The sequence below is a fragment of the Pipistrellus hanaki genome, assembly GCF_964339955.1.
Source record: "Pipistrellus hanaki genome assembly, chromosome: 1".
Classification (NCBI taxonomy): domain Eukaryota; kingdom Metazoa; phylum Chordata; class Mammalia; order Chiroptera; family Vespertilionidae; genus Pipistrellus; species Pipistrellus hanaki.
In genome coordinates, this window is record NC_140503.1 from 38,825,277 (window position 1) to 39,366,844 (window position 541,568).

Here is a 541,568-nt window from a genome sequence, read left to right on the forward strand (position 1 = left end):
ATGGGGGAGGAGAGAGCAGCAGCTGTATTCCATCCCGGATTCCATTTCCATCTGTTTATTCAGGTTGAGAGGGTTGAGGCCCCCCATGCTGGCTGAGCAAACAAACTTGTAAATCCTGAGTCTAAGGAAATGTTTGAAATACTCAGCCAATTCTCTGAAGTTGAAAATCACTACTGCCTAAATTACAGCTCCGGGAGCAAGCTATCCCAACATTAATAGCTCCTTTTCAGGGGGCACATCCTGGAACTCGGAGAGCAGAGCCCCTGGTATGATTTGGCAGGATCTAAACACCAGGTGATGCGTTCATTTATTCAGCATCTACTTACAGAGCAAGTTTTCCATGGCCGGCACCACATTGGGCACCACGGGATACAAAGCCAGATCCTGCCTGAGACAGATTTCTCTGGGGATAAATCATGAGAACTCAAAGCAGAAATTGAAGAGTACCCGAAGGGTGGAAATCAGATCAGGGTGCAGGACCTGGATGTGGGGAGAGGGAACATTTTAGGGTGATGGGAATAGTCGGTATCTCAAGTGTGCTGGAGGAGACGTGACTGCAAACTTTCATCAGAATTCACAGAGTTGGAAACCTTCCAAGGGTGAGTTTGACTGAGTGTAAATTCTACCTCAATAAGCTTAGCTTTTGGAAAGGTGATCTAACAAATGGACAGACACGCTACATGTGTAAACAAACATGTTGAAGTGGTAGAAACGTCAAAATAAAGCTCCACGTGGGTACACATGTCAGAAACTGAGAGTTGAATGTTATTTGTGCTTCACGTAGAAAAAGACATCTTGATTAAAGATATGCTCATTTTACCACCTAAAATTATTCTGGAAAAAAGAAGTAGGGAAGAAGAGCAGCCACACAGCTGTGTGGTAAATAAAGCATTGAAGACAGAAGAAGGAGCAGACAAAAAATTGCCGACATTTTGCTATCTGAAGAAAATTTTATCTTGAAAGTACTCACCCTCCTTGAATTTAAAAAAATGATAGCTCTCTGGCCAGTGTGGTTCAGTGGTTGAGCATTGATCTATAAACCAGGAGGTAACGGTTCCATTCCAAGTCGGTAAGGGTTCCATTCCCTGGATTGCAGGCTCGATCCCCAGTGTGGGGCGTGCAGGAGGCAGGTGATCCATGATTCTCTCTCATCATTGATGTTTCCATCTCTCTCTCCCTCTCCTTCCTCTTTGAAATCAATAAAAATATATTTTTAAAAAATACAAATAAATAAATAATAGCTTTATTAAGATATTGTTCACATATCACAAAATTCACCATTTTACAATGTATGACTCAGCCCTGGCCAGGTGGCTCAGTTGGTTGGAATGCTGTCCTATACACCAAAAGATTTTGGGTTCAATTCCCAGCCAGGGCACAAAACTAAGTTTTGGGTTTAGTCCCCATCGATGTTTCTCTTTCATCCATCTCTCTGTCTCTGTCTCTCTGTCTCTGTCTCTCTGTCTCTCTCTCTCTCTCTCTCTCTCTCTTTCTTCCTCCCCCCATCTCTTTCTCTCTTCCTCTCTCTCTGAAAATCAATAAAAAACATATTATCGGGTGAGGATTAAAATAATAATAAATAAATAAATTATATGTTTCAGTATGCACTGTCACCACTATTTAATTTTAGAACATTTCATCACCCCAAAAGGGAGCCCCAGACCCCTTACTGGGTCTTGGGGGGAATTATATGTGTAATGTTTTGAGGGAATGCTAAACTTCTTTTCAAAGTGGCTGCCCCATTGTACACTCCCACCAGCAGGAGCATTACGGAATTCTCTCTGCATTTTCCCTTGCTGGTCGTTTCCACCTTTTCTCAGCTTTCCATACACAAATAGGGAACTTTTTTAAGCAGATGCTGTTGAGATTGAAATGAAATATTAAAGGGAAGTTTGAGAAGAATTACAAATGATGGGGAGTGAATAAGGTAATTTTTATTTTTCTGCTCTGTGAAGGTTTTGTGTTGTCTCTGCCTATATCAGACCTAATTGAAGACAACTCATTGTAGTTACAAGACTGGACATCAGGTATTCTCCAGCCCTTGAGTGTAAGAGTGAGCATGAGCTTCCTTTTGGCAAACGGGGCGAGTTCTCTGAGAAGAGAGGGTGATGAGAGACTTGAATCTGGAAGTGCTTGTGAGTATCTTTCTTCTGCACTCTCAGGACAAGGGCCCACCGGCACCCTTGTTCCGTGGCAGGAGATGGGCCTTTTGATGGAACGACGGGACCAGGATTAAAGCTCAGGGACTGAAGCCCCCTCTTCCCCTCTTCATGCTCCTTTTCAACTAACTTTCTTCAAAGTTAGTTGTCCTGCGGGCTTCCTTCCTCACCCTGCTTCTCTTCTTTCCTTATATCAGCGTTTCCCAAACCATGTTCAATTATTTGGGGAGCTTTAGGCTAAACACAGTAAAATATGTCCCTTTGGCCGGAACCTCATGTCTCACCCTAAATTCACCTTCTGCCCCCCTTGCTCAAAACGTTCTCACCTGCAGGACCCCTGGTTTGAAGAACAGCATCATCTACATCAAGGGTTCCAAATCACAAACTTGGGGAATTTTCTACTTCCCATAAGCTCAGAACTCCCTTTAGGTTTATTTATGGCTATTTCTTGATACAATATTTATTTATTTAACAAATATTTACTGAGCACATTTTATATAATATCTGGCTTGGGAAGCTTGTGCTCTAATTGGAAGGACACAACCCACGCAGATGAAAAGCTAAACAACAACCTGAAATGTGTCGTCAGGTAATAAGTAAATGTGCATTTCAGATAATCTAATGCTGCAGCTGGGCGAGAAACATCTCTGTGGGCAGAAGAGGTCAGTCAGGCAAGGAGTCCAGGGAAGAACTATTCTGTTGCTTAGAAACAGCCTTGGAGATGAGAGATCATTTTAAATGGCGATCTGAAAGAATCCATATTGTTAAAACTGGAATATATAGAAGCAAGCAATCACTTGCCAAAACTCTCCATTTACACAGAGGACACTGAGACTCAGGAGACCAGCTGATGGCCAATAAGCTGCTTTCATACAGTATTTATTGAGCGCCCACTGCATGCAAGGCACAGCACTTACGCAAAAGAGCAGGCAAGGTGAGATTGATCCTCAAAGGGCACTGGGTAGTCAGTAAGAAACCAACCTGTGTTGTCCTAGCCAGTTTGGCTCAGTGGATAGAACATCAGCCTGTGGACTGAAGAATTCTGGGTTCGATTCTGGTCAAGGGCATATGCCCGGGTTGTGGGCTCGGTCCCCAGAGTGGAGCATGCAGGAGGCAGTCAATCAATGATTTTCTCTCATCATTGATGTGTCAATCTCTTTCTCACCCTCTCTCAAATCAATAAAAATATATTTTAAAAGAAAAAGAAAACTAACTCATGTCAAACATCCCCAGGGACAAGGCTCTGATGGTAAGGTGGTGAGATCCACTGGGAGTTGTAAACTGGGTTACTGATTCTTCCACTCCCCCTTCAGAAAAGAAGAATTAAAATAGTTAATCACAGGTTAGTTATTTCTGCTTTGTGAGTAACCGGGGTGGAAGAATTTACCACCACCTACGGCACCCAGTCATCTCATCAGATCTCCTGGCAGGAGCTTCTGAGGCAATCTCTACAGTGTCCACTCCACGGAGGTGACCCAGCCTGCGTCTTTGTGGCGTGGAAACCTGGCAGTGGGTTTAGGAACAACGTAGACAGGGAGGTGGGGAAAGTTTTACCTGTAGAGGGCCGCCTGAGAAGGCACATGGACATCCTTTAAATTGTCAGCTGAGCCCCAGGCACTGGCAGAGTCCCTGTCCCATTACCCACTTCTCCCCACAAGAGGGGTGGGGGGTATTCAGTTCTGACTTACCTTTGTCCAGATGTCAGCAGGGGCGGGTCTAGTTATGTAAATCCAGTAATGCTAGGGCCTAGCTAAGAATGCAAATAAGCTCCTTTGACCCTATAAAATAAACCTGCTGCGTGGCTTAGTGCTCGCTGCCTCTCCATCAGAGAGGATGGCGCCCACCTAGCGCCCAGCTTGATGAATCTACTTCTGCCTCTTGCTCTCTTTCTTTCTTTAATTTCTTAATTCCCAGCTCCTCCACTCAGGAACCTGACTGTTTCCTTTTCCGTGATGGAGATGGAGACGGAAAACAGAGAAACAGCCCCCGCATTACCAGCAAGGACTATTCTTTCCTTGGCTTCTCCTTGAGTCCTTTTTTCCAGTGCCCCGCTAACAAAGTCAGAGGAAAGTCACTTGCATAGCCCACGGCCCTGCCTTAGGGAAAACAGTGACCAGGGGTTTTCTTACTCTGGAGGAAGTCAAACAGGAAAAGCTCAAGATTCTGTGAGAAGGAGTAAAAATAGCTCCCTGGCAATGAAGGCATACGCATGGAGAAATGGTAGAAGACAGGAAGAGAGTCACAGCCATGGACGAAGTGAACAGGAACTGGCTCTCAGTCCCAGGCCACGCAAGGTCCCCAACCCTGGGCTTTCCCCAGGCCCAACATGCGTCTGGAGTAATGGATTTCTTCTTGTTTGTAGAATCTGTAAAGAGCTCATTTCCTTGGCTCCCTAGTCATGACCCGAGTGCCTATGTGCTTCCAGCACAACTTACAATTAGTGTATCTTTTCATCTTTGCCTTTAGTTTTGAAACAAGCAGGGAGAGGTACCCTCCCACCCCCCTCTGGATCTCCATGGCCACAGCCTGTGGGCTGGGCTGCTTCTGAATGAGGTTGGGTCGCCTGAAGCGGGTCTTTATTATCCTTACCCCGCCTGCTTTGCATGCATGGAAGGACCTGCCCCTAGAGAGGAGTTTTAAAATAATAATATGTGGTGTGAGGTGAGATCATAGATATGAAAGCTCCTCTTTGAAGTTAAAAATAAAAAAAGCCAGCCTACAAATGCACAGTATGGATATTATTTATTAATGAATATGTTTGATACTGTCTTTGTCAGGCTCCTAGCCATATTCACTTAAAAAGACAATCATCAGCATTATGGCTTATAGGTTAACAAAGAAGTTTAATTACCAGTAAATACTAATACATACCCTAATGTACCCATGCAGGCCATGCAGCCACTCTCTTCTTCACCACCAACCAAAACGAATTAAACATTGATCTCTTCTTTACAGTGTGAGAGACACAGACTGGGTGAGGGTGGGGGTGGGAATGCTCTTCCCCCCTCTGCCTTCTAAGAGTCAGAGAGGACAGAGCTCCCGATGGAGCCCTCCCAGCCCAGCGATCCCAAATGACTTAGCAACCAGCTCATCCATCCAGTGAATGTTGAGTAGCATTGCAAGGTGACCTGCTAAACAATCTTGAAGCTGAAGGGCTATATGAATCAGGAATCCTTGCTAAGTTTGGTGATACTTGTCAAGTTTGGGAGAAAATGTCATACATGCAGGCTGCGTGAATGCCCAGCACCTCCCCGGCACATAGCAGGTACTCAATGTGTATTTGGTGAGATGAATAATGGAAACGCTTGAATCTGGACAGTAGCCAGTTGAACACAAAACGCCCATCTCCCCATCACATACATTCTCTATAGGCCCCTCTGGCATTTTCTGACACACGCCTCTAACATTATGAGCTGCACGATGATGGGAATGAAGAACTCATGGCGAGCAAAAGTGCAGGACGGGCTACTGTGGAGCCTGTTGCAGGGTCCGCTGGCCTGTTCTCACCTCCTCCACCCACAGCCAAGTTCCAAGCTTAGCACAGCCATCATGGCCTGTGTAAAGGTAGGCTCTGACTCTGCCTCTGACCCATCTGAAGATTAGAGAGGCATTCCTTTTCTTGCGCAATCCCACTCAACAAGCATTCATCAAATGCCGACAGTATATGTCACACCATGCCAGGCACTGTGGAGGAGTGTGGAAATATAAGATATGGCTCCTGATCTCAAGAACTAATATTATAGTTAGGGAGAGCTGTATTGAGCATGTGTGCTCAGATCTGTTCAAAGTGCTGGAAACTCAATATTAGCCAAGGCATATAATTTCCCTGCTCTCATGGTGCTGACATTCCAGAGGAGGAGGCGGGAGGCAAAAAAATAATCATCCAAAAAAACATACTATAAATCCAAATAAGTGCCTTTAAAACGAAATCAGACCACAGAGAAACTATTTTATTATCTGAGCTCTTAATGTCAAGACTTGAGGGCAGAGTTCCAGCTGGAGAGACAGCAAGTTCAAAGTCACCCGGGTGGGAACACAAGCTTGAAGTGGTCAAAGCCCCATCAGGAAGCACAGGAAGTGACGGGGAGAGAGAGAGGACACAGGTTGGAGAAGCAAGCAGGGGCCAGGTCAAGCAAGGTCATGTCCCTCAATACTCCAAGCGTGGTCCAAGGACCAGCAGTATCAGCATCACCTGAGAGTTTGTTAAAAATAACCCCCAATCTGTATTTCTCTTCTTTTACAGCCATAAGACTATCGGATTTCAGGCAGCATACCTGTGCCTCCAATAAAGATCACTTCTTCAAGTCTCCCTTGCAGACAGTTGTGGCTCTGTGGCATAAAGGAAGTGATATATGTGACTTCCTAGAAGAATCCTTAAAGCGACATCCTTTCCTCCTTTCTGCTGTCTGGAATACAAGTTTACTAGTAAAGGCTCCTTCCCCAGCAGCTACCTTGTACCATGAGATGCCCTTGACAATGGAAGCTACTCAAGGCCAAGCAATAAACAGAAGAGCCTGTGTCCCTGACTCTGTGGAAACCCTGACCAGCCCTGAGTTGACTGCCTCTCAATCTCCTGAATATAAGAAAAAAGGAAATGTCCATTTTCATCACGCCACTGGCATTCTGGGGTTTTCTGTTACTTACAGCTGAACTTAATCCCAGCGGATTTACCCCTGTGATATATCATTATTTCTCTTATAGAACTGTACATGTCCCTAATCTTTCAATAAAACCAACAATCCAAGGAGATATGCTATATTTATCTTGTAGCCTCAGATAACTCCCACTGAGCCCTGATTCTCCCCCCAACACACACTTCTCTATGGGCACACGTGCAGCAACCAAAGCAGCGTGATCCCAACCAGACGGTGACAAGGAGTGTGAAGATGGTAGAGGTCAGTGGTAGAGGCAGAAGCACAGCTAGAGGTGGGCTTGGTTCCAGGCCCTCTGTCGCCTCCCCATGGAGAGCACCTAGAGGAATGGGCCCTGCAGGCTGGCTGCCAAGCCTGAAGTCTTAGTGGCACTGCCCCCTCACCCCCCGCCCATTCTGAGACTCTCAAATTGTTAAACAATCACAGGTCTCTTGTTCTGCCGAAGAAACTTCAACCTGGACTGATCAAACTCTTCACACCAGGTTTCCATACTTAGAGCCCATTATTTGAAACACTGAAGGACTGACTCACTGATTTCTCAACCAGGTAGTTACCCCAAAGCGCCCTCTGCACAGAAATTCTGCAGCCCCTGCTGCTTAGATCCCAGCTGCCTTTGCACATGTTGCCAGCTACCTGGACTCTTAGATGCAAAAGTCCACAGATGCGTCAAACCTGGAATATCACGTGAAATATAGGGAAGACTTTATTCAGAGCGATTTAAATGGCCCAGAAATACTGGACTCATATCTCACTTTGTATCTTATAATCTCTGCCTCACTCTCCCGGGTGATAAAGCTGGTGTTGACCTAGTTCACAGGAGCCTCAGAAGGGTGACTGAAGGGATTACAAAACATAGAGACCATTCTACCAGGCGCTCTGCTTTCAGGAACCTTTCCTTCGGGAACAGACATGGGGCAGGGGTAAGGGAATCTGCCCACGTGGGTCCTATGTAGGCACTGAATTTGACCAGAGTTGTTTGGTTGTTTTTTGGGGGGAAGTAAAGCCTGAGCCCTCTCCCACAGAGCCTAACCAGAGACAGATCAATAGGGTCGAAAGGTAAACACTCAGAATGCTTTGGGAAGTGACACCAAGGCTGCCACTGCCGTGTAGAAAGATCCTGTGGTGTGTGTGGGGAGCAGTGGCCATCTGCAGAAGGGGAGCCGGCTGCAACATTTCTGCATAAGGGAGCAGCCTCCGGGTCTATTCAGGATGGAAGCCCCTTCCAAATCCTCTCTAGGACAACGTGGTATTCCGTGTGGTCTCAGCTTCTATGAAGCAAAAAGTGAATCAGAGAAGCTACATGAGTGAGGAAGAAACAGGAAGAACTGGCGATTAATACAAACCCAGAGGCAGCCTAGTTTCACATCAACTTGTGGATCCAATCTGCTCATTGAAGCCAAGGTGAGCACAAGGAGATTGCATTTGGGCGTGCATCTGTATCAGAAACCATCCCCCATCAGATACCCTTTGTGCAAACTTTCATTCATTCTGCATATAGGCTTTTTATCGAGTGCTATAAAATAAAATCTACTGAACATCAGTGAATAAGTCATATGGTTTCTCTGGGAGGGAGTCTCATTATGAATTATATCACTAATGCAATCATAACCACTCCCTCTAAGGATTAGATGTATCCCTTCAGCAAAGGCACAATGACTTGCAAAAAAAAAAAAAAGGTGAGATAATAATGTGTTCTAAAATGGAAGAGTTGGTGGAAACTCACCTGGGTTATACAGCTCTCACTGACGAGCTAAAACGTTGCTTTCATTCTATGCTGTTAATTTTCAGGAGAGCTAACAGTAGACTGGTGGGGAGTTTCCACCATTTATTTGCAAAACAGAAAAGCCATCAAGTTCTATGATGTGGTTTTTAGATCAGACACCTGGGGGCAGTAGTGAGCCAACGAGGCGCGTGAACGATGGTGACCCCTTTGAGCCAGAAAGTTTGACGGGAGTCATTGAGACCGCAGCTAGCTCTGTCTAACATTAGTCCTAAACCAAAAAGGAACATTTTTTTTTAAACCTTGTAAAATTCAATATTAGAAGTATTCATTCTTCTAGCATATACTTCCTTGCTTCCAGATAACTTTGCTTTTCCTATTGACAATTTTCTTTTTTAATCCATGTAGGAAATTCATCCTTTTCAAGCTGAGAATCCTCTTCCTGACCAATCCAAGTTGAACCCCGGGGAGAGGAGCAAGATATGCCCAGCCCATGGCACAAACACAAGCTCTGTGAGGTGCAGAGGCTGCCAGGGAGGAGCTGACTCTGTTGCTGCTAGAGCCCATTGCTCCCCCAGGGCTCCTTCTCTGCTGGGGGAGGAGGCACTTCCACCATCAGCCTGGTTCACAGCTGCCTGTTGAACGCCTAAGAACAGCAGAGGCCCCACGGGCTTTGCTCTCACTGTGGGCAGGAGGTTTTGTAAACAAAAGTACCACTGTCAATCCATCTTTAAAGTCCCAACACGGTGGCAGTGAGGGGCCTGGAAGCCAAGGGCAGGGGCTGGCCACGGAAGAGGTGTTTACTGAGGGCAGTGACTCCCTGAGGGGACAGGGGGGTAGGGGTGGGGGTCACTCCTATGTGGTGGGCCCGGACCGCCTGGTAGGGAGCGGCCAGGACAGCCCCTCCTGCTGCGCTGACAGGAGGCCTTTGTGAGGCTGTCAGGTCCGGTTCTATTTTCAGACTCAGCAAGGGCTGCCCTCCTGCTTGGGGCTTCCCTCTCGCAGCTGTTGCTTCTGTTTCCCAAAGCCCGAGCTCAGGTGCTGTGCATGTTCCTTTGCTTTGTTGGGTAAGTTGTAAGAACTGATGATTGCTTTGAAGAGAGGAGATGGGGAAGGCCAGGGCGGGGGCCCTTGGATTCCTCCTGGGTTCTTCCCAGCCCAGCCCTGCAGCTGCCCAGCCCCATCCCACCAGGGACCTCCAATCCTCATTTTAAACCAAACAATTCCTAAGGAAGGGCGGCCTCATTTTATGAGCACCCTGAATGCTAGGCCCTTCTACGGTTCTCCCAGTGTGTGGGGGGCAGGTCACCTGTGCCCACCTGTGGAGCCAGAGCCAAACCCCCAGGCCTGCTCTCCATTCTGCTCCTACACCGCAGGCCTCCTCTGAGAATAAAGGGTTCCCGTGGGTATTACAGTTTAAATAGTTTCTTTCTCCCACTGTACAAGTCATGTGTTTATTGTACCCTTCCATCCTGTATGTCTGTCTGGACACAGCTCGGCATCATTCTGTGTTTCTGGTCTTTTGAGCGTGGCTTGTAGCCCTGCTGGACAGGCGGCTGCTATAGTCCCCGTGTGGATTTTAAAAGCTGCCCTGATCTGGAATTGGATAATGGGAGTAGGACTGGGGGCTGAGTCAATTTTACTTTTGACTTTCTATCCTCCTGGATTATTTAATTTCTTTTTAATGAATTATTTTGCAATGTTTTCAAAGGAAGGAATGAGGACAGCTCTCCCTAACGTCAGAGCCTTTACCATGTGGGGCGTGCCCTCAGCCATGACTCCACACAGCAGGTTTTTCTCTTCTGTCCTTCAAAAATATACTTAGCCTGGCTGGTGTGGCTCAGTGGTTGGGGCAGATCTATGAACCAGGAGATCACCGTGGGATTCCAGGTCAGGGCACAAGCCCAGGTTGTTGGCTCAATCCCCAGGAGGAGGCATGCAGGAGGCAGCCAGTCAATGATTCTCATCGTTGATGTTTCTATCTTGCTCTCCCTCTTCCTTCCTCTCTAATATCAGTAAATTACATTAAAATATATGTATATATACATATACATACACATATATTTAAAGGATATATGTGTTGCAGTCCCCTTTGCTAAAAGAGTATTAAATGGCCATTGTGTCCTTGAGTACCTATTTCCTGAGGAACAGGCTGCAGCAGTAGGCCCACCCCATCCCATCACGGATCTACGATCCAGGCATCCTGCCTTCCTTCTCTCCCCCTCCCCTCACTGCTCTGAGGCTGCACTAAGGAGCAACGAGCCAAGTGGTAAGGAGTGAGCAGGCAGCAGTAAGGAGTAAGGGATCCCAGATTGCATGAGGGATGTCTGCCAGTCGGCTTAGGCCCAATCTCTTGCCTGGGGGGATCGGGCTTAAGCCGGCAGGCAGACATCCCCCAAAGGGTCCCAGACTGCAAGAGGGCACAAGCTGGCCTGAGCAACACCCCCACCCCCACCCCACCGGTACATGAACTTCGTGTGCTAATAAGTATTTAATAATTATTAATCCTATCTAATAAAAGAGTAATATGCAAATTGACCATCACTTCAACACCCAAGATGGCTGCCCCATGTGGTCAAAGATGGCTGCCCCCATGTGGACACAAGATGGCTGCCACAAGATGGCCTGCAGGGAGGGCAATTGTGGGCTATCAGGCTAGCAGAAAAGGGCAGTTAGGGGTGACTGGGCTGGCAGAGGAGTGCAGTTGGGAGGAGGACCAGACCTGCAGGGGGGGACCAGACCTGCAGGGGAGGGCAGTTGGGAAGGGGACCAGGCCTGCAGGAGAGGGCAGCTGGGAGGGACCAGACTGCAGGGGAGGGCAGTTGGGGGAGACCATGCCTGTAGGAGAAGATAGTTGGGGGGGACCAGGCCTGCAGAGGAGGGCAGTTGGGGGTGACCAGGCCTGCAGGGTATGGCAGTTGGGGGTGACCAGGCCTGCAGGGTATGGCAGTTGGGGGTGACCAGGCCTGCAGGGTAGGGCAGTTGGGGCAATTGGGCTAGCAGGGGAGCAGTTAGGCATCAATCAGACTGGCAAGGGAGTGGTTAGGGGGTGGTCAGGCTAGCTGGCAGAAGCTGTTATGGGCAATCAGGCAACCAGGCAGGTGAGAGGTTGGGAGCCAGCAGTCCTGGACTGTGAGAGGGGTCCCAGACTGGAGAGGGTGCGGGCTGGGCTGAGGGACACACACACACTCCTCCCCCGTCCACTGTGCACAAATTTTATGCACCAGCCCTCTAGTTACTAAATAAGTAAATACTTATTTAAAAGACTTCTGCTTTGACTATGTCCTGAGAACCAAATCCTCTACTTACAATTTTATATACCAGAAGATTACAAGAACTTTCCACAGACTAACTTCTGGCTCTGTGCATTTCAGACCCTGTTTTCCCCTCTACCCCCATGCCCCTGGAGCCAGGCTCTGTGGGACACATTCCCATCACCTTGTTCCGCCTGCACCAAGGCACGGTGGGCGGCAGGAGTCCTGGGATGACCAGTAATAATTGGAATCGAATGGAAGTGACCAAACCACACAGATATTCCCCATTGAATCCAACTAAACTAAATGTGTTTCAAACTGAACTTCCTCTTAGCTGACCCCTAAATGCCAGCAGACACTACTTCATTGCTAACTGACACAAGGAGAGCACATGGAAACAGATGGTGTCTTAACCAATTGTGATGAAAATATCTCACTTTGGCAAATTTGACAAAAGCACCGCATGAGCACATTGCGAGGGCCTTTCCCTTCGTGGTCAGTCTATCTCTGCCTCTACGGCATTGGCCATGAATGTGACGGTGGAGCCATTTGAGGCAACTATTGAAAATAAAATTGTTGAAAATTATGTGGTGCTTACAAGGAGAAAGGCTTGATGCTTAATCCTCATATCAACCCTCAGTTGTTGGCCATGTGAAATTCTTTATTTTATACTATAGATAGGGAAACTAAGTCTCAGAAAGGTTCAGTAACTTGCTCAGGGTCACACAGCAAATGCCAGAGCTGGGGTTTGAACCCAGGCAGCCTGTCTCATGCTTGCACCAAGTCCATGGAGCAGCCTTCCCACAGCACGCCTCACAGCCTCCACCACCACTGCAGGACTCCACACTCCCATCTATGAGACTTAGTATATTTTACTGATTTGCCTATTTTCTGTCCATTGCTACTAAAATGTAAGACTCTATGAGAGTAGACATGTTTATTTTGTTCACTGCTGTATCCCTATGCCTAAAACAGTGTTTGGCACCTAATAGGTATATAGTCAATATTTTGTGATTATCTCCAACTCCTTTTTTTTTTTTTTTTTAAGTGATTTCAGAGAGGAAGAGGAAGGGAGAGAGAGAGAGATAGAAACATCAATGAAGGGAGAGAATCATTGCTCAGCTACCTCCTGCATGGCCCACACTGAGGATAGAGCCCACAACCTGGACATGTGTCCTGACCAGGAATTGAACTGTGACCTCCTGGTTCATAGGTCAACCACTGAGCCACACCAGCTGGGCTATTTTCAACTCTTTAATACTCCTCTAAACTCTTTAATTACCCCCCCGCCCCCCCCCAAAAAAAATAGGAAAAGTTTGGTCCACGTGAAATCCAAGGGGAAAAGGGAACTTTATACATTTTGAATAGGATAATTTAGCTCTGTTCTGAGTGGCTATGATTCCTGTGATCCAATCCCACGTGTCTCAGAGCAGGTAAGGAATTAACGAGGAATCATTAAAGAAGTTCAGGTGGTCTTGAATGTCCAGTTGAAGTTTGAAATTCAAAATTTGTGTTAGCACCTGACTTCATGATTAGGTGCTATGTGATTTTTCTCCTAGTAACGCTCACTAGCCAAAGAAAACAGACAGGTGGCTGGGTCCAAGACTGAGGTTTGTTGGTTGGCTGTGTCAGAAAGTCGAGGAGGAAGGGGGCTGTGTCAGACGATGGGAGTGCCATTAAACCCAAGAGGGCTGGGGCTATTGGAGGGGAAATGAAAGGCCAATGCCTTATTAGGGCTGAAGATAGGTGGGGTGAAGGTATAGGGGAGACAAGGGTGTAGGGTTGAGGTCAGAGTGGAATTTAAAGTTCAAGATTTCAGAGGTGAAGCGGTTCTAGGTGATGACAAGGTCTGGTAACAGGATAGGTGATATTGATGGCCAGCGAAGAGAGCACTCAGATGAGTCATAGGACGGGAGGAAATTTGATAGTGTGTGGGTTAGGCACTAACGTACACATTTATCAGCTTGAGCCATGATTTGTAACCTGGCTTTATATAGCACATGATATTTAAACAGTGCATTCTGCTTTAAAATACTGTATTTGTAACAATTCTAAAATAATGATTCTCCACACATTAACAAACTGGAATACTAACATCTTGTTAATTCAGGAGAGAGGTTCAAAAAGTTGGGGGCTGTGAGTTTTGCTTATTGAAGGATTGATTCTATTCACACATATAAAAGAAGTGTCGCTTTAGAGCTCCACATCAAAGTCCCTTTTGAGAAGCTGTTGAAGAATCCCTATTTTATTTGGTGCTACCCACATCACAAAAGATCTTTAGTCTCCAGAAGTTCACCTTCTAAGGCTACACGACACTCAATAGATACATAAACATAACGTTAAACGATAATAGGACAGATAAAAGTACTTAGGCCTCCCAGACACCCAATTCATGACGTGCTCCAATTACACATATAACTGGCTGATTTTCAGAGAAACACAAAACTTTACTAGGTATTCTCCAGCGGCTTAAAAAACAACAGCAGATAAATAGAAGCTTGAAATCGGATGTAATGTCCAGCGAGGAGTAAGATTTCAACTTCTTTCACCAGCAGGTGCAGCTGGGGATAGGCAAAGAAATGTGTTGTTTTTCAGCCAGTCCTTAGCCTGAAACAGGAAAGAAAGGTATCAGAAATCCTAGATCCACTGCAGCCAGCAAGTAAATCGATTATAGTCTTGTAAAGTATATTCATAATAAAAGAACCAATCTGTGTGTTTCATTAAATTCACCTGAAATGATGAGAAATCTGACAGGATTCTTTCAGAGTAGAGGTTGTGCAAAAGGCTTTCAACCTTGCAAACTTTCTAGCCAGGAAGTAGCTGAGCCATCTTTCCTCTCCCTGCCGTGGACAGCAGGTTGGCAGGCACCTGGGCGGTGAGCGCTGTGGAAGTTAGAAGTGAAGGAAGCCCTGTGCTAGGTCTCACATGTGAAGGAATCTTTGAACATGTTAGAGAACTGGGGAAACAGATTTGCCCTTTTCCTTCCCCCCAAGCGAGTCTTCCATATCTCCAAGACAGATGGAGCTCATGTATCAACACCAAGCAAATGCAGAGGCTGCAATCTGGGATATGGAAAATGAAATCTTTTCCAAATCTTCACAGCCTCCTTGAGAAACACTTCCACTCAAGTGTTAAGGCAGCTAGCAGAGGTGTCTAAAAATGGAAAGAAGGAGGAGAGGTGCCCCAAGGATTCCTTTTTCAAAACCAGTCAGCATTAATATTTACTTCTCAGAAAGGGCCCTTTACACAGTCAGCAAATTTGACCAAATTTAGCCACATGTGGGTTGAAGATGATTATATCCCAGAGGTCTCTCCATCTCTAAATATAAAAATGCTTAATCAAGTCCAGAAATTAGACAAATAAGGAAATGAAGTTGATACCCAGGTAGAATGTTACTATTTCAAAAGATCTCAAATAAATATTCAGTATCAATAAATTATTCAAAGAAATCAGTAAAGAAAATAGTTAGCTAGATTTTGATAGTGTATTTTTTACCCTTACAATTATAAGCTCTTTATTACAGAAACATTGTAGCTCATATTTGACATTTTCATAATATTTAAATTTTGTCTTTTCATAATACTTAAAAATAGTAATCTATCAATCAGGCTCCTGGGTTTAAGTATTTCTATGTAAAAATAATTTATTCTGAGCCAAATGTAATTTCAGATTTTCTAGAGGTAGATAACCTCACAACACTGTGTTCAGAAATCACTATTTCATTGCCATTATTCAGAGAATACATCAATATTCAATTAAATGTGAATAAAATTAATTTTTATCCTCTTTTCCACTGGGAGACATATAAGTAAACTGTTTGAAATGTATTACTGACGGAAATTAAATGTAAATTGCTTACTTCTTAATTTATGGAGCATCCGTGCACTGGAAACTGATCTGGGTGCTGGGGATATGGCCATGAGTAAGGTGAACAAGGCCCAGACAGGCTCATAGGGGAGATGGTGACAGCTCTTTAAATGGCCAAGTGGCCTGGCCAGCATGGCTCAGTGGTTGAGCATCAACCTATGAACCAGGAGGTCATGGTCAGTGCACATGCTTGGGTTGTGGGCCCAATCCCCAGTGGGGGGCATGCAGGAGGCAGCTGATCAAAATCAATGATTCTCTCTTATCATCGATGTTTCTATCTCTCCCTCTTCCTTACTCTCTGAAATCAATAAAAATGTAGTTTTAAAATAAAAGGTAAGTGAGCAAATGAATGAACAGGACCATTTCAGATAGCAGAGAGTGCTGTGAAGGAAAGGAAATCTGCTAATGGCATAGAGGGTGGCCAAGAGAGGGTAAGGAGCAGAGGGCAGGGGATTGGGACATCGGAGAAGGTTATTTGAGTCAAGAGCAGCGGAGGAGAAGGAGCCAGCTTTGCAAAGAGCCTGGGGAAAGCACTGTAGGCCACGGGAACAGTTGATGCAGGAAGGAGCGTGGTGTGTTCATATCACAGAGCGAAGGCCTGAGGGGCTGGACTGGAGAACATGGGGGAGGTGGGCATAAGTGAGAGATGAGGTCCAGGTGTTAGGCACCTGGATTGTGTGGTAAAGATTTGGGGATTCTTCTAAGAGCGGGAAGAAGCACAGGAACTGACTATATTCTTTAAAAAGATCACTTTGTCTCCTAGAAGGCAAATGGATGGGTGGGGCAGGGACAAGAAGGGAGACCAGCTAGATTGACTCAGAGTCTGGGAGAGATAGGACGATGGCCGTAAGTAGTGTTGGAAGTGGCCACAGTGGCGATGGTGAGAAGTGTTCAATTTCAAAACACATTTCAGATATACAACCACAAGGACCTGCTAGAAGTGAATTGCATTTCCCCCAAAGTATTAAGTTCTGTCTCTTGAGCTACATTTCTAAAGCTTTTCTGAAACAATTTCAGATCAAAGTTCCTTGCCCTCACCTCTCTACTCATATGCATATCTATGCACCCCTTTCAGATCTCAGAAAAATGCCCCAACTCTCTTTTTTTACATTTCCAATGATAGTTTCCATTCAATGGTATTCTGCCCCAAACTCTCTAAATCACAGTTGGTCCAAAAGGCTCACCAACCATCCATTCCAGAATGTCAAGTGCATCTCAGCTGCTGTTGTGTCTACAGATCCCGGAAGTGGCTCTCCAGACAGCCTTTCCCATGTCCTATTGTCACCCTATAGCCTGCACCTCCTCCCCTCCCCCTACAAATTCCTAGAGAAATCCCCAAAGGCCCATTTCATCTTTGTGCATGACTCTTCACATGCCCGAGACTTTCACACCCTCGGGGGAGAGGGAGGGAGGTTTCGCCCTAGAATGCTACAGCAGCCCCAATACCATTACCGAAACCCAGCTTGAAACCAGGACAGCCCATCAGCAGCTCCATCTTACCAGTGAGGAACCAAGACATTGGCATGTTTTGCAAATGGTTAAACAGCACTCAGCTAGGATTTAAATTCAGTGAAACTTCAGTGGGCTCTTAACCCGCTTCTTTAAGAGCAGATGCCCATGGACACCCCCTGCACCTCTTGCTTAAGCATCATAGTCAGAACGGATTGCCTGGCATCAAATCCAAGCGTCGCCACATTACAGTTGCATGACCTTGGACAAGAACTTAACCTCTCCACGGTAGGCCTGTTTCCTCCTCTGTAAAGGAGAGAGAATAGTAACATCTGCCTCATAATATGAGGGTTAAGTGAGTTACCAGATATCAGGTGCTTCGAATACACTTGGTATAGAAGGAAGATTGTGTGTCACTTACCACCATTATCATTCTCCTGCCCGCCATGCCCACCCCCTGACGCATCATCCTCATTTCACATTTGTACAACCGAAATGCAGCTATGTGGCCATTGGGCCATTACTGAAAGCCCCCTAGGTAGGTGTCTACATAGATGGGTGATGAGGGGAGTGCATAGGTGAGGTCATTACAAAAACCGCTTGGTGGGGCAAAGGGATGAGGCCAGTGTCAGAGATACTAAAGAGACACTTAATAAGTTGTGATTAATTTACTCTGAATAATGCATTGAAGTGAAGACATTTTGAAAGCATTCTTTGGATTGAATTACTTACCATTCAGAGGCTCTTCGCACTAGCCAGGCAGTGTGTGAAGTAGGCAGGGGTGAGCCTGTTCCTTCCAGTAGCTACTCAGCTACTCAGAGTTAAGCATTTGCACCCCAAACTCTTACCTTCAGGTCACTGTTTTTAGTCGCTACAGCTTTTAGGATGTTCCCCAGTCAAAATGGACTAGATTTATCCCTGGCAACAACAAGAACAACAAGTCCCAGCAGCTTAACGTGACCGAGTTCATTTCTTGCTCACACCACAAGCCCATCACGGAAGGGACCAGAAGGCCCTGCTTATGGCAGTCATTGAGAACCAGGTGGGTAGAGGTTCCATCTCAACATGCTTCCCGGATCGAAGGGGCAGGGAGAGGGGGCATGGCCAGCCAGACGCTGGCCCTTGAAGCTTCTCCCCAGAAGTGCCCCATCATGCTGCTCACAGTTCTTGAGTCAAAGCAAGTCATGTGTCCTGGGCTTAAAAGGAAGGGTATGTGCAAATCCTTGGGCACAAGCTACCACAAGGAGTTCACTGAAAGGAAGACCATCTGAAAGCAGCATGAGCAATTAAGGGGTTATTTTCTCACACAGCAAGTTGTCTTGAGGCCCAGATAGGTAAACCCGGCCGCTCAAGGATGTCTTCAGGGACCCACTTTGTTCCATCTTTCTCCTTTGCCATCCTTAGCATGTCAGGAGCATCTTCCTTTCTGGTCACGGGATGGCTGCAGCAATACCAGCCATCGCATGCAGACCAACACAAGCCAGAGAAGAGCAGTGGTATTTCCTCCATTCGTCTCACCTTATTGAGAAAAACCTTTCCAGAACCGCCAGCTTCCTTTGGCCAGAATGAAATCATACGGCCATGACACAGGCAGTCCCTGGCAAAGCAACAAGATCATTTTCCGGGATGAGAAAAGGCCTATTTTTCCTTTGCACAAACAACTCTGATTTCTATAAGAAATATGCCACCGGACGTAAGAAATCAGAAAAATGTAACCTGGTTCCACCTATTTTGGTAGGCTCCTTTATTCAGAGTGTAAATAAAGAGGGACCACAATGTCCCTTCTAAAAAAAAAAAAAGCCTTCATCTGTGCTTACGTAATTATTCACAGTGGGATAGCTATGGGCAAATAAAGCAAGCAAAACAGGCATTTAATAGGGAAGGATCGTTTACCTAGGGGTCAGGGAAATAAGAAACTACTTTGGACTGATATTACATCCGTCTCAAAAGAGTTGACCCAAAGAATTCACCACTCCCTGGCTTGTGAAACCCCCACGATAGCCTAAGCATTCTTCCCTCGTCATTCCACCCACCACACTTGACGCCTTTATCTGTGCACCTGTCTGTCTCCACCTGCAAGACTGTATGCACCTCGAAAGATATGGTCTGTTTCACCTGTTTATTCCTGTGCATGATAGCAATAAGAGTGGGTAGCATCAATTGATCACTCCTTGTGTATCAGAGCCCATTCTACGTCCTAAATGAATTAATTCTTGTAATACTCAAAACTGTCCTGTGAGGCATGTATATGCTATTATCCTCTATGTTTTATAGATGAAGAGACAGAGGGTCAAAAGGTTAATCACTTGACCAGCTATAGACAACTATTAAGTGAGAGAGTTGGATTGCAAATGCTGGATTATGCCTACCACCTTTGCCAGCCTCGCTGGATTATGCCTACCACCTTTGCCAGACAAATGGGTGAACCCAATATGCTTTTATTATGCAACAAGAAGGTGAGAAAAAACAGGGGTGGGGGGAAAAGAACAAGTGATTTTTATCTTTTATTTATATACTATAGACCCGGTGCACAAAATTCAGGGGGTGTCCCTCAGCCCAGCATACATCCTCTCCAATCTGGGACCCCTCGAGGGATGTTCAACTGCCCATTTAGACCCACTGGGATCTGGTCTAAACTGGCAGTCAGACATCCCTCTCACAATCCAGGACTGCTGGCTCCCAACTGCTCGCCTGCCTGCCTTCCTGATTGCCCCTAACCACTTCTGCCTGCCAGCCTGATCACCCCCTAACCACTCCCATGCCAGCCTGATTGATGTTTAACTGCTCCCCTGCTAGCCTGTTTGCCCCCAACTTCCCTCCTCTGCTGGCCTGGTCACCCCTAACTGCCCTCTCCTGCAGGGTTGATCACCTCCAACTGCCCTCCCTTGCAGACCTGGTGCCTCCCAATTGCCCTCCCCTGCTGGCCATCTTGTGGTGGCCATCTTGTGTCCACATAGGGGCAGGATCTTTGACCACATGGGGGCAGCCATCTTGTGTGTTGGAGTGATGGTCAATCTGCATATTACTCTTTTATTAGATAGGATATAATTTGAAGCCAAGTTTGATAGACAAATTACCTGAGGGTAAAGATCATGTATGTTTCTCTTGCTCAGTATATTACCTTTTATGCCTAGTACAGTTCCTTGCACACAGTAGGTTCTTAGGTATTCCTGGGAGTGGGTGAGGGAGGGAGGGAAGGACTGAGTGAAGGATGAAGGAAAGGAGTGAAGAACAGAGGAAGAAAGATGGAATGAAGAAGCACAATTAATATCCTCCTTCTCTTGCCCTCTATGTTTTCTATAGTCTCTTTCTCTGTTATTTCTATGGGTATCTTGGCATTTGAAATCTACATCTTACCTTAGGATGGGAGGAAGTGTTAGTTTCTAAGTATTAAGCATTCTCAAAGAGAAAAGTTTACATGTAACTTTGATAGGAGTGAGGCCTCTCTGCTGCTCTCCAATTCATTTGGCTTTTGAAACAATGAGTCTATGTAAAGTAGGCTTTTCCTCAACAGAAACATTCATTTGGAATTTGAACTTTTTTTCTAATTATGTGCTGCTTGAAATGTCAACCCAATGCAGGGGCGCCAGTTCTCACATGGATATATTGATTTATTTTTTAAAAATCAGTGCAAGGCCATAAGCAAGTGAGCAGCAATAATTAAGGGCCAGGAAATGACCACTGCCAGCTGATGGATTTATTTCTCCAGCAGTCCCTCCAGCAGCAATGTGTTACATGGGACAGATAATAGGCTGCAAACACTAAAAGCATCATTATCCTTCTTCCTTTCAGCACTGCTGTCATAGGACTCTGCTTTCACAGATTGCTCCAAAGAGCCAGACAAATTTAATATATCAGATATAATCTTTAGATCATATAGATGCCCCACTTCAGTTTTAATCAGTAAAGTAAAACCATAATGAAACTGAAGCATTGCACTTTGTCGTAAGTAAATTTCAAGTATTCTTAGTCCTAAAGGGTGTCCAAGTCTCTGTGGTTGGTTTTGTTATTTTGATTCCATTCCATAAAGTTCCTTTTAAAAAGTGTCTCTCTTTGATCTAACCTTAAACTAGATCTTCAGTGTCTCAATATCCCAATTTTTTTTCTTCTTTTTATTCTCAGACTTTGTTCAAATTTCTTTGAGCTATTAGAGATTTTTTTAGGTATCTCTTTCAATTTTCACATATCCCAAAACTGAACTCATTTATTTCGCTGGCTTTTGCCTCCTGGGTTTTCTCTCTGGATAGATGGCTCCATCATTCACTTTCTGACCCAATCCAACACTTCATCCACTTTTGATGGCTGTCATTTTCTCACTACACCCAGTTAATTGACAAGTCCATTCATTCATTCTCTAGAATCTAGATCCATCCTTTCCTTTTCACTCTCACGCCCAGGACCCTAAGTCAGCCCCTCATCATCCTCACCCAGAATATTGCAATGGCCTCCAAACTGGCTTCCATTGTTTATCTCTTATCTCTCCAGCACATTCTTTACATTTCCATTTCATTATTTTCTAAAAGAGAGATGTATTATGTTTCTACCCTACTCAGAAACACACAATGGTTTAGTATTGCCAATTTTTTGTTTAAAGCCAAAATTCTTTAAAAACATTTAAGACTCTTTGGTAAATCTTAGCCTACTTTTGCAGCTTCATCTCCTATCATTCCTCACCAGCACCTTCATTATACCTGCATGTGTATGTATGTTCTTCAGATGTAGTATGACATTCCTCAATTCCTTCTGCCTGGCAAAACCTAAATTACCCTTCAAGGCCTAGCTTAAATAACATGCCTTTTATGGAAACTTCCTTAATCTCCAGCAGAATTAGTCACTCCTTCTGTGGTTTTATAGACTTTTGTTATTATGCCCCTTGTCTAAGGTCAGGTTCACAGAAGCCGATTCTGAGAGGAGGATTTGTAGAGAAGTATTTTACTAAGGAAATGCTTCCAGAAGACACTAGCACCTGGATGTGTGAAGTAGGCGAGGGAAGGGCAAGAGACTGGCTGACGAAGGGTGAGTTTAGCCAAAATCCAAGAGAGCAGCTCAGCCTGATTCCATGGGGATATTAATGTATGTCCTGCTGTCAGGCAAGGGACCTGAGCCTCCTTCCCCTCACCCTGAGCAGCCACTGGCTAGCAACTAAGCTCCCAAGCATCTCTGCTGTCTGCATATGTAGACGGTACCCAAGGGCAGCCGCCCAAGGAGAGTCAGAGGTGCCGGCCACTGGAAGCAAAAGCATATCAGAGCTGATGGAGGGGCACACAGACATGGCAAAGGGCATCCGTGAGCATCTGGGAGGAGGCAGACTGTGTCAGCTACGCTCCTTAGCGTAGTGGGCCCTGTTGCCTCCCAGGCATCTCCCAGCCACTGGATGGCGAATCACTAGGGTGCAAAGACCCTTCTTAGTCATCCTTATGCCCCTAAGGCAGTAATTTCAGCCTCTTTCACCTCGTGGCACACATGAACCAATTACTAAAATTCTTCAGCACACCAAATATATATATATATATATATATATATATATATATATATATATATATATATATATATATATATATATATATTGCCAATCTGACAAAAAATAGGCACAATTTTTATTCATTCACACCAGATGGTTATTGTTGTGTTGGCTGTTGTCATTTTTTTTTTTTTAATTTGACAATCGAAGGAAAAGAGGTCAGTGCCCCTGACTAAATAGTCAGGTTTAAAAATTCCTTCGGCACACCGGTTGAAAAATCGCTGCCCTAAGGCATGGAAGATATATATCAATTTTGCACCTGCTTAAATAGCGTTTGCTGATACAAATCGAACGCTCCTTTTCTAAGTCTAGTGTGACGTTTTGCTGCTCCCAATTGTACTGCTGGGATTCTGTTTCCCAGCTGGTTCTAGTTCCATCATAACAGATTCGGTGCCTGGGGTTTGAGAACCGAAGGCTCAACTTTTCACCTCACACTTTTCCGCCCGGGGCAGCCACTTGCTCCACACCCTCTCTTCCTAAATTCCAAGACAGGCTGCTCGCTCTGTTCAGGCAAGACTGCCAGCCCAAGAAACGTTTCTGAAAGATCACAGTCAACACCATTGCCAAGAGAGAAAGTTCTTGGCACACAGAGAACCTGGTTCAATATGATATGCCAGATGGCGATTTCGACTTCAGCTAAATTCTTGTTGAAAAAAAAAAGTGTTTGAACTGCAGATGAGAAAAGCTCCTGTGACAAATTTCCAAGCGTTAGAAGCTTCAGAGGGAAATGGCAAGTGTTGATACACCCCCACCCCCAACCACATGCACACGTGCCACGGAGCTGCTGCCTGCATCTGGTAGCTAAGGTTCCCACAAAGATGCCTTTGCTCTTGAAGAAGACTCTGGCCCTGATTAGCTTTTTACTACTATTTAAAGTGTATTCGCCAAAATGTAGTGAAAGCAAATGCTATTTAATTACGTGCGGTGTTTTTTCAAAGGGCGTGTCCCTTCGTATCTGCTCTGTCACTTTTCTGGTACCTGAAGGTAACTCTTCGCCAACAACTCCATTTGGGGAACCAGTGTATATGCAGTGTGTCTCCCTCCCTAAATATTGATACTTCCAAGTTCCAGGAAGATATATGGAAAGGATAAGCTGATGGTGCTTGTCTTGGATGCCTTTGGGTCCCTGATTTACTGGTGCAAACTCTGAGATGCAGTCTGTGCCTCAGAGGGCCACTCGGGTTTGCGCTGAGGCTGGGCCTTTGCCTGAAATTGCACCCTTGCTGACTCCTTTGCTTTCTCCGTCTTGCTCCCCTCTCCCCTCCTGTTCCTCCACCACACCGTGTCCCTTGCAGGTTTCTCCTCGGAGCATCTCTTGAATGAAACTCTTGCACACCGATCCTCATCTCAGGGTCTGCTTGTGGGAACTGAACTAAAATTCCGGACGATGGAAAAGTCAAGGAATTTTATGCTAATAGAGAGAAGGGTCATTGTTTCTGGAGCATGGAGTGTATGTAAACTACTTCATCAATCAAGATCTCAGAAGGAACTAGTGGATAAGTTAGGTATTTGGAGAATAGTTAACAAAGGGTCTAATTACAAGATGGTGGGCCAGGTGCAGAGAAACAAGTCTAGTGTCTGCCTGGAAGCTGATGTCAGGGGCCTCATTAGCCATCCCGGGCCTCACTGGCAAGAGGAAAGCTGGTGGCAGAGCTGTGGAGAGGGCTACGTGGCAGAGCTGTGATCTTGAGGGATGTAACCAGACTGCACAGACCCTATAGAGGGCAAGCTGGGAGAATCAATGGCCCAACCGCTCGCTCCCTCCTTCCAATCTTTTGCCAGTGATTCCATCAGCTGGGCCTAATGGTATGCCTAGAGCCCTTGATGCAGTGCATCTAGGTTATCTAGGTTGGCCTCTTAGTGCATAGAGCAGGTGGAGGAGGGCAGAGAGAACAAACAAGCTACTGAGCACATCTACCTAATCTCTCTCTCCATCTCCCTCTCTCTCTCTCTCTCTCTCTCTCTCTCTCTCTCTCTCTCTCTCTCTCTCTCTCTCTCCCCCTCTCTCTCTCTCTCTCTCTCTCTCCCCCTCTCTCTCTCTCCCTCTCTCTCCACATGCACACCAGCACAGACACACACAGTTTGATTTGCTATTGACTTGTTGACTTGTGACCAGTGACACATAAATGGGCACTGATTTTTCTCTCTGCTGATTTTAGGAGACCCAGAAATCAGCTGCATGATGTCAGGGAAGAGACCTCAGTCATCAAGATTAGACCAAATATGTTTGTGTTGAAGCCTGAGCATGGCATCTGGGCATCTCAGCCTTAACCCCCAACCCTCAGCCTCTACAGTGGCATTTTACTTAGATTGAAATCGGCCTCCCAGAGCTCACTGCCTTAAGATTTGCCATCACTTTGATCTCAGAGATTCTTGTGCAAAGAGGCCTAAATTTATCCTTAGAGAACCATGCCCATTCTCTCCCAATTGAAAACAAAATTCAAATCAAAGGTTTATGTTGCCTTTTGAAATGATGTATGTATTGCTGTCTCAGCAATCCAAGTGCAAAAATGTTCTCATTGTTCAGTTTTCTCCCAAATGTCCTCATTATTGGAAGTCACGCTCTTCCTATCAGCCTCATTTTCTGTTTGAAATGGCCACTTCTCTGAATTCAGCTCTGGCTTGATTCAGAAAGCGTGCCAGTGGAAGACAAAAACTCAGTTATTTCAAAGTCTTGAAATTAACACGGAAAACAACATGGGTTCTCGGGATGCCTGCAGGAGCTGATGCGGGCGGGACGGGTGGGACGGAGGTGGGAGATGGAGAAGCGCCACTCCCACGGGTCCCGGGAGGGCCCACACCGCACTGCCTTCTCGTCCTCCAGCTCCTCGCTGCTGGGTTCGCTGCAGACGCAGCTCCAGCTGCGGAGGAACAGGCAGGCTGTGGGACAGGCATAACAAATGGCCCACAGGATTGTCCTTTCTAAGCACTAAAAGAGTACTACATGTGGGCTATTTTCTCTGAAAATGTATTTATTAAAACACTTTGGGAATCCACTGATCCCATTTAGGGGAAGGTGATTTCAAACATATTTTTAAACAGTTTCATTCTGAAACAGCTGTTTGCACTACCCATGAACCCTCACAGGAGGCCAGTGCTGGGCCCAGCCTACAGGTCTATCGCAATCGTTGTATGATCGTGTTGAGCAAGGCACCCAACCCTCCTAGCCAGGTTCCTTGTAATGGGGCAGTGGGGTAGATGAAGCTGAGCCTCCTCCTGTTCTAGCATCGCACAGTCTGATCAGTGCACTGGCCCAGGTGGCTGGTCTGTATGGAGACCTGCTTACCTGCACAATACACACCAGATCTCGAAGGCTTCATACAAATGATAATGAAAATGATTTCACTAATGCTTTTTACTTTGATTACATGTTGAAATGACACTATTTTTGGGTATATTGGGTTAAATAAAATATAAAAATTTTACTTTTTGAAATGTAGCTACTAGAATTTTTTGATTACTCATGTGCCTCACACTATATTTCTGTTGGACAGGACTGTTTTATTATTTATTCACTTATCTATCTTAAGAACTATTTTAATGTATATACTTCTGGGTTCCCATTTCCTTTGTGTGTCCTTCAAATTCTAGAAAACTTAAAGTAGTCTTGTTTGGGGGGAAAAATGTTACAGCATTTTCTAGTCAAAATCTTTTTCATTTTATTTTTTTGGTTAATCCTTACCTGAGGATAATTCCCCCCCCCCCCCCATTCATTTTTAGAGAAAGTGAAAGGGAGGTGGAGAGACACATCGATTGTTTGCTTCCTGCATGCATCCCTCATGCCCTTGACCAGAATATTGAACCCAAGACCCTTCAGTCCCAGGGCCCAGGCCAACACTCTATCCACTGAGCCAAACCAGCCAAGGCCAAAGGTCTTTTTTTTTTTTTACAAAAAGGTGAAGATTTCATGTCAAGTTGGCTAAGAGTTTACTAAGAGAGTGTGAGGGGAAGAAACACAAATGTTTCTTAAACTAGGATTTCCTTTCCTGCTACTTCAGACAAAGCTACATTGTCTATCTTCAGGCAATGCAGTCTTTAGAATAGCAGAGCATGTTCAGATGCCAGGAAAAAGGATAGTTCCAAAAGTGATGACCAGCCACCCCCATCCCCACGCACATGTATGCAACATCGATTCTCCATGTGAGTGCCACCTTATTTGGAAAGCACCTAAATGCTCAACCCATGAGTTCTGAAACCACATATTTAATAACCACTTCCTGAAGTGCAAGAGTTGCTGTGTCAAATAAAGAACAGTGGACAGAGATAAGGCATCAACTATGCCTCGGGGACTGATGACCTGGGTAGGAAGATCAGCAGCAGAAGACTCAGCAGCACACAGGAGCAGAGGGGAGGAGGGTAGCTTGTCTGGGGACGTTGAGAATACATGTGTTTGCATGAACCAGCAGGGCCTTGAGTGTTGAGAAGGAGACTTAGGACCTGCTATGAGAAGCTGTGGTCTGAATGACCTGCCGGAAGCCATGTTGAAAGGGAAATCACTCCTTTCTTCTCTGCCATGCGATATGTGTGCCCTCCAACCGGAGGGCCTGATTGGAATCCAATGCCACCTCACATTCTTCCCTTACTCCCTCAGGGGTGCATATTTTTGCTTCCTCAAGGTGCAGGGGGTGACCAGCAGACCCTGAGGGACGGATGAACAGATTTTGTGCACTGGGCCTCTAGTGTTGCATATAATGCAGAATTGGAACTTGGCTACTATTTCCACTGTTATTTTCATTTTTGTTATAACAGAGAGAAAAGCTCAAGTGATAGGGTCTAAGAGAAGTCCATTTTCTTCCAGTGACTCGAATGGGCTAAGACTGATCTTTCACCCTGTGCAACCTAAATTGCAGGGACATTGTGCTAAATTATCTACCTTAGTAAAATGGCTCTTGCAAAACTACACCATGGAGTAACCATGCTACTTCTTCCACTTTTGTAGGGAGACTGGAGACTGTTAAATGTAATTTCCAGTTCTTAGCCTCAGCACTAATGCCATGCCATTCATTACTTTTAAGAAAGAATATCTTGCCAGAACCAGTTTGGCTCAGTGGATAGAGCGTCGGTCTGTGGACTGAGGGGTCCCAGGTTCGATTCTGGTCAAGGGCATGTACATTGGCTGCGGGCACATCCCCTGTGGGGAGTGTGCAGGAGGCAGCTGGTCGATGTTTCTCTCTCATCAACATTTCTAGCTCTCTATCCCTCTCCCTTCTTCTCTGTGGAAAATCAATAAAATATATTTAAAAAAAAAAAAAGAATATTTTGCCTGACCAGGTTGGCTCAGTGGTTGAACATCGACCTATGAACCAGGAGGTCATGGTTTGATTCCCAGTCAGGGCACGTGCCCCGGTTGCGGGCTCGATCCCCAGTGTGGGATGTGCAGGAGGAGGCTGATCAATGGTTCTTTCTCATCATTGATGTTTCTATCTCTCTCTCTTCCTCTTCCTTCCTCTTTGAAATCAATAAAAATATATTTTAAATTTTTTTTTAAAAAAAGAAAAAATATTGATATTTTTATTTTTCACATTAAATAACCCTTACCAATTCTGATCTTCCTCTGTAGAGAGTAAATACCCACCCCAACATCTCTAGCCCCCCAGGATCACTATGCTATAAACTAGTGAGCAGTCTCATCCTTAAGAGTTCTTGGCAGGTTAAAAAGCGAAGTTTGGAGAGAAAACCAGTAGAAGGGGCTCCCATGGCAGAGATGAGGCAAAACAACAAAAACATTTCTTTATTCTTACCTTCTAAGACTTTATTTAGGCTATTCTAGTCCACAGTGAACGTTATTCTCTTACACATAGAATGACACCTATGTAAGTATTCTGGTAATAAGTTAGCTATTTACTTAACAGAGTGTAAATATTTATTTAATTAATTACTGGTCTGAACCACCATGCATAAAGTACACAAACATGACCCTCTCCTCTTATTCTCCAGGCATACTGTGTTGAATGAAGAGAGCTTGGGTTCTAAAATAAGGCTGATCTGCTCTATTTTATTTTAACTTTCTACTTTGAAGTAACTGTAGATTCCATTTAAGTTGTAAGAAATAATATAGAAATTCCTTATTATTTACTTATTATATAGTCTTTACCCACTTTCTTCAATGATAACCTCTTGCATAACTGGTACACTATCACCAGGCAATTTGACATTAATGCAATTCTAGGGCCTTATTCAAATATTGCCAGTTTTACATGCACTGGTTTGTTTGTGTTCTTAGTTAGTTCTGTGTAATTTTATCATGTGTGTGACCTGCTTTTGAATCCCAGCTCTTCTGAGTACCAGTTGTGTGATCCTGAGCGAGGTCCTTAACATCTCAGTGTTCTCAGCTGCAACATGGGAATGATAATGTCTGCCTCCGGGAAGCGGGACAAGGATTAGGGAAGGGCATTTATGTCCACTGGAATCTCAGACGCTAGTTTCCTTCCTGACTCTCCCTAGTTCTCTCAGTAGCAAGGGGGCTTCCTCCAGTTTCTTGTTGGAACAACCAGACTTGTGTGTTAGTAAATCAGCAGCTCCTTCTTCAAGGGCAACACTTTTAACCTTGCAGCTCAAAGAGAGAGCCTTGGGTATTGCCCTAGCCCACAGGGGCCGGATATCCATCTAGGCTGAACTCGGGATTTATTTGCATCCAGATCGGACGTGTAGGGATGGGGGAGCCTTGGGGAAGCCAGTCTAGACCTGGTAGGAGAGGGGCACTCGCTGCAAAGGGTGCCCTTCCCCTCCTGGACCTTTCCTCCAAGAAAGGCCCAAGGGCGCTCCCGTGCTGACAAATCCGGGGCCGCCCGGGGGCAAGAGGCGCCTAAATCCTCGCCCACAAGGACCACCGGCTGGAGGCGGGCCCTTCCTCTCCACACCCACAAGTGGCCGCGGGTGTCGGGGCGCAGCGGAGTGTGTGAGGGCGCGCTGCAAGGCCCAGGAGGCGAGCGGGCAGGGGTAGGACGGTGGACGGGCCAGTCGCTGTCCCGCGGCGACCTCGGGGTTCCGGTCTCCTCCATCTGCACCCCTGGAGCCCTGGCCACTCCAAGTTCAAATCTCGAAGCGCCCGCCCCCGCCCCGCCCCGCCCCCCAGCGTCACGCGGCAGCCGAGACGGGACCGGGCTCCTCGGGGCTTCATCGACACGAGCAGTTGGGACCCCGGGGGACAGTCCGGGTCCAGGCGGGGGAGACAGACCCCGCGGGCGATAGACGCTCTCCCCTCCGCCGCCCCAGCTGCGCGGGTCCAGGAGGAGGAGGCGCCGCGCCCGGCCGGCCCCGCCCCGGGCCCTCCTCCCGCGCTCGCCCGGCCCTTCCCACCGGCGCCCCGAGCTCCGTGGCCGCGGCCGAGCGGGAGCCGAGCGCGCTGGGCGCGGCCGTCCCGCTGCCGTTGCCGCTGCCCCTGCCGCCGCTGCAGGCGCGTGAGAGCCGGGCGCCCCGCGGCCATGGTCCCCGCGGCGGCCCCCGGCGCCTGAGCCCCCGCACGCGGTGAGCGAGAAGCCGGCTTCCGGGGCCCCCGCCTGCGGCCTGGGGGCGCCCGGAGGCCTCGCGCTGCCCCGCGCCGTCGGGGGACCCTGCGCGCCCCGGGCGCACCGGGCACCGGGCCAGCCTGGAGCTCCCCCTCCGGGGCCCGGGGCCGGGGCGGGAGCGGTCCCCGCGGGCCCGGGTGCGGGGAGCAGCTTTGAGGAAGCGAGTGGCCTGGAGGCCAGTCCCGCCCGGACGCTGCCGGGGGCCCGGCGGGGAGGGGGCGGCCTCGGGGCGGGAGGAGGGGCCGGTGGTGGCGGCGGGGGCGGCCGGGGCGGGCCGGGGGCGGGGGCGGCGCGCGCCGCGGCCCCGGAGCCGCACTTCGGGAAAGCTGGGTTCTTACATATGGAAATGACGGTCGCGCGGGTCGCCAGGCGCGTCCTTTTGAAGGACGCCAGTCCCGAACCTCCGCGAAGTCTTGCCCCGCTCCGTGCGCCCTAACAAAGCGCCCGCTTGGCTCCGCAGGGCACCGGAGGCGGCGGCCGGCTGTGCGGGCGCGACGGAGAGGCCGACAGAAGGTAGGCGCGGGCGCCGCGGGCCGGGGGCGGGCGGTCTGGCCGTACCGTGGGGTGTCTGAGGTTTCTTGGGGGCGGCGATGGGCCGGCGGGTGGTGGTCGCATCTCCATCGCAGGCTGCCAGGGGCCCGGCCTCCGCGCCCCGCCCGGCGGCGCAGCGGGTCTGGGCGCCTCGCCGCCTCCGCCGCCGCGATGCCCCATCTCATCCCGCGGCCGCCCGCTGAAAGCGGCCACTATGTGCTGGTCCAGGAGCGGACCTCAGTCCCAGAGAGAACAGAAAGGGTGGTTTGTTCTGTGGCCGTGTGCCACCCAGGCAGCCTTGTGGTGGAGCAACTGAAGAGAGAGCCCTGTCTGGAGAGACCCGAGGTGTTAGCCTGGGCTGTCTGTCGTCTTGAGTATCGGAGAGCTAGCTGCTCTTAAAGTGTGATTTTTTTCCCCCCCAGGGGTGTGGGATCGATACATAGAGAAAGACTTTCCCAGGGTAATTACTATTAAGAAAGGGAAAAGAACAAAATGATACTCTGTTGCCTTTGCTGGCCGGCACGGCAGAATCAAGTGTGGAGTTCTGCGGGAGCAGCGTCCAGGGTCCCGGAGCGGGGCTTCTGCAGCCACCAAACCGGTCCCGGACAAAAGGACGAAGCTGGTGGGAACAGTGGCCTGCAGAGAGCTCTCTCTGTGAAGCTGAAAGCGATAGAGATAGGGAGAGGCCATTTCCTAGCCCCAACCCTGCAAGTTAAATGGGGGCTGGGGAGATGGCTCTCCCAGGTCCCCGGTGTCTAGACAACTAAACTATAATGAGATCTTCTGCTGTCTTGACTTCCCAGGAGCAGATCCCCTCCTGGTGATGAGGAATTCCTGAGATGGGCTTGCCACACAACTTAACTCCTGAATTTGTGAAATGAGATCAGATGGCAGGGTTGTCTTGAGAGTGAGGTGGTAGCTGTTTAGGCTAAGCTCCTCAGACCCTCGACAATCAAAATAAATGTATACGTTTACTTCTTTCCTGTGGCTCAACACTCTGCAAGGAGGAAGCATTTTGTTTGGGGTTTGTTTTTCATTGTCAGCTTAATTTTATCTTGATCGTCCCCAGTGGCCAGCACATCGGTGGCTGACCTAGAATGCTGGCAGATCTTGTTTGGAGTCGGAGGGGGCTGTGAGCATTCCCAGACTGCGTGTAAAAGTATCCTTACAGGCGGACCGCAAACCCAGTGTCTTATGGTCTCCTCAGCTGTTGTCAATGTCCTTAGGGAGGTCAAGGGGACTGCTGCGGAGTCTCTTGGCAAATTTGTTTACTTTCACCTATTCTCTGGTGAGAGCTTAGAGGAAAGCATTCTGAGCCGGGCATAGATAAAGGGAAGGACTTATGGATGTTCCAGATGGGCCAAACATGGGGCAAAGGCAGGACAAGGCTTTACAGGGGACAACGTGAAGGAAGCCATCACAGGCACAGTCTTTGCATTAAAATGTCACGGATCAGTCATTTCAATAGGCACTTACTCAGAATGGCATGGATGTCTTTTCCACCCCCACCCCCCCTTTTAAGTATGTGATGATCCTTAATACCAAAAGATATTAACTGACTCAGAGGAGGAGAACGGGGCTCCAATGAATCCTGAACAGCCAATCTTAATAGGCAACGTTCTTATCATACGTCAAGTGTTGTTCAAATAAATGGTTTTAAATGTCACTGCAAATGGCTTTCTAAACTAACATTTCAGCCATCTTGATGCTTCCACTTTATGCTGATAATGAAAATACATTTTTATCAGGCTAACCTTGATAAAGGGCTGGCAAGTTGAACCAGAGCATGTTTGAGGCATTCAAACAGCCTCACATCTTTTGAGGGGGGTTATTTTTGTAGAGGCTGATTCATTTGTAGGCCAGCAGATTGTGTGGTTTGAATTCTGGCTATTGAACGTACATTTGTTGAGCAGGGGCTTGTGAAGAGACATACTGAAACTTGCAAAAAAAAAAAAAAGATATTTTATCCTAATTACAAATAAAATAGAATTTTAAAAAGATGGTGGGTATATGCAAGTGAGCAACTTTGAAATTAGGAGGATGTGTCTATATTGCAACTTAGAGCAGCAATTAGCCATTTATTACAGCTTTTGGATGGGAAAATTACAAAGTATTCCTGTCCTAATGCTCACTTAAAAAAAAAAAAAAAAAAAAGTTGAGAAAACCTACTGTTTATAGATGTAAAAAGTGAAGCTCTTCACGTTGACCCCAACACACTGTTCTCAGGCCCGCAGGCACTTTACATTAATGTGAGTTAATACGGCTCAGAAGTGAAAGCTGTTACCAGCAGTCCCTTTTAAGAAAGGGACACACAGGCCCCAGTTTTTGGATTCTGTAGTTTTACTTGGTGCCTGATTACAGGTTATTGACCCCACAGTGTGGGAGGCTCATGATTGCGTTCCTCCAGCTGTCCCGAGGTAACAACGTGGTTGGGTACCCACCTTGCTATTACAATTAACAAAAGCTTGGCTGTGCTACATCATTCAGGATAGTAAAATACAAAGTTTGTGTTTTAGATTAAATACTGGTAGGATACCCTTAGCAAAATTAAATTTTGTAGTGTGGTTAGCAACGGTGGTTATTTTTTCTAATTTAAAGTGCCCCCCCCCCCCCCCCCCCCCGTTTCTGTGTGGTGGCATTTAAGCTTTTGTGTTATGGGGACAATTGCTTTTTCTATTAAGCTTCTGCTAAACTTAAATTTAGTCTTGTCCCTATTTCATTTTACACTGAAATTAGTCCAAACGAGGAATGCTGGAAGTCTTTGCAGCAAATCCAAGTGCAGAAAAGAGAGAAGAAAAAGGAAACATTTTAATTTGATCATTGGCATTATGAGGCTCTGATTTGCCAAATGGTGAAAGCTTGTTTATCGTTTTAGTTGTAAAGTAACTACATTATCACTTGATGGTCACTGTCTGGTCTGTGGGCCACCAACAGCTATGTCTGATCACAGACGCAGAAGCATCCATTGTAACACCCAGCGGACGCGGCTGAGCCAATGGGGGACGGGCAGACATTCCTCGTAGCTGTTCAGCTGCTGGACCATCTGGAGGGGAAATAAAGGCCTGGGCTCGGGGCTCTGGCATTGTGCTCGTTTATTACTGGGCCTCCCTGCCAGGCTTTGTCCCCCTTTCACTCCCTGTGGCCCAGAACAGACGTCCCCTTTGGCCGGGTTGCCATTCTTACAAGCTCCTTTCTATGTCTTGGCTGCTGGAAAGTTCATAAGTTCACGCATCCACTTCATGCTGGCCTTATGATGGGGACTTCATCGCTCTGGCTGCTCCCGCACCTATGTCTCTCCCGGCCCCCGTTGGCACTGTGACTTCAGCGGCCAGGGTTGCCTAGCGGAGCACAATAACACAGCTCTGCCATGGACCTCCCTGTCAGGGTCTGCGCATTCTGGCAGCCTTGTTTCGAGTTATTTGGAAGGGAAGCGCTCCGAATAGTTCTCATGATGGGTGGTAAATGTTTTGATGAATGGCTGGGTGCATCTGCCTCTTATTTAACCATCCCCCCAGTTAGAACTTCAAAATATTGCCCGCGCTGCCCTTTTATTCCAGAAGAGTGGTCAAGGCTTCTGACAGTTCAGTCGGGAAGGCAGATGGTTGCAGGGAGGCCCAGGTCGGTGGCAGGCTTTATGAACCTGGAGTTGTTCTTTGCCACTTGAAAGAAAAGATTCATGACTCCAAACCCCACTCTCTCATCTCTGAGTAAGATCCCCATCGCTGGCGGATGTCCGTTAGGCTGTGACTCTGGGAAGCAGGGAGTTGCACAGATCAGACCTATTTCAGTGTTTGGGGGAGTTCTTTAACAGCTCCCAATGCCTGGGCTTTGCCCATTATGGAAGAGATGGGATTCTTCATGATCATTTTTACAAACAAGTGTATGTCTTCCTTGCGCTAAATCCCAAAGCTGCTTGAGTAAGAAGAGATTGCTTTTCCTGTGTATCCCTAAGGCCTGGAGGCTATAAATATTCAATAAATGGCTCACGGGTGGGAGGGAGGAAGGACCTACCATTCCCCATTCTGGCCTGGAAGAGTCTGCGGCCATGGTTTCCAGTACGGGGAACAGTTCAGCTGGTTGACACATAAAGGCGGGGAGAAGTGATTTGCCGATGATGATGTCATTGCAGGGGGCCCATTCATGAGTTATGATGTGCAGGATGGAGAGGCAGTAGAATTTGGAGTCAGACCAGGGTTCTACACCCATGTTCGTATTGAATTCTTGGACAAGTTCTGTACCTTTGCCAGCCCCCACTTTCTGCATCTTAAGTGGGAAGGTGAAAGCTATCTAAAGTGTTAGGAAGATTCAATGAGATCATATAGGTAAAGCACTCTGCATAGGCCAGACTTACAGTAACTGCTCGGAAATTTTTTTTTTAAATTTGTTTCTGCTGAACTCCCAACTATATTTCAGCCTTATTGCTTTTGTTCCACATTAAGTTTATTTTTAAAAAATATATTTCCATTGGTTTCAGAGAGGAAGGAAGAGGGAGAGAGAGAAACATCAATGATGAGAGAGAATCATTGATTAGCTGCCTCCCGTATGCCCCCTACTGGGGATCGAGCCCGCAACCTGGTAATGTGCCCCTGAACAGAATCGAACCCAGGACCCTTCAGTCCACAGGCCAGTGCTCCATCCATTGAGCCAAACCAGCTAGGGTACACATTAAGTTTATTAACAATCTGCCATTAACGATTAAAGCAACATGAGCATTACCTGCTGCCATTATGGTTCAGTAATATAGCATTTTGATATTCATCACATGTACCCTGCCCATTCTTGCTCTCTGGATTCTGGCATCCACGGCTCCTGCTCTGCCCCTGAAAAGGCAGATCTGTGGCTGATGGGCCTGTGGGAGTGACCGCTCTCCAATGTAACCCCTTCTTCGTAAGTCACATGTTTTCTTGGTGGTTTTCTCAGTTCCCCTCTGGTATCAGCTTTCTCTGGGATTTGCTCCTCTCAGCTGCTTATCAAATGTAATCCTCAGGACACCCCTTCCAGATGGGCATTATCCTTCCCGTTCTATAAATGAGGGGGCCATGGGAGGTATTTTAGACAGACTGCCCCCCAGAGCCAATTTCCATAACGAACAAACGCAGCTCAAGGGTAAGAATCCACGGGCTCATTTACTTACTCCTTGAACCAAACTTCAGGCGGGCGACTCGTAAGATGCAGTTTGGCAGTGGGTGCTGGCTTTCCACTTCCGTTGGCTACGTCTGGGACTGAAAATGCCTTTGAGAAAGGGATGGGTTGAGGTGGGGGACGGAGGCGTAGAGGTGTGTGTATGTGGAAGAAAGAGGCATTTCAAACCCTGTGTGTGCTCATTTATGTCTGCAGCTCTCACTCAGGTTCAGCTTCCACTCAAGAAATCTCCATATGCCCAGTCAGGCCATGTTTACCGGGTCCTGGTGTGAGAGGGTCAGTCACGCTGTCCTGTGCATGTGGGGGGACACTACAGAAGAAATAGAAGTGTGGGCCTTCTCTGTAAAGACATTTCTGGCACGTGGGGAGAACGAAATTCTTGCACATGAAATTACTGAGGAACATTTGGGGAATCATATCAACCAGTAAACACGCATTCTGTGCCAGGAGAATACTGACAACTTGTCACCATATGTAATGTCTTTTGGACATCTCCTTACATACGAGCCTTCGATCCTTTGTTCTGCAGGGGTAGGCCTGTTTTCCCCCTTAAGTGAAAAGAATGTTCTCCTAAGCCTAGTGTCTTGGGAAGGAGAGAGATGAAATACAGAGATTTAAAAAAGAAGAAAAGAAAAAGAAAAAAGAAAATAAAGCTACTGTAAATTGAAAAAATTTTATCTAGCAAAAATCCAGTGATCTGCCAAAGAGCAGGGCACAGTGGCTCTCAACCTTTCTAATGCCTCGGACCCTTTAAAACAGTTCCTCATGTTGAGGTGACCCCCAACCATAAAATTATTTTTGTTGCTACTTCATAACTGTAATTGTGCTACTGTTAATGAATCGTAATGTAAATATCTGTGTTTTCCGATGGTCTTAGGCGACCCTGTGGAACAGGTTGAGAACTTTAATGAGGAGCTCTATTAAAGGGTCGAGGCATTAGAAAGGTTGAGAACCACTGGTCAAATTCAAAAGCCATGCATCAGCTCAGGACTCCTCAGTATATTGTCAGTTTTGTGGCCCTCTTTCATTGGTTTAGAATCTAAACTTTAGATGGACAAGTCCCAACCCTTAAAAATAGTTCTTAAAAGAGGAAGTGTTCGAATTCTTTCCCTTTGGGTTTTTTTAATATGCAAAATCAAGCAAAAGCAGAATAGTCTGGCATTTATGAAGTTGGTCAGATTACAGTCCAAGGGACAGTGAAACTCAGGAGAGTGAGTCTGAGAGCTATGGCAACCCTGAAAGCCCCAGAGCACCTTGGGGATTCTCGCGGATCTCAGCTGACAATTACCTGGCAGGCGCTAAGTGGATCTCATTAGCCAAGCCTTGCCTCTCCCGAATTCCCAACTTTTGTGGCTTTGCTTCACACCTTGGTGTTTTGTTTCTGTTGCTTTGATGTTTATATAGCACTCTCAGCTTCGTTTGAAAACACTGACATGGTGATTAGTTAACCCAACAGACCAACCGGGAAGGGAGCCAGAACCAGCAGCACCTTAGTAATAGAGAGACTAGTAATTAGGAGAGACCTTCTCACACCAGGAGCCCGGACCAGAGGGGGCCGCTCCACCCACTGGTTCTGCTGAAGATCAGGAGGATCGGGCTCTGTTCCATCGTGTCATGTGTTGTCCAGTTGTCGGTAGAAAGAAAGCCACACAGCCTAGAGCATCATTGACTTGTACAAAAGGCTTTCTTATTTTCAATTCTGGCCATGTTCAACACCTCAGCTCACTCACTTCCCATGTTGTCATGATCTGCTCCCTGGAACATCACCTCTAAGTCAGAGTTTTCTGATCCACATCTTGTTTTACTTTTGTAAAAGTAAAAGTGCTGCTTTTCAAAGTAGGATGGTGTTTACAGGAGCTGGGGGAAGGGAAGGGAGAGTTGCTGTCCTGTGGGTATAGAGCGTGTCACATAAGATGAAGATCTGCTGAGACCGGTTTGGCTTAATGGATAGAGCGTCGGCTTGGGGACTGAAGGGTCCCGAGTTTGATTCCGGTCAAGGGCATGTACCTTGGTTGCGGGCATATCCCCAGTAGGGGGTGTGCAAGAGGCAGCTGATCGATGACTCTCTCTTATCGATGTTTCTAACTCTCTATCTCTCTCCCTTCCTCTCTGTACAAAATCAATAAAATATATTTTAAAAAAAAAAGATGAAGAAGATCTAGGATCTGCTGTACAACAACATGCATGATGTAGTGAACAATACCACTGCACACTTAAAATTTTAGAAGGCTGGGCTTCATGGTATGTGGCTTATCACAATACAAATTCTATTGCAAGATAAAGAAAAACCTTTTTCTAAAGGTGCTGCTTTTTACAGTCCAGGGCTGGTTCAGAGAGCCTTGTTTCAGAGAGCTGAGGTCATCGTCTCAAGGGTCTGTCGTGTGTGGCTTCCATTGCATCATGGGGAAGGCACCTCCAGGTGTGCAGGTGCCAGACTCTGATGGGAAGGCCCGACACATAATACATGAACTATTGTGCAAGCAAAAAAAAACAGATATCACTCTTCAGGTATGATGGGCCTAGTATTTTATGATGTATAATTTTAGTAAAAATGAATGTGAGAGTTATAGATGACTCCGTGTTTTTACTGATCCCATGGAAAGTGGGAAAGCAGAAGGTCTGGGGTTTGCGTGGGTCAGAGAGATACAGTGGGGGGGTGATGGCCTAGATGCTAGAGGCCCCGTGAGATTCATATGATCTGTGGCTCCTTCGAACCTCACCATCTGAAAGGCTGGAGTATTGTTTTCTCCTCTCTCTAGGCAACTAATCATTACCTCAGCCTCCCTGGGACTAACGCCAGCTTCAGGGAATACTCTTCCTGTCACACCTCATGCGATTGCACCAATGGTTAATTGAGTTGCTTTTTTGAGGAACTCTTGGAAAAGGCATTGGTCCCATGTAAACAGGGAGGTGGTTTGTATCAGACGTGCTCACCCAGTGCTTTCTGCTGCAGCCATTTGGTCTGATTGCAACGGGGGCCTCCAGGCTGCAGGAAGAGAAACTAAACAGCAGCTCATCCAGCCAGCAGACTGCAACACCTGGACAGGTCGGCTAGAGCGTGCGGACTTGCATGAAGCTCTGGCCCTGTGGTCTGTTGGCACCGGCAGTTACTGTATTTGAAAGGACTGGGTGTCAGAAGTGGCCTTTCCCTGTCTGTACGTCCTGGGCCAGATGAGCTGATAGAGAATTGCTCTCTGTGTTGAGTTTGAGAGACTGGCTGCCCGCCTGTGGGGGTGCCCTTCTGCCTACAAGACTCCCTCATTCCGGTAAAGCTAGCCCGCGGTGACCGGGCCTCTCGGGTGTGCCTGTGGGAGCGCATGGGCCTGGTCAGGGCTGGGTCCCGGAGAGACCCATGCTCTCGCTGGTGGGTGTGAGTATTCCCTCTCCTGCTGGCTCTCACCAAGGTCCCGTTCGGCCTGCAGGAGGGGACCAGGGTGTGCAGAGGACAGGGATAGTGGTGCCGAGGGGTGGCAGTGGCGGGATTCCAGGGGCTGCCCCCACCTGACCTTGTCTCTGTCCCGCACAGGTGAGCGCTGTGGGCGATGGGATGGATGAGGTGGAGCAGGACCAGCATGAGGCCCGACTCAAGGAGCTGTTTGACAGTTTTGACACCACGGGCACTGGGTCCCTGGGACAGGAGGAACTCACCGACCTTTGCCACATGCTGAGCTTGGAGGAGGTGGCCCCGGTGCTGCAAGAGACGCTGCTTCAGGACAACCTCTTGGGCAGGGTAAGGCCCGGGGAAGAGCCCCGGGTGGAAGTGGGTGCAGTTTCTGGCGGGGCGCTGGGGGTGGGGCAGACCACACCGATCGCAACTTGTTTCTGGCATCCCGGCTGTGTGCGCCCTCAGCTCTGAACCTGAGACACAGGCCAAGGGTCATGGGCGTGCGGTACCGTGCCCTTTGCTCCGGAGATGAGGGCTTGCTGTGATTTGCACCCTGGAAAGGTGTGCCCGGAGCATCTTAGATAAAGAGAGAGAAAGAGGTAACAAGAGGATGTTTCCTAACCCTTTTCTTGTTACTCGTGGGTCGTTGTGTAGACTCCACTTTCACCACTGAGCCAGCAGGGAGGTGCCGGGTTCCCAGGGCAGAGACTGGGAGTCAGTGCGGAGGCTCCATTCACAGGAAAGCAGATTGCCGTTACGAATTTTACTCCCGACAAAGCCCTTTGTTCTGTGGATTGTTTCTGGGGTGAAGTATTAATTAAACTCTTCACCCAGGACGTAAGACAGGAGGATAAGTAAATACAGTGCAGGCTCATTTAAAACCCAGCACGACTCGCTTCCAGCAGCGCTGTGTGTGCTGATGTTAACGTCTGCGTTTGACGACAAATAGTCATGTTCTCCCTGTAGATCAAGTCACGGAGATCTTTTTTTCCTCCTCTTGCTGTTCGCGGGGAGGATGTCTGATCCGTCACGGCCTGCTGTTGCCTTCCATTCTCATAAATATGATGAAGAGCATCATGTGTATGGCTTTGGGCTGAACCCGGCTGTTGATTTTTTTTTATTTATTTTTTGAATGAATGAGAGGAGAAAATGGGCAGTACTTCTGAGCCCTGCTGCAGTTATTGCTGTCACTTTGCAGACAGGTGTTTCTAGCATGTGGTATAAATTGAGGAAGCAGTTGGGGATCTCCACTTTATTCCAGTGACTGAACTTCCTTTTCTTCGCTTCATTTTCATAGTCTCTTAACTGACACGTTGGGTAAGTGACCGCAGACACTGTAGGATGCACTGGCTCTCTGTCACGTGAGACAGACAGGAGGAGCAACCACCCTGAAATCAATGCCGAAGGGTGATATTCTCAGGGGCTGGCACCATGAATGTGGTGTTTCACAGGGCTCAGACTTAAAGGGGGGGGGGGGGACACGAAGTTTTTGCAAAACTGGGATCATTCTTGGTCACTTTGGAGGCGTTAGCTACGTGTGGGTACATGTGGTCTCCCCCCAAAATGCTAAAATTTTTGCTTTGAAAACAGTAGAAACGTGGGATTTGAGGGTTAAACCATAGGCTCCTCATCATGCAATGTACATAGGAGCTTTTTAGCTCTGCCTCACTCCCAGGCACTTTGGGGAGACAAAAATAAAAAATAATAGTGTTTTCACTGTGGGCCATGGAGATCTCAGGCGTGTCGGGGTCTAAGAAATAGTATGCAAGAGGGGACTCTCATTTAAGGCTTAGTAAAGGCCAAGAAGACAGGATAGAACTTGAGGTTTCCTTGAGAGGTGTGTTGGAGGCAGTGGCGCTCTGGAAGCCCCTGCTGTCAACAGATCTCACCTCGGCAGCAGGTCCGCAGTGTGCTGTCCAGATGTGGCACATCTTCGCCCTCATCCGGCCAGCTGGAGCCGGGGAGCCGTTATCGATTGACTTGTTAACGACCTGACACCGCCAGCCTGCTCTTCATGTCTGCTGTGTGCCTGGGAATAAGGAACACCTTAGTGGTCCGTAGCGTGATATTTACTTAGTGGGCCTGTGATAAGAGTTAAATAGATGTCTGCATATTGATTTCAGGTGGGAGTTCCTGGTGATGGCCTTGAGAGCAGGGCTGCCATGAATTAATGCACTGCGTTCAATGTGCATTTTTTATGAAATTGAATTATTCTCCTCAGCTGATCACATACACGTGGCCATATGCTGTTAAGACACTCTATGGTCTGTAATTTTAAAATGTGGGGGGAAAATTCCTTAGAATTCACAGAAGCCATCCATGTGCTAGCACCTTCTTGGGTATATTGGGTAGAGCCAGAAGTTGTAAGATTCTAAGTTTTTAATGTCAGCCATATGTTTTCTCTTTAGATATTATTTATAGAAAACTTATAAGGGTTAGTAGTTTGGTTTAATAAAACAGGAGAAGGGAATAGAAGCATGACAAATCTAAATATAGTCATCTGTTCGGTAATTCAACAGATATGTATTGTGCTGTATGTGTCCTGCATGTCCAGGCATTCTACTAGTCTGATGGGTGCAACTTATGTTTATTGTAAACTACGGTTTTCCATTACATTGGCTTTTGGATGCATCAGTATTGATCAGTTTCCTGGTTTAAATTTTATTTTTTAAATCTTAAAATGTATAATTTTAAAATAAAACTTTTAAAGTTTACCTTTATTGGAATTAGGCTCAATTAGTCATTTTTCCTTGAAAATAAATAAGATATAAAGCACTCAACTAAGAACATTAATATCATCTATTATTTTATTTTAAAATCCATCTTAAATAATTCTTCTTTTTTTTTTTTTATCTTAAAGTCCAATGTTTCTTTTGACAGTTTTTTAAGGAAAGTAATTTAAATTGATTTGCCACTTTCATGAATTTTTCTAATAGGCCATTTACCCCCAAATTATGTTTCCATTCATCTGTCTGATCTTGCTTTATAACTTGAAGCCATATTCCCCCTGCACAGTGGTTATACAGGGTGGGGCAAAAGTAGGTTTACAGTTGTGAGTACATGAAGCAGTTTGTTCCTGTATTATTACTCAGTAGTTATTGTATTATTTTCCCTATGAACAACTGTAAGTCTACTTTTGCCTCACCATGTATGTGTTTGAAAAGCCGAAAGATTGGGAATCACCAACTTGAAGGAAAGAGGACATTGCTGATAGATATTTCCTACTTTTATCAGACGAGCTCCATTCATATCTTTGCCACAGTTAAGCAGTTGTCAGGTGGGTGAGACCCCCAAGACAAGGGACTCCTCAAGACACTGAAGAAGTTGTAGTCTGGTCACATAATGTGAGTAGTACTGGGAGCAAATACTACAAACATTTTAAAAAGGGAACCACATTAGTTCTTTTTTTTAAAAAATCTCTATTGTTGAGGGTGTTACAGATGTTCCCCTGTTACCCCCCTCCACCCGGTTCCCACCCCACCCCAGGCCGTCACCACCCTATTGTCTGTGTCCTAGGCAATACCTATATGCATATAAGATCTTTGGTTAATCTCTTCCCCTTGCCCCCCTTCTCTCTGAGATTCCTCAGTCTATTCCATGTTTCCATGCCTCTTTCTGTTTTATTCATCAACTTGTTTTGTTCATTAGATTTCTTTTTCATTGAACTAAGTTTTCATCCAAACCTCCAATACCCATTGTAGGTGCTTCCTGGTTTGTGTTTTTTAAATGAAGTGTTTCTAAATTTCCCTCTCTCTCTCTCTCATTAGAAATCTGAACATAAATATGATCATTTATCTTGGTTTTTTGAAGCCTTTGGTTCTATCCTGTTTTAAAAATGTATTTTCCTTTCATTACTGAATATTCCAACTTGAGACAGAACAGCCCCCTGGGGCTCTGGTGAGTTTCCTTGCTATACTTCTGATGTGAATTTGGACACTGAAGGGCCCCCTGCCCTTGGCACCCTTTAGATTCAGAACAAGCCGCCTGAAGCAGTGGGTAAGCAGACTCTACTCCTCAAAGGCACTTTGAACATTTTTAGTTTTAAAATTTGATATTTGTACAAATATAAAATTTAGCTCAGCTTTCCCACCTTTTATTTTAAAGTGCTTGGAGTTCTTTTGCAAATGTCCAAGTTAATTTCCCAAGGAGGATTGCTTTTTTGTTGTTGTTATTTCCAGTTCATTAAAAGCTTTTTAAGATTTCTTTCTCCTATACACATTTTAACCATTTGAAAAATAAGTAAAAAATATAGAAGTATTTCCTGATTGAGAGAGAGAGAGAGAGAGAGAGAGAGAGAGAGAGATTTGTTGTTCCTCTTATTTATGTATTCATTGGCTGCTTTTCTTGTATGTGCCCTGAGTGGAGATTGAACCGGCAACCTTGGTGTATTGAGAAGATGCTCTAACCGACTGAGCTACCTGGCCAGGATCCAGAAGTACTTTCTGATAGTGATTATTTGGATTTGTTCTCCGTGTGCAAGATTACGCTTGATCATTTAGTGCCTATTTATAACCACCTTGTGTCCACGTTCCTGTTTCATGTTATTGATCTGAGGCTTTTTTGAACGCCTTGGAGGGAATGGTGGAAACATTTCTCATTGTATCTCTTAAATGTCTGAAGCTGAGCTGTATCTTATGGGTTAGCCACCAGAGAGTAACCTGAAATAGTGAAGGGTATTTTCTGATTCCTAGGTTGGTCTTGTGACTCGGTATCCCTCCATCACTCCCTTCTTTACAATAATCTCATCTGGGATTGATTTAAACTCCTAAGGGCATGTGATCCCAACTTATAGACAAGAAGACTTTCTGAGTTAGAGGCTACAAGAGTTTGTCTCCATTCTGTATTAACAGTTTCTTGTCAAATTCACTGCAGAATTAACTTTAATTTCTACTGTGAACCTTGAGTCTGACAAAAGCAACGGCATAGGGGAGAGCCCTTGGGAAGGAGGGCCTTGTGCTCTCAGCAGATGTTGAGAACAAGTACTAAATAGCATTTCTTTCCCACCTGCTTTATCGCAGTAGTGATCATCTCTTTCATCAGAGAAAGTATGGCCAGGAACACTCACTAAGTCTCCTACAATATCCCATCGACACTTTTATGAGTAGCAAGCATCTTGTCTGCATGAGGGCACTTAAAGTTCTTCAGTGTCTATCACAGATTTTTAGACATAAATGTCCATCTGTATGACAGAGAAACCTGAGCTCCAGAACTTGGAAAAGTACAGTGACTTGTCCAAGGTCAGGCAGCTCACTTGAAGCAGCACCAGAATGGAAACCCCGATTTCCCAGTCCCCAAGTATAACTGCTGTCTCCACAGCCTCTTCAGATTTCAAATATGCAAGGATGAATCTCATTCTCTGTCCCCCTTCAGCCCTGCCCCCACCACAGTAAGGTAGTATACTAATGGAGCACTGTCTTTGAAGCCAGACCTGGATTCATATGCCGACTCTTGCCACATTTTAGTCATATGGGCATATTATCTTAAATATTCTGAGTCTCAGGTTGTTTATCTGTATCATGGGGAAAATAATGCCCTCCTTGTAAGCTTATGATTAGGGTTGACCTAGATTGTGTATTTCAAATACATCATAGAGCCAGGTACCCAGCTAACTTCTGTGCTCTATACTCCTTCCTTCTCTTACACACTTAGAATGGATATTTGATAAATAATGTTTCCAGCAATGATTTTCTGAGAAATCTTAAGAATAGAGAATAGATTTTCTAGAAACTCATATGGTGGTGGTATCATCTATTTCTATCCACAGGCAGGGCGGCTTGGAGCACACCTTCCTACTGGTGTTTTCACTTTTTAAAACTTGCCTTTTCAAATGGTCTTTGCCTCTCTCCACATTGTCTGTAGTGCATGACAACTAAGCTGCAATAACTTGAATGCTTTACTCAGTATCTAACATTTTATAACTATGTCTTTCATTATGAAACTCCGTCTCTTTGTTCCTCTATGTCATTTCTCTTTGCATAATGCCGGGAGCATTATTTTCCTCTACATTGACCTTCTGAGGAGTCCATACTTCTATACCCATTTCAACTAACACTATTTTGAACGTTCTCTCCTTGGCTTCCCTTCGTATATGAGATACAAACCTCCTTCGTGTGCAGGTAGTCACATGGACCTTTGTCTCGTTTCACAAGCTCGCTTTGTTGAATGCTGGCTCTAGCTCTCTCATCTTGGGTCTGTTTGAAGCACTGCCTGCACACATATGGAAACTGTATGCATTTGATCTCCAAGACTGCACAAGATTTTATGCAATGTTAGGTTCCTTATTTTACTTCCTGTGGCATTTTGTGTGTGTGTGTGGTTTAAAATAGCATTTGCTTCTTATGTGGTGCTTAAATTCTTTTTTCAGAAAGGCAAATTGTGTTTCTAAAAAAGCATTCATGTGAAATTTGGGGAGCAAACGTGATGAGGCACATTTCTATTAAGCAGTGGTGACACATGACAGAAAAGATCAGACTTGACTGGTCTTCCTGTTAATTTAGTTTAAATGTCATGTGTGTTTTCAGTCAGTCATGTAATTTTCCCATTGCTGCAAACTGCCCTTTGAGGCATACAAGATATAGGAATGCTTGTAAAATGAATGGCAGCAATTATTATTCAAATGAGGAGGTACCAGCCAGAGTGTGCACAGCTCTGAAGCTTGTTACCCCGTGAGACTTAATTGTATTGTATATTTGTGGGGATTTCTAAATTTTATCATAATACAATAGTAAAACTCCTTGGAGGAGAAAAAAAAATGGTACTTAAAAATTCCAGTTACTGAAGTCAGTGAGCCCACTGATGCAAGATTCTTCACAATAGAGGGCATTTATTAACATTTTGGTTCTGGGTTGCGCCCTCAGGGGCTTTTCTGCCCCATCAGTATTCATGAGCCTTGATGGAAAATAGCAGTCACCTGCCTCTATTAGAGAACTATCTTCTTGAAAGATATGAAATTTACTTCTGTTTCAAGTGGAGGGTCCAGAATCTATATACCCTTGCAAGAAGGAAAATGAAGATCAATGTAAGAATTAAAGCTGTTCCAATATTTTTTAAATTGAGGTAACATTGGTTAATAAATAATACTATATGAGTTCCAGGTATAGAGCATTATAATTCACTATCTTTATACACTGCAACATGCTCACCACCAAAAGTCAAGTTTCCATCTGTTACCATAGAATTGACCCCCTTTACCCATTTCACCTTCCCCCACTGCTCCAAAGGTTTTGAACAATTTGCCATGCTTCTGTTTTTGCGTTTTTAGATGTTTTTGTTTGTAGGGGAAGAAGGGGTCACCCAGGTAGACATTGTTGGATTATAAAGTTCTCTGAGTTAATAATGATGTATAGAATTTTATAGACCCTTTTCTTCTAAAATGTGGTGGATTTAATACATTATAAGTCCATTTTGGAAACTTTAAGCTCTGCCTGTGAATATCTTGGAGAAGTCAGATGTCACCAATGTCCCTATATTTCTCCCCTTGGCCAGGAAGGATATGCCCATTGGTCAGAAGCCCCTACCAGCTTGTTTTTGTCTCTTTCAGAGCACTTACCAGATTCTACCTTGTAGTTACTAATACACTTTCTCCTTTTCTTCCCCTTTCCACCCGCCCACTTAGGTGACCCTGCTAGTGGTTCTCAACCCAATGTAGAGCCTAAGACCATCGGAAAACACAGATACTTAGATTATGATTCATTAACTGTAGCACAATTACAGTTATGAAGTAGCGACGAAAATAATTTTATGGTTGGGGGTCACCACAACATGAGGAGCTATATTAAAGGGTTGAGACATTAGAAAGGTTGAGAACCACTGCTCTAGAGTCTAGAGAGTAGCTGATAAACTCCGTGAGGGCAGAGGTTCTGTGTCCCTTGATCTTGTATCCTCTGAAGCCCCAGGGGGCTGCTTTCTCCTTAGGGGCTTTGTGTGGAGTTGAGGATTTGGCTTGGGGCAGTGGTGGGATTCCCTGAGAGGTCAGACCAGGGTGCAGCAGCCTGGGGCAGGCAAGTTGCTGCACTGTAATGTGTCCAGTGAAAAGGCCTGGTTTCTCCAAGTAACTCCTTCACCTTAAGACGCGTGGCCTTGGGCAAGGCACCGGCTTCTCTGAGCCTCTCAGTTCTAAGGAGGAATGCCTGCTTTGACCATTCACATGGATATTGTGAGGGCCAAATGGCCAAATGCTCAGGAAAGGAAGAACCAATGCTAATTCCCCCATTCATCTAGTAGTTTTATCCAGGACTCACATGAGTAATATTTCCTAATAACTGGATTTCCTACCCCAATTAGTGGCAGGCTTTTAAAAGAAAAAATAGGTTAACCATTGGGAATTAAAACTTTTTTTTTTACTAATGTCTTGCCCTATTAGAGAGTATATTATGCAATACAAGATTTTTCTTGATCATTTAAATCTTTGTGGTTTATCACTTATTCTTCTATTAAGAGTAATACCCTTCAGATTTTTTAAATAATTTTTAAATTCTTTAAATTGACTTTAGAGCAAGAGGAAGAGAGAGAGAAAAACATCAATGCAAGAGAGAAACTTCTATCTGTTGTTTACAACCTGGGTATGTGCCCTGACTGGAAATCGAACCCGAGACCTTTCTGGGCAGCAGTTGATGCTCCAATCACCTGAGCCACACTGGCCAGGACTGATACCCTCAGGATTACTTAGCAGCACATAGATCCTTGCCCTAACACTAAATAATCCCAACATATTAAGGTTTTTAGGGCATGTGACCTCTTTTATGTAATTTATATAGTTTTTTAAAATAGTTAAAGTACAAAATATTTATACTCTTTTTGTTAGAGGGAGGATGGTTAGTCTTATTTCTTGTACTTGCTTTGGAGTACTCCATCTTTTTTTTCTTTTTTCTTTTTTTTTCTGCTTCTAATCTGTAGCCAGTTGGGAAACAGGGTAATGAAGCTTAAAATAAACCAGGTAGAGTGAGAATAAAGAGCTTGTGAGTTGGTTCTATGGCATTCTCTGGGAGAGGACCGAGAGCTTCATGGTGCTGTCCTCGCTTTGGATACCACTGCGTGTGTCCCGATTGTCTGCCGCGCTCTAGGTCACTGAGGCTGAGATACAGCAGCTTCATATACATGAGGATGATACTCTCTCAGAGTTGGGTGTGCTTGTATGAGGCCTAACTGTCCCTTAAATATGGTATAACCGAGCCTTGGGAGTTGATTAGAATTAACTTGCAGATTATAGCTGTTTTGGTCATTTGGGGAAGGGGTGTAAAACTGAGGTACAGAGACCCCAGGATGATTTTCATGGCTAATGCTCACTGAATTTGAACTGTTAGGACAAAATCTAGAAGGGCTCTTTCCTGTTACCTCTCTCAAAATATCTTCAGAAGACCCAGCAGAGGCCCCGGGACAAGGATAAAGGATTTGGAAGTCTCAGAGCGAGCACCTCACTATTGAATCAGGAGCCCCTTTCTGTTCATTTCATAACTCTGGCAATGAGAGGCTTCGGTTTCATTCAGGTCACCTCCATTAATGTCTTAGGACAGAGAAGAAACCTGGAGTCGGGGTCCCTAAGCACAGTAGGCTGGATCATTCGCTCTAATGTTGGGCAACTTCCAGAGCATGGGGACAAGGCAGGCTCCTGGCTTCCCTGCTGTCACCCTCACCCACCCCCAACACACACACACACACACACACACACACACACACACACTCCTACTCAGCTCGTTGGTTACTCTAGTGGCTTTGCTTGAGAATCCGGCCATGTTTCTCTGTAAAAGTGGTGGAGGCAGTTATGATGAATATTCTACCTGTTAGTAGTAGTAACTTCCACTTGCTGAGTGAGTATCTAATAAGTCCCAAACTCCCTAACACTTCTCTGAGGGAGGTGATATTATAAATAACGAAGTGTGTGCAATGCTCTTAACACAGCACGTGCCTGACTTCCATGGCATTTCCTGAGAATGTGTGCTCCGTGGCAGCAGGCACCTCGGTCGCTCATTCACTGCTGTATCACCAGGGCCTCTGGCAGTGCCTGGTGCATAGCAGATGCTCAGCAAATGTTTGTTGAATGAATCATAGATGTTAGTTGTTAGCCCCATTTTTACAGAGGAGCAAACCAAAGCTCAGAGAGGTTTAGTGATTTAGCCAGGTCAGAGAAGGAAGTGAGTCCCCGAGTCAGGATGGGAACCAAAAGCCTGTGCTCCTAACCTTCCCCCTCCCCCCACCTCCCAGGGAGGCATGACTGTGGCAGGAAATAGTCAATGCCTGGACATGCCCCAGAGCAGGGAGCCCTAGGGTGTGTGATGTCTGTGCACTGGCTGACTGGGAAGATGGCCTTGCCTCTGGGAACTGCCTGAACCCCTCCTCTGACCTTGGGACACTGCAGGGTCCCTCCCCCTCCCCCAGGCGATTTGTCATCTGTGAAACCTAATTAGCACAGCTTCCATTTCTACAATCTTTTAACCCTTTCATTGATTGTATGGCGCTGTCTCCCTTGACAGATTTCTGCCCTGGCTCTGATTATGCTGATTTTTTTAGTCTGCATGATCTGAAGGAATATGATTTTAGAATGTAATTCCAATTAACCAAAACCAGTGTGGGAGGGAAATCACGTCTGCTTTGGGAGAGGCTGAGGAGTTGCAAGTATATACAATTTTATGATGGGAATCTCGGTGGATTCCTCTCCTTTGCCTTGATTTGCATGGATAAGACTTTATATGCTTCTTCTTCCATTGTTTAAATGACTAATGAGGTTTGTTGCTTTTCAGGTTTTAATTTGAAAGTGTTTTTTATCTGTCACCTATATTTAAACTCCTGGGCACTGTTTTGTAATGATATCCAAAGAGACCATAACAGCACAGATTATACATTTGCTGACTTTGTGTTTAATGTGGACTTCTGTATAAGTAGATGCCACATTTTCAAGCTAGAATGATGGTGAGAAGAAATACAGTCTCTCTCTGACCCATGGTGCGATCCCACACATTTACATTCCAGGAGAGGATACTTGGCCAGAAAGAAAACCATTAACCCCTTTAGCCAAAGCGATATTCCTAAGTATTTACTTAAATAAAGCTTGGGTTCTTTCCTTCTTAAGTGAAGGTAACTGTGTATTTAAGGATTCAGGAAAATGCTTTCCGAGGTCCTTTTATCCTTTGTGTTTGCTATCGATTCCTGCTTGTTTGTAGAGTCATATGGGGCCTTAGGACATAAATATTAGATACCTGCCCCAGGCTAGACAGTATCCAAGTCATCTCAAAAAGCAACTCACTTCTTTCTAGAAATCTTAAGGGAGAAAAGCATTCTTGGGGCATCATTAGAATGGATCATTTACTTGAGAAGTTTTTCCTCATATCTAACGTAACGTCTTTCTTTTCTGGTCTTGTTCAGAAAAATAAAAGTAGGAAAGAGTTCCAAACACACCCTCTTCTATGTTTTATTAAGAAGATTTGAATAAGTATTGATAGATATTAGCATTTGTGACTCTGGCTTGAATAAATATTGATATTGATATTGATATTAGCATTTCTGACACTGTGGTGTCAAAAATAATCAGCCCACTTTCCCTGTAGTGCTTTAGAGAAATGAAGGGAAGGGGAGGGAAAAGGGAACAAAAGCCGGTTATGACTTACTTCAAGGCTCTCAGGCAGCGAAGGAACGGTTCTGGTACCTTGTATGTAGACGGGTTTGTTACCCTAAGATGATGGGAACTGTTGTGAACTTATTTTTAATTGCTTGTTTCTAGGTGCATTTTGACCAGTTTAAGGAAGCCTTAATACTTATCTTGTCCAGAACGCTATCAAATAAAGAACACTTCCAGGAGCCAGGTAAGGACACCACGTGTTTTCTCTTCGTTCCCCTTTCAGAGCTGTGCAGGGAGGAATGTGGGGACCTCGAAGCATGTCTGGGAGAGATTTGGGGCATCTGCCTGTCCCAGATTGAGCAGTTATTTCCAGTGGCTTGTCTTTTGATATTATCTTAAAAGCCTTGCAGCTGTTGAACACTAAAATGAGACTTCCTACAACAACAGCGATTTGGGAAAGAAATAATTGGATTGTTCCTAGGCAATATGTCAGATGGTGGGCAATAACTCATATCATTCGGATGATACGTCCTCTGCCCTTATTTCCCATGTGCATGGAATGATATGCTTGAGGGAGAGGGGAGTTTTGCTGAAAGAAGAAGGGTGGCCAATCTACAGATAATCATGTTTAGTTCCCAGTGAATGGATAACACTCCATTGTAGACATGATTACATTTAATATAATTGTTTATCTCCCCCCAGCTCAAGTGAACGTTTTTGAGGACCACTTGTTTCATGTTTGTATTTTCAGGGCCTAGTAGAATGCTTAACCCATAGTAAGCATTCAAATGTTAATGGCTTTAATATGTTTCATTGAGTTTTAAAAAGGCACCGGAGATTATAAAACACATTCTTTTATGTATATCTAAGAAGAAAACTTGTTGCCAATTATTGTAAAATGGAATCAATTGTAAGACACATCCTAATTTCAGTGTTCAAATCTAGGTGTGTGTGTGTGTGTGTGTGTTGCGGGGGTGGAGAGGGTAGGGGGTAAGAGGAGGGCAGTGTGAGATAGATAATCGATGAAATATGATAAACATATAATAAGGGGAAGTTTAAACAGTGTTGAAATTTGAATTAAGTACAGTCCAGTTTTATCAAATCAGTGGTTATTGAGCTAGGGCTACAGTTTGACTATAATGGGGTATGAGGGAATTTGGAGTGGTGGTGATGAAACTGTTTCATGTCTTCACTATTGGTGGTAGTTAACAGATTTCATGAGTTTTTTTCCAACCCACAAAACTGTCCACTAAAAGGATGGAATTTACTCTGTAAAGATTTTTATTTATCTTAATAAACTCTACTTTTCAAAGAAGAACATCAAAAATATAGTCCAGTTTTTGAGACTGAGGAGAAATCATTAACATTTACCGCTACAAGGAGTCATTCAATGTGACCTATTTAGACGAAGCACAGATGGGAACTCGTTTCTTACTCTGTCTGATGATCCAGTTCTTCGTCCACCCTCTGAAGTGCTCCAGATCTGTGTCACATGTATGAATGCTGTGGTTAGTGCTGTTGGATTCCGGGTCTGCTCTCCCCCTTTTGCATATGGTGACCACCCCGCAAGGGTTATCGCTAGCCGGAGGCCTGCCAGGGCCTGGGAAGCCCACAGTGGGCCTGGGGTGGGGGGGTTGTCGCCTTCCACACGAACATTAGAATTTCTGGGGGTGGCCACGAGCATGGACTTTCGCTCTTCTGGGGTCTCCTGTTTTATTGATGTTTTCCCTCATTTAAGGTTGTCTGTCATCTTGACAACAATAGTGCCATATGTAGGGACCCTGAATGGTGACATCACATTGTAGTTAATGTGAACATAGGTAATGGAAGCATAAGTTCCATATTATCCCGGAGACTGGAATGTGCTTTTATGCAGGTTTGGAAGGGGCATGCCTGTTACTAGCCCACATAATCCTCTTGCTGCCCTTTCTTCAAAACCCGTGCTGTCCCTTAAATTATAGACCATGTCATTGTCAGGCTGGAGAGAAGTCCGCCATTTTTTCATGAGCAAATGGAGGCCTGAGGAGGGACATAGCTTAAGTTCTCACAGAGAGTGGCAGAGGAGGCTGATGCTGTATCGCCAGGGGGTGTGACTTCAGGAGCCGTTAGGTTCAGGGTGTTGACCCTCAGATGGGTGAGCTGGGGATAAACCCAGCCCTAGTCAGGGCAGCCTGGCCTGGGGGATTCCACATGTGGCCAGAGGCAGTAGGAAGGCTTGAATAAGAGTGAGCTTTACCTGATCGTTAGTGCCGGGGAGACCTGTGCCCTCAGTGTTATTTGGCTGTTGAGCACTTAATTCATCTTCTACCAGGAGGGCTGTGGTATTTTCTTCTTGCCTTTTGAAATCAGAGGATCTCCTAGACTTTGGAAGGTGACTGAAAACATACGAGGGCCATAATACATACATAGCCTTGGAAACTGAATGGGTCATGAATTGATATTTCATAACACCTATGGTTTTTATGCATTAAAAATCCAAGATGCTGTACCAAATCGTAATAGAAAAACCAGCTTGATGTGGTGGAAAGAGCTTACAGCCGGGAGGTTATGAAAGACCGTCCGGGCCCTTTAAGTGGGTGGTCACTTTGTATGTAAAAGTGTTTGTACTGGAAATACTTAGAATACTTTCGGCTCCAAGATTTCATTGTGTTGTCTCCTAATAGTTGAACAACATTATCTACTTTTTTAAAAAAAAACCTAGCTTTTTGTTTCTGTAAGATTTTACCAAACATAAGTTGACACTATCAAGTTTTGCTTCCTAAGACAGATGCCCAATATATGACATACTATCATATTCCCCTAATAAAAGGCAGTTATCTATAAATAATACAAAAGCAAAGCTATAATAGGATTTGAGAGATGATGGAATTATGTCATTATTTCCATAGTCTTGGGTTCTGCCATTTATATCTTCTTTCAGGTACAGTCTCTTTATGTTTAGATCTAGTTTATTTTCAGCATCCTCTTAACTCTGATATTTATAATTCTAAATTTTAGGAAGAGAGTGTTTTCTTTAAAAAGCAAAAAATAACCACCACAACAATATGACAATATAATGAAAAAATACTGAAATTCAGATAAGGGCAGAAAAATGGATTGGGGTTGTAGGGAATCATTTTGTAAATTCCAAACTGATTAACGTTGCCAGTGGCATAACTCCCTCGTATCTACATCTTCAATTTCGTTTTTTAATTATTTTCCTGGAAGAAGTGAGGGGCAGCAACTTAATTGTTAGTCAGTTTGCTATGGCCTTGGAGTAGAGGGTGTTTGGATGGAACTGCTGGCACAGGCTGAGAGCTGCGTAGCATCAGCATGCTGCCTGAATCTGCCACCGGAGAGTTTGTCCTCATTCGATGCATCTTGCGTTAGATTTTCTGTTCTATAGTCCATGTTAGCATTAGTGCAGCCGTCCCTTTCTTTCCCTGAAATGGTTAATGTAAAATATCTTTCCTTTGTTTATCTGGTGAGGGAAAACTCAGGTTCAGAAAAGCCAAAGCATTAGAAAAATAAGACTAGACATGGTTTTGGTTCTTTTGTAATAAACATTCCTAATTCTAGGAACTACCCTACTTGTAATTATTTTCCTTAAATTATGAAGAAGTTATGACCATAATAAACAGATACCCTTCATTTAGTTAACTAATGTGCCTTGAAACAGGTCTGATGACCCAACGTTATACTATAATAGATCCTGAATTGCAAGGATTGAAGATTTGGGTTTGCACCTATATTCAGAGGCCTTGGGCCAGGCCCTTCTGTTTTTCTAAGAGTTATTACACACAGGTAGCCCAACAGTTCTGCTGCCCTCTCTTTGGTTAGATAAGATAAGGAAGAATTGGATCTGTGAGATGCTACCAGTAAAGACCAGAACATTTCTCCATAAATTAAAAGCAAAACAGCCCTGGCTGGTGTGGCTCAGTTGGTTGAGTGCCATCCCATCCACTGAAAGGTTGTGGGCTTGATTCCTGGTCAAGGCACAGGTCCAAGTTTTTTGGGTTCCGTTCTGGCTTCTCACATCAGTGTTTCTCTCTCCCTCCTCCTCCCTCTGTCTCTAAAATTAACAAAAACTTTTTTTTTTTAAAGCAAAATAAAGCCACTACCACTATCACTACCAACAACAGAGGAGAGTGAGGGGCGTCAGTTCATGAGGTCAGGGGAAACAGATAATGTTCCCACCACCTAATGGTGGTCAGGTAAAATGGTAGGACCTCCTGGAATTATGAAAAACATTAGGGACCAAAAACTATAAAAATGCCTTTGGCTAATTATTGGTACTCTCGATTTTATACTATAGAAATAATTATGAATTTGTACAAGGACAAGTATATAAGGATAATCATTTAAAATAAATATTTGATAATGAATTGGTTAGGCAAATTATGATGTATCTGTATAATCAAAGCTATTAAACTGTGCTGTAGAAAATACTTATTATGATGATGACTTTACTAAGGGTAAAAAGGCAATCTTTAAAAAATATATATGATGTGTGCAAAAACATATTCATGTTATTTAAAATGAAATCAGTACGGGTGGTGAGAATTTTTATAATGAAGCAGTTTACTTGGGAGTTCTGCTGATGTTGTCAGTTTATTTCAGCCTCAGTGTATGAGAAGGTTTCACCCGGGGAATGGTCGATGGTCGTTTCTACAGGGAGTGTGAGAGCGTTTGCTGTGTCCCTTCCACATCAGCCCATTGCCGGAGGGAGAGGAAGAGAAAAGGAGGCCAATAATGAGATGGAGGCAGCTCTAGTTTCTGAGATGATGGACTGGATACCGTCACTGTGCATTTGCCACTGCTCTTGCCTACCACACAAAATGAGGTCAAGGAAACTCGCTGGAAGATTGGGGGCTGTGAGATTCTCCCTGACTTGGCTGCACTGGGGCCCCATGGGGGTGCTCCCTCTGACCCCTGGCTCCTCCTGGGAGAAGGCTGGAGAAATAATCCTATCATCATTATCTATTTTCTCTGGACTGATCTTCACCCGTAGTCACTCTCCTGTGATGCTAACTTTCCCTCCAATATCCCTCCCAGGCAAGGCCATTCTGAGCCACCCCCATTACCTCTCTGTCTGGAGGCAGCTGTGTTCGGCTAGATGCATGTTGAGACTGATAGGAACTGATGCCCTTGCATCCAGGGAGGACCTGAAAGCATCAGCAGAGAGGAGGAGCTGGGAGCACTGTGGCATGGGCCTGGAAGCCGCTGCTCCAGAGGGCTGTGTACGCACAGTGTGGGTGATGGCCTTGTTTGTGAGGACTTCCCGAGGGGCTGGGAGCACCCTGGGAGGCAGAAGGAATGGTGGGTCCTGTTGGAAGGCTTTTCTGATGTCCTTTTTATGTTGTTCGTTCTCTCTTGGCCTTTCTCTTCCCCTTCCCTCCTTGGGACAGCCCCACCTCACTTCGTTCTACCACCCCATTCACCTCTTTCCTCCTCTCCTCCTTTCCCCTCTCCCACATTTCCTTAACCTCTAGGTCTCCTCCCCGATCTGTTCCTCCTGGTCTGACTTCCCCTGCCCTCCGTTAGCCTCTGGGTCTCTGCCCATCTTCTGTTCCCCCCCTTCTCTGTCAGTCTCAATCTGTCTGTCTCTCTCTATGTCAAGCGTGTCAAACTCACGGTTCATGGGCTGCATGCTGCCCGCAATGAATATTTTTGCGGTCCAGCCAATATAACGGTATGTAAGAAACGTTTTAATAAAAATGTTATAACTTAATTTTTACAATATCCTGTTAGACATAATTGTTAATAACAAAGTACAACGTTCGCTAATGACTGGTTACAGTAATCATGTGGCATTCATTTTCCTTACTCGCAGGCTCACCATTTCTCCCCACTAATACTAGCAGAGAATATTTTAGCAGCCTGATAGCCACGTCATTAGTCTTGGTCTAACTTGTTTGGTGTGCGCAACAGGAAATATTTCACTTTCGGAAACAAGAAAAATAGGTTTATTTGTGTTACGCTTATTTATTTGTGCAGTTATTAAGTGTCGGGTAAGTTAATGTTCAAGAAAATATTAATTTCTATTAAAATGTTCCACTATTTTATATTAAGGATGACTCATTTATTTCAGCCCTTTGTATTCAGCATGTCTCTATAGAAATAAACCTATGTTTCTATGAAAATTGAGGCTTTTATTTTTTTTGCAGTCCACATAAACTTCAGCCTTGTTCATTTGGGCCGTGTTAGCCTTTGAGTTTGACATGCATACTCTGTCTTTCTCCATCTCCCTCTTTCCCTCTCCCCCCCCCCCCCCATCTCCCCCCCCTTCCCTCTCTCTGGCAGTCACTATTGATCTGTCTTGGTCTCCCCTTTTGTGCTTTCTCCTCCCTGTTCCCTCTTGTAGAATCAGGTAGGCTGCTGCACTCTCACTGTGTGACACTGGGTTCGGCGCAGTCAGAGTGGGCGAGGAGGTGGGATGTGCAGTGGGCTGGCCGGTGCTCATTTGCTGCCCTTTCCCAGGGAAGCTTCCGGCGCTCTTCACCCTTAACCATAGCACCCGCCTCATTTCTGTCTTCTCTCCCGTAGACTTCAGGACTCCTGTGAGCTGGGCAGCCTGGAGTGTGGAGAGAGAGCCTCAGACGAGGGGTGCCCTGTGGAAGGAAGTCCAGGCCCGGGAGTGCTTTCCTGGGCTCACTGAATGGGGCAGGAAGGGAGGCAGATAGCAAGGCCCTGCGTGAGCAATTCCAAAATAAGAATATCAGCACCAAAAAGGCAGGGCTATCTTCTGCATCCTGCACATATCCTCATTTTTAGGTGCAAGGAATTTTGATTTAAAAAAAAAATGACAAAATATCCATATTATCCCTCAATAGGTACAAGATAGCACCATGGCAGGTGTTCTGTAACCAGGAGCTCAGTGACCCGGCCTCGTACCGGAATGCATCTTGAAACTCTGCTTTCACTTCCCACAGTGTGCTGGGGATGCTGCTTCATCCCAGCTCTTCAGCTTGTGTTTTTGTACCCAGAGCGTTGATTGAGTGAATGACTGGTGTTGAGGCTTTCTGGTAACTGTCTCGGCTTCCTCTGGGGCCCTCATCGCTTTGCTTCTGGCTTCAGGAGAGCTCAGCATTCCAGGTGGCACCCTGAGTCACCCTGGGGGCTGTGGCGGTTCTGGGAGAGGGCACTGCTCCAGCAGAGTAGGGGAAGGGAGGGAGTTGGGTCAGGGTTGGGGTGGGAGAGTGTCAGTCGTTTTCCTTGCCTGCAGATGGCTTATCCCCTGAGGCTTATCTCACTGACATTGTGTTTCAATCTTATAAGTATGGACAGACGTTCTGGTCACAAAGTCATACCTGTGCCAGGCGGCCTGTGCTGCTTCTGGAAGGGGAACATGATCACAGGTGCCTCTTCCTGGGACAGATGAGATGTGGAGTGAAGAACGTGGTGTCTGGGCTACCAGATTTCGTTTCGTTTCTAAGGCTGGAAGAAACGGTTTGGTGGGTTTTTGTTGTTGTTGCTTTGTTTTCCGTCTTCTGAATTCTAATTAGATTTTTAAAATGTTTTGCCCACCTGCACTTTAGAGACTGCGAGTTGCTTCCAAATTACTCCAGCAGGTTTTAGAAATTGAATCAAACCAACTGTTTGGTTTATAGAATAAGGCCTAGACCAGTGGTCGGCAAACTCATTAGTCAGCAGAGCCAAATATCAACAGTACAACGATTGAAATTTCTTTTTTGAGAGCCACATTTTTTAAAACTTAAACTTCTTCTAAGGCCACTTCTTCAACATAGACTCACCCAGGCCGTGGTATTTTGTGGAAGAGCCACACTCAAGGGGCCAAAGAGCCGCATGTGTCTCACGAGCCACAGTTTGCAGACCAGGGCCTAGGCCATCAAATTAGGTCAGGTAGGATGCGTCTCATAATAAGATCTCCAGGGTGACATCCAAGACTCCCCCAGGCAGGCAGGGCTTTCCTGCTTTCCTTCGAGGCCCGTTTTTACTTGTAAGTAGTGATGACAAACAGGAGACGTGGAAAACGGGGACGTAGGGGAAATGACGTAGATGTGGGACAGTCCAGGTGGGATTATGAGGATGTTCAAGGGAATGAAACGCCCAGAGCAGGGCACTCCTTTATGACTATGTTTGTTCCACTGCGTTTCCCCTTCCTCCCTGGAGCTCATGACTGGGACACTTACTTACAGTTATGTCAGGGGGAGATTAGGAGGTAAAATGGCCCATAGATAGAGGTGTTCCAGTATGAAGCCCTGAACTGTGAACATCTGGATGCACGCATAAGACACATGCACTCTGCCCCAGGGCTGCGGGTCTACGTGTCTTCAGGTCCCCACGAGGCCTGCTCCGTGGTCTGCCGCTGTGCACTTATAAAAGGCCTGACGGAGGTTGACAGGAGAATAATGGAGTTTTCAGATACTTAACAACCATGACTGTTGGCCATGTATGTTCTCTCTGGGTCTCCTTTTGCCCTCTTTTCCTTTTTTTTTTTTTTTATCTTCTAAGTACAGTGATGCTGGTGCTCTGAATAGGAGAGGGGTGTGTGAGTGTGTAAATTCAAGAAGTAACTTTTTCATCGGTGCGATTAGCCTCATTTATTGGTCACCTGGGTAAGTTGGGAAGTTCAGTATGAGGAAACCCTAATACCCCATGTATCCTTCGTGCGTGCTAATATCCCTATTCCAAAGAGATGATACTGTTCAATAAAATTTCTCTGAAAATGGACTTTGTGATCCATATGTACGTTCTGTGAAAAATGTTTGTTTGCTCAAAATTATATTAAATAATTTTTTTAAAGTTTCTGGCAACACAAAAATAGGTAAGTGAATAGATTGACTCAAAACCCATAGGATTCCTAATGGTTCACAATCCGTTACCTTCCACTGCTTAGAAAAGGGCTATTTCAAATCTATCCCTGCTTGCCACGCAGCACGGGGTGTTGAGTGGTAGACAGCTAAGGAGTCATGTCTTGCACGGGTGGTTTGGATTGAATTACAGTGGGTTTTCGAACATGGTTGCTTGGACCCACCGCTGGTTCTCCTAGGGGGAAAGTGCGGCGTGCATTCGGAGCTCCTGGGCACTTCCGTCCACAGACCATGTCTGTTCTCCCGCTGGGAAAATCCTGCGTCACGTTTTCTGATGTTACCGTTTTCCTTTTCATCTTTTCCAAGCCCCCGCCATTCCTAATGGTGTATCTTGTTGTCTGTCAGTAAAATGTAAGGATATGTCATAAATTAAGGATGGTTCTGCATTGCCTCTTATCTGACTAGCATCTGTGGGTGTCAGCTGCCAGCAAGTAGCTCGGGTGTCTGGGCCGATCCTGAATACTCACAGGCTGACACACTCTCTTCTGATAAAAGGTACCTTCCTATGTGCATGCGGGTTTCAGTATAAATGTCGTATGCCTCAGTGCAACTGTAAGAGAATCGCTCTCCCTAATGCAATGACTTGGTTGGACTTTGAAAAAGCTGGATATAAATATCGCTAGAAATTATAGAGCAAGCATAAGTACTTCACTCTGGGCTCTGCTGAGCATTTCCAGGATGCTTCTGACTGCATCTGTGACATCTGAGCTGATGCAGAGGAAGGGCCATGGGGGAGGGAGGCTGAGATAGTCAAACCAGGTCACCCGTCCTTCCAGGGAAACTACCAAGGAATGGCGAACCCCTCACGTGGTTTTAGTGATGATAAAGGAAAGGTTTTGCACTTCTCATCCTTATCTAATCAGCCACCCTCCTTTTGTTGGTGTGTGTATAGACCTCCTCTACAAATCTACATGCATGAGTTCAGGCATGTCTAGTTCAAACAGAACAGATTTTTGTTCTCCAGAGAGACATTCTGTCTGTGCGGATGAGAAGAGTCAAAGTATTGCCAGTCTTCTGTATACTAATGAAGTATTGTCTTCTAATTCTGTGCAACAACAACAGAAAACAAGCCTATATCTAAGATGACATGTGCCTAGAGTGAACTATTTATTTTATTGCTTTAAAGCTGTTATAGGGAAACAGGGATAGTTTGTAGTGGTGATGGTGGTAGTGGTGGTAGTGGCGGTGATCGTGATGATAAAGGTGATCATGATGGTGATGGTGATGGTGATGGTGGTGATGGTGGTGGTGGTGGTGGTGAATGTTGAACCTGTGACACATTATGTCAAAATGCTGAAGTCCTTTAAGGTCAAGAGATAGCTCTCTCTTGATGCATAAGTCTTTTTGTTTTGTACACACCGAAACTCTTGAAGAAGGAAAAAAACATAGTGCATCACTTTTCCTAATGCAGTTTCACATTTGCTATTTAATTCCACAGCGTTTAATTTGATAATGAGCTCTGGATGCCAGATTTCGTATAGTCGATGAGCTGTCCTTAATTGATTCGGATCCGCTATGTCAGTTCCTTTGTTCTGTCATCCTGCTTGTCTGATAGATCAGGAAGGAGGATGGTTAACAAAGGGGCCACTGAGGCACGAGAGGGGTGCGTTTCAGACTAGTTGGTGTGAATCCTAACTTTACAGTGCTGATGCGGTGGTGGTTTTATCATGACTTTCTAAGACTTCCTCCAGGGTGTCTCCTTGTCAGTATGATCGCTCCCTCTTCCTTTCCTGCAAAACAGCAGCTTAATACACAGAACAAATATGACCCCTGGCTTTGTCCTCATCTTCATTCTGTACTTTTAGCCCAATCCGCCCCTTCCGGCATCGCCTCTCTCCCATCATACACAGAGAGGTACTGGGGTGCGGTAAATCCTTCAGGATTGGAAGCCGCGCTCAGCATTTGACCTGGTGGGTCACAGACACCCGTGCCCACCACAGCTGGCAAATGGTGGCGGTTTATTTTGGGGCTGGTATAAGAGGCCGCGTCTGACGGCTGCGAGCGTCAGCTCGGGGCTGAGATCGTCCTGTAATGTGGCCTCAACTCCTGTCTCCTTGCCCAGACCGCTCCCTGGAAGCTCAGCCCAAATATGTCAGAGGCGGGAAGCGTTACGGACGAAGGTCCTTACCGGAGTTTCAGGAATCCGTGGAGGAGTTCGCGGAGGTGACCGTGATTGAGCCCCTCGAGGAAGAAGAAGAAGAAGAAGAGGCAAGGTCTTCACACATCCCGGCCGATGACCAGCATGAGGTAGGCATGGGACAGACACATCCATCCGGACCGCAGGCGCGGCTGGCCAGGACACCGCGTGTCTATGATGCAGACGGGAAGCCTGGGGGAGTTTGTGGCTTTTCTCCGTTACCACCTGCTTGCTAGCCTTCTCACTTGCCTTTTGGACACACATGGCTAGCTTCTCTATTGTTTGAATGTTTTCATCCGTTTCAGCCTTGGGAGAGCTGATGCTTCTGGGCATGCTTTCTGTCCATACATTGTTTGGTTCAGTTATTTTCAGATGATCTGGTGTCTGCTACCTCTAGCTGTTCCTAGAAATAGATCTCTCCCTCATTTTCAGTGGTGAAAAGCTAACCAGCCCCGTCCCCAAACAAGAAAACGGTGCCCGGGTCAGTAGGACATGCAGGCAGTGTGTTGAGGCACTGCCAGAGCAGGCATCTTCTCTCTTGTGGGGGAAGCAGTTTACAACTTGGTTCCTGTCACAGCTCTCAGCAGTACCGCGGCACCAGGCTCGTCTGTCTGGCTCTCCAGCAGTCAGACGCACCTGCCTCCCTCATCCCCTGCCTTTTCATTTCACACGCTGCCATCGTGTACCAATAAAAGAGAAGCAGTAACAACATTTTCTTGATTCCTTTTTCCAGCCCATTGACTGGCATGCCATTTATAGGACGTGATTGAATGTGTCATGCTGAGCAAGCTCTAAACACTTCTTGCACATCCCAGCTCAGCCTGGGGATGCAGATATTTCAGATACTGATATAAACTGGAAAAGAGACCAAATGTCTGTAGGTTGTGTGTGTGTGTGTGTGTGTGTGTGTGTGTTCATTTCTGTCTAACGTCTATGTGCAGGTTACTATGACTTACAGGAAGCTTGCTCCATTAATTTCTCCAGCAATCAGACAGAGAGCACCCTCTGCTTTCCAGAATACTCACAAACCCAGAGTCACGAAAGAGCCCAAGCCCTGAGCAGAAATGAAACCGGCCACAAGTTCTGCAGTTTAGATGACACGTGACTGGTTGGCCAATCAGAAGTTTGCACCATTTTTTTTAAAAAAAACAAACAATACCGGTTCTCACCCCACAAGTGAAAGAGCAGTGTCAAACCTGTGAGCCTGAACGGAAGGAAGGTAGCTAGAGAAGAGAGAGAGAAACCACGAAAGTGGTGTCAGAGTCGTGTGGGTGAGAAGGGACATGGAAACAGAGAAGGCCGCCGTGAGAAGCAGGAAGGGAAATGCCGTCTGGAACCCGGAACGTCACGGCCCTGGGGGCCAGTCGGTCTGAGGCAGCGGCTCCTTCCCGTCTTGGCTCAGTGGGCTGGGTTTCAGATCCTTTCCCGGGTCCCATTGAGAATGTAGATAGAGGTTTTTCCCCAATGAAGCACATACATTCGCATGCACCAACAGTTTGCATCTACAGTTTCAGGGAGGCCAGTAATTTGCATGCTTCAGTTTTTACAGTGTTGGTAATATTTATCTTGCTGTCAGGAAGGGCATCATTTTATTACACCAAGTCTGCTTAGTAACCCTGAGTCCTGTGGAATGTGTCTGAGATACCGCTCTATGGAAACATGGTTAAAACATGTCTCCACACTTTAGGAGGTAAGCTTTTATGAGGCAGAGAACACTTTTAAGACTGGCATCTCCCTTTTCCAGCTATTCTGAGTACCCGAGGCATTAGTATTTGGTGTTAAAAAATTAAATGATTACTTAGTTTTATAAATTTATATTTTTATTGATTTTTAGAGAGAGAAAGGGAAGGGGAGAGAGAGAGAGAGAGAGAGAGAGAGAGAGAGAGAGAGAGAGAGAGAGAGAGAGAGAGAGAGAGAGAGAGAGAGAGAGAGAGAGAGAGAGAGAGAGAGAGAGAGAGAGAGAGAGAGAGAGAGAGAGAGAGAAACATTGATGAGAGAGAAAGTCATTGATTGGCTGCCTTCTGCACTTTCCCCACTGGGGATTGAGCCTACAACTAAGGCATGTGCCCTGACTGAGAATTGAACAAGCAACCTCTTGGTTTCTGGTCAACTCTCAACCACTGAGCCATACCAGCCAGGCTAATTACTTAGTTTTTAATAAGATAGTTTCTAGTTACCACCTGGGGATACCCAGAAAGTTCTCGGGCTGAGCTGATTTTGTTGCTGGCAGTATATTTCTTACAGCCTTGTTTTTTATCTTATCTACTGACTTCCAGTGAGATTTATTGTTTAAAAAGTGAGAGTCTGGTTTCATGTCTGAATAAAGATAAGAGTTGAGGCCTGAGTCTGGGCAAAAGATTGGAAGGAGGGGACAGAGAAGGGAGGGGAAGAGAGAAAAAGAGAGCGACAGACAGACATTGATGGTTGCCTCCTGCACACATCTCTAGCAGAGGCCAGATCAAACCTGAAACCCAGGTACATGCCCTTTATTGGGAATGGAACCCAAGACTCTTCAGTGCTGGGGCCAAGGCTCTACCCACCGAGAACACTGGCCGGGCAGGTATGATCTTTTGATGCTAAATATAGAGGCTTTGGTGTCCAATTCCCCACCGGCAACCGAAAGCTAACAGAGGCCTGGAGGGGCCATTTCTCTCCTGGTCTGCTTGGCCTCAACTTTGATGGCCTGTTATATCCTCCCCAGAGAGCCTGCAGGGGTTCCAGTCTTTTTAAATTCGGGAATGTGGACTCAAACTCTTTGAGCTGCTTTTTGGCTTAAAAATGAAGTATGTGGGGAGCAGAAGGGAGCCTGTCAGTTTTCAGATCAATTCATCGCTTTAAAAAATGAGAGCATCCTGTGTGACATTTTGGATGTTCCTGTTGGCACTAAGGCAGGCCAACCCCAGCTTCATGCAGTCACCGTGGTCGAAGACCACAGTCACGGACAGCGGCAGCCTGCTGGCCGTGTCACCGTGTGTCCGTCTGGTGCAGACTTCCGGGCCCGGATGGCAGCCCGGTTTCCCGGCCCATCTCTATAGTAGCCTCAGTTTGGCCAACAGATGTCCACACGGGCAGCACGGGCAGCTTGGGCCTGTGTGAGAAATAGCCTCGTCCCTTCTGCAGAAGCTGTCCGGGTCTCCTCGGAGTGCCGGGTGGCCACCAATGGGGGAGCTGGAGAGGAAACCATTCTCAATGACCTGTGGGATTTATTTATTCTTCATTCATAAAGAGTTCAGAGTCTGTCAGGCGTTCTTTATTGTACTGTTGACTTCTTTTTTCTTCCTTCTGGTTGCCTGAGGCCCTTTGGTCTCCTGCCCTTGGGTGTTAGGAATGTTTTATCAGTGGCTCATACTTCCTCGCAGTGCCACTGGGCCACACGGGACACACACACACACACACACACACACACACACACACACACACGGACGGACGGGCTGGGCCTCCCCCGAGGGAATATTTCATGAGAAGCCTGTCAGACAGAGAGCAGGAGGCGGCTTCTTGGTTTTGATCGTGTGTTTCCTTTGACTCTGGATCCTGGCTCAGGGGCCATGGGACTCGGGCTGCCTTCCGGCTGCAGTTTCTTTTCTTTTTCGTTTTTATAATTTTTTTATTACGTAAGATATTATATGTGTACATGCCTTAACAATCCCCACCCCACCCCCATTCCCAAACATGCCCTCCCTCCCCATAGTTTTTCCTCCATTGGCTATGCTTATATGCATGCATACAAGTCCTTCAGTTGATCTCTTATCTCCCCCATATTTCTGCTGCTCTCTGACATGCCTGAGGTTTTTGATGAAGACTAAAGCACGCGTACCTGCTGTCAGAAGTTAAATTGGGGGGGGGGGGGGTAAGGGGGAGAGAAGGTCTGGCTGTAGTTAATACAAGAGACTCATTTTAGCTCTAGGGTGAATCAAGTAATTATTTTGTGTATCTGAGGACTGGGTTGAGGTGGACTATGGACAGGAAGAGGGTCACAGGAGCCTGTAAAAGCTGTCCTCGTGGTTGGCTCGCTTCCTTCGAGGCACTCATCCTGTAGGGCTCTGCGAGCAAACAGCCAGCTGAAGGGATAAAACCATACCCCCTCCGTCTCTCCAGGGTGATTCCACAACAGGGCAGTTTGCTAAAGGCTGAAGGTTCCTTCCGAGGCTCCGGGGCTAGTGGTTCAGAACCTTCTACTGCGTCTTCCCTCGGAAGGCCTTCTCCCACCATGCCCATAACAAACACTCCAGGTAATCCTCCGTAGTCATCCTTCTCTGCGTCCACCTGTAACTCCACCCTTCCCCTCCCACCCAAGAAAACATAGGCACGCAGGCCAGGGAGAGTGGTGCTGGGACAGGTTTTATTTTTAACGTGACGCCCCAGGCCTCCTCGGTGACAGCGCCTTGGACCGCCTCCCGGGGCCGTTGGGGGTGTCCCGTGGTGACGGGGCGCCGAGGGCGAGAGCCGGCATGGTTCATCTGCAGTGACAGATGCTCCACCACGCAGCCTTGACGCTGAATAGAATAGATGAGAATAAATCTCGTTGGGAGGTGGTGGTGATCAAAGGCCACTTTTGTTTCAGTACACATGTGTGAAAGCCCTCACAAACAGTAAACATTTTATCGTCTTCATCCCGCCCTGCCCCTCCCCCAGCTTTATTGAGGCAGCTTGATTCTTTATGCCGAAACAGGAAATCGTATGTCACCTAGCTACGAAGCATGCCTCCCCTTCCGAGTTTAGTTTACAAGCCCTCAAAAGCCTTTCCGTAGAGAAAGACCACTGTTATCTGCTCGGTTCTCAGCCCTGAAACGTGTATTATGGGACTTCATTTGGAAACCCTGCAGCAAAATGTCCTAATTCACCAGGGACAGGTCGGTTCCACCTCAGGCTGAAACTGGCCTCCACCTTCTCGCTTAGTGCGTTTGTCTGGCAGGTGGGTCCCTCGGGAGTCTGCCCTCTCATTCTGGGTGGTATTGAAAGGAAAGTGGTGATTTTTTTTTTTTTCCTCTTTTCATGGGGTCCTTTTCCCTCGAGGCAATTCAACTGGACATTCTATTCCGAATTAACCCACACGAACAAAGGGCACATTCTTGATCCAGACGTGTAAGGTGTGATTAGTGAGAAGGTTTTGGTTGTCATCATTCTGGCTTCACGTCACTAAGAAACAGAAGTGAGTTTTTAGGTTCTAAAGAGTACATCCTCCCCACACCCCAGTCTTTTATATGCATATATGCAGTGGCTCCTAAACTGACCTTGAGTTTTATGTTCATGCTTCTTCTAAGGGTAGGTGGCAGGGCGCAGACAAAACAAAACGAATCCTCAGTTCTGTTCTGTATCGCTCAGCACTGGTAGGAAAGGTTGTTCAATTAATACAATTGGGGCAGGGCCACTCTGCTTTCTGCCCTGGTTGAAAACAGGGGGCGCCTTGTTAACTGTTTTCCTCCATGGGAATAAATCAGGTCTAGTAAGATCCTTATCAAGAGCAAGAGGCTTTAAACAATTATTTTTTCGACTGTAGACAATAATAGTGTAAGCCAAAACCCTGCAGTTGAAGTGAGGACCTGGGAGAAAAGTGAAAGCCAATGGCTTCATTTGCCCAAGAATGGACAAGCCAGTTAAGTCTTTGTGGGGACCGTGGGGTTAGGAGGATGGGAGACAATGATGGTTTAAAAACTTTTAAGAAAATGATTTTACTACTCTACATAAAATCAAACGCCTTTACGACATGTGAAACTGACTTAGAGTCGCCTTATGTTCATTTTCATATATGTATCACTTTGCAGTTAAACTTTATGAATTGTTCATTTACATTGTGTAGAGTAAATATTTAATTCTGGAACAAACATCTTAATAACTGGGAGAAGTTCTGCTAATAGCTTTTGTAGTTGAAATGCACCTGTTTTCCCATTATTTCCATAGCATTTTTTTTTTTCGTTGTCTTTCAGACAGTTTTTTAAAAATATGTTTTTATTGATTTTTAGATAGAGAGGGAGAGGGAGAGAGAAACATCAATGAGAGAGACACAACCATCGCTGCCTCCTGCACGCCCCCTATTGGGAACCAAGCCCACAACCAGGACATGTGCCCAGACCATGGGATGATGCTTAATTCACTGAGCCACACCTGCCGGGCCTTAACATTCCATAACATTTTTTGTCTAGTTTTTCACTTTGACAGTCTGTAAGCAGTTTCAATACTGTGGTCATTTATTTCCATCAAACAATATGTCATCACCAGGATACATTTTTTATTCATGTAATTCCAGTGTTTCCCTTTATATTTCTTAAGTCTGATTAGATCATCTGGCTATTCCCAGAAATGAGACACTCATCCAAGATGCAATTGTAGATCACTTGAAAGTGGTATAAAGAAGCCCCTACAAAGCTAATAGGGTGTGGAGGCTTTCAAGCTTTGCTGTTCTGGAAAGTCTTCCTGAGGTGACCCTAAAGGGAATTCCCCTGGAGTCAGCCCCCTCCTTGTCCATCTTCCAGTCAGCAGTTTCTAATACTTACTTTCTAACTAACACAGACAACCAATCAAAAATTGACAAGTTAGCCCTGGCTGATTTGACTCAGTGGATAGAGTGTTGGCCTGCGGACTAGAGGGTCCCAGGTTCGATTCCAGTCAAGGGCACATGCCTGAGTTGCTGGTTTGATCCCCAGTAGGGGGCATGCAGGACGCAACCGATCAATGATTTTCATCGTTGATGTTTCTCTTTCTCCTTCTCCCTTTCTGAAATCAATAAAAATATATTTTTAAAACATTTATAAAAAATAAATTGACAAGTTAACTTTACTGATAATAGTAACATTTGCCAATTGCACGCCACTGAGTGTTTTCCAAATGGAAAAGCAGTATTCACCCTATCAGATTCCATGAGCAGATGTATTTAAAAAAAAAAAAAAAATCCCTTTCCTTTAAGTTCTTTAAGTCCCATGAATCAAAACCAGTTTCCAACTTTGGTAGGAGAGTCATTAAGAATAAAACTCTTTTAAAGTGAACATTTCTCCACATTGGCAGCACCGGAGGCTCGCTGGCATCTTAACTGTGTGTGCATTTAAAAAGCGTACACCGATTCCCATTCTCAGCACTGACTTGCAGCGTTTCCTTGCCTTAAAAGACAAAGGCACTGATTTGCCCTCTGGAAGGGACAGTCCTGCAGCTGAGCTACTCGCCCCTGGTTCTGAGCAGAGATTAGGAACCGGGCTGTCCGGGCCTCCACGGACCAGTTTGCCTTCAGAGGTGAGACCTCGGGGAGCGAACCAAAGCCCCAGGAAGTGTGTCCTGCAGAAGTAGCCAGACCTGGGCACGCTCAGTTTCCAGTAGCTGGCCCCCTATTTATAAATAGGGCATAAATGCCACAGATGCTATGTTTTTCAAAGTCCTGCAGTTTTCGTCATAAGCACCCTCCTAAAGCAATTTTGTGTGTGTGTCATGTTCCCAGAGACTCCTCTGCTTAGCTACTCTTGTCAAATAGGCCTTACAGCTCCGTTTGTTTGGGGAGCTTTGCTATTCTAGTAAATTTCCTTCCTCCCTCTTCTTTCTGGGCTTGCTAGACTTTCCCCTTTTCAAAGCAAAACAAAGCAAGACCAAAAAAACAAAACAAAACAACAAAAAGCCCTGCTTAACGCTGTTGAGATCAGCTCAGCAGCCTCTGCTGGGGAAGAACAGCCGTGTGTGCCCCCATAATCGCTTTAATTAGCCGTACATTCTGCAGGGCACAAGGTCTGCCCCGGAGCAGATGGTTGGTGGGGGCTGTGACCGGGCTATTGTGGGCAGAGGCCATGCCAGGCCCACAGGCTGCAGATGCTGGCCCGGCCTCGGTGCTGGAGGCCCGGGATCCAAGGGGCTCTGGCCATCTGCTCCGCAGTCCAGCCAAGCAGGTGTCCCTCCGAAGAAAGCATTCCTGAAAGCAGCACCGCCTGCGCGGCCGTGTGTGGGGGGCAGCCTCGTCCAGATGTAGGGAGCTGCCACAATGGCCAGCAGGACACGGGGCTGAGGCTGGTGCGGGGCCTTTGTCTGCGTGAGGGGGTGGGGCTACAACCTCTGACCTTCTCCCCTCTGTCCGCTCTCCATGGGGCGTGGGCCAGGCCACTTAGGATGGTAATGTGGAAGCGCAAGCAGCCCCTGCCTGCTGTGGCCACCCAGGGGCCACTGTCCCACAGGGGTCGGGCCCTGGGGAGACCCTGCTCCTAAGCTGAATCAAAAGTTGATTGCTTCGCCGAAACTGGTTTGGCTCAGTGGATAGAGCATCGGCCTGCGGACTGAAGGGTCCCAAGTTCGATCCCGGTCAAGGGCATGTACCTTGGTTGCGGGCACATCCCCATTTGGGAGGAGAGAGGGTGTGCAGGAGGCGGCTGGCCGATGTTTCTAACTCTCCATCCCTCTCCCTCTCTGTAAAAATTCAATAAAAGAAAAGTTGCTAGCTTCATCGAAACTTCCATGCTCAAAGCTGTCATTTCTAGGGGTCTCTTCTATGCCTCTTCTTAAAACTGATATTGGTCTGTGTGTCGTTTCTGTCCTCTGCCTTTGGCCCAGTTTGAACAGCCAGGTGAAGAAATAGTCGTTATAATATTTATTTACTTAACAGACACTTAGCACTAATTTGTACCAGGCGCCGTTTTAAGTGCTCTCCAAATATTAGCACACCCTCCTAGGTGGGCATTGCTGTTCTCTTACCCATGGGGCAACTGAGGCACATTGGGCGTTAAGGTACCCCCGCCCAGGGTTGCTCAGCCAGCCTGTGGCAGAACTGAACTGAAATTGAACTCAGGAGCCTGGCTCTGGAGTCCAAACCTTTCACCACATCATTGTTGTGGCTGCAATAATAACAAGAGCTCGCTTTTCCCAGGGCCGCGTCCCCATTGGCTGTGTGTTCCCTCTTTGCAGATGAAGTGAGGCACTGAGGGGTCACCCAGAATGGCGAGCCAGGCGGACGGTCTCTCAGCATCCCCTGGTGCTCATGCATGCCACCGTTCTGCCTCTGGAGTTGGGAGTAAATCCCTCAGAATTAGTATTTTTAATTTATTAACATCTGCTCTTTCTCTGGTGAGGGGGCTACATGAAATTTTAAGGGAAGAAATCTAACATCCTTTTTGTGTGTGTGTGTGTGTGTGTGTGTGTGTGTGAATTAGTACTGGAACACATCCCAGCCATTGTCCCTCCCTTTCTCTCCATTTTCCCTGAGATGTTTGTGATAGTCTTCCTTCCAGTGCCCCCGGCTGGCCTGTGTCTCAGGCCACCTGCCCGGCTTGCCCTGCCTGGGTAAACCTGCAGCAATTAAACCACCGTGTTCCGGAATGATGCCTCCTCCTATTGGTGCTGTTCCAGTAGCCAGTGATCTAATCCCCAACCTTTTAACCTGCCTCCCTCCCACCCCACCCCTGCTTTTTAATTGGAATTGCTGGCTCCAGGCAGTGAGAATGAAAATAAATGAGCTGTGAATGAATTGAATCCACCCCTCCCCCTCTGCCCCCCATTGCAATTTAATAAGCGTGCTTACCTCCTCCTTTATCAGGATGGCAAACTCCCTCTCCAGCTGAGGTGGTCTTGGAATGAAAATGCAGCCATTAGCATAAACGTGCTTCTCCCAGTCAGGGCTGCTCCTAGCTGGACCTGTGTTTCTCCCACAGGGCCAGGGGAGGGATGCTTGGGAGGTTGTTACCCCTAGAGATTTTAAAGCAAGTTATCCCCTACGCTGCCACCCCTGGCTCCACAAGCTTGTGTGAAGCCATTTAAGCCACTGGGGCTGCCTGGAGTTTAGAGGTTTTGCTGTTCCGAAATTGGGGTAGGCCCGTGGTCGGCAAACTGAGGCTCTCAAGCCACATACTGCTCTTTGGCCTCTTGAGTGTGGTTCTTCCACAAAATACGACGTACGGGCACTCACGTACAATGACATTGAAACTTCGTGGCCCATGGGCAGAAGTCGGTTTTCGGCTCTCAAAAGAAATGTCAATCTTTGTACTGTAGATAGTTGGCTCTGTTGATGAATGAGTTTGCCGACCACTGGGTTAGGCTATTTTAAGAATTCCTCTTTTGGATGGTCCTGGTCACAGCCCCCGAGGTAGGTCTCAGAGGGGTGTCCCTGATCTTTCCACACTCTGTCTGCTTGGGCAGCTCTGGTTCCAGCTGGGCTCACCCTCCTGAACACCCCATGGGCCTCCCACCACCCACCTCTCTGTCAGGGGCCGCCGTGCTAGAGGTCAGACATTACAGGTGCTGCCCTGTGGTAAATACGGTCATTTAAGGAAGAGAACTTTCCTTTTCTCCCACCCCCACGTCACAGGAAATTCATTCCGTGAAAATTTGAAGAATAGCGAAGTTGTACCTATTTATGTTGCATAAACAACATTTATAACAGCAAAAGGAAATACCGTAAGATTGTTTCTCGTGTCCGTCAAGCAAATGTATCCACTTCATTGTCTCTATTTCCTTCCGGCCTTTGTCTAATTGTATAAATATTTTTGCCAGCGGTAATATTAGTGTAGATAGCATTTTTGTTATGGTCTTCCACCTAACATTTCATAAGACATGTTTCCATGTTCCTACATGCTTTTATGATTACTCTTTTAATGATTACCGTTATGATGATCATTACACTTTTATGCCCCAACGTTGACTATTTAAATGGTTTTCAATAGTTTGCTAAAAAAAAAAAAAAATGCTAAGTGTATGTATTTATGTCTGTGTTTTTATGCTGCTTTTGGTTTTATTACCATATGAAATTATTGAGTTAAAGAGCATGGATATTTTTATGGCTTTTGATACATTAAGTCATTTGCTTTACTAAAAGGGTAATATCCATTTACCCTGCTACCAGTAACATATAAACAGGCCTGTTTTGAATTATGGTGTTGATGGTAATAGGAGTCCCATCTCACTTTTCTAATTCAATGGGAACAAACTGATCCCTTGGTTTGCATTTCTCCTTCTTTGATTGCTGTGGCAATGAACCTTTCCCTGGAGTTTCGGGGGTTGCGCTGTACCCGATGCCACTGGGTTAGGCTATCTTAAGAATGCCGCTTTTGGCATTTGTTTAATTGTGTTGCCTCTCATGCAAATTGTCTGTACTCTGTGCATATTTACTGGAGGCTTGGCATTTTTCTTACAAATTGATACCTCTCCAGGGCTGCCCAAATTAATGCTTTAAGTTTAAGCGTAATAAAAAAAATTGTAAACATGCATTCGATATGTATTACATAAGCACATGTCCACTAAAAATAAGACTTCTTATAGTGCTTATTATGTGCCAGGAACAATTCTAAGCATTTTACCCAGCTCTGTGAAATATGTACTACTTTGATCCCATTTTACAGTTGGGAAACTGAGGTGAAAGAGATTAAGAGATTTGTCCAAACCCAACCTGGTAGGTAAGCCAGGATTCCTACGTCCGTGCAGTAACCCCACAACTCCATCTCTTATTAGTTAGGGGTGAGAGTCGGGAAAAGAAGGTGCGGGGAAGTACCAGCCTGGGGATTGCATCAGATACATGCACCTGGTCCCATAGCCTCCTGAGATGTTGGAGACAGTGTAGTGTGTAGCCTCTTGCTCCTCTGAACTAATGGCTCACTGTTTTAAAATGCATTGAGAAGTGAGCAAATATGAACAATAAACTTTTATGTAGCAAGATACACACCTTGTTGCTTTAGGAATTGTTACCAAGGATTTTTTGAAGGTGTGTTTGCATTTTTTCCAGCTGTATCCCAGCGAGGCTCCCTCTATCATTCATATCCAGTGATATTCATTTTGCCATTTCTCCTGCCAGTTTATGCTGTTTAAAACCATCCCCTGCTTGTGATTTGGTAGCTTTTATTTTGACCAAATGATTCTTAGACCAGAGAAACCTATTTTTATTTGTTGTAGGTGGATTTAATTTCAGGGTGTGTCCAACTTATAATACTGAATGAGTTTTCACATTTGGGGTACCAAAGTAGGATGAGAATTTAAATCATTTGCTCTGAAAAAATAGGAATCTATATATGTAAAAGCCTACTATGCAAATTGTCCCTGCAGAAGTTCAACCAGGAAACTGATTGCTCTCTATGACATGCACTGACCACCAGGGGGCAGCGCGGAATGAAAGAAGGTCCCAACCAGCAGTCAGAAGGCCCCAATTGGCCCTGATTGCTGGCCAGGCCTAGGATCCTCCCTGTGCATGAATTTCGAGCAACGAGCCTCTAGTAAATAAATAATTTGATCTATTGGATGAGAGAAGGACAGACAGGCAGGGTGCTTTTATTAATGGGACTTTATTGATTTAAAACTTTTAATATACAAACAGTTGAATTCTTCCCAAAAAAATAATATTGGAAAATCTATGAAGGACTATTTATTCCACTGCTCCCTCCCTACACCCACCATACGTGGACATTGCCAGGTTGGATCTGTCTTTATGTGGAAATGCGGGCTGATAAAATTGTAATCAAATGAACAAGCAAAAATCACATTGCACCCTGATTCAGTTTCCACAATGACTTTCAGTTGTAACCTGAATGAGTTGCAGTGAACTTGCATAGTTTGAGTTATTGCCTTTTGGTGTCTTTTCTGTAATCCATCTCGTCGTTGTCAGTGTGTGGTTTCAGTTCAGTGTGCAAAATCTGGGGAACTCTCTGAATCGGTGTTACCGTCAGTATGTTTTTAGGTAAAGTGTGGAACTGTGACGCCCCGTTGGATGGCTGTCCTTCCGTTAAGAGGAGAGGCCTGAGTGCCAAGAGGAACAAAGTAGGCATGCTCACTCAGATCACCTCGCACCAGCTACTGAACGTCAACCTGCTCACTGCCTGCCCTGAGCAATCCGAGCTCTGGCGACAGGAGTAATGAGGCTTGTTTTCCTGTTGAGTTTGTTTCGGGATTCTAAGAAATCAGCCAGCACAGAGAGTGGGCAAGGGAGCTTCATTCCTACCATTGGCTGTTTGCTGAGACAGCAGCCAGGTTTGGAAGGGAGGGTGATGGTGGTGATGGGGGATATACACCTTTTTTTTTTTTCTCAATGAGTTTTCCTGCGTTGGTTGTAGAACCTCCCAAAAGCAGTGATTAGGCAGCTCACTAGTGAGGCCAAGGCCACTGCGGACCTACTCGTTGCCCGTGGTCGGAGCAGACCTGTGCCGTGTTGACCAGTGGAGCAATGCCTGGATTGGGGCTCTGACTTGCGTCCTTGGCCCAGTGCAGTTGTGCACCAGCTCAAACCACTGCTCCATGCTGGGACATGGAAAAGACCCAGTAGCAATAACATAGCATAAGCAGTAACATAGCATAAAACAGCCCAGGTCAGATAAATGTCGCTGTTTTTAGTGTAAGTTCCTGGCAATGTCCATTTGACCTTTCTAGCCTTCCTCTTTTTGGGTTGCATCTGTCCCCTCTTACTGGGCCACAGACACACTAGGCTCATTCCTGCCTCGTTCCGCAAACAGCACCTGCTCCTTCCTTTTCACCTGGCTGTCGCCTGCTCCTGCTCACCCTCAGGTCTCGGTTTAGATGATCGATTCTTTAGGAAGTCTACCCAGATCTCCCACGTCCGAAGGATCCCATGTATCCTCATAGCACCTTGAACTTCCCCATCATAGCATGTAATATACTACCCTATTGTACTTCCTGGTTTGATTTTTGTTGTTGTTGTTTTGCCTGCATGTCTGCATTAGCATGTACATTTCTTGAGGCAAGAAATATACTCATGCTCTTCATAGTTGTATTCCAAAGATGGGGCAAAACTCCTGGCACCCAGTGCACATCTGTGGAGGAACACATTCACCCACACATGCATTCAGATGGTTGTTGGCTGGTGGGACCTGAGTGTGTGCTCCAGCGTGGTTTTGTTGGTTGTGGCAGGTTGTGCTGTGGGATAAGTGACTTTGCCGTCATGGTGAAACTCCGCAGAAGGCTGTGTGGTGTTTCTTCAGAGGCTGGTTGAGGAGGAAGCATGAGGGGGTCCTGGGACTGTGACTCATGCAGATGATGCTTTCAGGGGCACTGATCTCCTTCTTTTGCCTCCTCTAGCCCTGGAAGACGCAGCCCAGTGAGGAGTACGAAGCAGAAGGTAGGAGCTCAGTGTGTGTGGGGGAAGGGCGGGCTGCCATTCACGGACATTCTCCACACTCCCCTTCCTGCATCTCCCGGCCTTCTGACCACCGTTCCTGCTGGAGACCAGCGAAGAAGTAACCTTAAGAAGAGAAGCAAGAAAAATTCACCCCCAATTGATAGCTTATAGTTCTAAAATACTAACTTTTACCATCATGCAAGATAGGAGAACTGAAACGTAACATTTCACTATAGCTAATTACTCTCTTCTACATACTTTGAAATTAATCTGTGAGCCATCCTGAATTAAATAGCGACCTATCTCTTGACAGGTTTTAGATGCATTTAAGAAACATCACTTGAAACATGTATGGTTTTATTAAGCACAATGTCACCCCAATAGATTCAAATTAAAAAAAAAAAAAAAAAAAAAAAAAAAAAGAGCCATCAAAACAAGTTGATCTTCTGGCCAGCAGATGGCACTGTGGCTCAGCTGACAGAACCTCAGCCCGCTGCACAGACTACCCTGGCAAGCTATCTGTGTACTTAAGTGCAATTACAGCATGTTCTCCAGGTCTCCAGCCTGGAAACACACAGCAATAATGGGCTTAATCTCTTCGATAAATAACACTAAATGCTCTTCTCAACCCTCCAAGTTCTTCCGGGCACACAAAATTGTGCCAGTAATTATCTCATGTTTAAGTAATGACCTTAAAGACTAAGTGGGTAAGTCGAAAATGTAACTAGAAGCGAGAACTTTTAATAGAAAATAAACTTTGATATTTAAATAAGTCATTTTACCCACAAGCCTTTACATAGAACTTACCCTTAATACATAGATAATGAATAACTTGCAGCTTACAACCTTTTTTTTTTATTCTTTGGAGTTGGACCGTTTTTGCCAGCCCCAAAATATTGATAAGTGTAAAGGTTTTGGAACAAACTAATCTTGAGACATGATTATTTTCTTCTCAGTAAAACCCGTGCCAGACCAGACTTTCTAGTGCTTAGACTAGACAGAGAGTGGAGGTAGCGGGAGCCCTCGTGGAGGCGGGTGGGTAAAGCTCTGTGGAGTGTCTCTCACCCAGCCTTCTCTCCCGCTCTCACCAAAGCCTGAGGCTCTCCATGTGTCCGTTGTACTGAGTGAGGCAGGACTAGACCCTTGGCATGGCTGCATGAGAGCTACTTCTTCCACGGGTATGACTGCCAATGAACAAAATTTTTAAAAGCCTGATTGCCCTAGGTCAATAGTTGGCAAACTGCGGCTCGCGAGCTACCTGCAGCCCTTTGGCCCCATGAGTGTGGCTCTTCCACAAAATACCACGGCCTGGGTGAGTCTATTTTGAAGAAGTGGCGTTAGAAGAAGTTTAAGTTTAAAAAAAATGTGTCTCTCAAAAGAAATTTCAATCGTTGTACTGATGATAGTTGGCTCTGTTGACTAATGAGTTTGCTTACCACTGTCCTAGGTGCAGCCCGAGAACCAGTGGTTCCATTGCATTTGAACTTCAGAATTAAATCAAAATGGAATCAGCATTCATAGTCTTTTTTTTTTTTTAGTCATTTTTACTTTCAAAAGAACACTATTTTTTTTTTTTTTTTTTCTTTGAGATTGGTCTCTCTCTTTGTAATCCCTCTGGAGACAACACAACATATGCTTTTATTTCAGGCCAGCTAAGATTTTGGAACCCAGATGACTTGAATGCCTCGCAAAGTGGGCCTGCCCCTGCCCAGGACTGGATAGAGGAGAAGCTGCAGGAGGTTTGTGAAGATTTGGGGATTACCCGGGATGGTCACCTGAACCGGAAGAAGCTGGCCTCCCTCTGTGAGCAGTACGGTCTGCAGAATGTCGATGGAGAGGTGAGCCGTGCATCACATGTTTATTCATGAGGAGTCATCACCATAAAAGCTCAGCTGCCCACAGGCCTGGAACAGCCATGTTCTGGCTTCCTGCAGTATGTTCCAGAGACTTCCTTCTCTTTTTTTTCTGGGAAGTCAGCCACGAAGATCCTGTCCTTGAGGACCTGTGTTGTAGAAAAGAAAAACAGACAATAGATGACACCTACTGAGCCCATACTCAGTGCCCCTCGCTTTACCCCATACTATATATTATATCAGGTACTAGCTCAGTACAGCCATCGTGTCAGATGTATAGGGTGTCCCCCCAAAAATGTCTACATACTTGAATAGCCAGTAGCTCAATTTTGAAAATGAACTGTGTTTTTAAAAACGCTGCCTTTATAATTACTCAAAGTGTATGTATACATTTTGGAAACAGCCTGTCTTTGTAGACATGGCATTCATGGGTGTGACTGTGGGGAAGGTGTAGAGGAAGGATTAAGCAGGCAGATTGGAGTTGGGGAAATAAGTTGAAGGCCAGGCTGATGAGATTAGGTTTGGGGAGCGATCCCAATACCAGCCTGGGCGCTGTAGCAGACTAACATGTAGGAGAAACTGACGTGCTGAGGGTGGTCTGGGTGTCTTTCGGTGAGATTGTTGGAGTAAAGAGACCATCTGGTTGGAAGACCAGCTAGGAGCCATGATGCTATTCTACTCATGAAGAATGGAAAAGGGTCGGTTGGTGGTTTTGAAGAGACACAGGAGAGAGTTTGAAGGAGCCGCCCAAAACTCTTGTTTAGCAAAATTGTGAGCTTTGCATTTTCTGAGCTTTGCATTTTAAGAAGAGAACAGGCAGGACTGGGTAATCATTTTGAAACATAAGAATATAAATAATTCCAAGGTATGTCTTTCAAAGAGCTAAAAAAAATAAAGGGGGGGGGGGGATTGGAGGGACTAAGAGGTTAGGGCTCCGTTGTAGCTTGGGGAACCTTTGATTATAATAATATTTTGAAGCCTTGCTGTCTGTTTGCTCAGGAGTCAGTAGCATTTCCTAAACCAGAGAGAGACTTATCAAAGCTCCCAAGCAGCCTGGCTAGCGGAGTTCTTTTTCCCTTCTTCCTTGTGTATGTGACCATTATACGCCATTTGACTACCTTTTTAATGATTTATTTTTCAGCGGTGGCTGTTGAGTCATAAAATTAAATGCATCCTCCTAAGTTATAAACCAGCGCAGTATGTACAATCTCAGGTTGTTTTTGCCAAGAAATAGTTGCACAAGCATGGATTATTTATCCAAGAACAACTCTTGGAACCAACGGCAGCCACTTGCGGGCAGTTGATCTTTTGTGGTGGAATTTCCAGGACCCAGGGCGAGAAGCAGCCCGTCCCGTTATTTTCCTCTCATCGGAGGCCGAGGAGAGGACCGCTCACTGAGGATAGCTTTTCCTTACCACAGAAGACCTGGGCGTTCAGCATGATCTCATCAGCACACGATTTGAAATCCCAGAATTGTACAACCGAGAGCAATTTTAGGTTTAGTTACTCCTCACTTCATAGATGAAGAGTGAGATCACTGCCGCTCGCTGTTACCGCGAGGAGGGACAGAGGCAGGAGCGTGGACTCTGCCTTCCAGAAGCTAGGACACCTACCCACAGGGCACGGATGGCGCACGGTCGCCCTCGCTGCCAAACACGGCCCACAGGCTGTTTTATTTGGCCTGCGCAATGTTTAAAAGTTGAACGTTTTCGCTGCCCTTTTTTTAAATCAGGAAGTTTTTTTTAAAGGTTGGATTTGGCTCCGTTTGCTGGCAGCAGGAAGTGCCTCGGGCCTCTGGGCAGGGCATGCCCTCGGGGGTTCGGTTCACTGCTTTAAAGGGCACTACTTGCTAACGTCTCCGGACCATCCTGCCTCATACAGCACCTTCTGGTCTCCGTGGGTATTTGGGATTCGTGGTCCCTATTCTAGTGCATTATTTTGCACGTTGGGAAACCAGCCATCCAAAGATCTGTCTGATGTAGCCTGGGGAGTAAGACTGTCCTCAGGGGACTAAGTTTGGCTCCTGCACAGGCTGCAGGGGGTGCTCCAGTTGCTCAGTTGACTTGTATTCTTTTCAGCCCAGCCCCGCTCACCCACCCTCCTCTGAGTCCACATCCTCTGACTCACCATTTGCCCACTGCCCCATGCGCAGTAACTGGCAGGGCTCACTGTGAATGGATCAGGTGATGGGTGTTTAGGCAATCTGGAAGCTATACATGGATTTGGCCAGGGTCTCAGAGTTAAGCAGTGTGGGTCTAAGGTCAGAGCCACACTATGCTTGTTAACTCCAGTCACCTGCAGCTGGATTTTACTGTGACTTCCGGTTTGATGGCCCGGAGGGCCTCGTCCTCTAAGAAAGTGTACTTTTGGTTGGTAAGAAGGGGACTGAGAAGCTAAGGGGGTCTTAGCAAACATAGAATCTTGACCCAAATACCTTTGAGTTTCACCACAGAGTTCTCCATTTGGAGCTATTGCTTCTGCCAAAGATTTCCACTCCTAAGAATGGTTTTCTTGTTTTAGAGTCCTCTCCAGAGGAAGTGTATATAAATAGAAATAGAAACAGATGTTTCCTATTGGATAGGGATTGGGAGGGAAAAAGGCATTTGACATGAAAGAAATGCCTCAAGCAATTACAAGAAGAATAAAATCAACAATTCTGAGATGACAGGAATCCTAGTTATAGTCCAGGCTTAGGAAATGAATATTGTAAATTGAAGGACGTGTTACAAAGAGGCCTTTGTTAAAGTGGACCCAATTAATTGTGGGCTCTAATGCAATAAGACTAAATTTGATGTTTATTCTGTTTATTACTTAGCAACACGGGCATCACCAGGGAGCTTGTTAGAATTGCAGGATCTCGGGCCCGCCCCCACATTAACTATATCAGAGACCATATTTAACAAGATCCTCCCGCGACCTCTGCTTTATTCCCTGAAGGCATGTTCCCATAGAAAAGAGGAATCCAACTGCCAGGAGGAGAAAGAGGTCTTTACCCAGTTTTGTGTTTCAGTGATTCCTCTGCTTTATCCACCTTTCCTTTCCCCTGTTGAGCTGGGAAACAAATCATCTCCCCTGGCGAGCCTGTCAGAGAGATTGTAGTCCAGTGTCCTCTCCCCCCATTATATGATGAGGACCATGTGATTACTATCAGAGGTTGCACAATGGCCAGAAAAATTTCCTTCTCTTTACACCTCTTAGAATCCTTCTATTGCACACACACAAAATCTTTCTCCTCCAATCTTCACTTCTCCCATGCTAAAGCATGAAGACAAATAAAAACACACAGTCTCGTTCCAAATAACATTCTAAATCCCACACCAGGGGTTTCAGATCTAAGTCTTTAGGCCATTGCTATCTGCTCTAGACCAGATCCTAACATACCATTTTCAAAAATTAAATATACGTACAATATTATGTAGAGTAACCACTGTACAATGACTCAATGGTCAACTAACTTTTACTAATATGTCACTAGTAAGCTATATCTTTTAGGTAATTTTTTAATTTGTGAGAATGATGTGTAGTAACATTAAAGATTACCTGCTCACCTGGCTGCCATTGCTCAGTGGTTGAGCATCAACCTGTGAACCAGGAGGTCATGGTTTGATTCTGGGTCTGGCACATGCCCAGTTTGCAGGCTCAATCTCCAGTGGGGGTTTAGGGTGCAGGAGGCAGCCAATCAGTGATTCTCATCATTGATGTTTCTATCTCTCGCTCTCCCTTCCTCTCTGAAATTTAAAAAAGAAAAAGGGTACCTGCTTTAAAAGTGTGAGTAAAAGAAAAAAAGGTAATTGCTAACTTGTGTAAAGATTGTAAAGATATTGAAATGGACTTTTGCTTAGTTTGTGTGAGGTAGAAGGACATAATTACTAGAAAGGAAAGTAAATTTAGTGAAACTAGAATAAAGAGACATGTTATATTTCTGGAGTCCTGGGATCAACCTTGGTGCCAATTTCTGTTGGCCAGTAGTGTACTTTGGGCCTTGAGTATTTGGTTACCTTTTTCTAGGCGCTGGAGGAAGTCTTCCATAACCTTGATCCTGATAGCACAATGAGTGTAGAAGACTTTTTCTACGGCTTGTTCAAAAATGGGAAATCCCTTACACCGTCAGCATCTACTCCATATAGACAGTTGAAAAGGCACCTTTCCATGCAGGTAAGAAATAAATGGGACGTGATTTCTTTTTAACATACATTTTTATTGATTTCAGAGGGGAAGGGAGAGGGAGTGAGAGAATCATTGGTTGGCTGCCTCCTGCGCGTCCCCTATTGGAGATCGAGCCCGCGACCTGGGCGATGTGCCTTGACTGGGAGTCGAACCATGACCTCCTAGGTCAGGGGTCCTCAAACTTTTTAAAGTGGGGGCCAGATCACGGTCCCTCAGAGAGCTGGAGGGCCGGACTATATGAACTACTAATTCCTACTGTAACACCTCGGCTGCGCTCACTGCCCAAAAAACCTGGCGGGCCGGATCAGACTCCTCTGCGGGCCGCATGTGGCCCGCGGGCCATAGTTTAAAGACCCCTGTCCTAGGTCATAGGTCAACACTCAACCACAGAGCCACGCCAGCCTGGTGGAAGTGGATTCTTTATAAGTAGAAGTGAAACCCATGTGAATAATTTTTAATGACTTAACCAGTTGTTTGAAGAAAAATAGTAAGGAGAAGGAGTGAGGCAAAAGAAGAATAAGAAAGAATAAGCCAGCATGGGGGTAGGGGAGCAGTGGGAAGGTAATGAGGGGATGAGGACACATATGCAATACCTTAATCAATGAAGAAATTTTAAAAAAAGAAAGAAGGAATAAGCCCTTGAGGAGGGAAAATTAGGTTTGCAAAATGACCATAAATTACAGAGTGGGAAGACCACTAGTTGTGCCCCTTAATGTTAACTGAAGAAGAAACCTGTTGCTACGTAGAGACACATCTCATCTAGAGCAAGGAACTGCCAGAGTTCCTTGTGTTTTTTTTTGTTTTCTTTGTTTTGTTTTTTTGTGTTTTGTTTTTTTTAATATATTTTATTGATTTTTTTACAGAGAAGAAGGGAGAGAGATAGAGAGTTAGAAACATCAATGAGAGAGAAACATCGACCAGCTGCCTCTTGCACACCCCCTACTGGGGATGTGCCCGCAACCAACGTACATGCCCTTGACCGGAATCAAACCTGGGACCTTTCAGTCCGCAGAGCCAAACCAGTTTCGGCGAGTTCCTTGTTTTTGATAAGCTTTGCATTCTTGGCTCACTTGGGAAAAGGAGATCAAAGGGGCTGCATGGCACACCCTGCCCCTCATGTAAATTAGAGAAACACACTTTCTGCTCTTGTGGGCAGGACTGACCCGTTTCGGTCTTCACCAAAGTGCCTGAGCTTGCTCAAGTCGCTTTCTTCCTCCAGTCTTTTGATGAGAGTGGACGACGCACCACAGCCCCATTGGTGATGACGAGTACCACTGCCTTTCGGGTCTTCTCCTGCCTGGATGATGGGCTGGGCTACGCATCAGTGGACAGAATACTTGACACCTGGCAGGAAGAGGGCATTGAGAACAGCCAGGAGATCCTGAAGGTGTGGCAGCAAAAATGAGAGGAAAATGATACTGGGAAAGGGTTGAAAAATTCCAGGTGTTTTTTGAAACTGTGATTTGGTCATTTGATTTCTCCTTAATGATACTTCTATTCACAAGACCTCAAAAATAAGAGGTAACTTTTTCTACCCCCTTTCACCAGGAGTCTGTTGCTAACTACTTTCTATGTTTTTAACCCCTAAATTATTGATAAAAGAAATGCTCTTAACTAATCTCTGGTTGGTAAGGATTAGAATTATGCCATTGTGTTTATTTAAAGTGCCAGATAGCATTTTCTTTAAAAACATTTAAATAACCATGGTAAGGTTTCCTTAAAGAGAGCTAGTTATGTTCCGGACTAAAGATTGTTCCTTACCAGTCACTAAAGAAATGTAATTATCCATCTCCTAGACCAATGGTCAACAGAGCCAAATATCAACAGTACAACAATTGAAATTTGAGAGCCCTATTTTATAAACTTAAACCTCTTGTAACGCCACTTCTTCAAAATAGACTCGCCCAGGCCATGAGGTAGGGGTGGGAGGTGGGAAGGTAATGGGGGGAGAGGACACATATGTAAGGGACCAAAGAGCCGCATGTGGCTCGCAAACAGCGGTTTGCCTACCACGGTTCTAGACTATACATTTAGCTCTCTGGGCTTGTTAACCTTCACTGTCTGCCTCCAGAGGATAGAACTTATGATTCTCCTGAACTTGTTCTGACCTCCAGGCCTTGGATTTTAGCCTCAATGGAAACGTCAACTTGACAGAGTTGACACTGGCTCTGGAAAATGAACTTCTGGTCACCAAGAACAGCATCCACCAGGCGGCTCTGGCCAGCTTCAAAGCTGAGATCCGGCATTTGCTGTGAGTGGTTTCCTTCATTTCCTTTTCTACTTATCCAGCAAATGTCATTGGAGTGGCGGTGACATACATGTGTTTCCATATGCAGATGTGGCTACTCTGCTGTCATCTCTGCTGTAAAAATGAGGGAGAGCGTAGATGTGCTTGTGGGTTTTTGAAGGGAGCTATGGGGTGTCCACATTTTGAAAGGTGTTTGGCTGTCTTGGTTTTGTGTTTGTATTTTTTTTTAATATATTTTATTAATTTTTTACAGAGAGGAAGAGAGAGGGATAGAGAGTTAGAAATATCGATGAGAGAGAAACATCGATCAGCTGCCTCTTGCACACCCCCTACTGGGGATGTGCCTGCAACCAAGGTACATGCCCTTGACCAGAATCAAACCCGGGACTTTTCAGTCCACAGGCCGACGCTCTATCCTCTGAGCCAAACCAGTTTCGGCTTGTGTTCGTATTGAAGCAAGCCAGATGACAGCATGTTGGGGTCTACTTGTTACTTAGAAACAGTTTCCCTTGAACTCGGTGTATTTCTGATTCCAGGGAGCGTGTTGACCAAGTGGTCAGAGAAAAAGAGAAGCTACGGTTAGACCTGGACAAAGCCGAGAAGCTCAAGTCTCTGATGGCCTCGGAGGTGGACGATCATCATGCGGCCATAGAGCGACGGAATGAGTACAACCTCAGGTGCGCCTGGTAGGGCCAATCCCTCCTTACCTGGCACTGTGGCCCCTGGCGATGGGGCTCAGCCTGCCTGCCTGCCCGGCCACCCCTGGCTGGTGGGAATGAGGACTTGCTAAGCCTAAAGGAAAGCAGGAGACACTAGATACTTTCTCAAGTTGCCTGACTCTGCTTCGATTTTTGGTAGAGCCACAGTGGGATCTCTGAGGGTTGTGATGGCAGCTTGCTGGTCTTTCCTTCTCCCAGGAAACTGGATGAAGAGTACAAGGAACGCATAGCAGCCTTAAAGAACGAACTCCGAAAGGAGAGGGAGCAGATCATGCAGCAGGTGGGCAAGCAGCGCTTGGAACTGGAGCAGGAAATTGAAAAGGCAAAAACAGAAGAGAACTACATCCGGGACCGCCTTGCCCTCTCTTTAAAGGTAACCTTCCTGTTAGTTCTGAGGCCTGGGTCCTACGGGGGAAACCACAGCTGTGTGAGAGGGCCCGTCCGCCCAGGGCTCGGGCAGGTTTCCCATACGTTTACCCTGCGGGGCCGTGACCCAGGTGTAGCAGAGCCCCGCCCCGGGGTCTCCATTTCAGGGGTATCCAGGCTTCTGGTTTGTCAAGAGCTGGTTCTTGTTTTTCTCTCCCCCTGAAGCTTCTTCCTTGGGTCCTCAGGACTGTTTGGCCAGGTTGACGCCCTCTCCCTTCCCCGCCCTCCCCTCATTCCTTTCTCTTAGCAAATGGGCTTGTCTCCTGCCACACAGAGCCCATCAGCTTTGCTTTTGCGCTTCCAAATGTGCCTTTTCCCTCACACATCCTGCTCTCCTTTCCCACGCCTTGTAGAGGAAGTGGTCCTTCTCTTTACTGGACTCTGACACCAGATACTGTGGTACAGTGTCATCTAGAGAAAAGCAGGGAGTGGGGTCTGGACTCAGGCTGCCTGGTTCCAATCCGAATACCACTACTTAATGGAAAACCATGAACAGGCTACCCAAACCTGCTTCCTAATGTGCAAAATGGGCACCATCGTTATGCCTACCCCCTGGCATTGAAATGGGGATTAAGTGAAACGCTCCACATACAGTGTCTGGAAAGTAATTGGTACATATGGAATAGTCACTATTGTTGAGGTTATGAAAGGTTCCCAAACTCCGCACATCAAAAACGGAGCTGCTCCTCGCTTCCTAACCATCCAACTATTTCCTCTGTTGAATTTTCTCCTTTGTCTGCATCATCGCCATGTGCTATGTCCCAGAAGCTCAAGTCCTCAGTCATCCTCACTCGTCAGTCTTTAAGTCTTGATGCTATGCAATGCCTCTCCGATTTATCCACTTCCTCTCCATTTCCACAGGCTCTGAATAGGTTCAGGATTCATCATGATTTCTCATGGACATAATGTACAGCCTTTCTTTTATCTGTCTGACCTCTGTATGGTCACCAAAGTTGCCTTACTAAAGAACACTTACCATCACGCTCTTACCCTTCGTAAGGGTGCAATGTGGTAGCACTGGAGGCCCCCAAAATGGGGCTTGCCATACCTTTCTAGCCCCAGGAACCACCAGCAATCCTCCCCGCCTCTCCTTGGTGTCATGCCCCCAACCCCATTGCACCTGCCATCAGCTCTCAGTTCCTCGTTGGGCTTTCTCCAACACTGCAGGCCAAATTACTTCTTCATTTCCATTTCACTCACTTTGTTCTTGCCAGAAATAAGCCAATTTTCTGATCCACCATAGGCCATTGTATTCGTATCCGACTCCCTTCCCACCTCCAGACTGCCTTCCCTGTTGTCGGTAACAGAATGGGATTCTGCCGTGGCAGAGCATCCCTCAGACCCAAGACCTCAAGATTGCTGCTCATTGTTGCCATCTACAGTACAATAAATCTAGACATACTTTGAAGGGTTAGAGTTGTAGAATTGGCATTTTGGGGGAAACGGTATATTTTTTTTAATGCTTCAAACATGTTCTCTTTTATTCCATATTGCTGTGAGAGGGTATGAACATGAATGTGTTAACATATATTGGCTCTATATGCTTTTGGCAAAATGTACTTTGAAAATACTGTTCTTCCAATCAGCTTTAACATTGGAATAGAAAATAGGTTGAATGGAGTGTCTGTGTGAAAATCTGTGGGTGGAAATCTCTCTAGCGAGTATTATATATACAGAAAAACCCCACCCTTTGTGGACTTCATTTTATTATAATAATTTAAACGTATGCCAATTATGAAAAACCTATATGTGTGTAGCTTTTATATCTTTAAACCAAAATAAAATTGTAAACCAAACTCTATCACAAAATAAAAATTCAGGATTATTCTACTTTTTATAGTTTTTCTGACTGTTAGCTGAACCAGTTTTCTCTCATTTGATAATATGTTGAGAATGTCTTTCGTGTCATTAAATTTTCTACTGCAATGCTGTCCAGAAGAAAGATAATGCAAGCCATACATGTAATTTCAAATTTTCAGATAGCTACATTAAAAGGTTTAAAGGAACAGGTGAAATTAATTTTAAATCATTTAATCTAGCAGTATCTCCAAATATCATTTTGATGGGATCAGTATACAAGAATTACTGAACAATTTTATATTCTTGTGCCAACTCTTAGGCATCGGGGGAGTGTTCTACACTTCCAGCACGCCTCAGTTGGCACTGTGCGTGTTTCAGGTACTCAGTGTCCACACGTGACTGCCAGTGGCTCCCTATTGGACAGCACAGTGCTATAGGAACAACAACAACAACAACAAAAAAAAAAAAAAAAAAAAAAAAGAAAGAAAGGAAGAAAGAAAAGAAAAAGGAGGCAGGCTTTTAGATTATAAGATAAACATCCATTTTTTAAAAAAAAATATTTACTTTTGTCTAATCTGAAACTTTCAAAATGAACAAATTCTCAATCCAGAGCACTGATTTGTGTGCCTCCTATAAAATGGTACACCAGTTTTCTTATTTCTCAATCTGTGCCTATTTGATTTCCCCAAATTTCCTCAGGAAAACAGTCGACTAGAAAACGAGCTGCTGGAAAATGCGGAGAAGCTGGCTGAGTATGAGAAGCTGACAAACAGACTTCAGAGAAATTTGGAAAATGTGTTAGCAGAAAAGGTAAATCTGTTTAAATGTGACTTCCTGATACCCAGCTACCTAAGTGTGGTTTACGCAGAAGAGCGGGAGCAGTGCCACCAAGAAAATGTCTGCTAGGGAAGGCTGTAGGTGGCTGAGGGAAGCAGTCCCTCTTTGCAGAGATTTCATTTCACAGGTTGGATGTGAGGAAACCATTGCATGGCACTGAGAAATGATCCCTGGGTTAGCTGAACACACCCCTCTAGAAGGTTCTTCCCATCATCCCGTTGGTAGTGTTCCTACTTAAATGTCACATTCCTTTCATACTCGAGACTGGGTGAACACCAGGCTCTGGGACCTTTGGAATGTTATAGGTCAAAGAAGGACACTGGGAAAATGACAGCTTACGCCTTTTCCTTCTCTAGTTTGGTGACCTTGACCCCAGCAGTGCTGAATTCTTCCTGCAAGAAGAGAGGCTGACACAGATGAGGAATGAATATGAGCAGCAGTGCAGGGTGAGTGGCTGGAGAGGACTTAGCAAGTGGAGGCGTGCCTGGGTTCCAACCCCGCTTGGCCGTTTTCTAGCTGTGTGACCATGAGCAAGTCACTGACCCTGTGGAGCCTCGATGCCTCAAATGGAGGAGGTAAAAATAATGGGGTTGTTGTGACGATTCCATGAGTCACTGAGCGGAAAGTGCGTAGAACAGAGCCTGGGACATGGTAAGCACTTAACCCAAATGCTAGCTGTTAATATTATTATTTAGTATCTTGAAATATTAGGGAATCATGCACACTGCATCTAAGTCTGCTTTATCTAGGTCGGAAATTATCAGTGCTTAGTGGAAAATATGGTTTATTCCAAGTAGAAGACTCTGCGGTCATGTTGATGTGCTTATTCCAAAATTAGCCTTTCCTGATTCATCATTACAGACCTAATTGGATGTAGTTGGCTTTTGTCCCGTGGGTGTTTTTTTTCAGATTAGATTCCTTGTTTTATTTACAAAATGCAAATGAAGCAGAAACCATGAAAATCTTTAGCTAGTAAATAATTACAAATTCCTACCAGAAGAGACCAAAAAAAAAAAAATCCTTATATAAATAATAGAAGTATGGATTTTTTTTAGCTTAGTTATTTGAATTGTTTTTCTTAAACCACAAAGACTTCTTTATTCTAACAAGGTAAGCGTAACTGAGTTCTGACTGCTAGAGATGAACAGTCAGAGAAATGAGGAGAACATCACCTCCTTTTGAGGTTGTTCATAGTCTGCCTTCTCAGGAAATACATATGCACATCTTAAATAAAGAAAAGAAACATTCATGCTTTTACAATTAAGTTTGGCTGTTGGCTCTAAGCAAGTAGAGATGTTTTTATATGTCTTTGAAGTAAATTATGTCATCAGTAAAATCTGTCAGTTCTACCTCCAAAAATTCCCCAAATCCACCCACTTCTCTATTTTTCTGAAAGCTTTTTGTAACTATATAGTTCACCCATTTGAGGTTTACAAATCACTGTTTTTTAGCATATTCGCAGAATTGTGCAACCTTACCATAATCCATTTTAGAGCATTTCATCACACAAAAAGAAACTCTTACTCCACTTTATTATACTTTCTCTCATGACCCCAGCCCTGGCAACTAATCACCTACTTTCTGTCTCTCTAGATTTGCCTGTTCTTTACATTGCATATAAATGGAATTATATAATACATGGTCATTTGTATCTGGCTTGCTTCATTTAGCATAATGTTTTCAAGGTCCACCCATGTTGTAGCATGTATCAGTACTTCATTTATTTCAGTTGCTAAATAATATTCCATTATATGACTGTACCAGATTTTACTTATCCACTAGAGGCCTAGTGCACGAAATTCATGCACAGAAGGGGTGGGGAAGGGATCCCTCAGCCTGGCCTTCACCCTCTCCAATTTCGGACCACTGGCTCCTAACGGCTTGTCTGCCTGCCTGCCTGATTATCCCAAACTGCTCCCCTGCCAGTCTAATCGCCCCTAACTGCCCTCCCCTACCGGCCTGATTGCCTTCTAACTGCCCTCCCCTGCCAGCCTGATCACCTTAACTGCCTTTGCCTCGGCCACCCCGCCACTGTGGCTTTGTCCAAAAGGACACGTCTGGAAGATGTCCAGTCTAATTAGCACATTACCCTTTTATTAGTATAGATTCATTAGTTGATGAACATTTGGATTGTTTTGAAGATTGTGTGTAATGCTGATGTGAATGCTTGCGTGCAAGTTTTTGTGTGGATATATGCTTTCATTTCTCTTGGATATATACTGAGGAATGGAATTGCTGGGTCATACAATGACTGTGTGTTTAACTTTTTAAGGGAGTGCCAAGCAATTTCCAATGGGTTTGCACCATTTTACATTTCCACCAGGATGAGAGTTCCATCTCTACAACCTGGCCAGTAGTTACTATTGTAAGCCTTCTTTTATTATAGCCATTCTAGCAGCTCTGAAGCGGCATCTCACTGTAGTTTTGATTTGCATTTTCTTGATGGCTAATGATGTTGAGTGTCTTTTCATTTGTTTATTGGTATATCCACTTTAGAGAAATATCTATTTGATATTCAAAGATCCTTTGCCTAAAAGTGAGTTAGTCTTTTTAGTGTTGAGTTTTAATAGTTCTTTATATATTCTAGTTGCAAGTTCCTTTTATAATTTGCAAAAACTTTCCTCCCATTATCTAGGTGTTTTTTTGTTTTGTTTTGTTTTGTTTTTCTTGATGGTATCCTTTGAAACCCAAAAGTCTTTCTTTTGTTGCTTGGTTTCACCCCCAATACTCATGTTGGTTTTTAAACTCCAGGTATTACAAGACCAAGTGGATGAACTCCAGTCTGAGCTGGAAGAGTATCGCACACAAGGCAAAGTTCCCAGACTTCCCTTGAAGGACACACTGTCAGAAGAACTTGGTGTTAACAGCGGTTGCCTTGAGCCTGAGCAGGGTAAGCCATTCAGACACCATCTTTTCAGAGCCTCTGCCTTTGACTTGCCTTTTAGAGCCACGGTTGAATGTAGAACAGACAAACTTTGGCTACAATAACAACAGAGAAAGACTTTGGCAGTACTATTATTTTCTTGAACTATTTCACTTGTGGTCTGTGTTTTCATTCATTCTTGAAGTCTCTATGAGAATATTTCTATCTAATTTTGATATGTAACAACCAAGGAATGGGAAAATCAAACCACAAAAATATTTGCTATGTTTAAAAAAAGAAACTGGCTACAAGTCTGAGAATCCAGGCCTTGGGAGTATTAGAATTCAGACACTGAACTATTGCTGAATTCTCCCTTTCTAAAAGAGTGAATAACTGGTATGGCGATGATGATGATTATTATTCTTTTTTTTTTTTTTTTTTTTGCACAGGGGTGAGGGGTGGGAAGCGGGGGCGCCAGAGACCACAGAATTTGGTTTTCTTATGCTGGCTGTGTTAAATGTCTATATTGCCTCTCCAAAACAATAAATAAAATAAATGTGTTGGTTGTCTGTGCCTTTGAGGAAGATTTTGAGTGGCAAGGCTAGGAAGCCTTCCTCTATTTATTATCAACTCTTTCCTCCTTCCTGATCTTCTGCCTCTTTCTTCCAGTGTGTTGAGTTTGAATGCCTAAAGGGCTCATAATAAACTCTCCTGTCTTAAATACTTTTGCCCACTAATAGTTATTACAGGAGTCCAGGTCCTTTTAAAGAGTTATTCTTATCCTCACTTATTTATTCTAGAATAAATAAGGGATGGGGGGAAAGACAAAAAGAAGCCTTAAGACCTTTCTTTTGATTCTCAATCTGTAGCTTTACTGTAGTGTAAGGATGGAGCCCAACTGATAATATGATACATAGCAGAAGCTTTTCTGGACTTTTCCATAGGTGACCAAGTGTTGGGTGTTCTCATGGGTACGTAACTTGCACTATCACTCTCCAGTTGAGGATATGCCATGAAATATAAAGCAAAACAGCTCAAAGCAAGACTGTCAATTCTAGATGCAAGATTTATGCCCATCTGCCTGTGTACACTCACATGAAAAACTTTTTTGTTGTTGTTGTTAATCCTTACCTGAGAATTTTTCATTGATTTTTAGAGCGAGTGGAAGGCAGGGGGAGAGATAGAGAGAGAGAAACATATTGATTGGATGCCTTCTCCATGTGTATCGATTAGGGCTGGAACCTGCAACCAAGCCCTTGACCAGAATCGAACCTGGGATCCAAACTGGCTAAGGCTGAAAAACACTTTTGAGTCCCCTGCCTTAAAAGATTTCTACATAATATTAGCTCTAATCATTTTGTCTATGTACTAGCTCAGCCCCCAACTTAACACTTTACAACATTTCAAAGTCCCTCTTAGTCATCATCCTGGGCCATTGCAGAGGTGAACTCATACAGTTGAGTTGAGATTTCCCCCAGACTTCCTATATTTGTGTTCCCAATCTACGCCCTATTTGTCCTTCTTTGTCTTTTATTATAGCCTTTGTTTTTAAAATCTGTATTGCTATCCCAGCTTTTTTTTTTTTTTTTTTTTTTTTTGCATTTCCATTTTCATGAAATATCTTTTCCATCCTTTTAGTCTGTGTATATCTTTCATTCTGAGGTGGGTCTCTTTTTTTTTTTTTTTTTTTTAATATATTTTATTGATTTTGTTCAGAGAGGAAGAGAGAGAGATAGAGAGTTAGAAACATCGATAGAGAGAGTCATCGATCAGCTGCCTCTTGCACACCCCCTACTGGGGATGTGCCCGCAACCAAGGTGCATGCCCTTGACCAGAATCGAATCCGGGACCTTTCAGTCCCCAAGCCGATGCTCTATCCATTGAGCCAAACCGGTTTCAGCTGAGGTGGGTCTCTTATAGACAGCATCTATATGGGTCTTGTTTTCTTTTCTTTTTTTCTTTTTTTTAATATATTTTATTGATTTTGTACAGAGAGGAAGGGAGAGAGATAGAGAGTCAGAAACATCGATGAGAGAGTCATCGATCAGCTGCCTCTTGCACACCCCCTACTGGGGATATGCCCGCAGCCAAGGTATATGCCTTTGACCGGAATCGAACCCGGGACCTTTCAGTCCCCAAGCTGACGCTCTATCCATTGAGCCAAACCGGTCCCGGCTGGGTCTTGTTTTCTTATCCATTCAGCTACCCTATATCTTTTAATTAGAACATTTAAGCCATTTGCATTTAAAGTGGATATTGACAGGTACATATGTATTGTCATTTTAATTTTATTCATTATAACTACATTCCTCTGTTGTTATTGTTCTTCTTCTTAACAATGAAGACCCTTTAACATTTCTTGAAATACTGGTTTGGTGGTAATGAACTCCTTTAGCCTTTTCTTGTCTGGGAAATTCTTTATTTCTCCCTCAATTTTAAATGATAGCTTTGCTGGGTAAAATAGTCTTGGTTATAGGTCCTTGCTTTTCATTGCTTTGGATATTTCATGACAATGCCCTCTGGCCTGAAATGTTTCTGTTGAGAAATAACCTTATGCCGAAACCGGTTTGGCTCAATGGATAGAGCGTCAGCTTGGGGACTAAAGGGACCCGGGTTCGATTCCGGTCAAGGGCATGTACCTTGGTTGCGGGCATATCCCCAGTAGGGGGTGTGCAAGAGGCAGCTGATCGATGACTCTCTCTCATCGATGTTTCTAGCTCTCTATCTCTCTCCCTTCCTCTCTGTACAAAATCAATAAAATATATTAAAAAAAAAAAAAAAAAAAAGAGAGAAATAACCTTATAGACTTATGGGAGCTTCCTTATAGATAACTGTCTTCCTCTTGCTGCTTTTAAGATTCTCTCTTTGTATGGAGTGGCATGCTCCACCCAAGAAAGACGGAAAAGTGGAAAGATGCCATTGTGGAAAAGTGACTCAGTACAGGAATCCTGGAAACGGTTCCATCATCTCTTTCCCCAGAGCCACAAACACCCATCTCTCCTCACACGATTTTAGTATGCTCTGCCCTCCCTCCATCTGAACCCAGGTTGAGTGGCTGCAAACGAAATTTTGTGTGTTATCCCTTAAGGAGGGCACCTGTGTCCCTAGTGCAGACTCCTGTCTCTCCCTGGTGGACAGAATCCCTCCTGCTTTTCACAGCCAGATGTTATGTGGATGCCTCTTGCTGGCTCTGGTGCTCTTGGATGGGGAGTCTAGCATGAGGTTGAGACCCCATGCTCCTCGGAGGGAACCTTTGCAGCTGAGATATCCCACCAGATTCTCAGCTGCGGCCCTTGAGAACAGGGCCAGGCCTTTTCATGTTTCCTCCCTTACTACCAGTGTAAATCCTTGGTTATAAGACTTCTGTTCAAATAGTCTTTGTTTGGTTATTATAGTTGATTGCTCTATATTTTAATTTTAATTCCAGTTTAGTCCTTGGAGGAGGTCCATGTACCTTCCATCTACTCTGCCACCATCTTGGACCTCTCTCCCTACCTAATTTGTAGCTAGGTATTTGTTAGATGGAGAGAAGGCTGGTTGATTTGACCAAACTACTTCAGTCCACAGCATTTTTGTTAGGAGACAATCCTGTTTAGGAGAGAGTTTCCACATCTGCTGTCCAAAAAGATGGATTCTGTAAGGTTTGGTGCATTGACTGTACGTGACAGAATCTGCTCACCTTCATGTTTCTCTTGTTTTCCCTAATGCTCAAAAACAGAAGAGACTTCTCTTGCCTTCTACAGTTTCCTAGTAGATCTCATCTGTGGCAATTTAGGCTAAAATTATTCCTTTATTCAATGGATATTTCTACTCTGGTGCCAGCTGTGTTACTGAAAGATCAGGGTCAGTAGATCTCATGTATTTTCAGGGCTTGGTTCTGAAGATTGCAATCCACTGAATATGAGCCTCGAGGCAGAGTTGGTCATCGAACAGATGAAAGAACATCATCAGAGGGACTTGTGTCACCTAAGACTGGAGCTTGAAGATAAAGTAAGTCCTTACCAATCCTGTCCTCTAACTCTTTGATAGGCTTTTGCATGTAGTAGATTCTTAGTTCTTTGTTCTCATACAGCAGCATTTTCTATATATTTTCTCTTGTATCTTGGTGGCTACCGGGAACCCAAGTTCCTCAGGATGGTTTCATAGGCCAAAGGTGAGACTTTTTCCTCAGAGTTTCTCCAAAATGTAAGATCTTCATTTTCCTGCAAGCATAGAACTCAAAGGCCATTACATTTCCAACTTGTTAAAAAATGTCTTGATAAAACAAACAAACAAACAAAAAAGCCCTTTACTATAACAATATCTCTTAAATTATGTTACAAGTTCTGAATATTGGCCTCCAAAATCCTTCCTTAATCTTATTGCTTCAATTTATTGTACATTTTCATTTTTCTCTTTTACCATTCCTTGGAGTTATCCTATCCCCCAGTCAAACCAGGTGTTTTCTGTTTTTCATCACACTGTGCTTTGTTGCTCATGCTATCACATGCTATGCTATTTCTCTCTCTCTTGAAAGTCTACTTACCCTTCAGAGTTTATATCAAATGTTTTCCTCTTGCTGAACCCATTCCTGAACTACCCCTCCAACGATGCTTTTTCCCTCCTTTGAATCCCCTGGTTACATTGTAGCTCTTTCTTCTGTACCATACATATATAATTTTTTTTTTTAAATTCTGTCTCGTAGTACAATTCTCTGTTTGTCATAACCATGTCTAGACAGGTTTCTCCTTGGTGGCAGGGACTATGTCTTACCCATCTTTGTGTCCCCATGAGGCTTCCAGAGTGCCTGATAGGTGTTCAATGAATATATGAATTTAATTAAGTGTGTGAAGCCCCTAAGTTCACAGTAGGAAAGGATGCCTGGGATGACCAATGGTATCTAGGGGAAGGTCTAGTCAGTTTTAATAGAGTTGTTCAGAAACTAATACAATTGAGCCAAGTTAAAATAAAGGAAGGCAAACCATGCCTGATGTACATATATCTTATTTAATGTGTTTTTGAATTGTTACTTTAAAACGAAATGGGAATGCTGAGGGATGTATTATAGGAAAGGAAGTACTTCTGCCCCATCACATTTCAGCGGCCTGGAGCTGAGTGACCTTGCGGCGGTTTTGCTTTCTCACTTCAGGTGCAGCATTACGAAAAGCAGCTCGACGAAGCCAAGGCTGCCTGTGAAAAGGAGCAGGAGACCATGAGGCAAAAGTATGAGAATGAAGTGCACGTCCTGGAGAAACAAATAAGCGACCTTAACCATGAAATCGCAGAACTCCGGGGCCAGGCGGTGGTGCTCCAGGAGGCACAATATACGACTAACTGCAAACACGAGGAGGAGAAGAAGCTACTGCAGCTGAGGTGGGACAAGGAGAAGTCCCTCCTGCAGGAGACGCTGAGGCTGGAACATGAGGCCGAGCTCAAGGACAGACTGGGGCAGGCGGAGGAGAGCTTCGCCCGAGAGAGGGAGGGCCTTCTTCACGGCCGAGCCTGGACAGAAGAGAAGACGAGGGGCTTGACTCAGGAGCTGGAGCAGTTCCACCAGGAGCAGCTGAGAAGCCTGGCGGAGAAGCACGCCCTCGAGAAGGAGGAGCTGCGGAAAGAGCTCTTGGAGAAACACCAAAGGGAGCTGCAGGAGGAAAGGTAAGAAAATGGGGGAAATGAGCGGTCTGGGCTGCCGTCAGTCCCAGGCACCAGAAGTTCCAGGCAGAGGAGGAGACGCTAGTAAATCAGACTCAGTAAATTGCCCCTTGAAACACCTTTTCAGTTTTTCAGCTTGTTTTGCCGTTGTTCAGACATGAACCGTCTTGAGGTTATTGAAACTTTTTCTTTTGAAAGGGGAAAGTATGATTGATGACACACTTGTATTTATTTATTTTTTTAATCCTCACCCAAGGATATGTTTTTATTGACTTTTAGAGAGGGTGAAGGAGAGACAGAGAGAGATGTCCATGTAAGAGAGAAGCATCAATTGGTTGCCTCCCATATGCACCCTGACTGGAGATCAAACCCACAACCTAAGTGTGTGCCCTGACCAGGAATCGAACCTGCAACCTTTTGGTGTACGGGACCATGCTCCAACCAACTGAGCCACCCGACTGGAGCTCAGACTTGTATACTTTAAGGTCACCGATAAGGATAAGATTATTCCAAATGTGGGGCCTTCCTCGTTCGGTCCTGTTGTTTTCTGAGAAAGGCTATTTATAAACGACATTCTGGGCAAAGTCACACTTCCTCCCAGAGTTATGGAACTCTGCTGGGTGCTTACCTAACCCTGAGGTACACAGGAGGCCTTGGCGCTTCACCCTCTGATGGCCCCAGTGCTACTTCACTCAATACGAGGCGGAAACAGAAGGGACTGTAATTCTTGTGGCTTATGATTATTATCCTTCAATACATACTTAATGAAAAGGAAAAACAAATTCTATTTCCCAAGTTAGGGGGCTATCAAATGCATTTGATCATTTACAGTGAAATGTCAGTTTCAGTGTTTAGTTAAAAATCCAAAATCCAAAGGCATCCAGAATGGCAAAGCATTTTTTTCTTTCTTTCTACATTTTTCTTGCAAATGCAGAGAGATGTAAGTACGGAGCCTTTCCCAGTATGGCTGCTGGCCTTGGCTCTCAGACAGGACATCCCTTCTCCGCATAAGTGAATCACAGAGGGAGACGGGAAAACGATTTCTAGAGACGTATTGAACGTGTTTGCTTGGCAGCCGCTCCTGTGCGTGGGGAATGTTTCTTTGTTTGTTTGCTTCCGGACTTGCCGGCAGTTTCAGTAACGCTGTGTGTTGACCCCATCCAGGGGGAGAGTGGAGACTGAGTGTACTAGAAGAACCTGTCAGATAGAAGCCCAGTTTCGGGCCGAGTGTCAGACGGTCACGGAGAGGTGTGAGAGCGCGCTGCAGGGCCTGGAGAGGCACCTGCGCCGCGAGCTGGCGGAGCTGCGGGAGCAGCAGCGCGAGGAGCGGGCCCAGTGGCAGTTCGAGAAGGACGAGCTGGCGCAGGAGTGCGCCGAGGCCCAGGAGCGGCTGCAGGAGGCGCTGCGGAGGGAGGCGGCCACAGCCCTGGTCCTGACCCAGGAGAGGGAAGTGCTGGAGAAGACGTACAAGGAGCACCTCGGCGGCCTGGTTGCTGAGAGAGAGCAGCTGCTCAAAGACCTGGAAGACCTGAGAGAGGCGTCCGGAAGGCAGCAAAGCCTCCTGTCCAGCCAGCTCCTGGAGCTGCAGCGCGCTCACCAGAGAGAGCGGGAGGACCGCGAGCAGGCCCTGCGCCAGGCGGGCGCCTCGGAGCAGCTGGCCGGCCAGCGGCTGGAGAGGCTGCAGGCGGAACGTGACCAGGAGAGGCAGGACATGAGGTCCAAGCTCCTGGCCCTGGAGGGCGTCCACAGGGCGACCTGCGAGAACGCAGACCGGGAGCGGGCCGAGCTGAGCTCGGAGATCGCCCGGCTTCAGGATGAGATTAAGGAGCTGCAGCAGGTGGCATCGCCGCCCTCCGGGCCTCCGAATGGCGGCCAGGACGCGGGAGGGGAGGAGGCCGAGGGAAGCAGCGGAGCCCTGTCCCTGCTCCAGCAAGGAGAGCAGCTGCTGGAGGAGAACGGAGATGTCCTCCTGAGCCTGCAGAGAGCGCACGAGCAGGCCGTGAAGGAAAACGTGCGGATGGCCGCCGAAATCTCCAGGCTGCAGCAGAGGCTGCAGAAGCTGGAGCCAGGGTCCGTCGCGTCCTCTTGCTTGGAGGAGGCCACCGGCGGGCTCTTCGGAAATTCCGTGGAGCCAGCGGAGCCGTGTTTGCTGCAGAACCGAGGGAAGCGAGCAGGAGGCGTCCCCGGGCGGCGGCGAGTCCCGAGCGACCTGCAGGGCGACGAGGCCCGGGATCGGGGGAGCACGGGGACGAGCTCAGTTCGGAGACAGGAGGAGGTCCGGTCCGAGGCGTCCCTGGGGAGTTTCTCCGAGCTCGAGAACAGCGACGAGACCCGGACGGAGACCTGGGACCTGAAGAGTCAGGTCTCTCAGCTTCGGGAACAGCTAACGGCCTTGCGCGCAGACTGCGATCGAGCCTCCGAGAAGAAGCAGGAGCTGCTCTTGGACGTGTCCGTGCTGAAGAAGAAGCTGGGCGTGCTGGAGAGGATCGCCGAGGCCTCGCCCCCGTGCAGGCGGCTGTACGAGGACGCGGGCCGGGACCACGACTGTCTGCTGGAGGAGCTGCGGGCGCTGGAGGCGCACTACGAGGAGGCCCTGGAGAACAACAAGGAGCTGGCCGCCGAGGTCTTCCGGCTGCAGGACGAGCTGAGGCGGGCGGAAGAAGTGGCCGAGACGTTCCTCAGCCTGGAGAAGGGCTACGACGAGGTCCAGAGGGAGAACGAGGAGCTGCACGTCGTGGTGCTGAGGCTGGAAGGCACGATCGAGAGGCTGCAGGAAGGGGCAGGGCTCCGGTGCGGCTGCTCCTCCCCGTGGGAAGCCCCGTTGGAGGACCCGGCCCCCAAGCCCGGGCCCGGCGGGAAGGGACTTGCGCTCCATCAGACGCTGGAAGCACCTTCCCCAAAGGCTTTGAACGTATGCCGGGTTATAGAAGAACACTATCGAGAAAACCAGTACCTCGGGCAGGCGGACACCCAGATCCTGGGGACAGTCCAAGCCCGCGAAATCGCCTGGCTGCACAGAACAGTGCAGACCCGCGGAGAAAAGCCCGGAGAACAGAGCCAGGTGATCATCGAGGAGAACACCACCGTCCTCGGCCTCCAGCACGGACACGTCCAGCGCCAGGCCGTGATAGCGGAGCTAGAGCTGGAGAAGCAAAGGCTGCAGGAGCTGACTAGGAAGTTGAGGGAGAGAGTCGCTGATTTAGTGAAGCAGAGAGATGCCCCCGCTCAAGGAGGGAAGGAGGAGGAGCTGAAGACCATGATGCACGACCTGCAGGTCACGTGCAGTGAGATGCAGCAGAAGGTGGAGCTCCTGAGGTAACGTATGCACCTCCCAGCACCCACGGACTCCCGCCGAGCGCCTGGCCACCTCTAACTCCCGCTGCTTGCTGTGCCTAGAGACACTCACTAACCCGCTAGTCTCCGAGAAGAGAGCCGTGCCTTAGACTTCCTTCTGCTTCTGTCACCTTAACCAGTAGAGTAACCTTGCCTAGGAGGCACCCCCTTCCTCTGTAGGAAATAAATGTCGCTCATTGATGCGTGAAAGCTGATAACGGAGCGTGTTTGCTATTTAACCACGTGCTTCGTCCGTGTGTGTCGAGTCTTTAACTCTTTTCTGGCCCTTTGTTTGGACGGCTAGAACTTTTGTGGTTGCTAAATGTTATCTTCCTCATGCTGATGAAACATGCTATAGGAGGATGAATGCCTTTTGTGTATATTATTAGCTTGCTTGGTAGATGACTCTCTTTTTATACTAATATAGGATAGATGTGTTTTGTAGCTTATAGTTTTTTCCCCTCATGCCACTTGAAGATACATGCCAATATTCCGTAAGCAACAGAAATTTATCTTAGGACATATAATTTAAGTGAGGAGCTATCAGATCCTAATAAATAAAGACAAAGGCAAAAAGACTTGAACCGCTGCTCACTTGACTTTATAAACTATGTTGCAGTCGTCTTTTAGCCAATTTGGTTTTTTTTTTTAAATGTGTAAAAGACTGCATCGTGTCTGAAATATCTTGATGATATGAAACAAAATAATTTCATTCTGGATGTAGTTTTTCCTCTTCTTACTTCAGATGATTTTCCGTTCTAAAAACCAAGATGTAATGAAATGGGGAAAAAAATCACAAAGTAAACATTGTGTATATTTCAGCATGGCCCTTTCACTCATGTAGTGAACTCTCTTTCTCTGGGTACCTCGGGGCCTGAAACGAAAGCTCGTACAACTGAGTAATAAGGGGTCTGTCCCGTGGCAGCAGACAGGCCTGGAGACTGAGGTGGAGGAGTCATTTGCTCAGAGCAGTGGGCTCGCCACAGACGGGCTCAGCTACCAGAGTGGGCATCGCGACTCCCTCTGTCTCCACGGGCAGGTGTTTCAGCCACACTTCCCTCCTGCCTTAGTGAGAGTCTCACTTCCCGTAAGAAACGAGTCAAAATGTTATAGTTTGATTTCTAAGAACAGAGACTACTAATTTAGACTTCTCGTTTTAACTGGCATGAAATACTTGTTTCACTGGAAGTTACTAGAAAGTATTTTTCCAAAGTCGCCAGATGACTGCCTGGTTGTAACTGCTTTTCAAATCTCTGCTTCAGATACGAATCTGAGAAGCTTCAAGAAGAAAATTCTATTTTGAGAAGTGAAATTACTACTCTAAGTGAAGAAGATAGCATTTCTAACCTGCAGTTGGAGAAATTAAATGGATCTCAGGAAGAAATGTGGTAAGACATATACTTATGTTTTCTGAAGGCATTTTTGCAGGGACTGAAACTATTTTACCTCAACATTTAAAGATCTAACTCTTACTTATGTTTTCATTGTCTCTTTAGGCAAAATATAGAAACTGTAAAACAGGAAAAAGCCACAGTTCAGCAGATGGTCGAAGATTTAAAGAAACAGGTAAGGAGGTATTTTATACTTCCCAGTGTTACTTGAGTCTGAAATTTCCTTTTGTTATTTGAAATTTACAGATTTATAGGATATGCTATTGGAATAACATGTAGCGAGTGGTGGTAAGGTTTTTAATTCAGAGACTCAAAATGGAAACTCACCTCATGATGACTCTAACTTTCTATTTCTTATGGGTTTAATAATGTATTATCATTTCTTGGCTCTGAGTGCTTGATACAAGTTTTATGTCAGTGGGAATGGGTAGGTGATACTTGTAAAACCAAACCTATGTCATACTAGTTCTATCCCTCAGACAGTTAGTTGCACCTGTTAGCTCCTTCCTCTTTTCTCACCAGGATTGAAAGCAGAAAGTTAAGTACAAAATTTCACAGATACAGATTACCAATTAGTATCTTTTCACAGAATTATGATTTATTTAGATAACTTGTGCAAGCCAATGCCCAATTTGTACAGTCTCACAACATGCAATTGTGTGGGTGAAGGCCATTTAAAAACCTGCCTGGAACAGTCAGAGCATCCTGGGAAAAGAGTAGACAAGGTGTTAACGTCCAAAATGTATTTTGTACGCTCATAAACAAACTGGAGGCCCAGTGCACGTATTCGTGCACAGATTGGGACGGGCCGACAGGGGGAGGGGCCACAGGCAGTTGGTGCCAGTCCCACCTCCAATCAGGGTGTTGGGGTCAATCAAGAGGGTGGGAGGGGGAGGCGATCCGGGCCTGGTCAGGCTGGTTGGCTGCCAAAGTGCATTTCATAGCCACCGGTTGTTCTGGTCATTCCGCCGTTCTGTTTCCTGGGCTTTTATATATATAGATGGGAAAACCTAGGTGAAAAATGAATGACTGATATGAATAGTCAAGTCACAGAAAAAAAAAAAAAATACAACATATAAAAAGATGGTCAGCCTCATTAGTGATTAGAGAAGTACAAATTAAATGAGTTTCTTTTTTCTAATTAGCAAAAATTAAAAAGTGATTTCATCAAAATAAAAGAGGTGGTGAGGAAATGAAGGTGCTCTTCCCTAGCTGGTAGAACTGTAAGTTGGTAGCACTGTGAGAAAGACGTGTTGGGGATATCTATAAAAATAGTAATGTATATGCATGCCTCCTAACCCAACAGCCCCACTGCTAAAAAAAGAAAAGATCCTAAATGCAAAATGCTAACATGTGTAAGATTGCTTTGTTTCTTCATCATTAAAATTCAAGGCATTATGCAATGTCTTGATCCTTGGAGTACCCGACAGCCACTAAAATATGTAGCATATGGTGGTTTCTGAATGCACGGACTTAAAAGATGGGTCTGTAAGATAGGGTAAGTGGGAAAACAGGCTGTCCAAACATCTGAAATGATTCCAATTTTCGTTACAAAGAAGAAATTTCCCCATGTACAGTGTACGGGTTTTGTTATATGCATAGGAAGCAATTTGGAGGGATACACATGTATCCAGCTGTGAACCATGGCTACTCATGTGGCGTGGATCTATCCCTTCCTCACACATTTCTGAACTGGCTGGATGTGTAACAGTTTCTCTGTATTATTTCTGTTATTAAGTGTGTGTGTGTGTGTATAACTTCCTCTACATATCGAGGGAAAAACCAATTAGTCTCTAAATCTGTTTTTTTTTTAGCAGAAGTAGGGTAACTAGTTCTTAAAACTTATTTCAATTTTAATTAGATTTCAGAATTAAGAACCAAAAACCAACAGTTGGATTTGGAGAAGACGGAACTTAGCCAAAAGAACTCTCAAAATCAGAGAGAACTGCAAGAGCTTAATCAACGTCTGGCGGAAGCGCTGAGCCAGGAGAAGGAGGCAGGGCGCGGGCCGGTGGAGGAGTGGGAAGAGGAGAGGTCTGCTCTGGAGGAGGAGCTGGAGCGTTGCAAAGTGCAGGTACGGCCTGCAGCCACCCCGCAGCCTCCGTGGAGGAAACCCCAACAAATAAAAGAAGTGCTTACACTGTGTTACATTTCTTGTACATAAAATCTTAGTGATGAAAACAGTGTGGCCCTAATCAGTTTGGCTCAGTGGATAGAGCATCTGCCTGCAGACTCAAGGATCCCAGGTACAATTCTAGTCAAGGGCATGTACCTTGGTTGCAGGCACATCCCCAGTAGGGGGTGTGCAGGAGGCAGTTGATCTATGTTTCTCCCTCATCGATGTTTCTCTCTATCCCTCTCCCTTCCTCTCTGTAAAAACTCAATAAAATATATTTAAGAAGAAAGCAGTGTGATTACCGGTGTGTGAATAGATAGAGATATATAGATGTGTATTTATGGATGGCCCAGATCTTGGTTTCTAAACACCTTTCTCCTATAAAAGGAACCAGGGCTCCTTGGGAAAATGATTGATTCCAAGGCTGGGGGACAAGGAAAATTCAAGATGAGATTGGAACATTTCGTGGTGCCAGGAAGAAAAAAATGCTCAAAAAAGATGGGGTATGTTGAAAGGACACAGGGCCCAACCTCCTTTAGGCCAAAGATGGAACAGTTTCAGCAACAAAGTAATCATAGTAAAATATAAAATAAATAAGCTTATAAACGTAGGATAAAATAAATATCTATATAACCACACCAAAATAAAAAACTGAATAAATAAAGGGGAAGACATATTGTCTTCCTTAGAGTAGAATTCCAATTAATAAACGTAGAAAAAAATAGAAAGTCATTAGAAGGCAAACACCAGAGTAGTAATTGTAGACAAAACCTACTGATAGACACTAAAATTAATAAGGAAAAGTTTGAGAAACACGATCTTCATAGCCTCAAGTATGTCTCCAAAAGAGAGAGTTACTTTATAGTAACTTTTGAAGAAAATCTTCAAAACTACCCTAAAAATCATGTTCATGCCTTTTGAGAGGAGAACCTTTTAAAAGGTTATATTCAGTATAAGGATGAATGGCCATAAAATGGTGTCATTGGTTCTCATTCATATTCTCCCTCTCTCTCTCTCTCTCTCTCTCTCTCTCTCTCTATCCTGAAGCACATCCACGCCTCTCCTTCCTCGTTTGTCCCTCAACAGGCACATCTCTCTCTTTCTCCTATGCACCAAGGGTCTTTCTCCTACTTGGGTAACTTTTATTTATTTTTTTATTTTTTTTTTATTGATTTTTCAGAGAGAGGAAGGGAGAGGGATAGAGAGCTAGAAACATCGATGAGAGAGATACATTGACCAGCTGCCTCCTGCGCACCCCCCACCGGGGATGTGCCCTCAACCAATGTACATGCCCTTGACCGGAATCGAACCTGGGACCTTTCAGTCCACAGACCGACACTCTATCCACTGAGCCAAACCGGTTTCGGCTACTTCTGTAACTTTCTGAGCAAACTTTCCCTTATTTAAAAACAAAAGTGTGTCATTGAATTTGTGCTAGTGTGCCCCTAACGCTGCCTTTTGTGGCCTAGTAAGTTTCCTCGGGCTAAATAAATGTGTCTGTTAACTTTTCGATGTTTTTCTTAGTCCTCCACTTTAGTGTCTTCTTTGGAGGCCGAACTCTCTGAAGTGAAAATACAGATGCACAGAGTGGAGCAGGAAAACCTCCTTCTCAAAGATGAACTGGAGAAAACGAAGCAGGTAAGACTGCTGCTTCGGAGCGGCCCGGGGAACGTGTTGTGGAACAGTGTGTCCCCGAGGGCCTGGCTTTGCCAGCCACCACGTGTCCTTTTCACTGAATCCTGTCAGCTAGCTCACTGCTTGGTAAAGTTGAAGGCTTGCAATACAAGTCTATTTTTTTTATTTTATATTCTATTGATTTTTTACAGAGAGGAAGAGAGAGGGATAGAGAGTTAGAAGCAACGATTAGAGATGAACATTGATCGGCTGCCTCCTGCACACCCCCCCACCGGGGATGTGCCCGCAACCAAGGCACATGCCCTTGACCGGAATCGAACCCGGGACCCTTCAGTCCGCAGACCGACGCTCTACCACTGAGCCAAACCGGTTTCGGCTACAAGTCTATTTTTAAGGGCTTTTACTGCTAAATCTCTAGTTCTAGTTTGTAACTTATATATGTCGTAGACTGAAATTCTGTTGCTGTAAATGACCACAACCACTTCAGTTTAAGAAAGGTGATGTTCTACTTTCTCCAAACCAGATGAAAAAGTAATAGAAATTTGTCTAAAAAGAAGGTAACTTTTTCCTTATAACTTTATTAACTACCCATCCAGGCCAGCCTCGAACACCTACCACCGTGTCGCTAGCCTGTGACCTGATCCTCCCTCTGCAGGGCAATTGTGGGTGGATAGTGAGGCCCCCAGCCAATCGCACTGCACCTGCCTTGGCTGGCCTGGTGCCAGTGCGTGTCATAGCATAGTCGTCCAGACGGTCATTCTGCTGTACAGTTTGTTCATCAATTTGCATATTATACTTTTATTATTATAGGTTCTGAAATTTTCAGTGAGTACATGAATCTTTCTGCTTGAGCAAAACTGATTTATAATAGGAGAATTTCATCATTCCATTTTGTTTAATTTGTTTCACAAATGGATTACTTTATATTCCTTACGTTATAAAATTCTCTCTTGTACCTGTGTATTTTATGAGCATAACGGTGTCCCTGCCGCTGAGAGTTCTGTTCATGTTGACCTCTAAGTGACTTCTGTCCGACTTGATTTCCTAATCTTCTATAATAAAAGAGGAATATGCAAATTGTCCCGGACACTGTAACATCGTGACCCATCAGCAGGAGCCATGTACAGCAGGAGCGGGTGGATGGGAGTGCCATCACCAGGAGGGCCTCCCCGCAGCCAGCCCTGGGGCAGCCCCCGCGGAAGCAGTGAGCCCCGGCAGCGGTGCGTCCCTGGCCCGGGATGTGGCACTGCCTACGTGCGTCCTGCCTGTGTCCCTGGCCTGGGAGGTGATGCTGCCTGTGTGCGTCCCTGCCCAGTTTATTAATAAACTAGAGGCCCAGTGCATGAAATTCGTGCACAGGGCAGTGGGGGGTTTCCTCAGCCCATATTGCACCCTCTCCAATCTGGGACCCCTTGAGGGAAATGTCAGACATCGCTCTCACAATCCAGGACAGCTGGCTCCCAGTCACTTGTAAAATTATAAAACTCTCAGGGAATTTGTTTCCCTCATAATGCCTCATACAATACTGTTGCCTAACGGGGACTTTCACAGAACCTCTTCAAGTCAGATGCTACTGTGCCAAGCACCTCTCTTCTGCCATAACAGAAGCTGTCAGTCCCCATAAACATCGCAGAAGTCAAAACATGCAGGGCACTTCTCTGGTGGATAAGTATCCCAAAGCTATTATTACCAACTTCATCCAAATTAAGAGGGGCACACTTTTCTCCGTTACCTTTGAAAGCCGGCCTGTTGTTCAGCCTCTAAGATGACAATGATGGATTCCAAATCCATAACAGGGGAAACGTGTGCTTTGTGACTTTGCTAAGCTAGAGATGAGGAGGAGAGGAGCAGAGCTGGGAGTAAGGGAGCTTGATGAGGACATCATTCCGCACTTCTTCATGGCGCATATTTTACGGGGGCGTTGACATAAACTGTGCCCTGGAAAAGCAGAGAGCCCCGTCTCCCTTTGGCAGGAAGCTGTTTTGTGGCACTGCTTTGGATCACAGAGCGGGACGGTGTCAGCCACACAGCTTGGACCTGGGAAGCACGGGCTGCTCTCTGGGACATAATGACTCCTCATGCACAGAGCACTTTTGTTAACTGTTGCACCGAAAAGAAACATGAACAGTGTCAGCAGAAACCATCAGGCTGTTCGTAGATGCCTAGCAGGCTTTGTGAGGGCCCCGGGCTGGGGAGGCAAGGGGGTGAACAAAGGAGAGGCCCTTCCTTAAGCCAGTGCCCCGGTGCTTTAAAACACATTTCCCTACATCCTCCTGGCATGTTTAGATTTGTAAGGTATGCTGGATTTGTTGCCAGTGGAAGGCCAAAGTCAACCCTCAAAGACTATTTTGTCATCGTATTCCTAAAGCTAAATGGAAAAGAACTTAAGGGAGGAAGTAGAAAGATGGCCATAAAATCATAATGATAATAAAGCATTGAAAACTCGGAAGCCAAGTGAAGTGGAGGGAAATGGAAAATGCATGAACTGTGGAAACGAGTTAAGTGTAAGAAACCAGTCTCTTCAAAGCAGTGGTGGGGGAGGGGAGGGGAGGTTGCTCCCCCACCCTGGGGCATTTAGCGATGTCTGGGGGTGTTTTTTTGTTTTTAAAACTGATGTGTGGGGACGGTGTGTGTGTGTGTGTGTGTGTGTGTGTGTGTGTGTGTGTGCGCGCGCGCGTGCTACTGGAATCTGATGGGTAAAGCCAGACATGCTGTTAACCACCCTACAGTGCACAGGGCAGACCCCACAGCAAAGAACTATGTGGCCCCAAATGTCCATAGTGCTAAGGCTGATGCTGACGAGAAACAAAAAAGTCTTGGGTTTTCCTGATTCCATGAAGTGGAGAGGAGGAAGCCAGAGTGTCCACACCGCAACATTTTCCTAAGCAAGTGGGTTTGGGCATCTTCCAAAGGGAAGGGATATGGAACGAGCTAAAAAAAAAAATAACGTTTTGTCTTTCACCTTGTTCTTGTATTAATGCATTGTACTTGGTGCATACCAATTCCATAACCTTGACTGAGATTTTTGAAAATGATTTATTTAAGAAAGCATGAGGAAAATGTATTGTGCTAGATGTACACAAGTTAGATTGATGACAGGATGTCAGTATGTTATTTATTTTACTCTGAACGTAAAACAGAAAGCTGGGGCCATTATTTATCAATGTCTGTCTGGCTGAATCTATCTGAACAGACATCTCAACAGTGCCTTGGAGAATGGAGAGAAACTATTTGCAGGGAACATTTTGTTAATGTTAATTATAGCCCCCAAGAGTTGATGTGTCCTCTGAAATATCCACAGACAGGGAAATAGCAGCAGCCCTGAAAATGCCCCGTTTATAAATACCTTTGGATAAATATCGGCATGAGATGTGAGGGGGCTCGTTTGTTTATCTCTTCCAGCTGCGCAGATGTCCCGATCTCTCTGACTTCCAGCAAAAAATTTCTAGTGTTCTCAGCTACAATGAAAAATTGCAGAAAGAGAAGGAAGCTCTGAGTGAAGAATTGAATAGCTGCGTTGATAAGGTAGTAAAAATAAGATGACGTTCTGCCATCATTGTACAGTGGGCACCATACTGAGCATTTCTCCGCGCCCTCAGCACACAGGCCTGATTGTTCCGGAAGCTTCTGGAATAGCATTTCAGCTGGCATTCTGTGACCTTAGGAGCTCCCCAGGCCATGATTTTAACAGGAGTTTAAAGTAGTTGTCTAATAACTACATCATTATATACAGTAATATAAAGTCTGTCTCATTTTAATATGTAGCCATGCTACTTCATCTATAGTATTATTTAAAGATATCACTATGTACTTATATATAGCAGAGATAATATATTGTTGCCTTTAATAATATAAGATCTGGTACATAGACACTTTTTTTTTCTATAGTGTTTTCCCTAGCAAATCCAAAACACTGCTTTTGTCCCGCCTGCCTTAGTAGGTACTCTGTATTTTCCTATTATGGGACACTCTTAAGATTTCTCATTGCCTTCCAGTCTACCATCTCTAACCCGCAAAATATGAGGCCATGAGAAAGGAAAATGGAAATGCCCAAAGAGAAGACACTCCTCCAAATTATAGGTAGAAAGGGAGTCAGTTGGGAAAACTTCTTTCTTCTGCCTTGCTCTGCTCCCCCTTAAATAAATTTTTACAGGACCATGTAAATAAATGGTACTTGATCTTTGTAGTGTAAGTGGAGACATGTAAATTGAGACTAGATGCCCTGTTACCTCTTGTCTTTCCCTGAAACAGTTGGCAAAATCCAGTCATCTAGAGCGCAAAATTGCTGCTATGAAGCAAGAACAGAAGTCTTGGGAACAGCAGAGTGAAAGCTTGAAATTGCAACTAGCGGCTTCACAGGAAAAGGTGTGTGGACAATTTGTGCTTCGTCTGCACAGCTCATGTTTTCCTGCATCTTCCAGCAGAACCCCCAGGGGAAAGAATGCCCGTGGCCTAAAAGGACTCGGATTTACTTTGACTAGTAGTGGATACATACTTACAATTTAGTGAAATAATTTGAATATTTCCCTCAAATTTCATTATTATGGGATTATCTTATAATTATGAGGTTACTTATTTATAAAAGCTTGTGAATAATGTGTAAAAAGGACTGCTTGTTCCAAATTTAGAAATGGAATTTCTAAGGCAGGTGCATGCCCTATTCTAAAGACATCTGTCAACATTCCTTCTACCAATTTAATTTTTTTAATTGAAATAATTGAGATGTTAGCACGGTAGACTAGGGTTCTGCCAGTATATATTCTTATTTTTATCTAAGAGGTCCTTTACAAACCAATACCACAGGCTAATAAAAGTATAGAAATTCTTACAATTTGTATAAAATTAAGCTTTTGTGGTGCCAGTTGGTCCTCACTGGTTCTGTAAGATATCACTTGGTAATGTATCAGCAATACCTGCTCCAGGCATAGTTCATCGTCATCATAAATGTAATGTAACATCCTATAAATATACATAATATCCTGGGTTTCCACAGGCCACTGTATAGCACTGAATATAATGAGTAGAAACAGAGGGGATCTAGCTGTTATCTTGTCCTAGCTCGTTCATCATACCTGGACGTGCTACAGGTGAGACCACAAGGATCTGGGTCACAGTGTAAGGTTGTTCTCGTGATGCAGGTTCAGAGTTTAGAGGACACACTACAGAACGTAAACCTGCAGATGTCCCGGATCAAATCCGACCTCCGAGTGACTCAGCAGGAAAAGGAGGCTTTGAAACAAGAAGTGATGTCTTTACGTAAGCAACTTCAGAATGCTGGTGACAAGGTAATTTTTTTTTTATTGAGGTTTAACTTTCTACAGTAAAGTGTACACATTTTAAGCATATAACTTGATTATTTGCTTAAATATATATTGTATTTTTACATATCTGTGCGTATGTGTGTATGTGTGTGTGTGTGTGTTTATCCACCACCTCGTTCAAAATGTAGAACATTCCCAGCAGGCTCTCGTCTGTCCCCTGCAGTCGATAACCTCAAGGGGCCCACTATTTCACCCTCTGCACCATAGATTAGGGACACTGGTTCTTAACTTTATAGAAATAGAACCATCGTGACGAGTTAACTTTTCGTATTATGAAAGTCAGAAGACCATGACTAAGCTATTTTGTTGTAAAATTAAAACATGTTAATGTTGTAGAAAGTGTGTCTCATCTTGATATAACAATGCTGCTTTGTCTATGCACAAATAAAGAAAATGTTATAGATGTCAGCCGTAGGTAGATTTTGAGATTTTGTCCTACCATAAAAGTAGGCATTACTTCAGTTATTTTCTCTCTTAATAGTTGTTTCCATTTTAAAAAATTATTTCTGAGCTGACATTTTTTCTCAAAATGAGATGGTGCCTTTTTACTTTTTTTATGCTTTAACTTAAAAGGCTTATCAAGTTGTGTTGCCTCTTTTGTTTTTTAAAGCATTTTTCAGGATCCAAAAAATCGCTTTGGTGGCTTAAAGTATTTTTTCGTGTTCAGGCCTCAGTCACATGGACAATATGTGCTTTGGAATCTGAAAAGGGATATGATTGCATATGTGAAAATGAAAGTAGAATTGAGCTTGTGAAAGCGTTCAAGTTAGCAGTGCATTTCTGAGTCCCCTCAGTGTCCTCTGTTAATCAAAAGAGCAGTTATCTGGATTCAAAACATAACTTCATAAGAATGAAGCCGTTTGTGTGGCCACCAATCTCTATGTACTTGTGTCCTGAATGGAGCTGGAACATGTCAAACAATCACAGTGTTATTAGACTTGATGGGGCCATTTGCCAAAGACCATTTTATTTTCTGATTGATTGATTGATTGATTGATTTTTTACAAACCAAACAATGTACCTTGTTTCATACTAAGTTGGCTTTGGAACCGTGTAAACATTGTACATAACTGAAAACCCAAATTAAACAAAAAAAGAATAAAAGCCATCTCCCAACACAGAAAACAAACAGAAACAAACAGTTCTGTATACAAAATTAATGGCATAACCTCACAGAGAATTGTTTTGAGTGACTTTGAAACAATTTGTGTAATCCAAGTGGGACAGAGACAAAAAAAACAACCACAAATAAAGCTAAACTACATTCAGTAGTCTTTTGGTTGCTAATAAGAGGGGAATTGTTGTTTTGAAATGATTAGATATACAAATATACATATTTAACTGTAAATAATCACATTAGTGTCTTCAGAAACCAAGGTTCAGAAACCAAGTGTAAGGGAAGCAGTGCAAGCATACCATCTTGTAAATGAAGTAAATCTTGTCATTGTTAATGAGAATTGGTAACAGCAGCATCCAGTCCTTGCTGTATTCCACAAGTAATTGCATTGATGTCACTAAGAGCAACCGTACAGCCCTCCTGCCTGGGCTCAGACCCCCCTGTCCTCTCCCACCAAGCCTCCGTTCCCACTGGCCGAGCATTCATCTTTGCCCGCAGTAGACGGATAGGTAGTATTCATTGGATGGATGGGAGGGAGTATTTCCATGGCTCCTGGAACCCCAAAGTCTGTTTGGAGGATGTGCCTTGGATCCCCGGGTTTTCCCGATCACGACCCTGAGTTTCACCCCAGCTGCTGCTTGTGTGCAGGCCCCAGTGGTGTGGGGCACCCAGAAAGCCCGAGGCCTCCAAGAGCTGTCAGTCATCCAGGCAGGCTAGGGCCCACCCACCCAGGACGGGGACCCAGCGGGCTCAGCCCCACTGCCAAGGACAGGCCTCAGTCTTGGGGAGTGGCATGGCTATTCAGTTCTGCTCAAGAAGCAGGCCTTGGCTACTTCTATTTTTCTTTGTGTCTTTGTTTCTCCCATCCAGCTTCTCAAATCTTCTGGCTGACCTGGCCTCCCCTGTGCTTTGCAGGCTGTGGGTGCACTGCCAGCTTGGCATGTCCCACCGTAAGTCTCAGTCGGCGTCTGGCCAAAGACCATTTTAAACTGAGTTTACAAACCTCTTTTTGTTCAAACACCAATAACATTGTTTTGTTTATATCTACATATACATACATTCACTCCCATTCAAAGACAAAGGTGAAAGTTGAAAGGTACCTCCTAAGAATTGTCATTAGGTAAGCATGACACTGACAACAGAAATCAGCTTTGTTTTTAAGGCTTACCTCTGCAATTGTCTTTTAAGAACTGGGCCCCCGCAGTGGCCCCCCACCCATCAGGATTCCACAACCAGCAGCAGCGGCTGTCGTGGGACAAGTTGGATCATCTAAGGAATGAGGAACAGCAGCTGCTTTGGCAAGAGAACGAGAGACTCCAAACGGTGGTGCAGAACACCAAAGCAGAGCTCACCCACTCCCGGGAGAAGGTACGTTGCACACGATGGCATATGTCTGAAAATGCTTCCTTTGATGTGAAAATGAATGTTTTATATGTTTAAAATAGTTCTAGGGTGTGGATTTGAGTATTCTATTACAGCAGACTTATTTTGAGAATCTGTAATTTATCATGTACTTTCATTTAATTTTATCCTGGTATGTTCATGCAATAGTTTTCATTTTGTATAAGCAGTTCTGTAATAAAATCTGTGATTTTAGCCCAGCCAGTATGGCTCAGTTGGTTGAGCATCATCCAGTGCTCCCAGAGGTTACCAGTTCAATTCCCCATCAGGGCACATTCCCAGGTTGCAGGCTTGATCCCCAGTAGGAGGCATGCAGGAGGCTGCAGGTCAATGTTTCTCTCATGGATGTTTTTCTCTCACCCTCTCCCTTCCTCTCTCTCTCAAATTAATAAAAACACATTTTTAAAAATAAATCTGTGATTTTAATTCTCATATCCAAAACATAAACTCATGGAAGTGTTAACATATATTCCTCTTCCAGTAGGCTGGAATGGAGACTAGTAGTACAAAGATGGTAAAACAAGACTCAAATCCTTTTCTTTTTCTTTTTAAATATATTTTATTGATTTTTTTACAGAGAGGAAGGGAGAGAGATAGAGTTAGAAACATCGATGAGAGAGTCACCGATCAGCTGCTTCTTGCACACGCCCTACTGGGGACATGCCCGCAACCAAGGTGCATGCCCTTGACCGGAATTGAACCTGGGACCCTTCAGTCCACAGGCTGAAGCTCTTATCCATCTAGCCAAACTGGCTAGGCAAGGCTCAAATCTTGTTGGTTTAACTCCTTGTAAGAGAAAAGGTTCCCCCTTTGAAAAGTTATTTTAAGATTTGCAGGTTAAAATGGTTTTTAAAAATTAGATTTAAACCTTTCAAATTTAGAATGGTCTTTAAAGGTTAGAATGATCTCTTTTTAATGTCTAAATTAGATTTATTAATTGGCATGCCAAATTGGAAAGAACCCAAACACCCTCTAACTGGTTCGTGGCAAAACAAACGGTGGCACATCCACACATGTAGATAGTATCCACAAACACTATTCAGCAGTGGAAAGAAATGAACACCTGCATACACAGCAGCATAGCTGAATCTCAGATGCATTTTAGTTGAATTTATTGGGGTGACATTGGTTAATAAAATTACATAGATTCCAGGTGTACAATACATCACCTGTATAGTGTATCGAGTGTTCACTACCCCATGTCAAGTCCCCTTCCATCACCGCTAGAATGGTCTTTGGAGGTCATCTCTTCCAGCCATTAAACTGACGTTTACATTATTTACTTATACACTAAGTAGTGAACCAACTATGTTTAACCTTTACTTCACCACCTCGAGCCACAGATTTTCATTTTGAGCACCTACTGTGTGCCAACAGCCATGCCGTCACTGGAGCTGCGGTGCTGCCCAAGACAGGCAAGGTCACTGTCCTCGTGGAACTTGTTTGATGTAAATATATTGTTCCAGGAGTGAACAGTCCAATACACAGTGGATGGCACCGCCACCTCACTCACTCCTAGAAGGTCACGCTCACGGCCGAGCGAAAGCGCTGGGACCGCGTCCGCTTCCTCCACTCTCCTCCAGTGGTTTGGGGGAGCCGGAAGTGCCCTCCTTCCCTGTCTGTTCCTTACAGTGTTGAGTTTTTAGAGCCAATCAGACCAAAACTAGGTTTACCTAGAACGGATCTTTAGATACACAAAAAAAAGTAGGATTCGAAAACTAGCAGACTTGAATGAAAAAAAAAGAGTGTTTTTAATACAATAATACCCACGTGCTATATAAACACTTTCCTTCCATTCGTTGTTTGTTTTCCTGGCTGGGTGATCATCTTAGCATCTCTCCCTCTTACGTTTGCTTGTTAGGTCCGCCAGCTGGAATCCAGCCTTCTTCCCCCGACGCACCAAACACAGGTAAATGCATCAGGTGCTGTGAAGGCCACAGAGCAGGAGAAGCTGAGCTTGAAAAGAGAGTGTAAACAGTTTCAAAAGGAAAGATCTGCAAACAGGAAGGTGAGTTTTTACTCGTTCATACCACGTGTCTAGGTTCTGACTGTGATGTGTCCCTACGTGTGTGTTTCTTCCCCTGCCTGCTTCCAAGGAAGTGACCACAGTGGCCTATTTTTGTTCTCCCTTATGTCTATGCTCTTTGTAATCTTGTCAAAACAGTATACTTCTTTCCGATTGATGTTGGAAAAGGAGCCATTAACTTTAAGTTTTCATGAAAAAGACAGCCAGTCATGTTTATTAGTATAATAAAGCCTTTCTAAGTTAGTATTATAGCCTGAAAACTAGGAACATTTTAAGGTCCATATGATCTGTTGCTGGATCACAAAACAGCAGACAATTGTTGTCGTGCGGTTTCTGAGGGTCCGGAATTCAGAAGCCGCTTAGCTGAGTGCTCCTGGCTCAGGGTGTGTCATGAGGCTGAGTCCAGATACCAGCTGGGGATCCTCTTCCAGGCTCATTCACACAACTGTTAGGAGGAGGCTGCTTTTCCTGCTGACTGACTGCCGGAGGCCTCAGCCCTTTTCTGTGGCAGTGAGTGATATAAGAGATCCAAAAAAAACACCAGCACAGAATCTGTAGTACCTTTTATAAGCTAATCCCAGAAATGACCCACACCACTAGTTCTGCTCTATTCTGTTGGTCGCCCAGACTCACCCTGGTAGAGTATGGGCGGGGATGATGCAAGACTGTGAAGACCAGGAAGGAGGGGATCACAGGGGACCGTCTTGGAGGCTGGCTCCACCGTGGTTAAACCTTTGTCACACAGTTCAGTTCTTTGTTTCATTAAGTTCGGAGTTCTGGACCTGTATGATCTGGGAGCTCTTGTTGTTAACATGTTTTTTCTTTCTCTTTCTGAACTAAAACTCAGTTTTCACAGTTACCTTCCTCTTCTGAAACATATGGTTTGTTTAAAATCTGGTGAGAATGATGACCATTTACTTTGTTATAAGCGTGTGTTGTAGAACCTGCACCTGAAACTTGTATAATTTTGTTAACTAATTCACTCGAATAAATTCAATAAAAAGGAGGGGGAGGGAAGAAGGCAGGTTGATTCTGTTAAAAAAAAATTTTTAATTCATAATTTTTTTTTTAAGTTTGTGAAAGTTATGATGAGCATTGGCAGTAAGAACACTGTGCTCTAAAGCTGAAATGCCATTTAATTTTAGGTATATTCAAGTAACCTTTTCAGGAAAGACAGTGGGTTTCATTTAGCTGCTCCCTAAGGGGAAAGTCTAATGATAAGTTTTAATATAAGAAATTTAACTGTACCTTGAGAGAGTATACTCTTTTAACAGTTCTTACTACTCTTTTCATCTCTTTTGATAGAAGCAAAAAATCAACATTTTAGAACATTGTCAAATATGTTGTACTTAGCAGTATTAATTATCACAGTGTGTGTTAATTAGATTCTTCCTGTAATAAAGGGAATTCCAGAAATGGATGCTCATAAAGTCTTTAAATTTCGCCTTTAAAATTGAGAAGGTAGTTATAAAATTCAGGTTTTATGTAGCCCCAGTTTTAAACCTTTAAACTTTGCCTTAAGATGATATTTTTTTCCACTGCAGATCCATAGTAGAGAATCATGAAATTGATTTAGTGAAACATTAGCATTTTTTACTAATAAACGGTTCTACAAAATGTCAGAGTACATGGTAGGATAAGTATTATTTCTGAAAGTTTTCTCAGTGATATGTACTTATAACTATTATGCATGTATACCTACACGTGGGTGTGGGTGTGTTTTCTGGGTTGCACAGTAAAATGTATTTTATACAGAGAGTGGCATTGAAGTTGGAAAGCCAGCTACCTTAAGGAATCTGCTCTACATAAGGAGTGGTGATTAAAACTAGACTACTTAAATGTAATACATGCACCGAATTAGACTGTTTGCTTTCCTTCAAGGAATGAATTCAGCTTTCTTCCAAGAGTTGAGATTTCTGACTAGCATAAACTTGTCAAAATAAAGTAGAGCAACTCAGATGGGTTTGTTTTGTTTTAAAGGGAATTTTTTTGTTTTTTAACAGGTCAGTCAAATGAATTCCCTTGAACAAGAATTAGAAACAATTCATTTGGAAACTGAAGGCCTGAAAAAGAAACAAGTAAAACTGGATGAGCAGCTAATGGAGGTAAGCTTTTAAGCAAATGGCCTTAGCTATGAAGAATATTTTAAACCATGAATGAGCCATTTGTTGGAAGAGACTAGCATAGCATTGAATTCGTCTTATGAAAAAGTGAAAATCTAAGTATGCTGCCAACCAAGCTGAATTCTTTGGTCTCTCTTACCACGTTTGATGGACATTCTAGCTTAATACACAGTCATAGGAACTCATACTGCTTTACAGAGGAAGGAACAATGTTGATTATCATAAAACGTAAGGACCTCAGCAGGGACTCTGTCCAAAACTATCCAAGAAACCTATGGCTCTCTCACTGTTGCTATGGTTGTAATGATTTCCTGATACTTTTCCTTATTACAGTGTGTTATAGATATGATTGCTCTCTAACCTGTTCAGTTAGGAAATCCATGCAGAGAATATGAGAACAGTAGCATTTAGAAGTTTAACTTTCAAGTATTGCCACTGCTCATTCCATTAGTAACTCAGCACTAACTTGGGAGAGGTAGAGCTGTTACACATAAACATGGGTTTGTGAAACTGGACATTGGGTTTCAGTCTACTAGATTCTTTCTGAATACTGAGAACCATTAGAGGCTGTGAAACAACTTAGGTACAAGTCCTCCTTGATAAGTTATAATTCCATTGAGATACTTGGCTTTAGGTAGGTGAAAATATTAATCCAATGTTTAGTGAACTGTAAAATCTCTAAAAGGTAGAGAAGCATGAGTAGGAAATGTCTTTTTTTGTGCTCTTAAAAAAGTACAAACATTTTTAAGCCAGGATTATAGGAAGGGAGAGATATGTTTACATAATTTTGTGAAGCTGGGCACATGCAAAGGTAACTTTAAATAGATGCTTGGGTTTAAATGTGAAATATGGGTAAATATATCATATTGACATTTTAAAAAAATATATTTTATTGATTTTACACAGAGAGGAATTGAGAGGGATAGAGTTAGAACCGTCGATGAGAGAGAAACATCGATCAGCTGCCTCCTGCACACCCCCCACTGGGGATGTGCCCACAACCAAGGTACGTGTCCCCGACCGGAATCGAACCTGGGACCCTTCAGTCCGCAGGCCGACTCTCTAGCCACTGAGCCAAACCAGTTTCGGCTCACATTGACATTTAAATGACCACTGAGGTTTCTGTCACTTTCATATCCCCTGATTTTATCCACTAATAGAGAGATTAGTGAGCTATAAATAGTGAAATCCAAACCATTTTCTCTCTCTGACAGCATATAATAAATGTGTTCAAAACCTTGAGCTGTGGGCTGTGTTTAGATGTAGATATGCTTTTCTGATGAAATAATTACATACTCTAATGAATAACATAGCTGACGCTGAGGCTGACATGTCTAATACCAAGTTGAAAGTGACAGGGTATACTTAGTCAATGCTGGAGCCTCTCCCAGCACTGCCAACTGGCCAGTTCTCTACTCTCGGAAGCCCCTTACCTCCCAACCCTGTTTTGTTATTTGCTGCCCTATGCAATTTTCCCTCGTTATTTTTCTCCCTGATCTAATAGTAAATATTTACAAATGGATGAGGGAGTATACTTGGCACTAGAGCTGAATAAAGAAAAAGCATGAATGTTTTATTGGAACACTGGAAAGAACATCTTATACACTATTGTAACAAAACTTCCTTTAGGAAAATAAGACTACGCTATTAACTCTCTATAGATCTATACAAATTGGATTCTTTGGTAGTTTCATTGACTTATAATCCACATATTATAATTCACCTATTTAAAATGTGCAATTCAATGTGTTTTTTTTTGGTGTATTGTTTATTTTTAAATGTGTGATAAATATATACATAAAATTTGCCATTTTCACCATTTTGAGGTGTACAATTCAGTGGTGTTAATTACATTCATGATGTTCTACAACCATCACCACTTCTAAATATTTTTAATATCTGTACAATTTATATACAGAAAAATGTAGCTGTTGGTCCTTTGTAAGTTCTTATTGACAAAAGCATACATATTCAGGTATATAATATACCAAATTTGTACTCTTCTGTCTCTTTTTGTAACTAATGCTTTTCTTCTCTTTATAACTCCTGTAATTTTCTTTTGTTTTTGTTTTGTCTGTGGCTAACCTGTACCTAGAACTCTGTGGTTGGAACTAGCAGAGAAGGGTGCAGTTCTCTGCCTGAGCTAGTGTGTGAAGGTAGAACATTCTCTTGCAATGAATTTCATAGCATGGAGACATCTCATTAAATTCCTTGTCCATGTAATCATTTCTAAGTTAATAAGTACTTCAGGTAAGAGCCAATATTCATTTTCATTTTGCTTTAACTGTGGAATATGTTTACATTTACATAGGTTTGTCCTCAGTATCTAAAACTCAGTGTTTGAAGACATGTGATGAAAGCCGTCCCAATGTTATAACATCATGGGATTTATAATTCTCCATATACTACTTTATTCCTAAAAATAAAGTGGTGGCTTTTCTGAATCTATGGCCCACCTTAGAAATTCAGATTTAAAGAAATGGATAGTGGCTCTGAAGTTTCATGATAACACGTCACTTAGAGACCCTGTTTCCCTTCTCACAGGCCTGGGGGTCCTACCTGAGTTTAGTACTTGGTCATGTTTGTTGCCTGCCTCCCATCGAGCCCTGTGTGCTGCTAAAATGTGTCAACAGATGTGAACTGGCATGCTTCTTGGCCAAATGCAATGCACTCTCTGCTCCTTTTCCCTCTCCCCAACTTTGATTGGCATGTGATAACATATCATTTCCTCATTATCTTCAACAAATACTTGCATTCCATGTACTTCAATTCCCAGATGTTCTGTGATATCTTTCTCCCCATTGTCTACTCCAACCCTGGTGGTGGATGTTGTTTCTTGAAGAGGGATAAGTAAAAAAGTTCTAGTGTAAGTATAAAATGAAGTAGGATTCAAACATTATGGACATCATGTACCTCAGATTCTTATAGTCACTCAAGAGTGAGGAAGAACAATTTTAAGTCTAAAACTTTTAAGAAGGCCTGATTTATTTATTTTTATCTTTATTGTTGAAAGTATTACATATGTCCTCCTTTTTTCCCCATTGACCCCCTCCACCTGATACCCCACTCCCCCAGGCCTTCACCATACTGTTATCTGTGTCCATTGGTTATGCATTTTATCGCCTAAGCAAAATGATGCATCCAATTTGCTTCTTACTCGGGCTCAAGCATTATCCTGATTTGCAAGTTATCAGTGGGCCAGGCTTCATTGCTCTCTGCTTAACACCCCTGTGACTGAGGGGCAGCTCTGTGACTGAGGGCAGCGCTGTGACGGAAGGCACTGCCGCTGACCAGGGCTGTGCCCTTCTCCTCCAGATGCAGCACCCGAGGTCCACTGTGATGCTTAGCCCACCCCCTCACGCACTGGATCTGCAGCTTCTCCAGCAGCAAGCCTGTCCAATGGTGCCCAGGGAGCAGTTTCTGCAGCTTCAACACCAGCTGCTGCAGGCGGAAAGGATAAGCCAGCGCCTGCAGGAGGAACCTGAAAACAGAACCTCTGAAACCAACACACCACAGGTAGGAGCCTTCTCCCCCTTCATTAGAAACTCAGATCACCTCGTTTAATTTTACCTGTTTGCTTGAAGTTATGCCAGTCAAAAGGTGGAGATAAAGAATGTAAAATCTTCTGTTGGAGATTACACCTTACCTGTCTTACAAATCCACTGAGGTGCAGTGCCTTTTTTGTTTTGTTTTGTTCAGTGCTGCTTTTGAGTGCTCAGCTTCTCAGCTGGGTAAGAAGTGTTCTGAGTCTCTTTCGAACATTCGTAATTGATGAAGTTTCAGGATCACTTGCACATCGTGAACAATTGACCTAATATTCTTCTCTGATGCCAAAATATTACAGAATTCAAGTGCAACTCTAGGATACGCATAACTTCCTGGGTTTTCTTGGTCAGAGGGGTGCAGCCTGCTGATTCCATGGAATTCACAACTGGGGACTTCTCACAACTAACAAAGTTGAATGTGCAGTCAGTGACTCTTTAGATGACATAGTTCACTTAACCTAGAGTTTTTCAAAAATAATTTTTTATGTAATGTAGTTTAAGATTTAAAAACAAAAAAACAAAAAACTACATATACTGTAGTTTAAGATAAAAAAGATCTTCCCCTTCCCTTTCTGTTAGCATTATCCCAGCTCAGCTCCAGGCACAATCTTATATCGCCTAGATTTTCAAACAGTTATTTCTCTTCATTCATAGTCACCCCTTTCCAGAAGTCTCTTACTATTTGGTCTTGCACATATGGTTTACTAAGAACTAAAAATAAAATTTTAAATACTCAGTTTATAAAATTCTAAATTAATTCTTTCTGGTTTGGATGCTTTTCTTTTTCCAAATACTTTGCTTCTCAGTTAACATTTGATAAGGAGTTTCCCAACTCTTTCTGTAATCCCCTCGGAGTGGCTTTGCAAAGTCACATTAACACTATAATTAAACATTAGAGCAGTTGTCTTTTCCTCTCCTAATACATATCTATGCTTTGTCATGATGTACTTTTGTCATCTATTCTTGCCAACAAAACCGTAACAATTTTTTTTTCTTTTGTGCTTTAAAATCCATGTCCTTAGAAGCTTACTACACTCCATTTCAATGAAATATTAAAATTAAATTCTTGAATAAAAATTGTAAGGGTGAGATATTAGATGCTTTAACTCTTCATTACAGAGTTGAATTATAAAACCTTGACCTCAAATTTACTGGGCATTTTAAATCAATGATTAGGCTAAGACTCTGCTCACTGCTTTCTCAAACACAGCATTTTCAAAGCATGCTCTCCCCACCAAGGTTTAAAAATATTTATCCTATTATTCCAATTACTTCAGGATTAGGTAGACAGAAAAGGTTACAATTTTTATAATTTAAAAAAAAAATCTCTCCGGTCAGAGGGCAGAATGGACTGCTTATGCTCTCACTAGAATGCCACTACTGGTTCTCCTGTTTCTGTAACTGAGCTGACACTAATTTTAAGAATATTATTAGAATCTGCATGCTGTCTCTGGTGCATGCAGTGATGTGATTTCTTCTTTCTTTGTGTTGCTTTGCTTGCATGTGTGATGTTAATGTGTGTGCTTTTAAAACTTGTTTGCATTATAAATGTGTGAATTTAGACTCCCCAAAAAACATATTCTGGACATCAGGGTGAAGTGTACCACTTGCCTTCTTTCTCTAGGCCTTGCTACCGGAGCAGCGAGCAGTGCATGCAGATTCCTACAGAAGGATTGGGCACCTGTGAACACTGGGCTGCTATTGATGGCATTTCTTACCATGGCAGATACTCAAATGCACACACCCACACACCACACATACCACACAACACAGAGACATAAGCTGAGGAATGTTTTGGAATCAAGTGCTCTTTTAAATTATCATTATTATTATTAATTATTATGCCTTTGCAGTATTCTGTCTCTTATTTATTTATGTAGAAATGACAAATCTTGTGGATCAAATTCACAAATTTCAGCTTGTTACAAATCATTTTATTTATACCATTTAAAGAGTGGGTTTAAGGTTCTTTTGAAAGGATGTGTTCTATATATTTTCTCATTCCATATGTTGTAACTATTTTTAATAAAAGGTACTACTTTTATATATGGAATTTGAAGAAAATCAGGGTTTATTTATACTGTTTTGTATAAGATGTACAGTACTTTTCTGACAGGAAAAAGGAAAATTTTGATGAAACAATAAAATAAATTTTAAATATGACTGCCTTTGTTTTTCCTCTTTCCCATTCTTTTGCCCATGCTCCATGTTATTTGAACTGTTGTTTTTTATTTGTTTAGTTTAGTATTTTTGAAGGCAAGTGGAAATCAGGCACTTTCTATTTTTAGTTTAAATTTTAAAAAGGTATTATATCTTAAAATACAGGATTTTTTTAAAAGCTGGATGCTCTCAAAGTCTGATTTCCTGAAATTTACTTTCTACATTATGCTTTTGCGTACTATGATTTTTATCTTCAAGTCAGTCTCATATTTAGTTGTTCCTCTTATGTTTGAAGAAATGCTTTTAATAATCAAACAAATGTTGGCTTTCAACTCATATTTGGTCATTCTGCGTGCTTTTTAAAGGATGCCTTTTTGAGAATATTTTTAAAAGCTGGTTATGCCATCAGCCACTAACACCTGCTTAACATTTGAAGAACCTTTTAAAATCTGAAACTCCTTATGTGAACATTTTGGAGGACTGTGGGAAGGGGCAGTCAACTGTACTCTAAATCTCTCTCCAGAGCCCACATATTCCTTGATCTGTCACTGTTTCGTGAGGAGAGGAGAAACCAGAGCTCTTTTGCTGCCCTATTTTATCTAGGAGTTGTTTGCGGGGAGAAGATTCTTAATTTTCAATCTGTTCCGATGATAAATCCATCCTCCAGTCCAGATGTTTGCCTCACATTGACAAGTCAAACTGGAAACAGATGAGGAGAGTAACTGGGAAGAGGCTGATTTTCACTAACACCTCCCTTGTAATCGACCATTTCGAAGGAAAAACAAACATGCGTATTGCAAGCTGATTGGAGATGTTAGACAACTCTGAATACACTCAGTTTTTGTTTTATTGTTAAAGAGGCCCACAGGATTGCAAAGACCCAAATCACAGATGGAAGGTTAATATCCATCTTTTAATTTACGTTAGATACCTATTTTACAAAAAGCGCACACAGGTATTAAATTATGGTCTTAAGAATTTTGCTTTATCTGAGGGGAAGATGGTAACACAGGTAAGATTCTTTTTTTTTTAATCTTTGATTCTTTCTCTGATAGGATTAGTCTTCTAACATGTACAACCCATGCAGTGCTCAGAACTCCATTTCATAAGAAACCCATCCTTCCTGTTACAGAGGCAAACAGTTGCTCTCCTTTCTCTAGACATCTTATGGGGGAAATAAACTAATAGTGTTTTCATTTCAGTGTGGCATGATTTCCAAATGAAAATACGTTTTTTTCCCCTTCAGGAAAACCAGGAACTAATGGTAACTGCCATGGAAGAACGAATGATGGAAGTTGAACAGAAGTTGAAATTGGTGAAAAGGCTTCTTCAGGAGAAAGTAAATCAGCTCAAAGAACAAGTGAGCTTCCAAGGTCATCTCCACCCACCCACCTTACATTCCACTTTTAACTCCAGTTTTACATTTCTTTATTGCCATTAACTTAACTGTTGTCTAATAAAGGCAAATTCTACTATGAAAGTATAGAAGAATTTAGGACTCACATTCCCCTATACCCTTGAAAAATATGAAATCTGTATTCTACATTACTTTTTTCTGAAACTCTTTTAAGACATATGTTTGTCCACAATTTTTAAAATGTGTATTTGCTAACAGTGACTCTCAGATTTTTTTTTTTTTTTACTCAAGGCAGGAAATATACCTACTTAAATAAACAAAATTTATATTGTTAAAAATTTGGATAATATATAGAATTTTAGCTTTCCTGTTTGTAACAGCCATGACAACCTCAAAAAATACCTTATTGTTATAACCAGACTCAAAAGGCTATGCTTTGAATTAGAATGCAGACCCTGAACTCCAAGATCACCAAGCAGCCTGAACCTTTTCACCTTCTGGTGGCAGGTATGGCCTCTGTGTTTAGAAATTATATGTGCATCCACTGGAGAGACATGAAACAAGGACTAGGTTTTTAAAAAGTTTGAGTTGAACTGGTTGAGGTTAACCAAAAAAAAAGATGTCGGTTAGGCAGAAGAAAGTTGTCCAACATTGTTTTCTAGATACATAAAATTAGGAAGAATAATCCAAGACAGGGTCTTAATGCAGAGGTAGAGAGGAGCTTTCCCTTGTCCTTTATCTTAATACACAGAATGAAAAGAAAAAGTCCTGTAAAATAACCATTTATTGATTCACCCCTCTAATCATTAATTAATTCAATACATACCGTGTTTCCCCGAAAATAAGACCTAGCGCATGGAAAGATAAGACATCCCCTGAAAATACAACCTAGCGCAACTTTGGAAGAAAAAACTAATATTAGACACTGTCTTATTTTCGGGAAAACAGGGTAGCTACTATGTGCCAGGTACTGTTCTGAGCACTAGGCGTACAGAAGTGAACAAAACAATATCTCTGCCCACATGTAGTGTAGTTCACCTACAAAGTACTGAGCATATGGTCAGCAGTATCAAAAATAAAGAAAACAGTGTCCACTCTATTTTCAGTGGAGGGGAACACAAAAGGAATCCTTGATGCAACCCAGTGAGTTTAAAGAAAGTTTCCTAAAGACCTCAAATCTAGTATTGTGGGTTGAGTAAGATTTTAACAGGTGAAGAAATGTGGGAAGGGCGTTCTGTGCTATGGAAACATCATGGAATTATGACAACATACGGGGTGTGGACATCTGCAAACACTTTGGCATTAATAGTTTGACATAACATTGTCCAGGGAGAAGCAGGAGAAGAAACTAGAGAGACGGGGAGGGGCTGGCAGTAGCTTATATGCTGAGCCATGGAGTTTGAATTTCATTCTGATGATAAAGAATCATCAACGTATCTTTTAATGGAAGGGAGGGAGGGAAAAACTTGTATTAGAACAATTCGATGGAGAGTAGGTTAGTATGTTACACTCACCAGTCATCTAGCTTCTGCATCCTTGCCCTATGAAATGCTAATGAATTAATTAGCCATTCTTTAGACCCCTTCAGCCTTTACACTTTTAGATGTCCTGTTTGAAATTGGGTGTAAATGAAGAGTTAAAGGTATAATGAGGGAAGAGGGATTAGAAAATATTGACAGAAGCAATAATAAAATTATCCCAACACTGCTGAAAAGTTTTCCACCCTAACCTAGACTATGTGTTCTAACTATAATTATTAGAATATATCTTGTGGACAAGGCTCTATGCAAGAGAGGAAGAATTAAGGGAAATCTTATCTATTTGTTATAACACATGAGCCACATTTTAAAATAATCAGTAGGTTGTAGTTATGAATGGGAAGCTCAAACATCTACTGTTAAGAACAGAGTTAAACACAGTCTCACCCTAAAACTCAGAAATTTTAAGTTTATAAATTATAATATTTTTATAGAATAAATAATACCCAATTTATTTAGGTGGAAAACACTTTCATTTTTTAACCCTTAAATACCAATTTGTTCTTTCTATTAGTGACTTCTACAAACATATTATGCAAAGCAGCAGCCTGGAACAAGTGGATTTGCTCCACTTGTATCTCGAATGCCAACCTGATATTAAAGCTGTATTGTAAAATAAAAGAAAATAATTGATAGGAGTCATTTGCCTTTATAAACAACTGTCCTTATGTCAGGCTTTAAAAGAATTACAGAAATGGAGTCAAGATGTTTCTGGTTCTGTTTCCAGCTCTGCAAGAATACTACAGCAGATGCAATGGTGAAGGATTTGTATGTTGAAAATGCCCAGTTGTTGAAAGCTCTGGAAATGACTGAACAGCGACAAAAAACAGCCGAGAAGAAAAATTACCTCTTAGAAGAGAAGATTGCCAGCCTCAGTAATATAGTCAGGAATCTGACACCAGCACCATTGACTTCTACCCCTCCCTTGAGGTCATAGCAAAGCCAAAGGATACACTCATGTCTGTGCACTTTACTGAAATGGATGGAACATTTCAGTGGGTTCTCTCAACCTTTTATCCTTTTTTTTTTTAAATTCTAGAGGCCCGGTGCACAAAGGTTTGTGCAAGAGTAGGCCTTCCTTACCCCAGCTCCAGCACTGGCTTCCTTCTGGCACCCGGGACCCGGGCAGCTTCCCTCCGGCTACCCTCAAGCACCTGGTACGTGGGGATCGGAGCTTTACTTCAGCCTAGCTTCATCCAGCTGGATGTCCAATCTAATTAGCATATTGCCCTTTTATTATTTATAGATAAGAAACAATTAATGGCTTCAAGATCAGCCTAACCTAAAACTTCTAGCAACAAAATTGGAGTTTCCATTCATTGTAACAGACTTTAATGGGAGTTACAAACAAATATTCACATATTTCATTGTTTGAAGTGTTCTCAAGTCTTGAATTTTTAAATATTTTATTAGCCACCAAGAAGATAAATATTAACAGCAATTTAAGAACCTTAAAACTCCAGTTTTTAATGAGTTTTAAAAAATAATTATTAAATTCCAGATATTTTTAAGTTTGAGATCTAATTAATTTTGTTGTTTTGATCTTTATTTGAAGCCAAATATATGCCTTCTTAATATTTAAATATGGGAAAGTCCTTCTGTTTCATTCTTTGAATGAATTGGTAGACTTTCTGCTTGGTAACAGAAACTGGGCTCAATTACCACTGAGGTCAAAAAAGCCAGCGTTCATAGAGCTCTACCTTCTACCACCTGTGACAGTGTTATCACTCTTGCTGTGTTATAGATACAAAACTGATTTACCCAACTGCACTGTTAACTAATGTTAAAACTTTACTTTCTTTAAACAGTCTTTTTTCTCCTTCTTGTAAGCTTCATTTGGGAGCTTGTCTAAAAAACAAACAAACAAAAAAATGGATAAGGCCACATCCTTAAAGCATTTGACCTACAGGGAAGGCACTGGACAAACCACTGGGAGAACAGCCAGATAAGCACACCATGTGGGTTTCAGTCTCTCCAAAGTCTTGTCTTGGAATTCATGAGATTACATATGGGGTTGCCTCAAGAACTCAGGGAATAATACTTTAAACTGTCTTTCTGAAAAAACATAGGTCCTCTTTACAAATTTAAAATGTATAAAGCATGTGAACGTATTTATTTGTCTTATGTTAAGAGCCATAGTGGGATTTTTATTTCTGTACTTCAGTGAATATAATATTCTTGGGGGGAAAGGCCTTGGTTTTAATTTATAGAGTAGTTATTATTTACTTGTTTGTTCCACTCTTCCTACTCCTCTACACCTCAAATCTGATAAGAATTTCTTCCTGTGATAAGCATTGGCATACCCTCTGAGGTAAAGAGGTGCCAAATAGGATTTCCCACTCAGCCTCAAGACTAGAACTTGTAGAACAGTAAACATTGTAGACTGGATAGCTTTTTGCCCCCCAAGTAAAAGCTATGTGGTAGCTGGCATCAGCCAGCAGTTGGTGGAAGACTTTATTAGCTGTAGAACACTAACAAAGCTCATCACAATCACCTATTTGTTTTTGTGGGAGAGCAATTATCAATAGATAAGAAATATTCACTTAGATGTATCCCAGGAAGGCCAAACCCATTGATTTACAAGAGGTATAACAGCAAAAGCAGACACTGATTTATGGACAGGAACAAAGGATGAAGCCTAAGAAGTCACATGTTAGAAACTCAATCATAGCACAATTTGCTTCAAGAAACTTTCGAGTTCCTCCAGGCCTAACCACCTACCGTTAGTCCCACCTGCCAACACGAGAGTCCTTACTACAGGAGTCTTGACAAAGTAGGGGAGTTTATACTCATGAAGCAAACATTTTCATTTTTAGACAGCTTTTATAAGAAAATCCTGATTTCCTCCCGGACAAATAATTTTAATCCTTCCCTACAATTGTACCTCAAAGTATCTGATATCTGCCTTCCCTCATCTTTTTTTTCCAGGGCAAATATTACTACTAAATGCAACTACTTTTACCGCATTCAATTTAACAGAATATTTTTCACTTTTAAAACTATGGTTAGGCGTAGGGCCCAGTGGTCAGCAAACTCATTAGTTAACAGAGCCAAATATCAACAGTACAACGATTAAATATTTTTTGAGAGCCAAATTTTTTAAACTTAAACTTCTTACAACGCCACTTCTTCAAAACAGACTTGCCCAAGCCGTGGTATTTTGTGGAAGAGCCACACTCAAGGGGCCAAAGAGCTGCATGTGGCTCGTGAGCCTCAGTTTGCCAACCACTGGCCGAGGCTGAGGTCATAAATTAAGTATCTGTGGAATGCTTATGTGATATGTTTCAAGTTACTCAAAGTTATTGCCATCAGAAATGAACACCAAGCATATTTCTCAAATAGTTGCTATAGCATACGATCATCTGCTGTATTTTAATTTTTACATTATGAAAAGTGTAGGTTAATTTGTTTGTTTATTATAAATCTGTATATGTATATAAAATGCTTTACAATGAATGTGAATGTGACTTTCTGGAAAGTTTTAGACTACATTTATGATCCCTTTATCCAAAATCAAAATGCTGCTCCAGTGAAAGTTTATTTAACCAACATCTAGGTGCACTCACTTTACTGCACTTTTGAGATTGGGGGGGAAAAAGAACAACATGAGAAATATATAGCTACCTTAATTGATACATTTGTGCAGCAATTTATTTTTATAAAGTAGATTAAAATGGGAATTTAACTGGCAATTTATAGTATTATAAATTGTATAGTATATAACTTGTAGCTTTTAAAAGACCCTTTAAGGAGATTAAACTGTTAAAATGTTTAGATTTTGCTTTTAAACTTTATAACAGCACTCTTTAAAATAGCAAGTTATGTATTGTTTTATAGACATTTATAGCTGCTTGTTTGGTAAAAGCACTTTTTCTTGACTTCCTAAGAACGGTTACTTAAATTAAGTTCTAGATGATGGGCTCGTCATTTCAAGGAAAGAGAATCAAGTTTGCCTTTGTGATAATGTCACAGTGCACTAAAAGAGGGCCATAGAACCTTGTTCTGTTTTACACTCTTCTGCTTTTTAGAAGCCTGAGCTCTTAAGCTCAAATTTGTGAAGGAAGAAACGTAGAAGGGGAAGGAAGGGTAGGACCACCACAGTATTTTATTTATTTTTCTAAAGTTCTTAATAAACTCAGATTTTAAAAACTTAATAAACTCAGATTTTAAAAACTTAATAAACTCAGATTTTAAATGCAAATCCTCCCAGAAGCATCAAATGCATTGTTTATATGTTTCATCTTAAGCATATTTTACATAAATAGATCACCAAGTCATGTGCTTTATTTCAGAAATGTACCAATACCCAGGGCAAGTGTTATTAATGAGGAACCTTTTTTTAAAGAATAAATAAGACTTTAAGGCAGATTTTAACATGTCGGGATGAATTTATTTTTTGTGTTTTTTTTCTTTTTTCCTGAGTGAAGGAACAAAGAAAGGTGTTGCTACTGTCAGCATTAAAGGTATTCCCATCAAGGGAAGGTTCAGTGCTTTGCAATAAATAGTATTAAGCAAATCTGATTTTGAGCGGGTTACCTGGAATGACTATTGGAATGATATAATTATACAAGTAAACCAAAATCCAAGTGAAGGCCTAATAACCAAAGCATTCCATATTTAAAACTTATTCATTATATCATGTTTGGACCTATTTGAACATCTCAGCCTCAAAATTGTTTTGGTTTTATGGCATATATATAGCTGTTTAATAATAAATTCAAGTTAGTTTTTTGTTTCTCCGTTTTTCTGAGAGATAAGTTAAATTTATTGTTATGGGAAGACATCACAGCATTATTTAAGGAACATTGGTTTTGGGAAGGAAACCTGAGTTCATCTAAAGCCATCTCTAAGATTCTTCTCAGATAACGGTTAATGTGTATATCAACCCTGTATATTTCATCTTAGCCATTCTATCTTAGAACATTTTTAATGTGAGTTTGAAATGTAAATAAATAATTTTCAAACATGGCTTTCGTTTTTTATCACCCTGAACTTTTACAAACAGTTTCAGTGTACTTATCACTGGTATTTAGAGTGAAAACATGAAAATTTTGCACTAAAAATTCTACAAATGCAGAATCTGAGTCTCTACTCCAGACCTAATAAACAGATTATGCATTTTATAAAGATTTCCAAATAATTCGTAGGTGATTGAAGGCACTACTACTCTTTTCTGTCACAAAATTGATAATTCACACTTGTCAGTTTGGGTTTCTGTTCCTCTTTTGGTTCATAATTTACATCTAAAATCCTGACTTGCCCAACTAGCTTGGCTCAGTGGTTGAGCATCTACTTATGAACCAGGGAATCATGGATCAATTCTTGGTTCGATGCCTGGGTCTCAGGCTCAATCCCTAGTGAGGGGCCATCCACGCAAGAGGCAGCTCATCAATGATTGTCATCATTGATTTTTCTATCTCCCTTGTCCTCTCCTCTCCCTTGCTCTCTGAAATCAATAATAAAAATTTTTTTAAAAATCCTGAACTCATCTGTCACACACACCCACTCTGTAACTACAAATGAAACAATTCCTTCTGAAAAAGACCTGAAAACTAATTGGAAGCTCCTTCACAGTAAGTGCTAAAAGGGCCACTTCAAGATGAATAGAAGAATCCTGGTTGGATAGCTCAGTTGGTTGGATCCAAAGCACCAGAGTTGTGGGTTTGATCCCCAGTCAGGGTACAAAAAGGAATCAATCAATGAATGCATAAATAAAATGGAAAAATAAGTCAATGTTTTTCTTTTTCTAAAATCAATCAAAAAAAGTTTTTAAAGAACCTAAAAGCAGCAAGAGAAAACATCTTGTTGGTACAAGGGAAACCCTAGAGGACAATGAGCAGATTTTTCAGAAGAAACTGCAGGCCAGGACTGGCACAATATATTTAAAGTGCTAAAAAGAAAAAAAAGAAAAAAGCTTCCAACCAAGAATACTCTACCAGCAATGTTATCATTCAGAATTGAAGGATACTTTTCCAGACAAGCAAAAGCTAAAGGAATTCATTATCCCTAAACTAGCCTTACACACCAACACATGAAACAGGAGGTCAGCAGTTCAATTCCCAGACAGCGCACATGCCTGGGTGACAGGCTCCAGCCCCAGTAGAGGGCATGCAGGAGGCAGCAGATAGATTTTTCTCTCTTATCGATGTTTCTATTCCTGACCCTCTCTAAAATCAATAAAAACATTTAAAAAGTAAAATGGCCTTACAAGAAATGTTAAATTCTTTAAGTTGAGAATAAAGGGCATTAGTAACAAAATGTATAAGTCTCACTGGTAGAGGTAAATATATATATAGTAAAGGTGGTGGATTAATCATTATCCAATATAATAAAAGCCTAATACACAAATTGTCCACTTGACCAGAGTTCCACTGGGAGTTTGACCACTCAATGAGTTGCTATGATGTGCACTGCCCACCTGGAGGCAGATGCTCCAACCAATAGGTTAGCAAGATGTGGGTGCTGGTGGGCGGGACTGGAAAGTGAGGTATGAGGTGAGAGCTGTCAGGAAGCTCCCAAGGTTTGGCCCAAGCCCTAGGCCAAAGGCTGTTGGGGGCCAGGCAGGGCTGTGTGGAGCAGGCGAGGCTGTACAGGCCCTGGGGTGGTGAGGAGCTGTGCAGGGTGAGCCCAGGCAGGGCTTTGGAGGAGAGCTGGGTGACAGGTCACAAGGGAGGAGAAGGGAGGGTTGTGGAGCCAGGATCCTCAGCTGCCCCCACCCAGCAGCTTTTCTACGATATTGTTAACCTCCTCACCTCACTGCCTCCAACTTCCTTTTAAGTTTTAGACTCAGTTTCTCAGTCTCAGCCCCACCCATCTCTCTGCTGCATCTCGGGAACTCATTGCTACCCCTTGGCCTCAAGCAGGCTCACCTGGCCCATCCCCTCATAATGGTACTACCTACTCTCCTAGAGTAGTTAGTGAAACTTAAATAAAAAGAAGCAGCTCTGAAGATTATAAATTGCGCACTGAGAACGCCATTGGCCTTGGGACCCTTCCCATGAACGAATTTTGTGCACTGAGCCTCTAGTCAATAATAAAACATATTCTCAGGTGAGGATAAAAACACACACAACAACCCCAATTCCAAATTCTTAAAGAATCTGTTTGACCAGGCAGGGTATTTCTATGATTCAATCAACTATGGCCAGCAAAGGTCAGTGTCTTGGTGTAAAAACTTCAGAGGCCACCACCTGAGAGAATACTCACAGATAAGGAATAAGCAGTAAATGAGAGATATTTGTGCTAACGGTGTGTTGGCAGTGGATACAAATGGCTTGGAAGTAAGATTCCAAGGACAGATTTTCCTGTTTATGAATACTTTTATGGAATGTCCTGCCCATTCTAAGATAAGCACCATTTTTATTCTCTCTCCTCCCTCCCCCCGCCTCAGATAAAGTTTATTTACGTTAGGACTCTCAAACACTTGCTTATCCATATCCTATTTTTTTTATTTTTAGAAATCCTCTTGAATAGTGACTCTTTACTGTCTAATGGATATTTATTTTAGATCATGACCCAGCAATTTCATGATTCAACTTTCTTCTTTTGTTCTTAAAAAAAGCAACTTCTGTTGTTGTTTTTATGCTCTACCCAAATTCCTTGAGGTGGAAAGCCTTGATGAATTACATAAAGGTTTTACCCCTTAGGATATATATTAGTACAAAGCCTGAGGCAACTTAAGCCATTTCTGAGTAGAGTAATTCACAGCTAACTGATGCTAATGAAGTTTGTGCATAGTTCCCCTATCCTGTCACGTTTTTCTTTCTTTTTAAAAACTTTTTTATTGAATTTATTGGGGTGACATTGGTTAATAAAATTATATAGGTTTTAGGTATACCATTCTATAATACATCATCTGATATTGTATTGTATGCTCACCACCCAACATCAATTCCCCTTCCCCTTCCATCACCATTTATCCCTCCTTTACTTCCAGTGGTCGGTGAACTCATTAGTCAACAGAGCCAAATATCAACAGTACAATGACTGAAATTTCTTTTGAGAGCCAAATTGTTTAAACTTAAACTTCTTCTAATGCCACTTCTTTAAAATAGACTTGCCCAGGCCTTGGTATTTTGTGGAAGAGCCACAAGGGGCCAAAGAGTCGCATGTGGCTCGCAAGCCGCGGTTTGCCAACTACTGCTCTATTCTACCTTCTTTCCCTCTGGTACTCACAACAAGAACCTTAAAGGAAATTTTTTAATAGATAGAAAATGATACCAATTAGCACAGAAATCTGGATCTAAAAAAAAAAAAAAAAAATGAAGGGCATTGGAAATGCTAACTATATGGGCAAATATAGTTTTGTTTTGTTTTGTTTTGTTTTGTTTTCCAAAATTATCACAAATTTTGGCCTCAACAACACAAATTTATCTCATAGTTCTGTAAGTCAGAAACCCAGCACAGGTCTCACTGGGCTACAATCAAGATATAGTAAGGTTGCATTCCTCTCTGGAATCTCTAGGAAAGCATCCATTTCTTTATGTTTTCAAACCTCTGAGATTATGGCCCTCGTCTTCCAATTTTGAAGCAAGCAATGTCTAACCCTTTTTTCATAGTCACATCTTACTTTGATTACAGCTGGGAAAAGCTGTCTTCTTTTAAAGACTCGTGTGATTAAACTGGACCCACTGAACAATCCAGGCTACTGTCCCCATCTGAATACAGTTCCTTTTGTTATGGAAAGTAACACATTCACAATTCTGTGGATTAAGACATGGACATCTTTGAGGGACTATTAATCTGTCTACCACAAATGTAAAAGACTTGAACACTATCAACAAACTTGAATTGCCATTATAGAACTTCCCACTCAAAAGCAGTAGAATATACTTTCTTTTCAAATGTGCATAGAACATTTACCAAAATAGACCTTGTTCTGGGCCATGAAAGGAGTCTGAATACATTTAAAATGATTCAAATAATATAAAACACATTCTCTTTTAAAGGACTTTTACCGTGTATCATGAACTCTTAAAATGCAACAATAAATAAATCAATAAGATTTGGCAAAGATTTGAACAAGTACCAAATAAGATATAAGAATTATAAATAAGCACATGAAAAGAATTTTCAATATCATTAAATTGTTAGGAAAAGGCTCATTAAAACCACAATAACTACATAACTATTAGAATGGCTGAAAGAAATAACTGAACAAGACAAGTGTGGGTGAGAATGGTGAACTATAAAAAGGTACAACTACTTTGAAGAACAGTTAGGCACATTCTTAAAAAGTTAAAAACATATTTACCACATTACTCAGTCATTGCTTTCCTATGTATTTAACCAAGAGAAATGAAAGCACATGTTCATACAAAGGCATGTGCATGAATGTTTATAGCAGCTTTATTAATAACTATAGGCCAGGTGCATGAAATTCATACATGGTGGGAGGGAGTCCCTCAATCTGGCCCACACCCTCTCCAATCCAGGACCCCTGGAGGGATGTCTGACTGCTGGTTTAGGCCTGATCTCTGCAGGCCTAACCACCTCTGCCTGCCGGCCTGATCGCCCCTAACCACCTCAGCCCCTGCCACTGTGGCTTTGTCCAGAAGGACATCTGGAAGATGTCTGGTTTAATTAGCATATTACCCTTTTATTAGTATAGATGACCAAAAACCGAAAACAAACCCAAATGTCTATCAATAGAAGAATGGATAAACAAATTGTGGCATGTTCACACAATGAATTACTATTCCAATAAAAAGAAATAAGTTACTGTACATACAACAGCATGGATGAATCTCAAAATAATTAGTGTGAGTAAAAGAAACAATAAAAAAAGAGTTACTGTATAATTTCATTAACATAAATTTCAAAGCACCTGAAAACTGATCTACAATGACAGAAAACAGACAAAACAGGAGGTTGTGGGGAGGAGGAGAAAAGAGGATAGAAAAGAGGACAAGGAATCTTTTGGAGGTGATGGCTAGGCTAATTATCTTGGTCATGGTGATGGTTTCTCAGGTTTTATACATACCAAAAACTTATCACGTTGCATGCTTTAAACATGATAATTTTACTCTATGTCAATCATATCTCAATAAAGCCATTACAAAGAAAAATGATAGGGTAACCTGATAGAAACTTTCATTAGAATGCAGGTGAAAAAGAATGTGGGAGAATGTATTAATCATGATCTGTGTTCAGATATCTGGATATCAATCAGTACAGTGTGATATTTCTATTTCTTATCATTTCCCCCAATTCTCTCATCTTAGTCACAAAATAAGATAGTGACTTGCCCTTTTAGCATGAGATATAAGGAGTTCTTGATTTCTTTACACCTACTACAATATTTGATGATTTCTTGTTTTTTATTCCAAAACACATCGATATGATACTTCACCTAACTTAGAGGCTTCAAAGTGGAACTTATGCATTTCTTTTTTTTTTTTTAATCATGTAAAAAATTTTTTCTGTGCCTTCTTACTTTACTAAATTTCATCAACATTACTAATATATACTTTTGTGGCTCTATCAGGCTCAGTATTTGTGGGAGATGAAAAGAGAGGAAGAGGACATGTTCTATACCCTAGAAAAATTTACAGACTACTTATATAAAAAAGAACATAAAGTAGAGATTTAAGAGAGATGCATACACTTCTGATGGGAAATTTAGTAATCAAAACCTTGAAACAATCTGCATTAGCTTCCTGCTATAACAAATTAAAGCAACACAAATTCATTACTTACGTTTCCAAAGCTTAAAAGTTCACAGTCTCACTGGGCTAAAGTCCAAGTGTCCACATGACTGGTTATTTCTGGAGACTTTGAGGGGAGAATTTCCTTGACTTTTTCAGCTCCTAGAGGCTACCTGTGTTCCTCAACTCATGGCTTCTTTCTCATGTCACTCCTTCTATCATCATATTGCCTATTTCTACTCCTATAAGGACCCTTGTGATTACATTGGGTCCACCTGGAAAACACAAATCATTTCCCCATCTTAATATTCTTAAGTTAATCACATCTGCAAACTTCCTTTTACCATCTCTATATACAATATAAAAGCCTAATATGCAAATTGTCCCCACAAGAGTTTGACCTGGAAACCGATCACTTGCTATGATGTGCGCTGAACATCAGTGGGTGGTGTGGAAGAAAAAAAGGCCCCAGCCAGCAGCTGGCCAGCAGGCAGAAAGTAGGCCCCAGCCAGTATCCAGTAGGCCCTGATCATCCCTGATATCCCTGATTGCCGGCCAGGCTTAGGGACCCTACCAGTGCATGAATTTTGTATACTGGGCCACTAGTCAGTCTCTCTCTCTCTCTCTCTCTCTCTCTCTCTCTCTCTCTATATATATATATATATATATATATATATATATATATATATATATATATATATATGCCAAGCTACCAGAACGACCAGTCGCTATGATGTGTACTGAGGTTGGCCAATCAGCCCAATGCGGGTAGGGCTGGCCAGCCCCAGATCAGCCCTGATCAGGGTGGGCCGGCCAGACCCCTCCTATACTAAGGTGACCAGATGTCCCGCTTTTGGTGGGACAGTCCCAATTTTAAACAATTTGTCCCGCGTCCCAAGGCGTTTTAAATAAGTCCCAATTTTTGGAAAGAAAATCAGGACTTTTTAAAAATGCCGTGGGATGTGGGACAAACTGTTAAAAATTGGGACTGTCCCACCAAAAGCGGGACATCTGGTCACCTTATTACACAAATTCATGCACCAGGCCTCCAATGTTAACATATCCATAGCTTCTGGGACTTAGGAGGTGAACATCTTTGGAGTGCTATTATCTACCCTACCACACTCTTTGACCCAAAGATTCTTCTAAGCTTTTAATCTAAAGCAAACATGGGCAGGGATTCAACTATAACAATATTTACCTGAAAAACCAATCACTGACTTAATCCCGGGAGAAGGAATTTCTTTACATCCAAAACAAAAGCTACAGATTCTCCTTTATTCTAGCCATGGGTCACATTAGACTTAGTAGTGTCAGTAGTTCAACTATTAGTTATTAATATTACCATTAGAATTCAACAAGTTTGGAACTTAGATGGGAGCAGTTTTTACATGAGAGAAATGGAAACAGGTAAGTAAAATAGGCTGAAATTCATTTTTTTTCTCCTGCATTTTCAGTTATTGTCATTCTAATCAGAAATATCATTAAAATTGTCACAGAAATATCAATTATACTATAATTTAAAATAGGTGCAAAATTTATCAGGATGATCAGTAGGTAAATTATGTAATGTCTAACCACTGTGGTGTATACCTGAAACTAATATGATAATGTCAACTGTAATTGAAAAAAAAATTAAATGATTTAAAATTTTAAAATAAATTTGAAAAAAGAAAATTACCTCAACTACAATATATAATCAATTTGATTATTTAAATAAATTAGGTATGATAATTAGGCCCTGGCATGCAATTCTATAATTATTCTAAATTTGGAGGAGAATATTATGGAATCCTAAACCTTAATTTGTTTAGAGGCCTAATAGCAATGTCAGTTTAACAGTGAAACACATCAGGAAAAAATACAATATTTGAATGCTACTACTGTATTTAAATTGAGTGATTTGGAATAGAAGTTCCAAACAGAACTTCTCCATAGAAGTTCTAGGAATTCATAAGCCTCTCATGAATAATAAGGGTGAAAATCTGTTACTTGTATGCCTTTTATTCATACTATCCTTTCCTTTTCCTTATCAACTGATTTCTTGGACATTCCCTTCATCCTTTTTCAATGGCTCATGGGTGTTTGTTTGTTTCTTTGTTTGTTACTGTATTACATGTCTTCTGACATGCTGCCTTCACATTACTTAACTTTCTCAATTGCATCACTTCCACCTGTATTCCAACTCCTGGCAAATGTAGTCCCACCTGGTAATTTATTACTTAAAACTGTTGGAATTCCTTTCTGACCACAACCTCCTGTTCATGCCCTTCCATGTCCTCATTCCACTGAATCTGTTCTTTGTCTACATTGTTATTTCTAGTTTCTCAGACCTGATCAGCATGAGATAAACAGCATTACCAGGCAAACTCAAAGGATCTTGATATTTAATGACCTGCTCAGACCTGCTTTGACTAAAAGCATGATTTGGATTTAAGTTTTAAAGATATTTAACTCTTTAAAGTAAAAAGAAAAAATTAAAGATGTATTTTGACAGGGGAAAACACACATGTTCACATATAATACCATAATTAAAAAAATGAAAAAAAAAAACCTTAATTTCCACAATTGTTTAGGCTTTTCTATATTAAAATGTATTTCATGCTTACCACCAGTCCATGTTCGACTGCTCTTCCAATCCCGATTTTTAAATTTTGAATTTCTGGTTTGTTGGATTTCATTTTCAAGCAAGTCTTTTCAGAAGAGGCCCACCGGTTTTTCATGTTACTGCCTTTCATTTGTCCTTGAATCTTCAACATTTCTCACCTTCTTAATTTGTTCCAAATTGTACAGATTTCTTAAATTCCTTCTTTCCCTAGGTACTTCCTTCTAGAGTCCACTTAAATCTTTTTTCAATCTGGACTGATTGAGTTCCAGATGTATAGTTGTGGTACTAATACTTAAATTTATTATTTTCTTGATATTAGATTCACTATTTCTTTAATCCCTATTTTCCTTCTTTTGTTTTGTTTGTTCTTTGAATGTAGAAGAGTTTATTTTGTTAGAACTTATCACCAGAGGATATTTTTTCCGTTGATTTTTAGAGAATGGAAGGAAGGGGGAGAGACAAAGAGAAGCATCGATATGAGAGAGACACACTGACTGGTCGTCCCCCACATGCACCCTGACTAGGGGCCAGAGATTTAGCCTGCAACAAAGGAATCAAACCCACAGCCCTTCAGTCCAAGTGCCATTGAGCAAAACTGGCTAGAGCAGAACTTATATTCTCACAACTTACTAGGATAGGATATATGAGGAGTATATTTTGAGTTCCTTTATGTCCAAAAATGTCTTTATTCTCCCTTTGCTTTTGATTGATATTTTGGATGGGTATGGAATTGTAAAATAAAACAATTTATTTGAAGGCATTGTTCCATCTATATAATAAAAGCCTAGACAACCATTACAGCAGAACCACCAAAACAACCAGTTGTTATGATGCATACTAGCCACCAGGAGGCAGACGCTAAATGGAGGAGCTTCCCCTGGTGGTCAGTGCACTCCCACAGGAGGAGCACCGCTCAGTGGGTCCTCACAGCCAATTGGCCTGGAGGTCAGTTCCTCCCAGGGATACCAACAGCAATCAAGGCTTAACTACAACAAGACTGTGCACTCATTCCACAAAGGAGTGCACCAAGTGTGTCCACCTCAGGTAACGGGAGGCTGAGCCACTGGGCCCTATAGGACACGTAACACACAAAGCCACTCCATCAACACAGGAAAGCAGCCAAAATACAGAGACAAAGAAACATGTCACGAATGAAAGAAATGGAAGAAAACAAACTACTGGATATAGAGTTCAAAATCACAGTTATAAGGTTATTCAAGAATCTTCTAGAAATCTCCAAGGAACTTATGAGACCTTTAAGGACCTTAATGAGAATGCCAAAAAGTGGAAAAGGACCAGTCAGAAATTAAGCATACACTGTCTGAAGTAAAGAATAATATACAGAAATTCAACAGTAGACCAAAGACCCCAAGAATCAAACCAAAGATCTGAAATATGAGGAAGCAAAAAACACCCAACCAGAAAAACAAAAAGAAAAAAGAATCCAAAAATATGAAGATAGTATAAGGAGCCTCTGGGACAACTTCAAGCATACCAACATCCAAATTATGGGGGTGCCAGAAGAAGAGAGAGAGCAAAATATTGAAAACCTATTAGAAGAAATAATGACAGAAAACTTTCCCTACCTGGTGAAATAGACTTACAAGTCCAGGAAGCACAGAGAACCCCAAACAAGAGGAATCCAAAGAGGACCATACCAAGATACATCATTCATTTGCCCCCTGCAACCTTTTGGTATATGGATGATGCTCCATCCAAATAAACTACCTGACCTGGGCAGCAGCTTTTTTTACTTTATTTTATTTTTATACTTAAACAAAAATTTATTTCAGAAAGGAAGAGAAAGAGAGAGCTAGAAACATCAATAATGAGAATCAATGATCAACTGCCTCCTGCATGCTCCCTAATGGGGATCCAGCAGGTAATCCTGGCATGTACCCTGACCAGGAATTGAATCATGACCTCCTGCTTCATAGGTGAACTCAACCAGTGAACACACTTGCCGGGGAACCAGGAACAGGGAACCGAAACCTAGCATTGTCACTGGAGATAAAATGTAAAAAGAGACCTTGATGGCTCTGAATGGTCAGAGCTATTAACTCATTGTCTAGTTGAGATAGTGGTGCTTGAGGCAACTTTAATTTGTTAATCATATGTAAATGTAAGTTGATTTCTGTTGTTGGAACTTCCTCCTTAAGAGATGTCTTTGTTTCAGAATCTCAATAAAAGGAATGATAAAAGGCCAGAGAGCAGTTAGTCTTCCCACTAGAGGTAGACTTCCCGCCTGGCCCCCGTTTTCCCAAATTAACTCTTTTCCAGTCTCTCTTTTCATTTTAGTGTGCGGCCTTCTCCAGAAACCGGACCCTGAGTGGGCCCTGAACCACGCGGGTCGTGTTAAGGGACCCCACACACACTAGCCTGGCTAGGACAGCAGCTTTTGAATAAAAATATAACAAGATAAATATTTTTAAAGGAAATCACCTATATGCCTATTGTCCTACTTGAGTAACTGTTTTTTATTTTTGTGTTTTTTCTTCTGCCTGTGTGGCACAAAACTGTAGAGCTGGAAAACACTCTGGAATTCAACCAGTCCAATTTCTTTATTTTTATATGAGGAAATTAAAACCCAGAGAGTTATGAGGTTAGCCCCAAATAATACCTTATTGCCCCCTTTAAAATAAATTTTAATGTTAATTTTTAAAAAATCATTGTTGATAAGATCGTATATTTTCTCCATAGAGAATGCAACTGCAAGGGGAAAATCATCTCTATTATGTAATACTAGAGGCCTGGTACAGGAAATCATGCACAGGTAGGGTCCCTAGGCCTGGCTTATGATCAGGGCTGATCTTCCCTGGCTGCCGGCAGCTGGCCCCGGTCCCCACTGCAGCTGCCGCCGGTCACCCTCGGTGTATGGGGTAACTGGTGGGGTGATCGGGCCCTGGCACCACCTGCATCCACTGCCACCCACCCCTGGTTCCTCATTCTCCATCAGGCAATTGGAGCCTGACGGCCAGGCAGCGAAAGACCCAAGAAGTTGGCCAGCAGACCGTGATTGGGTGATCAGGGCCTGCAGGCTGGGGACAGCTCCTACATTGAGCATCTGCCCCCTAGTGATCAGTGTGTGTCATAGTAACCGGTCATTCTGCCATTTGATTTGCATATTAGCCTTTTATTATATAGGAGGGATACACACACACACACACACACACACACACACACACACACACATAGTATTAACCTTCTCAAGAGCAATGTCTGAAGAATTATAGCTGCAAAATCTGGATTCCTAAAAACTCCAAGTAGTCCAGGAATTTCTAGAAAACAGATGTGAATGCAAAGCATCTACATTTAAAGATTGGATTCACATACTTCTATGCATTGCTATTGCTGATGCTGCCTGCAGATTGTTGATTCTGGAATGCACCCTTCTTGATAAATAGGCAAATTATAGCTCTTAAGAAGAGCACCTAATTGAGGCTTTCTCTCTGCTGCAATTCAAATAACTGAAATAGCGTTGAGAAGGGGAGTACTTTGTAAGGAACATTGGTGGCTTTCAAAATAGTTGTGTCAGGAACACTCTGGACTCACATTAGCAGGATTTTTAATGCGCCATAGCGGAAAAGGGTCCAAATTCAAGTAGAAAATGCAAGTAGTTCTGAGACCAGTCTGCCACTAACCAGGAATATAACCTGAGGCAAACATTTAATTTTTCTAGTTTTGTTCCCACATCAATAAAACGAGGTTAGCCTAGCTCAGTGGTCGGCAAACTCATTAGCCAACAGAGCCAAATACCAACAGTACAACGACTGAAATTTCTTTGAGAGCCAAATTTTTTAAACTTAAACTTCTTCTAGTGCCACTTCTTCAAAATAGACTCGCCCAGGCCGTGGTCTTTTGTGGAAGAGCCACACTCAAGGGGCCAAAGAGCCGCATGTGGCTCAAGAGCTGCAGTTTGCCCAACCACGGGCCCAGCTGATCTCAATTCTGTTTTCAGTATAAAATTCTATTATTCCATAGGAAAAGGTGGGAAAACCCCAGGTGTGAAGAGCTGGCTTTCTTAACAATGAATGCCCCGACATCCTTTTGTTCTCTTATCCTTCTGAGGTAAGCGCTGGACAGAATCCTGGCACTTCATTGGCACCCCCTTCTCTCCTTCATCCCCCGCCTTCATATCCTATCTGTAACAAAACCCCTTTGTCTACTCATTTATGTTCCATTACATTTCTTCTCCCTCTGGATTACCAATAGTTTAGCGCTGGTCCTCGCACCTGAACCACAGGAACAAGTAATTGCTTTTCTAAAGTTCCTCTCAGAGGACAATCTGCTATTCTATTGAGCTCCATTCTGTTCTATTGTTCAGATTTACATCCCCACAGGAGTGCTCCTTGAGTTCTCTCTCTCTCTCTTTCTCACATTCTGTATTCAATCTGTCAGCAAATCCTGGTGGCTGTCTTTAAAATACGTCCAAAATGTGCCCACTTATCATCTCCACAGCTGTTACCCTGGTCCAGGCCAGCAAGAGCTTCTGACTCATCTTCCTCCCTTTATTTACCCTTGTTCCCATTCAGCCTACTCTCAACACAGCACCCACAGCGATCCCATCAAAACATTAAGTCAGATCGTACTTAAGGTGAAATTCCTTGCCATGGCCCACAAGGCCCCAGGCGCCCTAGCCATTGCCACATATCTAACTTGATTTCCCACTCCTCTCCTCTGCTCCAGAGACCCAACCTTCTTTACCTCCAAGCTGCTAGGAGGATGGCAACCTGTAGCGACCTTGCACTTGCTTTCTGCCTGGAAGACCAGAGAGCGCAATTACCAATTCCCTATTTGGTTACTGCCCAGGAGTCTCCTCTGGTCATTCTATCACTCTGACTAAAACCCCAAGCCCTCTCTTTTTCTTGTTTTGTTTTCATCTCAGCACTTACCACTCTGTAACATTATTTGTTTCTTATTTTCCTTCTTTTTATATGTATTTTTCATTGATTTTTTAAAAATATATATTTTATTGATTTTACACAGAGAGGAATTGAGAGGGACAGAGAGTTAGAAACGTTGATGAGAGAGAAACATCGACCAGCTGCCTCTTGCACACCCCCCACTGGGGATGTGCCCGCAACCAATGTACATGCCCTTGACCGGAATCAAACCCAGGACCCTTCAGTCTGCAGGCCAACGCTCTATCCACTGAGCCAAATCGGTCGCGGCTCATTGATTTTTTTAAGAGAGAGGGATAGAGAGTTAGAAACATCGATGAGAGAGAATCATCCATCAGCTGCCTCTTGCACACCCCCTTACTGGGGATGTGCCCGCAACCACTGCTCTATCAACTGAGCCAAACCTGTTTCGGCTTATTTTCCTTCTTTATTGTCTCTCTTCCCTTGAGTGCTACACCTCCAGCACCAAGAGCAGTGCCGGCATCCTGGGTGCTCAGCGTTTGATGGCTCAGGAATGAATGGCGAGCTCTGCACCAAGGGAGCACAACAGCATGCAAAGACGGAGCATCTTTGACCTTTCGAATCTTGAACGTTGAATGCTCAGTCTTCAAAGTTCTAAGACTGTCATATTTCACTCCAAGGGGAGGTATGTGGCTATCCGGTATAATAACGATAGTTAATGGCTAAATAAAATTTGCTGAGTTCAAATTTATCTTAAATAAGAGGTACCGGTAGTAGAAACTCCATCCCCCCATCCCCACCCCCTCTTCGTTTGGTTCTTTATCAGAGAGACACGATCCTTATATTTGTTTGATTTGTATTGGCCAGATCAATGTTTTCAACAAAAAGAGACATCTACCCCTCACTGCTTTGGCTCAGTGGTTAGGCCTGCGGACTGAAAGGTTCCAGGTTTGATTCTAGTCCAGGGCATGTACCTTGGTTGCGGGCACATCCCCAATGGGGGTTGTACAGGAGGCAGCTGACCAATGTTTCTAACACACTCTCTCTCCCCTACTCTCTGTAAAAAATCAATAAAATATATATATTTTAAAAAGAGACATCTACATTTGCGGGAGAGGGCACTAGTCTGGGGGTTGTGGCTCTTTAATTCCATTCGCATTCTGCGTTCTGAGGGGCCTGAATTTACCAAAAAACTCCCTAAGGGCGTTTGCACTCCGTGGTGATGACCGGGACGCGTTCTGGAGAGGGGGTGGAGGGTGGGGGTCACCCGCTCCCTCAAAGTCGGGAGGGAAGGTCTGTGGGAAGACGGGGCTCCGCGGCGTGAGCTCGCGACCTCCGCGCTCAGCCTGGGCGGCGGCGTCCTGGTCCTTTCCCGGCCTCGGGACCTGCCTCCCGCGGAGGAGTCGCGAAGGCCGCCGCGGCCGCAGGGCGACCCGTTAGCTCCGGGCGGACGGGCGTCCCGCAGCCCGGGCAGCGCCCAGCCAGGGTGGGGGCGGGGCGGCCGCGGCGGCGGCGCAGCGTCGGGCTTCCCAGAATCCCCAGCGGCCGCGGGGAAAGTTTACGGGACGTCGGCGGCGGCGGCGGCGGTCGCGGTAGCGGTTACTCGGCGGTCCGCGGTGGACCATGGCCCTGGCCCGGCGGCGCCCGCCTCCCCTCCCGGAGTCCTCGGGCAGCGTCGCGGGGCAGGCAGACTTCCGGGAAGGAACTGACCAGCGACGGAGCGGCGGCTGGCGCGCTTAGCGCCCCGAACATGCGGCAGTCCCTGCGGGCGACCCCGGGCTGCGGAGAGGCGGCGGCGGCGGCGGCGGCGGCTCCGGAGGGAAGGAGGCGGCGGCGCCGGCGGAGGCGGCGGCGGCGGCGGGGACGGCCGGCACCCGGGGCGGCGTAGGGCCGGCCTCGTCGGCCAGGATGCTGTCCCGAAAGAAAACCAAGAACGAAGTGTCCAAGCCGGCCGAGGTGCAGGGCAAGTACGTGAAGAAGGAGACGTCGCCCCTGCTGCGGAGTGAGTGTCGAGCCCGGCGCACCCCTGCGGGTCCCGGGCGGCCGCGCCTCCCCGCGCCTCCTCCTGCCCATTGATCTCTGTGAAGTAGTTTGGTTTGTTTTTACTTTTCAGGACGCCTGAAGTCGTGTTTGTTACTTGAAACCGATAAAGACTAAGAAACTTTAGTTTTCCCTCCTCTCCTCGCCCCCCTAAAAATAACAACAAACTTCCCGGTTCCCTATAGCAGTGTGTTGTTTTACTGGGGGCGGGGAAGAGAGGTTTTTGGGAAATCCTTAAGCTACCGAATCCCTGATGCTATAGGAGTCGAAGTGAGTAGCCGGGAACACTTCTTTTTTCTCCTCTGGGCCCGTCGTGCTGTGCCTTGTGTTTGTAAACATTGCGGGTGTCGCTCGCCCGCGCTGGACGCGGTGCGGGCCCGGGGACTCGGGCTGGCATTCCTCAGCTCTGCTCACGCCCCGAGCTGAAAGCTGACCGTGGCCGTGGCAGCCGCTACCCAAAGCCTCATCAGTCTTAGATCTCAGAGCAGAGGAACCACTATCATGTGTATTAATGAGAATTGTTTCCAATTAAAAAAACACCCCCCCCCCCAAAAAAAAAGGACAAAAAATACTCGGAATGATATGTAATTTTAGGAGAAATTACCAAAGGTGTTTTAGAGAGGAAGGGAGAGGGAGAGAGATAGAAACATCAATGATGAGAATCATTGATTGGGCTGCCTCCTGCATGCCCCACACTGGGGCTTGAATCAGCAACCTGGGCATGTGCCCTTGCCTGGAATTGGACCCGGGATCCTTCAGTCTGCAGGCTGACGCTCCGTCCACTGAGCCAAACCAGCCAGGGCAAAAGTGTTCTTTGGTTTTCTTTTTACTTTAATAGGATGTATTCCTACCACCACCACCACCCCCAGCACCTTTTTTTTTTTCTATTCAGTTAAGTATTTGACTGGTTTTACAGCTGAATCTTTTAAAACTTTCTATCTTTTGAATTTTTAATACTTGCTATGTGTTCAGATTACTTGGGAGGTAAGGAGCAAATATTTTTGGTGCTCATACTGCATGCTGGCTGTGTAAGTTTCTTGGAAGCTTGTGGTAACCTTGTGACTTAACCATTACCTCATATCATAATTGGGAAAGCTGTTCATAGAGATTCCTAGTATTTGCCCAATATCACACAGAAAGGGTGGCGAGCGTGTTTTCCCACTATAATTACATCATCAACCTTCCAGATTTAACCTTGTATTTGCAGTACTTTCTTTTAGAGCAACAAAATAGATTAAAACGGGTCCACCAGTAACCAGAAACTTGATTTTTAAACTTTGTGAGAAAGACAGGAGAGAGACATCAGTTGTTTGACTCCCACACACAGCGGGAGGGGCTGGGGGTTGATACCTTGCCTTTGACCAGAATCAAACTCTCAAGCTTTCAGTCCGTGGGTCCACTAACCACTGAGCAAAACCATCCAGGGCTTAAACCTTTTTTTAACAGTTCATTTTTCAGTTACACGTTCTCTCACATTTTTGGCAAAGTTTATGATAACTTGCAGTGTGCTGCCAATAGTTTATTAAATGTTACTTGAAATCATGAAATATGTCATACCCTTAAGCAAATAATTTAATATAATATTTTTTTGTTTCAAGTGTTGAGACTTGTTTATTTAGGTATTAATTTCTGTTTAGAGTTTGATTATGAAACTTATTGAGTGCCCTTTAATATTATTTACTCAATGAACTAATAAAAGTCACCAGATCCAATGTTCTTCATGTTTAAGGGTATTTTGCATTCTAACCATTAATGTTTTAACTATGTAAGTTCTGTATCCTGTAGTACTGTATCCTAAAAGCCATTGTTCTATTCTCTTCTGTTTCGAGTTGTAGTTACATGTTTTAAAAGAGCCATAATTTCAGGCTTGGCTTTTTTTTGTACTAATTCAACATTGTGTACATACCTCTATGAAATGAAATATTTCTATTTTTAAATTTTCATAGCTAAATTTTTGGCTTTCCCTTTTGCCATAATACTTAATTACTTTTACGTAATTCCAGGAATAGGAAGACCAAGTTACTAATAATTTAAAAATATTTTCAAAGGATTCTGCCTTTATATGTTTGGGAATAGCAATATGTTCAATTTTTAAAAAGAAAACAGATTACTAATTTTACACACTTATTCATGAGTATTTAATTAATATGTATTTCATAGTTAAGCTTATTGATACTTCTTTGTAATATGTATGGTAGTATACAGAATATATTTGATTCAACACATTTGTACAAATTACAAATCCTTTCGAATAGAGAAAGATTAATCAGCCTCAATTAAAAAAATAATCCTCACCTGAAGATATGCTTGTTGATAATTTGTTTTGTTTTGTTTGTTAATCCTCACCTGAGAATATTTTTTTGTATTGCTTTTCAGAGAGAGTGGAAGGAAGGGGAGGGACCAAGAGAGACACATCAATGTGAGAGAAATATATTGACTGGCTGCCTCCCCCATGCACCCTGACCTTGTGTGGGGAGTGAACCCCACAACCCAGCTATATGCTCTTGACCTGAAATCAAACCCAAGACCCTTCATTGCATGGGCAGATGATCTAACCACTGAGCCACTGGCCAGGGCTGTTCATCGATTCTGAGAGAGAGAAGAAAGAGAAAAAGGAGTGAGAGAGACATTGTTATGAGATACATCAATTAGTTGCTTCCCATGGCTTCCTGACCAGGAATTGAACCTGCAACCGTTTGGTGTATGGGACAACACACAAACCAACTGATCCACCTGGCTAGGGCAGCCTCAATTTTAAAATATCAATAACTATCTTTCTTTTTAAATTGATTGATTTTTTAGAGAGCAGAAAGGTGAAAGAGACAAACATCGATTTGCTTAACTATCTTTTTAAAGATAGTTATTGATTGATTTTTAGAGAAAGAGTGGAAGGGGGAGAGAGAGAGATAAGCATCAATTTGTTGTATTTGTAGTTCCACTTATTTATGCATTCATTGATTGATTCTTGTATTTGCCCTGACTTGGGATTGAACCCAAAACATTGGCTATGCTCCAGCCAACTGAGTTATCTGCCAGGAACCCAAGTCCTATCTTAAATAAAAAATTTAATTGTGGCTGTGGTTGAGTGTCAACCAGTGAACCAGCAGGTCATGGTTCATTTCCAAGTCAGGGCACATGCCCAGGTGGTGGGCTCAATCTCCAGAATGGGGAGTGCAGGAGGCAGCTGATCGGTGATTCTCTCTCATCATTGGTGTTATCTTTCTCCCCCTCACCTTTCCTCTCTGAAATCAATAAAATATATATTTTTTAATTTAATTGTGCTTTCTTAAGTCCATTGAAATTTTGTACTTTGGGGTGATAGATGCAAATGATCAACTTTTAAAAAGTGTTACTTATCGAAATGGTCATTTTATTGTTTCATTATAGATCTCATGCCTTCATTCATCCGGCATGGTCCAACAATTCCAAGACGAACTGATATCTGTCTTCCAGATTCAAGCCCGAATGCCTTTTCAGCTTCTGGAGATGGGATAGTTTCAAGGAACCAGAGTTTCCTTAGAACTCCAGTTCAAAGAACACCTCATGAAATAATGAGAAGAGAGAGCAACAGATTATCAGCACCTTCTTATCTTGCCAGGAGTCTAGCAGACGTCCCTCGGGAATATGGCTCTTCGCAGTCATTTCTAACAGAAGTTAACTTTGCTGTTGAAAACGGAGACTCTGGCTCCCGGTATTATTACTCAGACAATTATTTTGACGGTCAGCGAAGGCGCCCGCTTGGGGATCGCGCCCATGAAGATTACAGACATTATGAATATAACCACGATCTCTTCCAGAGAATGCCACAGAATCAGGGGCGGCATGCTTCAGGTAATTCAAAATTAGATTTATTAACTCAACTTAAAAGGCGCTCTTTTCTGGCTTTTCTTGGGAAGTCAAACATATTCCTAAGGAAATACTTATTCATTTTGCCAGTATTGCTGAGCTAGCTTGCAAATAATTATTAACCTACAAGGAGGGAAAGAATTTTGTGTCTCTTTATTTTATTAACTCATTTTATAAAAAGTTGGTACTTATTTGAAGGATACCTTTACTACCAACACTATGAACTTTGAGAACTTAGATAATTTAATGTTTACAGTTGGATTGAATCTAGGTTAATGTTTCAGAGAAACTGGATTTAAATGCGAAAAGGCAAGGCAGATAGGAAGAATCGGGCATGGTAGTTAATACCATGGACAACTGCATCATTACTTTGCTAGAACCTTTACTGTTTCTCTTAACAAAACTGGTTTCGTAGTTCAATAATTAGTTCCAAATTGGTCAGACAGACTTATGTGAAATAGTTAATTGTGTGTTAAGTATGTCTTTGTTGTTCTGTTATGAAATGAGCAAAAATATTAGTTATAAATTTTTAAAATCTGCTTTCCGTATTTGCTGACTTGAGGATTCTTATAAAAGGAGCTGAAGATATAGGAGAAATGCACAATTTGTTTTAATCCTAAATACACCAAATAAACTGAAGCAAGCTGAAAAATTAAACTTTTTCATTTGATTATTTTTTTCCTGTAAGTAGTTGTAGGCTTTAAATTTTGGCAGGTTAAAAATAAAAAAAATACCTGAGACATCTATTTTGTGATCCACAAAATTTCAAATAAGCTGACTTAAGAATATTTGGAGCAATGAGTATTTTGCATGTAGAAAACATTTTATTCATTTAGTATGAATCATATGTTGACCATTTTTCCCTGATCTTTTTTCTTATTTCCTCTCTGGTACCTTATTTGAGGGAACAAAACCAATATATGCAAAATAATCACAAAACAGTTTGTATACTTTGTGGTACTAACTGTAAGTACAATAGAGAGGCAGAAAAATATAGTCAGGGTAGGCTGTAATGATTGGTGGAAGAGATAGGACTTTATCTGTGCTTTTAGCTTGTACTTTAGATTAATGGGGTCAGATGAAGGGCATTTTAATTGGAAATTTGAAAATAACCAAGTGAAAACAGAGTAGACTCCATGCAAGTCCAAGGACCTGTGTAGTTTCGCCTGGTTTGAATAAGATTTAAGGTAAAATGGAGATTTGTGGTCAAACAACAGGCTATAGGATTGGAACGAGTCAAGCAAAATCATTGCAGATTTCAAAAAGGCAAATCATTTTATTTTTATTTTTAAATATATTTTATTGATTTTTTATAGAGAGGAAGGGAGAGGGAAAGATCCATTTTTGACTCTCAATGTTTCTCTCCCTCCCTCTTTCCCTCTCTCCTCTCTCCTCCCCCCTTCCTTCTACTCTCTCTAAAAAAAAAAAAAAAATCAATGTAAAAAATATATATCCTCTAGTGAAGATTAACACAAAAAATGATTTTGAAATTTATTTATTTTTTATTGTTTGAAGCATTACAAATGGTAGTACATATGTCTCCTTTTTTCCCCCTTGACCTCCCCCGAGCCTCTCCTCCCCCCTTCCCCCGCATATGCCTTCACCTGCCCCACTCCCCGGGTCTTGTATCCATTGGTTATGTTTATATCCATGCATACAAATCCTTCGATTTATCTCTAATAGCCCCCCACCCAACCTCCCTTGCCTTCCCGCTATAGTTTGATAGTCTGTTCAATGGTTCTTTATAACTATTTTTCCCCATTTCTTTTCTTTAAAAAAATCTTGCAACTGCAGACTAGAAATAAACATATAATAACAAAAACCGTTTGAGTCCCAATTTCAATGTCCAACAGTTCTGAGACCCAGTTTCAATGTCAAATAATTCCTTATGTGTACATGTCAGCAATGATATCTGGATGATGGACAGATGGTGGCAATGCAGGTCCCATCCTCTCTGGTTTGGTCCCGGGCAGCCTGCAGCAACACACAGCTGCTGACTGCTAGCGTGGCAGAGCATTGTCAGCGTCTTCCATCTCTGGACTGTTTCTCCTCTTGTCTCCATGGTTGGAGCAGACCTGACAACTCCTCTCTGTTGTAGGAATCCCCATGGTCTTGGAGAGTTTTCTGAAAATATACAAACATATTCTCGACCAAAAGTTAATAAAGGAATCTTTTCTATAAAGTTGACTTGGGATCCTTTTTATTTTTGCCCAAACAATTTTCTTTGGTTCATTTTGACACCATGTGTGATTTTCATGGGTGTCTTGCTGTTAGCATTATACATGAAAATTAATTTTCTACAGTAAAAATTTTCTAGATGTAATTTACTTACAGGATATTTTTCCTTACATGATATTACCCTACTATCCCTCCTTTTTTTTTTTTTTTTTTAATGATGCTTTTGTAAATTTTGTAATGCAGTCTTGATAACTTTAAATTTTAAGTTTTTGCACAAAAATAAGATGCTTTAGATTCATTTCATGTTAAGCAATTTTACTGTGAGATGCACTACCAATAGAAATTTTAGTTAATACTTTAGGAACAGCTTTTTATCCAGTACACTTAAATTTTCTTGGATGTTCACTTATTTCTATTAACCAATTTAAATTAACCTGAAAGCTTTATTCCTATTTTACTGTCAAATTTAATACTCTAACAACAATCTTAGTTTACCCTGTAAATATTGGTGGGAAGTATTATTTGCATTCTTGAGTAGGCCCTAAGCATTCCTGGTGCTATGCTTAGATATAGGGCAGCTGCTTTTGGCCAAGTCTCTGTCTGTTACCTGGGTCTGGATCTGAGCTGGGCGGCAAGCGAAGCAGCCATGAGGGTAGGAGACCTCCCCCCGAAGGGGTGAGGGTTCAGGTCCCTACAAGGTTGGGAGGGTGAGGGTCTGTGCCCCACCTCTGTTGGATGATTTTGAAACTTTCCCAGAAGGAAAGAAATTTGAGACAATAGATGGAAGTTTCATGAAATCATCTAGAAAAGATTTAAAACTTACTATATTTTCAAGATTTATACTGGAGAGAGTTCAAGGAATTGGAGTGAATTGAAAGGAGAAAGTACTTTGGTAAGAGGGTAAGGATGTGATACAGACATTTATTTTCACAAGCTTTAAATTTTGATTGCTGTTACTAATGTAATAAGCATAAAAAATGCATGAAAGGAAATAGTTTTGTAGTGAGTTAAAGGGAGTAGTAATTCCAGCCAATTGTTATTTAGTCTCCCCGGAACACCTATCTCAATTATTAACTTCATTTTGTTGTAGTTATCAGAAGCATAAAGCAAGTTGTATAATACCCTAAAGAGTTTTAGCATCTAGCAAGTTCTACATTTAGCTGTGAAATTTGACCTTTAACCTTTTGGCCAGCATATCAGTCGGACACTTATTGTATGTGCTAAAGGAAGGAATCCTGTTAACAGGAAGTCTTTAGTTAGAATACTAAAGGCAGATTGAATTCCTTTGTTTTGCTCTTAAATAATTTAGTTTCATACAGTTTTAAGTAACAAACTTTAAAATTTATTTTTAAAGACAACAAAAGTCATCAAGTTATAAGAATCAAAATGGAAAGTCTCAGGCTTACAAAAAAAAAACCTCTGGACTTTCTGTATATTCCAGGATATGCATAAATATTTAGTGAACCAGAGTCATCTTTGAGGAGGGGTTAATAATCTTTAGAAACACAACTTTATTTGTAATTATTTTGCAGAGGAAGCAGTTGGCTTGCTTCAATTTTTAGGTCTCTTTATCAACATCTTAATTATAACATGGGCTATAATGTTTAGTATTTATTAACCTGGAGCTTATAGTCCTCCATTAGTGTTCCAGATTCCATTTTGTTCTCTGTAGCTGCTATAAAATTAGGAAACCAGATTTTTTCAGATTTTTCTGTAAGGACATATCTTACATATATTGGCCTGGTTATATGAGATTAAGCTCTTGGAGACATATAGTGAAAGCTTGGTAAAGAGACAAAATAATTCTTTTTTTCTATAACTTAGGAAATTCATGAACAGGATAGGCAAAATTAGGTTTACAGTTGTGAATAGATGAAACACAAATCTGTTGTAATAATCATAACCTATCTTTTTCCATACCTATTTGCCCATACCTATGAATGCTTTATTTTATATAAATGGAAGATGTGCAATTAGTTCCTGCAAATAGAAGTTATTTTGAGGATTATGAATACCACTCATTCTTCTGGGGCCAATTGAAATTATGAAAAACTTTTTTTTTTTTTTAATTTTTTGGTTGATGGGTTTGTTTGAAAAAGAGTGAGGGAGGGAGGGGAGCAGAGACAGTAAAATATTTTTTCCTCATAGCTCAGAAACAAGATTCTCTTTCCATTGACTGAATTCAAATTGATGGTTTGTCTTTTTTATTATTATTATTAATAGTAGTCATATTTTTCTTTGAAGAATTACAAATGATCTTTTATTGATAATATTACATAGTAATATTGTCATTTGACCTTATACCTTCTGTGTGGCCTTCGATAAAATAACTTACTTGAAACTTGGTTTCCTCAAATTCTGTAAATTGGTAGTGATTCTACAGCATCAGAGCTGTTTTGAGTTTGAAATAGTACAGATGGAAATGACCAGGGACAGAACAGACACTCATAATTGTTAGAGTTCATGCCCTTTTTCCAGATTTAGCATGTTTGTTACTAAAGTTTCAACTTTCTGGCTGAATTTAGAGTGAAGATCTGATGTGTTAAAGCTTGCTATAGCCTTTTTCTTTTTTTTGGTCTCCTAGACACATTTATTATTAGTAATGCTTTATGTTTTAGATCAGTGGTTTCCAATCTTTTTGTACTATACATTTATCTCTCAATAGATTTGTTTCTTTTCCCCCCCACACAAAGTTTTGGTAATTTATTTCCCTTCTAGCCCGGGGCTCAACACATAGATGGCTTCTCTTCACCCCTTGGGTTGACAGTTTTCTTCAGGTTGCTGCTAATGATATGATGAAGCTCACATAGAAGGCCGTTAGGTCCAGAACTATGTCCCTGAGCTCCCCATAGGCTGCCTTATCCCGCTCGTGCACCAGGGCCTGGCAATCCATTACATGAGTCTCCTTAGAGGCCTTGGCCACAGCATCCCTGCCTTCTGAGAAGTATTTGGAAATGGTTGTCTAGAAGGCTTCTAGTTTGGTTTTGACTGCATTTACCCTCTTCAGCACCTTCTTCTGGATTGCTACCCAAAGTCATTTCCATCCTCAATCTTGGGGATCAGGTGCTGGATCAACATGATCACCAGAGTACATTTTTCTTTGAGAGTCCAGATTTCTGGCTTAGCCAGGGCAAGCAGGGCCAGGAGCTTCTCATTCCCAGAGAGAAAGCCACACTCAGGGACTTCTTTCTTCTGCTTATATGTTTCCATCTCATCATCTTGGGGAATAGGGATGTCCATGGGAGAGAGGTCAGGTCAGCTTCATTGAGGAAGTCTTCTTGCAAGAGCTGATTCAGATGTATGAACTTCTATGGCAAGAATCTGTAGAGGAATTCCTCAGCCTCCTGGGAAAGATTTTCCAGAAGGCATCTACCTGTTTACAGGCTTCCTCACTCAGGCGCACCCCACAAGGCTTGGTCATGCTGCTCTGAGTACATTGAATTGAATATGCGTTTAAGTATATATAAGATGGGGCAAAAGTAGGTTTATAATTGTGAGTATGCAAAACAGTTTATTCTTGTGTTAGTATTTATTAATTATTGTATTATTTTCCATATTAACCACTATAAACCTACTCTTGCCCACCGTGTGTGTGTGTGTGTGTGTGTGTGTGTGTGTGTGTGTTTTAATTTCAAAACTAGAGGCCTGGTGCATGGGAATCGTGCACTGGTGTGGGAGCACTGCTCATCCCGGTCTGTATTTATAAATGTACAAATTTATAAATACAACATTATTAAGAAGAAAAACTATTATAGTAATTAAAAACCCGGCCAGCAGCTGGGGACCCACCCTCTAAGTGGCTACTCCCTGTTCCAGCATTTTCAGTGGAGTCAAAGCATTCACCTCACCAGGGGACCTGGTCAGGGCTGGGCTCAGGGACAATAGCACTGAGAGGTGGCGGAGTAGGCCTCAGTCTGCAGCAGCTATGAACCTGGCCTCCAGCCTCCGGGGTCAGCTCTGCAAGCCAGCGGTGGCAGCAGCACTGTCTGTGGCTTGGGGTTCGCAGCGGGAGCAGCTGCTCATCCTGGTCAGCTGAGCAGCGCTCCCATTGTGGTAGCACACTGACCACCAGGGGGCAGCTCCTGTGTTGAACACCTGGCTGGTTGACCAGTTGTTTTGTAATTCTGCCTTTCAGTCACTGGGCTTTTATTATATGGGATTGTTATCCTTGGTTGTGTCTAGTAATACATATTTAATGATGGAAGTATAAGAAAGTATAGTTCCATTTTCAAAGTTATTACGTATGTGCGTATGTTTAGTTATTGACATCTCTTTCCTGTTTAAATATTTTCTCTTTAAGTATTGAAATTGCATTAGCTATGCTTATTAAATAAACCTTCAGTTGCAAATTGACAGAAGCCAAGGTCAGTTCATCAAAAGACTTTGTTTTGTTCTACAATCACCATCTGCTTTAAGAATGTAGCCTTTTCTTCCCAAATGGTACTGAGAGTGATTTTTTTCCTTTTTGCCAGAATACTTTATAGATGTTGTATACATTCTGTTGCATCAGTTCCAGAGACACATAATGACTGATTTCTCTTTAATGTTAAAATTGATCATGGGATTAGATGTCAGCCCCATTCATCCATTATAAAGATGTCCTTTAGCCTTTTACCTAATGATAATTAGGCAGCTATTAATGATCATTTGCTAGATCCAATATTTCATTAGGTGTTAAAAATTGGTGATACTCCAATTCTGTCATTTCTTCTCTATCAGTTGGAATTCTATAATGAAGAACTTTTCCTAATCAATTACTTGGCTGCTGTTCATATAAGACGGGATAAATACTAGATCTTTCCTTTTATTGACTGTTTTTTTCAGAATAGTGAATTGGTACTCTGGCCACTTTCAAAAGTAACCAGTGAGTTTATATTTTAGTATCTTTATGAATTCAGGGTTTGGTTTTTTTTGTTTTGTTTTTTTAGTAGAGCCTTTGCCTAACAAACTGTTTCAAAAATGTATCATAATTTTTCTATAAAACTTTATAGTTGTATGTTTTACATCAGATATATGTTCCATCTTGAATTCATTTTTATATTAGGTGATATAGGTTGTGATTATTATTTTTTTGCATATGGATGTCCAGTTGTTGCAACATCATTTGTTGATAAAGCTGTTCTTCCTCAATTTTTCACCTTTGTCAAAAATTAATTGACAGTGTATATGTAGATGTTTTTCTGGATTTTCTGTTTCATTGATCTGGATGTCTTTTTTTATAATACCACACTGTTTTTATTACTATGTCTTTACTAGAGACCCAGTGCACAAAATTAATGCAGAGGAGGGGGACCCTCAGCCCAGCCTTCACCCTCTTGCAATCTAGGACCGCTGGCTCCTAACTGCTCTCCTGCCTGCCTGATCACCTCTAACCACTCTGCATGTCTTCCTGATGCCCCTAAATGCTTGCCTGCCTGCCTGCCTAATCACCCCTAAGTGCTCACCTACCTGCCTGGTCACCCCTAACCACTCTGTCTGCTTGATCACACCCCTAACTACTCTGCCTGCTGCCTCATCGCCTCTAACCACTCACCTACCTACCTGATCGCCCCTATCCTTCTGCCTGCCTGCCCGATTGCCCCTAACTGTTCGCCTGCCTGCCTGATCGCCCCTAACCACCTCTCCCTTGGCCCCCGCCACCACAGCTTCATCTGGAAGGATATCTGGAATGACATCAGGAAGTTCATTCAGCTCTCTAGTTTAATTAGCATATTATACTTTTATTATTATAGATAGTAAGTCTTAAAATCAGATATCATGAGCCCTCCATCTTTATTCTTTCTTTTAAAAATTGTTTTGGTTCTTCAGTTCTTTTGCCTTTTTATGTAAATTTTAGAGTCTGCTTGTCTATATCTGTCTATATCTACAAAAACTCCTGCTAGAATTTGATTATAATTACCTTAAATCTTTTTAAGAAAAATTGACAACTTAACTATTTTGCGTCTTCCAATCCATTAATGTGGTAGTAACGCTTTCGTTTTTTCATCAGTGTTTGTAGTTTTCGGCATACAGATCCTGTATGTATTTTGCTTGGTTAATATGTAAATGTTTGATTTTTTTAGAGCTATATAAATGGTGTAAGTAGTTAAATGTTTCCAATTATTGTTAGTATATAGATACTTATTGATTTTTATAAGTTCACCTTATAGCCTGCTACCCTGATAAACTTACTTAGTAGTTCTGGGGCACAGCCAGATTATTTTTTTTAAAAATTATAAACTGGGAATAGTTTTAAAAGTTCATTTTACTGTTTTAGATGAAATGTCAAATCTAAAATCTTGAATGAGGTGAAATTTTCTTTTCACTTTTCCTTTAGCAGATACCTATTGTACGTAAGTAGCTTTGTTAGGAGTTAAAAGTTTGTATGGCCTAGTGATGGAAGCATCAACTAAAAATACCCAATTTCTGCCAAAACCAGTTTGGCTCAGTGGTAGAGCGTCGGTCTGTGGACTGAAAGGTCCCAGGTTCGATTCCGGTTAAGGGCATGTACATTGGTTGCGGGCACATCCCCGGTACGGGGTATGCAGGAGGCGCCTGGTCGATGTTTCTCTCTCATCAATGTTTCTAGCTCTCTAGCTCTTTTCCTTCCTCTCTGTAAAAAAATCAATAAAATATATATTTTTAAAATACCCAATTTCTAAGAAGACTACTTCTCCCTGGTTTTGTAATTAAATAATAGTAATACTGGCTAGTTTTATGAATAATTTTATTTATAATGATAAAATCATGAATTTTAACAGAAGAATTTTACCTACATTCATCAAATAGCATCTTTTAGCTTTGAATAATTGTCCTGTTTCTTCTCTTTTTCTCTTTCTTCTCAGGAATTGGGAGAGTTGCTGCTACATCTTTAGGAAATTTAACCAACCATAGTTCTGAAGATTTACCCCTTCCTCCTGGTTGGTCTGTGGACTGGACAATGAGAGGGAGAAAATATTATATAGATCACAACACAAATACAACTCATTGGAGCCATCCTCTTGAGCGAGAAGGACTTCCTCCAGGATGGGAGCGAGTTGAGTCATCAGAATTTGGAACCTATTATGTGGATCACACAAATAAGAAGGCTCAATATAGGCATCCCTGTGCTCCTAGGTATTGACTTTATTTTCAACTTTTTGTTTTTAGATTGTCTAATGTTAGATTTTGAGATCATATTTTCATCAAAGAGACCAGTTTCCTGAAGTTTGAAAGCTTTAGTTTTCAAAATTTACTGAGGCCGGTGCATGAATTTGTGCATGGGTGGGGTCCTACTGGCCCACCCTGATTGGGGCTGATCAAGCTGGGCTGGCTAGGGGGAGAGGTCGAGGGAGGTTGGCAGGCCAACTCCTCCCCCTTATTGAACTCCCAGTTGAGGAGACAATTTGCAAATTAGCCTTTTATTATATAGGACTTGAGGCCCGGTGCACAAATTCGTGCATGGGTGGAGTCCCTCTGGATGGCCTGCAGGGATTGAGCCAAAAGCTGCAGTCCAATACCACCTGTAGCTCCTACCTGCTGCTCCCACTCATCCTGGCCCCACTGTGCCTGCCTCTGGCACATGCCCAATCTAGTCCCGATTGAGAGGCTTGTGCTGCTGCAGCAGCACTCACCAGTCATGAGCCCTGTGTCTGGGGGGAGTGACCTGTGGAATCGTGCTGAAACTGGCTCTCTGACATTCCCCAGGGGGTCCCAGATTGCGAGAGGACGCAGGCCAGGCTGAGGGACCCCACCGGTACACGATTGGGCTGGGGAGGGACTAAAGAAGGAATCCATGGCATATCTGACCCATCTCCCTAAGTCCGATCAGCCATTGGCCAGACCCCAGCAGCAAGCTAACCTACCGATTAAAGCAATATACCCCCTGGTGGTCAGTGCACGTCATAGTGACTGGTTGACCAGTTGACATTCTGCCCCCTGGTGGTCAGTGCACATCATAGCGAGTGGTTGAGCAGCCTTAGCATATCATTATATTATGCTTTGATTGATTATTCGGTTCTCCCTTTTGGTCTATTTGCATATTACTCTTATTATATAGGATGATATCTTTCTCTGTACATTTTTTTAAAGTAATGAATGACTTTATAACTTAAAAAAGCTTTTCTCATTAAAGAACCTCAAAAACAGGATCAGTATTCTTATTATCAGATTCTGCTTTAATATGTTAAAATGTTTTTGCTGTAGATACCCAGAAATTGAAGTAAGTAAAACATGTGTCTCTTAACATTTAAATTCCTATAAATAATACCTTCCTCCTAATGTTTCAAAGTATTCTTTTGGATTGTAACATCTTGCTGTTTTTATTCGATTTCAGACATGTTATGTTCTGTTTTTAACTCTTACCTGGCAGGAAAGTGAAAATTAGAAGTGCATAAAACATTGTCTATCTTGCTTATTACCAGATTTCTAGCCCTCTTACTACTGTAGCCAGTTGTCGCATATGGCTAGTGAGCATTGAAATGTGATTAATCCAAGTTGAGATATGCTTTAAATATAAAATACGAACTGGATTTCAAAGTACATTAAAAAAAAATAGTATTAGTTTAGTAGTGAATTTACAAATATTCCTGATTAACTACATTTTTAAAAAAATGACCTTAGAAGAAGAGAGGGAGAGAGAAACATTGATCGGTGGAAGGATCGAACCCACAACTTGGGTATGTGCCCTGACTGGGAATTGAACCACCACCTTTTCGTGTCTAGGATGACACTCCAACCTGTTGAACCACACCAGCCAGGGCCCGATTAACTAGATTTGAATGTTTAAGAACTGAGCTATAAGATTAAAAATGTATAGAATATCATTAGCATGTTAATAGATGTTGTTTAGTATTTAGCATAATACAGATCTTCAGTTATAGCAAACATTTGCATTTTTTAGAATCATTAAATTCCTGAAAATACATTTTAATATCACCTAGAAAACTAAGCTTTATCATGTTATTGTTTTAATCAGTTTACTACATATTTAGTTTTATTAATTCATATTTGAACAGCAGTTTTTTTTCCACTTAGTAGCACTCCGTCATTGTTTATTGAACAACTGAAATTGTCATCTCTTCAGAAGAACCAAATCAAATGCTCTGCCAGTGTTGGGGTCTGGCCCCCTTTGCCTACTCTCTGTACCATCTCAAACAAGCTTATGTTTCCCTGGCCTCCATTTGCAGGCCTATCACATAGGAATATTTCAGAGCCACCCACCTAAGGGCAGGGATGAGTCCCACTTATTCCTACTTTGTCCCCAGCACCCAACTCAGAGATGGTCAAAAAGTGGAATGTAGCAGCTATTTGTTGAGTAAGTGATGGGGAAAAAAATATGGTTACATTTTTACCAGGTAACAGAGGACTTTGTGGTTCAGATAATTAGATTTAAGAGTACATTGAACTTACTTTCTGTTCATCATTAAACTTACATTATTACAGAATTTTTATAGTTTGCAAAGCATTTTCATAATTAATATGCTTTTTCAGCAACTTTGTAGACATTCAATGGGAGAGAATGAACACCTTCCTTTAGCTTACAAAGGTAGGTAGTATTAATAGCTATTTGATTTGCCTATATTATGCTAATCCTTATACAGAACTCTTATTTTAGGTCACTTAACCCTGAGAATAGTCATCTTTGGTATGGGTTTTTTTTGTTTTATAAATAAGGAGGCTGCAGCTAAGAGAAGTAAAGCAGTTTTGCTTTCATTCATACAATTTCTAAACGGCCAAACTCCCTAGACATAGCTGACATCAAAGCCTTAGTTTTTCCCCATCTTCCAGTTGTTGCACCATGTTATGAAAGAAGAATTGAAGATAAGATTCAGTGCCATTTGCACATTGATTTTTTACATTGTTAAACACAGTCTAAATCTAACACTTATTTTAACCCCAGTTTAGTATTGCAATGACCTTTTCTGATATACATGTAAATCTTTTTTTTAAAATATGCTTTTATTGATTTTAGAAAGGAAGGGAGAGAGCTAAAGAGATAGGAACACTGATCTGCCTTCTACTGGGGATTGAGTCCATAGTCCGCGCATGTGCCCTGACTGGGAATTGAACTGGTGACCTCTTGGCTCATGGGTTGACCCTCAAACACTGAGCCACAGTGTCCAGGCTACACTTAAATGCTAATTTTGGGAGGCAGGACCTTCCAGTTTTGACTCCAAGACTGGAATAGATCATTTTGACCTCCCAGAACTCTTTGTTTGGTTCAATGCTCTCCTTAGCATTTTTCTATATAACAGTCTTCTCATTGTGTTGCTATTCTCTCCCTGCCCCCAACAAATAGAGGCCATTAGGATTAATAAAAAGCACGGTGGTGGTTTTGTGTGTGTGTGTGTGTGTGTGTTTTTTAAAATTCTGATTTGAAATAGGTTCTATCTAACGCCCATAATACTCTTAAGGTGGCAAAAAACAGAAAGGAAACATTACAGTTAATGTGAATATTTCAAGCATTCCTACTGTGACTACATATTCCAAACCTTTTCAGCCTAAATGATGAAGAAAATCCATTATCATTTTGAGAGAAACTATCAACCTTTCCAACATAAATTTACAGCTAATTATTAGTAATTACTGGAATTTATGATTCTAGTTTTAAGCCTCTGTATAAAGGTTACAACTTGGCTCTAATTTTTATAGCCTTTGAAGTCAACCCTGAATACAAGACAGAAGAAATTTCTTAAAAATATGTGAAGATTTAGCTTAGTTTATATCCATTGTCAGTGACCTACTAGTATCTAAGAGAAGGTGGATTTTAATTCCCCTATAGTGTGATAAAAAATAATTGCAGAGTTGCTGAGAAAAGCATATTAATTATGAAAATGCTTTGTAAACCTTATGGTTTTTTAAGTGGTAGAAGGAACTGAGTTTGGGTAGGAGGCTCATTAAGATAGTCTTAAAGCCTGTTTGGTGTGGCTCAGTGGTTGAGCATTGGCTCGTGAATCAGGAGGTCACGGTTGCAGGCTCAATCCCGGTAGGAGGGAGTATGCAGGAGGCATCCAGTCGATGATTCGCTCTCATCATTGATGTTTCTATCTCTCCCTCTTCCTTCCTCTCTCTGAAATCAATAAAAACATTAAAAAAACACTAACGCTTAAATATTATTTTTTTATATAATTGTTTAAATTGAGGGCCTTTATCTTAATGAATGTCAATTCTTTCTTCTTAGTGTACCTCGGTATGATCAACCTCCTCCTGTCACATACCAGGCACAGCAAACGGAAAGAAATCAGTCCCTTCTGGTACCTGCAAATCCCTATCATACCGCAGAAATTCCCGACTGGCTTCAGGTTTATGCTCGAGCCCCTGTGAAGTAAGTGAATGTATAGCACGAATCTTTGTTGAGGGATGAGTGGAAGACCATAGATGTGCTAGTTTTTCAAGATGGCTATGAGTTTGCCAAGCTCATTAATGATATCTTTTGGGTGTCATTCTGGACACTGTTCTTGCAATGTAATCATGAATGAATGAATGAAATCTTGGCCTCAAAGAACTTTTCTGGGAAAACAGAAGTAGATGCCAACAGAGCAAATACTTCTTTGCTTAAAAACTTAAAAAGTCAGGAAACATATTGCTTTTTAGTTGCTCCTAAATTTTTATCACTAAAGAATATGGAAATGGTTAATCTGGAAATGGTTAATCTGGTTCTATCAATAAAGGGTGAGCTGTTGTCTATGAGTTAGATGATGGAGAATCAATTACTTATAAAAAATAGGTTTTAGGGGAAAAGTAGCCTTTCTTCCTCCTATTTAACAATTGACCATTTTCTAACTTAGTGAAATTTTAATTCTGTCCCTAGAAGTGACTTACAAAAATACTGTTTGCATATACTTCCATAACTTGACTTAGAAACAGATTATGTTCTAAATTATTTAATTTTAGTAAACTTAATGTTTGTAAGTCTGCTCACAATCTGTAATGCATCATGTAACTGTAATGTCAGATAAAATTATGAGATTTAATCTTTAACAGGAAAAAGACTGTCAGGAACATACTTACTTTATAATATTCCTTACACACACTCTAACACCAGTCCCCCCACAGCATTGTGGAATGGATTCTGTTTCATTCCTGTGGCTTGATTCCAGTGTCACCATTGACCCAGCTCTGGGAATAGGTGGAAAGAAACAGTGGGCATCCTGTTATAGGGAGCAGGTGCCGGAAACTTGGAATACATTATGATACCTGGAGCTGAGAAAGGCAGCATTTTTTTGCTCCAAAAGCCAGCATCCACTGCAGTGTGAACACCTTTTTGGTTTCTTTTGGTTTATTGGTGGCTTTATAGCAATGGCTGTTTGCATATATGGGTTATTTAGAAGTAGATTTTGAATAGAGTACTGACCTAGGGAAAAACAGCAAAAGAGATGCTGTAAGAAGAGGCTATGGAGTTTTTATAGCCTATTTTCTAAATGATTTACCTGTATATTTAGAGTGTAAGTGGCTAAAAGTTAAACTTGGGGAAGTAGATTATTTGGCTAAGTAAGAAGGTAAAAATAATTAGGCATAATAGGATTAATTATAGGCAAAAAAGAAGAACTTATACAGAAACAGCAGGGGCAAGAATTTTTAGTAGAAGTTGGTACATTGCTTACTTTTCTTCTCTATGTTGTTCCTTAGAATGCGTTTTCTTCTTCCCACAGGATATCTTCTAGTTACTCTGATTTTGTTGCTTCTATCCATAATCCTATTCTTGATGCTAAATACTGGGATTAGGAAGTCAGATAATTATCTAAAGTTTTTTCTCCTTTTCCTTTTCTACAATACTTATACAGAATATTTATACACAGTATGTGGCTCATACTGGCTGCTCAGTATTTGATTACTGTTTCCCTTTTTAAAAAGCCTTTTAAAATGGATATTAGACAAGTGATCCTTTTAGAATAATATAGTAAATGAATTACCAAAGGACCATTGGGTAGGAAATATTTGAAATGATCTTTAAAAATGTATTTACCAGAATTTATAAAGCTTTCTATTATGTCAGCTCTGCAGTATGATTTGAGAAGTATAACTTCATTATCACATAGGTATATGCCTTTCTCTAGTTCAAGTTCTTTGTCTAGTCTTAGTATTAACAGTAAAAATTATTACTTTGAAGCATCTTGGTCCATAGTTCTTTAGGCCATTCTGATGTTTTAGTCACTAAATAGTATTGCAAGAGATACATGGCCTCTTTGGGTTTCAGTTTTTTCATCTGTAAAATAAAATTGAAGTAGAGTGCTGTCTTCAGATGTCTTTCAATTCTTAGTATAAATTACTGCTTTAGTAGTTTGTGGCATGCTACCATCTCAGTATGTGATGGCCTCAGAAGGCGGCCTTCTGAGATACAGATATAATTTTATATGAGTCCTTCCCTACATTGTGGAATCTTCTACAGTCTACTTATTCTCTCATTTTAAAAAGAGCTTATTTGCTTTCTGCTTGAGTTTTTCTGTTGTTTGGGATTTTTTTATTTAACCCACGAATGATGGTTCCTCTTCATTCTTCTTTTTAGTTCCTTGTTTGCTGTAGAGAACAACATGCCTCATCTATCAAGCCCTGCCAGTGTGGCTCAGTAGTTGAACATCAACCCATGAACCTGGTTCAATTCCCCATCAGGGCACAAGCCCAGGTTTCTGGCTTGATCCCAGTAGGGGGCATGCCAGAGGCAGCTGGTCAATGTTGATGTTTCTCTCATTAACATTTCTCTCCCTCCCTCCCTCCCTCCGCCTTCCTCTCTCTCTACAATCAATAAAAGGCATACACTTTAAAAAGCCCTATTGAGCCCTAACTGGTTTGGTTCAGTGGATGGAGTGTCGGCCTGTGGACTGAAGAGTTCCAGGTTCGATTCCAGTCAAGGGCATGTACCTTGGTTTCGGACACATTCCCCAGTGCAGGGTGTGCAGGAGGCAATTGATCGATGTCTGTCTCTCATCAGTGTTTCTAACTCTCTATCCCTCTCCCTTCCATTCTGTAAAAAATCAATAAAATATATATATTTTTAAAAAGCCCTATTGACACTAATGACACAAATGACCTTGCCCGTATTATGTACTATTTGTAGGCCCAGTGTGGTCTAAAGCATTCTTAAGTTCCTGACCTTTAGATGAACTTATGAATAACATAGAATGTCTTTTTCAGAAACTATAGAACCACAGTGGTTTAAAATCTGTGTTTTTTACTATCTAGTGTTAATCCTATCTGATAAAGAGGGAATATGCTAATTGACCATCACACCCCACAAAAATGGCAGTGCCCACAGCCAATAAGAAGAGATGATGTTAATTGACTGTCACACCTCAAAGATGGCTGCACCCTCAGCCATAAGATGGCAGCACCCAGTCCCCTCGGCACCCTTGCCTCCAGAGTTCCCCAGTTCCCTCAGTCCCCCAGCCGCCCAGGGCTGCCTACGGCTCAGGTAACCAGGGCAGGGCCGGCCGAGGCTTGCACTGCTGACAGTGGCAGCAGCAGAGGTTTGGTGGGGGCGTTGCCTTCCTGATTGCTGGGTCGCCTCCTGCCCGAGGGCTCGCAGACTGTGAGAGGGGGCCCCTCCAGTGCATGAATTTTCGTGCACCGGGCCTCTAGTATTAGAATAACTGACAGAGTAAAAGAAATGGGTATTTTGAAATTGAAATGAAGTAGTAACTATTTTCTCCTCTAAGAAATATTATATTTAAGTAGCAGTTGAGTCAATTATATTGGGTCGGCAGCTAAGTAATTGCGGATTTTTTAAAGAAAATCAAAGACAATTTTTTCATGGAACTAAATAACTTTATTCTTTAATGTATTGCCCATTTTGATCAATGACCTTTTGCCATCTTTCAGGCAGCATCATAATCCCACGTTCAAAAAACTTCTGTTTTTTATTAGCAAAAAACTGAATCAGGTACGATTTGACATCATCATCATTATTGAAATTTTTACCATTCAAGGAGTTTTGTAAAGATCGAAACAAAAAGTAATCAGATGGTGCAAGGTCAGGACTATATGGTGGATGTGGCAAAACATCCCAACCAAGCTCCATTAATTTTTGCCGAGTGACCAAAGATGTGTGTGGCCTTGCATTGTCATGATGGAATACAACACCTTTTCGATTTGTCAATTCGGGCCACTTTTCTTCAACTGCATTGTTTAATTTCATTAGTTGTTCAATGTAGACATCAGAATTGATCGTTCGGTTGGGTGGTAAGAGTTCAAAGTAGACAATTCCTTTGTAATCCCACCAAACTGATAACAAAACCTTCTTTTGATGAATATCAGCTTTTGATGTTGTTTGAGTTGGTTCACCTGGCCTGCTCCACGATCTTTTCCACTTGATATTGTTGTAAACAACTCATTTTTCATCGCCAGTTATCAGTCGTTTTAAAAATGGATCATTTTCATTACGTTTCTTTAGCAAATCGCAGCTGCTAATGCGTTGCGTTAACTGTGATTCTTTCAGTTCGTGAGGAACCCATGTATCGAGTTTTTGAACATAGCCAAGTTGTTTTAAGTGATTTTCAATGCATGTATGTGATACATGAAGCTTCTCTGCAATCTCACGTGTTGTACTGTGACAGTCCGAATTGATTATTGCTTTGATTAGGGCGTCATCAACTTCAACTGGACGACCAGAGCGTCTTTCATCTTTGAGTGAAAAATCACCAGAACGAAATTTGGCAAACCAATTTTGACACTGCCGTTCTTTTAAGGCTTCGTCACCATAAACAGCACATAACTTTTTATGAGCTTGTGATGTGTTTTTCCCTTGCGGAAATAAAAAAGCAAAATATGACGAAAATGTTCCTTTTGATTTTCCATTTTTCAACGAACGCCAAACAAAAACTACAAAACAGATCAAAAAACTTTTTTTACTGATTAACAGCTGAATAGCCAACTATCAAATACAAAATGTGTTTTACATTTGTACTACTTCTGCAAACCTAAAAATTCAACTGAAGCCATATATGTGTGAAACCCGCAATTACTTAGTTGCCGACCCAATATATTATGGTTTAATTTCAATAAAGTTGATATTTATAAAAATAGACCAGTTGATTACTATAAATATATATTTATGTGTGTACTCTGAATATATGTATGATTGTGTTTTCAAAACAGATATGACCATATTCTGAAGTGGGAACTCTTCCAGCTAGCTGACCTCGATACGTACCAGGGAATGCTAAAGTTGCTTTTCATGAAAGAACTGGAACAGATTGTCAAAATGTATGAAGCCTACAGACAGGCTCTTCTCACAGAGTTGGAAAACCGCAAGCAGAGGCAGCAGTGGTATGCCCAGCAACATGGCAAGAATTTTTAAGTAAACTTTAAAAAAATAAAAATAGAATTTAAGTTTTATAAGGGCTTTAAAATATTCTCACAGATAAAAGACTGCAAACAAGTACTTTGGTTAATAAAGGCAGCTTTTTAGAAATTATAAAATTCTAATTTTACATATGTATTTTATAAAAAATACTCTTATTGAGGAAAAAATGTTTATCACCTTAAAACCAACATGGCAAACTTCTTAATGCTGCATATTAGGAAACTGCTTTGAATATTCTGAGTGGAGACAAATGCAGCAAGAAATGTCATTATGAGATATTAAATAGGAAATGATCATTTGATAAATAAACTCTTACAGTAGCAGTACCTTTCTTTAAAAAACAGCGAGAGATAACCTATGCAGTATTTAAAAAAAAGATGTTTCCTGCTTTAGTGTGGAACATTGTCTGGAATCGAATGCTTTAAATGTTACTATTGTGTATAGTTCAAAACATAAAATGGGATTTGTAACCTTTATTGCGATAAATTTTTATATATAATTTATGGTATCTCCCCGCCCCCCCCCCCCCCCCAACTATGTAAAGAACATTTTAAATGTGATGAGAAAGGGCCTTCACTCTGTAAGGAATAAATTTTGGCATAAGGTTGAAGCCTGTGTGGGAGAGCTGTGTGCAGCACTCAGAGTAGCTAGCATCACTTCCTTCCTTTGGGCCAGGGCTCTTCAGCATTTAAGAGCATGGCTCTGATGAGACAGTGGAGAGTTCCCTATAGCATAACATGCTACCGTCCTAACAAGCTGGGCTGAGCTGCCAAAAATGACAATCAGGGATTCATTAAAAAATCTTGGTCAATAAGTTGATTTTCTTTTATCTTTAAGATAAAGTTTCTTTGTCACAGAACTTTAAAACCCAGTATTCCCATTTTTTTTTTCCCTTTTGAGTTAATAATTACAAAGGTTCGTAATTTGTGTAGTACATTTGATTGCAGACAAATTTATGGCACTTTTAGCCTATAAATCTCTAGAATTCCATTAATTTTAACATTAGTTGAAGTAGCTCTTCAGTTATATTTACATGTGTTGTAAATATGTAAATATGTGGTTTTTTTAGGTAATCTTCCAAAATACAAAGCACTCCCAGTTACATAGTAGTGAGTTTAATTTGTTGATAAAATGTTGGAAATATTAAATGTTTGATTTTATACAAGCAGCTTATTAAATATATTTTTGTGGAAACTAAATGTTTGAGTCTATATTTTATACATAGTGCTTAAATATTCAATTTTTTCATTCATAAGACCCATCATCGAAGAAAACAGTACATTGAAAGGATATTGAAAAATGAAAATAAGCTAGTGGAATTTTATCACTGAGAAAGTTACTTTGCAGAGCATGTGATCAAACTTTTCACACACTCTTCTTAGTTATTCTTTACTGTTGCTCCTTACTTTATATTACTGTTTAATTACGGCTTAGCCATTTCAAAGAAAGTTAGAAATTACTGTTTTAGTGCTCCCAGATAAGAGGCATTGCTTTTCCTTTTTTCATTACCACACTTTTTTTCTTTTTAAAGGGTGTATGCTCAATGAAATTCCACTATAGATTTTAGTAATTTGAAATACACTATAGAATCACAGTTTTAAAAGTACTTGAAGGTACCTATTTCTTAAAATGGAAACGTAAATTCATAATGTGGTCAACATTAAAGAAAATGCATTCTGCCGAAACTGGTTTGGCTCAGTGGATGGACTCAAGGGTTCGATTCCGGTCAAGGGCATGTACCTTGGTTGCGGGCACATCCCCAGTAGGGGTGTGCAAGAGGCGACTGATCAATGTTTCTCTCTCATCTATGTTTCTGACTCTCTATCCCTCTCTTCCTCAATAAAATATATTAAAAAAAAATGCGTTCTGAATTTTCAAAAGAAAGATAAACCATCATTCTTTATCAACACTCCCAAATATTTCCAAATTCAGTAAGCATTTGTTTTTAATTTTAGAAACCAGAGTAAACTTTAATCATAGTTGACATATTAAAAGAATAAACCTATGATGAATACATTTCTTTGTGTAGCAAATGAAAAAATATACAATGCAGAAACTTAAATACATACAAAGTGATCTATTGTGCATTTTTTATCAAGAGGTTTATATTCTGTATTAAATCATAATATAAAAAGCAATACATAGTTTTTGATAAAGCAACTGAAAAGATCTCTTAAATGTTTTTCAAAAATAAGCATATGGTATATGTAAGATGATATAGACTGAATCAAGCCTTTGGAGTTGTGATGCTGTGCTTTAACATATGACTATGAAATAATTTCAAAATTCTTCTGTAAAAACTAAATGAGCATATCCAAACAGGGAGTAATATTTTACCACATGGTTTAATTATAACCCTGTAGTAGAATTTAGTAAATTCAAGCAGAACACATGTACTGTCATCATAAATAGATAACTTTAAAGAATAACAGTATATTTGAAGACAAAATCAGAAAACTGTACACGTTAACGAAATAATAACCATGCATACATACATCTGCTATTAAACACTGAAATAAAAGAACAAAACCATTTTTGCAGTCTTCAGAGGTGTTTGGTATTTTACTCTTTCTGATGGAAGCACTGAATGTTTACATGGAGACATGTAACTGAAATTGGTCATGCACCTGTATTTTTTAACATTTGGATTAAGTTTTCTTCTTTTCTGATTGTTCAGTAGATTCTGACTTTGGTGCAGGAAAAGCCTGATGATACAGATGTCTGTGGGTTGCTGCTGCGCTGTAAAGCTTATATAAAGCCTAAAAAGATAAGAATGCAGATTTTAAAACACAGATGTAAACATTTTTCTTTTTAGTGTAATTAGTTTATGGTACTATCAATATATAAAAGTCAGCTTGCTAAATTTGGAATCTATATCATTAATCTCTATAGAATATAAATTAATAACATCTTAGAACCCAAAAGTATTTTCACCTCTACCGTGTACATTACTGCTTTTGTGGGTTGACCTTCATGGTAAATGTTTTGTTCTCAGACTGCATTTCCTTTTTACCTGCACACCTCGTGGAGCTCAGCTTCCTAACCAATCACTATGCCCAAGGGCTTGTTGAGAACTTGTCAGTGTTAGAGGAATAACAGGAGGTCATAACTTCTGACTGTCAATGGCTACTGTATGTACATAGCTAGACCCTTTGTTCTCAGGGCTTCCTTACAGTTTTTCAGAACGGGACCCCCTTCAGTCTCCATCACTTCCTCACACAGGCATGCAAATGAGCAAACACGTTGCCCCCTCCCTCTGCCACCCTGGGGTCCACTCAAATGTTTTCTTGCCTTATTTCTGTTAATTAGTTCATATTTTACAAACCATTATTCAGAAACTGCCTCAAAAGCCTTTCATCATTAAAACTACCTCTAAATGGTTCTTTGTGTCTTTAGAACAGTGCTTGAATCAGGAATTTTTACATATTGCTTTATGTAAGTTTTAAAATATTTTAATGTTCTCTCTCCGCTCCCCACCTAATGTCTAAGATAAATTCCCTCTTCTGACTTTCACATTATGACCACTCGGCTAAGACCAACTTATTTTATGTAATTCTGGAGTCTGTAAACAAGTCTGAATATTTTTAAAAACTGAATAAAAGTTTGCTATTCTTTAAATAGTCATTGATTCCCAGGAAATACCATTAATTTTTATCTTTTGTATCTATATGGTTATTTTCATAGTCTAATGGTACCACCCATCATCAGTTCTATGAATGCATATTGGTGCAATATGGTATTGTCCTAGTTCTGTTATATTCTGATTCTAACACATTCAGTTTAATCCTTGTTCTTTTAAGCTTAGATTTTCTTCCTTAGGGTTTGCTTTGTGAAGTTGAAATTTGTTTTTACTTTAGTGAATTTATTTTATTGAATTTTATATAAAATAATTCTTTATTGACTTGTAAGTATTAAGTTTATCATTGTTATTTGATTACAGGACATAATCCAGTCACATGTAACAGCAGAAACTGAGTAAAGAATTATGCGTTGTCTCCGCAGTTCAGGACGTTTTTTGCTTCCTGAACACAATGACCTAACTGACTTCAGAATAAGTTTTCTTAAGAAACAAATGATTCCCTCCTGAAAGCTTAGATTCTTCCCTTAGACACAAAGGTATCTAAGGGAAGAATCAATGTGCTTCATCCTAGCACATCGGAGAGTGATAGAATAAAAGGGTGGTGGGAAAAATGAACACTAATTTACAAGTCATGTCTGAGGTATGCCAAGAAAGGTATGCTGCATTTTTGGCCTGGAACCTGCTTAAAGTTATAGGTAACTGTCACTCAAAAGCCAAAGTTAAATAAGTGCTGTCCAGTAGTTAAGTTTCCTCAAGATTCATAACTGTACATGTTTCATTCTTCAGAAGAGAAAAATGCAGTGTTGGAGCATAGGAATTTTGAAATCTACATATTTAGGAAACAGATAAAATATTCCCAATATTCATGTGTTTATGTTTCCTATGCATTTCAAATCACATGATGTCTGGAATAAATATTGTTTTAAAACCATGTTAAAAATTCACAATTAAAATTATAAATGCAAGGAGAACATTGTTCTTGAGAGCAGTAGTTATCAAAGATTTTCTAATCTACATTAAGTCATCCTTTAATGGATAATTGGTTTATAAAAAAAAGTCAATGTTTTCAAATATAAGCTCTTAGAAAAATTTAACTTACCTCATTTGTACTTCCCTGTAGCAAAGGCAGTTTAAAGGGGAGAAAAGAAAAGTATATATTCTGTTTCATTAATAGCATTACAATATTCAGCATTGTTCACTTTATTAATCTGTGAGCATCTGAGAACAATTATAGGCTCTAACTGGTTTTGCTCAGTGGTTAGAGCATTGGCCTGCGAACTAAAGGTCTCGGGTTCGATTCCGGTCAAGGCACATGCCCGGGTTGTGGGCTCAATCCCCCGTAGGGGGAATGCAGGAGGCAGCCAATTGATGGTTATCTCTCCTTTTCTCTCTGAAATAATAAAAAAATATTTTTAAAAAAGAATATTGCAAATTTTTTGTTCGTATTAACATATTTACATAAATGTTTTGAAAAACCCAATTTGATATCCCTTATAGGTTTTAGCATCACATTCTAGGAGGGCATTGTGTTTTTTCCTCAAACAGCCCCTCTTCTGTCTTTTGAGGTTGAGGAGCTATTTGAGACAGTGGCTCAGAGGATCCAGTTTTTAATTCTTTTTTTTTTTTTTTTTTTGTAATTCTCACCTGAGAATATGTTTTTATTGATTTTTAGAAAGAGAGAGAAACATTGATGTGAGAGCTAATCATCGATCAGTTGCCTCCTACACACTCCCTGACCAGGGATCAAACCTGCAAATCTTTTTGTGTACAGGACAATGCTCCAACCAAGTGAGCCACCTGGCCAGGGCTTTAATTCATTCTTTCCCATAGTGCTACCATTAGTTTATCTCAACTAGATTTTTCAAAGCCACATGGTAAATCCATTAAAATTGTACGTTTAAGTATATTCTTCATGCTGGGAGAAGAGTACACTTACACAGACCATAAATGTTCAAAAGTTTTAATTCCAAAATTTTCTGGAGAATCTCAACTTTAGCTTCACTAAATTCCCCTAAATTTTCATGAGGTAACTAACGGATACTTCCAGAATGACATAAAGAGTTGATTATTGTTCTAGGTGTATATATAATGATTTCCCCTGTCCATAATCAATTATCTAAACAATGGACCATGGTGAGCCTGACTCCCTAGGTTATGGTTAATTGGACCATAAAGAACAACTAACTGACCCATGAGCAGCTGATCAAGAGGTTGACCTGGACTCATGCTATGGCCTGGTGCTAATGTCTAGTTCAAATAAAGATAATCTGAAGTAATCATATTGCTTTTATGAGTTGATACTAAAAGAGACAGTGATACACAATTAATTTAGTGATTTGTATATAATCCTAACAAAGCCAATGCTTGTCAAATAATAAAATAGGTCATAAGTATGAAGTAAGGCTAACATACAGAGTCATAAGCAGCTAAATAAAAACAACTGTTTTCTCATACTTCAACTTTTTCTTTTAGGATAAAAAAATAAAATCACTGTCTAATCCATGTATTTTTTAAAAATATTGAACTGTTGCCGAGACCAGTTTGGCTCAGTGGATAGAGCGTTGGCTTGGGGACTGAAGGGACCCGGGTTCGATTCCGGTCAAGGGCATGTACCTTGGTTGCGGGCATATCCCCGGGGGGGGGGGGGGGGGGGGTGCAAGAGGCAGTTGATCGATGACTCTCTCATCGATGTTTCTAGCTTTCTATCTCTCTCCCTTCCTCTCTGTACAAAATCAATAAAATATATTTTTAAAAAAATATTGAATTGTTAACTGGAAAACAGTTGTTGGGACTTCACACATTATACAGTTAGTTGGTTGTATCTGGCCATCTTTACATATTCTAAAGTTCATGAAAACTGGGCCCCTAAGTCATGTTCATCTGTATATTTCCAACATCTTAACATAATGCCCTGTATATAAACTAGACAATCAAATGTGTGCTGAATTTAGTTGAAGAGAAGTAAAATGTTCCTACCTGGTCCCACAAGGCTGCAGCCACCTGGTCTATGACAGCTCCCAGCTCTCGGTATTCTCCAGAGTACCGGATGTATGCCCAGGTGCACAGGGTGATAAGGGTCAGTCCCATTATCATATTGCATAGGCTAGCTATGATGTCCAAACCAATGAACCCAGTCACACCAGCAATCACATATGTGATAAAAATGACAACGAACAGTGTGGCTGGAGTACGAGCTGCATGGAAGATATTTTTGCTATCATTGTGCTTGATATACTGCATATAAAGTTCATCTATTTCATTCTCCAACTGCTGCAGGTAACGCCGGCTAAATTCCTCCCCACCCATCTTCTTCACCCCTCGGAATAGCTTCACAGACTCTTCCTTCAGCTCCAGATGTTTGGTCTGCAGGTCGTTAGGGGCCAGAAATGGTTTGTCACCACCACAAATCTGTATTAGATGCAGAAGTATTGTTTATGCAATGCAGAGTAAAATTAGCAACTAAACATTTTTACTTAAATTTGTTAGAACATAATAATAACCAAGAAGTCTGCATATGTTTTATCAACCCACATATCCACAGTTAATAACTATCAGGTGTGATTATAAGTGGGCCTGTTGCTCTATAGGTTACTTATATAAAGTCATTCTTAATTTTTATTTTATTTTTGACACGGGAAAGAATATCCATAACTTAATCCAAGATGAAAAGGCATGTCACAAAGTGAACTGCAAAGTGAGTTCATTTACAGAATGAATCTAAATTCAAGAAAACTAGTCCCTTCAGGAAATTTTTTCTAAGTGCACGAAACAATTTTGACAAATGAAGTTTAATTTAAAACAATGAGCAATGCTATAAAGCTCTAAAGTAAAATCATTAAAAGCTTTATATTGCAATTTCACTGATTTTTGTTTCAATGGAGCCCAGTCAGTATTTTCTTCAAGAGACTAGATGGAAAAATATTAAATGTTCTTGGATCACATTTTCTGTTTCTTCAGAAGTTACAAGGGAAATCTGTTATTTTTACCATTCACTTTGGTTATTTGAGATTTAACTATATAAAGGTACTCTCATTCTAATTACCCGTTAGTTATATCATAAACACCATTTCATATACTATATTTCTCTTGACTCCAATTTTGAATGTAATTTTAATTTTACAACATTTTCAGGGGGAAAAAAGACCCATTACATTAGTAGATACACAATAATTTTTAGGTCCATCCTCATTGAAACTGTTAAAACAAAAAAGGAAATATGGTATGTAGAAATATTAGCCCTTAAAGTTTAATTTATTTTTTCCTAGCATGTTTTTATAGCTAAGATAGAAATTCTGAAACTGTGGAAAGAAGGGAGGTGAAGTGGAGAGGGTAGCATGTTATTTTAGCCACTAAATCTTATAAATTGGTGGGAAGATGTGACAAAAATAAAAATTATCTATTAAATATAGAAGTAACATTTAAAATATGTTGAAAATTGTGCATACATAGTGTTCTTTTCTTGGTTTCTTTTAAAATATTTTAGGAATACAAAAAAAATGTAATACACATAGGCAGGAAAAGAATAAGTCAAAGCTGCCTCTTTATATGTTTATACAGTATAATGTGGAAGAAAAAGGAATGAAATCAGTATTTCATGGAAAAAATACTAATTTTGTTTAAAATATAATTTGATTCTTACCTCTTCCATTTTTTTGTTGTATGTATCCTTGGCATTTGCTACGGCTGCTAAATTGTTAGCTTCTGCTGTGGCCTTTGGATAAAGTACAAAATGTTATGTAAAATGGGATTCATATTAATTTCCACAGACAGTTCTCATTTATAAGCATCATAAGCAAGAAATGTGCAAGAACCCAAGATCATCAAATAATTTTAAATCATTGAAATATTTCTACTATATATTTTTAAAAATTAGTAAAACTAAAATTTCAAAATATATAATACATATATGTTTACTCAATAAACCATAGTTCTGCCCAGCCAGTGAGGCTCTGGTTGAGAGTTGACCTGTGGACTAGGAGGTCATTTCGATTCCTGGTTGGGGCATGTTGCCCAGGTTGTGGGCTCAATCCCCACAACGGGGCATGCAGGAGGCGGCTGATCAATGGTTCTCTATCACTGATGTTTCCTTTTCTCTTTCCCTCTCCCTTCCTCTCTGAAATCAATAAAAAAATATAGTAGCCAAAACCGGTTTGGCTCAGTGGTAGAGCTTCGGTCTGCGGACTGAAAGGTCCCAGGTTCGATTCCGGTCAAGGGCATGTACATTGGTTGTGGGCACATCCCCGGTAGGGGGTGTGCAAGAGGCAGCTGGTCGATGTTTCTCTCTCATCGACGTTTCTAGCTCTCTAGCTCTCTCCCTTCCTCTCTGTAAAAAATCAATAAAATATATTTAAATATATATACATATATTAAAAGTGAATAAATAAACCATAGTTCTAAAATAAATTTTCATTTGGAAGATTTTTTCCCCCTCAACATTTTTAAGCCTCTCACCAGATTGAGGGTTGGGGGAAATCTATAAACCCAAAAACATGGAAATAATATATAGTAATATATATATATAATGGCAAACTTAAGGACTGCTATACTGATAGAACAGAGTATCTGATAACAAAAAGGAACTATCAAGAACTTAAAAAAAAATTTTAAGTAAGGAAAAGGCCAGTTTCACCACTTGTTTAAAACCTGCTTTTCTACTTCTTGTTACATGTGTGAGTCTGTTTTCTAAACAAATGTAGTACAAAGAGAATGAAAACTCTTTGGTATAAAGTGTTTGTATCTCAGCACAAGTGAGGGTGCTGTATGTTTATGTGAAAATGTTTAGCTGAACACATAAATAGGCAGTTATTAGAAAAATAATCTAATAAATCATTCTGTCTACTATTTTAATTTGATAATTTCTGACAATCAGATAGAGGCACATCTTTTGCATAGCATGGCATAAAGCTAAGGAAATCTTAGCTGTGACAGCATGTTTTAAAGTGTCATGCCTCATGATGAATAAATACCTGTAACATGGATTTAGGATGTGGTAATTCTTCACCTTGATAAATCTTTATATAAGCCTAAAAAGAAAAAGAGAAAGACTCATGTTCAAGTAATTCTATTCAATATTTCTATAATTCTGTTACATTGTATTCTAAGGTCTAAAGTCTTGACAGTACCAAAAAAATAAGGTCTTGGCAGTTTCAGGAACTAATCTTTTTCTCATACTTTAATTCCCTCTTAGTTTTTGTCCCCCTTTCCTGAAAGGCCCTTTTCACGCATCTCCACTTGCCAGCCCTACTCCTCTTGAAGGCATAGCTCACTTCTACCTCCTCTAAACACTCTCTCAGATCCCCGTTCTAAGAGTAACCTTTCTTTTTTCAGTTACGCACAGGAATTTGTACCTGCTGATGTCATAAACTTCATGGAACAGAATTGTGTAAGGGTCCTGAATCTCCTACTAAATTCTAAGCTTATGCAAAGAATTCAATTTTTAGATAAATAACATATCCTTTATTGCTCAGAGTGATGGTCAGTAACCTCACAGGAGGTATATGAGTGCATTTTAAATTACAGAATGTTGATTTTAAAAATTGATAATTTAGTCTTTAGATCACCAATACACAAATTAGACTGGTAACTGAAATTCTTCACTATACTTGTGGGTTGGTTTAAAAAAAAAAAAAGGCATTGTACTCAGTGCTACCTGAGGTAAACAGGTAAATGCAAATTTAAAATAATTCTACTTCAAATTGGTCCTTGGTGCAGAGTGCGAAATGTGGAAGCATGTTCTCCAGTTCTCCAGTAGGAAGGCAAGGCGTAGCCCCTTTGAGAAAATCTTCAGAATGAAGGTGAAATTCAGTATAGATCATGGCTGAGGAGTATGTAGTTTGGACCCTGGGAAATCTCCCTCCCCCCAAAAAGATATTTCCAATTCTTAGATACATTCATATTTCAAAATATATTTCCCTCTAGAGAAAAGGGGACAGGAAAGTAGTTCCCTCAAAAATTCCTCTTGGGAATCTCATAATTTTTCATCATTTGTATGGATTCCTCATACTTTTGCCCCCATATTACAGTCTATAATTTTTGTTGTTGCCGCTTCAAGTGGGAACTGCATTCCAAACATGTCAAATCCAAGTACTCACAAATGTGCTGGAAACGAGAGCAGTACCTTGAAGTACTCCACCAGGCCTCGGCAGGTGATTTTGTTCCCATTGATCTCTTTAACGTCTAGGCTCTCAGGACTAAGTAGCCAAGGAATGAGGATTTTCAAGTTTTTGATGAATTCATCATCTATTTCTACAAGTAAAAGCAAATTAATTATTTTTAAAATTCTATCTGGTTCTCCAGGCCATACAGTAACACATCCTTTGATTTCCCCTGTTTCTCCCCCAGTGATAAAGCTATCACTTTCCTATCATCCAAACAACTCCTGGAACCCATTTTTCTTAGGGTGGATGATCCACCTTGCCCAGACTTTCTACTGCTGGTCTTTCTTATCGCCACTTCATTTACACATTTATATTGTCTTCCACCTATAAAATAGCTTTCTTGATATTAAACATTATTCATATATTTTACACCCTATTTACATAAACATTTCATGTATTCTGTCTTTATTCTTTTTTGTAGTATTTTTTATATAGGCTCATAAATGGGGAGAAATGTCAGATATTTACCAGCTGATAAAATGTATTCCCTCCAGAAAATATATTCAAAATTGTTCTGGGTTTAGTGTGCCCACCTTATGAAAAGTATATAGTGGGTATGGTGTAATTAGGAACTGAAGTTAAAAAAGATAGGGATGATGATGCTACCTCTAGTGGTGAAACTCAGAATAACATGGCCAGAAAACATGGCAACCTAATTTAGCAAGGAGATCCATCAGAGGTAGTTGGAATTATTTATCGTACCATGAGGTTAATCTTAACGTTAGAGACTTATCAAAGTAACACAGCAAATAGGTCTTTAAAGAAGTATTTTGAGCACTGATCATGAAACATAAATTATTTCATTATTTCAAAATATATAGAAAAATACATATTATATATGTAAAAAAACAAGGTATGTCCAGAGACTTGATACCTAAGTAAAGGCAATAGCTACATATAATTTTTTTAAATCCGAATTTCAGCAGAGTCACTGAGTTTTCAGACTTTGGAACTGATGATATCCGAGGTTTTAAGGCTAAAGATGAAAACCTTACAAATGTGTTTGCATTTTCCCTGCTTGTTTTTATAGCTCCGGTATACATTGCAATACCAGTTTACATAAGAATTCATATTTCTCTTCTCTTGCTTTCTGCTTTTATGACATGCATGAGCAGACAGAAATACTTCAGACTTATTTTGCTTCACCTTTTGTATAGCTTTGAAATTACTGCTCATGCTTTATCACTATCTGTATAGGAGTTTATTTGAATTTATTTTGCACTGTACCAATTTTACTTATTATTTTGGTTTGTATTATATATAGATTTAATCAAATGTATTTGTTATTGTGGTGTGCTATTTAGTTATTAGTATTCACTGAAATACAATACTGGTATTTGTATTGTGTTACCAGATTCGTGGGTTGTGTTTTGTTGCCTGCTATGTGTCTGTATTCACTGATACTAATAGGTTTCTTTATTGCTATATGATTTCATGCTTTTTCTGCATCTGTAGAATATTACTATCTATACTAATAAAAACCTAGGTGGCCCTCGTGCCCTCATGTCATCACAAGATGGCCACCCCCCCATTGTCACAAGATGGACGCTCCACATCATCACAAGATTGTCGCCTGCACGTTGTCACAAGATGGCTGCCACAAAATGGTACCACAAGATAGCCGGCAGGGGAGGGCAATTGTGGGCAACCAGGCTGTCAGGGGAGGACAGTTGCGGGGAACCAGACCAGCAGGGGAGGGCAATTTGGGGCCATTGGGCTAGCAGGGGAGGGCAGTTGGGGGATAATCAGGCCAGCAGGCAGAGTGATTAGGGGCAATCAGGCAGGCAGGAGTCCTGGATTGTGAGAGGGATGTCCAAGATTGGAGAGGACGCAGGCTAGGCTGAGGGACACCGCTCCAGTACATGAATTTCGTGCACCAGGCCTCTAGTATATCTATAATGTATGATTTTTTCTGAATTTCTGTATAAGATTTAAAAAGGCCTTCTCTATATAAAAACCATTTTTAAATCACTTTCAAAACATGTACTTAGACCCTCCCCCCCAATGTCCTTATAAAATTGGAATGGAATAAGATACGGTACACCTATACATCTAATTTATTGGCAAGTGTGGTAATCATCAAAATAATGAGCATATTTGGATTTAAAATGTGTTCTGAAGATGGCATTAGCCTTGGTCTACTGAGACCAATGCCAGGTATTTCAATTTTGGATTCATAATATATGAACATAATTTAGCTCTTGCTAACAGTATTAGTTGAACACTATATATGTATATGTAAAGAGCCAGTGTCCATAACATCCAAAATGACCAAAGCCTTGACCAAATGCCAGGCTGCACGCACAGCATGCTGAGCGGGCTGAACTGCTGACCTCTTGGAAAGAGAGAGAGGCAGGGACTTGCAGCAGGGGCTTGTGTGAGGCTGCCTCATGGCACCCCACATCATCCCTGACCGACCGCTGCAACTCCAAGCCAGTGAGGGCCACTCCAGGCTGCAGCCCCAGGTCCTCACTCCCACCCCAGGCCCGAGAGCGCGGCACTGGGCAGGGGCACCTGGGGTCCAGGAATGCCGCACAGGGGCCGGCATGGTGTGGGGGCTGTGTTTACATCACCAAGTCCCCCACTTCCGCCCCGGCCCACAATCCCTCCTCCCTCCTCTCAGCAGCCCGCTCCTGCCTACATGCTTGCTGGGCAGGCCTGACTGCACCGGGGAGTGAGCCAGGGCGATCGGGACAGCCACTTCTTGGGACAGGACGGCCAGACTGTGGTGATTCATGAGGGCGATGACACCCGTGGGGCACGCACTGCCCTTGAGCGGCGGGGGCGGGCAGCGAAGCCAAGTCTGGCTTCGGTAGGCCAACAGGAGCCGAAGGCCACCCCAGCCTCCACAGGTCCCGGGCTGGAAGGTGGCTCAGTAGCGAGTGGTGTGTCCATGCACAGCACCCAGGGGCAGCTGCGAGCTGCTGTGACCCAGCCCCACACTCAGGAAGGGGAGGAGGCTTGTGGCCACTGGCACCCTAGGCCACACTGCCTGCACGACGGCCTGCTGGGCTGGCAGGGTCCAGAGTGGTCACGCTGCTCCCATCCACAGTTGTAGAGCAGGGAGGAGGGCACTGGGTGCAGGGAGGGGACCTCAGCCAGGTCCTCCTGGTGTGGGTAAGGGGCCTGGCCTGAGCCTGGTGGGGAGCTTAGGAAGTCTGGCTGAGCAGGCACTGGTTCATACCAACTCTTACTCTGCCATCTTCCTCCAGCAGTCCAAGCTAGCCCCCCGATCCCCGTCCCACCTGCCCGGGGGAACGGGCTCTGGGTGATCTCCCCGAGTGCAGACTGTGGACCTGGGGACCTCGAGGAAGGGTGCCGGGCGGGGCCTGGGTGGGGGCCGGTGCAGAACTACCCGGGCAGAGCTGCTTCGGTGTCTCAGTGAAGTTTGCAACAGAACCAAGGAGGAAACCGAGAGGGGAAAGGCCGGGAGGTGTGAATTCCCAGCGCTTTAGACACTTGAAAACAGCCCCGCCTGGAATGTGAGGCGGCTGTACGTTCAGCTGAGAAGTGAAGGGGCTGAACCCCACCGTCACTAGGCTCCCGTAGCTCCGAGGCCTGAGCATCCACCGCGACAAGAAAAAAACGGAGGGAGGGGCCCAGAAGAAGGGAGGACAATTGAAGGAAACCATGTCTAGACTTTCCCCAGCCCTTTCTGCTGCCTACAAAAGCCCCAGGCCTGGCCACAGTTCTGTCTCCACCTTTTAGTCCCCTCTTCTCCAACCACAGAGGAAAGAAGTAAGGAAGGAGTCTATGCTGCCCTCAGAAAGTATCTATATACATGATTGGAGGCCAGACTGGGCTTAAGCCATCAGTAGGACATCCTGTGAGGGCTCCCAGACTGTGAGAGGGGGCAGGCTGGCCTGAGGGACACCTTCCCTTCTCCCCCCCAGTGCAAAAAATTTTTGTGCACCAGGCCACTAGTAAGTACATAATCCAAAACATCTGCAGTCCAGTTCAGATCAAATTACAAAAGTATACTAATCAGCTTTGGCTTGTTGAACTAATCAATGAATATGTGTGGGTAGATGATTATTCAAGATGGTGTTGTGTTTTCATCTTTCCTTCAATAATTTCTTCCACAAGAGTAAACCCTTGCTAGGAATTCAGGGACTAGGCCAGAGTGGTTATCTGTCCCAATAAATGAGGACATGATGCATTGGTGTAGTGCTGCTGCATCAATTAACCAAGGTAGATATTTTCTCAGGATTACCTGACTCTGATAAATCATTAGAAACAACTTTTTAACAACAATCACCTTGCGATGGTGTTGGTTATGCTTTCTGAAGTCCTACCTGAGCTGCTAAGGATGCAGCTCCACAATATATGGTGTGGTTACCCGGTCATTCCACTTGGGGCACTATAACACAGAGCAACCTCCAAAAAAGGTAACTAAAAGATTGGATTTGCTATACGAGGAGAGGCATTCTGTAGGCACTTGGTGAGGAGTGGTTAAATGTAGCATGAATGAATGTAAGTCAGTGCTTTTGATTTCCTATGTGGGAAGTTATTAAACTAACAGCAATTAAATTTAATCATAGTATTTTAAGTTTTAAATAATGTGAGGGACCATGAACAAAGAGTTATTATAACAATTATTACTATTAATAATGAACTTGAAAGTTATTTCTGTGTGTGAAAAGTGTGCGAGAAACTATTATCAAAGAACAATTTTTGCACGTTTTTATATTCAGAGACATTTCTTCCCCAGCGGCAAACACTCAGAGGCCAGCTCTCTGGAGAACAGCACACAACACATCCTGGATAGAAATCACACCAAATTATAAGATTCAGGATGGGATGGAAAACCAATACATGCCCAATGAGAACCAGGCAACATAGGACATTTCAGCACACAGCAGGATTCTACAGCAGTTCTACAAACCTCATAACAATGGAATGTTCGATGGGAAACTGAAGCTGCCTTTCACTGCTCTCTCTCGGGCTAGCTACTTTGATAAACTCATAACTTATGGGTAACTGTAAACCAATTGTGTGGGTCAATACATGTTTAAATGTAAATCAGTTTGGAGGACAGATTTATTACAAATCTTCATGATTTGTCTTAAATTCTCTCCTTGAAATCTTTCATTGCAAACCTATCAGTTAATTTAAAAACTGTAGCTGTATACCACAGAAACAGAGTACTTTGTCCAATAAAAGACTATTGTGGAAGGCCTGTCCCTTCTCTGCCTGTTTACAGCTCCCAACTCCAGAGAAGAAAGAGAGGCCTTGTGGGAAGCCCTCTTTTTATGTAATTTATTCAAAATACAGGGAAGCCATTAAGTAATTGCATAGTATCAAGAGGTCAGTGTGTTCACTCATAGATTGGAATTCATAAGGGACAGTGAAATTGTAGGATCCTGGAATCCATGCATTAATAGCCTACTCTATTTGTTCTGTTATATAAAGGTAAAATCATTTAAAACATGTATAAAATCAAAGCTGATGATTGAAAATTTTGGGACCTATTTATTATATTAACTGCCACAGCTAAATATAAAGTATCTGAGAGTATATACTATGGATCGATTTGAGAGTTGGGGGGATAGGTTTGCTTTTCAAAACTGCCAGTTCTATGAAACTGGATATAACTTATGTTGTTTTTTATTAAAAAATAACTTGAGCCAAAACCGGTTTGGCTCAGTGGATAGAGCGTCGGTCTGCAGACTGAAAGGTCCGGGTTCGATTCCGGTCAAGGGCATGTACCTTGGTTGCGGGCACATCCCCAGTAGGGGGTGTGCAGGAGGCAGCTGACCGATGTTTTTGTCTCTCATCGATGTTTCTAGCTCTCTATTCCTCTCCTTCCTCTCTGTAAAAAAAATCAATAAAATATATATATATTTTTAAAAGTAACTTGAAAGCCCTTTCAGAACAACTGTGCTGAAAAATGTATGGCACAACGCAGAAAGGCCACCGTATATTAAGCAAATGTCTGAACTTCAGTGGTTTGCTCAATGCGAGGTTTACAAGTAAAAAAGTCAGAAATGTCTTTGTACTACCTGTATTAACTACAAAACAAACATCTAAAGGCCTGGTGATTATCTATTAGGAAAGATTAATTTATTTCCCCCCATATCCTACCTCCACTCTCCTCTTTAACAAGTTCAGTTGCTTTGGAATCTTAAAATGTTAGACATGCCTCTGTTCAAGAGAGAATTACATACTATTAATACATACTATTTAAAAAACACTCTAGTGCTTTTGGTTTTTAAAATACTGTTCCTCATTCAGAAGAGGCTCTCCTTTTTAGTGGAGCTTTTAATAATTTATAATTATTTAGTAGCAGTTTTAAAGGACTTGAATTCAGTACTATGAAATATTTCAATCTCTTATTATATAACTTAATGCAACTTCCCAGAAATATAGACATATATTTTCCCCCTTTAATGTAAATAAGAAAAATTACACAGGAAGACATTAAGGAGCATTTCTCAATGCACAAAGGTGAGCAGGAACCTCTGCAGAAAGGGGAGGGCTACTGCCTCCCAGTGAACGTGGGGTTCAGCCTCTTTTCTCAATGTGCACACTCAGCAGCCACAGAATCCTGCAGTTCGCCACGGAGGCGCTCCAGCACCAGCCCAGGGTCACAATTCTGACAATTCCTAATCATCAGCCTCCCGTCAGTGAATGAGCAAGCAGTCACAAGCCCAGCAGATAAATGACATTTTTATATCGGACTAATGATGTAAACACATTCATTAAAAGACAGACAAACCTTTCAGTTTTCCATCGAAGTTCGGATTGGTAGCTACTTTTAAGCCAGGATGAGGTAGCAGAAAACAGGAAATTTTGGTGAAACAGGAATGGATGTGTTTTCGAACATTCTGTAGTTCTTCATGCTGGTTCCCTGAGACCTGCAGCAGTAAATCATCCTGATGTTTAAACAACTTTCAATATGAACTGAACTTCAAAGAAGTCTGTGGCATCTTATATTTTCTATCTTGGCCCACACTTATAAGAATGACACGTCAGGGCTGATATTAAAGAACGAATAAAATCGTGGGTGAATCTGTCACACTGCCATACCTAAGTAACTGTATAGCATAAATATGGCGTTATTATTACAATTAACAAATGTCTATTCTTATGCCAACTCAGATGGGACTTCTCCCCGCCCTCCCCTTTTTTATGGTACAAATTAGTGGTGTTTTACTCTAGCTAGTTCCTACAGATTCCTATATTTATTCACAGTACTCACAGGAGACATGAATAGATCATAAAATATTCCTCCCTTCTTTTCAGGAGATACTCAAAACAGCTTCTTGTCACCTGGTAGGTATACATTCAAATTCTAGGAAAGCATCTGAATAGATAGGTGTTTATAATCTAAGTTGCACTTTTTGTACATGTATTTGACAGTTAATAGTATGAATTACCCTAAAAGTAATTATAAACCTAAAAAGGTAAGCTCATAAATTCCAATTTCTATAAAGGAAATATTTTTAATTTTTTTTCCAGACTTCTCAGTAGGTCTTTTTGTGTGCTATCTGTTCAAGGTAAGCCAGTCAATATTAAACTATCATGGCATAAAAAATGAAAAGTCTTCTAATTTTACTTTCTGTGAACTACTAGCAAAATGTTATAAGATTGGGGATTTCAAAATTAGATATTTTTGTTAAATTGATTTTTAAACCTCTGCTTAAAACATGAACCCAGATATTTGCACTGTTGGTCTTGAACTAAGTTAATTCTTCAAATTAAAAGCTTTGTTGTTGTTGTTGTTTTTTTTCAAATAAATCATTGTTTTATAGATACCTACAAAATAAATCTGTATCATAATTATTGAAAATATTTGAAAATTGTAATTCTGAAAGTATTTCATTAAGTATCTGTTTTAGTTTATTCATAGAGATACTATGAGGGCCAAATGAGATTTTGGCTACTAAGTATTCAGCAAATCATTCAACAAAAATAATTCTAGATTACTAATGGTGAAATTTCATGCACCTAAATATCTAACAAACCTTGAGGCGTTTTTCCAGGAATTTGGAGCCACCATCAGATCCATATGAAAATTCGTATGGGAAACTCCAGTCTCGAACAAGAAATATCAGACTCTACGAAATAATTTGAAGAAAGAATTGATAAGGATATTCCAAATTGCCTCCCACTGCTTTTTAATTGAAACCAATTAAAGAATACTATTCAAATATTCTTTACCACATTGTGGAATTAAAGCAAACATAAAATATTTGACAGTCTCTGAGCAGTCTCTCCTCTGTTAGATCATTGTACCTATTTCCTCTAAATGTAAACCAAAAGCTGCCCCAAAATTGATTAGTTACATAGTGCCAATTTGAGAGCCAATTTGAGGGCTTCTCTGTCTCATTTCTTGGTGGGGTACATTCAGTTTGGTGGTTTTCAAATATGAAGATTCAAGTTTTATTTGAGGAACGTTTTGTCTATTACTCTCTAGATATTTTTTCCTCTGTTACATGTCTCCCACTCTCTTCTATAGGGGTTCTCGTTATGGGTATAAAAAGGGGTGGTAATCTGGGTTTTGTGGGGCCTGAATCTTACACAAACTGTAGGAGGAAGGCTCAATAAGAAAAAGAATGCAAAATTGGGCTTAAAAGTGAGTATTCATTTAGAATGAGAAAAATAAATTACTAATTCAAAAAAGCTAACAAGTCTCTCTCTTACACACACATAGACAGACACACACACACACACTCCAGCAAAATAACTAACATTTCTTTGTAATATATTTTTCCATCTACAGTTTTTGGCTGCAAATGATTTTATCACTTCTTCATATGAAGATTTTGAAATATTTTTTGTTAGAAAGCTAATTCAGTCTTTCTTCTAATGAAGCCAATTTCTTATTATAAAACATTTTTTTATTGATGGTTTAGAAATGTTTCAGCTTCACAATTTTTATTTGTAATGTTATGTACATTACCTAGTTATCTAGTTAGTGCTATTAGCTATTTGATTTTGATAGCAATATGGTATTTCAGTACATGGATAGACCATAATTTATTTTGCCCTTCTCCTAGATATTTTCCAGTTTTTCCACTATTCTAAGAAAATCATTGATAATCATCCTTCAAGTTAAATATTTGTTCACATTCAGAAGGATTTATCAGTGACTATGTTTCCCAAATTAGAACAATCATTAAAATCATTTAGGAGGCTTTTTTTTTTTTAAATAAACTATTTATTTAATTGATTTTTTACAGAGAGGAAGAGAGAGAGAGAGAAAGAGAGAGAGTTAGAAACATCGATGAGAGAGAATCATCGATCAGCTGCCTCTTGCATACCCCCTACTGGGGATGTGCTCACAACCAAGGTACATGCCCTTGACCGGAATCGAACCTGGGACCTTTCAGTCCGCAGGTCCACGCTCTATCCAACTCAGCCAAACCGGTTTCAGCATGGGAGGCTTTTTTAAAAGTACAGAATTCTTGGGCTCCACTTCATGCCGATTGAAACCAATGTAATATTAGCTTTCATTTATAGAGTGCCTATAATATGCCAGCTTCAATACCAGGAATTGTACACATGATATTTCATATATTTCTATAATAGCCCTAAGAGATTGGTTATACTTTATCATTCTTTTCAAAAGAGATATATTAAAAATCATCTCCACCCTCATCTGACATTAAGTAACTTGCCCAAATTCACACAGCCAAAGATGAAAGAATTAGCAGTAAACTTGGGTCTTCAAAATCCCTGCTGCACTGCTCCTCAAAGTTAAGTATAAAATATGTAGTTTATGATCTAAGGACTGATTAAAATATGCTTATTATAAATAGATTAAGAGATATTTCAATTTTTGTTTCTGAAAAGAATATAGGTAATAAAGAAAAAAAATCATAATTTTATTAAATTAGCTATCTTTAAATGATCCTTCTAAAAATACATTTTCTGCAATGGCCAGTATGGTCAATTGGTTAGAGCATTGTCTTGTACTAAAAGGTGGCCAGTTCAATTCCCAGCCAGGGCACACCCAGCATATGGAAGGTAAACCAAATCAATGTTTTCCCTCACATCAATGTTTCTCTCTTTCTCTTCCTCTCTCTAAATTCAATGTTTTAAACAAAATTTATATTTTCTGAGTTTCTAACTGAATCTTTCAGACTCACCCATTAAAATTATGTCTTTTAATTCTCATTTAATCTCCAGGTTCCTCTTCCACCCATTTTCCCCTTTACAGTTCATCTGTTGAAGAACCAAGGAATTTGACCTGTGGAGTTTCCCATAACTGGGACCTTGCTGATTGCATATTCATAAAGCAGTTCAGCATGTTCCTTTGTCCTCTGGGTTTCCTGCAAATTGGCAGCTAGAGACAGAGGCTTGGTCTGACACAGGTTTTATTTCTTTGGCAAGACTATGGGAAGCAGAGTGTCCTTTTATCAGGAGGCACATAGTCTGTGATTATCTCTGACTTGATCAAAGTTATGTCATCTTTGCTTATCTGAAGTGCATTCTTTGGAAGAATTCTCATCAAGGGCTCATGGGAACACTATTTTTTGCATTCTTATATGTTGATAACAGTTTGTGCCATTTATACTTGAAAGTTAATTTTGCTGGATATAAAAATTTTTGGCTCACATCTTCTTTCCTTAAAAATGAATGCTTCTTAGTTTGCCTTATGGATATTTCTTGTTTCACTAAGGTAGAGCCTCTCTTCTCTCTCTCTTCTTGTTTTGTTTTGTGGATTCTTGTGAGGGGGAAAAGATATTCTTATGGAGAGGAGAATTTAAGAGTACATATGTCCACTATTTTAATTATATGCCAATTTCTGTCAAAAGTTTTTGTCAAAATAAAATATAACAACTTGTATTCAGAACTATTACATCTAAAACATGTGTTTTGAAAATAGAAGTTAGTTATGAAGCAACTTTTACAAAACAGAAGTTCATGAACCAGGATAAATGAAACCAAATATGTGGATTTGGCTATATTTTGCATTTTTCTTGGGTGATTTTAGTTTCATTTCTTGGTCTTTTTCACTGGACACCTTCCCAAGTCGACATAATGAGGACCATGTGTAGAATAGGATCAAATATGAAGTCTAATTTCTTCAAATCAACAATCTATATTCTATTTATCTATCTCTACAGTGTCAAATTCCCTATTTCCTTACCTATTGCTTCCATCCAATGATGTGCTAGTAAACTACCTCTCCAACAACAGCAAAAGGACTTGATTTCTAGCATTCGACAATTTATGTATGCACACTATGGCTGATTTCAAGCTACTAACTGTTTAATAATTGGCTTACATAATTCCTGAATATTTACTAGTTAACTCTTGTGAACTGGTATGAGCCAGATAATAAAAGCACACCCATTGGCCCCACCCTCTCCCTAGATAATTTGTATGCTTTACATTTTTTGTGTATGGAATTCTATGAATCTTGGCCCTTATTTCAAAAGCCAGCATTTTTCAACATTGATGAAATTTGATTTATAGTCTTGATAAAAGTCAAGACTATAAATTACCCTAATTTTCTCAAATAAAAACATTTGAAGTCACAAATACTGTTTTTTGAATGAATTAAATTCAGGAAGGTAACTGGGGCAAAAAATGCTGAGCATATCCTATAAATGACCATATATATTTTTTAAAACATGAAAAACATAACCTTTGTTAACTTCCCTTTGGAGACTAATAATTTAGGAAATTATTCAATAATCAGTGTTATAGCACTACTATGAGTAACAGTGAAAAAAACAAAACAAATGCTCAACAATTGGTAAATGACTTTACAAATTATGGCATACTAATATGAAAATACATTATATAGCTATTAATATTATAAATATGTAGGATATATCAATACATGTTTTATGTGGGTAATAGAGGTGACACTAATTCACAATAGAAAAAACTGAATTTTCTGGAGTGAGGAAGAGGACAGAAGTGCTCTGCTAAGAAAGCTTGCACTTATTTGAACTTTTATTTCAAAATTATTTTATTTTGGATTTTTTTCTCCATGCTAATTTAAATGTGGATTATTTTGCTGCTATCTTACATGTTCTGAGATTTTAATATATTTGCATCTTATCTTTTAATTTCATAAATTTATAGTAATTTTTGGTTTGAATTTGGTTGTTTTAATCTTAAATATTATTTAGTGTTGGAAGCCATGTTTGCTACTTAATGATTTTCTCAATTTAATTTCAGATACTTGAATTTATACATCCAAACATGTTTAGGAGTTAGTTGACTCATTTAGTTATAACTTTTCTTATTGACATTTCATAATGCCAACAGTTTACCAACAAGTATTTTTAACCAAAAGCAGATAGACTTTATCTATCTATCTATCTATCTATCTATCTATCTATCTATCTATCATCAGATATCCATCCATCCATCCATCCTCCTGAGCGTTGTTTGGTCTCTTTTACTTTAGTATACCTGGCCAAGTGTAAGCAGCAATGATGCCTGCTGATAAGATTTAACATTCTTTTCCAGAATTTACCATGCAGTTTCCCAGTCTATACCAATGGGTCTGGAGAATAACAGATTCAGAGAAGACAAAAATCAAAGCAAATATCCTAATTACCATACAACACTTCAACTATCAGCCTGACAAATACTTTTTAAAAAGACAACAGAATCTAGTAGGTACTGTAAACCATACAGAAGATTGTAAGCAGCAACTGGTTTTATTCTACCTTATCACACCTGCTTCCCCAGACCATGGGGGATTCATACTCTTTCACTCAGAATACCATCACCTCTCCATGCTAAGGCCCCTTTTTCTTTATCATATTTTCCCATCACTCAATTTTCTGTTCTTAATTCTAATATGCATATTTTGTTTATTTAGTGTTTTAAATAATCATAAATAGTATGTTGTAGATCTAAAATTTTTTTCTGCTTAATTCAGTATGAATTTAAACACTCTATTATTCATGTTACTCCATATATTTCTGGTTCACTCTCTTTGGATGTTGCATCCCAGAGTATGCTCTTATGTATTCATTCTTCTAGTGATGGACAACTAAATTGCCTCCAACTTCCCACTGTCACTACTCTATCAATGCTCCAATCAATATCCTTATACATTTCTCCTGCTCCACAGAATGGTTGCTCCAATCTGACTTTCACCAATAGGTCCTGGCTTTCCCATTTATCCAAATTGTAGCTATAATATGTTACACTTTTTGCCTATTTAAAGACTATAAAGTGGTATCTCATTATTTTAATTTTTATCTGATTATCAATGAGAACTGACATCCTCCAAAAATGTGTTAACCAACTGCACACATACAAAATAACTTACATTTGCTAGTTGGCAATTGCTATTTTGAGACATATTATTGACTTTTTAAGATTTAAAATTTTTTATGATACAACACCTATAAAATAACTTATATATATATTATTTTGCACATTAGTAAAATGAACCTGTGAATCCACAAACCCACTGAAGTAATTGAACATTTCAATAACAGTGAAGCTTCCTGTATATCCCTCCCTGATGTATCCCTATTTTTCCTCTCCAATGATAACCACTACCCTAACTTTTGCTTTCAATATGGTTTTAACACATACGTATATGTATTCTTAAACAATATGCTATTAATTTAGTTATAGTCATTTTTTAGCTATATTAAAAATGCCATCATACTGTAAATAGTCTTTAAGAGGCAATAATGTTTATTTATTTATGTTTATTTTTTTATGACATCTCTAGGGTTGGAGAAAAGCTGATATTTTTGCAGGAACCAAAATACCTATTCATTCTTTTATTTTTTCCTCCCCCTTTTTTTTTTTTTTTAAAAAAAACAGTTTGTTAAATTTTTATTTCCACATTGCTATCTTCTCCTTGCATCAAATAGCATTAAGTAGGTATTCAAAAGTGCTTCTGAAGTGAAATTTTAAAACAGAGAAAAAGACCCTCATAATTAATTAAAATACCTGCTAAATTTTAATAGGAATTTATCATCAGTCAACCCCAACTTACCTGAAATGGCTTTAGGAATGTTTCCTCCATTGCCAGTCTGCCATACTCAGTGAAAAGCTAGAAGGAAAATCACACACGCATACAAAGACACACACACAAACACATATGCACAAAGAAAACGTCAGTATCTGCAAAGTTTTACTTTTGGGCTTTCTTCCATTCATATTTTTCCCCAATCTTAAAATTACAATAATCTTTTAAAAAATATATATATTTTTTATTAATTTTTTTTTTTTTTTAACAGAGAGGAAAGGAGAGGAATAGAGAGTTAGAAACATTGACGAGAGAGAAACATCAATCAGCTGCCTCCTGCACCTCCCAATTGGGGATGTGCCCACTACCAAGATACATGCCCTTGACCTGAATAGAAGCTGGGACCCTTCAGTCTGCAGGCCAACACTCTATCCACTGAGCCAAACTGGTTAGGGCTACAATAATCATTTTAAGGAACTAAGTATTAGATAAAACAGTACAGTAATTTGATATTTTAAAAATAAAGTTTCCATTTTAAAGCTAACATCTTTTATAACTAGAACTAGAGGCCCAATGCACAAAATTTGTGTAAGAGTACGCCTTCCTTCCCCCGGCTGCTTGGTACTGGTTTCCCTCTGGCACCCGGACCCAGGCCTCCCTCGCAGCCCCAGCTTCATCCAGAAGATTGTCTTGAAGGATGTCCAGTCTAATTAGCATATTACACTTTTTATTATTATAGATATAGGACAGTTTTTTTGTAGGGACAATGGGGAAAAACATGTTAAATGACCTTTCAAAATAGAACTTGCAATAAATTGTTTATATACATACACACACACACACATATATCTATATCTATATCTATATCTATATCTATATCTATATCTATATCTATATCTATATCTATATATATATATTTATTTATACACACACATATACATGTGTGTGTGTGTGTGTGTGTGTGCTTGTTGCCTGAGGACACACAATTATTACAAAGTCATATAGGTATTTGGCTTAAAAATCAAAACATCAAGTACACTGCTGTCTAATATTTTTTACTGTGCCCAATTGAGAGGCACCATAGCAGTTTTTATGTTGCCAGAAATGGAAGGTTTTGGAGATCACGACCTAAAGGAGTGACTGTGATTGCGCGTCTGATAAGAGTTTTCCCATGTGTGCACAGGAAATGCCACTAGATATACAAGACTAACAAGCCACGGTGACTTTTCGGAGCTGAGGAAGAAAGCTGACACAGAGGGTTACTATCCTTCCCCCTCTTCGTGGGGGCTATGGGAATATAGGAAGCAAAGGATAATTATTAGATATTTGATTAGAGTAGTTAAATGAAAGTCTGGAGTATCATATTTACAAAGCAACTGGCCCAAGCTGGTTTGGCTCAGTGGATAGAATGTCAGCCTGGGGACTGAAGAGTCCCGGGTTCGATTCCAGTCAAGGGCACATGCCCAGGTTACGGGCTCAATCCCCAGTAGGGGCGTGCAAAAGGCAGCCAATCAATGATTCTCTCTCATCATTGATGTTTCTATCTCTCTCTACCTCTCCCTTCCTCTCTGAGATCAATAAAAATATATTTTAAAAAATAAAAGGCAGCTGGTCAGGGATTAAACACTCTCATTAGAATTATCTACTAACAAATTGAATACACAATCTTTTTTGAGGAAGACTGAGATATTGTCAATTATAGGAAATTTTTAAGTGATCTCAAAAAAGACAATTTACTCAATATAAAAATCCAAAATCAGTCCTTCTTTAAGAAATCCCTAAAACTGGTACTGAACAGTACATGCTTAAAGAAGTTATTATATTTATTACTGTATAAGAAATATATAACACAAACCAAATCAAATAAAAACACAAATTAAAATAAAAAAGAGAGCAACAACAAATTTAACACTTACTCAGCATATGGCCTATTTGTCATAAAGGTCAGTGAGATATACAGGAAATATACAGGGCTGGTATGGCTTGGTTGGAATGTCCCCTATACCAAATGGTGGCAGGTTGGATCCCTGGTCAGGGCACATGACCCAGGTTTCCATGCATGGGAGGCAATGGATTGAAGTTTCTCTCATACATTGATGTTTCCTCTATCTCTCTTTCTCTCCCTTCCTCTCTTCCTCTCTCTAAGATCAATAAAAAAAAAATTATAAATAATAAATAAAACTAATTTAAAAAGAAGAAAATAAATATATTTGGGAGTAATACTGGTTGTAAATTCAAATGATTTTTCTGACATTAGAGATCACCCTGCTTTATCATCCTTTGTTTTCTGCTAAATTTGTAAATGGTTCTCATTGCAAAAATTAATTAATATACTGAAAGCAAAATTTTCTTCAAAATACACAGAGGACAACTATCAGAGAAACAATAGGCTTTCCTATGTAACCAATATAACATGAATTGAAAGGGAGCAGGGTGTTACAGAGATGTGAAGTATCTTTAAGAATAGCTAATCATTTACTTGAGATTTAAATGATGCTTGGAGAATAGAAGAGACACTAAGCCCAGTCAGATAACCATATTTTTACTCCCACTCCACCACTAATTAGCCACAAGAATTTAGGCAAGTCATTTCTTTATTTCAGCCAAACTTTCCTCATGTATAAAATATGAAGTATAAATTGGGTGTCACTGAGGTCTCGTTCAGATCTAAAATAGAATTCTATGAGTTATCATCAGGTAAGCCCCTCAGAGTTCTTAGGTATAAAGTGGTCCACAGGGGGGACAAATGGGCATACAACTGGAATCACACTGGCAATTATTAAATCCTTGATCTTAAGACTTCTACTTCATATTTTGGGTCATTTTTAAAGCCAAAGATCATTTTTCCATTCCAACTTGCCACATAGTTTCATATGCAGGTCAATAGCAAGTAATTTTACAGAAACAAAGGCATTTGGAAACTGAGTTAGACAGAATATAACCATACAAGGCGGAACAGGAAACCTGGAACGAGGACAACCATTTGGTTATGTTTCTAAATTCTCCTGAAGTTCCACTATGCATGCTTAAAAGATTATGAGATATCAAAAAAGATTATAAATATTGTTACCTGGAGGTGCTGAAGATCATCCTCCTGGACATTTTGGGATAAGTTATATACCTTGATTAAGAAATAAAGTTAAAATGAGGAAATAATTAGCATCATCCTAAGCATTACTTTGTCATTCTCTATTTTTTCTAAATATCAGTTATCATAAATGTGAACACTATAACATACATTCTTATATAATGATATTTATAAGATCATAACTGAGGAATATAAGAAGCTTGAGAAACAAAAAACAATGTTCAATTATCATAAAATTGTTCTATAAATGCAATAGTTACATGTCTGGAGGCAGAATATGAAAAATACTTTATGAACTCAACAACTAGCCAATAAAACACTCCCTATAAATAACTAGAGGCCTGGTGCATTAAAATTCATGCACCTGAGGAGGAAGTCCCTCAGCCTGGTGTGCCCCCTCTCACAATCTGGGGGCCCTCTGGGAAGGGAGGCGACCTGGCAGAAGGTGACGCCCCCATCACACCTCTGCTGCTGCCACTGCTGCAGCACAAGTCTAGGTTACCTGAGCCTTAGGTGCCCCTGGGCGACTGGGCAGCCACCATACGAGGCTTGCCCATGCCTCTGGCCAGCCCTGCGCAGCTGGGCAGCTGCCATCCAAGGCTTGCCTGCACCTCAGACTGGCCCTGGGCATTTGGCCAGCCACCATCGGCGGCTTGCTTATGCCCTGGGCTGGCCCTGGGAGGCTGGGGAGCTGAGGAAACTGGGGGACTCAGGAGGCAGGTGTGCAGAGCAGGTGGACCCACCAGGAGTGGGCTCGGCCGTGCTGCACACCTGCTGCCCCCGCAGGGCTGAGGGGACTGGGCACCACCATCTTGTGGCTGTGGGCACTGCCATTTTTGAGGGCATGGCAGTCAATTAGCATATTCCCTCCTTATCGGCTGTGGGTGCTGCCACCTTTGTGAGGGCATGACAGTCAATTAGGATATTTCTTCTTTATTACATAGGATGGCCATCTAAATCTGAATAACCCATAAAGTTTTCTTAAAATTTAATGTTGATTTCTTCAAAACTGGTTATCTGAGTTATCTCTATAAAAAGTTTCATCATATGGAAGTTAGGTTCTGAATATTATGTCCACACCCATAAACGTATGAATTATTACTTCATGAACAGATCACTGTATCAAAGTTACACTTTTTGAGGAGGATAAATATCAGGAACGTCAAAGGAAACTTAAGGACGTGTACATCTTTATGCATTGTTACAGATAATATATTTTTAAATAGATCATTTCTCAGATAGTAATAAATAGTCATTACTAAAAGGACTTACATTTTCAGTTAAATTATTTAATGTCTTCAGGTAAAATATACATAGTGAATAATAAATATTACAAAGGCAAAGTCAATCTGGTTTTAATTGGCTTGTGTAAATGAGTTATACTGTCAATTATGAAGAAATTAGGTAAGTTGGTATTTTAAAGGGTTATTCATTTAAGAAGTATAATTTTAAAAGCTAGTCAACTGTAAGTTATAATCATGGCTTTTTATCTTAAAGTCCTTTATAAAAATTATTTCAGCCTTCCTTCTATAAACCCTCTCACGGTTGTCCTACCCATACATCGAGCCTTTATTGCCAGTTCACTAGCTCCATTTTCTCTACTTGCTTATAATTTTAGCCTTCACTTACTCATCCTAACCACTTTGTCTTCCCTAACTTTTAAAACTATCTTACCTTTTTTTAAAACTGTATATTTCTTATCTACTATCAGATTTTGCTCTTTACAGTAAATAGAAAATAATTTTAATTTGGCTTAAAAATGTTTTATGCTATGTGTTCTATTACTATAGTAAAATTCTCCAAGTAATTTAGGACAACTTATAAAGCCTACAATAACCTCACAGACAATACTTTAAGAAAAGGCAGAGAAAGAAAAAAGATTAAAATTTTTACAAGAAGACAGCTACTTTCCTAAGTGTATAATAATATGTTTTAAAAAGCTATGAACACATATACATAGTTTTTACATTTAGAAATGTTTCTACTAGCTATGTAAAATAAAATTTTGCATTTATAAATCTTACTTCAATTAATATAACTTAACTAGGTGATACCAATGTAACTAACTGCATACATTATAAGATTTAATATTATTGAGTTTATTACATGCTCTAAACAGAAAAAAATTATCAACCGGTACTAATAAAAGAGAAAGATGCAAATTGACGCACTGCCCCAGCCACTCGGGGCCTCTGGGCCGTGTGGGAAGGCGGGAAGGCGGCTCCCAGCTCGAGCGAAGGCGGGGCTGGCAGCAGGGGAAGGAAGGCCCATTCTTGCACAAATCTCCGTGCATCGGGCCTCTAGTAAGATGATATAATATTTTCTGACTAAAGTAGGCAATTTGAAAACTTTTCAGAAATTAGATGATAATAATCAAAACAATTCCACTGTTACAGAAATAATTAGAACTGGTATGCTAATTAAGTCAAATAATATACATGATTTACCATTTCTGTTGCTTGTCTCACTAGCACACATATGTAGAAATATATATATATTCATATTTTTAGTGAAAGAAACATCCATAAATATGGATTTATTTTATTCCATACCTGTATAGAGCTGATCATTGTGCTAAGGGCAAATACTGTGGCAGAATCTCTCAAAGTTGACTGACTATCAAAAGTTCCCTGAGTATCCATCAATAGCACTGCAACCTATAGGCAAGTAGAGAACATTATTGACATTTTATAGAATATGTAGGCTAGTTTTAGGGTTAACAAAAGTTAACATCATGAAAACTAAAATAAATCATTAATAATGAATATTTTTAAGTGTGCCATGAATGCCACAGAAAATAAAAATGTAATTAGTTGCTGAATACTATAATGATTAACTTTCACTGGTAATCCACCCTAACAGAAACATCATTGAAACAAAGTTTAGATGTTAGCTGATCTGCTATTCCGTTGTTTCTACAATTTTGCTTACCGTGACTCCTAGAAAGGAAAATAGGAAATATGCAATAGAATGCTACCGACTTCCCTTTTAAATATCATGTCAACTGGCCAAAAATTAGTTTTCAAAATAGAGCTTTTGAAGATCCTGAAAAGTGATAACTGTTGCAAGTGAAAAATCTATTTTTTTAAAGAAGTTCACGTCATACCTTTTTACCATCAGGTTTATTGATAAGGAAGACTTCACTCCATATCTGGATTCCTGTAGTCTCTCGTTCAGACCCACCTCTCCATGAAAAACCAGTCAATGGTTCATTGTAATCTCCAACCCAATCAACTGATTCCTATAAAATTAAGAAAGTTTCTGATACGGAACCAGATGTGTAGTATATCATAGTATTTTCTACTCATCCATTAAGATTTGGATTCTCTTTCTAATTCTAGCCAAAAGGAAACAACATATGCACATCTACTGTACTGACACAATTACTTTACTGATTAATCCAAAAAGTAATTACAGAGGAAGCAATCATCTGCCATATGTTATGCTAGGTCCTGGGGACACAGAGATATTCCAGACCAATGGAAGCTCATAACTTAACACGGGATAGACATGCTAACTAATTAATATTATATTATCTATGCCAGTTAAAATGGGAGTCTATATTAGGCTTAAATGGAAACATAAGAAAGAAATAATTAACTCTTGGTTATGTAAGACTTCAAATGAGAGGCGATGTTTGAGCTAAACACTGAAGGATGTTTAGGAATTTTCCAGGTGAGCAAACTTGGGGAGAGCATTCCAGAAACAAAGATATAAAGATATGAGAGAATATAGTATATCAGGATATACACAAGTGCTTTGGTATTGGGGAAGGAGGAAATGAATAATAGCAAAAGGAAAGGTATCTAGTAGTAGCTACAGAAAGACAAAAACAAAATAAATCTGAGCTTTTATCTGAGAAAATGCTATTTAACACAAGGAACATGACAAGGGTTATTGAGCATTTCATTCAAATGTTTAACAGTTAAAATAATGAACATGTATAAAACTGTATAATCCCAAAGAGTGTAAAGTATACTAATTTTGTTCACTCAATTTTCCCACCTATGTTATAACACACTAATGTTGGTATGATAGAAATAGAGAATGATAAGTTTTTCTTTCTTTCAAAGCCTGAGATTTTAGCAGTTTTGTTCTTGATTTGTTTGAACTGACACTAGACATAAGATGTCAACGTTACAAAATTGTTCAAAAATAACCCAACTAGAAAAGATCAATCCAAAATAGATAATTATGGTATAAATACATAGAATCAAATTTCTTGGTTTGTGTGTCCATTCTGCCTCAAAATTCGTATTTGCATCAGAATTGCTATGGGTAAAAGATAGAAAAAATACTGGTATGTTCTCCACACCCAACCCTCTGTTCCCTAGCTCCAATCTCTAATTTATCCCTCTGCTTTTTATTTATCCTAGGTCCTGAATGTCTCGTTTCTGTGACATGCTGCTGATGCAAATGTTATGACACTGTTACCTCTGGGGGTGGGGTAAGAAATGAGTGGGAGGAGATCAGAGAGAACTTTCTGGGGTAAAGGCGAGATATACTTGATAGACTTTGGGGTTATAGAAGTATATACATTTTCAAAAAAATAAGCAACTGCACTCGAGATTTGCGCATGTAACTATGTAAATTTTATAACAAGAGAAAAGAATAAATACTAAAATGTATAATAATGATGTATATTGAGAAAATTTATGGGAAGTATACTAACATCAGCAATTTACTTTGACATGAATCAGTAAATTAAGATGAAGTGATGGATGGAAATACTAGAGACATATGGGGTAATGTAAGAATATTAATGTCAATGGTAGAATTTCATTAGTGAATACCCAGCTATTCACTGTAAAACTCTTTTAACTTTGTTGCATGCTTGAAAATTATAATAAATTGGGGGGGAAATGATTACAATAAAATGTTATGACTATAAGTTATTTGACCTTTTTTAAATAAGTTATTTAAACCCTAGAACATGTAAAGTTTATAATCATATTACTATGTAGTACCTATTTTTAAGTGTAAAAAATAAGATATGTTCTAAGGGTAATGTAGCTAGGTAGTAGCTTTAGGCAAAAAAGGCCTATGTAATTTGGTGCCCAAAGCATCAAAGTTGGAATGATTACAGCATAGCATTTTAAATTAGTGCATATTTAGGATACATAATAATAGAAATAGAAATAATAGACACTACTAAATAAAAGCACAAAGTGACAGCACGGAAACAGAAAACTTAAAAAAACCAATTCTTACATACCTGGCTGTACATGTATCTCAACATGAAATCCATTAGGAATGATTTTCCTTTTCTAAATGCTCCAGCCACAGATACAGCAACAACCTCCTTGTCTCTGACAGCCTCTGAGAGAAGGATTCGATTTAGTGCAGTTTCATCTAACTCAAAAGAATGGTGGTCTTTGACAACAAGGACTTGGACTGGTCCTGCCTTTTTCACTGGTTCCTCCTCTTCTAAGCTCCATTCATTTGTCTTTTCTGAAAACCCACCTGTTGAATATAATAGCAATGTAGTCAGGCAATCAACTCAAAATACCAAGCAAGTAAATGTACCTCTCAACTCTCAAACATTTGAAACAGGAACACAGTTGAATTAGAAATACTCCTTTTAAATGACATGTTAATGTCATTCACATCATACCTCAGAAACATTTACATCTGGTCTTTCTGATTATGTGACCAAATAAAACAATTTTAGTTTCAAAACAGTTCTACATCAGTGCAGAGATCTCTGATTGTAGAGTGAGAAAACCAAAACAAAGGAGTCTACTTTTAGGAAAGAGGAATAAAATAACTTTAGTAGATACTTTATTCTCCTAGGAATAAGTTTAGTTGAAAGAGCCTTGCAAATTTTTTTAGAGTTGCACATACATATGAGGAAAAACTTAAAAGGAATCATAATCACACATTCTTTTTTTTTTTTTTTAAATACATTTCATTGATTTTTTTTACAGAGAGGAAGAGAGAGGGAAAGAGTTAGAAACATTGATGAGAGAGAAACATCGATCAGCTGCCTCCTGCACACCCCCTACTGGGGATGTGCCCACAATCAAGGTACATGCCCTTGACCGGAATAGAACCTGGGACCCTTCAGTCCGCAGGCTGACGCTCTATCCACTGAACCAAACTAGTCTCAGCATAATCACATATTCTTGAAACTGGAATAAATCTCTAATGCAACTAGTTCAGCACCCTCCAATATATGCATCCCATCTACAAAATCCTAGATTCTTAATTGTCTAAAGTTATACCTCATAGCAATGGAAATGACATAGAATTGAATTGGGCAGGGCCAGATTACAGAAGTTCTTACATGGCAAAGAGTCTGAAATAATTCGATAAAAAATAAGAAACTTTTGAAAGTTACTTTATGTGAAAATCTTACAAAAAATTACTAAATTTCTCAGTTTCTTCATCTGTAAAATGGAAACTATTCATAGTACCTATTTAATAGGGTTGTTGTAAAGATTGAGGGAGTTACTGAGTTACTATATGTAAAGTGCTAAGAACAGGATTGTCACATAGCAAGCTTATAAAAGTTGATAGCTCATTAGCTATCATCATCACCACCACTACTCCCTTTGGACTACTGGCTGATTTAAGTATTCCTGGAAGAAGTTCTGCATACTTTCTATAAATTCATGTGTGTGTGTGTATATGTCTGTATGCACTTTCACGTTTTCTGAGTTTTCTATTAAATTATCAGAAATGCTATTTTTGAGGTCAACTTTCAGAATTCATCCTTAATATACAAGAATTTTGGAACCCTGGGCCTTGGCATTTGTGGTAAAGTACAAAACAACCTCAATGTGTCAAGTGACACATTCTTATACCCACTGCCTTTGTGACTTTATAATATCCTCCTGCTTTGACTCAGGGGTCAGTCACATGATTTCCTGTAGCAAGCATGTCTCTACGATAAACCATGAGAATATTCCTAGACTAGTCTGATTGTTACAGGATGAGAGTCACTTGGAACAGGAGCAAACTGTCCAGTCCCAGCCACACCCTGCAGCAAGTAACCCTCAGTGATGTGAGGTAGCAGGCTAACATCAACAGAATTGCCTAACACATATTTCAACATGTGATCAAGAAATACTGTTCTATGCCTCTGAGGTTTTGTGATTGTTCATCATACAGCATAACAGGCAATAACCAACCAATACAGTCTATAACTCCTTCCTTTAGAAAGGTAGTACAGTGTGGTGGTTAAAAACACAGGCTCTGGTTAAAGACACAGTCTGGTTAAAAACTGGACTGCTGAAATTCAAATCAAGGCCTTCTCACTTTTTAGCTGAGTAACCAGGCAAGTTGTGTCTACCTCATAAGGTTCTTGTAAATTAATATATGCATATAACACACTGAGAACAGTGGCTGGTACATAGTAAATGTTATTACTAGTATTATTGTAGATTTAGGAAAGTTAAAGCCAAAGATGTAACTGACCTTGCCCAAGAAAAGGAAATAGAATTTCAGTATCAGGCAATCTACCACCGATGCCTTTTTGTGTTATTTGTTTATTCCTTTAAACAATTTATCAAGGTATTTATTATTATCTGTATTTTTGACACATGAGAAAATTAAGAATTGGATAAATGATTTTCACAAGATCAGACCCACTAACAAGTGTTATATCCAAGTTCACATAGTTAATAGCTATCAATTTATGACTAGATCCAAGACAAGATTGCAAGAAATGAGGGACAAAATAGCTATAAGACATAAAGAAAACAAACAATAAATGGCAGAAGAACCTCCTTATCAGTAATTATATTAAATGTAAATGGATTAAACTCTAATCAAAAGACAGAGAATGGATAAAACAACAACAACAACAAAAACATGATCCTATCCACAAGAGATTCACTTTAGTTCCAAAACACAAACAGGTTGAAAGTGAAAGAATGGAAAAATATACTCAATGCAAATGGTAACCAAAAGAAAATAGAAGTGGCTATACTTATATGAGACAAAATAGACTTTAAATAAAAAAGGTTACAAAAAACAAAGAAGGACATTGTATATTAAAAACTTCAACACAGCAAGAAGATATAACAGTTATAAACATTTATGCTGCCAATAGCAGGCCATCAAAATATGTGAAGCAAAAATTGGAGACTTCAATACCCCATGGTCAAAAATGGATAAGAAGCACCTTTCTTGTTATTGTAGCTACATGAGATGATGGATATAGTAATCATTTCATGATATATGTAAATAAAACCATCATACCCCACATCTTAAAAGCTATTGTATATAGTGATGTCAATTATTTCTCAATAAAACTGAAAAATGTTAACTTTTCCTCAAAAAACAGAAACCTACAAATTATTTTTTTCAATATTATTATTATTTTATTTCATTTTCATACACAAAAAAGATAAAACTTGAAATAGTTCTAGATTATTCCTCCTATTCTGTTGGGGTGTGGCTATTTTTTCAGACGTGGCGGGGGTAAGAAGGGGACTACATTCACATCGGTTTATTAAAAATTAATTTTAACACCCAAAACTGGTTTGGCTTAGTGGATAGAGCATCAGCCTGCGGACTGAAGGGTCCCAGGTTCTATTCCGGTCAAGGGCATGTACCTTGGTTGTGGGCACATCCCCAGTAGGGGGTGTGCAGGAGGCAGTTTATCGATGTTTCTCTCTTATCGATGTTTCTAACTCTCTATCCCTATCTGTTCCTCTCTGTAAAAAATCAATAAAATATATATTTAAAAAAAATTAATTTTAACAGACATTTGCCACACATACTGTGCAGCTAAGAGAGGTTTTCTTTTCTTTCTTTTTTTCCTCCTTTTTGGGCCAGGAAAAGCTGACATTTTAGTGCAAATATTATTTTTCTAAAGCAATATTGCAGAGACAGTTTATGTTATGGTGTGGAAAACTCAAATTCCTATGTGGTATCCCAAGTTTTTAACCAACTGTAATTACAAAAGCAAATAAGCAAAAAAGGGTGCACTTCTGTTTTGTTTCTGGAAGTACTTAAGCTCTAAGCCCAACTGAAAGACTGCTTTCTGGGCTACTGCCTCCTGATACTCATCTGTTCCCTTTACTTTTCACACTAGCACATTCTTTGCCTTCTTTTCTAGTCCAAGGTGATCAAATTTATAGAGCCTTGATTTCTTATACCAGCTTAAACCTGGATAGGCTTATTGTGGCCCCTTTTGGCATACTATTTTAGTTCCTTGTCACCACCCCATGGGTTGGAGAAGCAAACAACTCTCAATTTCTATCTTAGGTCTATAACTTATAAATTATGGAACCTCTGGCAAGTAACTCATGATGAGTCTCAGATTCCTTATCCTATCTCTGTGGTTGGCAAACTGCAGCTAACAAGCCACATGCAGCTCTTTGGCCCCCTGAGTGTGGCTCTTCCACAAAATACCACAGCCTGGGCGAGTCTATTTTGAAGAAGTAGCGTTAGAAGAAGTTTAAGTTTAAAATATTTGGCTCTCAAAAGAAATTTCAATCCTTGTACTGTTGATATTTGACTCTGTTGTCTAATGAGTTTGCCAACCACTGTCTATCTAGGATGTATGCAAACTGACCATAACTCTGCTACACCCCCAAGCCATGCCCACAAGCCAATCAGGAGTGAGTATACAAATTAAACCAACAAATATGGCAGCGGCCATGGAGCTGGAGCAAGCAGGAGGCTTGGGTTGCTCCAGACGATGGAGGAAGCCAAGCTTCCCATCCACGTTGGCCTGCCCTGGCCTCTGCTCAAGGCTACAAAGATTCAATTAAAGAAGATAAATAAATACCAGATACCAGGGCTTCTGCTTGGGTCACCAGGGGGATGTAGCTGGCCTGCAAACCACCACAGGCCCCTCGCCCAGGCTGCCCCATACCTCAAGGGAACCCTACCCCTGATACGGGACACCCTTTAGGGCAAACCAGCCAGCCCCCACCTATGCACCAGGTCTCTATCCTATATTATAAAAGGTAATATGCAAATTGATCATCACTCCAACATACAAGATGGCTGCTCCCATGTGGACACAAGATGTCCACCATAAGATGGCCAGCAGGGGAGGGTTGTTGGGAGGGACCAGGCCTGCAAGGGAAGGCAGTTGGGGGCGATCCACTCTATGTTCGTAGTCCTCCAACTTGCCAAACATGTGACTTTCATCAAGTCATTTACCGAATGGGAGATTCAGTTTTTTCATTTGCAAAACAGGGAACATGTCCTGCAAACTTAAGAGACTAAAGATCAAATGCAATAATGCATTTGTGCCTTGAAAACTGTAATTCTATATAGTGCAGAAGGTATTATCCACTCAAAAGAGAGGCAGTATAGCATAGTGGTAAAGATACTGAAGCCTAACTGCCAGAGTTGGAATCTTGGCCCTATCATTTACCTTTTTATATGTAACAAAAGGATTACAGTACCTACCTCACTGATATTAGCTCAATTATATTAGTTATTATTGGTATTATTAAATGTCTACTGTGTTAGACATTCTACTAGATGCTGGTAATAAAATGGAGTCAAAACAGATATGACTAATACTTTGCCAGAAATCTATACCTCCTATTCCATATGTTACACTTCCTAAGTCATTTATGTCATATATACTTTACCACAAAGAAAAATCTGAGCAGTAAAGCATTTCTATGGAGTGTTAAGATAAGACTCCACAACTCCACTATTTCTTTTATGTGAATATTTCCAATGAACATACAGTGACTCTAGTATTCTTTCCCTAATTCATCATTTGAGTTGAAATTCTCTTGGTCTCTTCTGGGTGAACTGTTTGGGATATGTTTCTATCAAATAAATAAATAATCAATTATAGTGTTTCTGAATGTAACATCCAAAGACCTCCTATTTCTCAATCACCGGCTAAGATGCTAATTAAAAGACAGATTCTTGGACCCCATTTCAAAAGCTTTGGCTGGACAATATGGGAATCTGCATGTCTAATAAGTTTCCAATGTGGTTTTTATGAAAATCCCATATGAGAAACACATTCCCAAGAGAGAAAAAAACCTCCACTAAACAGGAAATCTGTAACCAAAGGAAACACTCAAGAATAATGATCCAAAGCTTCGTGAAAGAGAAAAATTTTAATCCTCACCATAAACTTTCACATGCCTGTCTCCAAACAGGGTGGAATCAACAATGCATGAAGATCAAGACTAATACTGACTTGAACATACATACCTTAACTGTGAGTGTTAAACAAATCTTATTCTAGAAGCCGATGGGAGGGAGGGTGAGAAGGGGTCACTGAAAAAGCTTACCCGTATTATCAGAAGCAAAGAAAGCAGTGTTATTGCAATAGTCACACCTACTAAACTAAGGTTTGTTGATCTCAGTAAAATGGAAACACTTTTTTTTTTTAACTCAGACAAGTAAAGCTAGACCTCCCTGCTCCCAACTCCCCATAACTACCACAAACCTTGAATAATCTCTCATATGTAAACCTTTTCTCCTGGGATTTAAGCCGGTCCTGTGCCCAATCTGAGCAAGGAGAAATAATAGCTTTTTAATAAAAGTACTCTGAAATAACCAATTAAAATTCATACCTCTTGGTCTGAATGACAGTTATAGATCTCACTGAGATAATCAAGAAGCTCTAAATATCTAGTGGGCATAAAGTTTCCAAATAATAATTCAAAACTCATAAACAAAATATGTCTCTGCCCACCAACCCACGGTAGCCTAAGACCTGCTCCGCTCTATATAATAAAATGCCAATAAGGCTTTAGTTTTAACGTGGTAGCGTGCTTCGTACCAAGACTGGAAGAAATCGGATGCCCAAGGAGGAAAAAGATGCCCAACCTGCCCTCACTAAGCATCCTAAATCAAGTCGAGCAGCAGAGCAGGCGGGCGGGGCCGAGATTTCTCCTGCATCACTGCGCTTGCTCTTCTCCGCCTGCGTGAGCACCGCCCACCCACCCAGCGTGAACCCCCTCGGCCTAGCCTCTCCTTCCCCTCCCCTCGGCCTGGTGCTGAATCATGAGCCCAGTATCTCTGAACGGTAAAATCAAAGAACAATGCCACCCTGAATGGGGTACCAGGTTGGGGTGGGGCAGAAGGCTGGAAACCACAACTTTGCTTTCTTCTCCCCAACTTCCCCCACCCAACCCCCAAATTAAAAATGAGCACTGCAGCGCGGGGGCACTCCCAAGCGGGCGTCCCTTCTCTGTTGCTCAGGTCTGCAATGCTTTCTGGGCCCCGGCAAGCTCCCGCTTCATTGTTCCAGCCCCGCAGCCCGCTGGGAGCCCGCGCCCAGGAGCTCGCGCAGCTCCCTGGAAAGGGGGGGGGGGGGGGGGGAGGGGGCGCGTTGAGGATCCCCTATCCCTTACTCAGAGCAACACAGGCCCCTTCCCACCCTCATCTCCTTCCTGCCAACCTATCGCTAAAGCGGAACGGGCAGTGAGTCTCGGGGAGTCGAGGGGTGGGTGCTGTCCAAATGCTGGGAGGAGGTAGACCACGGAGCCAGGGGAGGAACGGGAGGCGGTGGCTGCAGGAAACCGGGGCCCTCGGCCACAGCATGCAGTTACCTGGGCACCGCTCTGCCATGGCTCCTCTGCCCGACAGGGAGCGGCTGGGCCGGCTGCGACCCGTCTCCCAGCCCTGGATGCTAGTGCCGCGGAGTCCTCGGCCCTCCCTTCCCAGGAGAGGGCCGGTCCCGTGCAGGCAGCACAAGTGGCCGCATTCTACTCACCCCAGCTATTCCTGTCCTTCTGGTTCTTGGCCATGGTGGTCCGGGGACTGGCGGCAGGGAGGCGCCGTCACCGCTCGCTCTGCTCCGGGGCCCCAGGTTGCTGGCAGTGGGAGGCTCTGTGCCCCGCTGGGCTGGGCGCAGGACGCTCAGGCTCTGGATGTTGCTGTGGCGCTGGTGGGAAGGAGAAGGGAGGAGAAAACGGATGAACCAAGCTCAGCATCACAAGCCCGAATTCACACAAATATCAGCGTCACACCCTCCCTACCTCTGCCCACCCCCAGGGCGTGAAGAGAGTGACGGATGGTGAGCTGTAACATTTTCAGTGTCAAACACACATAAACAAACAGTACCCCCCTCCTCCCCTCCCTCCCCCCTCAGACTCACAAAGAATTTAACAGCATTAACTAGTCACAGAAATACACAAACCAATATACTGTATAGTGCTGAATGCTCAAATACCTGTTTTCTAGAACAGCTACACATTAGTACAAACATGGTGGCAACATTTATGTAGCTTACACAGTTAAAATAATCCGCATTTATCTACCAGGCGCCATTTCCCCCCACTTTAAAAGCAAGGTCATATTAGTAAAGAGGGTATTGTGCATTTTGCACCTGTCTAGTGAACAGGCCTGTCTTTTAAAATTAGGATAGCAAAATTAGATCAAGATAAATGAAAGCTGGAAGTTCATCATAATCTGTAACTAAATCTCTAACAGGCAAAACTTCCCACTAAATTCGTAGAGATAAACTCCGGATTTATATCGGCAAATATTTGAAGTACTACAGAGTCTGGGCGAGCCTTGGCAGCCACAAAGGTTGCAAACAATTTTAAAGGGAAAGCAAAAGGCAATAAATACTTAAAAATATACTTTCAATCTCTCTCTTTTCCCTTTATTCCTCTCTGCCTACAAATTCAGTTTTCAGTATCCTAGACACACTGTGCCTTCATGCTACTTGGCCCTTGAGATGCCGTCATCCCCTTCCTACCTCCTCACAGTTTTCTCCTGCGTTTGGTTGTTGGCCACACGTTACATGTCAGTTTTGACTGGGAGGTTGCTGCTAGCCTCTTAATTGCCAGGTCCTTAATTTCTGCTTATTCCTCATCAGCAACTCCTCACTCTGTGTTCTCTCACCATAATTTACTATGGTATCTTCAGACAGGACCTCCATGCTGATGATTCCCAAATTTCTACTTCTAGTCTTAAACTCTTTTGAGGAAGGACCATCACAACAGAGCTGAATCTATAACTGCCTGAGGTCATCTTCACTTTTTTAACTGACACTTCAAAATCAACTTGTCAAATAACACTTTTACCTACTACTGCCAAATTTTATACATTATATATTTCAGTTAGTGGTTCTAGTGACCTCAGAACTGTTAACCAAGTTCACATTATAGTTTTAAAGGGAGCTGTGTTCATTAGAATTGCATTCCCTGAACACTAATAAAACAACATAGGAAGACAGAAGTTATCTCATTGCTGAACCTACAAACCAAATTCACAGTACTTCTTTTATTATTATTATTATTATTATTATTATTATTATTTTGCTATAATTCCCAGCTCACATTCTAGTCTGATTGTCCCTTTCAGGAGAATCCTATTAAAAAAAAAGAGTGCAGCCCTGGCTGGCATTCTCAGTGGTTAGAGCATCAGCCTGAGAACCCAAAGGTGGCAGGTTTGAATCCAGTCAAGGGCATGTCATGTACTTGGGTTGTGGGTTTCCTGCCCCAATTGGGGCACATGCTGGAGGCAACCAATTAATGTATCTCTGTCTCTCTCCTCTCTCCCCCTAGTAACCCTTTCTTTCCACTCTCTTTAAAATAAATGGGAGGAAATTATCCTCCAGTGAGGTTTAAACAAAACAAAGAGTACAATAGATTCTACAAAAATAATTGTTCTATATTACCTATTCCTAAATGAAAAAGAAATTTATTTTTAAAAAAATAACACACCTTTTGCCATTGTAATTAATAATTGATCTGTGGGATGTACTTGGTAACTGTATGAATATCTTGGCCAAGAATTTTCATTCCATGGTTGTTAGCATTCATTTATTATCCTTACCTAGATCAATTTTACATTAGTAATCTTAAAATGGTGTTTTTAAAACAATTACATCATTTATTTTACATTTTATATTTAGCAGCTGGTATTCTCTCTCCCATTTTTGTTTCTTACACAATGTTATAGATTTGTAAAATCTATAACAAAGAAGTTTTTGGATTCTGTTGTTATGTATCATCATCATTATTCTGATATTCAAATTGTCCTAAAATTGGCCAATGGGAGCCTCTTCAAGTCAACCCTGTATCCTTTACTATGTTCTATTTGTCTTTGATCACTGTTTTGTTTTCTTCCACAAGAAAATGTTTCAAGTTTCCCTGCCTCAGAACTAGAATTAGCTCTGCCTCCTTCCCCCCGCCCCGCCCCCACTTCTTTTTAAAAATTGTTGACACCGCTACAGATGTCCCCATTTTCCCCTTCTCTGCTCATCTCCACCCAGCCCCACCCCACCTCCTTTCCTCTGGCGGTGACCACACTGTTGTCTGTGTCTATGCTTATAGTGCTTTGGCTAATCCCTTCACCTTCTTTCCTCTAGTCCCTCTCCCCATCCACCCTGAAAGCTGTCAATCTGTTCCATGTATCCTTGCCTCTGTTTTTATTTTGTTCATCAGTTTATTTTGTCCATTAGATTCCACATATAAGTGAGATCATATGATATTTGTCTTTCTCTAACTGTATCATTTCATGTAATAATTATTGCATGTAATAAACAATATTATTAAAAATGTATTGCTGCAAGAGATATCTGATATTTATTGCCTATGTTTTCTTCTTGGATTTTTATGGTTTCCCAACTTATACGTAAGTCTTTCAGCCATTTTAAGTTTATTCTTATGTTTGGTATAAGTTGGAGGTCTACTTTCATTTTTTTTTTTGCAGGTCCAATTTTCCCAACACCATTTATTAAAGAAACTATCTTTAACACATTGTTTGCTCTTGCCTCCTCTGCCAAGTATTAATTGACCATAAGGCATGGGTTGATTTATGGGCTTTCTGTTCTGTTCCATTTATCTATTTTTCTGTTCTTATGCCAGTACCAAGTTGCTTTGATTACAATGGCCCTATAGTATAGTTTAATATCAATTATTGTGATCCTTTCAATTTTGTTCCTTTCTCAAGATTTCTGAGGCTATTTGGGTCTTTCCTGGTTTCATATAAGTTTTTGGAATATTTGTAGATCTATGAAATATACCGTAGGTATTTTAATGGAATTGCATTGAAGCTATAGATTACTTAGGGAAGAGTGGAAATTTTAATGATATTAACTCTTCCAATCCATTAATATGGTATATGCTTCCACTTATTTCTATCTTCATCGATTTCTTTCTTCAAAGTCCTATAATTTTTTGGAGTACAAGTTTTTAACCTTTTTGGTGAAATTTATACTTACATACCTTATTAATTTTGTTGCAATAGTAAATGGGATTGTTTTAGTTTCTCTTTCTGATAGTTCATTATTGGTGTGTAGAACTGCCACTGTTTTCTGAATGTTAATTTTGTATCCTGCTGCTTTGCAAAATATATTAGATCTAGTAGCTTTTGGATGGAATCTTTAGCGTTTTCTATGTATAGTATTATGACATCTGTGAATAAAGGCATTTTATGTCCTCCTTTCCAATATGTATGCCTTTTATTTCTTCTTGCTGTCTGATTGCTGTGGCTAGGACTTCCAGTATTATGTAGAATAAAAGTGGTGAAAGCAGACATCCCCGTTTTATTCTTGATTTTAAGGGTAATGCTTTTGGTTTCTGCCCATTGATTATGATGTTTGCTGTAGGGTTTTCATATATGGCCTTTATTATGTTAAGGTACACTGAGTGGCCAAATTATTATGATCTCTGAATGCATAATTATCTGTCTACTCAGTGTGTGTGTGTGTGTGTGTGTGTGTGTGTGTGTGTGTGTATTAGAGGCCTGGTGCATGAATTTTTGCGTGGGTGGGGTCCGGCCAGCCTGGCCAGGGGGAGGGGACATGGGTGGTTGGCTGGCCTGCCTGCTGGTCAAACTCCTGGTCAAGGGGGACAATTTGCATATTAGCTTTTTATTATATAGAATATACACTGAGTGGCCAGATTATTATGTGTTCAGAGATCATAATAATCTGGCCACTCAGTGTATATTCCCTCTATTCCCACTTTGCTGAGAGATTTTATCATAAACTAGGTGCATGGATTTGTGCACACCGAAAGGAAATTATTTAGAAGAAATATTTTAATATCTCTATTCACCCTTTCTCTACAATAAAGTGTCAGAGATGAAAATTAGTAAAATGTATATGAAAATAATATATAAATTGGTTAATAAACAATAACGATGATATAACAACAAAGACATGCTATAAAAACAACAAAAACATGATATAAAAACAGCAAAAGGTGGAATCACATGGCCCCAGGAGTTTTACATATCCAATCTACTCAAATACTAATGACCAGTACATGTCCCACCTAGTTGATAAATATACCATGTATCCAACTAAAATTTAGGGAATCTAATACTAAAGAAAGAAGGGAAGTGCATATTGGAGAATACCAGCCAACTCTGCCACTAGGACCAAGGCTGTACTCCACCATCCTCCGTGTGTTGGCTTATTTTCTAATGAGGGCTCTTCTCGTGGCTCCAAAATGGCATCTGCCATTCTAGTCAGCAGAGACAGATAGTCATGCATAGAGACAAAAAAATTATATCTGTGTCTCATGTACCTTGTTAAAAGTGAGAAACATTTCTAGAAGCATTCCAGCAGACTTTTCCTCATATATCACTGTCCTGAATTATCTAAGCCTAAAGCATTCCTTTAACAAGAGGAATGAGGCTATGCCAACCAAGATTTGTCCTCTAGGATTAGGGAGGGTCTCAGGCTCTTCTCATGGACATAGCCATTCAGAAAGGGTAAACACAATTATAGTCCACAATAGTAAAGAAAGGAGAGAACAGTTTTGAGCACAAGGCTCAAGGTGATAACCATAGCTTTTATTTTCTCTTTATCTTCCACTATCTCATCTGGAGGAGTGGCCTAGATCTAATTTCTTAGTCATCTTACCTTTACTGTGTTGCTGCAGTTTCCCACTGCCCTGTAATATTGGACATAGGAACATCAAGCGTTATCCTAGCACATACCTGGGGTTCTAGACATTGTCCTTCTTGTTCTCTTTGAGGAGCAACAACCAATTTACCCTCAGTAATTGGGTCCAATCACCTCAAGCAGTATAATGACACACTCTAAGATGGTTCAGTGGTCTGAAGACCTCATATCAGCCAGGTGGTAGATTAAGCTTCTTATTTAATTAAACTATGACTGTGTTATCAGGAAATAGTATCTGTGCCCTGGGCATTAGGGCCTTCAGATCCACCAAGGTCAATGTTTTAAATTCAAAATTATAGAGACAAAGTTGTAGAGACAAAAATTCTTCAAGTAAGTTCTTAGAAATAATAGAAGAGCCACTCCTATATCGGCCTCTTGGCTCCGAGGCCCATGTACAGAGATATTCCCATTGAATCATAGATCCCAATTTCATTGTGCCATCTCCGCCATCATCTCCAACCAACCAGAGAATTTTTCAGGGGTATCTGTGGCTCTACTCAATGCATTAATAAAAGTAAATTTGATGGGCACGCCTAGGAATGGTATGGATAGAGCATAACTAAACAGGATGCACATAATACAGTAAGTCCAACATTCCCATCTCCCTGAATCTCAGATTCCTTCCCCTACAGTATGACAGGTAAGTTCTGGCATCTTAGCATATATTAGTAAATTACCAGTTTCAAGTAGCCAATTTAGAAGGACTACCAGTTGCTCAAGTCAACTAATCAAATCTAAACCTCAGGTGAGTATTTGGCAAAATCCTATGATTCTTTCAGTACATAAACTCTTTCTTCAAGAACAGGTCTTGCCGAAACCGGTTTGGCTCAATGGATAGAGCGTCGGCTTGGGGACTGAAAGGTCCGGGGTTCGATTTCCGTCAAGGGCATATACCTTGGTTGCGGGCATATCCCCAGTAGGGGGTGTGCAAGAGGCAGCTGATCGATGACTCTCTCATTGATGTTTCTAACTCCCTATCTCTCTCCCTTCCTCTCTGTACAAAATCAATAAAATATATTTAAAAAGAACAACAACAACAACAAAAAGAACAGGTCTTGTCCTTCTCCATCAGGGCTATGCTGAAATCTAACTCTTATTAAAAGTTTTCAACCTCATTCATATTTGTCCAAATGCCCCCATTTCATGCAGCAGGGTCCAGTTCTTCCCCACCAGTGCTCTTACCTTGGCAGAGCAGATCCAGATATCACATTTAATTAACACTGCAACTCTGTAGCCTTTACTATTAGGCCCTGGGCTTGATTCTCAGCCATATCTGCTCTGTAGCTATTTTATAAGAGATGATAGGTTTCTTCTAAGCTGTCAAAGAAGCTTTCAGGTTTTCTACTCATGCCTTAAGTGTGAAATTCAAGGTTCTCTGTCTTTTCCCCCCATGTATTTTCAAAGAAGCAATCAAAGCAAATGACACCATAGTTTTTAGTAATCATCACTGTCAAAGCAGGTTAAGTGCTAGAGGTTGGTCTCCCAATGCTATGCTTTCCATCAGCATTCTATCACATACCACTATGGATAATTATGTAATTGTGCTATGAAGTAACATTGTTCCACTTTCCCGGACAAATAGTTTATACAGGTAATCATCAGATATGTGAGTAATACCATACCAGAAGCAAGGATTTCTTTCCTGAGGTGACTTTCAACTCCTCTAGCAATCAGGGCTCTGCAATAAAAGGGTAGCACAGAAAGAGAAGCTAATAAAAGGACTATTTGTAAAATGAGGACAGGGTTAAAGGAACCAACAAGGATAGTGAAGCATCCTGAAACTGGCAACAGTGGGGAGCTATTATCATTCTTAGCTTAAAGGATCGAGGAAAAAAAGAGCTTATTAGAATCCCGCAAGAGCTGTTTACTATAAAAGAGGGCACAGTCAGGCATTGTGGGTTCTTCTGCATTAGTTTCTCAAAATACTAATCTAAACGAGGTATACGCAAACTTTAGGCACCACTTCTGAACATTATACTCATGTTTTAAGAAAATTGTTAAGGAACAACATAAGGTTACAAATTACAAAATTATAAATGTTATCTTTTCTTAGTTACTGAATTTGCAGACAGAACCAATTTGTGAGTTGAATACAGGAACCCTGTTACCAATTCTCACATAAACCTTAAAACTACCATGCCAGAATCAGGGAAATAGAAACAGCATTTTAACGTATCAGATGAGCAAGTCAAGCTGGGTTGTGCACTGCCTTCCTCAACTCTTTAAAAAACAAAACAAAACTTTTATTGATTCTAGAGAGAGAGGAAGGAAGAGGAAGAGAGAGAGAGAGAGAAACATAAATCAGCTGCCCTCCATACATGCCCTGACCTGAGACCAAACTGGCAACCTTTTGGTGCACAGGATAATGCTCAGCTAAGCCACTCCAGCCAGGCTCAACCCTTCTTTTTAAAACTTACATCCTAATGACTTGTTATTAATTCTGAATGAGATACATGTTCTACCACTATCCAGTAGAAAATAGAATTTTCCTATATGTACTTTGAGAACATGGTTTTTACCTCATAGAAAACTGAGCATAATTAGTAAGAGAAATAGGGTGTTTTTTTTTTTAAAAAAAAAATGGATTGACTTTAGCCGAAATCGATTTGGCTCAGTGGATAGAGCGTCAGCCTGCGGACTGAAAGGTCCCGGGTTCGATTCTGATCAAGGGCATGTACCTTGGTTGCGGGCACATCCCCATAGGGGGTGTGCAAGAGGCAGCTGATGGATGATTCTCTCTCATCGATGTTTCCAACTCTCTATCCCTCTCTCGTCCTCTCTGTAAAAAGTCAATAAAATATATATATATTTTTAAATTGATTGACTTTAGAGAAAGGGGGAGAAAGGGAGAGAGAGAGAGAGAAACATTGACTTGTTGTTCCATTTATTTATGCACTCACTGGTTAATTCTTGTATTTGCCCTGCCTGGGATTAAACCCACAAGCTTGATGTGTTAGGATGATGCTTAACCAATTGAGCTACCCGGTTAGGGCCAAGAAAACATAGGTTAAGATTTGAAAGTCCAAATCATAGTTATGGCAGATGTCTTTCAACATTTAACTAATTTATATTTAACAAACCTATAGAACAACCTACTCTATCACATGGAGCTATACTTTGCAACTAGTTAAGGTTGGAAGATTCATCAGGAAATTATATTGCTTAAACCTATATGTTCTATAGACTAAAATACTGTCCTTATGTTTTATGTTAGTCATTCTGCCTTGCATAGTAAATTGTGAACCTTACCTATATAGAAGTTAAAAATGTTTATGTCTCCAACTTTTAAAAATTCAGCCTTGCGCTGAAACCAGTTTGGCTCAGTTGATAGAGCGTCGGCTGGCGGACTGAAGGGTCCCAGGTTCGATTCCGGTCAAGGGCATCCCCAGTAGGGGCCATGCAAGAGGCAGCTGATCGATGACTCTCTCTCATCGATGTTTCTAACTATCTCTCTCCCTTCCTCTCTATAAAAAAATCAATAAAATATATATTTTTAAAAATCAACCTTGGTTAAAGTTGAAGCACAAGGCCACAGATTACAATTAGCCTTTTATTTAAAAAAAAAAAAATTGACAGAAGGGAAAAACACTGCAAAGCATAGAACAAACCATTATGGGTTATTTATAGACTAAAGCCCAGTGCGTGAAATTCATGCATGGGTGGGGTCCCTAGGCCTGGCTTGTGATCAGGGCTGATCAGGGCCAGGCCAGAGAGGAGGTGACAGTCGCCAGGCTGGGTGCAGAAGAAATGGATGCCAACACTGCCACTGCCGTCATCAGTGCTCCACCACTGTGTGGTTCCCTGCCTCCCTACTCCCTTCTCCTCTCGCTACCACACCACCCCTGCAGGTCAGGGGGAGGGACGGAGCACAGAAGGGGGCTGGCCCTTGGCGCCCCTGGGAATTGGACTGCATCTGCTGCCACCCACCCTAGGTCTCTATCCTATCCCAGGGCCTGGCCCCAATAGGGCGATCAGGGCCTGCCAGCTGGGTGGAAGGACTGTGGGAGGTTGGCTGGCCAGAGGAGGTTGGCCATGGGAGCACACTGACCACCAGGGAACAGCTCCTGCGTTGAGTATCTGCCCCCTGGTGATCAGTGCGAATCACAGCAACAGGTCGTTCTGGTCATTCCAGCCACTTAGGCTTTTATATATATAGATTAGAGTACCATAAAAGCAGGAATATATAATATCATATTTTTCCATGTATAAGATGCCCCTATGTATAAGACGCCTCCCACATTTCCAACCCAAAATTAAAAAATCAATATTTTAAACATAAAACAGAACAAAATTTTATTTAGTAATTCCCACAGGTAATGTTTACATACAGTACTATGATATTGTGCAGTATTATCACTTTATTCAGCTTCTGTTGCATCGCTGCTCTCTTCTTCATCACTATTAGTTCCAGACATATCAATTTCTTTTCGACTGTATCACTGCTGTCTTCTGAGTAACTGTCTATATATGTGAGACCATTTTCATAAACTGGTGGCATTTTCTGAGCTTTGTTCCTGTTCTCATGGCCAACCCTTCTCTCCTCGTGAAACTGAAGCACCATTTTGCCTTTCCTGTAAAATCAACAATATTCATTTCGCTTGCAAACATTCTTGCCTGACAATGAATAAGCTTGGTGGACACACATAAGCCACTCTGGCGCTGTTCCATAATCCAAGTCTTAAGCCTCTGCTCCAAGTTTGCCCATTTCGCTGGTTTTCCACTTAAGGCCTTCTTCTTTTTTGACATCTTAAGGAGTTGTTCTTCCTGTTTTCTCCACTGTCTGATCATACACTCAGCGGGAGGAGGTCCAAATTGTTGCTCTGCAGCTCTATTTCCAAGCTCTTTTGCATAACTGATTACATTCCGTTTGAATTTTGCAGAGTAAGACAATTGCTTATGGTATTTATCTTTTTATGGGCTCAGAACGCTCCGGTCCCTGTTGCACCTATGCACTCTCCACCTCCACCTCCAATCACAGCATCGGCTGACATCAGTAACAATAAAGCTTGTGATTGGAGGAAGCCTGTTTGACAAGGTATGGGCAGCTAGGCACCAGAGCAGCTCCCTCCTCAGCTGACTTCCATGTATAAGATGCTCCTCGATGGTCAGTCTAATGATTTTAGGAAAAATAGCGTCTTATACACAGAAAAACGTGGTAGTTATATAACATATTATGAAGACACTAAGAATATAAGATAATTAGGTTGGGATGAAGGGCTTATCAAGCCATATACCGTGTTTCCCCGAAAATAAGACATCCTCCGAGAATAAGACCTACTTACAGGTTTCCTTCTGAGTGAAATATAAGGCATCCCCCTGAAAATAAGGCCCCTCCTAGGCTAAACATGAGAGATTTGGTCCACTGATTCTGAAAGAAATGGAGTCACAAGAAATTCACCAGGAAATTCAGGAATTGGATTGTTATGATGATGTTCCAGAAGATGATGACATGATTGTCATTGAATAAATGAGTAAATTCTTGATACTGTAGGATTCACAGTTTGTCTGGTTTGTGTTGACAACTACCGTACTACCGTACCGTATACTGGTAATAAATTTCCTTTATTTTCATTTAACAATAAATGTGTACCGTATTCTTCTTCATGGAAAAATAAGACATCCCCTGAAAATAAGACCTAGCGCATCTTTGGGAGCAAAAATTAATATAAGACACTGTCTTATTTTCGGGGAAACAGGGTATATATATTCTTATTCTATACCATATCATCATAAAATTGGGTAGTTTGTAAAAAACTTACCTGTTAGCTACAATTTTTTGTTACATAATAATTATTTTATAACAGTCAAGCTTGAAACTATATGCTTAATTGCTTAGGATGTAAAATTAAATTTATGCACTGTATGTTTATTTTATGGAAATTGAACTTGAATTTCTTTACCAACCATGTAATATTTAACCACTAGCTATGACTTCACCAATCTTACTAAAATTAACTCAACCAGTAAGAATCTTAAAATCCTTAATATTCTTTTGGAGTTAGTATAAAGCAAATGCTTTCCTCTTTGCATCAGTTGTGGTACAAGTAAAATAATGATTATAGCAGACACACTTTTTAACCACCACATAGAATCTCAACTTTTTCCATTTCCAGAATCTCAACTTTTCTCTGAGTTGATGGTCAAAGCATATGGACCTGCTATTACTGGCAACATATCTTCACTCCAGGGTCTTATTGAAACCCCTGACCTCAAATTTTCTATTGCTTAATTCATATCAAACATTGTTTCAAGAATAAAGTGCTTGGAGGATTATCAGAAGAAAATTATCCTCATTTCAAACTGGGAATTCCAAGTTTCCACTTTATGAAGGCTCATGAGATAAATTTTTCTGAAGTCTTAGTATCAGGAAAAAATATGCCTCTCTCTTGAGATGTGATTTCAAAAATACTATAAAACTCTATTTTAGCTAGTTTGTTACATTGTTCCACTACCCTTATTTGCCCTTTCTTTAACATCATACCTATTGCCTCATTTACTTACATTTGTCTTGTGTTATAATATGTATTTCCTATACAATGCCTTAAATTTTCTGTAGAAGAATGAAGGTATATATAAGTAAGAATACATAATTTTCAGACTACAGAAAGGACCAATGCTTATAGGATCAGAGGTGAAGAAAGGAAAGAGAATCTATGACAGCAAACAAGTACTAGGGTACCAACAGAACATTTGAAAAGATTTTGAGTCATTGAAGCCAAAAGTATGTACCCACCAAAACAAGTGCCAAGAAGTTCTGAAAGGACGAACTGTTCTTCAACAATTTTTTCAATACAGCAAACACATAAGCTTTGTCCATAAAGCACTTAAGTCTGAGCTTGCTTATGTAGCCTAAATAAGTGCCCTTTGTGCATAGAGCACAAGAAAATACATATATTCCCTGTCCTGTTAAGGTGTGAACTTAATTTCTACATTATACAACTGATTACAACGATCAGCAAGAAGCATACTGCCCAAGAACAGAATCGAATTGCGTGTTCAAAGCCGCAAGCCAACGCCTGCAACTTGTTCTTTTGTTATTTTTCAGTCCCTAAATGTGTTGACATGTGTCATCTGGCTTTTCTGTTCAAAACTTCTTCTGGGCTCTAGAAATAATTCTGCCAGTATACATAAGTCCAGTGAGTTTATTTCTACCTTCAGAACAAGACTGGAACTGAAACTGCAAAACAGCTTGTGAAATATCAAATTACTTCCCTGAACTCCTGTTTGATCGTCTGTACATTTCAAAGTATTTTTGCTTTTTTTGTTTGTTTTGCTCATCCTCACTTGAGGATATTTATTCCATTGGTTTTCAGAGTGAGTGGGAGAGGGGGGAGAGAGAGAGAGAGAAACATCAATGTGAGAGAGACACATGGATTCGTTGGCTCCCATAGGTGCCTGAAGGGGGTGGGGTGGTAGGCCAACACTCTAACCATTGAGCGACCCGCCAGGCCTTATTAAACCTCTTCCGTTTGACTAGCCTCTTCATAATTCTGTAAAATGCTTTACAAACACTTTCTTGGATGTCTGATGCAAAACCTGATCCCTTTCAAGCTACAGATAAGGACAGTGAGATGTTGCCCAATACAATAGCTTGTCCCAGATTACACACCGAGGAAGTGGTAGAACCAGAACCAGAACCAGGTTTGTGGTCCCTGCCATTGTTGGTTTGTTTTTTTCCTTCTTCTGCAGAACCCATGATCCAATCAAAGGGGCAACACCCGCGGTGAGACAGAGCGCGTGTCCCACAGGAATAAGCCATTGACACTTCCTAGGAATTCAGGTTTTTGGAAATGTCTGGGGGGGAAAACTCCGTAAGAAGACAGGTTGTGCAGGTGTGCAGGGCAGTCTAAAACTGGTACCACTGGGAACAGTTTGCAAAACAGGAAGGTGCAGTAGGGTGTGCCTACTCAGCTCACCTGGCACTCCCCCACCTCTCTGCCAGCGCCCCAAGGATGCCAGGTTCCTCCTGGCCCGGCGGCGCCCTCAACGTCCTTTTTCCCGTGACCCGGGAGGGTGCGTTCCCTGCGCCCTCGCGCCCATCCTTCCTCCCTCTTACCCGTCACCCCGTTTACCTGACAAACCTGGGGGCCAGGCCCATGAATAAATGAATGAATGAATGAATGAATGAATGAATGAATGAATGAATGAATGAAAGCCCAGGGCGCCCCTAACCCCTGAAGAGGGTGACAGAGCCCGGGCCTTACACAGACGGGCGCGCCGGGGAGGCTGTCGTGTCCCAGCCAGGCCTCAGGGCGGCACCCTGGTCCCGCGGCCGGCGCGCTCGAGCGGGACCGCCGCCGGGCGCCGCCACCCGCCGGCCGGGAGCGTGTCCCTCTCCCGGTGACGCAGCCCCGGGCGGCGAACGTGGTGCGACCGCAGCGGCGGCAACCGTACGCGCCTCTCCGGCCGCCGGCGCGGACGTGCGTGCGGGCCGCAGGGGACGCGGCGCTGCCGGGAGCGGCGGGCGGGCGGGCGGGCGCCGCTGGGAAGCAGGACGCAGGCGCCGGACGTAGGACGCAGGCGCCGGCGAAGAAGTAGGTCCGGGCGGGCGGGCGCGGCGCTCCTCACAGCGGGGCAGCCCCTCGGGGACCCAGCCGGCCGCGGGCCCAGCGGACGCGGGAGGCCGGGCCGGACGGTTCCCGGGCGGCCGCGGGAGGGGAAGGAAAGGCCGCGTTGGGGACCCGGCTGTGGAGAAGCCGGAGGGGCGGGGGGGGGCGCTCTTCCTGGTCCACTTCGTGGCGCCCCCGGCGGCGGAAGGAAGGAAGGGGGCTGGGCCGCCGCTCGGGGTCGTCGCCGGCCGCCGACCCGCCTTTGCTTGTCCCTCGTGCAGGCGGAGCTGCGGTCGGAGGCTCCATGTTGGGAAGCGGCGCCTGCCGTCCTCGTTAAGCGGGAGTCGTCGGGGCGCCGCGGGCTGAGGCGGCGGCGGCGGCGGCGGGCCGGGCGCGGAGCGAAGATGGAGGCCCCGCTGCGGCCTGCGGCGGCGGACATCCTGCGGCGGAACCCGCAGCAGGACTACGAGCTCGTGCAGCGGGTCGGCAGCGGCACCTACGGGGACGTCTATAAGGTGAGGCCGCCTGGCCCCCGAGCCCGGCCCTTCCCCCCACCCCCCCGAGGGCGGGCTCCGGGAAGAGGGGTTCGGGGTGCAGGAAGGGGGACCGGAGAGGATGCTTTTATTGTTGCATCTTGGACATGAAAGCGGCCGGGGTCCCGTCTACTCCGTGCAGAGCACCCGAAGTTCAGGGCTTGCTCAAATCGCTACCAAGAAGCAGAACTAACCACACACACACTACACACACCTTGACAAACCACGGCTGTCCTTTTTTGTGGTTATAAAGGCACGCTAACGCCTTATTTGTTGTATCAAAGGGAGTTCAAATCTGCTATGGAGTCGCACTTGAGGATGTTTTAGCTTTAGCATGGAAAAAAAAAATGCTTCATGGAAGACAGGAAAGAATATTGACATTCCGATATTTGCACTTTCAAAAAAAAAAAAAAACCTTTAAAACGGATGAGCTTAATTAAAAGAGTCGTGTGAAAAGCTGTCTTTCACTTATAACTGTACACAATCTGATACTGGGACAAAAATGACGGGAGCACAAACATCCTTTGTAGAAAGATGCTTTTTTTTTTTTGTCCTGGCAGAAGTTTCACCCTTTGTATCTGGCTGGTGATGTATCTGGTGGATGATTGTGTGTGTGTGTGTGTTTTTCTGGAATTTGTAACATCTCATGACCAAGAGTGGATAAGAGCTGCTGTGTTTTTTGTAATTGTGCTCTTTTGCATCATTTGAGACAAGTGAGGGTGAGTTTCTCTTAGCTTTGGGGTTTGAAAAAAAGAGAAGCAACCCCAATTCCCTACATCCACGGAGTTCTTCAAGGATCCAGAGGAAGGAGGTTGTTTTAGATTGCCTCATGCGTTGTGTTTGTTCTCTGTCCCAGAAAGGGAGCATTAATGCAACTCATGTGGGTATATTAAGGGAAATTTCCCTGGATTTTGCAACAGCTCTGTTCATTGGACTTAATCACGATATGTAATCCCATTATTCCAAACAACACTCTCGCATGTAGCTGAGAGTAACCAGTAGTAGCCTCCTCTGCAGTATGTCCTCGTTTTGCACACGTGGTGGCATGGAAGGGAAACATTTTTTCTTCCTATTTTCCGGCTTTTGTTTAATATGCTCCCTCTTTGTACTAACAATTTGAGGTGGTGCTGAGACAGCTCTAGTTCGGTTTTATTCCACTGGTAGGCTTTCTGTGCCTTACACAGGCATTTGAATTGTCTGTACCAGGCACTGTTCCAGATATGGGGTGTTGAATTGTGAGGTAGGTCCCAGCTCTTGCCTTGTATACCTTTGAATTCAAAGTGGGTATTTACAACAGAATCCTCTTTTGCTTTATGTAGAATTGATAGGTAATTATCTCAGCTGTTTATCCATGGGTTAGTCATTTTGTGGAATGCTCTTTAAAAAATTGAAATTCCTGTTTGCCTTCTCAGTCTTCCCTTTTAGTCATCTGTCTTGTGATTCACTATATAAGTGCTTTTTCCCCACAAAACGCCGAAGACCTCTACTTTTTTTCTTTATAAATATATCAACTAAAGCAAAGGGTTATATTAAAGGGGCAGCAAATCCTCTCTGGAGTAGGATTTTATTCTTGACAAGGAAAGCAAAGGGTTATATTAAAGGGATAAGAGTGGCAAATACTTGCCTTTCCCCCTAGTACTCTATGTCCCTCTTCCACAGTTTCTAAACTGAGGATCAAAGGATGAATATCATATACGGCCTTCACCACCACCCCTCCCCCATAACCCCCTTCCCTCACATTCATGTTCCCTCACCTTTACATGTATACTCTACACTAGGCCAGCTGACTCCTCAACATCTTCAGCCCACTTCCTTGTTGTTTGTTTTTCCTTGTTCTAATTACCTGGCATCACCTACCACCCTCATTTCAACCTGTGGCTATCCTACCCATTCCTGAAAGCCTTACTGAAGTGCTCCTCCAGGATCTTCCCCATCCCCAGCCCTTCTCTGCAACCATATCTGCGGCTTTTCCCTTTCCTTCATTCTGTTCTGGCCACACTGGCCTGCTGGCTGTCCCTTAAGCATAGTAAGCATATTCCCACCTTGGGCCTTTGTTCTTGCTATCCCCTTGGCTCAGAATGTCTCCTCAGGCATCCCACATGGCTTGCTCCTTCCCCACTTGCTTTTTCACCCTCTTCGTGTGTTTTTTTTGCCTACTTTGTTTTTTCATGTGCACTTACACCAATTTAATTTTACTTATTTTTTTTCTTTATTATCTATCTCAACCCACTACCCTACTCCAGGAGGGCAGGAGCTTTATCTGTTTTGTTCACTGCTCTATGTGTAAAAGCTCCTAGGATTACAACTAGGAACAGAGTAAGTGCTTTCTAAAAATCTGTTGAGTGAATGAATAAATATCAATAATTCTATCACCTAGTTCTGTGGGTATATGCTTTTGACATAACAACACTAAGTTAGCATTTAGTACTCTGTTTTAATGCCTATTGTAATATCTTGCATATGTACTTTTATTACAAATTTCAGTTACTTGAGTTCTCTAGTAAATTTGTATTTCTGGAAAACTATTTCATAGCATATCTATTTTCAGCTCTCTAAATCCTACAGCATTTTGCCAGTTTATATGTACTCTTTAATGTGCCTAAAAATGTGTACCATTCTCCTGTAGTGCTGAAGTTTTTAAAGCTCAGAGCAGTTAGAGTAATTTTGCTAATCATCACTGTGTTTCTGATTAGCTGAAAACCATAGGAAGTTTTAGAAGTATTTCCAGTCAGTTATATAAACTAGTAACATTATTACAGTGAAGAATAATGAAGGTAAATTAGTCACTATTCTAATCAAATATTATCTTTCTTTTTTTTCTACACCTGAGATACCTTAAAAAGCAGGAGCTTTGAAAGAATTACAACTTTCAGATTCTTGATGAATTATTTTTATGTTCTTAAAAGCTGCAGGTCCCCTCTGAAACATCTCTTTCCCAAAAATCTCCAAGATGGGAGAGCTCAATCTTAAACCGGCTATTCCCTGGTTTAAAAAAAGAGGAATATAAAGCTTCATTTAGATAGATTGGGTAAATGATTGAGGACAAGAACAAGAAATGGTGGAGGGGAAAGTAACAAAGAAAAGGAATGTGTTGAAGATGGATAAAGGGTTAAAATTTCTGCTGAGCAAATTTTATTTGTAATTACTGTTAAAATAATTTTTTTTAAATCCTCATCTGAGGATATATTTCCATTGATTTTTATGGAGAGTGGAAGAGAGAGGGAAAGACAGATAGAAATATTGATGTGAGAGAAACACATCAATTGCTTGCCTTCTTCATGAGCCCCGACCAGGGCCCTACAACCAAAGTAAGTGCTCTTGACTGGAATCAACCCGGAGGCTGACACTCTACCCACTGAGCCAAACTGGCTAGGGCTAATTACTGTTAATTTTTAAATCTGCTAACAGGAATATTTGTATCCGAATGTTTGTATCGAAATCATCCCCATCTTAGATTCCAGAGAAATTCTAGGTATCATTTTTACCTTACATGGGATATAAATGTAGAGTGGACAATCCCATCTATTATTTCCTAACTGGTTTTGCTTTTTCTAATTGATTATAAAAATGTAATATGTTTAACTCTAGGAGAACAGGAACAGATATCCCTTACTTATCACTGTACAATAGCAGATATGGAGATGCTCAATAAATATTTGTTGAATGACATTATTTATAGAAGACTAGAGGCCTAGTGCATGAATTCATGCATGGGTGGGGTCCTCCGCCTGGCCTGCAGTCAGGGTTGATCGGAACAGCCGGCCCAGGGGAAGGACTGCAGGAGGTTGATGGACTACAGGAGGTTGGCAGTGGGAGGGCACTGACCACCAGGGGACAGCTCCTGCATTGAGCATCTGTCCCCTGGTGGTCAGGGTGTGTCGTAGCGACCGGTCAATCGGACATTCGGTCATTCAGTTGCTTAGGCTTTTTATATGTAGATTACTCAGAGATAAGCACTGTTCATGATTTAATATAATTTATTTTAGGCTTTTGCGCAGCCCCCCCCGCTCCCCCCGCCAAAATGTTTTTAAACCGATATGTTTCTTAAAATAGCTTTTATGAATTGGGATCATTATATACCTCTTGTTTCTAGTTAATTGGAAAGAACAGCATTTCCCCTGGTTATTAAATATTCTTCAAAAAATGCCGTTTTTAAAAGATTCATTGAACAAGCCCTCATTTAATTATTTTAAGTTTCATATTTGTTGTTTCCAATTTGAACATTTTTTTGCAATTATAAATGTTATCATCTGCATAGAAATTTTGTCATGTGTCTTAGTACGTGGGTTCCTTTGGATGCTCACTAGATTGAGTTCTCTTTTATATATCCCTTTCTCTCCCCCAAGGCAGAACTCACAATTTTTTAATTGTTTTAGGCATTTTGAAACATATTCCAGGATTCTAGTCAATAAAGACAAGACTTGATATATCACAACACTTCTGTAAGCATTCCTTTCTTTAAGAAATATTGAGTGTCAACTCTGTTGAGTATGAGGATGCAAACATGACAAAATACACTGGCAACAAGGAATATATAATTTAGCCAGGAAAACAGACATGTAAACCCTCATAACGTGGTAAGTGCCATAGTAGAAGATAAGTAGAAGAGATGTCCAATTCTGTCTTTATTGGGGGATAGAAGAAGGGATGAGAGGAGAAAGAACTGATAACTTCCAAAACTGTATCCCCAGACCAGATGTCAGAGCCAGGGAGGATTAACAGAGGAAGGGTATTAAGGAATGCAGGGCTGTCTGGCTGGTGTGGTTTTATTATTGAGCGTCGACCTATGAACCAGGAGGTCACAGATCGATTCCTGATCAAGGCACATGCCAGGTTGCGGCCTCAACCCCTATGGCAACGTGCAGGAAGCAGCTGATCAATGATTCTCTCTCATCATTGATGTTCCTATCTCTCTCTACTGCTTCCTTCCTCTCTGAAATCAATAAAAATGTATTTTTAAAAAATGCAGGGTGACTTCTAGGTGGACAAGATGGGAATAGTGTGCAAACACCTGGTGGCTTAAGCAGCCAGGATGCATTTTGAAGGATCTGCATCTGCATTCTAAGGTCGGTGTGACCAAACCTGGCAGAGACTTTATAGATATAGACCACAGCCTGTTTTCTGATAGAAAAGGACCAGATAATGGACCTTGTGTGTCATGTCGAAGAATTTGGATTTCTTCCTGTAAACTGAAGGAACACTTTAGGTGGGAATCTTTCAAGATGTAGAGGATGGATTAGACAAAGTTGCTGAAAGTATAAGGACCAATGCAGATAAAAATTTATGTAAGTATACATTTAGGCACTGGTATTAGAGACAAAAGGAAAGGATGGGTTTGAGTCATCTTTAGGAGATGATCAAAATTCCCTGGTGATTAATAGTGGAAAAACAGGTCATTAAGGGCATTTAGAATTTCTGGCTTGGGTGACTACATTAGTGCCATCAACAGAATTAGGAAATACCAGATTTATGTGGTCTGGATCTTGTTTTAGTTTTGGACGTAGGGGATTGCATAGATGGATATGTCTAATAAATGGTGGGAAATGCAGCTCTGGCTTTCAGACATCTGGTCTGGGGATACAGGTTTGGAAGTTATCAGATGGGTTGTACCTGTGAAGTATAGGTGAGGTCACCCAGGAGAATTTGTAGTAGAGTTGAGGAAAGGCTGTAGTGTTAAAGTGGCAGAAGAAAATAATGTACATTGAAAGTATCTGAGAAGAAACAAAGGTATAGGAAATTATTTTTATAGATATCAAGTTTCAAGAGCCCATCTATATCATCTGCATCCATTCCTGTTGCCTTCCATTCTGTCGGCAGTAGGAAAATACTGATTTCTCAAAAAACATAAATCTAAGGTTCTGTGTCATTCCCCCTTTTCCATAGAATAGTCTTAGATTAATATGCCTTTAAGGCCCTGCCTATACCAAAAGCCACGCCATTCTAAACTTCTTTCAGCTCCTCATGTGCACTGTACTCTCTGTCCTTCCTTCAGGTTTTTGCAGGTACTTTCCTTTTCCTTAGAACTCTCTTTCTCTTCTTCTCGTTCATCTGTTTATCTTCTACTCTTTGGGTTTCCTTTTAAACAATGTACTTTTAGAAAGGCCTTTTCTGTCTCTTCCAGGTCATATCTATCTGCTATGTGATTTCTTGCCATAATACTCATCATTTGTCACTCATAATTGTTGCTGATAGTCTTCCTGCTTTACTCGGTGCATGAGAATAGGGACCTTGTGTTTACCACTGAAACAGGTAGCCTAGCACAGTGCATAGAACATAGTATGTGTTCAATAAATGTTTTGAAGGAGTGAGAAACAGAGTGGTCATGTAAGTAAGAAGTTTGAAAGGGTTCATTAAGATTAAGAGTTGAGGTGTGAATGGTAAACAAGGAACTAGAGGGAATGTAGATCACTCCTTCATGCAGTTCAGCTATGAAGAGAAAAAGGAATGAAACATACAATGTTTTTTCTCCATAATTTCTGTTTTTTTCCTTTCATTGAAACTGATTTCAGCTTTCAGTTGTTATCCTTTAAATTTTGTTTTATCACCCAAGTGAGCAGAAGTGTTACTGAGTTTACAGAAGGAAATCAGACAATTTGGGAATTTAGAAAGGAGATTAAAGGCAAAAACTTAGGATGGGCTGTTAGGAACCAATGTAGGTGATAAATTTAAAGCCTTCTTTTTCCCCTTCTTTCCTCCCTCTTCCCTTCTCTTCCTCTCTGATGTAAAGACTTGATTTTCAGCCCCAGTTATTCCCCTGTCAGTTTGATTAGGATGAGGCACATTGATAAATGGAGAGCTGAGATGCAACAGGGTGGGTGACATTTAATCAATATTTATAGAGGGTCTCTTAAGTACATTTAATCAATATTTATAGAGGGTCTCTTAAGTGCTAGATGCTAGACACTGTTCTGGGTGAAGAAAATAGAGAAAGATTCTTATCAGGAATCTGGGAGGAGAAAGACAATAAGCAATATACATAAGTTGTATGATATGGTAGCAGATGATTATCAAGATATGAAAAGAAAAAAAAATGAACCAATATGTTACTTCTCACACACATGCACCCACTTTTTATGTGTCCTGTGCCTTCTTGCCCCCCTCTTTAACCCTTCTTACCAATATCGGGATGAGCCAATAAGAGCATGTCTTAATATATTTTAATAGACATAACCTTCGATAAATTAGTAACAGTTTTTGCATTTTAAGCTTTTTTGCTCCTATCTTAATTGTAATAAGACAGTGGAGATGCTTGGGTCCCTTACCATTCCCCCACACCCCTCAGGAGTAATTTTCTGTTATCCTTTCTGAAATAGCATTGATCCATGAGTAGGACTTGCCTTCCTATTTTGCCTCTTTTTCTTGCTTCAGCACAGGTAGCCTTCTAAGTAATGTGTTCATTTTAGATAAGTTTGATATGTGAATAAATGAAAAATTACCTCTATCTCCTTTGCCATAATATAAGCATTGTTATATACATCTTTCTAGACTTTTAAAAACTTATATTAAGGATACATACAGCCAGCCGGATATGGCTCAGTGGTTGAACATCTATCTATGAACCAGGAGGTCACAGTTCATTTCCTGGTCAGGTCATATGCTCGGGTTGCAGGCTTAATTCCAGTGTGGGCGAGCAGGAGGCAGCTGATTAATGATTCTCTCTAATCATTGATGTTCCCCCCTCTCTCTCTCTCTCTCTCTCTCTCTCTCTCTCTCTCTCTCTCTCTCTCTCTCTCTCTCTTCCCGTTCCTCTCTGAAGCCAACAAAAATATGCTAACTTGTTTTAATTTCTAATAACACAAATCTAACTATAGTTTCTCCGCTTGGTATGATTTTTCCATTCTTCAACTCTTCATAAAAACTATTTTGCTTCTAGTTTTCAAACCTCCAATAATACCTCAGCCTCTCTTTTACTCCCTCCTCTCTAACCTATCCTGACTGATGATGATATTATAGAATTTCACTTTTTCTTTATCTAATTTTCTTCTTTAACAACAAATCTCTTTTCAGTGAGTTCCAGATTCCTAAATCCAGGAAACCTGACAGGCATCTTAACCTTAACATGTCTAACACAGAACACTCAGTGATAACCTGCTCCACAAAGCCATTCATCCCAACACCTTCCCAATCTAAATAAAACTTAATGGCATCCATCAAGTCCAAAACCCAAGGTCATTAGTTTTTATAGAATTAGTGCGTAATTGGGCTTAATCAGATTAGGATTTTGCCAGGTTATTATGAGAGAGGGAAAGAAGGGTAAGAAAGTTAAGGATGTTTCAAGAGTGATTATAAATAGCATGATGGATCATGGAACCCTTACAAGTAAGCAAGATGTGAGGAATTGAGAGGTAATTGGTTGTCATAGGAGAATGCATTGGGTTCATGAGGAATGGGAGGACTAGTATAAGTGAGCTAAAGGATAGAAGGTTATGATCAGGAAATACAGTGTTTGAAATCAAGATTCAGATAGGATGTCAAGGAATGAGAAATCAGAGAGGAGATCTTGATGTTGAAGTTTGTAAGAATGATGGCAAGAGAGAGATGAAGAGAAAGACTGTGAGCCAGGGGCCAAAAAGTCTTAACATGAACAAGGAGCTATGACCAGGTTAGTAGACAATGGCATCCTGGTGGTTGATAGCCTCCACCCTTTCACAGTCTGGGAGCCCTCGGAGGGTATCAAACTGACGGCTTAGGGCTACTTGCCAGCCATCAGCCTGGTTTATGGCTGAGTAGCGCTCCCCCTGTGGGAGCCCACTGACCACTAGAGGGCAGCTCCTGTGTTGAGCGTCTGCCTCCTGGTGGTCAGTGCTTGTCATAGCACCGGTTGTTCCATTGGTTGGTCAATTTGCATATTACCCTTTTATAGGATAGGATAAGATAGGATAGGGTAGGGTAGGGTAGGGTAGGGTAGGGTAGGGTAGGGTAGGGTAGAGGAGGGTATGGTAGAGTACGGTATGGTAGGATAGGATGTTTCCTAATACAAGACAGTTTTACTTCTTTGAAATGTCCATGTTTTTCTTTCTTAACACCTTTGCCTGGAATTCTTCCACAGTCCCTTACCCCCCAAGTCCTCACAGGAAAGTCTCATTAAATCTCAGCTTAGATTTACTTCTTCCTGGAAGGTTTCTCCAGTCAACTTTGACTGGGTTCAGAATCCTGCTAGGTTGTCTTATATCACCTTGGAACATTTCTCACACTTTATTGATTTATTTATTTTTATTTTTAAAATATATTTTATTGATTTTTTTACAGATAGGGGTGAGGGATAGAGAGTTAGAAACATCGATGAGAGAAAAACACCAATCAGCTGCCTCCAGCACACCCCTACTTGGGATGTGCCCGCAACTAAGGTACATGCTCTTGACTGGAATCGAACTTGGGACTCTTCAGTCCACAGGCCAATGCTCTATCCACTGAGCCAAACCGGTCAGGGCACTTTACTGTATTCACTATTCACTTATCTGTCTCTCCTGAAGGCAAGAACTATTTTATTTTATTTTATTACATGCTAAGTGTCAACAACAGTGCCTGGCACATAGTAAGTATCCTAAATAATAAAAGAGAAACACGCAAATTGTCGATACCTCCACTATGCCCACAAATCACGCCCACCAATCAAGAGCAGCTATGCAAATTACCCCAACAAATATGGCGGTGCCATAGAGCTCAAGAGAGCAGGAGGCTTGGGTTGCCCCCAGTGATTGAGGAAGCCCTGGCCTGCCCTGGCCTCTGCTCAAGACTACAAAGTTTCAATTATAGAAGAAAATAAATCCAGATACCAGGGCCTCCACTTGGGTTGCTGAGGGGGGGCGTGGCAAGCCTGCAAACCACCACAGGCCTCTTGCCCAGGCCACCCCAGGCCCCAAGAAAATGTCCACCCTGATCAGGGACACCCTTCAGGGCAAACCAGCTGGCCCGCACCCATGCACCAGGCCTCTACCCTATCTAATAAAAGAGTAATATGCAAATTGACCATCACTCCAACATACCAGATTGTTGCCCCCATGTGGACAAAAGATGGCCACCAAAAGAGAGCCAACAAGGGAGGGCATTTGGAAGGGACCAGGCCTGCAAGGGCAGGCAGTTGGGGGCAATCAAGCCTGCAAAGGTGTGACCAGGCCTGCAGAGGAGGGGAGTTGGGGGGACCAGACCTTCAGAGGAGCGCAGTTAGGGGTGACCATGCCTGGAGAGGAGGGCAGTTAGGGGTGACCAGACCTTCAGGGGAGGGTAACTAGGGGTGACTAGATCAGCAGAGGAGGGTAGTTAGGGGCAAACAGGCTGGCAGGGGAGCAGTTAGGCATCAATCAGGCTGGCAGAGGAATGGTTAGGGGGTGATCAAGCTGGCAGGCAGAAGCAGTTAGGGCAATCAGGAAGGCAGGCAGGCGAGCAGTTTGGAGCCAGCAGTCCTGGATTGTGAGAAGGATCCCAGATTGGAGAGCATGCAGGCTGGGCTGAGGGAGCCCCTCCCCCGCCCCCGTGCACGGATTTTGTGTACCAGGCCTTTAGTTCAATAATATATATTGAATGAACAAACCAGTCAAAAACAATGTTCCATACAGAAATCAGGTATAGAGGTTTTACAGCTTATGAAATAATTGACTATGTTCTTCTTTTGTGGATAAATGAGCTACTTTGCATTCCTTCAAACTTACAGGTGTTGTATTGCCACTTTTGTATTGAAGTTCATATTCTTTAATCTGGGTTGTATAATTCTGACTCTGAGTAGTAGTCACTAGCCACTACAACCTGGAGACATCTGGATTTTCTCTTGTTATGTTAAAGACTATTTTTAGTGGAACAGGGCATATTTAAAACAGATGCCCCTGGTTGGCTTTGAGGGAAGGGTGCATATTTAAAACTGATGTCCCTGGTTGGCTTCCTGGAAAAGTTTTGTGACTCTAAATCTATGTTAAGAGAAAATTAACAGAGGATAGGCAAAGGGGCCTCATGTGAACAACAGTAAAGTGGAATATAAGAGCTGAAGGGAGGGCAGGGCTGGAGAGGAAGAAGAGGAGGAAAAGGGGGAGGGGTGGGAAGAGAAAGAGAAAAATAAACATTGGATGTGAGATGCAAACATCCTTTGGTTGCCTTCCTTACCCAGATGGGGTGGGGAGAATCAAACTCACAACCAGGTATGTGCCTTGACCCGGGATAAATGTGCCTTGACCTGGAATCATACTGGCAGCCTTTCAGTGCACAGGACAACGCTATCACCATGGAACCAAATTGGCCACGGCACTGGTTTCATTTTTTTGCCCTAGTTTTGAAAAATTGCCCTGTCTGTTGTGGTTCAGTTGATTGGGCGTCGCCCCTCGCACCAAAAGATCACCAGTTCATTTCCCGTCCAGGCACATGCTCTGTTTGTGGGGCTCATGCAGGAGGTAGCTGATGGATGTTTCTCTCTCTTCCCCTCTCCCTCTCCTCGCTTTCTCTCTCTCTAAAAATCAGTAAAAACAATTTTAAAAAAATTACCTTCTGACTGCATGGCTACTGAGATGTAATGTGTATATCTTCTTATTTGTTGAAAAATTGTAGTTAAAATGTATAAACATAAAGCCTTCCTTTAATTATTTGCCGAATTAAAAATTTCACAGCATGTAGGAAAGTTAATGGCTGATTAAAAAAAAAAAGCAACTGAATAATATTGTTGAAATAGAAATGGCTTAGTTAGAAAGATCAGCATCGTTAATTTTTTTTCTTGGTGCTAGTGGAAATGTAAGGCTAACTTTTTACTGGGAATTTAAAAATCCAAAACAGGAGAGTTTGAGTTAAAATGCTTTTACAGTAGAAAAATGAATTGAAAATGTTACTTAGGAAATTAAAGAGAACTGCATTGGCAATGAGAGTATAAACAATTGAGTGGAAAGGCTGTTTTATCGATTTATGGTGATATTGGAGTGCTGCGGTACTTCTATTAGTTTCTTCTGTAAATATAATGCAGATTCAAATTCTTATGGTTTAAAAACAAAAATGCTTGAGACTGTCACATTTAACTTGTTGCAGGGAAATGTTGGGTTTCAAACACCAATATTACATATGACTACTTTGTATTTCAGTGTGAAATTGAATCTTTTGTGTTAAATACCTGAAAGATCTCTTTGGAACATTGAATCTGTAAAGTCTCTATTTAGAATATCTTTTTTTTTTCTGAAAGCCTCTTTGCCTTTTATTATAAAAGAGCCTGGTACTGCTTTCTTTTTAAAAATGCAGCTGGAAAATTACAGAATGAAAACATGTTCCCATCAGTTGTTCACTTGGAGAGAACAGAAATATGTCTTCAAAGTGGAGACTGACATTTACATATTTATTCTATCAGTGAGAGTTAGGGTTATGGGGTTTTCTTTACTTTTTACTTAACTACATATATTTTTAAAACCTCTGCATAGTGTAGCTGAATTTTATTTTTTATTACATTTTATTGGGGTGACATTGGTCGAACATAGAGATTTCATGTGTGGATTTCTAAGTTATAAAATTTGTATATAGCACTATGTGCCCACAATATTCTGTCACCTCATAATAGGACCCCTTCTCCCCTCGACCCCCTTCTCTCTGGCAACCACCACACTGCTGTTTGTGTTCATAAGTTTCAGTTTTATATCCCACAAATGAGTGAACCATATGAGTGATATCATATGGTTCTTAGTTTTTTCTGTCTGACTTATTTCACTTAGCATAATGTTCTCAAGGTCCATCCATGTTGTTGCAAATGGTGCTATTTCATCCTTTCTTATGGCTGAGTAGTATTCCCTTGTGTGTATGTACCACATTCTCTTCCAGTCCTCTATCGCAGAACACTTTGGTTGTTGCCATGTCTTGGCCACCATGAATAATGCTGCAGTGAACATAGAGGTGCATGTTTCTTTGAGAATACATGATTTTTGAGTTTTTTGGATATATATCCAGGAGTAGGGTTGCTGGGTATATGGTAGCTCAATTCTTAATTTTTTGAGGAGTCGCCAGACTGCTTTCCATACTGGTTTGTACCAGTATACATTCTAACTAGCAATGAATGAGGGTTCCCTTTTTCCACAACCTCTCCAACATTTGTTATTGCTTGTCTTGTTGATAATGGCGACTACTAATAGGTGTAAGGTGGTATCTCATTGTAATTTTAATTTGCACTTCTCTAATTGCCAGTGAAGTTAAACATCTTTTTATATATCTACTGGATCCCCGGTGCATGAAAATTCATGCACTGGAGGGAGGGCAGAAGGTCCCTCAGCCGGGCCTGCCCCCTCTCACAGTCCAGGAGCCCTCAGGGGTGGGAGATAACCCGGCGATCAGGGGAAGGTGACTCCCCATCACACCTCTGCTGTTGCCACTGCTAGCAGAGCAAGCCTCAGCTAGCCCTAGTTACCTGAGCCTCGGGCCGACCCTGGGCAGCTGGGGGACTTCTTAGGCAGGTACGCAGAGTGGCTGAGGGGACTGGATTCTGCCATCTTGTGGCTGTGGGTGCTGCCATCTTTGTGGGCATGGCATTCAATTAGTATATTCCCTTCTTATTGGCTTTGGGTGCCGCCATCTTGAGGGCTGGGCAGTCAATTAACATTCCCTCCTATTGGCTGTGGTGCTGCCATCTTTGAAGACGGGGCAGTCACTTAGCATAGTCCCTCCTTATTGGCTGTGGGCCCTGTTATATTTGTGACAGCATGAGGGTCAGTTAGCATATTCCCTCTTTATTAGATAGTACTAGAGGCTCTGTGCACGAAATTTGTGCATGGGGAGGGGGTATCGCTCAGCCCAGCCTGCACCTTCTTCAATCTGGGACCTCTCAAGGGATGTCTGACTGCCTGTTTAGGCCCCATCCCAGTGGACATCTCTCTCACAATCCGGGATTGCTGGCTCCCAACTGCTCACCTGCCTTCCTTCCTGATTGCCCCTAACTACTTCTGCCTGCCAGCCTGACCACCCCCTAACCACTCCCCTGCCAGCCTCATTGATGTCTAACTGCTCCCCTGCCAACCTATTTGTCCCTAACTGCCCTCTCCTGCAGGCCTGGTCACCCCTAACTGCTCTCCCCTGCAGGCCTGGGCCCCTCCCAGCTGCCCTTCCCTGCAGGCCCAGTTGCCCCCAACTTCCCTCTTCTGCCGGCTTGGTTACCCCTAACTGCCCTGCCCTGCAGGCTTGATCACCCCCAACTGCTCTCCCTTGTAGGCCTGGTCCCTTCCAACTGCCCTCCCCTGCTGACCATCTTGTGGCGGCCATCTTGTGTCTACATGGAGCGGCCATCTTGTGTCTACATGGAGCAGCCATCTTTGACCACATGGGGGAAGCTATCTTGTGTGTTGGAGTGATGGTCAATCTACATATTACTCTTTTATTAGTAAGGATGGAGGCCTGGTGCATGGGTGGGGGCCAGCTGGTTTGCCCTGAAGGGTGTCCCAGATCAAGGTGGGGGTTCCCTTGGGTGTGGGGCAACCTGGGCAAGGGGCCTGTGGAGGTTTGCAGGCTGGCCATGCCTCCTGGTGACCCAAGTGGAGGCCCCGTTATCTGGGATTTATTTATCTTCCATAATTGAAACTTTGTAGCCTGGAGCGGAGCCAAGCCTTCTGCTTGCTTCCCAGCAGCCATTTCTGTTGGGATTTATGTACCTTCTATAATTGAAACTTTGTAACCTTAAGCAGAGGCCTGGGCCAGCCAGGGTGTGCAGAAAGCTTCCTCCATTGCTGGGGCAACCCTAGCCTCCTGCTCTTTCCAGCTCTGTGGCTGCCACCATTTCTGTTTTGCTTTATGTACTTCTATCATTGAAACTTTATAGTCTGGAGTGGAGCCTAGGCTGGCAAGGGCAGGTGGAAAGCTTGACTTCCTCCATTGTCGGGGAAACCCAAGCCTCCCTCCTGCTCTCTGTGGCAGTAGCCATCTTGGTTGGGTTTATTTGCATATTCACTCCTGATTGGCTGGTGGGCATGGCTTGTGGGTGTAGCAAAGTGATGGTTAATTTGCATATTACTCTTTTATTATATAGGATTGGCTGTTCATATGTCTTCTTGGGAAAGGTGTATTTCAGGTCTTCTGCCCATTTTTTGATTGGGTTGTTTGGTGTTGAGTTTTACGAGTTCTTTATATGTTTTGGAAATTAAACCTTTGTCTGAGTTACTGTTTGAAATATCATCTACCATCTGGGTGGCTGCCTGTTCGTTTTGTTATTCTTTTCTTTTGCTGTGCAGAAGCTCTTCAGTTTGAAATAGGTCCCATTAATTTATTTTTTTACCGTTACCTCCCTTGCCTTTGGGGTCAAGTCTATAAATGTTCTCTACCACTCAGGTCCATAAGTTTGGTATCTATATTTTCTTCTATGTAACTTATACAATAGTTCCAAGTCTTATATTTAGGTCTTTAATCCATATTGAATTAATTTTTTATACTTGGGGACAAACTGTAATCCAGTTTTATTTATTTGCACGTGGCTTTCCAGTTTTCCCAGCACCATTAATTGAAGAGACTATTCACCGTTTTTATTTTTATGTGGTTATGTGATTGTTGTTCAAATCCTCCAATGGTATATTTCTTTCTGAAGCCATCAGAAATTCTAAAAAATAAATAAGTAAAGATGTCTTTGGTCCTTGCAACATTTTTGTTCAAATACATTAAAACAGTGTATTTGTGTTGACTCAAATGAATCTGAAAGTATATATTTAAAATAATTCTATATGTGTTATTTTAAAAATAATTAATAGACTTTTTGTACAGTATTAGATTTACAGAATAATTGAGCAAAGAGTACATGGAGTTATATTCATCGGCACCTCCCCCACTCACCCACACACAGTTTCTTCTTTTATTAATATCTTGTATGAGTGATATATCCTAGCTAATAAAAGAGAAACATGCAAATTGAAGCATACCTCCACTACGCCCACAAGCCATGCCCACCAGCCAATCAAGAGCGAGTATGCAAATTAACCCAACAAATATGGCAATGGCCATGGAGCTGGAACAAGCAGGAGGCTTGGATTGCCCCCAGTGATGAAGGAAACCAAACTTCCATCCCTCACCCCCACCCCCCCGCCCCGCGGCCCTGGCCTCTGCTCAAGGCTACAAAGTTTCAATTATAGAAGATAGATAAATCCAGATACCAGGGCCTCCACTTGGGTTGCTAGGCGGGGCGTGGCTGGCCTGCAAACCACCATAGGTTCCTAGCCCAGGCCACCCCACGCCCCTAGGGAATCCTCACCCTGATCCGGGACTTCCTTCAGGGCAAACCAGCTGGCCCCCACCCATGCACCAGGTCTCTATCCTCCTATCTAATAAAAGAGTAATATGCAAATTGAGCATCATTCCAACACACAAGATGGCTTCCTCCATGTGGTCAAAGACGGCTGCCCCTATGTGGATACAAGATGGCCGCCACAGATAGCCAGAAGGGGAGGGCAGTTAGGAGGAACCAGGCCTGCAGGGGCAGGCAGTTGGGGGCAATCAAGCCTGCAAAAAAGGGCAATTAGGGGTGACCAAGTCGGCAATGGAGGGAAGTTGGGGACAACCAGGCCTTCATGGAAGGGCAGTTGGGAGGGGACACAGGCCTGCAGGGGAGAGCAGTTGCGGGGGACCCAGCCTGCAGGCCAGGGCAGTTGGGGGCGACCAGGCCTGCAGGGGAGGGCAGTTAGGGGCAATCAGGCAGGCAGGCAGGCGAGCAGTTGGGAGCCAGCAGTACTGGATTGTGAGAGGGATGTCCTAGATTGGACAGGGTGCAGGCTGGGTTTGAGCGACACACACACGTCCATGCATGAATTTTGTGCACCAGGCCTCTAAATTATATGTTCCATTAATAGAAAATTAGGCAGTATTGCAAATCATGTTTAGAAGACTAATGGCATCATCCTCTTCTACAACATATGTACACTCTCACACACTAAATATTCCATTTATGGAAAATTAAGCAGTTTGCAAAGCATGTTGTAGAAGATTGTGATGACATCATTGTCTTCTACAACACATACACACTGTCAGGCACACATGCACATATGCATGCACACACAGACCAGAAAAAGAAACACACTATATGTTAGCTTTTAAACTTTTTCCCTCCAGGTTGTAAGATACAGATGATTTGTGTTTGTTTTTTAATCTTCCCCTGAGGATATGTTTTTATTGACTTTGGGGAGAGAGGGAGGAAGAGAAAGAAACCTCCATCGATTGCCTCCTGTGTGCACCCGTACTGGGAACAAATCCACAATCTATATGTGCCTGACCAGAAATCAAACCTGCAACCTCTTGGTACACAGGATGATGCTCCAACCAACTTAGCTATCCGGCTAGGGATTTATTTTTATTTATATATTTCTATTTTCTTTTAATGGCCTATGACTATATTTATCAAATATATAACAATCGTGAGTATTTTTCCTTGCTTTTCTTTTTTTAAGTTAACTTCAAGAATTTTTAAAATATCTTTTTATTGATTTCAGAGAGGAAGGGAGAGGAAGAGTGAGATAGAAACATCAATGATGAAAGAAAATCATTGTTGGTTGCCTTCTGCATGCCCTCCTACTGGAGATCATGCATATGCCCGGACTGGAAATCAAACCATGACCTCCTTCCTGGTTCTTAGGTCATCACTCAATCACTGAGACACGCCCCAGTGGACTAAGTTAAATTTATTGAAGTAATTTTTGTTACCAGTGTTGGGGTTCCTGGGTTCTCCAAGATAGAAATCGAGAGGAAGCCCCAGAGAATTTTCCAGACATATTTTATTAAGCTTATGCTGGAGCACAAGAGAGGCAGCACTGAGGAAAAGAAAGGTCCTCTGAACTGGCTTAGGGACTGGCTCTGCTTAGCTGTTTTATAAGTTGGGGGCAAAGCAGACTTGTGTGAAAAGGTAGACTTTAAAAAAAAGCGGCCTTGGGAATTTGCTGTGTCAGGGTATGAAAAGCAAGAGTTTAGAAGGGGGACATAAGACATTTCGGTAGGAAGTGGAGGAATGGTTGCATTCTTGCGGTGGGCCTATGAGTGGGGTTCTTTTTCTGGCCGTCAGGAAGCCTTGGAATCCCAGGAGGGGCCATGGGGAAATGTCAGCTCTGTGGGGTTTTTGGTGTAATGTCCTTGGGATCCCAGGTCCAGGTCCCTATGCTCTCTCACATTGGTTAATGACAATATGTAAATTTCAGGTGTACAACATTGTAATTCAACATTTGTATACTCTATTGCATGCTCACCACCCAAAGCCAATTTCCTCATGAGTATTTTTTTAATTAAGAAAAATATCAGGGGAGGGGATTGGTGAAGGAGAGGACATCTGTAATACTTTCTATAGTAAAGATAAAAATACAAAATAGAAAAATATTAACTCAAGTATAAAGAAAAGACTTTGAGGAAGTACACCAACATTATAAACCATAACTGTTTTTAAGTGGTGGGAGTAAAGGTAATATTTTGTGTATTTTCTTTTAATGGAAAAATAAATATACTCATTAAAATTTTGTTTTTTAGCTTTATTTAAAACATGATTGATAAGCAACAATTAACATAACTTTTATATAGTTAACAAGCTTTTAAAATATTTTATTTTCATTTTAGGCCAGAAATATACATACGGGAGAGTTGGCTGCAGTAAAAATTATAAAATTGGAGCCTGGTACGTATTAAAACACTCATGACAATTTTTTAACACTTTTCTTGTGCAGTTCACAAATATAGAACTTAAAAACATTTTCCATATTTCTTTGTTTCCCTTCTTCCAAAAGAAATGTTTATATATTGTCAGGGCAATAGGATTTCTCAAATATGGCTACATTAAATTGCATTGGAGGTTATTAATTAAAGACAAGTTTTATTGCTAAATAAAAGTTCAAATGTGCACATTCAAAAATTGGAAGACACATTGACAATGTTAAAGTAGTTTTTAAGTTATAGTGAGATAATTGAGCTTCGGTATTAACTTCTATGAGAATTTGATTAGGAAAGTATTCATTGATTTTTGGGAATATTTGGGAATATTTGGCATAATGATATTTTATATGTTAGCTGTTGTCTTGCTGATTGATTTAGGTTTAATAATTCTGGTCTTAGACTTTTTTTTAACACTTTCTGTCAGAAATGCTTTTTTTTTTTTTTTTTTTTTTTTTAACTCTTTCTGTCAGAGGCTCTTTTAAAACATACTGAGTGATTTGCTTTGAAAACAAAAGTATTATGTAAGACCTGAAACCATTTTATTATTTTGATATCCTCAAAGGTTTTTTTTCTCTTCGTAATGGGATCTTTTAAAAAAGTATTCAATTGGTTTTGTGTCCAGGTTTACCACAAAAATTAGAAAATTCAGAAATTATAAAGAAGAAAATAAAAATAATCCATTTGTCACCCAGGGATAACTATTATTGCCTTTTAGTGTATTTCCTCTTATTTTCCTCCTCTGTATACATGTAAAGATTTTACAGAGAGCATATACTATTAATATATGTACTATATGCTGTTCTTCACTTACATTACATAGCTTTTACATAGGTCAGTAAATATTTTTTTCTTTTTAATTGAGTTATAAGTGACATACAACATTATATTAGTTTCAGGTGTACAACATAATGATTCAATATTTGTCCATATTGTAAAAGGATCACAGTAAATCTAGTTAATATCTATCACCATACATAGTTACATTTTTTTTCCCTGTGATGAGAACTTTTAAGATTTGCTCTTTTGGGTGGCCGGCATAGTTTGGTGGTTGAGCATCGGCCTATGAACAACCAGGAGATTGGAGATTGGAGTTTGGTTCCCGGTCACAGCACATGCCTGGGTTGCAGGCTTGATCCCCAGTGGGGCCCTGCAGGAGGCGACCAATCAATGATTCTCTCTCATCATTGATATTTCTGTCTCTCCCTCTTCCTCTCCTCTCTGAAATCAATACAAGTATATATATATTTTTAATTTACTCTGAACAACTTTCAAATATGCAATACAATAATATTAACTACTAGAGGCCTGGTGCTTGAATTCGTACATGGGTGGGGTCCTCAGCCTGGCGGGCAATCGGGCCTCATTGAGACCATCTCGCCCAGTCCTGATAAGGGCCTATCAGGGCAGCCAGCCGAGGGAGGGTGGGGAGGGAGAGGAGGTATTGCTGGAGGTTGGCTGATCACAGGAGGTTGGCTGTGGGAATGTACTGACCACCAGGGGACAGCTCCTGCATTGAGGGTCTGACCTCTGGTGGTCACTGTGCGTCAGAGTGACCAGTCAGTCGACTGCCTGTTCAGTCATTCAGTTGCTTAGGCTTTTATATATGTAGATAGTTACCATGCTGTGCATTACATCCCATGACTTACTTATTTTATAGCTGGAAGCTCCTACCTTTTATATTCCTTCACTCATTTTTCCCATCCATTCGCTTCCTATCTGTTCTCTGTATCCATGAACTTGATTTTTTGGTGTGTTTTTTAAAAGATTCCACCCATAAGTGAGATCTGTTATATTTATAATGCCCTCAAGATCCATCTATATTGTCAAAATTATAAGTTTCTAATGAGCACAATAGTAGTTTTTTTCCTCCATATTTTTTTTTCTTTTTTTACTGTGGTAAAATAAACATTACATAAAATTTACCATCTAAACCTTTTTTTTTTTTTTTAATCCTCATCCAAGGATATTTTTTCCATTAATCTTTAGATAAAAACATCTATGGGAGAGAGGCACATTGACTGGTTGCCTCTCACATGCCTTGACCAGGGCCAGAGATCAAACCTGCAACCGAGGTATGTGTTCTTGACTGGGAGTCAAACCTAAGACCCTTTGGTCTGTGGGCCATTGCTCTTACCATTGAGAAAATTGGCCAGGGCTAAATGTGCTACCATCAACACCATCCAACTCCTGAGCTCTTTCATCTGAAACTCTGTAGTCAGTTAACAGTAACTTCCCATTCCCCTCTTCCCCCCAGCCCCTGTCAACCACTATTCTATTTTCTGTCTCTGATTTGACTACTTTAGGTACTTCATATACAATATTTGTCTTTCTGTTACTGGTTTATTTCTCAAGCTTCATCCATGTTGTCACACAGTTTCCTTTCTTTTTAGGACTGAATAATGTTCCATTATGTATATATTTGCCACATTTTTTTTTTTTTTTTTTGGTAAAATATATTTTATTGATTTTGTACAGAGAGGAAGGGAGAGAGACAGAGAGTCAGAAACATCGATGAGAGAGAGTCATCAATCAGCCGCCTCCTGCACACCCCCTACCGGGGATATGCCCGCAACCCAGGTACATGCCCTCGACCGGAATCGAACCCGGGACCCTTTGGTCCCCAAGCCGACGCTCTATCCATTGAGCCAAACCGGTCCCGGCTATTTGCCACATTTTTTTTATCCACTCACCTGTTGGACACTTGGGTTGCTTTCAACTTTAGCTATTGTGAATAATACTGCTATGAACATAAGCTACAAGTATTTCTTTGAGAACCTGCTTTCAGTCTTTTGGGTATATACCAGTAGTGGAATTGCTAGATCATATATTTCTATTTTTAATTTTTTGAGGGACCGCCATACTATTTTCCACAGTGGCTGTGCAATTTTACATTCCTTCCAACAGTGCACAAGGGTTCCAATTTCTCTATATTCTTTCCAACAATTGTTATTTTTCTATTTTGGTTTGTTTGTTATAATTGCAATTCTAATGGGTGTGAGTAGGTGGTATCTCATTGCAGTTTTTATTTGTATTTCCTAATAATTAGTAATGTTGGTATCTTTTCATGTGCTTATTTGTATATCTGCTTTGGAGAAATATTTATTGTAAGTCCTTTGTTTTTTAATCTGGTTGTTTTTTGGTAGTGTTGAGTTTTAGATGTTCTGTATATAGTCTAGATATTAATCTCATCAGATTTGTGTTTTACATATATCTTCTCCCATTATTTGGGTTGCTTTTTGTGTTGATAGTTTCTTTTGATGCCCCAAATTTTAAACATTTCATGAAGTCCAATTTTTAATTTATTCTTTTGTTGCTATACCTTTGGTTCATACCCAAGAAATTATTGCTAAATTTAATATCATGAGTCTTTTGCCTATTTTTTATTTAAAGAGTTTTATAGTTTTAGGGCGCACACATAGCCCCGCCCACCTGCGCACACAGCCTCCTGTTGATCGCTTGTTGCGGTGTGAGGGCCTCGTGGCGTGAGGGCATGACGACCACATAGACTTTTATCAATAGGATAGACAATAGGTTAGCTGTTGATGGAATGGATCATGAAAGTCTTAAGAATAATGTAATTTGAATCCACAAATTGATTGATCTTCCCAAGCCTGCTTTTTCCTAGATCAGTCTTCCCCATTTTGTTTGGCAGTTAGCCAACCCCATTGCCTTATTTCTCTCTCTTTTTTATACTCCAGGGTCAGTCTGTCAGCAAGTTCCTTCAACTCCACTTCCAAAACATCTCCTGAATCCAACTACTTCTCATTATTGCCTTCTCCACTCTCTTGGCTTCCCTGTTTCCTCTCCCACACTTCCCATCTGCCACCATCTAGTTTCCATAAAACTACTTGAGTGATCCTTTTAAACACAAATTTTTGTGCTCTCCTGATTAAAACATTTTTGGCTTTTCCAAATCCACTTAGAATAATATTCAAACTTTCCACCTTGCTCATAAAACCCCATATGAGCTGCTCTGTCTACTGTTCTGAGCTCATCATGTATGACTTCTGCTTCCTTACTCTGCCTCTGCTTTCTTTTTATTGAAACAGCCCAGTTGGTTGGAGTGTTGTCCCATACACCGAAAGGTTGCAGGTTTCAAACCTGGTCAGGGCAGCCAATGGATGTTTCTATCTTTCTAAAAATACCAATAAAAGCATATCCTCAGGTGAGGATCAAAATAAAATAAAACAGTCCAAGATTAAACTAGCTCTTCTATTCTCAGGAGATTCTTGGTCATTCAGAATCTTGGTCATTCTGTTGTGTCCTCAGAGAGACCCATTTCTGACTACCTAATTTAAAGTAGACACCCAGGCCCTGTTATTTTATTTCTCTGCATAGGACATGTAACTGTTTGGTATTTATTTATACACTACAGGCCCGGTGCATGAAATTTGTGTACGGGGGAAGGGGGGTGCCCCTCAGCCAAGCCTGCAACCTCTCCAGTCTGGGACCCCTCTCACAATCTAGGACTGCTGGCTCCCAACTGCTCACCTGCCTGCCTGATTGCTCCTAACTGCTTCTGCCTGCCAGCCTGATCACCCCCTAACCATTCCCTGCCAGCCTGATTGATGCCTAATTGCTCCCCTGCCAGCCCAATTGCCCCTAACTGCCCTCCCCTGCAGGCCTGGTCACCCCTAACTGTCCTCCCCTGCAGGCCTGGTCACCCCTAACTGTCCTCCCCTGCAGGCCTGGTTGCCCCCAACTGCCCTTTCCTACTGGTTCAGTCATCCCTAATGTCCTCCCTTGCCTGCCTGGTCACCCCTAACTTTCCTCACCTGCAGGCCTCGTTGCCCCCAACTGCCCTCCCCTGCAGGCCTGGTCGCCCCCAATTGCCCTCCCCTGCTGGCGATCTTGTGGCGGCCATTTTGTGTCTACATGGGGCAGCCATCTTGTGTGTTGGAGTGACTGTCAATTTGTATATTAGGCTTTTATTATATAGGACTATTAGCCCTGAGCAAAATCCATGCACTGGTAGCTCGCTGCCACCCTTCTATAGCTCTCTGCCTGCTTCCCCACCCTCCTGTAGCTCCCTCTACCCGCTTCCCGACCCCCATTGCTTGCTGCCCTGTCCCCTTCTGTAGCTCTCTGCTGCCCACTTATAGCTTGCTGCCCCACCCTCCTCCTGATCCATGATCCGGTCGTTACTCGGTAACACGGTTGGTTGTTACACTTCACTGTAACATCTTTATTATATAGGATGTTTGTTTGTTTAAGGTCAGTCTCTCCTACAGTGTAAGATCATGAGAATAGTGATCTGTCTTCACTGCCATATTGCAACACCTGGAACAGTATATTCTTTGTACAGATGAATATTATATTTGTCTTTCTATTGTCTTTGTATAAGACTGACAAATTAATTAGGTATATAATTATTGAATCACACATTCTTTTCTCACCATCAAAAAACCTATAGGCATTTTCTCCCTTGAATACTATTAGAGAAAACTGTAAGGCCAGCCTGGTAACTTGTTGCTTCTGCCTGATGGTTTGTGGCACCAAGTGCTGCCTGCACATATCTTCTCTAAGCTGTGATATGCAGAAAATACAGCCTTAATCTTTATTTTACCTTTAGATTTTTATTCATGGTTAGTTGTAATTGTAATTTTAAAAATTAGTAAATATCAACTATAAAATTAGTCACCTGAGAAATAAAATGTGAGGGTCTAAATTATTTTAAGTATGTATACTTTTCTTTTTAGAAAACAGTTTCATTTATTTTCATCATCTGTGCTTTAGAATTGAGGAACTGATCTTCTGTTTGTGATGGTGATTTTATTCATTTGGGTTGTTTCATTGCATTTTACTTTTTTTTTAAATAAATCTTTATTGTTCATCTTATTACAAATGTTCTTCATTTCCCCCCCCCCCCCCCCGCTTCCATTGCTCCCCTCCACCAGGTTCCCACCCCATCCTCTGCCCTTGCCCCACCCCCCATTGTCCTCATCCATAGGTGCACAGTTTATGTTCAGTCTCTTCCCACACCACCCTCTCCCCTTTTCCCCAAGAATCGTCAGTTCACTCCCCTTCCATACCTCTGATTCTATTATATTCACCAGTTAATAGTGTTCATCAGATTTTTTTTTAATTCCCTTGGGTTTTTAGATTCACTTGATAGTTACGTATTTGTTGTTCATAGTTTTTATCTTTATTTACTTTCTCTTCCGAAAGAACCCCCTTCAGCAATTCATATAATTCTGGTTGGCGGTAATGAACTCCTTTAGCTTTTTTTATTAGTGAAGCTCTTTATCTGGCCTTCGATTCTGAGTGATAGCTTTGCTGGGTAGAGTATTTTTGGCTGTAGGTTCTTGCTATTTATCACCTTGAATATTTCTTGCCATTCCCATCTAGCCTGCATGGTTTCCGTTGAGAAATCAGCTGACAATCGTATGGGTGCTCCTTTATAGGTAACTACCTGCTTTGCTCTTGCTGCTTTTAATATTCTCTCTTTGTCTTTTGCTCTTGGAATTTTAATTATGATATGTCTTGATGTGGTCCTCTTTGGATTCCTTTTGTTTGGAGTTCTGTGTGCTTCCTGGACTTGTAAGTCTAATTCTTTCTCCAAGTGGGGAAAGTTTTCTGTCACTATTTCTTTCAGTATGTTTTCGGTATCTTGCTCTCTCTCATCTTCTGGGACCCCCATAATTCTGATGTTGGTTCACTTGAAGTTGTCCCAGAGGTTTCTTACATTATCTTCAACTTTCTGGATTCTCTTGTCTTCTTGCTTCTGCGGAGGAGTGTCTTCTGGCTCTTTATGTTCCAAATCTTTGACTTGATTCTTGCGATCTTTCATTCTGTTTTTAGGACTCTGTATAATATTTTTTTATTTTATTTCAGACAATGTATTCTTTATTTCTTGTTGATCCCTTATTATTTCTTGTTGACCTCTTATTATTTCTATTATAGTTGATGCCTTTTCATATCCTCATAGGTCTTATCGACCTTTTCTAGGAAATTCTTGAAAAACCTTATATGCGTGGTTTTGAACTCTATATCCAGTCGCTTTTTTTCCTCCATTTTTTTTGTTTGTGATCTGTTTCCTTGTCTCGGCATTTTCACAGCTTCCCTGAGTTGGTAGGGTGGCTTTGTGTGCTAAGGTGTCCTATATGGTTCAGTGAGTCAGCCTCCCAGTTACCTGAGGTGGACAGTCTTGGTGTAGCCCTTTGTGGGCTGTGTGTGCAGTCTTGTTGTTAAGCCTTGCTTGTTGTTGGTATCACTGGGAAGCGTTGATCTCTAAGCCAATTGGCTATGAGGATCAGAAGTGTCTCAGCTAGGAGGGTTTCTGTATTCCGCTTGAATGGGGCAGTCTCGGGGTGGCACAGACAAGCTTTGTTGAATTGGTTGCAGGCTCGCGTACCTATGCACCTATTTGGTATAGGCGCAGACAAGCTTTAAATTCCTGTCTGTCACTCCCTAGGAGAGTCCCATTCACTATGAACGAGAAAGCTAGCCACTGGAAGGGCTTCTGTGCTCTGCTTGGATGTGGCGGAGTCTCGGGGTGGTGCAGACAAGCTTTATTCAGCCCCTCCCTACGAGGGTCTGGTTTCTGAGTCCCGCAATAATGGCCGCTGGCTTCCCACACCTCCGAGAGATCTCTGCCCACTGCCTGACAGTCTGGCCTCTCCCTGTCTGGGGCCATTTATCAGTGCAATTGGGTGGTTCTGTTTTCCTCCCGAACTAGAAAGCCAGCTGCCGTGCATTAGCTGTCCACCCTCTCCGTAAGCCAGTAGCGAACTCGGCCCGCCCTCTCCGTGCTCCGCAAGCAAGCCGGCAGCGAAGTCGGGCAGCCACCTTTTCTTGTGCACAGTTCTCTGCACCTTCACAGTTCCTGAGGTTCAGCGCGCCTTCTTTCTCCTTCCCAGATGGTAGAGCCTCCTCTCAGCCAGCTGTCCAGCCCTTCAGGGCGATGTTTCCCCTGTTTTTCAGTTCTAAATTCAAATTTGTTGTGGTAGGCTGCATTCGGGTGTCTGCCCTAGGCCGCCATCTTGGTTTCTCTTCCGTTTCATTACATTTTAATTGTGGAGTTTTTTCCTCTTGTATCTTGCCTTTAAAAGAAATGTTTTCTGTATGACCATAGATTTTTATAGCTTGGTTTAGAATTTTCAGTAAAGCCAGAGTAGATGGTGTTTGTCACATTTTCAGAATAGACCTAAGGAAATGTTTTGATAAAAAATCTGATGGTATGCTAAAGAATTACTTCATCATTCAGTTTAGATAGGTCAAATAATTCTGGAGACAGCTGTATTTCAGAAATGAATTCAGCTTTTTTAAAAATTGTACTTAAGCCAGCACATTACAAAAGTGCTTCCTTGTATTGATTTAACAGATGAGCTGGTTTAGAATTGTTTTCAGACATGAAAAGGTAATTATTTGCCAATATGACTTACAAAAAAGCCTTATGTCTGATTAAATATAAACAAGACTTTTTTTAAAGTAAATGAAGTTGCAGCTATAAATAACACTTTTCACCCCAGTTAAAAATAATAGAAACTTATTAGAGCCTTGAATTTTATTACTGATTTACTGACTTACCCCTTTTTATGTTATTTTTATAATTTTACTGAAAATTTGCCTTTGAGGCTTTTCCTAATACTCATAAAAATTCTAAAGTGAACATTAGCTTTAACAATAAAAGTAAATTAGCACAGAGAATTGGTTTTTTAATTAGCTACAAAAACAACTGAAAAAGATAACAAGTCAGAATTCCTTCCTATGTCCTCATGTTTTTTTTAAATTCTTTTTATACACAGACAAATTATTATTTCTAAGAATGACTTAAACATTTCTGTATTTCATTTTAATAATAACTGCTTATTAAATATGATACTATCTTACAAATAAAGTTTGACATACCAGTTATTAGTATTGAAAGTAAATAATGTATATTAGTGATATCGTTTTGATTTTTAGTTGCATTTTCCATCTCTTTGTTCAGGCATCAGAATTACCCCAGAAAAGAAAGCAGATATTATGATGATATTTGTCACCATATTTTTCTGTCCTTGTCTGAATTTCAGCTTGCCCTCTAACTCAATTTATAGATGTTCATTTGCTCAAGCAAAATTGTAGTTAGTAGCAGCCAACAGCCAGAATAGGAGCAAGATTCTTGGGACACTTAATCATTAGAATCCCACTTTCCCTCCCCCTCTCTTCTCTCTTCTAATAACCCTTCTTTTATGGTGAAACTATATGATAATATTTTAAAGTTATGCAAATGATAGTTTGTTGAAAACTGTAAGTCTTACTTACAGGGTTGGAATTTAATACAATTACCACCCAGAGTCATTAATGCAGTATACTTTTGCTTGCTTGCTTGCTTATTTTTTTAAATACTAAATTGAAATAATCATGAAATAGTTCAGTATGTTTAAGTAAAATAAGTTAAATGTATTTCATTAGTGTAAACAATTTTTAAAATAAGAAAGAATCTGTAAGTATCTTTTAATAGATGTTTAAAACATTTCTCACTTTTGTCTTGTTTCCTGGATAAGCACAGAAAGAAGAACAAATTTTAAAAAAGTCAAGGTCTATAAAGATTTAAACAGCCGTTAGTTTGCCTTGTTAATGTTCTTCAAAGAAATTCCAAAGTAGGGGCTTTGACCAAATGGGACAAATGTCAGCTATCCTAGTTAAGTGTTATGTTCTTGCTATTCACTATTTGCTTCTATTTTTAAAATCTAATAATTTCGATTTTTAAAAATAACCTGTAGAGTAAAATATTAGTATCCTATCTTTAGGATTTAGAAAGCTCAAGCCTAAATTGGTGGAAAATGTTAATTTGATGTCACAAAAGGCCCCAAATATGTTCTTTTAAATAATAGATATAAAAAACTAATATGGTTAGATATTTCCTGCTATTTAAATAGGTAAAAATCACTTAATTCTAGGATATTCTTTTTCAATTAGATTCCAGTTTGCTTTTGAATACAAGATAAAGTTGAAATATATTTTTTTTATTACTATGTAGTAAAAAAGATGAACTACAATGCCAGGTTCTAAATTAGTGAATTTAAAATGGAGAGGATTTTTCTCTTTAGTTGAATTTTCAGAATCTAAGTTTGGCATCCCAAAGAAAATGTTTTGTTAGAATTGACTGTCCTATTTATTTGCAATCTCCATTCATTTTGCTCAATTGAAATTTTTTTTTTTTTTTTCAGTATTGCTTTCACTGTTTGGGGTATATCCTTTTGTTTGTATTATTGATTTTTTTCTTCAGTGTCTTAGAGTTTTCTGAGTACAGGTCTTTTATTTCCTTAATTAAATTTATTCCTAGGCAATTTTTAATTTTAATTATAAATGGAATTGTTTTCTTATTTTTTTCTGATTGTTCATTACTGGTATATAAAAATGTGTTATTTTTATATACAGACAAATGATTATTCCTAAGAATGATTTAACTATTTCTGTAGCTCAGAATGCTATTGATTTCTTTATTAATTTTACATCCTGCTACTTTACCAAATTCATTTATTAGTTCTAATGCTTTTTGGTGGAATCTTTAGGGTTTTCTATAATTGTACTATGTCATCTGCAAACAACAACAATGAGTATTGCTTGTCTTGAATTGGAATTGCACTGTGTGTGTTGCTTTAAAAACCTCGGGAGAGTTTTGTCCTGGCCAGTGTTGCGCATTGGCCTGTGCACCTAAGGGTCCAGGGTTGGGGTGCATTCAAGAGGCAGCCAGTCTATGAGTATCTTTCTTCTCTCTTTCTCTCTCACTCTCTCTCGCTCTCTTTTCTTTACCCTTTCCCTCTTTTTCGCTCCCCCCTCCCTCCCTTCCACTCTCTCCAAAAATCAGTGGGAAAAATGTCCTCTGGTGAGGATTAGCAAAACCAAATAAAAATTCTTGGTTTAATAGTTGTAAATGTGTCTCTGGGTGGCACACCCAGTCACATAACAGAAGCTAATGTAGTCTCTTACTTTAACTCAGCTTAAAAGAATTCCCACACATAAAGTTCCAAGAAATATTAGCTCAGAGTAAAAAATCACAGAAGATACAAGGAATGAAGGTGCTTTAAGCAAGAGCCAGCAGAGACAATAAGCAGAACAGAACCATTAAGACATCAGATTTTGGAGTTACATACTCTACTTATGGTATGATTAGATAAATAAAAGAATGATTTGAAACTATGAGTAAAAAGTAATAAATTGCCAAAAGAAAGACAAGCAGATTTGAAAAAGAACCAAATTTATGTTCTGAAAATGAAAAATAATTATATATTTAAAATTCAATATATGTAACAAGTTAGATATAGATTGAATGAAGAAACTATGCAAAACATAGCTCAAAGAAGCAAAAATATGGAAGACTATAAAATAAGTGCGAAATGGAGTGGAAAGATCTCTCTTAGGTCTAATTAGGAGCACACTGTGGCAAAGGCTTTTGGAGCATTTCTGTTGAAAATTTTTCAGAACTCAGAGAAAACACCAAATATTTAAGAATTTTAACCAGAGTAAATAATAAAAAATGCCCATGCATATATGTAATGGTGAAACTGCGATATATTTAAGACAAAAGATCTTTATTTTTTTAAACTGTGTTTTTATTGATTTTAGAGAGAGAGGAAAATCGCCAGTAGGGGCAAGAGCCCCAAGTGGGGCATAATGGAGTGCCAGAATGTATCTAACAATAACTATAAATTCCCAAGAATAATATTTCATTTTAATATAGCTTTTTCTTGTTAACTCATATAGGTTTGTGATAGACAAATTGGAAAATGCAAATTAAAGAAGAAAGCAAAATTACTTTTAGTTTTAATACCCAGACATAAATATGGTGTATGTTTTTGAAATGTTTTTTTCTATATACATATGTACTTACATAATTATATAAAATATCCCTTCACTTAATATATCATGAACATATTTTCATATCAAAATCTGTTTTTAACTATAAAACTGTAACTATACCATGTTATTTAACCATTCTTTAATTGTTGTGTCATACTGTAGAGAACATTCATCTGCATATCTCAAGAAAAAAAATTTTGAAGCAAAATTATGAGTTCAAAGATTTTGTACATTTTTATGGCTTCTGGTTTTATAGAAAGAATGTACCAGTTTATATTCTCTTTGAAGTATTAAGAATGTCTAATTCCTCATCTCTAATATTTATTGTAAAGTTTTCCATCCTTCTTCCCATATATAGAGATTCAAAATCTAATATGATGACCAAGTTATTTTGTTTTTCAGGAGATGATTTTTCTTTGATTCAGCAAGAAATATTTATGGTTAAAGAATGTAAACATTGCAACATTGTTGCCTACTTTGGGAGCTATCTCAGGTAAGAAAAAAAAACCTTCTGATCTCTCTTTGTATTTCTTTGCCACCACCTTCCCTTTTATTTCAGTGATGTTATACACATAAATTTTAAAAATTATATTGTCTAAAGTTCTAAAATTTCTTAGGTTCTCTTATTGCTTCTCTCTATATTACTATTAACACCTCCATATATGCAATTATGCCTTATCTGGCAAGCTTAATGAAATATTATGAATGATTACAAGTAATAATTTTATTTTAGCTTATAAAAGATGTCATATTCCAAACTATGTAAGATGGGAACAATGATGAATTCAGTATATTTTCTGTAACTTGAAGAGAGACTGCCACGGCAATTTTCTGTTGCGATAATTCATCCTAAATCTTGGTGTGCTGAAAGCCTTCACAGTTGTCAGTGGTTGAGAATTACTAGCTAATGTACTTTTCTTTCTCTTTCATATTAGTCGGGAAAAACTGTGGATTTGTATGGAATACTGTGGTGGCGGATCACTTCAAGATATTTACCATGGTACTATTAATTTGTTTTTATATTTTGAGACTGACTCTGATTTTAATGTGTTGTTTGACATGTCTCATTAACCAGGGATATTAACAGGTAGATTTACTGTTTTACATTCGTCTGTTCTGTTCCTGGAGTATTGCATAAAAGAAATTTAAATTTAATTTTTTGTTTATTCAGTTAAATTTGCTGGAGCCTGAACTGAGAAAGTCAGGTGTACTTGAATAATCCAAATTTTACTTTTTAGATGTAGTCCTTTAGGAAAGTATTTTTCTACCAATAAAACTGCCTAAATTTCCTTGTAAGTATGAATTAAAATGCCAAGGGTAATTCTCTCCTAAAAGAAATTATATACCTGTCTTAATATTTTAACCTGCTACCTTGGAAAGCAATTTACCGTAGTTGTTGCTGTAATATTTTTGTTTAGCATTCTGTTAATTTCGGCACTTTTTTTTTTGTTGAATTTGATTTTGCCGCATAATATTATGTAGAAATATAGTTTTTCTTTTGTTTCTACAATTTAGCTTCCAGTTTGTTTTGTTGTTGACAATTTTCTGAATTTCTAGAGCTTATGAGACTAAGCATAGATTCTTATAAAATAACTTTCTTTATTTAACTGGATGTAGAATAGTAAAACTATTGCAGTTACGTGTTGTATAATTTATTAGGTATTTTTAAACATCTAAGAAGTGTTTTTTAATGTTTCTATGCTGAAATCTTTATATTGAAAGCCTTATAAAATTTCATGCAGCTTATAAATGCAACCGTAGTACTTCTAAAAACAAGTGCTATAGCCATTGAAATAATATATGTAGATTGTAGAGGTCAAATTTTTAATTGTCAGTCAATAAAGTGGTGGTTAAATATACACTGCATCTATAATATGGAATACTATGAAGCAATTAAAAAGATGCAGTAGTTCCATTTATATTGTCTGGGGTATATTGCTCCAAGGACATTTTTTTAAATGAAAAAAATGAATCATGAAAAAAATTGTATAACATAATCATTCATACTTAGATGTTGTAAAAGTATACATACAAATATAAATGCACACCAAAATTAAAGGAAACATAATCAAATTGATAAGTCATTACTGCTAGAGAGAAGTGGGATTCATAAATTAAAATTTGAATTATAATATAAATGTATTGACATTTTATTTAATTATACATTAATAAATATAATAATTACCTAATTTTATCACAGAAAATAAGCCATGACAAAAAAAGATTGTGATGTCTAAACTCTGGCAGCTATCTCTTTTTTTTATTTTTTAGAGAGGGAAAAAGTTAGAGAGAGAGAGAGAGAATGATACATCAATAGATTGCCTTCTATACATGCCCTGAGTGGGGAATGGCTATTTTTATTTAAAATAATATTTAATACCACATAGTTGCAGATAAACAAAATAATAAAGTGCTTAAAGCAAAAACTAATCTCATGTTTTAAAAGAGAAAAATAAGGTTTATTTTCTTAATAGTAGTCTATTATTTTCTTATGTATTATATCATAGTAGAATGACTGTTCTCTTTTATTTTACCCTGTTGATTTTAAATAATTATTGATAGAAAATAGCTTTATGCCACTTGATTTAAAAGTATTTTCTGTGGCCGTGACTGAGTAGCTTAGTTGCTTAGAGTGTCATCCTGATATGCCAATGTTGTGGTTTTGCTTCTCGGTCAGGGCATATACTAGAGAATCAACCAATGAATGCATAAATAAGTGGAACAACAGATTGATGTTTTCCTCTCTCTCTCTCCCTCTCCTTTCCTACTCTCTTTTTCCCTTTTCTCTCTAAAAAATCAATAAAAATAAAAACTAAAAAAGTCTCCTCTATGATAATGAATAATTATATTTCATATAGTTTTTATACAGTAATTATAATTCTTATTCATCGCACTATTACAGAATGAGAACCCAATAATATGGATAAATAAAACTATATAGTTGGCATTTTTTTCATTATGCCTTATGTTCAGTTAAAGAATTGTTTTGAGACATTAATTTTATCTTCATGAAGTTTCTACTTTCCATTATTAAAATCTGGTATTTGTTGAATTAAGTCGAATCTTAAGTAGTACTCATTTCTATAAATAGTATATTAGATAGCATAGTAACCAAGAGCCTCTATACTTACAATAAACTGTTAACAAAGTGGCTTTTCTTCTTTTACTATGATTTCAAGTTACTAAGAATCAAAAGTTTATGTTTCAGAGTAGGTGTAGAGACCTAGTGATTAAAATGTGCAGTAAAAGATTAAAAGGAAGTACCTCCTTTGGTTTCACTGTCAGCACACACCACTCTAGAGTTCAGATATTGGGTACATGCAGAAGGATTTTGTATTTCATAATAGGGAGAGATCTGGTTGCCAGAAGTGATCTGCCTCCTTTTTAAACTCTTAGATAAGGTACTGGATCAAGCCTCTATTTTGACAGCTGTAGTAAAGAATTATACTAAGGAAATAATACCTTGCTATGGCCCTGGTGGCTCGGTTGGTTGGGTGTTGTCCTGTGCACTGAAAGTTTGCCTTCAGTTCCTGGTCAGAGCACATGCCGGGTTCCCAGCTTGATCCCCAGTAGCGATATGCAGGAAGCAGCCAATTAATGATATGCTCTCATCATTAATTTTTTTCTCTCTCACCCTTCCTCTATATATAATAAATTAATAAATTAATAGTATAATATTTTTAATCTGATGTATTACAATGTGGTCTTTTTTTTTTTCTTTTTAGTTACTGGACCATTATCAGAATTGCAAATAGCCTATGTATGCAGAGAAACTTTACAGGTACTACATTTACTTATGTAGCTAAAAGGCAGGTCTCCTTTCACAATTGAAAACTATAAAATGGTGATGTGCACAAAAGAGTTTGAAAACCAGGGTTTTTTTTTTGTTAACTTCTCATATTGTAGTCCTGTAAGCCTAGTTATTTCTTTCACGAATGATTGATAGGAATTCTTTTAAGCTGATGCTGGTATGCACAGTGGTCTTTTGCCATTTTTCTCCAAAAGAAAATAAATTAGAATAACAATTACTCAGAATGGTATCTGGAAATCCTGGTTCTGTGTGATATTAATAAGAATCATTGATAGCTGAGTCTTTTTTTTTTTGTGAGTTTATTTGAGCTGAATCTTTTTTTCTAAAAGCTTGGTAAATATCGTATTATGCAGAGGTTTCTTTATTTCAGATCTGTTAAAGTAGGTTGTGAATCTTCTATAGCAGTGGTAGGCAAACTCATTAGTCAACAGAGCCAAATATCAACGATACAATGTTTGAAATTTCCTTTGAGAGCCAATTTTTTAAAACTTAAACTTCTTCTAACACCACTTCTTCAAAATAGATTCGCGCAGGCTGTGGTATTTTGCGGAAGAGCCACACTCAAGGGGCCAGGGAGCCGCATGGGGGCTTGTGAGCCGCAGTTTGTGGACCACAGTTCTATAGCATACAGTTTGCAGCAATTCTCCCAATATGTTTATCTTTTCAGTGTCCTGAAAGACTACTTACTCATTGAGAAAATCAGCAGTTCACAGTTTTGTTCATATACTCTAAAGCAGGGGTCTTCAAACTACGGCCCGAGGGCCACATGCGGCCCGCAGAGGAGTCTGATCCGGCCCGCCAGGTTTTTTGGGCAGTGAGCGCAGCCGAGGTGTTACAGTAGGAATTAGTAGTTCATATAGTCCGGCCCTCCAGCTCTCTGAGGGACCGTGATCTGGCCCCCACTTTAAAAAGTTTGAGGACCCCTGCTTTAAAGCATTTAAATTAGAAAAAGGGTCAGTAAGTTCTAGTGCTTCTGTTTATTATTTTGTTAATTTACAACTGATCATTATTAATTTACAACTGATCATTATAATTGATGCTTATATCCTTACATATCCTACATTGTATAGCTTGTTCACAAGTGAAATTAAATGTTCTGTATGTTCTTCCATATAAAGGAGATTGACCTGATTTCAGAGAAATCTCTAGTCATTTTGAAAAGATTTAGTTTCCACATGCTTTAAAAGACATACCATGTTAAATCTTACTGTTAGATATATGAAAGTAAATTCCATATATATATGTAATTTTTTAACATTCACATAACATAGAAGTCTCTTTGTATCCAAATACAATACAAAGCTAATCATATACTCATAGCAGAGAATTATTGACATTAAATGTTTTATATTTTAATTTGCCAAGTTCATTTCTTGTATAGTAATGGACAGAGTACAGAATGGAAACAGTAATTTGCATATGCATTCTTGTTTTGGTTTATGACCATAATTTCTTCTATAGTTCTAGTTCTTCAAGGATAAAATGAGTTGTTGGAAGGGATGGCCTCCAAGATTAGTTCCAATTTTAAAATTTTATTATTCTCACAAATTTCCTCCTCTGGTTTCTGAATGGTTAAAGAAGGTGTGATACACACACATACATATACACACACACACACTGCAATATGATTCAGTCATAAAAAGAGGGACTCCTGTTATTTGTGACAACACAAATGAATGTGGAAGACATTTTGCTAAGTGAAATAAGCCAGGACAGAAAGATAAATACTACATGATCTTACTTATCTGTAGAACCTAGTTGAATTTACAGATGCAGAAAGTAGAGTGGTGGTTGCCAGGGCCTGGGCTAAGTTGGGGAAGAGAAATGGGGAGATGTTGATCTAAGAGTATAAAGTTGCAATCATATAGATTAATTACTAATGTATAGCATGATGACTAAAGTTAATACTGCTATACTGAATACTGAAAATACTCTAAGAGAATAGATTTTGGGTGTTCTCTTGACAACTAGCAACTGTGAGGAGATGATGTTAATTACTTTAATTCAAGTAATCATTTCATTGTACATATATATCAAGTTATGTAGACCTTGAATATAGGTGTCCAAAAAATGTATACACACACTTTGAATAATTACAAAGTTTTTATTAAAATACATTTTTAAATTAAAATACATTTTATTTTCAAAATTGAGCCACCAGCTGTTGAAATGTGTATACATTTTTCTGGGACACCCTGTATATACAGTTTTATTAAATAGATGTGTTTTTATGAAAAGAAAAAAGAGGACAGAAGTTGTCAGAATGGAATAAAGCAAAATACAATTAGATGCTGCCTACAAGAAAATACCTTTATAATGACAAATAGATCAAAAGTTAAAAGAAAAAAATATAAATATACATATATATGTATATACATATACACACACACACATATACAATATATCATACTAACTATTCAAAACAAAGCTGAGTGGCCATATTAATTTCAGACAAAGTAGACTTCAGAGCAAAAATTATTACTAAAGAAGATAATTTTATAAAAAAGCATAATAATCCTAAATATTTATGTTCCTAATAAAACACAGCTTCAAAGTAAATAAGCAAAAGCCATAGTGCTGCAAGGAAAAATAGATTAATGCACAGTCTGATATCCGTCTCACAATAATTCTGTAGAGCAAGTAGGAGAAAATCAGTAAGTATATAGAAAATTTGAACAACACAATCAACCAATTTGACCTTACTGACCTTTTAGTCCAACAACAGTGGGATACATGTGCTTTTCTAAGTGTCCATAGAGCATTTACCAAGATAGACTATATTCTGGGCCATAAAATATGTCTTAATACATTTAAAAGGATTTATATAATACAAAGTATTTTCTCTTACCATATGCAATTAAATTATAAGTCAAACTAAGTAAAGTGCTAATAAGTAACATGAGAGTCAAAGAAGAAATCAGAAACTAAAAAGTATCTTAAAACCAATGAAATGAAAGCACAGCTCATCAAAATTTGGGATACTGCTAAGGCAGTACTTAGTAGAGGAATGTTTATAACACTAAAGAGATTCTTTAAGCTTTTCTAGGAAGAAGGAAAGATCTGAAAACAACTTCCTCAATTTCCATCTTAAGAAACTGGAAAAAGATGAGCAAATTAAACCCAAAGTAAGCAGAGAAGGAAAATAATAAAGATCAGAGTGGAAATCATTTAAATAGGAAGCAGAAAACATGAGCAAAGCATTGAAACAGAAATATGATTCTTTGAGATTAATAAAACTGATAAACTTCTAGTCAGAGGGATTAAGAAAAATAAAAAGGGGAGACATAGTTACTAATATTATGACAATTTATAAATATTAAATGATAATAGGATAATCAATACCCAAGGAACGTTAAGAACAGCTTTATGCCAATAAAGCCTACAACTTAAATGAAATATCTAGAAAATTTCCTAACTACCAAAGCTCAGACAGTTAGAAATCATCTGAATAGTTTATATCTATTCCCACAAATAAATCTCCAAGTTAGATGATGTCATGGATAAATTCTATCAAACACTTAAGGAAGAAATATTGCCAATTTTATATGAAGTCTTCTAGAAAACTGAAGAATAGAGAATACCTCCCAAGTCATTTATGGGCCAGCATTGATCTGAAGCCAAAATTCGACATTACAAGAGAACAAAACTACAGACTAATATCCTTCATAAACATAGATGCAGAAATTAAAAAGGAAAATAAAATGTTAACAAAGGCTGTTCAACATTATATATAAAGGATAATACATTGTGAATAAGGTAGGGTGGAGGGCAGTATCCTAGAATGCAATGCTGTTTTAACATTCAAAAATAATTTCAAGTAATTGTCCTTATTAGCAAACAAAAAGAAAAACGACATGATTGTCTAAACACAGAAAAAGCATTTAGCAAAATCCAACATTCATTTGTGATAAAAGTTCTCAGTATGCTGGGAATAAAATGGAACTTGTTTAACTTGATAAAGAGCAACTATGAAAAACCTACAACTGTGTCATTCTGAATGGTAAAGATTAGATGCTTTTTCACCAAGGTCAATCAAGGCAAGGTGTCTGTTCTCACAGCTTCTTTCCCACATTGTGCTAGAGATTTGGGCCATCGCAGAAAGAAAAAACAATGAAATTAAAGGGATCCATATTAGAAAGTAAGAAGTGAAACTCTTTATTCACTATAAAATTACCTATGTAGAAAATAGAATTGAATCTACAAAGTGGCTACTAGAGCTAATAAATATAGCTAGAAAGGTTGCAGGATTCAAGATCAATATACAAAATCAGTTGGATTTCTATATATTAGAAATTATAGAAGAGAAAGTAGGAGAAAATATTTTTATAATGAATTTGTATTTTAATAAATGCTCAGGTATAGTTAAAGTAGAAAATATAATAAAACAGGCAGATGCTTGTACCTATTTATAATGAGTAAGATTGAATTTAAGAAAAGAAGAAAGTATTTACCTGAATACTCTTGAACTTTTATCTTTGTAGTTGACATTTAGAAATAAAGGTTAAACAAATATGCTTATACATATCCATAAAATCCTGTGAAATGAATAAACACCAATGCAGGCTGAGACAGATGTGTTGACTCAAATACCACGACGTAGGACATTTTGCAATCTTGAGTTAAGCAAAGCCTTTTCAAACATAACAGGAAAAGCATGATCCATAAAATAAAAAACTTGCTAAATTATACTTCATCAAAACTGAAACTCTCTTGTTCAAGAGGCACTATTAAGAGAATAAAAGGACTGGACTAAAAGTAGAAAGTTGTAAATAATATACCTGACCAGGGACTTACATCCACAGTATATAAAGAACTCTCAAAACTCATTAAGAAAACAACTCAATATGCAAATGAACAAAAGACTTAACCAGACACTTCACCAAAGAAGATATATGGATGGAAAAAATGCTCAATTTCATTAGTTATTAGAAAAGTGTGCATTAAAGCCACGGTGCAATACAACTACACACCAATTAAAATGGCTAGAATTAAAAAAAAAAAAAAAAACCTTACAGGAAGGTTGGTGAGGTTGTGGATTAACGGGAACTCTCATGCACCTCTGTTTTCAGTGTAAAATGGTACAGCTGCTTTGAAATACAGTTTGGCAGTCACCAGAAGTTTAACTTGTACCACTGTATGATCCAGTTGTTAACACTGCTAGGTATTTACCCAAGAGGGGAAAAAAATCATGCAACAACTGTACATGAATCTTCATAGCAGCTTTATTTATAACTAGAGGCCCGATGCACAAAATTCATGCAAGAGTAGCCTTCCTTCCCCCAGCTGCCAGCACCAGCTTCCCTCAGAGCCCTGGCTTTGTCTGGAAGATCATCCGGCCTAATTAGTATATTATGCTTATATTATTATAGATAGCCAAAACCTGGAAACAACCCAATGTCTGTCAATAGGTAAATGGATAAACAAATTTTGGATATCTGTATAATGGACTACTACTCAGTAATAAAGAAGAATGAAGTATTGATATATACATCTCAAGGAATGTCATATTAATTATTGGGAAAGATACAGACAAAAAAGGAGATGCTGAATGATTTCTTTTACATAAATTCTAGAAAATTCAGAAATGATCTATCATGACAGAAATCAGATCAGTATCAGATGAGTTAATATCACTAAAAGGTAGCCAGACATTGTGTAATTTCTGTGGACATTAGCGCCTTCTCAGATATCTCGATTTCAGTTCTACAGGACTCTTTTCCCAGGCTTCAAGTATTAATAATTCCGCTCTCTTCTCCACCCTGCTCCCCCAGGGCCTAGAGTTTTGGTAACAGCTTCCTGCAGTTGCTGCTGCTGTAATATTTATTGCTCTCATTGTTCCTTTTTAGTTCTACAGTTCAAATAACTTATGGGGTTTTTTTTCTTTTCCTTTTTAGTTCTATAGTTCTGACTAATATGAAGTAATTTTACCAAAATAATTCAGTCTTAAGTCTCATCAAGACCCTAGATATAAGCACTCAGTGGTAGTACATGGGGTCAGAAAAATGTAAAACAACATCATTGGGATGTAATTAGCAAAATCCAAATCCTGAGAGACTGCACATGATAAACCGATAAACCGCACTTTCTGTAACAAAAACTTACAAGGAAGCTATAATAAGATATGGCACAAGATTCTGTAGATTAAGAGAGAAGTAGGAGTCATTTCAATGAATTGCAGTGTACAAACCTGTTTGAATACCACTTTAACTTGTGAACACTGGATATTTGATAGTATTAAATCATTGTTAATGATGAGGTATAATAATATCATTGTGATTATATTTTTTTTAAATCACTGTCTTAGTGGATGGAATTTTATGAAATCTGAGACTTCAGATTAATATGGTGGTGGAGGGGGAGTGTGTGGTACTGTGAGGTTCAGAATGAAACAAGATTGACCATGAGCCCTAGCTGGTTTGGCTCAGAGGATAGAGTGTCAGCCTGCGGACCAAAGGGTCCCAGGCTCGATTCTGGTGAAGGGCAAGTATCCTTATTACAGGCTCCTCCCCAGCCCAGACCCTGCTCAGGGCTCATGCAGGAGGCAACCAATCGATGTGTTTTTTTTCACATCAATGTTTCTCTCTTTCCTTCTCCCACTGTCCCTAAAAATCAATGGGAAAATATCCTCAGGTGAAGATTAACAAAAAAAAAATTCCTATATAATAGTAAAAGGCTAATATGTAAATAAATCAAACAGTGTAACAACCAGTCGCTATTACACGCATTGACCACCAGGAGGCAGACGCTTGATGCAGGAGCTGCCCCCTGATGGTCAATGAGCTCCCAGGGGGAATGCTGCTCAGCCAGAAGCTGGGCCCATGGCTGGTGAGTGCATTGGCAGTGGCGGGAGCCTCTCCCGTCTGCGGCAGTGCTAAGGACCCTTCGGGGGATGTCCGACTGCCAGCAGAGAGCAGGCCTAGCCGGCAGTTGGACACCCCCGAGTTGTCCCGGAGTGCGAGAGGGCGCAGACCGGGCTGAGGGACCCCCTCCTGCCCTCTCCCCTGGTGCACAACATCCTATCTAATAAATTGGTAATATTCAAATTAACCATCTCTCCATCACAAAGATGGAAGTGCCTGTCTTCTCAGCCCCACCAGAGTCCCCCAGTCCTGGGGGGCAGCCACTGAAAGTGGGCATCATGAGTGGCCTGGCAGAATATTTGCTTCGTTGCCATGACAATGAGGCAAGTGCTCCACCCTGGCCCTGGACGGCCTCTGGGCAGTGGGCACAGAGTAGCAGGGCTGTGGGGAACACGTGTCATTGCCCAGCAACGAGGCAAGCGTTCTGCGTCTGGCCACAGATGGGCCTCTGGGCCGCGGAGAGCCTCTGGGCCGCAGAGAGCCTCTGGGCAGTGGGCGTGAGGCAGTCAGGCCCCCACAGAGCTACTGATGCCCAGATTCATGCGCAGGGCTACTACCGTGTTTCCCCGAAAATAAGACATCCTCCGAAAATGCATGGAAAGATAAGACATCCCCTGAAAATAAGATCTAGCGCAACTTTGGGAGAAAAATTATAAGACACTGTTATTTTTCGGGAAACAGGGTAGTTGTAGTAATAATAATAAAAAAAATAAAAACGATCATGATTTCACACTTGTTGAGTCTAGGTTATGGATACATAGGGATTCATTGTGTTGTTACTTGGACTTTATATGTGAATTTTCTATAATAAAAAATATTTTAATTTAAAAAAGCAGTTCAGTGTTTGTGGGAGAAAATTTTTGGAGCAATAAATATGTTCATTTTCTTAATTTTGGAGATGGTGTTATCCTATATAATAAAAGGCTAATATGCAAATCAACCGAACAGTAGAACGACCAGTTGCTATGATGCGCACTGACCACCAGGGGGCAGATATTCAATGCAGGAGCTGCCCCTGGGGGTCAGTGTGCTCCCACAGGGGGAGCACCGCTCAACCAGAAGCCACCAGGCTCACAGCTTGCCAGTGCAGCGGCAGTGGTAGGATCCTCCCCCCTCCACGGCAGTGCTAAGGATGTCCATCAGTCGATATCCCCCAAGAGCTCCTGGACTGCAGGAGGGCACAGGCCAAACTGAGGGACCCCCAGGCCCCACTCCAGTGCACGAATTTCGGGCCTCCAGTAGTAAAATATTTCTGATTTTTATCAGAAATGAATTAGAAATCTTAAAATATAGTAAACATTGGCTAGTAAAAAGAAACTCATCTGGAGTCGCCACCAGAAAGCCATTCAATCAGGAAGTGTAGGCTTCAGTTTTGCGATTTTGCTAATGCTACCTTTTATTTTTTTAATTTTAGGGTCTTGCCTATTTGCATACTAAAGGCAAAATGCATAGAGATATCAAAGTAAGTTTATTTAATATGTTTAAATTGATAATTTTATTAGAATGAATTTTATGATACTAATTAAATAGTATTTGTTTTTTGTTTTAGGGTGCAAATATTTTATTGACAGATCATGGCGATGTAAAATTAGGTATGTTATTTCAAATTTCTAATATTTTTCCCAAATTTTAATTTTAACATTAGACAAGTTTAATAATCATGTTAAGAGCTACAATAACGTTCATTGTTCGACCTTCCAATTTTACTCCTGAGACTCAGTTTAAGGATATTAATTCTAAAGATAAAAAAAAATCCATATTCACAGAAGGGTTAATCATAATATTATATGGAATAGAAGAAAATGAGAGCATAGTTTTAGCAATAGAAAAATTGTTAAGCTGTGATAAATCCACATAAGAAACATTATTCAGTCAGTCATCTTGGCCAGGTGGCTTAGTTGGTTGGAGTGTCACCTGTGCACTGGGAAGCTGCGGGTTCCATGCTGATCAGGATGTGTACAGGAGGTGATCAATTGGTGTTTCTCTCTTCCTCCCCTTCTCTCTAAAATCAATAAAAGCATATCCTTGGATGAGGATTTAAGAAGAATAAGAGTAAAATCCTGTGATCTGTTACATGACAAAAATGAACTATTTTGTATTTAGTTTTTTACAGCCATGTTTAGCAACAATAACAAAGTTTATTTATAGAAAAAGAACTTTTTTGCTTGGCCAACGCCCACCATCTTCCCTCCCACGGGGTACATTCAAAAACTTTTTAAAATAATAGCACCAAAATACTAACCTGGTTATGTTTGAATAAAAGGAATTCAGGTGGGTGTTTTCTTTTTTGCTCTTTCTATTTTTCAAATTAACTTTTAAAAAAAAAAATGTTCTTATTGATTTCAGCGAAAGGAAGGGAAAGGAAAAGAGATAAAAACATCAATGATGAGAGAGAATCATCAATGGGCTGTATCTTGCACACCCCAACTGGGGATCAAATCCTCAACCTCTAGCATGTGCCCTGATTTGGAATCAGGTCATGGCTTCCTGATCATAGGTCAATGCTCTATCATTCAGCCACTCTGGTCGGGCTCAACTTAACTTTAATGTGGTTGTCACAAAAATATTTTTATTAACTTTGTCCTTAATAATGTACATTTCATTCTGGTAAAGCACCAGTAAATTATTTTCTTTTAATGGGTGTGTTATAAATCATGCAAGAAGAAATTTAGGTATTCAACTTTTATACATTTCCCTAGCATTACTATTTGAATTAGTAATAATGTCAGGCCTAAGGATGAAACTTAGAAATGTTAATGCTTTTATTGAAAAGAACTAAAATTTTCTGTTTTATATTTTTCTCTACCAGCTGACTTTGGTGTAGCTGCAAAAATAACAGCTACAATTGCAAAGAGAAAATCTTTCATTGGCACCCCTTATTGGTAAGACAAATTTACATTATAATTGACTTTTATGCATTTTCATTTCTTTAGGAAGGCTGAAGGCTTGCACGCTCTTTGATACTACGATAGTTCTAATTGGGTCGGGAAACTAATACTCATTTTCATTGTCCAGCTTTGCCAATGTTAAAATGCTAATAATTCCTGCCATCTCTGGGATCTTGTATTGAGAGCACTCATAGGTATGAGAGTTTCAAAAGAAAAACTCATATTACAATCTCTTGCCATTTTGTTACCCTTTCTTTTGATAGTGCTTCTATTTTAATCTTGGACTTTGCTATCTGTTAAAACTTATGCATCCTACCCTACTATTAATGTATCCTACCAGTTACTGACAAAATAATCTTTCTAAAACACTGCTTTCAGCCCTGGCCACTGTGACTTGATTGAGCATCGTTCTGTGCGCTGAAAGGTTCCTGTTCAATTTCCAGTCAGGACACATACCCACGTTTCGGGTACCATTCCCAGTCAGGGTGTATGCAGAAGGCAACCTAACGGATTGATGTTTCTCTCTCGCATTGATGTTTCTCTCTCTTCTTCTCTAAAATCAATTTTAAAAAAAAAATTAAAAATTAATTAAACCCTGCTTTCATTAGTGAAGACAAATAATTGAAATATAATAGAAAGCCTAGTAATAAATTTCAATATGTAAAATCATATACTAAATATTATAAATGATACCATTTAAAGTTTGATGAAAGGTTGGATATTTTATTATTTGGATAATTTTTTATTTGGAAAGAAATTTAAAGTAGCTCTATACCTCATATTAATATCAAAATAAATTATATATAGAAATTTATATATTTTTGTCAAATGTAAAACTAAAACCAAAAGATGTATCAATGACTATCTGCTTTAAGAGTTGAGTAGCCCAAGCCCAGTCCATGTGGCTCTTGTGGTTGAGCGTTGACCCAGGAGGTCACGGTTTGATTCCTGATCAGGGCACATTCCCCTGACCAGTCATGGGGTGTGCAGGAGGCAGCCAATTGATGATTCTTATTATTGATGTTTCTGTCACTCTCTCCCTCCCTCTCTGAAATTAATAAAAATAAACTTAAAAAGTTGAGTAAACCTTTCTTGGCATAAAATGTTAAAGGGAAAAATTGGCCCTGACCAGTTTGGCTCAGTGGATAGAGCGTCGGCCTGCGGACTGAAAGGTCCCAGGTTTGATTCCGGTCAAGGGCATGTACCTTTGTTGCGGCACATCCCCAATAGGAGATGTGCAGTAGGCAGCTGATTGATGTTTCTCATTGATGTTTCTACCTCTCTATCCCTCTCCCTTCCTCTCTGTAAAAAATCAATAAAATATATTTTAAAAAATAAAGGGAAAATTGATACATTTAACTACATGAAAATTTAAAGTTATTATATGTATACCCACTTAAAGGGAAAGGCAAGTAACCAGGAAGTAATGGCTAAAATATGACAAACTAGGTTTTAATATATTTAATATGTAAGTTCTTTTTTTTTTACTCTTCACCTAAGGATATATTTTTCCATTGCTTTCTAGAGAGAATGGAAGGGATGGAGGAGATGGGGGAGGAGGGGAGGTGGAAATAGAGAGAGAAACATCAATGTGATGTGAGAGAGACACATTGATTAATTGCCTCCCACATTCACCCCTACCTGGGCTGGAGAACTTGCAACTGAGGTATGTGCCCTCGACCAGGAATCTAACCCAGGACTCTAGTCCACAGTTCGATGCTTTAACCATTGAGAAAAACTGGCCAGGGCAACATGTGAGTCTTAACTCAATAAAGGATGTTTCCTTAGAAGCAGAGTTATTAAAATCATAGTTATAAGATATCATAAAATATGAAAAAAAATTTCCCCAATGATGACCAAAAATGCAAATTAAATAAACAATTACATTCTTTTATATCAAATTGGAAAATATTTGGGATCATGGGTAATATCTATCACTACCACTAAATATTTGATAATGAAAATAGAAATTCGTAGAACATTTTTGAAAGATAATCTGGTAACAATTTTTTTTCTTAAGTAACTTTTATGTTCTAGTCTCAATTCTGCTTGTATTAACTTATCAAAGAGACATACAGATTTACATACTAGGAACTTTATTAAATACTTTAATAATGAAAAATAGAGGGAATATATATGCATATCCATAGAAATTAGTTCATTCAAATTAAGAAATTGCTGGTATTAAAAATCCTGTTCTAAAAGATCAGTGGATAAACTCATGATATAATGTTAATTAAAAAGGAGGATTAAAAGTAGCATATTCACTATTATGCCATTTTATAGAAGGTATGTGTGTGTATTAAATTTATGGATAAAATATGTGAAACAGTGGTTCTCTTTGGATGGTATAATTGTTGACTTGTTTTCTTCCATATTTTGTCATATATTCCAAATTTCTTAAGTCAACATATATCACTTTCAACCACAGAAAAAAGCCCTGATAAATCTCATTTAAATAAAGTTAAAAGAAAACAGGTGAATTAGGTTACCTATTAAATTTCATTCTTTATATGCCTATTTCCCTCTTTAATCTCTTTTCTGTGACTGTCCTTCCCAATCAACTCTGTTCTTTAGTCAAAATTACCATTTTTTTGTACCGTGACTATTCCAAATATTGGTTATTACCTTCCTGTTCTGTCTGAAGAGTGGCATACTCTCTGCCTTATCTCACCCATGGCTGACTGGTCACATCTCTGTTTTCCACTGAAACAGGAAGTGCAACAGTCCTGGTCAGCTTGGTGCTGCAGTTAGCCACTAACACCTGATTCCAGTAGGCAGAGGAGATGGAACCCACATGCTTTCTCTGGGTTCTAGCTCAGTTCCTTTCCTCTATGAAATTTGCCTTTGGTCACCTTTGCTCCATGGTGGTCATTTTCTTCTCTTAGATTCTATACCCATTATTATGTGTTTAGCACTTGCAAAGAGCATGTACATGTTGGCATTTTTAGTATATGCATTTTATATCCTTCTTAAATATATATTTTATTGACTTTTCACAGAGAGGAAGGGAGAGGGATAGAAAACATCGGTGAGAGAGAGACATCGATCAGTTGCCTCCTGCACACCTCCCACTGGAGATGTGCCCGTAACCAAGGTACATGCCTCTGACTGGAATCGAACCTGGGACCTTTCAGTTCGCAGGCCAACGCTCCATTCACTGAGCCAAACCAGTTTCAGCTATTTTATATCCTTAACCACATTTTAACTGAAAGACATTTGTTGTATAACCTTTTGTAACCTAAGTGCATATAAAAGCAACTTCTACCTTTTGGGTATTCAATATAAATATAAATTAATTTTAAGATACTAAACATTAAAAAATAAAAGAATATTTCCCCTGAGCAATATCATCTATGCTTTATAACTTCAGATACCATCATTATACATCACAGATAGCCAAGTAGATAACTCCAACTCCACTACTCAGTTGACCTTCAGTCTTGTATATATTCAAAACAACTGTTTGATAATAGCTATACTTGTATATATATAAACATTTAATACATCATTCTCTATAGTTAACCCCTTTTATTCTGTCCCCTCTGCCACTGCCTTCAAAAAATCCTGTTTTTCCCTTGTGCTTTTAAAATAACCCAATTCATGTGCATAGTGCTGGTTTCACCTCCTCTCACACTGTCCTTCATGTTGCCATGAGTTTTAAATCAAGCTTACCCCCATAATTAACCTTTTATTTTCACAGTAAAGTCTGAATTTCTTATATAATCAGTAATCCATTCATGGTCCACCTAGCACTATCTCTGATGTTCATTTTTCAAATACTTTATTGTCCCTCTCAAACTGTCTATAATGAATGACCTTTCAGTAAAATAAATTAAAAATGACAAACTGAAAAATGATTATGTATTTGATGAGAGTAAATGCTTACTCTCAGTTTCTGTACTTATCACAGACTCATAGCAAACCATTTATGCCCCATATCATACATTGAGTAGCACTGTCCTATCACTTCTCCAGATATCTCATGCTCTCTTCTTGTCTCCCTTCATTTACGCTTGTTTCATCTGATTAAAATGTCCCAACTTCCTACTGCTCTTAGCTTCCTAATAATTCATTCTTTAAGTCTCACCTTTGGGAACTTTTCTCTGACTTACACAGGGATGTAAGTGTTCTTTTTCTTTTCCTATATTACATAACAAGATTTATAAAACAGAAACTAAAATAAGACAACACAAGTTTTCCTCAGAGCACTAGATTTCAGAGGAGAGGATTCAAGGTTTTTAAATAATGAATTTTAAAAATGTGTGTGTCTTTTTATGTATAAGGTCTTTATAAGTCTTTTAAAATAAAGTTTCTTTTTTTTTTTAAATATATATATTTTATTGATTTTTTACAGAGAGGAAGGGAGAGAGATAGAGAGCTAGAAACGTCGATGAGAGAGAAACATCGACCAGCTGCCTCCTGCACACCCCCCACCTGGGATGTGCCCGCAACCAACGTACATGCCCCTGACCAGAATCGAACCTGGGACCTTTCAGTCCACAGACCGATGCTCTACCACTGAGCCAAACCGGTTTCGGCTAAAGTTTCTTTTTTTAATTATTGATTTTTTTACAGAGAGGAAGGGAGAGAGATAGAGAGCTAGAAACGTCGATGAGAGAGAAACACCGACCAGCTGCCTCTTGCACACCCCCTACCAGGGATGTGCCCGCAACCAACATACATGCCCCTGACCGGAATCGAACCTGGGACCTTTCAGTCCGCAGACCGACGCTCTACCACTGAGCCAAACCGGTTTCGGCTAAAATAAAGTTTCTTCTTAGCAAATGTCTCTCAGCTCCTTTTCCTCCAGGAAGTCTAGTAAATATGACAAAAGTAGCAGATTTCATATCTTTTTTTTTTTAATGATATATTCACTGATTCCTTCTAGGATGGCCCCAGAAGTCGCAGCGGTAGAAAAGAATGGTGGCTACAACCAGCTCTGTGATATCTGGGCAGTAGGAATAACAGCAATTGAACTTGGAGAACTTCAACCACCTATGTTTGATCTTCATCCAATGAGGTGTTCTCACTATTTAAAATTATGCAGTTATTAATAGGTCTTCTGGGAAGTGAGATACTGATAAATTATATATTCCAAGCTAATTTTCAAGTATATTAAAATGGTAGAGGTGTTATAAGGGACTTAAGGATAATCTCATCTAAACCCTGCTCGCTTGTATTGCTATTCCTAAAACAACAAGGAGCAAACAGTATATACTGTCTGAAATCTTTTTTAAGTCATTACATTCATTTTTCTGTCAGTTGAACTTGTTTCTTTTTTTGTCTTAAGTAGATTCATAAACATGATAGACTGCATATGAGATTTTTTTGTTGTTCATTTCAGCATGTTTTTGTTGTTGTTTTTTTACTTTTCCTAGAGGTAAAGAGGCGTGCTTAGTATAATTGTCATTTGCATTTAGGTTAAATTGTCTCAGAAAAAAAATTTGAGGGCCTTTGAAAGTTTTTAATATTTTGAATGAAAAGATAAATTGGACTAAAATTTAAACACGTAAAGTAAATAGTATATAAAGTTATTGTAAAAAGAAAATCAAAAGAATGTGTAATTTGTTTTCTTCACATGATAAACAGAATAATGTATATTACATAAGGAACTCGTACAAATATTTTATAGGCAAAATATAAATTGTTTATGAGCAAGTACTAAAGAAACATGGAGAACTATTTGACTTCACAAGCAACTAAAGTTATACAAGTTAAGAGATATCTACATTTAGGTGAAATGTCAAAAAATTCAGACTTTTAAAAAAGTAATTTAGACATTATTTGTTATGGGCCACCCAAATGTTTCAGTAATTTCACTAAGAAAATTATACTTGGGAAATTATTCAGGAAAAAGAACAACCTAAGGATTATCCATTTCTGGGTAATGGGGGAGAGGGGAATCTAAATATCCAGTAATTGGTGAGTTGTTAAGCAAATTATTTAGTAGTTAAGGGCAGCTATTACATAAAACAAAGCAACATGGGAAAATGATTATTAGGAAAAAAAAGAAAAAAAAAAAAAAAAAAAGCAGAACATAATATTACCTAATACAGTGATGTAGTAATTGGTTATTATAAAGATAAAGACTAAAAAGAAGAACAGAAAATTTCAAATAATATCTTAGGGTTGTAGGAGTATAGACCGTTATTTATTTCTTTTTCAGTTTTCCTTTATATTTGAACAAGAGGCCTGGTGCATGAAAACTTGTGCATTCACTGGCAGGGGGCTCCCTCCCTCAGCCGGCCTGCCCCCCTCTCACACTCCAGGAGTCCTCAGGGGAGGCAACCGGCCAATCAGGGGAAAGTGCTGCCCCCATCACCCCACCGCTGCTGCCGCTGCCAGCCACGGCTGCCTGCCCTTGGCCCTCACAGCCGTCACAGCTTTGTCCAGAAGGATGTTCGGCTGTCCAGTCTAATTAGCATATTATGCTTTTATTATTATAGAACAGTGGTCGGCAAACTGCAGCTCGCAAGCCACATGCAGCTCACGAGCCACGGTTTGCCACTCTGTTGACTAACGAGTTTGCTGACCACTAATCTAGACTCTCAATTCCAGTAATTACAGGCTGTTGTTGTTCCTTGTGATTAAGCTCCATCCCAGTGGTCGGCAAAATCATTAGTTTATTGATTATTTTAGAGTTCATATATTACTATTCTGTTAACTAATTGAATTTTACTTAAGAGATGGAACTAACATTGCGAGCCGCAGTTTGCCGACCACTGTTTCGCTTTTAAAATGAGAAAATATCTTTAATATTAAAAAAAAAAAAAAAAAAAAAAAAGGCTAAAGAGTTTGCTTAGAAGCCTGGAAGGGGTTTTATAGGAATTAGGGAAATAGAGCATTTTAGAACTTTCTTCTTAAATCCTTTATTCTTCAACCCTTTTAGTCCATAGAAAACATAGAAAATGGGTCACAGGTAGACTCGCTGATAAAGAAAGTTCTCTTGTAGGTTGACTTCTGTATCATTCATAATGAGAGGGTGTGGAAAATTATTGGCCTAAAAGGGAAACAGACTGTGAAGTCAACATGATTTGCCTATAGATCCAAAATAATTATATAGGCAAATCTTCAGTTAGACTTAAAACCTAATGTTAGGTGTGTGTGATAGAATGATATACAATTTATATAGATTTTTACCTAAGATAAAATATCAGTTATTTATCTGCCAGTATGATCAGAAACTCTTCTCTAACATTTGGTAGCTTTGCTATGTGAATAAGAATTTGTTTGAAATTTAAAGATCCTTTCTCTAGCCAGGGGAAATTTTCCATAGTTTTCCAAAATATAAAAAAAGTTAATTTCCATATTTTATACTAGTTTCATCAGTGTCTACCTATGTAGTAATCTTGTATAAATTTATTAAAGAATATTAATCTGATTATTAGATGTAGTAATTAAAGTATTTTGGTATTGCTCTTTAACTGAAGTTTTTATTTCAGGGCCCTCTTCCTAATGTCCAAAAGTAATTTTCAGCCCCCAAAACTAAAGGACAAAACAAAATGGTAAGTTAAATAATATAGAGATTTATAGAGTTTTACATTTGAAAGGGTTACAGGTTTAGTTCTTGATTTTATGGATAATGAAACTGAAGCCCAGAGGCATTAAACAACAGTTACCTAAAGTTACACATCTACTTTATTTACAGAGCTGTGGTAAGGCTCTAGGTTTTTCTGGTCAGTGTTCCTTTATAATGTGTTGCTCTCTTAAAAAATTCTGACCATGTTCTTATGTTTTGGCATTTTTGGGAAAGGGATGTGGTGAGGAAAAGATTTGAAATAAATACATTGACTTTGAAAAGTCTTATTTTTACTCTGTACTTTCATTAATTACTTGGTGACTTTTGTGGAAGAGATATGAAAAGTTTTCCCAGATATCATGACCCTTAAATTAATCTTTAATTACTTTTATCTATCTTCCTTCCCTAATATTCTAAAAGGTTATTACTGCCCTGGCCTGTGTCCCAGTGGTTAGAGTGTTGGCCTGAGAACCAAAGAGTCTTGGATTTGATTTCTGGTCAAGGGCACATACTTGGTTGCAAATTTGATCCCCAGCGTGTGGGAGGCAACCATTCAATGTCTCTCTCTTGCATAGGTATATTTCTCTCTCTCTCTCTTCCCTCCTTCCTCCCCTTCCCTCCAAAAAGAAAAGGTTATTACATATTTTCATTCTAATACCTTCTTTTTTATGCAAAGTAAAGCAGTTTGAATATTCTTATATTTCATAAGGACATCTTCAATTGGATGATAAAAATTGAAAATTGTTTACCTAATAATGTCTTTCCATACATTTAATTTTTAAAAAGTATGCAAATAAGTTTCCAAGTTCTTAAATTCAGTTATTTTTTCATCTAGATTTACATGGGTCTCTTTTATGGTCCATGGGCCCCCCTCAAATTCTGTATGTTCATATCTTATTTCAGATTCTGAGAGTCTCCAAAAAGGTTTATATTCTGCTAGCTGTATTCTTTTGTATTGACACAGGTTTCTTCCTATTCCTTATCACCTCAAGTTCCTAAGCAATTGAAACTGGAAGGGTTTATGGCAGGAGGCACTGAATATTCATTCAGGAATGAATAACTATTAGCTATAACCACTGAATTCACAGAATCCAGAGGAGTCATTACCATTGGATACCTTTGCCAGTCTCAGATACTATGTAACTCCATGTTATCTTTTCCACAAATCACCAAATGTAATGCAGTAATTTGATTTTTCTGAAGAGAAATGCTGTGTGTTTGCTGGTAATAAGTAAGGTTATTCGCTTTGGTTCTTGCCCAACCCCTCTTCCAATAGAATTTTGGCTATGATGCAAATATTCATCTTTGCTATTAATAATCCAAGCATGATTCATTTAATTTATGTCATTTTCCCTGCTTCATCAACTCAGGTGGCAGGAACTCTTCTGCTTGCTAAAATCACTCCTTCTTTGCCCTTGTTTCTAAGAAATTCAATGACCTTTTAGCCGGGACCGGTTTGGCTCAGTGGATAGAGCGTCGGCCTGCGGACTGAAAGGTCCCGGGTTCGATTCCGGGCAAGGGCATGTACCTTGGTTGCGGGCACATCCCCAGTAGGGGGTGTGCAAGAGGCAGCTGATCGATGATTCTCTCTATCGATGTTTCTAACTCTCTATCCCTCTCTCTTCCTCTCTGTGAAAAATCAATAAAATATATTAAAAAAAGAAAAGAAATTCAATGACCTAAAGGCTTTAAATAATCTTTTACATTACCCACCCTATCTCCTCACCATTCAACTCTTTTGATGTAGCAGAACATTTACATACTATATAAATTAGGCAATAAGAAAAGGTCATTTTGATTTTTAAGTTTAATAGATTATGAATCTTGTAAGTGATACAGCTATGCATTTCACTATTTTTTAGAGCTCATATATTACTATTCTGTTAACTAATTGAATTTTACTTAAGATATGGAACTAACACACATTTTCTTCTTTTTTATATACATTGTTTTTGTTTTTTTAGAGGGGGGGGGAAATGGAGAGAGAAGGAGAGAGAAAGAGGGGAGAAAAAGGGGGGGGGGGGACATCCATGTGAAAGGGAAACATCAATCGGCTGCCTCCTGCACGCCCCCTACTGGGGATTGAGCCCCTTGGGCATGTATGTGCCCTGACCGGGAACCTAACTGGCAACTTTCTGGTGCGTGGGACAGTGCTCAGCCAACTAAGTGACACTGGCCAGAACATCAAGGAATATCTATGCTTTGGGTTTACTTTTTTTAGCTTATATAGAGTTAAGAGACCTAAGGGGGGAAAATCATGTGTTTCAGACTTTTTAACTACTTGTAAGTTAACTTTATTTAGTAACACCAAAAAACTACCATTAATGAAATATTTTGTACATGTTTCCTTTTATTTTAAGGTCATCAACATTCCATAATTTTGTCAAAATAGCACTAACCAAAAACCCAAAAAAAAGACCAACTGCTGAAAGACTTCTGACTGTAAGTCATTGAAATTATAGGGGAATCTTCTATAGTCATGTCTCAATTAGGTATATCACTAGAACAAAAGTATTTAGGGTTTTTAGTATAAAAATGTTAGTGATCTCTTACAGCAGGGGTTAGCAAACTTTCTGTAAAGAGTCAGTAAATATTATAGGCTTTGTGGGCTGTATAGCCTCTGCCACAACTCTTCAGTTTTACTCTTGTAACACAGAAGCAGCCATAGATAGCACATACAAATGGGTGTGGCTTTAACACCCAATAAAACTTTATTTACAAAGAGGCAGTGCACCATATTTTGCCCATGAGCTGTATGTAGTTTGCCAACCACTGCCATTGAGAAAACTATTAAAAATATTGCTGTAATATTAAAATTGCTTTTCTTTGATTCTTCTGTTAATTTATAGAATGCTCTGTGTGTATATGTGTTTGTTAAATATTTTGATAGTACAAAAAAATCAATGAGTATAGCAGTCTAAGAAAACTATTAAATATCATCATTTCACTGTATGTCTTTGTACATTAACGTAATTTTATCAGCATAATGACATGAGTAATGAATGTCATTGGTATAGCCAGTTTTACCTTTACTGCCTTACATGTTAATGTCATAAACTTATTCCACAAAGATTATTTAGCTTTATAATATATAATTATGGATTCCATGATTAATAATTTATTTGTACTAGTAGGCTCCCACATACTTATCTCTAATATATACTGAATGGAAAAATACAAATAACATTTCTGTAAGCCATAGATGTAAAAGCATACTCATGAAATTGTTTTGTTTTCACTTAGCATACATTTGTAGGACAGCCAGGTCTCTCTAGGGCCCTAGCAGTTGAACTTTTGGACAAAGTGAACAATCCAGACAACCATTCACATTACACTGAAGGAGATGATGATGACTTTGAGGTAAGGAGTATTTGCAGTCTAATATCCTCCTATATAATAAAAGACTAGGTGGCGTCACTCACTCCCACAATGCCCTCACGTGACATCCTCACAAGATGACTGGCCTCACATCACCACAAGATGGCTGCCACAAGATGGCCAGCAGAGGAGGGAAATTTGTTCCACTTATTTATGCATTCATTGGTTGCTTATATGAGCCCCGACCGGGAATCAAACCTGCAACCTTGGCATATCAGGATGATGCTTGAACCAACTGAGCTACCTGTCCAGGGCTAAGTGAATAAACTTTTAAAGTACTTTGGTGTTCATTATATTTTTTTAATTTTTGTCCTATAATTTATTAGTAGGTAGTGATGTTTGTTGATAAGTGAACATTTAATTTAAAAAGAGAAACTTTGAACTTTATCATTGAAATCTCTTTTTAAAATGTGAAGGCATTAAGAACTACAAATTGGTCATCACAAAATAGTCTTGGAGATGTAAAGTACAGCATAGGGATTCTACACTAATAAAAGAGAAACATGCAAATTGACCATCCCTCTGCTATGCCCACCAGCCAATCAGGAGTGAGTATACAAATTAACCCAACAAAGATGGCATATAAGACTGAAGACAGCATAGAAGGAAGCCAGGCACTGCAGAAGGGAGCAAAGTGGTGGCGAAGGGAGGGAGCGAAGCCCACAGGAAAGCCCTAATTCTTGTAGGAATCTTCCTGCAACGGGCCTCTAGTATAGTCAATAATATTGTAAAAAGTATGGTTCCAGGTGGGTACTTGAAATATCAGGTGGATACTTTGTAAATTATATGATTGTCTAACCACTACACTGTACATCTGAAACTAATAAAAAATAATATTGAATATAAACTAATTGAAAAGTAAAATTTTTAACTGTATGTTTATATCCACAGCCCCATGCAATCATTCGTCATACCATTAGATCTACAAACAGGAATGCCAGAGCTGAACGGACAGCTTCAGAAATAAATTGTATGTGTTTGGTATATGTTTTCAATTGGTGGTTTGAAGGGTTGAGCTGGGTGTTCTTGTGGTTTTTTGGAATAATAAAGTCTCAAACCAGTTGAGGCTACACAATTTCACATATCAGAATACCTCTAAAATAGAGGTTGCTTTTCTGGTTTATAATGGGTTGCAATAAAATAGTTTTTCATTTTCTAATTACAAAAGTAATATATGTCCATTGCAGAAAATTTGCAAGAGGAAAAACTAGAAAATCAACATTGCCTACAATCACATCATTCATGTCAACTCACAGATAATATTTTGCTGAATTTTCTTTATGCGTTTTTAGGTGGCTGAATTTATAATATACATAAAATTTTACTTAAGTATTTTCTTCATATTAGTCTAGCCTTTATAAACCTGTTCATTGAGTTATCAACTTTATAGTTGAACAGTTTCTTATTGTTGGATATTTGGGTTGGTTTTAGTTTTTCTAGGCAGTTTAACATTAACACTAACGTGAGTCTTTTCTAAAATGCATGTTTAAAAAGGGAAATTGCCCTAGCCAGTTTTGCTTGGTGGTTAGAGAGTCAGCCTGCAGACTGAAGGGTCTCAGGTTCAATTCCAGTCAAGGGCAAATAACTCGGTTCCAGGCTCAATCCCCAGCCTGAGTTGAGGAGTGTGCTGGAGGCAACCAGTCAATGTGTCTCTTGATGTTTCACTCTCACATCGATGTTTCTCTCTCTGTCTCTCCCTCTCCCTTCCATTCTCACTAAAAAATCATGGAAAAATACCCTCAGGTGAGGATTAAATAAACAAATAAAAGGAAATTGATTTTTATTTAATAAATCATTGACAGATAAAAGTTTTGTATCAACAATATTTGTCATTTTAGCCATAGTAATTTGGAAAATAGAGTTGCAAAGAAGTTTTAAGTATGGGTATATTGATTTAAATGCATACTTGTTTCAAAAAGATTTAAAGTAGTTTATAGTACAATAAGATATAAATAAAATTATAAACCATAATGGAGAAAGATAACGTATTAAGTATTTAGGTTAATTAGAATTATTGCAAATGAGCATTTCAGATCAGTTTTCTTAAACCCAAATATTTCTAGCTTTCTGGGTACAGCTTCAGAAATATAGGTCATTGGAGAGTTAGAAATATACTTCCATATCAGTTGTTTTAGTCCTGTCTATTTATAGTTAAACCAGTAATTCAAGATTTTATCTCTTTGTTAGTCCCAGATTTCTAATGTTGTTATGCTACCTTCTTACGTAATTCTAAATTAAATCTCTAGGCTTCAGATACCAGACAGAAAAGTAGCAAGGTTGATGTACCATTATAAAGCTTTCTCTAATTCCTTGGCTGGAATTGAACTTGGGATCCTTCAGTCCCCAGGCAACACTCTTATCCGTTGAGCCAAACCAGCTAGGGCAATTGCAGCTGTATAGTATTCGATTAATGTAGTCTTAATTTATACTTCTTTTCTTGTATAACTGGGGTTTTGTGTTATGTGAAACAAGGCCTTCTTGATATTAACTTGACAAAGTATCATTTGTGGGTTGTTGGGTTTTTTTTAAAATATCTTTATTGATTTCAGAGAGGAAGAAAGGAGAGAGAGATAGAAACATCAATAATGAGATATTGATTGGCTGCCTCCACGTCCCCTTGACTGTAATCAAACCTGAGACTCTAAAGTCCGCAGGCTCTATCTACTGAGCTAAACCAGGCAGAGCTTGTGGGGTTGTTTTTTTTTAGAGAATTTTAAGTAATTTGGGGGTCAGTGGTTCACCTCTACCATAAAGTTATAGCTTAAATTTGTCTCAGAGTCTACAGCCTAGAGAACATCCTTAAAATGTTTTTAAATCTTTTAAAATCCTTTGTCATCTACTCTTAGTTTTTAAAAATCTCTTATACTCATAAAGTTCTATTAATTTTTGGACTCAGACCAAGAATTAATAGAGTAGTTAGGATGATTCCACATTGTTACTTTCTTTTGGTAAGCATAAAGTAAGGAGTACTCTTATGGTTAAAAAAAGAGAGAGATTTTGTCTTTTCTTCTTTCCTCTCTTCTCTCTTACTTTCCGGTAAAACAGATTTTGTAAATATCTATTTTATATTTTGCAGTTGACAAGTTACAGTTTGAACCTCCTTTGAGAAAAGAAACAGAGGCACGGGATGAAATGGTAGGAATTATGACTTTAAAGTATTTTACACACTAAAATGAGAAAACTTGTAGTTAGGCGTACTTTGGCCATGGAACAAAGTAATGTTCTCTTAAGCATTAATTTTGATAGTGTACTTTACACATTAAAATTCAAAAAAGCCTACATTTAGGTGTATTTTTTTCCTAAGGTGAAATGTGTAATATAACATTTTAACCATTTATTTGGACCCTTCTGAGTCTTTTGAAGAACTTGCATGAAGTTATTAAGTACTGTATATGGATTTTGATGCTCAGCTTTAAGCTCTCAGAATTTTTTTTCTTATTGATGCTTTTTGATTTGTCATATATTATTGCATTGGCTTACTATTTTTAATAGTTTTCTGTTAATATAGGTTGTTTTTAAACTATTGCTCTTATTTTGCAATTGCTTTTTAGTTAACTCCTTCCTTATCTGAAAGGAAAGTAGATAGAACAAGATATTATTCATCAGCCTCGTTATTATCTTAACCTACTTTATATTAATAAAATAATAGTTTCTAGAATAGTTGTCTTCTGTTCATGGACCTCTTCATCTTACTTAACCTTTAGAAGTGGTGTTCTTACTATATACAGTATGGGGCAAAAGTAGATTTACAGTTGTGAGTACACAAAACAGAATTTATTCTTAATTACTGTATTATTTAATTACTGTATTATTTTCCATATGAACAATTAAACCTACTTTTGCCCCACCCTGTACATTGCTGTATAATAAACTCTCAATGTCTGTACTAGTAGGAAAAAATAATAGCACAATAAATTAATGATGGTATGATGTTTAGTTCTCAGTGCTAATGGAGTAGTGATGCAAATTATTCAAAGTTAGATTTTTCTGTTTTACTTCTGACCAAATGAGCTTATTGGTAGAAAACTTGTTATACTTGAAGCTATATATATTATGTTTATGGACTTTCTAAGTTTTAGCCAACTGATGAGTCATTGACCTAAATACATCAAATCAAATGACAGTTAATCTAGCTGGAGATTAAAAAATTGATTGAAAGCCAAGATGATCAGCAATCATGAACTAAATGATTTTTTGAATCAAATAAAATGATTAGTATCTGTTTTAAGGTAACATTTTAAACTCAATTTTTACTTCCACAGGGAGTATCATCAGACCCAAACTTTGTACTACAGTGGAATCCTTTTTTTGATGGTGCAAATACTGGAAAGTAAGTTGTTCACTAATATAAAACTTTATTTTATTTGATTTATCCTAATAAGCTTTCATTTTCATTTTTGAAAAAGTTGTACGAGGCTTCGTCTCATTGTAAAATTTCTGACTTGTTTTTATTACCAAAATGCATTATGTGTAGATTCTTAAGATTTTTGATTTTTGTACTTTAAATTAGAATATAGTATATGTAATGTTAATATATTGAAAGATGAACCACAAGACATCCTGGGAGAAAAAAAATACTATAGTTGAAGTCAAAAAGTCCCAGTTTCATCTCTGCAATATAGTTACTTCATATTCTAGACCTGTCTTCCCGCGGTAATTGACAGGGATAGCCTAGGTGAGTTGTTTCAAACCCGTTTATGCATTGCAGTATCTAGAGAGCTTTTTGAAAGGCAGATCCCTGGGCTCCCAAATTAGACCTATAATCTAGGGTTGGTAAACTGGTTTATAATCCACATTTGACTCACTGCCTATTTTTTGTACAGCCCACAAACTAGAATGGCATTTACATATTTTAATGATTGAAAAAAATAAAACAGTGATATTTTGTTATATTCTAAAATTATGTGAAGTTTCAGTGTCCATAGATGAATGTTTATTGGAACATCACCATGCTCATTTGTTTGTTTATTATCTATGGCTGCTTTCATGATACAACAAAAGAGTTAAGTAGTTGTGACCACTGTATAGTTTGGAAAGCCTACAGCATTTACTGTCTGCCCTTTACAGAAAAAGTTTGCCAACCCTGCCTATTGAACAGTCTTTGGGACTGGAATTTAAGAATCCTGAAAGCTTTCCAGTTGATTGTAGTGATTGTAGATAAGTGTATGGGACCAGTAGGCTAGATCAGTGATTCTCAATCTTTGATGTGCCTGGATGCTCACTGTAGATCTTGTTAAAATGCAGATTCTGATTCAGTGGCCTAGGAAGTGCATTTATAAAAGTTTCTAGGTGATGCTAATGTTGCTGATCTGTTTACCCCAATTAGAGCAGCAAAGGACTTGCTATGGCCATTTGAAACTGTGATTCACTGTGGGTTTCAACTCTAAGATTCTGGCTGTGGGTTTTCCTACTATGTTTAATTTAGTTTTTATTATGTATTAAATGTTGCTAACCATAACTCTAAAGTATAAAAGCCTTTTATTCGGTGTATAAAAATCTCTGTGTTGTTGTCTTTTTGTTTGTTTGTTTGTTGTTGTTGTTATACTAATACAGTTTCACAGAATGAGATCTTAAGTTTTCTTGTAGATTTTTAAAATACTATGTACCATGATCTAATTGTATTTTCTGTTCCCTAAATATAAATGGATTTAAATCATATTTAATAGTGTATCTGTTATGATAATTTATCATCATCTAAATTGCATTTTTCTTTTTATATTAGATCAACCTCAAAACGGGCAGTACCACCTCCCCTTCCTCCTAAGGTGAGCTGTTGATAGATTTTAAATAATAATCTGTTTAAATAAGAAAGTAATTAAAATTTAAAAATAATGTTATTGAATTTGTTCAAAAATTTTTAAGATATATTTTAGATGCAGTTTTGTTTGAGAGGTGGTATGGAGATGTAAAGTATATGTTAAAGAAGATTTCATAAGAAATATAAAATTTTAATAGCTATTAGAAAAAGGCAAAAGTAGATTATTACTCACTTGAAAAAAATACTTGGCTGCATGGAGAGGAATCATTACATTCCTGCTTTATTACTACAATTTGACATTTCAGTAAAGTCATACTTCATTAAATCATTTTCTTGCTTGTTTCTAGATATTAAATATTTTATGCCTTATTTATATACCTTTATTAGTTATAAAAATTTTATCAACTTTAAGCTATGGTTGATTAAAAATCACATGGCAAATTTATGGCTATGTTGAGACAGTAACTCAACTCTTGCTTACTTTGCTTATATTTAGTTCAGTGAATTGAACTCTATAGAAGAAAGAAAAATAGGCATGTCCTCCTCCCCCTAAAGTCTTTGATACATAATGATAATGAAGTGTTACTGTTTTATATTCAAATTTATTAAAGTACTTTTGTATCTTACTGTCACTAGCCAAGAATAAACAGTTACCACGAAGACAACCTTCTAGATGAAGAAAAATCATCAACTATAAAACGTTGCCCTGACTCAGAGAACAGAGCTCCCCAAGTTCTCAGAAGACAGAGTAGCCCAAGTTGTGTTCCGGTAGCTGAGACTTCCTCTATTGGTATGGCTAACAGTATTGGCAGCCCTGGAGTACATACAGCTAGATATTAAGATCTGGGCAAATAAATGAAAGTGACAATTGAAAAGAAAGCCATTTTGAGCATGTTTTAAAGAATGTCTTTTTTTCTTTAGTCAATTTTATTAGTCTTTAAATCTTTGTGAAATTTTTTAAAAATTCCACATGGGATTTTAATATTTACATAGATTCAGTAAAACTCAACTCTAATTTGATTCATCACTAAATATTGGAGGATCTAGAAAGATGATTGGATGTTCTACTATCCAGCAGTTCAGGATCTATAGTAGAAGTTATACCTTTGAAGTTATGTACACATAACATTAGGCAAGACAGTTTGTGTAAGTGTCTTCTATAGTAATTAACTATATGTAATAGAGAATGAGACATATCTAAGAGAGATGAGGATAAGGGAGAGGAAGTGGGCCCTTGCAAAGTATTTAAGGGCTTGGTGAGCCTTCAGTAGGTGGAGCCAGTGCTGGCAGGCATTCTTGGAGAGCAAGAAAGAATAAACAAATGTACTGAAGCATGAAAATTTTAATATATTGGAAATACAGTCTAATATGGTAGAAATGTGAACTTCTAAAGGATATGTACTGAGAGATTGGACCAAAAAGATAGAATGAAGTTCAATTATGAAAGGCCTTGAATATCAGCATCAATAGATCAGATTTTGTTTTTCTCGCATATGAAAAGACATTTGTTGTTTTAATGCATTTAGATCACTGCTAAAGATGCTATGCTACCTGTATAGAATCCAGAGAAAGGAACAAAAGATACCTTAACCTGTCTGGCAGAGAATATTTCCCAATAAAGGACTATCCAATATTATGCTAAGTGAAATAAATCAGAAAAAGACAAATACCATATAATTTCACTTATATGTGTAATCTAAAAAACAAAAAAACAAATGAACAAACAAAATAAAAACAGGTTCATAGATATAGAGAGCAGATTGACATTGCCAGAGGTGAGGAGTGATTTGGAAGGCTAGATGAAAAAGGCGAAGGGATGAAGAGTACAAATGGTTGGTTATAAAATAGTCACAGGCATATAAAATACAGCAAAGAGAATATTGTCAGTAATACTCTAATAACTAAATATGGTGCCAAGTGGGTACTTGTGATATGGGGGAGTGGGACGTTCACTTTGTGAAGTATGTACTTGTTCAACCACTATGTTGTACACCTGAATGTAAGCTGTAAAACTGAAAAAAAAAACATAGTGGGGGGAAGGGAAAGTTGTTTTTTAAGGAAAGTACTTATTTGCATGGTTCTTCAACTTTTAACCATGATTCTTTTTAGGAAATGGTGATGGTATTTCAAAACTGATCAGCGAAAATACAGAAGGATCAGCACAAGCACCACAGCTCCCACGAAAAAAGGACAAGCGAGAGTTCCCTGTAGGTTTAACAGGCACTTGGTTATTAGTTGTAACTAATGCTGTATTTATCATATAAGGGGCATAGTCTATTAAATTGAAGAATTTAAATAACTAAATTTCAAAATTTATAAAGTTTTTTTAAGGCTTAAGAGGTCTTACAGTATTAATTTTTTTTTTTTTTTAACCCCAGAAACCGGTCATCAATGGCCTCCCACCCACTCCAAAAGTGCTGGTAAGGAATACTTTTATATGAATTACTTTCCAGTTTTTATCTCCTTAGAGGCAGCAACAAATTGTTTATTGAGCAATTGAATGGAAAGGTTTATAAAATACAAAGACATTAAATGTATTTGGGTATACCATATACCCTAATTTGAGTGAGTTGGATAGAATTTGGAGTTTTACTTTTTATAAATATGGGCAGTTGGGTTCTCAGATTAGCCTACAAAGGCCAATTTAATTTTAATGTGATGATATTAATAGTACTGTGTCCTCTTCCTTATATGGGTTAAATATTTTTCTACAAATGAAACCATTTTCACATTGAACTATGCATAATGAAAAAAAAAAACAGACTCTTTTGTTAATGCTTGTTCTTGGGTCTTTCAGTAGAATCTACCGTATGAATAGGATGCTTTATAAATTGTAATTTTTATTTAGTAAAAGTCTAACCTATAGTATAAATATTAGTCTATTAAAGAGTTATAGCACAATGATTACTCAGTAAAATCATCCATTGTTTCATATTATTGTTAGTCCTAGAAATAAGCAGTTACTTAAAATTAACATGAGTAGATGTTTTAATAAATTTGATATTTTTGCCCTAAAATATGGGTTACACAGGAAAGATTATGAGACCCTATTGGTAGAAGAGGTTAAATAACATAGAAATATGAATCTTGTTTTGTAATGAAGCTATAAGTATATGTAAATAAGAGTCAGTTTAACATTTCATAATAATCTTAGCCATTTTCTAATAATATACAAAATTATTTATCAAGTAAGTCAACATTTTTTTCTTTATAAATAAGATGGGAGCATGTTTTTCCAAAGTTTTTGATGGCTGCCCTTTGAAAATTAATTGTGCAACATCCTGGATACATCCTGATACAAAAGGTAAAATTTCTGAACTTTTATATACATCTCCAATAAAATACTTGTATGGGAAGGGATTTTTATGATCCTTAGAAGCGGCAACAGATTGTTTATTGCGCCATTGAATGGAAAGGTTTATAAAATACAAAGACATTAAATGTACTTGGTTATACCATATACTCTAATTTGAGTGAGTTGGTAGCCCTAGAGTACATACAGCTGGATATTATGAAATGAGGTTGTTACTTTAAAATATGACTGAGAGCCTAGGTGGTTTCCCTCAGGGGATAGAGCAGCGGACTAGAAGGGTCCCCAGTTCGATTTTGGTCAAGGACCTGAACCTTGGTTGCAGGCTCTATCCTGCCCTGGTTGGGATGTGTATGGGGGAGGCAACCAATCGATGTGTCTGTATCTCACATCGATGTTTCTCTCTTCCCCTCCATTCCACTCTCTCTAAAGATCAATGGGAAAATATCCTCATGTAAGGATTAAAAACAACAAAAAATATGACTTAGATATTAAATAGTGTAGGTACCTACAACACTTAAGCAGGTTAATAGAGTTTTTATTTAAAATATTAGCATGTAGCCAAAACCGGTTTGGCTCAATGGATAGAGCGTCAGCTTGGGGACTGAAGGGTCCCGGGTTCGATTCTGGAAAAGGGCATGTACCTTGGTTGCGGGCATATCCCCAGTAGGGGGTGTGCAAGAGACAGCTAATCAATGATTCTCTCTCATTGATGTTCCTAACTCTGTATCTCTCTCCCTTCCTCTCTGTACAAAATCAATAAAATATATTTTTTTTAAAAAAGACAATAAAATATTAGCATGTAGGAGTATACATACAGGAATGACCCAGCCAGTATCGCTCAATGGTTGTTCATAGACCTATGAACCAGGAGTCATGGTTTGATTCCCAATCAGGGCGCATGCCTGAGTTGTGGGCTCAATCCCCATTTTGGGGTGTGCAGGAGGCAGCCAATCAATGATTTCTTTCATCATTAATGTTTCTATCTCTCTCTCTCTCCCTATCCCTATCCTATATATTATAGTATATAGGAAATGTTCCTGATTAAAGGAGACCAAAGAGACATCACAACTGATTACAGTTGTACTTTGGGATTTTCTTTTATGTAAAAAGACTGCTTGGACAGTTGATAATCTCAATATTATTTCACTGTGAATGTCCTGATTTTGATCATTGTACTGTGATTATATAAGAAGTAGTTCTTTTTCTTTAAGAAATGTACACCAAAATACTTAGGAGCAAAGGGGCATTAGGCTTGTAACTTATCTGAAGGGGAAAAAAAGTTCAGCAAAAAATGTGTTTATGGAAAGAGAAAGAAGGATAAAGCCAAAGTAGTAAATGTTAACAGATGTGTGTGATCTTGTGTGAAGGACATTTAGGAATTCTTTGTACTGCAAGTGTGAAATAATGGCAAATAATTTTTATTTTTAAAAATTTAGACTACATTTTTAAAGTGAGCAAGCATAATACATAGAGGCAAAAATTTGGAATCAAACAGATCTGGGTTTGAATTCCCTCTTTGTCATTACTGTGTGACTTGGGAAAGATACTTTGGTTCTCAGTATGATCATTTATAACAGAAAACTGTTATATAACTCACCTTGTTGCAAGGAAGCAGAGCCTGCCTGGGTGTCTGGTAATTAGCAGACAGAAATTAGGTAGTAGAGGGTGTTCAGGAAATGTCTGTTTTTATTTCAACACAGTAATAAGACAGGTCATATCAAATTATCTGCTTTAAATGTCATTTCAAGCTATAACAAGAAAATATTTTTAACAGTAAGGAAATTTATTTTTTTGTGTATGTGTTTGTAAATTTACATTTTGTTATAATTTCAAACTTATGAAAAATTAGAAAAATAGTGCAAGAAACTCAGAATTATTGATTGTATCTATTTTGCCCCGTTTGTGGTACTATACTCTATATGTGCATTTTTTTCTGAATCACTTGAGAATGAGTTGAAAACATCACGCTCTCTTCTCCTGAAATTTCTCCTATCATCTCTTACATAACCACAATACAATTATAAAGATCAGGATATTTATCAGTGATATAATACTATTTTTTAATCCACAATGCATATTTAAATTTTATTAATTACCCCAATAATATCTTTTATCGTTTTCGACCTTTCTCCTACCCCCATGCCCCAGTTTAAAATTCAAGGTCACATGTGATAGTTAACTACCATGTCTCTTTAGTCTACATTAGTCTTGAACAGTTTATCAACCTTTCTATCTCTCTCTTGCTCTTGACATTTTTTGAGGCTACTTAGTTTGTAGAATGTCCCTTAATTTGGGTGAGTCTTCATGCTTAGATCAGGTTATGCATTTTGGCAGGAATGTCACAGAAGTGTTATTGTGCTCATCTCAGTGCATCATATCAGCATATCCAAATACTAGTGACATTAACATTAACCAGTTGTTTTAGGCAATGTTCATTAGCTAGATTCTCTACTGGTGAGTTACTGTTTATTCCTTTCTAATAAATAAGTACTTATTTTCCCAAACTACTGTATATACCCATATAAAAGCCCAACGACCAGAATGACCATTGCTATAATGTGCACTGACCATCAGGGAGCAGACGCTCCATGCACTGCGCTCCCACAAGGGGAGTGCCGCTCAGCCAGAAGCCAGGCTCATGGCTGGCGAGCACAGCAATGATGGCGGGAGCCTCTCCTGCCTCCAAGGCAGAGCTATGGAGCAGGGAGCCTGGCTTCTCAGAGATTGGCGTAAGCTGGCAGGGGAACATGCGAGAGGGCTCAGGCTGGGCTGAGGGACCTTCCCATACCCAAGTGCACGAAATTCATGCATGAGGCCTCTAGTTGATAATAAGTGTGGAGATACATTAAAATTATATAAATATCCTTATTCATCAGACTTTTCACCAACTAGATTAGCATCCATTGGAGACAATCCATTTATATCTATTGACAGTAATTTTCCCTTCTTTCCCATTTATTCAAGTATTTTTACCAATTTGAATGTATGAATTCTTTCATTTATTCAGTGAGGTATGATCTATCACTTTTAATATTTATTGTAGCCCTTAAATTTTCAGAATTTTTGAGCAATGGGAGCTCCTGTCTTCTTTTGTTTGATATGTCCTCATCATTTTTTGAGAACTTCCTTATTTTCTGAAACAGCAAGATTTCTAAACTAATCTTATACTTTCCTTGCCCAGGATTAGAATCTTTGTTTTTAAAGTTGAAAATAGTATTTAGGAACCACGGTTTGTATACTGGGTATGCTCAAGATTTCTGGTGTGTCACAATGTATAATTTCTATTTAATTTGTAGTTTCCTTGTTCAAAGACTATTTGAGATGTCTGGTAAAAAATATATAACTAATAATAAAAAAAAAAGCTTAAGGTATGAAAATTATTATGTTGAAAAAAAGATGTATAGATAAATCCAAAGTGAGTTAGTAATAGAGTATATATCTGCTTTTAAAAATAAGAAAAGAATAGGAGAAAGTTAAAGAAGGTGGCATGGATTTTATTTTATATATGTATATATATATATATATATATATATGTGTGTGTGTGTGTGTGTGTGTGTGTATGTATATTATTGATTTTACACAGAGAGGAATTGAGAGGGATAGAATTTGAAATGTTGATGAGAGAGAAACATCGACCAGCTGCCTCTTGCACACCTCCTACTGGGGAAGTGCCCACAACCAAGGTATATGCCCTTGACCGGAATCGAAACCGGGACCTTTCAGTCCGCAGGCCGACGCTCCACTAAGCCAAACCGGTTTCGGCAAAGGTGGCATAGATTTAAAAAAATAATTTTTCTTTGGATGGGTGGGTAGCTGTTGACTCTTAGTACCATTAAAAAAAATAGAGCCATTATTTTAATGAGTGATTTCAGAAACTGATAGTAAATTCTGATGGTTTATCTCAACTATTTTAGATCAGTACATTATTTTTGGAACTGAAGACGGTATTTACACATTGAATCTCAATGAGCTACATGAGGCAACGATGGAACAGGTAATTAAGGAGTTTTAACTCAAGAAGAGTTGAGTAAATTGAGCAAAAGAAATATCTTAATTTCAAATCAATCTATATGGGCCACAGTCTTAATTTTTATGATTTGAATATTTAAAGAAATGAATATTTTTTATTTAAATATTTTATGATTTAAATATTTAAAGAAGTGAATTTTTATGATTTAAATATTTAAAGAATTTAAATATTTAAAGAGAGAGAGAGAAAGGGGGGGAGCTTTTTTCTGTAAGATTTTGGTAAATTACTGAAATGTAGAAAATAGTTATTTTTATACTATTTTAGACTGTTGGAATTTGGAGGTTAAGAGGTAAGAAGATGAAAATTGGAGAGTTTTAACTATCTTCTCTTTTTATTTTTTTATAGTTATTTCCAAGGAAATGTACTTGGCTCTATGTCATCAATAATACTTTAATGTCATTATCGGGTATGTATATGATGAACGTAATGTAAAAAATAAATCATAGACAAGCAGAGAAATATAATTTTAATATGCATTATTTAAAAATGTTATTTGTTATTCTTTGTATAATCTAGTATAGTAACTTTAAGACCTGCAAATGTCTTTTTACCAACTTAGAATGGGAAGAAACTTTGAGAAGGGACCCTATCTTCCATTAAGGTAGCACTTCCCAAATCTGCCCAGGATCTCAGCATCAGAGGACTATCCTAGTGATTGCCACCTGAGGCCATGCCCTTCCACCCATTCGTCTCCACTTCACTATTATTCCCGCCTTCTGTTGAAAATTAACTGTTGAAGGGAAAGAATCAGAGGACCTAGCTGCTCTCTTCTCTGTTATCTTGAGCAAGTCTCTCTCAGGCTTAGTTTTTGTAATTGTAAATGAGAATGATGGTAACAATAACAGCCTCAGAGGTGGCTTTGAGGATTGGATGCGATAATATCCAGAGTGCTTGGTAAACTGTAAAGACTTCAACAGATGTTTCCTGGTAGAATTCATGTTATTCTGGGCCACATATTATCTTGGACCGATGCTTTGAAGTCTTATAAACAAGTGGGTGCCAGAGCAACCTATTCTAATTTAATTTTTATGTTTTTCTTTTTTTGGTTGTTGTTGAGGACAGGTTCATGGGTGGCATTTTAGGCTTTTTATTTTTTTTCATTCTTACCTACAAAAACCTATTTTCTTTTATATTTAGATTTAATTGGCTATCTAGAGATTTGCTGCTTGCTTTTATTTTGATAGAGTACAAGATAATTATTTCTCTGTTCCTTAATTTGATCCTAATACTATTAACTATTAAAATAGCACTCACCGCTTTTTCTGCTTTGAATAATTAAATAATTTTAGTATTTAAAATTCTTTTTGTTTGATACTCTCTTGTGCTGTGTATCAATGGATCAGGTGAGGGTTACATCCCTGCTCTATTTACTGTACTGTCAGATTTACCAGCATTAAGTGTACCTTCCAGCTACTTTTGCTTTAAAGCATCAGTGCTGATACACATTCTTACTTGTTGATAGGTAGATCATTATGAACTATGGCCTAATTTAAGAAATGTTATTTTCATAATTTTAAGTGTGGATGTGTAACTTAAATTCTTCCACTAGCCATCACCTAATTAGAAATTCTTAAGGAGTTTATATATGTAAGCTAATGACAGTATTTACGAAAAACTTATTATTTGATTGTGCGTAAATGGCTTCTAAGAAGATGGGGTCCTCAAAAGAGTATTTAATCTCTTTGATTTAAATTAAGTTTCCCAAAAATTTTATATACTTTTGTTTAACAAAATAATTAATTGATAATGATTATGATGAAAATAAACTTAAACACATTGTTTCAGTTAATTTACAACTGTGAATTATCCTATTTACTAAAAGGGTAATATGCAAATGAACTGTCACTCCATCACAAAGATGGCAGCACCATAGCCACAAGATGGTGGTGCCCAGTCCCCTCAGCTGCTGCTGAGAGTGGACAGCATGAGTGGCCTGGCGGAATGCTTGCTTCGTCACCATGGCAACAAGGCAAGCGTCCCGCCCCAGCCACGGAGGGCTTTGGGGCAGTGCGTGCACAGAGTGGCCGAGGCTGGACGCTTACTTCGTCGCCGTGGTAACGCAAAATGCATCCCACCCCGGCCACAGAGAGCCTCTGAGCAGTGTGTGCAGGGCGGGATGCTTGTCTCATCGCTGCGGCAATGAGCAAACATCCCCACCCTGGTCGCAGAGAGCCTCTGGACCGTGGAGAGCCTTTGGGCAGCAGGCGCAGAGTGGCCAGGCTCCACAGAAAGCAGCGAACTATGGGGAGTTGACCTAAACAAGCCTTCAGATCTCCCAGATTGGAGAGGACTCCCCTGAGGGAATCCAGATTGGAAAGGGTACAGGTCGGGCTGAGGGACCCACCCTCTGTGTACAAATTTCGTGTACTGGGCTTCTAGTCTACATATAAGATCACTTTCCTATAACACTTCTTTTATAACTATTCATGCCTGTTTTTGGAAATAAACTTAAAAACCATACAGATAAATCTTATTCTATCTAATATTAGAGAAACATGTAAATTAATCGTAGCTCGGTTATGCCCACCAGCCAATCAGAGCAAGTATGCAAATTAACCCAACCAGATGGCAGCAGTCATGGAGCTGGAGTGAGCAGGAAGCTTGGGTTGCCCCCAGCGATGGAGGAAGCAAAGCTTCCTGCTCGCCCTGGCAGGCCCTGGCCTCACCTCAAGGCTACAAAGTTTCAGTTATAGAAAACAAATAAATCCCAGGTACCTGCTTCCAGGAGGCGCTAAAAAAATACAAAAAGAAAAAGAGGTGCTGGGAGCTTGGGTTTCCAGGGACCTTGGCCAGCCCCTCATCCAGGCTGACCAGGCACCCCAGCGGGGACCCTCAACCTGAAGGTGGTGTGGCCAGCCTGCAAACAGCCCTTAGCCCCTCACTCAGGCTGGCCACACCCCTATGGCCCAATCTCTATAAATGGGCAGTCGAACATCCCTTGAGGGGTCCCAGATTGGAGAGGATGCAAGCTGGGCTGAGGGACCCCCCCCCAATGCATGAATTTCATGCACAGGGCCTCTAGTCCTATATAATAAAAGGCTAATATGCAAATTGTCCCCTCGACAAGGAGTTCAACCAGCAGGTAGGCCAGCTAACCACCCATGTCCCCTCCTCTTGGCCAGGCTTGCCCGACCCCACCCATGCATCAATTTATGCACTGGGCCTCTAATATATATACTGAGTGTACAGATTATTATACATTCAGAGATCATAATAATCTGGCTACTCAGAGTATAGGGGTAATGGAGAAAAGAAGGGTGGTGCAATGTTAGGCAGAATGCTTGCATTCTAAAAAACTATAGAGAATTTTGTTGAGGATGAGACTGGCGCATACTCTCTCTCCACACACACATACATATGTACATACAGGGGCAAAACTAGGTTTACAGTTGTTAGTATGAGGAATATAATAATAAATAATAATTAGTAATAATAAGAAATTGCTTTACATACAACTGTAAACCTTTTGCCTCACCCTGTGAATGTACAATATATGTGTGTGTGTGTATATATATATAAATTCTAATGCTAAAATGCTAAATACTGTTTTATGTTTTTATATCACTAGAGGCCCAGTGCATGAATTCGTGCATGGATGGGGTCCATCCAGCCTGCCCTGATGGGGGCCGATCGGGGCCAGCCGGGGGAGGGACCGCTGGAGGTTGGCCAGCCACAGTGGGCATCATAGCGACCAGTCATTCCAGTCGTTCCAACTTTCCAGTCACTGTCTTTTTATATATATAGGTACCATGTATAACAAGGAATGAGATGTTTACCATGTGCCTCCATGCTTAAGACAGCTATGGTTTTGATTATATGGAAATAATGCTATTACTTCCTATTATTTTTATATAATAATCACTATTATCCTTGTTTAATGGCATATGTTAGTTTGCTTTCCACTTCTTAGTATTTCAATCTGTTATAAAAATGTCATTCACAGTTTTAATCCAAAATATTTTGATAAATTATTAATAAATAGCTCTATCCCAGAAAATAAGGTAACATAGTTTTATAGAAGTTTCCATGTTATGCTAAAATAATCACATGCACATCATCGTAACTCAATCCATTGTACATAGATGTTCAGCAATGTTGTTTCTATACTAACTTCACTAAGGTTTATGTATATTCTACCCAGGTCACTACTAGTCAGAATATTCCTAATTTGTGTATTAAGAAACACAATTGTCTATTTTCTTAAAACTAACTTTACCTATTATCTTTCAAAATAGTATTAACTGGGTTTTTTGTTTGTTTGTTTTATATTGATTGGCTTTTTGAACATTTCTGGACTCCTCGTTTTAGAAGGTAATTATGTTTTGTTTTTGTTTTTTGCTTGAAAATTGTATTTTTTTTTCTGTAAATGATTCTAATAAAAATAACATGTTTCTCTTTTATAGGAAAAAGCTTTCAGCTCTATTCGCATAATCTTATAGCTTTGTTTGAACAAGCCAAAAAACTAGGATTAGCTGCTCATATTCAAACTCATAGGTTTCCAGACCGCATACTACCAAGGTACAAAATGTTTTTATTCTAGAAGAGAAAGAAATTGTTTATTTTTAAAACAGCCATTATTCTTTTCCCACTGGAAAACTTTCTTTGTCTTGATTTTAAAAGGTAGTTTACACTAAAGTACATGTCATATAAAATTTGAAAGATCTGTGTTTCCATGAGAATTCCCCTAGGGAAGTATTTTTAGTGCATCTTATTTTAAATTTTCATTTACTTTCAATATTTTGTTTTGGTTTTAGGAATATAGCATAGTGGTTAGACAATCATGTATTTTATAAGGTGTTTCCTCTGATGTTTTCACTACCCACCTGGCACCATATGTTAGTATCATTGAATAAATTCCCTATGTTGTACTTTACATCCCCATTACTATTTTTTTTTAATGTATTTTATTGATTTTTTACAGAGAGGAAGGGAGAGGGATAGAGAGCTAGAAACATCAATGAGAGAGAAACATCGACCAGCTGCCTCTTGCACACCTCCCACCGGGGATGTGTCTGCAACCAATGTACATACCCTTGACCAGAATCGAACCCGGGACCTTTCAGTCCGCAGACCGACGCTCTACCACTGAGCCAAACTGGTTTCGGCCCCATGACTATTTTGTAACTACCAATTTGAACTTCTTAATTCCTTCACATCTTTTACCAAGTCCCCCACTCCCCAGTTCTCTTCTGGCAACCACCAATCCATTCTCTGTGTCTATGAGTCTGTTTCTATAGAAGTTTTATAATACAGACTCCACCAAAACCGGTTTGGCTCAGTGGATAGAGCGTCAGCCTGTGGACTTAAAGTTCTCAGGTTCGATTCCAGTCAAGGGCATGTACCTTGGTTGCGGGCACATCTCCAATAGGGGGTGTGCAGGAGGCAGCTGATGATGATTCTCTCTCATCAGTGTTTCTAGCTCTCTATCCCTCTCCCTTCCTCTCTGTAAAAAATCAATAAAATATATTTTTTAAAAAATTATATATATATATATATATATATATATATATATATATATATATATATATATGTATATATATTATATATTACAGACTCCCAGGCCCTGCCTCAGTCCTATAAAATCATACTTTAGAGTCAGAATCCAAGAAGCTCCTTAACAGTTCTGATGTAACTGATTCACAGACCACTGTTTGGAAGCCATTAAAATAGAGTAATTTATATTGTCTTATGTTTTCAGAAAGTTTGCTATAACTACAAAGATTCCTGATACAAAAGGCTGCCACAAATGTTGCATAGGTGAGTAAATGCTATTTCTCAAACTGATGGTTAGAAATTTTAACATCTTTAAAATTATCTGAAAAGACTTATAATATCAAATGGGAAGGAAGATAGGCTTTATATTTCTTTTTAGAAGGAGTTAAGGGGCCAGTGAGGCACAAGAATGTAGAGTGGGACATGGGATAAAAATGCTTGGAGATAGTAGTCCGAATGCTTTCTCAGAGCATAGTGTGCCTAGAATTTTCTAACCTTAGTCCCTGAGGGTAGTTCAGAATTTGTGTGCCCTCAGTTCATCAACTGTTGCTGGTTTTGTACCTGAATTTTATCTTTGATTTATCCCCATAAAAAAAGTGTAGTGTAAATTTTCTTTGTTCAAAGCTTAGTCTGGCTTCACCCATTATTTCAAATCAGTTAAACATGAAGTGAAAAGGAGTGAAAATTAAGAGAGCTAACAACTGTAAAAGTATGTATACATTTTTTTTGTTGAGGGGGAGGACACCCTATGACCCAAAATATGTATACATACTTTGCGTAATTATAAAGGCAGTGTTTGTCCTTCAACTGCATTTTCAAACTTCCAGTACCATTTTAGGATGAATTTCCTTATTCAAAGCTTAGTCTGGCTGAAAAGAAACATCAACTGAGATATCAGCTGTTAAAGGGTGTGTACATGTTTTTGGGACACCAGTACATTAAGATAGAGCTTATTACAGATAACTACTTTTATAGTCATTATTGATGAGAATCAAATTGCAGAGAAGGAAAGACCAATAAGTTTTTGTAGATTTGAGTCAAGGAAGTTACATCTTTAGTAAGATATAAAACAGTTTCACCTTGTTTTAACTCAGCTGTAAACTATACCAAAAATGAAATCATAGATTTCAGTTTCCTCCTAGACCTTGGCAGGATTCTCTTTCAGTCAATTTACGTAAGAAAGCCGCTCTTCAAGGAGACATGTAAAACTTTAAAGAATTAAAAAAAAAAAAAAGGAAGAAGAAGAAGCAGCAGCTCTTCAGCTTGCATACTAGTTTAAGTGTTTTAGTGCATAAAATACTGTTTTGTAAAAAGTTCCTCTGCTTAACACTGCACTATGTTAAAGATGTTTAGAAATAAATGTATCTATTGATAACTTTAAAATAAAGAGGTAATGTCGGGGAGCAATAGGGGGTAAGGACACATATGTAATACCTTAATAAAGAAAAAAATAAAATAAAGAGGTAAGAAACTGAAAAGGAAAGGGTAACACCCCCCAAAAAAAAAAATACATCTTTACTTTTTACTCATTCTTATCACCCTAGTGAACAGAAACAATAATTTTTTTTATCAGCTGAATAATTTCTTCAAATAGTTCTTCCATCCACAGAAGGCAACATTTTCTTATTTTTCCCCCCCATGTATATTAGCATTGCCTTTATAAAAAAAAGATGAGTTAGCTTTTAGGTGAGTCTAGCTTTGAGCTAAACTAATGATTTTTTAAATATTTTTTTTTCATTTATAGTTTACATTCAATGTTATTTTGTATTAGATTCAGGTATATAGCATAGTGGTTAGTTATATGTTCATAGAAAGGTATTCAGTGTTTTAGGTATGTCTGTTTTGTTTCCTTCCAGTCAGAAACCCTTACACAGGACATAAATACCTCTGTGGAGCTTTACAGTCTGGAATTGTTTTACTTCAGTGGTATGAGCCAATGCAGAAATTCATGTTGATAAAGGTATATATTACTTTGTTTACATTTTTCTTCTTCAGAAAACACTAGTATGCAACTGAACTTAAATTTTTAAGATTCCATTATCACTATGTAGAATGGGCATGTTTATAGTTATTTATAGCTAGGTCTTTATTTGGGTTAGGAGTGTTTTTTCTTAAGATTGCCTCTTTTTTTTTTTTTTTTTAGCAAAAGCAAAATTTTATTATAGAAAGGCTATCTCCTGCAAAGAGGGGACCCAAATGGGTTGCTTTCCTCTTTAATTTACGTTAATAAACTTTTGGAAGCATCCCAGCCATGGAGATGAATGTTGTCAATTCTCTAAAACATATTTTATAGATTTTTATGATCCTAATAAGTGATTATTTTTAGAATTACATCAAGAAAAGTAAAGGCTTTCCATTGACTTTATTCAGCAATAGTATTGTTTCTAAATTGTACTTCTATTCAGATATTGTTTCTAAATTATACTTCTTTTGTTTATTTTTGCAGCACTTTGATTTTCCTCTGCCAAGTCCTTTGAATGTTTTTGAAATGCTGGTAATACCAGAACAAGAATACCCTATGGTCTGTGTAGCTATTAGCAAAGGCACGGAATCAAATCAGGTAGTTCAGTTTGAGACAATCAATTTGAATTCTGCATCTTCATGGTTTACAGAAATTGGTGCTGGTAAGTGTTTTTATCTTATGTTAAAATATTGATGATTTTGCATATGAAAAAAAACAGAATGATTTCAACCAATGTGGTTTCAGTCAAATAAACACTCAGATCATAGTTTCCCAAGAAGCCTAGTTTATGATTTCTACCTGCCTGAGGTAATTTGATACAAATTACTTTACCAAGGAAAATTTTAATGATTTAAGTTTTCTAAGATACAGGGGTGGGGAACAGTAGGTTTACAATTATGAGTATGGGAAACACAGAGTTTATTCTTGTTTTATTATGTATTAATTTGTATTTTTTCATACAAACAACTGTGGACCTACTTTTGCCCACCCCTGTACTTTTTCAAATTTACCAGCTTCTCAAGCAAAGAGGTTTACATCTTTTTTTTCCCTATCAGTTTTCCCTCAACACTGCTTAGAATCATTGAGTTCACGTGCTTTCCATGTGTGGCATCCAGCTTTATCATTCAAATATACGGGGACATATCTCTTGCACTGTCTGAGAATGATTCATTAGCTTAAAGTTTTATCCAACATGTCTCAATGGAAGTTCAGAAAAAGTTGGGAAATTTATATTCAAACTTTAAAATTGGAACAAATCAATCAACTTATTTTTAAAGCCTACATAGTAAGTGAAATGAAGGAGTCTTCATTTCAAATGTTCTATCCACTGAGCCAAACCAGCTAGGGCTCTAAGATTTTTTTATTGATTTTTACTCCTATTCTAAGCATATTGTCAGCACCCCATAAATATTTGTTCAATAAATGCATGAACATAGATTTACTGAGAAAAACTATTTTTGGACTATTGCCCAAGTGACCAACAATTTATCAGTTCTGTCCACCAGAATTCTTCTCTGTGTATGAGCTTTGGAAGGTCCAAAAACATCCAAAAATAATACATAAAACTTTGTATTTACATTTAAATGTGCAGTTTTTAAGGGAGAGGATCCATTGGCTTCCCAAAGAAAATCAGTTAAGAATGATTGTGCTAGCCCTAGCTGGTTTGGCACAGTGGATAGAGCATCGGCCTGCAGACTGAGGGGTCCTGGGTTAGAATCTGTTCAAGAGCACATGCCCAAGTTGCAAGCTCAGTCCCCAATAGGGGGTGTGCGATCAATGATTCTCTTTCATCATTGATGTTTCTGTTTCTTCCTCTCTCTTCCTCTGTGAAATCAATAAAAATATATATATTTTTTTAAAAGAATGACTACACTAAATAATCTAAAATATTTTTCTTAGACTTAGCTAGACTATTCAAGCAATCTGAGTGCCAAAAATGAATTGTTTAATCAAAAATGCCATTATACACACAAACACACACACACACAAATGCCATCACATCTGTCAGTATATATATCAAAAGAAACAACCCTGCAAATATCAGCAAAGTGATGAAAATTATTTCCTGCCAAGAAATTGTTGACAAAAATGTTCATTATATTACTAAGTGTCCTCTTTAATAAGGAATTTACACACACACACACACCAGGAAATTTTGTCTTTGATTATGGTTTTAATTTAATTTAATTTTTGTTTTTCTGAATTACTGATTTGTTTTTTATCTCAGGGATGCTGTGATTCACATAACTGATCTTGTTTCCATCTTCCCATTGGTTCCTTTAAAATGCAGAGCAAAATCTAATCATTGTATAGCATGCACCTTACTTTTGTGTATTTTACCCTTTGCTTCATTGTATTTTTGTAACTCACCTTTTTGGAACAAGCTGAAGTGTTAATTAACAGTAATTTTTAGCTTTTCTCAGCTCACTTAGCCTTACTTGGGACTTAATGATTGTTCTCCTAAGTTGACCTATATACATATTTTGAAAAAATAGTATATTATTATAAAATCCAATTTGTGTTAAATTTCAAAGATTAGTTTCAAATCACAGAAAAGGTCAGAATTTGTGTTATTTTCTAAGTTCTATTTTTTTTTTTTATTGTTTCAAGTATTACATATAGTAGCACATATGTCTCCTTTTTTCCCCCGATTAACCTTCCCCCAGCCTCCCCTACCCCCTGTCGCATGCCCTCATCCCACCCCCCAGTGTCTTGTGTCCATTGGTTGTCCATTGACTGACAATATGCTTATATGCATGCATACAAGTCCTTTGGTTGATCTCTTTCCACCCCCCTCCCCAACACTCCCCAGCCTTTCCACTGTAATTTGATAGTCTGTTCGGTGCTTTACTGCCTCTGTATCTATCTTTTTGTTCATCAGGTTGTTAAAGATTGTTATAGAACTAACATTATTTTTTTCCCCTCCAAGGCAACCAACAGTTAGATTCCATTCACGTAACACAGTTGGAAAGGGATACCGTTTTAGTGTGTTTAGATAGTAAGTACTATTTTAAAACTTATTCTAAATGTTCTACTTGATATAACAAGTCTTTTCACTGAAATTATTCTATTACGCTATAATTGAAAATTTTTCACTTTTTTCATCTTAAGTGACCTTATTTTATTGATGAAAATCTAAATTGGCTACAGATATCATAAATAGTAATTAATAGATGTTTGTCATTACTATTCTCTGTGACTTTTTTTTGTTTGGCCTACTTGAAAACATTATATTAGAACAGTTTGCCATAACTTTGGGGCAAAAATCTATATAAAACTATTCTGTATAAAATTCTGTGTAAAACTATTTTGAGGGTTTTTTTCCATAATTCAATTAATGAAAACTAGAAGGTATGTTCATGAGCCACTTAATGGGAATACCCAGATCTAAAAAATGCATTGTTAGGTGATTCTGTAATTATGGGAACATCTTAAGAGTGCACTTACACAAACCTCGATGGTACAGCCTCTACACACCAAGATTATATATGGTATACAGCCTGCTGCTCCTAGTTTACATACATGTACAGTGTGAACTGTACAGCATGAGAGTAAATCAAGCACAAGAGAAAACGGTGCATTCAGGAGGCACTCTAAACATTAGATGTGTGTGGCAGCTGCCAACATAACACATCATGCTATTTTATGGAAAACATTACTTTCTGTAAATAGAAAGCATATACTAAAATAACAGTAAAAAGTGTAGAATAATCTACACTAATAAGAGAGAAATATGCAAATTGACTATACCTCCACTATACCCACAAGCCACGCCCACCAGCCAATCAGGAGCAGGTATGCAAATTAACCCAACCAAGATGGCTGCAGCCGCAGAGCGAGCAGGAAGCTTGGGTTTCCCTAGCAATGGAGGAAGCCAAACTTCCCACCTGCTCTGGTTGGCCCTGGCCTCCACTCAAGGCTACAAAGTATCAATTATAGAAGATAAATAAATCCCAACTAAAATGGCAGCAGCCACTGAGCTGGAGAGAGCAGGAGGCTTGGGCTGCCCCTGGCGATGGAGAGAGCCAAGCTTCCTAGCTGGTTCTGGCCTCCTCTCAAGGCTACAAAATTTCAATTATAGAAAATAAATAAACCACAGATACCAGGACCTCCACTTGGATCACCAGGGGGCATGCCCACCTGCAAACCACCACAGGCCCCTGGCCCAGGCTGCCCCATGCCCCAAGGGAACCCACACCTTGATCCAGGACACCCTTCAAGGCAAACCAGCTGGCCCCCACCCGTGCACCAGGCCTCTATCCTATCTAATTAAAGAGTAATATCCAAATTGACAGTCACTCTAACAAACAATATGGCTGCCCCCATGTGGACACAAGATGACTGCTACAAGATGGCCAACAGGGGAGGGTAATTGGGAGGGACCAGGCCTGCAAGGGAGGGCAGTTGTGGGTGATCAAGCCTGCAGAGGAGGGCAGTTAGGAGTGACCAGGCTAGGAAAGGAGGGAAGTTGGGGGCAACTGGTGAGGGGACCCAGGCCCGCAGGGGAGGGCAGTTAAGGGCAATCAGGCTGGCAGGGGAGCAGTTAGGTATCAATCAGGCTGACAGGGGAGTGGTTAGGGGGTGATCAGTCTGGCAGGCAGAAGTAGTTAGGGACAATCAGGAAGGCAGATAGGCGAGCAGTTGGGAGCCAGCAATCCTGGATTGTGAGAGGGATCCCAGATTGGAGAGGATGCAGGCTGGGCTGAGGGACACACACACCCTGTGCACAAATTTCATGCACCGGGCCTCTAGTAAATATATAAGCTATAACATAGCCATTTATTATCTTTAGTATTATGTACTATACATAATTATAAATGCTGTACTATTATATGACTGGCAGTGTAGGAGGTTCGTTTACACTTTCATCACCACAAACATATGAGTAATGTGTTGCACTACAATGTTACAAGCCTGCATCTTTAGGAAATTGAAATTTTCAGCTTCATTATAATTTCTAGAACCACCTTCATATATGCAGTCTATTGTTGATCAGATCATCATTATGCAGTGCATACCATGGTCATTTATAATCGTATAACATGACTTTTGGAATCATGTCAGTGAGGTTGTTATGTACATATAGACTTAACACCTTCATTGAGTTGGGTTTTTATTGATTTAGGAAGAGTTATCCTATATAATAAAGAGGTAATATGCAAATTGACTGTCACTCCAACACACAAGATGGCCGCCTCCATGTGGTCAAAGATGGCTGCCCCCATGTGGACACAAGATGGCTGGCTGGGGAGGGCAGTTGTGGGAGATCAGGCCAGCAGGGGAAGGCAGTTGGGGGTGACTTGGTTGGCAGAGGAGGGCAGTTGGCAGGGAGGGGGAAACAGGCCCATAGGGAAGGACAGTTGGGGTTGACTGGGCCTGCAGGGGAGGGCAGTTAGGGGGGTCCAGGCCTGCAGGAAAGGGTAGTTGGGGCAACCAGGCCTGCAAGGGAGGGCAGTTAGGGGCATCGGACTGGCAGGGGAGCAGTTAAGCGTCGATCAGGCTAGCAGGGAAGGGCAGTTAAGGGCAGTTGGGCTGGCAGGGGAGCATTTAGGCATCTATCAGGCTGGCAGGCAGAGTGGTTAGGGGCAATCAGGCAGGCAGGTGAGTAGTTGGGAGCCAGCAGTCCTGGATTTTGAGAGGGATGTCCGACTTCCCATTTAGGCCTGATCTCACCAGGCAATCGGATGTCCCTTGAGGGGTCCCAGATTGGAGAGTATGCAGGCTAGGCTGAGGGACACCCCCCTACCCCCGTGCACGAATTTTGTGCACCAGGTTATTGATAGAAGAGTGTTATAATGTAATCAGAGAAACTTTTAACAACAGGTATTACTTCAGTTTTGCAAACAAACTTATTTTTATGCAGTGAATCCTGCAAGGTGAAATCCAACCTAAATTAGAAACTATATTTAAAACTTGATAGTATTTGCTATGTTTGATCCATTTTTTTTTAATTACTTAATAGGGTTATTTTTTAAATTTTTATACTACCAAATTTGTCTGTATTTCCATCCTAATTTCTTTTCCCTGAAGGCTACTTAATGGATTTACCTTATATTATCATAAAGATAATCTAATATTACAGATAAGTAACTCAAAACTCAAAAGTATCTCATTTGCCCATCATTTTTAAGTACTTTGGATTATTTTAATATTGATAAGATTGAAGTATTATTCAATTACATTTAAGTTAACCTGATAAATTTTTAATTAATTTTTTATTATTTATTGATTAAGGTATTACATGTGTACATATCTCCCCATTGCCCCCCCACCCCACTCCCATACATGCCCTCACCTCCCATGTTTTGTGTCCATTGGTTATGCTTATAAGCATGCATAAAAGTCCTTCTATTGATCTCTTATCTCCACCCCTCCCATCCTTCCTGATGCAATTTGACAGTCTGATGCTTTACTGCCTCTGTATCTATCTTTTTGTTCATCCGTTTATAATGTTCTTTATTATCCATAAATGAGTGAGATCATGTGATATATTTGATGAATTATATTTTACCCAAAGAGCTAGAAAGGTCTGTATTGATTAAGCAAATAAACAGATAATCAGAATTTGATTTTAATAATGTTGAACCTTTAATGTTAAATCCTTAATACCTTCTGGGACATCCAAGGAAAGTAAATTGTGCTTAGTCTCATTTTGTTGATTTATGTATTTAACAAAACAAAAAAAAATTTAAACCTTTGATTAAGCCCTCCACTTCCCAGTTATTCAAAGTAAATGGAGAGCTGACTTTCTTAAGATATTTTTTTAAAGAACAATATAAGACTTCAAAAATTAAGCATCAACTATGCAGTATGAATCGGTTTTAGTAAACACCAGTTGGAGACAGGCCTGAAATCACAAATTATGTTAGGTAGATAAGAAAGCAGTACAGAGAAAGGTGTCTTCCAAGTCAGAACTAAGATGGTTAAAGTGAAAAACAAATAGATGAAAGGAAAATAAATTATGCATATCCCCATCCAGAGTTTACTTATAAAGAAATTGTTACCCTTAAGAGTACTACTCATTGCCCTTTTGTTACAATAGTGCTCAATACTATTGTATTGAATGACTACAGATATACTTATCATGATCTGTAATTTGTAAGGGGAGAAAATCACTTATCACTTATTTAAAAGTAGCCACTTTTAAAGAAACTGTACTTTTTTTTTAACATTGTACTTTTTTAAAAACTAGAATATAAGTGTTTAATATATACCATCTAAAAAAGAAAAAAATAACAACGGAATTGCCATTTACCAGAGAAGGTACTCTTATAGTTATATTATAAAACATATTAATGACAGTTTCTCTCTGGACATGTTTGAATCTAAATAGTTGAATGTCATTAAGAATATTGTTCTATATTCATGTAAAATCCATATATCAAGTTAAATTTACTTTAACAGATTTGGATTTCCAGTCTTGACGTGTTTTTTCTTTTTTTAAGAATTTGTAAAAATTGTAAATCTACAAGGAAAACTAAAGTCAAGTAAGAAACTGGCCTCTGAGCTAACTTTTGATTTTTGCATTGAGTCTGTAGGTAAGTCTTTTTTTTTTTTTTAATCTATTAGAATACTTGGTTTTCCCTTCATTCTGTATCTGTGGTTGTCTAGACCAGCAGTGTCTTAGAAGTTTCTGTGATATGGAAGTGTTTTCTGTGCTCTTAAATATAGTAGTCATTAACCACACCTGTTAAGTACTTGAAACATGGTTAGTGCTACATTTCTTTAATTTTAATTAATTTACATTTTAAAATAAATAGCCACATATGGCTAGTTACTATTGTATTAGACAAAGCAAGTGTAGACAATAATAAATTTTTTATTGTTGGTTCCTAAATATTTAAAACTTGAAATCATTTTAAAATTTCTGTTTATTGTTCCCTTTATTGCCTCAAGTGAATTACACTTCTCCCAATTATTTCCAAATCATGAAGGTATTTGTGTGATATGATTAATGATATTAGATATGCTATAATTCTTTGTGTCTTATTCTGCTTGGTGTGTGTTGATGGTTATTGCTTTTTAGTCTATTTCTATATAAATAGATACTTTCCCACTTAGAAACTAATGTGCCATTTTAATTTGTTTTATTGTCAATGAGTGTTTTACTCTATCATACTCATTGGTTTTATGATAAATATTTCTCATTGATTATATGTCAGTAAGTATTTCCCCCTAGGGATGATAGAACTTTTAAAAAAAATAATGTGGCTGGAAACACTGAACTTAGTATAATATGATATGATTCTACCATAAGTCAAAAATACTTGAAACAAAGTTGGAAATTTTTATTTTGGCCTTGAAAAAATATATGTATTTTGTAGTTAAATGTATATATACCTTAAAAAATATATTTCTCATTATTTTAAAAGGTGTTTAAAAAAATAGTTTAATGGTTTCCCAATTGGCGTTTTGTCCTGTTACAAAGTATAATGATCCCTCTGTGTAAATATCTTACATAAACATAATTTGCTTATGATTGAAAAATCTTCATTTATTGAAGCAGAAAGCCTAAACTTTCTGTAGATGCCAGGACAAAAGGAATGTTGGAGCTCATTTCTTCCTCACTTCTTTAAGTCCTGGATGTTGCATGCCAGTTTCTAAGCTTTGATATCTTCAATAGAGATCCTGACGGAGATCTTTATAGTTCTTCATTTCAACTAAAACACACTGATACCTCAACTTTTTCATATGTGTCAAATTTTTTAGGGAACTTTAATTGTTACACAAAAATGTGTTCCTCATAAGCTACCATCTCTCCCCAGCAGTGAACCTTGGAATAATTACAAGGATCTTCCTGGGTAAAAAGAGTCCCTTTAAATCTTTTAAAAAATAAACTGGTAGCCAAAACCAGTTTGGCTCAGTGGTAGAGCGTCGCCCTGTGGACTGAAAGGTCCCAGGTTCGATTCCGGTCAAGGGCATGTACCTTGGTTGCGGGCACATCCCCAGTAGGGGGTGTGCAAAAGGCAGCTGATTGATGACTCTCTCTTATCGATGTTTTTAACTCTCTATCCCTCTCTCTTCCTCTCTGTAAAAAAATCAATAATATATATTTTTAAATTAAATAAATAAATGAATGAATGAATGAATAAAATAAACTGGTAACTGGGTTTCATATTCACCACAATTAGTGAAACGTGTGATTTTTTAGTAAAATTGTTTTATCTTTATTAAAATTATGTTTCCAAGACATTCTTACATTAGCTTTTTATAGAGTTAGTATTCTAATAAAACATACAGTAAGTTTCTATCACTGTCTCCCATCACCTTTAGTAGTGTAGGGCATATGTCTAATTTTCCAACAATCAGATACAACTTAGGTTTCTTTGAAAGTTACACCAATGTCTGATCACTATGTTATACAACTGAAACTAATAATATTGTCTGTCAGCTGTAATTGAAAAATAAAAATCTTTTTAAAAAATAAGTTAGCTCATGTTTAAATAAATGCCTATTTTATATATTTGTGTGTGTGTGTGTGTGTGTATTTAAAAAAAAAAAAAAAAAAAAAAACTTGTATTACCCGACTCAATAAATTATTTGAGTTTAGACATGGCTTAGCCACAAAAATGTTGGGAACTAATGGTCTAGACAGTGGAATTTTGCACCAAGCATTTGGATAGCCTTACATTATCGTTTACTAAAAACAGTTAAGGAAAATGTATCATGAACTACTTGTGCTGTATTTCAGTTTCACCTCCCCCTAATCTTTTTTAGTGTGCCTTCAAGACAGTGTGTTGGCTTTCTGGAAACATGGAATGCAGGGGAAAAGCTTCAAATCAGATGAGGTAAGGTTTCTCAGATTACCTCCAGTGGTTTCCACTAAAGATTTTTAATATTGAAGTGTTCATTTTATACATGTTCTTTCTGAACCTACATTACTATGTTTAGTGCCTTTATTGTTTTAAGTTGACTTTGGAGAGATAGGAATGGAGAGGGAGAAAGAGAAACATCAAAGTGAGAGAGAAGTACCAATCAGCTTCCTCCTGCATACCCACTACTGGGGATCGAACCTGCAACCCAGGCATGTGCCCTGACCGAGAAGTGAACTGGCACCCTTTGGTGCATGGTACAATGCTCAACCAACGGCACCATACCAGCCAGGGCTATGTCTAGTGGTTTTAATACTGTGAACTGGCAGAGCAAAATTGCCAGTATTATTCTCCCCGTTCAGTTTTGTATTGTAAAATTCTCAGTGGCCACATTTCAGTCCTTTAATTTGTAATTTTTAAATATGGTTACTAGCCTTGTAGTAGTTTTCTAAATTTAATGAGCCTTTTCCATAATCTAGAAGTGTAAGCTTCTTTTTTTAATATTTTATTTAAAATCCTAAATTGACATGTATTAGATCCCAGGACTAAGGAAAATATAAGAACATTAACTCATTTAGAAAATAGTTTTTGAGTACCAGCTACATGCAAAACACTGTTATTATAGCATTGTAAGGCATAGGGAAGTATAATTATAAATAATTTCAAACTTTGCTAGAATCTGTGTTCCTGCATTGACAAATATTAGCTACTTAATGCTTATAATCCAGTGGGGTTAGGTACTATTCATATTTCCATTTTTAAGTAGCTTGTCTAGATGACATAGCCTGGATTTGAAGGATCTCCAAAAGTAATAGTTAGACAATACTAGCAGAGACATTTCCCGTGTGTGTGAGTGCCCGTAAAATTCTTGTGTACCACGGTCTCACAAATACCAGTATGTGGGCTTATTTTAAAGCTTAAAGTCTTCTTCTTGAATTGCCTGTAATTGAGTATTTTCACCACTTATATGAATGAGGAATTAGAATACTTCTAAGAGAAAATGACATAAATTCGCTATCTTTGAACATGTCAGTTTATCAGTTCAGTGGTTGGCAAACTGACGCTCTGTTGACTAATGAGTTCGCCAACCACTGCTAGACTAACTGTTACCATGTAGTTGGAAGCTGTGAGGAGTAGGCAATTGTGGCATATTGTGTGCAAAGAGGAAAAGGGTAGTATATGACAGTGGTCAGCAATCTCATTAGTCAACAGAGTGGCAAACTGCTGCTCTCGAGCCCCAGTTTGCCGACCACTGATCAAGTTACTGCCCATGTCACTAATCACTGGTCCCTGCCTCTAACTGAGCCGACAGCCTTGCCTACTGCCATCAGATTAATTGTCCTCAGATGCTGATCTCATTGTACCATTCCTTCAGTTAGCAATCTATGGAAGATACCTGTTGTTCACCACATCAAGTGCAAATTTTATTTCCCGTTTTTAACTCATCTTGATTACCTCTTTCTTTCTGCTTATGTTCTCACACTTGAATTTGGGCTCTGCTGTAAAATTAATAAAATAATATTCATCCATTCCAGTCCACAATGATTGGAACATTTTTTAACTTAATATATGAAAATTAGCTCCACCTAGTAAATCTTCTAATTTGTTTCCTTATTTAAGTTTATTAATTCTATCTTCCTAGCTCTCTACAAATTCATTGATAACACACTATTTTTATAGTTATTTTATACCCATACTCTTGTAGTTTGGGTTCCTCCAAAAGCTGACCTTAACACATTGCAGACCAGTAGTTTTATTGCTAGCTTTACCCAGTGGCCAGATAAGTTTCTATTGAAAGAGTACAAAAAACGTTTTACATAAATGTTAAAGGCACGCTTTAAAATTAAATGCACATTGCATTCTGAAGTTATTTATTATATGTTCTTAAAGCTAATATATTTTTTAAGTGTGATACTTTGTAAAACACTGTGTAATAAGCGAGAATTCTCGTGATCCGTCTGCAATGTTAAGACAAGGACTCAAGTGTAGGTAGTTTATTTAGGAGTAGATACCAGAAAACAAGTGATGGAGTGAGGAGTGTAAATCGAGAGGGGCAAAAAGCCAATACAGAGCACAGTAATAAACGGTTCCACTATGGGCAACCAGGGCTTAATCCCATACCGCCCACTGAGGACCACGTAGAATACTCCTCAGAACTGACTCATTTGAAGGTGCGTTTATACACCATCTGCTGTCCCTTTTGGTTAAGGTTTTCCCTGGGGGTGTAAGCTCCGCACATTTTGGTATAGTACCTGTGCTTGACTGAGTGCCTTCTACAGCTTTGGAGAAGACAGAGCAGAGACCACCGGTACGCTGGTGTCAGACCCGGCACATGGCGTGTTTACCGCAGCTCCGCTGGAATCTGCACTCTGACACCGGCAAGAGCAGGAACTCTGCCATCGCAAACCTGGGTCTGCCAGTTCTATAACCTTAAGCAAGTTACTTAACCGCTGCACATCTTCGTGTTTTTTTCTATCTAGTAATACGGGGATTATAATACAAAGAGTTCTAGGGAAAATGCCTGACCCATAACAGATGTTTTCATAAATGTTTTATTTCTACTAATAGATAGTCAAAAGGTAATTCCTAAAATTTATTTCATTTGAGGAAGTGAGTCTATCAGAAACTATAATTGTTTAACACTTGCTCTATCTAAATGATTTTTAAATTATTTAAGTAATATGGGGATAAAGTATTACTAATAGGTATTTTCTCTCATAGGTTACCCAAGAGATTTCAGATGAAACAAGAGTTTTCCGCTTATTAGGATCAGACAGGTAAAGAGTGTGGTTGTTTTAATTACCAAAGGAGTTTGGGGGTTGTGTTCTTAAATACTGTCAGATAACTCTTAGAGGATTTCTCAGCATCTTTATTGATAGAGAGAATAGTATTTTAATCAATTGATTAATCAATCTTTTACCATAGAGATAGTTATACACAGCCAAGACAAAATGTGTTAATATAGGTGTTTATGTACCTAGTACCAGGACATATTTCATTTCAGGCTCCTTTGTTTTCATCATTTCTTTCTAGCTTTTTACCTTCTATTAACTATTATTATATAAATCCAACAGAATATGTACCCCCTTGGCATCTGCTTTTATATCAGTACCTATTCAACTCATTTTCTGAGGTCAGTCTAAATTAGGAGAAATTATGTGGATCTCTGTGATAAAAATTAAAGACAAATTCCAAAACTGTGCCATCTTAGAAAAAATTTAGTAGTTTTTGTTCCCCAAAGTCTATGTTGTCTACCTCAACAACTAATAAAACACCCGTTCCTACATCAACCAAAGAACTTGTATGCATATATGCATAACCCATGGACACAGACAACAGGGTGGTGAAGGCCTGGGGAAGTGGGTGGGGGCTAGCTAAAAGGGGTCAATGGGGGGGAAGCGGACATAGATAAGTAATACTTACAACAAGAAAGATTCAGTTTAAAAATAAACACTCCTTTCTATTTTCTCAACAACAATTGTTACTGCAGCAAAATTGACTAATAGTATGCATTAGTCCTAAGTTGAGGATTGAGAACCTCAGGTCTTCAAGTTCAGTCTAGTCACAAAATAATTGCTTAAATATTACACACTTAAGGAAAGAGGGGATGGAGTTGTGACCCTATAAAAATTTTTAGGAGACTTTTGTAAGGAGAAAAAAATATTTTTTTGAAAAATGGTAACTAATGAGTAGAAAAGGTAAGCCCATAGAGAATTTGAGGAGCACCTGGTTAAAGACTCTAAAATGGGAGGCTGTTTGCTTCTCCAGGAAGGGCTGACAAAAGAATTGTGGGTCATCCAATAATCCTGGCATAAATGGCACCTAAACAAGACAGTAAGAGAAAATTCTGCTTAAGCCATTTCTCTTAGTTATGTATTTCCTTCCACCTCCCCCACCCCTGAACCTTCTCCTTCAGCTATTCCCTTTGACTTTCTCCATTCTGTCACGATTTTCCCTAAAAAAACCTTTTTTCTTCAGATCATTGCCTTATTCTCTTTATCTTACTTGAGCATCTCTTTGATTTCATGATTTATTTTTTTTATTTTATGTAAAAACATTAATAATAGTTAACTAGGTAATTGGGTTATAGGTAATTTTATTTTCTGCTTCTACTTTTCTGCAATACATAATGCAAAGTACATATTACTTTTTATTGTTTTATTACAAAAGTAGTACTATACTAGTTGTAGAAAACTCATACACTAGAAAAATTCCCCCTCCAAGACTTTTTTCTGTTCATGGGTACATTATTTTTTATTCTCTTTTCAAACCCCTCAACAATAGTGTAAATCCTATGGTATGGCACTTTATTGAATTTTCTTCCTATTGGTCCTTTTCTGAACTCTTTCCTTACCCTTGTTCCATGGACAAAGGAGTTAGGCCACACTTTATACTTTTTTAAAAAAAAATTTTTTAAATACCTTGAACAGTTTGAATGGGTGTCTCATAGAAATCATGTTTTATCCTCAGCCCTTCTTCCACCCCCTTCTTCTTAGCATATTTTCTAAAGCTATTTATTTATAACTTTCATTGGCATATGAGTAAGCCAATTTGGTGTAGTTGGAATAAGAGAATGAGACTTTCCTAAAAGGTTTTCAATACTTTTTATACATAAATTCATCAATTCTTACTCAGTTTTGTTTTTAAGTTATAAAATGTAAAGCTGAACTTAACTGTGCTATGTCTGTGATCTTTATGCAATCTTATGAGAATGTAAACAATGGTATTCTTTCCTGGTTTGATGTTAGTATTGGAAGCTGCAATCTCTGTCTTTACTCTTACACAAAACTTTTGTTTTGGTTTAATTGCAGGGTTGTCGTTTTGGAAAGTAGGCCAACAGAAAACCCTACTGCACACAGCAATCTTTACATCTTGGCTGGACATGAAAATAGTTACTAAGCAACAGAAACTGATCCCGAATGACAGGAAAATGAATATATTCCATTAAAAGCAAAAATATCTTAAGGGAATTCAATACAAACTACACTATGATTTGCTTTAACTGTTATGGGTTATATCTCAAATGATCTGTACTTTAAGGTAGAATTCAATATTTTCTGTAGCTGGAAACAGCTGTTTTATCTCTTGCCACTGTGTGGTGGTTATATCAAGTTTGCTTAATAAAAGCTATGAGATAAATAGTCCTATAATTCCAGGAAGCCCAGTCTTTTTAAAAAAAATAATGTTTGTAACAGGGGTGTCATATTTTTAGATAACAACTTGTGCTTATCTTCAAGGAGATAAATGACAGTTTTCTCATTTTATATCATGTTTTATTCCTTCTTAATGAACATAATTTTATAAAGAAATTATCAAATAAGCCTTTCACTTTTACATTGGCTATTCTGTATGTTTTTGTAAAATAGAATATTTAATCCTTATTTATTAATCTCTTGCTGGAGTGGTGTAATGTTATCTAACTTTTCGCAAAGGAGGGTTGCAGAGCAGCTTACATTTTTTTATGATGTATAAAAATTTTGTTTACCTTTTAAGAGTAGTAAGAGGGTTTAAAGCAGTGTGTTTGGAGGTTCAATACATACCTGCAATTTTGTTTAACACAAGTATTTTATAAAACAATATTATCCAGAATTGCCTTAAAGTGAATTTTGTGTTTTCAACTACAAATAGCTGTAAGGGGTCATACAGAAGATACTGATGATGGTTGAAATATTATTAGAAGAGGTATGTATGTAGATATGACAACCGTGTATGTATTCTTGACAAGCAGTATAATACCTGTGATTTTTTTTTACAGTAGGGATAATGCATAAAAAATTAACCTTCGTATATATTATCCCTTATGTGTGTGTTGGGGGGGAGGGAGGGGAGTATTTAACTGCCCATGATATGTAATTCACATATACTATACCAGAGGGGACACTGTAAAGCAACTACATGTGTAATGTTGGGTCTTTCACATATGTAGGTGTTCATTTTGAGTAGGTTTAAGAAAAAAGTTTTACGTGAAATTGAATTCCTCATGGGATAGTATAAATAAGCATTATAAAAACCAATATTCTAAAAATAGGAAATAATGCCATTTTTTAGTTTACATCTCTTTTGCTATTGTTAGTGTCACCTTGGTACCTGGTGTCTTCATGCATTCACTGAAGGCAGTTAACATTGAGATGATGAACAAGGAGTTAGCAATAGCAAACTACTGATTTATTTTGAGCAATTAATTACTTGAGAGAAAAACAGTATAACTATCTCATTTGGCCGTTAGCAATTCTGTAAAATAGGTATTATCATCTCTGTTTTTCAAATGGGGAAATAAGAAGTTAGCAGGTTAACAGACCCAGTTCACACAGCCAGTTAGGGGTTGAGCCAGACCATGAGTCTTGTGACTCTGTTCTTTTCATTCTGCAGTATGCAAACAATAAAATGTTATGCAAATAAAGTATTTAAAAATACACATGTGATTTCAGTAAGTGTGTGGCTGTTTATTTGGGGTATGTTCATGGGGATTCTGGACTGAAGAACCCTGGATGGATATAATAGATGGGAGGGGACCATACTCAAAACAGGAAATATTTGCATACTGGATACCAGTATCCTCCTTCTCTCACTGAATCCTGGCAGCCTGATCTTCCCATCCCACAATATTGGAAGAATCTTCTCTGTGCTATCTGGCCAGTGCAAGAGGAAAGAACTACATCAGGTGTCCTAGCTAAACTACCCAGCTAGATAACCCCACAATGACCATCACAGTGACAAGATCTGCTATGTTTCCAAAGAAAAAGGGCAGGTCAAATACCAAGGAACAAGAAACTGCAGCTTCAAATTTCAACAGAAGCAGTGCCTTCAATATTCTGGATTCAAATAAACTATTAAACCTAAGAGTAAAATGAAAACATTTTTAGCTGAACAAGGTCTTGAAACCTTTACTTTCCACAGAATCTTTCCCAAATAGGCTCATTAACTATCAAAGAATGCCCTTAGACAGCTGAAAGAGGAAGAGAGAAATCTGAGCTTATATTAAACTAAAATCAATGGGGAAAATATCCTCCAGTGAGGATTAACAACAAAAAAGATTCAGCCCAGCTGGTGTGGGTCAGTGATTAAGCACAGACCTACCCACCAAGAGGTTTCCTATTCAATTCCCAGACAGGGCACATGCCCACATTGCATGCAGACTGGAACCCCAGTTGGGGGCTGTGCAGAAGGCAGCCCATCAATATTTCTATGTCTCTGTTCCTCTTTCTAAAAATCAATAAAAACATAATTTTAAAAAAGATTCAGTGTGATCTCAGCAGACATTTTATGGAAATCGATAAGCTGATTCTCAAATGATATAAAATTAGAGACCTGGTGCATGAAAATTCATGCACTGGACGTGGCTCCCTCCGCTGGGCCTGCCCCCTCTCACAGTCTGGGAGCCCTCGGGTGGGAGATAACCCAGCGATCAGGGGAAAGTGACATCCCCCATCATACCTCTGCTGCTGCCACTGCCGGCAGCATAAGCCTCAGCCAGCCCTGGGGGGCTGAGGGACCTGGGGGACTCAGGAGGCAGGCAAATGGAGCAGCCAGACCTGCCTAGGGTGGGCCTGTCCATGCCACATGCCTGCTATTACTGGCCCTGAACATACCATCTAATAAAGAGGGAATATGCTAATTGACCATCACACCCTCACAAAAATGAAGATGCCATATAACAAAGTTATGTTAATGAGGGATGAGGACATTTTATGTTGTCTTGGGCCCACATATAAAGTCAAGAGGATAGGTTCTTATTTTATTTAAATTCACTTTCCAGTATTTACTTTGATTCACCGGGCTTTACTATCTCCAGATAAGTAGTGTTGGGGGGTAGGAGGGAGTTACTTACATGCCTGGTTTTGTAGCGTGTAGCAGTGCCTGGTCAGGAGGACCTTGGCTGGCACCTGCCTCCTCTTTTGGTTGCTGTGTATCAGGATGTCAGCTCTCATCATCAGCTCTTTGGAGCATCTGAAGACGGAGGTCCTTTCTCAAGGTGTTCTTCGTTGTCACAACTCCATCCGCCACTGGCGGGTGGGCTTGGGCCTGGTGGAGCTGGGTCTGAAGCCTGCCTTCAGCCCTGGGTGGCTGGGTGGCCTTGTCCCCATTGACCAACCTCTCACAGCCTCAGCTGCTGCTTTTATAAAACGGGGCACTTCATCATCCCAACCAGGAAGTCAACCCAACCATGTACGATGGTTATAATGATTAGAGATAATGTGGTCAATGACCCCAACATTTAAGTGCCCCTAAGTGGTAGTTATTAACTATTTTCTGGATGTGCCCTGGAAACTATTTCCTTTCCAAATCCTCTTTCAACAGGGAAAGTAAATTCAAGTATTTCCTGAAGCAGCTTTATAGTGTCATTTTAAAATCACAGTGACTCGACTTTCCTTTCCTTACAGGAAACATAATTGGGGGGTGGAGGGAGAGGGACGTTAAGCCTGGCTGCTGGGCTCCCACTCAGATGAGGCGGCGGCGTTCTCCGGCCTCCAGGGGACTGTGCTCCAGTGTCAGGGCTGCACACAGATGCAGCTGCTGAGCTCCTGTGAGAAGGAAGCATGGTGACAAGGCCCATCCTCCCGGCAGCTTAGGAGGAGGGTCCTCTGTGGAGCGTTGTGTTAACACTCAGACACCCTGACAGCCACCCTCTGCGTGTGACAGAATTTACCAGGCGACCGGAAAATACACAGGAATACCCGGAGGTACAGGAAACAAACATTTATTTCCAGATGTACTAGTACCGTGACTCAGGGGAGCCTGTTTCCAAATTCTGAGCAAACCAATATGGAGGACACGTTCTCTTTATACCCTTTGGTTTTTTGTCCCCCAAATAAGGATCAGACTTCCGGACCTTTCTCAGGCTTTGCAAAAAGTTCAGGGTGTTGGGATGGGGGATGTAAGACCACACCTAAAACCTGGCTGGTGGTTGTGTATTGCTCGTGGTTTATGGCCTCCGTAAAATGTGAGTATTTAGGTAAATAGGTGTTGCAAGACCAGATAATTAAGGAAGGGGCAGTGACTAGACTATAGGCTAACAGGAATGTGCATTAGCGATACTTATTAACTAGGTACAGAGTCAGGCTGCTGGTCCTTTCCCCCCCACCACCACCAAAAAAAAAGTCTTATTTTCCTCATGATGTGTTTAGTAGTGTTAGCAAAACGGTTAGGAGCAAAGCTTCTGGAGGCAGACTGCCTGCGTCCGGTCATCGGCTTTGTGTCCTTACTTATCCATCCAAAACTCATGCTCCTCCTCAGCGTAACACTGACTCCTCTCCTAGGGCTGTGGTGAGGCTCGAGTATAAAATATTCCTAGCATAATGCCTGCCACGAATAAGCACTAATTAAATAGTCATTGTGGCGGCTGTTGTGTGGGCAATAGTAATTATCTTGCACAACATCAAACACCAGTAAGAAGGCAGAAATCCTGGCCTCTGATTCCCTATCCCAGGCTCTTTCTCTGAGCATGCATTCGTCTACTGAATGATTATTGCTTTCTTAAATGATTAAAATATCGCAGTGCTGTCTGTTATCCAGGGACACCGAAGTATTCTCTCTGATTATGGAGAGCTACAAAAAAAAAAAAATAAAATCACTGTAAGTGGAAAATAATGTTTCAGTTCTTTTACATTTGCTTGAGAAAAGAAGCCCACCTTCTTCAGCTTCCCAAGAATTATACTGCACGGGAATTATAATTCTTTGATTTTGAAACCCGTTTCAGTCCTGCCAACTAAAAGGACTGCGGAGACTGACGGTATAGAGGCCGTAGTATCCTCTCTGTTTGGCGCTAAATGGTGACATCAACTGTCTCCCTTTCAAAGTCGTTCTCTTATAGTTTAATCCAACTTCCTCCAAACATAACAACTGGTGCGGCAGCAAGGCACGCTAGCTCTCCGGTTCACTGCCTGCCGAGGCGTAAATAACGGGTGCGCTTGCTCCCTCCTTTAACCACCGCTGGGTTGGCACAGGCCCAGGATCCTTGGGCACCGAACCATGAAGTTAATTTTCCAGACTCACTCTGGCCTCGTGTGAACCTTAGACGAGGTGGCTCTGGAAAAGTTCGCAGTGACCTTACTACCTCATCTTAAAATATATTCTTTTAATTGTCAAAAAGAAACATTCCCCAACATATACCATATTCTGGGTCATGAAGCAAACTTCAACAGATGTCAAAGAATTTAAATCATACAAAGGAATTGCTCTGGAAACAATAGAATTAAACTAGAAATCACTAACAAAAAAGTATCTGGAAAATCCCCAAATAGTTAGAAATTAAACAACACATTTCAAAATGACCTACAGGTCAAATAAGAAGTCTCAAGGGAAATTAGAAAATGTTTTAGCCCTGGCTGGGTAGGGTAGCTCAGTTAGTTAGAGCATTGTCTCAGTATGCCAAGCCTGGGGGTTTGATTCCCCGTCAGAGCACATAACAAGAAATCAACCAATGAATGCATAAATAAATGGAACCACGAATCAGTGTTTCTCTCTCTGTCTCTGAAATCAATAAATTAAAAAATAATAGAACTGTTTGAGGTGAATGAAAATGAAAATGCAGCATTAATATTTTGGGGATTCATTTACAGTGGTGCTTAGAGGAAATTTTGTGGCATTTAAAGGCTTAAATTAGAAAAGAAGAAAGATCTAAAATTAATAGCATAAGCTTCCATCTTTAAAAAGAAATAGGAAAAACAGGTAAAAGCAAAGCAAGCAGAAGAAAGAAAATATTAAAGAGATGAAATCAACAAAATTGAAAAACAGAAAAAACAGATGAAATCAAATCTAAAGCTGTTTCTTTAAAAGGTCAGTAAAATTGATAAGTCTTAGTCAAACTGATCAGGAAAAAGGAGGGGGAAATTGCTAATATCAAGAATGACATAGGAAACATTACTATAGACATTAAGAAGATAATAATGTAATACTATTACATGTGAATAACATTAAAAAGATAATAATGTATAATTGTTATATATAAACAACTTTGTGCTCATAAATTCAAATATATAGGTAAAATAGGCAAATTCCTAAGACACAAACTATCAAAGCTCATTCAAGAAGAACCAGATATACTGAATAGTTCTATATTTTATTAAAGAAACAGAATTTGTAATTTAAAATAATTCTACAATGAAAACTCCAGGCTCAGGTTGCTTTTCTGGCAAATTCTACCAAATATTTAAGGAATAAATAATACCAATTTAATGTAAATGTCTCCAGAAAATATTAGAGAGGAAAACACTTTCTAACTCATTTTATGAGATCAGCATTACTCTGATACCAAAACTAGACAAAGACATTATAAGAAAACTATGGATCAATATATCTTAGTAACATTAACACAAAAATCCTCAATAAAGTATTACTAATCAACTCCAGCAATGTATCAAATAGAATATCATAACCAAGTTGGTTTTATCCCAGAATGGAAGGTTAATTCAACATTTAAAAATCAATAGATAGCCGAAACTGGTTTGGCTCAATGGATAGATCATCAGCCTATGGACTGAAAGGTCCCTGGTTCGATTCCGGTCAAGAGCATGTACCTTGGTTGTGGGCACATCCCCAGTAGGGGGTGTGCAAGAGGCAGCTCATCAATGATTCTCTCATCGATGTTTCTAACTCTCTATCCCTCTTTCTTCCAATCTGTTAAAAAATCAATAAAGTATATATTTTTAAAAAATCAATAGATAAATACTACTGCAAATATTTATGAAAAATATTTTGTTAATTAAGTAAACCTTTTTCAAACAAACAATCAATAAATATATTAGTGAGATCATGGCAGGAGTGGGGAGGGGTCAATAGGAGAAAAAAGGGATATTTGTAATAACTTGAACAATAAAGTTTAAAAAAAAAATCAATCAAAACAGCCATCCAGTGTAGCTCAGTGGTTAAGTGTTGACCCATGAACCAGGAGGTCACGGTTTGATTCCTCAACAGGGCATATGCCTGGGTTGCAGGCTTGACCCCAGGAGGGGGTGTGCAGAATGCAGCCTGTCAATGATTCTCTCTCTTCATTGATGTTTCTATCCCTGTCTCTATCTCCATTCCTCTCTCTGAAAGCAATAAAAACATATTTTAAAATATATACATATAAATCAATCAATATAATTCACTATATCAACAGACTAAGGAAAATCGTCCTTCTATATAATAAGAGGTAATATGCAATAACCCTCACACCCTCACAAGATGGGTGCCTATGACCAGGCCGACCAGGGGGTTAATGAGGGATAACTAAATGACTGAATAAGCAGGCTGCGTGGGGCGACCAGGCCAGCAGCGGGGGCGGTAATGAGGAATGACCAGCAGCAGGGGGCAGTTGGGGACAACCAGACCAGCAGGGGGAAAAAGTTTGGGTGATTAGGCTGGCAGGGGGGCAGTGAAGGGCAACTAGACTGGTGAGGGGGCAGTGGCGACAACCAGGCTGGCACAGGGGGCAATAAGGGATGACCAGGCTGGTTGGGGGGGGGGGGGCAGTTAGGAATGACCAGGCTGGAAGGGAGGGGGCAGTTGGGGACGACCAGGCAGGCAGGCAGGTGAGTATTAACAGCCAGAAGTCCAAGATTGTGAGAGGGATGTCTGACTGCTGGTTTAGGCCCAATCCCCTAAACATTTGGGCATTTGGACATACCTCAAGGGGTCCTGGATTAGAGAAGGTGCAGGCTGAGCTGAGGGCCCACCCCCCTTGCATACACAAATTTCATCCACTGGGCCTCTAGTCCTATATAATAAAAGGCTAATATGCAAATTGTTCCCTCTACTGGGAATTCAACCAGGAATTGGACCAGGGGGAGGGGCCAGCCGGGGAGAGGGTCTGTGGGCAGTTGGCTGCCAGCCCTGCCCCCAATTGGCCAGCCGATCACCCACAACCCCTTCCCCCAGCCAGCCTGGCACGATCAGCCCCAATCTGGGTAGGCCAGCCAGACCCCACCAGTGCACAAATCCATGCACCAGGCCTCTTGTAAAATATAAAGAAGAAAAAAAATCATACAATCATATCAATAGATGTAGAAACGCATTTGACAAAACTCAACATCAATTCATTATTTTTAAAAAAAACCTCTCAGCAAATTGGAATTAAAGAGAAGTTCCCCAATCTAATAAAGGGCCTCTGGATTAGTTCTATTTGCTGCATAACAAATACCCCCAAAGCATAAATATCAAACATTTATTCTCTCACCGTTTTTGGAGGTGCCTCTGGCTCCAGGCCTCCCACGAGACTGAACTTACGTTTGTCAGCGGGGCGAAGTCTCTCTGAAATCTCACTGGAAAGTGGTTTGTGGCAGGGGGGAGATCTGCTTCCACGCTCACTCACAGGGTTGTTGGTAAAGCTCATTTCCTCACAGAACATCAGCCTAGTTCTTCTTGGCTGTTGGCTCCCTCGGTTCCTTGCCATAAGGCAGCTCGCCACATGGCCTCCGTTCCCTCAGAGCAAGTAAATGAGAGCCCAAGGGAGCACCCGGGGGAACGCATAGTCTCTTGTAACCTAACCCCAGAGTGATTCCGTTCCTTAGAAGCAAGTCACTAGGTCAAGTCCATACTGAAAGGAAGAGGAGCAGCAAGGGCATGAACACCAGGAAGCAGGGTCACTGAGGGCCGCCTCAGGCTCCTGCCACAGCATCGACAAAGAACTCCAGCATCCTACCTAGTGGTGCAAGACTGAATGCTTTCCTCCTAAGATTGGTATAAGGACATCTGCCCTCACTACTCCTGATTGAGTTCACACCGGAGGACCCACCAAGTGCAATAAGACAGAGAGAGGAAGAGAGAGAGAGAGAGAGAGAGAGAGAGAGAGAGAGAGAGAGAGAGAGAGAGAGAGAGAGAGAATGCATAGCAGTTAGGAAGAACCAAAATAGTCCCTATTTGCAAATGACATGATTGTCCACATAGAAAATCCCAAGGAATTTACTAAAACTTCCTAGGACTTTTAGATAGACCAGTGAGGAAACATCCAGGTGACAAATACGCATATGAAAGACTGTTCAACATTAGTCATTAGAGAATTCCAAGTTCTAGGCACAACAGACCATTGCCCACGTGTTAAAATGGTTGGAATAGAGAGACCTGGCATGCTAAGTGCTGGCAAAGACGCAGAGGCACTGGAAAGGTGCTGGCAGGAATGTAAAATGGCACAGACTCTTTGGAAAACATTTTGGCAGTTACTTCAATAACATATACTTATCATATGACCCAGCAGTACTCCTCCTAAGTATTATTTTCCCAAGAGAAATGAAAACATATGTTCCCACAAAAGACCATGCGTGAGTGTTTACGGTGGCTTGGCTGATGACCCCCAAAACTGATGATCCCCAAAAATGTTCTTAAGTGGGGATGGATGAACAAGCTATGATACACCCACACAATGGAATACTTACTCAGTGATAAACAGGAATAAACTGATAAATGGAACAAAATGGGTGAATCTCAAATTATTTACATTAAGTGAAAGAGGGCTAGCTCAAAAAGGCAACATTTTGTATAACTCCATTGATGTGACATTCAGGAGAAGGCAAAACTGTAGAGACAGAAAACACATCAGTGGTTGCCATTCGCAAACAATTCCTAGGAGGTTCACAGATGAACTCCATCCACTTCTGGACCATCTACCCTGTTTCCCCGAAAATAAGACAGTGTCTTATATTAATTTTTTCTCCCAAAATTGCGCTAGGTCTTATTTTCAGGGGATGTTTTATCTTTCCACGCGCTAGGTCTTATTTTCGGGGAAACACGGTAGAATCTAGATGTAAATATCTGTGTTTTCCGATGGTCTTAGGCGACCCTGTGAGGGGTTCTCAACCTGTGGGTCGCTGCTGTAGAGCCTAAGACCATTGGAAAACACAGATATTTACATTATGGTTCATAAGCAGTAGCAAAATTACAGTTCTGAAGTAGCAATGAAAATAATCTCATGGTTGGGAGTCACCACATCATGAGGAAGTGTGTTAAAGGGTCGTGGCATTAGAAGATTGAGAACCACTGGTCTAGATGCTACTGCATTGTCAAGGCAGCCACCAACCCCTCTCTCCTCCCAGCTCCTGCTCCTTCCTGACCCCTGTCCTGATTTCCACGTAGTGGCATGCTGCTTGGTGGGGGACTGGCCTCTGTTCTGTAGACAGTATGCTCATTCTCTCTCCTCGGCTTTACCTCCAGGGCAATAGGATAGATGGTCGAGTATTGAGGCAGTGTGCCGTGGCAGATTATTTCATGACTTCCCCAGGTTTACTGTTTCCCCCTCAGGAGCCCATTGGGAATAAGGAACCTAAACGGAGGCAGGCTCCGTAACCCCCACCTCCCACATCAGGAGCCCGGCTGTCCTGGAAGTCAACAGCCAAGGAGCACCCTCCCCTCCAAGCCAATGGAGTGAAGTGCCCACTCCACCAATTTCGGCCACACCTCCCTCTTCATCTTTGCCTTTCTCTCCCTGTTTCCCATTCATTCATTCATTCATTCATGCAATGACTGGATGCTATGCCACTGATCAGGACCGGCACAGGAGCTCCCCTCAAGGCGTTCACAGTTTAGCCGAAAACACTGGGGAGTAAGTAATCAGCCGTTACTCGGCGTGGTGACCGCTGTGCCCTTGGTGCATGAAGAGGGGCAGGGGGTGGGGATGGGGGTGAGGATGGGGGTGGGGATGGGGGTGGGGATGGGGGTAGGATGGGGATGGGGGTGGGGATGGGGGTGGGGATGGGGGTGGGGATGGGGGTGGGGATGGGGGTGGGGATGGGGGTAGGATGGGGGTGGGGGTGGGGATGGGGGTGGGGGTGGGGGTAGGGATGGGGGTGGGGATGGGGGTGGGGATGGGGGTGGGGGTGGGGATGGGGATGGGGGTGGGGGTGGGGGTGGGGGTGGGGATGGGGGTGGGGATGGGGGTGGGGATGGGGGTGGGGATGGGGGTAGAATGGGGGTGGGGATGGGGGTGGGGGTGGGGATGGGGGTGGGGATGGGGATGGGGGTGGGGGTGGGGATGGGGGTGGGGGTGGGGGTGGGGATGGGGGTGGGGATGGGGGTGGGGATGGGGGTGGGGATGGGGGTAGAATGGGGGTGGGGATGGGGGTAGGATGGGGGTGGGGGTGGGGATGGGGCGGGGATGGGGGTGGGGATGGGGGTGGGGATGGGGGTAGGGGTGGGGGTGGGGGTGGGGATGGGGGTGGGGGTGGGGGTAGGGATGGGGGTGGGGATGGGGGTGGGGATGGGGGTAGAATGGGGGTGGGGGTAGGATGGGGGTGGGGGTGGGGATGGGGGTGGGGATGGGGGTGGGGATGGGGGTGGGGGTGGGGGTAGGATGGGGATGGGGGTAGGATGGGGGTGGGGGTGGGGATGGGGGTGGGGATGGGGGTGGGGATGGGGGTGGGGATGGGGGTGGGGATGGGGGTAGGATGGGGGTGGGGGTGGGGATGGGGGTGGGGGTGGGGGTAGGGATGGGGGTGGGGATGGGGGTGGGGGTGGGGGTGGGGATGGGGGTGAGGATGGGGGTGGGGGTGGGGGTGAGGATGGGGGTGGGGATGGGGGTAGGATGGGGGTGGGGGTGGGGATGGGGGTGAGGATGGGGGTGGGGATGGGGGTGAGGATGGGGGTGGGGATGGGGGTGGGGATGGGGGTGGGGGTGGGGGTGGGGATGGGGGTGAGGATGGGGGTGGGGGTGGGGGTGAGGATGGGGGTGGGGATGGGGGTAGGATGGGGGTGGGGGTGGGGATGGGGGTGAGGATGGGGGTGGGGATGGGGGTGAGGATGGGGGTGGGGATGGGGGTGGGGATGGGGGTGGGGGTGGGGGTGGGGATGGGGGTGAGGATGGGGGTGGGGGTGGGGATGGGGGTGGGGATGGGGGTGGGGATGGGGGTGGGGGTGGGGGTAGGATGGGGATGGGGGTAGGATGGGGGTGGGGGTGGGGATGGGGGTGGGGATGGGGGTGGGGATGGGGGTAGGATGGGGGTGGGGGTGGGGATGGGGGTGGGGGTGGGGGTAGGGATGGGGGTGGGGATGGGGGTGGGGGTGGGGGTGGGGATGGGGGTGAGGATGGGGGTGGGGGTGGGGGTGAGGATGGGGGTGGGGATGGGGGTAGGATGGGGGTGGGGGTGGGGATGGGGGTGAGGATGGGGGTGGGGATGGGGGTGAGGATGGGGGTGGGGATGGGGGTGGGGATGGGGGTGGGGGTGGGGGTGGGGATGGGGGTGAGGATGGGGGTGGGGGTGGGGGTGAGGATGGGGGTGGGGATGGGGGTAGGATGGGGGTGGGGGTGGGGATGGGGCGGGGATGGGGGTGGGGATGGGGGTGGGGATGGGGGTGGGGATGGGGGTAGGATGGGGGTGGGGGTGGGGATGGGGGTGGGGTGGGGGTAGGATGGGGATGGGGGTAGGATGGGGGTGGGGGTGGGGATGGGGGTGGGGATGGGGGTGGGGATGGGGGTGGGGATGGGGGTGGGGATGGGGGTAGGATGGGGGTGGGGGTGGGGATGGGGGTGGGGGTGGGGGTAGGGATGGGGGTGGGGATGGGGGTGGGGATGGGGGTAGAATGGGGGTGGGGGTAGGATGGGGGTGGGGGTGGGGATGGGGGTGGGGATGGGGGTGGGGATGGGGGTGGGGGTGGGGGTAGGATGGGGATGGGGGTAGGATGGGGGTGGGGGTGGGGATGGGGGTGGGGATGGGGGTGGGGATGGGGGTGGGGATGGGGGTGGGGATGGGGGTAGGATGGGGGTGGGGGTGGGGATGGGGGTGGGGGTGGGGGTAGGGATGGGGGTGGGGATGGGGTGGGGATGGGGGTGGGGGTGGGGATGGGGCGGGGATGGGGGTGGGGATGGCGGGGGAGTGGGGAGGACTCTGGCGCAGGCGTCTTCCTGCAGCCTCCGCTCCGGCGGCGTTTTCCCTCCCGCCGGAGCCTGCATCCCGCAGCCTCCTGTCCGCAGGGGGACGTGCAGGCCCAGGCCCGCGGTGGGGACCCTCCTCAGGGGCCCGAGGACCTCCCACCCAGCCCTTCTCCGCCGCACGGACCGCGGCGGCCCCGCCCAGGCCAGCGGGGGCGGGACCGTTCCCGTAGGGATCCCGGGCGGCGGGGCGGCGGGTGGGAGCGGGGCCGGCGGCGGCCAGCGGGTGAGTCCGGGGCGGCGGGAGGAGCGGGCCGGGCCGGGCGGGCCGGGCCGCCACGTGGCGCCGCTCGGGGCGCGGGGGGCGGGGGCGCGGGCCGAGCATCCTCCCGGGGCCGCGGGGCCGAGAGGGGCCCCGCGCGCGGCGGGTCGGCGTGGCCCGCGGTCCCTGAGCTCCAGGCCCGCCTCCCCCGGCGGGGCTGCGCTCCTCCCCGGAGCCGGGCGGTGTCTGCTTGCTGCGGGGAAATCAGACCCGAAATTAGAGCCGGGGAAGCCCTTGGGCAGCTCCTGTGTCTGGGGTCGGATGAACTGTAACATGGAAAAGGTAGATTATCTCGCAAGTCGGCTCGCCTTAGGATGGCGGGTTACACTTTAACTCGCAGGCACGTGTCACAGGCGGTGAAGGTGGGTTAGTTCCCGGCTCCAGGCTGTCATCGCCGCGTGGCCATCGCCGAGGGGGTGGCTTCCCCCGTCCGCTCCTCGCTCCTGAGCAGGTGCCTCCTCCGCCCCAGGTCCCGCCCGCCCGGAGCAGCGTGTGCCCAGCGACACTGTCAGGCTATGTGAAGACCGCCTCCGCGGAGATCTGTTCCTCCGTGATGGAGAGGTATGAAAAAATCGGGAAAATTGGCGAAGGATCCTACGGCGTTGTTTTCAAATGCAGAAACAGGGACACGGGCCAGGTGGTGGCCATCAAGAGGTTTCTGGAATCAGAAGATGACCCTGTCATCAAGAAAATCGCCCTTCGAGAAATCCGCATGCTCAAGGTAATGATTCTTTCCAAGTGAGTTTTGAGGGGTAAGAAAGAAAGAAAAAAAAAAAATCCGGGGCTTGTCATGTTAAATAAATGCCTTGCGATGTGGTTACATCTCCTTCCTTCATGGCCTTTGGACACAAATGGGGTGTCTGAGCCCAAGACGCCAATTATATAAGGAACTAGAAAGCAGAAGTGGGCAAGGTGGTATTCCCTCTCAGAGATGCTGTGGGGTAGCTTATGTTCCTTTCCAGTGGCTTCTCTTCTATGTCACCTGTAGCGCTGGTCCTTCAAGGGCCATCCACTTTGACTGATAGAACAAGAGCTCACCACATTGTTAGCACGCATGGTTCTTACACTCCGAGGCTGACTTCTGTGGATGGTCTTAGTCCATCAAGAGAGTTGGTCATTCACCTGTTTTCCAATTGTTAGGAGGCTGACAGGTTCTCCTCACACCTCACATTTAGTTACTGCTGAGCATCGTGTTGTCCTGCCTCAAAAAGTGAAAGGATCGCTTTTAAGATGTTTATTCGTTAACCCTAGGAGACCATGATTTCAAACAGGGGCAGGGGGGATTGTTTATTGCAAGCTAAAACTATTTTTTTCCTCTCATGGAAAGATGCTTCTTCTCTGAATTCCTGTGAAGATGAACCCAAACTGCAAGGTAACCCGTGACATGTAATGAATGCGGTGGAGGTTAACCTGGTTTTAAATAGCACCTGTGTTCTGACATGTGGACTAACTCTGACAAGGAGAGAGCCACTCTGGGGGAGATGGTGAACACTCAGGATTTTCTCCGTTTCCCCAGGCTTCTCAGAAAACCTCTTCTTTCCCCCGGAAGTGGGGGTGTGGGCTGATCTCTGGGTAAGGGTCCTGAAGGGGAGCAGCAGCGGCTTTGGATAGAGTGGATCCTGGGAACACTTTCTTCATTCGGCTCAGGATGCTCTTTACCTGGATGTTATCTGTTCTGAGAAGACACTTCCAACCACCCCTCTTCCAGAAGGGGTGAGCCCAGCAGTGTTCGGTGCTCACCGCCTGGGCCCCTCTGTCCCTCCTCCCCTCTCTGCACAGGGAGAGGTTCTCCCCACTTCTCTTGGGCCAGGGGACAGGCTTACACTTTCTCAGGCTTTCCTACAGGAGACGGTGATCATTGCATTTCAAAGGGTTCCTTTGCTCCAAAGAAAAGAACGTTTCCTTCTAGTGGAGAGAGAGAGAGTCTGCTCCTGATTCTGAAGGTCACCTGTGAGGCCTCTGAAATCTCTCACCACTCTTTAGGATTTAGGTGTTTACAGGTGTAGCTCCCTTCATTACCGGACTTCCTTCGGAATGGGGGCCTCGCCTCTGTATCTCTGTATCAAATTACTTGGCATTTCCTAGGCCTCCAGTAAGTCTTATTGCTGTGTGTTTTTTAAAAAGGGTTTAAAAAGTAAGCTCTTGGGAAGGGGAGGTGTTGCCAATGAGTTGGGGAGTCAGAGCTGCTCTCTTGAATAACTGAATATTGATGTGCTCTAAGGGGAGAGTTGTGTGCACAGCACCCCACCCTCCAAAATCAAGTGCACAGATGTAGACTCCCCTATCTGTATGAGGCGATGGGACTAGATTTCTGTTGAGACTGTCCCTTTAAGCCTCAACCTTTCAGAATTCTATGATATTGCTAACACCATTATGGTACTTTGCTGAATAAGTGAATTGAGGGTATATTGAATAAAGTCATATTTTCCATTTATTTTCTCAGTAACTACTTATAGAGCCCCATTGTGCCTAAAACATGTTACACCAAGTTGCACGCCCTTTCAGATGTTAGCTTGTGGAAGGGAAGTCATTTCTTCTCGGCTCTCACTCAGGGTAGACTGGGTTCCTAATGGGCAGGCCTGTGCCATTCACCTGGTGTCTCCATGCCTGGCAAGAACCCTTTAAATGTCTGTTGAATAACGAAAACAAAGTGTTAGACTTTGAGATGTTTAGGGAAGCATGGAATGAGAAAGAAAGCATTTGGGGCAAACAGTCTATCCCGGGAGAAGGTGTGAGTGGAAAGCAGTATGTTGAGGGGCACAATTAGTAACTGCAGGCTTGGCCAAGATGCCTGCTGGGTGCCAACAGGCCAGGTAGAGGAGGAAAGGAAGCCAGGTCCAATGGGAGGGAGTGGGAGCACTTTCCTGGGATCACAGGTCTGGCCCTGGGATGTGATGGCTAGCACATGGCCGTACCTGGGTCCCAGCGGGCCTTTGGGGATTGGAGCCGGAGAACAGGAAACTGGCGATAGAGAGGAGAGAGAGGCAAGTGTTTTAGGGTGTCATCTGAACTGGAATTGAAGGCAGGGCTTAAGTGCTCATGGGAAGGAGGAGTACTGAGCTGTGAGCAAAACACAGTTCCCTGGGCCAGGGGAAGGCTGCAGCTCAGTGACGCGGAGAGTTTAAGTTCCTAGGTGTTCTTTGAATGTCCCTCACAGAGCTGGTGAGGTCAGGAGCTAGGGGCCAGGAGGGCTACGTCTGAAGGTACTCCAGTGACCTTAGCCAACGCAGGTGAGGACAGCAGGTGCTGAGCACCTGGCTGCCCCCATTATATAAGGAAAGCTAGAAGGTCAAGGCTAGATGGAGAGGACTTTGAATGCCAAACTAAGGGAAGCTAGTCAAGTGTTTGTTTTGTTTTGTTTTGTTTGTTTATTTGTCATTTGTGGATATTTGGATTTCATGGACGAGTAATGTTTCAAAAAAATTTTTTTTTTGTTAATTGTTATTTTTTCAGATTGGGATAGGTTGCCAACATTTTAATCCTCAGCCAAGGATATGTGTTTATTTTTTCAATTTATTTGAGAGAGAGAGGAAGTGAAGGGTGGATAGAGAGAGAGAGGGAAATGTTGATGTGAGAGAGGAACATCAATCAGTTGCCTCCCATAAGTACCCTGACCAGGGATCAGGGATCAAACTCAGAACCTAGGTATGTGCCCTCACTGGGAATCGAACCTGCAGCCTTTTGGTGTACAGAACAATGCTACAACCACCTGAACCACCTGGCAAGGCAAGGTTTTCAACATTTTAAAACACCAACTACCAACAACTATCACCGTCACTTCATAAATAAAGGGACATTTTAGTATTAAAAAAAAAAAACTAGGAAAAAGTCTTTTTTTTTTTTTTTTTTTTAGAAAAAAGCAATCTTCCCCAAAAGAGAGAAGTTGACAACTATAAATCACATTTATGTACGTTCATTTCTCTGATGTGAGTATTTGTGTGCAGTTTGTGTGTATGTGAGTATGTATGTGCCATTGCCCTTATTTTTCTCACTTCATTATCCGTTGATGAAAATGGCACCATCATTTGTTTTGTGAAGCCTGAATCTCATGAAACTAAGCACTATGTCCGGAACAAAAGAGTCCCCAGATCAGTTAATGTCCTGCTCAATAGGATCTGTATCTGATACAACAAAATAACAGTACAAAAGAATTGAATGGTGTCTTAGAGTCTGTAGTAGAATTTGGTCTGTATCAATCCTCAGAGAAGTCCTTGGGTATCTGTTTTTAAAACTGTTCAATGAACAATTTAAAGCCACTCTCAATAGTTGCTATTGAACTCTTAAAAATATGTGTTTCCTCCTAAGCAGATATGACTGTAGAAATTAATTGTCCAGCAGTTGACTTTGTAATTTTTAAGGCAGGGTATCTATAATGCTTCTAATTTTTGGTTTGATAGCATATATGAAAATGTCGCTGTCCATTCAATGCTTTTGAAGATTATAATTATTATCAAGAAACCTGTTTTGCTAATATTTTTAGAAAAAATTTTTTTCTGAAAATTTGAAACACTTTCAAATGCATTATTTTGTGCCATTTGAAAAAAAATGGGTGATACATTTTTATGATAGTATTTGTACTAATAAACTGCTTCTTAAACTAAATATAACCATTCTTCACCAAAAGGTCCTACTGCAGTCAACCTTTTCATTTTTAATTAGATTTTATTCAGGTTAGATAATTAGGCTTTATTAAAAAAATAACAGTTGCTTCAGTTAAAATCAGTCAACTCATAACCTACTCTAAGAACAAATTAACTTCTCTTCTAATGACAGTAATAAAATTATACTGCAATACCTGAGCTCAAAGCAACTATTCTACCCTTTCTCAAACTCATTTTCTTTTTTAAATTAAATTTATTAATAAGTTTATATAAGTTTCAAGTGTACAATTCTATAATACATCACCTGTATATTGCAGTGTGTGCTCACAATTCAAAATTTGGTCTCCTTCCGTCACCATATATTTGACCACCTTTACCCACTTCAACTTCTCCCCACCTCTCTTCACCTCTGGTAACCACCATACTGTGTTCTGTGTCAATGAGGTTTTGTTTGTTTGTTTGTCAAACTCATTCTCCATTGTGGAAAAATAAAAGGGAAAAAGTCAAAATTTTGAGTTAGTGCTTTGATGAAACACCAGTGCATAATCTAGTTGACAGATGTTCATTTGCCAAGTTTTTACAGAACTCTTGCTATGTACCAGGCACTATTCTTGGCCTGTTTTCTCATAGGAAAGGAGAGACTGACATTAAACAAACAATTATATGTCAAGTGGTGAGAAATAAAACAAGATAAGAGAGAAAGAGTAAGGGAGGGGCTTGTTTTTTATTTAGGGTGGTCAGGAAAAGCCTCTCTGAGTAATGACATTTGAACAGAGACGAAAAGGAAATGTGAAGAGAGGACTCATAAACTATCTAGGAGATGAGCTTCCAGGCAGAGAGAACAAGTACAAAGGCCCCAAAGCAGGGTCAAGTGATGGTTCTATGCATGTTCTCGTGTGTTCTAGGTGGAGCAAATAGGTCAGTGTGTCTGGAGCAGAGTAAATAAGGATGAGGAGGCTCATGGGAGAAGAAATTAAAGTGGTAAGGGGGTCAGGCACGAGGGCCTTGTGGGCCATGGTAGGGCCTGTGGATTTTACTTCGAGTGTTTTGGGTAGAGGGGTGCCTTAGCATATCTTATATCCTAGAAGGATTCCTCTAGCTGCTGGTTCCTCGGTCCACAGTCAGGAAGATCACTTAGAAGACTTTCAGAGTAGTAATCATAGGGTCAGAGTGGTAGGGTGGTGGTTGTCAGATTCTAGATTTATTCTCAGAGAAACGCATAGAGGAGTCTGGTGGTTAGATGAGGAGCCAAGTATGACTCCAGTGTACTTGACTTGAGTAACTGGAAAAGCAAAGAGATAGGGAGAATGAGGTACAAATTTGGGAGGAAGGAAATCAATAGTTCTCTTTTGTATATGTTACATTTGAGATGTGAATCCAAGGAGACTGCAGGTAAGCCTAGGATGGTGGCTTGCAATTAATGTGCAAGTCTGGCCTTAAGGGGAAAGTCCAGGTTGCAGATATTCAGTTGGGAGACATCAACATAGCACTGATAAGTAAAGCCATGAGACTGGGTCACCATAGGGAATAAATAAACCAATATCAAAGACTGAGCCCTGGAGCTCCAGCATCTGGACGTCAGGAAGATGAGGAAGAAGCAGCAGGGGATAGAAGAAGGGGTGACTGACAAGGTCAGAAAATCCCAAGAACCATGTTCTTAAAAGTTTAGTGAAAAAAATGTTTGAAGAATGAAGGAATGGCCCTAGCTAGTGTGTTCAGTGATTAAAGCATCAGCCCTTACACTGAGGAGTCACCAGTTCAATTCCTGGTTAAGGTCACATACATGGGTTGTGGGTTCAATCCCCAGCCCCAGGTGGGGCATGTGTGGGAGGCAACCAATCCGTATGTCTCTCTCACATCAATGTTTCTCTCTCTTTCTTCCCCTCCATCCCTTTATTCTCTCTAAAACTCAGTGGAAAAAAACATCATTGGGTGAGGATTAACAAACAAAAAAAGAATGAGAAAATGTCAGTGGTGTCAAAGGTCATTAGTAGAGACTTAGAAGTAGGCATTGGCTTTGAAAATGTGAGGGTCATCTGAGAACTTCACGAGAGTGGTTTGTAGTGAGTGGTAGAAACAAAAGCTTCATCAAAGAGGGTTCCAGAGAGAATGATAGGTATAAAGTAAAGGCAGTAATATAAACAATTCTTTTAAGAGATTTTCTTATAAAAGGAAGCTAAGAAAACGGGCAGCAGGCACTCAGAAGGAAGTGAGGTCGAAAATTTTTGTTGCTATTGTTTTTAATATATTTTTTTTATTGATTTTGTACAGAGAGGAAGGGAGAGATAGAGAGAGTTAGGAACATTGATGAGAGAGAGTCATTGATCAGCTGCCTCTTGCACACCCCCTACTGGGGATATGCCCGCAACCAAGGTACATGCCCTTGACCAGAATCGAACCCAGGACCCTTCAGTCCCCAAGCCGACGCTCTATCCATTACCCTTCAGTCCCTAAGCCGACACTCTATCCATTGAGCCAAACCGGTTTTGGCTGTTGCTATTGTTTTTAATACAGGAGAAATAAGTATATTTGTGTGCCGATGGGATTAATCCAGTAAAGAGAAAACAATGGTGTTGGAGGGAGATAATATCTGGGGCCATGACGATCGGTTATTAACTTGAGCCATGATGACCCCAAAACATAGCTATAATAGCATAATAAAAGACCAACCATGGACCAGCTGGGAGATTAGGCTATCTCTTGTTTTATTTGAAGTATTGCTAGTTTCTTTACAGACACTATCCTTAATCTTTATGTAACAAGACCCACAGCTATCTTCAAACTATGGGTGTAGAACTTCTTCCACCAGCATGTGTGAAATCTTCTGATTTGCATACAACCTATGAACCCTACAGGAATGAATTCAACCCCTTTTCATAACTGGGATTCAAACATACTGGTATAAAGATATTTTGCATGGGAGGTGGGGTAGTCATGACAGAAACCAGATTTTAGAGGAAGACATAGTCCTTGAAAGAAAATCACCTTAAGTCAAGAAGTCTGGCATGATTTGGCTGAAGTCATCACAGGCCCTGTGATGGGAAGTGGGCACTGTTTCTGCATAAAGCAGGTAACTGTACCTGAACCCAATCCAGAACGCTGAGAATAACTCTGTCCAACAGGAAAAGAGCTGTGTGTTGCAAAACAAACACAAACCAACTAATTCAGGATAATTTTGTTACTAAGGTCCCAAGCCTCTATGATAGTGAGTTTTCTCTCTGTGGGATGAAAATGGTTGAACTATTGGAAGAGGAAGCCAAGGAATTCCAACCAGCAGTGATGAAAAGAGTACATGCTCCTAGAGGAGTTGAGGACAGGACAGTGCCCCTTTGAGGTGTCTAGGCAGACCGTCAGTAGACGGGGCCTTAGGTTAGATCAGACCAGCATCAATCGAGGGCTGAAGGCAGCAGCTAGGACATTATCTATGACAACCCACCCTCCAGAAGAGAAGAAAAATGAGAAGGAACCTCATATTGCTGTTGGTCACCCAGTAGACTTGAGCAAAGTGTCCTGTATCCTTAACAAGGATGCACAAATTATATTTAGATAACCTTACATGGTATTGTTATCCCATTTCACAAATGGGTTTATGATGGTTAATGATTTGACATGTCCTTCTGGTTAGTGAGCTGAAGTGCAGACACAGGTTTATCTGTCCCCAAGTCCATTCCCTGCTGCTCCCACACATCAGAACCATCACATTACACCAAACACCACACTCTGAAGTCTCCCAATGACTGGTCCTCAGGGTTTATCCTTCTCTTGCTCCATCAGGGCCTTTGCTATGGGACTCATGGCTGCCATGGATGCCTGGGTGTAGATTCTTACTGGAATAGTAGTTCTTTCCAACTTCATTCCACAACCATCCTATCTAATTAAGAGGAAATATACTAATTGACCCTCATGCTGTTGCAAAGATGGTGGCACCCACAGCCAATAAGGAGGGAATATGCTAAATGCCTGTCCCGCTCTCAAAGATGGTACCCACAGCCATAAAGAGGGAATATGCTAACTGACTGCCCCACCCTAAAAGATGGTGGCACCCATAGCCACAAGATGGTGGTGCCCAATCCCCTGAGCCCCACCAGGACGGCAGGTACACACCTGCCTCTGGAGTCCCCCGGTCTTCTCAGCCCCCCGGCCGCCCAGGGTTGGCCTGAGGTGCAGGCAAGCCTCAGATGGCAGCTGTCCAGCCGCCCAGGGCTGGCCGAGGCTCAGGTTATCAGGGCTGGTGAGTCTTGCGCTGTTGGCAGTGGCAGCAGCAGAGGTGTGATGGGGCATTGCTTTCCCCTGATTTCCAGGCCACCTCCCACCCCTGAGGGCTCCCAGACTATGATAGGGGGCAGGCTGGGCTGAGGGACCCCTCCTTCAGTGCATGAATTTTCATGCACCGGGCCTCTAGTGTAGATTATATTAGAAAGCAAGAAGTTAGGGTTTGCCACCAACAAATATAAGAATAACCATCAGTGAAAATGTTCATTTAAAATATTATTCTTACAATAAAGCACACACGTCACTTAAGATATGCAGATGACACCATCCTACTAGCAGAAAGTAGCAATGATCTGAAACATCTTCTGATGAAAGTCAAAGAAGGTGCCAAAGCAGGACTGCAGCCGAGACCAGTTTGGCTCAATGGATAGAGCGTTGGCTTGGGGACTGAAGGGACCCGGGTTCGATTCCGGTCAAGGGCATGTACCTTGGTTGCGGGCACATCCCCAGTAGGGGGTGTGCAAGAGGCAGCTGATCGATGACTCTCTCTCATCGATGTTTCTAGCTCTCTATCTCTCTCCCTTCCTCTCTGTACAAAATCAATAAAATATATTTTTAAAAAAAAAGCAGGACTGCATTTGGACATCAAGAAACAAAAATTATGACTATTACTGCACAGTGAAGACGTTGAAATTGTTAAAGACTTTGCTTACCGTGGTTCAGTCGTCAATTCAAATGGAGACTGCAGGCAAGAAATCAAGAAAAGGCTGAGACTCGGAAGGCAGCAACGGAAGAATTAGGAACAGTCCCCAAGGGCAAAGACGTGTCATTGGAGACCAAAGCTAAGATCATCCACACCCTCACATTCCCAATTTCTCTGTACAGAGGTGGAAGTTGAACAGTGAAGAAGGCTGATAAAAAAAATATTGATTTGTTTGAAATATAATGTTGGAGGGGAACTCTACACATACCCTGGACCTCCAAAAAGATGAATAAGTGGGTCATGGAGGAAATTAATTCTAAAACATTGTTGGAGGCAAAAATGACAAAACTGAAGCTGTTCTACTCCAGGCACTTCCTACGATGGCAGGGTCTTTGGAAAGGTCAGCAATGCTGGAGAAATGGAAGGCAGCAGGGAAAGAGGAAGACCAAATACGAGATGGATTGACTTCACAGAAGAAGCCACAGGCATGAGCCCACCGGGCTGAGCCGGGCTGTTGAGGACAAGACATTGTGGACGTCACTCATTCCTAGGGTCCCTCAGAGTCAGAGCTGATGCAACGGCACAAACACACACATCACCCCCACAAGGAAGAACATTGATCCTTGGGATAGGAGGCAAAAAAGTCCAACTTTTGTATTCTCTAAAGCACAGATATACAAACAAAACATATACAGGTATAAAGTATATTTGTGGTATTAACATTTCTTTGGGAGGTGATTGGGGAAAATATGTGTAAAAAGACTTCTTTGGGGGACAAATATGCAAAGAAGATTCCTAGGGTATGAGAAGGGGAGAATGTAGAGTGTGTACTTTGTCGTCATGAATAGTAATAACCCCCATTTTCCTACTGTCTCCTCACTTTCTGTAACCTTCCTGAGGCTGTGGGCTGTGTGACTGCCGGGGACAGGAGCCATCCTCAGGAGGGGCAGTTCTGGTCTGGCTCAGGGCTGTGGGGTGACCTTGGGTAAGCTCCAGTGCCTCCTGGAACCTGGCCCGCCTTATCATCACGATTTATGTCTCTGTTTGGCATTGCTTTGCTGACGTTTTGCTGAGGGGAGCAGAGTACTTTTGGGCCAAATACCTACTTTAAGGCTGAAAAGGCAGGAAAATAGAGTAAAAAAAAAAAGAGCAGTAAATCGGTGCAGCCACTGCAGAAAGCAGTATGAAGTTAACTCAAAACATTAAAAATTGTACTGCCTATGACTCAGTGATTCTACTTCTGGATATGTATCCAAAGAAACCCAACATTAATTTGAAAGAATATGTACAGCCTTATGTTCCTTACAGTGTTATTTATGATAGTCATGATTTGGAAGCAGCCCAAGTGTCTATCAGTAAATGAGTGGATGAAAAAGCTGTGGTACAGACCTGGTTGGTGTGGCTCAGTTGGTTGAGCATTGTCCTGTGCACTGAAGGGTCGCAGGTTTGATTCCTGGTCAGGGCACATGCCTGGGTTTCGGGTTTGATCCCCAGTAGGTGTACATGCAGGAGGTAGCTGATAAATGTTTCTCTCTCACTCGCTCCCTCTCCCTTCCTCTCTCTCGAAAATCACTAAAAAACATATTTGTTTTAAAGAAAACTGTGGTACATGCACACAATTGAATGCTACTTGGCCACAGAAAAGAAGGAAATCTTATCTTTTGCTATAGCATTGATGGACCTACAGGGTATTATGCTAAGTGAAATAAGCCAGTCAAAGAAAGACAAGTACTATGTGATTTCACTTATATGTGGACTCTAATTAACAAAATAAACTAACAAAATAGAAACAGACTCAAATACAGAGAATAGACTGACAGCTGTCAGAGGAGAGGGGTTTGGGAAACTGGGTGAAAAAAGCTGAAGGGATTAAGAAAAAACAAACAAAACTTAAAGATGCAGACAACAATATGGTGATTACCAGAGGGAGAGGGAAGTAGAAGAGGATAAAGAGGGGATAAATGATTTGGGGTGGTGAACACACAAGATGATGTATTATAGACTTGTACCCCTGAATGTTATTAACCAATGTCACCCCAATAAATTCAATTAAAAAAACAACAACAAGAGCATAGGCGAGAGAATGTGGAATTAAGCACTTAATTCCCCATTCCACTGAATGCTAGCGGAGTGCCATGTGAAAGCTCTCAGCACTAGAATCTAATTAGAGCTTTCACAATGTTGAAAGGCTTTTGCTTCCCCGATATTAGTTTAATAATATTTCCCAACTCAATAAAAGTCTCAATGGAAAATTCTGTGACTTCTTTAAGAATTTAATCCTGCTGTTGCTAATTGGTGCTAATTTCTAGTTCCCCTCTCTTCAAGTTGTTTAGCTGGTTGAAATGGATTAGTAACATTTCGGTAAGTTGTGTTAGCTCTATTCAGCAGCCTCTCTTATGACTTATATGAGGTTACAAGCGCCACTGATCACATAAACGAGTGAAACAGGTTGACCATAAGACAAGATGGAGAGGGGAGACTGGGTAACTGGAGATTGAATGTCTCATGTAAAGTGGCAGCCATGGCTCAGCTCCATAGACTGCAAGCTTAGGGGGCTAGGTTTTCAGTCTTTCTTTAAAAATCCAGAAGTCAGAATTTTATGTAAAATCTCTTTGGTTTATCCCCACAAATTTTTTGTTTTGAAAACATTTTCAAAATATAAAGAAATGGTAAGAATAATACAATGAACATCTCCATATGCTTATCTAAACCCATTAATTGGCTGTTAGACATCTTCATTTCCTTTCTGTCTCTATCAGTTACACACACACACACACACACACACACACACACACTTTTTTGGCCAAATTATTTTCCTAAGTATGGAGTATAACTCTCCTAGAACAAGGGCATTTTTCTATATAACTACAATATGATTTCTACACTCAAAAAATTTATCTTTGGCATAATAATAGCATTACGGTCTGTGCTCAAATTTCTCGTATTGTCCCAATAATAGTTGTGTAACTATATATATATAATCCAGGATCTAATCATTGACAATACATTGCATTTAGTTGTCATGTCTCTTTAGTCTAAAAGAGTTCCCCAATTTTTAAATTCTTATTTTGGTCTTTCATTATATGGCGTTTTTAAAGCATCTTGGCCAATAGTTTTGCAGAATGTGCCTCAACGTAGGTTGTCTGGCTGTTCCCACATGATTTGATGCAGGATCAAGGTTTTCAGATCACGGGGTGCTGCATGGGTGAACTGTACCCATCACACTAGTTCTCCTCAGGAAGTGCATGATCCCATAATTGGTGCTATCAGTTTTAATCTCATGGTTAAGATGGGTCTGCCATATTTCCCAATTGTAAAGAAGCATTTCCCCTTTATAATTAATAAGTAACCTGTGGGTTTATAATTCTAAACTTGTTCCCCAATAACTTTCACCCAAGGATCCTTGCCTCAATCAATTTTAATAAGAGTTATTGTAAAATGGTGACTTTCAACAATTCTTTCTATATTCATTAGTTATGATTTTTCAGTTTAAAAAAAAAAAAAAAAGAGATTTCCTTCGCACTCCATCCCCATCTCATACATACATTTCATACATTATCACTGTGAATTTGGGGGCTTTTTTCAACACGTTAGAAACCATCGCTGTCATTATTCTTTTTTGTCCTCAAATAGCACACATCTGACCACTTGGGGCTCCTGGGACCCAGGTCCTTTGTCCTGACAGAGGCCTATCATTCCTTGAGTGTGTCTTTACTGTGTGCACAGCATATGTCTCAGGCTCATCCTGCCCAGCTCTGGAATCAGCCATTTTCCCAAGGAGCACAGTTCACTTCAGTGAGAATGAAATCTGACTTTAAAACATGGACAAGTTGCCCTAGCCAGCTTGGCTCAGTAGATCAAGCGTCGGCCTGCAGACCAAAGGGTCCCGGGTTCGATTCCGGTTGGGGGCCAACCAATTGATGTGTTTCTCTCACATTGATGTTTTTCTCTGTCTTTCCCTCTCTCTTTAAATGATCAATGGAAAAATATCACCCGGTGAGGATTAAAAACAAAAAAATAAGAACATTGACAAGTCAATTAAAAAAAAAAAAATTAAACACCATTCAAGACGAACAGAACACATCTGCAGACAGTGGTTGGCCTGCAGGCTTAGTTTTGGGCCTTCCGATTGTACAGCTTTCATGCCATGCACATGTCATGAGAGGATCGGTTTGCCGCCCGTTACTGGCACATACATAGGTGTTGGCAGCTTGCGGAAGCTGGTGTCAGCAGCATGGAAGAGGAACCAGAGCAATCCCTTGCCCACAGTGATAGCAACCAAACAGTCCCCGAATCATCCTCTCTACTTACTTGTTCAACAAGTGGAGACCTGTTCTACTTCATTTTCACAAGATAGCACACTAACGGCAAATAGTAACTGACTGTTATGTTTATTAGAAGATTTTTTTGCCTTAGCTCTTAACGTGTTTATCTAGGAAGATTGTATTCCTGCTGTGTAGTGAACTCCTAAGTAATAAAGCTGCCACACAAATATTTCAAGAACAAAAGAGGCAGAAACCAACAAGCTGATTCATTACCTTCTGAAAGGCGCCCCATTTGTCAGGGGATTAAGCGCATACCATCTGCACTAAACATTCCTCCACTCATCCTGCCACTCAGCTCACACTCTAGAAAATAAACTCCCACAGAGCCGGAGGAGGCGGCAGGATAAGTGATTTTATAATACACACTGATATTAAAAAATAAAACTTGCTATTGCTTTTTTCCCCCCTCTTAAATTATTTTTATTTCCAGCAAATCGAATTTACAGGTAGACAACCTTGTTACCTACAGGGTGGGGCAAAAATAGGTTTACAGTTGTTCGTAGGGAAAAATAATACAATACTTCATAACTAATACTACAAGAATAAACGCGGTGTTTTGGGTACTTACAACTGCAAACCTACATTAGCCCACCCTGTATAGTTATTATAGAATAATACAATAAAACCAGAAGGCAGCCGAAACCGGTTTGGCTCAGTGGTAGAGTGTCGGTCTGCGGACTGAAAGGTCCCAAGTTCGATTCCGGTCAAGGGCATGTACCTTGGTTGCGGGCACATCCCCGGTAGGGGGTGTGCAAGAGGCAGCTGGTCGATGTTTCTCTCTCATTGACGTTTCTAGCTCTCTATCTCTCTCCCTTCCTCTCTGTAAAAAATCAATAAAATATATTTTAAAAAAACCAAAACAAAAAAAACAGAAGGCAGTACTTTTTATACAGGACGGAAAATTTTTTTAAGTTGGCCAGTCTTGTGTCTTTCACTTTAAAGTTTTTTAATGTTTTAATTCGCCTTTTTATTTGGCAGGATTCATGTGTTAGGCCACAAATTTGCTTCAATGGGCAGATTTTCTTGCTAATTATTAACCATCTTTATTACTTATCAACTTTAGAAGCACTGTGGTAAAAATGCTGTTGGGTAAAATTGCCTGGTTGAAAATCTTTGAACTCCATTTCTTTTTCTTTTTTTTTTTGGTTAGAATAATGAAAGGTGAGCTATCTACCACATGTGAAAACCAAACAAATAACTTGTTTTGTAACTGTCAGTACATTGCTGCATTGGTCATTGTTCATTTTCATTTTGATCACATTTGTACTATGGCTTCTTTCCTGGTACTTTTCACCTACGTCATTAGTCACATGAAAACAGAGCGAGCATCCACTGTGCACATTCTTAGCCTGTGCTGGGTTTAGAAGGACATCCAGGAGAGATCACAGGGTCTGTGGCCAGAGGACCAGCCTGGTACATTCTGTCCCGTCCACGTTGTCCACAGCAAACCTGAAATGGCTTCAGGCCCCCCTCACTGCCTTTCCACCCATGGTTCCAGCCTTTTCAGGACCCCTCCTCTGCATATGTCACCCCCTTCCCTTCTCTAGTCACCCTTGAAACAAAACTCAGCCAGGGTATCGGCCATGGGGTGCTTGGTATGGGAGGAAATACGGGATCAAATTTTTTTTTTTGATCCAAAAAATTAAAGAATGATTCCTCAGCAGCATGGTAATGATGGGTGTGGAATATTTCCCTCTAGGCTGGAGATGATGGTAATAATTAAATAGCTTTTTAAATAATGAAAATAGCTTTTCCTTCCCCACAGCTGATGTATTAACTAGCCTTGGTGAAAGGGAGCCAGTGCTGCGGGGCCATGCATCGCCGCCACCCTGCAGCCGTGGCACCCTGTGCATGGATCGGTCACATAGCCCCGGGGTGGCCATGGACAGAGCAGGCTGGCACCCACCTCTGCCTGGTGGCTCAAGGCCTCCTGGGCATCAGTGAGGCAAAGACCCTCGAGCGCTGAGCTCGCTCCACGAGTCCTGCGCTTGCTCCACGAGTCCAGTTTGTGCCTCTTCTTCAAATGCTGTCCATCTTGCTCCGTGCAGTCTGCCCACAGATCCACGCTTACCCAGGTCCTCTCTTCCTCATGCAGAGTGAGCCATCCATGCAGCGCGTGAAGCTCTGTCCTTTCATCGCCGTCCTGCCAGGCCTCCGCCCAAGGTTCCTTGGTGGTGGCAGACCGAGTGCCAGCATAGTGAGCCGATCCACCTGTGAGCTGGTGTTGGGTTTTGCTCCTCCATTACTTGTAAACTCCCATGGAGCCATACAGACAAGCCAATTGTAGGAGGGGTGACCGTGCAGCAAAGTGGATGACTTAGGAGAACGAGCCACCCCTTTGTGTAACTTGCTTGTTTCTTGCCCCCAGGACCTTCTGGAGCCCGGTCACAAATGTGTAGTTTTTGGTGGATTACTGGTGCATCCTCTCAGCCTTATGTCTGTGTCTCTCTAATACCCAGCTCACAGGGCAGCTCCGGGTCACAGAACCGCCTGAGGTCCACAGTCAGGTGCTCAGTCTCTCTTAGGGAGTTACCAGGTGTCCTTGTCTAGAGTAGGTCTCAGGTCACGGGACAGTGCTCCCCGGCCAATGAATCCCCCCTTTTCCAGCCTTACATTTCTCCGCTTCATGGCCCAGCAGGCTTAGGTTTCCTGCGGGTATGTAGGGGCCAGGTCTTGTCATTCTCAAGGACAGCTATGTCCTCCCGGAGCAAGAGCCATGTCGCCTCGCCGAGGCATTGTGACAGCCTCAGCCCCGGTCTGTGGGCCTGGGAGGAGGTGGGTTCCCTCAGGAGCCACCTGCCTCACCGAGGTATTTGCAGGTCTTCGTGTGGCAAAGGTGTAAGACGCGGCTTCTCCCAGCCTAGAGAGCTCTGAGAAATGTGAGGGTTTAAGACTCTCAGACTCATCCCCCTAAATGTCCTGATCCCACACCTCTGGGCCCCTCGCTTTTCTCACCAGAGCCTGGCTTTGGCATGAGAGATCTGTTGAGACTGTGCATTGTCACTTCTGTATCTCTGCTACTCTTGCATGTTAAGTCCTGAGCCTGCTCTTAGCACAACCTATCCTGCATCTACGGGAGATAAATGTCTCTTTAAATACTATCATAGAGGCTTTTTTTTTTTTTTTTTTTTTTTTTTTAATCCTCACCCAAGGATATGTTTCTTATGGATTTTAGAGAGAGGAAGAGACAGAGTCAGGGTCAGAGACAGAGACAGAGACAGAGAGACAAAGATGAGAGAAACATCGACCCGTTGCCTCCTGTATGTGCCCCTGGCTGGAGATTGAACCCGAAACATGTACAGGACAATGCTCCAGCCAACTGCACTGCCCGGTTGGTCAGGGCTGCCATCGAGGCCTCCTGACTCCCGCAGTTGACGGATGGCTAACCGGAACCAATCTATCATTTTCTCTTTTCTTTCGTCCACGCCCTAAAGGTGTTCACAAAAGCCAGCCATTCGATAATCCCTTCATTATCCTTGCCCCGCATTAGTCACGTGCCACTGCTAATGCATAAGGCAATCTGCACCACACGCAGAAGCAGGACTGATGGGAATCTCAGTAATTGTGTGGTGGCTGCTCCCCAGAGCTTCCTCTCGCCCCACTTGCCTGCAGCTGCGGGGGTCTGGCCATCTGCTTGGGGGCTGATCCAGTTCCAGGTCCCATTCTGAAGATCTGCTCGCTCGGGCCACTTCTAGTACCAGCTCTCTCAGCCTGGACACCTCCCAGGCAGTAGACCCTGTTAGTAGCTTATTTTGGGAAGTGATTCCAGAGAGCAGGAGTGATACCAGGGTCTGAGAGAGGGAAATGGGGAAAAGCCAACGCAGGGGCAATGCAAGGAGCCTGAGGACCAGAGGGTTTGCCCACCACTTCCTGTCCCCCATTGGTCAGGTGTTCGCCCCATGTAGTCTGACCTCCTGGATGGTAGAATCAACCTGCCAGCATCCCATATCCCAGCACCCAGCAGCCCCGGGCAGAAAGCCAAGGCACAGCGTACAGCTGAGGTGAGGGCTGCCGGCTGCATCTGGGCAGAGCTGGGAGCTGCAGCAAGGGCTACATTAAAGGATGCGCTGAAGGGTGGGAAGCAGCAGGCGAGAGGCAGCGAGTGCTGACCTCCTTGCTGTTGGGCAAACATTCCAGCAGGATCCCACAGAAGAGCCTTTGGGATGGCAGTTCTCTCTGCCGGGAGCGTTTTTCTGGAAATCGTCATGACCTTCACCTTCTCTAGATTTTTTTTTCCCCATTTGTTACCTTTTTCAGCAAGTTCTCCACTCACCATGTTTTAAATTGCAACCCCTATCATAGTATGTCCCCTACCTACCATATTTCTTTCCATAAGACTCACCACCAACCAGCACGCTCAAACACAGGGGTGGGACCAAGTAAGTTTACAGTTGTTCCTATGGAAAATCTTGCAATAATTAGTAAATAATAATATTAATACAAAAACAAACACTGTTTCACGTACTAACAACTGTAAACATACTTTTAACCACTCCTGTATGAGCTCCTGACAGCAGAAGTTTTTGTCATCTTTGTTAAATATTGTCATTCCAGAGCTCAGAATAATGTCTGGCACAGAGCAGAGCTCAGTATATGTTTTAAATAGCAATGTGCTTTAAATGAATATATGAAAATAGAATAATTTTGCATAGCTTAATGTATTTCCTATTTTCATCTATTTTAGTAAAATTACTCAGTAGTTTGTCTTCTTCACTCAACATACCTCATTGTCATAAGATCAGTAGAGAGGCCTGTACAATATTTTATATTTCATAGTTTACATGTGTCACAGTTTATTTAGCCATTTTTTTCTATCAAGGGAGGTTTGTATTACCTATACAACTTTTTACCTATACAAACAATACTGCAGTAAGTATCCTTATATGCAGTGGTGCTTTTATTTATCTAAATGGTGTGCTGGGTAAAAGTGTCTCTGTGTGTGAGTGAGTGTGTGTGTGTGTGTGTGTGTGTGTGTACATGTGTTTCAATAGACTTTATTTTTTAGAACAGTTTTAGATTTACGAAATTTGAGATTATCCTATAGAGAGTTGCCATCTACTCTCCACTTATAATAGTTTCATGTATTATTAACATCTTACATATACATTTGTTATCATTAATGAAATAGCACTGATACATTATCATTAACTAAAGTCCATACTTTATTCCGATTTCCTTCGTTTTCATCTAATGTCCTTTTTCTGTTCCAGGATCCCATCTGGGATACCACATGGCATTTCCTTGCCACCTGTCCCTGGGCTTCTCTTGGCTCTGACAGTTTCAGATTTTCCTGGTTTTGATAGCCATGACAGTTTTGAAGAGTACTGGTCAGATGTGCTGTGCGGTTTGGTGAGCCTGAGGAGGGGTGCGAAGGATTAAAGAAAAGGTAGACAAAGAGAATACAGCTGGGGCTCGGTGGATCTCCCGTGCCTGGAGGAGGACACAGACAGATCCCACCGGCAAGCTGAGGCTTTATTTTATAGTCAGGGGTAAACAAGGAGTGGTCAACATAGTTACAATGTTCGCGTGAGTTTCACTTGTTTTGGCAGCACTTGCTGCATCTCCCACAGCCGTTAGCTACCTAGGAAGGATCTAGGGAGCGCTGTAAGGTCAAGCTTAATTATGCTAGGAGGGCTCTGCCTCTAAGCTGGGACTTGTTTGTGGCCCCTATAGTTGCTCCCTACAGTCAGGTGTTTTGTGGAAAGTGCCCCTGTTGGAATTTGTTTGGTGTTTTCTCATGGTTAGACTTGGGGTCCCAGATTTTGGGAGGAAAACCATGTCACCTGGCTGAGATAGTGTTAAATATTGTCAGATTTCTCCAAGGAAGTCGCTCTTGCTGTCACTCCATCCTGTACACTTTGGAAGGAAGTGACTATGTGCAGCCCACACATGAGGAGTGGGGGTTCAGCTCTCCTCCATGGAGGCAGAGAATCTGCAGGAATTATGTGGAATTCTTCTGCATAGATGTATTTATTCTTTTCTATTTGTTTATTCAGTCAGTCAATTATTCATTCATAACAGCATAGACTCATGGATATTTGTGTCCCTTTGACATACCCCCATCAATGTAGGATTTATTTTTGTTTTATCATTTCCTTCCTTTCTGGCTTTATCTTATACACTTCCTACTTATCTAGAATCATCCGTTTTCTCCCAGGAGCCCTGGAGAGAGGGTATTAGCAACCAAGATTTGAGCTTTAGGTGCACATGTTGCCACTGGGGTATGGTTGCTTGTAGGCTCTTTGTTCTGACAGAGCAAGGTCATACATGTGTGAATACCAACTCCTGTATACAGATATATCTACAGTTTTTTCTATAAGTAATCATTACACCTACATTAAGCTAACCATGAGTTCATACCAATGTCTCCAACACTAATCCAACATTTAAAATACAGAGAGGAACTAAAAGAAAGACCAAAGTAAAATTGCAGCAGCAAAGGCAGAAACTTGAACACAAGAAATTACACCTGCGTCTGAGTGTCCCCGGCTTCTAGGTACAGCATAGCTGAAGGATGGCGGTGACTGGCCTGGTAAGGACCACCGATTACTCCAGATTGGAACAGCCCAGCTCAGAATGCTGAGGAGTGAGCCTGGGCCTGAGGCTTTGGCTCTACCTACTCATAATTACGAAGGGATTCTAATTAAATGAGCCCTGAACTAAATCTTTATAGAATATATGGTAATCCAGTCTTGTCTATTAAGATGACTTGTGCTGAAATCAGTTTGGCTCAGTGGATAGAGTGTCGGCCTGCAGACTGAAGGGTCCTGGGTTCGATTCCGGTCAAGAGCATGTACCTTGGTTGCGGGCACATCCCCAGTGGGGGGGGAGGGAGGGGTGTAGGAGGCAGCTGATCGATGTTTCTCATCGATGTTTCTGGCTTTCTATCCCTCTCCCTCTCTGTAAAAAATTAAAATATATGTATAAGAAACATGTTGAGTAAGCCTGTGAACATCCATCCATCTTGTTGCTTGGTTCTTCTCTTCTGATTCCTCTCTGTGTTCCTAAAGAAGCCCTTTCAGGATTGAAGTAGAAATATCCTCACCTTCTTCAATGACATTGTGAATGTTGAGCTGTGATTGAAACCTCTGGGCTACTGATTGCAAACTGGTTTCAAGACCAGAGGTGCCTCTCTGAGGTCTGCCCCTGGAGTCAACAGAGAGGGAGGAGTAACGTGGTTAGAGATGCTACATCCATAGGATCTGGCTCCTGGTCTCACCACTGCACTGACTGCTTCCAGGGAGGTCACGTGACCCCCGCCTGGGGAAACTCACCAGGCACTCAGGCCTCTCCCCACTTAACCTTTCAGCAGCATCTATCACTGCAGTCTGTCCTTCCATATTATGCCCCTGGCATCATGGCATCATGCTCTGTTGTCTTCTTTCTTTTGTAATTACTTTATTGATTAAGGTAGCACATATTTATCCTCATCCCCCACCCCCCGATTCCCATTCCAAACCCCTCCCCGTGCATGCCCCCACACTCCCTGCTGTCCATGACCACTGGTTAGGCTCATATGCATGCACACAAGTCTTTTGGTTGGTCTCGCTCCCCTATCCCCACCCTCCCCTATGTTGTCTTCTTTCTTATCTTGGGGGGCCTTCTTCCCTCTCTCTTCCTTCTCATCCACTCCTCCGATGCGCAGGGGTTCCTTGGGCCTCTTCCCTCCTCACTCGCTCTTCTGGGCAATCGCATGTGTCCATGGATTCACGTACACGCAGGATGACGCCCAGCTTTTCTCTTCCGTTCTAACTCCACCCAGCCTGACGGTTTCACTTTGGTAACTCAGAGTTCCCAACATGCCAACAATAGTAATTTCTTCCCCAGAGAAACCATTCCCCCTCCCACTGCTGACCCCACCCTCTGCCCCATGATACAAACCTCTGGTCGTTCTTGATGACTTCCTCTTCCCCCTCCCCCACCTCCAGTCCATCACCACCTCTGACTATTCCAATAACAAAGCATATCTCTGAACAGTGCCTTTCTCACCATGTGTCTGGCCTCTGCCCTGGCCCGTGTTCTAGATGCACACCTTCGGGCACATCAGATTGAAGTCTTCCTCGTTTTCCCGTCTTAAAATCTTTCATCAGCTTAGGAAGCATGATTTATTTATTCATCCACAAATAACTGCCAAGGCCCAGCGCTGGGGGTTCAACAACATCATTCTGAGTAAATAAGAGAACATAGACCCTGATATCATGGTCCTTCCATTCTGTGGAATGTATCTATTATATCTGATGACAGCAGAGGACATTAAGCAACCAACTAAGGAATCCTTACTCTATAATTACTTAGTAAACGCTACAGGCTCTGGAGGGCACATACTTCAGGGGGGCTGCCAGCCATGCAGGGGCATTGAGCCCTGGGGGCCAGGGAAGACCTCTTTAGGAAGGGGCATTTCCTCGGGGCCTTCAAGGATGAGTTTGTATTAACTAAACCATCTCTCCCCTTTCACTCTTCCTTCTTCCCCAGCCTCCTCATAGCTCTCTCTGCCTTCACCAACCGCCTGGGTTATAATCGCTTTTCACATATAAGCTACTAACGAACAGCTCATGAAGAGAAGTAAGGTAATACTGTGTACAGGTTACTTCAACCAAGACAAAAACTTCCTGAAAGACAAGCAGCTTTCTTTTTATCGGGTCTGAACCAGAGAACGCTGTCTTGCACGCCTCACACTGAGCGCCTCGTCCTTCATGTTTTCAGCAACTCAAGCATCCCAACCTCGTGAACCTGATCGAAGTCTTCCGGAGGAAGCGGAGGCTGCACCTGGTGTTTGAGTACTGCGACCACACGGTCCTGCACGAGTTGGATAGATACCAAAGAGGGTGAGTGATCCATCCCTTACACACGAAACACAGTGACACACCCCGGGATGTGTGACCCTTTTTTGGGGTAGGCATGAACAGCCACTGTCTGGACAGCACACCCTGCTGCTGGGGCCCACAGCGGAGGAGTTACCAAAAAGGTTAGAAAAGAGATCCTATCTAATCATTTTCATGAAGAAAGCAAGAGCAGCATTATTAGAATGAACTTGATTTCTTTGGTTCATTATCTCAGTATACAAGCTATCCGAATCTCTAAGAAAGAAAAGGGAGGGTATTAGTTATTCTGTGCCTGACTAGGGAAGTGTGAGGACTTGGAGACTGGAAGGAAGATTCCAAAGATAACAGTTATTAGGAAGTTTATGGCTAACACAAATGGGTTGCTCTTGCTGGTTGGGCTCAGTGGATAGAGCATTAGCCTGTGGACATAAGGGTCCCGGGTTCGATTCCAGTCAAGTGCACATATCTTGGTTGCAGGCTCCTCCCCGGTCCGGGCCATGGTCCGGGCGCATGCAGGAGGCAACCAATCGATGTGTTTATCTCACATTGATATTTCTGTCTTTCCCTCTCTCTAAAAATCAATGAAAAAAAATATCCTCAGGTGAGGAAATAAATAAGCAAACCAATGTGTTGCTGCATCCAAAGCAATCCAGGTGTCCATGCTGCTGCCTCGGTCAGGACTTCTTTCGTTACAAGGGACAAAAACCCAGTTGAAGCAAGTGAGGGTGGAAAAGGAATGTGATGGTTGCTGTGATTAGGAAGGATTGGGATTTTAAGGCTTTGCTGGCCTTGCCATATCTCTCTAGCATATACAACACTTCTGTGTGCACGGGAAGGCTGAGTGAGCAGGCAGATACTTCCTTTGGAAAAATGGGGGGCTCCCTTTCAAGGGCTGAGGGTAGCCCTTACCTGGGTGAATAGAATAGAAGCTGGCTTTTGGCTCCCGCCCACTCCTCAGCAAGATGTCTTAAGGTAGAGTGCCATAGGTGGTGGCTGTTCTCTCTCGGCTCTTCTTGGTGTTGGTTTCATTCTGCTTTGTACACAAGTCTCCCGTATGAGGTGAATTTTGGAAGATGTGTGTGTGTGAGGGGGAAGGGAGATAGAAAGAGTTAGGAAGGGAAGAATATGATAGAAAGCATGACCACAAGCTTTTATCAACCTATGTAGCCATTCTAGAAGAAAGGATGTTCTAGAACACATGTGTCAAACACAAGGCCCTCGGGCCAAATCCAGCCCGCCAGGCCTTGCAATGTGGCCCGCACCGCGCTGTCATCACTGCACTCCGCTGTCAGTTTATGACATTGTCAGTTTATGACTGTTCAGTAAACCATTCGGCCCGCGATTTAGGCTGGATTTTAGATTTTGGCCCCTTCTTTGATTGAGTTCGACACCCCTATTCTAGAAGAAGGTAGTATCTGCATATAAAGTCCAGCGGAAGACTCTGGTGGGTTCATCTCAGTTGATGCAATCACTGTGGCCAAAAGGAGAGGGTAGAATGATTAGCAGGCCCTGAGAGATATGATTCAAAGCAGGTCAGTCAAGGAAGACTTCGTGGAGGAGGTGGCCTTTGGATTGAACGGTGAGGAGATTTAAGAGAAGTTAAGCAGGAAAGAATATCCCATCTCTCCTTGTGCCTTGCTCCTGGGAGCCCGACTTTGGCTGGGGACAATATACAGAGTGCATTATAGATCAGAGTGGTGGAATGCCACCCCATCTGGTCACATTCACACTCAGCAGCTGGAGACTGGGGCTCTCTTAACAGTGCTTTTAAGCCTTGGCCAAGAGCTTGCTCTGCCATGTGGTGGCGGTTATATATGATCTACCCTGACCTCCAGGCAAATGGGATTAAAGTGGCTTAACGTCTGTTAGTGACCATGGCATAGGCTTTTCATGTTAATTTACACAACGAGAGAGCGCCAAGAAAACAGACGCATCCCTTCAGAAAGTCGTTGATGCAGAGAAATGCATTCAAGGGAGAAAGCCTTCTTAGTATGTTGATATTTACTCTTTGGACAGCTTGGAAGTGACACCTCAATGAAACTTATGAGTGTAAGTTACTGGTGGCTATGTGGTTGGTACAAGGGAGGTGTTGCCGGGACTTTGATTAATTACGTTAGGTTGAGTCCCTTGGAAACACTGATTTGTGGGGGGTTGAAAGCAATAGGGAGTCAGTTCTTCATGGCACATAGTTTGAGAAGAAAACAAGGACAGGACAAGATCAATTAGAGTTTTGAAAGCAGATTTTTTCTTTCTTTCTTTCTTAACTCCACTGGCTAAAATATGTTATATATATTCCAGGAAATACAAAAACGTTTTACTATGGAAGTGGGTTATTTATAAGTACATTCCAGTAAAAGTGGGTCTGTATGACCTTTGACAAGTTGCTTTCCGGTGTCCGCACTTGGAAAATGAGAGCTCAGTGCCAGGTAGAGTTTAAGGGAACGTCCAGCTCTGTAATGCTATCAACTGATGATCTCATGTCCTAGAAGTCAGAAGACTTTGGTTCTCCTTTGGATTCATATGTGATCTGTTACATAACATCAACAAAGGGTAATGTCTAATGCTGGTGTTTGCCCTGCCTGGTGCCAGGGAGGGGCCTCCTTAGGTTTGCACACTTAATGCAAGAATGTCCCGTGATCACTATCGTCACTCTACTGGATTGTGGGGGTCTGATGCAGCGGGGGCCAGACATGGCGGCATCTCCCTGTCTACATCCTGCATGGAAAGAGAGATGAATGAACCTGTTCTAAGTGGAGGCGGCCAGGGTTTGAGAAATAATAGAAAGAAAGAAAGAAGACGCAAAAATAGATTTAAAGCTGGGAGCTGGGTGGGATGCCATCCATTCTCTCTGACGTCAACCCGAGCCATGCAGCAGCGGGTTTATTTTTATAGGCCTAGATTTACATATCTAGTCCCGCCCCTGCCGGCACCTGGGCTGCTATAAAGTCAGAACTGATTGACATGTCCAGCCTTATTGGGGAAGCATGTTCCCAGGGCATGGCTCTGCCTACGCCCTGAGTTCAGCTGACAATAATTAAAGAAAATTGCCCATGTGCTTTCCCAGGTGGCCCTCTACCCTGGGTCACCCTGTTCCCACCTGTTTTCCACTCCATAGAATCAAGGATGTGCTGTTTTCTCAACCTGGGGTGTCCGACCTTCTCTCCTTTGCCTACCAAATTCCTGCTTGTTCTTCAGATACAGCTCAAATATGGCCTCCTTTGTGATAGCTATCCTTTTTAAAATATATTTATTTATTTATTTATTTATTTATTTATTTATTTATTTATTTTGGAGAGGGAGGGAGGGAAGGAGGGAGGGAAGAGAGAGAAGAGAAAGGAGGGCGCTTACTAGAGGCAACCAGTCAATGTGTGTCTCTCACATCAATCTCTCTCTCTTTCTCTCTCTCTCTCCCTCTCCCTCTTTCTCTTTCTCTCTCCCTCTCCCTTTCCCTCTCCCTCTCCCTCTCCTTCTCCCTTCCACTCTCTCTAAATATCAATGAGGGAAAATGTCCTCTGGTAAGGATTAATAAAACAAAACAAAACAAAACAACAATAAAAATACCCCCCCCCCCCAAAAAAAGAAAAGCCTTAAAGACACAATCTTAGACTGAATAGTTTTACTTCTAATAATTTACAGAAGAAAATAATTGAGTGTATGTGTCAAGATTGTTAAAGTATTGTTTATAATGAAAAATTGCAATCAATAGAAATGTCCAATGATAGAGAGTTGGTTAAGTAAATTATGGTATGTCTTTACAATGAAATACAGTGGAGCCACTAATAATTATGCTTATAGATAATACAGACATTGACCAAAAATGTTCATAAGTGGTTGCAAAGTGAAAAAAAAAATGCTATCATAAAAATACACATATCATTTTGATAGATCTTATATATAGTTAGAAAAAATAAAATAATAAATTTAAATAGTGATTATCTCTTGAGTTATGATTGATAAAGGTATTTTTCATTTTATTTGTGTTTTTAAAAATAGTTTCTCCATGTTCCATTTACTACTATGGCAATGTTTTCTTATTTAAAATTTCTTGTCAAATCAGGCTCAAAGACTTATTTCTACTTTGAATCTGAAGTGGGTATAAACTCAACTCCTCATTAACAGGTTTCTAACTTCTATTCCTTTGGAAAGCTTTTGGAGATGATTCAGATTCATGCTAATACTAACAAAGCCAATTTATGCCCCAAGATAGGTTTCTGCTACACTGACACAAATACGTTTCTGTTGTAATTCCCAATGCTGTGGTTCAGTTGTTCGTGTTTGCCCTCTTACAAGCATCTTACCATTGCTTATCTACTGCAGGTCTTAATATGCTTTATAGTTATTATCATATAAACAATTGGTCTCTCATAACTCAGAGTTTCACAAATGACTAGTTTAGGTGTTCTCTAGTTTTCTGCCCCACTATAAGTGCAGCCAGACTCAGTACTTCACTGATTCTTTCCATTACCACCTGTTCCTCCTCTGACCCCAGTATGATTTGTTCAAAGAATATGGGGTGGATAAAGATTGTCAGTACAAATTTTCAGTTTCTGACAATGGAATTCCCAAACTTTGTAGAACCATAGCAATCTCTTTTTAAATTAAAAGTGATATATTGGCCGGGACCGGTTTGGCTCAAGTGGATAGAGCGTCGGCCTGGGGACTGAAAGGTCCCGGGTTCGATTCCGGTCAAGGGCATGTACCTTGGTTGCGGGCGCATCCCCAGTAGGGGATGTGCAAGAGGCAGCTGATCGATGATTTTCTCTCATCGATGTTCTAAGTCTCTATCTCTCTTCCTCTCTGTGAAAAATCAATAAAATATATTTTTTTTAAAAAGAAAAGAAATATTCTTAAAAAAAAAAAGTGATATATTGTTTGTTATAAAAATGCTTCTTCAAGCACCACAATAATGTATAAAAATAAATATCGTCAGTTTGAAAAATTGTTATTTTGTTGTTTTTTGTTAATCCTTACCCGAGGATATTTAAAAATATATGTATTTTATTAATTTTTCACATAGAGGAAGAGAGAAGAATAGATAGTTAGAAACATCGATGAGAGAGAAACATCGATCAGCTGCCTCTTGCACACCCCCTACTGGGGATGTGCCTGCAACCAAGGTACATGCCCTTGACCTGAATTGAACCCGGGACCCTTCAGTCTGCAGACCGACGCTCTATCCACTGAGCCAAACCGGTTTCGGCCACCCGAGGATATTTTTCCCATTGATTTTTAGGGAGAGGGAAAGAGAGGGAAGAAGGACAAGAGAGAGAGAGAGAGAGAAACATCGATGTGAGAGAGACACATTGACTGGTTGCCTCCCACATGTGTCCTAACTGGGACCAGGGATTGAACCTACAACCCAGATACAACCACTTGGCAACACTAGCCAGGGTCAAAAAATTATTTTTAATTGTTTTGATGGCTATATATTAAATAGATTACACTCTATATACTATTCTGGATTTTTGAAGTATACTTTGGAACTGTCCCCCTATTTATACATATTTACTTCTATTTTTTTTAAGTGGCTGTATAGAATTTCAATATACAAACAAACGATTTCTTTATTCAATCCCTCATTGATGAATATTTAGATTGTTTCTAGTTTTCTGCAGTGGCCAACCACGTGCATAAATAGTTCTATAGGATAAATTCCTGAGAACACACTATTTCTACGGGAGCTTGGCCAGCCCTGTCTTCCCTAGCTTTGCTGTAGTCCTGTGTAGACATGCAGCTTTGATTGTTTGGCGTCTTGTAACATCACAAACGTGAGGAAAGCAGCTGTGGGAACAGCTGTTATGCTGAGAATGCTGGAAGAGGTCCATGTTCTTCCTTCATCATTTCTGACATCTCCCGATAGAGGAAAACTTCACTTACACCACCGTCCCCTCTGTTTCCCTTTTCTACTCTCCCCCAAAAAAAGTTACATTGAAATTTTATTAATTCAGTATCCACTGTTTCCGTTATTATGCTTATGTTAGTATTACTTATAGCTGAGCATTTTTCCTTTCATACTTTTTCTGCAAATTAATATTTGCTTTGCTTTTAAAATTTGCTTAATATTCTTTAACCCTGTTGCTAACTTTTCTCTCTCTAATTGCCTTTCAACATACTTTTCCACAAGATAATCACATCAGATGATTCATTCATTCCTTTTTTTTTTTTTTTTTTTTTTTTTTTTTTGTGACATCCTGCGAGAAGCCTGTTACCCAGTTGTCCTGGGACTTCCCTTTGCTCTCAGCCTTGGAATTCCATCCCTTTCCCTCCAGTTGTATTTACTACTTCCTGGGTCCCTGCCTTCCTTCCTCTTTCTGGGTTTCCCTACTTATTTTGGCCAAACACATCCATCGCCAAGCCTTGAAAAAGATAACAGCCACACAGAAATCTAGACTTCAGACCAGATTTCTATATCCCATCCCCTGATCCTCATCTCCCCTTGGGGTAAATCAGTTGGGATCCCCTTAGGTCCTGAAACAAAATTCCCAGCAGGCAGGAAGCATGTGGTGAGGTCACATGAGTATACTCCTCCTCAGCCTTGTCCTGCTGGTGGGAGGTGGGTTCCATCCCCCCTTCCCAGGAAGGGCGCCTCCGCTGAGCTGAGTGACAGCCCCGTGGGCTTCAGAGGAAGCCATAGCTCTCGGTGAGGCAACTGACTGAAGACCCCAGGGAAGACTTTGGGCTTCTCAGGGAATGAAGACACCTTGCTGAGACCCTCCCACCTTGTCCGAATTTCTAGGTCTGGAGAGCTGGCATCCTCAGGAGAACAAATCCCATGAGACCTGCCCAGCCGCTGGGAGTCCAAGAGGCCCAGGTTTACCAGGAAGAGGAATTGGGGATATTAGTTTGTTCAAAGTCCCACTGCCTAACCTCGTGGGGGAGGAGAACCAGGCCAGGGGGAAAGCTCGAACACCACTTCCCTCACAGGCTAAGGCTGAGTGTATACATGATTCCTCTAAAGGGACTGCTTGTCTCTGAGCTGGAATCCAGTGGTGGTGGTGGTGGGGGGGAGAGGGGTTGTGCAGGGAGAGGAGGGGAAAGGAGAGGGGACTCCTAGAGACAGTAGAGAATGAGGGAGAACTGGGCCCCTTCCCTGCCTCACTCTGCCCCAGACCTCAGCCATGAGCACCATTCCCCACCACTTGGGAAACACACACTATGAAGTGGAGTGAATTCCTTCACCCTGCCAGCATAAGCCTCAGCTTTAAGAATGTCTGCTTTAGGCTGAAGGTCTGGCCAGACACCCAGACGCTTCCAAAGCTTTTAAGTTTGTGAAATATTTTCGTATTTGTCTAAGATGGTATACGGCAGAGGGCACGGCGATGACAACCCTCAGCATGCCTGGCTCTTGAGTCAGCTGGCTGGCTGCTTTAATGCCATTGTCATCCGTCACTTCCCTTCACCTCCTCCGAGAAGTCCCTGCAGCTGCCCCTCGTGTGCCAGGGGCACACGTCTCCAGCTTTCTCCGTCTCCTGTCATCTTCTTTGATAGTTTACGCCTTTTTGGTGGAGAGCATCCTCCAGGGGGCTTCCCGATAGGTTAAAAGAGATTAACCAAAGAACTTATACGTATATATGCCTAGTCCATGGACTCAGCCACAGACAGGTGAAGGCCTGATCGGGGTGATGGGTGGAGGAGGGCAAAAGTGAGAAAATGGGGGGGGGGGGGGCAGCTGTAATACTCTCAACAATAAAACAAATTTTAAAAAAGAGAGACTGAGACCTTATCTCAGTTTAAAAAGTATTTTCTCTTCACGCTTGATTTCTGTTTTGTTTTTGGTGAAAAATAATATTTCTTACAGTGGGGAGGGGAGGGAGATTTGGGGGAAATAATAGATCAACCGAAGGACTTGTATACATGCATATAAGTACAACCAATGGACATAAAACTCTGGGGAGGGAGGGGGCAAAAAAATCAATAAAATATATTAAAAAAATAATAATAATATTTCTTCAAAAATTATTATAGGACGCATTTAAAAATGTTTAATTTTTTTCTATCACTATTTATTCCTTCTATGCAGTCTTCTACCTCCACCCATCCCCCTCCACCCCCCAAAATCACTATTGTCCATGTCCATGAGTTCCTTTTTTTTTACTCAATCCTGCTATCCCCCTTTCTACCTCCCATCCCCACCATCACCACCCTGCCTCCAACCCACACTGTCCGTGTGTCCCCCCCCCCCCCCGCCCCCGCAAGCTGTCTGCCTGCTCTCTAGCAATGGTTCTTTCTATTTTGCTTGGCAGTTCAGTTTGTACATTAAATTCCACATATGAGTGAAATCATATGGTGCTTGTCTTTCTCTGAATGGCTTACCATGATGTTTAATTTTGGGGGCATTTTTAAGTGCCTTCTATCTCCCAGGGCTGTGAAGGAGTCTGTTGTCCTCCTATTTCCTGCTTCTTTGTGAAGTTCTGTTTCTTTTTTACTTCCCGACGCTTGTAGAGTCCTCTCTTTACTCACTGCATTCTGAATTTTAAAATCATAGGCCTTGCTTTTTGTGTCCATTTACGGAGGCACTTGGTGGATTCTTTCTGCCTGAGGAAACAAATTTTAATTGCTTTGTTCTTGACGTCCTAGCCTTTGTTCTCTCTGTTTTCTCTTCCCCGGACCGCTGTTATTTGGAGGTCCCCCGGTCACAGCGCCTGTTCCCGGTTCACGGCTGCAGCCGCTTTCCGGTTGCCATCTTCCCGGAGGATGTCCATGTTGCTGTTCTAACGTTCCCTTCTCTCGCCATCGTTTCTGTTTCTTTTGAGTGGCTCTTGTTCTGTTTGTTTTGGTCTCTGATTCTCTTATTTGGGACTCTCCTGGGCAAATAGGCTCTCGTATGTCTATGGTTGAGAGTAGGGAACTCTCGGAAGCTGGGCACCTCACCGTGGGGTTATCTGGCTGGGCCATTTGCTGGGGGACCCCCAAACTTCAGATCCTCCCTCATGAGCTCCCACCAAAAAACAACTTCCAATATTTTGCCTAAAGAGTGAAGTCTGGCTACCAGCTTTCTCAGGACCTAGTGCAGGAAGAGGGCTGGGGAGTCTCCGCATTCTAGACTTCGTATGTCTGCAGTCATTTAATCCCCAACTTTAATCCGCCGTCTCAAGCGTCTCAAGCGTACCAAATGTGCTCGATTTTATCCTCCCCAGAAAACAAACCACGGCCTTCTCCTGACGGGGGGAGGAGACTTTCCTGTCGGAGTAGAAGAGGGGAAGGGGCCTCGGGCTTTGATTGTTTCCCAAACAGGTTTGTCCACATCCTTCCCTTCCACCCCCACAGGGACCGTGGCTGTTCCTTCCTGAGCCCTCTCGGGATTCTTGGGGCTAACTGGTTGGTCCTCCACGCTCCCTTCTTAAGACAGGAGAGTTTTTCTAGAATCCGTGTGGATATGCCGCTGGGATGAGGAAGAGGATTGGGAGAGAAGCTGCTCGAAGCCAGGGGCGCAGTTCAGGTGTAGCAATGGCCAGCCAGCCCTCCTGGACGTGGCCCCTTGCACGTGTCCCGCTGTGGAAGCTTCCTCCTCTGCTGGAGAGGATTTCCTCAGCATCTGGTCTGTGACAACAGTGACCTTGTGGCCCCTCTCAGAGGCTGGAAGTGACTTTTTTTGGTCACCTTAACATAGCTACTCGGGAGTTTCCTCCCTGGCTTACTTCTTCTTTTTTAAAAAAAAAAAAAAATGATTGTTTACAGTGTTACAGATGTCTCCCATTTCCCCCCTTAACCCGCCTCCACCCAAGGGTCCTCCCCTCCCCCACCCCCCCATCTTCACCACCTTGTTGTCCGTGTCCACGGGCTATGCATACTAGAATGTAAGTTCTTCGGTTTATCTCTGCTCATCCTCCCGCCCCACCCCCACCCCTGGCTTACTTCTTAGTTCTGGTGGAGGACCGCAGCAACATGGTTTAATGTTTGGCTCATAAGTAAGGTGACCAGATGTCCCGCTTTTGGCGGGACAGTCCCGATTTTTAACAAATTGTCCCGCGTCCCTCAGCGTTTTAAGATATTCTTTCCAGCCGAAACCGGTTTGGCTCAATGGATAGAGCATCGGCTTGGGGACTGAAAGGTCCCAGGTTCAATTCCGGTCAAGGGCATGTACCTTGGTTGCGGGCACATTCCCAGTAGGGGGTGTGCAAGAGGCAGCTGATCGATGACTCTCTCTCATCGATGTTTCTAACTCTCTATCCCCCTCTTCCTCTCTGTACAAAATCAATAAAATATATTTTTTTTTAAAAAAGATATTCTTTCAAAAAATCGGGACTTCTTTAAAACGCCGTGGGACACAGGACAAATTGTTAAAAATCGGGACTGTCCCGCCAAAAGCGGAACGTCTGGTCACCTTACAAGAACTCCAGGCTCCGCTGGTCTCTGAATATAAATGCGCATTTTCTGAAGTCTATTTCACTCATTGCCTAATTTAAAAAAAAAAAAAAATCCTCCCCCGGGAAGTGCTTTTTTCTAATTTTCCCAAGGAGCCTGCTGGAGCTCCTGGTTGCCTGTTACAGAAGCTTCCAGTCGGAGACGTGCTGGAGGCAGTGGCATCGAGTTTAGCGGCTGTGAAAGAGGCCAGGCCGGGAGATGAGAGGGGGCCATGGCTAGCTCCCAGGGAAGAGCCGTGTGGGAAAGAACCAGGGGCCCGGGTGCTGTTATGGACCATCGCCAGCTTCTGTCACATGGGGTGCCATGTACACCGCCTCCCTGTGGTCAGCGAAGGCTTCGTTACCTTAAGAACATCCTGCCTCACGGGCCTGGGGACGCCACGGGAGCCTGTCCTGGGCGCACAGAGAGGATGACTCTGCTGCAAGGCCACAGCATGCGGCCTCTTCCAAAAACGAACGACACAGTGTATGCTTATATTAACTCACTTTCCAGCCACGGAAAGCTTCTTATGGAAACAGCTCAGGGACCAGGCAGCTTCCAGGGGTCCCAGGTATCTGAGGTCAGCGGCCACAAGGACGAGAAGCCCTGTGGGTCCTCAGGGGCGCTGCCCGGAGCCGCAGGGGAGAGCCGGTGTTGTGGTTCGCCTGCTGTCCCCAGAGCTCAGCGTGTGCTGGTCCCGTGTTCCGTATGTCGGGCCTGTGGAATGGCGAGTCTGTGAGTGAGATGACTTTCTGTGCGGCCTAGGAGTTTGCCCGAGCTAAGCCTTTCTTAGTTTACGTTTTTCTTTTTCTTTCTTGAGCTGAATCCTGTGGTTTCGCTAAAGAATGTTTGTGCTGCTTCTTCCTCTTCCCTAGGGCCCCAGAGCATCTCGTGAAGAGCATCACGTGGCAGACGTTGCAAGCGGTGAATTTCTGCCACAAACACAATGTGAGTCTCATCATCTCCCTTAAAAAACTCGGCAGGCTGCCCTTCAGCTGAGGCGGAGCCTTTGTTCAACGTTTATGTCCTGCTTTTGTGGATATAATCTTTCACCCAAATCTTCTTAAAGCCGGGTTAGGGTACGTGGAGGCTAAACATGCCAACCCAGCGATTCCCTTCTTGTTCGGGTCACATAAAAGGTGCATTTTTATGACTTATGCTCACCAGAAGCTACTCAGATTTAAGGTAGCATCCCATTCATTTGGAGTCTGTATGGGTTGCAGTGTTTCCCAAAGTGTGGTACGCATACCCCCAGGGGTACGGGAAGAGTTTGGTGGGGGTACATGTTGCACCGGAGTTTGGTGGGGATATGCACTGCACCGTGCTTAGCTGCGCCTAATTCTACGTTCTCATGAGTACGAGGGGTGCTCTGAGTTATGAAAATTATAGAAGGGGTGCGCATATGCCAAAAGTTTGGGAAACACTCGGTTAGGGAGAGGAAGCCCACGTGATTCTGCCCATGCAGATGCAGGAGGTGGAGTCCCAGGCACAGTGCCCCCCTGCTGGCGCCTGCTGTGCTGAGATGTGAGCGCCAGGTCTGGGACCAGCCAGCCCAGTGGGAGCCTGTGCCACTCGCGGCCACAGCAGGGCCTGGCCGAGGCAGTGGACCCAGGCTGTGACCTCACAGATGCTGGGAGCCTGCTGCCCCTCCAGTGCCGCACTGCCCACTCCCTGCACATGAAGCCAATTCCGATGTTCGAGCTCCATTTCGGCCACAAGGGCAGTCTGACTGCAATAGGCCGACCTACTGGCTGCTGGGGTCAGTTAGCTGGTGGGCCTGAATCCTCCTTTCGAAGCTGATCTAAATGACTTTCCCTGACGCTGCTTTCCCGGGTGGAGGAAACAGGACAGCAGTGAGCGCTTTGCCCTACCGAGTCTCCACTCACTGAAGCTGTAGTCCTTGACAAAAATGCATATATAGTAGGGAGCATGGGCAATTAGTTATTTATTTAAAAATATATTGTATTGCCGAAACCGGTTTGGCTCAGTGGTAGAGCGTCGATCTGCGGACTGAAAGGTCCTGGGTTCGATTCTGGTCAAGGGCATGTACATTGGTTGCGGGCACATCCCCAGTAGGGGGTGTGCAAGAGGCAGCTGGTCGATGTTTCTCTCCCATCGATGTTTCTAGCTCTCTATCCCTCTCTCCTCCTCTCTGTAAAAAAATCAATAAAACATATTAAAATATATATATATATATATATATATATATATATATATATATATATATATTATTGATTTCAGAGAGGAAGGGAGAGGGAGAAAGATAGAAACATCAATGATGAGAGAGAATCATTAACAGGCTGCCTCCTGCACGGCCCCTACTGGGGATCGAGCCCACAACCTAAGCATGTGCCCTTGACTGGAATTGAACCCAGAACCCTTCAGTCCCCAGGTCGACACTCTATCCATTGAGCCAAACCAGCTGGGGCAGCATGGACGCTTTATATGGCTGTTTACTGAGAGCGAGGCTTAGTGCTTTCCCGAGAGTAGGCTTCAGGATGGGAGCCAAAGAGACTGCATACGGGCCCTGGTGGGGAAATCAGAGACGGCGAGGACCAGTGCATACCACCGTTTCCCTGGAGAGCCCCTGACCGCACTGTTTGGCCACATGTGCTGATGGGGGAGGGTGCAGAACAGACTAGGAGCACATTCTTGCTTACAAGTCCTGCTGACCATCTGTCACCATGATATCCACGGGCATGCCCATTTATAGTAACATGGGAAGCCCGTGGCAGAGAGTGGAGGGATCTCAGGGCCATTAATTGCTGAGAACCAGATAGACTGTAATACAATAATTCAGACATTGTCTTCCCCAAATGTTTTCCAGAGTAATGAATACCCTTTGGGGAAACACTGACACTGATCTCTCACCCCGAAGGCCTTTTGGAGAGAGTGCTAGGCCAGGCCCAAGAAGAACCTCTGTCCTCTTTCCAGATGCTAGAAAGCCAAGAATGCCCCAGGATGTCAGCCACAGCCGGAGGGGTCTCTCCTTGCAGGAGGAGCCAACATTCTTCTCCAGAGAGGAACAAGCTTGGACGAGGGCCAGATAATTTACTGGGAGCCCTGCAAAGCATTTTAACCCACTTGTGTTTATGTAATCGTTAATGAAATGGTGGTTTCGTTCTTTGCCAAGGAAAGTATGTAATACGAAAATCATGTGACGATCCTTAAGCATGCTCCGAACATCTCCCTGTTGAACCATGTCAGCTGTGGTTTGGAAACCACAGGTGATTTGGGTCTAAATGGCAGGGCGGATGCAGCTCCGAGCACGCTTGTGTGTGGGACGGAGCTGACATCTAGCGACGCTCCGCAGAGGGTGAGCTCTGCCCGCTCTTGTTTATCTTGTCAGGACAAACGTCAGGGCTGGAAGGGAGGTCTCGCAGGAGGCGCTGGTTCCGCCCTTCTCTTCCCCAGCTTATCTCGGCGGGCCCAGCGCTCGTCCTGTTTACCAGGGGACTGTGTTCTGTTCTGTTAAACAGCTGAACTATGTATGCATCCTGCTTAGGCACCAACTTGCAGCTCCAGCAAAGCCCTGTCTAAGCTTTTCAGCGTTTCCCTTTCACAGAGGGTTGCCAGATTACATACATGCCAAACAGGACATAAGACATACTAGAAAAAACGTTTAACTACAATTTAAAGTTACCTGGGTGCCCTTGTCGGTCCCTTTGGGACCTTCAGGAATTGAGGATGATTCAGGCTATGATAGGTGTGGTACTAGATTTACTTCATGCTTATGTTTTGCCAGTTTTGGTCACTTTTCATCCTATTATCCAAAAGGCCAGTGAGAAGTTCAAACGATTTCTCAATTATTTTTGCTCCTTATTCATGTGTTTTATTGATCCCACACAGTATAGGTGCCCTTTAGTAATCTGTTTTGGTTCGATTTTTGTGACTAGTGCATACACAGAGATGTGAAGCCAGAAAATATCCTCATCACAAAACATTCAGTGATTAAGCTGTGTGACTTCGGATTTGCTCGACTTTTGAGTGAGTATTGAAGTTTCTCTTAAGGATAAGTGATGGAAAGATTCTTTATATAATAAATGATCTAAATGCTATCGAAAGCTAGTTCTTATATATAGTAAGTATCCTATCTAATAAAAGAGTAATATGCAAATTAAATGTCACTCCGTCACAAAGATGGCGGCGCCCATAGCCACAAGATGGCGGCGCCCAGTCCCCTCAGCCCCGACGCTGGAGTGTTTGGGCCTCTTGGCCCGGCCAGGGGTGGTGGATTTGCTGTTTTCATATGATGTTTTTGTTATTTTTATATCATGTCTTTGTTGTTCTTATATCATCTTGTTATTGTTTATTTATTAATAAATTCATATATTATTTTCATATACATTTTACTCATTTCCTTTCATCTCTCATAATTCTATTATAGAGAAAGGACAAATAGCAATATTAACATATTTCCTCTAATTAATTCCCTTTTAATGTGTATGAATTGTGTGCACTGGGCCACTAGCATATAAATATAAGAACTTATGATAAATTCCAATTATGTAATTACTGAAAATAGGTAGACACATACAGTAGTTTAAAAATGTATGCTATAGCCCGGCTATATAGTAATTTTACTATATAGCCAGAAGTACTAGTTTAGAAGAGGTGGTTTCACCTTTGGCTGCAGGTTAGAATCACCTGGGGAATTATAACTATAAAAACCATCCTGATTCCCCCGCCCAGGAGCTGTGGTTTAATTGGACTGGGGTGGGGCCCAAGCACCAGTAATTTTTAAAGTTCTATGTTCCAAGTGATTTTAATGTGCAAGTAGTATCGAGGACCCACTGGTTTAGAAAGGCCGCATGATGGGGCACAGCTGGATGTCTCAGGTCTTCCCCCTCCCGGTTTTGATTCCACCTTTGCACTGTTCTCTCTGTCTCCCACGTCCCATTGCCGACCAGCTGGACCAAGTGACCACTACACAGACTACGTGGCCACCAGGTGGTACCGCTCCCCGGAGCTGCTGGTGGGGGACATGCAGTACGGCCCCCCGGTCGATGTGTGGGCCATCGGCTGTGTCTTCGCTGAGCTGCTGTCCGGGGAGCCTCTGTGGCCGGGAAAATCCGATGTGGACCAGCTCTATCTGATCAGGAAAACCTTGGGTGAGTGGTGTCTCTGTCCTACCTTTGGGCAGCTCAATAGTTTTATCCACATCAGTGCAGGGCAGAGCCACGCTCCTAGTCTTACCGAATGCCCTTTATCGTTACAAAGGAGGGACACTCCCACCGCCTCCTTTAAATGACTACTAAAGGTGTTCCATTTGTTTCAATAAAAAGAATCCACAATTTTGAGTGTGCACTATTGTCCAAAAAGACATGATTGTCTCTTTGGCGTAGTTTAAACTCTGAATGATGATCATAGCAACAATGAAAGCATGCAGTCCTATCAGGGCTGAGCAGAGTACAGGATGCTGATGTGTTTCGTCTCATTTACGATGATGTGGCCATTCATTCGTCAGTTGTCCTCCCTCCAGCCTGCCAGGCTTGTTTGGATCACTCAGAGAAAGATTCTCACCCTTCTAGGTGTCAGGAAGAGAGTTGTCCATCTATCGTCCCTTTGCTTGACTTGCTTTCCCACCCCTTCCTTTCTTTCTACTCGTGGGGTGGAGGGGGCGAGGGGAAGAGAAGAGAGAAGGAGAGAGACGATCTATATCGGTGATTGTCCCCTTCAGAAGGCAGGAGGTTAGCTACTACCTTCCCTGAGAACCCACTTGCCCTCTTCTAAACTCTTGTAGCATCTGCTGTCACCGTGCCTTTTCCTCCCCAAATATCCTGCTGCTGCCTTCTTTTTTTATTTATTTATTTATTTACTTATTTATTTATTTATTTATTTATTTATATGTTTTATTGATTTTTCACAGAGAGGAAGAGAGAAAGATAGAGAGTTAGAAACATCGATGAGAGAGAATCATCGATCAGCTGCCTCTTGCACACCTCCTACTGGGGATGTGCCTGCAACCAAGGTACATGCCCTTGACCGGAATCAATCGAACCCGGGACCTTTCAGTCCACAGGCTGATGCTCTATCCACTGAGCCAAACCGGTTTCGGCGAGACGGTATCTTTCATTTCTATCTGTCCGCCAGCGTTTACTGTCTACAGAGGAGGCAGGAAGTATTCGCTGGTGGCTCTTTTCGATGGCACAGAAGAGACTGACTGGGAGCTCTTCCGGGGGCACTCCGCCTTCCTCGCTGTGTTTCTCCTGGTGATTTTAGGACCCCCTCTCCCCCCTCCCCCCGGCTCTGATGGAAGAAGGTTATTAAGGTCCAGGCACTGCTGTTGTGATGAAGACCACTGAGGTCTGGGGCGAGGCACTGGAGGGTATATTTTGGCCGCTCCCTTTGAAAACGGGGTGGGCCAGCGGCTTTGGGGTTTGAGTGGGAGGTAAAGTTCCAAACCAAACTGGTAAAATTAGACAACGTGATACCCTGTGGCAGGAACTTCAGCCCAGCCCAGAAGCAGCGTTTCTGGGGTCCTGGTTTGGAGGGTTTTTGTTCACTCTGCTCCACGAGGTGGGTCTGAGTGTGCCTCAGGGGTGCCCTGCTCTGAGGATCTCCTAGTGTTCTCCGAGGAAATTCCTCTTCAGATTCTACCCCTAGAATTTTCCTGAGGACAGTTTTATCTGATTTGGCTGACATGTGGGTGGAGTGGGCCTTACATAATCCCCAGAATACAGACATGCCCCTTTCATTTCATTGCTTGGTATCGTAAATACTTCTAAATGAGATTTTTTTAGGTGATGGCTACTTCTTGAAACAAGAAAAGGTGGTTCCAGTTTATAAATGTCTTCCTTCCAGCTAGATCCTCTGTGATCCCGCTCCCTCCCTTCCTTCTTCCTTTCCTTCCTCAGAGGTTTACCGTATTTTCCGGCATATAAGACAACTTTTGAAACGAAAAAAAGCCTACTCAGATTGGCCAGAGTCAGAGGCGGTCTATTAAAAAAAGAACTGGTGTTGCCTCGGAAGTGGGGGGTAGTCTTATACAGCGAATATAGGCCTAAACCTATGTTTTAACTGTAAAATTAGGGGGTCGTCTTATACGCCGGAAAATACGGTACTGAGTGCTTGTTATGTGTCAGGCACTGTTCTGTGAGGCCAATGCACTTTTGTCTGAACCCATCAGGATTCAGTTAACATGATTTTGATTTATAGCTATTGTACTTTTGCTGTTAAAAAGAGGGGTGCTATTTGGTGTGTGTGTGTGTGTGTGTGTGTGTGTGTGTGTGCTTCTGAGTTGTTTGGTTTGAGGAGCAAGAACCTTGTAGCCTTCTATTCCTGTGCCTAGCACAGCGCCTGCCTGCTGCACTGCAGGTCTCAGCATAGGTTGTTGAGTTTGCCTCAGGGCCTCTCCCTCCCTCTGATAGGGAGAGCAAACTGCAGACTTCAGAGGTGTAAGCACAGACAGACACAGCACCAGGGAGGGAAACCACAGGTCAGGGCTTGCTAACCCATCTCATTTTATCTTCTTCTTTCTCCTTGTCCAAAGGAAATCTCATCCCTAGGCACCAGCAAGTATTTAGCAGCAATCAGTACTTCAGTGGGGTGAAAATTCCAGACCCTGAAGATATGGTGAGTGACCCATTTTGGAAAGAATTCTGCATGTCAGGGCTGAATGTCAGCCCCATGGCCTCCACTGCCCTGGAAGGTCAGTCTAAGAGTAAAAAAGAAATTGGGGCAAATTGGCTAGCAAGGCCCTGGCCGTCAGTTCTAATTTAGACTAAGCTGCTGATAACAGAGGTGAGAGAGCCTGATGGACAGGAATGCAGGGTGCCTGTCCTGACCTCACCTGTCTTTTGTCATTTTCAGCAGTTGAAGGTAGGCAGAGCTACCTACGTTTAGACAGTGACTCGTCCAGGAAAATCCCGCATTGTCCTAATGCCCTGCTCTACTGAACTTGCATGGCCAGCCTCACCCCCGTGCCAGCCCTCTATGACAATGTGGGGGAGCACACTCATTCTAAAAAAACTGAAAAACTAAAAATGTGCATACTCTTAGTCCACTTTAAAGAATTTGTTCCAATGAAATCATTGGACAAATACATAATTTTATTTAATAGAAATAATTTCCTTTAATATCCCATCAGTATGGAATTAAATAACTTATGGAATATAGCCTTACAATAGAAATACCACATAGCCAATAAAAATAGATTTTTTGTACTCACTTGAAAAAAGTTCATAAATGGAAAAAAAATGGTTATGAAACAGTATATATAATTTGACATAATTTTAATAGGTATTTAATACACAATACATGTGTTTATATCCTATCTAATAAAGAGGGAATATACTAATTGACCATCACACCCTCACAAAGATGGTGGAGCCCACAGCCAATAAGGAGGGAAGATGCTAATTGATTGTCACATCCTCAAAGATGTAGGCACCCATAGCCACAAAATGGTGATGCCCTTTCCCCTCAGCCCCATTAGGGTGGCAGGCATGCAGCACATCTGGGCCTGCCCCCAGGCAGGTCCAGCCATTCTGCACACCTGCCTCCAGAGTCCCCCAATCCCTTTAGCCCTCCAGGAGCCCAGGGCCAGCACGAGATGCAGGCAGGCCTCAGATGGTGGCTGCCCAGCTGCCCAGGGCTGTCCGAGACTCAGGTAACCAGGGCCCGCCTAGGTTTTCGCTGCCAGCAGTGGCAGCAGCAGAGTTGTGATGGGGGCATCACCTTCCCCTGACCACCAGTTTACCTCCCACCCCTGAGGGCTCCCCGACTGTGAGGGGGGGAGGCTGGGCTGAGGGACGCCTCCCCTCTAGTGCATGAATTTTCATGCACCAAGCCTCTAGTCTAAGTATAAAAAAATCTGACAATCTTTGGGAAATCATGCAAAGCTTTTTACATTTGTGAAACAAGTGGCTTCAAGGATACATACAGAAATATTAACAGCATGTATCTCTCTGTGGTGGGGTAATTTTTTTCTTCCTTTGTGGTTTTAAATATTTTCTTTATGTCTTCTAATGAGCCTGTATGATCATCAAGAACATTTCAGAGCGCCATGAAGGTTTCTGAAATCCTGAGTTTCTACTGTTGAAGCAAGTACTTTCAAAAGGAAACTAACCCTCGGGTGCTCAGTGTCCACCTGGAAGTTCCATCACGTTCCGCGTGAGCTTTGTTCCCTCGGCCCCTTGGCCTGCCGCACAGCCGGGGCTTCCTCTCCCTGCTCCCGCAGCCACGGCAGGAGGAAAAGTGGGTCGTGCTGGGGGCACGCGGGGACAGAGGCAGGAATGTCACCGGCCAGCTGGGAGGCGACCCAGCTGGCTCCCGGTGACCTGGACATTCCCAGTTCCACACGAAATATCCCTCAGTGGTTTCCTGCTCCCTGTCCGCCCCGGTTTCATGAATGTGAAAGGCTTCCCGTGGTTTCCCAGAGGTTGTCCTGCAGGGGATTTCCTGTTGACAGAAACACAGGAAGAAGCAGCAGAGGGAACGTGCTGGTTCAACATCTGTGCCTGCGTCCCTCTGCTGGGCGGTCACCCTGCTGGAGGCGGCCTGCTGCTTCTGGGGCCCGGAAAACTGACCGAGCAGGCAGGGTGGCCCATCCCATCCCGGCCGGCCGGCCGGCGGCCTCGCAGGCACTGGGTTGAGACAGCAGGGCTCGGTGTCTGCAGTGCCAGGTCCATCCCTGGCTGTGCTCAGATTCAACACACAGACATAGCAAGAGAAATACATAAGCCAGCAGTTTTCAGCCTAGTTCAACTCATGGCACATAGAAACCAATTGCTAAAATTCTGTGCACACCAAAAAATATATTTTTGCCAATCTGACAAAAAAAAAAATAGGTGTAATTTTTTAAAAATATATATTTTATTGATTTTTTTTTTACAGAGAGGAAGGGAGAGGGATAGAGAGTTAGAAACATCGATGAGAGAAAATCATCCATCAGCTGCCTCTTGCACACCCCCTACTGGGGATGTGCCCGAAACCAAGATACATGCCCTTGACCGGAATCAAACCCGGGACCTTTCAGTCCACAGGCTGACGCTCTATCCACTGAGCCAAACCGATTTCGGCAATAGGTGTAATTTTGATTCATTCACACCAGGCAGCTATTGTGTTGGCTGTTGTCATTTTTTAATTTGATAACCTAAGACCGAGGTCGGCAAACTGCGGCTCGCGAGCCACATGCGTCTCTTTGGCCCCTTGAGTGTGGCTCTTCCACAAAATACCACGGCCTGGGCGAGTCTATTTCGAAGAAGTGGCGTTAGAAGAAGTTTCAGTTTAAAAACTTTGGCTCTCCAAAGAGATGTCCATCGTTGTACTGTTGACATTTGGCTCTGTTGACTAATGAGTTTGCCTACCACTGACCTAAGGGAAAAGAGGTCAGGTATTGCAGGTTTTAAAAATTCTTTCAGCACGCAGTTGAAAATTGTTGACTTAAGCTGGGGGGATGGGAGCTTTAGGATTTTTTTCCTCCGTGTATTACCGGGAATTCCAAATCTGAGGCTCTTGTCTCTATTCCGTGATTAATAAGTGCACACTCAGGAACTGGCTGCTGGTGGCTGGCTCCCTGACCAAGAGAACACTGTGCTTGCAGCACCAGGGCGTGACTCATTCCAGGAGCCTGGCCACACTGCCGCCGTTTACGCTCAGCACAGCTGGCCGTCTGTTTCACTCAGATGGCTGGCTCTTTTTTTCCCCTCAGCACCCGTCTCCGATTAGCCTCTTTGTCAGCGGCATCTCTCCTTCACTGGCCTGTCTGTCTGTCTGACATTAGGCATTCCTCCCACTCTATCCTGTTTGTTATTCCTCATGAACTCCAGCATGTGACTGGTCTTCCAGGGCCAGAGAGGGTTTGATGAATATCTGCTTGGGAGACGGTTTAAACAACGGGATGATCAGGGAGACAGCAGGCTCTCGTGGGAGGACACGGCCGTTTACTTCGGAAAACCGAGAAGCATCTGGTCCCCTGGGTAACAAAAAGTCTGTTCGGAAGCTTCGTTTCTGTGAGTGCCAATGAAGGCAAATAACGGGGCCCCTGTATATAAAAGCCAGGGTTGGTGCCAAAAAGTCTTCTGAGGCAAGGCAAGGCAAGTTATAGAAATTGAGGCAGAAGAAAAAGAAAATAACAATTGCTTGACAATTTTTTTTTTTTTCTTTCCTAATGTTGTCTTCTCATAAGTTGCTACCGGCATCAGTTTTCCAGGAAGTAAGAGGAGTGGTCAGGAAGAAAATTGGAAGAGCAATGTGGAGGTGGGGAGAGAAGGAGCTTGGGAAACAGGCGAAGGGAGGTTGCTGCAGGTGGCAGGTGTGATGGGCAGAGGGTGGAGGAGGCAAGGAAGGTGCCAGGAAGATGATTCTCTCACTCAAAAGAAATGCAGTCTGAGGTCACCTCCTATTTGAATACATGCTGCAAATAAAACCTCCTTTTCTTTTCTTTTCTTTTTTTTAAACAGGAACCACTTGAATTAAAGTTTCCAAACATCTCTTATCCTGCCCTGGGGCTCTTGAAGGTAAAAGCATGGTTTCCAGCCAACTAGGAAGCACATGGCCTCTGTTCTCACTGGGGAATCCACAGATTGGAAAGTGTTCCTTTTAGAATTCTTCTCCTTTCAAAAGCATGAATATTTTCAGTTTTTAAAATGGGTCCTATTCTATTACAGTAATAACATCTGTAAGTGTTTTTCATTTTAAAGATTTTTTTTAAATGGATTTTTAGAAGAGGGAGGAAGAGGGAGATATTCATCAGCTGCTCCTGCATGCCCCCTCCTGGGATGGAGCCCGAAATCCAGGCTTGTGCCCTGACTGGGAATCGAACCAGTCACCCTTCGGTACATGGGAAGATGCCCAACCAAATGAGCCGCACACCACTTTAAATAAACCCAACATTGTATATTTGACTTCTACATTTACACAAAATAGAGATTTCAGAGGAGTGGTGCTTGTTTTTAAAAAGGATCCTTCAGAAAATGTTTAGCCATAGGATCCTTTTAAAGAGCCAACTCCCTAGTATACTTTTGAAGTAAATTTTGACTTTAAAACTTTATATACATACACATTTTTAGAAATATGTCTTATGTGAATGAGGTGCCAATTAAAATCTTTGCAAGTTACTGTCAATGTTCCATCCCTTTCAAAAAGTATCTAATGCATTTACTGATGCATTTATAACATAATTTAAAACATGAGACAGTTCATTGTGGTATGGGGTCATGAGATTTAATCTATCCAGTTATGAGCCCTATGGCCTACTTGCTGGCAAAGCAAATAGTTAAGAATGTTGTAATATAAAGGGGTGTATATTATGTCTCTGTTTCCATGAAGACACGGGTGCTTGTAATGCATAGACTATTTCTGAAGGAACATACAAAAATATCTGATTTTAGAAGGGAGAATGGAAAACTAGCGTAGTGGATTTTGCTGAATCTAGGGCATTTTATTTTTACCATGTGTAGGTATTATTTTTTAAATTAAAAAAACATATATCTAATTGTTTTGTTTTTTTCTTTTATTGATTTAGAGAGGAAGGAAGAGGGGGGAAGAGAGAGAAACATCAATGATGAGAGAGAATCATTGATTGGCTGCCTCCTGCAGGCCCCCCAAATGGAGATTGAACCCACAACTGGGCATGTGCCCTTGACCAGAAGAGAACCCGGGACCCGTCTGTTTACAGGCCAACACTCTGCCCACTAAGCCAAACTGGCTAGGGCACCACCTCTAGTTTTTACAAAGTACACGCAAGGGACTAAACAGGCTAAATGAACCCGTATCCTCCTCTCTTGGGGCAGAGTACCAACTGCCTCCGAAGAGAACAAGGTGGCCAAAACCGGTTTGGCTCAGTGGATAGAGCGTCAGCCTGTGGAATGAAGGGTCCCAGCTTTGATTCTGGTCAAGGGCATGTACCTTGGTTGTGGGCACATCCCCAGTGGGAGGTGTGCAAGAGGCAGCTGATCAATGTTTCTCTTTCATTGATGTTTCTAACTCTCTATCCCTCTCCCTTCCTCTCTGTAAAAATTCAATAAAATATATATATATTTTTTAAAAATTAGAGAACAAGGTGGATAAATGACTTTTTGATACTATTTCTAGAAAGTATTTATGATGTGGTTTCTCATTTAGGAATGATCATGGAAAGAACTAAAATCATGATTGGATGTTCCCCACTCCCTCACTTCTTCCCTCCCCGTCTAGTTCCCAACTGATTAAACTGTAACTAATCTTACAAAAGAGAAAGAAATGACATTAATAAGTTAGTAATTTTTTTTTTTAAGTAAGATGGAATGTTCTCTTCTTTCAGGGCTGTCTTCACATGAATCCTGCTGAGAGACTGACATGTGAGCAGCTGCTGCAGCACCCATATTTTGACAGCATCAGAGAAATAAGGGATTTGGCGAAATATCATGACAAACCAACAAGGAAGACCCAAAGACAGAACCCAAAGCACCTGCTTGGGGTAAAAATGGGGCACTGCTTCACAGAAGCATCCAAGGTTACAGCTGCGAATGATTTCAGACCTGCCACCTGGGGAAAGAGTCCCAGTCTGTATTTGAGGTGGCCATTGTGACGTGCAGCTCCAGCACCTCGTTCCAGCCCCAGGACTCTGGCCACATAATTTCCCAACCAGGGCCCCAAGACACAGCCCCTTCTCCTTGAATCCTAAAGGTGTCCTTGCCCGGCAGTTCCCAGCTGCCACACAGGGCAGGGTGTTTGGCATACGTGAGCACAGGTCATAGCCGGGCGTCAGTCCAGTTTTGGAAAATGAAATCAGATTTATCCCAGGTCATCTTGTTTGCCTTGAGTATTAATTGACATTCCAGGTTTATCCCCAAAAGGAAGTGTTTTCCGCCCTGACCCTTTATCGTCAGAGTTGGCTAGGGTAAATGCAGTGATGAGTGCCTTCAGTCACAGCAGCAGGGCAGTGCATGTAACCGGATAGCATCCAAACTGCACACTGGGAGCCCATGAAGAGTCATGATTGGCGTAAAGTGGCAGAGTGGCCTTACATTACCTTGTCAGAAGCCAGAGCCGTAAAAACTGAGGGGTCCCGGGTTCGATTCCGGTCAAGGGCATGTACCTTGGTTGCGGGTATATCCCTAGTGGGGGGTGTGCAAGAGGCAGCTGATCGATGACTCTCTCTCATTGATGTTTCTAACTCTCTCTCTCTCTCCCTTCCTCTCTGTACAAAATCAATAAAATATATATTTTTTAAGAATTTAGAATGGACTGTAGTTGGGACCACAACTAAGATGAGCTGGCTGCCCTAGTCACTTCCGGAACTGCCTAGATACCCCTTACGCTTAAATACTCTTGCCTTACACTTTCCCTTTGCAGCCTCCACTGCACAGCACAGCACGCTGAGAGAAATCTGATGGTGTGTGTGAGGTTTGGAGGAGGAAAGAGGTAGTACAGGCCATTAGGATCGGGTACCAAATGAATTCCAGGGCCCTAAGATAGACCAGTTTCAAAACTAAGAATGCTTTTGTTTTATTTTTTTCTCTATCATATGTGATCCAAATAGCAAAACAGACTGGAAATAGACTTTCTCCCCATATCTTGCTGTTTCTTTGTGTTCAAGAATAAAGGGTCTTGATATAAATATTTTTACTTGCGAGAATATGGGAATACCACTAATTTGTATTAGTTGTGAGTACTGAACAACTCAACTATTTGATTTAAACGTAATAAAAAGTACCTGCTTTTCAGATATCTATGGCCATATAGTACAAATAGTGCCCCAGTGCACATTGAAAAGAAATTATTAGGTAGCCAGTGAGGTGAGACTGAGGGAAACACAGGCCGGACACGCCCGGGAGCCAACCTCCCATGCTGCCTCCCTGGCCGGTCGGACGTGGGGTGACACTGGCTCAAAGGGAGTCTGTGAACAGGGTCCTTCCGGCAGGTGGGGTACCTCAGCCTGGCCTGTGGGGATTGGATCGAACCCTGCTCTCCGACATCCCCCGAGGAGTCCCGGATTGCCAGAGGGCAGTTCTTGGGTGACGCACCCTGGAAGCGCACCACAGCTCCTGCGTAGAGCATCTGACCCCTGTTGGTCCCCTGTTGGTCAGTGCGCATCATACCTACCTGCCGGTCGGACGGTCGCTTAGCCTTTTATTTATATAGATACAAATAATATGTGTGTTCTCCTTACTTTCACATGACATTTTCTGGTAGCATGAGGGAGCAGTTCTTTTTAACCAAGGAGTAAGTGGGTAAATCGCCCAAATGCCCCAACTTCAGTTTTCTTTGCTATAATTGGCTTAAAAGGATCCTAAGGTCTGTGAATGTCCGCTTTTTCCCTATAATGTTAACGTGTAAATTTTTTCATTTTTACATTCTCTAAATTTTCTTTAATGTGCATGTTTTTCTTTTTAATATGAAATAGACCTCTAAAAGGAAAAGCAGAGACCAAATTTAAATATTTTGTCCTTTCTCAGGTTCTGGATTCTGGGCAGAAAAAGTATTTGTGTTAAAAGTTTTCCTTATTTACATCTTTTGTGATGTGTTATCAACAATGAAAAAAGTGCATGGTGCCGAACCTAATTCTGTGTGTTATGTTTCCAGTTTCAGAACCTACCTCAGCTCACTAGCAGCAGCACCCTTCCAGCTTTGGAGAATAAGAAGTACTGCTATAATACCCAGAAACTTAACTACCATTTGCCAAACATTTAAGGAGCTTGGAGGTTGATGACAAAAAAGAACTGATCAATAACCCCAAGAAAATAAAGCATGCATTTGATTGAAGACCATCACAATGTTGAGGAAACATAAGTAACTAACTGGAGGAAGCCACCTGGCAAGATGTGCAGGGAAATTCCAGAAGCAATCCTCCATGCTTGATGGTGGTGTCCCGAACAAAAAGGAAGAAAATCATTTTGATTTCCACTTGTGTTTTTGTTGTATCTAAGTAGCTGGACTTATGGACAGAAATATAAATAGTATCTACTGCCCATTCCTCTGGCAAAATTAGTCACGTAAAAAAAGATTTATGCTTCAATTGTACGATACGCAACAAGTGAAAAATGGATTACAAAATACCCAGATGTATTTCCTTGGATCCTATATCTCCTGCTTTTTCAGATTGTTTCAACATCGTATTTAAAAAGTTTTTGTTCTTGAAATCAAAATACTTCAAATCCCATTTACTGCTTGCTCTATCTCTTGCTTTTTAAATTTTAAACCATTTTTTTTGAATATTTGAGTTGTTCAAAATATGTTAAATCATGGATTATCACAAAAGACTAATATATGCTTATGTATTTAGTGATATGTTTATAGATATTTTTCCCATGTACTTTTGTCTTTACCTTTAGTAAAGGATGCATCTTTGTCACTTTTTCAGGCAAGATGGATTTACTATATCCATCTACATTTGTTCACTTAATTCCCCTTGCAAACAATGGCGTGGAGATTGGCAGCTGACCAAAGTGATTAAGGAGTAGAATGAAACCTATAGTCTTCGCAGGAACTACGCCTGCCAGCCTAAAAACATTTAGAACATTCTCTCCACCTCAGCCTCAGGCTTGCAAACAGATCTGCAGGTAGGGCTATAGGGATCTGGGTTTTGGAAGAAATTGCTTGTGAGCTTTTACTTGGGTCATGGAAGACATTAGGTTGTAAACCTAATATACATACACACAGGGTGGGGCAAAAGTAGGTTTACAGTTGTTTGTATAGCTAACAATAACAACATAAGAATAAACTCTGAGTTTCATGTATTCATAACTGTAAACCTACTTTTGCTCCACTCTGTGTGTGTGTACATTATACTAACAACTAATAATAAAAATGTAGTGTAAGTGCTGGTTGGTGTGCTCAGTGGTTAGAGCGTTGGCCTGAGCATCGAAGGGTCTCAGGTTCCATTTCCGGTAAAGGACACATATCTGGGTTACAGATTGGATCCCTGCCCTGACCTGGTTGGGTGTGTGCAGGAGGCAACTAACTGATGTGTCTCTCACACTTTCTCTCCCTTGCTCCCTTCCTTCCACTCTCTAAAAATCAATGGAAAAAATATCTTCAGGTGAGCATTAAAAAAAATAATGTATTACTGAGGATTCCTAGCTTTGCACAGTGATACTTAAAATGATGACAGCATTAGCTCTGATCTGGCCTACTGCTCCTATTCAAACAGCTTTTTCATCCTTGTTACCTGAATACAACGGCAATATAAAATTCTGTTTCTTATAACTCAAAGCCATTTTTGGTTGATGTAATGCTCCTATACATAGCAGTTCTCAGCCATAGTTTTTCAAAGTTGTATTTTACTGTATCTTCGAAACATTTCTTCTACACCCTAAGTTTATTGATATGTTAATTTTCATGAGAGTATATGACCTTTTTCACTTATAGCTAAGTAATCCACCAAATTCTGGCAATTGTTCAATCAATTTAATGATATCCACCCAATTTAATGATATCCATAGTCTTCCTGATGTATGTAGCTTCTTGCCTAGAGTTGATACTAAACTGAATAATCGCAGTATTATCTAATTCTTGTTATATAACTTTGATTCAAAGGACAAAGAAGGATATCCAACTTCTGTGACTAGTTTACATTTGGTGTTTTTCTTCTTTTTCTTAACCCAAAACGATGCACTTGACGAGGCAGATGACTATAACTGCCTAATTAATCTAATAGTTTTACAGAAAACCACTCAGAACAGAAAAGTAGCTCCAGACTAAACTGTGGTGGATCAGTTGCCTCATCATACGGTAATCAAACAAATCTGAGACAGAAGTGCTTATTTTTTATGAGTTCTACTAATTGTATGCTACATTTAACCATACCTGTAATCTTTTCTTAACATGGAATCACCCACTGTTTCACGTGAAACTATTCTATATCCTTGTCTTTTCTGTAAATGTACTAATTTCTGATTCTTTTACATGACAGTGGCAATTATATTAGTAAATAGTGTATCATTTATGGTATGTACTATTTATATGAGCTAGTTTCTGAACACAATTAAAATTCATTTTTCTACCTGAATTCTGTATCATAGTGTTTATTTTGACATTATTTGCAAAGTTATATTCAAGCCAAACATATAGAAATCCACAAAAAAAATTGGCATATAACTAGCAATAACTGAATCAGGGCCACTTTAAGCAGGTAAAGAGAAAGATATTTTTTAATTTACTTAATAACGTTGAACACTGTTTTCTAGATATAAAATGAATGTTGTGCTTATCCTTCTTTATGATATCCCTGAGCTCATAGGAAATAGTATCCAATGTTATATGGGGAGATAAAAATCCATTTCTAATTGGCATGTTAAAATTTTGTTTATAGCAATTTTTTAATTTAAGCAAAAAGCGCTGATCTTCATGATTGTTTCCTCTATTCTAATGCAATCAGCAGAACTATTTGAATTCATCCAAGTATGTATGTCTACTTATAATAAAATGCCAGACTAAGCTTAGCAAATAGACAAATTAATCAGAAACTAGTCATTCATAGAAAGGGTGTAAGTATGAAAAACACAGGAATGCAGGATTATGAGAAAGGCATGCAAATCCTGAGAGCAATATGAATGCCTCTGCAACCACTTACTTCTCGGCATAATTGACTTCAATGAATCTGAAATTTAGCTTTCAGTTTTTCCAAATTGTACATTTATAGTAACACTACAGGCCCAATGCACAAATTTGTGCCGGGGGGCAGGGGATGGCTCAGCCCAGCCTACATCCTCTCCAATCCAGTACCCCTTGGGGGATTGAGCCTAAACCGGAATCAGACATCCCTCTCACAATCCTGAACTGCTGACCTGATTGCCCTAACTGTTCCCCCTGCTGACCTGATTGTCCCTCACTGCCTCTGTGTGACGGCCCGATTGCCCCTGTCCCCTGCTACCAGCCAGGTTGCCCCCAACTGCTCCCGCCCTGCTGGCTTGGTTGCTCCTAACTGCCCCCCTCTCCCCCCAGCCTGGTCACCCCTTACTGTCCCCCCGCCACCTGCCAGCTGGTTGCCTCTTACTGCCCCCCCCCACCTGCCAGCCTGGTCATCCCCAACTGCCCCCCTCTGCCAGCCTGATTGCCCCCAACTGGCCCCCATGCTGGCCTGGTCGCCCCCACCTGCCTCCCCGCCAGCCTGGTCGCCCCTCATGGCCCCCCGCTACCGGCCTGGTCATCCCACACTGCCTGCTGTTCAGTTGTTTGGTTGTCCCTCACTAACCCCACTGCTGGCTTGGTAGCCCCACACAGCCTGCTTGTTTAGTTTTTTGGTCATCCCTCACTAAACCCCTGCCAGCCTGGTAGTAGGCAGCCATCTTGTGAGGGTGTGAGGGTTAATTTGCATATTACCTCTTTATTATATAGGATGCTTCAATAACTATAAAGTGCAACATAAATTACTGTTAAAATACAACAAAGAACATCTGTTTGTACATTTAAATGATTTTAAAGAATTCTAAGTCAGTATCTACATCACGAGATATCTATATAAAATGAGTAAATTAGAATGAAAATGTTACCAAGATTACATCACTTCCAGTTTAGTAACTTTAATGAGTCTCATCTGAATATTTATTTTCTACATGATGGACTTTCTGCTTTTAAAATATCATGATATGATGTCCTTATAATTCTACTGATGCTTACATAATATTTGTTGCTATTTAGGGTCAATAATTTTAAATGATACTTTATATTGAATAAGGCACTTATTGATGATTATTATTTTGACTCAAGTCTAATTTTAGTTCCATATAAGGTAGTAATGTCTTAAAGATTTTAACAAGGTTTTCTTTCTCTCTTATTCCAGGAAGATCACTTAGCAACAAATACTTGAGGTTTCTGTAAAAAAACAAAGAAGTTATTTAAATTATAGCATTAAAACTAAACTTGATTTATTGACTTTTAGAAAAAACTACACAAAGAATGTATATATTCATTGTCAGAATTACATCAATAATTCTAGCTGAATCTTTCCAAATACCATATGTATATTATGGCATAGGATACCTTTGCCTAAGAGTGATAAATGTGAATCTTAACCTAGAAAGGGAGACAAACCAGGAAAGTTCTTGAAGGAACTCAAGGTGAAGCCTTGAAGCCTCAACTAATGTAAGGAACAAATAATCTAGTACTTTTGGTTCTAATGTTTAAAATCCTCAAACTTCCTGTGATAGGTTATTGGCAAAACATGGGGAAATTAGTTTTAAAAACAGAGAAGAAGCCTAATAGCTAATCTTTGAGAGCTTACTGTAGCAGGCACCATGCTGGAGCTTTACTTAGATTTATGTTTTTTAAGCAATATTCCTAAAAAATGTAATAAAACCATAATGTATTAAGGTTGATAATTTCAACTGTTTTAAGGTATTAAAGACGAAAGTTAAGTCATTTTCTTATATTTTTCAAAACAAGACACCATCCCTCAAGTGTTTTAAATTCTGATTTTTCACCTTAACATCATTATCAAGTTTCCATTTTGGCACTGACCACCTACCTTAAATGATGCAAAGCAATGACGCCTTTGTCTGTGACATTCCCACATGAAATTATTTCCATTTCCAACAAACTTTTTTGTAAATTTTCAAATTGACTAATTCTCTCCAAACAGCCATCCTCGATATAATGACACTTGCATAGCCTTATTTTTTCAACATGCTGTAGGCCCTCTAGGAGGAAAAGAGCAGTTTAAGAACCTGTTTTACTATTAAAATAACCAACTCTCACCAAAACCAGTTTGGCTCAGTGGATAGAGCGTCAGCCTGCTGACTGAGGGGTCCCAGGTTCAATTCCGGTCAGGGGCATGTGCCTTGGTTGTGGGCATGTCCCCAATGGGGGGTGTGCAGGAGGCAGCTGATCGACGTTTTTCTCTCATCGATTTTTCTGACTCTCTATCCCTCTCTCTTCCTCTCTGTAAAAAATCAATAAAATATGTATATTTTAAAAAAAAATAAATAAATAACCAATCTCCTAGTTTTCCCAGGGCTGTTCTGATTTTAGGATTGAAAGTCCCATGTCCTGGGAAACCGCTCAGTCCCAGGAAAACTGGAACAAACAGTCACCTTAATAACTATATAGGGTATTCACCATACAGGTTGTGCTGATAAGACTATTTTGCAGTGAAACATCCAGGAACTGGGGGAAACACACACACACACACACACACACACACACACAAAACCCATTCAAGCAGAAGCTGTATGGGTAGAATTATTCCCTACATCATTGAGGATTTCTCAATGACAAAAGTTTGACAAAGACAGTTTGACAAACAAGGCTTGGATTTTAAGTCAATAAACTACAAAATAAAGTCATATAGAGACAAGCTTAGTATGGGGGAAAAGGAGAGGAAGATGCTTATAACCTCTAATTTGAAAATAATATAAATCAGAAGAAACGATCTGGATGGTATTAAAAAGGCAAAAAGGACATATCTACGACTATCATATTCAACCGCAACAAAATGTCACTGTAAATCACCTGCATTTTTCATAAACAAATGATAAGGTAGTTACCCAGGTGATCAAATCCAATGCTCATGATACAAGAGTCGGTGGCATCGATGGCCTGGATCTTGTATTTGTCCAGAGGGCCTGTGGGGAGGTTGTTGTAGTCCTTCTGCCACCTCTGCTGGCCATGATAGCGTACCATGGCCCCACAGCGCAGCAGCCACTCGGAGGCCGCCCTTTCGGGGCCAACATCCTTGATGCGTTCATAATCTACTCTATTGGAGAGAGAACAGAAGCAGTTAGCTTTTACTATAATCATTAGCTTTTTAACTATATTCATCAACAAAAAGACAGAATAGAAAAAAGTTTCATTTCAAATGACTGAGGAGGGAAACAAGTATACTACTGAGATCCATGTAAAAGAAAAACATACAATGGCTCTACCTGCTACCTTTCCTGCTTTATTTTTGTTTCCAAGTGAACATCTCTGAAGGTATATTATTTTTATGTGAGTTTTTCAGGCAGATGTGAATCTTCATCGATTCAGATGTAGCACAATGCTTGACACCAGGAAGTACTTAATAACTTGTATCGAAAGAATGATATACCTGGTTATTGTTTTTATTAATGATAAAAGATTAAAGGGAATAATTTTGAACCCATGTTCAAATTAATCTCATTAAGTGATATTTATTAATTTTTATATATGCCTTTTTCCCTAGTCAGTGGTGTTATTGCTATATTAAGCAATGAGAAAATTAGCTTTTTCAGTTTCAAAATGATGCTTCTAAGCATGCCTCCCATTAATTTTTTAAAAACTTGAGTTGCTTTGATAGTATTCAAAAGGCTAACTACATCTATTAAGAAGCCATAGAATAAAATATCCTAAAATATTTATTTACTGATATTTTCTGATTATAAAAATAATAAATGTTAATTTTAGAAAACTTGAAAGGCATGGAAAAGCCAAATAAGATAAAAGTCACTGATATCTTGCAACCCAGTTATGTTAATACTTTGTCATCTATTTTGGGGTCTTATTCAACTTGTGTATATATATTTGTATATATATTTTTGTTTGTTTTTAAACAAAATGAGGCTCACACTGCACATATTATACAAAAAAAAAAAACATTTGGAATACAAGAAATAACCAAATATCTATTGCAAATTCAGCTAACTTTAACAATTCCCACATTTCTTTGTTTAAATTAGAGTAACTTACTTATTAAACACGGTATTCAGCCAGCCCCAGAAGTTCCTGGAGTCACATGACCATGGGAGTTTCTTTAAGCCACACAACTGCCAGGAAATTTTTCCAAACAGCATCATTTGATCTAGAAATACAACACAGTATTAATATTAGATCATTAATTGGCAATCAGAGTCATGTACATATAGTAGTCACTTCACAACTTCAAAGTCAATCATGTGCCAATAAAGCTGATGATTCACTTGCCTCTTGATCGATATTGAACAAGTCATCCCTGTCTCAGTTTCCCAGTTTCTTTTGCTTCAAAAAAAAGCTCTGTGGTTCCTTCTAGCCTTGATATTAAATCCCGTTGTTCTATCCTCATTTGGTGTCTGTCTGCACTGTTGCCACCTGGTGTCCATTTAAATTACTGAAAGCAATCCCACTCCCAATCTGCATTTCCAGTACCAAAATGGCACACTAAAACCACCTAGTGAGCAATGAGCCAGGGTCCACACAGTTACATCCAGGAAGGAAGAGGTGATATGGAAACAGATCTTCCTATGACAAGAGTGCGAATAGTGTCACAGAACAGTGCAAAGAGCTGAGGAAGGGCAGCTGGGGAAGACTGGGCAAGTAACTTCACCTCCATCACCCTTGGTTTTCTCATTTGTAAAATGAGATGATGTACACAGATGATTTCCAGCTGTAAAAACCTATAACCATGAGTTGAGAAAGTGATTTTTGAATTGGATCTCACTTAGATTTACGTCAATTCAAATTTCTCTATAAGTATGCCAGGTGGGGGGACGGGGGGGGGGGGGGGGACGGGGAAGAGGGGAGGACACTGAGAAATGAAACTCAGTCTCTGCCTTTGAGGAACTAACAACTTAAGGCAGAGTGGAGTGAGCGAAAACAAGTTACCAAGTAGTTAAAGGATTTGCCTGATAAATACTTCAAAAGTTAAAATAAGAACAGACCAGAATTTCAATAATCCAGGTGATTAGCTGAGGCAGGGACATTTAAATCATGTTACATTTCAGTTTAGTTAGTGTATGAGGGTAATGAGAAGAGGAGACAATTTACTCAGTCACATCAGAAAGGCTCTGGCATAATCAGCCAGGAAATTTGGACTTTCTTCTGCAGGTGGCTGTGAGTCACTGAAGTTTTAGCACAGAACACTGGCATTTTGAGAACTATGCTTCAGGAATATTACTCAAACATCAACGTCAAGATCGAGTACACTAGCACCAGACAGAGACAGCTAACAAGGGCTTCAACTACATGTGGCCATGGGAAAGGGCTGGGGGGTGGGGGAGGGGGATGAGGGAGAGGAGAATTGGAATGACATTGCAGAATGGATTCCACGTGATTCAGTAAGTGAGATTATAGGGGCGAGGACCAGAGAAACTGAAGATGACACCAAGTTTTGCTCCTGAGTCACTGGTCGGATGATGGTGCCATTATGAAATCAATGTCAGAAGGACAGGGTTGTGGTTTATTCCCAAGTTCTTCACATTCTAAATATGAAGTGTTGGCAGAACTTCTAAGAGGAGATGACCAACAAGTGATTCGAATCAGAGTCGCAAAATGGTATAGCTGGAAGGAACTCAGATCACCTAGACTAAACTGTCTCCATGTCACCTCATTTAGAGACGAGGAAACTGAAGCCCTGATATTAAGTAACTGGCTGACACCCTACATCCTTTCCAGAACAAGGTGGGGCTTTAATAAATGCAGGTGTTTAAAAGGACTTGCCCAATGTTTCATGGCTAACTGGTGGCAGTGCTGAAACTGAACCTAGTTCTGGCTACTCCCAGTCCAGAGCTCCTTCCTTAGTCATAAGATGGCCCTGCAACTCAGGGAAAAAGGGGGGAAGAGAAAGAGGCCTGAGTGGGAGCCACCTCAGAGCTGAGGAAGTGACAGAGGATGTTGAGGTTGTGGAACAGTGAGAGATGAGGTCTGAGGACAGAATCTGGAATCACCTACCCACTCCCTCCCTTTTCCACCATCACTCTGACTGCATTACTGCAAACTTTCCCTCCCCCCTGCTATTCTTTCACATTCTCAGCCCCTCCCAGCTTTTTGTTAAAGCTTCCTCCATCTGTGTCCACCTCTAATAACTCCACTGGCTGCCAACCTCATTTATAAATCTGGGTTTTCTAGCTTCAGTTCTACTCATGCTGTACCATCCCTCCCTACCCACCCAATCCTATCTATGGAAATCTTACCCAACTTCAAGATATTATTCAAATGCCATCTTCACCCATCCATCTATTCATTCACTCAATAAGTATGTATTGAATGTCTGCCATTCCTAGTTCAAGAGATATAATGGGAAGATAGAAAAACAAAACAAAACAACAGAACCATGAGATAAAGACATGGTTCCTGTCCTCAGAGAATTTATAGTCTAATGAAGGCAGGAGACATAAAGAAATAGTGTGTAACATGGTGTCTTAGTAGAAATATGAACAAATTCCGACAGAGCCTAAGACTTTTCTTTTCGGATGGCTCTTAAAAGATGATTAAAAGTTTCCAGTTAGGCAGAAAAAAGAAAAGTATGTAGAGAAAAAGAAAGACCAAGGATCATATCTTATTCATTTCCATTTTGTGTAGTACCTAGCACAATGCAATAGTTTAATAAATATTTGCTAATAGTCTTTAATGATTGATATATTTTCATGGAGAAAGGTAAAAACCAGAGAAACTGTTATTAAGCAGGTAAATTTTAGTGGTCTATGAAAAACTGATGTACTTTGACTTATTTTGGCCCACCTTATAAATCAGTTTAACAAAAAGGACAAATTTACTACTTCCACTATGATTTCTAAAAATACTAGATATATTAAAATAATTTAAATATAAAAATCAAATTTTTATTTATCAATAAAGATAAAAAATAAATTGGAAGGTTTTTACATTCTCAACTGCTAATTAGTATTAGCAATTTCTAATGAATTCAAGCTACCTCTGGGAATGCTTTCTATATGGAAAGAGGAGACCTCTTGTGGTGAGTTGGTGAATTTAACTCTAAGGAATTAAACCACTTAAAGTGTTAAACATTACTACTAAATTACTGCTGCAATAAATAATTCAGTATTTAAAATAATTTAAAAAGACCTTCTTACTGTCAGAACATGGCTTAGAGCCATACATTTGTAATGTTTCTAAAATCTGCAATTATGTTTATGACTTAGAGAAGGCCAGACCCCTCAGCTGAGGGTGGTGTCAGGAACACAAATGTCTCTAACCAAATATATTACAGGGTGTATAAATGTAAGGTGATCTCTAGATTTGAAATTACTTAACTGAAAGGGGAGAGGGTAAGCAGAAAAAAAAATTATAAAACATATATTGGAATGCTTTTACCTTGTTAAATAAGAAACACATGCTCAGAATCAGAGCAATAAAAAGTTACTAAGATCCATGAAAGTCTGATCACAGCTGAAACCGGTTTGGCTCAGTGGATAGAGCGTCGGCCTGCGGACTGAAAGGTCTAGGGTTCGATTCCGGTCAAGGGCATGTACCTTGGTTGCGGGCATATCCCCAGTAGGGGGTGTGCAAGAGGCAGCTGATCGATGGCTTGCTCTCAAGGATGTTTCTAACTCTCTATCTCTCTCCCTTCCTCTCTGTACAAAATCAATAAAATATATTAAAAAAAAAAAAAAAAAAAAAGAAAAGAAAGAAAGTCTGATCACAGACCCTGGAAGTGTCTAATTCTGTATTCAGTCTAGTAACAAATTAACTACTACATCTGTGCAAACTAAAAATAACCATCTCCACTACATACCTATCAGAATGACTAAAATAAAAAATAGTGACACCGAGCTAGCTGGTTTGGGTCAGTGAATAGAGCGTCAGTCCATGGACTGAAGGGTTCTGGGTTCAATTCTAGTCAAGGACACGAACCTCGGTTGCAGGCCCTGGTTGGGGCACGTGTGGGAGATGACCAATCGATGTGTCTCTCTCACATCGATGTTCCTCTTTCTCTGCCTCTCCCCTTCCCTTCTACTCGCTCTAAAAATCAACGGAAAAGTATCCTCAGGAGAAAGTGGATCACTTGAGTATTGCTGGTAGAAATGTATAAAGCTACAGCCACTTTGGAAAAGCAGTTTGGCTATTCCTTATCAAAATAAACAGGTGCTTATCTTATTGTACTCTTGGGCATTTCTCCCAGAGAAACAAAAATAGGTTCATACATAAAAAGCTGTAATGTTCACAGCAGCTTTACTTAAAAAAAAAAAATAGTTAAAAACTGGCAACAACTCAGATATCCTTTAATGGGTGAATGGTTGAACACACCGCGGTACCATGACATACTACTGGACAGGAGGAAGGAATGAGCCATCAATACATATCATGATCCCTCAAGGGATCATGCTGAGGGGGGGGAAAAAGCCAATTTCCCAAAAGTTACACACAGTATAATTCTGTTTATATAAGTTCTTAAAGTGACAACTTTTTAGAAAGGGAGGACAGCTTGGGGAAGGGTGCCCCGCTGTGGGGAGGTGTGGTTACAAAGGGGCGGGGAGGGATTCCGGTGAGGCAGCTGTGCGACGCCTGGCCGTGGGGGTGGACACAAGAACCTAAACACGTGACAAAAACGATGTGGAGCTAAATACACACATAAACGTAACCCTGGGGAAATCTAAATTGATGAACTGTGTCAATGTCATTGCCTGGTAGTAATGTACCCTAGTTTTGCAAGATGTTATCATTGAGGGACACCGAGTGTCAATGGCACACAGAATCTCTATTGTTTCTTCACTGTATGGAAATCTACAATTATTTCAAAAAATTTTTTTTTAATTTTCAAAAATGGCCATCCCCCCCCCCTTTTTTTTTTTTTAAAGGTAACATTCTATGTTGTTTTCACAAAGAGAGCAAAACATGTACAACTTACCCAGAAGGGTTAAAACCGTTGGAACAGAATAATGCCCTAGTCTTCACTGTGCTAAATAAAACCTGACGAGCCTTTTGAGGGAGACTCTGCCATTAATCAGCCCCACTCCATGGGGGGCGGGCGGGGCCGGGCACAGAGGTGAACTGGCTTCCAGGGGCCACCTGCCTGACGACTGGAACCAAATCTAAACGGACAGGTCAAGTCCTGCCAGCAGTGAAGCTGTGTCATTCTGTTTTTCTGTCCAGCTGTTCTGACCCTACAAGTGTCAAACTGCCATTCCGCAGGGCGTTAAGCTGGCACAGTGACAACCACATAATGTAGGAGAAATAAGGTACTGGGGAGCTCACAGCCCACCTCCTCCCTCTCCAGGTAGGAACTCGGGAGGGGTGGCCCGTGCAGGTGAGCCGGCATCCCAGGCCCGCACGGCGAACTCAACACTGACTGCATCTCGGCCCAGAATGAACCATAAGGAAACACATCATCGCTAACGGGTGGCCTGGCTTATCCCGATTTCTAACAATGTGTCCCGCGGCGTTTTAAAAAAAGTCCCGACTTTTTCACAAAAGTCGGGACTTTTTTAGAACGCCGCGGGACACATTGTTAAGAAGCGGGACGTCTGGTCACCTTATGTGTACAGGTAATTATTATTATTTCCACAAATAACCGGGTGGATGGCCGCGCCAGGAGCCCCACGGAGAGAAGACCGCGAGGCTGTACGGGCCTCGGTCCGGGGCGCGGGCTCAGGCCGGCCGGCGGGCGCCTTCAGCGGGCACCGGGCACCGGGCTGGGCGGGGCCGGGATGGAGACCGCGGGTGCTCAGCCATCCGCCTCGAGCCGACCCGGGCCGGGGCCCGAGAGCCGGGGAGCCGGGGAGCCGGGGAGCCCGGGACCCGACGGGGCTGGGCGGGGCCGAAAAGAAGGGAGGCCGCTGGGCCCGTCCAATCGAGTTTTCACTACAATCATGCCGGGCCCCGCATCCGGTGGATGTCAAAGGTCAGACCCCGCGAAGCGGCGGGGCAGGTTCTCGGTAAACTCCGCGCGGGGAGAAGGGAAAGGGCAGAGTGAAACCACCACCCTGGGCCCGTCCCGCTCGGGCCCGGCTCCTCAACTCACTGCGTCGCAGGAAGGGCGCGAGCGAGCGACCCCGGCGTGTACGCAGCGCCGGCCTGCCCTTCGCCCTCCGCCGCGCGCGCTCATTGGCCCCCGGCGGCTGCTCCCACGTGAGCGAAGGCGCGCGCCTCATTGGCCCGTACGCGGGGGGCGGGGCCAGAGGACACCGCGGTCTCTGCAGAGCGTCCTGCTCTGGTGGCCCAGCTGGGGCTGCGGCCGGGGAGGGGACGCAGGCGATGGTGCCCGCGCTGCGTTACCTGGGCACTGCCTGCGGGTGGGCCCGCGGGGGTTTCCCCAGGGGCATCCCCGCCGCGGCGTGCGGGTCCGCGCTGGGGTGGCCGCGGCCGCTGTGCCAGGGTGGCCGCGGAGCCAGCACGAGGTGAGTAGCCGCTGGCCCGCCCCCGCCGCCGGCGCTGCATCTTGGAGGTGTTTCTTGCTGGACCTGAGCCCTGGCTCTGCTTCCCTGCCCCCGGCGTGAGAGAAGGTCGAGGTCCGGGGGAGCGCGGGCTCCAAACTCGGATCTCAGGAGCTAGCTGCAGGATGGATTCGTTGTGTTTGTGGGCGGGAGGAAAGAGAATAAGAGTGTTGAGTAGAGGGCTACTACAGTCTGTCTTTGAATACACCCCCTCCACGTCCTACGTTACTCTGGGCGGGTTTGCTTAAGCTCCTTGAAGGTTCGGCTGTCAATTGGAGCTAGGCTCTCCCGCAGGTGATCGTTTTGAGCGTTCAAGGACCCAGCCCACTGTAAGCAATCAAATCACGCTGTTTATTAGCTGGCATCTCTGGTGTTCCTTAGAAGATCTGAATCCAGTCTTAAATCAGTTCCAGGCGGACACTGCGTAGAGTTACCTCAAGGAGAAGCAGCTCAGTGTCTAATCAAAGCCTGCAGAATTCATGGTCCTGTGATTTAAAGTTTGGAGGTCACATTGGAAACCACTGTTTTCCTTCTTTAGATTGGAAATCTTGGCTGTTTCGAGAATTAAAAGTTAAGTGTGACTGGAGCTTAGCGTCAGAGATGGTGTGGAATGACACTAGGAGACGGGCTACATCAGGGGTTTTATTTTATTTTAATTGCAAGGTGAATTTTATTCTAAGAGCGTTTGGAAGCTTTTAAAGGGTTGTTGAGAAGAGGGAGTGATTGAATGCTGATCAATTTTTAAAAATTTACTCTGGTTGCTTTATGTTATTGTATTGGAGGGGGATTAAAATGGGATAGGATTTGGGGAAGCTTTTTTTTTAAGGAAAGAAAAGTAGGATTAGGGAAGGTTTAGTTTACACTTTTTATTTTGAAATAATTATGGATTTATAAAAGTTTGCAACAAAGCAGCACTCTTATTTACCCCAATGATAACATCTTACATAACTATAGTACCATATCAAAACCAGGAAATTGACATCTGTACAATCCATGAACCTTGTTCAGATTTCATTAGTTTTACATGCACTCATTTGTGCGTGCAATTTAATTATGTGTTAATTTGTGTAACTACCACCACAATTCAGAAACAAATATTCCATCAATACAAAAATATCCCTTGTGTTATATTCACATCTCATCTCTACACCTTTCTAACCACTTACTAGCCTGTGGCAACCACTAATCTATTCCCCAGCTCTATAATTTTCCACTTTGAGAATGTTCTGTAAATAGAATTGCACAGTATGTAATCTTTTGAGATTGGCTTTTTTTTTTTCCCACCTTGAGATCCATCTAAGTGTTACCTATATGAATAGTGATTCCCTTTAATTGTTGAGTAGCATTACATAGTATAGTTGTATCACTTTTTTTTTAATCATTCACCAGTTGAAGGATATCTGGGTTGTTTACAGTTTTTGGCTACAAATAAAGCTGCTATAAACATTTACGTGCAGTCTTTGTATGAGCAAATTTTTTCTTTCTCTGGGATAAAAGCAGACACTAAGACCTACAGTAAGTACATGTTTAGTTTTTTAAGAAACTGCCATATTCTTTTTTCAGAGTGACTGTTAATTTTACATTCCTTCCAGTAATATGTGAGGGATCCAGTTCTTCATCATCCTCACCAGCATTTGGTATTATCACTTTTTTTTTTTTTTTAGCCATTTTGATATGAGTGTACGGATATATCATTATAGTTTTAATTTGCATTTCCCTAATGAGTAATGGAATTGAACATATTTTCATGTTCTTATTTGCCACCTGTAAATCTGTCCTCTTTGATTATATGTTTGTTCATATCTTTTGCATCAAAATACAAAGGGGATCAAATGGGGGTAGGGAGGGGAGAAGCAAGAGTGTCAATATTCCTCTAAAACTTAGATTTGTGCTAAGGTCAGTGCTAAAGAGAATCTTTTACATCCTCATTGCAGTTAGACTTTACAAGGCCTTTCTAGTTTTTAGAATGGTTGTATCAATATAATCAGGGTTTGACGTGGCTGAACTTGTGGTTCTGAACCTATTAGCTGTTTTCTTTTTAACAGAAAAGATTATAAATTGTTGCATACCAAGGTGTTGAAGACTTAATGTGTTAGCTAATCCTCAAGAATACTGCACTTGAATTTTAGAAGAATAGATGGTAGAGAAGAGTGTGATGCTTAACACATGTAGCTAGCCCAGGCAGAGTACTGTGGAGATTTAGAGCATCTTGATCAACTAGCCACCCTGCCTGCTGAGTGTAGCTGGTTATTCTACTGACCAGCAATGCTGGTAACTTTTAAGGGTATCTTCTTAGTATGAAGCCAAATAGCACAAAAACCAACACACATTTGCTTTTAACAACTATAAATTAATAGTTTAATTAATTATCCTTAGATGACAACACTGTTGCATGTGAAGTTTGATGAGGTCTACTGTAAACGTGCATTATTTTTAAAGTGACTTTCTCTTGAAGCTCATTTGATGTAGTCGTTATCGGTGGCGGAATTGTGGGGCTTGCCTCTGCCAGAGCACTCATCCTGCGACATCCAGCACTTTCCATTGGTGTTCTGGAAAAGGAGAAGGAATTAGGTATGTATGGTTGATGTATGTTATCAGTGTTGCTCTTCAGGCTTATCCAGAACACCCGCTTATTTTGTCAATTCTGCATCTGTAATGTTGAGTGTCGATGTTAGTACTATGCTAGTTTGAGTTCTCCCTAAAGTAGAGTCTGGGACTAGGTCTTGGGTATAAGTAATTTGAGAGGTTCTGTAGGAGACAGGAGTGAGGGGGTAGGGATAGTAAACAGGGAAGGAGGGAGAGCCACAGGAGGTACCTTATTAAAGGTGCTGTTGTGAGTTTGATTCTACTTGGACCTCTGAGGAGCTCCATAAACATTTCCCAGCACCATGATCATTTATCCACCAGCTCCTGTCCCTATTGGTTGAGGACTGCCTCTAGGAATGTTGAGTTCTCTTTCCCCACATTAGACAAGGTCCTAGGGCAGAGTGCAGGGAACTATAATGGTCCCTTAAAATGGTATGCTGGAAGTGAGAGGTAATTTTGTGCACCAAAGTTGTAACTACAGTCAAAGGTGGGCTGGAGGGATGTGACACAGGCAACAAAGATGGCGGTAGGAAAATTTACCAGTACTCTGGCTGTAAGAATTTTAAATAATGTGGTCTCTGATAGCTTCAAATATGTTTGTTCCCCCACTTCTTAGGTTTTGTATGAGTCATTTATTTTTCTCTTATCCTATTTCTCTTGTTTGGTAGCTATTCACCAGACTGGACATAACAGTGGTGTCATACATAGTGGAATTTATTATAAACCGGAATCTCTAAAAGCTAAATTATGTGTACAGGGTGCAGCCCTCATCTATGAGTACTGTAACCAAAAGGGAATTTCTTACAAGCAGGTTGGCAAGGTATGGTATTTTACTTGACTTATTTATAACTAACATTTTCTTACTGATGTTTAATGTTGAATTTTTTTAAACCCTGGATTTTCTTTCTTTATATCAAGTAATTTGCAGAATCTAATATTAGAGAATAACTTTTTTAAAAGATGGTGTAACTAACTCCATGTAATTAAAAAAAATTGGTAGGTTTTTAATGACTTTATAGAGAGAAGAAGGGAGAGGGAGAGAGAAACATTGATGTGGAGAGAGAAACATTGATCGGTTGCTTTCCATATGAACCCCTACCGGGGATGGGACCTGAAACGGGTACGGGATGAGGCTCCAACCAACTGAGCCACACCAGCCAGGACATTCCATGTAATTTTTAAAGTAACAGCTTTATGACATAATTTATATACCACACAATTCACCCTTTTAAAATATACAATTTAGCTGAAACCGGTTTGGCTCAGTGGATAGAGTGTCGGCCTGTGGACTCAAGGGTCCCAGGTTCGATTCCGGTCAAGGTCATGTACCTTGGTTGTGGGCACATCCCCAGTGCGGGGTGTGCAGGAGGCAGCTGATTGATGTTTCTCTCTCATCAATGTTTCTAACTCTCTATCTCTCTCCCTTCCTCTCTGTAAAAAATCAATAAAATGTGTTTAAAAAAATAAAATAAAATACACAATTTAGTTTTTAGTGTAGTCACAGAAGGTGTAGCTATCACCATTATCTAATTTTAGACATATTCATTTTCCCAAAAAGAAACCATATGCCCATTAAGAGTCATTCCCCACTCCCCCTACTTCCTAGTTTTGCTTCGTCCCAGGCCCTGGCAACCACTAATGTATTTTCTGGATTTGACTAGTCTGGACGCTCCATGTAAATGAATTCATACAGTATGTTGTCTTTTGTGACTGGCTTCTTTCACTTAGTATATATTTTTCAGGTTCATTCATTTGTAGCACGAATCAATACTTCAATCTTTTTATATGTTTTATTGTGTAGGTATACCAAATTTTGTTTATTCATTTTACACTGATGGACATTTGGGCTGTTTCCACCCTTTGGCTATTATAAATAGCACTGCTATGGAATCTATGTACAGGTTTTTGTATGGACCTGTTTTCATTTCCCTCCGACATGGACCTAGGAGTGGAATTGCTGGGTTATAGGTAACTCCATGTTTAACATTTAAGGAGCTGCCAAACTGTTTTCCAAAGTGCTACACTGTTTTATATTCCCATCAACAATTAATGAGGATTCTAATATCTCCACATCCTCACCAACTTTTATTATTATGCCTTTTTTATTTTAGTCATCCTCGGTCTGAACAGGTATAAATCATTGTGGTTTTGATTGGCATTTCCCTAATTATTAATGATATTGAGCATCTTTTCATATGCTTATTGACTATTCATTTATCTTTGAAAACATGCTATTCAAATCTTTTGCCCAGCCGTGGCTGGTTTGGTTCAGTGGATAGAGCATCGGCCTGCGGACTTAAAGGTCCATGGTTCGATTTTGGTCAAGGGCATATGCCCGAGTTGTGGGCTCAATCCCCACTGGGGGGTGTCCATGAGGCAGTTGATCAGTGATTCTCTCTCATCATTGATGTTTCTATCCCTCTCTCACTCCCTTCCTCTCTGAAATCAATAAAAAAATGTATTTTTAAAAATCTTTTGCTTGCTTTTTAAATTGGGTTGTCTTCTCATTGTTGAGTTGTAAGTGTCCTTTATATATTCTGGATACAGTCCCTTATTAGCCACAAGATATTTACTAAAATACTGCTAAAACATTAAGATATTTTTATTTTAATATAAAATAATAGTAATGGTAACAGTAATTTTAAAAATATTACTAAAGTTTTTCTCCCATTCTGTAGATTTTTACTTTCTTGAAGGTATCCTTTGAAGTACATAAGTTTTAATTTTTATGAAGTCCAAGGTTATCTTTTTCTTTTGTTGTTTGTATGTTTAGTGTCATACCCAAGAAATTGTCGCCTAATCTTAGGTCATGAAAAATTACTCCTATGTTTTTTTAAAAATATGTTTTTATTGACTTTAGAGAGAGACGGATGGGAGAGGGACAGAGAGATAGAAACATCTATGAGATAGGAACATTGATCAGCTGCTGCCCGCACACCCCTACTGGGGATCAAGCCCGCAACCTGGGCATTGCCTTGACTGGGAATCGAACTGGTGACCTTGGTTCCTGAGTTGACACTCAACCTCTGAGCCACACTGGCTGGACGTTACTCCCATGTTTTCTTTGAAGAGTTTTGTTACAACCTTAGCTCTGACCTTTAGGTCTATCATCACTTTCCTTTTCCCCCAGATGAATTGGTTTAATTCTAGGTACTAAAGAATTTGGGGTAGAACAAATATCGCAGAGTATATTTTGGTAGAATTTTAGGCTGGGTTTGCTCTGACTTCCCAGCTGAGGTAGGAATGGCTGAGAACTAAAGAGAAGAGGAACCACAGAATGATATATTTTTTTTTAACAAAAGTTTATTATTAAATGTAGGCTTCAGTGCAACATTTCATTCTAGCTATAAGTGGTAACACATGTTATGGAAGAGGATCCAGATGTTGAAACAGAAATGGAATTAAGGATCACCATTGACCCAAGTACAAGGAACAGCGTGGTTTTTTTTTTGTTTTGTTTTGTGTTTTTCCCCCCCAGAATTCTTAATTCCAAATGTGGGATCTCCCCGGGTGTGGCATTTCTTTCCCACAGCCTTCACTTTTAGCTCCTTGAGTTTCTTCTGCCCCTCTTTCTGTTTCTGCTTGAATACTTTACCATCTTCACCCATTTTCTTGGCCTGCTTCAAGGACTTATTAACACCTTCACAGCCAGCTGACCGCCCTTTCCACAGACCCTGCCAACAGAAGATTCCTGCCTCACTCTAGAAAGAGAGGAAGGGGGAAAGAGGAGCATTGATGTGATAGCAAAGCATCTGTTGGTTGCCTTCTGCACACCCCCTGCTGGGGATCGAGCCCACTACACAGGCATGTGCCCTGACCAGGAATCAGCAATCTCTTGGTACACTGAATGGTGTCCAACCAACTGAACCATACTGACCAGGGCCTTTTTAATTAATTTTGGTATACGGTGTGAGGAAGGGGTCCAGCTTTATTGTCTTGTATGTGTTGATCCAGTTGTTTACCACCATTTGTTGAAAAGACTATTTTTTTCTACATTGCTTTTTGTCTGTATCACAACTCATTTATGCATAAATGTCAGAAGGTATGTTTAGGATTCTCAATTCTATTCCATTGATATATGCCTATCTTTATATCCTATCACACTATTTTGATTACCCTAACTATTTTGAAATCAGGGAGTGTGAGTTCTCCAACTTTGTTCTTCTTTTTCAAGATTGTTTTGGCTAACGGTTGCTCAGTTGGTTGAGCATCTGTCCTATGCACAAACAGTTCACTGGTTCGTCTCCTGGTCAAGGCACTGCCCAGGGTTGCAAGCTTGATCTTCAGTATGGGGCATACAGGAGGCAGCCGATCGATGTTCTCTCTCATCAGTGTTTCTCTCTCTCTCTCTCTCTCTTCCTCTCTGAAATCAATTTTAAAAATAAAAAAGCAACACATTTTTAAAAAACATATTGTTTGGCTGTTTATGGGTGCCTTGCATTTTCATATGAATTTCAGAGTCAGTTTGTCAGTAGTTCTAAAAAGGCAGCTGGGATTTTGATAAATATATTGAATCTATAGATCAATTTGGAGAGTATTGCCATCTTAACAATATTAAATCTTATGAACATGGGATGTCTTTTCATTGACTTAGATATTTCTTTCAACAGTTACATATTTTTCATTGTGCAGGTCTTGCATTTCTTTTGTTAAATTTATTCCTTGGTATTAGTTTAATAGGTATTTGTTCTTTTGGTATGTGGATTCCTTAGAATTTTCTATGTGTAGGATCATACCATCTGAAAATAAAATAGTTTAACTTCTTTTTCAATTTGGATACTTTTTATACTTTTTCTTGCCTAATTTCCCTGTGTAAAATCTCTAATGCGTGTTGAAAAGTGAAAGCAGCCGAGACCGGTTTGGCTCAATGGATAGAGCGTCGGCTTGGGGACTGAAGAGTCCCGGGTTCGATTGCGGTCAAGGGCATGTACCTTGGTTGCGGGCATATCCCCAGTAGGGGGTGTGCAAGAGGCAGCTGATCGATGACTCTCTCTCATCAATGTTTCTAACTCTCTGTCTCTCTCCCTTCCTCTCTGTAAAAAATCAATAAAATATATTAGAAAAAAGAAAAAGAAAAGTGAAAGCAATGAAAGTGGACAACCTTGTGATTTCCTGATCTTAAGAAGGAAGCATTTAACTTTTCATTATTAAGTATGATGCTAGTTGTGGGTTTTTTGTAGATGCCCTTTATCAGATTGAGGAACTTCCTTTCTATTTCTAGTTCATTGAGAGTTGTGTTGTTGTTTTAATCATAAAAGGGTGTTGGATTTTCTCAAATGCTTTTTCTGCTTCTGTTGAAGCAATCATGTAGTTTTTGTCTTTTATTCTATTAATACATTACATTAATTGACTTTTGGATGTTAAATTGATCTTTCATTCCTGCAGTAAATTTCACTTGGTCATGGTATATAATCCTTCCTGTATGTTGCTGCATCAGTTTACTAGTCAGGACTCATATCAATATTCACAAGAGATGTTGGTCTGCAGTCTTGTTGTTTTTTTGTTGTTGTTGTTTTTTGTTTTGTTTTTGTTTTAATCTTTGTCTGGCTTGAGTATCTGGCTAAGACTGGCCTCACTGAATTAGTTAGGAAGTGTTCCCTTTTGTTTTGTTGGAAGAGTTTGGGAAGAATTGGTATTAAATCTTTAAAACATGTGGTATCACTCATGAGTATAGTTCCTGGGCCTGATCTTTGCGGGAAGTTTTAAAGTTATTAATTCAGTCTCTTTGCATGTTATAGGTCTATTCAGATTTTCTTCTTGAATCAGTTTCAGAAGCTTGTGTCTTCCTATGAATTTGTCCACTTCATGTAGATTATCTAATTTGTTGGCATAAGTTATTCGTAATATTCCCTTGTAAGTCTTTTTCATGTAATTTTTAAAAATAAAAGTTCATTGTTACCATTAAAAATGCTATGAAGATTTAAAAAAATTATATGGGGAAATGGTCCCGACATATTGTAGTATGAAGTGAAAAAATATGTAAAACTGTGTTTATAGTTTTTCTGGTTGAGTTATAAGAGTTCTTTATATAGTACTCTGGATACTAGTCCCTTATCACCTATATGATTTGCAAATATTTTCTCCCATTCAGTGCTTTGTCTTTTCATTTTCTGGATAGAGTCCTTTGACTCCACTTTTGTTCTTAAGGTTAGTTATTTGTTGATTTAAATAACCTTTACACCTTGATTAAGAGTATTATCTCTATTAAATGTTGACTCATTGCTATGAAATAGTAATTTGTAAATTCTTATTTACCTGGGAATATACATCTGTGCCTTCCTTGCTGTGAGCTGTTAAGGAAGAAACTATTTTAAGAAGAAACTTTGCCCAAAAATAAATAGAAAAAGAGTCTTGAGTAAAGTTGATAAATTTACCTATTTTTTTTCTTTGCAATAGGATGCATTAGTAAATACTTTGTAATATACTTTATTATAGGAAATAAAATGGATAGTTTTATGTTTATGATATCCCATTATACTAAATACCAAATGTTTTCTTTTTTTTTTTTTAAATATATTTTATTGATTTTATACAGAGAAGAAGGGAGAGAGATAGAGAGCTAGAAACATTGATGAGAGTCATCGATCAGCTGCCTCTTGCACACCCCCTACTGGGGATATGCCCGCAACCAAGGTACATGCCCTTGACCAGAATCGAACCCGGGACCCTTCAGTCCCCAAGCCGACGCTCCATCTATTGAGCCAAACCGGTCTTGGCACAAAATGTTTTCTTGATGAACTGGTATTTTACATTCTCTTATAGAAAAAAGGCCATTCTGTTTTGTTGTTGCTGATTTTTAAAATTTTGTTTGTTTTTTAATATAAAGATTAAGTAATCGAGTGCTTCTCTCCCTTCTGGGACTGAGGGAGTAAAGGTGGTAACAATTGATTATGGCCAAGATGTGGAAATTGAGATTACATCTCAACTTTGAGGAAAATTCTTCATGCACTTTTTTAAAAAATATATTTTTACTGATTTCAGAGGGTGAGGAAGTAGGAAAGAGAAATAGAAATATCAATAATGAGAAAGAATCATTGATCGGTTGCCTCCTGCATGCTCCCCACTGGGGATTAAGCCCGCAACTCGGGTATATGCCCTGACCAGGAATCGAACTGTGACCTCCTGGTTTATAGGTTGACACTGAACCACTGAGCCACGCTGGCTGGGCTCATGCAGTTTTCTAAAGAGAACTTTTTCCAGTGGAGGAGGAAAATGATGTCATGAAGGAATGTTGAAATAGAGACATGAAGAAAAAGCAATTTAAAAAAATCAATCCAGTGTAACAATTTATGATTTTTCTAGTCACTTTATCTTTCATAGTTGATGATTTGTTTAACTCTATTTACATTATCATTTTTTTTAAGCTTATAGTAGCTGTAAAACAAGAAGAAATTCCCAGACTTCAGGCCCTATATGAGAGAGGCCTGCAGAATGGTGTCCAGGGCCTGAAGCTGATCCAGCAGGAGGATATAAAAAAGAAGGAGCCATATTGTAGGGTAAGTGATTCACTAACTCCACACACATGTTCACAGGGATATTTGCATTTAGGGCTCGGATTTGTGCACATAGAGGCTGAAAGTGAATTTATAGGAGGAAGGAATTACAGTGGTGCCTCGCATAAAGAACGCCTCGCACACCGAACGCTGCACACAACGAACTTCATTTCATGATTCATACAACGAACTTCGTTTCACACAACGAAGTCGCTCGAGCTTCCACGACCGCTTTGCGGTCAAGGATCAACGATCTTTACTCCGATACTCTTGTCCGTTATTTCCGGCAGATGTTGGAGAAAAGAGAAAAACAAACGACTTTGGACAGGTTTTTCATGAAACCATCGGCCAAAAAGCAGAAAATGGATGAAGATGTGCAAGATTCAGTAGACTCTACTTAGTCTGTCTTAAAATTAAAAAAATGTGTTTTTTTTAAAAAAATTATGTTTTTAGATGTATCTAAATAAAAATAATAACAAAAAATTTATCTTTTTTTATGTCATCTTAGCATATTTTATGCTACAGAACGAATTATTTTTTTTAACATGTATTGTTATGGGAAAACGCGTTTCACATAACGAACTTTTCGCATAACAAACTTGCTCCTGGAACGAATTAAGTTCGTTGTGTGAGGCACCACTGTATATAGAAACAGATAATCCTGTCACGAAAGCAGTGGGGTAACAAACACAAGAGGGCATTGCCACAAACTCTGGACACTTGATTTCTTCTTTCCCTAAGTCATTATAAGAAACATCCAAACCTGTAGAGCAAGCATGTCAAACTTGCGGCCAGCGGGCTGCAAGCCTCATTTACATAAACGGGCCACCAGTTTGACATGCTTGCTGTAGAGAATTTTTGTAAGTTTATTTGCGCCAAACTGATGACATTTGCCAGGGAGCAAGATCTCAGATGCTCTGGAGAATAAGTTTTGCAGCTTCTTTTATGCATTTGAAATTAAAGAGGGAAGTTTATGGGATGGTGAGAGAAAGCAAGGCAGGGATTAGAATAGTTAACAAGATTATGTGCTCTCTTGAGGGTGGTTACAGTTTATTTCTATGGTGTGTTAACCTAATTGCACACACACAGTGGACTAGGCTTGCTTAAGGCAAATATAAATCTCTTTAAAAATATTTTTTTTTTTTATTTGAGAAAGAGGAAGGGAGAGGGAGAGAGAGAAACATCGATCAGTTGCCTCTTATATGCCACCCTGACCTGGGATCGCACCCACAACCTGGGTATGTGCCCTGACCAAGAATCAAACCAGCGACCTTTTTTGCATGAGACAATGCTCAGACCAACTGAGCCACACCAGCCAGGTTGCAAAGATAAATTTTGTACTAAAGAGGTTATATGCCTGGGACATGACTACCTACCATGACTGCGTGAGTTAGGGATTTATGACCAGATCACCCTGTGAGGTTACTTCCCATAGGACCCCTCTTCTCACTCACACCAGTGAAAAAATACCAGGTCTGAAGGACATAAGCAAATGCAAGAGATAGTCTGAAACCATATGACATGTTTGGAAAGGAACTGAGTGATGAGGTGTGGTTGGATCACAGGGTGTGTAGGAAAATACAAAAAGTGAGACTAGAAAGGCAGTATTAGGCCCACATAAAGGACCTGATATTCATGCTGATAACTTTGAAGTTGATATAGTAGGTATAGAAGCCACTGAAAATTTTTGAGGAGAGTGGCTGTGATACCCAGCCTGTATTTCAGGAAGATAAGGGTGGCATGAGTGTGAAGGGTAGGTTGTAGAGTATCTTGCTTAAAACAAGCTATAGGGAAAAACCTTTCTTTTATTCATGAGAGAGACATAAATAATAATACTTTGCATAACAACTTTCTTTGATAGCCTTTAAGACACTGTCACTTCAACCCCCTAGTTCCACTGGCTGTTCCAGTGAATGGCTGTATCTCCTGTTCCTTCTCCCCTACCCTTTTATTGACAATGTGCAGTAGCTGGACTCCAGCCCGCTGGTGTGGCTCAGTGGTTGAGGATGTCACAGTTTGGTTCCTGGTTGGAGCACATGCCTTTGTTGCAGGCTCTGTGCCCAGTAGGGGGCATAGAGGAGGCAGCCAAACAATGATTCTCACTCATCAATGTTTCTTTCTTTCTCTCCTCCCTTCCTCTCTCTAAAATCAACAAAAGCACTAAAAAGAAAAAGAACCGGACTCCAGGTACCTGTGTTAAAGAGTCTGGCTTCTAACTCATTGCCAGACAATGCTTATCAGAAGCTTTTAGTTTAGTCAGAGAGTTTAGGCGAACCCGCACTTGAAAGATGACTAAATAGTGTGATGTATGAAAGAGGTATGCTCTGCTTTTCTCTGAGGCCTCTGCAGAAGTGATCTACTTTATATAATGCCACATTGTAATTTCCAATGCCTATTTAGGGTGGCAATATAGCAGTAGTAGTATAGTAGAAAATATAGTCTGATTATTTCATAAAGGTGTCATGAGTAAATTCCTCCTTTCTCTCCCAACCTCACCACTGCTACCAGCAATGATGGGCAAAATTTGCGTAATACAAGGTAACTTCTGTTTCTTCTAGGACCTCCAAAAGGAAAAGTATATTAGAGCAGCTCTAAAGGGCTTCTTAGAACAGATTCCTTTCAGCAAAAGATTTAAGTACTCTTAGTGGGGGCATTTTGGAAAATTTTAAACTGGCTCTGTGAACTTTGACTTTGGAGGATAGCTCTTGACAGCTCTCATCTGGGCAGATCCTGACTGCTGCGTCTGACCTTAGCTGTGCAGATCCGTCTGCCTTTCCTTTAATTGGTCAACCACATGGTCATCTGTTCCTCCTGACTTCAACCTCCCAGTGTTCCCTGTTTTGCTTGCCTGGTTCTTTTCTAGCCATCTGGCCTGCAGTGGCCTAAGATTTCAAGTTCTGAATTGCTAACCTGGACAGTGTATGCCCAGCTCCTAGCAGACTGCTAGCCTGTCCAACCCCCATCCTGGGCCAGGGCACTGGATTGCTTGGCAGCCGTGACTCGCTCCACCTTCCCCCAAACATACACATATAGGTAGGGCCCACCAGCATCTCATGAGGAGGGGCAAGGCCAAGGCCAAAACTAGAAAGGGAAAGAAAAGAAAGGAGATCTTTTAGAGAAGGTCTAGAAAGGGTAACTATCTGTTATGTTTAAAGATAGCAGCCTTCAAATTCATTGAGTAAATGTTTGAGTGCCTTGTGTGGGTCAGGCATTGTACTAGGTAATAGGAATATAAGATGAATGGAGATATTTGGAATTCCAAAAATCTTTTGATATGGAGCATTTTTACAGCACACTTTTATCCCACTGTTATACTTGTCACAGAGTTTTATGCTAGGTAAGGAAGTTTTTGTGACTAAACTCTTGGTAATATCCTAATTTAGATTTTAAGATTATTGTACCCAAAATATTATTTATAGGTTGAAATTGAATTATAGCTATTGACCGATGAATTTAAGGATTGTCAGGCCATATAAAGTCGAATATAAAATCTTAGTGTATCTATTCTGTCAAAACAAAAGGGCTGATTTCCTGTACTTGGGCACATGCTCTGATATTCTGGAAGCAGACATCAGGAAAATGGTGAAGTTTTTCAAATGTTGCTTTCAGTTTGTGAAGAGAGACTATTGGATGTTTTGTGACATCTCTTTTGACTTTGCCATCCACCCCTGACCAATGTTGCCATGTGATCTGGGCACATGGCAACATTGGTCAGGGGTGGGTGGCAAAGTCAAAAGCTTTGAAGGATAATTGCTGGGTTTCTTTTCCCAGCCTTACAAAGGGTTCAGCATTCTGGAGAAAGGGGGCTGCACGTAGGTGATTAAAAAGGAGTCCAAAGACAAAATGTATTTTTGAAAGGCATTGGGGGTCAGAGGAGCTTCAGCTAAAAGGAACTGAAGACTCTCCCTTGACCAAAGACCCTTGATTTATCCTAAGGCAAGGTGGAAATATACACTTCAAAGGGTACAATATCAAAGGATTTGTACTGAAGCATTATCAGTTTGGGGAATAGCCTACAGCTGTTCAGATGTTTGGCCAACAGGGGGCAATAAAATGCCCTGAGCTGTCTGGCAGTAACAATCCTATTGAGTTTGGGGGAAGTGCCCTTTAGCAGTTTCCAACAGGTAAACTACATTTGATTCAACCCTGTTGAGCTCCCCAAGCTTCACCAACCTTTTGGCAAAACTCTTGTAATTATTACATGCTGGAATTGGTTTTCAGCAGATAAGCAGGTAAATGTATTGGGGTAGGGGTGGGGCACTGAATATAATAACATAATATTTTAAACTAAAATTCATGCACTGGAGGAGGGTCCCTCAGCCCGGCCTGTTCCCTCTCACAGTCTGGAAGCCCTCGGGATGGGAGGCAACCCAGCAATTAGGAGAAGGTAACGCCCCATCACACCTCTGCTGCTGCCACTGCCGGCACTGCAAGCCTCAGCCAGCCCTGGTTACCTGAGCCTCAGGCAGCCCTGGGTGGCTGGGCAGCCGCCATCTGAGGCTTGCCTGCGCCTTGCCAAGCGCCTGCCACCTGGCGGGGCTGAGGGGACTGGGTGCCACCATCTTGTGGCTGTGGGTGCCACCATCTTTGAGGGTGTGGCAGTCAATTAGCATATTCCCTCCTTATTGGCTCTGGGTACCACCAGATTTGAGGGCAGGGCAGTCAATTAGCATATTCCCTCCTTATTGGCTATGAATGCCACCATATTTGTGGCAGCGTGAGGGTCAATTAGCATATTCCCTCTTTATTAGAAAGGATAATATCAAATATTATTAAACCACAACAGTGAAATGCTGTGCTGGCCAAACAAGAAGACAGCAGCATTTACCAGTCATATTCAGCTTCTGGGTCTTAGTTATCCTGGGAACCAGGCAATCCTCTTTGGGAAGATTGATAGAGAAAACTAACATTCTCATACACATTAAGGCAAGATAAAATGGTGCTATTACTAAGGATTCCTCAAAGTGTAGTCCATACTTAGTGTGTTAAATTCTACTTTTATCCTTTTCTTCAGAATTAGAAAATGATACATTTATTCCAAAAAACTGAATAAGTAATGCTTGTAAATAATTCATCTATAGAGTTTGAACGTATCTTGGCAAAACACACAACACACACACACACACACACACACACACACACTACCAGAAGAACAACCCAGGCTGTTAATTTCTCATATTACCTGAAGAGAAAGTTTGAATTAACCATATGTGATCCTCATTCAGTATTTGCAGTCTTGAAAATAGAGTCTGCAGCAAATCAAATCAATGCTCTGCAAACATATGAACAATTCTGAGTTTTCACTGAGTGTGGTATGACATATGATCCACTACTGAGAATATCTCAGTGGAGTTTATTTAAAACTTTAATTGGAGAACATTATGGTAAGTGAAATAAGCCAGTAATAGAAAGACAAGTACCATATGACTTCGCTCATATGTGGAATTTAATGAACAAACTGAACTACCAAGCAAAATAGAGACAGACTCAGAGAGAGCAAACAGCCAGCTCTGGTGTGTGTAAGGGGGCAGGGGTGGGAGAGGGGTTGAGGGAAAAAAGAGAACTCATAGAAATGGACAACAGTGGGGAGAGGAGGTGGGAGAGAGACTAGAGGGGATAAATGGTGATGGGAAAATTAAATTAAAAAAAGCACCAGCCGAAACCGGTTTGGCTCAGTGGTAGAGTGTCAGTCTGCGGACTGAAAGGTCCCAGGTTCGATTCTGGTCAAGGGCATGTACATTGGTTGCGGGCACATCCCCGGTAGGGGGTGTGCAAGAGGCAGCTGGTCGATGTTTCTCTCTCATCGACGTTTCTAGCTCTCTACCTCTCTCCCTTCCTCTCTTTAAAAAATCAATAAAATATATTTTTTTAAAAACACACAAAAAAACAAAACAAAACAAAACAAAAAAAACACCATCATTTAGTGATATAGAATTCAACTCAGATATGAATCAGGATGAGAGATGAATAAAACTGAAAAATTCATTGTAGCAGTTGGAAGAGCCTAGCAAAATGAACTCCTTTAAGGAGAAGAATTATTTTCTGATTATAGAAATGTTCTTATTTAGTTAGTATTACTTCTTATATCAGGACATATGTTATCCTATCTAATAAAAGAGTAATATGCAAACTGACTGTCACTCCAACATACAAGATGGCTGCCCTCATGTCGACACAAGATGGCCAGCAGGGGATGGCAGTTGGGAGGGACCAGGCTGGCAAAGGAGGAAAGTTGGGGATGACCGAGCCTTCAGGGAACAACAGTTGGGGGGGACCCAGGCCTACAGGGGAGGGCAGTTAGGGGTGACCAGACATACAGGGGAGGGCAGTTAGTGGCAAACAGGCTGGCAGTTAGGCATCAATCAGGAGCAGTTAGGCATTAATTAGGCTGGCAGGGCAGTGGTTAGGGGATGATCATGCTGGCTGGCAGAAGCAGTTAAGGGCAATCAGGAAGTCAGGCAGGTGAGCAGTTGGGAGCCAGCAGTCCTGGATTGTGAAAGGGATGTTCCAGATTGGAGAAGGTGCTGGCTGGGCTGAGGGACACCCCCCCCCCCCCATGCACAAATTTCATGCACCAGGCCTCTAGTATATATATAAAAGTGACCCATCACGACAGAATGACCAGAATGACTGGTCGACCAGTCGCTATGATGTGCACTGACTGTCACTCCAACACACAAGTGTCCGATCAGTGCACTGACCATCTGGGAGTGCTACTCAGCCAGAAGCCAGGCTCACGCTGGTGAGCACAGCTATGGCAGCAGGAGCCTCTCCCAACTCCGTGGCAGCACTACTGAGTTGCAGCAGTGGGCACAGCAAGCCAGGATGAGTGTAAGTGGTGTGGTGCCAGGCCCCAGTTCTGGCTACTCCCTAGCCGCCTGTCACTTGGGTCACTGCTCAATCCCTCGGGGGATGTCTGACTGCAGGGATGGGGCCTAAACCGGCAGTTGGACATCCCCTGAGGGATCCTGGATTGTGAAAGGGTGCAGGCTGAGCTGAGGGACACCCGTGCATGAATTTTGTGCACCAGGCCTCTAGTATATACATACAAGGAGAGACAAAAGTATGTTTACAGCTGTGAGTACATGAAACACAGAGTTCATTTTGTATATATTTTTAATTATTGTATCATTTTCATATGAGTAACTGTAAACCTACTTTTTGCCCCACCCTGTACACTCAAGTTCAAATTCAGGCACAATGGAGCAAGCTTTTATTTTATTTTTCTTACAAATTATCAGGGTGTTTTGTTGGTGGTTGTTTTTTTTTTTTGTTTGTTTTTTAATTTATTTTTTAATTTTTTTTCCCCTTAAGAAAGCTAATGTGTGTTACCCATCAAAATAACCAGTAAAAAAATTCATCACAAAATAAAATTTATTCAACAAACTGTTCTTGGTGATTTTTAATTGTATTGCCTTCACTTTTTTATAATCCTATCCCAGGGTCTAATGGCTATTGATTGCCCATCTACTGGCATTGTGGACTATCGTCAGGTGGCTTTGTCATTTGCCCAGGATTTCCAAGATGCAGGTGGCTCTGTCTTGACCAATTTTGAAGTAAAAGATATTGAAATGGCTAGAGAAAGTCCTTCAAGAAGTGAAGATGGTAAGCCGTCTTGTCTTTTCTTTGAATACTTGTATTGACTTCTAAACAAATGTGGGACTGCTTTTGGCTGGGGTAGTGCTGGGGGAGATCCATGAGGAGCTGGGCTAGAGTTAGGGCACGGAGCTGGAGGCAGGTACAGAAGGTGATATTGGATGTGGGAAAGCTGGGGCTTCAGTGAGTCTCGTGTTGATAGAACTAGGCACTGATCAGACACTTCTGACTGATGTTACAACCTGAGTTGCCAAGGCTGTTTGTAAAGAACCAGAGTCCTGGTGCACAAATTCATGCACAGGTGAGGTCCTTTAGCCTGGCCAGCAATTGGACTGATCAGGACCAGGGGTAGGGGCAGTAGGGGCTGTGGGAGGTTGGCCAGCTGGCCACGGGAGGTTCGCCAGCTGCAGGAGGTTGGCTGTGGGAGTGCATTCACATCAGGGGGCAGCTCTGCATTGAGCATCTGCCTTCGGTGGTCAGTGCGCATCATAGCGACTAGTCAACCAGTTGTTCTGGTCATTTGGTTGTACCAGTTGCTTAGGATTTTATGTATAGACTAAATGCATGAAATTCGTGCAAGGGCCTCAGCCCTCGCAACTGTGGCGGCCTGCCTCGGCCCCAGCCCCAGAAAGTCATTCGGCTGTCCAGTCTAATTAGTATATTACACTTTTATTATTGTAGATTAGCCTCCAAATCCTTCCTTAGCCTGTAGGTTAGAGTCAGAATCCCTGGGGATGTTTGTTAAAATTGGAGACTTTAGCATCACCCAGTCTTACTGAAGCAGATTGTCTGTGGATAAGACATGTCTTAGCTATTCCAAACTACCTGCTTTGGGGATTTTTTTAAAAAAAACTAAATGAATCGGTTTGTAAATTTTGAATTTGCTTTGGGGAAATTTGAGGGGAAATGTAGTGCTGGGTTTATTCTTCCTTGACAGGTTTTTCTTTTTGGAGATTGGGCCATATGAATAATCCTCCCAGTGTCCTACTAAATTCTAAGATGATGAGCAAAATTGTTAAATAATTAAGATTGTTATAGGTAGGTAGCATAATCAATCAAATGTATTCAAGATAAAAGTAGATCATATTCTTTAACTGTTGCACTTATGTGTTATAAGACTTCAAAATCCCTTGTATCTGATATAAACTAATTTTATGAATACTTTATTATTGGAAGATTTTTTGTGCTTTAATAACTTTTGCTTCTTTTTACAACCTAGAATCTAAGAGATCCAGTAACCAACATTTGGACAACAAGTGTCATAACATTAGTCCAGTGGGAAATACATACTGATTTATGATGATCCATTTTATAGCATGGTGGTTAGATTTGTAGGTCAGAGAAAAAAGCTGGGACTGCCTATGCTAGTGCTGAAGTGGAGGGAGGTTGATAAGCATAGATGAAATGAATTCATATAAAATAATCTAAACAGGCCAGAGTTTTTAAAAAATATATTTTATTGATTTTTACAGAGTTGAAGGAAGAGGGATAGAGAGTTAGAAACATCAGTGAGAGAGAAACACTGATCAGCTGCCTCTTGCACACCCCATACTGGGGATGTGCCCACCACCACGGTATATGCCCTTGACTGGAATCAAACCTCGGACCCTCGCTCTATCCACTGAACCAAACTGGTTAGGGCCATGCCAGAGTTTTATATATTGTCAAATATGAATTAGTTTAATCTTATTGCTTGGTAAAAGCTTCAGGATGAAATGTGGAAAGTAATCATGGTTGTGACAAGAAACTCATTTAAATTTGTTACTATTATATTTCAAATACTGTAGGCCTTCTTTTACTAAAAATAAATCTTTCACCAATTCCTTTTTCCTTTTTTTTTTAGGGATGAAATATCCAATTGTTATAAGGAATACAAAGGTAAAGATTCTTAAGCAAAACTACTTTCCCCTATTTTATCTACTTTCATTCCTTCTCCTTTTAAAAAAAAATATTTTATTTTATTGATTTTAAAGAGAGTAAGAAAGAGAGAAAGATATCGATTGGTTGCCTCCGACACTCACTGGGACCAGGGATTGAACCCAAATACAGGTATGTGATCTGACTGGGAATTGAACCTGCTACCTTCTGGTGTATGAGATGATGTTCAAACAACTGTGCTACACTGTCCAGGACCCTTTTCTTTCTTAAAAAGTTGAATTAACCACCGTGCTGTATTTTGTCATTGAATAAAATTTGTCTAATGTAAGGTTATTCTGAAAGAAATTCTTTGAGAATAATATAACAGTTTTCATTCTAAGAAGGGTTTCATCTTGAAATGTATTCATATAGTGACAGTGGCAGCAACGAATATGATTTTAAGTACTTAGAGTATTTAATTTTAAGGCAAAACTGATTGATATTTTTTTGTTCTACCTGCTTATTTATTTTACCAACACTCTACTAATGAGAAGACTTGGAGCAGGGTGTAGATTGTACAGAGGGAGATAGACTGCCTTCCTTCCTCTTCCCATAATCTAAAACAAGAACTATTTGATGGATAGAAGTATTGCATTCACTGTGTTGTTTCTGAATGATCAGAGTTCAGTCAGGAAAGCAGAGTCCATAATGAGCGTAGTCGGATTTATGGTAGGAATTAGATCTGACACATTGTGAAACCAGCTGGGAAGCCAAGGTTCAGAAGGGGAATTGGTAGATTAGAGGCGTATCCAGCCAGTCTGAGAAGCCAAAGTGTATCCACCTGCTGAAGTAGAACCGAAAATGAGCAGCTCATGAGGAGATCTGGGGGAGCTCTTGTCTACAACACTTAGTTAGCAGGATCAGTATGTGGGAAGCAGAGCTGGGTGTGGAGTGATAATTCACTTGGTAGTGATTGTTTATCACTACCTTGGCCTAGAGTGACCTTCAATGAATAGTGGCTTGCTGCTTTACTTCTATCTGTCAAATCACAATTAATTCATTTGTTGGTCAACTTTAAGATGGAACCGTATAGGGAGGGGATTGTGTCAAGTTTAACCAAATTGACACAGTATAACCGCCCACAGTCCATCCCTTTTCAATTTTCCATCCATTCACACCCCTTATAACCACATTACTTTCCAGATACAAACAGTAATAAAATCATGCTTCTACCTACAAGGCTCAACTATCTTTCATACAATTGAAGACATGCTTATTACCATAACAGAATACCACAGGCTTAAATAACAGAAATTTATTTTGTCACAGTTCTGGAGGCTCAAAGTCTAAGATCAAGGTGCCATCAGGACTGGTTTCTAGTGAGACCTTTCTCAGCTTATAGATGGCTGCCTTCTCACTGTGACCTCACTTGGTCTCTTCCCTGAACATGCTGATATAGTGACTGTGCCGCTATAGTGACAGAAAGAGGGGGAGAGAGAATATGAAAATGTGAGCACACACTATTTTTTTTGTGTCTTTCTCTTATGAGAACACCAGTCCTGTCAGATTAGGGCTTCACTCCAATGACCTCATTTAACCTTACTGATCTCCCTAAAGGCTCTATCTCTAAGCATAATCAAATGGGGAGTTGAGGCTTCAACATATGAATTTGGGGGGGAAAGGGGACACAATTCATTTTATAACAACGAGGAAGAAGAAAGAATTGGTTAATTATATATTTCACAGTAAGAAAGAAATAACTACTACATTTCTCATAACTATATTCCTCATATGTCACTAATCATGTGGTCATATTTATAATTTCCTTCTTCCACTCTCTATTCCATAGTCTCTTGGCCCTTGGCAAGCCTCTCAGCTGGTCATGGTTCCTAGTTTGGCAGGAAAACTCAAACTTTTATTCCTGAAGTGTCTCTGCCATTAGCAGCCCTGCCTGTTTTACGTTATAGTGGTTTTCATCAGCTTTTATAGCAATGAGTGGGGTTACCATGAGATAGCCCAGGAGATCTATAGCCCACACATACTCCTCTGTATCATTCCCAAGCTCTCGGTGTGGTAGCATCTCTCTCTCAGTTACCCCGTTCAGTCCCAGGTGGTGTGATTTCTGGTCAGGGCATTTGCCTGGGTTGTGAGCTCGAATCCCAGTAGGGGGCATTCAGGAGGCAAGCTGAACAATAATTCTCTCTTGTCAGTGATGTGTTTCTATCTTTCTCTCCATCTCCCTTCCTCTCTGAAATCAATAAAAATATATATATATATTTTTAAAATTATCCCATTCAGTATAGTAATCTCCTTTGCCTTTTGATTCACTGTCACGAGGAACTCAAAGTGGCCAGGTGTGACAGTATTAACTTCTAGCGTAATGGAACCATTGCTTATTCTCTAATAGAAGCATTTCTCCCTGCCATTAGAGCCCACAGTTGTGGGGCGAGGAAGCAGAAATTTGGATTAGAAGCAGAAACTAGTGGATTATTGTAAGGTGCTACTCCCATTTCTATCTCTTGATTTTCTGACCTGTGGTTCCTGACTATGGGAGAAACATACCATATATTAGTCACTGATATAGGGCATATAGTGCATCCGGAAGACCTTGCCCCAGCCCTGCAGGGCATTGCTAGTCAGCTACTGCTGTTACTGAATCTTCAAAAGTCCTTTCCACTTTGTCACCCAGCAGCTTCAGGATGCTGGGGGAAATGATAACATCAGTGAATTCCACAAGCATGAGCTTATCATTATATTTCATTTACTGTAAAATAAGCTCACTGATCAGAAGTAATGCTTCTGGGTAAAATACCATAAAATTGACTAAGTTCACAGATGGTGGTTTCAACAGAAGCACTGTGGGCAGGGAAGACAAATCTATATCAGTGAGGACTAAGTGCTGCCCCCCTTCCCTTTATTTAAATTGGGAGATTGAGCATTCTCCCAACAGCAGATTGAATGGCTATCGACACATCAGCCTTAGTAAGTCCATGTTGCTGATCCCACACATCGCCTCCATCCTTACTGCCATATCATTTAGTTTGTGAAGTCATTGGGTAAGGACAGAGGTGGCTGGGGAAAGAGGCTAACCAATGTCCACAGAGTAGGTCACCTTGTCTATGATTATTAAAATCTTTCTCTGCCCCAGTTACTCTTCAGTGAGCATCCATATGGAACTTAAACACCTTTATCCTCCGAGCCTTTTTGGAGAGGTCCATTCACACATACCTCTTCTCCAGAGCTCCTTTTCCTGACCAGCCAGCCTAACCATTAGTCATTGCACGTGCAACTGTATAGATGCCCACCTCTAGCCATCTCTCCTTCTGGGAGAGAGAAACAACCAGTACAGTGTTCAAGGTGCTACCTGCTGGGAGCATTTCCGCAGGCCTTTGCGACTTATTTATGCCTGCAGGACCTATCCAACCCTGATCTTGTATACTCTACTTCCTCTTGATAACGGAGTGCCACTGCACACACCCAGTTTTGTGGCTTGGTGAGTCAGACAATACCCTCTTAATAATGGGTAGTTCACATGGTAGCTTGGTGGGCTGTGGTCAAATGTTGAGTCAGAGCCAGAAGCACTTTGTCAGAAGGAGGATAATTATCTGCAAAGGATGGTATAACTTTCCTCCAAAGTCATAAAGTTCTGTGCTTGGATTTCACCTACAGGGGCCTTCCAACGTCTCCGTAAAACATGACTCTCTGCCACAGACACTTTGAGTCCCGTCAGATCTGCTGGCAGAGCAACCAGCATCTCTATTCAAAGGACGATTAAAAGTCTGTTTCTGCCCCTACTTACAGGTTATTTTCACTAGAGTATGGCAGCATATGATGGCTGATAAGCAGGGGATACCATGGGTCATATTTCACTCACAATTGTTGGTTTTCATTTTGACATATTCCTTTAGTATAGTTAAATAATAATTTAAAAATTTGAGTCAACTTGCCAAGTTGAACATCTGTGCTTTTATGAGATTAAAAGAAAAAGAATTTTTTAAAAAATGAACTTTTGAAGGGAGGATTTAGAAACTAAAATGTATAGATTGCATATAGGAGAAAAGTCTGTTTCACTTATGAAATAGCAATAGAGGTGAATAGTTTAATTTTTTAAAGAAATATATATTTTAACAAATGCTGTATCATTCAATGTTTACCTAATTTAAATTTTGGATGTGAAATCAGTGTGAATGTAATTATTGTTTCATCTATATCATAAAATGATTTCAGAGACCTGTGATAGTTTTTAATCATATCTCCCTTTGGAACTGTTCCTTAAGGGTTTTTTTTTTTTTTTTTTTTTTTTAAGAGAATCGTTAAATTCTTAGAATGCTGGTACCATTCTACAAATTCTCTTATCATTACATTTGTCATATGGCTTATCTACGTTTTATGTCTATGAGAGAATTGCTGGCATTTCAAGTAAGGACTGGTAGATTCATATCACATGAAATTTTTTCTTGTACTTCTATATAATTCCAGATGAACAGGAAAGATATTAACCAATTTAGAAGTCATGTTTTTTTGTTGTTGTTGTTAACATAATCCCTTGACTTAAAGTGTCTTAAAACTACCATGGTTTTGCCTAGCTAATTTGAATTCACTGCAGAGAAGTTTCATCTGATTTTTGCCAGAAGTGTGACTTGCATAACTCTTGGAAAGAGGCTTACTTTGATAGGTGAGCAAAAATAGGATGCATACAAAGTTAGGATAAGGCTGAACCACTAAGAGCTGAAAAGAAAGAGAATATTAAGACAGATGAGAACTCTGAGGCTTTAGAAACAGGTCATCTGGGGAGGAAATCTAAAGACAAGAAATTACCTGAGCCAGGAGATGCTAGTTTTTACTGTGTGAGAAGTTAAGAGATGGGAATTGGAATGTGGTGGTGAATTGGGGTTAAATGAAATTATTTAGGGAATAGGGTAGTAAATTGGCTAACCCTAGCGGAGTTCATCTAAAAATATGTGGGTGATTATCATAAATAAAATTTATGGGGAAATACCACAGCCTAAGATTAGCTGTCTCCTAGTTGTTAAAGCAAACCTAGACTGTAGTGTGTGTTCTCAGTAAATGTGGATTGAATGAATGGGGTTTTGAAAGTAGCCCCCGTTTGCAAAGTAGACATTGATCGGGAAGGAGAAATTGGTTGGTGGTGGGTTACCATTATAGTGTGATGCAACCTGATAATTATCAAAATAATTACTCATAGATAAGATAGGAGAAGCTGTCTGAAATCCAGAGGCAGCCAAACTGGTGAGGGGGACATCTAACTGAAGTTTGCTTCATCATGCAACAAATAGTTAAGAAGTTCTATGGTCTTAGTAAAATGTGTGTGTGTGTGTGTGTGTGTGTGTGTGTGTGTGTGTGTGTATCTTGTTAAATATACTCACTAAGTATGCCAACCATTGAATCATTAAAGTACAAAATTTAAGGTGACATCCTCTTGCTTGCCACTAGCCTAAGTTTCTAGCTGCCACCTAAATGCTGAAGAATTTGTTTTGCTGATACTTGCATTTAATTTCCTCTTTTAAAGGGAATAAAAAGAAAAATGTCCTTTTCTGTATACTTATTTATTGTCTCTTCTATCACCTGTTTTTCTGCTTACTAAAAATCACCGTTCTTCTCTTACACACCAGGGAGAGAAAGTTCAGTGTCAGTATGTGGTGACATGTGCAGGACTTTACTCAGACCGTATTTCCGAGCTGAGTGGCTGCAGTCCTGATCCTCAAATTGTACCGTTCCGGGGGGATTACCTGCTCTTAAAGCCAGAAAAATGCTACCTTGTGAAAGGAAATATTTATCCGGTAGGTATGATGCTTTTTCAGTCTCGTCCTTCTCAAGATGACGGGGCAGAAAGGGAATGAAACAAAAACTTTTATCTGGGTCAGAACTAAGAGATATTTTGAAGGACTTTTTATCTTTTTCTCTTATGGTTAAATTCCCAAACATTTATTCTGATATTATAGTCATTAACTTATACTAAATTGTCCACAAGTGCATGTCTTCAGAAAGCATGAGTGCATCATGGGAAGGGCTAGCAAGAAATAACCCAATTCTCCCTCCTATCTGGTGGAGGGAACACTCATAAGAGAACTTGCCCTTTTTGCATGCCCAGATACCCAGCCCTTTCTCTCAGTTCTACCCATAGGTGCAGAAAAAGGGGCTGTGGCCACTCTGTAGTTCATGTTGGAGAAGACAGAGCCCTTTAAATGAAGAGTTCATTCTGCATGGAAATACTAGGTTGAGCCAGTATTTATTCCCCTATTTAGCGTTTTTGACCTTGCCAAAACATCCATATGCATGTGCTCTATCCCAGTACATTCCCACTTTGCAAAAGCCTTTGCTATGAATGTGTGTGTGTTTCTGGTAGCTCTGATTTTACTTGCCAGCCACATACATCCCGAGTTGGAGGTGTGTTGGGAGAGTAGGCTGGGGAATAACCTGAAGTATTGTAGGACAGTTCTTTTTTTCTTTTTCTTTTTATCCTTACCTAGAAAGAGGAATAGATGGGAGTGTATATTAGTGTCAATAGCATCAGTGTTTTCTGTGTGGGATTCCTAGGCAGAAAAGTGTAAATAAAAAGTATATCTCAGTACAGATCAAAATAATACAAATTAAATGCATGGGAAGAAAGTGATTTATATTGCCAGTTGAATATTTGCATGCATGCTAAAATGCCGTATGGAACAGGGCTAACAGTTCTTTGCTGTGTTAAACCCGTAGGTCCCAGATAGCCGGTTTCCTTTCCTAGGAGTTCACTTCACACCCAGGATGGATGGCAGCATTTGGCTAGGGCCTAATGCAGTTCTTGCCTTTAAACGAGAGGGCTACAAACCCTTTGACTTCAGTGCCAGAGATATTACGGATGTAATTACCAAGAGGTAACTAACCTACTTTAAAAAGTGATTGTATGTGTTAATATTTTTAACATGTGAAATTTTGCCTTTCTTAAAATTCTATTTATTGGGTAAAATCTCACATTTGTGATTATTATGTTGATTTTTTATTGATTTAAATTAAGAGCTTTGAAGAATAAGAATAATGCTTTAAGTACCTCAGGGAAATTCTGATGATCCAGGGTGAAGTCTTGGTTAAAAATAACAAGACCAAGACCCAGTCACATACGTATGTGACAATCCAAACCTCGTTTTGGTAGCCTTCTAGTTGCATTTGGGGGCGGGGGAAAAGTTTCAAAATCAGGAGATGGCTTACTTTGATAAAGTGATTTCAAGCCAGTCACCATCATTTTGAAAACCACTGGAGAACCTTCGGAGAACCAAAGTTGTTTCCATCTGTGGAAAATTAACAATGTGTTGACCCAAAACACAGAATCTTAACTTTATTGTAAGAACTCAGTAAGGTGTTGTGTGTGTTTTTTTGGGAAAGGTTCATTTTAGCAGTGTTGCTCTCCAGAGGTTTTCACATCAAAATTGCTAGAAAGCTTTTTTAAGCTGTACTTGAATTTCACCTTCTACAGATTCTGAAACAGGTTTGGGATGGGGTTTTCTAGCATGTGTACTTAAAAATACATATATACATAGATTACACAAAATCTCATGGGAAGTAGAGATTCCCCTCATTACTGGAATATCTTACCTCTGGCTGATAAAAACAACAAACAAACAAAAAGTGGTAATCATCTATCTTACTCCTTTAATGTCCTGAGGTAAAGGCATGTTTTGAAAGCATGTAACACTTGTATCAGAAAGCCTTTTGGTTGGCAGGCGCCACAGAAGTCTAGTTTGAAACCAGCATTCTCAGGTCATCTAAGTGTGAAAGGTGTTTACCTTTGGTTTTGGTTTCTTTCCTTTGATGAGGCTTCCTTCTTCTAGTGGCCAAAGGTTGATTTTCTTTTAATATGTGGTTTTTCTGACTTTGCCTAGATTTCTGTGATGCCCCTGTCCAAGTCTAATAGTTGTAAAGATGTTTCATAGTAATAAAGGATTCCTTTCTCTCAAAGGCTTTGTTTTCTGTTTCCAGTGGCTTGATTAAACTGGTGTCCCAGAATTTCTCCTATGGAGTCAGTGAGATGTATAAAGCCTGTTTTCTCAGTGCCACGGTGAAGCACCTTCAGAAGTTTATCCCTGAAATTACTGTCAGCGATATACGAAGGTAAGAAAAAGCCATCAGGGTTGTAAACAGTCATGATTTAGGGGAACTTGGGAGGTGGGTCTGGCTTGGTGATTCATAGGCTCCCTGTCAGTCAGTGTGTCCTCTGAATCTTTGTGTGCTCCCTTTCCCAGCAAGTTATTGTGTCCCCTTTGCAGTGCATGAGTTGGGTATCGCTGCATGGTGGCCCTCAGTGCTGGGACTACCTCTACCATTTATAATTATCTAGACTACCTTACAGCATTAAATGGAAATCTCCATTGCATCTGTATTGATATGCCACCCTTACCTCATGTCTAGCTATCACTCATAATAATAAATAAATCTTGTCTGACATTTTTTCAAAAAGATTTTTTTATTGATTTCTAGAGAAGAAGGGAGATGGTTGGGGGGGGGAGGAGAGAGGGAGGGAGAGAGAGAGAGAGAGAGAGAGAGAGAGAGAGAGAGAGCGAGAGAGAGAGAGAGAAACATCAATGTGAGAGTGAAACATCAGTTGGCTGCCTCCTGCACACCCCTTACCAGGGATTGAGCTCAAAACCTAGGTATGTGCCCTGAACCAGAATCGAACTGTCAACCATTTGGTTCACAGGATGATGCCAACTAACTGAGCCATACCATCCAGGGCTTGTCTGAAATTTTAAGATCTCCCTGGCCTTGGCCTCTTGTGATTCCAAAACCTTTTTACTTTAATTCTGTGTAAGATCAATGGTCACCACATTGACTAATTAGGTAATAAACACATTACAGTACTATTTTGTTTGATTCTTAAAACCTTCTAGAAACACACTCCTGTACTTGGCATCTTATCTTGCTTCTTCTCTACTGCTTTTTTTCGTTTGGGGGATCCTACTCCACTTAGCAACTATATTTCCAGGAAAGAAGTGGGAAGTAGTGTAGTAACTATCAATGTGAGTCAAAGGAAGGATTACTTAAATTGTTTTGGTGATTTTTTTTGTTTTGTTTTGTCTTGGTTTTTTTTCTTAAAGGTCAAAAGCTTTCTGAACTAGATCTGTAAATTGTCCTAAATACTACCCGAGCCTGTTTCCTTTTCTCTTTGGTGACATTTGTATGGAGTTCACCTTTTCCTCCCCGAATAAGCCATTTGTTAGGCCTCACCAGCAGTGTCCTCTGAGGTACTCCCCTCCATGAACCCATCCCATGAATCTTCAGAGAACTAAGTGTCTGTCGCCTCGGTAACAGCTGCAGAACTTGCCTGGTGTAAAATGTCAGCAGCTTGGCTATCTGGGAAGAGAGCAGTCATCACGTCAGCTGTCTCCCTTAGGGGAACGTCCAGCTCAGTCTGGCTAATATATCATTCGCAGTCCAGCCTTTTTGAATCCTTAGAAGAACTACTAAAACCCAGCTAATGTTTTACTCTTCTCTCTCTCACCCCTCTACTTACCTTTAGAAATGGAAGGAATAAAAATATCTAGACTTTATTTTCTTTCACTCATCTATATAAAAAAAAAAGGCTTTTCTGTTTTTAGTGGTTTTCTTTAGCAAACTTATGTTTTATATCTGAAAATAAGTTGGTCAAATCTGGTGTCTGTTACTGCTATTGATATTCCTTGGAAAAGACAATAGGTGTATAAATAGTTGCAGTGAATTCACTAGTACTCATATTTGATTACCACCCTTTTGTAAAAGCCTGAGGGGAACGCTTTAGACCAGTGGATTTCCTAAGTTAGAACTGGACTGGGCTGGTGGGTTTGGGGGAACACTTCTCGTCTCTGGGTGTGAGGGTGCTGATTTCAGTTACCAGTTTCTTTTTATTTATTTATTTATTTATTTTAATATATTTTATTGATTTTTTTTTTTGCCCCCCTCCCTCCCTCCCACACATACCCTCCCTCCCCAGAGTTTTATGTCCATTGGTTGTACTTATATGCATGTATACAAGTCCTTCGGTTGCCAGTTTCATTAGCAGGTAGTAGAGAAGGGTATGCAGCGCTGTAGGCAGGTGCATTTAGGGACAAACTCACCCCAATCACAGATTAGTTTCTCTTTGGAGATAGATAAATAATTCCATTTACTCCTTCCCTTTTATTCAGTTCTTATTGCGATTAAACATGGGAAATTATCAATAAAAAAGAAAGTTATAGAAGATATGTTTGATACCATTTATATAAAGTTATTCGATACCACATATTATTTATGGATTGCACATGTAATGTGAAAATAAAAACAAATACAGTGGTAAACACCTAATTCAGGAGAGTGGTTACCTCTGGGGAGAGAAGGGAGTGGGATCCAGAGAGTTCCACAGGGGCTATTATCATATCTATAATGCTTTATTTCTTAAGCTGTTTGTTAAGAAAACAGGTGTTCATCGTATTAGTCTCTGTACTTTGTCATATGCCTGAAATATTAAATAATGATAATAAAAATGATTAATAGACTTTCCCGCATTGTGAAGTCCAGATCTTGCTTATCATGCAACCCATCATGGTAAAAACATAAATGCTGTACCAGTAATATTGAGACAGAAGCATATTAAGCAGTTCTGGATCATAAAAGAGAACCGAAGCAGCACTTTTAGTGGGATAGCTAGCTCAGGATGATGTTTTTAAATTGCAGTAACCACCAATGAGCATCCGGCTTGACTTCTCATTGCCTAGCAAGAGTATCTTGGACAGTAACTTAAATGGTGAACATTAGATTGGAATGTAAAGTTATAATCTGTCAATATATACGCATCAGGCATAAAGATTTCTTGTTAAATATGATTTCAAAGGTTCTTAATTTTGCTCTAAGATCCTTTAACTTGCTCTGTTGTTAATTTGGACATAGTAATCTAATAGCAGTTTGTATCTGTTAACATTGCAAGGATGTAAAAGATAAAGACATAAATGCCAAGATCTCCTCTTGTCTCACTCTTCACTTTGAAAAATTTCTTATTTGGGGAATTCTAGAGTAAATTTTTAGGCAAGATGTTTTCATCGTGAGTGATAGCTAAAGACTATACTGTGTCATTGTGAAATGCGAAGGTGAGAGCCAGATATTCCTGCAGTAAAGGTGGTCTTGATCAGGGTTTGTTAGTATTGGCACTATTGACATTTGGGGCCAAATAGGTCTTTGTTGTGGGAGACTGTCCAGTTCACTGTTGGATGTTCAGCAGCATCTCTGACCTCTGCTGACTAGATGCCGGCAGTACTTCCTCGTTAAGACAACCAAAAATTTCTGCAGACATCACCAAATGTCCTCTAGGGGGCAAAATCTCTCTTGGTTGAGAACCAGTAAACTAATAAATTTGATAACCCTCACACTACCCAACACGAAGAGAGTTTAGAGAAAATATAATAAAAATCCTTTGAAATACATATAGCTGGGAGTGCAAGAAAAAGGGGTAATCCCAGAGCAAGGACTGAAGGGAAGTAGAAAACCCAAACACTGAGAGGAATTGGTGCTTGATGCTGTCCTGGAGGGGTGGGGAGGATTAGCTAATTTTTATATAAATATAGCTATGTTTTATTTTTAATTGCTTTGTGATTTAAATTAAAGTAATGCAGATCTTAAGTGGTCAGTGAATTTTTCCTTTTGTATAAACTCATGTATCAACCACAGAAAACAAGATATAAAACTTTAGGGACTTGTATTTTAGTTGCTACTCAAGTGCTGGAAAGGAGGCCTTGGATCTGTAAAAGTAAAAAGTTGGAACTGAGTCCCTGGAAAAGAGGTCCAGGGACTCTTGAAGGGTTGCACCCTCAGTGAAAAGGAAGTCTTAAAAAAAAAGCCCCTTGGCACCAGGATGTGTGAAGGAATTTTATCTGTCCTGGTCTTGAGGGAAGGGGGAAAGCAGGGTGAGTAAAATCTCCTAAAAATCTGGAACCCTGGGCCTCTCCTCACAGCTGTTTGGAGTTTGAATTTATACCACCCAGCTTAATTTAGGAACATTATACTGAGGAACTAATTTAAAAAGTAGGCCCAGACTTGTTCGGATCCTGCTTCAAACTATTTCTTCTCACTCCCTCTCTCACTTTAACCAGGAGAGACAGAGACAGAGAGAGAGAGAGAGAGAGAGAGAGAGAGAGAGAGAGAAGGAGGGAGGAGGAGGTAAGGATGGAGGAAAGGAGGGAGAGAGAGAAAATAAGGGTAATTTGATTACAGACTAAATATTAATGATACTAAGCAATAATTAATTAATTTATTTTTGAAATAATTTTTTTTAGCCTGGCTGGCGTGGCCCAGTGGATGAACGTATATCTAGGTGGTCATGGTTCGATTCCCAGTCAGGGCATATGCCCAGGTTTCGGGATTGATCCCCATTGTGTGGTGTGCAGGATGCAGCTGATCAATGATTCTCTCTCATTATTGATGTTTCTGTCTCTCCCTCTCCTTTCCTCTCTGAAATCAATAAAAATACATTTTTTAAAAAGAATTATTTTAAAAGAAATATACACTGTAGTGAAATGATGTGCCCTCTGTAATCTGCTTTCAAATAATCCAGTGAAGAGAGGTGGGTAGTGAGTGTAAATATAGATAAAACAAGATTGGCTATGTTGATGATTTATTGAATCTGGATACTACATACACGGGAGTTCATTATCCTGTTCATTCTATTTTTGTACATGTTTTAAAATTCCATTTAAAAAAAGTGTTCCCAGGATGGCAATACCTCTGGAGCACCGGATAGAAGCAAATGTAAAACCTCTGAGAAGGGACAGAACCTCAACCCAACCCCACAATTTTCCCCCAGATAAAGTCCTGCTGAACAGAAACTCTTCACCGATAGTTATAAAACACCATCGGTGAGAGTAAGCAGATAGAATAAATACCAGAATAAGACCCCACAACTTTGAGTAATGGTAATATTAGAAACCATAAAGTAAATATGCTTCAGTGAATTAAAAACAAAAGGAATGGAAAACATGAATAAGAACAAAAACAAAAAAGCAAAACTTAGGCAAATTTGGAAACCAAATAATTAGAATTTCTAGAAATGAAAAATATAGTTCTTAAATTTTAAAATTCAAATGACTAAGTTTGATAACTGGTTAAACCTTAAGAGAAAATCAGTAAATTAAAATTTGAAGCATTTACTATAGAACAGTGTTGCAAGACAAAGATACATCATGTGGGTAGGTACTAAAGACATCAAAAAGAAAATGAGAAGATTCCAGCCTACATTTCAGAGAAGTTCCAGAGAAATTGAGAAGAGGCAATAATTTGAAGAGTGACTGAGAATTTTCTGGAATTGTCAAAAAGACAAAATTCAGGATGCAAGTGAATCTCATCTGAATAAATAAAATTAAATGCAAGAATAGAAATAGATTATATAACTTTCAAGTCAGTAAAGGAGGAAAAAAAAATATAGAAAACTTAGTAAGTCAAGAAGGAAATGTGGGTAATTACAGTACATGTAAATGGACTTAATAGTTTGAGATGGAGATTGTTAGATTGGATTTTTAAAATCCATCTATATACTACCCAAATGTTTATTAGAAGAAAGATGAGTACTGGGTTCATTTCAGATAAAATACACCATAAGGCAAAAATTATTATTAGAGGTTAAGAGGATCACCATAAATTTATTGTATATATATATAAATGAAGTACAGAAAATAAAAACTAACACAACTGTAAGCAGAAAACAACAAATCCACAACTGTGGTGAGTGATCTTAGGTCTATTGATAGAAGACATCAAGCAAATAAAATATACATTTGAATAACACTTGATTTAGTAGATTCATAAGACTCCCTCACCCCCATTACAGAATACTTGTGTTACAGGAAGTGGGTGTGGGGGAAGAGAGAGAAACATCGATGTGAGAGAGACACATTGATTTGTTGCCTCCTGCACATTTCCCCAATGGGGCCGGGGATCAAACCTGTAACCCATGTACACCATGTGGGCCTATGCTCTAATAACTTAGCCACACTTGCTAGGGCTGGCTGACTGTATCTTGTGTTCTAAGTATCTGATTCTTGGAAATCCTTTACAGTTCAAAAGAATCTTGTCCAGATTTCTCTGTAGGCTTCTGTAAGGCAGATTACTTATCTTTATTGTAGAACCTTTCACCCTTGTTATTTTTACTTCTCGCATATGAATAGTTTAGCTGTGTAACTTCAGGCAGGTTACTTTATCACTCTTTGTTTCTTCACTGTTAAGTATAAACTGTTACCAGCCTCTTAGAGTTGTTGCAAGGATTAAATGAGAGAATTCTTAACACTGAGTAAGCAATTGGTAAATAATAGCTATTATTATCATTATCTCTCCTCAGCCAAGCTGAGGTCTCAGAGGGCAGATTGTTCTCAGTATTTTACTTAAGTACTTATCTGCTGTTGGCCCAGAATCAATAAAAATGTTTATTAATTTATTGTTCTATTTCTTGAGTTTTGGTGGTGGGTATAAGGCAGGTATTTTTAAATTGTGTTTTCTTGAGCAGATTCAATGAAGGTGCTTTGGGAGTCTAAAAATATTTTACTCACATTTCATCTGTAAATTTCTAAACTACTTTAAAAACAAAAAATCTAATTTGTAATCTCATGTTATAATACAGCACTTTAGTAGTAAAGTCTCTTACTGTTTTAACATACTATCAAATTAATTCATTTTTGTTCTTATCTTTTTATCTTTTTAAATAATTGAAGGTTAGTCCAATACTGAAGGCCAAACTGTTAAAAATTAAAACAACCTTCAAAATAAGAAATTGCTGCCATTTTCAAATATTTTTCTGCATAAATTTTAATAGTGTACAGTCAAAACAAAACGCAAAAATAGAACTCTATGTTGGATTTAGGAATGGAGGATTTAGGAATGCATTGGCATGCATATCTCCTACTTTTATTGCTTTGTATTAATCAGAAGAGCCTTATTTTAATTTATTGAATTTATAATAAATTCATTTTATACATTTAAATAAAAATACATTTATTCTAATTAAATATGGATTTATCTGCTACTTTGAAAAGAAAAGATATTTGTAACTTACCCATTGGTAAATTCATTTGATGAGCATTTATTGGCACTGTTACATGGCAGGTATTAAGGATATAAGTTTATAGGCTATAACTGACAAGCCTATTGGGTTTCCACATGATTGTGCATTTAGAAGTATAAAGACTTTAATGCTTTCAGAATACTTGAGACCACTGACTTGTAAAGTGTCCTATTTCTTCCAGTCAGTTGACTGCCACTTTTGGTTTTGCAGAGGTCCAGCTGGAGTAAGAGCCCAAGCTCTGGATCAAGATGGAAATCTGGTAGACGATTTTGTATTTGATGGAGGAGATGGGGTTATTGGAAGTCGCATTCTTCATGTGAGAAATGCACCGTCCCCTGCGGCTACTTCGTCCCTTGCAATTTCTGGAATGATTGCAGATGAAGTACAACAGAGATTTAAACTGTAAATAATGGAAGGAGCTGGCTACACGTTTTAATCTCCACATTCAGCAACATCCACAAGAACGTACTAATTGAATTCTTTAATTTCTAAAAAATTGTTTGAAAGTGGCATTTTTAGTTATCTCATGTAATAACCACTGAATTGTTAAACTGATATAACAGAGAAATAGTTTTTTAAAGACCATGTTCTTTTACTTAGTGAATAAAGAGAAAAGGTACAGTTGTACCTGTCCTGAATCCTTGACTTCTTTTTGTTGTTGTTAATCCTCATCTGAGGACATTTTTTCCATTGCTTTTCAGAGAGAGTGGAAGGGAGGAGAGTGGAGGATATATGTATAGAGATAGAAAAGAAGAGAGAGAGAGAGAGAGAGAGAGAGAGAGAGAGAGAGAGAGAGAGAGGAGCATTGACATGAGAGAGAGACATTGATTGGTTACCTCCCACAGTCAACTGCAACTGAACTGGAGATAGAACCTGTAACCCAAGTACGTGCTCTTGACCTGGAATTGAACCCACGACCCTTTGGTGTGTGGGCCAATGCTCTAACCACTGCGCAATGCCGACCAGGACTTGACTTTCTTAATTGACGTTGCCCTCACCAACAATAATCTAGAGATTCAGCTCTTTTGGAATTTCTGGGAATGATGGCACAAAAATTTGCTTATTCCCTTAATTTTTTGGCTTTAGAGTAAGCTTTTTGGTCTCTTGTAGTCAAGAAAATATAATATAGGTTACAAACGTTTTAGTTGTTTTTTTATTTTTTTATTTTTATTGATTTCAGAGAGGAAGGTAGAAGGAGAGAGAGATAGAAACATCAATGATGAAAGAGAATCATTTCATTGATCAGCTGCCTCCTGCATGCCCCAACTGGTGATCGAGCCCACTCATGTGCCCATACCCAGGCATGTGCCCTTAACCGGAATTGAACCAGGGACCCTTCAGTCTGCATGCCAATGCTGTATCCACTGAGCCAAACCAGTTAGGGCCAGACCTTTTAATTTTAAAGTCAGAGAAAAATTCACATTTAGAGCAACAATATTTGTATTTGGGAATTCTTGATTTAAAATATACATGAAATTTCACACTTTAAGTAGTTTGAGTAAGATTCTATTGAACTGTAGAATTTTCAGAGAAATGCAAAGTGTTTTTTATTCCCAGATCTTTATAGCTAACTTGGTGTGGTGTCATCACTAAATCTAAACAGCAGTACACTACGAATGATTGTTGCCAACTTATCAGTTTTCTCTGGTTGAGAAACTAAAAGAACATAGAACTGATAGATTTTTATGAGAGCAGTTTTAGAATCCTGGCACTGATATACAGAACTCTGTAATTTAAAAATTATTTACCTCTTATCTCTGCTCTTGAGTTACACCAAGATTCTCAAATGTTGGCCAAGATCACTAGTGATTCATGCCGACTTGGTTTTTCAGGGATCCTATTTCTTCATTTTAGAAAATACCCAACTTTGAGGCATTCACTTTTGTAAACCGCAAAGGTGCCTTACATTTACGTGTGCTTCATGAGTATTTTAAATTGTTGGCCAATGCCAATAGTGTATATAATATGCTGCATATATGTGTGTGGTATCTATTGAAAGGATTCTTGTAACTCAGAAAGTTGGAAAACAGAAATATAAATGAGGCAGCCTACTGCTTGGGAAAACTTTTATTACAGAACAACCATTTAGGTGAGATATTTTCATCCTTTCCCTTACATGTACTCTCAGGATTCATCAGGCCCTCTTTGTTTTTTCTTTTCTCTTACCACTCCAAAGATTGTAATGGATGAGTTAGAAGTATGTACATTTTGGTTAATAGAAAAAGCTTTTTGGTTTGTTTTGTTTTTTCCTTTACACTTCAAGCCTCTGTGATTACATTGATTGAACTACCTCATCCATTAATTTGAAAACCTACACACCATCTGCTCATGTTCAAGAAGTAACACATCCAGGAAAAATAGACTAGGCCAGTGGTTGGCAAACTCATTAGTCAACAGAGCCAAATATCAACAGTACAATGATTGAAATTTCTTTTGAGAGCCAAAAACTGACTTCTGCGCATAGGCCACGAAGTTACAATCGCACTGTACATGCTCATCCACACGTGGTTTTTGTGGAAGAGTCACACTCAAGGGGCCAAAGAGCCGCATGTGGTTCACAAGCCACAGTTTGCTGACCACTGGACTAGGCAATTATTCAAAACTTGGAGTAAGCGTATTTAAAGCATTCAGAAACCATTCAGAAGAGACAAGCCGTAACGGTTCTTCATAACAACTGACTCCTCTGAGAAATGGAGCACACAGGATATGTTTTTCTGTTCCATAACAAAGCTGTTAAGAAATGGGAAATATTACAATTCTCTATTTCATCAACAGTGAGATTGCATGTGCACGAAGCTGTGAAAAACTGAAATTACAAAAATAACTGCCCTTATTAAAGCAACCCTCATTCCACATGGGTCTGTACTAACCTGAAAATATGAGTGAAAAAGTTATTGAAAGTGTTTTTGAATGTGTAGATTATTCTGTTTGTAAAACATAAGTGATTGATGTCATTAGGATTTTGTTGTGTAATATGAATGTAATATTTAAAAGTTTTGTGTATTTCTGAGAGAGAAGAAAGTATATTAATATTAAAAAATATTTTAATGAGCCTTGGTGTTGTGAACATCATTTTTAGTTTCATTTATTTGAGACTTTGATTCAAATAAATGTTTTGTTTATAGAACTTGAACTGTCAAAGCTCTAGATATTACGATAGTAGCCAGTCTTTTAAAAATGCACAAAACCCTTCTGTATCTATGTGTAGTCTAGAAATGAGGTAGAGCAGTGTATATTTTGGGTAAAAATGAAACACTTTCCAACTTACAAAAATGGCTTTCTCTCTGATAGCGGTGCCGATATCTGGCTGACCTCCGGGTCCTCTTTATACCCCAGAACACCAGGGGGCATTGGTTCTGTTTCAGAGCAGAATGTCTGTAGCTATAAATACAGTGCTTTCCAGGGATTGGAGGCAGAGGGAAGGGAGTTCAAATCCATCTTTAGGAAATTCACTAAAGGTTATATAGTTCTTGGGAAGACATGTTTGGTACGTTGTGTCTTACAGGGAGTTGGGCTCCTGGACATGAGCCTCTCATTACAGGGCAAATGATCTGAGTACCTGCTCCAACTTCTTTCCGGCAGGTGGACTGTAAGAGAGCCAAAGTTAGCTACAGCAAAGAACCGTGAAAGTGAGTGACAATGACATTTATTGTTTCCTGTGGTGGTGCTTTGGTTTGCTACTGACTGGTAGCACTTGTAGCTTTAAATAAATTGAGGAAGAGAGAGTACATGGGAGAAACATTGAGTAAGTCCTTCATGAAAATGTTTTCAGTGAGAGAACAGTTGTGGTAACATTTGAACTGCATTGTAAAATTTGAGATACGCTTGGGTCATTCAAGTTGTCTCCCAAAAGCCATTCTAAACCTTAAAAAGGCATAATTACTATTAAATGACTGCCATGATAGCATTTTAATTGTAACTCCAATTTATAATTGAGCTTTTTGTTATATATCCAAAGCGCCTCCCCCTTACAGTATCAGTATGTTTAATAGTTGCATTTTTTAAATCCTCACCCGAGGATATGTTTTATTGATTTGACAGAGAGAGAGACACAGAGAGAGACATGGAGAGAGAGAGAACATTGATATAAGAGAAACACTGATCGGTCACCTCTGGTATACTCCCTGACCAGGGATCGAACCTGCCATCTAAGTAATGTGCCCTGACCAGGAATGGAACCTGTAACCTTTTGGTGTATGTGATGATGCTCCAACCAAGTCACCCAGCCAGGGCAATAGTTGCATTTTTTTAACACTTGAAGCAGATGCTTATAATGAGGTTAAAAATATTTCATTTAGAAATGGCTTTTAAATAATGTTTTGAATAAGTACAACATTCATATGGTTGAAAAGTTGTTTCTCGGCCAGCCACCTGGTCCCACCCCTGAGGCAACAAGAATTGTCACTACCTTGTGCAACTTTGCAGAGATATTTATATGTAATAAAATATATTGCCTTCATTTTTTTTACATAAGTAGTAACATACTCTGAATACTGTATTATACATCTTGCTCTTTTTGCTTTGTAGTGTACCTTTGAGAATGTTCAAGGGGCCTGATCACAGTAACCTGGTTCTTTTTAAATTACTTTATGGGTTCCATCTATGGATTTACTATTTTTTGTTGCACTAGTCCCTTCTGTTTACTGATGATTTTAAAAAATTATCTTTATTGACGAAAGGAGTACAATGTTTCCTTTCTCCCCATCCATTAATTCCCTCCACCCGGCTCCTGCCCCCTCCCCAGCTCTTCACTGCACCGTTGTCTGTGTCCACGGGTTCTGTATGAATGCATGTAAGTTCTTGATTTAACTATTCCCGGCTTCTTCCTTCTCTCTGAAATATATCAGTGTGTTGCATGCTTCAGTGTCTCTGGTTCTATTTTGCTTGTCAGTTTATTTTCTTCATTTAGATTCCACATAAAAGTGGGATCGTGTGATACTTGTCTTTCTCTGTCTACTTATTTCATTTAGCATAGTACTCTCCAGGTCCCTCCATGCTATCTGAAAGAGTAAGGGATCCTTCCTTTTGACACTGCATAGTATTCCATTGTGTATATGTGTCAGTTTTTTTAATCCATTCATCTATTGATGGGCACTTGGGCTGTTTCCAGATCTTAGATATTGTAAATAACACTGCCAGGAACATAGGATTACGTACACTCTTTCTGATTGGTGTTTTAGGCTTCTTAGGATATATTCCTAGAAGTGGGATTATTAGGTCAAATGGCAGTTCCATTTTTCATTTTTGAGGAAACTGTTTTCCATAGTGGTTGTACCAGTTTGCATTCTCACCAACAATGTTCAAGGGTTGTTTTTTCTCCACATCCTTGCCAGCACTTATTGTTTGTTGATGTATTAATGATAGCCTTTATGACAGGTGTTAATTGATATCTCAATGTGGTTTTTTAATTTGCATTTCTCAGATGATTGGTGACACTGAGCATTTTTTCATATGTCTCTTGGCCATTTGTATGTCCTCATTGGAGAAATGTCTATTCAGGTCTTCTACCCATTTTTTAAAAAAAATTAGATTGTTTGACTTCCTTTTGTTGAGTTGTGTGAGTACTTTAAATATTTGGAAAATTAACCCCCTATTAGATGTGTCATTGGCAAATATGTTCTCCATATTTCAGTGGGTTCCCTTTTCATTTTAATGCTGGTTTCCTTTACTATGCAGAAGCTTTTTAGTTGTCTTTTTTTTTTTTTTTTTTCATTTGTTTCTTTTGCCCTAAGTGATGTATCTATGAAAATTCTGTTGCATGAGATGTCTGATATTTTGTTTGCTGCCTACTTTTTCTTCTAGGATTTTTATGTTTTCATGACTTTTAAATCTTTAATCCCTTTTGAGTTTATTCTTGTGTATGGTGTAAGTTGGCTGTCTAGTTTCATTTTTTTACATGTTCCTGTTCAATTTTCCCAACATCTTCACACCATTGTCACATATTGAGAATAATGGATTGGGTCTATTTCTGGGTTCTCTTCTGTTCCATTGATCTATATGCCTGTTCTTGTGTCAGTACCAGGTTGTTTTGATTACAGTGTCTTTGTAGTATAACTTGATATCCAGTAGTGTGATCACTCCAACTTTGTTCTTCTTTCCTTACTGATGTTTATTTAAATTGTTTACTTCTAGGGTGTTATTGTTTTATTTTTACTATGACAATACTGCAGTGAATAACCTTGTACTAAGGTATTTAACATTTAGCAAGGATACCTATAGGACAGACATATGCCTAGAATTTGCTAGGTCTAAGGGTATGTGCCTTTGCAACTTCCATAAATATTGTTGAGTTGTCCTTGGTAAAAGTTGAACCCAGTTTACACTTTCACCAATAATATATGAGTACCTGATTCCCCATACTTGGGCCAGCATAGTGTGTACTCAAACATTCTGATTTGTGCTATTCAAATAGGTAAAAATGATAACAGTGTAACTAAAATTTGCATTGTGTTTAAGACATTTTCTGAGTTTTAGTCTTTTTAATTTATAGGAACTCTTTCAGATATTAGGGAAATTAACTCTTTAGGAGATGAGTTGCAGATATTTTTTTCTAATTTGTCATTTGCCTTTTGGCTAAACTTGTGTATTGTCTTTCTGCAATACATTTAAAAATAGAATGAATCAAACTTCCAGATTTTATATTGTAGTAGAAAGTACTCAAACGTTATAAACAAATTATTCTATAGTTTAATTTTTCACATTGAAATCTTTGACACACTTGGAATTTATCTTAGGGTAGAATGTGCAGGTATGGATTCAACATTGTTTTCTAGATGGCCCATTTGGTTGGGAAACCTTTTTTACCGGTGTCGTTCTCATTCTTGGATTATCCTCCACACACACACGGATCACATTTCTGTTTGCCTCGCCCAGAGATCACAACTGAGATGCCTGTAGAGACTAGGCAGGTTACATAAAAGGGTGAAGAGTGCCAGGTGGGAAATATAGCCAACTGGAAGTAGGATGGCATACTTTTCTAAAGAGTGGCATACTCACTGCCTGCTGATTATCCCCTTGCAGGAATGCAGCAGGGCCCGGCGTTGCCAGATCTTTATCAAGAGAAGCTGAAAATCCAGGTATACAAAATCTCCTGATTTTTAAAATGTTAACAACAGCGCTGAGAATTTAAATATAGCCTTGGCTGAACAAAATGTGTCTTCAAGCCAGGTTTGGCCTAGAGAAGGCTTCCAATATTCTTGGCCAAGAATGAAACTTCCAATAACAACTTTACTCTCCTAAAAGAAAATACAATCACAGTCTAGTAGTTTGCTTAATAGTTATGGCTGGAGTTCAGGAAGAGGAGAAAAAAAGCAAAGACACTTTATGTAAGCCAAAATCTTTGCCCTTGCTGATAGAGAGATTACTTAGAGAAATACACAGCATTTCACTTTTATCCCCAGGACATGGGAATGTAGATGTCACCATTTATTAGAAGACATAGGTGATTCAATGGATACTTGGATGAGAAAAAAAATCTTGTAAATTTTCCAACCCTGCCATTCTGATCTTGCCAGAATGACAAAATGTTTGGTTTGTGTTTTGGGGGAGGTTAATCACTCAGCTACTGATCCTGGAACTAAACTGTGGCAGGCCCTTTCCCTTCCTTGCTGCTGGTAGCTGGGAACAATCTATTACAATCCATATACTCAGCATCTGTAGTGGAATGAAATGTATGCTAATGATAAAATTTCCAGAGTCAGCCTCTTCCACTCAGGAAAGCTATGGTCAGGGGATTTTTTTGGGGTTGCTATTGAGTATTGACTGCGTTACAGGGGCAGATCCAGGCTTCGTGGTACCTGATGCCTACACAATTTCGAGGACATCATTGAGGAAAATATTCAAAAATATATTTGGAAAGTTTTACAAGAACGACGATTTTGTAAACACATTGGGGACTGTGCGAGGGAAGGACCTGTAAGAATGTAATGAAGCCCTAACCGGTTTGGCTCAGTGGATAGAGCATCGGCCTGCAAACTGAAGGGTCCCAGGTTCCATTCTGGTCAAGGGCATGTACCTTGGTTGCGGGCACATCCCCAGGAGGGGGTGTGCAGGAGGCAGCTGATTGATGTTTCTTACTCTATTCCTCTCTGTAAAAAATCAATAAAAAATATATTTAAAAAAAGAATGTAATGAAGTTCAGGCTTCATTAATATCATTGTCATCTGCTTTTTCTGACCCTACTGTATGCGAAGGGCTTTCCACACCTCCTCTCCTTCAGTCTCCAAAGCACCACGCTACAATACCTAAATCGTGCCCAGCCCGAACGCCTCTTCTCCCCACAGCCCCCTCCTGCTCCCCACGGCCGAGGTCCCGGGAAGCCCCGTGTGAGTCCTGTCTCTGGGAGGCCCAGAGCAGGGAGAGTCCGTGTAAAACGCAGTGAGGTGAGGAGGGAGTCTGGATCGGGCGCCCGGCAGGTCCGGGGCAGAGGGAGCCCCCGCGCCCCCCGCGCCCGGCCGGCGCCGCTGCCCCCGCGGCGCGCATGCTCCGTGCGGCGCCCGGCGGCCGGGCGGAGAGCGCGGGGCCCAGGGGGCGGGCCCAGCCGCCGCCGCTGCGGGCCGAGTCGGCGGCCCTGGGGCGCTGTGGCGGCTGCTGAGGCTTTGGCGGCGGCGGCCGGCCCTGGGCGCGCCCGAGTGCGGTTTGCTCCCCCGACGCACACGCCGGGCGGTCCCCGGGGCCCTCTGGAGGTGACTGGGGCGGGCCGGGCCCTGAGAGGCGGGGAGGAGGCGATGAGGAGGAGAGCCGCCGCCGCCGCCCGTCTCCGCCCGCCGCCGCAGCCGTAGCGGAGCCGGGGTGGGGGCGAGGCCAGCGGACCCCGCCGGACCGCGGACCCAGACAAAGGAGGAGAGGACCCGCCCGAGGCCGGGCAGCGCCGCCGGGACAGGAGACCGCTGCCGCGGCCGCAGCCGGGGACTCCCGGGCTCCCGGGCCTGCGCGCTTCCTCCGTGGACGCTGCGCGAGGCCGGGCCACCCGGGCGGGCGAGGCAGCCGCCCCCGAGCCCCCGCCCGCCCGCCCGCCGGCGCCGCCTCCCAGCCGCCGAGGCCGTCGCTGCGGCCCGGGCGGGAGGCGGCGGCGCCTGGCGAGGCGAGGCGGCCTGCGCCCTGCCTGTCAGGCCCCCGGCCCGGCCCGGCCCGGCCCGCGGGCAGCCCCCGATGCGGAGGCGCTGCCGCCGGGGCCATGCAGCCGGCGCCGCAGCCCTACGAGTTCTTCAGCGAAGAGAACAGCCCGAAATGGCGGGGACTGCTGGTCCCGGCCCTGCGGAAGGTCAGTGCCGGCGCCCGGCGGCCGCGGGCGGAGGGAGGAGGCGCGGGCCGGGCCGGCGGCCTGCGGGCGGGCGGGCGGGGTGCGCGGCCGCGGCCCCTCCGGTTCTAACGGGGAGGGAGCTCGCGGCATCCCGGGTCCCGGCCCGCGGGCCGAGCCCTGTCTCTCCGGCTGGCGGCAGGAGCGCTCCGAATGGCCTGTTGCATGCAACCCGAAGGACGTTTTCTCAAGTTGTGTTTTTTTTTTTTTTTTTTTTTTTTTTTTTTTTTTTTTTGTGTGTGTGTGTGTGTTTGTGTTTGTTTTTAATTTTTTGGCTGGGCCCGGAAGGAAGGTTGTGTTATGCTCTGGATACTGGATCTCTGTTGCAGTCTCATTTCGTCAGGCAACTTCCGCCGTTGACCAATTTGTTGTCCTCGGGCTGGACTCGGCCAGAGAAAGTCCCGCTGGCAGTGAGGCAGTTTCTAAAACAAAAGCACGTTTTCAGGCCCGGCGGTCCGTCTGGGTCGAGCTCTCGGGAGGTGTTCCCCTCGCAGTTTGCTAGTTAGAGGGCGTCTGCTCACTCGGGGGGCAGTGCTCTCCGGTGACATGGTGTGTTTGACATGTGGGAAATGTCAGCGAGCCGCGCTCTGCCGTTTATTTACCGGCGAGAACTTTAAAGCGCCCCTCCGTCCACTTCCGGAGAGTCCTTGTTTACACTGTGGATGTTGGTCAGTTTCTATACGAGGTGCCGTTTAGAACTTGCAATCATGTTAAGAGAGAGAGAGAGAAAAAAAAAGAGGTAACTAGTTTTGTTTTTTTTAATCGATCTTTTGAGTTTGGGTGCATCGCTAGAGTGCATCTCCCTTGTAGATGCTGTCATCTTCCTCTGTGAATTCAGGTAATTTATTATAAATGTCAAGTTTATAATAAAGTCAAATTTGGGAAGACAAATTTTAGAGACTGTGAGTGCACGATATCATGCCTACTGAACATGGACTTTGCATGCCATCGATGCAAACTTAGTTCCTTCTGCCGTTTGTACAAAAATAACAAAAGTACCTTATAAAATGAATAAAGAAAATAAACATTAAAAGACTGCATTTGGAAACTAAAATTTTACTAATATACATTAAATTTCTACAAATGAAAGGAAAGTAGTATATTTTAAAGGTAAAAACATTGTCCTCATGCATTCAGAGTTCCACATTTTCTATTCTTTTCATAATTCTTCCAAGGAGCTATATTGCCTCTTTGGGCCAAGTCATGTCTTTTTAAAGAAGTTGGTGAACGTGACTAGGGGCAGTTATCATTTTACTGGTATACGAGGTATTAAAATATTAAATCGACCTTCCTTCTATGGGCAGCCCTACTCTAAAAGGAGAGGGAGAGAAATGGAACGTGTGCTGAGTGGTGATAATGAACTCCGGCCTGAGTTAAGAGCAAAGAAAAATGTTTAGATAATAATTGACCCTTCAACCACACAGAAGTGTGAATGGAGTCTGTATTGTTGGCAGTATGATGCAGGTATCTACTATAGTATTTTCTATTAGCAAATAGTATATGAGTACGTGTTGCATAACTTATTTAATAGGTGGTTTTGACCCTGATAATCCTTCATGCACAGATACAAATTGATTTCTTCAGGTTATGCTGGAAGCAAAGCCAGGACTAGCATCCGTTGCTTTGAGACTATTATTTTGCACTTACATGTTATGTTTGCTTTCCTGGAACTCGTGTGCTTTGTAGACCTGTATTGTCTTACTCCACAGTTCTTATATATCCTTTGCTTATGGAATAAATACATCTAAGAAAATTTGGTCTTTTGAGATAAATTCAAAAACCAATTTCAATTTAATTTATTATTTTCCTATTATACAATTGGGGTATATTTTCACAGAAGACCTTTTTTTTATATTTTTAGAAAATTTTTGGTGTTAGTAATTTGGATTATGTCTAGTTTTGCGGTGTTTAGGTATTTGTGATATAGCAACATGTAAGTTTATAATTTCTTTCCAGGATGTGTTAAATTCTGGCATGTACCTGACCCCCATGTCTTTGCACAATGAGAATTCCTGCCATTTTTGGGGAGGTTCTGTCCTCACATTCAAAGCATCTGGAACTTGGCTTCCTTCCTCCAGCTGACCAGATAGTTACAAAGACGACTACCATTATTCGTAGAAGCAGCAATAGACTAATAGGATTTTCTCTTCCAGTTGGTGTTGCTGTTGAACATGTGGTGTTCTCTACCTTTGTTGAACATTTGTTGAACACATTTTAGGTACTTGGCACCATACTGTATTCTAAGAATGCAAAGATGAGTAAAAGAAAGGCCCTGCTCAAAATGTGCTTGCCCTCTAGGCTGAAATTCTAAACTTTGAGGTTTTGGTTTAAATAAATGAGAGCAATTAGGAGCTCAAAGTTCTGTAAGGAATGTTTGTATATGCATATGAAAGAAGCAATGTAGTTTTAATTGGCTCTATCGGGGTAGTCCACCTGGGCATCTTGGAAGCTCTAAAACTGTTAAAGTGTAAAATTTCAGAAAGATAAAATCATAATACTCATCCAATAGAGTGGGACAAAAATAGGTTTACAATTGTTTGTAGTATTATTTTTCATCTGAACAACCGTAAGTCTACCTTTCCCCCCGCCCCCTCTGGATAAAGGTCGATGATTTGGATCCAACTCATGACTTAGAAGATTTAACTTTATAGAAATGTAGGTTTATTTCTATAGAGACATGCTGAATACAAAGGGCTGAAATGAGTAATCTTTAACATAAAATAATAGGACATTTTAATAAAAAAATTTTTCTTGAACAGTAACTTACCAGACACTGAATAATTGCACAAATTAATAAGTATAATGCAAATAAACCTATTTTTCTCCTCTGAAAGTCAAATGTTTCCTTTGTGCACACCAAACAAGTCAGTCCAAGACTAATGATGTGGCAATTGACTGCTAGAATGTTCACTGCTAGTATTAGTGGGGAGAAATGGTGTGCCGGTGGGTAAGGGAAATGAATACAACACGATTATAGTAATCAGTCATTAGTGAATGCTGTAGTTCGTTATTAATAATTATGTATAACGGGATATTGTAAAAATTAAGTTACGAAATTTTTATTAAAATGTTTCTTACATATTGTTATATTGTCTGGGCCACAAAAATATTTGTTGTGGGCTGCATGCGGCCCATGGACCGCAAGTTTGACATGCTTGTCCTACAAGAATATAAACAGTAAATTTTGGGTTATCTTTTCTACTGATTAGAATTTGCATCTGTGACAGATAAAAAGCTCTAAATTAATCTTATAGATTGGTAATAGCCCAGTCAATAGAGAGCTATCAACAGCACTGCACTGAAGAACACCTAGGAATCTGTTTTGCTTATTTTCAAATTTTGGCTAATTTTTGTGAGAGGAAAAAAAAAAGGTGCATACACACACACAAAAGAGGCCCCATGCACAAATTCATGCACTGCTGGGGTCCTTCAGCCTGGCCTGTGTCCTCTTGAGATATGGGACCCCTCGGGGGATGTCAGAGTTAGTTTTGGCCCCATCCCTCCAATGGTCAGACACTTAACATATTAGCCATATATATATATATATATTTGGCAAAGTCGCTATTGTTGACTTTGAAAATGCAAGGGATTTTTTTTTAAACCAACATTAAATATTCATTTCACTATGTAGAAATATGAACATTGATGGAAAAATAATGTTGGAAATAGGAATGTGTTGTTCTTTAACTTGTTGTTAAATACATTTAAATACATACAAAACTACAAAGGGTAAATCAGAGCAAAATGACGCTACTAATGGGTAATACCGGTACATGCATTGTTAACATTACTGCTAAATTATGTATCTTACCTAAAAGAGCCAGAAACATAAATGCCTTCACCACTACTCCTCAAGAACATTGAAGCTATCATATTACTTAGGGGGCGGGGAAAAGAGCGTGGGATATATTTGTAAATGCAGTTTATTACCTGTATCTTAGAAATGCCTTTGGTACTTTGTGCATGTGCTGTTTGATTGTATGCTGGGAAATGTTAGTGTAAGCATTCTACATATGGGAACATGTCTTAATGATATTTTCCTTTATAATCCTCACCTGAGGATATATTTTTATTGAGAGGGAGAAAGAAACATTGATATGAGGGAGAAATATTTATCCATTGCCTCTGGTACGTGCCCTGACTGAGGATTGAACCCACAACCTAGGTATGTGCCCTGACTGGGAATCGAATCTGCAACCTTTTGGTGTGTGGGACGATGCTCCAACCAGCCGAGCCACATGGCCAAGGACTTAATGTCTTTTTATCAGGTTTTTCAGTCCCTGATATTTCCCTTGTGCATGTCTTTTCCGAGAGGTATTCCTCTGCAGATTAGCTATGGCAAAGAAATTATCTATTGTCCTACTATCCGTAGTTACAGATATAGAGAGCTAAAAAGAATTGGTTGAATTACTTTGTTCCCAAGACTAATTAAATATCGACTCCCCATCCTAATCATTAATTTGCTCTTAAATATCTAAGATTTAAGAAGTGTGAGAGTGTCTGAGTTAATTAATAGCAGGTAAGGAAAAACATTCAGAAATGTTTTTGTGAAACCTGAAAGATTCTAGTGCTATATATTGAGTGCCTCCTGTGTGCCAGGCACTCTTCTTTTTTGTTGTTGTTAATCCTCACCCCAGGATATTTTTTTTCATTGATTTTTAGAAAGAGTGGGAGAGAGGGAGTGGGGAGAGAGGGAGAGAGAGGCACCAGTGTGAAAGACACCTGGATTGGTTGCCTACCCCACTGACCTGGCCAAGGTCAGGGATCAAACTTCCAACTCAGGTACAAGCTCTTGACCCAGAATTGAACCTTCTACCTTTTGGTGTGCTGGTGATGGACACTCTAATCACTCAACTACTCTGGCAAGTGTCCAGGCACTATTCTTGATACTGAGGTGGTAGCACAACCCTTGCTCTAATAAAACTTTCATTCTGAATGGCTGTGGCTGAGTGGACTGAGAGGCGAAAATGAAGAAGTAAATACCTGAATGATCAACAGGAATTAACAAAACAAAGGAAAGGGGGCAAGAAAGGTTTTGTGGCCTAGAGCAGCGTTTTTCAACCGCTGTATTGTGCCGCGAGATGTTGCCTGGTGTGCCGTAGGTGCAGACAAGATAAGAATTTTATAATTTTTCACTATTTTGTTTACTTAATATTTCATAATAAAGTAATTATAAAATACTTTCTTTGTGTTTATTTGATTCCTATTCAAGAGAATTACTTTATATATAGTCAATATAGGCACAGAGTTAAATTTTTTAACATTTTCTAATGGTGGTGTGCCTCGTGATTTTTTTCATGAAACAAGTGTGCCTTTGCCCAAAAAAGGTTGAAAAACACTGGCCTAGAGAAGGGTAGGAACCTGACTTGTTTTAAAGAAGGAAGGAGATGAAGCTAGTTGGGAAACTTTGGGAAGACCAGGTTAAGGAAGTTTTATAGGGTTATTAAGATAACAAAGTAATCAGATTAACTTGATCAAAATTGCCTTTTGAAAACATCACTCCAATTGAGAGCTAGGAATTAATAGGAGATCCTATGATTTTTGTGGGTTGTTCTGGATTTCCTAAAGCCACTGAATATAACAGTAGAACTCCAGAGAGTCATTTGGAATTATTCCAAACTAAGGATTGACCCAAAATGACCCAAGGGGTTCCAGCCAGAACTGGATGAGCATTGGGGATGCATTTTAACTTACTGCATTTAGCTCCCTGTCAGGCATGATTTAGTAGTCTTCTAATTTCAGTTTAAGTTTGGCATGGTATATTTGCAGCAAAACTATTCCATTAAAGTGTTTTATGCTGAGTATGCAAAGCATTACCTGTGTTACCACTTGACATAAATCAAGTATGTCTATTATATTAACCATGGCCTCTCTTTCAAGGGAACAGTAGTTTGATTATAGCCTCTATTAGTCTGCATATTTGAATTAGGAAGGAATTTTAATGGAACTAATGGATTTAGCATTATCTCATGTAGTCTAGTCACGTTAAAAATTAACAACCTAAAATTCTTCTCATATAAAACATATGATAGTTAAGTAGAAAGGTTTTGAAATACATAGTGTTCCACACTTCACATTTTAATGTGTAGAGATAAAGTAACACAATGAAAATAATATCAAGATTTAGATGTGAGCACTACTATTGTCTCTTCCAAGTAAAATTTTCAGTATCCCGATTTTCTTATTAAATCACTATGTAAATTCAAATATTACCTCTTACTTACATAGCACTTTGTAATTCTTTCTTAATTGACCCATTAGCAGCATTTGAAAGTTGATCTCTTTCTTCTTGAAATCCTTTCCTCATTACCAGGACACAAAACTTAGCTATTTTCTCCCTCTGGTGTGTCTTCTAGATCTCATTTGTTGATTCCTCCTCATCTCCCCACTGCATCATCCTGACCGCCCCAGAGCTTAGTTTTTGGATTTCTGTTTCTACTTACAGTCGATTTCTTAGAGTTCCCACCTAGCCTCATTACTTCACATATAATCAGTATTTTATTTCCAATTTATATTTTTGGCTGAGAACCTTGCCTTTGGATATTTAACTTCTTAATACATCTACATAGATGTATAATAGGCACCTCAACCAGTACTAAACTCCTTCTCTTCCCCTGTTTGTAGTATTTAAAACAAACAAACAAAAACTTAATTGATTTTGAGAGAGAGAGGAAGCGAGAGAAAGAGATAAAGAGATAGAAACATCAATTGGTTGCCTTCTGCCCACACCCTGCCTGGAAATCGAACTAGCAACCCTTTGGTGCATGAGATGATGCCTAGCTGACTAAGCCACACTGGCCAGGGCTGAGGATATATTTTTTTTAACTTATTTTTGGAGAGAGGAGAGAAACATTGATCATTTGCCTCCCACACGTTCAGGGAATCAAACCTGCAACCTAGGTATGTGCTCTGACCAGAATTGAACCTGCAACCTTTTGGTAATACAGGTCAACACTTCAACCAGCTGAGCCACCTGGCCAAGGAAATGGCAATATTTATTGATAAAATGTGTTTTACCTCATTAACACTCTCTATATATTTTCATTGAATCCTTGGAGCTGCACATCTAGTTTATTGTAGTTTCTGTTGCTGTATAACAAATTATCAAAAACCCAGTGGCTTAATACAACACATTGTTCTCTCTCAGTTTCTGTAAGTTGCAAGTCCAGACATGGTTTGCTAGGTTCTCTGCTCAGGGTCCCACAAGTATAAAATTAAGGTTTTTGCTGCAGCTGCAGTCTCATCTGAGGCTTGGGGTCCTCTTCCAAGCTTATGTGGGTTTTGGCAGAATTCATTTCCTTGCATTACGTGCCTGAGGCCCTCAGTTCCTAGATGTTGCCACCATTCCTTGTCACATGACTCTCCCTATAACTGTTAGTTTGCTTCCTCCAGGCCAACAGGAATGCATCTGCTGCTGTTTCTTGTCTCACACTTCTAGATCCTTTGTAAAGGACTCACTTGATTTAGGTCAGACCCACTCAGGATAGCTGAATAAAACACATTTAGTGCCCAGCCAGTGTGGCTCAGTGGTTGATCGTTGACCTATGAACCAGGAGGTCACGGATTGATTCCTTCTCAGGGCACGTGCCTGGGTTTCTGGCTCCATCCCCAGTAGGGGGTGTGCAGGAGGCAGCTGATCAATGATTCTCATCATTGATGTTTCTATCCCTCCTCTCTCTTCCTCTCCAAAATCAATAAAAGTATATTAGAAAGAATATTTAGTAATTGTGATATTTTCCAGTTCACAGGGGAAAAAATCAATTTTATTTTTATTTTTTCATAAGTTTTTCTTAAATCTATGGTGCATTGCAAGGAAAACAGCTTATGGTACTTTTTGTTTTCTCTTACATACATGGGCCTATAGTTTAAAATATTGTAGTCATTGGAGGAGAATCCAAGATGGCTGCTCGGGTAGGCACCTAGCCGCAGCCGCACGCAACAATTTCAATAAAATACAACTAAAATATAAAATGGACATTACCCAGAACTACAGGAAAGTCAACTGACTGGAAATTCTACAACGAGAAGCAAGGAGAAAACCAGAAGGAAGCGCGGAGGAGCTGTAAAAGCCCAAGGTATGGAGACACGCGGCGCGCGCGTGGAGAGGACGGAGCCGGAGAGGAGGGAGGCCGAGTGCCTGGCTGGCGTTCCCTAGCGGGAAGGAGATAAACACTCGGACTGTGCTGGGCCCCCAACTGCTCTGAACCCCCGTTCTAGGCCAGACCCCGGGGACCCAGGCTCATCCAGAGGGAGCTGGGCTGTAAGGCGGTACTCGGGGAAGCAGCGAAAGGAGGTCCCAGAGGCGCGCACACAGCGCGCAGAGAAGGGCCGGCCGGCTGTGCCGTAGGACTGCCCTGGCGGGAAGGAGACAGGCTCCAGACTGCTCTGAACGCCACCTCCAACTGAACTGAACCCCAGTTTCGGGCCCATTGCGGGAGAGCTTACACTGTTTGGTAGCAGGCGAAAATCGAGGGCACCTTTCTCTCAGAGGCGCTTGCAACAAGTACTGAAGGACCCTGAGTCTCAGGAGTCGCATAGGGCGGGGCTGACGGAAGCCAAGGCTGTAGGCTCCACCCTGAAACTCCGCCCCCATCAGGAAAGCTGCCTGCGAAAATGCCTAAACCAAATAGATCACAAACGAAAGAAATGGAGGACAAAAAGCGACTGGATATAGAGTTCAAAACCACACTTATAGGGTTTTTCAAGAGACTCCTAGAAAAGGCCGATAAAATAAATGAGACCTATGAGGATATGAAAAGGGATCAACAAGAAATGCTAAGGGATCAACAAGAAATAAAGAATACATTGTCTGAAATAAAAAATATTCTACAGAGTCCTAAAAACAGAATAGAAGATCGCAAGAATCAAGTCAAAGATTTGGAACATAAAGAGCCAGAAGACACTCCTCTGCAGAAGCTAGAAGGCAAGAGAATCCAGAAAATTGAAGATAATGTAAGAAACCTCTGGGACAACTTCAAACGATCCAACATCAGAATCATGGGGGTCCCAGAAGATGAGAGAGAGCAAGATATCGAAAACATACTGAAAGAAATAGTGACAGAAAACTTCCCCCACCTGGGGAAAGAATTGGACTTACAAGTCCAGGAAGCACACAGAACTCCAAATAAGAGGAATCCAAAGAGGACCACACCAAGACAAATCATAATTAAGATTCCAAGAGCAAAGGACAAAGAGAGAATATTAAAAGCAGCAAGAGCTAAGCAGGTGGTTACCTATAAAGGAGCACCTATACGATTGTCAGCTGATTTCTCAACAGAAACCATGCAGGCCAGACGGGAATGGCAAGAAATATTCAAGGTGATGAATAGCAAGAACCTTCAGCCAAAAATACTCTACCCAGCAAAGCTATCACTCAGAATCGAAGGTCAGATAAAGAGCTTCACTAATAAAAAAAAGCTAAAGGAGTTCATCACCACCAAACCAGAATTATATGAATTGCTGAAGGGGGTTCTTTCAGAAGAGAAAGTAAATAAAGATAAAAATTATGAACAACAAATACGTAACTATCAACAAGTGAATCTAAAAACCAAGGAAATTAAAAAAAAAATCTGATGAACAATATTAACTGTTGAATATAATAGAATCAGAGGTATGGAAGGGGAGTGAACTGATGATTCTTGGGGAAAAGGGAAGAGGGGAATGTGGGAAGAGACTGAACATAAACTGTGCACCTATGGATGAGGACAATGGGGAGTGGGGAAAGGGCAGAGGGTGGGGTGGGAAGGGGGGGGGAAAGGAACACTTGTAATAATATGAACAATAAAAATTTATTAAAAAAAAAAAATAATAAAATAAAATATTGTAGTCATTTATACTAACATTATCCCTGCTTATAGTTTGATGAAATCTTAATATTTCATGTTCTGCTAAGAGCACTATGATTTCCAAATTCTCTGCCACTGGAACAAGTTGGGCACCATTGATCTAATGGCCTGCCTGTATGGGAAGGTACTTATAGATCACATGCTCTTTCATTCCAATCAAGGAAAATTTTAATGACAAAAATTTTAGCTTCAGCTAATAGTCTCTTTTACATGTTTTGATTATTTTATGGTAAGCCCTGATATTATCCTAAATAGAATGATTTACCTGGCCTGTAACTTACTTCATTTTAAATAAAACTACATTGAAAACCTGTCAAGAAAGCACCTAACTAAGAGCACTGAATGAAAGTGAGAAGTGAATATTAAAAGACAATGGGAATGTTTTATGAGATAATTAAATCTCCAGGTACATATTTAGTGAAATAAAAAGCAAATATTATGGAGTATTTAATTTTCCCCAGTCTCTAGTTTTCAGTTATGCCAAGAAATCTGTTTGCTACTGTAAATTTATTTATTTAGCAAGTATTTACTGAGTGCTTTCTTTATGCATGGCATGATAAATACTAGGTTACCAGTGTGTTAGGAATAAAGAAGTGGGGAAATAGAAAGAAACCAGAAACATAAGAATGGTTCCTGACCTTAGTGAGTTTATAGGATATAACTGTGGTTTCAATTCTTTTATTTTTTTTGCCTCCACTTCAAAAAATAGATGTGGAGAAAAAGGGAGAGGGAGAGATAAATAGAAACATCAATAAAAGATTGATCAGCTGTCTCCTGCAGCCCCCTACTGGGGATTGAGTATGAAACCTGGACATGTACCCTCACTGGGAATCTACCCTGTGCCCTCTTGGTGCATGGGTGGACTCTCAACCGCAAAGCCACACTGGACGGGTTTGGTTTCATTTATTGATTATATACCTTGATGAGAAGACTGCTACCTTAGATTATATATATATATTTTATTATTTTAACAACTTTATTGGGAGAACTAGAGGCCTAGTGCATGGAATTTGGGTTGGGGAGGACAATCAGGGACGGTGCCGGCCAGAGGGAGGGGCCCCAGGCTGGCCAACCATGCTCCCTGATCGAACTCCTGGTCAAGGGGACAATTTGTATATTAGTCTTTTTTTTTTAAAAAAAAAATATATATATATATTTTATTGATTTTTTACAGAGAGGAAGGGAGAAAGAGAGTTAGAAACATCGATGAGAGAGAAACATCAACCAGCTGCCTTCTGCACACCCCTCACTGGGGATGTGCCTGCAACCAATGTACATTTTCTTGACCGGAATTGAACCTGGGACCCTTCAGTCCGCAGACCGACGCTCCATCCACTGAGCCAGACTGGTTAACCTTTTATTATATAGGACAGTGGTCGCCAGCTGGTGGTCCTCAGACCACTGATGGCCTGTAGGTCCAAAAGGTTGGTGACCGCTGGTTTAAGGAAACCTTTGTAGCAGTGGTCTGCAGACCACTGGTGGTCTGTGAGGTCCGAAAGGTTGGCGACGGCTGATATAGGATATTATTTTTGAAGAGCAAAAGTTTTACATTTTAAATATATATTTTATTGATTTTTCACAGAGAGGAAGAGAGAGGGATAGAGAGTTAGAAACATCGATGAAAGAGAATCATCGATCAGCTGCCTCTTGCACACCCCCTACTGGGGATGTGCCCGCAACCAAGGTACATGCCCTTGCCTGGAATCGAACCCGGGACCTTTCAGTCCGCAGGCCGACGCTCTATCCACTGAGGCAAACCGGTCCCAGCAAAAGTTTTACATTTTAATGAAATGTATCCATTTGCTTCTGAAGAGACCATGCCTTTAGTGCCATCTAAGACATCTTTAGTAACCAGGGTTACAAACATTTTCTCCTTTTTTTTTCTTATATAAGTTTTATAGTTCTAGGTTTTTTTACATTTTGATTTGTGATAAATGTAATTGATTTTTATATATGATGAGAATTTTATATATGTTATGTTTATGTTTTTGCATATGGATATCTGGTTGTTCTACCACTATTTATTCTAATTACCAATAATCGTGCCTCGGATAAACCTCATTGACTACTGTGCAAAGCTCTACCACCACTTATTAAAAAGGCTATCCTTTCTCCTTTGCTAAAGACCTTTGCACCTTTATCAAAATAATTTGTCTATACATATGTGGTTTTATTTCTGGAATCTATTCTGTTCCATTGATATTTCTGCCTAGCTTTACATCAGTACCACAATATTTTGATTATGATAGCTTTATAAAAATCCTTGAAGTCAGTTAGTTTTAGCTTTCCAACTTTAGCCTAACAACTTTCGCAGTTGTTTTCTTTATTCTAGGACCTGTGTATTTACATAAGAAGTTTTAAAATGATCAATTTCTATAAAAAAGATACAGAAATTTTGATTTATAGATCATTTTGGGAGGAAATACTAGAAAAATTTTAACAATATTGAGTCTTCTAACCCTTAAACTATACCTTTTAATTTACTTAGGTTTTTAAATTTTTTTTCTATCAGCAATATTTTATAGTGGTTAATGTATATCTTTTGAATTAAATTTTTTTTCTTTTTTTCCTTTCTAAAGATTACTTTGGCTTATTAGGGTCTTTATTTCTCTACAAATTTTAGAATCAGCCTGTCAATTTATATTTTAAAAACGTTTTTGCCTTTTAAATTGAATTTTAACTTTCATGACAATCAAAACTTACAGTATTCTTAACATTTGCAGCCTTGTAGAAATCTTAGCAATGGAATAAAGAATTTAACATAAATAAATATCACACTGTGTAGCCAAAGGGATTTATTTCTACATTAGAGGCCTGCTGCACAGATTTGTGCACTGGTGGGGTCCCTCAGGGTGGCCTGCAGGAATCAGGCTGAAACCGGCATCCAGTAACCCACAGGCAATTTGAAAATGTGATGTAGTAATGTACGAAGCGGCAGGTGCTCTGTGAGGAGCTGCTTCTGCTCATCCCGACCTTGCTCATCCGGTCAGCTGAGCAGCACTCCCCTGTGGGAGCCCACTGACCTCTAGGGCAGTGTTTCCCAACCTTCTCTCATGATGAGAATCACCTGGTGGAGTTGTTAAAACACAGATTCCTGAATCCCAACTAAGAAGTGCTAAACTAGAATTTTTGAGAACATATAGGTAAAATTGCATACCTAACTTAGTGCTCTGTATATAAAATCTGTCTTAGAGCACTAGTTAAGTATACAATTTTACCTATATGTTCCCAAAAATTCTAGTTTAGCACTTCTTAGTTGGGATTCAGGAATCTGTGTTTTAACAACTCCACCAGGTGATTCTCATCATGAGAGAAGGTTGGGAAACACTGCTCTAGGGGACAGATTCTGCATTGTCTGCCTCCTGGTGGTTAGTGTGCAGCATAGTAACTGGTTGGCCAGTCAAATGGTCACTTAGGCTTTTATATATATAAATAGACTAGAGGCCCTGTGCAAAAATTTGTGCACAGGTGAGATCCAGCAAGCCTGCCCCAGTTGGGGCTGATCGGGCCGGGCTGGCTTGGGGGAGGGGCCGTGGGTAGTTGGCAGGCTAGCCCTGCCCCCTGATTGAACTCCCAGTTGAACTTCCGGTCAAGGGGACAGTTTGCATATTAGCTTTTATTATATAGGATTGTACCAGAAACTCAAATATTAGTTGATTAACAAATATACTGGTAGGAATTTTTATTTATGTGAATATTGAGAACTTAAAAATATAAATTAGGAAATATTCTGAAATTTGTCAATCTAGTGTATATTAGGATAAAAAATAATTTAAAATTTAATGCTTTTATAGTGTCTGTGCCTGGATCTCTATAGTATTATGACTTTTGTTTACTGTGTATGTGTAAGGAAATACCTTCTGACAACTTGAAAATGTGATGTAACTAAAATACAGGTCTGACTTGTTAATCTACTACTAAAGACTAAAAATTATTTTAATTGCTCTTTTTTTGACTAGTCCTTCAAAAAAAAAATGATAGGTGAGTTTGTTCTAATGTGGTAGCTTTATGTCTACTGTGTCTTAGGGTGCTGAAATAGTAAATACTGGTTGAAGTGCAAAGTATGATTATCTTTTATTGTCATCTTGATGGCCTATTAATATTTGTGGGTGGGATTTTGACATTATATATTTGTTTTTATGACTTTTCATATTTGCAACTACTTTAAGAAGTTTGGCATAAAAACTTTGGTTTTTTGTTAATCCTCACCCAAGGATATTTTTCCATTAACTTTTAGGGAAAGTAAGAGAAAGGGAAAGACAGAGAGAAACTTGGATGTGAGAGAAACACATTGATTGGTTGCCTCCTGCATGTGCTCCCAGCGCCTTGGCCAGGGAGAAGCCTGCAACCGAGGTACGTGTTCTTGACCGGAGTCAATCCTGGGACCCTTTGGTCTCCAGATCGATGCTCTAGCCACTGAGCCAAATCAGCTAGCGCTGACATAAAAAAAAAAATTTGATGCTCAATGTTGAAGTTCTTTTGCAGGTTACTTACTGAAATTATAATCATAGAAAAAAAATCCATACCAGTTAGATATATCTTAATTCTCATGCACATTTTCACTGAGGAGGGCCCTTGGCTTTTATGGAAGGATATTATAAGAAATAGCCTTGAGAACGCCACTGTCAACCTTCCAATAAATTTTTATTTCATATAAAAAAGTCTTTTATTTGTAGGTCTAATAGAAATATATAGTCAGATGTAGTTAAGTTTCCTCTTGTCATGTTAAAGTGCAAGATGTAAGAGGAAATATTTATTTCGTCAAATCTATTAGTATTTTGAATTTATAAGAAAACATAAAGCCTGATTTTTTTGTATGTTGGTCCCATATGAGTTTCTAACTGCCTTACTTAAACTCCTATCCACACTTCTTTTTAAAAAGTCTTATTGTCTAAAGTTTCATGTGTCCTTCCTCTTTCCTACTTCCTTACTTCAAATCATGTTTCTTTATAAATTAGTCCGTATTTTGTCAAAATTACTTATGTAAATAAAAAGATAACTAGCTCTGTAAGTCTTGCTGTGAAAAAGTATCTCCTCCCTAGTCACAAAATTTTCTGCTTCCTATAGGCAATCACTTCTATTTTTTACAGTGATTTGTTTCAATATTCCATATCACTAAGAGAATAAAGTACTTATATTGCTACTTCTTTATTTTTCTGTTGTGTGCATTATCTGTTGACTTTCCAGCATGGAAGGTAAAGATTTCATATTCTTTAATACACATACATTTCTTTTTCCAACCATTGATGTTTCCATCTCTCTTTCTCTCTCTCTCTCCCTTCCTCTCTGAAATCAATAAAAATATATATATATTAAAAGTAGCCTTTATGATGCTGCTGTACCTACTATGTTAGTAAGTTTTTCAAAACTGCTTCTGAGATCTCGTTAGCAATTTATTTTTTATTTTTAACTTAAAAGGTAATATTTGCACTGATTTTTAAAAAATATTCAAACACTGCAGAAGAGTCAGTAAAATGTCTCTGATGAACTTAAGTCCTTGATCCTCCTCCCCAAAGAAATTTTTTTGTTGTCTTCCATATCTGCCCATGAATTCTTTGGACATACAAGCATATTATTGCAGAATAAAGGTTGGAGGTATCCTACCTAATAAAAGAGTAATATGCAAATTAAGCATCACTCCACTACACTCACAAGCCACACCTACCAGCCAATCTGAGTATGCAAATAAACCCAACTAAGATGGCTACCAGCAGGGAAGCTTGGGTTTCCCAGGCAGGAGGCCAAGCTTTCCACCTGCCCTTGCCAGCCTAAGCCTCCACTCAAGGCTACAAAGTTTCAATTATTGAAGGTAAACAAATCCAAACAGAAATGGCTGCCACACGGAGCAAGCAGAAGGCTTAGCTCCATTCCAGGCTACAAAGTTTCAATTGTAGAAGGTAAATAAATTCCAGATACCAGGAATTTATGGGCCTCTGCTTGGGTCGTCGGGGGGCATGCAAACCACCACAGGCCCCTCGCTCAGGCCACCCCATGCCCCAAGGGAACCCCGACCCTGATCCGGACACCCTTCAGGGCAAACCAGCCGGCCCCCACCCATGCACCAGGCCTCTATCCTATCTAATAAAAGAGTAATATGCAGATTGACCATCACTCCAACACACAGTAGCTGCTCCCATATGATAAAAAATGGCTGCCATCATGTGAACACAAGATGGCCAGCAGGGGAGGGCAGTTGGGAGGCACTAGGCCTGCAAGGGAGGGCAGTTGAGAGGGACCAGGCCTGCAAGGAAGGGCAGTTGGAAGTGATCAACCTTTCAGGGGAGGGCAGTTAGAGGTGACCAGGTCGGCAGAGGAGGGACGTTGGGGGCTAAGAGGCTGTCAGGGAGCAGTTAGACATCAATTAAGCTGGCATGGGAGTGGTTAGGGGGTGATCAGGCTGGCAGGCAGAAGTGGTTAGGGGCAATCAGGAAGGCAGGCAGGCAAGCAGTTGGGAGCCAACAGTCCTGGATTGTGAGAGGGATGCCCAATCCACTGGGATTGGGCCTAAATGGGCAGTTGGACATCCTTCGAGGGGTCCCAGATTGGAGAGGGTGAAGGCTGGCCTGAGACACCACCATCTCCCCTCCCTCCCTCCTACTGGTGCACGAATTTCATGCACTGGGCCTCTAGTTAAAACATAAAATAAAAATCCCATATGTGTAAAAAGAAAAGTACTTGTAAAATCCTAAAGGTCAAAGAAGAAACCATAGTGGAAATTAGATGCTATTTTGAAATGTGTGGCTACAAAAATATTCCATGTCAAAAATCTGTGGGGGAGGAGGGTTTGTTGTTTTTTACAGAAGTAGTTAGAGAAAATATACATATCACAAAAAGAAAGGTTGAAAAATAATGACCATGTATCTATCTCAAGAAGTTAGGAAAAGTAACTAAATAAAAAGTATGAATATGAAGCAGATATAATTGAAATATACTACCAACATAAATAGGATCAACAAAGCCAAAAATTGGTTCTTGAAAAGTTGAATGAAATAGAACTGATAAACCTCTGAGAGACTTATCATGAAAAAAAATTGAACACACAAACATAGGAATGAAAAGAGATGCTAAAGATCTTACACACTTAAAAATTCACAAGAGGACATAATGAACAGTTTTATGACAAATTTTGAGAATTTAGATGAAGTGATCAACTTCATGCTATTCTTTGTGGGAAGGTTTTTAATTATTGAATGAATTTTTCAGTAAGACTATAAATATTTTTTTAACTTTTATTTTTTATTGACTTTTTGAGAGAGAAACAACGAGAGAGAGAAACATCAGTCGATTGCTTCTCACATACGCCCTGACCGGGGATAGAATCTGTGACCTAATTATGTGCCCTGACGGGGAATTGAACTCACTACCTTTTAGTGTACAGGACCATGCTCCAACCAACAGCCACACCGGCCATGGCTAAATTTTCCATTACTTTTTATGTTAATGGCACTTACATCTTTCAATACTGTAGCATAAAAAGTTATAGTGGTACTTCACTCAATTATTCTTTCAGCCAGTATTTACTTGATACTTACTCTTACTAGGCATTATGTTTTACCTTATTATTCCTTATATCCAGTTTGGATTATTTTTAGGACAGATTACTAAGTTCTAACTTTAAGAAATTTAACAACAGGCCAAGATAATGGAGTAGGTAAATGAGGGATTCATATCCTCCTGCAACCACATCAAAATTACAACTAAACTACAGAATAACAGTCATGCAGACCGCCTGAAATCTAGTTGAACCCAAGTCCTGTAACTAAGAATATAAAGAAGAAACCTGGTGGAGACTGGTAGAGGGGTAGAGATGTGCAACAGGCTGGTCCCTATCTCTGTGTGGTGGTTAAAAATCAGGAGGGATATCTCTGCTTCAGAGGTTTATCCTGAGGAGCAAAGGGTCCCAGCCGTACACCAGGCTCCCCACTCAGCTGGGAAGAGAAATCCCCATAACTTGGCTGTGAAACCAGGGAGGGTTGTGGCTGAGATGAAGGGCTGTTGGAATCCCAGGTGTTCCTCTTAGGACTTACTTGAACTCACTCTAAGCTCCAGCTCTGGGATAGCAGTTCGAAAGGTACCAGGGAGGAACCAAATTGCCTGGCTTTGGGGTGAGAATTGAAGGGGCAGCTTTCTCTCAGAAGTGCTGGTAGAGGCATTATTGTTCCTTTGTTGAGCCTAATTCCTCACCCGCTGGCAGGCGGGTGTCATAGCTGAGTCTCCATCAATTTGGCTAACACAGATCACCCAGGTCTGGTGATTCCCTGAGACCCCGCCCCACCCAACTTTCAGGCCCACCTATAAAACACTTCCAGTGGCTTTCCCACACAAATGACTTGTGTTGGCTTATACGTTGGACTTTCCCAAATCTCTCAAAGGTTCACAAACCTCAAAAAAGCAGCATCTGTCCTTGGCATGCCCATACCTCTTGCTAAGGGGTCCTATGCCCTATACTAACAGCAGCCAGTCTCAGTTCATAGTTTGGCTTCTCCTGGGCACCTCCAAGCCCAGCACAAGTAGGAGTCATCTGCAGATTGCTTTATAGTGCTAGGTGGCCCTAGGCAGGGCACAGGCAGTTCTGATCTTAGTTATACATCCCAGGAGGACTCAGAGCCAACACACTGGATGGACAGCGTCAGATCACATCAGACACTACTCAGCCACTTCCACAAGGGACATCCTCAAAGGGTGAACTCATTGCTGAGGTGTGTCTTGCTCCACAGGATGGGCCCTGTATAGTAGCTCCTTTGCGGTAGTCAAGGTCGGGCCTTGCAGCCAGTAAATCTCTGTCATTGTCGTGCCAACAGCAATCAGTACTTACAACAACAGGAGGGTGCATGCTACAGTTCCCCAGCTTGGGTGACCAGGGAGGCATGATATAAGGACGGACTTAACCAAGATTACCCAGCAAAGCTGTCATGAATAATAATTGGCAATAATTATTGTATATATAAATGGGTTAAATTCTCCAATTAGACATAGGGTGGCTGAATGGATAACAAAACAAAACCTTTACATAAGATGCTTATGAGAGATTCACTTCAGATAACACACAGACTGAAAGTAAAGGGATATAAAAAGATATTTTATGGAAATGAAAAAGCAAAAAAGCTTGAGTAGCAATACTTATACCAGATAAAGAAGATTTTAAAACAAAGAGATAACAAAGGACCCATCAATTCCAGTTCTTGGTATTTATCTGAAGAAACCCAAAACACTAAATTGAAAAGATGTATACATGTATAAGTTCATTGCAGCATTATGTACAACTAGAGACCTGGTACACGAAATTCATGCACTCGGCGGGGGTTCCTCAGCCCAGCCTGTGCCCTCTCCCAGTCCTGGAGCCTTTGGGGATTTTTGACTGACACGGAGGCAGGAGAGGCTCCTGTCATTCCTGCTGCACTCACCAGCCATGAGCCCCAGCTTCTGGCTGAGAGGAGCTCCCCCTGTGGGAGCACACTGACCACCAGGGGACTGCTCCTGTGTTGAGTATCTGCCCGCTGATGTTCAGTGTGTATCGTAGCGACTAGTAGTTGTTCTATCTTTGGGTCAATTTGCTTATTAACCTTTTTTATATAGGTAAGGATAGCCAAGATTTGGAAGCAATCTAAGTGTCCCTCAATAGATGAATGGGTAAAGAAGTGGTTCATTTATACAATGAAATATGATTCAGCCATTAAAAAAAAAATGAGTGAAATTTTGCCATCTGCAACATGGATGGTCCTAGAGGGTATTGTACTGAGTGAAATAAGTCAGGCAGAGAAAGACAAATGCCATATGACTTCATTTACTAGTGGAATCTAAAGAGCAAAATAAATGAATAAGCAAAACAGAAACAGACTCATAGATACAGAGAACATTTTGACAGCTGCCAGATGGGAGGGGTGGTTGGGAGGATGGGAGAAAAAGATGAAGGGATTAAGAAGTACAAATTGATAGTTATAGAATAGTCAGGATATAAAATATAGCATAGGGAATATAATCACTAATATTGTAATGACTGTATCTTGTCAGATGAGTACTACCGTGTTTCCCCGAAAATAAGACATCCTCCGAAAATAAGACCTAGCACATGGAAAGATAATACATCCCCTGAAAATAAGACATAGCGCAACTTTGGGAGAAAAAATTAATATAAGACACTGTCTTATTTTCGGGGAAACAGGATAGGTTTATCAGGGTGATCGCTTTATCTATATATTTAAAAGCCTAAGCGCGGCCAACCAGTCTACCGGTCGATAGCAGTGACGCACACTAACCACGTGGGGGCAGACGCTCAACACAGGAGTGGAAACCACTGACATGGAAACATGGAACAGACTGATGAATTTCAGAGGGATGAGGGGAGGAGAGAGGGCAGGAAGAGATTAACCAAAGATCTTATTGTATATGCTTACTAGAGGTCCAGTGCACGGATCCCTTGGCTAGGGATACCTCAGCTTGGCCTGCGCCCTTTCATTATCTGGAACTCCTCGGGATGTTGGAGAGCCGGTTTCGCCGGATCCCTGCAGGCCAGGCCAAGGGACCCCTTCAGTGTACTAACCTGGGCACCAGGCTTCTAGTAAGTTATATAAATGTTAATTACAGGATTACATACCTGAAACTAACATAATACTATATGTCAATTGAAAAATAAAAAAATTATTATAGGACACAAAAAAAAATTTTAACAAAAGAGGCCCAGTCCAACTACTTGATGACAATAAGGAAGGAGTGTAAAAGAAAGTGGACTATCATTTTAGAGCAGCTCTATAATTTGTAAAGTATTATGGTTATTTAGAGAGACCTCTGTTGCTGGGATTTCTGACCTAGTATTCACGGACTTTTAGTAATATATTAATTAACTTCAGAATATCTGTGATTCCTCTGAAATTATATAGAATATTTTATGTGTATATAATTTTTTTGGTGGTAAGGAGGAGAAGGGTCAATAGATTGTCATAGGATCTCAAAAAGTTTAAGAACCATTGCTCTGTGGATTAAGAAAAGTTAACAAAGATCAACAAATACAGGTATTTGTGTGTGTGTGTTTCATGTCTGTATATGAGTAACTATACTAGTATATTATTATATACTAGAGGCCCAATGCATGAAACTTCATGCAAGAGTAGGCCTTCCTTCCTCTGGCTGCCAGCACCGGCTTCCTTCTGGCACCCAGGACCCAGGCTTTGCTCCAACCACCGTTTTCAGGCATCCGGGACCCAAGGTGCTTCCCCTTTGGCTGTCGCCGCTAGGCCTCTGGGACCCGGGCTTTGCTCCAGCCCAGCATCGTCCAAAATGATGCCCAGAAGGACGTTTGGTCTAATTAGCATATTATCCTTTTATTGTTGTAGATAAGATTCTGACTTTTATTCAATAAATATTCTTTTGCCTGTATATTAACTGAGAATTTTGTTTTTAAAGGTTCAGGAGCAAGTACATCCCAATCTCTCAGCTAATGAAGAATCTCTCTATTATATTGAAGAGCTGATTTTTCAGCTGCTTAGTAAATTATGCATGGCCCAACCAAGGACTGTTCAAGATGTGGAGGTAAAAAGCTATCTTTTTATTTAAAAAACTTACTGAGCCACTATACACATAAATTTTTGAATCCAAATATATTTTGTTTTAAATTGTGGAAACTAATGCTATTATGTGCATTAGATGGTCAGTTCATTTTTGGCAAACATATCAAGGCAATACAATGGGGAAAGAAAAAATTTTCAGCCAAAAAAAAAGTGCTAAACAACTGTATTCACTTGTGGGGCAAAAAATCCTTGAAACTTAATTTCACACAAAAGTTAATTCATGATGGATCATGATGAAACAATCAAGTTTCTAGAAGAAACTGCAGGAGAGTATCTTTATAACCTGAAGTTAAGCAAGTATTTTTTACAGAGGACTTAAGTACAGTATGAATTAAAGAATAAAATTAATGAGGATAAAAAGGTGTCACAGACTAGGAGATAATGTTTTCTAGTATGTATTCCTTGCAAAGAATTTGTATCCAGAATATGTTAAGAACTTCTACAAATAAAAAGACATCTTACTTTTACTCCAAATGGGCAAAAGTCTTAAACAGGTATTTCATAAAAGAAGATCTATGTGAAAAGGTGAACAAGCTCACAAGTCATCAGGGAAATAGAAATGAAAACCACAATGAGATACCATTTCACACCCACTAAAAGGGATAAAGTTAAAGACTGATAACATCAAGTGTTGATGAGATAAAGAGCAAAGAGAACTGTTTACATTGGTGGGTGTGAAAAATTGTATCACCACTTTGGAAAATTGTTGGCAGTTGCTTATAAAGCTAAATATATATCTAGCCTATGACCCAGCAATTTTAATCCTAGGTAATTAACCTTAGATAAATGAAAATATATGTTTACAAAAAGACTTAGACATGAATGTCCAAACGATTTTATTCATAATAGCCAAAATTTGGAAACAACTCAAATTCCTATTCATAAGAAAATAGGTAAACAAATTGTGGCAGATTTATAAAATGGAATACTACTTAGTAATAAAAAACAAAAAACTATTGATATATGCAGTAACATAGCTACAATTCACAGGCATAACGTAGAGCCAGACCCTAGACCCCAGAGAATATATATTATGATAATACCATTTAGATGAAGTTCAGAAATAGCTAAAACGAATGATGATAGAAATCAGGATCATGGGTGGCTGCCTTTGAGGGCAGATGATAGAAATGTTGTGTATTTTGATTAGGAAAGCATTTTTCAAAACTCTTTGAATTGTACACTTCAGATCTGTTCATTTTACTGCATGTAAATATTGTCATTCTATTAAAGGAATAATATATTGCCCTGGCTGGTGTGGCCCAGTTGGTTGGAGCATCACCCTGTATACCAAAAGGTCAACTGCTCAATTCCCAGTCAGGGCACATAGTAGGTTGACAGTTAGAACCATGGGTTGAGCATATGTGAGAGGTAGCCAGTCGATGTTGCTCTGTTCTGCTCTGCTCTCCCTGCCTTCCTCTCTCTAGAATCAATAAACATATTCTTTAGTGAGGATTAAAATAAATAAGTCTTCATCCATCACTATGCCCTTATACACTCTTCACCTCCTCCAAACCCCCTTCTCCCCCCTGGCAGTCACCACTGTTGTCCATGGTCCATGAGTTTTTTTTTCTTTTTTTGCTTAGTCCCTCTACCCATGCAGCCAGCCACCCCTCCCTGCCAGCTGCCAGCCTGCCCTCTATCCATAAGTCTGTCTTTTGCACTATACTGTTTATATCACCTCTCCTTTGAGTATCTGTATATATAAAAGCCTAAGTGACCATTATGACTGGCCGACCAAATGACCTATCAACCAGTTGCTTTGACGATGCACTGACCACCAGGGGGCAAACACTCAACTCAGGAGCTGCCCCATGGTGGTCAGTGCACTTCCACAGCCAACCTCCCTTGGCCTGCCAACCTCCCATGGTCTCTCCCTTTGTTGGTTGGCCCCAATCAGCCCCAATCACCCGCCAGGCAGAGGGACTCCACCTGTGCATGAATTCGTGCACTGGGTCTCTAGTTGTTTCTATAATAAGGCAGCAGCTTCCAGTATGAAGGAAAATCTTTCTTTGGAGTAATTGAGCTATTAAGAAATTCAGGGACTCTGGGCATTAAAGCATTTGTTTCCCTAATCTCTGCTGTAAGAATTGCTCATTAAATAAATAAAATAAAAGCGTACTTTTTAATAGCTAAATATGCTAAAAGTTTAATATAACTTAAAATATTAGAAATTATGCTAAATTGATTCAGTTATCATTACTTCTCATTATTCATACCAATCACTGGTTCAAATTAAGGTTAAATGAACTATAATAGTGTCCTAAAAGGCTTGGATATATATATATATATATATATATATATATATATATATATATATATATATTTATATATATATTTTTTTACTAAGAGATGCATTTCCTTAAGTCATTCTCTAAGTTCCGCCACCCACTTAATCCTCCTAGAGGTACATGATCTCTCTGCTTTTTAAAATTCTTCTCTATATCTGAAGATCTAAGATAAGCAAAAGGAGAGTGAGTGTATAATAATTATTAATAATGAGTGAATTTTTTCTAGGAAACCTTACTGTGCAATCACTGATAGAGTATTTTATGCTAGTTTTAATCTATCTTTTTTTTAAAAAATATATTTTATTGATTTTTTTTTTACAGAGAGGAAGAGAGAGGAATAGAGAGTTAGGAACATCGATGAGAGAGAATCATCGATCAGCTGCCTCTTGCAGACTCCTCTACTGGGGATGTGCCCACCACCCAGGTACATGCCCTTGACCGGAATCAAACCCGGGACCTTTCAGCCCGCAGACCGACGCTCTACCACTGAGCCAAACCGGTTTTGGCTAGTTTTAATCTAAATATTATTTCTTTTTCTTTTCTTTTCAGTTCCATTTTAATTATGCTTACTCTTAAAGCTTTCTAATTAAATTTCACCTTTTTATTTACCCATGGGGATTATTTGGGAAAATCTTAATAGTCCCGTTGATTTAAAAAAATTTCTTTTACTTATTACAAGAATAGAAACATCATATTACTTTACCTACTACCATTAAGAATGGTAATAAAGTTGTATGAATTTTCTACTTATGAGCACTTCTGTTAATAATAGTACTGCTATCATCTAAATAGGAACGAGTTCAAAAGACCTTTCCTCATCCAATTGATAAATGGGCTATTGCTGATGCACAATCTGCCATAGAGAAACGAAAACGAAGAAATCCCCTCTTACTGCCTGTGGACAAAATCCATCCTTCACTGAAGGTAATAAAAAAATTAAATATTGAGGAAGTTCTTCATAATAAAAATACTTATATAGTATTGTTATGTACATATATATGTACACATATAGTAAATAGTATGGATTATGTTATTGTATATGTGCACTTGTGTGTGCTTATATTTGTACTTACATGTACATATGTATTTCTTAATATGTGTACAAAATAAAAATAAGTACACTTCGATAAAAATCAGATTATGTTTCAAATAATATCAAAAGTTAGTGATAAGCAATATCTTTGTGGCATAAACTGATGACTACTACCCTGACTTTCAACCTTTTCTTAAGAAGATGCATAATATCAAAAACTGTGAGTTCAAAACTGTTTTTAAATTAATCTGTATTTATCACAGATTTTTTTATACATTGGAAAGTAAACTAGGGAATATTATTTAATCTATAGGAAATTCTTGGTGTGCTTGGATTTGAATACCCCTTGGTAGCATTCTAAGACCCTCTCTTCTCTGTGTGTGTGTGTGTACATACATACATGTATATGTATGTATATGCACACACATATATGTGTGTATGCATATATGTATATGTATATACATACATATATATGTCCTCTCCTCAATAGAAACCATTGATATTTGGGGATATTGGTTAAAGCAAGGTCCTTGAAGATAGCAGATACTTGTCAAATGGGTTTTGGGTAATGTATTAAGAAGTTTTCAGTGAAGTCCAGCCAAAGATTTCTATATTAAATGAACTGTGTCTTTTAGTTTGATACTAAAGGCAAATTTGTTAGATTAGATGTCTCTCTCTCTCTTTTTGGTGCCCTTGACCAGGAATTGTACCTGAAACCCTTCAGTGCGTGGGCCAAAGCTCTTACACTGAGCCAAACTGGCCAGGGCAGCTCTTACACTGAGCCAAACTGGCCAGGGCAGATGTCTCTTTCTTAAAAAGCCCCTAGTACTGGGACTAGTAATTCATTTTATGTCTTATGGTATCTATAAGTTTAGACTTTGGGTTTATAGAGAGTCCTTTATAAGTGATAATGTTAAGTGAAATTTTTTAGTGTTTGGTACTTGATAGTGTCATTTTTTAGAATTAAATTGTTTATTTTTTTCCCCACAGGAAGTTTTAGGGTACAAAGTGGACTACCATGTATCCTTATATATTGTGGCTGTACTAGAGTATATCTCAGCTGATATTTTGAAATTAGCTGGAAATTATGTTTTTAATATTCGACATTATGAAATATCTCAGCAGGACATTAAAGTGTCAATGTGTGCAGATAAGGTAAGTGTTGGAAGGAATTTAAATTAAACTTGAATAATAGAAACTATATATTACTTCTACCTCTCATTTTTAATTTTTATAACTCCTGGCTTTGGAAGGCAGAAAATGCTGGCTTTTACAGACTAACCAGGATATTTCCAGATTTTTCACCATGTGACAAGATAGGAATCTCTTTTCCCCTCAACAAGAATCTTTTATCTATAGGAAAAAAACATGCAGAACCTCAAACTAATTTAAGAAAGGTAGTGTAAGTTTTATAGTTTTATTTATTTACTAGAGGCCAGGTGCATGAAATTCATGCATGGGGGCGTGTCCCTCAGCCCAGCCTGCACCCTCTCCAATCTGGGATCCCTCTCACAATCCAGGACTGTAGGTTCCCAACTGCTCATCTGCTTGCCTTTCTGATTGCCCCTAATCGCTTCTGCCTGACAACCTGATCACCCCCTAACTACTCCCCTGCCAGCCTGTTTGTACCACTAACTGCCCTCCCCTGCAGGCCTAGTTACCCCTAACTGCTCTACACTGCAGGCCTGGATACCCCCTCCCCCCAACTGCCCTTCCCTTCAGGCCTGGTCACCCCCAACTTCCCTCCTCTGCCAGCTTGGTCACCCCTAAGTGCCCTTCTCTGCAGGCTTGATTGCCTCCTGCAGGCTTGATTGCCTCCAACCACCCTCCCTTGCAGGCCTGGTCCCTCCCAACTACCCTTCCCTGTTGGCCATCTGTGTCCACATGGGGGCAGCCATCTTGTATGTTGGAGTGATGGTCAATTTGCATATTACTCTTTTATTAGATAGTATTTATTTAGAATTTTATATTTTTAGGAACAAATAGTGTACTCAGATATTTTTAAGCATAAGTAATTTTGAAAGACATAATTTGTTTTCATAGAATAGTTTAGTGGGACACAGCTAGAGAGAAAAAACTTTGCAATGCCAAACTTATTTCCTTTTGATAATTTGTTATACTTCTTCCTGGCTGTAAGCTATTGAGGAAAGAAACTGAGTCTTTATTTTTTCTCTCTCCTCATTTCCCCTTTCTACTTTTCCTTCTTTTTTTCTTATCGTTTAAATCAATATTTTTGGGTACCTGTCATGGACCAGTCACTGTTCTGACCATTGAAGATACAGCACTGAAAAAGTTAACAAACCCTGTGTGAAAAGGAATTTATTTTAAGGGGAAATAAAAATATTATAAACAAATAATGGCAGCACAATGTAATTAAAGTTATTAAATGAATAAACTAAAGGAATAGGGAAGACCAAGAACACTTCACAAAGAGGCTGCCTAAACTAGACCTCTAGGGGTGAATGACCCCCAGGACCTGGCATATGATGGTGGTTCTCTACTTTGTACATCAAACTTACCAGAAAGCTTTTAAAGAGTACTGATGCTTCTTACCTGCAAATATTTACTTAGCCTGCGTTGGGCCTCCAAGCCTCAGTTTTTCAAATTTTTTTGAAAGTATCCCAAGTGAGTCTGATGAGCAATTACACTATACTATACCAGTGTTTCCCAACCTTCTCTCATGATGAGAATCACCTGGTGGAGTTGTTAAAACACAGATTCCTGAATCCCAACTAAGAAGTGCTAAACTAGAATTTTTGAGAACATATAGGTAAAATTGCATACCTAACTTAGTGCTCTGTATATAACATCTGTCTTAGAGCACTAGTTAAGTATACAATTTTACCTATATGTTCCCAAAAATTCTAGTTTAGCACTTCTTAGTTGGGATTCAGGAATCTGTGTTTTAACAACTCCACCAGGTGATTCTCATCATGAGAGAAGGTTGGGAAACACTGTACTATACCATAGTCTCAAAAATGATTTTTTATTTAAATTTCATAGTAGAAATTCTTATTTCTATTTTTACTTTGAAAATTATGATTGCATGGCTTTTTAAAACTTTGTTTTTGTTTTTAATCTCAGACTTTTAGTAAAATTGCCTGTTTTCTGAATCACTTGAGAGTAAGTTTCCAACATAGTTTAGTGTCCTACAAACAAAAACATAAGCACAGTTTAAATTTATTCATTTATTTTAATGTGGACTCATGGATTCTTATTTTACTCAATGGGCCCTAATTCATTACTTCATTAAATCATCCCAGATTTGGCCAGTGGGGCTTCAAGTTGGCTTCTTTGTCTCTGTCACTCTTTGAAAACTCTCTTTTGACATAAGATATTCTAGGTTCAACTTGTTCTTTACCTCCTGCTCAAGCCTGGAATTGGTTGTTTCCTAAAATATTCTGGTTCTGTTTTGTGGCCTATGGTATTTAGAAAGATACTAGATACCAGATACAAGATCTGGATTCTAGATGAGCTATTGCTATTTGAGTGTCATTGTTCTGGTCTCTTAGAAATTTCAATGTAGGAGTTTACATAGGAAAGAAGGAAGATACTAGAGGACTGAAGTCAGTGGAAAAGATTCTGAAAGGGGAACCAAGGAAGAGTAGGAAAAGCTATACAGAGATAATTATATTCGAGCTAAGTTATTAAAATGGCTATATATTTGTCAGATAAATAAATGTGATAGCTGTAAGGAAGGTAAGAGAAGACATTCTAGACTGAGGAGAATACAAGGAACTGACCAGATTTATGAGATGTTTCTGAATTACAGTTAACAGGATTTGGGGACAGATTTAATATAGAAGTTGGAGAAGTGGCAAGTCTAAGGTAATGACAAGTTTCCTAGTTATGATGATCAAGTAGATAATGTTGCTATTAGTGATGCTGAGGTGGAATGCATCTATATGGGTTTGGTCAAAAAGGCAGATAACTAGCAAGTCTTACATAACACTTATTTAGAGTCCAGAGAGATGCTGAAGCTAGAGATAAACATTTAAGGAGTCATTATCATCTACATAGTCATTGGGAATCATCTAAGAAGATTGGTTCACATAGGAGAAAGTATAGCAGAAAGTATAGCACATTTAAGAAATATTTCTGAGAATCAACAAGATCAGGAGGGCAGTGTTTATTTTGTTCAATGCTATATTTTACCAATATCTAGCAGAGTGGCTGGTAATTAGTCAATCAGAAGTTTAAGAATGAATGAATGATTATCTCATAGCATGTTGTCAGAATTTTCTCTCATCTCTTTGAAGTCGTTTTATATTTTGGAGTTTCCTTTTTGAGATTATGCCATTTTTCCCCCTGAACTCTAAGAAAATAGTTTCCATAATATATAATTAGGTAGGTCCAATTTTTCTTTATTTACTATTTTAAAAATATATATTTTTTATAGCCCTAGCTGGTTTGGCTCAGGGGATAGAGAGTCGGCCTATGGACTAAAGGGTCCCAGGTTCGATTGCAGTCAAGGGCACATGCCAGATTGTGGGCTCAATTTCCAGGGTGGGACATACAAGAATCAGCCAATCAATGATTCTCTGTCATCATTGGTGTTTCCCTCCCTCTCTCCCTCCCTTCCTCCCTCCCTCCCTCCCTTCCTCTCTTCCTCCCTTTCTTTCTCCCTCTCCCTTCTCTGAAATCAATAAAAAATATATATTTTTTTAAACAAAAGTGATAGTTGAAAGGGAGGTACGAGATTTTTAAAATATATTTTTATTTATAATATCTGGGAGCCCTCAGGGGATATTCAACTGACGGCTTAGGCCTGCTCCCAGGCCGAAGTCTGGCCCCCCTCTGCGGGAGGCAATTCCAGCGAGCTGATCTGGGGAGAGTGAGGGGCCAGCCCCACCCTGAATCGCCTCGCTGCCATCCCTCTGCAGGAGGTGACCGGGCAGGCAATCGGGATGGCGCTGGTCCCCATCACGACTCCCTGCTGATTGCTACTGCCCACCCCATCCCATCGTCCCCTCCCTCTGCCCGCTGGCATGTGCCTTGGCTGGCCTGGCACCACCTGCTCACGGGCCCCACCCCCCTACTGACCGGTTGTTCCACTGTTTGGTCTATTTGCATATTATGCTTTTATCATATAGGATAAGGAATCTACCTTTAAAAGAATAATCATCTATAATCACAGGTGAATGAGTATTTGAACTAGGATTTTGACTAAGATTGTTCTTTGTGTGCGCACATGTGTGTGTGCGCGCATACATATACACACACATTTTACTATTAAATTTATCTTATTTCCAAAACTATTTATTTTATCCCTTCAACTTTTCATATTTCTCTTATTTTGAAATTTTTCATATCTTGGCTTGTAATATATATAGCTCGCATTGTTTAGCATAATGTTTTAATTGCAAGTATTTTGAGATGGTTTTATAAAAGTAAGGAAAATAAGTTATGCATTATTGATTTATTTCTTAGGTTTTGATGGACATGTTTGATCAGGATGACATAGGTTTGGTTTCTCTCTGTGAAGATGAACCTACTTCTTCAGGTGAATTAAACTACTACGACCTTGTCAGAACTGAAATTGCAGAAGAAAGACAGTATCTGCGAGAACTAAATATGATCATAAAAGTGTTTCGAGAAGCCTTTCTTTCTGACAAAAAGCTGTTTAACCCTTCTGTAAGTAACTTTTTTGGGTTTGAAATTCTGTCTACCCCAAAGGTCAGATAGCAGCTTAAAATCATAAATAATAACTTTATGAGTATATAAAACAAAAAATTTATTTCATGTAGGACTTCTGGGTTTTTAAAATATGTAAATTATAATACTAACTAGAGGCCCAGTGCACAAAATTCATGCACAGGGTGTGTGTGGGGAGTCTCTCAGCCCGGTTGCACCCTCTCTAATCCAGGAAACTTTAGGGCACATGTGTCAAACACAAGGCCCTCGGGCCAAATCCAGCCCGCCAGGCCTTGCAATGTGGCCTGCACCGCGCTGTCATCACTGCACTCCGCTGTCAGTTTATGACATTGTCAGTTTATGACTGTTCAGTAAACCATTCGGCCCGCGATTTAGGCTGGATTTTAGATTTTGGCCCCTTCTCTGATTGAGTTCGACACCCCTACTTAGGGGATGTCCGACTGCCGGTCAGACATCCCTCTCGCAATCCACAACAGCTGGCTCCTAACTTCTTACCTGCCTGCCTGATTGCCACTAACCACCTCTGTCTGCCGGCCTGATTGCCCCCTTACTGCACCCCTCTGCTGGCCTGATCATCCCTAACCACCTCTGCCTAGGCCCCTGACACCATGGCTTTGTCCGGAAGAACATCTGAAAGATGTCTGGAAGGTGTCCAGTTTAATTAGCATATTACCCTTTTATTAGTATAGATGTAATAAGTTTGATGATAATGAGAATTTGACATAAAATGAGAAAGGGGAATCACATTGGAATGAAATCTTTTTCTGCTATGCAGCAGCTAAGATTTATTGTCATTCATTTGAAGATGGTGAAAAAGATGTATGGTCTAGAAAAGACATGCTGTCTTCTGTCCTTTTGTTTGTTTTTCGTTAATCCTCACCCGAGGATATTTTTCTCTTGATTTTTAGAGAGAGTGGAAGGTGGGGGAGAGACATAGAGAGAGGACATTGATTGGTTGCCTCCCAGACCCATCCATAGTTTGGCGATTGAGCTCTGCAATCCCTTTTACTGAAATTGGAACTGGGACCCTTTATTCCCTGCTCCGATGCTCTATCCACTGAGCCAAAACAGCTAGGACTCTCCTGTCTTTTGGAAAGTACTTTAAGGCAGTACTTTAAAGTTTTAACAGTGGAACTTTTTAAGAATAAATGTATTCAAAATATCATATTAACAAAGGCAGAGCTGCTCTGTTAAAAGTCAGGGCAGAAGAGGAGAGAGTAGGATGGGGATTCAGGAAGTTTTGTCCATTTAAAAAAATATATATATTGTATTGATTTTTTACAGAGAGGAAGGGAGAGAGATAGAGAGCTAGAAATGTTGATGAGAGAGAAACATCGACCAGCTGCCTCTTGCACACCCCCTACTGGGGATGTGCCCGCAACCAATGTACATACCTTTGACCGGAATCAAACCTGGGACCTTTCAGTCCGCAGACCGACGCTCTACCACTGAGCCAAACCGGTTTCGGCTGTCCATCTTTTTATATCTGTAGCTTTGGAAGTCAACTCTAAAGAATTCAGATAGACAAATACTCTTTTGTTTAAAAAAAATTTCCCCCCCTATAGACTAACCATGTAATATTTTAAAAAGATATGAAGAAAAACAATTTTGCCGAAATGGGTTTGGCTTAGTGCATAGAGAGCATCAGCCTGTGGACTGAAGGGTCCCAGGTTCGATTCTGGTCAAAGGCATGTACATTGGTTGCGGGCACATCCCCTGTAGGGGGTGTGCAGGAGGCAGCTGGTCGATGTTTCTCTCTCATCGACATTTCTAGCTCTCTATCCCTCTTCCTTCCTCTCTGTGGAAAATCAATAAAATATAATAATAATAAAAAGAAACGAAAAACAATTTCATTTGCAATAGCAACAAAAAGGATAAAATACCTGGAATAAACTTAAAAGAAGTGAAGAACCTATATACCCAAACTATAAGGCACAGGTTGTAAGAAATTGAGAAGACACAAAGAAATTGAAAGATATTCTATGTTCATGGATTGGAAGAATCAACATAGCTAAAATGGCCATATTACCTAAAGCAATATACAGGCTTTATGCATTCCCCATCAAAATCCTTATGACATTTTTCAAAGAAATAGAACAAAAAATCCCCATCAAATTTGTATGGGACCATGAAGGATCCTGAATAATCAAAGACATCCTGAAAAAAAAAAAAAGAAAAGAAAAAACACAAATCAGAGGTATTACATTCCCTGACTTCAAATTATACTACACAGCTACAGTAATCAAAACAGGATGATACTAAGTCAAAACCATACTGCCTGTTTATGCTGAAACCGGTTTGGCTCAATGGATAGAGCGTCGGCTTGGGGACTGAAAGGTCCCGGATTCGATTCTGGTCAAGGGCATGTGCCTTGGTTGCGGGCATATCCCCAGTAGGGGGTGTGCAAGAGGCAGCTGATCGATGACTCTCTCTCATCGATGTTTCTAACTCTCTATCTCTCTCCCTTCCTCTCTGTACAAAATCAATAAAATATAAAAATAAAAAAAACAAAAATAAAAAACCACCATACTGCCTGTTTAATAAATGGTACTGGGAAAATTAGAAAACCACATGCAAAAGAATGAAGCTAGATTGTTATTTTATTTTATTTTTAAAATATATATATTATTGATTTTTCACAGAGAGGAAGGGAGAGGAATAGAGAGTTAGAAACATCGATGAGAGAGATACATCGACCAGCTACCTCCTGCACACCCCCCATCGGGGATGTGCCTGCAACCAATGTATTATACATGCCCCCGACCGGACCTTTCAGTCCGCAGACCGACGCTCTTTCCACTGACCCAAACCGGTTTCGGCTGTTACTTTTTTAAATAGGTTTTTATTGATTTTAGAAGAAAGGAGAGAAGGAAACATTGCTGTGAGAAACAGTGATGAGTTGCCTCCAGTATACACTGGGTCTGGGGAGCAAACCCACAACCTGGCATGTGCCCTGACCAGGAATTGAATCAGTGACCTTTTGATGCTTAGGACCATGCTCAACCAACTGAGCCACCAGCCAGGACTAGACTGCTATAGGATACCAAATGCAGAAATTTAATGGATTAAAGACTTAGTATAAGACCTGAAACAAAATACATAGAAGAAAACATAGTGCTAAACTTAGGGACCTTTATCTCAGAGGCTTTTGTGAACTTGACCCCAAAGGCAAAAGAAGCAAAAGCAAAAATAAATGAATGGGAGTACATAAAAATGAAAAGCTTCTGCACAGAAAAAGTAACCATAAACAAAACAAAAAGGAAACCAACCAAATGGGAGAAAATGTTTGTAAACAATACTTCTGAAAAGGGACTATTATTCAAAATATACAAAGAACCCATACAACTTTAACAACAATAAGAACACAATTTAATTTGGGGGGAAAGGCCGAGCCTCTTTCCCAACGTGCTAGATGGTGAGTGAAAAAGATGAGAATCTGGATACTAAGGAGAAAAACCTGAAGCCAAGAAGGCTGATGCTGATGGCAAGGTTAAGAAGGGTAACTCAAGGCAACACACCTAAGAAGGGGAAGCCCCACTGCAGCTAAACCCTATCCTAGTAAAAGGGATTGGCATGTATTCCCAGTTGGCTATGTATTCCTGAAAGGCCACTTACAAGAAGTATTCAGCAGCTAAATTGAGGGTTAAAAAGTAAAAGAAAGTTCTTGGTACCATCAAAAACCATTTGGTCACAAGAAGAATGATGGTCCCTGAGTGGTTAAACTTAGCAAAATGCCTAGACCTTATTCTACTGACCATAATAAGAAACACTTAAGTTAACCTCTAAGAAAACTGTGGGCTCCCCAGGGACTATTCTGATTATACTCACTGGGCACCACAGAGATAAGAGGGTGGTTTTCCTGAAGCATCTGAACAATGGCTTGCTACTTGTGACTGGACCTCTGTCCCTTAATTGAGTTCCTCTATATAGAACATAGTAGAAATTTGTCATTGCCACCTCCACTAAAATTGGTATCAGTGGTGTGAAAATCCCAAAACATTTCACTGATGCTTGCTTCAAGAAGAAGCTAGCCAATGTGGTTCATTTGGTTGGAGTGTTATCTACCACACCAAAAGGTGGCAGATTCGATTCCCAGTCAGGACACATACCCAGTTTGCAGGTTCAATTCATAGGCAGGGTTGTGGGATCGATCTCAGTAGTGTGTTTCTCTCATCACATCAGTGTTTCTCTCCTGCTCACTCTCAAAAAGTCAATAAAGATTTTTAAATAATTTATTTTTAAAAGAAGAGGCTTCATAAGCCTAGACACCAGGATGGTGAGCTCTTTGACAGAGAGGAAGAGAAATATGAGATTATAGAACAGTGCAAGGTTAATCAGAAAACCGTAAACTTGCAAATTCTGCCAAAAATCAAAGCTGTTTCTCAGCTCCAGGACTACCTTAGCTCTGTTTTTGCTCTCACAAATGGGACTTATTCTCACAAATTGGTGTTCTAAATTTCTTAATGACTAATTAAATACTTGATCTGTTTAAAGAAATAAATGAAAAATAAAAAACTGGCCCTGGCTGGTTTGGCTCAGTGGATAGAATGTTGGCCTGTGGACTGAAGGGTCCCAGGTTCGATTGCAGTCAAGGGCACATGCCCGGGTTGTGGGCTCTATCCCCAGTAGGGGGCGTGCAAGAGGCAGCCGATCAATGATTCTCTTGCATCATTGATGTTTCTCTCTCCCTTTCTTCCTTCTTCTCTGAAATCAATAAAAAACAAATATATATATAAAATAATGGTAATAAAAATAAAAATCTGGGCAGAGAACCTGAACACAACATTCCCCCAAGAAGATATACAAATGGCCAACAGATAAATGAACAGATGCTCAACTTCACTAGCTATAAGAGAAATGTAAATCAAAACCACAGTGAAATAGTACTCAATGGCTATTATCAATAAGATAAATAAGTGTTGAAGAGAATATGGAGAAAAAGGAACCCTCAATACTGCTGGTGGTAATGTAAATTGGTACAGTCACTATGGAAAACAGTATGGAGGGTCCTCAAAAAATTAAGAATAGAGCTACCATTTGACCCAGCATTCTGGATTCTCTTCTAGATGCCTGCCCCCAAATTTTCAAATATTTATTTGTAAAGGTATTTATATCCAGGTATTAATTGCAGCATTATTTATGGTAGCCAAGATATGGAGACAACCAAAGTATCCTTCAATGGATGACAGCATAAAGATGTACATATGTACATGGAATATTACTCAGCCATAAAAAATGAAATCTTACCATTTACAAAAACATAGATGGACCTAGAAGGTACTATACTAAGTGAAATAAGTCAGAAATAGATATATATGATTTCACTTGTGAAATTTGAAATACAGAAACAACTTATAGATATAAATAACAAATTGATAATTGCCAGATGGGAGGGGGTAGGGGATGGGTAAAATGGTGAAAGGGATTAAAAAGCACAGATTGCCAGTTACAAAAATAGTCATGGAGGTAAAAAGTTCAGCATAAGGAATATAGTCGATGATATTATAATAACTATGTCAGATTGATACTAGACATATTGGTGCTAGACTTATATACACTTCATGAGATATATAAATGTTTGATCACAGAGTTGTATACCTGAAACTAACATAATATTTTATGTGAACTGTAAATGAAAAATAAATTTTACAATAGCTATTCCAGAATCTATATTTTCCAATAAATTTATTATGTGTCATCCAAAAGGCTTTTAATCCCTTATTTGTTACTGACTTTGCTGTGTTTTAGAATATATTCTATGTCTTGAAATATATTAGTAAGTAATTGAGTAAGATACACCCTTAATATTTTTACACCCTTATTATTACTTTAATAACTTTTGGGTAAGATACACCCTTAATATTTTTACACCCTTATTATTACTTTAATAACTTTTAAACAAAATTCTCAAGCTCACATTTGACCTTTTTTATTTTTTCAGGACATTGAAAAGATTTTCAGTAACATATCAGATATACATGAGTTGACAGTAAAACTTTTAGGTTTGATTGAAGACACAGTTGAAATGACTGATGAGAGCAGTCCTCACCCCTTAGCCGGCAGCTGTTTTGAAGATTTGGCAGAAGTAAGTTTATTAAACTACTTTATTCTCATTTAAATTTTAAATGCTGTTATTAAGAGATTTAGTAAGATTTCTTTGTGAAAATTAGAAGACACTATTGGCTATTATAAAAAATACTTAAGATTTAACCAATAGCAAAGAACAGTTACACTCTATTTATAATGACACTTTATAGTGTTTATGATAATACATATAGTGAAAGTTGATAGAATAGTAAGTTTTGAGATTTAAAAAATATATATATTTTTATTGATTTCAGAGAAGAAGGGAGAGGGAGAGAGAGCTATAGAAACATCACTGATGAGAGAGAATCATTGATCAGCTGCCTCACGCATGCCCCCTATGGGGGATGGAGCCCGCAACCTGGGCTTGTGCCCTTTTCCGTAATGAACCTGAGACCCTTCAGTCCACAGGCCGACACTCTATCCACTGAGCCAAACCAGCTAGGGCAAGTTTTAAGATTTTTTTTAATGGCAAATGCATTTTAAGTAAAAGAAACTTTATTGACTAGACCTGTTTAGCTTTTGTGGATTTTAGTCTTAGTTTCCAAAATTTGAAAAGGAAGTTTGTATTTTAATTTTGTTTCCAAAGTGAAAATCATTTTGTTGCCTTAAATTATTATAAAAGTAATATAATTCACTGTAAAAATAATCACAAAGAGGTAAATATAAATAAAATAAAAATCACTCCATTTTGCAACACCCAGAATTAAGTTATCCTTATAACATACAGTATTTTCTACTCACACAGACATGTGCACTTGCTAGAATAGGATCTTACTCTCTTATTATCTGCTTTTCTCCCCCCAATGAATATATCACAAATGTTTCCCAGGTTAATAAAAGTAATTCAACACAATTTTTAAAGTCCGAATAGTACCATGTTGTTATGGAGACATCATAACATTTTAACATCTATTATCATTAGGCATGTATATTGTTTCCATTTTTGTTATTGTAAATAATACTGCAACAAACATATTCATACTTGACTTCATAGTCTACGTAATAATTGTTTTAGAATATATTCCCAAAAGAGGAATTGTAGTACTAAAGACTTGGAATGTTTTTAGAACTTTGAAATATTTTGCCAAATTTACTTCCAAATAAATTCTAGTATTTGCAGGCTTTTTTCCCCACACCTCCACTAACTCTGAGATTATGCCATTTCTGCCAGTCTAGTGGTAAAATAAACTCCAGCATCTCACTGTTTTGTTTTTTCAAACTAATGATGTTGAACATCCTGTCATACTCTTTGGCCATTTTTAAATTTCTTTTGGAAAACAGGGTTTTAAAAGTACATCTTTAGCCGAAGCCGGTTTGGCTCAGTGTATAGAGCGTCGGCCTGCGGACTGAAAGATCCCAGGTTCGATTCCGGTCAAGGGCATGTACATTGGTTGCGGGCACATCCCCAGTAGGGGGTGTGCAAGAGGCAGCTGGTCGATGTTTCTTTCTCATAGACGTTTCTAGTTCTCTATCTCTCTCCCTTTCTCTCTGTAAAAAATCAAAAAAATATATATTAAAAAAAAAAGTACATCTTTAGAGCTCATGTAAGTTTTCTAATTTTTGTTTAAATTTTTCTGAAAATATAGGTCACTTTTATTACATCTATTTTATAGAAAATGAAATGTATTGAAATATTCAGTTACTAATGCCTAACCAAAATATTCAGCTTTGGTTTTTATTAGAAAGTTGTTATATTGTGATAACTTGGCATATTAATTTGTAGTTTGCTTGCCTGCTATATCTTAAAGATATTTTGGTTCAAAAAAGAATTTTCTAATTTTTAAAAAAATATTTTTTATTGATTTCAGAGAGGAAGGGAGAGGGAGAGAGAGATTAGAAACATCAGTGATGAGAGGGAATCATTGATCAGCTGCCTCCTGACCTGGAATCGAACCATGACCTCCTGGTTCACTCAACCACTGAGTCACGCCAGCCAGGCATTTTGTTTTGTTTTGTTTTTTATTGTAAAATATATATAACAAATTTGCCATTTTAACCATTTTTAAGTATACAATTCAGTGTTGTTAGTTAAATGCACAAAATTATACAACCATTACCATTATCTATTTCCAAAACTTTTTTACCACCCTAAACAGAAACTCTATTCATTAAGCAACAACTCCTTTTTTTCACCCTCTAACCAACCATAGGTAATTTTTAATCTGCTTTCTGTCTTTATAAATTTGCTGAATCTAGATATTTGATATAACTAGAATCATACAGTATTTGTTTTTTGTGTCTGCTTATTTTACTTAATATAATCTTTTCAAGGTTCATCCATGTCATTGCATGTATCAGAACTTCATTTCTTTCTATGGTTGAGTAATATTCCATTGTACGGATATGTCATATTTTGTTTATTCACTTATTTGTTGATGAACACTTGTGTTTTTTTCTGCCTTTTGGCTATTATGAATAATGCTACAGTTATGTTGTTATACAAGTATCTGTTTGAGTCCTTGTTTTCAGTTCTTTGGGTACATACCTAGGAGTAGAACTGCGGGGTCATATGGTAATTCTTTGTTTAGCTCTCTGAGAAACTGCCAAAAATATTTTCTATAGGGTCTATACTATTTTACATTACCACTGGCAATAGATGAGGGTTTCAATTTCTCTACATTTTTGCCAATACTTGTTATTTCTGAAAAACATGCTATATTTTAAAGTACAAAAATGAAACAAATCTCTTAATTTTAACTAAACATTGAAGATACTGATTATTATTAAATAGTAGGAATTTAAATATAAACATTGGTCAAAATATGTGTAGTTTCTGTCTTGTTATTTTACTCTACATTAGTCTTTGCTTTCTTTTTCTAATCTTTCTCCAAAAGAACAGTACCATCAAAGAGCAGTATAGCTTTTTGCTTTCTTTGAAAGTATCCTAAGTGTAAACTTATTTCAATGTAGGCAAGACTAATTGAAATTTAAAATCTCAGCCTTCTTTTACTAATAGATACACTTTTCACTTATTGGGAGTAATGTGCATAAGCATTTTAATAGTTTGATACTTGTTAACACAAAGTCAGTGACCTATTTTAAGACTGGAAGCTTCCTGTGATCAATAGCTCAAGGTCTCAAGGTCATTATTTACATTTAAAAATTTTTTCAGTTACAGCCATAGTCACTGTTTGTTCCTGCAAAGTATACAGCAAAGAGTTCTAAAAAATTTGCCATTAAATAATCTGTGCCATATTAATAGAAAAGATCTTTAAACCTAACACATTTTCTTTTTTTAAAAAATAGGAGCAAGCATTTGATCCTTATGAAACATTATCACAGGACATTCTTTCACCAAAATTTAATGAACATTTCAGTAAGTTGATGGCCAGACCTGCAGTGGCTCTACACTTCCAGGTAAATTTAAAGTCATTTTTTAAGTAAAGCAACTAAAGAAATATTTTACCAATTTATTCTAAATATTTGTAATTTTAGGATTTTTCATAAAGCAACTGAGGAAAATTGTCACCAATCTTTCAAAATCTGTTCATTTTAATCCTATTTCATATTGAAAAAACTAATCTTCCCTTAATATAGAAATCTTTTAAAGAATGCCATCACAAATATTGATCTGGCAAATTCTAGATCTGGAATCTAAATGATTATGGAAAGCTATTTCAGGTTCTTATTTTCAACAAGATAGAACTAAAATAATCAGGAGTGGAGAATATCCTCATGTGTACTCCTACCTATTTCTCTATCAGGCCTATAATTTAAGGAGATAAACATATTAATGGGAAGTATACAAGTTAATTGGTTCAGTAATGCAGTTAGGTAAAGTGAAAGTAAGTGGAGACAAAATTTGTATTTTTACTTTTTAACACTAAATGAAGGTTATGTTGGCATTGATGATCCTTATTGCTGTAGAAACTTCCTAATCTAACAGGCTCTTCTCCCTTAGCATATTAATATGGTCACATCTTTACTGTCTTAAAACAAGCAATAAACCTTGTCATTTTCTTTTTTTGTTTTTTCCCCCCTCGGTAGCTGATTATCTTCGCATTACTTTTTACCATTTTTCATTAAGTTTCTACCACTAGTGTCTTAATCAGGGTATAACAATAAAAACTGCCTTGACAATGAACTTAACCATGAAATCAAGTGATTTCTTCTTCTCAGTCTCCTTAATTGCAGGCTCCATGGTCAGCCTCTGATTTTCTGCTCCTCTAATGCTCTTCTTGAGTGACTTTATATCCTTTGCTTTATCTACTGCCTATATGTTGATGACTTCATTTTTTTTTAATTGAATTTATTGGGATGACATTGGTTCATAAAATCATATAGGTTTCAAGTGTACAGCACAATAAAATATCTGCATACTGCATCCTGTGCCTATCACTCCAAGCAGAGTCCCTTTCCATTCTTATTTCTTCCCCTTTGCCCACATCAAACCACTCCCCACCCACACTTTCTCTCTGGCTATCACTACACTATTGTCCGTGTCTATGTGATACACACACACACACGCGCGCGCGCGCGCACACACACACACACACACACACACACACACACACACACACACACATATATATGTATATACATATATGCTAGAGGCCTGGAACATGGATTCATGCATGGGTGGGGTCCCTCAGCCTGGCCTGTGCCCTCTCGCAATTTGGGACTTCTCGGAGTTTCCCACATCATGCTGAAACCAGCAGTCCAACATTCCCTGAGGGATGTAGTAGTATGTAAGCAGCAGGTGGCTGGGGAGGAGCCTGAGTTTGAGCCAGTTGCCCCGCGCTCCTGCTCATCCGGGCCTGCTGAGCCTGCCCCCTCCCCCCCCCCAGTAGTGCTGCCACGCAGGTGGGAGAGGCTTGCACCGCTGCAGCTGTGCTTGCCAGCTATGAACCTAGCATCTGGCACCCCTTGGTCAGCTGAGCGGCGTGCCCACTGTTGGAGCGCACTGACCACCAGGGGATAGCTCCTGTGTTGAGCATCTTCCCCCTGGTGGTCAGTGTGCATCATAGTGATTGGTCATTCAGTCGCTTAGGTTTTTATATATAGACTAGTGTCCTAGCACGCAGTAGGCCGTCCACTGCTTTTGTGGGAGCCAGTGGGAGATGTGCTGTTTCCATGGGAGCTGGCTGAAGGGAGCCATGCTTCTTCCATGGGAGCTGTGCCACTTCCATGGGAGGCAGGAGGGATCAGTGTCGATTCTGGAGGAAGGAGCGAGCCGCCAGTATCCATGGGAGCTGGGAGGGACCCACGCCGCTTCCACAGGAGCCAGGAGGGACCCGCACCGATTCCAGAGGTGGGAGCGAGCTGCCGGCATCCGTGGGAGGTGGGAGCGAGCCGGGAGGGAACTGGGCCACTTCTACAGGAGCCCTGCCACTTCAATGGGAGCGGGAAGGACCCGTGCGATTCTGCAGGAGGCAGCCATGCCGCTTCCGTGGAGCCAGGAGGGAGGAGCAACCCACCTGCACCCGTGGGAGCCAGGAGGGAGCCACACCACTTCCACGGGAGCTGGGAGGGAGCCGCCGCCGCCTCCTGCGGGGCTTGGGGGCAGGGACCTAGATGTGCTCCATGCATGCGCGGCCTTGGTGGTTAATGTGACACAATATGGACAATTTGCATATTACCTCTTTATCTATCTATCTATCTATCTATCTATCTATCTATATCTATATCTGTCTATCTAAAAAAATTTTTCTTTGCTTAATCTTTTCACCTTCTTTCATCCAGGCTCCAACCCCCTTCCCCTCTGACAGCTGTCAGTCTATTCCATGTATCTATGCCTCTTTCTATTTTGTTCATCAGTTTATTTTGTTCATTAGATTCTACATACAAGTGAGATCATATGCTATTTGTCTTTCTCTGACTGGCTTATTTCATTTAACATAATAATCTCCAGATCAATCCATGCTGTTGCAAAGGGTTACAGTTCCTTTTATTGGTGACTAAATATTTGTATTTTTAAGCCATAATTTCATTTGAGCAATGTTTGTGCACTTTATATAACCAGCTGCCTTAATTCACTTAATTCCCCCAGCTGCCTTAATTCCCTTGGGCACTTCAGATATATTGAATGTTCATTTACCATCTTTTCCCTGCCTTGTTTACTGTGAATTCCCATTACCAGGTGTACCAGTTAATAATGAGGATTTTTTTCAATAGATGTAGTTACACATATGTTGACATATATGCAATTTGATATGTATGCTTCAAAATTTCATATGTCAAATTTGCTGAAGGTGCTAACATCATAGATATTTTTACACTTAAAAATGTCGAATTTTGTGCCAAAAAAGAGCGTTCACGGAGAGTTTTAATTCATAACTTTATTTTGAAGAAAAGTGCTGCTTGAAGCTTATGGTGAACATGCTCCATCTCAAGATACTTGTGAACGCTGGTTTAAATGCTTTAAAAGTGATGATTTCGATGTGAAAGACAAAGAATGTCCAGGTTAACCAAAAAAGTTTGAAGACCAACAATTACAAGCTTTATTGGATGAATATGCGTGTCAAACTCGAAAACAACTTGCAGAAAGATTGGGAATTGTTTACAAGCAATGGAACAGATTTTAAAGGAAGGGAAATAGGTGCCACATCAACTGAATGAAAGACAAATGGAAAACCGAAAAGTCATCAGTAAAATTTTGCTTCAGTGGCAGAAAGAAAGTCTTTTTTGCATTGAATTGTGACTGGCAATGAAAAGTGGATTTATTTTGAGAATCCCAAATGCACAAAATCATGGGTTGATCCAGATCAACCATCAACATCGACTGCAAGGCCAAATCGCTTCAGAAAGAAGACAGTGCTCTGTGTTTGGTGGGATCTGGAAGGTGTGGTATATTATGAGTGTCTAAAACCAGGTGAAACTGTTAATACTGATCACTACCAACAACAAATAATTTGAACCACGTTTTGATCATCAAATCACCAGAATGGCCAGAAGACTTGGCAAAGTAATTTTGCTTCATGATAACACACCATCACACACTTCAAAACCAGTTAAAGACACATTAAAAGATCTTGCCTAGGAAGTATCGTATTTACCCACCTGCTATGTTCACCAGACCTTGCTCCTTCAAATTACCACTTGTTCTGATCAATAGCACACGCACTTTTGGCATCGCTTCAAAAAGTATGAAGAAATGGAAAATAGGGTCTCTGGTTTGCCTCAAAACAAGCAAAGTTCTATTGAGATGGTATCCACAAATTACCTGAAAGATGGAGGAGTGTGTAGCTAGCGATGGACATTACTTTGAATAAAGTACTTTTGATGTTTCTCTTGAAATTATCATGTTTTCTTTGATTACAAAATCTGCATTGTTAACCGGTACACCTGGTATTCTCCATCTATTCAAAAACTTGTCAATGTGGAATAAAAATTATATCTAATTCTCAAAATTTATTTCAATAAAGGAATCATTTTTTAATCTTATATGTAGATATAAACCATAAAGCAAACATTTGTTAAATTGGACAGTCTGCCAATAACTATTTGCATATTCATTTAAAGCACTCACATTTCATGTTTCATCCCTATGTTATTAGTAATTCTTACTGTATGATTTAATGTCTAGGGTGCAATTATTTAAGCTATTGCCCCCATTTAATCAGTGAAGTTGAATGAGTTAGATAAAACCCCATTTGCAGGCCAAACCCACTTGTACTGTATTAACTTTAAAAAGCTAAAGTAATGCTTCATTTTAAAAAATTATTTAAAAAGTTTTTTTGGTGGAGTTGGGGGTGAGGGAAGAATAGATCAACCAAAGAACTTGTATGGATATAATCATAACTAATAGACATAGACTGGGTGAAGTGGGAGGAGGGACCAGGCTGGAAGAGGACAATGCGGGGAAGGGGGACATATGTAATAATTTCAGTAATAAAGAATATAAATAGCCCTAACTGGTTTGGCTCAATGGACAGAGCGTTGGCCTGCAGACTCAGGTTCGATTCTGGTCAAGGACATGTACCTTGTTTGCAAGCACATACCCAATAGGGAGTGTTCAGGAGGCAGCTGATCGATGTTTCTCATCGATGTTTCTAACTCTATCCCTCTCCCTTCCTCTCTGTAAAAAATCAATAAAATATATTTTAAAAAGAAATATAAATAAGTTTTTAGAATTTTTATAGCACACCTTAAAAATACAAGCTTTGGCCCAACTAATAGTTGCCAAGTCTGTTGAATAAATTATAATTTAATTTCAGTTAATGTGTGAGAATTATGGGTGTGTTTATCTATGAGGATATATTTTAAAGGTAGCATATGAGATTCTTCATATTATATATTGCTGTCTGTATTTATCTGAAGAGAAATACCAATTTAAATAAATCATGCATAATAATGTTTAAAATCAACATGACTGACTTTAAAAAATCGCTTATATATTTTAGAAAATCATGTATTCTACATACAGAGTATTAGTTTTCTTTTAAAAAATACATGTTTTTATTTCAGAGAGGAAGGGAGAGGGAGAGAAAGATAGAAACATCAATGATGGGAGAGAATAATTGATTGGATGCCTCCTGCAAACCCCACACTGGGGATCGAGCTTGCAACCCAGACATGTGCCTTAACCAAGAATCAAATGGTGACCTTCTGATTCATAGATAGATGCTCAACACTGAGCCACACCATCCAGGCCAGACTATTAGTTTTTAAAACTGAGATATATGTAACCCTAGCTATACACTAAGATATTTCAGGCCATATACGAGCATAGATAATTTTAAGGGAATCAGTTTCTAGTCTGCCTGCCACCTTGTTTGTGTTTTTGCATTCTGTTTTCCAATTTCTCTTACCCATTACCTATAACCATATTGAATTTCCCATTATGCATTGATCCAAGGTGTAAAAACTTCCAGGGCACCAGTCAGGAAAAAAAAAAATGTATTTCTCCTGATAAAGAATTCTGAAGTAGGGGTGGTTCACCCCCACCAACAAACAATTCTCAGACACCAGCAAGATTTCAAATCAGTTCACCAGCAAGATTTCAAATCAATTCTGACACTACTGGAGATAGGACCAAATTCCACAGTTTAAGTCCTCAATCATGCAATTTTGGGCTCTCCAGCTGCACGCATGCACATACACACACACTCTTCAGATGCCAGCAGCAAGCAAGCCTTGGCTCTTCATCTGACCAACTGGCTATATTGGGGTTCTAGTGACTTCCTCCTTAGGTTCAATTTGCTAAAGTGGCTCAGGGAAATATTTTGCTTACTAGATTACTGGTTTATTATGAAGGTATATCAAAGAAAAAGATATTAAAGGTTATGAGGCATCAGCCAGAAGAACAGATAACATAGGGTGAGGTTCCTAACAAAAAAGCTTGTCCCCATGGAACTTGGGGCCTCAGTGTAGTGGCACATGGAAACATTCTGGTTCCCCAACAGGAAAGTTCTCCAAAAAGACCAATGAACTCCCCTTCTGAGCTTATATGGATGCTTCATTAGTGTTCCAGGCTGACAGTGTTAGTGGCCACTAGAAATTGAACTCAATCTCTAGCCCCTTCTTCCTCCCCTAAACCAGGCCTGGCAGTGGGGCTGATCATTCCAAACCTCTAATCACAGGGCGGTTTTCTTGGCAACCAGGCCCTAGTCTAAAAGCCATCATTAACATAACAAAAGGCACTTTTTGCACTTTTTTTCACTCTCTAAACTAGGGGTGTCGAACTCAATCAGAGAAGGGGCCAAAATCTAAAATCCAGCCTAAATCGTGGGCCGAATGGTTTACTGAACAGTCATAAACTGACAATGTCATAAACTGACAGCAGAGTGCAGTGATGACAGCGCGGTGCGGGCCACATTGCAAGGCCTGGCGGGCTGGATTTGGCCCGCGGGCCTTGTGTTTGACACATGTGCTCTAAACTTAGAAAGTTCCTAGGGTTTGGGGAGCCTGGAACTGTGATGTAGATGAGATAACTTATGTCACAATGTCACAAGTTCATTGAGTGCAAAGCAAAGAGTTCCAAGAGAACTTTTTTGATTGTTAAAAACTCTTGGTAGTTGAAATGGCATGTCATAGCTACCTATGTCTTGTCAATTCTATCTAAGAATTAAGAAGTAAGATGGTTTTAACAGGGTGAATATTAACTTTTTAAAAAAACAACTGAGTTACACTGGCTGAGCAAGAGTTTACTTTTTAATGTTAATTTTTGGAGGCCGACAGCAACAGTGGTTTAACTTTTATTTTTACTTCACCATTCATTGGACAATGGGAGAAAGAAGGAGACTTTTGTAAAGTTAAAGTTCTCATACCTGGATGTTCTTCTAGATGCTTCACTATTTAAGAATGTGGCATCACGTGGGGGTGGGGGGAGAATGTGACATTAACATGTGTATTTGAATTTAAGAATGAAGTCAGAGTTTTTGCAGAAAAAGAGTCTGATCTGTTTAATTTGACAGTGAAGATTGGCTCTGTCAAATAAGTGATAATGACAGACATTTTTCATAAATGAACTAAATCTGAAATATTTAAATCATTGTTTGGTGAAATGTATTTAAATCATATTTTTATATATATAACATATGTATATATATATATATATAAATGGATTTAAATCATATTTTTATATATATAACATCTCCCCCAGAAACATCCTTTGTAACTATCAAATTTAAAGCATTTCAAATGGTGACATAAAAATGTGAGGAACAGTTCATCATTTTTCAAAATTCCTATAGAGTATGTGGAGCCCTAATTTTTTAGAGAAAAGCTGAGAGCTCTATAGTGAAAGTTATTTTAGCCATGTAAAAGATGAAGAAATTTAAGTATTTAACAACTTTAAGGAGTAAGAAGGAGAAAAAAAACTTAATCGACAGCTCTTCAATTTTAATAAAGAACATGTTTTTCACTATAGTTTTGATAAGTCTGTTTCTTGTAATTTTAAAAGCTATTTCTGTTTGGCACTGCTGTTATATATCCTTGATATCAGCGGTATAATATTATATTTTTTTGCTTTGCAGTCCATTGCTGATGGTTTTAGAGAGGCAGTTCGTTATGTCCTTCCACGACTTATGCTAGTACCTGTGTATCACTGTTGGCATTATTTTGAATTATTAAAGGTAAGATAAAAGCTTTCTGAATCAAAAGTACTGGTATTTATGAGGCTTAAAAACTAGTTTTTTTTCTGATCAGGTTATTTTAAAATACTTTTTATTTATAAAAATAAATTATTTTAAATGTTTGCCTTCTTTTTACAGACCATGAAGAAAAGCTTGTATTTCTTAGTTTCATATCATTTTCATGTGGTGGATAGAGACAGGAAAATGTATCTTTATCTGTCATTTCATAATATAGACTCTCTAAGTACTAATATTATTAAAAAAAAAAAAAAAAAAAATGTTTAGCCGAAACCGGTTTGGCTCAGTGGATAGAGTGTCGACCTGCGGACTAAAAGGTCCCAGGTTCGATTCCGGTCAAGGGCATGTACCTTGGTTGCGGGCACATCTTCAGTAGGGCATGTGCAAGAAGTGACTGATCAATGTTTCTCTCTCATCGATGTTTCTAACTATCCCTCTAAAAATTAATAAAATATATTAAAAAAAAAAAAAAAAGTTTATCCCTAGCTGGTTTGGCTCAATGGGTAGAGTGTCAGCCTGCATACTGAAAGGTCACAGGTTCGATTCCGGCCAAGGGCACATGCTTGGGTTGCGGGCTCGATCCCCAGTAGGGGACTTGCAAGAGGCAGCCAATCAATGATTCTCTCACATCATTGATGTTCTATCTTTCTCTCCCTCTCCCTTCCTCTCTGAAATCAATTATATATATATTTTAAGTTTACTTTTTTTCAAGTTAATGTTTTTATTGATATATATATATATTTTTTTTTAGAGAGAGCGAAAGGGCGAGGGAGAAAAAGAAACATCAGTGATGAAAGTAACATTATTGATTGATTGCCTCCTGCACATCCCCTGCTGGGGACCAAGCCTGAAACCCGGGCATGTGCCCTGACTGGAAATTGAACCAGTGACATCTTTTACTTTTTAAAATTAATTTTTGGAAGCAGACAGCAACAGTGGTTTAACTTTTATATTTTTTAAAATGTATTTTTATTGAATTCAGAGAGGAAGGGGAAGGAGAGAAAGTTAGAAACATCTATGATGAGAGAAACATTATTGATTGGTTGCCTCTTGCACGCCCCCTACTGGGGATTGAGCCTGTTCCCTGGGCATATAGTACCCTGACGGAATCAAATTATGACCTCCTGGTTTATAGATCCACACTCAACTGCTGAGCCATACTGGCTGGGCTTAACTTTATTTTAAGTAAGTAATAACGTTTATATATAACATTGTTCTAAATTTTCATCTTGCTTTAACTTATTAAGAAAAGCACTTTTGAAGTTGACATTTTTGTCATGCAGTGTAATATTCTCCCTCTTTTAGCTAGGACTCAAGCAACATATAAAAAATTATGGTAAAACTTGAACTCTTTTCAAAGATCAGTAAACATAAAAATATATTGAATTCTTAAAGGTCCTAATAAGCAATGTCAACTTCATTATGATACATTACATACTTATCAGAAAAGTATGTAATAAAACAGAAACATAGTGTGTTACATAATTAATAAATATAATGTGTAAACACACCAGAGCTAAACCACTACCCTGACATTAATGGCAGTTACTTCCTTGCTTTTGTTTCCAGTTTAAAACACCTATGTATATATCACTAATATAATATATATATATATACAGCCTGTTTCTGAATTTTATATAAATTAGATCAAATTGTATTTATTATTTTCTATGTTATATCTTCTCTCACAGTTATATTATTGATGTTGTTATAGTTTAATTTTCTTTGAGTTTGAATAAACTGATTTGTTTATTCTTTTCTGGTTGTTTTGCTATTACTGATAACACTTGCTATGGACATTCTCTTATGTATCTCTTACATGTGTGCGTGCATTTTATTTCTCTAGAGTATGTATTTAGGAATGGAATTGCTTGGTCTATAGGGTGCATATGTTTTCAGATTTAATAGATAATGCGAAGCAGCTTTCCAAAGTGCGTTGTACAGTTTACACTCCTTCCAGAATGCATGAGATATCTTTCTTTATGCGTATTTTCATACTTTAAAATTTTTGTCATCTGGTATATTTATAATAGTCTCTGATGGTTTTAATCTGTACGTCTTTTATTATTAGTGAATGTGTGTATAATATGTTTATTGGTCGTCTTTTGGATAATCTTTTATGGAGTTAAGTCTTTCGCTATTTTGAATGTCTTATGTGGTTTGCCTTTGTATTCCACGTTTCTATTTGTTCTTGTTGCTATGCATTAATTAATCTGAATGTACTCTATATTTATCCTAATGGTTATAGTTTCACTGATGAGTGATGGGGTGATTTCCCTCTATTATTCATTCTTTGAGCCTTAAAGCACTACTGCCTAGTTATAAAAGAGTATCTGCTGCCTTTGGACAGGCATCAAAATCGAGTGTTCTTTTTTCCACTTAAGGTTTCATTTGCAATTTCTCTTGATATTTAAGATACCAAAAGAGCATATGGAGAGATGGAGATTTTTTTTTTTTTTTTAAGACTCTCCATTCTCATTTCTCTACCTCATAGCTACTGATCTTTATTAACTACAGCTAACATCTAAGGACTTTTGCCTACTTTCAGATTATTTCCCTTTTCAATTGTAATTTCAACATATCTTGCTCAGTAAAATTTTCTTTCTGACTTTTTTATTGCTCTTTTTTAAGTAAGGAATCTTTCTGCTTCAGCATTTTGTACCTCTCCTTTGGGATATCAGGTTGGCTTAAAGAACCTGTTCAGACTTTCTCTAACTCATTAGTAATAATATTAAAATAAAGACCAGAATAACTATATTTTGTAGGCATCTAGTCAAGGTATCCATTTGATGATTTCTAATGAATGCCTACCTCAAGAATTCTTTTTTATAGAATCTTATAACCCATAATGTGTGATGGTGGAGTTCACTAGCTTTTGTGCACAAATATTGTAGATGAGCAGCTTGATTGTGTATATCTCTAAGGAGACTAATGGATCCACAAAGAACTCATAAAAGAAAGATTATAGGCTTCATCTGAATAATACATTGGCAGCTCCAGATGTGTAATTGGAGTCTAAAACATTTTAGGTAATGCTCATATCTAATTGGAAGTCCTATCATTAGTGTTATAATTGCCTTCTAATATTGGCCAACATTTAAAAATGCTGTTTGAGCCAAAACTGGTTTGGCTCAGTGGATAGAGCGTCAGCCTGCGGACTGAAAGGTTCCAGGTTCAATTCCGGTCAAGGGCATGTACCTTGGTTGCAGGCACATCCCCAGTGTGGGGGGTGCAGGAGGCAGCTGATCGATGATTCTTTCTCATTGATGTTTCTAACGCTCTATCCCTCTCCATTCCTCTCTGTAAAAAATCAATTTAAATGCTATTTGAGTCTATAATTGAAGGTGTGTTTTTTTTTCTTTTCTTTTTTTCTCATCTGGATGTTTAGTTTTTAAAGTCCCTGAGATCTACACTTAAGATCAGAATATTAACTACAATGACTTTACTCATCCTGAGGCCATATCTACATTTACCACCAATTAATCACTGGATTCTAAGTGTTCTTAGCTATTGTGATTGGAAGTAGTAATTGGATAGTTAATTAAAATAAAGCAAAGAATCTTAAAATGAAATTTTACATATACTTATGTATTTGCTAGAGGCCGGGTGCATGAATTCATGCATGGGTGGGGTCTGGCCGGCCCACCCCGATTGGGGTCGCTTGGGCTGGGCTGGCCGGAGGGAGGAGCCAGGAGGTTGCTGTCGGCCTGCCCCCAATCATGGTAGGGGGGCTGGCTGGGAGCAGGACCGGCTTGGGGGAAAGACCTTCAGATGGCCAGCCCCTGCCCCTGGTCGAACTCCTGGCTGAGGGGACAATTTGCATATTAGGCTATTTTTATGTACTTATTAGTTATTTGTATATCTTCTTTTATAGGAAATATATGCTAATCTGTTAACTTAGGGTAAAATATTTTCTTTGAATATGAATCTTTCTGATTTAAATCACAAAAATTATCTTCTGTGATTTCTATTTCCCTTTTCTTTTAGATGAAACATGAACTTGAAGGTGCTTGTAAAGCAATCTTGTGCAGAAATCTATGTTTTTGTAATTCTTCCAAATCTTTTACATTTGTTGTCCCTATACCTTTTCAAAGGGACTTGCCTTTAAAATCATTTGACTGAGTTTTCACATAAATATCATTTTTATACATATATTTCTTTGACTTATAAAATGTGTAATAAAATTACATAATTACAACATAAGCACAACTGGCATAAACATATTTGGAAACATCTACTGATTTATAGTAAGCTTATACTTAATTAAAAAGTAGCCCACTTATTTCTGGCATTTATTGTCCTGTATGTTATACAGTGGGAGTGATCCATAGTAAGAACTACATTTAATATTATGACTGTATACACACACATACACAAACACATACACGCAAAGTTTATGCAGTGTACTCACCTATTCTCTTCCACTTTTAAAAAATATTATTGTGATGCCTTAATGGATATTAATATGCAGTTTGAAAAACACTGAAATAAGGATTAATTCTAGACACAGGCTAAGTGAATTATCACATGAACAGATGAAAAGTTATTTTATTTTTATATACTGTTGGTATTATATAGCATTTTATTAATTTATTTTTAATTGTGAAAAAACTACATAACATGAAGCTTACTATCTTACCTGTTTTAAGTGTACAGTTCAGTGGTGATAAGAATATTGCTATGCAACCAGTGTCATTTTACACTTGGGTTGCTTCTACCTCTTAGCTGTTGTAAATAATGCTGCTATAAATATGGATATACAAATATTTCCTCAAGACTTTGCTTTTCATTCTTTTGGATATATGCCCAGAAGTGAAATTGCTGAATCATCTGGTAATTGTAGTTTTTAATTTTTTGAGGAAACACTATACCGAATTCCATAGTAACTATACCATTTTTAAAAATACATTTTATTGATTTTTTTTTTTACAGAGGGGAAGGGAGAGGGACAGAGAGCCAGAAACATCGATGAGAGAGAAACATCAACCAGCTACCTCCTGCACACCCCCTACCGAGCATGTGCCCACAACCATGCCCTTGACCAGAATCGAACCTGGGACCTTTCAATCCGCAGAGTGACGCTCTATCCACTGAGCCAAACCAGTTTCGGCCGTAGCTGTACCATTTTACATCTCTACCAACAATGTGCAGGGTGCCACTTTCTCCACATCCCTGCCAACACATGTTATTTTCTGTGTTTTTATTTTCTGATAGTAGCCATCCTAATAGGTATGAGGTGGTATTTCATTGTGATTTCGTTTTGCATTTCTCTAAATATTAGTGATAGTGAGCATATTTTTATGTGCTTATTGGTTATTTGTATATCTTCTTTTATTCAAGTCCTTTGCCCATTTTTTAATGGGTTGTTTATATTTTGTTTTAGGAGTTTTAAATAGTAATACCTTCTGAAGATATATCATTTCTAAATATTTTCTCCTGTTCGGTAGATTGCCTTTTTGTGATATTATTTGGGCTCAAGTTCTCATCCAAAAGAAATTTCATTTCATGTTATGCTCATTTTGCATGATAACCATAAGAAAAAAGGTTGGACCAGTGCGACTTAAGGCTTTTACATTCCTTTGGGAATAGTAAATACAATCTGGAGCAGTTTTAATTTGAAATATGTGTTTCAGACACATAGCAAGGGAGATTTATGTGTTGACATAGCATTTAAATATTATTCAAGTTTTACTTCACAGAATCAAAATTTATGATAGAATACATTATTGGATTATTCTTATTGATATCAATACTTTAAAGTGTATTTTATAGATAATATATTCTTTTTGTTCTTTGCATTTAAACATCTTTGGGGTTAATCATGAACTACTTTCATTTTCTGTGTGTTTGGTGTGTGTTTTTTCAGATAAATTTTAGATTTTTTTCTTCACATATATTTCCATTTTTATGTAAAAGGAAAAGAAAAAACGATATTTCTTGATTTATAAGTAACTTTATAATATACTTCTTATATTCTAAGGAAACATTTATGTTTATGCTTCTGTTATTAAGAACACATCTACTTTCTCACTTCAGAACTGATTTATTCCAAGGTCAAATAGCTTCCTTTTGCTCTCTAACTCTGGTCATTCCTTAGAAATTTAGTAATGGAAAGAATAAAAATTCTCCTCTCGAGAACTTAATCTATCCTACTTTAGTTTAAAACTTAACAGGAAAACGGCCGAAGCCAGTTTGGCTCAGTGGTAGAGCGTCAGTCTGCGGACTGAAAGGTCCCAGGTTGGATTCCAGTCAAGGGCATGTACATTGGTTGCGGGCACATCCCCGGTAGGGGGTGTGCAAGAAGCAGCTGGTCGATGTATCTCTCTCATCGACGTTTCTAGCTCTCTATCTCTCTCCCTTCCTCTCTGTAAAAAATCAATAAAATATATTTAAAAAAAAAAAAAAAAAAAAAAAAGCTTAACAGGAAAACGTAATACTAATAACTTCAATGAGGTTCATTGGGAAAGATAAGCCAGTATTTCAAATATGAGATAATTCAATTTTTAGGTAGTACTGTTTTACCTTTTACTTTGAAAGACACAGAGAAAAGTTTCAAAAAAAAAAAATAGTATAGTGTGAGCTCCCTTCACCTAGATTTACTAATTGTTAACAGGTAATATTTGCTTTGTCACTGTCTTTGTGTTCCTGAGTATATATATTTGAGTAAGTGTATTCATAAAATCAAGAGCTTGAGATAATGTTACTAAAGAAAATGTTCTGGCTTTTTAAAAAGATTATTAAGATTATTTTACTATATAATTACTTTTTCAGTACTGACACATCACTCAAAGACATCTGAAGAAAGATAATGCATTTTTTAAAACACAAAGAAAAGTAATATTCAAATGAGTTGAATGTCCCACCAAATTACTTAAATTTTATTTTTATGAAAATCTAGAGAGGAATTTATTTTACAAAAAAAAAAAAATTGATCACATATATATCCACAATGAATTAGAGACAGATTATAACTTATTAAAATTTCCCTTGCTTTAGGCACACAGATATGTATAGTAGATATAACATTTTTGGGGAATTCAAGAGAAACATACTAAGTATTTAAATGAAGTCTTAAAGAGTTAAAAAAAAACTTAAATGAAGTGCAAAATCTTGGACAAGATATACTTATAGATAACTGAGAAGAAGAATGATTGTCAGTTAAAAAAGGAATATATTCCTCAATTAAGTTCATAAGATTACAAATTAATAAAAGTTCACTTCTACTTTATTACTTAACTTAAGCACATATTGCAAGGGATATCTTTGACCTCTTTTCCAAAACACACTTAACTTCATTTTATTTCTTAAACTAATCATTATCCAGTTTGTTTTTAACATAGAAGGAATCCCCTTCAACTCCTGGTCACCAGACTTAGGCATAGGCCAGTACTTTGCATAATTGTATCTGGTGTCATTGTAGAGAGGCAGTGTAGTAATGGCAAAAATGGGCCCTGAATTTTGTTCCCAAGTTTGAATACAAACTCTCCTACTTGTCTTGGGTGAATTACCCGTGCTGTGCTTCACGTTCATCATTTGTAACATGTATAATAATAATAATACCTACCTTACAGAGTTGAAACAAAGATTAAATAAGCTAATGCATAAAAGGACATGCATAGAATAAGAGCTCAGTAAATGTTCATGATTGTCATTTGTCTAAAGTCTAATGTTTGAAACATTTAAAATTATATTTATACAATATTCATTCTAATTATCTTATTGAGTACCTACCATTTGTAGATACTGTACAAATAATGAGCAAAGCATATCCCCATGTCTAAGGATGTCATGGTTTAGTGAAGAAGTTGACTATCAAACAAAGAATCCTGTATAATAAGACCCTAATATGCAAATAGACCGAAAAACAGAACGACCGGTACTGTGATGCACACTGACCATCAAGGGGCAGATGCTCAATGCAGAAGCTGCGCTCTGGTAGTCAGTGCACTCCCACAGGGGGAGCACTACTCAGCAAGAAGTGGCAGGGGAGCACAGCGGTGACGGTGGGAGCCTCTCCTGCCTCCGCTGCAGGAGCGAGGGGTCCTGGACTGCGAGGAGGTCCTGGGCCTAAGCTGGCAGTCAGACACCCCCCACGGGGTCCTGGACTGCGAGAGGGTGCAGGCTGAGCTGAAGGACCCCTTCTCCAGTGCACAAATGTCATGCACCAGGCCTCTAGTTATAATATAAGTACCTAATATAAGTAGTACTATGAGACCACTGAATCAGGAGTAACTATGTCTAGGGAAGTTAAAAAAAAAATTTAATATGGGTGTTAGATATATAGGGCTTTTATAGGTGTGTGTGTGTGTGTTTATTCGGAGAGGCTATGAAAGACAAATGCTGAGGAACTATTGCAGATTAAAAAAAGACAATAGCAACATGACAGCTAAGTGTAGAACTAACTAGGTCCTATATTGGAGGGAAATTACCCTAACATACAGGATTAGGACATTGACAAAATGACATGTGCTAGGTAATATATTAATATATAATATATATTTATTATACATATTATATATTAATAGATTTTTATTAGTATATTATATATAATATATAATAATAGATTTATATATTAGATTTTTACCAGTGTTAAATTTCCAGAAGTTGGTTATTATATTGTGACAGAATATTTTTGTTCTAAGACATACCACTGAAACACTAAAGGAGTAAAAAAGAATGATATTATTTGAGAGTAATTGTTAATACTTTTTGAATTTTCCACATATTCCAAAAATAATCTCAGAATCATTCAGCTATGGTTCCTTTCCCTCAGCAAGGATCTGAAAGAATATTATCACAAGCTAGAGGCCCATGCACTCATGGGGTCCCTCGGCCTGCCCTGTACCCTCTCGCAATCTGGAACCCCTTGGGGGATGTCAGACTGCCAGTTTTGGCTCAATCCCCACAGGCCAGGCCGAGGGACCCCACCAGAGCATGAATCTGTGCATTGGGCCTCTAGTATACATATAAGATCTCTGGTTAATCTCTTCCTGCCCTCCTCCCTGCATCTGAGATTCATCATTCTGTTCCATGTTTCCATGCCTGTCTGTTGAATGTCTACCCCCTGGTGGTCAGTGCATGTCATAGCTACCAGTCAAATGGTCAAACGGTTGCTTAGGTTTTTATATATAAAGACTAGAAGCCCATTGCACAATAGGCCTGCCTTCTAGCACAGGGTTTCCTCCCACACCTGGGACCAAGGCTTTTGCTCTAACCAGAGTTTGCCTTCTTCGTCTTTGCTTTAGGCTCCGGGTGGTTCATCTTTGCTGCTTCACTGCAACTCCAGCCAGAGTCTGCCATCTTCCACTTTGCTGCAGACTCCAGCTGGAGTCTACCGTCTTTGTCTTTGGTACAGACTCCAGAGTCTGCAGTCTTGTCTTCGCTGTGGCACTCTGCTCTTGTAGATCCCTTTGTGCCCTCCCTCTCCCCCTCCCCCTTCATACCAAACATCCTGCCCCACCTGGCCACTCTGCATCTGAAGCAGTTGGGCAGCCACCATCCTTGGCTTTCTAATTTTCATACTCACTCTGATTGGCTGTGGGCATAGCGGAGGTAGGATCAATTTACATGTTTGTCTCTTATTAGGTCATATTAGAGGTTCAGTGCATAAAATTTGTGCACTGTGGGCAGGGGCGTCGGGGCCTCTCAGCCCTGCCTGTGCCTTTTCACAGTCTGGAATCCCTTAGGGGATGTCCACCTGCCAGGTTAGGTTTGATCCCTAAGCTGGCAGGTGGACATTCCTCTCGCAGTCTGGAACCCCTCACTCCTTACTGCCAGCCTGCTCGCTGCTCCTTACTACTCAACTCCCTGCTCCTTAGCACTGCCTCAGAGGCAGGAGAGGCTCCTGCCATCGCCGCTGCACTCGCCAGCTGTCAGAGCATACTGACCACCAGGGGGAGCTCCTGCACTGAATGTCTGCCTTCTGGTGGTCAGTGTGCATCATAGTGACCTGTCATTCTGGTTGTTCTGTTGTAATGATCGTTTAGGCTTTTATTATATAGAATAGATGCCCAATGCACAAAATTTATGCAAGGAGCTCAGCCCTCGTAGCCTCAGCTGGCCCTCACAGCCCAGGCTTCATCCAGAAGGTCATTCTGCTGTTCGGTCTAATTAGCACATTAGCTCTTTATTATATAGGACTATAGGTCTGGTGCACAAATTCGTGCACGGTGGGGTCCCTCGACATGGTCTGTGCAGATTGGGCCGAAACTGGCAGTCCAGCGCTGCCTTCTACTCCTGCCTGCAGCTCCCACTCATCTTGGCCCCCCCTGTTTCTGCCATGGGCTCACGCCCAGTCTGTCCTGATTGGAAGAGGTAGCATTTGCCAGCAGTGAGTCCTGTATCTGGCGCCCATCCTTAAGGGGGGGTGGGAGGAGGGGTATCTTGGACACAATCGGCTCTCTGAGGGGGTGAATGAGATGCCCTTACTGGCATGGGATCTAGATCCGTCCTGCTGACGTTCGCACAGGTTGTTGGAAACGACCTGGCGGCTGCTTTTATATCATTTTTTCATTGCTGAGCATCTGGGGAGGGGAAGCGACCTTGTGCCTGAGGCCAACTTCCAGGAAGCCAGCGGTGCTGTCGGGATCATGCTGGTGGCGCCAGTCCGATGGTGCCTGGCCCATTCTCCAGAGATTGGACCTGCAGGACTACTAAGGGAGTGAGTGGCTGCTGCTGGGCTGGTGAGCTGCCTGGATAGGTGGGTCAGCTGAGCAGCACTCCCACTGTTGGAGTGCATTGACCACCAGGGGGCAGTTCCTGCATTGAGCATCTTTCCCCTGGTGATCAGTGTGCATCATGGCAACTGGTCAACTGGTCATTTGGTTGTTCGATTACTTAGACTTTTATATATATAAATTATTCTCCGAAGAGAAAATGGTGCAGATTCACTTATACACAGAATGAGATGAAGTATATTGGCAAAATGGTGACAGTATTAGGAGTAATTTGTATTATTTTTACAATTTTTCTATAAACTTGATCTTAATTTCAAAAGAAAAAAATGTAAGGGGTGGGGGAGATAAGAACTTCATAGGAAGGAGGCATTTCAATTAGTAGTTTCTATGTCAGTGTAAGATGTTTAGGAATGCATTCTTTCAAATATCTGTAGGGAATTAGCTTGCATATTTATTAATCTGATATTTATTAAATCTCACTGCAGAACATTCAAGAGATGTTTAGCAAATTATTAGACTAAGGTTATACCAAACAGAGCTATTATTTTATTTTATTTTTTCATTTTTTTTTTATTTTTTTTTTTTTAAATCAATCTTTATTGTTCATATTATTACAAAGGTTCCTCATTTCTTCCCCCCTCCACCAGGTTCCCACCCCACTCTCTGCCCCCTCCCCATCCCCCATTGTCCTCATCCATAGGTGCACAGTTTATGTTCAGTCTCTTCCTCCCTCCCTTTCCCCGATAGTAAATCCCTTTTCAGATAGTAAATCTGTTGCTTAGCATTTTCTCATATCAGTAATACCTCCACATGCCCAATGATACACTTCACACAAAAGACATTTTCAAATAGGTCAACCAGCCTCATCCAGGCCCCACCCAAGGCACTCACAGATCAACACCCCAGCGCTATACTAACTCAACACATCCAGATCTAAGCCTTCATCACTTGATTCAGCAGACCCTCAAGTTCCCGCAAAAGTTTCCAGCCATGTCTGAGAGGCAGCCGTGGGCAGGTACAGGCGAGGAGCGAGCTGTTTCGGGCCTGGCTGCTCCGGGCCTGGCCTCTGTTGCTCTGGTTCGTTCCACAACCAGCTGCTCCGGGTCTGGTCACTGCCGCTCCCGACCTAGTTGCTCTGGACTTGGCTGTTGCTGCTACAGGCCTGGCCGCACCCGACCCGGCTGCTCTGGGCCCGGTTGCTCCGGTCCCGGCCGCTCCGGGCCTGGCCGCTCCCAGCCTGTCAGCCGCTGCTCCGGGCCTGGCCGCTCCCAGCCTGGCAGCCACTGCTCCTGGCCTGGCCGCACCAGACCCGGCTGCTCCGGGCCTGACCGCTCCCAGCCTGGCAGCGGCTGCTCCGGGCCTGGCCGCACCAGACCCGGCTGCTCCGGGCCTGGCCGCTCCCAGCCTGGCAGTCGCTGCTCCGGGCCTGGCCGTACCAGACCCGGCTGCTCCGGGCCTGGCCGCTCCCAGCCTGGCAGCTGCTGCTCCGGGCCTGGCCGCACGAGGCCCGGCTGCTCCGGGCCTGGCCGCTCCCAGCCTGGCAGCCGCTGCTCCGGGCCTGGCCGCACAAGACCCGGCTGCTCCGGGCCTGGCCGCTCCCAGCCTGGCAGCTGCTGCTCCGGGCCTGGCCGCTCCCAGCCTGGCAGCCGCTGCTCCTGGCCTGGCCGCACCAGACCCGGCTGCTCCGGGCCTGGCCGCAGAGCTATTATTTTATATACCTACTTATATCATTGGAAAAATCCTGTGCTTTAATAGCCTCAATTTTTATTTATTTTTGATGAGCTGTCATTATTCATGGACATTTAGAAATGATATGGTCATTTATGTGGAAGAGTTTGAATAGCCAGAAAACCAAGTAGAAATTTTGTGTTCTCATACACCTAAATTGAAAAGCAGTTCTTATTTTGCCTTTTTTTTTTTGTTTTTTGTTTTTTTTGTTAATCCTTACCTGAGGATATATTTCCATTGATCTTTAGAGAGAGTGGAAGAGAGAGGGAAAGACAGAGAAAAATATCTATGCGAGAGAAACACATTGATTTGTTGCCTCCTGCACACACCCTGATCAGGGTCCTGGTCGAGGAGGAGCCTGCAACTGAGGTACATGCCCTTGACTGGAATTGAATATGGGACCCTTCAGTCTGCAGGCTGATGCTCTATCCATTGAGCCAAACTAGTTAGGGCCAGTTCTCATTTTGGTAGAATCTCATTATTTGTGATAATTTAGAAGGTTGAATCAATAAAAGCAGTAAAAATACAAAAAAACAAAAAACCTATAATTTACTATTTTATATTATTAATAGCTATATTTATTAAGGAAATATTTTAGAGTGGAGATGAGAAGAATCTTTTTGTAAGAAATCTTTAAAACAACATGAGTGGCCCTAGCTGGTTTGGCCCATGGATAGAGCATTCGCCTGTGGACTGGAAGGTCCAGGGTTCAATTCCAGTTAAGGGCACATGCTTGGGTTGCTCGCTCAATCCCCAGTGGGGGGTGTGCAGGAGGCAGCCGATCAATGATTCTCATTATTGATGTTTCTATATCTAGCTCCCTCACCCTTTCTCACTGAAATCAATAAAAATAATAATAAAAAAAATAAAACAGCATAAGTGACTTGGTAGTATTTTCATCTTTAAAAGTTAGAATGATCAAGTACTGATCCTATTTTTAAACTGCCTGTATTATTTTGTATTTTGTAAAACTCCCTTAAGTTTCTTAAGAGATTATGGTTTTACTTCTAATGGTAATTACTCAAATTATTTATGTTGCAAATCTTTTGATAGCAATACTTCTGCAAATATCTTTAAAATATATGATGGTTCTGTGCTCCATATACTATCTAATAAAAGAGTAATATGCAAATTGACCATTACTCCAACACACAAGATGGCTGCCCCCATGTAAACACAAGATAGCTGCCACAAGATGGCCAGCAGGAGAGGGCAGTTGGAAGGGACCAGGCCTGCAAGGAAGGGCAGTTGGGGGTGATCAAACCTGCAGGGGAGGGCAGTTAGGGGTGACCAGGCTGGCAGAGGAGGGAAGTTGGGGGTGACCGAGCCTGCAGGGAAGGGCAGTTGGGGGGGAACAGGCCTGCAGGGGAGGCAGTTAGGAGTGACCAGGCTGCAGGGAAGGGCAATTAGGAGTGACCAGGCCTGCAGGGGAGGGCAGTTAAGGACAATCAGACTGGCAGGGGAGCAGTTAGGCCTCGATCAGGCTGGTAGGGGAATGGTTAGGGGGTGATCAGGCTGGCAGGCAGAAGCGATTAGGGACAATTAGTAAGGCAGGCAGGTGAGCAGTTGGGAACCAACAGTTCTGGATTGTGAGAGGGATGTCGTTTAGGCCCGAGCCTAAACAGGCAGTTGAACAGCCCTCAAGGGGTCCCAGATTGGAGAGGGTGCAAGCTGGGCTGAGGGAACCCCTCCCCCTCCTCCTCACCCCCGTGCATGAATTTTGTGTACCAGGCCTCTAGTAGAGAATAATTTCTAAGACATAGAAATGAGAGGTAATGGACCTAATAGTATCCATTCAGTTTCTTGCTGAGGAGGGGGAACCATTGCTGAATGATTTTCATGTAGATCTCAGAATATAAGGAATATACATCACAAAAGTTCTAGTAAGGTAGTTTAAGATCATGAAATAAATTTAAATTAAAAAAATTTAAAAGAAACAGTTATAATTTTTCCAGATTCTTGAGTAAATGTACAATGGTATTTATATGCGCTCTATATCTGTATAATGCTCCATTTTTTATTCTATGTCAAACAAAACATTGAAGTATCATGCAATATGAATTATTAAAAATAAATTTTTGTCCACTTTAAAAGTGAAAGATGAAATTTTTAGATAAGTAAAATAAATCCAGAGTTGTTAAGATTAATGATGCTGCAATTTATACATCTTATTTCTAAGAGTTAATAAGATAGAATATTAATAAGATAGACTATTAACTTTCGTGTTTTCTTGATATTTGCTAGAATGGTTGAATTTTATATTGTAAATATCAGTTGAATCCTTTGTGAGGTGCTGTTTTCAGAAAAATTTATGATGGATTAAATTGCTAAAGTTTGATTAATTTGTATAACAAAGATTATTTACATAATCTCTAAAACTTAAGAATGCCATTGTAAAGAACTAGAGGCCCACTGCATGAATTCATGCATGAGTGGGGTCTGGCAGGCCAGGCCCCAATTGGGGCGGATTGGGCTGGGCCTGTCAGGAGGAGGAGGAGATGGCAGGAGGTTGGCCATCAGGCTGCCCCCTATTAGGGTGTGAGGGGTGATCAGGGGCAGGGCCAGCTACGGGGCTGCAGGAGGTTGGCCAGCCGGCCCCACCCCCTGATCAGGCAGGTTTGCTGGCTGCAGTGGGCTTCATAGCAACCAGTCATTCTGGTCATTACGGTATTCCGGTTGCTGGCTTTTTATATATATATATATATATATATATGTGAATGAAATTATTTGTGTTTCTTTTCTTTATTGATAGTTATTAACAAATAAAAATCACTTTTAAGTTTCATGTTTTGAGCTATTTTTATATATCTAGAAAATGTCCACAGTTTATTTTATTTTATTCCTGATTGCTTTGTTAATATGACTTTATATATTTGTATTGTATACACATATGTAGAAAGAAGTCTGATTTGAAGTATACATGACTATATAAAATCATAGTGGTTTTTATTAAGTGCATTTAAACTTCATTTAGAATTATAATATTGCTGCTTCCTTTAATTATGAGAAAGGAAAACAATTGAACAGTGTAGGTTTAAGTTTTCTTTTTGGGTCTTCCTAGCAATTGAAAGCATGTAGTGAAGAACAAGAAGATAGAGAATGTTTGAACCAAGCGATTACTGCTCTTATGAATCTCCAAGGTAGTATGGATCGAATTTACAAGCAGTATTCTCCTCGACGCCGACCTGGGTAATGCCAAACTGTTGAAAATATGAATGCTTCTGCATATTCCACTTACATCTGATGTCTGTTTTTCTCAAGAAGTGTTATTTATGGTGATAGTTGTATTCTTAAAAATTATGCTTTGGTTTTACGTTTTTATTTTGGTCTTCTAGTCTTTTTAAATTGGCATTATATTATTGTTAAGATATTTGTAAAAAAAAATTTAAAAGATATAGTTGATAAGTTTTGTGTAATTTATATGTAAGAAATAGGATTATTTAATTTTAAGTAGTATTGCAATTGGAATGAAATATAGAGTCTCTGGTACAATATGAAACTCTCTTTCACAATATGAAACTGAGGCTTGTAGTGGCAAAGTTAGTAGAAGAAAATAAATGCTGTGTGCAAAATCTACTGTTTGATTATTTAATATTTTTGTCACTTAATTTGAGGTAGTTTACACTTAAAGCAATTATGATTGCTTAGTCATTGAATAAGCTAACTTTGTCTTGGTATTTTTTTAGGGATCCTGTTTTCCCTTTTTACAGTCGTCAATTAAGAAGCAAGCACCTGGCTATTAAAAAAATGAATGAAATTCAGAAAAACATAGATGGATGGGAAGGCAAAGATATTGGACAGTGTTGTAATGAATTCATTATGGAAGGTCCATTGACAAGAATTGGTGCTAAACATGAACGGCATATTTTTCTTTTTGATGGCTTAATGATTAGCTGCAAACCCAATCATAGCCAGTCACGCCTTCCAGGTTACAGTAGTGCAGAATATAGATTAAAAGAAAAATTTGTCATGAGAAAAATACAAATATGTGATAAAGAAGATACTTGTGAGTACAAACATGCTTTTGAATTAGTATCCAAAGATGAAAACAGCATAATATTTGCTGCTAAATCTGCTGAAGAGAAAAATAATTGGATGGCAGCACTTATTTCTCTTCATTATCGTAGTACTCTAGATCGAATGCTAGATTCAGTATTATTGAAAGAAGAAAATGAGCAACCACTGAGATTACCAAGTCCTGAAGTTTATCGTTTTGTGGTAAAAGACTCTGAGGAAAACATTGTTTTTGAAGACAACTTGCAAAGTAGAAGTGGAATCCCCATTATTAAAGGAGGAACAGTGGTGAAGTTAATTGAAAGATTGACATATCATATGTACGCAGGTATGTGAAACTCATTACAAGTGATTGTCTAGCTCCATGGTCAGCAAACTGCAGCTTGCAAGCCACATGGGGCTCTTTGGCCCCTTTAGTGTGGCTCTTCCACAAAATACCATGGCCTGGGTGAATCTATTTTGAAAAAGTGGTCTTAGAAGTTTAAGTTTAAAAAATTTGGCTTTCAAAAGAAATTTCAATCGTTGTACTGTTGATATTTGGCTCTATTGACTAATGAGTTTGCTGACCACTGGAGCTAAAAGCTTTTCAAAAATGTTCAAAAGGCTTGAGGCCTGAAAAAAAAAAAATGCCTCTAAAATATGAAAAGAAAACTGCAGAATCAAAAGGAATAAGTAACTAAATGTCTCTAAAATACAATATTATTAACTTCACTGATAAATATTCATAAAAATTTTATATCCCTAAATCTTGAATATGAAAACAGTCCTCATTTCTCAAGAAATACTGTGATTGGCAGAAAGATCCACAATTGGAAAAGCCAGGATAAAAGGGAAAAAGAAGTAAGGCCTCTAAAATATGCTGAATAAATTGAATATGCAACCTGTTTTATGCTCTATTTTTTCAGATCCCAATTTTGTTCGTACTTTTCTTACTACATATCGTTCATTTTGTAAACCACAGGAATTGCTAAGCTTACTGATTGAACGGTGAGAAAATTTTTTATTTCACTTATATTTGCATTTTGTAAAAACAGAACTGTTTTTTAATCTTGTAAAATGCTTAGTACCTAGTATCTACTCAAGTGGTTTTTAAATGTAATTTGGCATAAAATTAGCAGTTTTCTGTTCACTTTAAACAGTGTGCTTAAACTGAAATCCTTGTTTATAATAGAGGTCTTTTCAGAGCTTTGCAAAGTTTATAGTGGTAGTCAGAAAGAACCATTTTAGAGGATAAAAAAACTATGTATCTTAATTAAATTGTTTTCTGTACAATAAAACAATTTTTCCTTAAAAGAGACTTTTTTACTTTTAAAAAAAACTTTTTATTTTGAAATATTTCAAAATGTGTACAAGAGTAAATAGGAAAATATAATAACCTCATGTATCAGTCGTCCAACTGCAGTAATTATCAACTCATTTGTGCCCTATTTTTCTACCATTTCACCATCCTAATCCCAGGATTATAGTCAGTCTCTGTTTCCATGGGTTCACTATTCTTATCCGTCTCCATATCTGAGGGTATGGAGGGCTAAGGGACTCCAGCAACAAAACAACCCCCTGGGGATACCAAGAGACAACTGTCTTTTCAATATATTCTAGACAGTGTATTTCACCTGCAAATATTTTCAGTTGTATTTCTAAAAGATAAGTACTCTTATTAAAAACATAATCGATATCATTATTAGACCTAAAATTAATATTTTCTTATTGTGATTAATTTTTACAAGTAAGTTTTAGATTGACTTTTTATATTTTACTGAGTTTATTTTAAATGCTTTAAAGGTTAAATGTAGCATCTGGACTCCAAAATAATTTTTGTTTCACATTTAAAAACTTAATGCCAGAATTTTATCTTGACATCTATCATCATGTTTTTCAATGAAACAAAGTTTACCAGACTGAGTCACTATAATGAGCTGGGAATATTTACTTGTTTGTATTTTCATGTCCAAAATTAGGAAAGCATGCATGTTAGACATAGTTTAGCTATATTTCTTATGGGCAGTTTTTGGTGTGTGTTTTTTTTTAACTTCGCTTTTTACTTTATCCACTTAGGTATGTTCTTTACTGTTTAAAATTCAGTTTGGACCCTCTCTTTGGATTTATATTCATTTATTTAAGGAAAGTTTATCTACTTGCATTTAAAAACTAAATATTATAGATAGTAAAGAGATTATACTCCTTACAGATTTTTTTCTTGAATAATTTTCCATTGATCTTTTCTATGTTGATAAATATTAGTTACTAAACTTTTTTTATAGAAGTAAGACTATAAAACCTTAGTACTGTATAGCCAAAGGGCAATTTTTTGTAGTATGTAATGCTTTAAGGAAAATTTATCAGTAATTATACTTTTCACATAAATAGTAGAAAACAATATTGCTTAGTTAAAATATTCTTTTTAAAAAATATATATATATTTTATTGATTTTTTACAGAGAGGAAGGGAGAGAGATAGAGAGCTAGAAACGTCCATGATAGAGAAACATCGACCAGCTGCCTCTTGCACACCCCCTACTGGGGATATGCCTGCAACCAACGTACATGCCCCTGACCAGAATGGAACCTGGGACCTTTCAGTTCGCAGACCGACACTCTACCACTGAGCCAAACTGGTTTCGGCTTAATTAAAATATTCTTACTGCTGTATTTGAAATCATTTTCACTTTTGTATAAACATAGAAAAATTTCTCTCTTTGCTTTTCTTCTTAGATTTGAAATTCCAGAGCCAGAACCTACTGAAGCAGATAAATTGGCAGCTGAGAAAGGCGAACAACCAATTAGTGTAGACCTTAAAAGGTTTCGCAAGGAATATGTCCAACCAGTGCAACTTAGGTTTGGCGTGTATATTATATCTTTAATGTACCGTTTGATTTTCAGTATATAGTTAGCACAAAAGTTTTATCTCTTAATTCAGGTATAGGTATTGTTGTTAACCTCATAGAAGTTAAATTCTTTCACAAAATTAAAAATGGAACTGTCTTATGACCCAGTGATTCCACTTTGGGGAATATATCCAAAGAAACCTGAAACACTAATTTGAAAGAATATATGCACCCCTATGTTCACTGCAGTGCTATTTATAGTAACCAAAATTTGGAAGCCGCCAAAGTATGCATTAGTAGATGAGTGGATAAAAAAAATCTGTGGAACATTTATACAATGGAATATACTGCTTTTCCATATAAAAGAAGCAAATCTTACCCTTTGCGACAGCATGAATGAACCTGGAGAGTATTATGCTAAGTGAAATTAGCCAGTCAGAGGAAGACAGATACCATATAATTTCATTTATATGTGGAATCTAAAGAACAAAATAGAAACAGACTCAGCTGTCAGAGGGGAGGAGATAGGTGGGCTGGATGAAAAAGATGAAGGGATTAAGAAAAAAACAACAAAACCCATCCTCATAAACTGACAACAGTATGATGATTACCAGAGGGAAAATGGGATGGGGGAGGTAAAAAGAGCACAGCAGAAGGATAAATGGTGATGGAAGGAGACTTGACTTGGGGTGGTGAACACAATACAATTAACAGGTGTTCCTATATAATAAAGATAAAATATGCACATGGTCATTACGCTGTGAAGCGTAACTACCAACTGCGTAATGACCGACCACGTAACTGACTGGATCACAGATCAGCAGGAGGTTGGGGCAGCGAGCTACAAGCAGGTGGTGGAGAGCTATAGGAAGGGGCAGGGCAGCAAGCTATGAGGGAAGAAGAGGGAGTAGGGGAGGAACTACAGGAGGGTGGCGCAGCGGACAGAGAGCTACTGGAGGGCGACAGTGAGCTACTGGCAAGCTTACTGGCACGGGTTCATGCGCAGGGCCACTAGTATATTATAAAATTGTACACCTAAGACCTATAACTAATGTCACTAATAATTGAATAAAAATATAGGAATAGTCACCCACTGAAATATTGAAGGAAAAATGCTAATCTAATTAATTTACTGTATCTCTTAAGTCTCAGTAGAATGTTATATTTGTCTAGATTGATTAAATCTCTACTTAGACAGTCATAAATAATATTTTTATGATACTGCAAAACAAAATAGCTGTCAGAAATATTTTTTCTTTTGAAAAAAAGAATGTGGACATACCTGTAAATTACATAGAAACTTTAACTAAATATACAAAATCGTAGTTTATTTTCCATCTTATGTGGAAAATATATAAAAATTTAGATAATAAAAATCCTTTTTAATATAAGCATTTAAAATAGCTCTGTATAGTATGGAGAATGATTTTGTATGTATGAATAAAAGAAAAGGTACTTTTGCTGAAGAGTAATCTGTAATTAATGAACCATTATAGGAACTATATTTTATGCTTATAAAATTTTTAAAAAGTGTAATTTTAAAATAATGAACAGTCTGGGATCTGTCTTCATATTGTTGAAGCACTTAAGATATTAATTAAATACAAATTAGACTCTGTGAATGTTATGGCCTTTGTATGTAAAGTTTTCACCATGGCAATAGAGAGGTAAAAGAAGTATAATTTAATGCTTAGGTTTTATTAAAATGTGTTTGTTTGTTTGTTTGTTTCCCCATTTTATCAGGATCTTAAATGTATTTCGGCACTGGGTTGAACACCATTTTTATGACTTTGAAAGAGATTTGGAATTGCTTGAAAGACTAGAATCCTTCATTTCAAGTGTAAGAGGTATATTATTTAAAGGTTTGATTGAATCTTATGTCACACATGAGTTTATTTTGAAATTTGTGTGACTTTTAATTTAAAAGCTAAACTAGTTTTTATTTTTAAAAACTGAAATAAGATTTGAAATGATATTTAAAGACTCCAAGGAGCTTGTATATATTTAGAATCACCTGAAGTCTTAGAACCTTGCTTTTTCAAATTTTTTAGTAGAATCTTTCTTTTAAAGAAGTCAAAAGTCCTCTTAAATAAATTTAAGCCATTTATTTTTATCTCACATCAAGGTTGCCATTCCTTAAACTAATTATATTTTTGTATAATTTTATCTATTTCCTTAGTCTCTTTAGTTTTATTCTTTAGTTTTGAAAAGTTAAGAACTTTTTAAATAATGTTTACTTCCCCCTGGAAAAGTTTTTAGTGTATTTTGGCACCTGAAAGGTAGGAGTTTCCTACCTGAAGTAGCAGAACACAGCCCATGAAATGAAATTCTAGGCCATGAACATTTAAACAGATGTATGTGTCATTAAATGTACGTTATTGAATCAAGGACATTTATATTTTATCTGAAAGTATAATGTGTTAATTAAGAATACTATATCTAAGCCTAGCTTATTTCACCTACTTGTTTTTTAAGGGAAATTTTACTTAAAATAGAGGATATGATTTCTTAGTTTAAATTTTGAGATGTTCAAGATAAAATTTTCAGGCGTACTTTAAAATTATTTATAGTACTAAATTAGTTTAAATTATATTGCAATGGAGACACTAGATTGTATGTAATGTAAGAAGCTTTTATAATACATACAAGTTAATTTTATATTAATGTCTATAGTTAATATTTAAAGGCCTTTTCTATTCACATACCTCAGGATAACCAAATAGTTGGTTTGTGGAAGTTTCTTTTTATAGAAGTATTATAACTAGTAAGTGAAGAAGGCTAATAGAATTAGATTACCATTTCTCAATTCCTAGTAACATCACAAAAAGAGAAGTAACTGGATATGCTATGCCTCCTGTTAAAAATATACTAGCAATTATTTGTGTCAAAAATTGACCCTGAATCAGATCAAGTCTTTATGTATCTGATTTCCAGAAAATACAAGGACAGCAAAACATGGCAGTGATACCACAGGGATGGAACTGGCAAAATTCAGACTTGGGGAAACACAGAGCAAAAAATAAATTACAAGCAAAATGAGAGATTAAAGGAGACTTGAGACATACTAACTCAGTGCAATGTATAGATCTCATTCAAATCCTATTTCAAACCAACTATAAGAAAACATGTATTGACAGTCAGGGAAATTTGAACACTAATACTTTTTAATATACTTTTATTGATTTCAGAGAGGAAGGGAGAGGGAAAGGAAGATAAAAACATCAATGATGAGAAAGAATCATTGATTGGCTGCCTCAATCATTGGATTGAGCCCTCAGCTTGGGCATGTGTCCTGACAGGGAATTGAACTTTAATTTCCTGGTTCATAGGTTGATGCTCAACCACTGAGCAACGCCAACCAGACTGAACACTAATATTTGATAATATTAAGAAGTTATTGTTTTTTATATGTGATCATGGTATTATGTTTTAAAATCGTTAACTTTTGAATAAATGTATACTTAAATATTTGATTTGTTTTTAAATAGCAGGGATAGAAGGGAGGACATGATTGGGGTTAGATGAAACAAAAGGACACCATTGAGTTGGTTCTTGTTGAAGCTAGGTAAATGTTAAACATTATGTAAAGGTTTATGTTATCTATCAAATAAAAAGCATTTTTGTTTTGTATCTTTATCTAGGGAAAGCTATGAAGAAATGGGTAGAGTCAATTGCTAAGATCATCAAGAGGAAGAAACAAGCTCAGGCAAATGGAATAAGCCATAATATTACCTTTGAAAATTCACCTCCACCAATTGAATGGCATATCAGCAGACCAGGACAGTTTGAAACATTTGATCTCATGACACTTCATCCAATAGAAATTGCACGTCAGCTGACACTTTTGGAATCTGATCTCTACAGGTAGACATTATCAATAATATGCTGCTCTGTTTTCAAGAACCTTGAACATACCTGTTTTCGGAACATTTAGCAAATTATTCATGAGTGCTTAAAAATACCTCAGTCTATTCTTTTGGTCATGATGGAAAGTTTATAGCACAGTTTGTTTGTTTGTTTGTTTGTTTTAATCCTCACCTTAGGATATTTTTCCATTAAATTTCAGAGAGAATGGAAGAGAGAGGGGAAGACAGAGAGAAACATGGATGTGAGGGAAAACACATTGATTGGTTGCCTCCTGCATGCACCTTGACCAGGGCCCTGGTTGGGGAGGAGCCTGCAACCAAGGTACGGAATCGAACCTTGGGACCTTATGGTCTGCAGGCCGACTGGCTTCGGGTATAGCATAGTTTTTAACTTCAGTCTGTTCGGCTGGTTAAAGTCTTAAAATGTATTGCTATATAGGCCCAGATTTGATATTTAGCAATCCTTCCTAAGAGCAGTGGCAGAGAGAATACTAATACAATAGAATAGCAGCCACTTTCAAAGTAGTCACTGAGCTCCTACTCCTAATACTACTTCTCTCAGATTGCTTTATTGAATTGTTTCAGCTAAATCAGTCAGTATAGATGCTAGGCTCTTGGCAGCTAAGTAGATAGAATATTTAGTGAGACAAGTTTTATTCTTTTTGCTTTTCTTTTTTTCATATTTTACATGATCAGAATTTTACTTGGGAGCTTGGCAGAGTTAGGTTTGTTAGGCAAATGAATAACAGAATTGTTGGAGGAATAAAGATTTCTTAACTTCTTTTAAGGCATCTCAAATAACTTTAGCTTTTTGAAGTAAATATTAACTTTAAAGAAAAGTTATTTCTGTAGTAGTACAATGATGAGCCATAGTTAAAACTTCCAGCCTGGCCAGTATGGCTCAGTGATTAAGCATTGACCTATGAACCAAGAGGTCATGATCAGGGCACGTGCCTGGGTTGCAGGCTGGATCCCCAGCAGCGGATGTGCGGGGCGCAGCTAATCACTGATTCTCAACATTGATAATTCTAACTCTCCCTCTCTCTTTGTCTCTAAAATCAATGAAATTATTTTTTTTTAAAAAATCCTTCCAAACCATTTCTTTCATTTGTAAGGATCACTAGAAATGTGATTTTCTTTCATTTGTAAGGATCACTAGAAATGTGCTCGGCTATTTATTTTAATATGTATTCCATCACCTTTTTTATATATAATGTTCTTGCCATCACTCTTTATCTGGAGTGGCTTAGTTGTAGTTCTTTGTCCTGTGTACCAAAATGTTGCTGATTCAAATGATACCTCTCTCTCTCTCTCTCTCTCTCTCTCTCTCTCTCTCTCTCTCTCTCTCTCTCTCTCTCCCTCTCTCTCTTTCTCTCTCTCTCTCTCTCTCTCTTCCTTTCTCTTCCTTTCTCCCTATAAGCATGTCCTGGAGTGAGGACTAAAAATATACATATACAGGGTGTCCCAAAAAATGTCTACACACTTTAACAGCTGATAGCTCAATTTTGAAAATGAAATGTGTTTTAATAAACACTGCCTTTATAATTATTCAAAGTGTGTATACATTTTGGGGGGGACACTCTATATATAAAAAGAAGTTATCCTGGTTAGCAGCCAATTTTTTCTTTACAGGGATTACACAGAAAAATAAGATTATATAAAATGTAGTGCTAATAGAGAATGTAGGAAGGCCTATTCTTCATTAGCACTAGACATAAAATTCTGCCTTCTTTAGCATTGGGCCTGTGCTTTGCCTTGGCTGTGTTATTCGGAATTCAGCACACATGTTGGAGGTTGTCAACATCTGACTCAAAGTGTCATGTAATATTTTAAGTAATTTGGAGTTCAAGTTGTTTTTGTTTATAATGTGGGATTTGTGATAGGTAGGAATGGAAGGAATTGTTACTTGAGATAACAAAGTACTGAATCAAGTTTTTCTTCATATGGTGACTGTTACACGAATAGACATAGGAAGAAGAAAAAAGCATCTAACTCTTTGTGGACTTGCTTTCAGAACATAGGAATACCTTTGTTAGATGATATGTGTATTATGGATGAAGGGTAATATTCATAAAACATTAACACTAAACTAAATTTCTGGTGAAATAATAGAGCCACTTTAAGAAAACTTACTTTAAAAGATGTTTTTATTGATTTTAGAGAGAGGAAGGGAGGGGGAAAGAAGCATCTATCTGCTGCTCCTGCATGTCCCCTCCTGGGGTGGTAGAGCCTACAACACCAGCATATGCTCTGACCATGAATCGAGCCAGTGAATGGGACAATGCTCAACCAACTGAGCCACAACCAGCCAGGGTGCTGGTCAATTTTTTAAATTATGTAATCTTTACTCACTATGTATAATTATTTAATCAGCTCTTTTGTTTGACATTTTTATTAAATATTTCAATTATTCCAAAAAAATGTAGAAAACAATATAATAAGCACTCATGAACAACAAAAGCATTATGAATAAAGTTGAAATCCTTTGTGTAATTCTTCCCAACCCCATTCCTCCTCTTTCTCCCAAGTAATACCACTGTCTTATATTTAGTGCTTACTATTCCTGTTTATATCTTTATAATTTATATCAATATAAACATTCATTAAGAATATATAACTTTGTTTCACATTTTAACATTTTATCATTCTGCAACTTATTTTTTATTTAAATTGTTTCTGGCTCTTGTTCAAGTTAAGAAATATAGCTCTAGTTGTTTGTTTTTATTATTTATTTTTTAAAAGAAATGTTTTTATTGATTTCAGAGAGAGGAAGGGAGAGGGAACGAGAGAGAAGAATCACTGATGAGTGAAAATCATTGATTGGCTGCCTCTTGTATGCCCCCTACTGGGGATTGAGCCCCCTACCCAGGTACGTGCCCTGATCAGGAATCTAACCATGACCTCCTGGTTCCTGGTTCGATGCTCAACCACTGAGCAACACCTCCTGGGCTAGTTTGCTTATTTTAATTGCTGTGTGATATTCCATTGTAAGAATACTCCATAATTTATCCAGTCAATTGATGATGGACCTCTAAGTTGTTTGGGATTTTTCTCTCTCACAAACAATGCTTCACTGAATATTTCTATAAATGTTTTCTTATAACCTATTGTATCTAGAGTACATGTATAGATTTGCTGGATGATCTAGTATGTATATCTTCAGTATTATGAGACATTGGTAAATTGCTTTATAAAGTGGCTATATCAATTTTTACTTGCACATCAGTATTGGAAATTTCTTATTTTTTCACATTTTTGCCCATTTGGTGTCAGACTTTCATTAATCTAACAGGACTAAAATGGGATTTCATTATGATATAATGTTCTTTTCCCTGAGTAAGAAAAGTATTTATTTATATTTGTGGCTAGTCGGGTCCATTCCTCTGTGAATTACCTCTTCTTATATTTGTCTACTTATCTTTTGGGTTAATTGTGTTTTTCTTATTAAGTATTAGAACTTTAAATACTTTTGATAATCCTTTGTAGGTTAAGTTGCATTGATTTTTGGTTCCACAGGAAAGTTCAACCTTCTGAACTGGTAGGGAGTGTATGGACCAAAGAAGATAAAGAAATAAATTCTCCGAATTTATTAAAAATGATTCGCCATACTACAAATCTTACACTCTGGTTTGAAAAGTAAGTTTTTATTTACTGTGTCTCATTCTTTATTATAATAATATTAACTAATATATAAGCCAAAATCCTTGCTAAAAATATATTTTTACATGAGGTGATGAAATTGCTTTCTAAACCATGAATTTTTTTCTTTTTCTTTTTTTGTTAGGTGCATTGTGGAAGCAGAAAATTTTGAGGAACGGGTGGCAGTACTAAGTAGAATTATAGAAATTCTGCAAGTTTTTCAAGATTTGAATAATTTCAATGGTGTATTGGAAATAGTCAGTGCAATAAACTCAGTATCAGTATACAGACTAGAACATACCCTTGATGTAAGTTTTAGGCTTAAATATTTCATTATTTTGAGGGAAAGTAAAATTAATATAAAGAGATTCCTTCTACCACCTATCTTTTGTTGTAAACCTATCTTATTCCCTTAGATGCAATGATTTCAGGATATTAGAAAATTACACCAATATACACTAGTAAGCCTAGGATTCATGAAAGAATCTGGGACTTGTGACTTTGTTTATTTAGTTACTATACTTACCAAGTTCCAAATGGATTTTTTTCAAAGCACATTGATTGATAGTTTTAAATAATGACAAAGGATTTCAGATATAAATATACAAATTACTTTAATCATCTTTGGATAGAGAAATAATAACATGGAGAGAACCCTTTCTAAAACTTAATATGAGTATAATATGATTTCATCTTGATGTAACAAAACAGAATAAACATTAAACATGTAAGTGAAGTTATATGAGCATTGAGAATAGTGTGGAAGGATACATATATTTTTCTTAACATTGGTTCTATCAGAGGTTGTGATTAGAGGGGAGTGGAAGATAAATGGTTTTCATGTATGTATTTTTCTATTTGGGTGTTTTCATTTTGTTGATTTGTATGAACTTTTTATGTATTAAAGATATTAACAGTCAGTACCAAATATTAATCTTTTAATAAATTCATTTCTATTCTGATTTTGAAATACTCTTAAATAGTGTATTTAGTTTGAGAGGTTCAGGTTTAGTTTCTTATAATATTGTGTACAGAACAATATTTCTAAAAAATGTTTATTAGGTATAAAAAATAAAAATATAAAGAACACCTTTATACATGGCATCTAATTTAAGAACTTCTATCAATTCAGTCCCTTCAGAGCCAGCTACCCTTTTGATTCTGAATTTTATGCTTATTCTCTTTTTTCCTTTCCTTTTTTTTTTAAATACTCACCTGAGGACATGCTTAGAGAGAGGAAGGAAGAAAGAGAGAAACATCAATTGGTTGCCTTCTGTAAGTTCCCACCAATTGTTCTTTTTCAAGAGTGACTACTTTTGACCCTTTGTTCTTCTATATAAATTTAAGAATCAGCTTAAGTTCATTTTTTAAAAAGTTTGGATTTTGATAGGAATTGCATGGTTTTTATAAATCAATTAGTGAAGAGGAAGAATTTTTTTGTTGTTTAATCCTTTAATTTGTATTAGGGAAAAAAACTACGTAGATTTTTAAGTTTTATATCTATAGATTTCAGAAGAGAAATTTCAGGCAAGTGCAGAAAGGAATACTTATTTCTTAATTTAAAAATAGTTTGTTAAAATATTTACAAAAATGTATAAAGTTAAAGGCTCTGCCTGCATTCATAAAATATTATTAAATTGTAGAAATAAGTTATATTTAATTATATATTTGAAAGGCCTTGCAGGAAAGAAAAAGGAAAATTTTGGATGAAGCTGTGGAATTAAGTCAAGATCACTTTAAAAAATACTTAGTAAAACTTAAGTCCATCAATCCACCTTGTGTGCCTTTTTTTGGTAAGTTATTTAGGTATGTACTTATATTTTGGGGGAAAGTGTACTAGTATTGTATACAAAAGAAACCATCCTTGAAGTTGTCCTTATTTGATATCTGAGAGCCATCTACCTTTTTTAACTATCTATATTAATAAAGAAACGTTATTTCCTTACCTGTAATATGAAGACTGATAATTACCCATAGAGCTGTTGTAAGGAGCTCTCTGGGGTCTCTTCTATAAGAGCTCATTCATGACAGCTCCACCTTCATGATTTAGGCACCTCTGAAAGGCTCCACCTCCTAAAACCATCATATTCAGCATTAGGATTTCAACATGAGTTTTGAGTATTCATAACATAGCATGCATGAGTGTACACACATACACACTGGCACATACAACTGTTGTGACAACCAAAAATGTCTCCAGACACTCCCAAACATCCCGTAGGGAACAAAATTATTCCCAGATGAGAGCTACTAATTTAAATAAATCAATAATTATGCATTAAAAAGGAACCGAAAATTTTCTTACTGTCCCAGAATGAGGAATAATTCTTTTTCTATTTAAATTATGGGTATTTAGGAACAAAATTTGTTTATAAATCTCTAGTCTTATTAATTAGAATTAGCTTAAAATTAATTTCTTGATCAGTAATCATTTAAGATCATTGGCATTAGATATATATTTTTTTTTAAGTAAAAATTTTTATAATTTTTTTCATTTTTTTATTGAGGTATATTGGTTGCTTTGGCATTAGATATTATAACTAAATATTAAAATGGTTAGAATAGATTTAGCACTACAATTTAGACTTTGTGAACAAATCCCTTTATTTTAGGTTACTAGTCTAAGAAATGACAAATTAAGTTTTTTAAAACCCTAGTATTCTTTTTATTTTAAATTATTTCCATGTTAAATTCTTAATGTAGAATTAATTGTTACATCTGTCAGACTTATCAATATTTAGAAGTAAATATTGGATTTTAGGATATCGTTCAACTTTTCTAAATAGGTTGTTTTCCCAAATGGTTAAATAACCAATTTTATAATTGTCTTCAAATACAATTTTTTTTACTAGGAATATATTTAACAAATATTCTGAAGACTGAAGAAGGGAATAATGATTTTTTAAAAAAGAAAGGGAAAGATTTAATCAATTTCAGTAAAAGAAGAAAAGTGGCTGAAATTACTGGAGAAATTCAGCAGTATCAGAATCAACCTTATTGTTTACGAATTGAACCAGAAATGAGGGTAAATATATATATATTTTTTTGCTTATCTTTAAAAGAGAACATGTTAAATCCTGTCATCTCTTTAAAAATATCATAACCACGCATTTTGCTTTATATTTTCTATCAAAATAATATACTTTTATTAATAGTTAATCAATAGATAGAAATAGCAAGTATTACATATTCTACACTAACAATCTAAAGTTAATTAGGCATTTAATCTTGAAAATACTGCTTTTTTGTGTACTTGGTTCAAATAACACTTGCAAAAAATATATGAGAAAATGGAATGAAAGAACCTTTCTGATGTTCGTGCAGTAAAAAGAAAATCCACTATTATTACTATCACTGAGTGGTATCTATTTTATTTTAGACTAATAAAATATTAATATCTTCATAAGAACACTGGGTTTAAATAAAAAGGTGCTCGTAGAATGGTATGTGTATATGCATAGCAAAAATTAGTTTTCTAAACATTCTATCAAGTGATGTCTTATTTTCAGCAATAATTCCTAATATTAGTTCTGTGGTACTGTAAGATGTGGAATACCTTCTAAATTAGAGTAAATTATGATATTACTAGAGGCCCAATGCATGAATTCCTGCAAGGGTGGGGTCCCTCTGGGTGACCAATGCCGCCTGCAGCTCCTACCTGCTGCTCCCGCTCATCCTGGCCCCACTGTGCCTGCTGCGGCTCACGCCCAATCAGTCCCAATCAGGAGAGGCTCTTGCTGCCTCAGCAGTGCTTGCCAGCCATGAGCCCTGTGTCTGGCATCCTCTCAAGGGGAGTGGCTTGCGGGATCAGGCTGAAACTTGGCTCTTCGACATCCCCTGAGGGTTCCCGGATTGCCAGAGGGCACAGGCCAGGCTGAGGGACTCCACCGGTGCACAATCGGGGAGGGACTGCAGGAGGCCTCCAGGGCATGTCCGGCCCATCTTGTTCAGTACCAATTGGCCGGACCCTAGCAGCAAGCTAACCTACTGGTCAGAGCATCTACCCACTGGTGGCCAGTGCATGTCATAGCAAGCAGTTGAGCAGGCTTATATGTCATTAGCATATTATACTTTGATTGATCAGTTCTGTTCAGTTTATTTGCATATTACCCTTTTATTATATAGGCTATTTATGTTAAATGAATTTTATTGCATTATACTTATTTGAAATTCAGAACATAAGATAACTATCAGAATAAGTTTACCTCACATTAAAATTATGCTAAACTTTCAGATGTAGTCTGCAGGTTGGGCATATTGAATGAAAATGGCCACCATTCTTCCCTCCTAAATTACAAGATGGTCACTGTTCTTTGTTCTCAGTTCAAAACAAAGTACCCTAAAATCCTAAGGATGAATGACTTAAAGTCTAAAGTACACCATTGTGAAAATGTAGACAGATACCTGCTCTGAAAAAAACGGTGATGAGCTACTATTTCATTCCATTCTCTCATCATCGGGCCAACCATCTTGGATGTGGAACTTCCCATGGCTAAGGAAATATGTTCATGAAACCCAGATTAGAGTTCACAATATATTTCCCCCTCAGAAATAATTGTACTTTGGTTATACTTGAAATAGTACTTTTAGCATTCATATATGATCTTATATATACTTCCTACCATCTTTTAAAGCATTCTCTTAGAGATGAGGTTGTGTGGTATGCAGAGAATCTTTCTTTATGATTGAGCCAAACTAAGTTTCAAATGTAGATCAAGTAGCTATTTACTTTTCAAACCATAATTAACCAAGCTAAATTATATTAAAAAGTAAACAGTGAGAAAAACAAGAACACTGCTGTTATCTATAATAATAAAAGCAAAATATGCCAATCAGACCGGACATCCTCCCAGATGAAGCCTCGAGAGGGTTGGGGGGCCCCTAAGCAGAGTCAACTGCAGCAGGGGAGGGGGGAGGGGCGGAGTAGGCGATAGGGGCGCCAGCTCCTTGCACAAATTTCGTGCATTGGGCCTCTGGTAACTTTATAAAAGTCTTTAAGTTGCTATTGATTCATATAATTTAACATAATTATCCTGTTTCAATGTAATATAATTTTCTTGAAATTGACAGGATGCTTGAAAATGGAAGTATTTCATACTAAAAATTCTGTTGTTAATTTTGTGTACTGCTAAAGCTAAAACCCAATACTTGTTATATATACAATTCTAACTAAACCAGTTCAAAATAAAATAAAGCTAAATCCAGTAATATATTTCAAAGAAATGTTTCTAAGGAAATAAAAAATGTACAGAAAAATGAATGCATAAGGAGTTAAAAATAACAATAATTATTATTGTAATAGAAAGAATTAGAAAGCACCTGTATAGATAATTACGTATATGGAAATTGGTGAAATATTTTTTGGAACATCTATCTGATGACATACTATAGATAAACAGATTTTATATAGTTATATAGAGAGTTAATATTTGTATTTTATAAAATAAGTAAACCACAAGGGGAAAATAATTGAATATAAAGTTTTAAAAGGTTAAAAATAACTGTGATATGATCCCAATCTTTCATAACAAATGTAATTTATGTATCCATAAATACACACAGTTAAAACAAGAATTATTTAATAGTGAAACATTATAGTGAAATCTCTAGTTAATGAGATTACTGTTTGTATTTTTGCACTTTACTAAATCATTTAAATTTTCTAAAACTTAAGCTTATATATTATTTCATAAAGAAAAAGCTTATTTTACTAGATAAACTTGTTTATTATTATTATTCTCAAAATTGCTTTTGAATAAACCGTTGTCCAATTTAGCTTTCTCTTTTTCTGATTGTCTAAGTTTCATTGTGGATTGTAACTATAATTCTGTTGTAAACACTTTTGATAATTTATTGGTGATAATTTTGTTGTTATAATGAGTAGGGATCATATTAACTGAAGGATAAAGCCATTTTGTGGTAATAAGTGAAAATCTATTCATCTTCTAATAGAACTTTAAGACTGAAATATGTAACTTCTATACAATTTTATTTGAAAGCAGAAAGATTGGGATCAGAAATCCTTGTGGACTTTTAGACATTATGATCTCTTAATTTGTTGCTAAAATAAATGTTTTAACAAGATCTAAAACATATACTTATGGATGTTTAATTCCAGCGGTTCTTTGAAAACCTTAACCCTATGGGAAGTGCTTCTGAAAAAGAGTTTACAGATTATTTGTTCAACAAATCACTAGAAATTGAACCCCGAAACTGCAAACAGCCACCTCGATTTGTAAGTTCGTTACAATTTTGAAAAAAAAAATTTTTTTTAACAATATTATCATCAACGTTTAACAACCTATTTCCATTAAAATTATAATTTACTTGAATAGCTGGGTCTCTTTTAATTCTTACCTGGGGATATGTTGTTTTTTTAATTGATTTTAGAAAAATAGAGAGGGGGGAGAGAGAGAGAGAGAGAGAGAGAGAGAGAGAGAGAGAGAGAGAGAGAGAGATTAGTTGCCTTCATACATACTCCAACTGGGGATGGAGCATGCAGTTTTTGGGGGTATTGGACCATGCTCCAAGTGACTGAGTCGCCCAGCCAGGGCTTGAAGAGCTATTTTTAAATGTTTTGTTTTATAGTAGTATACTATTTCTAAAATTACATATTGTGGGGGGAAATGTTAGCCTTCTGATAAAATCTGGTTTATCATTTATCTTAGTACCACTTACTTATCTGTTCACTTTTTATCCATCCTAATATAAGGGGGAAAGCTGTGAGAAAGTGAGAACCTAGAATGACAGGTAGCTGGATGAAACAGGAAATGATGGAAGGCCTGAGGAGAAGTAAGCAGGTGGATCATGGTTCTTCTGGCTTGACCATGACTCCTGCCATTAGAACACCGCGGTTGTCACTGGAACCCACCTCTTTTGTTAAAATTTGTGCTACAGTTCCTAGTTATTCCTTGGGTTTACAGTGGCAGTCAAAATAGTGGAAGACCAGTTCTTAGTAGCTAGAAGTGAAGCAAGATGTGAAAGGAAGTAAAAACACTCAGGCTGAGCAGTACGCTTGTAGCTTTATGTTAGCTCATTTCTACAACAGTTGTATGATATGCATCTTACTCTTGATTTACCAACATAAAAACTGAGGCTCAAAGAAGTTTAAATAACTTTTCCAGAGCTGCATAGCTAAGATATTGATATAGTTGAGATTTTAATTTAAGTTATCTGAATCTGAGTTTTATGTGTTTTTATTTCACTATGAGAATTTTTTAAAGAGAGTAGGTGGATATGCGGGGGGATAATGATAGCAGTTTCTCTAGAGTGGCATTGTAGAAGTTGGTCATTTACTATTAGGAAGAAAAAAGCAAGGTCTCTCTCTCTCTTTTTTTTTTTCTTAAGCACTAATAATATGTTGCATATTTTATATCCATAGAAAATGTTTGTAAAATTGATATCAATGACTTGAAGGCTAAAGTGTTTTGAGAGCAAAAAGTTATTCATACAGATTTTTAAGAATTTTATTTCTGCAGTATGAAAAGAGGTTTACTTATATTCAAGTCCATCTTAAAATTAAGCCAATCAAACCCCAAGCCAATTCTTTTTTAAAAATTGAATTTGTTGGGATGGCATTGGTTAATAAAACTATACAAGTTTCAAGCGTACAGCTCAATAAAACATTATCTACATATTGTACTGTATTTTGAATCCATCACCCAAAGTAAAGTGTCTTTCTGTCCCCATTTTGCCCCCTTTGCTCATTTTTCACCTCCCCAACTCTCTTTCCCTCTGGCTGTTACCACACTGTTGTCTGTGTCATATATCCAAAGTATTTTACTAGGATGTTGGGATTTTATTGTACCCTTATAACTATATGCTAAGAATTAATAAAGTAGCACTAACTTATAAAAATAAAATACATGCAAATTAGTAATGATGATAATGTTTGCTTTTCCTAGCCCAGGAAATCAACTTTCTCTTTAAAGTCTCCTGGAATAAGGCCTAATACAGGCCGACATGGCTCTACCTCAGGCACTTTACGAGGTCATCCAACACCATTAGAAAGAGAACCATGTAAAATAAGCTTTAGTCGGATTGCTGAAACTGAGCTGGAGTCAACAGTGTCAGCACCAACCTCTCCAAATACACCATCTACTCCACCAGTATCTGCTTCTTCAGACCTTAGTGTGTTTTTAGATGTGGATCTGAACAGTTCCTGTGGTATGTATTTGATGTAAACCATTTGGTAAAAAAAGGAATCTTGTGTTTAAGGAAATTCTCATTATTTTATTTATTTATTTATTTATTTATTTATTTATAAATAAATAAATAAATAACTTTTTAAAAATTATTTTATTGATTTTGTACAGAGAGGAAGGGAGAGAGAGATAGAGAGCTAGAAACATCGATGAGAGAGTCATCGATCAGCCGCCTCTTGCACACCCCCTACTGGGGATATGCCCGCAACCAAGGTACATGCCCTTGACCGGAATCGAACCCGGGACCTTTCAGTCCCCAAGCCGACGCTCTATCCATTGAGCCAAACCGGCCTCGGCTAATTCTCATTATTTTAAGTAGGAAACTATAGAATCCTTTTCAAACTTTATTAGCATAGAAAGTGACAGTGAAATGTGAAAACAGCTTTAACACAAGGAAGTAAAACATCATTCCTGCATTGTTTATGCACATTATTTTCTAATTTATTCATTCAACAAAATTTCTTTAGTATCTTTTGAACACCACTGCTATTCTAAAGAGAGCACTAGACAATGATTAAGAAAACAAGCAGGTAAGTTCTGTAAAGGAAATTTAAAAAGAGACTGATAGAGAGTAAACTAATGCTGATAAAGAAAAAACTGAATTCCAGGTACAGAGTACTGGGTTCATTTCTTTAAAAAAAATTAGATGGCAAAAGATGATAAAATTCTGTGTGTGTTATTACATGTTACTTCAAGCAGTCATATTAAAAAAAATCATACATATCTTCCTTTTCAAATTAATTTTTCTCATTCCCATAGGCAGCAATAGCATCTTTGCTCCAGTTCTCTTGCCACAATCAAGTAAGTAAGATTTTTAGCTGATTCTAATTAAATGATTATGAAGATAATAATTAAGTTGATAATAATTAAGTTGATTAAATTTGTATATGAGTATTTTGGGCTTAACGGCATTTTTAAAATGTGATATTTTAGTGAAATTCTTAAAATAAATTGGATTATTTGCTTACAACTGGGTACTATTTAAACTTTACTAAAGTTTGTTTTCATCATTTTGCAGACTATCAATGTTTTAGAGGCTATGTGAACATTGAACAAATTACTTAGCATCTATTGTATAAGCTTGTTAAGGATCAAATGATATAACTTATGTAGAGCATCTAGCACATAACTGGGCATGGAATGAGAAATGATTCCATATCAGTTACCTCTTCCCCACCCCTTCCAATTCATTTTCCCATAAGCACAATATACTCAGTGTCTATTAGGTTCCCAGGCTAGCCCATGATCACTTATTTTGTCACATGATCTTATTAAAGCAGTATTTTGAGTATATCACTATTCTGCTACTCCTAATTATTTCATAATTTATGATGTAAATGTTGTCACCTTTCTTTCTATGGTCATTTAAAACAAAATAACTCAGGAAGGACATAGCATCTTTGGGAATAATTCTCCCCTCTGGAGGACTTCTGCTTCTATCATGGTAAAATGTATATGATTTAGATAGCAGCAGGAGAGCCCTTTGTCTTATGAGAAAAGTAAGTTTATTCTTTTAAGTGTTTAATTCCAAACTTTAATTTTTTTTAAAGTAAATAATGCTAAGACACTAGAATTTAACAGCAGTTCCCTATCATAAACTAGTGTCTCATGTCTGAATTTTAGATTCTCCAGAGAATAAAAATCCCAGTGATGTGGGATGAGGTAGTTGCTTGGCCTCACAAAGTGGAGAATGGGGGTGGAGTTCTAGTTGCTCTTTATATGGACTTAAGTCTTCCGTTTTCACTCCCGTGCTGCCCATTGTGCCAAGTGCCTTTAACTCCTCTCCACTTGGTTCTTTGGGGCATATTTGCTGCTTTTTCTCAATATCACTGCCTGTAGACATATGAGTTTCATCTTATCCATTTGTCTCCTTCATAGACATGGTAGTCTACCTTCATGCATTGATGCTTCGGGATTCAGATGTTTCCTGGTTTAATTGACATTTCTTATTTTATTAATTTTCTTGTTCTGTGGTAGAAATGTTTTTATTATGTATATTAGTTTCTATCGCTGCTGTAATAAAATACTACAATGGAGTGGCTTAATAGAGCACAGTTCTAGTGGCTAGAAAACCAAAAATCAAGATGTTGACAAGGCCATGCTCCCTCGGAAACCTGGAGGGGAGAATTTTCCTGGCCTCTTCTAGCTTCTGGCATTTGCTGGCAATTCTTAGCATCCTTTGGTTTGTAGATGCATTGCTTCAGTCTCTGTCTCTGCTGTCACATGGATATCTTCTCCGTGTGTCTCTTTGTCTCTTCTTCTTATAAAAAACAGCAGTCATACTGGATTGGGGCCTGCTTTCATACTAACTTGATTATATATGTAAAGACCATATTTTCAAATAAAGTCAACATTTATAGGCACTGGGGTTAGAGTTCAACACATATTTTGGGAGGGAATACAATTCAGTCCATAACACTATGTCATTTTATTTTTATTTTTATTTTTATTTTATTGATTTTAGAAAGGAAGGGAGAAGGAGAGAGAGACAAACATCAATGATGAGCGAGAATCATTGACCAGCTGCCTCCTGCACCCTAAGGATTGAGCCTGCAACCGGGCATGTGCTCTTGACTGGAATGGAACCCGGGACCCTTCACTCCGGAGGCTGATGTTCTGTCCACTGAGCCAAACCAGCTAGGGCTAACACTATTATAAAATATATATTTCACATGATAAAAAAAAAATTGTTTGAAATTTAATTTAAAAATACTGAGAATAACTGCCTAAAATTGTGACTATCCTAAAATAAATCTTGAAATAAAATAATAAATATGAAAAGTGCTCACATGCAATGAGAAAAATAGCAAGAATTCATTAACAATGGACATGAATAAACCATCCAGATCAAAATATGAGCAAGCCTATGTTAAAAGGTTCTTTCATACATTACTTAACCCTTATAGATTGGTATATTAGTTTGACCCTTCTAGAAAGAAATCTGAAAACATATCAAATCATAAAAATATTCACTCCCTTTGGTCTTATTCATTCAATGGAAAATCGAGTACTTATTTTGTACCAGTCACTCTGCTAAGTACAAGGGATTCAATGGCAAACAAGAAAGACGAAGTTTTAGCCTTTGTTTATTCAAAAATATCATCTCATACATGAAGATGACATTGTTCATCCACTCTCTGGGTTTTTCTACTTTTGGCTCCTTAATCTCTCTTACTGATTTCTCTTCATTTTCCTAACCTATTAACAAAGCCCTGAGACTCAGTCCTTGGCCATCTTTTTTTCTCACTTGCTTGATTGTCTCATTCAGTCTTATATTAGCTATATGATGATAGTTCCCCAATTTTTTCCTCTACCTAGAATCTCTCTTGACCTTTAGACTCAGATATTCAGTGACCTATTCAACATCTCTATTTAATCTTAATGAAATTATATACTTTTGTTTAGTTATAGTACCTACTATGTGCCAGGTAGTACCATTGTGCTAAGTGCTAGGGATACAAAAATAAATACACGCTGCCCTCAGAAAGCTTATAGTTTAATGGAGAGGTTAGATAAGCCAATAGTCAGCTACAGTACAATCTGACAGTTGCCTTAGCAGAGGTTATCACAAACTGAAATTAAATTTATATAATCAATGTACTATAAATTGTGGTTAAACTAATCTTTTTAACCCACAGAGTCTTTCTTCAGTTCGTGTGGTAGTTTACATAAACTAAGTGAAGAGCCACTGATTCCTCCTCCACTTCCTCCTCGAAAAAAATTTGATCATGATGCTTCAAATTCCAAGGTACTCAACAGGACTTAGGTTTACCTCATCTCATTCAAAATTGTAAATCTTTAAAAAACAGTGCTTGTCCTTCTAAAGAGTCTGTCAGTTAAAATGTGGATATCCTTAATGGTTTTTAAACATTTGGGTTGTTTTATTTGAAAAATACTTTAAATAATTACTCATAATTCTTTTTCTAAAAAAGTGACTGGGCAGATTCACAAATACTCAGAAGTACATTTTTGTTCCTGAACTAGTAGAGGTGGATATAACTTTAACATTCAAAGCATTCTTTAAACTTTAGGATGCATCAGAATCTCCTGGAAGGCTTTATCAAACCAGATTGCCAAGAGTTCCTGATTCTGTAGGTCTGGAGTGAGGCTCAATAATTTGCATTTCTAACAAGTTCCCCACTGTTGCAGTTACTGCTGGTCCCTGGATCATACTTTTTAAATCATGACTCTAAGCCTCACTGGGAAACGTAGAAGTAGGTAGCCAGAAAGCAGCAGCTGGATATTAATCCTCTTAACATCATGTTCTTTCATGTCTGCAAAACTATATATACTTTTCATTCACTTGCCTATTATTATAATAAAAATATGTAAGTTTATGAAATGTATATACAAAGCAAGACAACCTATGGTGTTATATCCTAGGATTTCAATTAAAACACCTCATATATAAGAAATATTAAACTGGGGCCCTGAATTAAACTGGGAGTAATTTAGTCATAAATCTGAATCAAATTACCCTATTTTGAACTCCTGGATTTAACTTGACACATAGGAATTTTCTTTCATTCATTTATTCAGTTATTGTTAATCCTCACTAGAGGATATTTTTTCCATTGATTTTTAGGAAGAGTGGATGGGAGGAAGGGAGGGCAGAGTGAAAGAGAAACATTGATGTGAGAGAGAGGCATCAATTGATTTGCCTCCTGAACCCACCATGATCAGGGCCAGGATCGAACCTGCAACCCAGGTACATGCCCTTGGCTGGGAATTGAACCCTTGACCTTTTGGCATGCTGGCTGACGCTCTAACCACTGAGACACTGACCAGGGCAATTCTTTTAATAACTTTTTCTTGCAGATATTTTAGGAGAATAGAAATATAGTTTAATTACTTTTTTTTAAAGGGAAATATGAAATCTGATGATGACCCTCCTGCTATTCCACCAAGACAACATCCTCCTCCAAAGGTAAAACCCAGAGTTCCTGTTCCTACTGGTGCATTTGATGGGCCTCTGTGTAGTCCACCACCACCGCCGCCGAGAGATCCTCTTCCTGATACTCCTCCGCCAGTTCCCCTTCGGCCTCCAGAACACTTTATAAACTGTCCATTTAATCTTCAGCCACCTCCACTGGGCCATCTTCACAGAGATCCAGACTGGTTCAGAGACGTTAGCACGTGTCCAAATTCACCAAACACTCCTCCGAGCACACCCTCTCCAAGGGTACCACGTCGATGCTACGTGCTCAGTTCTAGTCACAATAATCTTGCTCATCCTCAAGCTCCCCCCGTTCCACCAAGGCAGAATTCAAGCCCTCACCTACCAAAACTGCCACCAAAGACTTACAAACGGGAGCTTTCACACCCCCCATCGTATAGACTACCTTTGCTAGAAAATGCAGAAACTCCTCAATGACCTTAGCCATATGTAGTCATTGACACTGGAATGATATTTGTAAAGGTTGTTTTTTTAATTTATTAAAAAAGGCATAGTATTTTAGTACTTTTTACAAATAATGCTCTTAAAAATGCTACTGATCAAATAAGCTTTTAAAATCGGAAAAACACAAATACAAAAGTCCTTCGTCATTATCCTCAGGTGATCAGTAGCATTGCCTTGTCTTGGATCCTCAGTGCTGCCAAATGGCCAGTATAAAGAATTTATATTTGCACTGTTGTCTCTGCTAAAATATGGTTTAAAGTGACTGGTTGCACTGAAAAGGGGTAGTGCATTTGTGGAATTTTTCAGATTTGAGTGATAGCTGCCTTTTTAAGGCAATAAATTTACACAAATATGGGAGGTGTACGGTATTGCTGATTTTGTAACTTCTTTGACCATCTTCTAGTTTTTACATTTAGGAGAATTGTGAATAACACCCATTGTTCTTAAACTTGTTAATGCCATGTCTTAAATGCCAGAATTTGCTGCTAAAGACAAAAATGAAAAATAGAATGAAAAGAATAGAATGCACTGTGTATTATATAGCCAAAATGTAAACAAAAAGACTACCTAACTTCATCATAGAGGAGAAAAGGGCATGTATTTTTTCAGATGTGCCTTTTGTTTTTGCAAACTATGGTGTCTTTAGCTAATGAATTGCCTATTATTTTGGAAAAACAAAGTTAATATGCCATGTATGTACAATTTTGTTTATATTGTATATTTAAAGATAATGCTAATAACCTATGTAAATTTAAGTGACTCAAGGTCTATAATACAATCTGCTACTTTACTAATTGATAAATTCAAAGGAAAAGTTTCTTATGGCATAGGAACCAAATGCCTTGCCTTCAAAACCTAGTAACTTTTTCTATAAATCTGTGTTAACTGAAATTTTTTAAATATTTTTTTTAGATTGGTAATATTTAAACCAGCAAATACTTAAAGCTTTATTAAACTTTTTAATCAGAGAAGTAGTAAAACTTTTATTTACTATTTGGACTCCTTCCTTAAGAGTGATGAAAAAGTGTGTTTTGTTGATAATGGTGTAGCAGCAGTTGTAAGGTAGCCAAAGCCACTTTGTTTATTTACTGGTCTGTGGCCTTTTAATATGCTTTGTATCAGAGTGCTTAACAAGATTAATAAATCACCCCAGTCTTAATTTTTAAAAGACTTTTAAAATATGTGTTTTCAGTATCAGGAACAAGGGGGGGAGATTGTTCAGTTCTGTAGAAATATTTATATATATATACACATTTTCAAAGGGTTATGTACAGCTTCAGTTCTATAATCCCAAAGTATTTAAGTGATATAAATTTAGAGGATAACTGTCTTGACTGCTAAACGTAATCAGCAAGATTACGTAAATTCTAGTAATTTTTATGAATTCAGATGAATAATTAGGAGCATGTTGGCAATTCTTAAGCAGGATTATAACCATCCTTGGTAAAATGGATTTAAGGCCAATAACTACGGTGTGAGTTAATCTCCAATCAGGTAAAAACATTTTGAGATTTCTTTGTCTGGAAAAGTGATTTAAACGGCCGGTTCCTTAAGCCAGACTTGTAATTTAGGGGAGTGAGGCCATCCAGGATGCGGGAAGCTGGCTGCCGGCGCTGGCCACGCCCAGGTAACCTGCCTCGCGGCTTTGTGCCTTTACTGTAGGGGTGTCGAACTCAATCAGAGAAGGAGCCAAAATCTAAAATCCAGCCTAAATCGCGGGCCGAATGGTTTACTGAACAGTCATAAACTGACAATGTCATAAACTGACAGCGGAGTGCAGTGATGACAGCGCGGTGCGGACCACATTGCAAGGCCTGGCGGGCTGGATTTGGCCCGCGGGCCTTGTGTTTGACACATGTGCTTTACTGGTAACGCGAGGCTCCAATTCCGCCACTAGGGGGCGCGGGGGCCCTCGAGAGGCGGGGCCTCAGGGGGAGGCGCGGGGGCGTGACGTCACTTGGTGCGCCGCATTCTGTTGCCGGGCAGCCATGGAGGCTGCTCTGGAGTCCTCGGCGGAGGACCCATTGGGGAACTTCGTGCGAGTTTTGGAGAAGAGAGATGGCACGGCGTTACGACTGCAGCAGTACAGCTCCGGCGGCGTGGGCTGCGTGGTGTGGGACGCCGCCATCGTTCTCTCTAAATACCTGGAGACGCCCGCGTTCGCCGGCGACGGGGCCCACGCGCTGCGCCGGCGGTCCGTGCTGGAGCTGGGCGCCGGCACCGGGGCCGTGGGGCTCATGGCCGCGACCCTCGGGTAAGCGCTGGCGGGAGGGCGCCTCGTGGTTTGGAAGCTGGTTACTAGCTTCCCACCGGCTGCCTACGTCTCAGTCGACGTTATTTTGTAGGGCAGATGTTGTAGTCACCGATCTTGAGGAATTGCAAGACTTGCTGAAGATGAATATTAATATGAACAAGCATCTTGTCACTGGTTCTGTTCAAGCCAAGGTACTGAAATGGTTTGTATGGCCTTTCGGCTTGTTTTAATAACAATTTGTAGTTTGCTTTAAATTGCGTTTTACTAAAATAACGGCTAATAGAAAGGAGATCTTCCGGGTCTTGTTTTTCAAACAAAAATATTTTTACTTATTAAAGCAACGGTTAAAACATTTGGTTGGCATTTTTAAGGGGGGAAGAAATAGAAGACTTTCCTTCTCCGCCAGACTACATACTGATGGCCGACTGCATATACTACGAAGAGGTAAATATTCAATGAGAGAAATCTGTTTAGAAGATGTACCGTATTTCCTAGATTCTGGAGCACATATCTCTTCACACTTTAGGATATCTGAATTCAGGATATTTGTCCTATAGTTAATGACACAATAAAGAGAAATTAAGGTCACCAGGGAATACAGGCCTGTGAATCATGTTGATTTGGATTTAAGATTATTATTTTTTTTACTTAGCTGTTCCTAGTGAACATGTTAATCAAGATACTGAGAATTAAATTGAATTGAAAGGAATTCATTGTTCTGTGGCAAGATTTATTAGATTCACAGTATGATTTCTAAAAATTATCAACTTGTGCAAATTGTAGACATCACTCATTTTTTAAAGAAATAATGAACATTTAGCCAACTTATGTTCAGATTAGGTCAGACTTGCTTTTGTAGGTAAACTGTTGATTATTTAAATCCCTAGTTAAATAATTAACATTTTAAAAAGTCAATTCCATTTGTTTTCCCATGGGATCTTGAAAATGCAATTATTTGAACCCTTCCTTTAGAAACTGAAGTCAATACATAGTTAAGAGGAGTTTACTAAAAAAAAGAGAGAGAGAGAGTTTACTAATTATTAGAGTCTTAACTACTTGTACTTTGTTGGATTGATTCAAAGATGGGTAAATTGTAGGGGAGATACAATTATTGCTCCACCTTCCTTACCCCCCTTTCACAGTAAAAATATAATTCTTTTTTGAACAGTCTTTGGAGCCGCTGTTGAAAACTCTAAAAGATCTCAGTGGATCTGAGACTTGTATTATATGTTGTTACGAACAGCGAACAATGGGGAAAAATCCAGAAATTGAGAAAAAGTATTTTGAGGTGGGTATTCTACTACATCTATCTTTGTAGTGATTATCCTTCAGGGAGCCCTGTATGACTGTTTAAGTATATTACGGTAATTTTGAGTCAGGAAAGCATTCTGGTTGTAGGAACCCAAGGAGGATTCTGAACAGCCAATCATTCTTCTAAGTCCTCTCCCCCTTTTTCATCTTTTTTTATCCTTTATTTCTTTTTATTTTCTAGTTAGTTGATCTAATATATAAAGAACAAGGTAAAATAATATTAATGATGCCCTTGTCTTTTCTGAGAAAATGTTTCCCTTATTTAAATATGCTGGCTTTGGGGAACATACTTTATATATATGTGTGTACATCATGGAAACATGGTATGTTTTTACTTCTGTGTTTCTCTCTACTTTTTCATGAAAGCTTTAACCAAGATAATCTTATGTTTTCGGGGTTTGATTTTGTTTTGTTTTTTAACATAAAAATTCACAGCCCTGGCCAATTTGCTCAATGGTTGGAGCGTTGGCCCATGAACAGAGTTTCGGGTTCAGTTCCAGTCCAGGGCCCATACTTCAGTTGCAGGCTTGGATGCCCAACCTGGTCAGGGCGAGTGCAGGAGGCAACCATCTGATGTGTCTCACCCAAGGATATGTTCGTTGGATTTAGAGGGGGTGGGAGGGAAACATCCATGAGAGAGAGAAGTGTTGATTACCTCCCATACATAGCCTGACCGTGAATCAAACCCACAACTTAGGTATGTGCCCTGACCAGGAATCAAACCTTTAACCTTTTTGGTGTATAGGACAACACTCTAACCAATTAAGCCACTCAGCCGGCCCAATCCCTTTTTATGCACAAAATCCATCACATTATAAGTGGTTCATACAGGGGTGGGCAAAAATGGGTTTATAGTTTTTCATATGGAAAATAATACAACTGTGAATAAATAATAATAGAAGAATAAACTCTAGTCCTGGCTGGTGTGGCTCAGGTGTCCTGAGCGGTGTCCTATGTACTGGAAGATTGCTGGTTCAATTCCCAGTCAGGACACAGACCAGGTTTCCGGCTCTATCCCTGGTGGGGGGTATATAGGAGGCAGCTGAGTGATGTTTCTCTCCCTCTCCCTTCATCTCTCTCTCTGAAAATCAATTTTTTAAAAATCTATTTAAAAAAAGAAAGAATAAACTCTTTTGTGTAATCACAGTTATAAACCTAACTTTTGCCTACCCCTGTATATATAGCCTTGCAGTTTTATCCACTAAAAGGACTACTTTGGTTAAATGAGAAAATAAATATATGACTCTGCTTCAGATATATGTTTAAATATTTTTATTTTTATGTGAGGTTTTTCTTAATATATATATATATATATATATATATATATATATATATATATATATATATATAATTTCAGAGGGAGAGGGAGGGATAGATAGAAACATCAGTGTTGAGAGAGAATCGTCCTGACAGGGAATTGAACCCTGACCTCCTGGTTCATAGGTGGACATTCAACCACTGAGCCACCGCCCAGCTGGGCTATTTTTATGTTTTTCTTAAATGTGAGGAATATTAATGAGCTCTTGAAACTTTATCATTGCAAGTTTTGTATTGTTAAACAGTTCCAATTGAGTTAAAATGTATCAGATACATAAAATATGTAAAATGCTTTTGTAAATGGAATTACACTATGTGGCTTTCTGAATCTGGCTTCTGTCACTCTGAACAGTGTTTTTTAAAGTTCAGCTCAAGTGTTCAACTCAATTTTTCATGTGATTTCTACCCAGCATAAGGACATGGAACATTGTCACAGCCTCAAAAGGCTCCCAGTGTGCCCCTTCCCAGTCAGCACTCCACTATTCTGACTTCTCGCAACACAGGACAGTTCATATTATTGAATTTGAAATATATCTCTTTTAAATTTATAGCTCCTTCAACTAGACTTTGACTTTGAAAAAATTCCTTTGGAAAAGCATGATGAAGAATATCGAAGTGAAGATATTCATATTTTATACTTCAGAAAGAAAAAATCGGTAAATACTGTACATTCCTGGCTCTTTATCCTCTGTGGAGTTTGTGTAGCTGAACACTATCTCTCAGCCTATAGGTGGTGTAGATGTTGGTCTGATGTAAGTTTCTGGTATCTTTTATTAGAGAGTTTAAAATGCCAGCTCTGATCTTTGTGAACTTTATCCAACCATTCAGAATTTTTTAATAGTAAAGTAAAACATAACAACCCTTCCCTGGTGGTTTAGTGGCTAGGATTTGGCACTTTTACCTCTGTAGCTCAAATTTAATTCCTGGTCAGGAAAGTTATATGTCAAATCACTATGTTGTACACCTGAAACTAATATAATACTTACATCATCTACACTTTAATAAAGAAAAAAAATTTTTTTAAGTAAAACATAAGACCTGTCTGATAATGAGAAATGCAGTTTTATGTATATTCCCCTTTTGCTGCTTCCTTTCCTTCTTACTACAATTACATTTTATGCAGGCTGCCGCTGCAATGCCTAGAGTTTGAGTCTGTAGAAAGGAAGAATTGTGTCTTTTTATCCCAGCACCTTCTGTATGTGACTGGTTGGTATAAGGCAGGGACATGATTAATTTTATGAATTTAGGATGTTAAATTTAGCACATTTTTTTTTCTGTTATCTTTGTTTTGAATTTGTTCATGATGAAGTTTTCTGATTATGTAAATTCTGGTCAAAAGCAAAAAACTTGTAATTTTTGAGATCAATATTAAATGTTAGAACTATAAGGTAAGAGGATTGGTGGGATTAATAATTCAAATCAACAAACTTACGTGGCATGATGCTGGAGATACAAAGATAAAAAATGGTTTATGCCTTAAGAAGAGTCAATTTTTAAAAATTTATTAAGGTATTATATGTGTCCCTATTCTCCCATTACCCCCCTAACCCCCTCATTCGTGCCCTTACCCCCTGTTGTCTGTGTCCATTGGTTAGGCTTATATGCATGCATACAAGTTCTTTGGTTGATCTCTCCCCCTTTACTCCCAGCCTCCCCTACCTTACCTTAGGTTAGTTGAAGTTGTGGTGTAGTTTTAAAAGTAGAATATTTTTAGGCATAATGATTTTGTTTTCTAAATATAAAGGCTTTAATTTGGCAAAGAATAATTCCTTTTTTAAAAATTGATATAATTCATGTACCATAAAAATTACCCTTTTAAACTGGTTTTTAGTGTATTCACAGAGTTGCACAACCATCACCACTTTCTAATTTTTTTAAAGTATATTTTTATGGATTTCAGAGAGGAAGGGAGAAGGAGAGAAAGAAACATAATGATGAGAGAGAATCATTGATAGGCTGCCTCCAGCATGCCCCCTGCTGGGGACAGAGCCCACAGCCTGGGCATGTGCCCCTGACCGGGAATCAAACCTGAGTCATGCCAGCTGGAAACGACTTTCTAATTTTAAGCATTTTCATTACCCCAAAAAGAAACCCTGTATTCATTAGTGGTCACTTCCTGTTTCTGCTGCCCCCCAGCACCTAATTTGTGGTTACAAATCTACTTTCTGTCTCTCAGGATTTGCATATTCTGACCATTTCGTCATATATAGGAATCCCTTGCTTTCAGAAAGTTCATGTTATGCCATTTTGCTTTTACAAAAGACCTTTTACATAATCGTATGGTAACGGCTTCTATAAAAGCGAACATTCTCTTTGGATTTCTTTTGCTTGATGAAAATGAGTACTAAGGTAGTCTTTTGTAAAAATGAAGTGGCATAATGCAAAAGCAGGGATACTTCTTACTTTATGCCATCTCAGCTCATAAAAGGTTCCATAGGAATGTGCAGGAGACACCAGTAAATGGAATCAGACCCTATGTGGCTTCCTGGGTCTGACTTCTTTCACTCAGGACGATGTTTTTAGGTTCAGCTATGGTGTAACACACATCAGCACTTAACTCCCTTTTTATAGTTGAATAATATTTCCTTGTATGGACATACAATACCTTATCCGTCTGTTCACCAGTTAAAAGGCCTTTTAGTATCTTTCAGTTTTTGGCTCCAGTGAATAATGTTGCTATGAATATGCATATAAACATTTCTGTATGACATGTTTTTAAGTCTCTTTGGTATGTTCCTCAAATAGAATTGCCAGGTCTGATGGGAACTCTGTTTAACTTTTGGAATTGCCAAACTATTCCAGAGCTACTAAAATGTTTTATGTTCCTACTGGCAATGTGTGAGGGTCCCGGTTCTCCATGTCCTCACCAATACTTGTCATTGTCCATCTTTTTTTTTATAGCCATTTTAGTAGATACGAAGAAATTATAGTTGTAAAAGTTTTTTATATATTCTAAATATTCGACTCTTACTGGATACATAACTTCCAAATACTTCCTCCCATTCTTTAAGTTGTCTTTTCTTTTCTTTTTTTATAGTATGTCCTTAAGCACAAAGGTTTTTAATTGTGATGATGTTGAATATATCTGTTTTTTCTTTGGTTATTTGTGCTTTAGGTATCAGCAAAGAATCATCTCTAAACATTATCCATGGTGGTTCATTTGTATTGCATTTAGCCATTAGTAGGCTATTACCTAGTATTAAGTACCCGCAAATACTTCATTTGTAATAATTCATTCTGTAAAGTTTCTGGGTTTGTTTGTTTTTTTCTTATAGAAATTTCCATCGTGAAATCTTTAGTCATCTTACCCAAGCCTCTAACAACCTGGGTAAGCTAAAGATGTGAATGGAGCATGGGAAGATTGTATTCACAGATTTTTCCAGCATGTCTTTAGAGATCTGACCATCGTGGGCTGCCTGCAAAACAGAAAATGACTGCCGGTCTGCCAGCAAATGGGCCTGAAATCCAACTTAGTTTACTTTTAGCTCAGTATCAAGTTCTGCTTATAAGAAACATTGTGTATTAGTCACTCCTCAAATAAAAACAGGTATTGAGGTTAGCCTAAAGTCTGCCAAAAATAAACAGTGAAGCTTCCTGGTTGACTTGGTTTATTTTCTGTAAATAAATAAATTGATCCAGTTTCTAAAGAAAAATATATATTGCTATAATAAAGTTTAAATTCAAATCAGTAAATTTTAGTTTGTCTTCAAGATAGGTAAATTTAAAAGGTTTTCATTTTAACAATTATGCAGTGGTTTTTATCATGTATCTTCCACTTTGTTGTTTTTAAGATAGCTTTACTACTTAAATGTTCTTTTCACGTTAAAAAAGCCCCAAAGTATTTTGGATAGTTACATTAGCCAACGTTTTATTCTGTTCCTCTGCCATACATGTCTACATGAGGTAGTAAATTATACTGCAGTGAGTTAGTAAGAATGAAAGTTAAGAAATCATGAGATTAGAAGGGGGCTTGGAGTGAAAATAGAAAGCCCATTTTCAGGCTGGTTCACTTTTCTCATATATATCTTCCAGGGGAAAATGGCTAAAAATCACTGATGTTTACTTGTTTATACAAAACAGACATTTTTAAATAACTGCAAATGTAATTCTGTATGCATTTAGCAAATGGTTTTGATTCTGTGTAGTCTTTTTATGTTATGATAATCATCTGCTCCCAGGCTGATCTGTCAAGAACTTCAGTCTCCCCACCAGTTATATAGAGTAATGATAAACTATAGAATGCTGGTACTTACAGGCATTGGTGCTGGGTGGCACATTTTAGTGTTAAATATTCTTGCCCTGGCCCATTTTGTTCAGTGATTAGAGTGTCCATCCACAGATTGCGGGGTTGTGGGTTCAGTTCCCTGTCAAGGACACACACTTCCCCAGCCCCAGTAGGAGGCAGCCAATCAACGCGTCTCTCTCGTGTCCGTGTTTTTTTCTCCTACCTCCCTTCCACTCCCGTTGAAATCAATGGAAAAAAATATCCTCATTTGAGGATTAGAAATTATAATAAAAATAAAATACTCTTTTTGAGGTCTTGTGATTTTTCTTTCATGCTTCAGAAGCGGCTTTGAAGAAAATGAACGTCTAAAGCAGATAACTGCTTTCCAGAAAGACACAAGCAGCCCTCTGTAGAGAAATTAAGGATTAATAACACGAGAACAGTTTTCCTTCAGGCTTACTTTAGTCTTTAGTTTGTTTTACTGTTCTTTTTCGAATACTTTGTTCATCTTGTCCTTAGCATTTTATTAAGCAGTTAGATAACCTAAATATGTGATACTTTGTTGCAGAGAACACCAGTTATTAGTGAAGTCTTAGGACTAATGACCACTTCCTAGCTTGTTCTATAACATTATGAAACTTGTAAAGCTAAGTTTGATATTGACCAGCTGTAATAGGGTACCCAGATTGCTCAGATCCTTTCACCCTCCTCTTCAGGATATACTGTCTACCTGTGGGTTTTGGGCCTAAAGTGCCCCCTTGACATTCCTGTATAAAAGGCCAGTTCCTTTATCTCGGACAGGTGTACCTTACGCTCCAAAACTTCCTGGAGGAGTCAGGCTCTGTTCAACTTGGCCAGAATCACACTTGTGTGTTCCTTCTCCCCTTCCCATCCTATTCCCAGTCATTTACTTGACTTAACATCTTAAGTCATTTTCATACATCCATCACTATTTCTGGGGAACTGACCTAAATGTCTAACTGTAGAGTTAAGAGTAGTTTGTAACAGAAAGTCAAGTGGGCCAAAACCGGTTTGGCTCAGTGGATGGAGCGTCGGCCTGTGGACTGAAAGGTCCCGGATTTGATTCCGGTCAAGGGCGTGTGCCCAGTGGGGGGTGTGCAGGAGGCAGCTGATCGATGATTCTCTCTCATTGATGTTTCTAACTCTCTATCCCTCTCTCTTCCTCTCTGTAAAAGATCAATAAAATATTTTTAAAAAAGAAGAAAGTCAAGTGGGATTTTTCCCTATTCAGGAATAAGGCCAAAGTGCGAGTTAAAAGCTACCAGGTCTCCACGTTCTGCGATCAGTGGTTTGGACCAGTGAGCACTGCAGGGCTTACTGAAAGGTGCCAGTTCATATAACATGCACCACCGTCCCCGGCACGGCCAGGGAGCCTGGGGTTCTTTTGGAGGAGCACATTGAGGAGGAATGGGATTTAGTCCTTTGGGCTCTGTCCTGAAGGAGGAAGTGGGGCATCTTCTCTTAGAAACCGTGGGTGGAAGGCCTGAGAGAATAATTCAAAATTTGGGATGCCTCCAAGAAGGGCAGATCAGCATTTTCCCCACCTGGTTGGATGTGTTTACCCAGCAGATCTGCACATTTGTTTTATCCAGAGCCCAGGAATGGAATTGGAGAGGTAATGGGACTGTCATGCAGAGTTATTGGAGACTGATCCTGCCAGCCTGAGAGTGATGATATGTGAATTGGGGGCTAGAGAACTTGTGTGGCAATTTGAGGAGGTTCAAAGGCAGGTGCAACAGGTGAGTGAGGTGTGATGCCAGTTGGCTGAATATAGCAAATAGATCTCAAAGGATAGCCAGTGCTGGGTGGAGCTGCTCAGGTTGCACTGTGCACCATGAAATCCCTAGGGCACTTATCAGAACATGGTTATAGCCAATTAGGGAGCCCCCACAGTAAGACAGTTCTCAAACTAAGCTACACATGGGATCACCTTGAAAATTAAAAGCCATGTTCAGGCCCCATCTGAGTCCAATTATATCAGAGGCATGGTATTTTTGTTAAAGGGCTCCAGATGGTTTTAGTGTATAGCCTAAATTGAGGGCTACTGCTATAAGGAAACAGCATCTGCTTCCCAAAATGAAGAGAGCAAAGGGAGGAGAAATATAAAAACAAACTATTCATGATTAGAGTGGACCTAGGCTGCATGGGAAGGAAAAGAGCTTTGAATTCAATGTAGAGTCTCCTATGAAGTAGATCTTAAACAAGATTGAGCTTTAGAAACGTAACTAGCTCAAAATTTAGAGAATCGGGCCAAGAAAGTAAAGGTGATGATAATAAAGTAGAAAGGGGAATTCAATAGATGGAAAAAGAAAATCATTAACAGGTATTGTCACTCTATATCAGTTACAACTAAACATCTTTGAGGCTGCATAGCTCTGAAATATATATATATATATATATATATATATATATATATATATATATATATATATATGGATTTTCCCTAGAGAGCTAGAAACATTGATGAGAGAGAAACATTGACCAGTTGCCTCCTGCACATCCCCTATTAGGGATGTGCCTGCAACCAATGTACATGCCCTTGACTGGAATTGAATCTGGTACCTTTCAGTCCACAGACTGATGCTCTATCCACTGAGCCAAACCGGTTTCAGCATAACTTTGAATCTTAACCTGCTATAGTTCATAACCAAAGAAAGGTCCACAGATCATATGTTTGGTGAATTTGGGAGTGGTTAGGTTATTATTTTAGGAAGTATTAATCCAGAATGATTGGTAATTGGATTTTTTTAACATAGTATATCTTTCAATTTTTTTCTTACCCTTTTCCTGAAAATTTCCTTGATATATGACATATGATGCCAAATACAATATTAAACTCAGTTTACAGATGTATCATTTGAGAAATGAGTCATGGAAACATGACTTGTTTTTCTAAAGGTCCCCTGTAGGTGGCGATGCTTGACTTTGTCTTTAATTTATAGAAAGGAAGTTGTTAAAAAAGAATATTTGCAAATGGAATCACTGTTGGAATCACACTTGCATTTAAAAGATGAATTATATTAGATTTTACAGAGTAATCCTACCTATTATGACTTACTTTCACACTATAACATGATTATCTTAGTCTGTTTGGGCTGCTATAATAAACTACCATAAATTGGATGGATAAGTAACAACAGAAATTTATTACAATTCTGGAAGCTGGGAAGTCCAAGATCAAGATGCCTATTTCCTATGAGCAGCTGTTCTCACTATAACCTCACATAGCAGAAGAGGCAAGTGATCTCCCTGAGATCCCCCTCCATTTTCTTTCTTTTTTTTTTTTTTTTAATTCTCATCCAAGGATATATTTTTTGTTGATTTTTTAAGAGAGACTGGAAGGGAGAGGGTCAGAGAGAAATACACATTGATGTTCCTGCAACCCAGGTATGTGCCCTTGACCAGGAATCAAACCCTCAACTCTTTGGTGCTCAGGCTGACGCTCTAACCACTTAGAAACACCAGCCAGGGCTGGGGTCCCTGTATTACAGTACTAATCCCATTTATGAGAGCTTCATGTTCATGATCTGCTCACCCACAAAAGCCCAACCTCCAAATACCATCCCATTGGGAGAATAAGTTACAACATATGAATTTCGGGGAGGACATAATCATAACAGTATAAGTGAAACAGTATAATTTTTTTCTTATGAAATTGTATTTGATTTATCTTTTGTCCATTGTATTCAATATGCCTTTTGAATTTTTAAATGTCTCATAAAGCTACATAAATTGCAATTCATAAGCCATTTTTCTGCAATCTTCTATGAGAGACAGACATTTAAGAGGCTAAATTCAAATTCTAAAAGGAGGTACCTTTTATATAATGCAAGATTTTATATCTGAGGTACTTGAAACTACTAATTAATTTTAATTAGTTTTTCAAGTCAGTGTATCTTCCTCACTAGAATTGTAGGTAGCTGTTACATCAAAGACTGATGTTCTGTGATCTTTGGCCAGCTATTTGACTTTCAGTTTTTCTTCAAGGGACATCAGAATTTGAAAGTTTTCGATTCATTGATAACTGGTGGCCTGGTGCATGGATTCATGCACATTGAAAGAAAAGTGGAAGAAATATTTTAGTATCACTATTCACCTTTCCTCTATAATAGAAGTGTCAGAGATTAAATAAAATTAGTAAAATGTACGTGAAAATCCTATCTAATAAGAGTAATATGAAAATTGACTATCATTCCAACACACAAGATGGCCACCCCCATGTGATCAAAGATGGCTGCCCCAATGTGAATACAAGATGGCCAGCAGGGGAGTCAGTTGGGAGGGACAGGGCCTGAAGGGGAGGGCAGTTAGGGGTGACCAGGCCTGCAGGGGAGGGCAGTTGGGGGCATCCAAGCCTACAGGAGAGGGCAGTTGGGGGCGACCAGGCTGGCAGGGGAGTGGTTAGGGGGTGATCAGGCTGGCAGGCAGAAACAGTTAAAGGCAGACAGACAGGCAAGCAGTTGGGAACCAGCAGTCCTGGATTGTGAGAGGAATGTCTGACTGCCCGTTTATCCTCCTTCAGTGGGATTGAGCCTAAATGGGCAGTCAGAAATCCCTCAAGGGGTCCCAGATTGGAGAGGGTGCAGGCTGGACTGAGGGACACCCCTCCACCCATGCATGAATTTCATGCACTGGGCCTCTATTGATTGATTAATAAATAACATGATATAACAACAACAAAGACATGAAATATAAACAACAAAAACATGATATAAAAACATTGTTAAAAACAATGACTTTTAAATTGATTAAACTTATTCTAATATCTCCCTGTGTGCCACATTAATAGTAAAAACACTTTCAGAGAGCTTGACTAATTTCCCTTGTGATGAAGTATTTACAACTTTAACATCACATGCTCTTCAAACTCAAGAGAAAGCAACATATAACCGACCATGTCCAAAAACAAGTTCAGGTAGGAATTTTCCTACTCTGGCTAGGGTTTGTCCTTGTGATTTATTAATAGTCATTGCAAATGCTGGCATCACAGGAAACTGTCTTTGAATTAATTTAAGTGAGAGGCCAGTGTCATACTGAAACAAATCAATTATTGGAATCAGAACCACCTCTCCTTCCACAGATCCTGTTAATACTTCAGCTTCGATTATGTTAGGTCACAATCTTTTGGTAATAAATCTAGTACCATTACAAAGACCCTATTTACTATTAAGATTTCTCAATAGCATGATGATTGCACCTACTTTCAATTTTAATTTATGACATAGCATTCCCGAAGGAGTAATACTATTAAGAATTTCTATGAGAAAAATTTCCTTTTCAGCATCATCTGTTGAATCAATAAAATCATCACTTAATAGGTGTGAAAATCTCCATTGAATATATCCAAAATTAATTTATGAACATGCTCATTTTTAGGACAAAGAATCTTACGTTTAGATATATTTTTATGACACCATTGCTTTCTTTCCGCTTCAGAATGTCAACAAAAACAACCAAATTCACAATTGACAATGACAGATCGAAACATATGCATGTGATTGGTGCTAGCGGGACTTTATATATATCATACATGTGTGAGTCAACATTTATTTTTAAATTTCCAGTGCGTGTCATATGTACCAGCCGGCCAGAGAGATGGATGGACGGTTGGTTGGTCACCGAGCCTTTTATATAGATAGATATACATTGTAAATGTAGACTATCCAGTTTTTATACCATAGAGACCTCCAGGTTAATACAACTACAGGGGAAACAATGGGCAACAAAGTTTTACTGAAAATCAAGTAATGGAAAAGCAACATTTTTATTTTGAACGAGGAATTCTCAAATCATTTTTACCAGTTAGGTTAAAACTGTTAGTATTTGAGGTCATTTAAGACATTGTCTTAGGTCTTATGTGTTGGTGGAGTTCTGTAAAGATCTAGTGTATCCATTGATTGTGAGACGCATTTTATATAATTCAATTTATGTAATTGACTAGAGGCCCAGTGTACAGGTTCATGCACTGGTGGGTCCCTCAGTCTGGCCTGTGGGGATCGGGCCGAAACTGGCAAGGGGTCCCAGATTGCAAGAGGGTGCAGGCCAGGTTGAGCGGGCCTCTTGTATGCATATAAAATCTTTGGTTAATCTCTTCCACCTTCTTCCCTCCCCCTTTCCCTCTGAGATTCATCAGTCTGTTCCATGTTTCCATGCCTGTGTGTTGAGCATCTGCCCACTGGTGGTCAGTGGTCATAATAGCTACCCGTCGAACAGTCAGACACTTAGCATATTAGCCTTTTATATGTATAGATTATTAACAAGATAGTTTTGAAAATAGTAAACTTTAAAAATGTTAGAGCAAATCTTCTTTAAAATGTTTATGTGCATTCTGAAAACAGAGCGTTGTCAGAGCACAGGCTCTGAGACTGATTATCTGGGTCTGAGTCCCAGTTCTGCCATTACTAGCTGTGTGACCTTTGAGGAAGTTACTTAAACTCTGTGTGCCTCTGTTTCCTCACATGTAAGTTGTCAATCATAATACTCTGTTTCCCCGAAAATAAGACAGTGTCTTATATTAATTTTTTTCTCCCAAAGTTGCACTAGGTCTTATTTTCAGGGGCTGTCTTATCTTTCCACGTGCTAGGTCTTATTTTCGGAGGATGTCTTATTTTCGGGGAAACATGGTAGCATCTACTTCATAGTTCACCATAGGGATTAAATCAGAATACATATGATACATGTAATTGTTCTATAAAAGTTGTGATTATAGTTGGGGTGGAATTATTTTACATGTGGGGACTGGGAAATGTAAATAATGCAAATTAATTTCTATCTGTGATGCAGTGCAAATGTGAGCATCTTTTTGACAGCGTAGGACCTACGTAAACATCACTCCTCCACCACGGCGGGAGGAGGTGGAGAACACTTGCACAGTGCTGTGATTTGAACAAGTGAACAATTTTAGAAAGAAAGAAATTATGGTGGAAGAGAACCTTCGGTGTTCATTTTTATGGTTCTAAAGCAAGTTCCTTGAGTATTCAGAGCCCTGACCGGTGTGACCTGGTTGAGTATTGACCCATACACTGAAAGATTGTTGGTTTGATTCCCTGGTCAGGACACGCCTGGCGTAGTGGGCTCAGTTCCTGGTAGGGGGTGTGCAAGAGGCAGGCAATTGATATCTCCCTCTCACACTGATCTTTCTCCCTCTCCCTCTCCCTTCCTCTCTATCTAAAAGTCATTTGTAAAGGGTGGGGACAGAAAAAAAATCCTCATTTCTAAACACGGGAGCTTGGGCTTTCTGGCTGGAGATTCCATTGCCCTGGATTCTTAGCCAGTTCTTCCTTCTTTGGTTCTTATGTCTGTTAAAATAGCATGAGACCAATTAGGTAGCAGGCAAAGTACAGCAGGAGGTCATTATTTTTGAAGTCTGGGACTTGATGTATCTGCATAACCATTTTCAGAGTTTAGTTGTATTAACTCTTAAAGGAGCAAGATGACCCTAAAATGCTCTGTAGCAGTTGCCTTCTGAATAAACTATCTTTTACCATGTGATAAGAATATGTTGTGGGATACAGTAACTTAGCTAAACTAATCTTTTAAACTGTGTACCAACAGACAAGAATGAAGGTCAGAACCTTGAATTGTATCTGCTTCTCTACCAGTCAGCAAAAAGTGGCACATGCTAAACTACATTATATTAAACTTTCAAGACCTTTTTGTTTTCAATTGATGGAAAAGATTGTCATGAACACTAAATAGTCTTAGTTTTTAGAAACACTTATTACTTACCTATAGTACAGTAACATTTTGATGAAGAGTAAGTTTACTTTAAAATTCACATGGTTGAAAACTGCTATTTCCTCCTTGCAAAACCAAACAAAAAGGTTTTTTGGAAAAGCTACTCTAGATGCAATTCTTAAAGGCTTGAATGTTTCAGTAGTTAGCGCATTTCCTTCATGGTATTCGTGCTAATAAAGTACCACTGGCAGTCTGTTAGACCTCTAATGGCTCAGTGCTCTTAAACACAGTTGGTGTAAACTTTTAAAGGTTAACTTTTATTCTCATTTGTTAACTTGAGCCCATGCATTAACAGTCTGAGTTCCAGGTCTTCATGTTGGCTCATTATGGCTTTGATAAATCACTGTCCAAGTTACGTGTATACAATACAAACAATTTCATGTATCTACATTCAATAAATGACCTTGCTCTTTTAGGAATGTGTTCTGAAAACCCATTGTACTGTACACACAGTACAGCTGCATATTAGGGTCCTTCCATGTAAAAATAGCATGTTTTATCCAAAACTTAGATGGGAAGCATTACATTTACACTCAGAATGCATGCAAAAAATAATCTCCTGGCATATCATTCAAATGGTACATAGGCCTGATCTCTTGAAACCTACAAACAGGAAAAACAAGTTTCACACTCCCATAAATAATAAATGTTTAACCAGAAAATGTCTTTGGATTTCAGTTCTATTTATGACTGTAGGTACAATAATGTGCTTTTAAAATAGCTATTTCTAGCCCTAACTGGTTTTGCTCAGTGGTTAGAGCATTGTCCTGCGGACTGAAGGGTCCCAGGTTTGCTTCCGGTCAAGGGTATGCTAACTGGTTTGGCTCAGTGGATAAAGCATTGGCCTGTAGACTGAAGGGTCCCAGGTTTGAATCTGGTCAAGGGCATGTACGTTGGTTGTGTGCACATCCTCAGTAGAGGGTGTGCAGGAGGCAGCTGATAGATGTTTCTCTCTCATGGATGTCTCTATCCCTTTCCCTTCTTCTCTGTAAAAAAGAAAAATAATAATAAATAAATAAAATAAAATAAAATATATATTTTTTAAATAGCCATTTCTAAATCTTGTCACAGGGATTTTTTTTTTTTTTAATTCTGTTGTTCAGAACTTTCACTCTGTAGCGTGTATTTGACACCCACATGCAGTCTATTACTCTATGTCTAGTTGAGTTTCTGGCTGTTAACCTGAAAGTCCAAGGCGAGGAGGGACTATCAGAAGCTTAGTGTGGGTAGAAACCGAATTCCCAATTTGCTCTGGAAGACAGCCCTAGTTCGGTTCTAAATCCTATCACCTTCTTTTTATGCATCCAAGCTCAAACATTTTGTTTTTTATCTTGAGAAATGGCTCACTAAACCACTATCTAATCTAGCTGTGTGTCTTAGGCAAGTTAAACCCTGTCCCTTTGTGTAAAATGAGAGCACCATCTACTGGATGGCACTGTAGTGGTGGTTAAACTAGGTGACATGGGATGAGGGTAGGGAAGAAGGCATCTCCCCAGCATAAGCCTCTGCTCTTCACTCTGAGGATTCAGAAAGATAAACTCATACAAATTAGGGAGGTGCAGAGTCTCCTTAAGTAAACAACACGGTATGTGGTCCAGGAAAAACAAAAGCCTCCTGGTCAGAAGGGAGGGTTCCACACTCAGCAGCATGCCTGTCCTTTACTTTTATGTCCCACCAGGACTTCTTCGCCTCCTCTTTAGAGATTGCTGTTCCCAAAAAGATCCTGTAAAATGTTAATAAGGGAAAAGGCATTACTGATTTGGAACTTCCCAGCAGAATGTAATACCAAAGTGAAACAAACAAGACAGAGAAAGAGCCCCCAGTGCAGCAGACTAGAGGAGGCCACAGAACCCAGCAGAGAAGTTCTGGAGACTCCTCAGAGTCCTGTAGAGGTGAGAGCAGATGAAATATGGCTTGTTGCTGTTGAAGTTTCCCCACATTTACCTCCCCTTCTACCCTTCTGCCTTTATCAAAGCCACTGCCCGTGACTTCTCTGAAACATTCCACATGTTGATTCACTTTCAATTCAGACAATATACACTATGCTGGATGTCCGGGATACATATTAGTATGGTCAAAGCTCAGTTCTCAAACATCTCCCATCTTGGAAAATTTGGTTCTCAAAACCAAGTTGTTTGTGGAAAAATGCCTCTGTTATCTAACAAAGCCGGTTCTCCATCTGACAGCCTCTCATGCTGGCACCTGCATGGTCAGTCTCTCCAGCGTCTCTCAGGCGGCAAGCAGAGAGAATGCGTAAGTATGAGTCAGTTTTCCACTGACCCTCACATTGTTTGCGTGTCAGGAAGTTTTGCTGTGAATATTTTTGTGGGGTTTTTGGCTTTTGCTGCTGTTCATTAAATACGTATTATTATTAAATATGTACAGTAAGTAAGTCCCCGTGGTCCTAGGAAGGTTAGTGATCGCAGTAAAGTGAAAAGGAGAGTTGTGAAGACAACAATAGAGCGTGAAAAGAAAATAATTGCAAAGTATGATAGAGGTGTTTGCACGTCTGATCTGGCCACCAAGTGTGTCATGGTGAAGTCTATGTTAGCACAATTTTAAAACATAAAGAGACCATCAAGTGTGCTGATGTTGCTAAGGGTGTGAAAGTGCTCACAAAACAACCATCACAGCAATCGAGTTGGATATGAAAAGCAGTTAGCCGGTGACAGCATTTGGGAGGCAATGATATGTGAAAAAGTGAAGATGCTGCATTCTGACCTCCTAAAGGACACCCTGAAACAAGAGCTGAAAGTGATTTGTTTACAGCTAGTACGGGGTGGTTTGACAAATTTATGGAAAATGGCATTCATAGTATAGTGAGGCACTAGGAGGCTGTGAGTTCTGACAAAGTAGCTGCTGATAATATTAAGACAGAATTTCAAGAACACATGGAGGCCAGCAGATCTGTTCCCCAGCGCAGGGGCGGTTGTGATGAGACAGGCCTCTTCGGGAAGAAATGCCCCAGAGGACCTACATCACACAGCAGGAGTCACTGCCCCTGAAGGCAGGCTGACGTTATTGTGTGGGAATATGAGTGGGGACTCTAAACTGAATCCTCTACTCGTCTACCATTCTGAAAACCCATAAGTTTTCAAGAAAAAATAATCGCATGAAAAACAAGTTGAATGTCATGTGGAAGGCTGATAGCAAAACTTGGGTAACCAGACAATTTTTTATTGCGGGGATTCATGAAGTGTTTGCCCCATGTGTGAAGGAATACCTCCGGGGAAAAACAATGGCCACTCAGGGCATGTCCTGTACCAGACAATGCTCCTGCCCACCTCCAGGCTTGGCGGCCGAGTTGGAGGAAGAGTACAGCTTCATCACTGCCAGGTTCTGGCCGCCTAACAGCTCCTCTCAGCCAGTCATTTATAATTTTAAGAAACTTTTTTTTTTAAGAAAATGGCCAGCAGGTCATTTCTAATTTTAAGAAACTTGACACAAAGGCACTGTTTCTGACATTTTGAGGTGACCTCTGAAACTCAGTTAGCTCTCAGGGGATTCTGGAAGGAACACTTGAACGTCCTCACTTGCTTGAGGCTCGTAGACAAAGCCTGGCGGGAAGTGTCTTCCAGACCACGCAATCAGCCCGGAAGGCATGGCGGCCTGACTCCATTGCTGAAAGAGACTTCGAAGGCTTTGAGGCCAAGCCTTGTGGGCTGTGGAGGATGCCGTGTCTCTGGGCAAGTCTGCGGGTTGGAGGTGAATGATGGTGATGTGGAGGAGTTGGCGGAGGACCACAGTACTGAGCTGTCCACCAAGGAACTCCAGGATCTTCAGAGGAGCAGCCACAGGCAGGAGCAGAGGAGCTCTCTTCAGAGGTGGAGGGTGGGGAGGATATTCCTACTTCACTAATCAAGGAAATGCTTGGGTCCTAGCCAGTTAGTGGCTAGGCAGACCAAAGGATCCTGGGTTCCATTCTGGTCAAGGGCAAGTACTTGGTTGCCGGCTCTTCCCTGGCCGGAGCCCTGGTCAGGACTCAAGCAAGAGGCAACCAATCGATTTGTTTTAATGTTTCTGTCTTTCCCTCTCTCTTCTACTCTCCCTAAAAATCCTTTGGTGAGGATTAACAAACAAAAACAAACAAGCAAAAAAAAAGAAAAAAGAAAAAGAGAAAGAAAGAAAGAAAAAAGAAAAAGAAAAAGAAAGAAAGGAAGAAAGAAAGAAAGGAAATACTTGAGAAATGGGGAGAAATGCAAAGTTTTGTTGAGAAATATCATGACAAAGAAGTAGCAAATCGAACAATAAACATGTTCAATGACAATGCAGTGTGTCACTTCAGGTAAGTGTTAAAACACAAGCAAAAACAAACATCATTGGGTAGGTTTTTGTTTTTTTTAATATATTTTTTTAATATATATTTTATTGATTTTTTTACAGAGTGGAGGAGAGAGGGATAGAGAGCCAGAAACGTCGATGAGAGAGAAACATCAACCAGCTGCCTCCTGCATACCCCCCACCGGGGATGGGCCCGCAACCAAGGTACATGCCCTTGACCGAAATCGAACCCGGGACCCTTCATTCCACAGACAGATGCTCTACCACTGAGCCAAACCAGTTTCGGCATCATTGGGTAGGTTTTTAGTGAGATAGGCCCAGTGAGCCGGAAGCAAGTTCTAGTGGAACAAAGAGACGAGAGAGAAAGAACCCCAGAACAGCTACCTGACCTTTTTATGGAAGGGTCTCCCCTTCCAAACAATAACATCCCTCCATCCCTCCTCTCCGCTCACCAGTAGCTCTCAACATTAAAGATAAGCTCTAGTGTGTATGTAAATTTTCACTGGTATTGTACATTTTATTTCCTTTTTGTTAAATTTTCATTTACATTTTATGTTCTTTATTTTATTTTATTTTATTTTATTTTTTTTACTGTCCACAGTATTTCATTTACCAAGAGAGACTATTCCTTAGCTCAAATATTCATGTTTCATAGTTCAGGAACACAGGTCAGTGGCAAACTTTCATGGAATTCAACTCAAAAGGAATTCTTTACATTCCAAGATCACTTTGTACTCTGAAAGATACCAATCTTCCTCCCTCATCTCCTCAAAATCTTTCCTGGAATCATAACTTCTGTACAAATCTGAATGTGCCTTCTTTCTAAGTTCAGCTACACCAAACTCACAAGAAGCTGCAACCCCCAGGGAGACAATGATGGCTCCAACAGTAGGAAATCTCAGACGCTTGGCCAGAAGGCCACATGCCTGAGGTTTTGGCAAAGCACCGGAGACATGGTAGGTATAGTCTCCCCAACACCAGTGTCCGTCCTTCCTCTGTCCTTTTTTTTTAAGATATTTAT

The 541,568-nt window shown here is 40.4% G+C and overlaps 9 protein-coding genes and 2 pseudogenes across 31 annotated transcripts; 8 read left to right on the forward strand and 3 right to left on the reverse strand.

Moving 5' to 3' along the window:
• Positions 1 to 29,731: 29,731 nt before the first annotated feature.
• NIN (ninein) lies at positions 29,732 to 128,437 on the forward strand. 7 transcript variants are annotated; one of them, XR_014795219.1, is made up of 31 exons: positions 29,732 to 30,090; positions 30,592 to 30,644; positions 39,331 to 39,534; positions 50,903 to 50,984; positions 61,616 to 61,800; positions 75,662 to 75,701; positions 77,349 to 77,539; positions 81,563 to 81,709; positions 82,941 to 83,108; positions 83,836 to 83,972; positions 84,506 to 84,646; positions 84,887 to 85,061; positions 87,614 to 87,724; positions 88,108 to 88,197; positions 90,503 to 90,641; positions 94,483 to 94,604; positions 95,743 to 96,248; positions 97,410 to 99,560; positions 100,841 to 100,966; positions 101,075 to 101,144; positions 102,831 to 103,043; positions 104,610 to 104,723; positions 108,123 to 108,245; positions 108,972 to 109,085; positions 109,859 to 110,005; positions 112,347 to 112,526; positions 114,421 to 114,567; positions 116,589 to 116,690; positions 118,804 to 118,864; positions 120,003 to 120,224; positions 121,878 to 122,403. XR_014795219.1 is itself a non-coding variant. In XM_084886407.1 (31 exons), exons 3-31 carry the CDS (start codon positions 39,352 to 39,354, stop codon positions 126,243 to 126,245), a joined length of 6,429 nt encoding a protein of 2,142 aa, XP_084742533.1. In that variant the 5' UTR covers positions 29,733 to 30,090; positions 30,592 to 30,644; positions 39,331 to 39,351; the 3' UTR covers positions 126,246 to 128,437. The 7 variants fall into 7 exon arrangements, 6 of the variants coding, with proteins under 6 accessions (XP_084742533.1, XP_084742536.1, XP_084742535.1 ...); XM_084886407.1 differs by lacking the exons at positions 118,804 to 118,864; positions 121,878 to 122,403 and adding exons at positions 123,660 to 123,773; positions 126,036 to 128,437 and having other exon boundaries at positions 29,733 to 30,090; positions 120,024 to 120,224; XM_084886410.1 differs by lacking the exons at positions 118,804 to 118,864; positions 121,878 to 122,403 and adding exons at positions 123,660 to 123,786; positions 126,036 to 126,234 and having other exon boundaries at positions 29,733 to 30,090; positions 120,024 to 120,224.
• Positions 128,438 to 144,933: 16,496 nt separating this feature from the next.
• On the forward strand, positions 144,934 to 167,767 carry SAV1 (salvador family WW domain containing protein 1). 2 transcript variants are annotated; one of them, XM_084887879.1, is made up of 5 exons: positions 144,934 to 145,426; positions 148,918 to 149,295; positions 158,313 to 158,583; positions 162,629 to 162,772; positions 167,539 to 167,767. In XM_084887879.1, the coding sequence occupies exons 1-5, from the start codon at positions 145,333 to 145,335 to the stop codon at positions 167,738 to 167,740; spliced, it is 1,089 nt and encodes a 362-aa protein (XP_084744005.1). In that variant the 5' UTR covers positions 144,934 to 145,332; the 3' UTR covers positions 167,741 to 167,767. The 2 variants fall into 2 exon arrangements, with proteins under 2 accessions (XP_084744005.1, XP_084744004.1); XM_084887878.1 differs by having other exon boundaries at positions 144,936 to 145,426; positions 148,852 to 149,295.
• Positions 154,181 to 154,909, reverse strand: LOC311625388 (proteasome activator complex subunit 2-like; annotated as a pseudogene). The gene has a single exon. The product of its transcript is annotated as a proteasome activator complex subunit 2-like (transcript).
• A 2,057-nt stretch (positions 167,768 to 169,824) lies between the features above and the next one.
• Positions 169,825 to 221,642, reverse strand: ATL1 (atlastin GTPase 1). 6 transcript variants are annotated; one of them, XM_084887217.1, is made up of 15 exons: positions 221,491 to 221,642; positions 208,133 to 208,303; positions 200,693 to 200,940; positions 198,584 to 198,718; positions 198,030 to 198,134; positions 195,460 to 195,510; positions 192,417 to 192,473; positions 186,451 to 186,543; positions 185,202 to 185,340; positions 178,444 to 178,571; positions 177,293 to 177,349; positions 175,966 to 176,037; positions 174,303 to 174,734; positions 172,426 to 172,440; positions 169,825 to 170,505 (listed from the first exon to the last, which is right to left on the reverse strand). In XM_084887217.1, exons 2-15 carry the CDS (start codon positions 208,164 to 208,166, stop codon positions 170,395 to 170,397), a joined length of 1,677 nt encoding a protein of 558 aa, XP_084743343.1. In that variant the 5' UTR covers positions 208,167 to 208,303; positions 221,491 to 221,642; the 3' UTR covers positions 169,825 to 170,394. The 6 variants fall into 6 exon arrangements, with proteins under 6 accessions (XP_084743343.1, XP_084743346.1, XP_084743344.1 ...); XM_084887220.1 differs by lacking the exon at positions 221,491 to 221,642 and adding an exon at positions 221,359 to 221,379; XM_084887218.1 differs by lacking the exon at positions 221,491 to 221,642 and adding an exon at positions 214,909 to 214,965.
• Positions 221,643 to 221,674: 32 nt separating this feature from the next.
• Positions 221,675 to 313,773, forward strand: MAP4K5 (mitogen-activated protein kinase kinase kinase kinase 5). The gene is made up of 32 exons (XM_084886839.1): positions 221,675 to 221,820; positions 222,117 to 222,350; positions 240,882 to 240,939; positions 253,164 to 253,254; positions 253,697 to 253,761; positions 256,487 to 256,542; positions 264,847 to 264,894; positions 264,982 to 265,024; positions 266,242 to 266,314; positions 271,212 to 271,343; positions 273,766 to 273,828; positions 276,203 to 276,284; positions 277,086 to 277,202; positions 278,112 to 278,190; positions 280,297 to 280,355; positions 281,483 to 281,550; positions 282,943 to 282,985; positions 283,615 to 283,768; positions 285,088 to 285,185; positions 285,357 to 285,398; positions 286,198 to 286,282; positions 290,206 to 290,285; positions 290,667 to 290,727; positions 294,725 to 294,839; positions 296,020 to 296,078; positions 297,671 to 297,774; positions 298,261 to 298,438; positions 300,707 to 300,775; positions 305,223 to 305,315; positions 307,495 to 307,565; positions 310,311 to 310,366; positions 312,401 to 313,773. The coding sequence occupies exons 2-32, from the start codon at positions 222,240 to 222,242 to the stop codon at positions 312,486 to 312,488; spliced, it is 2,541 nt and encodes an 846-aa protein (XP_084742965.1). The 5' UTR covers positions 221,675 to 221,820; positions 222,117 to 222,239; the 3' UTR covers positions 312,489 to 313,773.
• An 11,848-nt stretch (positions 313,774 to 325,621) lies between these two features.
• Positions 325,622 to 374,838, forward strand: CDKL1 (cyclin dependent kinase like 1). 4 transcript variants are annotated; one of them, XM_084887833.1, is made up of 11 exons: positions 325,622 to 325,651; positions 326,157 to 326,408; positions 327,015 to 327,059; positions 348,232 to 348,353; positions 359,570 to 359,642; positions 362,591 to 362,681; positions 363,605 to 363,805; positions 366,187 to 366,269; positions 370,100 to 370,156; positions 371,941 to 372,096; positions 374,205 to 374,838. In XM_084887833.1, exons 3-11 carry the CDS (start codon positions 327,042 to 327,044, stop codon positions 374,310 to 374,312), a joined length of 909 nt encoding a protein of 302 aa, XP_084743959.1. In that variant the 5' UTR covers positions 325,622 to 325,651; positions 326,157 to 326,408; positions 327,015 to 327,041; the 3' UTR covers positions 374,313 to 374,838. The 4 variants fall into 4 exon arrangements, with proteins under 4 accessions (XP_084743959.1, XP_084743958.1, XP_084743957.1 ...); XM_084887832.1 differs by lacking the exon at positions 327,015 to 327,059 and having other exon boundaries at positions 325,627 to 325,651; XM_084887831.1 differs by lacking the exons at positions 325,622 to 325,651; positions 327,015 to 327,059 and adding an exon at positions 325,883 to 325,969.
• Positions 374,839 to 375,048: 210 nt separating this feature from the next.
• DMAC2L (distal membrane arm assembly component 2 like) lies at positions 375,049 to 387,345 on the reverse strand. Of its 4 annotated transcripts, none has more exons than XM_084888222.1 (5): positions 387,250 to 387,345; positions 381,264 to 381,375; positions 380,105 to 380,313; positions 379,087 to 379,258; positions 375,049 to 378,434 (listed from the first exon to the last, which is right to left on the reverse strand). In XM_084888222.1, the coding sequence occupies exons 2-5, from the start codon at positions 381,368 to 381,370 to the stop codon at positions 378,302 to 378,304; spliced, it is 621 nt and encodes a 206-aa protein (XP_084744348.1). In that variant the 5' UTR covers positions 381,371 to 381,375; positions 387,250 to 387,345; the 3' UTR covers positions 375,049 to 378,301. The 4 variants fall into 4 exon arrangements, with proteins under 4 accessions (XP_084744348.1, XP_084744351.1, XP_084744350.1 ...); XM_084888225.1 differs by lacking the exon at positions 387,250 to 387,345 and adding an exon at positions 386,137 to 386,182; XM_084888224.1 differs by lacking the exon at positions 387,250 to 387,345 and adding an exon at positions 383,462 to 383,542.
• Positions 387,346 to 387,394: 49 nt separating this feature from the next.
• Positions 387,395 to 422,880, forward strand: L2HGDH (L-2-hydroxyglutarate dehydrogenase). Its single transcript, XM_084886981.1, has 10 exons — positions 387,395 to 387,625; positions 390,117 to 390,232; positions 390,916 to 391,067; positions 397,612 to 397,743; positions 405,183 to 405,345; positions 407,180 to 407,214; positions 412,827 to 412,994; positions 413,914 to 414,071; positions 415,171 to 415,302; positions 422,453 to 422,880. Exons 1-10 carry the CDS (start codon positions 387,483 to 387,485, stop codon positions 422,646 to 422,648), a joined length of 1,395 nt encoding a protein of 464 aa, XP_084743107.1. The 5' UTR covers positions 387,395 to 387,482; the 3' UTR covers positions 422,649 to 422,880.
• Positions 422,881 to 430,769: 7,889 nt separating this feature from the next.
• SOS2 (SOS Ras/Rho guanine nucleotide exchange factor 2) lies at positions 430,770 to 520,569 on the forward strand. Its single transcript, XM_084886583.1, has 23 exons — positions 430,770 to 431,504; positions 452,786 to 452,911; positions 456,033 to 456,164; positions 457,264 to 457,428; positions 461,704 to 461,907; positions 467,870 to 468,013; positions 471,262 to 471,372; positions 478,932 to 479,030; positions 494,514 to 494,641; positions 495,139 to 495,794; positions 496,372 to 496,453; positions 498,179 to 498,301; positions 500,035 to 500,138; positions 501,933 to 502,155; positions 505,674 to 505,793; positions 505,942 to 506,104; positions 507,472 to 507,589; positions 508,649 to 508,821; positions 511,915 to 512,031; positions 513,701 to 513,962; positions 514,760 to 514,801; positions 517,639 to 517,748; positions 518,865 to 520,569. Exons 1-23 carry the CDS (start codon positions 431,418 to 431,420, stop codon positions 519,372 to 519,374), a joined length of 3,999 nt encoding a protein of 1,332 aa, XP_084742709.1. The 5' UTR covers positions 430,770 to 431,417; the 3' UTR covers positions 519,375 to 520,569.
• On the forward strand, positions 464,251 to 466,445 carry LOC311624803 (large ribosomal subunit protein eL6-like; annotated as a pseudogene). Its single transcript has 2 exons — positions 464,251 to 465,955; positions 466,177 to 466,445. The product of its transcript is annotated as a large ribosomal subunit protein eL6-like (transcript).
• Positions 520,570 to 521,335: 766 nt separating the features above from the next.
• VCPKMT (valosin containing protein lysine methyltransferase) lies at positions 521,336 to 528,814 on the forward strand. 3 transcript variants are annotated; one of them, XM_084898834.1, is made up of 6 exons: positions 521,338 to 521,655; positions 521,747 to 521,857; positions 522,027 to 522,099; positions 522,824 to 522,943; positions 524,835 to 524,939; positions 527,559 to 528,814. In XM_084898834.1, exons 1-6 carry the CDS (start codon positions 521,390 to 521,392, stop codon positions 527,571 to 527,573), a joined length of 690 nt encoding a protein of 229 aa, XP_084754960.1. In that variant the 5' UTR covers positions 521,338 to 521,389; the 3' UTR covers positions 527,574 to 528,814. The 3 variants fall into 3 exon arrangements, with proteins under 3 accessions (XP_084754962.1, XP_084754961.1, XP_084754960.1); XM_084898836.1 differs by lacking the exon at positions 521,747 to 521,857 and having other exon boundaries at positions 521,336 to 521,655; XM_084898835.1 differs by lacking the exon at positions 522,027 to 522,099 and having other exon boundaries at positions 521,337 to 521,655; positions 521,747 to 521,846.
• Positions 528,815 to 541,568: the final 12,754 nt, after the last annotated feature.

Excerpts from the sequence above, each read along its gene's own strand:
- L2HGDH (XM_084886981.1), top strand. The coding sequence starts at position 387,483 with ATGGTGCCCGCGCTGCGTTACCTGGGCACTGCCTGCGGGTGGGCCCGC. Across the intron at positions 407,215-412,826 it reads TTGTTATAAGGAATACAAAG|GGAGAGAAAGTTCAGTGTCA; the intron begins GTAAAGATTCTT and ends CTTACACACCAG. Across the intron at positions 415,303-422,452 it reads ACTGTCAGCGATATACGAAG|AGGTCCAGCTGGAGTAAGAG; the intron begins GTAAGAAAAAGC and ends TTGGTTTTGCAG.
- ATL1 (XM_084887217.1), bottom strand. The coding sequence starts at position 208,166 with ATGGCCAAGAACCAGAAGGACAGGAATAGCTGGG. Across the intron at positions 198,719-200,692 it reads TGAGATACATGTACAGCCAG|GAATCAGTTGATTGGGTTGG; the intron begins GTATGTAAGAAT and ends TTAATTTTATAG. Across the intron at positions 185,341-186,450 it reads TCCTGGAAAAACGCCTCAAG|GTCTCAGGGAACCAGCATGA; the intron begins GTTTGTTAGATA and ends TTACTGCTGCAG.
- NIN (XM_084886407.1), top strand. The coding sequence starts at position 39,352 with ATGGATGAGGTGGAGCAGGACCAGCATGAGGCCCGACTCAAGGAGCTG. Across the intron at positions 90,642-94,482 it reads TTGCCTTGAGCCTGAGCAGG|GGCTTGGTTCTGAAGATTGC; the intron begins GTAAGCCATTCA and ends ATGTATTTTCAG. Across the intron at positions 112,527-114,420 it reads TCACCCACTCCCGGGAGAAG|GTCCGCCAGCTGGAATCCAG; the intron begins GTACGTTGCACA and ends TTTGCTTGTTAG.
- SOS2 (XM_084886583.1), top strand. The coding sequence starts at position 431,418 with ATGCAGCCGGCGCCGCAGCCCTACGAGTTCTTCAGCGAAGAGAACAGC. Across the intron at positions 500,139-501,932 it reads CTTCATTTCAAGTGTAAGAG|GGAAAGCTATGAAGAAATGG; the intron begins GTATATTATTTA and ends ATCTTTATCTAG. Across the intron at positions 514,802-517,638 it reads AGTTCTCTTGCCACAATCAA|AGTCTTTCTTCAGTTCGTGT; the intron begins GTAAGTAAGATT and ends TTTAACCCACAG.
- CDKL1 (XM_084887831.1), top strand. The coding sequence starts at position 325,949 with ATGAACTGTAACATGGAAAAG. Across the intron at positions 366,270-370,099 it reads TTCCAGACCCTGAAGATATG|GAACCACTTGAATTAAAGTT; the intron begins GTGAGTGACCCA and ends TTTTTTAAACAG. Across the intron at positions 370,157-371,940 it reads CTGCCCTGGGGCTCTTGAAG|GGCTGTCTTCACATGAATCC; the intron begins GTAAAAGCATGG and ends CTCTTCTTTCAG.
- VCPKMT (XM_084898834.1), top strand. The coding sequence starts at position 521,390 with ATGGAGGCTGCTCTGGAGTCCTCGGCGGAGGACCCATTGGGGAACTTC. Across the intron at positions 521,858-522,026 it reads CAAGCCAAGGTACTGAAATG|GGGGGAAGAAATAGAAGACT; the intron begins GTTTGTATGGCC and ends GGCATTTTTAAG. Across the intron at positions 522,100-522,823 it reads ACTGCATATACTACGAAGAG|TCTTTGGAGCCGCTGTTGAA; the intron begins GTAAATATTCAA and ends TTTTTTGAACAG.
- MAP4K5 (XM_084886839.1), top strand. The coding sequence starts at position 222,240 with ATGGAGGCCCCGCTGCGGCCTGCGGCGGCGGACATCCTGCGGCGGAAC. Across the intron at positions 290,728-294,724 it reads TACTTTAATGTCATTATCGG|GAAAAAGCTTTCAGCTCTAT; the intron begins GTATGTATATGA and ends TCTCTTTTATAG. Across the intron at positions 298,439-300,706 it reads GTTTACAGAAATTGGTGCTG|GCAACCAACAGTTAGATTCC; the intron begins GTAAGTGTTTTT and ends TTCCCCTCCAAG.
- SAV1 (XM_084887878.1), top strand. The coding sequence starts at position 145,333 with ATGCTGTCCCGAAAGAAAACCAAGAACGAAGTGTCCAAGCCGGCCGAG. Across the intron at positions 158,584-162,628 it reads AGGCATCCCTGTGCTCCTAG|TGTACCTCGGTATGATCAAC; the intron begins GTATTGACTTTA and ends CTTTCTTCTTAG. Across the intron at positions 162,773-167,538 it reads TATGCTCGAGCCCCTGTGAA|ATATGACCATATTCTGAAGT; the intron begins GTAAGTGAATGT and ends TTTTCAAAACAG.
- DMAC2L (XM_084888222.1), bottom strand. The coding sequence starts at position 381,370 with ATGATGCTGTTTGGAAAAATTTCCTGGCAGTTGTGTGGCTTAAAGAAA. Across the intron at positions 380,314-381,263 it reads CTGAATACCGTGTTTAATAA|AGTAGATTATGAACGCATCA; the intron begins GTAAGTTACTCT and ends TCTCTCCAATAG. Across the intron at positions 378,435-379,086 it reads ATTGCTTTGCATCATTTAAG|AAACCTCAAGTATTTGTTGC; the intron begins GTAGGTGGTCAG and ends GTTTTTTTACAG.